Genomic DNA, 576,716 nt, shown 5'->3' with positions numbered 1-576,716 from the left:
GGGCCCGCGGGCGCCCCGGGTCCCGCTCGGAGACCCCCTGTCCCCTTCTCGGCCCGTGCTCGTGCCCGGCTCCCGGCGAAAAGGGCCCCGCAGAGCCCGAACTGCAGCCGCCCGTCGGCACTCGGGGCAGGGGAGAGGCGCAGCCCGGCATTGGTTCCGGGCGGCAAAGGCGGACTCCGCGCTAGCAGCTCGGACCGGGGAGCGGCGGCGACGCGGCGGGGAGGCGGCTCGGTGGCGGGGAGTGGGGAGGGCGCGCAAAAACAGTGAAGTGCCCGCGTCCCCCTACCCGCCCTCCGCCTGTTGCGAGCCCGCTGCTCACCCTCTTTCTCCCCACACAGTCGTCGGATGCTATAGAGGGGACAATAATATTGACGTTCACATTCATAGATCAGCCTTTTGCAGCACAAGTATTTCGATATGGTACAACTTACTTTTAACTGCTTTGTATAGTATAATTTTTATAATAAAACCCCTACCTACTACCAAATAGAAAATAAAAATCCCCTTTATTCTAAACTATATTTAATTATTTCTATATTTCTATTTTTGATTTTTACAAGTACTTATCTATCACAACATATTGAGGTACTATATTTCGATATATAATATTTATGACACGTAATGTGTTATAATAAGACACATACAGTAAAATACGCATTACGTACTGTATTGATTCCTATTGTTTTGTAGTATTCATATATCCACACATATTAATTATACATTTCTAGATGGATATTTATATTATATAAACATATAAAATACTCTACAGCAAACAATATAATACCTAATAGTAATGGATAGCATTACTTATGTTACATGTTTAATTTATATGTTTGCCGTTTATATTTAAAATTGAAGTTTTATATTCCCATTTTCATGTTTATGCATTTGTTTTGTTTCATTAGAGTTCTAGTTAAAACACTGCAGTTATAATCGAATTCCTAAAAATAAAATGCCAAAACAAACAGCATCAAATTCCCACCAATACCGTCCAACAAATTCAGAAAGGCTCCACCAGCCAGCCAACTACCAGCAAAAAAACCCGCACTACACTCCTTTTACTAGCAGCTCTTATCACGTCACAAAAACGAAACAAACATTTTAAAAAAGACAGATAGAAACCCACACAGCAAATCACAAAAACCACTAAAAAGAAAAGAAAACGCCAACTAACTTACCATACTCCAAAACCATACAAGAGACCCCCAACGTTTCTAAAAAAAATAATAACCAAAACTCTACCACTACGCTAACTCATAAAGAGAACCCAATGCTCTATAAAATTAACTAAAAAACCCCACCAAATCATTACAGATATTAAAAAATAGGAACCACGAAGAAACAAAAAAATCACCACCAAATAAAATAAATACCTAAAGAGATCCACCACGGAAATGCCCATGTTCCCAAAAATAAAACTAATAAAAAAAACCAACAACCAAATACATCAAACTACAAAAAAAAAAATTAAATTAACAACAACAAAATAGGTATTCCTAACTCAAGAAACAAATATTGCCTCAAACCATCAAAACACAAATACCACCTAGAAAAAAAAAACACGTCGCCAAAAGAGCAATGTAACCACAAACAATATTTCCCAAATTCTCTCCAACAATAAAACATACACGGCAACCAAATAAGCCAAATGAACGAAATCCCTATAATATAATAAACAAGAATGCATTCATCAATATTAAAAAAACCTCACCGATTAACTCCAGGACACGCCCCTCAAGCCCACCAAAACAAATACTACACACTCGCTCGAATAAAAGCCTCCACAACCGTATTAAAAACCTACCCTCTACTACATGCTCCGACCCAGAAAAAACATTGGAAGCCTTTAAAAACACATCCTTTAAAAACATATGAACCGATCAAAAAGAAATCCAACAACACTCCACCCAAAAACAAAAACCGTGCCACGAGCACCCGAAGCAAGAACCGTAACAACCAAGAAGCGCCCGGGGCCCTTCTGCTACAGCGACGCCGATCAAAAGCCACCGATCCCAGGAGCTCCTCAGGAGCGCCTCAAAACCACCGCAGCGAGGGAGGCTGGAAGATGCGAAGCCGCGCTCCCGGCCCCGGGCGCAGCGCGGCTCCGGCAGGAAAGCGGCTCCTCCGGCAGGCAGAGGCGGCGCCGCGCCGGCAGACCCCCGCCCGCTGCCCCCGGCCCGGCGGGGCCGGCACCGGGCCCGGGGGGCCCCGGCGGCGCCCGAGCCCCGCGCCCGGAGCGGACGGAGCGGCGGCACCGGCCGGCACCGGCCCCGGCCGCCCTCGGCCCGCGGAGCCGCCTCCAGCCCTCCCCTCACTCACAGACACCGCCCCGCTCGCCGCTCGCTCCCGCCCCTCGCCCCTCCCGCCGCTTCGGCCGGGCTCCGGCTGGGGGGCTGCAGTACCGCCCTGTGCCCACAAGGCGGCAGCACTTGTGCAGAGGGTCCGCGACACGATGGCGGCCCGTGGGGACCTTGACGGAGAGAGGCGTTTTTCGCCCATGCCTATCGGCTCCCGCCAAAAACCCGCACGCTCGCGGTGCTGCTGACCCCACAGCCCGTGTGCACGGCACCAGAACCGCCGCGGAAAATCCCGTCGGGGGGCGCCGGCGTTGCGAGCAATTCAGGCAGTGTAAAAAACAGACACGGGTCCTCGAATTTCAACGTCCTCGTTTTCGCGCCCTCTCGAGAAGGTCAAGCGAGGCCGCGCCACGCCACTCCCAAGATGGCGGCCGCGGGCTGCAGTACCGCTCTCTGCCCACACGGCGGCAGCACCGCGCCGTCCCCGCCGGCACGGCCTCGGCAGCGAACGCCCCAAAGCGTCCGCGCGGGAAAGAACGGAACAAAAAGCCTGCCTGCGACCCGACAGGAACCGAAAGAAAAAAGCTTTCCTCCTAAACTGCATTTCAACAAAGCTTGTTTTTATATTTTTCAGATTTATACTCACAGTCGGATTGGTAATGGATATTGATGGAAAATTGTATTTTTATCATTTCTTACATTTATTCCTATTCGATTTTATTACATTTTATTTTTTTATACATATCTTATTAGATTGCTTATATATTTCTATAGTTAGATTTAGATTTCTAAAAGGTTTATATTGCTTAAAAAAAAACCCTGCCTCTATCCAAGTAAAAATCTTTTCAACAAAACCCTTTATTTAAACTCCATTTAAATGTATCTCTATTTTTCGCATTTATATTCAAATGTATATTTTAAATGTAGATTGAAGTATGATGCTATCTATAGTCTATCTCTTCCTAATACTCATTTTTATTTCTATTTTATATTTCTATATATACACCTGTAGACATTGATTATATATTTCCATATTTAGAATGATATCAAACTAAAATATATATTCATATCTTTTCCATTAAAGCCCTGCCTCCAACCAAATAAAAACAAAAAAAGCCCTTTCTTTAAACGATTTTCGAATATTTTTATATTTTTTTCATCATTATAGTCACATTTGAACTTCTACTTTATATAGATGTATTTATAAATATATTTTATATATATATAATAAGGTAGCGAGATAGATAAATTATTTTTTAAATTCTATTTCGTACACACTGCTAATACTTATATTTACTTACCTTTGAATTTTCATATAGATCTTAACGTATTTAGGATATATTTCTATACAAAGACTTCTAATTTTATTTTATTTCTAGTCATAATTTTAATAATAAAACCCCTATCTACTACCAAATCGAAAATAAAAATCCCCTTTATTCTAAATTATATTTAAATATTTCTATACTTCTATTTTTGATTTTTACAAGTACTCATCTATTCTATCACAACATATTGAGGTACTATATTTCGATATACAGTATTTATGACATGAAATGCGTTATAATAAGACACATACAGTAAAATATGCATTAGGTACTGTTTTGATTCCTATTGTTTTGTAATATTCATATATCCACATGTATTAATTATACATTTCTGTATGGACATTTATGTTTATAATCGATATTTATATGCATATAAACATATAAAATACTCCATATCAAACAAGGTTATACCTAATTGTAATGGACAGCATTATTTATGTTACATGTTTAAGTTATATGTTTTCCATTTACATTTAAAATTGAAGTTTCATATTCCCATTATCATGTTTATGCATGTGTTCTATTTCATTAGGGTTATAGTTAAAACACTGCAGTTATAATCGAATTCCTAAAAACAAAATGCCAAAACAAACAGCATCAAATTCCCACCAATACCGTCCAAAAAATTCAGAAAGGCTCCACCAGCCAAACAACTACCAGCAAAAAAAGACCCGCACTACACTCCTTTCACCAGCAGCTCTTATCACGTCACAAAAACGAAACAAACATTTTAAAAACCCTATAGACACCCACACAGCAAATCACAAAAACCACTCTAAAGGAAAAAAAAAAAAAAAGCCAACTAACTTACCATACTCCAAACCATACAAGAGACTCCCAACGATTCTAAAAAAAATAATAACCAAAACTCTACCACTACGCTAACTCATAAAGAGAACCCAATGCTCTATAAAATTAACTAAAAAAACCCACCAAATCATTACAGATATAAAAATATGGGAACCACGAAGAAACAAAAAATTCACCCCCCAAATAAAATAAACACCTAAAGAGATCCACCATGGAAATGCCCATGTTCCCAAAAATAAAACCAATAAAAACAACAACCAAACACATCAAACAACAAAAACAAAAAATTAAATTAACAACAACAAAATAGGTATTCCTAACTAAAGAAACAAAAATTGCCTCAAACCATCAAAACACAAATACCACCTAGAAAGAAACACGTCGCCAAAAGAGAAATGTAACCACAAACAATATCTCCCAAGTTCTCTGCAACAATGAAACATACACGGCAATCAAATAAGCCAAACGAATGAAACCCCTATAATGTAATAAACAAGAATGCATTCATCAATATTAAAAAAAACCTCACCGATTAACTCCAGGGCACTCCCTCAAGCCCACCAAAACAAACACTACGCCCTCGCGCTAATAAAAGCCTCACAAACCGAATTAAAAAACGACGCTCTACTCCATGCTCCGACCCATAAAAGTCAGTGTAAACCTTTAGAAACGCAACCTTAAAAAACATAAGAACCGATCAAAAATAAATCCAACAACAACACTCAACCCAAAAACAAAAACCGTGCCACGAGCACCCGAAGCAAGAACCGTAACAACCAAGAAGTGCCCGGGGCCCTTCTGCTACAGCGACGCCGATCAAAAGCCACCGATCCCAGGAGCTCCTCAGGAGCGCCTCAAAAGCAGCGCAGCGAGGGAGGCTGGAAGATGCGGAGCCGCGCTCCCGGCCCCGGGCGCAGCGCGGCTCCGGCAGGAAAGCGGCTCCTCCGGCAGGCAGAGGCGGCGCCGCGCCGGCAGACCCCCGCCCGCTGCCCCCGGCCCGGCGGGGCCGGCACCGGGCCCGGGGGGCCCCGGCGGCGCCCGAGCCCCGCGCCCGGAGCGGACGGAGCGGCGGCACCGGCCGGCACCGGCCCCGCCCGCGCCGCCTCCCCCGCCCGCCGGCCCGGCCAAAGCTCCGCTCGGCTCCGCACGGCTCGCACCGGCGCGGCTCCGGCGGGCCCGCGGCAGCCCAGCCGCGCCCAGCTCCCCTTCCGCCCCGGCCAGCCCCGGCACTGCCGGCAGGGCTCCGCGCCGGACCCTTCGCTGCCGGGCCGGGGGCAGAAGAAGCGCCCCGAATGCAGCGGCACAGCCCGATCCCCGCCCTGCCAGCGCTGCCACGGCTGCAGCTCCCTTCCTCTGAAGCCTCGACACTGACGCCACGCTCCGGCGCTCACCTCACCCCAACAAGGGAAAAGAAATGTAGGCTTCCCTTCAATCGCGTCCTCTAGAAGAGAAGAAAAGAAGCGGCTTTCCTCAAACGATGGCAAAAGGGGGCTTTTTACCTCAGTCCAAACCCCTTAAAAGGGGGGACAACAGGACTGCCCCCTCCAATTCAACCTCAGGATGACGAAATTTCAAAGGGAAAGGGGAAAAGTCCCCGTTATAAAAGCGCACCGGCTCACCTGCTCGGCTGCTGCTTCTCGGCACAAAGGTTTGTCCCTCAGCTCCTCCTTTGAGCAATGCTTCACGTGCCCAAGTGTGTATCCAGGGGATTCCCCGGACCCTGTCCGAAGCGCCCACCGTCCTTCCAGGAGACAGCCCCGGGAGCCCCCCAAAAACTCTCCTCCAGCAGCTCCGTGCAAAAGCCAGCAAAGACAAACCCTCGCCCTAAAATAACCTCCCCCCGGCAGGAGCCGCCCCTCCTCCTCATCCTCACAGCTCACACCTGGGGCTGCTCTGAGCCCTCATCATCCTCACAGCTCACACCTGGGGCTGCTCTGAGCCCTCATCATCCTCACATCAGCTCACACCTGCCGCTGTTGCCACCCTCCAACAGCGTCTCTCCATCTCCAGCACACAGCCCACTTCTCACAGACACTGATCCATTGGAAATCTGCTACGGGTGTTGTCTTTTCTTAATCCATCTGGGTACACGATTAAAGCACGTACATGCATTGATGGTCATTGAGAGAAAACTTTCCCCTGGAGAAAACAGTCCTTTTGCTGGCACACTTTGATACACCTTCGCAAAAAGCAGAATCAGCACCAATTCCTAAGACCCCTGCCGAGGAACTCAGCCCTCCTTGGGACACCCAAAGCAGCAGACCTCGAAAAAGGAGGGGAAAAGTCAAGCTTGGAGGGGAAAAAGAGGATAGAAGTACAGCAGCCTTTAAAAATGCCTGCACGGAGCAATAGTGGGAACCAGTCACATTTCTTCCTTCCTTGCTTTCTGTGATGACATAAATAGGAACTAAGAACACGTTAAACAAAAGGCAGAGCTAGGATTTGACAGGTCTTTATTTTGGCAGGCTGCATGGCAAACGCCTCTTCCAGGACTGCGACACGTTTTGGGGAATGGCAGAGAACGGAGGCAAAAGGTGCCGGGAGCCCTTTCTGTTCCCTTCAGCCCCTTGCTCCGCTGGTTTCAGGGCACTCGCTTGGTTCGTTCCTAGAGAAAAACGCTAGGGCATGATTTTCAAAACTACTGCCCGTCCCCAGTCAGAGTTTCCTACATTCGTGGGTACAAATGAGTGGATAGAGAGAGGGCTTCTTTCCAAATGAGTTTAGCCATAGATTCCTGTTCTTTACCAATAGCTATAAAAACGAAACACTTGCCAGGTTTTGGTATTCTACACACACCCCTCCCTGGGAATTTTGGGGCAGCTTTGGGTCCCTCTGCGGGACGGCACCCAGCGTGACCCCCTCCCCTCATTCGCCACCCACCCGCTCCTCCACCGCAGTGTGCGTCCCTCTCCTGGGGACCTTGGGGTGCCCCAAATGCCATCAGAGCCCCGAGGCTTCAGCCCCTAACCCTGACCCCCGAAGAAGGCACAGGGCGAATCAAACTGCCCCGGACAGCAGCCCAGCACTCCCTTCCAGCCCTTCCCACACCTCCATCCCCCAGAAAGGGACTCCGCCGCAACAAGAAAGGGGGGACAGCCCCCAGAAGGCTCGAAGCTCCCGCCCCGCCTCGCTGTCGCGGGCCAGGGGCAGAAACAGGGAGCGGCAGAGGCGGCGGGGACGCGGCACGGCCGGCACGGCACGGAGCGGGGGCCGCTCGCAGCGCGATGCCGGCGGAGCCGCAGGTCCGGCAGCGCCGGGGCGGGGTCCGAGCGGCGCGGGGGATCCGCCGAGAGCCCCGGCCCCGTGCGGGGACTCCCGCAAGGCCCGGGGGGCGCCGGGCTCCGGCCCTCGGGGCTTTATTCTCCGGCGCCCCGAGCCCCGCGGCTGCGGGGGAAAGAAGCGAAGGGGCGACGGGAAGAGAGGAGGGAGAGCGGGACATGCGAAAGGGCGGGGAGGAAGGTCGGGCTGCGGAGGAAAGCGGGCGGGGAAGGGAAAGGCCGGCAGGGCAGCAAGAGGGACGGGGCACAGAGGAGGGAGAGAGGGGGAATGGAACGGAGCAGCGGGGCAGGGACAGGACAGGAAGGAGCCGGGTTTGGGGGGGACATGGAAACGGGGGAAAGAGAGGTAACGGAACACGGGCAGGAGCATGGAGCGGTAGAGAGAGGGACAGGAGGGGATCCTCCCGGCGCCCCGGCTCCGCCCCGGCTCCGCCCCGGCGCCCCCCCTGCCCGGGCTGCCGCGCTCGGCAGAGCTCGGCTCCTCGGCCAGCTTCGGCTACTGTCGGCCACGCTCGGCTATTTCCGGCCGCATTCGCCTCCATTCGCCTCTTCGGCAAAGCTCGGCTCGCCTCGGCTGAACTCGGCAGAGCTCGGCTCCGCTCGCCTCCTCGGCCCCTTTCGGCCGCTTTCGCCCACGCTCGCCTAGTCCCGCCCGCACCCGCCTCCATTCGCCCATTCCCACAGCTCGGCTCCCTCCGCCCGGCCCCGGCTCCCTCCGGCTCACACATTTCCTCAGGGCACCTCAGCACAGGGCACACAAACTGCAGCCCCTAAAGGCTTGCGGCTCTTTCAACGCACACACTCGTAACTCAGCTCTCGGGACAGAGCTGATGGCTCCTCTAGGACAAGAATAGTTACACGTAAAAGCAATTCCCTCATTTTGCATCTCCTTTTTATTGAACCCCCGCAAAATCCCATCCACATCACAAGGAACGTGCAGCTCCGGTGACGCTATTTGTACAAAGGCCCTGGGGCAGCACACAGCCGGGATTCCACGGAAGAAAGCCCGGTTTGCATTGCAGAGGTTCTCGCTCCGGCACTGCCTGTTTGCAGCTGGGCTCCGCTCCCCTCACGGCCACATCCCCGAACGATGTGCCAGATTTCCCAGAGAGCTCCCAATAAAACTCAGCTACAGTCACTGAGCAGAAAATCCTTTGGGCTTTAGTTCCACCCCTCACCTGTTCCGAGCGCAGGGAACGCGGGTTTTGGTCCCACATCGCAGCAGCAGGGATGGATTAGGGTTTTGTTTTGGTTTGGTTTGTGGTTTTTTTGTGTGCGTGTGTTTGGTTTTTTTTTTTAATTAAAAAAAGGGTAATAAAAACAAACCATGTCTGACATAAATGTCCTGAAGTGCCATTCAAGCTTTTTAAACCCAAGCAAACCGTCCTAATTCCCTAGCCCAGTCTTCTATTCATACTGGCTACTTACACCCCAGTGTAGGAAGCTCTGCAGCCTTCTTCTCCTGTCCTGTATTAGGCAGAGGATGGATATGAAGGGCACACGCATGCAGTCTTTTTGGTTCTTCAAAAAGATAAAAATGCCTGTAATAAAAATTACAGAAGTAATATTGTCTCTCAAAGTGTTCCAGAAAAGGGAAATTGGAGCTTTAACATCCCACTGAGAGATGTTGAATAAAATCTTCCCCCTGAGTTTGCACCCAGTAATAAAATACTGATTTTTTTTTTTTTGACCAGACAAGGTAGGTCTATAGGAGAACAGCTCAGGAGGCTCTCATGGCTCACGGCGATGAGGATGGAGCAGGGCAGAACGTTAAAGGTGAAGTGTCAGTCCCCTGAATTAATGCCCTGATGGAGCCAATTTTTTTGCTAAGAGACATAACAGATCCTTCCCTTTGTTCCCCAGTTTCCAAGTCACCTGTAATTCGTTACCTGCACCAACCCGCCGCAGCTAAGTGACAAATCCAGCTCCTGTGCTCCAAGCCACGTGTCCCTGACATGAAGGGAAGTCAGGGATACAGAATCAGCTGTGGAAGAAAGAGAAGACAAAAATCAGAACAGATATTCTTCTATTTCCCCACAGGATCACCAAGCCAAGCTGCTTGCTACCTCTCCAGGACTATGTTTGAAAAGAGTTCCCTAACTCTTTTCTTAGCCTGAAATTCCGGAGTGGCTTTGCCCATGCAAAGCCAACGATCCTACTCACAAGAAGGAACAAACCAGCTTCCTGTTAAATAAAGCACTTGGAAATATGAGCTGCCAGATGCTCTCACTGACCAGCAAAAGGGATCAGCATCCAGGCCCACGTGGAGCTGGGTTTTTAAATATCACAAATAAACTTAACAAAAAATTATTCCTGACTCAAACCCACAATGCCTCAAACCATCAAAACAAAAATAGTTCTGGAATGACAGCTACACCTCTGCAGACCACAGCACAAAAATAACACTAAAAAATTTCTGACACCTTCCTTTTGAAGATGCTCTTACAGCATATTATCATAGTAAAGGGGCATTCCCTACACCTCTAACCAGAACTAGAGCTAGAGCTATCAGTTACTTTCACATACTCGCATGTCTGTATGGTGGCCTTAGGAGAAGCTGGCAACACCTCTTCTGGTACCACACCTTGGAGGCTCAGATTGCGTCAAAAGCACCACTGAAACCAGCGTGCCAGGAGCTAACTGAATAATGAAAGTCATTTTCTCCATTTCTGTGACAGAAAAGCCCTCCATTTGGACAGCATTATTTGCAGCCAATTATTCTGCTACTTCCAGCAGTGCTCCAGGGAGCTGTATCACTTCTCTGCAGAGCTCAGGAGCTGTTCATTAGGTTGATCTCCTATAGTCTCCAGTTCTTCCTTTTGCTTGCACAATGTGCACCCTGCAGTGCCATATGACAGGAGCTTTGAGTGCTGTCTGTTGCTCTGTATTACCCTCATAGGACTGAGGAACCCGTCCCAGCCAGGGAAAGAACAGCTTTTGATTCTTGGATTAGGACACAAAATGCCACAGTTTATCCTAACAGTGGGAGGAATAAAGAGGAATACCTGGCATACACAGAATTCCACCTTAGGGCAAAGCCCAAGTGACACTGCCCTACAGCAGGATTTGAAAAATTCAGGGTCCATCTCTTAATAAATACATTTTGGCAAGAACCTGCACGATTCTCTTTGACATGTATTTCTCCTTTGTAATGACTCAGTGCTTGGTCTCTAGGACTTCCATATCCCTGACACACTTGCACTCAGATTACTAGCAGGAGGATCACAAACTTAGGTAGTCTCATATCTGTGCAGCATTTAAAGTCAAGGAACACTGGGCTTGGTCAGCAAGACGTCCAGTTTTACAATTTTCCATCACAGCTGCCTACACCTTTTAACATAAACTCGAAAAAGAGACAAAATTCCACCCTACCACTGTTGCAATAGGGAACTGAACTCTGATTTCAGACATTTTCCTCCTGCTTGAGCAGGGACACTGTACAAGATGACTCCACTGGTGGGTCCCTTTCAACCTTAATGATTTTGTGATTTTCAGGGTCTTCAGAGCAAGCCTGCTGAGTTTATAATGTTTTATTTAATTAAAAAAGCTGGAAGTGCAGCTCGAACCCTGAAAGTCAAAATGCGTTTATTCCTTACTTACTCATTACCCTCCAAAGTAGAGCTGCAGCTCAGCAGGCAGAGAGGGACTTCTGTGGACACTGCATTTGTCACCTGTGACTAATTTAATTCAGCAAGCTCTAAACCACAGGTCAGCCTGTTCCATTACAGCATCATCAGGGCAACTTACAAGAACTGAAGCCAACTGAGAGCCCCTTCATCCCAAAGAGGACAAATATAAGCCTTTTACTTCAGCTCAGCAGAACTCTTAGTTCATCCTAACAAGAGGTAATGCATCCCAGCAGGTGTCAGTGAACCCAACCTCTTTAAATACTCATTTAACCCTACCTCAGCTGGTAATCAAAGTCGTGGGGGTGAGGCTAGGCTGAATTTCTCTTTTCTGTCCTTCTCCAGAGTAGTCCTAGTGAAGTGGCCTTGGACTCTGTTTTCTGCAGAGCCTAAGTGCTGCTCATGAAAGCCTCTAGATTTTTCTCCTGCTGCTGCTAGAGCTGTGACTTTGAAGAACTCACTCCTAAGAGCTGGAAATGTAAAAGCCAATTGGATGTGCTGGGCTGCAGTGCCCCAGCGCCCCAGGACAGGCAGTGCCCCTCACCGTGCCTGTGAGAAGGTGAAGCCAACCCACGCCAGGTGCCTGTGCTGGACAAGTGGGAACACTGAAGCCAAGGCTGCTTCCTTCTTGAGGCTTTCTGAGGTGGCTGCTAGGAGAATTTCTCTTAGGCAGTCACTCTCTCGAACCCAGTCTCTCAATAACCTTCTGACACAAATAGAGGAGGATTTTTGTTCGCTATCTCCATGTGTGCAAGGTAGGAAAAGTTAATTAATTGCCAGCATACCAGAGGATTCCGCCAGAGGAATCCTCTATACCAAGGCCTTCCATCAGAGCAGAAGGCACTAACCACGCAAAACCTCCAGCGGGAAGGATCCTAGCAGTCCTCTTCTTTCCCCCTTTGCAAGAAACTGTGCTTAAACATTCCCCAGTAATTAAATATGCTTATGACTCTTAGAACATTTAAAGTTCCTTGAGGGAAGAAGGCGTGTAGAGGCACTATATGATCCACTGTGTTTGTTACGTTTGGGGTTATGTTATATATTCTTACGTAATGGTTTGAAACTTATCTTTATCCCTGCACCGTGTCCTTAGAACAAGGCTGTGAACACTCTTTTTCTCCAAATACAAGAATAATTGAGGAAACAGAACAGTGTTTGTCAGAAATAATGAGGGCAGAGACTGAGGGTGCCAGCATGCTGACTTGTACCACCTTAGGACACTTTTGGAAGTCATCACTCCTGTAATATACTGGATCCAATTTCAGCAAGAGCTCCACTCTCTCCTGTGGTTTCCACAGGGCCAAATAAGGCAAGAGCTCGTTGAGACTGAGGACTCCTCATGCCCTCCAGCAAGGAGAGGGTGGGCAAAGACCCATCGGTAGGAAACAGATGATCCTCAGACTGAGCAAGTTGCTAACATCCTCTTGAATGTGCTGTGGAATTGTGCAGGCATTGCCATGGCCAGGGAGAGAGCAAATGGATGCTCTGATAATCTGCAACCTAAATTTAGCTGCAATTCCAGAGGGACAGTCTGATAGCCTGTTCCTAAGACATTTCATTTCCTGGACCTCAAAGATCCCCTCAGCCACTGCAGCTGCATTCTCTGAGGGTATATCGTGCGTTTCAGGCAGTTGGTGTTGGGTTCCTCCTCACTGATTCTGCCCCACATCTTGTGTTCCCAGGCTGAGGTGGGAGACTTGAGTGTAGAAGCAATTATTTATCTCTGCCTAAGAGAGACTTCTGAGTATGATCTAGCTTAAATGCCTGCTTGTAGGGCAGGCTGCACAGCTGAACTTGCCAAACACGGAGAAGCTAAACAGGCACCAAACCCTTGGCTTATTTCTGGGGGAGGCCCTCAGATGGCTTCTGAGCTTCTCCAATCTACGCTCTACAGGGAGTCTGCACATCTCTCCAGCAATTGAAATCTTGAGCAGGGAAGCAGGCTGGTAGCAAAAGACTGAGCTAACACATAGCGAGGCCAAAGGAAACCGAGTGTCAGAAGCACAGCTTTGAGTCCAGAAACACAATCAAAGCCCGGGGAAGAGTGTGGCAAATGCTGGGGTCAGCAGTGCAAGTACAGGGCAAGGCTGGACGGTCCCTGAGCAAAGCACCAGGCACTGCCCAGACCAAACCAAAGACCAGAGTCTAAGCAGGAATACAGGGAGATTTCCAGGAGCTCTGCTGGGCTGGGATAGGCTCCCATGGTAAACTGAGAGGATGGAGACTCGGCCCCCAAGCTACAGCCACTGGGACAACTCTCCATCACGGGGCCAGGGAGCTGTGCAGGGCACAGACTCACCTCATCCCCAGCACTGCTGTCCCCGGAGAGCCCGCTGGCTCTCTGCTCCTGAGAAACACTCTCTTCTCGCAAAAATCCAACTCCCTCACCACCTGCATCTGCTTCTTCTTCAGTATTGCCCGCAACCTTCATTTCTGCTCTCTCAAAGCACTGTTCATCTCCACCTCTTTTTCATCACAACACCTTTCAGTTGACACCTTTGAAGTGAAGAGGCCGCTGAATTCTACCATTACAGAGTAAAACCACTCAGTATTGACACAGCCAGCTATTAGTTTTAATCCTCAGTTCTGCATTCCAAGGGATACTTTTGGAAACACACTGAAAACTCATAAAAATACGTGGCATTCACTGGAGCCAGGGCTCACTTCTGCACTGTACCTTGGCACAAACACGCTCCATCACCTGTGACATCTCTCCTGCGTTGACCATTGTTCAAAGCTTTCCTGCAGGGGCCTGACAGAGCAACAGGAGCTTGCTGAGCTTCTGTCAGGGCAGGAGCATAACAGGGTGCAGATCCTGTCCTGACCCCACCAAAGAGGGGTTTTTCCTGCATTCCTTCCTGCTATGACACTCAATGACAAACATCCTCTGGGCCTCTATGTTATCAAATACAAGGACATGCCAACGTTTAGCGAGGACAATTTCAGCTTTCCCAATCTAAACTTTCCATATGATGTAATGACACTGTCACTTATTTACTGAAAACCCCAGCCCACGTAGCCTAGAGAAGTGTCTGTTGGCTCAGAGCAAGCTTTAGGAGCCTGGAAGAAGCTTGTTTTGGTTTAGATGCCAGGCCCAAGACTGCATTTGAACTCCTGTCTCCCCACCAGAGGTTTCTAACCCATCCCCCGTGTCACATGTGCAACACCAAATACAGCAGAAAAGCACTTCTGGGAGCAGCTTAGGAATGGAGGAAAGTATAGTTATTATAAATGTTTCATGTATCTGTATGTAAAGATAGATAAATAGCTAAATATGTACAGACATCTGTACACCCACCTACACCGGTATCTATATGAAGTCCTTTTTAGACCCTTCCCCAAATTTCTAAGTGATTGGTGCTTATAGAGGCAAACAAAATGAACTTTTAAGTTAAGCCAACTTGGGTGGCTATTTGTGTCACAACAGTCTCTGAAAAAATGATGACAGCACTTAAAAGTCACCAATAGTAATAATAATAATAATAACAACAGTAATAAAGTATTTTGCTGCTATTTTGGCAGCTTATGCTGCTTCTTGTACTTACTGCTCAATGCCTTGCTATTTCAGTAATTCACTGTGAAGCAATAAAGCAAAAGCCTTAAGGCTGGCTGCTTAGCTTACAAGAAGCTCTGTTCCAATTTGGAGAAAAAATAAAACTTGGAGCATTATCAGTAAAACAGAGATTCTACCCATACCCATTAAAAATGCAGTATTTGCTCTGCAGACCTGCAAAAACTTACTTTAAAAGGTTAACTGCGACCTTTCATAAACCCAGTCTCATTTTAGCAGAAGAGTTTCCTGCTTCTCTGTGACTGTGAGATGTATCTATTAAGTTCCTTTCAAAGGCCTTGCCTGACCTATTCATTTTGCAATTGAGAGCCAAAATAGCTCAATATCAAATATCTGCAAGCACCTTAGTACTTTTGGAAGAGTGGAACTGCTCGATCAAATCCTCACGCTGACCACACTGTTTCAAAATGCAACAATGAATTATGTCATTATGTCTCCATTTGGAAAGGATTATAATGTAAAATTAAGACAAGAGCCTGCCCTACTCTGAAGGCATGGGGACAATGGGGATTTGAGTCCCCAGTATGTAACTACTGTTGCAAATGGAAGACATCTATCAAGAACAGAGACGTGCGTTTCTGCACGAGATACAGTGCCCAAGTCCCAGACTTCATTAACCTTAATTAAATGGTCTTGAAACCAAAATTTTTCCGTAGCAGTTTGACTGCATTAAAAGGTCCCTCTCTGTAAATGGTTTTGATACATAAACATGCAAGCACTCCCAGAAGGGCCACATCCTTAAGGACTGCTACTATATATTTACTTTATGAAGACACTGCCCCATCTGCTGGGTCAGCCACGCACACGGCCCCACTGCTACGCTTGAGTGTGGCACTGGAATAAAACTTTTCTTGTGTTCAGGAACAAAACCCTGTCAGTCAAATGCACAATCATTCCAGCAGCAAGTAGGGATGCACCAAACTGCTCGGGTTTCCATCCCTGTTTATTCTGGAAACTGACCACAAACTCCTACGGAGATTTTGAAGGGCACAAGGGCTTCTTGTGAAAGCACAAAGGAAAGAATAAATGACTAAACAGGTATGTTCAGAAGAATCGGTGGGAGGTTTGTACCTAAGCACATAAGGCCACAGCCTCCTTTTTCAACATGTACAATCGTAGAATCAGAGAATGGTTTGGGTTGGAAGGGACCCCAAAGCTTTTCTCATCCCATCCCCTGCAGGGACACCTTCCACTAGAGCAGGTTGTTCCAAACCCCATCCAACCTGGCCTTGGACAATTCCACGGGTGGGGCTGCCTCAGCTTCTCTGGGCAACCTCTGCTGGGGCCTCGTCACCGTAACAGGGAAGAATTTCTTCTGTATATATATTTCTTTAAGCTTTAAAGTCCTAAAGCAGAGGCCACCTCAGGCAGGCATTTACAGATGTAAAGGGTCCTTCTCAAAGGAAACTGTAAAACATGTTCAATGTTCATAAACCTTTCATATGCTGCCCACCAATTACGGAGTGCTTTGAAGAATTTTTAATGAACGTAAATTTTAACCAAAAATACTGCAAAGCCATTATTAATACTGTACGTAGGCACAGGGTACCAGACTTGTAAAGCTGCCAGAAACCTAAACTCTTCTGATAAGATTTGCCACATTTTTTTCTTTAAATAAATACATTTAAAAAAAATCATCAAATGTCCCTGCTTTATTTCACCACGGCAACGAAATAAGCACAGTCTCAAGTCTGTGCTTCTGTTTCCTATTACATTAATTTCTCCCACCCTGTTTCTCCCTCAAAGCAGTGAACGTGCAGGCAAGTAATCCTGCCATTGCTCCAACTCCATGGAGGATACAAACCTGCCTGCAGCCTCTGCCCCTCTGCTACTAGGTAGTCCCTGCTGCGCCCAGGCTCTTTATTCAGCGTTGTAACAGAAACACTTTCATTTTTTTCTCTTAAAAAGACACCTAACATTTCACCAGATGGTATCAGCACTTCCAAGTGCCTGTAAACCAGACTCCCCAAGCCCAGCCCATTAGCAGCTGCTCTGTGAGTGGCAAAGGAATCCAGAAATTAATCGCCTACCTTACACCGCTTCTCACCTGGTCTTGGCTACTTCCTTTCCTCAGGCTCTGGCAAGAAACCCAGACATGAAGCAATTCCCCAACCACAATGACAGCCATGAAATGCTATTTAGGCTGCTGACAGTTCGGCCCGTATCATTGGGCAGTCTGACTGAATTAGGATAGAGAATTTTAGGCACACATTAAAAAGTATCTCTAGTGTCTAAAGGTACTCTAAAAGCTGGATGCAATGGAGGAACTACTTCCTGAAACTTGTGGATGTGCTAAATCAATGACTGGTCATTGATTAAATGCTGGAGCACTCACCTTGAGCATTAACACCTCAGCTGATCAGCATGTGCACATGAGTACGTATCGGTGCAAAGGATTGTCTTCTGCTTCAACCGACAAACTGCTGGATAGCTTTTAAAGGAAAAAAAAAAAAAAAAAAAAAAATAAAATCTGTATTCCTCCAGACCCAGGGGAACAAACAAACCAGATCTTCCGGACCCAAGCCCCAAGCCCTGCCAGTAACAGACACAGCACTAAGGGATGCACAGCACGGCTGGGTGCTTAGGTTACCAACTTCTGAACTCAGGAAAGAAAGGAGGAAAAGGCAAACTTCTGGATTATTTAACAAATTAACTTCAGCTACGATCACTCTTGGTAACTTAATGGAACAGAGGAGCAAAGTCCTCTGCCCAGAGACAAGAAGTGACTGTGTATGGCTCAGCTCACGGCCACATAACACACTCTGACCTCAGTCTGCTGGAGCATCCTCCATATGGGGACAGCAGGGGCAACCTGGATGGCTGGACTCACCCTTGACTACCAGCAAAATGCTGAAACAGTCCTGACCTGGTGCTGTGAGAAAGGAAACACTGCCAGGAAGCATTGACAGGATCAGTTCTGAAAGCAAAGCGAGGTCCTGGCCTCATGCATTGCCCTGTTTTAACCACACAGGCAAACAGCTAAGAAATGTAACTATTTTCTGCTTAAAAGCCGCAAATTCCTTGGAGAAAAGGAAAACTCAATCTGACAAAAAGAAACACTCAGGCAATGGTGAGAATCTGGCACATACTGGATAACAAACATTGCCCAAAAGCTGCCAGAGAAAACGGAAATTAAAAGTCACAAGGCAGATGCAGAATAATATCTGTTGTGAAAATACATTATTCAGCCAACACTGGTGGCGGAGACTTTTGGTGCAGTGCAATCTGCACACCCTGGTGACCACATATGCAGCAAGATGTGCTGCTTGGCATAGCCAAAGAGAGAGCAGCAGCCTTGCTTGGGAGGCATTTGGGAACCAGTGCCCTTACAGGTCAGAACTACTTGTTATGCCACTCTCACTGCATCGCAGCCTTCTGGAACCTGAGTAACACAGACCAGCCCTGCCACGGGGCATGCAAGAAATCATATGGGGACAAGCTGCAGACAAATGGGCTACTAGTCCTTGCCACATGCATCACCAATGGCACAGCATATGCTCCCGGTTACACTGTGGGTCACATTCTGGATGGAGATCTGCAGTCCTCCATCTGCCTTTGAAGAGACAGATGCACACGCTGTACAGCCAATCATCAACTATTGCCCAATTCCATCTTTACTGCACAAGGGCTTTAGCAGACCTGCATTAACTTCATACTGCCTGGACGTCTGCTCTCATGTGTTCAGAGGAGAAACAAGAGAAATGTCTCACTGCTTGTTCCAAGGCTTTCTTCTCTTCACCTAAACAAGGCTCATGAGTGATACAGAAGGAATGAGGGAAGTATTTTTTTCTTGGAGCCCAACAATCAACCGACAAGACAACAAGGAAGCCTCTAGGGGACTTCTGACCACTCAGGTCATTGATATATTATTATTTTAGCAGTCATAAAATCACTTTTGTGATATTTCTCTCCTTGTTTCTTGCCATTCCCCGTTTGTCCATCCAGATACATCTACTCTCATGTATCAGGCTGCACAATCTGTAGTGCAGAGACCATGCCTTCACTGTGTTTATGCAGTGCTCATGCAAGAAGACTCTTGTCTAGCAATGAAGGAGGCTTAGGGATATCTGGTGTCCAGTAGCACAAGCAGCTGACAGTTCTGAGTTCTTCCTCAAGCAAAATTTCATCTGTTTTATGCAATAGCCACTCCAAGTACAACCGCATTTTGCAAAGCACTTTTCTGACAGATTTCAGCCAGGCTAAATGATGGCTCTTCCTCTTGTCAGAGGAAGTACCCTTGCTTTTTGCTTTGACTGTGGATCAGAAAAGCATCAAAGCACAAGGCTCTGCCTAATGACTTCAAACCAGAGGCCTCTGGAGCCACTCTCAAGAGCACGTTCCCTCTCTGGGTACCTGCCACAGCTTCCACCCTCTTCTTGGTGGATGCCCATTCTCAGCCAAAGCACAGCCATGGCCAGCCACTTGGGGATCATGCCAAAGCCACAACTGGGGGCACTGGGCAGAGCTGCCCACACAGCTGGCACAATCTGGCACATCACCGTACCCGTGTGCTACACAAGTTTTGCTGCCACTGGCGTGTAGCTCACTGGTAACAGAAGATTCACAACAGATAATGGTTTAAATCAAATAATGTGATCCGAGCCCTGCTCTACTAACACCATTATCTCTTTACCTTTCCATTGCTTGCAATAATCAGGTAGCGGCAAGTTAATGAATTTCACAGCACGCGTCACATAGCACCTTGTTACATAGCTGTTTCTTCTGCATCTGCAACAAAATGAAGGGTAAGACTGTGAAATTACTGACAGAAGGCAAGTAACAGTGTCTACTGACCACGGGAGAAAAGATGCCTCCAAGAGACTCATTCCATCATTCCCCTCTCTTTGGCAAATTACAAGAAATTAGCCCTTTTTATTTCTGGAAGAAATACACCACAGAGCAGTTGTGCCACCAGTGCACTGTCACCACGTTGCACCCGTGGGCAGCTGATTCTGCACTGGAAACCAGAGAGCAGGAGAGCAGAAGCCTGGGGATGGGGGCTTGGTGGTACGCCAGAGAAGGCAGCTCCATACCTTTCACAATTCTTTCCCTTCTCAGTGCACCTGCTGCAGAGAAGGCCAAAGCTAAGACATTTTATACACATTTTTTTGATCACCCTGTTAGCTTAAGCGGAAACTTAAGTCTTCCCAGAACAATAAAATTATATAGCATGCAGAGAGAAACGGGCAAGCACCAGAAGCCCAGGGATCACTCCCAAGGGAAAACTAAATTCAGTTAGGGATGAAAAGAGCCAGAAGGTAACATGAGGGAAGGTAACAGGACCTCGCAGCCAGCAAGAGGATGGGAGAAGAAGCTGTGCTATCAGCAAGTACCAGTGCTGCAAATGCAGGGAGCGCCATGCAGCCCCGTCTCTGCCAGGAAAGGCTCATGGAACAGAAGAATGAGCACACGGGCTGCCTCTCAATCTCCTGGCAGGAAGCTTCTCTACTCCCCTTGTGCCTGGACACAAAGCTTTGGGCAGTAAAGAAGGGAGAGGCACGGTGGCACCCGTTCAGGGACGAGCCAAGCTACGGCACACCCTGCCCTGGTTCAGTGCTGGGAACCGACGGTGATCTGGCTACAAAAACCACAGGAAAGATCGTGTTTGACCCCGTGCAGCTTTTCTCTTAGAAATCACTTTAGACACTCTTCTTGTGACTAGCGCTCAGCGAATCCTACCAGGACACAATGGGACGTGCTGCAGCAGCAACCCTGACCATGGCATGGCTGTCCCTGCTACCTGCACGGACACAGCTCGGCCACAGAGAGAAAATCCTTTGTGCCAGGAATGTTTACCAGTGCCAGGTGCTGGTAAGCACTGCTCAGGGTGCTGCTGGCACCTGGGATGGCTCAAAGCTCCATGGTTTGTGGCAACAGCCAAAAAGCACATGCCACCTCCTGAGGACCTCCACCTGCAGTATCCTGGGCTATTCAAAACCCACTATTCCCTTGTGCCTTTGTCTACCTGGAGTCATTCAGGGAAATGAAAATACACTAACTGAATTAAGAAATCTGTTAAGAGACATTTGTCTTAGGCCTCTGATGGAGAATTGAAGCACCATCAATTGCCTTCCTTCCTGCTCCTTTAATTTGCAGAATGAGTGTCCATACAGACTTCTAATGAGGTTTAGTTCTTCTTCCTGAAAAGGTAGCTTAGTTTAACTTTCTTCTATTCCTCCTCTAGACAACTTATGAATTACAGTATTAAAGCACCCTGACTCAAAGGATTCTTGCACTGTGGGAACACTTCCTGCTCAGAGTTTTTCAACAGTTGAAATCTCTGTGCTATCTTTTATGCCAGATTTAGTCAACTAGCCCAAATGGGTCCACAAAAGACATCTGTATGGATGAATGCAATTAAAATCTTCTCCTTCTCCTACTTTCACTCCATTGCTGGAAATGACACAAAACATAAGAAAAAACCCAGTACCTGTTCCATTTTCAGACTGAAGCAACAGCATATTCCTGGCTGCTAATGCAGCAGGGGCAACAGCACTGCAGGGAACTGTTTGGATAATCACATCTTCATTTAAAGAGAACCCAACTTCTTGATCTAAGCCATCACTGCCCTCCGTCAGAACAGCCAGCATATCCACGAAATCTAATAAGTGAAGGGAAAAACGTAAGCAGAGGATCCAGACTAACTGGGAAAACAACAGAGGTAGAATGCAACATTCCAGGAACACAAGGTATCTTTCTAGATTCCCCCCCCAAAAAAACCCAAAACAAAACAAAACCGAAGATAAAACCAACCAACCAAACAACAACAAAAAAACACCAACAAAAAAAAACCCCTTAAATTAGTAACAACAAGATAAATGTTTCTACCTCAATAAACCCATAACGCCTCGAACCATTCCAGGGAGGGCGGCAGGAGGGGCGGGCAGAGCCAGGGCCCCGCTCCGCCGCCCCGGCGGCATTTTCCGGCACGCGGCCGCTCCCGGCGTCTGGAGAGGGGCGCGGGGCCGGGAAAGGCGGCGCAGCCCTGCTCCGATGCCGCTCGGCCGCGGCCCGGGAGCGCTGCGACCGCGCCTCCGCCGCCCGCCGGCACCGGCCCCGGCCGCCCTCGGCCCGCGGAGCCGCCTCCAGCCCTCCCCTCACTCACAGACACCGCCCCGCTCGCCGCTCGCTCCCGCCCCTCGCCCCTCCCGCCGCTTCGGCCGGGCTCCGGCTGGGGGGCTGCAGTACCGCCCTGTGCCCACAAGGCGGCAGCACTTGTGCAGAGGGTCCGCGACACGATGGCGGCCCGTGGGGACCTTGACGGAGAGAGGCGTTTTTCGCCCATGCCTGTCGGCTCCCGCCAAAAACCCGCACGCTCGCGGTGCTGCTGACCCCACAGCCCGTGTGCACGGCACCAGAACCGCCGCAGAAAATCCCGTCGGGGGGCGCCGGCGTTGCGGGCAATTCAGGCAGTGTAAAAAACAGACACGGGTCCTCGAATTTCAACGTCCTCGTTTTCGCGCCCTCTCGAGAAGGTCAAGCGAGGCCGCGCCACGCCACTCCCAAGATGGCGGCCGCGGGCGGCGGGCTGCAGTACCGCTCTCTGCCCACACGGCGGCAGCACCGCGCCGTCCCCGCCGGCACGGCCTCGGCAGCGAACGCCCCAAAGCGTCCGCGCGGGAAAGAACGGAACAAAAAGCCTGCCTGCGACCCGATAGGAACCGAAAGAAAAAAGCTTTCCTCCTAAACTGCATTTCAACAAAGCTTGTTTTTATATTTTTCAGATTTATACTCACAGTCGGATTGGTAATGGATATTGATGGAAAATTGTATTTTTATCATTTCTTACATTTATTCCTATTCGATTTTATTACATTTTATTTTTTTATACATATCTTATTAGATTGCTTATATATTTCTATAGTTAGATTTAGATTTCTAAAAGGTTTATATTGCTTAAAAAAAAACCCTGCCTCTATCCAAGTAAAAATCTTTTCAACAAAACCCTTTATTTAAACTCCATTTAAATGTATCTCTATTTTTCGCATTTATATTCAAATGTATATTTTAAATGTAGATTGAAGTATGATGCTATCTATAGTCTCTCTCTTCCTAATACTCATTTTTATTTCTATTTTATATTTCTATATATACACCTGTAGACATTGATTATATATTTCCATATTTAGAATGATATCAAACTAAAATATATATTCATATCTTTTCCATTAAAGCCCTGCCTCCAACCAAATAAAAACAAAAAAAGCCCTTTCTTTAAACGATTTTCGAATATTTTTATATTTTTTTCATCATTATAGTCACATTTGAACTTCTACTTTATATAGATGTATTTATAAATATATTTTATATATATATAATAAGGTAGCGAGATAGATAAATTATTTTTTAAATTCTATTTCGTACACACTGCTAATACTTATATTTACTTACCTTTGAATTTTCATATAGATCTTAACGTATTTAGGATATATTTCTATACAAAGACTTCTAATTTTATTTTATTTCTAGTCATAATTTTAATAATAAAACCCCTACCTACTACCAAATCGAAAATAAAAATCCCCTTTATTCTAAATTATATTTAAATATTTCTATACTTCTATTTTTGATTTTTACAAGTACTCATCTATTCTATCACAACATATTGAGGTACTATATTTCGATATACAGTATTTATGACATGAAATGCGTTATAAGACACATACAGTAAAATACGCATTAGGTACTGTATTGATTCCTATTGTTTTGTAATATTCATATATCCACATGTATTAATTATACATTTCTGTATGGACATTTATGTTTATAATCGATATTTATATGCATATAAACATATAAAATACTCCATATCAAACAAGGTTATACCTAATTGTAATGGACAGCATTATTTATGTTACATGTTTAATGTATATGTTTTCCATTTACATTTAAAATTGAAGTTTCATATTCCCATTATCATGTTTATGCATGTGTTCTATTTCATCAGAGTTATAGTTAAAACACTGCAGTTATAATCGAATTCCTAAAAATAAAATGCCAAAACAAACAGCATCAAATTCTCACCAATACCGTCCAAAAAATTCAGAAAGGCTCCACCAGCCAAACAACTACCAGCAAAAAAAAACCCGCACTACACTCCTTTCACTAGCAGCTCTTATCACGTCACAAAAACGAAACAAACATTTTAAAAACCCTATAGACACCCACACAGCAAATCACAAAAACCACCCTAAAGGAAAAAAAAAAAAGCCAACTAACTTACCATACTCCAAACCATACAAGAGACTCCCAACGATTCTAAAAAAAATAATAACCAAAACTCTACCACTACTTTAACTCATAAAGAGAACCCAATGCTCTATAAAATTAACTAAAAAAACCCACCAAATAATTACAGATATAAAAATATGGGAACCACGAAGAAACAAAAAATTCACCCCCCAAATAAAATAAACACCTAAAGAGATCCACCATGGAAATGCCCATGCTCCCAAAAATAAAACCAATAAAAACAACAACCAAACACATCAAACAAGAACAAAAAAAAATTAAATTAACAACAACAAAATAAGTATTCCTAACTCAAGAAACAAAAATTGCCTCAAACCATCAAAACACAAATACCACCTAGAAAGAAACACGTCGCCAAAAGAGATATGTAACCACAAACAATATCTCCCAAGTTCTCTGCAACAATGAAACATACACGGCAATCAAATAAGCCAAACGAATGAAACCCCTATAGTGTAATAAACAAGAATGCATTCATCAATATTAAAAAAAACCTCACCGATTAACTCCAGGGCACTCCCTCAAGCCCAGCAAAACAAATACTACGCCCTCGCGCTAATAAAAGCCTCCAAAACCGAATTGAAAAACGACCCTCTACTCCATGCTCCGACCCATAAAAACCAGTGTAAACCTTTAGAAACGCATCCTTAAAAAACCTAAGAACCGATCAAAAATAAATCCAACAACAACACTCAACCCAAAAACAAAAACCTTGCCATGAGCAGCCGAAGCAAGAACGGTAACAACCAAGAAGCGCCCGGGGCCCTTCTGCTACAGCGACGCCGATCAAAAGCCACCGATCCCAGGAGCTCCTCAGGAGCGCCTCAAAAGCAGCGCAGCGAGGGAGGCTGGAAGATGCGGAGCCGCGCTCCCGGCCCCGGGCGCAGCGCGGCTCCGGCAGGAAAGCGGCTCCTCCGGCAGGCAGAGGCGGCGCCGCGCCGGCAGACCCCCGCCCGCTGCCCCCGGCCCGGCGGGGCCGGCACCGGGCCCGGGGGGCCCCGGCGGCGCCCGAGCCCCGCGCCCGGAGCGGACGGAGCGGCGGCACCGGCCGGCACCGGCCCCGCCCGCGCCGCCTCCCCCTCCCGCCGGCCCGGCCAAAGCTCCGCTCGGCTCCGCACGGCTCGCACCGGCGCGGCTCCGGCGGGCCCGCGGCAGCCCAGCCGCGCCCAGCTCCCCTTCCGCCCCGGCCAGCCCCGGCACTGCCGGCAGGGCTCCGCGCCGGACCCTTCGCTGCCGGGCCGGGGGCAGAAGAAGCGCCCCGAATGCAGCGGCACAGCCCGACCCCCGCCCTGCCAGCGCTGCCACGGCTGCAGCTCCCTTCCTCTGAAGCCCCGACACTGACGCCACGCTCCGGCGCTCACCTCACCCCAACAAGGGAAAAGAAACGTAGGCTTCCCTTCAATCGCGTCCTCTAGAAGAGAAGAAAAGAAGCGCCTTGCCTCAAACCATGGCAAAAGGGGGCTTTTTACCTCAGTCCAAACCCCTTAAAAGGGGGGACAACACGACTGCCCCCTCCAATTCAACCTCAGGATGACGAAATTTCAAAGGGAAAGGGGAAAAGTCCCCGTTATAAAAGCGCACCGGCTCACCTGCTCGGCTGCTGCTTCTCGGCACAAAGGTTTGTCCCTCAGCTCCTCCTTTGAGCAATGCTTCACGTGCCCAAGTGTGTATCCAGGGGATTCCCCGGACCCTGTCCGAAGCACCCACCGTCCTTCCAGGAGACAGCCCCGGGAGCCCCCCAAAAACTCCTCTCCTCCAGCAGCTCCGTGCAAAAGCCAGCAAAGACAAACCCTCGCCCTAAAATAACCTCCCCCCGGCAGGAGACGCCCCTCCTCCTCATCCTCACAGCTCACACCTGGGGCTGCTCTGAGCCCTCATCATCCTCACATCAGCTCACACCTGCCGCTGTTGCCACCCTCCAACAGCATCTCTCCATCTCCACCACGCATCCCAATTCTCACAGACACAGATCCAACAGAAATCTGCTACAGGTGTCCGCTTATCTTAATCCATATGGTTACACAATTAAAAAACATATATACCAAATATCCTGTTCCAGTTTCAGTCACAAGCCCAGTCCCAGCATCCATGTCAGAGGCATAAAAGGGATGTGGCGGAAAGAACCCCACAGTCCCTGTGCCAGCCCTTCGGATCCTATGGAGTGTGCAGCCCCCTTTCCCAGCCCTGCAGTGATTACAGCAGCCGCCCTACAAATCCCCTTTCCCAGCCCCAGTGATTTCAGCTCTTCACCCACAAGCTTTATTTAACTGCCAGCTCTCTTCGTTAGCTCCAGCTGTGCCTTTCTCCATCTTCAGCGTGCAGGATCTTGGCCTTGGCTGCAGCTCTGCAACACTTCAGCTCGTGCCCCAGGGTGTCTAAGCCCACCCCAGAATCAATATCCCAGTTCTGAAGTGATTTCAGCTGCCACCCACCAATGTCCAGCCACTGTGCCTATGCTGTATTATTTCAATTCAAAGCCCAGAACCCCGCTCTCAGCAATAGAATTCTTTTTCCATTTTCAGACACAATCCCAGCCTCACAGTGACTTTGCCCCCAGCCCCACAGGTGCCGTCGCAGACCGAGAACATATCCCTGCATTGCCGGGATTTTCAGGCGCAATGTTAGAGCCCCCACATGCGCACTACACATCCTGTTCTAGTTTCAGTCACAAGCCCAGCCCCAGCATCCATGTCAGAGGCATAAAAGGGATGTGGCAGCAAGAACCCCACAGTCCCTGTGCCAGCCCTTCGGATCCTATGGAGTGTGCAGCCCCCTTTCCCAGCCCTGCAGTGATTACAGCAGCCGCCCTACAAATCCCCTTTCCCAGCCCCAGTGATTTCAGCTCTTCACCCACAAGCTTTATTTAACTGCCAGCTCTCTTCGTTAGCTCCAGCTGTGCCTTTCTCCATCTTCAGCGTGCAGGATCTTGGCCTTGGCTCCAGCTCTGCAACACTTCAGCTCGTGCCCCAGGGTGTCTAAGCCCACCCCACCATCAATATCCCAGTTCCGAAGTGATTTCAGCTGCCACCCACCAATGCCCAGCCACTGTGCCTAGCCTATATTATTTCAATTCAAAGCCCAGAACCCCGCTCTCAGCAATAGAATTCTTTTTCCATTTTCAGACACAATCCCAGCCTCACAGTGACTTTGCCCCCAGCCCCACAGGTGCCGTCGCAGACCGAGAACATATCCCTGCATTGCCGGGATTTTCAGGCGCAATCTTAGAGCGCCCACGTGCGCACTACGCATCCTGTTCTAGTTTCAGTCACAAGCCCAGCCCCAGCATCCATGTCAGAGGCATAAAAGGGATGTGGCAGCAAGAACCCCACAGTCCCTGTGCCAGCCCTTCAGATCCTATGGAGTGTGCAGCCCCCTTTCCCAGCCCTGCAGTGATTACAGCAGCTGCCCTACAAATCCCCTTTCCCAGCCCCAGTGATTTCAGCTCTTCACCCACAAGCTTTATTTAACTGCCAGCTCTCTTCGTTAGCTCCAGCTGTGCCTTTCTCCATCTTCAGCGTGCAGGATCTTGGCCTTGGCTCCAGCTCTGCAACACTTCAGCTCGTGCCCCAGAGTGTCTAAGCCCACCCCAGAATCAATATCCCAGTTCTGAAGTGATTTCAGCTGCCACCCACCAATGTCCAGCCACTGTGCCTATGCTGTATTATTTCAATTCAAAGCCCAGAACCCCGCTCTCAGCAATAGAATTCTTTTTCCATTTTCAGACACAATCCCAGCCTCACAGTGACTTTGCCCCCAGCCCCACAGTTGCCGTCGCAGACCGAGAACATATCCCTGCATTGCCGGGATTTTCAGGCGCAATCTTAGAGCCCCCACGTGCGCACTACACATCCTGTTCTAGTTTCAGTCACAAGCCCAGCCCCAGCATCCATGTCAGAGGCATAAAAGGGATGTGGCAGCAAGAACTCCACAGTCCCTGTGCCAGCCCTTCGGATCCTATGGAGTGTGCAGCCCCCTTTCCCAGCCCTGCAGTGATTACAGCAGCCGCCCTACAAATCCCCTTTCCCAGCCCCAGTGATTTCAGCTCTTCACCCACAAGCTTTATTTAACTGCCAGCTCTCTTCGTTAGCTCCAGCTGTGCCTTTCTCCATCTTCAGCGTGCAGGATCTTGGCCTTGGCTCCAGCTCTGCAACACTTCAGCTCGTGCCCCAGGGTGTCTAAGCCCACCCCACCATCAATATCCCAGTTCCGAAGTGATTTCAGCTGCCACCCACCAATGCCCAGCCACTGTGCCTAGCCTATATTATTTCAATTCAAAGCCCAGAACCCCGCTCTCAGCAATAGAATTCTTTTTCCATTTTCAGACACAATCCCAGCCTCACAGTGACTTTGCCCCCAGCCCCACAGGTGCCGTCGCAGACCGAGAACATATCACTGCATTGCCGGGATTTTCAGGCGCAATCTTAGAGCCCCCACGTGCGCACTACGCATCCTGTTCTAGTTTCAGTCACAAGCCCAGCCCCAGCATCCATGTCAGAGGCATAAAAGGGATGTGGCAGCAAGAACCCCACAGTCCCTGTGCCAGCCCTTCGGATCCTATGGAGTGTGCAGCCCCCTTTCCCAGCCCTGCACTTATTACAGCAGCCACCCTACAAATCCCCTTTCCCAGCCCCAGTGATTTCAGCTCTTCACCCACAAGCTTTATTTAACTGCCAGCTCTCTTCTTTAGCTCCAGCTGTGCCTTTCTCCATCTTCAGCGTGCAGGATCTTGGCCTTGGCTGCAGCTCTGCAACACTTCAGCTCGTGCCCCAGGGTGTCTAAGCCCACCCCAGAATCAATATCCCAATTCCGAAGTGATTTCAGCTGCCACCCACCAATGCCCAGCCACTGTGCCTAGCCTGTATCATTTCAATTCAAAGCCCAGAACCCCGCTCTCAGCAATAGAATTCTTTTTCCATTTTCAGACACAATCCCAGCCTCACAGTGACTTTGCCCCCAGCCCCACAGTTGCCGTCGCAGACCGAGAACATATCCCTGCATTGCCGGGATTTTCAGGCGCAATCTTAGAGCGCCCACGTGCGCACTACGCATCCTGTTCTAGTTTCAGTCACAAGCCCAGCCCCAGCATCCATGTCAGAGGCATAAAAGGGATGTGGCAGCAAGAACCCCACAGTCCCTGTGCCAGCCCTTCAGATCCTATGGAGTGTGCAGCCCCCTTTCCCAGCCCTGCAGTGATTACAGCAGCCGCCCTACAAATCCCCTTTCCCAGCCCCAGTGATTTCAGCTCTTCACCCACAAGCTTTATTTAACTGCCAGCTCTCTTCGTTAGCTCCAGCTGTGCCTTTCTCCATCTTCAGCGTGCAGGATCTTGGCCTTGGCTCCAGCTCTGCAACACTTCAGCTCGTGCCCCAGAGTGTCTAAGCCCACCCCAGAATCAATATCCCAGTTCTGAAGTGATTTCAGCTGCCACCCACCAATGTCCAGCCACTGTGCCTATGCTGTATTATTTCAATTCAAAGCCCAGAACCCCGCTCTCAGCAATAGAATTCTTTTTCCATTTTCAGACACAATCCCAGCCTCACAGTGACTTTGCCCCCAGCCCCACAGGTGCTGTCGCAGACCGAGAACATATCACTGATTTGCCGGGATTTTCAGGCGCAATGTTAGAGCCCCCACATGCGCACTACACATCCTGTTCTAGTTTCAGTCACAAGCCCAGCCCCAGCATCCATGTCAGAGGCATAAAAGGGATGTGGCAGCAAGAACCCCACAGTCCCTGTGCCAGCCCTTCGGATCCTATGGAGTGTGCAGCCCCCTTTCCCAGCCCTGCAGTGATTACAGCAGCCGCCCTACAAATCCCCTTTCCCAGCCCCAGTGATTTCAGCTCTTCACCCACAAGCTTTATTTAACTGCCAGCTCTCTTCGTTAGCTCCAGCTGTGCCTTTCTCCATCTTCAGCGTGCAGGATCTTGGCCTTGGCTCCAGCTCTGCAACACTTCAGCTCGTGCCCCAGGGTGTCTAAGCCCACCCCACCATCAATATCCCAGTTCCGAAGTGATTTCAGCTGCCACCCACCAATGCCCAGCCACTGTGCCTAGCCTATATTATTTCAATTCAAAGCCCAGAACCCCGCTCTCAGCAATAGAATTCTTTTTCCATTTTCAGACACAATCCCAGCCTCACAGTGACTTTGCCCCCAGCCCCACAGGTGCCGTCGCAGACCGAGAACATATCCCTGCATTGCCAGGATTTTCAGGCGCAATCTTAGAGCGCCCACGTGCGCACTACGCATCCTGTTCTAGTTTCAGTCACAAGCCCAGCCCCAGCATCCATGTCAGAGGCATAAAAGGGATGTGGCAGCAAGAACCCCACAGTCCCTGTGCCAGCCCTTCAGATCCTATGGAGTGTGCAGCCCCCTTTCCCAGCCCTGCAGTGATTACAGCAGCCGCCCTACAAATCCCCTTTCCCAGCCCCAGTGATTTCAGCTCTTCACCCACAAGCTTTATTTAACTGCCAGCTCTCTTCGTTAGCTCCAGCTGTGCCTTTCTCCATCTTCAGCGTGCAGGATCTTGGCCTTGGCTCCAGCTCTGCAACACTTCAGCTCGTGCCCCAGGGTGTCTAAGCCCACCCCACCATCAATATCCCAGTTCTGAAGTGATTTCAGCTGCCACCCACCAATGTCCAGCCACTGTGCCTAGCCTATATTATTTCAATTCAAAGCCCAGAACCCCGCTCTCAGCAATAGAATTCTTTTTCCATTTTCAGACACAATCCCAGCCTCACAGTGACTTTGCCCCCAGCCCCACAGTTGCCGTCGCAGACCGAGAACATATCCCTGCATTGCCGGGATTTTCAGGCGCAATCTTAGAGCCCCCACGTGCGCACTACGCATCCTGTTCTAGTTTCAGTCACAAGCCCAGCCCCAGCATCCATGTCAGAGGCATAAAAGGGATGTGGCAGCAAGAACCCCACAGTCCCTGTGCCAGCCCTTCGGATCCTATGGAGTGTGCAGCCCCCTTTCCCAGCCCTGCAGTGATTACAGCAGCCGCCCTACAAATCCCCTTTCCCAGCCCCAGTGATTTCAGCTCTTCACCCACAAGCTTTATTTAACTGCCAGCTCTCTTCGTTAGCTCCAGCTGTGCCTTTCTCCATCTTCAGCGTGCAGGATCTTGGCCTTGGCTCCAGCTCTGCAACACTTCAGCTCGTGCCCCAGGGTGTCTAAGCCCACCCCAGAATCAATATCCCAGTTCTGAAGTGATTTCAGCTGCCACCCACCAATGTCCAGCCACTGTGCCTATGCTGTATTATTTCAATTCAAAGCCCAGAACCCCGCTCTCAGCAATAGAATTCTTTTTCCATTTTCAGACACAATCCCAGCCTCACAGTGACTTTGCCCCCAGCCCCACAGGTGCCGTCGCAGACCGAGAACATATCCCTGCATTGCCGGGATTTTCAGGCGCAATGTTAGAACCCCCACGTGCGCACTACACATCCTGTTCTAGTTTCAGTCACAAGCCCAGCCCCAGCATCCATGTCAGAGGCATAAAAGGGATGTGGCAGCAAGAACCCCACAGTCCCTGTGCCAGCCCTTCAGATCCTATGGAGTGTGCAGCCCCCTTTCCCAGCCCTGCAGTGATTACAGCAGCCGCCCTACAAATCCCCTTTCCCAGCCCCAGTGATTTCAGCTCTTCACCCACAAGCTTTATTTAACTGCCAGCTCTCTTCGTTAGCTCCAGCTGTGCCTTTCTCCATCTTCAGCGTGCAGGATCTTGGCCTTGGCTCCAGCTCTGCAACACTTCAGCTCGTGCCCCAGAGTGTCTAAGCCCACCCCAGAATCAATATCCCAGTTCTGAAGTGATTTCAGCTGCCACCCACCAATGTCCAGCCACTGTGCCTATGCTGTATTATTTCAATTCAAAGCCCAGAACCCCGCTCTCAGCAATAGAATTCTTTTTCCATTTTCAGACACAATCCCAGCCTCACAGTGACTTTGCCCCCAGCCCCACAGTTGCCGTCGCAGACCGAGAACATATCCCTGCATTGCCGGGATTTTCAGGCGCAATCTTAGAGCCCCCACGTGCGCACTACACATCCTGTTCTAGTTTCAGTCACAAGCCCAGCCCCAGCATCCATGTCAGAGGCATAAAAGGGATGTGGCAGCAAGAACTCCACAGTCCCTGTGCCAGCCCTTCGGATCCTATGGAGTGTGCAGCCCCCTTTCCCAGCCCTGCAGTGATTACAGCAGCCGCCCTACAAATCCCCTTTCCCAGCCCCAGTGATTTCAGCTCTTCACCCACAAGCTTTATTTAACTGCCAGCTCTCTTCGTTAGCTCCAGCTGTGCCTTTCTCCATCTTCAGCGTGCAGGATCTTGGCCTTGGCTCCAGCTCTGCAACACTTCAGCTCGTGCCCCAGGGTGTCTAAGCCCACCCCACCATCAATATCCCAGTTCCGAAGTGATTTCAGCTGCCACCCACCAATGCCCAGCCACTGTGCCTAGCCTATATTATTTCAATTCAAAGCCCAGAACCCCGCTCTCAGCAATAGAATTCTTTTTCCATTTTCAGACACAATCCCAGCCTCACAGTGACTTTGCCCCCAGCCCCACAGGTGCCGTCGCAGACCGAGAACATATCACTGCATTGCCGGGATTTTCAGGCGCAATCTTAGAGCCCCCACGTGCGCACTACGCATCCTGTTCTAGTTTCAGTCACAAGCCCAGCCCCAGCATCCATGTCAGAGGCATAAAAGGGATGTGGCAGCAAGAACCCCACAGTCCCTGTGCCAGCCCTTCGGATCCTATGGAGTGTGCAGCCCCCTTTCCCAGCCCTGCACTTATTACAGCAGCCACCCTACAAATCCCCTTTCCCAGCCCCAGTGATTTCAGCTCTTCACCCACAAGCTTTATTTAACTGCCAGCTCTCTTCTTTAGCTCCAGCTGTGCCTTTCTCCATCTTCAGCGTGCAGGATCTTGGCCTTGGCTGCAGCTCTGCAACACTTCAGCTCGTGCCCCAGGGTGTCTAAGCCCACCCCAGAATCAATATCCCAATTCCGAAGTGATTTCAGCTGCCACCCACCAATGCCCAGCCACTGTGCCTAGCCTGTATCATTTCAATTCAAAGCCCAGAACCCCGCTCTCAGCAATAGAATTCTTTTTCCATTTTCAGACACAATCCCAGCCTCACAGTGACTTTGCCCCCAGCCCCACAGTTGCCGTCGCAGACCGAGAACATATCCCTGCATTGCCGGGATTTTCAGGCGCAATCTTAGAGCGCCCACGTGCGCACTACGCATCCTGTTCTAGTTTCAGTCACAAGCCCAGCCCCAGCATCCATGTCAGAGGCATAAAAGGGATGTGGCAGCAAGAACCCCACAGTCCCTGTGCCAGCCCTTCAGATCCTATGGAGTGTGCAGCCCCCTTTCCCAGCCCTGCAGTGATTACAGCAGCCGCCCTACAAATCCCCTTTCCCAGCCCCAGTGATTTCAGCTCTTCACCCACAAGCTTTATTTAACTGCCAGCTCTCTTCGTTAGCTCCAGCTGTGCCTTTCTCCATCTTCAGCGTGCAGGATCTTGGCCTTGGCTCCAGCTCTGCAACACTTCAGCTCGTGCCCCAGAGTGTCTAAGCCCACCCCAGAATCAATATCCCAGTTCTGAAGTGATTTCAGCTGCCACCCACCAATGTCCAGCCACTGTGCCTATGCTGTATTATTTCAATTCAAAGCCCAGAACCCCGCTCTCAGCAATAGAATTCTTTTTCCATTTTCAGACACAATCCCAGCCTCACAGTGACTTTGCCCCCAGCCCCACAGGTGCCGTCGCAGACCGAGAACATATCACTGATTTGCCGGGATTTTCAGGCGCAATGTTAGAGCCCCCACATGCGCACTACACATCCTGTTCTAGTTTCAGTCACAAGCCCAGCCCCAGCATCCATGTCAGAGGCATAAAAGGGATGTGGCAGCAAGAACCCCACAGTCCCTGTGCCAGCCCTTCGGATCCTATGGAGTGTGCAGCCCCCTTTCCCAGCCCTGCAGTGATTACAGCAGCCGCCCTACAAATCCCCTTTCCCAGCCCCAGTGATTTCAGCTCTTCACCCACAAGCTTTATTTAACTGCCAGCTCTCTTCGTTAGCTCCAGCTGTGCCTTTCTCCATCTTCAGCGTGCAGGATCTTGGCCTTGGCTCCAGCTCTGCAACACTTCAGCTCGTGCCCCAGGGTGTCTAAGCCCACCCCAGAATCAATATCCCAGTTCTGAAGTGATTTCAGCTGCCACCCACCAATGTCCAGCCACTGTGCCTATGCTGTATTATTTCAATTCAAAGCCCAGAACCCCGCTCTCAGCAATAGAATTCTTTTTCCATTTTCAGACACAATCCCAGCCTCACAGTGACTTTGCCCCCAGCCCCACAGGTGCCGTCGCAGACCGAGAACATATCCCTGCATTGCCGGGATTTTCAGGCGCAATGTTAGAACCCCCACGTGCGCACTACACATCCTGTTCTAGTTTCAGTCACAAGCCCAGCCCCAGCATCCATGTCAGAGGCATAAAAGGGATGTGGCAGCAAGAACCCCACAGTCCCTGTGCCAGCCCTTCAGATCCTATGGAGTGTGCAGCCCCCTTTCCCAGCCCTGCAGTGATTACAGCAGCCGCCCTACAAATCCCCTTTCCCAGCCCCAGTGATTTCAGCTCTTCACCCACAAGCTTTATTTAACTGCCAGCTCTCTTCGTTAGCTCCAGCTGTGCCTTTCTCCATCTTCAGCGTGCAGGATCTTGGCCTTGGCTCCAGCTCTGCAACACTTCAGCTCGTGCCCCAGGGTGTCTAAGCCCACCCCACCATCAATATCCCAGTTCCGAAGTGATTTCAGCTGCCACCCACCAATGTCCAGCCACTGTGCCTATGCTGTATTATTTCAATTCAAAGCCCAGAACCCCGCTCTCAGCAATAGAATTCTTTTTCCATTTTCAGACACAATCCCAGCCTCACAGTGACTTTGCCCCCAGCCCCACAGGTGCCGTCGCAGACCGAGAACATATCACTGATTTGCCGGGATTTTCAGGCGCAATGTTAGAGCCCCCACATGCGCACTACACATCCTGTTCTAGTTTCAGTCACAAGCCCAGCCCCAGCATCCATGTCAGAGGCATAAAAGGGATGTGGCAGCAAGAACCCCACAGTCCCTGTGCCAGCCCTTCGGATCCTATGGAGTGTGCAGCCCCCTTTCCCAGCCCTGCAGTGATTACAGCAGCCGCCCTACAAATCCCCTTTCCCAGCCCCAGTGATTTCAGCTCTTCACCCACAAGCTTTATTTAACTGCCAGCTCTCTTCGTTAGCTCCAGCTGTGCCTTTCTCCATCTTCAGCGTGCAGGATCTTGGCCTTGGCTCCAGCTCTGCAACACTTCAGCTCGTGCCCCAGGGTGTCTAAGCCCACCCCACCATCAATATCCCAGTTCTGAAGTGATTTCAGCTGCCACCCACCAATGTCCAGCCACTGTGCCTAGCCTATATTATTTCAATTCAAAGCCCAGAACCCCGCTCTCAGCAATAGAATTCTTTTTCCATTTTCAGACACAATCCCAGCCTCACAGTGACTTTGCCCCCAGCCCCACAGTTGCCGTCGCAGACCGAGAACATATCCCTGCATTGCCGGGATTTTCAGGCGCAATCTTAGAGCCCCCACGTGCGCACTACACATCCTGTTCTAGTTTCAGTCACAAGCCCAGCCCCAGCATCCATGTCAGAGGCATAAAAGGGATGTGGCAGCAAGAACCCCACAGTCCCTGTGCCAGCCCTTCGGATCCTATGGAGTGTGCAGCCCCCTTTCCCAGCCCTGCAGTGATTACAGCAGCCGCCCTACAAATCCCCTTTCCCAGCCCCAGTGATTTCAGCTCTTCACCCACAAGCTTTATTTAACTGCCAGCTCTCTTCGTTAGCTCCAGCTGTGCCTTTCTCCATCTTCAGCGTGCAGGATCTTGGCCTTGGCTCCAGCTCTGCAACACTTCAGCTCGTGCCCCAGGGTGTCTAAGCCCACCCCAGAATCAATATCCCAGTTCTGAAGTGATTTCAGCTGCCACCCACCAATGTCCAGCCACTGTGCCTATGCTGTATTATTTCAATTCAAAGCCCAGAACCCCGCTCTCAGCAATAGAATTCTTTTTCCATTTTCAGACACAATCCCAGCCTCACAGTGACTTTGCCCCCAGCCCCACAGGTGCCGTCGCAGACCGAGAACATATCCCTGCATTGCCGGGATTTTCAGGCGCAATGTTAGAACCCCCACGTGCGCACTACACATCCTGTTCTAGTTTCAGTCACAAGCCCAGCCCCAGCATCCATGTCAGAGGCATAAAAGGGATGTGGCAGCAAGAACCCCACAGTCCCTGTGCCAGCCCTTCAGATCCTATGGAGTGTGCAGCCCCCTTTCCCAGCCCTGCAGTGATTACAGCAGCCGCCCTACAAATCCCCTTTCCCAGCCCCAGTGATTTCAGCTCTTCACCCACAAGCTTTATTTAACTGCCAGCTCTCTTCGTTAGCTCCAGCTGTGCCTTTCTCCATCTTCAGCGTGCAGGATCTTGGCCTTGGCTCCAGCTCTGCAACACTTCAGCTCGTGCCCCAGGGTGTCTAAGCCCACCCCACCATCAATATCCCAGTTCTGAAGTGATTTCAGCTGCCACCCACCAATGTCCAGCCACTGTGCCTATGCTGTATTATTTCAATTCAAAGCCCAGAACCCCGCTCTCAGCAATAGAATTCTTTTTCCATTTTCAGACACAATCCCAGCCTCACAGTGACTTTGCCCCCAGCCCCACAGGTGCTGTCGCAGACCGAGAACATATCACTGATTTGCCGGGATTTTCAGGCGCAATGTTAGAGCCCCCACATGCGCACTACACATCCTGTTCTAGTTTCAGTCACAAGCCCAGCCCCAGCATCCATGTCAGAGGCATAAAAGGGATGTGGCAGCAAGAACCCCACAGTCCCTGTGCCAGCCCTTCGGATCCTATGGAGTGTGCAGCCCCCTTTCCCAGCCCTGCAGTGATTACAGCAGCCGCCCTACAAATCCCCTTTCCCAGCCCCAGTGATTTCAGCTCTTCACCCACAAGCTTTATTTAACTGCCAGCTCTCTTCGTTAGCTCCAGCTGTGCCTTTCTCCATCTTCAGCGTGCAGGATCTTGGCCTTGGCTCCAGCTCTGCAACACTTCAGCTCGTGCCCCAGGGTGTCTAAGCCCACCCCACCATCAATATCCCAGTTCCGAAGTGATTTCAGCTGCCACCCACCAATGCCCAGCCACTGTGCCTAGCCTATATTATTTCAATTCAAAGCCCAGAACCCCGCTCTCAGCAATAGAATTCTTTTTCCATTTTCAGACACAATCCCAGCCTCACAGTGACTTTGCCCCCAGCCCCACAGGTGCCGTCGCAGACCGAGAACATATCCCTGCATTGCCGGGATTTTCAGGCGCAATCTTAGAGCCCCCACGTGCGCACTACGCATCCTGTTCTAGTTTCAGTCACAAGCCCAGCCCCAGCATCCATGTCAGAGGCATAAAAGGGATGTGGCAGCAAGAACCCCACAGTCCCTGTGCCAGCCCTTCAGATCCTATGGAGTGTGCAGCCCCCTTTCCCAGCCCTGCAGTGATTACAGCAGCCGCCCTACAAATCCCCTTTCCCAGCCCCAGTGATTTCAGCTCTTCACCCACAAGCTTTATTTAACTGCCAGCTCTCTTCGTTAGCTCCAGCTGTGCCTTTCTCCATCTTCAGCGTGCAGGATCTTGGCCTTGGCTCCAGCTCTGCAACACTTCAGCTCGTGCCCCAGGGTGTCTAAGCCCACCCCAGAATCAATATCCCAGTTCTGAAGTGATTTCAGCTGCCACCCACCAATGTCCAGCCACTGTGCCTAGCCTATATTATTTCAATTCAAAGCCCAGAACCCCGCTCTCAGCAATAGAATTCTTTTTCCATTTTCAGACACAATCCCAGCCTCACAGTGACTTTGCCCCCAGCCCCACAGGTGCCGTCGCAGACCGAGAACATATCACTGATTTGCCGGGATTTTCAGGCGCAATCTTAGAGCCCCCATGTGCGCACTACACATCCTGTTCTAGTTTCAGTCACAAGCCCAGCCCCAGCATCCATGTCAGAGGCATAAAAGGGATGTGGCAGCAAGAACCCCACAGTCCCTGTGCCAGCCCTTCGGATCCTATGGAGTGTGCAGCCCCCTTTCCCAGCCCTGCAGTGATTACAGCAGCCGCCCTACAAATCCCCTTTCCCAGCCCCAGTGATTTCAGCTCTTCACCCACAAGCTTTATTTAACTGCCAGCTCTCTTCTTTAGCTCCAGCTGTGCCTTTCTCCATCTTCAGCGTGCAGGATCTTGGCCTTGGCTGCAGCTCTGCAACACTTCAGCTCGTGCCCCAGGGTGTCTAAGCCCACCCCAGAATCAATATCCCAGTTCCGAAGTGATTTCAGCTGCCACCCACCAATGCCCAGCCACTGTGCCTAGCCTGTATCATTTCAATTCAAAGCCCAGAACCCCGCTCTCAGCAATAGAATTCTTTTTCCATTTTCAGACACAATCCCAGCCTCACAGTGACTTTGCCCCCAGCCCCACAGTTGCCGTCGCAGACCGAGAACATATCCCTGCATTGCCGGGATTTTCAGGCGCAATCTTAGAGCCCCCACGTGCGCACTACACATCCTGTTCTAGTTTCAGTCACAAGCCCAGCCCCAGCATCCATGTCAGAGGCATAAAAGGGATGTGGCAGCAAGAACCCCACAGTCCCTGTGCCAGCCCTTCAGATCCTATGGAGTGTGCAGCCCCCTTTCCCAGCCCTGCAGTGATTACAGCAGCCGCCCTACAAATCCCCTTTCCCAGCCCCAGTGATTTCAGCTCTTCACCCACAAGCTTTATTTAACTGTCAGCTCTCTTCGTTAGCTCCAGCTGTGCCTTTCTCCATCTTCAGCGTGCAGGATCTTGGCCTTGGCTCCAGCTCTGCAACACTTCAGCTCGTGCCCCAGGGTGTCTAAGCCCACCCCAGAATCAATATCCCAGTTCTAAAGTGATTTCAGCTGCCACCCACCAATGTCCAGCCACTGTGCCTATGCTGTATTATTTCAATTCAAAGCCCAGAACCCCGCTCTCAGCAATAGAATTCTTTTTCCATTTTCAGACACAATCCCAGCCTCACAGTGACTTTGCCCCCAGCCCCACAGGTGCCGTCGCAGACCGAGAACATATCACTGATTTGCCGGGATTTTCAGGCGCAATGTTAGAGCCCCCACATGCGCACTACACATCCTGTTCTAGTTTCAGTCACAAGCCCAGCCCCAGCATCCATGTCAGAGGCATAAAAGGGATGTGGCAGCAAGAACCCCACAGTCCCTGTGCCAGCCCTTCGGATCCTATGGAGTGTGCAGCCCCCTTTCCCAGCCCTGCAGTGATTACAGCAGCCGCCCTACAAATCCCCTTTCCCAGCCCCAGTGATTTCAGCTCTTCACCCACAAGCTTTATTTAACTGCCAGCTCTCTTCGTTAGCTCCAGCTGTGCCTTTCTCCATCTTCAGCGTGCAGGATCTTGGCCTTGGCTCCAGCTCTGCAACACTTCAGCTCGTGCCCCAGGGTGTCTAAGCCCACCCCACCATCAATATCCCAGTTCCGAAGTGATTTCAGCTGCCACCCACCAATGCCCAGCCACTGTGCCTAGCCTATATTATTTCAATTCAAAGCCCAGAACCCCGCTCTCAGCAATAGAATTCTTTTTCCATTTTCAGACACAATCCCAGCCTCACAGTGACTTTGCCCCCAGCCCCACAGGTGCCGTCGCAGACCGAGAACATATCCCTGCATTGCCGGGATTTTCAGGCGCAATCTTAGAGCGCCCACGTGCGCACTACGCATCCTGTTCTAGTTTCAGTCACAAGCCCAGCCCCAGCATCCATGTCAGAGGCATAAAAGGGATGTGGCAGCAAGAATCCCACAGTCCCTGTGCCAGCCCTTCAGATCCTATGGAGTGTGCAGCCCCCTTTCCCAGCCCTGCAGTGATTACAGCAGCCGCCCTACAAATCCCCTTTCCCAGCCCCAGTGATTTCAGCTCTTCACCCACAAGCTTTATTTAACTGCCAGCTCTCTTCGTTAGCTCCAGCTGTGCCTTTCTCCATCTTCAGCGTGCAGGATCTTGGCCTTGGCTCCAGCTCTGCAACACTTCAGCTCGTGCCCCAGAGTGTCTAAGCCCACCCCAGAATCAATATCCCAGTTCTGAAGTGATTTCAGCTGCCACCCACCAATGTCCAGCCACTGTGCCTATGCTGTATTATTTCAATTCAAAGCCCAGAACCCCGCTCTCAGCAATAGAATTCTTTTTCCATTTTCAGACACAATCCCAGCCTCACAGTGACTTTGCCCCCAGCCCCACAGGTGCCGTCGCAGACCGAGAACATATCACTGATTTGCCGGGATTTTCAGGCGCAATCTTAGAGCCCCCACGTGCGCACTACGCATCCTGTTCTAGTTTCAGTCACAAGCCCAGCCCCAGCATCCATGTCAGAGGCATAAAAGGGATGTGGCAGCAAGAACCCCACAGTCCCTGTGCCAGCCCTTCGGATCCTATGGAGTGTGCAGCCCCCTTTCCCAGCCCTGCACTTATTACAGCAGCCACCCTACAAATCCCCTTTCCCAGCCCCAGTGATTTCAGCTCTTCACCCACAAGCTTTATTTAACTGCCAGCTCTCTTCTTTAGCTCCAGCTGTGCCTTTCTCCATCTTCAGCGTGCAGGATCTTGGCCTTGGCTGCAGCTCTGCAACACTTCAGCTCGTGCCCCAGGGTGTCTAAGCCCACCCCAGAATCAATATCCCAGTTCTGAAGTGATTTCAGCTGCCACCCACCAATGCCCAGCCACTGTGCCTAGCCTGTATCATTTCAATTCAAAGCCCAGAACCCCGCTCTCAGCAATAGAATTCTTTTTCCATTTTCAGACACAATCCCAGCCTCACAGTGACTTTGCCCCCAGCCCCACAGTTGCCGTCGCAGACCGAGAACATATCCCTGCATTGCCGGGATTTTCAGGCGCAATCTTAGAGCCCCCACGTGCGCACTACACATCCTGTTCTAGTTTCAGTCACAAGCCCAGCCCCAGCATCCATGTCAGAGGCATAAAAGGGATGTGGCAGCAAGAACCCCACAGTCCCTGTGCCAGCCCTTCAGATCCTATGGAGTGTGCAGCCCCCTTTCCCAGCCCTGCAGTGATTACAGCAGCCGCCCTACAAATCCCCTTTCCCAGCCCCAGTGATTTCAGCTCTTCACCCACAAGCTTTATTTAACTGCCAGCTCTCTTCGTTAGCTCCAGCTGTGCCTTTCTCCATCTTCAGCGTGCAGGATCTTGGCCTTGGCTCCAGCTCTGCAACACTTCAGCTCGTGCCCCAGGGTGTCTAAGCCCACCCCACCATCAATATCCCAGTTCTGAAGTGATTTCAGCTGCCACCCACCAATGTCCAGCCACTGTGCCTAGCCTATATTATTTCAATTCAAAGCCCAGAACCCCGCTCTCAGCAATAGAATTCTTTTTCCATTTTCAGACACAATCCCAGCCTCACAGTGACTTTGCCCCCAGCCCCACAGGTGCCGTCGCAGACCGAGAACATATCACTGATTTGCCGGGATTTTCAGGCGCAATCTTAGAGCCCCCATGTGCGCACTACACATCCTGTTCTAGTTTCAGTCACAAGCCCAGCCCCAGCATCCATGTCAGAGGCATAAAAGGGATGTGGCAGCAAGAACCCCACAGTCCCTGTGCCAGCCCTTCGGATCCTATGGAGTGTGCAGCCCCCTTTCCCAGCCCTGCAGTGATTACAGCAGCCGCCCTACAAATCCCCTTTCCCAGCCCCAGTGATTTCAGCTCTTCACCCACAAGCTTTATTTAACTGCCAGCTCTCTTCGTTAGCTCCAGCTGTGCCTTTCTCCATCTTCAGCGTGCAGGATCTTGGCCTTGGCTCCAGCTCTGCAACACTTCAGCCCGTGCCCCAGGGTGTCTAAGCCCACCCCACCATCAATATCCCAGTTCCGAAGTGATTTCAGCTGCCACCCACCAATGCCCAGCCACTGTGCCTAGCCTATATTATTTCAATTCAAAGCCCAGAACCCCGCTCTCAGCAATAGAATTCTTTTTCCATTTTCAGACACAATCCCAGCCTCACAGTGACTTTGCCCCCAGCCCCACAGTTGCCGTCGCAGACCGAGAACATATCCCTGCATTGCCGGGATTTTCAGGCGCAATCTTAGAGCCCCCACGTGCGCACTACACATCCTGTTCTAGTTTCAGTCACAAGCCCAGCCCCAGCATCCATGTCAGAGGCATAAAAGGGATGTGGCAGCAAGAACCCCACAGTCCCTGTGCCAGCCCTTCAGATCCTATGGAGTGTGCAGCCCCCTTTCCCAGCCCTGCAGTGATTACAGCAGCCGCCCTACAAATCCCCTTTCCCAGCCCCAGTGATTTCAGCTCTTCACCCACAAGCTTTATTTAACTGTCAGCTCTCTTCGTTAGCTCCAGCTGTGCCTTTCTCCATCTTCAGCGTGCAGGATCTTGGCCTTGGCTCCAGCTCTGCAACACTTCAGCTCGTGCCCCAGGGTGTCTAAGCCCACCCCAGAATCAATATCCCAGTTCTAAAGTGATTTCAGCTGCCACCCACCAATGTCCAGCCACTGTGCCTATGCTGTATTATTTCAATTCAAAGCCCAGAACCCCGCTCTCAGCAATAGAATTCTTTTTCCATTTTCAGACACAATCCCAGCCTCACAGTGACTTTGCCCCCAGCCCCACAGGTGCCGTCGCAGACCGAGAACATATCACTGATTTGCCGGGATTTTCAGGCGCAATGTTAGAGCCCCCACATGCGCACTACACATCCTGTTCTAGTTTCAGTCACAAGCCCAGCCCCAGCATCCATGTCAGAGGCATAAAAGGGATGTGGCAGCAAGAACCCCACAGTCCCTGTGCCAGCCCTTCGGATCCTATGGAGTGTGCAGCCCCCTTTCCCAGCCCTGCAGTGATTACAGCAGCCGCCCTACAAATCCCCTTTCCCAGCCCCAGTGATTTCAGCTCTTCACCCACAAGCTTTATTTAACTGCCAGCTCTCTTCGTTAGCTCCAGCTGTGCCTTTCTCCATCTTCAGCGTGCAGGATCTTGGCCTTGGCTCCAGCTCTGCAACACTTCAGCTCGTGCCCCAGGGTGTCTAAGCCCACCCCACCATCAATATCCCAGTTCCGAAGTGATTTCAGCTGCCACCCACCAATGCCCAGCCACTGTGCCTAGCCTATATTATTTCAATTCAAAGCCCAGAACCCCGCTCTCAGCAATAGAATTCTTTTTCCATTTTCAGACACAATCCCAGCCTCACAGTGACTTTGCCCCCAGCCCCACAGGTGCCGTCGCAGACCGAGAACATATCCCTGCATTGCCGGGATTTTCAGGCGCAATCTTAGAGCGCCCACGTGCGCACTACGCATCCTGTTCTAGTTTCAGTCACAAGCCCAGCCCCAGCATCCATGTCAGAGGCATAAAAGGGATGTGGCAGCAAGAATCCCACAGTCCCTGTGCCAGCCCTTCAGATCCTATGGAGTGTGCAGCCCCCTTTCCCAGCCCTGCAGTGATTACAGCAGCCGCCCTACAAATCCCCTTTCCCAGCCCCAGTGATTTCAGCTCTTCACCCACAAGCTTTATTTAACTGCCAGCTCTCTTCGTTAGCTCCAGCTGTGCCTTTCTCCATCTTCAGCGTGCAGGATCTTGGCCTTGGCTCCAGCTCTGCAACACTTCAGCTCGTGCCCCAGAGTGTCTAAGCCCACCCCAGAATCAATATCCCAGTTCTGAAGTGATTTCAGCTGCCACCCACCAATGTCCAGCCACTGTGCCTATGCTGTATTATTTCAATTCAAAGCCCAGAACCCCGCTCTCAGCAATAGAATTCTTTTTCCATTTTCAGACACAATCCCAGCCTCACAGTGACTTTGCCCCCAGCCCCACAGGTGCCGTCGCAGACCGAGAACATATCACTGATTTGCCGGGATTTTCAGGCGCAATCTTAGAGCCCCCACGTGCGCACTACGCATCCTGTTCTAGTTTCAGTCACAAGCCCAGCCCCAGCATCCATGTCAGAGGCATAAAAGGGATGTGGCAGCAAGAACCCCACAGTCCCTGTGCCAGCCCTTCGGATCCTATGGAGTGTGCAGCCCCCTTTCCCAGCCCTGCACTTATTACAGCAGCCACCCTACAAATCCCCTTTCCCAGCCCCAGTGATTTCAGCTCTTCACCCACAAGCTTTATTTAACTGCCAGCTCTCTTCTTTAGCTCCAGCTGTGCCTTTCTCCATCTTCAGCGTGCAGGATCTTGGCCTTGGCTGCAGCTCTGCAACACTTCAGCTCGTGCCCCAGGGTGTCTAAGCCCACCCCAGAATCAATATCCCAGTTCTGAAGTGATTTCAGCTGCCACCCACCAATGCCCAGCCACTGTGCCTAGCCTGTATCATTTCAATTCAAAGCCCAGAACCCCGCTCTCAGCAATAGAATTCTTTTTCCATTTTCAGACACAATCCCAGCCTCACAGTGACTTTGCCCCCAGCCCCACAGTTGCCGTCGCAGACCGAGAACATATCCCTGCATTGCCGGGATTTTCAGGCGCAATCTTAGAGCCCCCACGTGCGCACTACACATCCTGTTCTAGTTTCAGTCACAAGCCCAGCCCCAGCATCCATGTCAGAGGCATAAAAGGGATGTGGCAGCAAGAACCCCACAGTCCCTGTGCCAGCCCTTCGGATCCTATGGAGTGTGCAGCCCCCTTTCCCAGCCCTGCAGTGATTACAGCAGCCGCCCTACAAATCCCCTTTCCCAGCCCCAGTGATTTCAGCTCTTCACCCACAAGCTTTATTTAACTGCCAGCTCTCTTCTTTAGCTCCAGCTGTGCCTTTCTCCATCTTCAGCGTGCAGGATCTTGGCCTTGGCTGCAGCTCTGCAACACTTCAGCTCGTGCCCCAGGGTGTCTAAGCCCACCCCAGAATCAATATCCCAGTTCCGAAGTGATTTCAGCTGCCACCCACCAATGCCCAGCCACTGTGCCTAGCCTGTATCATTTCAATTCAAAGCCCAGAACCCCGCTCTCAGCAATAGAATTCTTTTTCCATTTTCAGACACAATCCCAGCCTCACAGTGACTTTGCCCCCAGCCCCACAGTTGCCGTCGCAGACCGAGAACATATCCCTGCATTGCCGGGATTTTCAGGCGCAATCTTAGAGCCCCCACGTGCGCACTACACATCCTGTTCTAGTTTCAGTCACAAGCCCAGCCCCAGCATCCATGTCAGAGGCATAAAAGGGATGTGGCAGCAAGAACCCCACAGTCCCTGTGCCAGCCCTTCAGATCCTATGGAGTGTGCAGCCCCCTTTCCCAGCCCTGCAGTGATTACAGCAGCCGCCCTACAAATCCCCTTTCCCAGCCCCAGTGATTTCAGCTCTTCACCCACAAGCTTTATTTAACTGTCAGCTCTCTTCGTTAGCTCCAGCTGTGCCTTTCTCCATCTTCAGCGTGCAGGATCTTGGCCTTGGCTCCAGCTCTGCAACACTTCAGCTCGTGCCCCAGGGTGTCTAAGCCCACCCCAGAATCAATATCCCAGTTCTAAAGTGATTTCAGCTGCCACCCACCAATGTCCAGCCACTGTGCCTATGCTGTATTATTTCAATTCAAAGCCCAGAACCCCGCTCTCAGCAATAGAATTCTTTTTCCATTTTCAGACACAATCCCAGCCTCACAGTGACTTTGCCCCCAGCCCCACAGGTGCCGTCGCAGACCGAGAACATATCACTGATTTGCCGGGATTTTCAGGCGCAATGTTAGAGCCCCCACATGCGCACTACACATCCTGTTCTAGTTTCAGTCACAAGCCCAGCCCCAGCATCCATGTCAGAGGCATAAAAGGGATGTGGCAGCAAGAACCCCACAGTCCCTGTGCCAGCCCTTCGGATCCTATGGAGTGTGCAGCCCCCTTTCCCAGCCCTGCAGTGATTACAGCAGCCGCCCTACAAATCCCCTTTCCCAGCCCCAGTGATTTCAGCTCTTCACCCACAAGCTTTATTTAACTGCCAGCTCTCTTCGTTAGCTCCAGCTGTGCCTTTCTCCATCTTCAGCGTGCAGGATCTTGGCCTTGGCTCCAGCTCTGCAACACTTCAGCTCGTGCCCCAGGGTGTCTAAGCCCACCCCACCATCAATATCCCAGTTCCGAAGTGATTTCAGCTGCCACCCACCAATGCCCAGCCACTGTGCCTAGCCTATATTATTTCAATTCAAAGCCCAGAACCCCGCTCTCAGCAATAGAATTCTTTTTCCATTTTCAGACACAATCCCAGCCTCACAGTGACTTTGCCCCCAGCCCCACAGGTGCCGTCGCAGACCGAGAACATATCCCTGCATTGCCGGGATTTTCAGGCGCAATCTTAGAGCGCCCACGTGCGCACTACGCATCCTGTTCTAGTTTCAGTCACAAGCCCAGCCCCAGCATCCATGTCAGAGGCATAAAAGGGATGTGGCAGCAAGAATCCCACAGTCCCTGTGCCAGCCCTTCAGATCCTATGGAGTGTGCAGCCCCCTTTCCCAGCCCTGCAGTGATTACAGCAGCCGCCCTACAAATCCCCTTTCCCAGCCCCAGTGATTTCAGCTCTTCACCCACAAGCTTTATTTAACTGCCAGCTCTCTTCGTTAGCTCCAGCTGTGCCTTTCTCCATCTTCAGCGTGCAGGATCTTGGCCTTGGCTCCAGCTCTGCAACACTTCAGCTCGTGCCCCAGAGTGTCTAAGCCCACCCCAGAATCAATATCCCAGTTCTGAAGTGATTTCAGCTGCCACCCACCAATGTCCAGCCACTGTGCCTATGCTGTATTATTTCAATTCAAAGCCCAGAACCCCGCTCTCAGCAATAGAATTCTTTTTCCATTTTCAGACACAATCCCAGCCTCACAGTGACTTTGCCCCCAGCCCCACAGGTGCCGTCGCAGACCGAGAACATATCACTGATTTGCCGGGATTTTCAGGCGCAATCTTAGAGCCCCCACGTGCGCACTACGCATCCTGTTCTAGTTTCAGTCACAAGCCCAGCCCCAGCATCCATGTCAGAGGCATAAAAGGGATGTGGCAGCAAGAACCCCACAGTCCCTGTGCCAGCCCTTCGGATCCTATGGAGTGTGCAGCCCCCTTTCCCAGCCCTGCACTTATTACAGCAGCCACCCTACAAATCCCCTTTCCCAGCCCCAGTGATTTCAGCTCTTCACCCACAAGCTTTATTTAACTGCCAGCTCTCTTCTTTAGCTCCAGCTGTGCCTTTCTCCATCTTCAGCGTGCAGGATCTTGGCCTTGGCTGCAGCTCTGCAACACTTCAGCTCGTGCCCCAGGGTGTCTAAGCCCACCCCAGAATCAATATCCCAGTTCTGAAGTGATTTCAGCTGCCACCCACCAATGCCCAGCCACTGTGCCTAGCCTGTATCATTTCAATTCAAAGCCCAGAACCCCGCTCTCAGCAATAGAATTCTTTTTCCATTTTCAGACACAATCCCAGCCTCACAGTGACTTTGCCCCCAGCCCCACAGTTGCCGTCGCAGACCGAGAACATATCCCTGCATTGCCGGGATTTTCAGGCGCAATCTTAGAGCCCCCACGTGCGCACTACACATCCTGTTCTAGTTTCAGTCACAAGCCCAGCCCCAGCATCCATGTCAGAGGCATAAAAGGGATGTGGCAGCAAGAACCCCACAGTCCCTGTGCCAGCCCTTCAGATCCTATGGAGTGTGCAGCCCCCTTTCCCAGCCCTGCAGTGATTACAGCAGCCGCCCTACAAATCCCCTTTCCCAGCCCCAGTGATTTCAGCTCTTCACCCACAAGCTTTATTTAACTGCCAGCTCTCTTCGTTAGCTCCAGCTGTGCCTTTCTCCATCTTCAGCGTGCAGGATCTTGGCCTTGGCTCCAGCTCTGCAACACTTCAGCTCGTGCCCCAGGGTGTCTAAGCCCACCCCACCATCAATATCCCAGTTCTGAAGTGATTTCAGCTGCCACCCACCAATGTCCAGCCACTGTGCCTAGCCTATATTATTTCAATTCAAAGCCCAGAACCCCGCTCTCAGCAATAGAATTCTTTTTCCATTTTCAGACACAATCCCAGCCTCACAGTGACTTTGCCCCCAGCCCCACAGGTGCCGTCGCAGACCGAGAACATATCACTGATTTGCCGGGATTTTCAGGCGCAATCTTAGAGCCCCCATGTGCGCACTACACATCCTGTTCTAGTTTCAGTCACAAGCCCAGCCCCAGCATCCATGTCAGAGGCATAAAAGGGATGTGGCAGCAAGAACCCCACAGTCCCTGTGCCAGCCCTTCGGATCCTATGGAGTGTGCAGCCCCCTTTCCCAGCCCTGCAGTGATTACAGCAGCCGCCCTACAAATCCCCTTTCCCAGCCCCAGTGATTTCAGCTCTTCACCCACAAGCTTTATTTAACTGCCAGCTCTCTTCGTTAGCTCCAGCTGTGCCTTTCTCCATCTTCAGCGTGCAGGATCTTGGCCTTGGCTCCAGCTCTGCAACACTTCAGCCCGTGCCCCAGGGTGTCTAAGCCCACCCCACCATCAATATCCCAGTTCCGAAGTGATTTCAGCTGCCACCCACCAATGCCCAGCCACTGTGCCTAGCCTATATTATTTCAATTCAAAGCCCAGAACCCCGCTCTCAGCAATAGAATTCTTTTTCCATTTTCAGACACAATCCCAGCCTCACAGTGACTTTGCCCCCAGCCCCACAGGTGCCGTCGCAGACCGAGAACATATCCCTGCATTGCCGGGATTTTCAGGCGCAATCTTAGAGCGCCCACGTGCGCATTACGCATCCTGTTCTAGTTTCAGTCACAAGCCCAGCCCCAGCATCCATGTCAGAGGCATAAAAGGGATGTGGCAGCAAGAACCCCACAGTCCCTGTGCCAGCCCTTCAGATCCTATGGAGTGTGCAGCCCCCTTTCCCAGCCCTGCAGTGATTACAGCAGCCGCCCTACAAATCCCCTTTCCCAGCCCCAGTGATTTCAGCTCTTCACCCACAAGCTTTATTTAACTGCCAGCTCTCTTCTTTAGCTCCAGCTGTGCCTTTCTCCATCTTCAGCGTGCAGGATCTTGGCCTTGGCTGCAGCTCTGCAACACTTCAGCTCGTGCCCCAGGGTGTCTAAGCCCACCCCAGAATCAATATCCCAGTTCCGAAGTGATTTCAGCTGCCACCCACCAATGCCCAGCCACTGTGCCTAGCCTGTATCATTTCAATTCAAAGCCCAGAACCCCGCTCTCAGCAATAGAATTCTTTTTCCATTTTCAGACACAATCCCAGCCTCACAGTGACTTTGCCCCCAGCCCCACAGTTGCCGTCGCAGACCGAGAACATATCCCTGCATTGCCGGGATTTTCAGGCGCAATCTTAGAGCCCCCACGTGCGCACTACACATCCTGTTCTAGTTTCAGTCACAAGCCCAGCCCCAGCATCCATGTCAGAGGCATAAAAGGGATGTGGCAGCAAGAACCCCACAGTCCCTGTGCCAGCCCTTCAGATCCTATGGAGTGTGCAGCCCCCTTTCCCAGCCCTGCAGTGATTACAGCAGCCGCCCTACAAATCCCCTTTCCCAGCCCCAGTGATTTCAGCTCTTCACCCACAAGCTTTATTTAACTGTCAGCTCTCTTCGTTAGCTCCAGCTGTGCCTTTCTCCATCTTCAGCGTGCAGGATCTTGGCCTTGGCTCCAGCTCTGCAACACTTCAGCTCGTGCCCCAGGGTGTCTAAGCCCACCCCAGAATCAATATCCCAGTTCTAAAGTGATTTCAGCTGCCACCCACCAATGTCCAGCCACTGTGCCTATGCTGTATTATTTCAATTCAAAGCCCAGAACCCCGCTCTCAGCAATAGAATTCTTTTTCCATTTTCAGACACAATCCCAGCCTCACAGTGACTTTGCCCCCAGCCCCACAGGTGCCGTCGCAGACCGAGAACATATCACTGATTTGCCGGGATTTTCAGGCGCAATGTTAGAGCCCCCACATGCGCACTACACATCCTGTTCTAGTTTCAGTCACAAGCCCAGCCCCAGCATCCATGTCAGAGGCATAAAAGGGATGTGGCAGCAAGAACCCCACAGTCCCTGTGCCAGCCCTTCGGATCCTATGGAGTGTGCAGCCCCCTTTCCCAGCCCTGCAGTGATTACAGCAGCCGCCCTACAAATCCCCTTTCCCAGCCCCAGTGATTTCAGCTCTTCACCCACAAGCTTTATTTAACTGCCAGCTCTCTTCGTTAGCTCCAGCTGTGCCTTTCTCCATCTTCAGCGTGCAGGATCTTGGCCTTGGCTCCAGCTCTGCAACACTTCAGCTCGTGCCCCAGGGTGTCTAAGCCCACCCCACCATCAATATCCCAGTTCCGAAGTGATTTCAGCTGCCACCCACCAATGCCCAGCCACTGTGCCTAGCCTATATTATTTCAATTCAAAGCCCAGAACCCCGCTCTCAGCAATAGAATTCTTTTTCCATTTTCAGACACAATCCCAGCCTCACAGTGACTTTGCCCCCAGCCCCACAGGTGCCGTCGCAGACCGAGAACATATCCCTGCATTGCCGGGATTTTCAGGCGCAATCTTAGAGCGCCCACGTGCGCACTACGCATCCTGTTCTAGTTTCAGTCACAAGCCCAGCCCCAGCATCCATGTCAGAGGCATAAAAGGGATGTGGCAGCAAGAATCCCACAGTCCCTGTGCCAGCCCTTCAGATCCTATGGAGTGTGCAGCCCCCTTTCCCAGCCCTGCAGTGATTACAGCAGCCGCCCTACAAATCCCCTTTCCCAGCCCCAGTGATTTCAGCTCTTCACCCACAAGCTTTATTTAACTGCCAGCTCTCTTCGTTAGCTCCAGCTGTGCCTTTCTCCATCTTCAGCGTGCAGGATCTTGGCCTTGGCTCCAGCTCTGCAACACTTCAGCTCGTGCCCCAGAGTGTCTAAGCCCACCCCAGAATCAATATCCCAGTTCTGAAGTGATTTCAGCTGCCACCCACCAATGTCCAGCCACTGTGCCTATGCTGTATTATTTCAATTCAAAGCCCAGAACCCCGCTCTCAGCAATAGAATTCTTTTTCCATTTTCAGACACAATCCCAGCCTCACAGTGACTTTGCCCCCAGCCCCACAGGTGCCGTCGCAGACCGAGAACATATCACTGATTTGCCGGGATTTTCAGGCGCAATCTTAGAGCCCCCACGTGCGCACTACGCATCCTGTTCTAGTTTCAGTCACAAGCCCAGCCCCAGCATCCATGTCAGAGGCATAAAAGGGATGTGGCAGCAAGAACCCCACAGTCCCTGTGCCAGCCCTTCGGATCCTATGGAGTGTGCAGCCCCCTTTCCCAGCCCTGCACTTATTACAGCAGCCACCCTACAAATCCCCTTTCCCAGCCCCAGTGATTTCAGCTCTTCACCCACAAGCTTTATTTAACTGCCAGCTCTCTTCGTTAGCTCCAGCTGTGCCTTTCTCCATCTTCAGCGTGCAGGATCTTGGCCTTGGCTCCAGCTCTGCAACACTTCAGCCCGTGCCCCAGGGTGTCTAAGCCCACCCCACCATCAATATCCCAGTTCCGAAGTGATTTCAGCTGCCACCCACCAATGCCCAGCCACTGTGCCTAGCCTATATTATTTCAATTCAAAGCCCAGAACCCCGCTCTCAGCAATAGAATTCTTTTTCCATTTTCAGACACAATCCCAGCCTCACAGTGACTTTGCCCCCAGCCCCACAGGTGCCGTCGCAGACCGAGAACATATCCCTGCATTGCCGGGATTTTCAGGCGCAATCTTAGAGCGCCCACGTGCGCATTACGCATCCTGTTCTAGTTTCAGTCACAAGCCCAGCCCCAGCATCCATGTCAGAGGCATAAAAGGGATGTGGCAGCAAGAACCCCACAGTCCCTGTGCCAGCCCTTCAGATCCTATGGAGTGTGCAGCCCCCTTTCCCAGCCCTGCAGTGATTACAGCAGCCGCCCTACAAATCCCCTTTCCCAGCCCCAGTGATTTCAGCTCTTCACCCACAAGCTTTATTTAACTGCCAGCTCTCTTCGTTAGCTCCAGCTGTGCCTTTCTCCATCTTCAGCGTGCAGGATCTTGGCCTTGGCTCCAGCTCTGCAACACTTCAGCTCGTGCCCCAGAGTGTCTAAGCCCACCCCAGAATCAATATCCCAGTTCTGAAGTGATTTCAGCTGCCACCCACCAATGTCCAGCCACTGTGCCTATGCTGTATTATTTCAATTCAAAGCCCAGAACCCCGCTCTCAGCAATAGAATTCTTTTTCCATTTTCAGACACAATCCCAGCCTCACAGTGACTTTGCCCCCAGCCCCACAGGTGCCGTCGCAGACCGAGAACATATCACTGATTTGCCGGGATTTTCAGGCGCAATCTTAGAGCGCCCACGTGCGCACTACGCATCCTGTTCTAGTTTCAGTCACAAGCCCAGCCCCAGCATCCATGTCAGAGGCATAAAAGGGATGTGGCAGCAAGAACCCCACAGTCCCTGTGCCAGCCCTTCGGATCCTATGGAGTGTGCAGCCCCCTTTCCCAGCCCTGCAGTGATTACAGCAGCCGCCCTACAAATCCCCTTTCCCAGCCCCAGTGATTTCAGCTCTTCACCCACAAGCTTTATTTAACTGCCAGCTCTCTTCGTTAGCTCCAGCTGTGCCTTTCTCCATCTTCAGCGTGCAGGATCTTGGCCTTGGCTCCAGCTCTGCAACACTTCAGCTCGTGCCCCAGGGTGTCTAAGCCCACCCCAGAATCAATATCCAAGTTCCGAAGTGATTTCAGCTGCCACCCACCAATGCCCAGCCACTGTGCCTATGCTGTATTATTTCAATTCAAAGCCCAGAACCCCGCTCTCAGCAATAGAATTCTTTTTCCATTTTCAGACACAATCCCAGCCTCACAGTGACTTTGCCCCCAGCCCCACAGGTGCCGTCGCAGACCGAGAACATATCACTGCATTGCCGGGATTTTCAGGCGCAATCTTAGAGCCCCCATGTGCGCACTACACATCCTGTTCTAGTTTCAGTCACAAGCCCAGAGGCATAAAAGGGATGTGGCAGCAAGAACTCCACAGTCCCTGTGCCAGCCCTTCGGATCCTATGGAGTGTGCAGCCCCCTTTCCCAGCCCTGCAGTGATTACAGCAGCCGCCCTACAAATCCCCTTTCCCAGCCCCAGTGATTTCAGCTCTTCACCCACAAGCTTTATTTAACTGCCAGCTCTCTTCATTAGCTCCAGCTGTGCCTTTCTCCATCTTCAGCGTGCAGGATCTTGGCCTTGGCTGCAGCTCTGCAACACTTCAGCTCGTGCCCCAGGGTGTCTAAGCCCACCCCAGAATCAATATCCCAGTTCCGAAGTGATTTCAGCTGCCACCCACCAATGCCCAGCCACTGTGCCTAGCCTATATTATTTCAATTCAAAGCCCAGAACCCCGCTCTCAGCAATAGAATTCTTTTTCCATTTTCAGACACAATCCCAGCCTCACAGTGACTTTGCCCCCAGCCCCACAGGTGCCGTCGCAGACCGAGAACATATCACTGATTTGCCGGGATTTTCAGGCGCAATCTTAGAGCGCCCATGTGCGCACTACACATCCTGTTCTAGTTTCAGTCACAAGCCCAGCCCCAGCATCCATGTCAGAGGCATAAAAGGGATGTGGCAGCAAGAACTCCACAGTCCCTGTGCCAGCCCTTCGGATCCTATGGAGTGTGCAGCCCCCTTTCCCAGCCCTGCAGTGATTACAGCAGCCGCCCTACAAATCCCCTTTCCCAGCCCCAGTGATTTCAGCTCTTCACCCACAAGCTTTATTTAACTGCCAGCTCTCTTCGTTAGCTCCAGCTGTGCCTTTCTCCATCTTCAGCGTGCAGGATCTTGGCCTTGGCTGCAGCTCTGCAACACTTCAGCTCGTGCCCCAGGGTGTCTAAGCCCACCCCACCATCAATATCCCAGTTCCGAAGTGATTTCAGCTGCCACCCACCAATGCCCAGCCACTGTGCCTATGCTGTATTATTTCAATTCAAAGCCCAGAACCCCGCTCTCAGCAATAGAATTCTTTTTCCATTTTCAGACACAATCCCAGCCTCACAGTGACTTTGCCCCCAGCCCCACAGGTGCCGTCGCAGACCGAGAACATATCCCTGCATTGCCGGGATTTTCAGGCGCAATCTTAGAGCCCCCACGTGCGCACTACACATCCTGTTCTAGTTTCAGTCACAAGCCCAGCCCCAGCATCCATGTCAGAGGCATAAAAGGGATGTGGCAGCAAGAACCCCACAGTCCCTGTGCCAGCCCTTCGGATCCTATGGAGTGTGCAGCCCCCTTTCCCAGCCCTGCACTTATTACAGCAGCCACCCTACAAATTCCCTTTCCCTGCCCCAGTGATTTCAGCTCTTCACCCACAAGCTTTATTTCACTGCCATCTCTTCCGTTTCACTTCCTCCTCAACACCTTCCCAGCAGTGCTACGTAACACTGCTTCTGGCTCTCAGGGCAGGATCTTTGCTTTTGCTTTAGCTCTGTATGGTTTCAGTTCAGCTCTTGAGCCCATATTCCTGCCCCATCCTAACCATCCCTCCCCCAGTAACTGCTCTACACTCTCTATCAGAGCCCTTGAAGCAATTTCAGCTCCAGCCATGCAATTCCCATCCCAGCTCCATATTCCCTATCCCAGCTGCACAGGGGTTTTACCCCGAACCCTACCACATTTCTGTGTCCTCCGGCTCTGCTGCCTCAGCTCCAGCTCCTCAGCTTCCTACTGCCTGCATCTAAAAGCTGCTCCTGCTTCTCACTGCTGCTTGGAGCTGTTGATAAGGGCAGAAATCAGTTACTGTCATAATGTCAATGCCTCTTGCAGCTATCCCACCCACCCTAATGGGATCCCAACTTTAGGGACCCTTGAGCCCTGAAGCCAAACATCTACCTTCCCCCACAGCCTGGGTTTCAGCCGAGCACCTCCCCAAAGGCCCCCTCACCTCCCCCAGGCAGCCCCAGGGGCTGGGAATAGCCACCGGGCCCCTGCTCCCACATCCCAATAGGTGCCCTTGTGCTGCTGCGTGGGCCCTGGAACCCTCCGAGCCCCCACATCCTCAGCCTCTGCTTGGTTCCACGGGGCAGGGGCTGGGAACCCCCAGGCATCTCCTGCAGGCCCTGCACTGCAGCTCCATGCCCCTCTCCCAGGGCATTTATCCAACTCCAGCCCCAGCATTTCCACTGCTCCACATTGTTTTGGGCTTGACTCGTGCCAAAGTCCTTATTCCACACCCTGAGCCTTTATGTCTCCGGTGACCTCACAACCCGTGATTCAGCCCCAGCCGCACAACCCTTACTAAATCAAAATCGGAAAAAGAAAACAAACAGAAACAAATTAAACTTAATAAAACGAACAAAACAATGAAGTAATGCAATATAGATAAAATTATTAAGTAAAATCAAAATCAAATAGTAAGAAAGCAAACAACCGGCTTTATTCCCAGTATTCTCAATGTTACTTTAAATCCAGAAAGCGCGAAAGGGCTACTCCCCAGTGACAGCAGCCGGTCCCCCCTGCGCCACGCCAGGCCCCGCACCAGCCTCTGGCCGCCCGAGCCGGGCAGGGCGCGGCGCAAACAACTGGACACCGCCGGCCCCCGGACGCCGCCGCAGGCAGACGCGGGAGTCGCGTGCGTGCTCACCAGCGCTCCTCGGATCGGCAGCCGCGGGGGACCCGTCCCGGCGCAGCGGCGCTGCTCCTCGGAACGCGCTTCCGCAGCTCCCGTCGCCTCCAGCCCCGCCGCCGAACTGACGCCCCCGCCTCCCCCACGCACGCTACTTATGCCTCAGAGCCGGGCCAGCCAGCCAATCACAACCCGAGGCAGCGCCGGCCCCACCAATCCGAGCCCGCCCATTCCCGCCGCGCTCGGCTCGCGACCACCCCGCGCTCCCCTCACGCGCCGCTCCCGCCGCCGCCATTGCAGGGGCCGGGTCCGCCCGCTCCCCGCCGTCAGCCCGTTTCCCTGGGAGAAATCCCGGCCGGCGCCTGACGGGGAGCTCCCGCCCGCCCTTCCCGGCCCCAGCGCCTGCCGAGGTTGCGGCAGCAGGGATAGCGCTCCGCCGGCTCCCAAAGCGGCGCCGGGAGCGGCGCCTCAAGCGCACGGGGGAGCGGGGCCAGGCTGAGGAGTCGGGCCGCGACTGAGCGGGCCGAAATCGCAGGAACCGCGCCCGGATTGAAAGGGCGGCCGGGATTGGACAGGGCGGAGAAAGGCGGGCCGGGATTGGCGGGGCTCGGGAGCTGCGCGGCCGGGCCCGTGGCAGCATGGGGCGGAGCCCGCGCTGCTCGAAGGGCCCGCGGGCGCCCCGGGTCCCGCTCGGAGACCCCCTGTCCCCTTCTCGGCCCGTGCTCGTGCCCGGCTCCCGGCGAAAAGGGCCCCGCAGAGCCCGAACTGCAGCCGCCCGTCGGCACTCGGGGCAGGGGAGAGGCGCAGCCCGGCATTGGTTCCGGGCGGCAAAGGCGGACTCCGCGCTAGCAGCTCGGATCGGGGAGCGGCGGCGACGCGGCGGGGTGGCGGCTCGGTGGCGGGGAGTGGGGAGGGCGCGCAAAAACAGTGAAGTGCCCGCGTCCCCCTACCCGCCCTCCGCCTGTTGCGAGCCCGCTGCTCACCCTCTTTCTCCCCACACAGTCGTCGGAGGCTATAGAGGGGACAATAATACTGACGTTCACATTCATAGATCAGCTTTTTGCAGCACAAGTATTTCGATATGGTACAACTTACTTTTAACTGCTTTGTATAATATAATTTTTATAATAAAACCCCTACCTACTACCAAACAGAAAATAAAAATCCCCTTTATTCTAAACTATATTTAATTATTTCTATATTTCTATTTTTGATTTTTACAAGTACTTATCTATCACAACATATTGAGGTACTATATTTCGATATATAGTATTTATGACACGTAATGTGTTATAATAAGACACATACAGTAAAATACGCATTACGTACTGTATTGATTCCTATTGTTTTGTAGTATTCATATATCCACACATATTAATTATACATTTCTAGATGGATATTTATATTATATAAACATATAAAATACTCTACAGCAAACAATATAATACCTAATAGTAATGGATAGCATTATTTATGTTACATGTTTAATTTATAGGTTTGCCGTTTATATTTAAAATTGAAGTTTTATATTCCCATTTTCATGTTTATGCATTTGTTTTGTTTCATTAGAGTTCTAGTTAAAACACTGCAGTTATAATCGAATTCCTAAAAATAAAATGCCAAAACAAACAGCATCAAATTCCCACCAGTACCGTCCAACAAATTCAGAAAGGCTCCACCAGCCAGCCAACTACCAGCAAAAAAACCCGCACTACACTCCTTTTACTAGCAGCTCTTATCACGTCACAAAAACGAAACAAACATTTTAAAAAAGACAGATAGAAACCCACACAGCAAATCACAAAAACCACTAAAAAGAAAAGAAAACGCCAACTAACTTACCATACTCCAAAACCATACAAGAGACCCCCAACGTTTCTAAAAAAAATAATAACCAAAACTCTACCACTACGCTAACTCATAAAGAGAACCCAATGCTCTATAAAATTAACTAAAAAACCCCACCAAATCATTACAGATATTAAAAAATCGGAACCACGAAGAAACAAAAAAATCACCACCAAATAAAATAAATACCTAAAGAGATCCACCACGGAAATGCCCATGTTCCCAAAAATAAAACTAATTAAGAAAACCAACAACCAAATACATCAAACTACAAAAAAAAAAAATTAAATTAACAACAACAAAATAGGTATTCCTAACTCAAGAAACAAAAATTGCCTCAAACCATCAAAACACAAATACCACCTAGAAAAAAAAAACACGTCGCCAAAAGAGCAATGTAACCACAAACAATATTTCCCAAATTCTCTCCAACAATAAAACATACACGGCAACCAAATAAGCCAAATGAACGAAATCCCTATAATATAATAAACAAGAATGCAATCATCAATATTAAAAAAACCTCACCGATTAACTCCAGGACACTCCCCTCAAGCCCACCAAAACAAATACTACGCACTCGCTCGAATAAAAGCCTCCACAACCGTATTAAAAACCTACCCTCTACTACATGCTACGACCCAGAAAAAACATTGGAAGCCTTTAAAAACACATCCTTTAAAAACATATGAACCGATCAAAAAGAAATCCAACAACACTCCACCCAAAAACAAAAACCGTGCCACGAGCACCCGAAGCAAGAACCGTAACAACCAAGAAGCGCCCGGGGCCCTTCTCCTACAGCGACGCCGATCAAAAGCCACCGATCCCAGGAGCTCCTCAGGAGCGCCTCAAAACCAGCGCAGCGAGGGAGGCTGGAAGATGCGGAGCCGCGCTCCCGGCCCCGGGCGCAGCGCGGCTCCGGCAGGAAAGCGGCTCCTCCGGCAGGCAGAGGCGGCGCCGCGCCGGCAGACCCCCGCCCGCTGCCCCCGGCCCGGCGGGGCCGGCACCGGGCCCGGGGGGCCCCGGCGGCGCCCGAGCCCCGCGCCCGGAGCGGACGGAGCGGCGGCACCGGCCGGCACAGGCCCCGGCCGCCCTCGGCCCGCGGAGCCGCCTCCAGCCCTCCCCTCACTCACAGACACCGCCCCGCTCGCCGCTCGCTCCCGCCCCTCGCCCCTCCCGCCGCTTCGGCCGGGCTCCGGCTGGGGGGCTGCAGTACCGCCCTGTGCCCACAAGGCGGCAGCACTTGTCCAGAGGGTCCGCGACACGATGGCGGCCCGTGGGGACCTTGACGGAGAGAGGCGTTTTCGCCCATGCCTGTCGGCTCCCGCCAAAAACCCGTACGCTCGCGGTGCTGCTGACCCCACAGCCCGTGTGCACGGCACCAGAACCGCCGCGGAAAATCCCGTCGGGGGGCGCCGGCGTTGCGCGCAATTCAGGCAGTGTAAAAAACAGACACGGGTCCTCGAATTTCAACGTCCTCGTTTTCGCGCCCTCTCGAGAAGGTCAAGCGAGGCCGCGCCACGCCACTCCCAAGATGGCGGCCGCGGGCGGCGGGCTGCAGTACCGCTCTCTGCCCACACGGCGGCAGCACCGCGCCGTCCCCGCCGGCACGGCCTCGGCAGCGAACGCCCCAAAGCGTCCGCGCGGGAAAGAACGGAACAAAAAGCCTGCCTGCGACCCGACAGGAACCGAAAGAAAAAAGCTTTCCTCCTAAACTGCATTTCAACAAAGCTTGTTTTTATATTTTTCAGATTTATACTCACAGTCGGATTGGTAATGGATATTGATGGAAAATTGTATTTTTATCATTTCTTACATTTATTCCTATTCGATTTTATTACATTTTATTTTTTTATACATATCTTATTAGATTGCTTATATATTTCTATAGTTAGATTTAGATTTCTAAAAGGTTTATATTGCTTAAAAAAAAACCCTGCCTCTATCCAAGTAAAAATCTTTTCAACAAAACCCTTTATTTAAACTCCATTTAAATGTATCTCTATTTTTCGCATTTATATTCAAATGTATATTTTAAATGTAGATTGAAGTATGATGCTATCTATAGTCTCTCTCTTCCTAATACTCATTTTTATTTCTATTTTATATTTCTATATATACACCTGTAGACATTGATTATATATTTCCATATTTAGAATGATATCAAACTAAAATATATATTCATATCTTTTCCATTAAAGCCCTGCCTCCAACCAAATAAAAACAAAAAAAGCCCTTTCTTTAAACGATTTTCGAATATTTTTATATTTTTTTCATCATTATAGTCACATTTGAACTTCTACTTTATATAGATGTATTTATAAATATATTTTATATATCTATAATAAGGTAGCGAGATAGATAAATTATTTTTTAAATTCTATTTCGTACACACTGCTAATACTTATATTTACTTACCTTTGAATTTTCATATAGATCTTAACGTATTTAGGATATATTTCTATACAAAGACTTCTAATTTTATTTTATTTCTAGTCATAATTTTAATAATAAAACCCCTACCTACTACCAAATCGAAAATAAAAATCCCCTTTATTCTAAATTATATTTAAATATTTCTATACTTCTATTTTTGATTTTTACAAGTACTCATCTATTCTATCACAACATATTGAGGTACTATATTTCGATATACAGTATTTATGACATGAAATGCGTTATAATAAGACACATACAGTAAAATACGCATTAGGTACTGTATTGATTCCTATTGTTTTGTAATATTCATATATCCACATGTATTAATTATACATTTCTGTATGGACATTTATGTTTATAATCGATATTTATATGCATATAAACATATAAAATACTCCATATCAAACAAGGTTATACCTAATTGTAATGGACAGCATTATTTATGTTACATGTTTAATGTATATGTTTTCCATTTACATTTAAAATTGAAGTTTCATATTGGCATTATCATGTTTATGCATGTGTTCTATTTCATCAGAGTTATAGTTAAAACACTGCAGTTATAATCGAATTCCTAAAAATAAAATGCCAAAACAAACAGCATCAAATTCTCACCAATACCGTCCAAAAAATTCAGAAAGGCTCCACCAGCCAAACAACTACCAGCAAAAAAAAACCCGCACTACACTCCTTTCACTAGCAGCTCTTATCACGTCACAAAAACGAAACAAACATTTTAAAAACCCTATAGACACCCACACAGCAAATCACAAAAACCACCCTAAAGGAAAAAAAAAAAAAGCCAACTAACTTACCATACTCCAAACCATACAAGAGACTCCCAACGATTCTAAAAAAAATAATAACCAAAACTCTACCACTACTTTAACTCATAAAGAGAACCCAATGCTCTATAAAATTAACTAAAAAAACCCACCAAATAATTACAGATATAAAAATATGGGAACCACGAAGAAACAAAAAATTCACCCCCCAAATAAAATAAACACCTAAAGAGATCCACCATGGAAATGCCCATGCTCCCAAAAATAAAACCAATAAAAACAACAACCAAACACATCAAACAAGAACAAAAAAAAATTAAATTAACAACAACAAAATAAGTATTCCTAACTCAAGAAACAAAAATTGCCTCAAACCATCAAAACACAAATACCACCTAGAAAGAAACACGTCGCCAAAAGAGATATGTAACCACAAACAATATCTCCCAAGTTCTCTGCAACAATGAAACATACACGGCAATCAAATAAGCCAAACGAATGAAACCCCTATAGTGTAATAAACAAGAATGCATTCATCAATATTAAAAAAAACCTCACCGATTAACTCCAGGGCACTCCCTCAAGCCCAGCAAAACAAATACTACGCCCTCGCGCTAATAAAAGCCTCCAAAACCGAATTGAAAAACGACCCTCTACTCCATGCTCCGACCCATAAAAACCAGTGTAAACCTTTAGAAACGCATCCTTAAAAAACCTAAGAACCGATCAAAAATAAATCCAACAACAACACTCAACCCAAAAACAAAAACCTTGCCATGAGCAGCCGAAGCAAGAACGGTAACAACCAAGAAGCGCCCGGGGCCCTTCTGCTACAGCGACGCCGATCAAAAGCCACCGATCCCAGGAGCTCCTCAGGAGCGCCTCAAAACCAGCGCAGCGAGGGAGGCTGGAAGATGCGGAGCCGCGCTCCCGGCCCCGGGCGCAGCGCGGCTCCGGCAGGAAAGCGGCTCCTCCGGCAGGCAGAGGCGGCGCCGCGCCGGCAGACCCCCGCCCGCTGCCCCCGGCCCGGCGGGGCCGGCACCGGGCCCGGGGGGCCCCGGCGGCGCCCGAGCCCCGCGCCCGGAGCGGACGGAGCGGCGGCACCGGCCGGCACCGGCCCCGCCCGCGCCGCCTCCCCCGCCCGCCGGCCCGGCCAAAGCTCCGCTCGGCTCCGCACGGCTCGCACCGGCGCGGCTCCGGCGGGCCCGCGGCAGCCCAGCCGCGCCCAGCTCCCCTTCCGCCCCGGCCAGCCCCGGCACTGCCGGCAGGGCTCCGCGCCGCACCCTTCGCTGCCGGGCCGGGGGCAGAAGAAGCGCCCCGAATGCAGCGGCACAGCCCGACCCCCGCCCTGCCAGCGCTGCCACGGCTGCAGCTCCCTTCCTCTGCAGCCCCGACTCTGACGCCACGCTCCGGCGCTCACCTCCCTCCAACAAGGGAAAAGAAACGTAGGCTTCCCTTCAATCGCGTCCTCTAGAAGAGAAGAAAAGAAGCGGCTTTCCTCAAACGATGGCAAAAGGGGGCTTTTTACCTCAGTCCAAACCCCTTAAAAGGGGGGACAACAGGACTGCCCCCTCCAATTCAACCTCAGGATGACGAAATTTCAAAGGGAAAGGGGAAAAGTCCCCGCTACAAAGGCGCACCGGCTCACCTGCTCGGCTGCTGCTTCTCGGCACAAAGGTTTGTCCCTCAGCTCCTCCTTTGAGCAATGCTTCACGTGCCCAAGTATGTATCCAGGTGATCCCCCGGACCCTGTCCGAAGCGCCCACCGTCCTTCCAGGAGACAGCCCCGGGAGCCCCCCAAAAACTCCTCTCCTCCAGCAGCTCCGTGCAAAAGCCAGCAAAGACAAACCCTCGCCCTAAAATAACCTCCCCCCGGCAGGAGCCGCCCCTCCTCCTCATCCTCACAGCTCACACCTGGGGCTGCTCTGAGCCCTCATCATCCTCACATCAGCTCACACCTGCCGCTGTTGCCACCCTCCAACAGCGTCTCTCCATCTCCAGCACACAGCCCACTTCTCACAGACACTGATCCATTGGAAATCTGCTACGGGTGTTGTCTTTTCTTAATCCATCTGGGTACACGATTAAAGCACGTACATGCATTGATGGTCATTGAGAGAAAGCTTTCCCCTGGAGAAAACAGTCCTTTTGCTGGCACACTTTGATACACCTTCGCAAAAAGCAGAATCAGCACCAATTCCTAAGACCCCTGCCGAGGAACTCAGCCCTCCTTGGGACACCCAAAGCAGCAGACCTCGAAAAAGGAGGGGAAAAGTCAAGCTTGGAGGGGAAAAAGAGGATAGAAGTACAGCAGCATTTAAAAATGCCTGCACGGAGCAATAGTGGGAACCAGTCACATTTCTTCCTTCCTTGCTTTCTGTGATGACATAAATAGGAAGTAAGAACACGTTAAACAAAAGGCAGAGCTAGGATTTGACAGGTCTTTATTTTGGCAGGCTGCATGGCAAACGCCTCTTCCAGGAGTGCGACACGTTTTGGGGAATAGCTGAGAACGGAGGCAAAAGGTGCCGGGAGCCCTTTCTGTTCCCTTCAGCCCCTTGCTCCGCTGGTTTCAGGGCACTCGCTTGGTTCGTTCCTAGAGAAAAAGGCTAGGGCATGATTTTCAAAACTACTGCCCGTCCCCAGTCAGAGTTTCCTACATTCGTGGGTACAAATGAGTGGATAGAGAGAGGGCTTCTTTCCAAATGAGTTTAGCCATAGATTCCTGTTCTTTACCAATAGCTATAAAAACGAAACACTTGCCAGGTTTTGGTATTCTACACACACCCCTCCCTGGGAATTTTGGGGCAGCTTTGGGTCCCTCTGCGGGACGGCACCCAGCGTGACTCCCTCCCCTCATTCGCCACCCACCCGCTCTTTTCTTTTTAGTGGTTTTTGTGATTTGCTGTGTGGGTTTCTATCTGTCTTTTTAAAAATATTTGTTTCGTTTTTGTGACGTGATAAGAGCTGCTAGTAAAAGGAGTGTAGTGCGGGTTTTTTTGCTGGTAGTTGGCTGGCTGGTGGAGCCTTTCTGAATTTGTTGGACGGTACTGGTGGGAATTTGATGCTGTTTGTTTTGGCATTTTATTTTTAGGAATTCGATTATAACTGCAGTGTTTTAACTAGAACTCTAATGAAACAAAACAAATGCATAAACATGAAAATGGGAATATAAAACTTCAATTTTAAATATAAACGGCAAACCTATAAATTAAACATGTAACATAAATAATGCTATCCATTACTATTAGGTATTATATTGTTTGCTGTAGAGTATTTTATATGTTTATATAATATAAATATCCATCTAGAAATGTATAATTAATATGTGTGGATATATGAATACTACAAAACAATAGGAATCAATACAGTACGTAATGCGTATTTTACTGTATGTGTCTTATTATAACACATTACGTGTCATAAATACTATATATCGAAATATAGTACCTCAATATGTTGTGATAGATAAGTACTTGTAAAAATCAAAAATAGAAATATAGAAATAATTAAATATAGTTTAGAATAAAGGGGATTTTTATTTTCTGTTTGGTAGTAGGTAGGGGTTTTATTATAAAAATTATACTATACAAAGCAGTTAAAAGTAAGTTGTACCATATCGAAATACTTGTGCTGCAAAAAGCTGATCTATGAATGTGAACGTCAATATTATTGTCCCCTCTATAGCATCCGACGACTGTGTGGGGAGAAAGAGGGTGAGCAGCGGGCTCGCAACAGGCGGAGGGCGGGCAGGGGGACGCGGGCACTTCACTGTTTTTGCGCGCCCTCCCCACTCCCCGCCACCGAGCCGCCTCCCCGCCGCGTCGCCGCCGCTCCCCGATCCGAGCTGCTAGCGCGGAGTCCGCCTTTGCCGCCCGGAACCAATGCCGGGCTGCGCCTCTCCCCTGCCCCGAGTGCCGACGGGCGGCTGCAGTTCGGGCTCTGCGGGGCCCTTTTCGCCGGGAGCCGGGCACGAGCACGGGCCGAGAAGGGGACAGGGGGTCTCCGAGCGGGACCCGGGGCGCCCGCGGGCCCTTCGAGCAGCGCGGGCTCCGCCCCATGCTGCCACGGGCCCGGCCGCGCAGCTCCCGAGCCCCGCCAATCCCGGCCCGCCTTTCTCCGCCCTGTCCAATCCCGGCCGCCCTTCCAATCCGGGCGCGGTTCCTGCGATTTCGGCCCGCTCAGTCGCGGCCCGACTCCTCAGCCTGGCCCCGCTCCCCCGTGCGCTTGAGGCGCCGCTCCCGGCGCCGCTTTGGGAGCCGGCGGAGCGCTATCCCTGCTGCCGCAACCTCGGCAGGCGCTGGGGCCGGGAAGGGCGGGCGGGAGCTCCCCGTCAGGCGCCGGCCGGGATTTCTCCCAGGGAAACGGGCTGACGGCGGGGAGCGGGCGGACCCGGCCCCTGCAATGGCGGCGGCGGGAGCGGCGCGTGAGGGGAGCGCGGGGTGGTCGCGAGCCGAGCGCGGCGGGAATGGGCGGGCTCGGATTGGTGGGGCCGGCGCTGCCTCGGGTTGTGATTGGCTGGCTGGCCCGGCTCTGAGGCATAAGTAGCGTGCGTGGGGGAGGCGGGGGCGTCAGTTCGGCGGCGGGGCTGGAGGCGACGGGAGCTGCGGAAGCGCGTTCCGAGGAGGAGCGCCGCTGCGCCGGGACGGGTCCCCCGCGGCTGCCGATCCGAGGAGCGCTGGTGAGCACGCACGCGACTCCCGCGTCTGCCTGCGGCGGCGTCCGGGGGCCGGCGGTGTCCAGTTGTTTGCGCCGCGCCCTGCCCGGCTCGGGCGGCCAGAGGCTGGTGCGGGGCCTGGCGTGGCGCAGGGGGGACCGGCTGCTGTCACTGGGGAGTAGCCCTTTCGCGCTTTCTGGATTTAAAGTAACATTGAGAATACTGGGAATAAAGCCGGTTGTTTGCTTTCTTACTATTTGATTTTGATTTTACTTAATAATTTTATCTATATTACATTACTTCATTGTTTTGTTCGTTTTATTAAGTTTAATTTGTTTCTGTTTGTTTTCTTTTTCCGATTTTGATTTAGTAAGGGTTGTGCGGCTGGGGCTGAATCACGGGTTGTGAGGTCACCGGAGACATAAAGGCTCAGGGTGTGGAATAAGGACTTTGGCACGAGTCAAGCCCAAAACAATGTGGAGCAGTGGAAATGCTGGGGCTGGAGTTGGATAAATGCCCTGGGAGAGGGGCATGGAGCCGCAGTGCAGGGCCTGCAGGAGATGCCTGGGGGTTCCCAGCTCCTGCCCCGTGGTACCAAGCAGAGGCTGAGGATGTGGGGGCTCGGAGGGTTCCAGGGCCCATGCAGCAGCACAAGGGCACCTATTGGGATGTGGGAGCAGGGGCCCGGTGGCTATTCCCAGCCCCTGGGGCTGCCTGGGGGAGGTGAGGGGGCCTTTGGGGAGGTGCTCGGCTGAAACCCAGGCTGTGGGGGAAGGTAGATGTTTGGCTTCAGGGCTCAAGGGTCCCTAAAGTTGGGATCCCATTAGGGTGGGTGGGATAGCTGCAAGAGGCATTGACATTATGACAGCAACTGATTTCTGCCCTTATCAACAGCTCCAAGCAGCAGTGAGAAGCAGGAGCAGCTTTTAGATGCAGGCAGTAGGAAGCTGAGGAGCTGGAGCTGAGGCAGCAGAGCCGGAGGACACAGAAATGTGGTAGGGTTCGGGGTAAAACCCCTGTGCAGCTGGGATAGGGAATATGGAGCTGGGATGGGAATTGCATGGCTGGAGCTGAAATTGCTTCAAGGGCTCTGATAGAGAGTGTAGAGCAGTTACTGGGGGAGGGATGGTTAGGATGGGGCAGGAATATGGGCTCAAGAGCTGAACTGAAACCATACAGAGCTAAAGCAAAAGCAAAGATCCTGCCCTGAGAGCCAGAAGCAGTGTTACGTAGCACTGCTGGGAAGGTGTTGAGGAGGAAGTGAAACGGAAGAGATGGCAGTGAAATAAAGCTTGTGGGTGAAGAGCTGAAATCACTGGGGCTGGGAAAGGGGATTTGTAGGGCGGGTGCTCTAATCACTGCAGGGCTGCGAAAGGGGGCTGCACACTCCATAGGATCCGAAGGGCTGGCACAGCGACTGTGGGGTTCTTGCTGCCACATCCCTTTTATGCCTCTGACATGGATGCTGGGGCTGGGCTTGTGACTGAGACTGGATCAGGATGTTTGGTATATATATGTTTTTTAATTGTGTAACCAGATGGATTAAGGAAATCGGACACCCGTAGCAGATTTCTGTTGGATCTGTGTCTGTGAGAACTGGGATGCGTGCTGGAGATGGAGAGACGCTGTTGGAGAGTGGCAACAGCGGCAGGTGTGAGCTGTGAGGATGATGAGGGCTCAGAGCAGCCCCAGGTGTGAGCTGTGAGGATGATGAGGAGGGGGCGGCTCCTTCGGCGGCTGATTTAGGGGGTTTTCCTCACATCTCTTTTGCACGGAGCTGCTGGAGGAGAGGAGTTTTTGGGGGGCTCCCGCGGCTGTCTCCTGGAAGGACGGTGAGCGCTTCGGACAGGGTCCGGGGGATCACCTGGATCCCCACCTGGATACGTGGAGCCTTGCTCAGAGGAGGGGCCGAGGGACAAATCTTTGTGTCGAGAAGCAGCAGCCAAGGAGGTGAGCCGGTGCGCCTTTGTAGCGGGGATTTTTCCCCTTTCCCTTTGAGATTTCGTCATCCTGAGGTTGAATTGGAGGGGGCAGTCCTGTTGTTCCCCCTTTTAAGGGGTTTGGACTGAGGTAAAAAGCCCCCTTTTGCCATCGTTTGAGGAAAGCCGCTTCTTTTCTTCTCTTCTAGAGGACGCGATTGAAGGGAAGCCTACGTTTCTTTTCCCTTGTTGGAGGGAGGTGAGCGCCGGAGCGTGGCGTCAGAGTCGGGGCTGCAGAGGAAGGGAGCTGCAGCCGTGGCAGCGCTGGCAGGGCGGGGGTCGGGCTGTGCCGCTGCATTCGGGGCGCTTCTTCTGCCCCCGGCCCGGCAGCGAAGGGTGCGGCGCGGAGCCCTGCCGGCAGTGCCGGGGCTGGCCGGGGCGGAAGGGGAGCTGGGCGCGGCTGGGCTGCCGCGGGCCCGCCGGAGCCGCGCCGGTGCGAGCCGTGCGGAGCCGAGCGGAGCTTTGGCCGGGCCGGCGGGCGGGGGAGGCGGCGCGGGCGGGGCCGGTGCCGGCCGGTGCCGCCGCTCCGTCCGCTCCGGGCGCGGGGCTCGGGCGCCGCCGGGGCCCCCCGGGCCCGGTGCCGGCCCCGCCGGGCCGGGGGCAGCGGGCGGGGGTCTGCCGGCGCGGCGCCGCCTCTGCCTGCCGGAGGAGCCGCTTTCCTGCCGGAGCCGCGCTGCGCCCGGGGCCGGGAGCGCGGCTTCGCATTTTCCAGCCTCCCTCGCTGCGCTGGTTTTGAGGCGCTCCTGAGGAATTTTTTGGGTCGTTTTCTTTTGTTCGTAGTTGGTGTATGAGAACGGTCACGGTGTACTTGTTGGTTGTTACGGTTCTTGGTTCAGGTGCTGTGACAAGGGTTTTATTGGATTGAGTTTGTTGTTGGATTTTTTTTTTTTTTGTGCGATATGTTGGATGTTTGTTTTGTTTTGATTATTTTCATATTGTGAAAATATGATTGTAGTTATCTTCTTAAAGGATATGTTTTTTTAAGGTTTTACACTGATTTTTATGGGTCGTAGCCTGAAGTACAGGGTTGGTTTTTAATTAGGTTGTGGTGGCTTTTATTAGCATGAGTATGTAGTGTTAGTTTTGGTGGGCTTGAGGTAGTGTGCTGTAGTGAATTAGTGAGGTTTTTTTTTAATCTTGGTAATTGCATTTTTTAAATTTTCCGATAGAGGTTTTATTCATTTGGTTTGTTTAATTGTTCTGGACGTTTTATTGTTACCGGTAATTTGGGACTTATTGTTTGTGGTTACATTTCTCTTTTGGTGACGTGTTTATTTCTTGTTGTGACGCGGCAGGCACTCCCCTCGCCGCGGCACCCCGAGCGGTGCCGTGCTGGGCTGCGAGAGGGAAGAGAATGGGCGGCCGCTCCCCCTGTGAAGCTCTGCTGTGGTATTTGTATTTTGATGGTTTGAGGCATTATGGGTTTATTGAGTTAGGAATAATTTTTTGTTGTTGTTACTGTATTTATTTGGGTTTTTGTTTCAGTTTGATGTATTTGTTGGTTGCTTTTTATTAGTGTTTTTTTTAGGAACTTGTGTATTTATACGGTGGATTTTTTTAGGTAGTTATTTATTGTCTTTTTATTGTCTAGTGGTTTAGGTTTTTGTTAATCTCCTTTATTACTTTGATTTTTAAAGCTAACTTAGCAGAATACTGGTTACTCTTTGAGTTAGTGTAGAGGTACGGTTTTAATTTTTAGCGGCTTTCAGGGTCTGTTGTATGGTTTGAAGTTTAGTAAGTTGGTTGGACTTCTTTTTCTAGTGGGTTTTGTGATTTGTTTTGTGGGTTTCTCTAGGGCTGATTTTTATTTTTGTTTCATTTTTGTGATGTGTCTCACTGACAACTGTTAGTGAAAAGAGTGTAGTGTGGGGTTGTTTTTGCTGGTAGTTAGTTCTATGGTGGTGTATTTTTAGTCTCTGTTGTTTGTTTTTGGGTTTCTTTTGTTAAAGTTTTCATTTTGGGGTTAATTTTTAATTATTTTTAAGGTTTTAGGGCGATTGAGATTTTTTTATATGGATGTCCTGTATGATAACAGTTAATTTATTTGCTTTATGTGGCATTGATGGCAGGGTAGAGGACATTTTTGTATAGAATGTGTATTTTAATCATAGTACAAAAATAATACCATGGTAAGAGGGGCTGTGTTTTATTGTTTGTTTCTGAGGTGGTTTGGCATTTTCTTATAGGTTGGGGTTTTTTTTTGTTGGCTTGTGGAGCCATTCTGGCTGTTTTTGATGAAATTGGTGGGACTTTGATGCTTTTTGATTTTGCTTTTTTTTTTTTTTTTTTTTTTGTGGTGTAATAGTCTTTTAGAAGAATTTGGATGATTTTAAAAGTATTTTTGTTATACTTTTCATCTAATGTTGCTGGATTATTACAGATGTTTTGGAGCTTTATTTTTTTAAGTTTCATTTGGATGAATTTATGCTGGATGGTAGGACTGTGTTCTTATTTTTGGGGCAGTTGGTTGTAGGTGTATTGTATGTTTTTCAAGTGAAGGTAAATCGAGGTTTGTATTTGGTTGTTAGAGGAATAGAGAAAAATGTTTTGGTGATGTTAACAGTGGTGTGTTTTTTTGGGGTTTTTGATTTATAGTAAGTCTGGTACGGTAGTGTTTAATGGTGGAGTTCTTTAAGGTATGATAGTTTATAGTTAATTCTTATTGGTTTTAGATTTGTGTGTAAGTTAGAGGAGGTTATTGAAGGGTAAGCGGGTGTTTTAGATGAGTTTTAGTGTTTCAGTTGATAGAGCATTTTTTGGATGGGAGTTAGAGTATTTTGAGTTGTTTGGTGTCGCTGGTGATGTATTGTTGAGGTGGTAAGGAGTATTTGTTGGGTTTTTTTAAAGAAGGTTTATTGTAGATAGTTTTAGATAGTTGTGGTGGGTTGCTTGATTGTTTTATGTTTTTTAGCCTTTTTGTAGTTATTTGAAATATGTTAAGAGTTTTTTGGGTTTATTGAAATACTTGATTTTGAGGAAGTTCCTATTTAGAATGTATGAATTTTTTTGGCTTAAAATAAAAAATTTATATTCTAGTTATAGTGAGGATTATTTTTTTTTTCTTTTCTTACTGCTATATTTTGTGATATTTGTGTTAGGTAGTAGTAGGGATAGCTTTACTTTTATACGTTGAAACGAGGGTAGTGCATACTGGTGTTCATAAAGGTTTAATATTTTTATGGTTCTGATGTGTTAGGTTAACGAATTTATAACGTTTACAAGACTTTTTTTTGTTTTTATTTCAATACAGGCAGGGTTTTCTTAGTTTTCAGGATTTGTTTGGCATAGATTTTAGAGGTGTAATTGAGGGGATAGGACAGGGTGTCTCTGTTAATCTATTTGGCAATTTGGATACTGGGTAAATAAAATTAATATTTTGGTAGAATTTTTGCATTTCATTAGTTTATTTATTTATGGATTTGTGTGCCTGCAGCTGTAGTGTCTCTGCTGCAACTCTCAGTATCCATTCATGTTTGTGTGTGTTAGGCAGTCCACTCGTGTACCAGCGAGTCCCCCCTGCAAGCGGCCGCAGAGCCGCTCCTTCACTCTCCTGGGAATTTGGGGAGCGGCACGCGGCTCTGCGACGAAGCCTTGATCTTTGTCACTTGAAGGTGGCACCAGGGAGCCTCAGGAGCGGCCGAGGAGTTGCTGTAAGTGGGGGAACTACTAGTGAGGGGGACCAGGGTCCACTCGAGTTTTGGGAACGCCACCTCACCTCGCCTGCTCTTCAGCCAGGCAGACCCTGCCAGGAGGGCGTGGGCGAAGCGTGCGGCCCAAGGAGCCCGGCGTTCTCAGGAGACTAATGGTGAGCAGCAGAATTGCTGGGTTGTGGCTGCTGTGCAGCTGAGATCGTGCAGTGATGTTTGGTGTTCTCGATTGTAGCTGAGCACGGGACCACAGCCCGGTGACCATAGGACATTCCCCGCAGGCGAGGCAGCCTCCATTGCCAGGCGACGTGGATTCTCATCCCCAGATGCCAGAGAGATAAGTGGAGGGCTAAGGCCCACAGTGGGGGTGAAAGTGGGGTGCTGGGAGGGCCTTTTGAATGAGCTTTGGGAGTGGGGATGTGCAAGAAGCATCTCCTAAGGCCATCTAAAGACAAAAAGTGTCTGTTTTGATCACAGTGCTGAGGTGCTCAGGGCAGAGCAGTTCTGGTGTGTGTCCTGTCACTTGTCTCTGGTGCACTCTGTGTTCTTTGGGTCTCTCGGTCCTTTCTTCTCCTCAAAAGCTCTCTCTCCCTGTCCTGTGTCACGGGTGTCTGCACGTATTTTTCCTGGTGCTGTTCTGCCCTGCTGCATAGCCTGTAATAGCACAAGTCCTGGGGACTTGAAATTTGTTATGTAGGGTGTAGTTGGGCTCTGGATTATATGGGGAGATTGACATAACATGTTTGGTGCTGTTAAGTTGTCCTGCAGCCATTTGACACTAGTCCTAACTTCCTTTCAGGTGCTGACAACTCCAATCAGTGGCAGAGAGCCCCAGTCCTGGGTGAGGGTGTTGCCATGATCAGGTCAGTCATTGTTTGCACTTGCAGGAGCAGCCTAAATGGTGACCGTGTTACAGCAGTGTTCTTTGCCTTTATTTTTAGAAGGTCCAGGCAGATAGCAGCAGTCAAGGCCCATTGTGCTAGGTGAGCAGTGGACCAAAGCAGTTGTTTTTGCTCAGCTTTTAGTTTTTGGTGGAACTATAAGCATCCACTGTTGTTTGTGTGCTTTAGGGAATCCACTCAGAGTACTCATACCTCTGTCTCCACCTGCCTGATGGACCGGGTTTCATGCACGTGTGGTCTTGCCAGAAGCATTACAGGACCCTGTGACAGAGCCTTCCAATTTTGCATTTCAAGGTCCCCTCCTGGTAACCCACAGGAATGGCCAAGGAGTTGCGGTGAGGCAGGGAAGAGGAGCGAGGGTACACTTAAGTTGCAGCAGTGCCATGTCACCTTGTCTGCCCTTAACCTAGGTGTGCCTTGAGATGACTGTGTCAGAATCCAAGCGCGCCTGAGGTGTGTGGCCCAAGACTTCTTGGGAGATGGTGAGTAGAAGAATTGTCAGGTTCTGGCCCATGTGCTGTTAAGGTAGTGCACTGACATTTGGTTTTCTTTCTCTTGGCAGAGCAAGAGATAACAACCTGGTGACAACTGGAACTTCCCAGACAGGCAGGAGGCCTCATTCTGCACCTGATGGGGATTTGCATCCCCAGATATGTGCAAGATAAAGTGGAGGGCTAACACCCACAGAGGGAATGGAAGAGAGGTGCTGGGTTGGGACTCCCCAGGAGGGGTTTTTGAGTCAGTTTTGGAGATGGGGATATCTAAGAAGTGTCTCCTAAGGCCACCTAAAGGGAAAGTGTCTGTTTTGATCAAAGTGCTGAGGTGCTCAGGGCAGGGCAGTTCTGGTGTGTGTCCCGCCACTTGTCTCTGGTGCACTCTGTGTTCTTTGGGTCTCTCGGTCCTTTCTTCTCCTCAAAAGCTCTCTCTCCCTGTCCTGTGTCACGGGTGTCTGCACGTATTTGTCCCACAACTGCTCTGTCTTCTACATAGCCTGTAATAGCACAAGTCCTGGGGACTTGAAATTTGTAATGCAGGGTGTAGTTGGGCTCTAGATTGTATCAGGAGATTGCCTTAATATGTTTTGTGATGCTAATTTGTCCTGCAGCCATTTGACACTAGTCCTAACTTCCTTTCAACTTGCTGACAACTCCAATCAGTGGCAGAGAGTCCCAGTCTTGTGTGAGGATTTTCCCATGATCAGGTCAGTCATTGTTTGCATTTGCAGGGGCAGCCTAAATGGTGACTGTGTTACAGCAGTGTTCTTTGCCTTTATTTTTAGGAGGTCCAGACAGGTAGCAGCAGTCAAGGCCAAGTGTGCCAGGTGAGCAGTGGACAGAAACAGTTGGTTTTGCTCAGGTCTCAATTTTTGGTGCAATTCTAAGCATTCATTCTTGATTGTGTGCTTTAGGGAATCAACTCGGAGTGTGCATACCTCCGTTACTAACTGGCTGATGGACCAGGTTTCATGCACTTTGGATCTCGCTGGAAGCATTGCAGGACCCTGTGATGGAGCCTTCCAATCCTGCATTTCAAGGTCCCATCCTGGTAGCCCTGAGGAACGGCCAAGGTGTTGCGGTGAGTCGGGGAGGAATGAGATTCCACTGGTGTTTCAGCAATGCCATGTCACCTTGTCTGCCCTTAACCCAGGTGTCCCCTGCGATGACGGTGTCAGAATCCAAGCACGCCCAAAGCGTGAGGGCCAAGAACCCGGGCATTCTGAGGAGGATGGTGAGTAGCAGATTTACCAGGTTTTGGCCGATGTGCTGTTCAGATGGTGCACTGATGTTTAGTTTTCTTTCCCTTGGCAGACCAAGAGGTGACAGCTGGAACTTACCAGACAGGGAGATGGCGTTCTTCTGCACCCAACAGGGATTTGCATCCCCAGATATGTGCAAGATAAGTGGAGGGTTATGACCCACAGAGAGTCGTGATAAGCGAGGTGCCAGGTTGGGACTCCCCAGGAGGGGTTTTTCAGTCAGTTTGGAATTGGGGATGTCCAAGAAGTTTCTCCTTAGACCATCTAAAGGTGAAAAGTGTCTGTTTTGACCTTAGTGCTGAGGCATGCAGGGCAGAGCAGTTCTGATGTGTGTCCTGTCACATGTCTCTGGTGTCCTCTGTGTTGTTTGGGTCTCTCGGTCCTTGCAGATATTCTTCTCATCAAGAGCTCTCTCTCCCTGTCCTGTCCCCTGGTTTGTCACATCCTGTCCTGTGTCACGGGTGTCTGCACATATTTTTCCCACAGCTGCTCTGCCCTGCTGCACAGCCTGTAATAGCACAAGTCCTGGGGACTTGGAATTTGTAATTTGCAGGGTGTAGTTGGGCTCTAGATTGTATCAGGAGATTGACATAACATGTTTGGTGCTGTTAAGTTGTCCTGCAGCCATTTGACACTAGTCCTAACTTCCTTTCAGATGCAGACAGTTCAGATCAGTGGCAGAGAGCCCCAGTCCTGGGTGAGGGTGTTGCCATGATCAGGTCAGTCATTGTTTGCACTTGCAGGAGCAGCCTAAATGGTGACCGTGTTACAGCAGTGTTCTTTGCCTTTATTTTTAGAAGGTCCAGGCAGATAGCAGCAGTCAAGGCCCATTGTGCTAGGTGAGCAGTGGACCAAAGCAGTTGTTTTTGCTCAGCTTTTAGTTTTTGGTGGAACTATAAGCATCCACTGTTGTTTGTGTGCTTTAGGGAATCCACTCAGAGTACTCATACCTCTGTCTCCAACTGGCTGATGGACTGGGTTTCATGCACGTGTGGTCTTGCCAGAAGCATTACAGGACCCTGTGACAGAGCCTTCCAATTTTGCATTTCAAGGTCCCCTCCTGGTAACCCACAGGAATGGCCAAGGAGTTGCGGTGAGGCAGGGAAGAGGAGCGAGGGTACACTTAAGTTGCAGCAATGCCATGTCACCTTGTCTGCCCTTAACCTAGGTGTGCCTTGAGATGACTGTGTCAGAATCCAAGCGTGCCTGAGGTGTGTGGCCCGATACTTCTTGGGAGACGGTGAGTAGCAGAATTGTCAGGTTCTGGCCCATGTGCTGTTAAGGTAGTGCACTGACATTTGGTTTTCTTTCTCTTGGCAGAGCAAGAGATAACAGCCTGGTGACAACTGGAACTTCCCAGACAGGCAGGAGGCCTCGTTCTGCACCTGATGGGGATTTGCATTCCCAGATATGTGCAAGATAAGTGGAGGGCTACCACCCACAGAGGGGATGGAAGAGAGGTGCCGGGTTGGGACTCCCCAGGAGGGGTTTTTGAGTCAGTTTTGGAGATGGGGATGTCCAAGGAGTGTCCCCTTAGGCCACCTAAAGGGAGAGTGTCTGTTTTGATCAAAGTGCTGAGGTGTGCAGGGCAGAGAAGTTCTGGTGTGTGTCCTGTCACTTGTCTCTGGTGCACTCTGTGTTCTTTGGGTCTCTCGGTCCTTTCTTCTCCTCAAAAGCTCTCTCTCCCTGTCCTGTGTCACGGGTGTCTGCACGTATTTGTCCCACAACTGCTCTGCCCTGCTGCATAGCCTGTAATAGCACAAGTCCTGGGGACTTGACATTTGTTATGCAGGGTGTAGTTGGGCTCTGGATTATATGGGGAGATTGACATAATATGTTTGGTGCTGTTAAGTTGTCCTGCAGCCTTTTGACACTAGTCCTAACTTCCTTTCAGGTGCTGACAACTCCAATCAGTGGCAGAGAGCCCCAGTCCTGGGTGAGGGTTTTCCCATGATCAGGTCAGTCATTGTTTGCATTTGCAGGGGCAGCTTAAAGGGTGACCGTGTTACAGCAGTGTTCTTTGCCTTTATTTTTAGGAGCTCCAGGCAGTTAGCAGCAGTCAAGGCCAAGTGTGCCAGGTGAGCAGTGGACAAAAGCAGTTGTTCTTGCTCAGGTTTCAGGTTTTGGTGCAATTGTAAGCATCCATTGTTGTTTGTGTGCTTTAGGGAATCCACTCAGCGTATGCCAAGCCCTTGTCACCAACAGCTGATGGCCTGGATTTTCTGTGCTTGTGAGCTCTTTGGAAGTATTGCAGGACTCTGTGATGAAGCCTTGAAATTTTGTATTTCAAGATTGCATCAGGGTTGCCTTTGGCAATGGCTGAGAAGTTGCAGTGAGTCGCCGAGGTAGGGAGGGGGAGCCAAGGTCCACTCGTGTTTCAGCAATGCCGAGTCACTTTGTCTCTTCTTAACCCAGGCAGACCCTGCGATGACGGTGGCAGCCTCCGAGCCTGGCCAAAGTGTGTGACCCGAGCATTCTCTGGAGAATGGTGAGTAGCAGGATTGCTGGGTTTTGTCCATTGTGCAGCTAAGATCATGCAGTGATGTTTGGTGTTCTCGATTGTAGCTGAGCACGGGACCACAGCCCGGTGACCATAGGACATTCCCCGCAGGCGAGGCAGCCTCCATTGGCACGCGACGTGGATTCTCATCCCCAGATGCCAGAGAGATAAGTGGAGGGCTAAGGCCCACAGAGGGGGTGAAAGCGGGGTGCTGGGAGGGCCTTTAGGATCAGCTTTGGGGGTGGGGATGTGCAAGAAGTGTCCCCTTAGGCCAGCTAAAGGGAAAGTGTCTGTTTTGATCACAGTGCTGAGGTGCTCAGGGCAGAGCAGTTCTGGTGTGTGTCCTGTCACTTGTCTCTGGTGCACTCTGTGTTCTTTGGGTCTCTCGGTCCTTTCTTCTCCTCAAAAGCTCTCTCTCCCTGTCCTGTGTCACGGGTGTCTGCACGTATTTGTCCCACAACTGCTCTGCCCTGCTGCATAGCCTGTAATAGCACAAGTCCTGGGGACTTGAAATTTGTAATGCAGGGTGTAGTTGGGCTCTAGATTGTATCAGGAGATTGACGTAACATGTTTGGTGATGCTTAGTTGTCCTCCTTCTGCCAGGCCCTGAAGGACTCCCCCTTTCCCCCCAGATCTTCATTGGGAAATCCCCCTGACCCCTGTGACCCCCCAAAACGATCCCCCAGGGATCCACCTTGAACTCTCTGGGACCCCCTGAATAGTCCCCAGGGATCCCTGAGAATCCCCAGTGGCCCCCAGGACACCCTGGGCCGCCTCCCCAGACCCGCTGGGGCCCCTCCCGGTGTGACAATTGAGAGACCCCCTCAAGCACTCCATGCCCCCCTTCCGGAATCCATCTGGGACCTCCAACCCCCAGAGTGGCACCCCTGGGACCCCCACATCCCTTCCTGCCCTCCCCGAGAACCCTCAGAGCCTTCCCATAGTGGCAATAAAGGCTCAAAGCAGTTACAGAACCACTTCTACTGTGTCCCGTACCTGCACTGGGAACACTGGGAGGGACACTGGGAAAATCAGGAGGGAAGCGGGAACATTGGGTAGCACACTGGGAGGGAACTGGGGCAGCTGGGAGGACTCGGGGACTCCTGGAAGCGATCTGCCATGGAAAAGGAGACAAAGGGAGCTGATGTCATCCCAGAGCCACAGGATATTCCATACTGAGACCCCGGGGCCACCCAGGACCACGGCAAGGGCAGCCAGGCCAAGAGCCGGGGGCAGCTTTGGTGTGGGAGGCATCTGGCATCCCATTTGGAATTTCAGGAGGCCCAGTGGTGGGCACAGGGCCATGAGCACAGACAGCGGTCCTTTTACCTGGGAAAGAAAACTCGCCAGTCCAGGTTCCTGATGTCAGTTTGTAGGGCTCCCTTGGGACTCTCAGGGCAGCACAAGTTTGAGGCGGGGACAGCTTTGGTCTGGGATACGTTCTTTGATATTTGGATTTTGTGAAGTCAGGGGCCAGCTGAGGGCCAGGGGCACCTGGGCACATACTCTGGCCCTTTTCCATGGGAAAGAAAACTCACCAGTCCTGGTTCCTGATGTCAATTTGCAAGTTGTACTTGGGATCTTCAAGGCAACTCCTCATCGACATGAGGGCAGCTTGGGTCCACAACACCTCCTTCTTCATTCAGATTTTCAGGGGGTGGCCCTTCTTTCGGGGCCCCTGGCTCTTGGACTCTGTTGCTGGCCCTATTCTCTGTGAAACACGGCTCACCCTCTACACTTCCTGATGTTGGTTTCGAGGAGGTGCTTGTCTCTTCCAGGGCAGGCAGAACTCTTGCTGGCAGCAGTTTTGCTCCAGGATTAATCCTGTGCCATTCAGAACGAAAAGATGTTGAAAGTCACTTGGGGCCACAGACCTCGTGACCTGACCTCTGCCCTTTTTCCCTGTAAAACCAACCTCACCCTCCCTGTGTGTTGATGTCTGTTCACTCAAGGCGTGCTGCTCTCCAAGGGCTGCGGGAGTTTCTGGTGTCGGCAGCTGTGGTCTGTGAGAAATCATTTGCTGTTTGCAATTTTGGAAGCGCAATTCCTGTTTGGCCAGGGGAAAGACTGTTAATTATCTTTGAAATGAAAATCTGGCACCCCATTGTTTAAGGGTCTGGCAAGGGGCTGTGTAGGGGAGGGAACACCCCACAGGACCTTTCTTCACCTCATCCCTCACTCCTAGGTGTAGCAGCTCCCTGCGTGAGCAGCTGCTTTCAGTGCAGCTACCTGGGCACACCTGCCAGGAGCTATGGTCGGAACATCCAGCAGGGACCAGGGAGCAGCCGGACCCACCCAGGCACGGAGCATCCCTTGGAGAAAATGCCAAGGGAAGAGCCCTCTTGCCAAGGGGCAGCACCTGAGCAGGCCAGGCAGCATGTGGGGTTCCACGGGAGAGCTTTCAACTTTCCCCTTTTATTATGTCAGTCCTCCCCTAGAACCCCCAGACCTTCCACAGCACTCCCAGAAAAAAGAGGGGTTATGGAGAGAAAAGGGGTTTCAAGTATGGGAAAAAGCTTCCTTTTCCGTCATTTCTTGCGTTCAAATAATGAGGAAACGCACTTCCCCTGCAATTTTAATGGTCTCATTTGAAAGAGTCCCTGCCTTTTCTATGCTGTTAGGGGTGCTAATTGACAGGGAATCCCCATATTCCATTTTTTTCCAGTTTAAATAGAGGGGGAAAACCTTGACAGTGTCGTTTATGGGTTTGAATTAAGAGTAACCATTTTTGTTGTCCTAAGGCTTAAATTGAGGGGGAAGCCCAGCTATCTCTCTTTCTTAAGGGTTTGGATTGAGGGGAAAATCCCTCTGTCTTCATCACTGGAGAGATTTAAAGTGAGGAAAGCCTCTCTTTTCCCAGTATTCAAGGGATTAAATGAAAGGGCAGAAGCCATTTATTTGCCACGGTATCCATTTCAGTGGAGGTAAATTCCCCATTTCCTCATTTTAAGGGATTCACTTGAAGGAGGCTCTTTTAAAATGATTTTTCAGCATTTAAAACTACCTTTCAGGGCACTTCTTTCTGTGCCCTAGGACTAAGTACCTCAGAGAAAGGCAAGCCTAGCACATACTTAACCTTTATGCTGCCCAGGAGCCTATTATTTTTCTTATTTATAATGTAGTTAGTTCTAATTAGTAACCCTAAGAAGAAGACTTAGACTGTTCATATAATTAGTATTTTTCTCCACCCTTAGTCTCATGTTGAGCACTACTTAGTAGTCACTGAGGAATAATTATGTAAGTTAACAGCAAATTACCCAACTTATCTAGATATGCTGCCTAAAAACAAAGTTTTATTTCTTACCAGTTTTTTTGCCCTTTCGCTCCAAGTAGTTGTAGAAAAAAGAGCTGTCATTTCCCTGAAGAGTTTCCTTCTATATCCAGCCCTTTATTCCCCTTGAATTCAAGCCAGAGGAGCCGAACAGCTGCAGCTGCTCTGAGGGCTTTTCTACTCGGTGGGGTTTGCCCCTTCTCTTTTCCTGGGTGCCACGGGAATGAGCGGTGGGCCCAATCAGGGTATATTAACCCCAGCCTTTGCCAAGGGGCTTCATTCCCTCAGCCATTTCACACTAGTCCTAACTTCCTTTCAGATGCAGACAGTTCAAATCTGTGGCAGAGAGCCCCAGTCCTGGGTGAGGGTGCTGCCATGATCAGGTCAGTCATTGTTTGCATTTGCAGGGGAAGCCTAAAGGGTGACCGTGTTAGAGCAGTGTTCTTTGCCTTTATTTTTAGGAGGTCCAGGCAGATAGCAGCAGTCAAGGCCCTGTGTGCCAGGTGAGCAGTGGACAGAAGGAGTTGTTCTTGCTCAGGTTTCAGGTTTTGGTGCAATTCTAAGCATCCACTCTTGGTTACTTTGTTTTATTTTAGGCAGTCGTCTTGCAAGATGTCTCTGGTCCGGATGTCTGGATGTCCAAGGCCAGGTGGGTGCAAGCGTAAGGTCTGGGTGGGTGTGCTTTTCAGGGCAGGGGGATGTTGTTTTCACAGTATCTCAGTGTGGGTTGTTTTGCTTTGTTTTTTTGCAGGTGCTGTCGCTGCCCTAGCTGTGTGAAGGAACAGAGGCGAGCGGGTGAGTTGGCATTTTGGCACGGTGACTCACAGGTGACCCTTATGCAGCAGCATGCTAAGTGTGTACCTTTTTGTTTTTCAGGTATCCTCCAGGCAGCTTGTGGAGTCAAATTAAGACTTCAGGTGAGCCGGGGCAGTGGTGTGTCAGAGTTTCGGGGATTCCTCTTTTCGTGGGCACTAGTTGCATTTTCTGTTTTGTCTTAGGTACCCTGAGGAGGAGCGTAGCTGAAGTTTGGAAACAGCAGCACCGAAGCTGATGCAGAGAACGTCTCGCCGTCCACATCCAACTGACATTGGATTCCATCCGGTTGTCTTGCAAAAGCCAAGTGCTGGGGCCAGTAGGTGGGAGATGGGGGGAAAACCTTTACTATCACAGGAGGCTATTTGATGTTAGCTTGGAGAATAGGCCCATAGTGGGACGGGCCCCTCGGGAGCAAAGGGAGAGGGTTTCTCCTCAGCCCCCCCAGAGTCTTCGCCGGGCAGGGCAGTTCCGATCCCTCTCTGGTTCTCGTGACGTTCGCATCGGCGGCCTTCTTTGACTCTTGACATTGTCGTGGATCTTTTCACCATAGGAGCCCGCCTTCATGTCTGGAGCTATAGCTACAGTCACCCTGTAGTCATTTCTTCCTTCTCTAGGCCTACTGAGCTTCTTAGGCTTTCTCTTAAGTGCTTTGGCACTAACATCTTGAAAGGAGTTGCATGTCATCATCAAGTGCTACTGCCCTAGGGCTTTCTTTTCTTTGGCATCATCAGCCCATGGCTCATCTTGGGCTAGGAATCTTGGGTCCATAAGGTGAAATTGCCAGGCAGTTTCCACTTGTGTCCGTGTCACGTTGTCTGTGTCCGTGTCACGTTGTCTGTGTCATAGGCCTTTGTTACATCTCCATGCTTTAGCAACATCATTTTGTGCCGTATTGGCCATATTTTGCTCATGTACCTTCCCGGATATCAATTATTCTGGCATTTTTACATATTTACTTTTTGGGTCCGGACGATGTACACGAGATGTTCTCATCCGTCTTCATTCTCAGTTTTGGTAGCCCTTCTCATGGACTTCCGGACGGAGCTTATTAGCCCCTCATCACCTGACCACAGTAGTTCCGTAGCATCTGCCTTCTCAAAGGATATAGGGCTCAAAAATTAGTCTTCTGGAGAATTATATCAAGTCCTCACTTATCTTGTATCTCTGTCAGCTTATGTTGTATGCACTTATGATGCACCTACCTGTGTCGGCTTCTATTGTATGTGCGTATGTTGCGCCTACCTATGTTAGCTTATATTGTTTGTGCTTACACTGTATGTACCTACGTTGGCTTATGTTGTTTGTGCTTATACTGTACGTACCTACGTTGGCTTATGTTGTTTGCGCTTATACTGTATGTACCTACGTTGCCTTATGTTGTTTGTGCTTATACTGTATGTACCTACGTTGCCTTATGTTGTTTGTGCTTATACTGTATGTACCTACGTTGCCTTATGTTGTTTGTGCTTATACTGTATGTACCTACGTTGGCTTATGTTGTATGCACCTCTGTTGTGGCAATTGTGATTGGAGCTGCCTTGCCCAGGCACGTAGTCACGCTCAGGTAGAGCAGTTATAAAGCTTTGCCGTTCATCTGTTCTCTACGGGCTTTGGGGTACAACACTGATGGGCCCAGAGTTGGTATAGCTCCTAGCTCTCAGATAGTCAGTCACTGACCGCCTCCCCTTGTCTTGTAGGTCCCCGGGTCCCTACAGAATTTCCTGGAATCTACCATTTGACATGGAGGTCCTGCGGTCAGAAGAAGCGTTTAAGCATATTCTTCAGTGCAGCGTTTCACGTAAGGGTGGCAGCCAGCGTGTCAGCAGAAGAATGTGTGAGAGTGTGACTGTCTGTGTCTGTCTGTGAGAGTTTGTGTGTGCTTGTGTCTGCAGCTGTGTGTGTGTGTGGAGCAGATACAACCTTGTGTGTATGGCCTTTGCCTTTCAGGGGGGGTTTTCATCAGGCAGGAGGATTTTTTGGGAGTCTCCGGAGCGAGTTGCCGTGAATGTGAGTTTGTGCGTAACGCGAAGGGGGCGTGCACGTCGGCGGAGCGTTTTGCGCCGTTTTTGTTCCGGGTGCGTCATAACAATAAAAGCGTTGTGGACTTTTCTGAAATGGAGACACGGTTATATTGTGTCAATATGTATTTGGCTTGTAGTACATTATATTGTTCTGTCTTTGCAGTTGTTCCTGTCTTTTGATGTATTTTGCTGTATGTAAATTGGACTTGTACTTGTGTGCCTAGGTATGATGTATTCTTTGTTGTATTTGTCTCTGTACTTGCATTTGTATGCATTGTTTCCCTGTGTATTGCTGAAGTTTAAGGGAATAAAGATTAATCAGCCCTAATAATGATGCCTCTTACCCTCTGCCCTGCCCACCATTCATCTCCTGTCTTTCTTTGGTGTGGTTGAGTCCTATCATTTTCACCCTTTTTCTCCCTTTGCCTCTTACTTTCCTCCTTAGTATATTACTCACTTTATCCTTCCATGTGTAACTCTTTGTCTCTGCCTGTGTTTTCCTTTGTTTCCATTTCTAACACATCTCTATGTTTCTCTAACCCTATTTCCTTCTCACCCTATTTTCTTCCATTCCTCTACATGTATTTCCCCATGTCTCTATGTCTGTCTCTTTCAATCTAGGTTTCACTATGTTTTCTTCTTTTTTTTTCTTTGTCAGCCTTTGTCTTTCTAACACTTGCTATCTTTGTCTCTGACCCTTTTTCCTTTTCTGTCCAACTTTAACTTTTTTGTCTAACTCTCTATTTCTTTCTCTCTTGAACCCTACCTTGTGTTCAGTCTCTCCATTTGTTTTCCTGTAGGTTTTCAGCTCTATTTCTTCTTTTTCTTGTCTCTCTATTTGCTTTTCTCTTTCATTTCAAGTGCTTCCTTTTCTGTTTGTCTTTCACTCTTTTTCTCTTTACCCCACCTTTCTTTCCTCTTTCTCTGCCTTTCTCTTTCCAATCTGACTTTTTTGGTTTTTCTTTTTATCTCTGACTCTTATTTTTCTTGCTCTGTTTTCTTCTTACTCTCTCCTCTTCATTTTTTTTTTCTCACTCTCTCCTCTTTCTTCTCACTCTCTCCTCTTTCTTCTCACTCTCTCCTCTTTCTTCTCACTCTCTCCTCTTTCTTCTCACTCTCTCCTCTTTCTTCTTCTTCTTCCTCCCTTCTCTTTTTCTTCCTCTTACTCTCTCCTCCTCTCTCCTCTTCTTCTTCCTCTTAGGCTAAATACTTGTATCAGACATTTTAAACAGGTCTTTTATACAGAAGTGAATACATTAAAAGAGAAAGGAAAAGAAAATAACTGGTAATATATTTCAAAAGTCAAACCAGTATTTAATTTCTGCATCAAGTATTGCAATCAAAGACACCTAAAAGATTCACCTTTCCATAAAATCAAGGTTTTAGTTATTGAGATGGTGGTTTACTTATTTAGGTGGTTGTTTTTTGTCCTTCTAACAGCTTGTATTTTTAACTGTTCAGTCCATCAGCAGACAGACACCCTGTCCATCTTAACATAGGCTAAGATGGCCATAAAAATAGTGCAGGTGATGACATTGGTTAGCAACCTTTTCTTCTTCATCATCATCATCTCACATTAACAAAGAGAGACGAAAGGCACAAGGAATTCAAATTATTAGCTTTGAGAACTGAAATAAAAATCTTCTTTCCACAATTAGCCTACATATAGTGGCATTAGAAATACCACTTTAAGTTCTGAAAGTACTGGAAGGAATTTATACCCAAAGGATCCTAATTCTTTGGTAAGTCAAAGCTGCCATTTGTACCTGTGAACAGTATCACTTGGAGAAAATGCAACACTTAGGAAGAGTTTTAATTGTTTTTTTCATTACTTGACTCTGTCATTTTTTTCTGAAGTTTTTACAGCTTCTTGCATTCAAATGAAGGAAGATTAAGGCTGGATGGTTAAGGTTGTAATGCAGCATTTCAAAGTAATATTAGTGAAGATGTACTAGAAACTGCATTGCTTAGAAACCTATTATTTCAATAATCCTTTCTCAGAACTTCACAAAGGTCCTTTTATTGTGTCTCTGATAAATAAAATGTGATTTCTATTTAGAAAGAATTAAGGTAGTGAAGACTAACTAGAGAAGAACATGCAACCTTATAGATACTGAGGCAAAAAATAAAGCAAAATGGTTAGTTGCTGGTTCCAACTGGTATTTTTAAGTCTGTACGGCTAAGCATCTCTATCTTATATTTGTGATCTTTCTGCAATTTTGTATTTATGGGGTTTATGCCTGTTCAGAGTAATTAGTGTTGTTTACATTAGAACAAATACTGAAATACAAAAAATGAAAAGTTATTGGCAAATGGGATACAGAGTAGCAAATCTGGAAATTAGACGCTGCTGATATTTATCTGTAATGAAATTTGGCATAGGACCAGCAATAGCCAGAAGTAGGTAGAATATCCTGTGATACAGCATCTGAAATTCATCAAAACCCCCCTCCAAATTACCTTCAGTATTGTAAAAGTTTCCATTCTTTTTATTATTTGTACTTTATTAGAGGCATCTTGTCAGTACTACTTTTTCTTAGCCTTATGCGGAGATGCTTTCTTATGTCTGACTCCTGAAAGCCTCTGTGCAGAACCAGAGTTCTGCAGAGCTTTTTCCCCTGTATTCCTTCCCTTTTCTGTCTTCCCAAAAGCTTTTGGGATTTTGGCTTTTACACCATAATTTACTTAATTGCCTTTTCGTGTCAGATAATTCTTATGCATATAACATCTCATTTTTAACTACCTGCTTGGTATTGCTACAACATCAAAGAATTTATAAAATTATTCTTTGTTCTCTTATTAGATTTTTTGCTTTGTCCTTACAGAATCTTCTCTGATAAATAGAAGTGGTAGTGCTTTTTATTTACCGCCTTAATTTCCTGCAGTAAAAAAACACTCTATGTTCATTAATCATTCAACGACAAAGGATATTCTGTATTGGAGCCAAAATTGTATACATTTCTAAGCAACTACAGCATTTTGCTTTATTTTCTTAAATCTGTTTCAGAGCTTTGATCAAATTGCACTCTCCAATTGTTTTCCAAAGGGTGTAATAAGAGAAAAAAAATAACCATTTTTATAACGAAATTTCAAGCAAATAAAATCCTTAAAGGAAATTTGATTCTGTAAATGAGGACTAGGAAGAGGAAGGTCATAAGAAAGTTACATCATCGGAGTTTAATCATCCCCTTAGCACACTGATCTAAAGCAGGAAAAGCGTATGAAAAACTGCAGAGGTGTCTTCTGAGAAGGTATATGCACATTTCACATACTTCTTGTTCTGTATCTTTCTTCTAAACAGTGATTAAAGCAGCTCCCAGTACAGATCTGTAACAAATTCATGAGCAAATCTGATAAAACCTGTCTTTGAGTAAACTGTGAACCTAACCTGACAACTAAGATAAATAGTTTGTCAGTTGATCTAACCACACCATTCTTTTCTCCTGTATCTGGTTTCTTTTCTTCAGAATTAACCCAGTACTTTCTCCCCCATCGTGCTTTACAAACAACCTCCCTATCTGCTTTTTGTGCCCTATGAAGCCAAGAGGAGCAGTGATGCACAGGAACACTGAAACTCCAATGTCTGGTCAACTAAATCTGGATGATGCTCTTTAGGAGCAGCAGAATGATTTTTCTAACTGCAAAAACTGTTATAATACCACTTATTTAAACTTGATTTCCTGTTCACTTGTGAATTGATTATTTGACCTTAAATTGTTATGTTTTTTTTGACCATAAAGCCAGTTCTGATTTGCTGAGTTGATGCAGTAGAAAATACTTATATTTACATTGTTCAGCTGTTCGCAGGTAAAGTTGCATGATTCAATAGCCACTGGACATGCTGAGTTCTGACTGGCGTGTTAAAATTTTTCTAATATGTGGGAACTCAAAATGTCTCTCAGACATTTTTAGAGGTTCCAGGCCTTGGTCAGAGGCATTCTAGACCCTGGCAGACAGCTGAAAAACAGCTGTGATTTTGAGTTTGAGCCATGGAATGAATCGCCAACTTTGGAGGTGGAACAAGCAATCACAAAAGGTTAGATAGTATAGTAAAAGTAGTTACAAAGTAGAGGGGAAATTTTTTTAGTATTGTACAGGGGGGTTTTCACTTTGTAGGTGGGGGTCAGAAGTTCTAAGATGGAGGAAAGTGGGCTGATCCTGTTCTTCCTCCTTCTTTTTCCTTACCTCCATGTTCTTGGTGATGTTGGCACTGACAGATGGGTTTAGAGTAGAAAAACACTTGGCAACTAGGTAGTAGGTATTGGGGAATAATTGTAAACATGTTATACGTAATATATCTTATAAAAGATAGCAGCAGCCCTGGGCGGAGAGGGAGACGAAGAAGGCAGCAGATTGAGAGGATGTCAGGGGGTGTGTGTGCCTCTACCCAGGCCGCTGATCAAACAGCCACAGTCCAAGAACATAATCTGTTAGATAACTAGCGATAAACTGCCTTGAGACCGAACAGCTAAAGCCTGCGGAGTTTTTCTTTGGAAGCACGGGTTGGAGGAGGAATTTCACCACCACATGAGACCCCAGAGCAAGGCCGGGGTTCTCACAGTAATAAAGATGCACCCTTTGTTTATCCACCTTTGTCATTTATACATCCAGCTGTGAAGCTCTCCAGCTTTGCAGTGCTGTTTACTAGGACAATTGAATACCATAACTTCCCAAATTTTGTGTACGTGACCAATCAATATGCAGATTTTATAGCCATAATTTCACACACAGATAATTTGTTAATCGGGCTGCACGCTAAGCTGAGGAAAGCAACACAGCAAATAGTTTTTGCTTTTTTGATAGTTTCTGCCATGTTGAGCTCCCATTCTGTCCATTGGTAATGATTGTACCTCTCATGGGAGGAAATCTGATGGACAAACATACAAAACAATCCACTATTTGGCATAGAGGGAACTAACAACAATAACAGAAGTTTAATATTTTGCTTTCTTTGTCACCTAAGGGTGTGAAAGGTATTCTAGTTCATTGAGTTTATATTCTGCCGCTGATCTTTAGCTGAGGGACACAAAGATATATGTGTTATGCGTGTTTGCATATTTATGTGTTTATATATGCATGTAGATATAGACATATAAAAACACATAAATACACACAGGTGGGGGTGTATGTATATGTATGTATTTATATATATATATGCCTGAGGTCATATGTGTGTGGGATTCAGTTTGTGTTCTGTTAAACCCAGCCCTCTGTGTGTGTGTGTTTGCACCTCGTCCACAGGAGCTGGTTACAGTGCTGGCTATTGAACTGTTGTTGTTTTCAAGCTGTAATTTATTTGGTAATGATATACAATGTTTCACAGTGATAAGGAGTCAATAATGAATATGTTATGCTTTAACATCATAAAGACATCCTTAGGAAAAAGTCCCTGTCTTTCTCCAACAGTGATCCATATGGTGTGCTACTAAAAGGAGAAGATCTCTGAGTGAACAAATGTGAAATAATACAGACTTAATCTTTATTGCTCTTTTCCTATCAAGATAGCCTTTGTTGTCTGGCCTATGAAGACACTGCAAGACTACTCACTCATACAGCATTGTTTTATTGTTCACTTTTATTTTCTCTAAAGCAGACCGGGGTTGTTTTTTTCTTTTTCCTTTGCATATGTCTTAAGAAGTTGACCTTTAGCTTTACTAATGCAATTAATAGTTTTTGCTTCCTATCTCCTATAAATGATGTTGGTGAAATAGGTCACCTGATTTCATGTTCTAGTAGGTACAGTCAGAGAAAATTCTGGATATGTAAATTATCATATTTAATTAGCATTATTTCTATCCTCTTTATTACACATTTTGCAATACTATTGATTGTTGGACCTAGAGTATCTTTTGTCCTCAAGCCACACACCTAGAAGTCACCTAAATCTTCATTTTTTCTGAGGATAATTCAGCTTGGAATAATTTTTTTAAATCTAGATTAAGAGTAAATAATTTAAATGGAAGTTTTGACAGGACCACACGTATAAGGTTTTGAAGTATTTCAAGACTACGAAAAATTGCTACCCTGTCATCTGACTTTTTAGTCTTTATCTAAGACATCAACCACATGTTTGTTTGATGTTTGATTTTTTGTCATAAAAGGAGTAGGTGCTTTATCAATAGACTTTATTTTAATCAATACTGCCTCGATTATTCCCTACATGAATCCAATTTTTATTTCTACTGTCTAGAGTGGGAAAATATGAGAAAGAGTTCCCCACATCAAATCCATCTGCATCATCTCAGAGGCTGCCTTCAGTAGCTTAAACATGACTAAACCCCTCCCACTGTTACACTGGAAAGAGTCTTGATGACTCAAAACTTTAAAAAAACCTTGTCGTTTTCACTCCATTTAAATGTGTCACTTTTAATAGCAAAACAAGTAGAGAAATTCCAATGTGAACTCATTTTAGAGCAATGACCAAGTATTATGAATATTTGACTGTATTTAATCTTTCAGCTCCTTTTCTTATTGCATCCTTAACCCTACTCCTGAAGGGACTTGGATTTAAATACAGTAGAATTTCCAGTGTTGAGCAAATCTCTGGTTTCATACCTGAAGATCTCCTTAGTTCAAAAATCCACTTTGTAATTAATTTTATTTATGCTGTGCAACTCTGCTTTCCCAGATATTAAAAAGCATATTGGCAAAGAATATGACATTATTTCTTGAATAAAATGACAGGAAGTAATGCAGCAAGATTTTCTGCCTTGAGAGTCACCTGACTTCTCCATTCAGTGACTTTATATTCCTATTCAGGGATTATTATACCTAAGAGATCCAGAGTATAGCCAAGAGAATAGTAATAGAGAAGTTCTAACTGTAATGCTGATTTTCTACTGTTTGTTACTATTTCCTCACCCATAAAAGGCACTTGTAATTAATTTTCTGTTCCCTAGGACCACCTGTAGAAGTAAACTTCACTATTGGTGATGAGATTTAAACACGAAGAAAAAAAGCTGGGTAAGTATGAAGTTGTTAAACTCGCTGTCACGAGACTGTATTGTTGAAGACTGTTACAGGGATGATGGGAGTCTGGGATAAGTTTAGCTATGAAAACTTAGTTCCATTTCATCAAGGAGGCTTAAAAGAAGACCCAAATTGGGTTGTTTTTTTTTGCTGTTGTTGTTGGGTTTTTTTGGTTGTTTTTTTTTTTTTTAAACTGAATATTTTTGGAAAAAAATATGAAGTAGTTATCTCTGACATTTCTATTGACAGGTGGCCAAGACATGTCTGGGGAATCGTAATGATTCAACATCTCGTTTGGAAGCAGCAGAAACAGAGACAAGCTTTCAGGTATTCTCTTCCAGAGTAATTTTTGGGGTTTTACTAAAAGGTCTCATGAGATTCAGTTACTTAAAGTAGACTTACACATTCTTCACCAAGTTCTGTCTCAAAAGAGAAGACTACTTAATTCAGACTTTGACTGTGTCTGATTGTAATTGATCTGTTCAAAATTATTTCTGGCTGGTAACAATTTGCAAACTATTAAATATTTGGAAAGCTGGTAGTCAAATTACTTAATTTGACAGTGTCATGTGTATAGCCCTGGAAGCAGGAGTAAGGAGAGTTTTCCAAAATAATTGAATATTAAATACCTATGTGGTTGTTTATATATATATATATAATATGCAGTGATATGAAGCTGTATGTAGCATCAGACTTGTATGGTTTTGCACTTAGAGATCAGGACACTTTTCTAGGGACAATTCCAATTTTAACAGACTTTTTTATTTCTGTTTATGTATATATGTATTCTATACACCATATTTTTACCTTTACAGAAGTTTCACAGCCCTCCATGGACTAAACCTGAAGATGAAAAATCACCTGAAGAAAAAGAGAAAAAATACAAAGAATCAGTTAGTACACCAGAATAAAAACTCTAAATGCTACTAACCTACATTGAAAAATGCCAATCACTTCCATTTTCATGTTCTGCTAGCACAAAGGCATGAAATGTCCCAGGTTTCTAAAGCATGCATTTTTCACTATTTTATGAATGTCTGTAAATTAGTCTATAACAGACCAGTTAGTACCTTCCAGCAATAATCCAAAATTGATGTTTGAAGAAGTGCTTTGTAATGCAGTCCAGTTTTTGAACTCTTGTTCTACCTTATCAGTAATTGTATACTATAAATTACCCATTTCGTAAACAACAGTCATTCTCAAGTATATTTCTCACTGTTTTATTTCATGTAATTTTGTGGCAGATTAGTTCTAATATTAAGAGGCAGTCAATGTGGAGGGGGGAAGATATCTGTGTAACCATATTTGAAGTACAATCCTTAAGTGCAACTGCAAAAAGACAACTGTGTGTGTGGGGGGTCCATGTATGCTTACCTTTTAGTAATTCCATCTCAAATCTAATTACTTACACAATAAAATATGCTTATTTTCTTCTTTCTTTCCTCAGTGCTATCTTAACTAGTTCATTTTTGAACACTGAAAAGCTGACAGAATTGGATTTTAAGGGATGGAGATGGAGAGAATCATTACTTTAAGGATTCAAGCAAAAAAAATGTGCAGGTGGTACTGAGTTACAGTGTCATAGCTTGGATGGCAGCCGTGGGAAGTCGGTTTCATCCCTTGTGTTTGTGCTGATCTCGACGGGATGGAATACACTTCCAAGGGGAAAGCCCTGTTTGGTCCACTACAGTTGGCCTTTGATCACTCCATCGGGGAGGATTGATTGGAATCAGCTCTGTCACTCATGGATTCTTTCAGTTTCTCCTTAGTCACACTATGACAAGAAAGCAGAAAAGAAAGGGAGAAGAGAGAATGTTTTTCTTTTTTGGGTGCATGTCATTATTGGTCTAATTTAAGAATTCATATGCCATATCTTTTTGAGATGCACATCTTTCAGGAATGGTTGGAATAGTAAACTGCCTGATGCAATGCTATCTATCCCTAGCAAGAATTGTCTTAAGCATTTGTAACTTGTAAACTTCCACCTTGGTCTTAATGCACACCTCAGCACATTTTCAACTAGATTTGAAGTAGTTATAATAATTTACTTTGTCTTGCTTTGTATCAGTTTAAAAGCAAATAGACAAATCTTTAACTTAGTGATGCTCTGTCTTCAGTTTTAGCATTTAAGACTTTACCTCTCCTTCAACAGTCTCCTTCAATACCTCCTTGTCCTTGCTGGTGTGAAAAATGCATATTTTATGATTGGCTTTTCGCAAAGGCTATAATGAATATTCTATGTGTAATGTTAGAACGTTATGCTGTGTTAATTCACTTAAGTAGTGTGTTAAATACAGTTTTAGGTTCTAACCTAATGTTAAAATAGAGACTATGTATGTGGGGAAGTTTTTTTTTAGGAATGAGATACTTACTTCAAAGAACACCTAAATCTTCCAAAGCAGAGGAATTTATGGCTTTTATCAGAAGAAGTTAATTTCTTCAGGCCTTACTCAGACTCAAAGATGCCAGGGGATTAAAGGAAACAATTAACATACAACAAACAGAGTTTCTTGTTTAAAATAGAATGCATTCGTAACCATAAAAGATATATAAATATGCAACAAGTATATTAGTTTAAGGGTGATTCCTTTATTCACAAGTCATGCTTTTCGTAACTTAATGTCCGAGAACATCCGGACGTCCGTAATTCTTTACTTTTTTTATTGTCTTGTAATTGTCCTAACTCTAAACTTTAGTACTCTAGTGATATTATTATTTTTATAACCATTTTATTATTATTAAACTTTTAAACTTTTAAAAACCAAGTGATTAGCGTTTTTCACACTGGTATGAGTAATCTTTCACCCTGACATTTTGTATGTGCTCCTCTACTCAAAGATAGATAGTTGCAGTTTCTCTGCCTTTTTTAAAACTAAAAAACCTCATGAGCTGACCAAATGATGACAAAGTACAGCTTAAGACTATCCATGTTAAGAGCCAAAAGACACGAAATCGTGGCTATGAAATTAATCAGGTAAGAGATATGTGGCTCTTTGCATTTGATCCTAAATCTTGCTGAAGACAGTCTGCTTTCTTTCAAAATTTTCAGTGGGCAAGACACTTGTGGTTTTGTCATATCTACAGCTGGCATTAATTTCTAGTGATGCTAAAAGCAGCATTTCTTTGCATGTGACAGACCTTAACTGAGAAGGTCACTGGAACTCTGTTTCAGTCACCTGTCAAGAAAGGATCTGCACTGCGCAGTGGTTGAAGCCCTCCAGCAGGACGAAAGCCAACGAGCACAATGCTTCCTGTAGCTTTAGAAAGAAGCCTTTGTCAGCAGGATCCCCTTCATCAGGCAGCCTGGAGTAGATACTATCCACAGGGCTCCTTGGCTGCCTTGGTCACGGGTTCTTGCCTACAGGCTTTGGACTTGCTCGTGGCTGTTCTTCAAACACGGCTCCTCACGTGGAATCCACTTCTTGGTGCAGAGGGCAATCCCTCCATCTCCCCTTCCTCCCCTGTATCTTCTGACCAGGCTGGAGCTCTCAGTAGTGACACTGCAGTCATGGGATTCATCCCACCACATCCCAGAGATGCAAAAGGCCGTAACTTTCCTGCAGCACAGCGGCTTCCAGCTCCTCCTGTTTCTTGCCCGTGCTGCAGGTGTTGATGGAAGGCGCCTCAGCCTGCCTGTCAGCCGTGTCACCTTCCCAGAGGAACACCCCTTTTCTTCCTTTCTCACAATTTTCTGGTGTTTTCCCGCCAGCTTTTATTCCCTTGGCTTTCCTGACAAAGCCAACCCTAGACTTGCCTTGTTCTCTTACCACTCCCTGGCACTTCACTGCCTTGCATGCCCATCTCCCGCCTTGGATAAATGAGGTTTTTGTTTTAAATTGGTAACTATTTTTATATTAAGAGTTAATAATGTAAGGGCTTTTTAATTATATGGATTATTTGTAATGTTTTTTATTGGTATATTAAGTAAGTAGGTAAAAAATGGATTTTTTTGAGAAGTGCTAGATAAATACAAAGTATTTAAACTTGAAACTTTAGTGAAAGTTACTTAAATGTTTGTTTTAGGTTGGTTAATTGGTAAAGTGATATAATTAAAAGTAAATAAAGTAAATAGAGTAGAAGTATAATATTTGATAGAATTTTATACTTTGAAAGTTATTAAATAAGATTTTTATAATATTGATTTTTATATTTATAAAGAAACCTAAAGTTTATATATTTTGGTGGGTGCAGTACAAGACGTCAGGTGTAAGTTGCAATTCTTGCATAATCTACATTTGTATTTACATAGTGTAATATATCTGTGTATTTACATTGGTGTTTTGTGGAGTGGTGAGTGTGTTTTTTGTGTGATCTGGTTTTATGTTCCTTATTGAAATTTACTTGGGTTTTTGTACTTGTTGAGATATAAGTAAACTTTATGTTTTGATATAAGAAATAAGTATTGTTAAGTTTTGTTTTATAAAATTGTATAGACTTGCAAGATAATGGTATAAGTTGTTATAATTTTTCAGTTATAAGCATGAAGAAATATAAGAATAAAATAATGTATGTAGTAAAGAAGAAATTGATAATAATTAGGAATTACTTAGATAATACCTATAATTAGTAACATAGGTGAAATTATATCATTAGTAAGTATTAAAAGATGGTACATTATTTTAGAGTTTTTAACAATTGATAAATGTTAAATTAGTAGTAAGTTAAATAATTATGTGTGGATAATGATTTTTTAAGTTTAAAATAATAAGTTTATTTGTTATATTGATAAAGTTAAATTGTTAAGTTAAAATTATTTGAATTTTATTTTTGACATAGAAAATATTTGGGTTTCCTGTTAATTGTTTTATTTAGGTAGATATAGGGTTAGGTTATAGTTTAAATTTTAATTGGTGTATGTTACTTAATATATTTTTATATAATGTTTTTAAAAATAGTAGTTAAGAGTAAAAATGTTAGGATTAAAGATGAATCACATTATTTAATAATTGGATTTTTTAGAAGTGTTTTTAGAATATATTTGAATATAGTAAACTTTTTTTTAAAGATTTGAAAGTGGTTATGGACAGGATTGTGAGTTTGGATTTGGATATTGAGAGTGTGAAGGTGGAGGAAATGTATGAGAGAGCGATTACTTAGTGTGAAACTTAGAAAAAGAAATTAATGTTGTAGTTGAGTTTTATATTGAAGTGATTTTGTAATAATAACTGAGGAAAGTGATCAGATTAACAGTTTGGAGGAGGTTTTTAATGAAATATATTTTTTTTAGTCTTGAAAAATATTTAAAACTATGAGATAAATTTAGGTTAAATTATAGAGTTAGTGTAGAGATTAGTTAGAGAGTTAACTTGTTTTAAGAGCTGTAAAAGTAGAGAAAAAAAAAGTAGGAATTAGAAATTTTATGTAAGAGTAGAGATTGTAATGAAGAACAGAATTTTTGATGAAATTGATGATACAATACACTGTATTTTTTTTACTTCTGAATAGGTGTTTGGTAGTGTTTTCTTTTAGTTGTTTTAATTTGAGTTGTTTTATTTTTTTTAAGAATATTAACCATATACTGTATAGTTTAGAGAAGTGATTTTTAATAAAACTTAGGATAGGTTATATTAAATAACATTTAAATTTAGATTGAATGAATTTTGATAGTAAGGAATAATAAACTTAATTTTAATAGATAAAAAGAAACTTAATGTATTTATTTAAATGTATTGACATTTAATTTTGTTTGATTTTATTAACACTTAACATATTGAATGTTGTTATTTATAAATATTGAAGGTATTTTAAGTCTTTTGGTTTTGGAGACATTTTAGCTTGTTGAGTTAAGATTATTACTTATATCTTTACAGGGTGGTTTTATTTATTGGGAAATATGTTTCTCAGTAATAGATTTTTATTTATGTTACATTTTAAATGGTACTAATTTGTGTAGTGGGTTTTGTTAAATGTAGGATATTGATTAGATTGTTTTATATTTTTTGTGGGCTTGGACAAATATTTATCTATACAGTTAGGCTTTTCTATATTTGAAGTAAGTTTTGATGGGGTTTTTTTTTAAGAGTTATTGATTTAGAATTTTAAGAATATTTGGTGTTTGGAATAAATAAAATCGGGGGTTTTTTGGATACGGTCGAGCTGTATTTTTAGTGTTAGCAAGGACTAGTTTTGGTACGTTATTTTGATTTTTTTTGTTTGCTTACGGGGAGGGTCTCCTGTTAGATGTGGAAGCCTGAGACTGGCACAAGGACTTTTTATCTAATGCTTGATGAGTCTGTTTTATGGGGAGGAGGTGTTATTTTAAGTTTTATATAATACACTGAGAATTAGTTAAAATCATGGAAGAAACATTATGGTAATTAAAGGGTGCTACGTTTGAAGAGCTATAAATCTTTTTAAATACCTGCTTGATGTAAGGTGAGCTTAATCTCCTTTTTCTGCCCCAGAAAGCATCGGGCACGTCCACATCGATGGCACCACCTCTGCCTACTGCTCCTGCTCCACCTGACCAAAAGCAAGAGCAAAAGTTGGTTGGGCTTTAAGAACTTGCAATAACTTTGAAGCAAAATAAATCCCATTTTCCCCTGTGCTTTTTCCTTTCAGGTGCTGCACTCACCTCTGCGGACACGCACCGAGCTCTCGCTGCAGGAACCCGTCAGGCCTCAGTGGCTGTGAGTTCATGTTCTTCTCCCTGGGGAAGAGGAGAAGAATGTGATTAAATAAGTAAATAAATAAATAAATAAATAAATAAATAAATAAATAAATAATTGCTGAGGAATTGCAGAAATGTTTTCTGGAGCCTTTCCCCTTCGGTGCCCCTGTGCTGTGTGGGACACGGGCAGAGGAGCCTCGGGCTGGAAAGGGGCAGGAGAAAGGCAAAGGGACCCCCCGGTGTCCCCAGGGCACCGTGGGGACAGAACGGACACTGTGCGGGCACGGGGAGGCGAGGAGTGACAGTCTGGGCCAAAATCCCAGCTCACCCCAGGGAAATTAGTGAGGGACATTTTGGAGGGGAAAGCTGAGGTCACGAGTTCACCCAGCCCGGCCACGTTGTGTTTGCACAAAGAGGCACCAGAGGTGAAGGTCAATCCTGAGCCAACCCTGCTCAACCTCTAAGTCCCAGAATAAATCCTACAAGCTGCCCACTGAGGGACTAAAAATACATAAAAGAGAACCAAGAGCATTCCGAGAGCAAACCAGAAGGTTCCTGGGAATCCCGTGGCAGTGTTGTCACAGCCTTTTTGACAGAGCTGTAAGATTTTTATTTCAATGCTGCGTTTCTCTCCTGGGATCATTCACTCCATGGGCTGTGGGGATTTTTCGGGTTTGAACTCCCTCACGGTGGCCCTGACACTGCTCAGAAGCTGGAGGAAGAGCAGAGCCAGTGCTCCTGGCAGGGGCAGGGAGTTTTCCCCCAGAGCAGATCCAGCAGCTGCCCTCCAGCCCGGCCAGGAGGGATCTGCTTTGGCTCCTGCAGGGACAGAACGTGTTCAGGTGCTCCAGGTGACATTCCAGCAGCCTCATCTCCCATCCCTGTTCCTGCCCCTCCTGCTCTCAGCTCCTGCCCCACCAGCTGTGCCAAGGGAATTTGTCCCACCAGCAGCAGGGGAAGGACAAGAGCTCCCACCCTGGCACTTGGATTGTCCCGCTGGGGGATGCTGCCTGCTGGGATTTAGATCATTCCATACATTTGGCTGCTGAAATTTCCCAGCCCAGGGGCTTTAGCACAAAGATTGTTCTTTGTATGGTGCCTGGATTTGGGGTTCAGTATCAGATTTGCTAGTTCAGATGAATTATACCCACAGCCCCAGGTTCCCTGCTGAATTCCTGCTGGAATAACCTGACAGTGCCTCGTGGAGATTGGAAATTCCCATGCAGAGCTGCCACTTTAGCACCAGCTGTGTCAGGAACCAGCAGAGGTTCCAGGGAAGCTCAGTGGGATCAGGACAAGGACAGGTCTCTATTCCACAGAACTTGCTATTTAAAACCCTCATCCCCCAGCCCCAGGGATGTGTCTGGGGTCACTTGACAGAGTTCCCTGGAATTCAGCTGATTTCACTCCCCGGAGCTCAGGCTCCAGTTGATGTTTTAAAGCAGGACAAGGCAGTGGCTGGATGAGCTCCCGGCCTGTGCTGAGGCAGAACATCTCTCCTGCAGAAGCTCAGCTCCTTTCAGAGCCTCGGCAGTGGCCTCTGCATGTCCTTTCCCCTCAGGAAAGGGATGCACATCCCTGCCTGCAGCACATCTCCAGTGGGACCCACCTGTGAGAGTTTTCCATCCCTTCTGCACCTCCAGCTGGCTCCCTGGAAATCTCCAAACATAATTGCACTCCAACCTCTGATTTCAAGGCATCTCCAAGGCTCTTGCTTGGCATTTAGTACCTGTGAAGGAAGATTGCCTTGGCTCAAATGCTGCTGGTGAATGATAGCCTCCGGCTGGAAAAGAGGGAGGAGATTTGGGGTGGCTGGAACATACCTGGCAGCTGTGTGGGAGGTCAGAAACAGGGATTGCTGTCAGAGCCCCTCTGCAAACGGCCGTGCCTCCATTCCCAGGTAATGCCAGCCGTTCCCTGGGGTCCCTGTGGGCTGTCGGTGGCGTCTGTCCGGGCTGAAGCATCCCTGCGTGCCTGTGGGGAGCAGCCCCTGGCCGAGGAGCCGCGGGCAGCCCTTCAGCCGTGTCCGTGCCAGCGCTGTCCCGTGCGCCGGTGCCCGTGCCGGGACGTGCGCTCGGCACGCTGCGAGCCACGGGCAGGGCACGGCAGCTCCCGCCCCGCAGAGCCAAGGACAGGAGGTGCTCTCTGCCCTTCGGAGCTCCGGCTCCTCCAGCCCCGCACCGGGCACAGCCGGAGCGGGAGCAGCGGCCCCGGCGGAGCGGCCGCTCCCGGCCGCGGCGCCGCAGCCCCGCTCGTCCGGCGGGGCTCCCCCGGGGATGCGGACACGGGGCGGGGGAGGCGGGCGCTGCTGCTCGTAGGGGAGCGCGGTGGCCACGGGGCTACCGGGGCGGGGGGGCTCGGCATCCCGCGGGGGCTGCGGGGCGGCTCCGTGTCCGCCCGCGGGGCCGGAGGCGGCGCTGCCGATGGGGTCCCGGCCCCGACGCAGCCCCGGCTCCCCGCGGCCACAGCGAGAACGGGACCCGAGCCCCGGCGGGACCCGAGCCCCGCGCCGGCCGCAGCTGGAGCGGCGGCGCCCGTCCCGGAGCGGCTCCTCCCGGCCGCGGCGCTGCCGGTCCCGATCCCAGCCCCGATCCCGCCTCGACCCCCCGGCCCCGGCACCCCCTCCCTGCCCGCCGAGGAAGGAGCGGCTCCGCCCGGCTCCCCCAGCAGACACCGGCGGGACCAGAACCCGAATCCCGATCTCAGCTGAGCGCCTCGGACGCCGCGCAGGCCGGGAGCTGCCCCGATCCGATCCCCGCACGGAGCTCCGAGCGCCGGTCCCACCGCAGTCCGTCCGAGCATCCACACAGAACACGGGGCGGGCGCGGAGCCGCCGCCATTTACGGGCGGGGGGCGGGGCCGGGGGCGGGGCCAGCACAGGTGCGCGCACAGGTGCGCGGGGCCCCAGCGCGCCTGCGCGGGGCGGGGCCGCGGGTATTTAAACCGCGGGGCGAGCCCGGCGGAGCCATTTGGTGCTGGGCGCTCGGAGTGGGAGGTTGCGGCCGGTCGGGCTCTATATCTCTTTTTCTTTTGCTTTTGTTTCGCGTTTCTTTTCTTTTGTATTTTTTTTTCTCTATGCCTCTCTTATCGACCCTCCCTTCCTCCCCTCCCCCACCCCCTACACCCTCCCCCCCCCCAAACCCCCCCCCCTCCCTCTCCCCCCTAGCCCTCCCCTCCCTCCCTCCCGGGCGGGCCCCCCTACTCTCCTTTCCTTGTCCTCCCTCTCTATTCCCCTACTCACCCCTACGCTACCCTGTTCCTCCATCCTTTCCCTGTTCCTTCTCTCCCCAGCCGGGCTCCCCCGTGCCCCCTCTCCCTGCTCCCCCCCACGCGCTCCCGGTTCCTCCTGCCGCCTTTCCGTGATACCTTTCCCCCTCCACATATTCCGCCTCCTTCCCCAAAGCTGCCTTCAATCTTTCTCTTCCTTCACCCTGCCTTCCCCCAGCCCCCTGCACACCCCGACCTGCCCCCACCTGCCCCCTGTCCCTGTCACCCTCCCCTTGAGCGCCCCCTCTGCTCCCCTGTTCTCGTTCCCCATTCCCCTTTTCCTTCTTTCCTCGCAGCCGCGGGGCTCGGGGCGCCGCAGAATAAAGCCCAGAGGGCCGGAGCCGGCGCCCCCCGCCCTCGCTGGGGTCCCCACACGGGGCCGGAGCCGCTCTGCGGGTCCCCCCATTGCAGTCTAATACACGGCCCGACACTGCCGGGGTGCGGCTTTCCCGACATCACACTAGGGGTCGGGCTGGGGGTCGGGAGGGGGTCCTGGGGGGAGGAGGGTGGGGGGGTTTAGGAAGGGCCCCCTCATTAGGAGGGGGTCCCGGGGGAGGAGGGTGGGGGGGGGATAGGAAGGGCCCCCTCCGGAGGAGGGGGTCCGGGGGAGGGGGGCCAGGGTGGGCCCCCTCCGGAGGAGGGGGTCCGGGGGAGGGGGGCGGGGTGGAGGGGGGGGCCTTCCCCCCTCCAGCCCCGGCCCCTCCCCGGGACCCCCTCCTCCGGACCGGGGCCCGGGGGGGTTGGGGGGGGTGGGGGGGGGGAGGGTGGGGGCGGGGGGGGGTGGGGGGGAGGGGGGGGCGGGGGGGTGGGGTGGGAAGGGGGGAACGGCCGGCCATTTGGTTTTTTTTTTTTTTAATGTCTGTTCACGGCACAGAGTGACGTGCCCCCCCCTGCTCTCCCCCTCCCCCCCACCCCCCCGCCCCCCACCCCACCCCCCGCCCCCCCCACCCCACCCCCCCCACCCCCCGCCCCCCCCTCCCCCCCTACCCACCCCACCCCCCCCCCGCCCACCCCCCGCCCCCCCCTCCCCCCCCTACCCACCCCACCCCCCCCCCCCGCCCCCCCCACCCTCCCCCCCTCCCCAACCCCCCCGGGCCCCGGTCCGGAGGAGGGGGTCCCGGGGAGGGGCCGGGGCTGGAGGGGGGAAGGCCCCCCCCTCCACCCCGCCCCCCTCCCCCGGACCCCCTCCTCCGGAGGGGGCCCTTCCTATCCCCCCCCCCCCCCACCCTCCTCCCCCGGGACCCCCTCCTAATGAGGGGGCCCTTCCTAACCCCCCCACCCTCCTCCCCCCAGGACCCCCTCCCGACCCCCAGCCCGACCCCCAGTGTGATGTCGGGAAAGCCGCACCCCGGCAGTGTCGGGCCGTGTATTGGACTGCAATGGGGGGACCCGCAGAGCGGCTCCGGCCCCGTGTGGGGACCCCAGCGAGGGCGGGGGGCGCCGGCTCCGGCCCTCTGGGCTTTATTCTGCGGCGCCCCGAGCCCCGCGGCTGCGAGGAAAGAAGGAAAAAGGGACGGGAAGAGAGGAGGCAGAGCGGGGCATGCGGGAAGGTGGGGAGGGAGGTCGGGCTGCGGAGGAAAGCGGGCGGGGTGGGGAAAGGCCGGCAGGGGGAAAGAGGGACGGGACAGAGGAGGGAGAGAGGGGGAATGGAACGGAGCAGCGGGGCAGGGACAGGTGAGGGACGAGTGGGGGGCGTCGCGTTTGGGGGAGGAGGGAGAGTGGGTTTAGGGGATAAAAAACAGAAATATGGAGAAAACGAAGGAAGGGTAGATGGTGGGACGGGAGGCCGAAATGGGACGAGAAGGAAAAGGAGGAAGACAAAGAAGGGGAATAGGAGCAGAAGGAAGGAAGAGTAGAAGGGGGCACAAAAGGGGAGCGAAAGCAGTCGGCTTTGGGGAGGACAGGAAAACGGGGGAAAGGCAGGGAAAGAAGGGGAATGGGAGCAGGAGGAAGGAAGTGTAAAGGGGGAGAAGGAGAGACGGGCGAAGCTGCGGAGCCCGCACAGAACCCATCACCCGCACCGCGCTCCGAGTGAGCAAATGGCGGCTGCAGCGATTCCCGGCACTTAAATAAGCTCGGCCCCACCCCACGCAGGTGCCCCGCGGTCCCGCGCACCTGAGCCAGCGCCGGCCCCGCCCCTGAGGCTCCGGCCCGGCCCCGCCCCTGAGGCTCCGGCCCGCCCGGGATGGAGGCGGGGCCATCGCTCCCGGCCCGCCGGGATGGGCCCGGGGCTGCCGCTTCGGCTCCCGGCGGTGCCGCCTCTGCCCCGGCGGGCGGGTCGGGGTCTCTCTCGGGCCGGAGCACCGGGGCGGCGCCGGGGCCGAGCCGGCGGCGGCGGCGATTTCCCGGGGCTGACCGAGACCGGCCGGGGCGCGGGGACCCCCGTGCCGCCCCAGCACCCTCAAACCCCGCCGCTCCCCGCCGTGCCAGGGAATTTTCTTTTTCCCGGTGCAGGCCGAGACATTTCTGTGAGAAAACTCAGAACTCAGGGGTACGGGGTCTGAGGGGAGAGAAGAGATTCTGGTATAAATCCAAAACGCGTTGTGAAAAACAACATGGAACGGCTCATTTGCTCTCCCAGCCCGATTTCTGTGTGACCGTCTGTGATTCCAGCTGCTCCGCTGGCACTGGCAGCCTGCGGGGCTCTAAGGACTTGCCAAGTGCCCAGCACGACAGAAAAGAACGGGAGAACTCCCCGGCTCTGGCAGCGGAGCCTCTCGGCAGTGTCCCGAAAGCCCCGCAGTGCCAGCATCTCTGCATGGAAGCTGAGGGGCTCCAGCGCAGCCCCTCTGCAGCGTTCCTCTGCAGCTGGCACTGCCCAGCGCCCCTGACCAGGGTTTGGGGTCCCTGCACAGCCCCCGGCGCAGCCCCCTGGCTTCTTCCAGCTCCCTTCAGCCAGGATGATTTTCTCGGGGGTAGGAGCACCCAAAGCCAGCGGAACTGGCCTCAGCCACTTTCCGTGGGATCTCTCCTCTTCCTTCCTCACCAAATTCCTACTGTCAAAACCCAGCTTGAGGCACAGATCCCCATCCCCTCAATCTCTCCAAGGAATTGGGCTCGGATTTCCCAATCCAGCAGGGCAGAAATGCTCTTGTCCTTACTGTACATCCTAATTGCAGTAATGGCTCAAGAAATAATTGAAAGAAATTAAAGGAATGAAGAGAAATTAAATAAGAGCTGCCAGCTCCAACTAAGGGATGTTCAAACCCCTTACCAACAATTTGCTTTAATTAACCGACTCAAACAAAGTAATTAACACCACATTGATACAGTATGATTCTTTTTAATCGAGTTATAGATAAATATTGCAGAATGTAAAAACCTTTGTAAATCCAGAAACTCTTTCAAGAGAGAGACAGGGCACAGCTGCAGAGAGTCTTGGGGAGTTCAGGGGAAAAACCCCAAAGTTTTCAGTGTTTAGCATCTCCCACCCTGTCGTCACTGACAGCAAATACGGCTTCAGCCTCAGGAAAACACGGAGAGTCAGGGATTTTACAGATCCTGGTCTCACCTCAGCCTCTCAGCAGGTACAGTCTGCAGGGAGAGGGAAGAAAAAGGGTCAGAATGGACAGCCTACTTCCAGAAAATCATCACCATTCATAAAGCACTAAGCAGAGCTGTAAGAACTTCCCCAAAGGTTCATTTCCCTGCGGACTGAGGGCTCTCAGTTGAAGCACAGGCTGGACCTGCCAGGGACAGACTCCAGGAACCCCAGAAGTAAAAGCCACTGGGCCAATTCCATAAAACATTCCAAAATCAGGCTCCTAGGATGTGACCATCTCCTCTCTCACCTGGAGGTGGAAGCACAAGGAATGATCTTCCCTCCTGTGGGTTTTCTGGGATCTGCAGTGAACCGCAGGGGGAAGAAAACAAAGCCTGAATGTTTCGCACGACTGGAACAGAAAAGTGGGGAAAAGGGAGGCAGGGGCACTGCTGGGGTGATAACTGGGATCCAGCCTCTCCACACCAATGGAAGCAGAGACTGAGTGACAGAGCCTTTGGGACCACTTTGCTGGGATTCATAGGAAAACGGGTGAGTTTTATTTTGGCAGTAAAGCCAAGCTGCTTCTCACCTCATCAGCCGGGTACAGCAGCAGCACCCGCAGGAACCTGGCCAGGTGGCTCTGCCTGGCAGAGGGCTCCCCACTTCCTGGGAATTGTGTGCTACAGGGCTGTGCCACTGGCCATTAAAACAGTTCCCACCTGGCCCTTCACAAAGGCAAGGTGCTTTTTCCATACAGCAAATGGTTTTTGAATTAAGAAGGTAACACTGGTAATACTCAACTGGAGAAGAAAAAAGTGAGAGCTGTAAAATTTTCCTACGCCAGGCAAAAAAGAAAGCCAAATTAAAACCAAAACAAAAACTAACATAACAATGAAAAAAACAAACCATATCAAGCATGCTTCAAGAGAGTTTAAATCTGAATGAAGTAACTTACTTAGAAGCTTGAAAAGCTGCAATGCTGCAAAAATCTAATGCTGCAAAAAAAAAGGTGCCTTCCCATCCAAACCCATCTGGAATTCCACAATTCTGTGAACAGCTCCAGGCAGAAGGACTAGATTTCCATTGTGGTTCGAAAATGCTGCTGCAAGAACACGAAGAGAGATTTCATATACTGTTAAACTGGCACAACCACATCAAAAATTACGTTTGGAGGTAAAGTGGCAACTCTGCAATTCCAGCTTCTGATACCAAGGACACACGGAGGGCTGAAACCTGGAGGTCCTTACATGACAGGATTTCTAGATTTCTAGAGTTACCCATCCCCAGTTTGCTGCTTAGAGTTAGAAAAGGTGGAATTCTGTTCTTAAGGGGTTACCACATACCATCAACGTGAGAGACGGGGATGCTGATGTTTGATCAGAGTCCTGGAGCAGCCTGGAGCACGCTGGCTTCCCGAACCAGGTCTGCTGCCTTGTCTGTGTAGGGGTAGGGCTTTGTCCTCAGCCTCAGCAGGATCTGTCAGCAAAGGAGGAGAGAAAAGTAGAGTGCACCGGCTCCCAAGTGTGGGGTACCATGTGCTGCTAAGGAAGACCACGTGCTGAAAGTGGTTGGAAGCCGGGTGGGTTTTGGGAGGACAAATTCCATATTACTTCTGCAGGATTCTGTCTACAGTTCCTGCTCTACAAACCAAATACATCAAACGACAACAACAAACAAACAAAAAAACACCACATTAAATCAACAACAACAAAATAATTACTCCTACCTCAATAACCCCATACTGCCCCAAACCATTCCAAGGAGGGCGGCAGGAGGGGCTGGCAAAGGCAGGGCCCTGCCGGGCCCCCCTCGCCGCTGCCATCCTTCTCCAGCGCCGCCGCTGAGCCGCCTTCAGCCCAAAACCCACCCAAAAATACCCCAAAATCGTCCTAAATGCCCCCAAAAAACCCACCCAAAACTACCCAAACCCTCCTAAAAATATCCAAAAAACTCACCATAAAATGCCTCAAAACCAACCCAAAACCGTCCCAAAAATATCCCAAAAAATCCACCCAAAAATACCCTAAAACCCACCAAAGAATACCCCAAAGCCCTCCCGAGAATACCCGAAAACCCTGCCCATAAACACCCTGAAACCCCAAATTAACCACTCTGAACCCCAAAATATCCCTGAGCTCCCCATACCCCAAAATTTCCTTCCCAAACCCCAAATTCCCCCCCGACCCCCAAAATTCACTTCTGGGTCTCGTCCTCGGGGGCCGGCGGCTGCCGGGGCCCCCCCAGGCCCGCGGGCGGCGCCCCCAAACCCGGGGGGAGTTCGGGGTCCGAGTCGGGGTCGTCCTCATGAGCCACCAGCCTGGGGACCCAAAAACCGGGGGGAACCCCGAATCGGGGGGGGACCCAAAATTGGAGGGGGTCCTGGAGGGTTCTGGAAGGTTTTTGGGGCATCCCAGGAGGACTTTTGGGGTCTCAGGGGGTTTTGGGGGTCCCAGGAGGAATTTCAGGGGTCCTAAAGGGAAATTTGGAGGTCACAGGGGGAGTTTTGGGGTCCCAAAGAGAATTTTGGGCGTCCCAGGGAGGGCTTTGGAGTCCTGGGGAGAATTTTGGAGGTTTCAGGGGTTTTTTGGGAGGAATTTTGGGGGTGCTGGGGGGGGGGGTTGGGGTCCTGAAGGGAATTTTGGGGGTCTCAGGGGGTTTTTGAGGGTCCCAGGGGGATTTTTGGGGCTTCTGAAGGGAATTTTTGGGTTCCCGAGGCTGTTTTTGGTGATCCCGGGGCTGTTTTGGGGGGATCCCGCCGGGTATTTTTGGGGGTCCCGGGAGTGTTCTTGGGGTCCCCCCTCACCAGTCCATGGCCGGCTCCACTCCCCGGTTCCCGGTCAGCGCCAGCGCCTTCGCCCTGCGGGACCGGGGGGCTCCCGGTTATTTTTGGGGGGTCCCAGAGGGTTCTGAGGGGTCCCGGGGGGTTTTTTGGGGGTCTCGGTGGCGTTTTGGGGGTCCCGGGGGCTCCGGGGCCTGTCCGTGTGTCCCGCCCCCCCCCAATCCCATTCCCGGTGCCGGTGCCGGGTCCCCTCCGGCTGCTCCCGCCCGCCCTCCCCCGCTGTCCCCCCGGTGCCGCCGCCCTCAGCGCGCCGGGCCCCGAATCCCACCTCCAGCAGCGCCTCCAGAGCCGCCCGAGCCCGGTCCCACCGCCCGCCGCCATCACGGCGGCGCCGGGCTCGCGACACGTGCGGGACGGCGGCCGGCGAGGGACAGAAAGGCACAAAGCGTTCCGGTACGGACGGCGGCCGGAACGGGACAGAAAGCCTCCCTCGCCGCTGCCATCCTAATCCGGCGCCGCCGCGGAGCCGCCTCCAGCCCTCCCCTCACTCACAGACATCGCCCCGCTCGCCGCTCGCTGCCGCCCCTCGCCCCTCCCGCCGGTTTTGCCGGGCGCTGGCTGGGGGGGCTGCAGTACCGCCCTGTGCCCACAAGGCGGCAGCACTTTTCAAGCGAGTCCGCGCCAAGCCACTCGCAAGAGGGAGGCCGCGGGCGGCCGGGCTGCAGTACCGCCCTTTGTCCACAAGGCGGCAGCACTTTTCAAGCGAGTCCGCGCCAAGCCACTCCCAAGAGGGCGGCCGTGGGTGGTGGGGCCACAGTACCGCCCTGTGTTCACAAGGCGGCAGCACTTTTCAAGCGAGTCTGCGCCAAGCCACTCGCAAGAGGGCGGCCGTGGGTGGCGGGGCTGCAGTACCGCCCTGTGCCCACAAAGCGGCAGCACTTTTCAAGCGAGTCCGCGCCAAGCCGCTCCCAAGAGGGCGGCCGGGCTGCAGTACCGCCCTTTGTCCACAAGGCGGCAGCACTTTTCAAGCGAGTCCGTGCCTAGCCGCTCCCAAGAAGGCAGCCGGGCTGCAGTACCGCCCTGTGCCCACAAGGCGGCAGCACTTTTCAAGCGAGTCCGCGCCAAGCCACTCGGTGGTTTTGCCGGGCACTGGCTGGGGGGCTGCAGTACCGCTCTCTGCCCACACGGCGGCAGCACCGCGCCGTCCCCGCCGGCACGGCCTCGGCAGCGAACGCCCCAAAGCGTCCGCGCGGGAAAGAACGGAACAAAAAGCCTGCCTGCGACCCGATAGGAACCGAAAGAAAAAAGCTTTCCTCTTAAGCTGCATTTCAATATGCTTTATTTTTCTATTTTTCATATTTATATTCACATTCGGATTTGTAATGGATATTGATGGAAAATTATATTTTCATAATTTCTTACATTTATTCCTATTATATTTTATTTCAGATTTTTATACGTATCTTAATAGGTATCAGTAGAAGTCAGGGGAGGGTGTGTGGCTGGGGGCGGGGCCAGGGGAGGGGGTAAGGACGGGGGGGGGTTAGGGGGTGGGGTCAGCATTGGGGGCGTGGTTAGGGGCGGGGTCAGGGTGTGGGGGAGGGGGTGGAGGGTGGGTCAGGGAAGGGGTTAGGGTAGAGGGAGGATTCAGGGTGGGGGTGTGGCTACCAGACAGACCCCTCCCCTACCCAAAAAGATTGTCAGGCGCAGCAGTAGAAAATTTGATGCTACCAGGGAGTAAAAATTTTTATTTTTACTTTGATGCTCCCAGGGAGTAGAAATTTTTATTTTTAAAGTTGTTTTCTTTTTTTACTTCCTCGGAGCACAGTATTTTCTACTCCTGCTTTTTTATTCTAAGTACAGAAAGGAAAAAAAAGAGAGAAAGAGAAGGAGACAGTGAGATGAAGAGGAGAGAGTGATAAGGAGAGAGAGAGGGAGAAGAAGAAAAGGAGAGAGCAGGAAGAGGAGAGAGTAAGGAAAAAGAGAGATGAGGAAGACAAGAGAGTGAGAAGAAAAAGAGGAGAGAGGAGGAAGAGGAGTGAGAAGAAAGGGAGAGAGATGAAGAAGAGTGTGAGAAGGACAGGAGAGAGCAAGAAGAAGAGGAAAGCGTGAGAGGAAGAAGAGAGTGTGAGAAGGAAAGGAGAGAGTGACAAGAGGAAGAGAGAGGAGGAAGAGGAGTAAGTGAGAGGAAGAAGAGGAGAGAGGAGGAAGATGAGAGAGAGGAGAGAGTGAGAAGGAGAGAGTGAGATGAAGAGGAGAGAGTGAGAAGTGGAGAGAGTGGGAGGAAGAAGTGAGAAGAAGAAGAAAGGAGGAAGAAGAGAGAGGAGGAAGAGGAGAAAGTGAGAGGAAGAAGAGGAGACGGAGAGGAGGAAGAGGAGAGAGAAGAAGAATAGGAGAGAGGAGGAAGAGCAGCGAGTGCGAAGGAGGAGAGAAGAGGAAGAGGAAAGAGAGAGAAGGAAAGGAGAGAGTGAGATGAAGAGAGTGTGAGAAGAAGAGGACAGAGTGAGAAGAGAGAGTGAGAAGAAGAGGAGAGAGGAGAAAGAGGAGAGAGTGAGAAGAAAAGGAGAGATGAAGAGAGTGTGAGAAGAAGAAGAGAGGAGAGAGTGACAAGAGGAAGAGAGGAGGAAGAGGAGTGAGAGGAAGAAAAGGAGAGAGAGAGGAGGAAGATAAGAGAGAGAAGGAGAGTGAGAAGAAGAGGAGAGAGGAGGAAGAGGAGAGAGGAGGAAGAGGAGAGAGGAGGAAGAGGAGAGAGGAGGAAGAGGAGAGAGGAGGAAGAGGAGAGAGGAGGAAGAGGAGAGAGGAGGAAGAGGAGAGAGGAGGAAGAGGAGAGAGGAGGAAGAGGAGAGAGGAGGAAGAGGAGAGAGGAGGAAGAGGAGAGAGGAGGAAGAGGAGAGAGGAGGAAGAGGAGAGAGGAGGAAGAGGAGAGAGGAGGAAGAGGAGAGAGGAGGAAGAGGAGAGAGGAGGAGAAAAGGAGAGAGAGAGATGAAGAAGAGAGTGTGAGAAGAGGAGAGAGTGAGAAGAAGAGGAGAGAGTGAGAAGAGAGAGGAGGAAGAAGTGAGAGGAGGAAGAGGAGAAAGTGAGGAGAGGAGGAAGAGAAGAGACTGAGAAGAAAAGGAGAAAGATGAAGAAGAGAGTGAGAAGAAGAGGAGAGCGTGAGAAGAAGAAAAGAGAGTGAGAACAAGAAGAGGAGAGGAAGAGGAGAAAGTGAGAAAAGGAGAGAGGAGGAAGAGGAGCAAGTGAGAAGGAGAGAGTGAGATGAAAAGGAGAGTGTGAGAAGAAGAGAGAGTGAGATGAAGAAGAGGAGAGTGAGAGGAGAGAGTAAGAAGAAGAGGAGAGTGTCAGAGGAAGAAGAAAGAGGAGGAAGAGGAGAAAGTGAGAAGAGGAGAGGAGGAAGAGGAGTGAGAAGAAAAGGAGAGAGTGAGAAGAAGAGGAGAGAGGAGGAAGAGGAGTGAGGAGAGAGGAGGAAGAGGAGTGAGGAGAGAGGAGGAAGAGGAGTGAGGAGAAGAGGAGAGAGCGAGGAGAAGACGAGGATAGTGAGAGGAAGAAGAAGAGAGAAGAAGAGAGCAAGAAGAAAGAGTGAGAAGAAGAAAAGGAAGAGAGTAAGAAGAAAACAGAGCAAGAAAAATAAAAGAGAGATAAAAAGAAAAACTAAAAAAGTCAGATTGGAAAGAGAAAGGCAAAAGAAAGGAGGGGTAAAGAGAAAAAGAGTGAAAGACAAACAGAAAAGGAAGCACTTGAAATGAAAGAGAAAAGCAAATAGAGAGACAAGAAAAAGAAGAAATAGAGCTGAAAACCTACAGGAAAACAAATGGAGAGACTGAACACAAGGTAGGGTTCAAGAGAGAAAGAAATAAAGAGTTAGACAAAAAAGTTAAAGTTGGACAGAAAAGGAAAAAGGGTCAGAGACAAAGACAATGATAGCAAGTGTTAGAAAGACAAAGGCTGACAAAGAAAAAAAAAAGAAGAAAACATAGTGAAACCTAGATTGAAAGAGACAGACAAAGAGACATGGGGAAATACATGTAGAGGAATGGAAGAAAATAGGGTGAGAAGGAAATAGGGTTAGAGAAACATAGAGATGTGTTAGAAATGGAAACAAAGGAAAACACAGGCAGAGACAAAGAGTTACACATGGAAGGATAAAGTGAGGAATAGACTAAAGAGGAAAGTAAGAGGCAAAGGGAGAAAAAGGGTGAAAATGATAGGACTCAACCACACCAAAGAAAGACAGGAGATGAATGGTGGGCAGGGCAGAGGGTAAGAGGCATCATTATTAGGGCTGATTAATCTTTATTCCCTTAAACTTCAGCAATACACAGGGAAACAATGCATACAAATGCAAGTACAGAGACAAATACAACAAAGAATACATCATACCTAGGCACAAAAGTACAAGTCCAATTTACATACAGCAAAATACATCAAAAGACAGGAACAACTGCAAAGACAGAACAATATAATGTACTACAAGCCAAATACATATTGACACAATATAACCGTGTCTCCATTTCAGAAAAGTCCACAACGCTTTTATTGTTATGACGCACCCAGAACAAAAACGGTGCAAAACGCTCCGCCGACGTGCACGCCCCCTTCGCGTTACACACAAACTCACATTCACGGCAACTCGCTCCGGAGACTCCCAAAAAATCCTCCTGCCTGATGAAAACCCCCCCTGAAAGGCAAAGGCCATACACACAAGGTTGTATCTGCTCCACACACACACACAGCTGCAGACACAAGCACACACAAACTCTCACAGACAGACACAGACAGTCACACTCTCACACATTCTTCTGCTGACACGCTGGCTGCCACCCTTACGTGAAACGCTGCACTGAAGAATATGCTTAAACGCTTCTTCTGACCGCAGGACCTCCATGTCAAATGGTAGATTCCAGGAAATTCTGTAGGGACCCGGGGACCTACGAGACAAGGGGAGGCGGTCAGTGACTGACTATCTGAGAGCTAGGAGCTATACCAACTCTGGGCCCATCAGTGTTGTACCCCAAACCCCGTAGAGAACAGATGAACGGCAAAGCTTTATAACTGCTCTACCTGCGCGTGACTACTTGCCCGGGCAAGGCAGCTCCGATCATAATTGCCACAACAGAGGTGCATACAACATAAGCCAACGTAGGTACATACAGTATAAGCACAAACAACATAAGCCAACGTAGGTACATACAGTGTAAGCACAAACAACATAAGCCAACGTAGGTACATACAGTGTAAGCACAAACAACATAAGCCAACGTAGGTACATACAGTGTAAGCACAAACAACATAAGCCAACGTAGGTACATACAGTGTAAGCACAAACAATATAAGCTAACATAGGTAGGCGCAACATACGCACATACAATAGAAGCCGACACAGGTAGGTGCATCATAAGTGCATACAACGTAAGCTGATAGAGATACAAGATAAGTGAGGACTTGATATAATTCTCCAGAAGACTAATTTTTGAGCCCTATATCCTTTGAGAAGGCAGATGCTACGGAACTACTGTGGTCAGGTGATGAGGGGCTAATAAACTCCGTACGGAAGTCCATGAGAAGGGCTACCAAAACTGAGAATGAAGACGGATGAGAACATCTCGTGTACATCGTCCGGACCCAAAAAGTGAATATGTAAAAATGCCAGAATAATTGATATCCGGGAAGGTACGTGAGCAAAATATGGCCAATACGGCACAAAATGATGTTGCTAAAGCATGGAGATGTAACAAAGGCCTATGACACAGACAACGTGACACGGACACAAGTGGAAACTGCCTGGCAATTTCACCTTATGGACCCAAGATTCCTAGCCCAAGATGAGCCATGGGCTGATGATGCCAAAGAAAAGAAAGCCCTAGGGCAGTAGCACTTGATGATGACATGCAACTCCTTTCAAGATGTTAGTGCCAAAGCACTTAAGAGGAAGCCTAAGAAGCTCAGTAGGCCTAGAGAAGGAAGAAATGACTACAGGGTGACTGTAGCTATAGCTCCAGACATGAAGGCGGGCTCCTATGGTGAAAAGATCCACGACAACGTCAAGAGTCAAAGAAGGCCGCCGATGCGAACGTCACGAGAACCAGAGAGGGATCGGAACTGCCCTGCCCGGCGAAGACTCTGGGGGGGCTGAGGAGAAACCCTCTCCCTTTGCTCCCGAGGGGCCCGTCCCACTATGGGCCTATTCTCCAAGCTAACATCAAATAGCCTCCTGTGATAGTAAAGGTTTTCCCCCCATCTCCCACCTACTGGCCCCAGCACTTGGCTTTTGCAAGACAACCGGATGGAATCCAATGTCAGTTGGATGTGGACGGCGAGACGTTCTCTGCATCAGCTTCGGTGCTGCTGTTTCCAAACTTCAGCTACGTTCCTCCTCAGGGTACCTAAGACAAAACAGAAAATGCAACTAGTGCCCACGAAAAGAGGAATCCCCGAAACTCCGACACACCGCCGCCCCGGCTCACCTGAAGTCTTAATTTGACTCCACAAGCTGCCTGGAGGATACCTGAAAAACAAAAAGGTACACACTTAGCATGCTGCTGCATAAGGGTCACCTGTGAGTCACTGTGCCAAAATGCCAACTCACCCGCTCGCCTCTGTTCCTTCACACAGCTAGGGCAGCGACAGCACCTGCAAAAAAACAAAGCAAAACAACCCACACTGAGATACTGTGAAAACAACATCCCCCTGCCCTGAAAAGCACACCCACCCAGACCTTACGCTTGCACCCACCTGGCCTTGGACATCCAGACATCCGGACCAGGGACATCTTGCAAGATGACTGCCTAAAATAAAACAAAGTAACCAAGAGTGGATGCTTAGAATTGCACCAAAACCTGAAACCTGAGCAAGAACAACTCCTTCTGTCCACTGCTCACCTGGCACACAGGGCCTTGACTGCTGCTATCTGCCTGGACCTCCTAAAAATAAAGGCAAAGAACACTGCTGTAACATGGTCACTATTTAGGCTTCCCCTGAAAATGCAAACAATGACTGACCCGATCATGGGAAAACCCTCACCCAGGACTGGGGCTCTCTGCCACTGATCTGAACTGTCTGCATCTGAAAGGAAGTTAGGACTAGTGTCAAATGGCTGCAGGACAACTTAACAGCACCAAACATGTTATGTCAATCTCCTGATACAATCTAGAGCCCAACTACACCCTGCAAATTACAAATTTCAAGTCCCCAGGACTTGTGCTATTACAGGCTATGCAGCAGGGCAGAGCAGCTGTGGGACAAATACGTGCAGACACCCGTGACACAGGACAGGGAGAGAGAGCTTTTGAGGAGAAGAAAGGACCGAGAGACCCAAAGAACACAGAGTGCACCAGAGACAAGTGACAGGACACACACCGGAACTGCTCTGCCCTGAGCACCTCAGCACTGTGATCAAAACAGACACTTTCCCTTTAGCTGGTCTAAGGGGACACTTCTTGCACATCCCTGCCCCCAAAGCTGATTCAAAAGGCCCTCCCAGCACCCCACTTTCACCCCCACTGTGGGCCTTAGCCCTCCACTTATCTCTCTGGCATCTGGGGATGAGAATCCACGTCGCGTGCCAATGGAGGCTGCCTCGCCTGCGGGGAATGTCCTATGGTCACCGGGCTGTGGTCCCGTGCTCAGCTACAATCGAGAACACCAAACATCACTGCACGATCTCAGCCGCACAGCAGCCACAACCCAGCAATTCTGCTGCTCACCATTATTCTCCTGAGAACGCCGGGCAAATAATCCACTTTGCTGTGTTGTGCCAAAAACACGCCCGGCCCTTAACAGGGAGAGACCCTGTCAGGCACCGCCTCAGAGAAGAACCGAGTTGTACTGGGGGGACACACCCAGCCAACGTGTACAAGTTAAACAGAATTTTCTCTCAGAACTGGGACTTTCAGCACCCCCCAGGTGCTACTCGACTGCCACAGACACACAGAGGGCTTCGTGAGGCGCTCTGGGGTTGGCCAGTCCTGCTCCAAGCTCTGCTGATGCCTCTGTGGTTTTAACGCTGTCCTCAAGGAGGTGGTAGAACCTCACAGTATTTGCCCCTGGAGCTTAATTTCTGAAGTTTTCTTTGGGAAACACATCCACTTCCTACTTAACAATGCAGTCCCCTCTCCTGCTCTCGGGAAGAGCTGCCCACAGGCATGGGAACCACCTCTCCTCTCCTCTGCCCTTAAAACACTGTGTTACTGAGGCCAACTACTTCCAGACCAAGACTGTCCATGCAGGGACAGTGTCCCTTCTCTTTAGGGTCAGGGAAAAAGGGCAGAAGCACCCACAGAGATTCACTGCCCCTCTTGAGCACAAAGCACCGTGAATCTGCACCTCCTTCTGCTTGCAGGGAAGATAATAAAATATATTTTATTTAATATTATATTATATTTAATATTAATTATAGTTAATATTATAATAAAGATAATATAAAATATAATAGGGAGCCCTACAAACTGACATCAGGAACCTGGACTGGTGAGTTTTCTTTCCCAGGGAAAATGGCCTGTGATTGTGCCCAGAGCTCCTTGGGTCTTAGGGTGAGGCTGACTGGAAATAATCCGAATATTAAAGGATATATTCAGACCCCAGCTGCCCCCCCCCCCCCAAACTTGTGCTTTTCTGACAGTGCCAAGGGAGCCCTTCAAACTGACGCCAGGAACCTGGGCTGCTGAATTTGCTTTCACCAAGTAGATATCCCTCATTTATTCACAGGGCCCTGCAATGCCCCTGGGTTGTCAGGTCCTAAATTTCCTTTTGCCTCCTCAATGTCAAAACAGCGCAGGATTTCTCCCAGTCCAAATCTCCCATCCCCAAGTACTCAGGGTTTTTTATTTCTTACCAAATACCTGTTGCAAACTGACAGTACAAAGCTTGGGGCTTGATATTTTCTGTGCTGGATTTCACCTCAAGAAATCTGCCACCATAAAACCCTAACCACAACCACTTCGCTTTGCTCACAAATCACAACCTTCAGACCAGCATTATGGCACCTTACCCACTGGCCCTCCACTGGCACCTTCCCAAAGCATTCCAGTACATTCCAGTAGTACTCTGCATTTTCAGTGGGCATTCTGTCAGACCCACATCCTGACACTAAAAATGCACCAAGGAATTCTACAATAGCCATTAGGAAGGCATAATAATTCTCTAAAAGTCACCAGAGAAAGCCTTCAAAATTCCCCTAAATATTCCTAATAGCCCTGCAAAAAAAAAACACTCAAGGAAGCCTGCTCAGCCTCCAAACCCCTTCCTGTTGCTCTCTAGCCCACAGATGTCATCCCTACCTTTTAGCAGCGGGTCCTGTTGTCCTCTGAGGGTTCTGGCGTTGTCCTGGTGCGAGGGTCGCTGCCCTGTCCCACTGGGAGGCTTCCGGTGTGGTCTCGCTGTCAGGCTTGCTGTGCTGTGCTGCTGTTGTTGGGGCTGAAAAGGGAAAAGGCTGCTTAGGGTGAGGTACGGGTGGCGTGAGGGGTGCCGTACCTGTACCCTAACTTGCCTCCTAAGCTGTACCCTGTAGCCCTGATCTCCACTGGACTGTCCAGCCCTCAAGGCCTCACCGTTTACCCCTGACCCCTCCCTCTGCCCCCCAGCCCTCAGGCTCTGGCTGTCACCCTCAAGCCCCCTCTCAGCTGCCCCTCAGCTCCTGTGTGCCACCCTTAATCCCTCTCCTCTGCCCCTCAGCCCCCAGCTTCTCTGTGTCACCCTCCAGCTGCCCCTGCCCCCCTCAGCATCTCTCTGTGTCACCCACTGTCCCCCCCCTGTTCCCCCCTCATCTCCCAGCCTCCGTCACCCTCAAGGCCCCACAGTGCCCCTCAAGCTGCCCCTCAGCCTCTATGCCATGAAAAGACCCTAAAACCCCATAAAAATGCGCTAAAAAAACCCCACATCTTCAAAATGCCTTAAAACCCCCACAAAAACATAAAAATAGCCTCAGAACGCCCTTAAAATACAATAAAAATACCCTACTTTAAGACACCCCTAAAAGCCCCCAAAGAAGCTTTTAAAAAAAAAAATCCCTACATATTCCTCAGAGCTCTTAGAACAGCTCCATAATCCTTAAAACACATCGATAAGACCCTAAAAACCACCGCAGCGAGGGAGGCTGGAAGATGCGGAGCCGCGCTCCCGGCCCCAGGCGCAGCGCGGCTCCGGCAGGAAAGCGGCTCCTCCGGCAGGCAGAGGCGGCGCCGCGCCGGCAGACCCCCGCCCGCTGCCCCCGGCCCGGCGGGGCCGGCACCGGGCCCGGGGGGCCCCGGCGGCGCCCGAGCCCCGCGCCCGGAGCGGCGGCACCGGCCGGCACCGGCCCCGGCCGCCCTCGGCCCGCGGAGCCGCCTCCAGCCCTCCCCTCACTCACAGACACCGCCCCGCTCGCCGCTCGCTCCCGCCCCTCGCCCCTCCCGCCGCTTCGGCCGGGCTCCGGCTGGGGGGCTGCAGTACCGCCCTGTGCCCACAAGGCGGCAGCACTTGTGCAGAGGGTCCGCGACACGATGGCGGCCCGTGGGGACCTTGACGGAGAGAGGCGTTTTCGCCCATGCCTGTCGGCTCCCGCCAAAAACCCGCACGCTCGCGGTGCTGCTGACCCCACAGCCCGTGTGCACGGCACCCGAAACTCCGCGGAAAATCCCGTCGGGGGGCGCCGGCGTTGCGCGCAATTCAGGCAGTGTAAAAAACAGACACGGGTCCTCGAGTTTCAACGTCCTCGTTTTCGCGCCCTCTCGAGAAGGTCAAGCGAGGCCGCGCCACGCCACTCCCAAGATGGCGGCCGCGGGCGGCGGGCTGCAGTACCGCTCTCTGCCCACACGGCGGCAGCACCGCGCCGTCCCCGCCGGCACGGCCTCGGCAGCGAACGCCCCAAAGCGTCCGCGCGGGAAAGAACGGAACAAAAAGCCTGCCTGCGACCCGATAGGAACCGAAAGAAAAAAGCTTTCCTCTTAAACTGCATTTCAACAAGGCTCGTTTTTATATTTTTCAGATTTATACTCACAGTCGGATTGGTAATGGATATTGATGGAAAATTGTATTTTTATCATTTCTTACATTTATTCCTATTCTATTTTATTACATTTTATTTTTTATACATATCTTATTAGATTGCTTACATATTTCTATAGTTAGATTTAGATTTCTAAAAGGTTTGTATTGCTTAAAATAAAACCCTGCCTCTATCCAAGTAAAAATCTTTTAAAAAAAACCCTTTATTTAAACTCAATTTAAATGTATCTCTACTTTTCGCATTTATATTCAAATTTATATTTTAAATGTAGATTGATGTATGATGCTATTTATAGTCTATCTCTTCCTAATACTAATTTTTATTTCTATTTCATATTTTTATATATACACCTGTATACATTGATTATATATTTCCACATTTAGAATGATATCAAACTAAAATGTATATTCATATCTTTTCCATTAAAACCCTGCCTCCAACCAAATAAAAACAAAAAAGCCCTTTCTTTAAACGATTTTCGAATATTTTTATATTTTTTTCATCATTATAGCCACCTTTTAACTTCTACTTTATATTGATGCATTTATAAATATATTTTATACATATATAATAAGGTAGCGAGATAGATAAATTATTTTTTAAATTCTATTTCATACACACTGCTAATACTTATGTTTACTTACCTTTGAATTTTTATATAGATCTTAACGTATTTAGGATACATTTCTATACAAAGATTTCTAATTTTATTTTATTTCTATTTATAATTTTTATAATAAAACCCCTACCTAATACCAAATAGAAAATAAAAATCCCCTTTATTCTAAATTATATTTAAATATTTCTATATTCCTATTTTTGATTTTTACAAGTACTTATCTATTCTATCACAACATATTGAGGTACTATATTTCGATATATAGTATTTATGACATGAAATGCGTTATAATAAGACACATACAGTAAAATACGCATTAGGTACTGTATTGATTCCTATTGTTTTGTAATATTCATATATCCACATGTATTAATTATACATTTCTGTATGGACATTTATGTTTATAATCGATATTTATATGCATATAAGCATATAAAATACTCCATATCAAACAAGGTTATACCTAATTGTAATGGACAGCATGATTTATGTTACATGTTTAATGTATATGTTTTCCATTTACATTTAAAATTGAAGTTTTATATTCCCATTATCATGTTTATGCATGTGTTCTATTTCAATAGAGTTCTAGTTAAAACTTTGCAGTTATAATCTAATTCCTAAAAATAAAATGCCAAAACAAACAGCATCAAATTCCCACCAATACCGTCCAAAAAATTCAGAAAGGCTCCACCAGCCAACCAACTACCAGCAAAAAAACCCGCACTACATTCCTTTCACCAGCAGCTCTTATCACACCACAAAAACGAAACAAACATTTAAAAAAACCCTATAGAAACCCACAGAGCAAATCACAAAAACCACTCTAAAGGAAAAAAAAAAAAAAGCCAACTAACTTACCATACTCCAAACCATACAAGAGACCCCCAACGTTTCTAAAAAAAATAATAACCAAAACTCTACCACTACACTAAGTCATAAAGAGAACCCAATGCTCTATAAAATTAACTAAAAAACCCACCAAATAATTACAGATATAAAAATATGGGAACCACGAAGAAAAAAAAATTCACCCCCCAAATAAAATAAACACCTAAAGAGATCCACCATGGAAATGCCCATGCTCCCAAAAATAAAACCAATAAAAAACAACAACCAAACACATCAGACTACAAAAAAATATATATATATATTAACAACAACAAAATAGGTATTCCTAACTCAAGAAACAAAAATTGCCTCAAACCATCAAAACACAAATACCACCTAGAAAGAAACACGTCGCCAAAAGAGAAATGTAACCACAAACAATATCTCCCAAGTTCTCTGCAACAATGAAACATACACGGCAATCAAATAAGCCAAATGAATGAAACCCCTATAATGTAATAAACAAGAATGCATTAATCAATATTAAATAAACCTCACCGATTAACTCCAGGGCACTCCCTCAAGCCCACCAAAACAAACACTACGCACTCGCGCTAATAAAAGCCTCACAAACCGAATTGAAAAACGACCATCTACTCCATGCTCCGACCCATAAAAACCAGTGTAAACCTTTAGAAACGCATCCTTAAAAAACATAAGAACCGATCAAAAATAAATCCAACAACAACACTCCACCCAAAAACAAAAACCGTGCCACGAGCACCCGAAGCAAGAACCGTAACAACCAAGAAGTGCCCGGGGCCCTTCTCCTACAGCGACGCCGATCAAAAGCCACCGATCCCAGGAGCTCCTCAGGAGCGCCTCAAAAGCAGCGCAGCGAGGGAGGCTGGAAGATGCGGAGCCGCGCTCCCGGCCCCGGGCGCAGCGCGGCTCCGGCAGGAAAGCGGCTCCTCCGGCAGGCAGAGGCGGCGCCGCGCCGGCAGACCCCCGCCCGCTGCCCCCGGCCCGGCGGGGCCGGCACCGGGCCCGGGGGGCCCCGGCGGCGCCCGAGCCCCGCGCCCGGAGCGGACGGAGCGGCGGCACCGGCCGGCACCGGCCCCGCCCGCGCCGCCTCCCCCACCCGCCGGCCCGGCCAAAGCTCCGCTCGGCTCCGCACGGCTCGCACCGGCGCGGCTCCGGCGGGCCCGCGGCAGCCCAGCCGCGCCCAGCTCCCCTTCCGCCCCGGCCAGCCCCGGCACTGCCGGCAGGGCTCCGCGCCGGACCCTTCGCTGCCGGGCCGGGGGCAGAAGAAGCGCCCCGAATGCAGCGGCACAGCCCGACCCCCGCCCTGCCAGCGCTGCCACGGCTGCAGCTCCCTTCCTCTGAAGCCCGGACTCTGACGCCACGCTCCAGCGCTCACCTCACCCCAACAAGGGAAAAGAAATGTAGGCTTCCCTTCAATCGCGTCCCCTAGAAGAGAAGAAAAGAAGCGGCTTGCCTCAAATGATGGCAAAAGGGGGCTTCTTACCTCAATCCAAACACCTTAAAAGGCGGGACCAGAGGACTGCCCCCTCCAATTCAACCTCAGGATGACAAAATCTCAAAGGGAAAGGGGAAAAGTCCCCGCTACAAAGGCGCACCGGCTCACCTCCTTGGCTGCTGCTTCTCGACACAAAGATTTGTCCCTCGGCCCCTCCTTTGAGCAATGCTCCACGTATCCAGGTGGGGATCCAGGTGATCCCCCGGACCCTGTCCAAAGCGCTCACCGTCCTTCCAGGAGACAGCCACGGGAACCCCCAAAAACTCCTCTCCTCCAGCAGCTCCGTGTAAAAGAGATGTGAGGAAAACCCCCTAAATCAGCCACCGAAGGAGCTGCCCCCTCCTCATCATCCTCACAGCTCACACCTGGGGCTGCTCAGAGCCCTCATCATCCTAACAGCTCACACCTGCCGCTGTTGCCACTCTCCAACAGCGTCTCTCCATCTCCAGCACGCATCCCAATTCTCACAGACACAGATCCAACAGAATTCTGCTACGGGTGTCTGCTTTTCTTAATCCATCTGATTACACAATTAAAAAACATATACACCAAACATCCTGATCCAGTTTCAGTAACAAGCCCAGCCCCAGCATCCATGTCAGAGGCATAAAAGGGATGTGGCAGCAAGAACCCCACAGTCCCTGTGCCAGCCCTTCGGATCCTATGGAGTGTGCAGCCCCCTTTCCCAGCCCTGCAGTGATTACAGCAGCCGCCCTACAAATCCCCTTTCCCAGCCCCAGTGATTTCAGCTCTTCACCCACAAGCTTTATTTAACTGCCAGCTCTCTTCATTAGCTCCAGCTGTGCCTTTCTCCATCTTCAGCGTGCAGGATCTTGGCCTTGGCTCCAGCTCTGCAACACTTCAGCTCGTGCCCCAGGGTGTCTAAGCCCACCCCAGAATCAATATCCCAGTTCTGAAGTGATTTCAGCTGCCACCCACCAATGCCCACCCACTGTGCCTACGCTGTATTATTTCAATTCAAAGCCCAGAACCCCGCTCTCAGCAATAGAATTCTTTTTCCATTTTCAGACACAATCCCAGCCTCACAGCGACTTTGCCCCCAGCCCCACAGGTGCCGTCGCAGACCGAGAACATATCACTGCATTGCCGGGATTTTCAGGCGCAATCTTAGAGCCCCCACGTGCGCACTACACATCCTGTTCTAGTTTCAGTCACAAGCCCAGCCCCAGCATCCATGTCAGAGGCATAAAAGGGATGTGGCAGCAAGAACCCCACAGTCCCTGTGCCAGCCCTTCGGATCCTATGGAGTGTGCAGCCCCCTTTCCCAGCCCTGCAGTGATTACAGCAGCCGCCCTACAAATCCCCTTTCCCAGCCCCAGTGATTTCAGCTCTTCACCCACAAGCTTTATTTAACTGCCAGCTCTCTTCGTTAGCTCCAGCTGTGCCTTTCTCCATCTTCAGCGTGCAGGATCTTGGCCTTGGCTCCAGCTCTGCAACACTTCAGCTCGTGCCCCAGGGTGTCTAAGCCCACCCCAGAATCAATATCCCAGTCCGGCAGTGATTTCAGCTCCTACCCAAAAATGCCCAGCCACTGTGCCTACCCTGTATTATTTCAATTCAAAGCCCAGAACCCCGCTCTCAGCAATAGAGTTCTTTTACAATTTTCAGACACAATCCCAGCCCCACAGTCCATTTGCCAGCCCCACAGTGACTTTGCCCCCAGCCCCACAGGTGCCGTCGCAGACCGAGAACATATCACTGCATTGCCGGGATTTTCAGGCGCAATCTTAGAGCCCCCACGTGCGCACTACACATCCTGTTCTAGTTTCAGTCACAAGCCCAGCCCCAGCATCCATGTCAGAGGCATAAAAGGGATGTGGCAGCAAGAACCCCACAGTCCCTGTGCCAGCCCTTCGGATCCTATGGAGTGTGCAGCCCCCTTTCGCAGCCCTGCAGTGATTAGAGCAGCCGCCCTACAAATCCCCTTTCCCAGCCCCAGTGATTTCAGCTCTTCACCCACAAGCTTTATTTAACTGCCAGCTCTCTTCGTTAGCTCCAGCTGTGCCTTTCTCCATCTTCAGCGTGCAGGATCTTGGCCTTGGCTCCAGCTCTGCAACACTTCAGCTCGTGCCCCAGGGTGTCTAAGCCCACCCCAGAATCAATATCCCAGTCCGGCAGTGATTTCAGCTCCTACCCAAAAATGCCCAGCCACTGTGCCTACCCTGTATTATTTCAATTCAAAGCCCAGAACCCCGCTCTCAGCAATAGAGTTCTTTTACAATTTTCAGACACAATCCCAGCCCCACAGTCCATTTGCCAGCCCCACAGTGACTTTGCCCCCAGCCCCACAGGTGCCGTCGCAGACCGAGAACATATCACTGCATTGCCGGGATTTTCAGGCGCAATGTTAGAGCCCCCACGTGCGCACTACACATCCTGTTCTAGTTTCAGTCACAAGCCCAGCCCCAGCATCCATGTCACAGGCATAAAGGGATGTGGCAGCAAGAACCCCACAGTCCCTGTGCCAGCCCTTTGGATCCTATGGAGTATGCAGCCCCCTTTCCCAGCCCTGCAGTGATTACAGCAGCCACCCTACAAATCCCCTTTCCCAGCCCCAGTGATTTCAGCTCTTCACCCACAAGCTTTATTTAACTGCCAGCTCTCTTCTTTAGCTCCAGCTGTGCCTTTCTCCATCTTCAGCGTGCAGGATCTTGGCCTTGGCTGCAGCTCTGCAACACTTCAGCTCGTGCCCCAGGGTGTCTAAGCCCACCCCAGAATCAATATCCCAGTCCTACAGTGATTTCAGCTCCTACCCAAAAATGCCCAGCCACTGTGCCTACCCTGTATTATTTCAATTCAAAGCCCAGAACCCCGCTCTCAGCAATAGAATTCTTTTTCCATTTTCAGACACAATCCCAGCCTCACAGTGACTTTGCCCCCAGCCCCACAGGTGCCGTCGCAGACCGAGAACATATCACTGCATTGCCGGGATTTTCAGGCGCAATCTTAGAGCGCCCACGTGCGCACTACGCATCCTGTTCTAGTTTCAGTCACAAGCCCAGCCCCAGCATCCATGTCAGAGGCATAAAAGGGATGTGGCAGCAAGAACCCCACAGTCCCTGTGCCAGCCTTTCGGATCCTATGGAGTGTGCAGCCCCCTTTCCCAGCCCTGCAGTGATTACAGCAGCCGCCCTACAAATCCCCTTTCCCAGCCCCAGTGATTTCAGCTCTTCACCCACAAGCTTTATTTAACTGCCAGCTCTCTTCGTTAGCTCCAGCTGTGCCTTTCTCCATCTTCAGCGTGCAGGATCTTGGCCTTGGCTCCAGCTCTGCAACACTTCAGCTCGTGCCCCAGAGTGTCTAAGCCCACCCCAGAATCAATATCCCAGTTCTGAAGTGATTTCAGCTGCCACCCACCAATGCCCACCCACTGTGCCTACGCTGTATTATTTCAATTCAAAGCCCAGAACCCCGCTCTCAGCAATAGAATTCTTTTTCCATTTTCAGACACAATCCCAGCCCCACAGTGACTTTGCCCCCAGCCACACAGGTGCCGTCGCAGACCGAGAACATATCACTGCATTGCCGGGATTTTCAGGCGCAATGTTAGAGCCCCCACGTGCGCACTACACATCCTGTTCTAGTTTCAGTCACAAGCCCAGCCCCAGCATCCATGTCACAGGCATAAAGGGATGTGGCAGCAAGAACCCCACAGTCCCTGTGCCAGCCCTTCGGATCCTATGGAGTGTGCAGCCCCCTTTCGCAGCCCTGCAGTGATTACAGCAGCCGCCCTACAAATCCCCTTTCCCAGCCCCAGTGATTTCAGCTCTTCACCCACAAGCTTTATTTAACTGCCAGCTCTCTTCGTTAGCTCCAGCTGTGCCTTTCTCCATCTTCAGCGTGCAGGATCTTGGCCTTGGCTCCAGCTCTGCAACACTTCAGCTCGTGCCCCAGGGTGTCTAAGCCCACCCCAGAATCAATATCCCAGTTCTGAAGTGATTTCAGCTGCCACCCACCAATGTCCAGCCACTGTGCCTATGCTGTATTATTTCAATTCAAAGCCCAGAACCCCGCTCTCAGCAATAGAGTTCTTTTACAATTTTCAGACACAATCCCAGCCCCACAGTCCATTTGCCAGCCCCAGAGTGACTTTGCCCCCAGCCCCACAGGTGCCGTCGCAGACCGAGAACGTATCACTGCATTGCCGGGATTTTCAGGCGCAATGTTAGAGCCCCCACGTGCGCACTACACATCCTGTTCTAGTTTCAGTCACAAGCCCAGCCCCAGCATCCATGTCAGAGGCATAAAAGGGATGTGGCAGCAAGAACCCCACAGTCCCTGTGCCAGCCCTTCGGAACCTATGGAGTGTGCAGCCCCCTTTCGCAGCCCTGCAGTGATTAGAGCACCCGCCCTACAAATCCCCTTTCCCAGCCCCAGTGATTTCAGCTCTTCACCCACAAGCTTTATTTCACTGCCATCTCTTCCGTTTCACTTCCTCCTCAACACCTTCCCAGCAGTGCTACGTAACACTGCTTCTGGCTCTCAGGGCAGGATCTTTGCTTTTGCTTTAGCTCTGTATGGTTTCAGTTCAGCTCTTGAGCCCATATTCCTGCCCCATCCTAACCATCCCTCCCCCAGTAACTGCTCTACACTCTCTATCAGAGCCCTTGAAGCAATTTCAGCTCCAGCCATGCAATTCCCATCCCAGCTCCATATTCCCTATCCCAGCTGCACAGGGGTTTTACCCCGAACCCTACCACATTTCTGTGTCCTCCGGCTCTGCTGCCTCAGCTCCAGCTCCTCAGCTTCCTACTGCCTGCATCTAAAAGCTGCTCCTGCTTCTCACTGCTGCTTGGAGCTGTTGATAAGGGCAGAAATCAGTTACTGTCATAATGTCAATGCCTCTTGCAGCTATCCCACCCACCCTAATGGGATCCCAACTTTAGGGACCCTTGAGCCCTGAAGCCAAACATCTACCTTCCCCCACAGCCTGGGTTTCAGCCGAGCACCTCCCCAAAGGCCCCCTCACCTCCCCCAGGCAGCCCCAGGGGCTGGGAATAGCCACCGGGCCCCTGCTCCCACATCCCAATAGGTGCCCTTGTGCTGCTGCGTGGGCCCTGGAACCCTCCGAGCCCCCACATCCTCAGCCTCTGCTTGGTTCCACGGGGCAGGAGCTGGGAACCCCCAGGCATCTCCTGCAGGCCCTGCACTGCGGCTCCATGCCCCTCTCCCAGGGCATTTATCCAACTCCAGCCCCAGCATTTCCACTGCTCCACATTGTTTTGGGCTTGACTCGTGCCAAAGTCCTTATTCCACACCCTGAGCCTTTATGTCTCCGGTGACCTCACAACCCGTGATTCAGCCCCAGCCGCACAACCCTTACTAAATCAAAATCGGAAAAAGAAAACAAACAGAAACAAATTAAACTTAATAAAACGAACAAAACAATGAAGTAATGCAATATAGATAAAATTATTAAGTAAAATCAAAATCAAATAGTAAGAAAGCAAACAACCGGCTTTATTCCCAGTATTCTCAATGTTACTTTAAATCCAGAAAGCGCGAAAGGGCTACTCCCCAGTGACAGCAGCCGGTCCCCCCTGCGCCACGCCAGGCCCCGCACCAGCCTCTGGCCGCCCGAGCCGGGCAGGGCGCGGCGCAAACAACTGGACACCGCCGGCCCCCGGACGCCGCCGCAGGCAGACGCGGGAGTCGCGTGCGTGCTCACCAGCGCTCCTCGGATCGGCAGCCGCGGGGGACCCGTCCCGGCGCAGCGGCGCTCCTCCTCGGAACGCGCTTCCGCAGCTCCCGTCGCCTCCAGCCCCGCCGCCGAACTGACGCCCCCGCCTCCCCCACGCACGCTACTTATGCCTCAGAGCCGGGCCAGCCAGCCAATCACAACCCGAGGCAGCGCCGGCCCCACCAATCCGAGCCCGCCCATTCCCGCCGCGCTCGGCTCGCGACCACCCCGCGCTCCCCTCACGCGCCGCTCCCGCCGCCGCCATTGCAGGGGCCGGGTCCGCCCGCTCCCCGCCGTCAGCCCGTTTCCCTGGGAGAAATCCCGGCCGGCGCCTGACGGGGAGCTCCCGCCCGCCCTTCCCGGCCCCAGCGCCTGCCGAGGTTGCGGCAGCAGGGATAGCGCTCCGCCGGCTCCCAAAGCGGCGCCGGGAGCGGCGCCTCAAGCGCACGGGGGAGCGGGGCCAGGCTGAGGAGTCGGGCCGCGACTGAGCGGGCCGAAATCGCAGGAACCGCGCCCGGATTGGAAGGGCGGCCGGGATTGGACAGGGCGGAGAAAGGCGGGCCGGGATTGGCGGGGCTCGGGAGCTGCGCGGCCGGGCCCGTGGCAGCATGGGGCGGAGCCCGCGCTGCTCGAAGGGCCCGCGGGCGCCCCGGGTCCCGCTCGGAGACCCCCTGTCCCCTTCTCGGCCCGTGCTCGTGCCCGGCTCCCGGCGAAAAGGGCCCCGCAGAGCCCGAACTGCAGCCGCCCGTCGGCACTCGGGGCAGGGGAGAGGCGCAGCCCGGCATTGGTTCCGGGCGGCAAAGGCGGACTCCGCGCTAGCAGCTCGGATCGGGGAGCGGCGGCGACGCGGCGGGGAGGCGGCTCGGTGGCGGGGAGTGGGGAGGGCGCGCAAAAACAGTGAAGTGCCCGCGTCCCCCTGCCCGCCCTCCGCCTGTTGCGAGCCCGCTGCTCACTCTCTTTCTCCCGACACAGTCGTCGGATGCTATAGAGGGGACAATAATATTGACGTTCACATTCATAGATCAGCTTTTTGCAGCACAAGTATTTCGATATGGTACAACTTACTTTTAACTGCTTTGTATAATATAATTTTTATAATAAAACCCCTACCTACTACCAAACAGAAAATAAAAATCCCCTTTATTCTAAACTATATTTAATTATTTCTATATTTCACAAGTACTTATCTATCACAACATATTGAGGTACTATATTTCGATATATAATATTTATGACACGTAATGTGTTATAATAAGACACATACAGTAAAATACGCATTACGTACTGTATTGATTCCTATTGTTTTGTAGTATTCATATATCCACACATATTAATTATACATTTCTAGATGGATATTTATATTATATAAACATATAAAATACTCTACAGCAAACCATATAATACCTAATAGTAATGGATAGCATTATTTATGTTATATGTTTAATTTATATGTTTGCCGTTTATATTTAAAATTGAAGTTTTATATTCCCATTTTCATGTTTATGCATTTGTTTTGTTTCATTAGAGTTCTAGTTAAAACACTGCAGTTATAATCGAATTCCTAAAAATAAAATGCCAAAACAAACAGCATCAAATTCCCACCAGTACCGTCCAACAAATTCAGAAAGGCTCCACCAGCCAGTCAACTACCAGCAAAAAAACCCACAATACACTCCTTTTACTAGCAGCTCTTATCACGTCACAAAAACGAAACAAACATTTTAAAAAAGACAGATAGAAACCCACACAGCAAATCACAAAAACCACTAAAAAGAAAAGAAAACGCCAACTAACTTACCATACTCCAAAACCATACAAGAGACCCCCAACGTTTCTAAAAAAAATAATAACCAAAACTCTACCACTACGCTAACTCATAAAGAGAACCCAATGGTCTATAAAATTAACTAAAAAACCCCACCAAATCATTACAGATATTAAAAAATCGGAACCACGAAGAAACAAAAAAATCACCACCAAATAAAATAAATACCTAAAGAGATCCACCACGGAAATGCCCATGTTCCCAAAAATAAAACTAATAAAAAAAACCAACAACCAAATACATCAAACTACAAAAAAAAAAATTAAATTAACAACAACAAAATAGGTATTCCTAACTCAAGAAACAAAAATTGCCTCAAACCATCAAAACACAAATACCACCTAGAAAAAAAAAACACGTCGCCAAAAGAGCAATGTAACCACAAACAATATTTCCCAAATTCTCTCCAACAATAAAACATACACGGCAACCAAATAAGCCAAATGAACGAAATCCCTATAATATAATAAACAAGAATGCATTCATCAATATTAAAAAAACCTCACCGATTAACTCCAGGACACTCCCCTCAAGCCCACCAAAACAAATACTACGCACTCGCTCGAATAAACGCCTCCACAACCGTATTAAAAACCTACCCTCTACTACATGCTACGACCCAGAAAAAACATTGGAAGCCTTTAAAAACACATCCTTTAAAAACATATGAACCGATCAAAAAGAAATCCAACAACACTCCACCCAAAAACAAAAACCGTGCCACGAGCACCCGAAGCAAGAACCGTAACAACCAAGAAGCGCCCGGGGCCCTTCTGCTACAGCGACGCCGATCAAAAGCCACCGATCCCAGGAGCTCCTCAGGAGCAGCTCAAAGCCACCGCAGCGAGGGAGGCTGGAAGATGCGAAGCCGCGCTCCCGGCCCCGGGCGCAGCGCGGCTCCGGCAGGAAAGCGGCTCCTCCGGCAGGCAGAGGCGGCGCCGCGCCGGCAGACCCCCGCCCGCTGCCCCCGGCCCGGCGGGGCCGGCACCGGGCCCGGGGGGCCCCGGCGGCGCCCGAGCCCCGCGCCCGGAGCGGACGGAGCGGCGGCACCGGCCGGCACCGGCCCCGGCCGCCCTCGGCCCGCGGAGCCGCCTCCAGCCCTCCCCTCACTCACAGACACCGCCCCGCTCGCCGCTCGCTCCCGCCCCTCTCCCCTCCCGCCGCTTCGGCCGGGCTCCGGCTGGGGGGCTGCAGTACCGCCCTGTGCCCACAAGGCGGCAGCACTTGTCCAGAGGGTCCGCGACACGATGGCGGCCCGTGGGGACCTTGACGGAGAGAGGCGTTTTTCGCCCATGCCTGTCGGCTCCCGCCAAAAACCCGCACGCTCGCGGTGCTGCTGACCCCACAGCCCGTGTGCACGGCACCAGAACCGCCGCGGAAAATCCCGTCGGGGGGGCGCCGGCGTTGCGGGCAATTCAGGCAGTGTAAAAAACAGACACGGGTCCTCGAGTTTCAACGTCCTCGTTTTCGCGCCCTCTCGAGAAGGTCAAGCGAGGCCGCGCCACGCCACTCCCAGGATGGCGGCCGCGGGCGGCGGGCTGCAGTACCGCTCTCTGCCCACACGGCGGCAGCACCGCGCCGTCGCCGCCGGCACGGCCTCGGCAGCGAACGCCCCAAAACGTCCGCGCGGGAAAGAACGGAACAAAAAGCCTGCCTGCGACCCGATAGGAACCGAAAGAAAAAAGCTTTCCTCTTAAACTGCATTTCAACAAAGCTTGTTTTTATATTTTTCAGATTTATACTCACAGTCGGATTGGTAATGGATATTGATGGAAAACTGTATTTTTATCATTTCTTACATTTATTCCTATTCGATTTTATTACATTTTATTTTTTTATACATATCTTATTAGATTGCTTATATATTTCTATAGTTAGATTTAGATTTCTAAAAGGTTTATATTGCTTAAAAAAAAACCCTGCCTCTATCCAAGTAAAAATCTTTTCAACAAAACCCTTTATTTAAACTCCATTTAAATGTATCTCTATTTTTCGCATTTATATTCAAATGTATATTTTAAATGTAGATTGAAGTATGATGCTATCTATAGTCTATCTCTTCCTAATACTCATTTTTATTTCTATTTTATATTTCTATATATACACCTGTAGACATTGATTATATATTTCCATATTTAGAATTATATCAAACTAAAATATATATTCATATCTTTTCCATTAAAGCCCTGCCTCCAACCAAATAAAAACAAAAAAAGCCCTTTCTTTAAACGATTTTCGAATATTTTTATATTTTTTTCATCATTATAGTCACATTTGAACTTCTACTTTATATAGATGTATTTATAAATATATTTTATATATATATAATAAGGTAGCGAGATAGATAAATTATTTTTTAAATTCTATTTCGTACACACTGCTAATACTTATATTTACTTACCTTTGAATTTTCATATAGATCTTAACGTATTTAGGGTATATTTCTATACAAAAACATCTAATTTTATTTTATTTCTAGTCATAATTTTAATAATAAAACCCCTACCTACTACCAAATCGAAAATAAAAATCCCCTTTATTCTAAATTATATTTAAATATTTCTATACTTCTATTTTTGATTTTTACAAGTACTCATCTATTCTATCACAACATATTGAGGTACTATATTTCGATATACAGTATTTATGACATGAAATGCGTTATAATAAGACACATACAGTAAAATACGCATTAGGTACTGTATTGATTCCTATTGTTTTGTAATATTCATATATCCACATGTATTAATTATACATTTCTGTATGGACATTTATGTTTATAATCGATATTTATATGCATATAAACATATAAAATACTCCATATCAAACAAGGTTATACCTAATTGTAATGGACAGCATTATTTATGTTACATGTTTAATGTATATGTTTTCCATTTACATTTAAAATTGAAGTTTCATATTCCCATTATCATGTTTATGCATGTGTTCTATTTCATCAGAGATATAGTTAAAACACTGCAGTTATAATCGAATTCCTAAAAATAAAATGCCAAAACAAACAGCATCAAATTCCCACCAATATCGTCCAAAAAATTCAGAAAGGCTCCACCAGCCAACCAACTACCAGCAAAAATACCCTCACTACACTCCTTTCACTAGCAGCTCTTATCACGTCACAAAAACGAAACAAACATTTTAAAGAAGACCGATAGAAACCCACACAGCAAATTACAAAAAACACTAAAAAGAAAAAAAAAAAGCCAACTAACTTACCGTACTCTAAACCATACAAGAGACCCCCAGCGTTTCTAAAAAAAATAATACCCAAAACTCTACCACTACACTGACTCATAAAGAGAAACCATTGCTCTAGAAAATTAACTAAAAAACCCCACCAAATAATTACAAATATAAAAAAAATCGGAACCACTAAGAAACAAAAAAATCACCACCCAAATAAAATAAATACCTTAAGAGATCCACCATGGAAATGCCCATGTTCCCAAAAATAAAACTAATAAAAAAACAACAACCAAATACATCACACAAAAAAAAAAAAAAAAAAAAAATTAAGTTAACAACAACAAAATAAGTATTCCTAACTCAAGAAACAAAAATTGCCTCAAACCATCAAAACACAAATACCACCTAGAAAAAAAACACGTCGCCAAAAGAGAAGTGTAACCACAAACAATATCTCCCAAATTCTCTCCGACAATAAAACATACACGGCAATCAAATAAGCCAAATGAATGAAACCCCTATAATATAATAAACAAGAATGCAATCATCAATATTAAAAAAACCTCACCGATTAAATCCAGGACACTCCCTCAAGCCCGCCAAAACAAACACTACGCACTCGCGCTAATAAAGGCTCCACAACCGAATTAAAAACCTACCCTCTAACTTCATGCTACGACCCATGAAAACCATTGGAAACCTTTAAAAACCCATCCTATAAAAACATAGGAACCGATCAAAAAGAAATCCAACAACAACAGTCAACCCCCCAAAAAACCCTTGCCACGAACCCCCCATAAACTCCGCTTCTCCAGCAGCTCCGTACAAAAGCGATGTGAGGAAAACCCCCTAAATCAGCCCCCGGAGGAGCCGCCCCTCCTCCTCATCCTCACAGCTCACACCTGGGGCTGCTCTGAGCCCTCCTCATCCTCACAGCTCACACCTGGGGCTGCTCTGAGCCCTCCTCATCCTCACAGCTCACACCTGCCGCTGTTGCCGCCCTCCAACAGCGTCTCTCCGTCTCCAGCACACAGCCCACTCCTCACAGACACAGATCCAACAGAAATCTGCTACGGGCGTCGGCTTTTCTTAATCCATCTGGTTACACGATTAAAACACATATATCCATTGATGGTCATTGAGAGAAAGCTTTCCCCTGGAGAAAACAGTCCTTTTGCTGACACACTTTGATACACCTTGGCAAAAAGCAGAATCAGCACCAGCTCCTAAGACCCCTGCCGAGGAACCCAGCCCTCCTTGGGACACCCAAAGCAGCAGACCTCGAAAAAGGAGGGGAAAAGTCAAGCTTGGAGTGGAAAAAGAGGACAGAAGTACAGCAGCCTTTAAAAATGCCTGCACGGAGCAATAGTGGGAACCAGTCACATTTCTTCTTTCCTTGCTTTCTGTGATGACATAAATAGGAAGTAAGAACACGTTAAACAAAAGGCAGAGCTAGGATTTTACAGGTCTTTATTTCGGCAGGCTGCATGACAAACTCCTCTTCCGAGACTGCGACGCCTTTTGGGGAATGGCAGAGAACGGAGGCAAAAGGTGCCGGGGAGCCCTTTCTGTTCCCTTCAGCCCCTGCAGCTGCTCCGGTGCTTTCAGGGCACTTGCTTGGTTCGTTCCTAGAGAAAAAGGCTAGGGCATGATTTTCAAAACTACTGCCCATCCCCAGTCAGTTTCCTACATTCCTGGGTACAAATGAGTGGATCGAGAGAGGGCTTCTTTCCAAATGAGTTTAGCCATAGCTTCCTATTCTTTACCAATAGCTATAAAAACGAAACACTTTCCAGGTTTTAGTATTCTACACACACCCCTCCCTGGGAATTTTGGGGCAGCTTTGGGTCCCTCTGCGGGACGGCACCCAGCGTGACCCCCCCTCTCATCTGCCACCCACCCGCTCCCCCACCGCAGTGTGCGTCCCTCTCCTGGGGACCTTGGGGTGCCCCAAATGCCATCAGAGCCCCGAGGCTTCAGCCCCTAACCCTGACTCCCGAAGAAGGCACAGGACGAGTCCAACTGCCCCGGACAGCAGCCCAGCACTCCCTTCCAGCCCTTCCCACACGTCCATCCCCCAGAAAGGGACTCCGCCGCAACAAGAAAGGGGGGGGCAGCCCCCAGAAGGCTCGAAGCTCCCGCCCCGCCTCGCTGTCGCGGGCCAGGGGCAGAAACAGGGAGCGGCAGAGGCGGCGGGGACGCGGCACGGCCGGCACGGCACGGAGCGGGGGCCGCTCGCAGCGCGATGCCGGCGGAGCCGCAGGTCCGGCAGCGCCGGGGCGGGGTCCGAGCGGCGCGGGGGATCCGCCGAGAGCCCCGGCCCCGTGCGGGGACTCCCGCAAGGCCCGGGGGGCGCCGGGCTCCGGCCCTCGGGGCTTTATTCTCCGGCGCCCCGAGCCCCGCGGCTGCGGGGGAAAGAAGCGAAGGGGCGACGGGAAGAGAGGAGGGAGAGCGGGACATGCGAAAGGGCGGGGAGGGAGGTCGGGCTGCGGAGGAAAGCGGGCGGGGAAGGGAAAGGCCGGCAGGGCAGCAAGAGGGACGGGGCACAGAGGAGGGAGAGAGGGGGAATGGAACGGAGCAGCGGGGCAGGGACAGGACAGGACAGGAAGGAGCCGGGTTTGGGGAGGGACACGGAAACGGGGGAAAGAGAGATAACTGAGGGGAATACGGGCAGGAGGATGGAGCGGGAGAGAGAGGGACAGGAGGGGATCCTCCCAGCGCCCCGGCTCCGCCCCGGCGCCCCCCCTGCCCGGGCTGCTGCGCTCGGCAGAGCTCGGCTCCGTTCGGCTGCACTCGGCTCCTCGGCCAGCTTCGGCTACTTTCGGCCACGCTCGGCTATTTCCGGCCGCATTCGCCTCGATTCGCCTCTTCGGCAAAGCTCGGCTCGCCTCGGCTGAACTCGGCAGAGCTCGGCTCCGCTCGCCTCCTCGGCCCCTTTCGGCCGCTTTCGCCCACGCTCGCCTAGTCCCGCCCGCACCCGCCTCCATTCGCCCATTCCCACAGCTCGGCTCCCTCCGCCCGGCCCCGGCTCCCTCCGGCTCACACATTTCCTCAGGGCACCTCATTCCTCGGCACACAAATTGCAGCCCCTAAAGGCTTGCGGCTCTTTCAACACACACACACTTGCTCCTTTAGGACAAGAATAGTTACATGTAAAAGCAATTCCCTCATTTTGCATCTCCTTTTTATTTAAACACCCCCCCCCCCCCCCCAAAATCCCATACATATCACAAGGAATGTGCAGTTCTGGTTCCCCCACCCCCTGTACCCTATTGGTACAAAGGACCTGGGCGCAGCACACACTCGAAATTCAACTGAATAAAGCCCAGCTTCAATAATCAGAACAACTGATATTTGTTTACAAATTAGGTGCAGTTTTGTATGGTGCTGCGTACCCTCGTAGCTGAGTCAAGGAAAAAGAGCTACAGCACTGGAACCTAAGTTTTAGCAGTCAAGTCATTTGTAACTTGTGCCATAAAGTAAACCAAGGATAACTACAGTATTATCTGCTGAAGTTCTCTACTGTGGATTTCGGGTACAGCAGCACGTGCTTTACTCCCAGCAAAAGCTGCTCAGGTGGGGGGAGCCGGGAAGCCAAGTCTCTCCACTTTGTCTGAACACCATCTTCCAGGAAGGTACTGCTTCTTCTCTCCCAGGCTCCCTTCAACAAAGTGGCAAATACAGAATCCGGTGCCACAGCAGGCTCTTGGGCTTACCTCCTTGTGGTTTTCAAACTGTTTAAAGCCAGACAAAAAGCAGAAGAGAAAAACAACGATGAGTATGAAACAAAAATCTCTTCAGCCACCTTTGTTTTGAGATGAGCTCTGAACTGAATCTCTGGAAACACTGGCGTGCAGTCCTGCTAGAACAGAGCTGCCCAGCAGTCTCCCCAGGGGCATCTGGAGTGTTCACACTGCTGAGCTGAGAAAATCTCACCAAACCCAGCCCAGGGGCCTGTGATCCTCCACCCACCCGGGGGAACTCCAGGCACTGTAAACAGAGGCCACAGCGCACACCAGGCTCTGCTGTGCCCGGTGACGAGTCTCTGTATGAGCCCTGAGGCCTGGTATCACCTCCCAAACACCATAGAGACCTCTTGTACCATCAGAGAAAAGCCCTGGAGCAAACGTGCGTCCCCAGCAGGATCAACAAGAGATGCAGAATTACCTCCTCAATAAAAACGCTGTTTCTGATGGAAACGTAACCTCTGTCAACTGTGAGGATTTTATAGGAATACTGGCTCAAGAATTCAGTGACTTCAGGGATTCCATACCACAGGTTCCTGGGACTGCTTGGGCATCCAGAGTCTATAGTATCAGTTAAACTGGTAGAGCTGAGGATACTTAGCAGCTTTCAGGGACTCGGGATCTTTGTCACAGAGCTGGAACGTCAAGCAGGGAGCAAGGGGTTCTCTCGGAGGGCGCAGGAGGTCAGTGAAAACAGCACCAAGGTCCTCCACGACGTCTGCTCCTAGAAAAGCCAAATAAATTAAACTATTAACATGAGCACAGACACTGGGGCAACCTTCCTTACTTTGGGCCTTGCCAGCAGCCCACAGAGCCTCATGCAGAAAAGAACTGAATGAGATCAAAAAGTGTTCCTAGTGACCTAGACAGGTGCTCCTGGCTGCTGAGGTACCTGAAAAACCCTCCAGACATCATCAGCTCTTGCTGAAGCAAATAATCCACATTCACTTGTTGTGCCAAAAACACGCCCGGCCCTTAACAGGGAGAGACCCTGCCAGGCACCGCCTCAGAGAAGAACCGAGTTGTACTGGGGGGACACACCCAGCCAACGTGTACAAGTTAAACAGAATTTTCTGTCAGAACTGGGACTTTCAGCACCCCCCAGGTGCTTCTCGACTGCCACATACACACAGAGGGCTTCGTGAGGTGCTCTGGGGTTGGCCAGTCCTGCTCCAAGCTCTGCTGATGCCCCTGTGGTTTTAACGCTGTCCTCAAGGAGGTGGTAGAACCTCGCAGTATTTGCCCCTGGAGCTTAATTTCTAAAGTTTTCCTTGGGAAATGCATCCACTTCCTACTTAACAATGCAGTCCCCTCTCCCTGATCTCGGGAAGAGCTGCCCACAGGCACGGGAACCACCTTCCTCTCCTGAACGCTGTGTTACTGAGGCCAACTACTTCCAGGCCAAGACTGTCCATGCAGGGACAGTGTCCCTTCTCTTTAGGGTCAGGGAAAAAGGGCAGAAGTACCTACAGAGATTCAATGCCCCTCTTGAGCACAAAGCACCGTGAATCTGCACCTCCTTCTGCTTGCAGGGAAGATAATAAAATGCCTCAAGGTAAAAAATGATAAATGGTAAAAAATTATTACAAGAGGGTAGAAATGATGCCACTTTCACTCCACTGCTAGAAATGACTCATAAAACATAAAAAAAAAAAAACTGTACCTGTTCCATTTTCAGACTAAAGCAACAGCATATTCCTGGCTGCTCATGCAGCAGGGACAACAGCACTGCAGGGCAATGTCTGGATAATCACGTCTTCATTTAAAGAGAACCCAATTTCTTCATCTAAGCCATCACTGCCCTCCATCAGAACAGCCAGCATATCCACGACATCTAATAAGTGAAGGAAAAAATGTAAGCAGAGGATCCAGACTAACTGGGAAAACAACAGAGGTAGAATGCAACATTCCAGGAACACAAGGTTTTTAGTTCCCAAAAAAAACCAAAAAACAAAACAAAAAAAAAAAAAAAAACTGAAAGCAAACAAAACAAACAAGAAAACCTTAAAAAAAAAAAAAATAAAAATTCAAAGGCACATTTGCCAGGCAATACAATGTTGGGGGCAGCACAAAAATCACAGCTGTACTTCATTCTGCCTTTCAAAGCTGCTGTCCAGCACAGGTTGCCCAGAGAAGCTGTGGCTGCCCCCGGATCCATGGAAGTGTCCAAGGCCAGGCTGGACAGGGCTTAGAGCACCCTGGGACGGTGGAAGGTGTCCCTGCCCATGGCAGGGGGTGGAACGGGATGAGCTTTAAAAAAAGGTGCCTTCCCATCCAAACCCTTCTGGGATTCCACGATTCTGTGAACAGCTTCAGGCAGGACTACATTTCCATTGTAGTTCAATAATGCTGCTGCAAGAACACGAAGAGAGATTTCAAATACTGTTAAAGTGGCACAACCACATCAAAAATTACGTCTGGGAGTAAAGTGGAAACTCTGCTGATTCCAAGGACACATGGAGGGCTGAATCCTGGAGATCCTTACATAACAGGATCTCTAGAGTTATCCATCCCCAGTTTGTTGCTTAGGGTTAGAAAAGGTAGCCCCAAGTCGTGGAGTTCTGTTCTTAAGGGGTTACCACATACCATCAATGTGAGGGACGGGGATGCTGATGTTTGATCAGAGTCCTGTAGCAACCTGGAGCACGCTGGCCTCCCGAACCAGGTCTGCTGCTTTGTCCGTGTAGCGGTAGGGCTTTGTCCTCAGCCTTCAGCAGGATCTGTCAGCAAAGGTGGAGAGAAAAGTAGAGTGCAGCGCCTCTCAAGCATGGGGGAACCATGTGCTGCTAAGGAAGACCACGTGCTGAAAGTGGTTTGAAGCCGGGTGGGTTTTGGGAGGACAAATTCCATATTACTTCTGCAGGATTCTGTCTGCAGTTCCTGCTCTACAAACCAAATACATCAAACGACAAAAACAAACAAATAAAAAAAAACCCACATTAAATTAACAACAACAAAATAATTATTCCTACCTCAATAAACCATTCCAAGGAGGGCAGGAGGAGGGGCGGGCAGAGCCAGGGCCCCGCTCCGCCGCCCCGGCGGCATTTTCCGGCACGCGGCCGCTCCCGGCGTCTGGAGAGGGGCGCGGGGCCGGGAAAGGCGGCGCAGCCCTGCTCCGATGCCGCTCGGCCGCGGCCCGGGAGCGCTGCGACCGCGCCTCCGCCGCCCGCCGGCACCGGCCCCACCGGGCTGCCCTCGCCGCCATCCTCGCCGCCGCTGAGCCGCCTTCAGCCCTCCCCTCACTCACAGACACCGCCCCACTCGCCGCTCGCTCCCGCCCCGTCTCGGTGGTTTTGCCGGGCACTGGCTGGGGGGCTGCAGTACCACCCTCTGTCCACAAGGCGGCAGCACTTGTCAAGCGAGTGCGCGACAAGCACTCGCAAGATGGCGGCCCGTGAGGACCTTGACGGAGACAGGCGTTTTGCCGATGCCTGTCGGCTCGCGCCAAAATCCAGCAGGCTCGCGGTGCTGCTGACCCCACAGCCCGTGTGCACGGCACCAGAACTGCCGCGGAAAATCCCCTAGGGGGGTGCCGGCGATGAGGGAAATTCAGGCAGTGTGGAAAACAGACACGGGTCCTCGATTTTCTTGTCCTCGTTTTTGCACCCTCTTGAGAAGGTCAAGCCGAGTCCGCGACAAGCCACTCCCAAGATGGCGCCCGCGGGCTGTGTCTGTAGTACCCACCTCTGTCCACAAGGCGGCAGCACTGCCGCCCGCCACCGCCGGGGGCCGCCGCTCGCCTCGGGGCCGCGGGCGGGGCAGGCGGCAAAAAGAACGGGCGCCGTCCCCTCCGGAACATCCTCGGCAGCACATGCCCCAAAATATCCCGCGGGGAAAAGAACGCCAACAAAAAAAAAAACCTTGCCTCTAACCCAACAAGAACCAAAAGAAAAAACCTTTTCTTTTAAACTGCATTTCAATGTATTTTATTTTTATATTTTTCATATTTATATTCACATTCGGATTTATAATGTATATTGATGTATAACTGAATTTTTATAATTTCTTACATTTATTTCTATTATATTTTATTCTATTTTAGTACATATCTTAATATATTGCTTATATATTTCTATAGTTAGATTTAGATTTCTAGAAGGTTTATATTGCTTAAAATAAACCCCTGCCTCCATCCAAGTCAAAATCTTTTAAAAAATCCCATTATTTAAGCTCCGTTTACATTTATCTCTATTTTTTGCATTTATATTCAAATTTACATTTTAAATGTAGATTGATGTATGATGTTATTTATAGCCTATCTCTTCCTAATACTTATTTTTATTTCTTTTTTATATTTTTATATATATCTGTATACATTGAATATATATTTCCATATTTAGAACGATATCAAAATAAAATGTATATTCATATTTTTTCTATTAGAGCCCTGTCTCTAACCAAATTTAAAAAAAAAAGCTCTGTCTATAAGCAATACTTGAATATTTATATAATTTTTCATCATTATAGTCACATTTGTATTTCTACTTTACACTGATGTATTTATAAATATATATTATATATATTATAAGGTAGCAAGATAGATAAATTATTATTTAAATTCTATTTCGTACATACTGCTAATACTTATATTTACTTACCACTGAATTTTTATATAGATCTTAATGTATTTAGGATATATTTCTACACATAGATTTCTAATTTTATTTTATTTATATTTATAATTTTTGTAATGAAACCCCTACCTACTACCAAATAGAAAATAAAAATCCCCTTTATTTTAAACGATATTTAAATATTTCTATATTTTATTTTTAAAAGTACTTATATCTTCTATCACAATATATTGAGGTACTATATTTTGATATATAATATTTATGACATATAATGTGTTATAATAAGTCATATACTGTAAAATATGCATTATGTACTGCATTGATTTCTATTATTTTGTAATTTTTATATTTATATATCCACATGAATTAATTATACAACTCTATATGGGTATTTTGTTTGTATTTATAATCTCTATTTATATGTATTTATATATACATATAAAATACTCTATATCAAACAATATAATATCTAATAGTAATGGATAACATTATTTATGTTACATGTTTTATTTATATGTATTCCGTTTATATTTAAAATTGAAGGTTTATATTCCATTTTCATATTTATGCATTTCTTTTGTTTCATTAGAGTTATAGTTAAAACTTTGCAGTTATAATCCAATTCCTAAAAATAAAATGCCAAAACAAACAGCATCAAATTCCCACCAATACCATCCAAAAAATTCAGAAAGGCTCCACCAGCCAACCAACTACCAGCAAAAAAACCCACACTACACTCCTTTCACTAACAGTTCTTATCACATCACAAAAATGAAACAAACATTTTAAAAAACCTATAGAAATCCACACAGCAAATCACAGAAACCACTAAAAAGGAAAAAAAAAACCCCAACTAACTTACTATACTGCAAATCATACAACAGACCCCGAACGTTTCTAAAAAAAATAACCAAAACTCTACCACTACACTAACTCATAAAGAGAACCCAATGCTCTATAAAATGAACTAAAAAAACCCACCAAATAATTACAGATATTAAAAAATCGAAACCACGAAGGAAAAAAAATTCACCACCCAGATAAAATAACTGCGCAAAAAGATCCACCATAGATATACCCATGTTCCCAAAAATAAAACTAATATAAAACAACAACGAAATACATCAAACTAAAAAAAAAAATATATATTAACAACAACAAAATAATTATTCCTAACTCAATAAACCCATTATGCCTCAAACCATCAAAACACAAATACCACCTAGAAATAAACACGTCGCCAAAAGAGAAATGTAACAATTTTAATAACTCCCGAACTCTCTGCAACAATAAAACATACACGGCAATCAAATATGCCAAATGCATAAAACCCCTATAACATAATAAACAAGAATGCAATAATCAATATTAAAAAAAACCTCACTGATTAACTACAGGACACTACCTCAAACCCACCAAAACAAACACTACATGCTCATGCTAATAAAAGCCTTCACAAACGAATTAAAAACCTAACGTCTACTTCATGCTACGACCCATAAAAACCATTGTAAACCTTTAAGAACACATTCTTTAGAAACATAAGAACGGATCAAAAAGAAATCCAACAACACTCAATCAAAAAAAAAAACCCTTGTCATGCGCACCTGAAGCAAGAACCGTAACAACCAAAAAGTGACACCATGGCCCTTCTCCTACAGCAACTACGAACAAAAGAAAAGGATCCCATAAATTCCTCAAAACCAGCGCAGCGAGGGAGGCTGGAAGATGCGGAGCCGCGCTCCCGGCCCCGGGCGCAGCGCGGCTCCGGCAGGAAAGCGGCTCCTCCGGCAGGCAGAGGCGGCGCCGCGCCGGCAGACCCCCGCCCGCTGCCCCCGGCCCGGCGGGGCCGGCACCGGGCCCGGGGGGCCCCGGCGGCGCCCGAGCCCCGCGCCCGGAGCGGACGGAGCGGCGGCACCGGCCGGCACCGGCCCCGCCCGCGCCGCCTCCCCCGCCCGCCGGCCCGGCCAAAGCTCCGCTCGGCTCCGCACGGCTCGCACCGGCGCGGCTCCGGCGGGCCCGCGGCAGCCCAGCCGCGCCCAGCTCCCCTTCCGCCCCGGCCAGCCCCGGCACTGCCGGCAGGGCTCCGCGCCGGACCCTTCGCTGCCGGGCCGGGGGCAGAAGAAGCGCCCCGAATGCAGCGGCACAGCCCGACCCCCGCCCTGCCAGCGCTGCCACGGCTGCAGCTCCCTTCCTCTGAAGGCCCGACTCTGATGACACGCTCCGGCGCTCACCTCACCCCAACAAGGGAAAAGAAATGTGGGGTCTCCTTCAATTTAATCCCCTAGAAGAGCAGAAAAGAAGAAGCTCTCCTCAAATGATGGTAAAAGGGGTTTTTTACCTCAATTGTAACCCTTCAAAAGGAGGGACAACAGGGCAGCCCCCTCCATTTGAACCTTAGGAAGATAAAAACGGGGGGGGGGGGGGGGGGCTCCTCTCAAGTCAAACCCATCATACAACAACACTATTTCCCCCCCTTCCATTTAAAACAGAACACAAGTATTCCCTGTCATCCCTGTGATATCCCGAACACCCTGGAAAAGGCAGGTTTTCCTTCAATCAATACCCTCAAAACCACAGGTGAAAGGGGATCCCTCCCAGTTCAAACACAGACAATAATGGAAGAGAAGCTGGTACCCTCAACTTGAATCTTTTGTCCTCATAAACCCATTATTTTTTTCTGGGGCAGGGGGGAGGGATTGGCAAGATGAAATTTAAAAGGGAAAGGAGAAAAGTCCCCGCTACAAATCTGACCCACCTGTTTGGCTGCTACTCCCGGCAAAAGGTTTTGTCCCTTGGCACCTCCTTTGAGCAATGCTCCACATATCCAAGTGCGTATCCAAGTGTTACCCTGGACTCTGTCCGAAGCATTCACCATCCTTCCATGGACAGCCCCGGGAGCCCCCCATAAACCCCTCTGCTCCAGCAGCTCCATACAAAAGGGAACTGAGGCAAACCCTTGCCCTAAAACAGGCCCTGGCAGGAGCTGCCCCCTCCTCATCCTGACACCTGGTGCTGCTCTGGGTTTCTTTCCAAATGAGTTTAGAGACAAATTCCTATTCTTTACCAATACCTATAAAAATGAAACACTTGCCAAGTTTTAGTATTCTACACATCCCTCCCCGTGAATTTTGGGGCAGCTTTGGGTCCCTCTGCGAGACAGCACCCATTGCGACCCCCCTCATTCGCCACCCACCCACTCCCCCACCACAGTGTGCCTCCCTCTCCTAGGGATCTTGGGGTGCCCCAAATGACATCAGAGCCCCGAGTCTTCACCCCATTTTCCTGACCCCCAAAGAAGGCACAGAATGAGTCTGCCTGGACAACAGTGCAGCACCTCCTTTAATTACTTTCCATACGTCCATGCCTCCCGAAAGGGACTCTGCTGCAACAAGAAAGGGGGGCAGCCCCCAGAAGGGTTGAAGTTCCTCCTGAGCCTTGCTCTCACAGGCCAGGGGCAGGAACAGGCAGTGACAGCAGAGAGGACACAGGAAGAAAAGGAAGTACAGAGTGCAGGACAAAATTGACCAAAAATACCACCAAACCCAAAAACCAACAACAACAAAAAAAACCGACCCTGGGATGGGTAGTATGACAGAGATGGATTAAAAAAAACAGGGAGAGTGAATGGGACACAAGGATTGTGTGAGGAACAATGGCACGGGGAGCACCACAGAGCCACAGCGAATAGAAAGATACACGAGGCATGGAGGAGGACAGAGAAAAAGAGTGCCAAATACACAGCAAGGACAGAGGGATACAGAGACAAAGAGGGAAACAAGGACTGAGAGAGGAAATGACCATGGCACGTGCAGGTGTGGGGAAGGCAGGCAAGGCCCAGCAAAGGGATGGAAAAAGAGAGGCACGGCCAGCAGGACAGAGGCATATCAAGGCGAGGATACAATGAGGGAGAAGGGCTGGGCAGCAGGTGCAGACAGGTACAGGCAAAAGGACAGTAAGGGGGACAAAGAAATACAGGCATAGTGCAAGACAAAGAAGGAAAAATAAAGATGCAGGCAGGAAGTGAAAGAGAGAGAGACAAAAAGTATGACAGAGCAGGGAAAGGGATTGAGTAATATTTATGAAATAAATATTGAATATTTATTTAATAAAAGAAAAACAAGAGTGAGTGAAGCAGTGAAAGGGAACGGGATAGGGAGCACACAGGACAAGAAAGGAACACAAAAGACACATTGGACATAGAGAAGAAAAGGGGTAGAAAGTTGGATATAAGGCCGAAAGAAAAACAGGAACAAACCCCAGGACTAAGAATTGGAGAGAGTGGCTAATGAAGGTGTCAAAAAACCACCAGCTTGAACAGAACAGATTACTGTCATGGCTTGGCCTGGGACTCTAATTAACATCTGTCTCTTGGCAGGGCCATAAACTCCCCAGTAAAACATGAGGGGAAAGCTGAATGGTTGACGTGCTCCAGCTTTGGTGCTGCTCAGTGAACACCCTGATCTCTGGGCCTTTTCTCAAGGAAATTTCACCTTTATCCATTCTCTTCCCCTCCCAGTATCTCTGTGTGATCAGAATGAACATGATGAGAGGGTTCTCTGTTGCAGGGTCTTTGGAAATCCTGCAGTGACTTGGAGACTGAGCAAGAGGAATATAAGAAAACCCGGAACCTTTACCTCCAACTAACATCAAACACCTTGCTCTGGAGAAGAAAGAACAGCTTGTTTTTACACGTCCAAATTCCTTCAAGTTTTACTATCATCTGTTTCCTGGCATTTTGAGAAGTGTTTACTACAGCACAATGAATAAAATGGTCTCATTTTCAGAAGACACAACTGAACAAGAACAGACAGCAAAACCGCTTTGAGACAATTTGGGCACATGGTTCCCTTCTTGAAATCTGAGCTTTCTTTCATATCATGCCTGAAATTCTGAGTTCCTTATGGGTGCCCCAGTCCTTCCCTCTCAGTGCTGCTCTAAAATGATGAAAATTATACTATTTTTGTCAAAAAGAATTGTGTTCCTCATAGAAGGCAAATTTTTTTATTCCAGGTGTGTCAGGGTGGGGGGAACCCATAAAGGATTTGGTCTTCCATTACTGAGTGTAATTTAGACTAATCATTAAAAATATAACACCATGTGAAAAGACATTACTAATATACTGTGGGAAAAACCAGAATCATCTTGCAGTCATAAAAATTAGAACAACCTATGTTACATATTACTGTTGCTCGTCATTTTTTCTGGGTGTGGCACAACTGGCTTCATACTTTTTCTTCAGGGCTTTCAAATATACACGCAAACTGTCAGGGTCCAGTCGAGAATTTCTGGCAGTCTGAACCAATCTCATTGCTAACTGGTATGCAGCTCTCTGTTTCATCATCTCAGGAGTGCTCTTCTGCCTGTGCTGTTCTTAAAAATATACATACATTAAAATATGAAATAAATTATGTTCTATTATAAAAATACTAGTATTAGCTATTTTCCAGCCTGTTTCTGATCTCACAATTCTTGGTTTGCATACAAACATTACACCCAATCCTCCTTTACCCTAAGGGCCATTTTGTGTTGTCAGCTAACAGTGACCTTCAGTATGATCTTTAAGAAATGGTTCCAGAAATATAAAATTTAATGAAATCTGTTTTCATTAAAACTTAGGCAGCACTTATCCTGTAACCCTTCAGAAACTGAAAATACATTTGAGTTGTATAAAAACTGTGAGATACAGCATTACAATTTTCTACTACATACCAAAATTTGTTTTGCAATGTGACTTGTGATTTCCTTTGCATCCAAAATTATGGATGATGGTAGGGAGGACACTTCTGCAGCTTTTAGTCCTAAACATATAAAACACAAATCAGGATTTTTAAAATGTAATTTTTACCCCTACCTTCCATTTTATGTCTTCCAGAATTAACTTACCTTATTTTTTTTAAGGGGTAAAGATTTAATTTTAATTAAAATAATTCTTGTGTATTCTCTCTTTGTGGTTTTTTTTTGGTTTTTTGTTTGTTCGTTTGCTTGCTTGTTTGTGGGGGGTTTTTGGTTTTGGGGTTTATTGTTTATTTTGTTTTGGATTTTTTTGGCTAATAAATAATAAGGTTTGGAGAGATACAAAATAACACGTCTACTTTTTTAAATGTTATCTCTGAAACAGACCTCAACATCAAGCTACTGCCAATAATACCATAAATGGGTAGAATGAGACATATTGGGGGTTAAAAGGGAAAAAAACAGCACCATGGTGTTAACAGCTTTCTCGTTTCAGGTTTTTTAATTTGGCAGAAAATACAGAGGTTTTCCTAACTACACTCTCAATTATACCCAGACATCCAGTGGACAGGGATGCCATTTTTCAACTTCTTTGTTGCCAACAGGCAAACTTCCAGATACTGGTGGTAAGAAAGGAATGTAAACATTTTTTCCTGCCCTAACATGATTTTTTAACTTTTTCCTTTGTCCATAACCATGGAAAGTCTGTGGTTCATTGGGTGGTTTAATACTACTGGTTTAAAAATGAAAAAGGGTCATGAAGAGCCCTTGCACCCTTTCTTAGAATCTGACTTTGCTCAAGTAAGGTAAAGACAAGACATGAACACTGAGTTTCTAAAGGTCTCCTGTTCTCAGAAATTACTCTCTAAACATACAATTCTTTGGAGTTAGTGGTGGTGTAGCATCTAAAATTAAGCTTGTGGTGCCAAAGTTAAACAAATCTGAAATTCTGATCAAGGTAAGTTTTAAGTCCTGTTACTTGAGGCTTAGCTGGAATAATTACTAGTCTTCAGTTACCAATAGCTTGCAAAAGTCATGTGTAGCTAATTTCCTCTTTATTAAATGTTACCTAAATCTAGCAATCAACATACAAATCTAGTATTTGGAAACATATGGATTTCTAGAAATCTTTGTCATTCAATCTTTTCTTTATTGACCCATAGTGTACAATCTACACTATAATTTACTGCAAAGTCAAAAGAGAAGTAAATACACTTTTCAGAAAACACTGATGCTTTTGTAGACCCTCTCAAAAGTGTCTTCCTAATATACTGTAAAATTCCTCTCATTTTTAATAGAAACTAGATTCCTTTTTGTTAATAGGAAAGGGCTCACCTGCTCTTAACCAGTTATATCACTGCTTATGGCAGACACATCTTTAAGTCACTACAGAACATTAATTCACTTCCATAAGTGCACATAAAATGAACTCAAGTAGCATATGCTCAGAATGACTCAACTCATTCAAGCAGATATGAATCAAGGAGATACTGGCATCAGTAAGACATCACTGAGATTTTTTTTCACTACAAAATATCATGTAAGTTCTTCATACTACCCAAAACTACTATCTCACTACGTGGTTACCTAAAACACACAATTATTTGGAACAAATTATAGATCTGGAGATCTCTGTATCTCTCTCTTTGAGAAAGACACAAACTCAAGAGAAACTTGTCACCAGAAAAAATACTATTAAATGCCTAATAACTGAAATAGTATCTTGTCTAACTTTTGCCAACTGTAAGCCACAGTGAAATCCATTACCGTAGTTCTTTTCCTCTGTGTATCCTTTAGAAAGTGTGTAAGTGTAAGCAATTTTCTCCTTATTTCCAGCACTGCTTCTCACATGTTGCACTTGAAAATGGTAGTTTTCCACGTTGGGATATAAAGCGTCTATATGACATAGTTCCAGGAAATGTGTAGCAAACAGTGTAAATGCCTAAATAGGGAAACAAGAAATAAAATTTATTTTGGCAATGATCCAGAAACAAATTACAATAAATAAGAAAAATTAAATAATCTCACAGATGTTCACATTTTCCTCCAAAACACTGAAAAGCTGTCTTTACACTACAAAAGAAAATGAAAATCCTTAAGGGATACGTTCTATCATTGGCAAGTACATCTTTTCCAACTGAGGATTCTTCTGCTCATTTCTCAATAGAAGAAAAACAATGTCAGAAACAAAGAGAATCCATAATGCTTACAAAATCTGACTGGTGTGGAGTGGAATGACTGTCAAATGGTTGCTTAATTCTCTCAAGGAATTCTTTGTCAAAAGTACAAGTGACATAAAGTATCTGAGCTTTTCAAACCAAAAAACCCTCAAAAGTACTCTGAATAAACTCTGAGGAGAAACAATCATCTGCACACTCAACAGGTTCCTAACAGCCACCTGAGGTTGATCACATAACTAGTAACAGAGGTGAAACTTGCAATCCATCTAAAATTATCTTCCACTTTTCTAAACAAGTTTCTAACCTCGGTGACCAATTCACAAGTTGTGTGGAACTACCACCGTACTTTGAAAGGTAACCACCAGGTAAAGAGGTTCACTTTTAACATTCAAGCATAGAGCAAAACTAAAACTAAGTAAGTAAAACTAAACAGACTGGGTTATTCTCTTTCTAGACAGAGTTACAAGCTTGCAAGGAAGTTGGAAAGATATGGTGACCAATGTTCTGGTTTTACATGGATTAGAGTTAGGTTTTCTTCATAGTAGCTTGTGTTGGGCTGCTTTGGATTTGTGAACAAGACAGTACTGATAACTCACCCATGTTTTAGCCACTGCAGAGCAGCATTTGCACAGCACCTAGGACCGTTCTGCTCCTCACCCTGTCCCACCAGCAAGCAGGCTGAGGATGTTCAAGGAGCTGTGAGGGGACACAGCCAGGATGGCTGACCCAAAGTCACCCCAAGGATATCTCACACCACAATACTACACCACCACAATAAGAACTGTGAAGAAGGAGGAGGAAGGAGGGACATTTGGCATTCTGGTAACAGTCACTGTGAGGAAACGGCATTGCAGGAAATGACTGAACAACTTCCTGCCGATAGGAAGCAGTGAATGAATTCCTTATTTTGCTTCTGCATATGGCTTTCCTTACTTACTAAACCGTTTTTATCTCAGCCCACAAGTTCCCAGGTTTGGGCTCTTGCTTGGGAGCAAGCAAGCAGCTGGATGGTGTATAGCAGCTTACTGGGGTTAAATCACAACAACCAGTGAACAGAACTGCAGCTTTTGTCAGCATGTTTCCTCTACCACTGCAATTCTTACTATTCACCAGTTATGCAAAATACCGTATTTAGTCAAGAAATCTTTGCAGAATTTATGTTAAATTATGAGAAAATACTGTATAGACTTTCAGGACGACAAAACAATTCTAAGGTTTAAATTCCTTTAAAACAGAATTACCTTTAAGTTCAACAGATATTCACAGGCAGCATAACAAATTCCAATACCTTCTTCGGCACTGGTACCTCTGCCAAGTTCATCAATAATAATGAGTGATTTATCATTAGCATTCTGTATGATGTACGTTATCTAGAAAAATATTCAAAGTGTTATCACTCTGTAGTAGATAAGGACAGGTGAACGGAAGATTTCGGGACGTGACGGAAAGAAAGACCCTTCCCCCCTCACCCTGCAGCATGTTATCTACTACCCCCAGAACATGAAACCACACCTAGCCCAGTAGTTTTCCACTCCTTACTAACTCTAGAGACCCTATCAACACCCCCCTGACGTAGCAAAGTCCCCTGAGACTATTTAAACCCATAAGATAAGATAATAAAGGCCTTTCGACCGTCCACCACATTGGTGTTAGCGTGTGTTGTTGGCCCGAGTAGCCCGGGCGAGGCCAGGCTGCCGTGCTGTTCCTTGCAACCAGGTCGCCTTGCCTTCCCCTGAAGGATAAATGTGGATTTTTAAAAAGGAATTTTTTATGTTATTCAGATGGAACATAATGCAGAAATTTCAAAAAAATCTCTTGAGATAGAGAAATTTTACCTTTTCAAAGCTTTCAAAGAGCTGTCAATTCTAATCAAGCAAAGACTCACACTACAGCATTCTTTCTCTTTTCTACTAAACATATCACTTATCCTCAAAATGGAATCGGTTTGTGAGAGGAAACTGAGAGAGCTATGAGAGAATGACAATTTAACATCTAAGCTGACCCAAAAATGTTGAAAGTACTACCCAACAAAGCACTGATTATTACTCGCACTGGAATGTCTTGCTATTTAAGAGATGCCTAGTTTTCTGCGGTTTATCATAACAGAGAGGAAGGCTGAATTTTTGACTGTTTTTCAAAGTACATTCTTTCAGTGGAAATAGGCTAGTACAATTCCTATTAGCTTAACAGTAAAAATGGGCCTTGGACCTCGATAGCTGTATTTCATACCTCTTTCATTTCCTTCATGAATGTTGATGCATTTGTTTCAATATCATCATCCATTCCTATTCTGGTAAAAATCTGCTCTGCGATTCGAAAAGAACAATACTCTGCTGGGACATAAGAACCTACAAAGCAAGTAAAATACAAGTTTCTCTCATCACTGTAATATTTGCCTGAATACGTCACTGGGAAAAAGAATTACGTTTACACTTGGTTTTTGTGCACAGCAGAGAAAGCATCTTACTTGATAAAGTTTTGTAAGATTACATTCTACCATTAATTTATAAGAAAAAAGTTATTATATAGATAGGATAATTGAAGAAGCTTATCAGTGAAACTTGTAAGATATCATATCCCTGAAGCTGTTTGTCAGTCTAAAGGATTCAGAGAAAATAATGTTACATTTCTGTGGCTACTGGTTTACCAATACCAAGAAATGTTAGTTTCCCAAAATCAAGATGATGTTGCCTTTATCAGACTTCAAAGCATAGTAGTTTCACCAAACATGAAAAAACAGGAACCTGTTGCCAAAAATTTCACAGTCTGGTTTATTCATATTAAACATATGGTTTTGAGAGCAATTCCTCAAGAACTTGCAGTTACTGGGGACTGAACCCACAAATGCATGATGGATAGATTTTATTCTCCACTGCTAAGTAGCTTCTTTCTATAGATGTTAGGTCTTTGACCTGTGCTACCAGACTTACTTTTAAGAAAAAAAGTAATGAGAAATTCCTGAATATAGGAATGAATCTCAGACTTTATAAATAGCTGGTTTCCTTTTGTAACTTTAGTAACAGAACCTTGCAATATTTGTTACTACTTTTATTTGGAATAGTTGATTATTTATCTATTAATTGCACTTGTCTGGAAACATGTTTCTCTATGTAAATTAAGTATGCTCAAGGTCATGTGCTGCTTTTGGACGACTAACACACGTGTCTGATCAGCATATTTGAAGGACACTCACTACCAGTCTAGCAAAAGGTGCTAGATTGGATTATGGGGCTCCAAAGAATTAGGGCATGCAACTGTGCTTCTCTGAACATAGACTGGGGAGGCTTCAAGAGATGCAGATGGGGCCCCATACATTTCCAGTGGCAGATGAAAAACCTTACAGTTGCCTCTGTAAGCAATACAAGAGCTGTTAGAAGAAAATGGACTACAAATCACCTGTTAATATTTTATTTAGATATAATGTTTTTCTGGAACTAAATCATTCAACTTTATAAGTACTTCTAACCAGAAAAAAAATGTGCTTCAGAAGATGACAAATACTGTACACCCTTGCTCACCAATCTGTGCCATAATTTGACAGAGAGCAATCTGTTTCAAGTATGTTGATTTTCCACTCATATTTGGTCCTGTAATAATGACAAAATTGTTGCCCTCTGTCAGGTACGTGTTGTTAGACACAGGCTTTTCCACAGCTATCTTTTCAAGAATGGGATGCCATCCCTGCTTGATTGCTAAAGTATCGGTAAATTCTGGACGAACTAAATAAAAAAAAGAGATGTAAAAAATTGAGGAGTTAGTGTGGGAACCTTTCCATTACTAAGCTAGTACATTTTGAAATAAAGTTAATTCTTCCAGAGCAGAGCTCTTGGGAAGAATTACCAGCCACTTTCAGGTACAGATTCTTATTACCATGCAAGCCTTCATGATTTATGACTACAAAAAGAAACCCAGAACTAAAACTTTATTTCTAAATTAACGTTCTGTGGTTTTGTTCCCTAGCAAATAGGGTTGCACTCCAGTAACAAAAATGTAAAGAGCTGAAGTATTTTTATAAAGTACAAGGGTTGTGGACTCCTGTTACTTCTTCATACGTACCCTGTATTTGCATGGTAAACAGGAAAGTGTCATTCCTTCTATTTTTGTTATATGTTACCATACTGATTATTTGGAAATGTACCATGCCTACAGAGATCCATTTAATCCGGGAACTATCTCTATGGATTTCTTTCAGAATACAGTTCTTTTCTGAACCAATTACACATGGCTCCTCTTTATCCACCAGCATTAATGGAATAGAAAAAACCATAAACAGAGAATGTCTATACACTTCATGCTTTTGAGCAGAATATACTTAAACTGTCTATTTTGAGAAGAGTGACTGGAAAGGCTTATGGCAGCTAACTAGCAAAATTTCATTTTGATGAATGGAAGCAGAAAGAATATCAGCATAAAACTGGCAAAGACAGAGCAGAGACACCCACCTAAAGACTACTGAGACAGAAAAAGGAATGGAACCATACAAAACAGGTTGATTATTCTCCATCAGAAGGGTCTTTATCTAACCCATAACAGAATTAAAGAAGAAACCTACCATAATCGGAAAGAGTGCAGGCATGGGCAAATGAAAGCAGCATATCCAGCATAGACACAATGTCAGACAACTTGTATAAGCAATGAATGTGCTCATAGATCTCCTTCAGTAGTTTACACACTATTCTGAAATAAGAAATTGATTTAGCTGTTGCACAGCACATTCTGTCACTTTATACAACTTACAGAAATAAAGGAATTATAATGTCCATGCTGCATACCTTAGGATAAAAGGTCACTCATAAAACACAATCATGTATACCAGATGGGAGCATATGTATAAATTTCTTGGAAGTAAATTAAGATCTTGTACCTTCCTCTCAGCTAACATTCTGCTGATCAGACACAAGACACATACCTCAAATACCAACAGCTCGTATGAAAGCTTCATACAGAGAATGAACTAAAAACATATCTATGGAATCAAGTATGTTTTATTAACAGGAAATGTGACTCTAATTACTTTAGATCTTCATGTTAAAAAATCCCTACATGATTGCTAGAAAGAATTTCCATTCAACTGACAGGTAACATTATACTTACTAAGTTGTGAATCAGAGAGGAGAGCAACATGACATGCAGCAAGGACAAGATACAGAAATAGACAGTTCTGCTCTAAATATAAGGAACTGACTAAAAGTACCAATTCTGCATTACAAACGCAAAACAAATGCATTAATTGTGCCATTTTGTGCAGACAATTCACCAATAAAAAAATTTATATGATGACCACATCTATTAATAAATGCCAATATATTTGCGAACATATTTAATACAATGCACAATTTATGGTTTTTTTAGTCTCAAGAGGCACACTTGAACAGCATTGCTTTAGACTGTTTCTGTAAGTAGCTATAATTTAACAGAGAGCTTTAAAAACCCACATACAGATAATTGGAGAAAACAAACATACTTAGCAAATATTAAATAGTTTTAACAGGTCTTACAAGTAAGTCATGTGATATATTTCTCTCAGGGACTCCCGACATCTTTCATTCATTTTTATTAAATCTGCTGAAGTGAAGCTATATGTGTTTTTCATTTTTGTGATCTATGGGGAATTGAAACCAATGATAAGAGCTTGCCTTATTATCAGGAGGAAAAACAGCTCCTAAAAACTGAATTTAGAACCATATGGGGAAACAAAAGAGAAAAACCAGCCCAGTTTCATTTTTACTACATTATTTTTTATAAAAATTCAATTTAAGGTAACAATTAGCAAGATACACAACTTTATTCTTGCACAAAACATAATTGCATGTACTTGCACAATTTTGATTATATAACTGAATATGGGGTAGTTATAAAAAATCCCAATTAAAACTTCATTTACTTCTAAATATCCTCAGTGTAATTATTTTTATTGTTATTTACTGTATAATTTGTACTTTATTAATATATTATATACAGTAAATAAAATATACAAATATATTATGCTAAAACATATTTTGCACAAATACCTTTGTAAATTCTGAAGGAAGCTGGCCATTAGGTAAAGTTGAACAATCAGCATTCATCTGGATAAAAAATCCACGAGCAGAGCTGAAACCTGTTTTCATTGGCAGGCTGTACTTTTCAGCAAGTTGCGTTATCATACCTACATACCACATACAAAGATTTAGCCCAAATGACATACATTCAGGTACACCCTTCTCCTCCCCGTCCCCCTCCCCCCACCTTGTGCCGGTACAGAGATGGAAAGAGTTAATGGAAGGTTTCAGAAATACAAAACTAGTACCATCTGTATTTTTCACTATGTATGAATGTAGGATGAGAATAAAACAGGAACTTCATAACACATGAAAGGTGCTAACGTTTCTGATGCTTTTTTAGGTTTCCAACTATAGACTAAACTAAGATGGTCCTTTCTAGTAATGAGTACTTTATACTAAAAAAAAAAAAGGAAATCAGTTTCAAATGAAACTTTTTTCTTCTATTTTGACATAATAATAAACAGGAAAGTTACTAAAACACAGTAATGCACATCATGCCAAAACACCTTTTGTTCATATTTTCCAATTCTTAATACCTTAGCTAAAAGGTAGTCCACAGATAGATCAAGACTGCTCAAAATATAAAGAACAAAGAACTCAGATATTTTAAAGGAAGAAGCTAAACCAAAGATTTACATGTTTTATGCAGAATATTTTAGGCGGAGTAATTCTGTTCCAGTATTTCAACTTTTTTGCGCTTTAATAGAACAAGGACTAACAGAGCTTTGAATATAGGAATCACCATATAATTATTCCATTTTATTTAAATAAAACTGAGGTTTTGTCCAGAAATGGATAATCTCAGTTGCTTATCAGTGACAACTAATTCATACCAATACTAAATACTTTTTACATATGAGAAGGTTCTAACACACATAATTACATGGCTTCTGTATGTCACATGCAATCTACTTTAAACTCCAAATACATACAAATTGTAATTTAGAAATACCTGCTATGTCATCAACAATTTCTGTGTATGTTCTACGAGCTACGTCAAGGAATTCATTGATACTAGGCTTAATAGCGTAGCACTTCTGGGTCCTCATACTCAGACATCCTTTTGTGTATCTTGTATCATCATTAATTACACTTGTAATCTTTTCAAGTATAATTCCAAATCTGCAATATCAGTTGTATCGCTAATTAGATACATAATACTTCACGATTTTTACTTGCAGCAATATCCCCAAATTACAAGTAGCAGTATTACAAGTAAGTGAAGCCACTTTTAAACTTTCTCCTGTTAAAACAAAACATTACATTAATTTCTATTTTCACCTCAGAATGAATTGTGACTATACTGAAGCCTGAATAAAAATCCTATTCACATCTTTGGGACATATAAATTATTTTTCAAATATACATTTTTTTCAAATATACAATACTTGATTTTTGCGTTATTACGGAGGCTCTAGGAAACCACTACTCTTGTCTTTTCAGAATTATTTCTAGAGGGAGTTAATTTTAGCAGCAACTCCACTATCACAGTGGAGTTTTTGCTCCACTCTCTTGCTTAACCCTGTATTCATTAGCTGAAAATTAAGATTTTCTGACACTGAAAATTAGCTTTAAGCAAAGAAATTGAGGTATACTAATAATTATAAACAAAGATGCCACGTCTTTTATCTTACAGGCACTTTTGAGATGAAAGTTTCTAACACAGTAGCTAAGTATTATGAGAAATACCTTGTATCTTCAAGAGAATTGTAGTAAGCCTTTAGCAGCTGTGTGTTACAGCTTCTTAAAGCAGCCTGTTGAAGATTAAAATATGGACATGACAGTTACTTCTTTCTGCAGCTTTTTTAAAGGACTAAAAGTTTTCAGATTGAGTGAGGCTAATCAGCATTTTTGTAAATAGTCTGTGGAATCTGAGCAGGAGTTTCAGTTAAATGTTTGTTATATAATGCAATATTCAGGTAATGGTAGGAATCCTGCTTTTTACAGCACAGACACAAATGCGTATTTCTGGCTGGCGTTAGGAATCAACATAGTATGTTGACAGTATTGTGTTCTGTAATGATATAATTTTTTTACTTAATTGATCTCTTCTGACTTGAGATACTCTATGAAATTTAATAAACTGCACTTCATAAGAATAAGGACAAAATGGTTTCTACTTTATTAAAAAAAAAAAGAACAAAGACTGCTTACTTTCAGAGGCTCTACAAGTTCTAAGGTATGCTTCAGGTAGATTAAATTAGTTATTTTGGATTCAGCAGTTTTAACCTGTTGAAAAATTTTCCAAATGTTGGAGGTGTTTGTACAACTGTCTAAAAAGTACTTAAGAACTAGTAGAATTCATGTTCTTAACAGCAACAGGCTTATACATTTAATGAAAACTCCGTAATCTCACTTTGACAATTTTGTATCTGCACAAAAAATATTTACCTAACTTTTACACTGCCTGCTGTGATAGTTTGTCCATCAGTTAAGATTTTCCTATGTTAGAACTGATAATGACTGACTATAAGAACACCCTGCTAAGCCAAGCTGTGAAAAGTTTTCATCTTCTATGTATACTTAACTCTATACAAGCGCTACACAATTTGTACACATTTTCAAAGCAAATACATTATGTATTATAATGAAGCTCACACCCTTTTCTATTAATGCTGTTAAACACAACATAACACAATTTGGTTGATTTTGCTTTCGTTAATATACGTACATCTTAGACATCTGCTCATATGATAATAAAAAAATCCAGTAAATATTTCAAAATTTTTCTCACAATAATAACTGTTCTTCAAAATCTTTCACTCAGAGAAACCCTCGACCTTGTTTTGTATGCCCCATTAACACTCATGATAAAGAATTTTGCTGCTGACATTAGGGCATAACATATGCAGTACACATGCACTGTGCTCTTAAGACATGACAGTCTCTAGGACTATAAGTCACTAAAACAATTTTTCCATTTATGCTGATGTGAAGAAAATTCCTCTCATCTGAGTACTGTTAAATAAAATGTACACTTATGAAGAATAAAGGTGGGGAGTGATGAAAGAGCAAATTCTTTTGGAAGTACATTTGCATAAATTAGGATGAATTATAGACATCACATTTATATATTACATGTTATGGGCAGATAATTGATTTTTCCAAGGTGTATTTTGAAACATACTGTATCCTTCTTTGGAATCTGTACCAAAACTGAAAGTAGCTGTTCTGTATCCAGGAATTTTGAGATAACTGTAAAACAAAAGCATACACATCAGAAATTAAACTGAAATTATAAATTATGTATTTTCTCTAAAAGCACACAATTAATTAGCTAGCCTAATGCCAACATTTTTCTTACATTCTATTGTCACAAACTATTTACAGGGTAAAAACTAGCTTAAAAATAGCTAATAACTGAATTATTTTGTCATAACCATACTTACGACTTACTCTACCTAAACTTGCAGTGATTATTGTATAGGTAGACATCTGTCAATTCAGAAATACTTTTTTTCATAGATTGAATTGTGTTTCTCTTGTGACACAGATGAAGATCATATGATCCAGTTTCAGGTGGACTAATTCTAGTATTGTATTTTACCTTTCTCTGGATCGTATGTTTTATGAAGCAACAGGAAAAAAATATTTATACACAAATATTACTTAAGGCAATGTGTTTGCTTTTTCATGTACACATTATATACTTGTATACATAAAACATAATGCATAATCAGCCATAGAGGTAAAGAGACAGCCTCACAGACTTCTATACACTGTTTCAGAGAAATTCAACTTTTCTAAGCAAAGTACCTGAGAAAAGTATCACTATGATAACATAGATTACTTCAAAAAATAAAGTGCTTACTATGTCACATAACAAACCATTAAAAATACTTTTCAAACATACTGAGTTACACTACATACTTTCCTATATTAGAAAAAAAGTGTTTAAAAAGAAATATAATATGAAGTGTTACAAAATAAACCACTACCTGCTTGAAGACCAAAAAAGAGTTCCTCATCCTGGAGTAATTCCTGAACACAGTCCAGTCTTGTGTTAATTGTTTCAGCATCAACTAGAGGTTCCAGTATATTGGATCTAAGTCTTCGACTTCCACCGGGAGTTTTAGTGTAATTTAGAACACCAAGAAGTGTGTGACCATTCCTTTAAAAATAAAATAGATGTGAAGAATACGTACACCAAAAAAAAGAGATGGCAAGTGCCAGGAGACATTTATAGGCAAGAGTATTCTACAAATCTGAGGCATGCATTGGCATGCTTAGCATCTCCCTGTTTGCCTTATATATTGTATGAACTCCAGTAGTTTAGGAAGCTAGGTAATTCAATGTAATTTAATACAATATTAGCCCTCAATTATATAAGTACAGAAGTACATTTGTACTTAGTATTTTATTTTTTTTTTGTAGTAGTATCTCATTGGTACTGCAGTGGTAAAGTTCACATTTTCCCTCTCAATTAAACTAATTAAAATGAAAAAAACAACCCTACACAAGGAGGCAAATTATCAAATTATAATCAGAGAGCAAATATTAATCAGAATAATTTCCTTGAAATACATTTCTGAAAATAATTTATAATACTTAAAGTCAAAAAGAGAAATAATTTTTGGTTTTATTATTTTGAAGAACATATTTCAGTCAATATTAAGAGCTAAATAACATGCTTAAAATTTCTAAGTATTAGTTTAATCTTTATGGCTTTTACGTACTATATATCCCAGGGTTTCACACTTAAGGGTGACAGCATCTACACAGAATAAGCCATCTCTAATATTTACACCTATTACACAGTCAAATAGTTTTAGAAACCTGAAATCTTCTATGCTATTGGCTGGAAGAAGACCCATGAAATATCAGGGTCATAATAACATATTTATTTAAATCAGAACTTGAATAGGAAGAAACATGATACAAGTACACAAAACAAACACCATGAAGATAGGTAGGTAGGTAGGTAGGTAGGTAGGCAGGCAGGCGGGTAAAGAGGCAGAGTGAGCAGAAACACCCTGAAATACAATGGTATACAAAAAGCAAAGCAATAGTCAAGAGAATTTAAAAAAAAAAAAAAAAAAAAAAAAAGGGGAAATTCAAACCCAGTTGCATTAAGGATGCATTCACTGTACAATGCAACCCATGACAACACTTAAGTGCAACTCTACATTTGGGAGAGTATCCACAGTGCCCATCTTTAGGCAGCTGAGGACTTATTTCCCTGCACAATTAAATGAAGAGAGATGAGTCCCTCCAGAATTAAGACTGGCACGCAAATTTCACTTAGGTATTTCTGGTGCATGCCTGCGCTGTTACCTTTTACCTGCTGATAACTAGTACAAAGATATCTAACCAGGCTTTGAGGGTAAGATCTATGTAATAAAAATAGCTATGTCTGGCTGATTCAAACTTGCAAATGGATCAGCAAAAATTCTGCATCAATAATGCTAAAAAACATCCAGAGAAACTTAAAGCAGTTTGCTGTTGCTCCGTTCCTCTCAAACTGTGAAATTAAGAACAGAAAAGCATTTTTTCAGAAAAATATTGCTCCAAAAGTACCTTCCTATGCAAGGTGGTTACTATTCTGTGGTTCTACTGCATCTCCCCAAGGGGAAAGCTCTTATGAACAGTATTTGGAGAGTGAGGAATCTCCAGGCTCCCCTTTTTATATAAAGGTCATTAAGAGGACATCTAACAGAGGTGGATCTCAGAACTTGACAGGCAGCAAAACACAAGTTCCAAGTATTTCGCTTGCTAACCACAAGTGTAACAGTGTGGAGAAGGTAAGTCTTGAGGTTTCTTCTGCCTACAAGGCAAGTGCCCATGAAGGAAGTGCTTCAAGCACTGATCTCAATGTGGAAAACTACCATGCAATTAAGTACCACATTGCACATTCCCATCATTATAGAAATTATTCTCTTTCCCCCTATTAGAGCTAAAAGAAAACAAAACAACCTTTCAAGGCTGAAGCATGTATCTTGTGTAAAATGACTAAAATGCTGGTGTTTCAATCCAACATAAGAAACTTGCAGAAATATTGCCTCTTTCATTTCACAATCTGTACAATTTTGCATAAATAAATATTTAAAATCTGATTTAAAAATATGTATCAATGTAAAGATGATCATGCATCATCTCTTTCTACAATTCAGTTTAAGATTTCCTGTGCTAAAAATTGTGTACTGAATTGTAACATACTTTTCTGTCAAGGTATTTTTCTAGAAGCTCTGAATTGTATGCAAGTTCTTTCATATAGAAATAAATATAATGCTCAGCTCCTTGACACAAATATCAAGGAAACTTAGAGAAATCCATCTTTATAAAAAGGGAATTTGAAAAAACTATTCTTACCGGGAATCTCTGTTATTAATCACTAGTTCAAGATTTTGTGCTGATGATGAATCTATCATAGCTGTTTTCTCACTCCCCTGGAAACGAACCTTGAGTGATTTAGGAGCATAAACGGCGTTTTGGATAAATTCAACATATTTTAGCAAAGCTGCTGCAGCTGCAAGACAGTAATACCTTGGAAAGAAACAATCTTTTATGAATGTTGAATACTGCTATAGAAATACCACAAAAGTAGTGCACAACAGAAATAATATTTACATTACTGTGGCTTGGCAACTACTGTGATTGATAGCAATGAAAAAGCAGTATATTTCAAATATGCACAAATGCATGTCTAGTGAACATATATTCATGCAAATAAAATATTCATAAACGTTTGAGTCTCTGTACACTTGACAGCCTACACTGTATCAGCCTACACTATATGGTATTGTGAACATACATATTTCAACAGACACATGTGATTTGAAGACCCTGGTCACCAAGTATCAACACTTAAAATTGTTGATACATAGAAAATGCTTGCTGAGGCCAGAAAGAAAGGCAGTCACAGCTCTTGAAAGGTATCTTTAAGGAAATAATGAAAAATATTAACTGGAAAGTTGTGAAAACTCAAAACACCACCCAATTGTAACAGACTTTCTATGTAACAGGCCTTCTATTTACATTTCTACATATATCAGAAACACTGGGGGCCAAAATAAAAAGGTCTCTTAGGAGTTTTCTAACCTTTGCAACATGACACAGATATATGTACTGAGTACATAAAATGATTTTGTTAAAAACTTATCTGGACACAGCATGCTTTTTCTTATTTAAACATACTTTGATTGGACTTCCATGAAAATGGTGCTAAATTCAGATGCACACAATTGTTCTATGTACTCCAAACCCTTTGTTTCATTGAAGTATTTTCTCTGGACAGTTGTAAATGTCACATTCTGTGAAGATGGGGATGAAAGCAAATAATTTTAGAAGTTACATCAGAGAGACTTCTACATTTTTCTAGTGATACATGTTTCCAAGAAATCTATCAACTGATTCTGCAATCTGTCTTCACAGAAGTATTCATTCTAGCTTACTTGCACAAGGAGGTCAATGTAACTGAGGGTGTGCAATACACAAGTGATTTATGTGAGAGAAAGAGGAGAGAGGTCAAGAAGTAGAACAGCACTCATGAAGAAGCCATCATCGCTGCAGCAATGAAGCAATTCAGGCAATAATAGTTTTTTTAAAGGTTCTGAGGCTTCAATATGCGTAAATCACTTACACTAGTTCATTTTATCCCCTTTTACCCTGACAGTGCTTTTTCCTATTCTATGATAAATCAGCCCTATTCATTTATCAGCTTGAGAGAACAAAGGAGAATGCTTGATTTTTAAATTTCTGTATCTTTCCTAGGTTCAGTACTACCTAATACTACAAATTCAAAACTTTCAGGTTTCATCAGCAATATACCCATCTCTATAATTATCAGTATTAGAAGTAGCAGCATGGGAGCTGCATTTAGTTTATCCACTATCATTCTAAATTTAGACCTGAAAATCGTAGAAAATAAAATCTTAAGATTTTAAATATTTAAAAAAAAACCACTTAAAAAAATCTTTTAAATCTTAAATCAACCATCATACAAAAGTGATCAACAAGAACTCTAAAACGTTGAATGAAATTTTAGATCTTACCTTGAAATGCTCTGTTATCAGACTGAATAATTTTGTTGTATTCCCTGCATCACAGGCAGTGTTTGACATTATTATTTCTAGTGGTGTTAAAATCTTGAGTTTAGTAATAACCTAGACAAAAAATTCAAAACAATTAAAAAAATTATATAATCTCAAACATTTTAGAAAATAACAACCAGCAATAACAAAATACAGAACCCTTGTATTTTAGAACCAGCACTAATGCTTAAAAATAAAACAAAGATACCCATTATACAACACTGAACATTATACAACAACTGTAATGTGCACAAATGTTTACAATATACATTGTACAACATTATACAACACCTGTTTTAGTAAACAGATTTGATGGTCGTTTATATCCTGAGTCAGAGTTACTTACTGTCCTAATAGAGCTTTTGTTTCTTTGAATATTTCTTTGAATATGTAAAGATGCTAAAAGCCACGTTATTTTCTAGCACACATAACTGAAAAATAACCCACAAAATAAGATGTTTCACTAATGCCCTTGCTGCATAAACCAGAGATTACTCACCAAATTAATGCAGAATATGCAGTGCTGGCTGTAAATTGAGTGAATTTCATTTCAAAATGAGATGGAGTAATTATGTAACCAACGCCAAAACTATAATTACTATATCACACACAAACACACATACATTTATGCACTTCTGTTCTCACATTTGTTTTGCCTCGTGAAGAATACCTGCAAGTTCTACTACCATGTATTGCCCAATGCTCTTCAAAACGAGGCATCTCAGTTTCACAAACAGTGCGTTTTGCAGAAAGGCTATTTTTCTTTTGAAAAACATTCTTTCCTCTTTAATATCTCAGGCACAGTAAGGAAAATAGCAGTCTTTTCAACACTGCACATTTTCTAGAGTTTGCTACTTCCACTTCTGAGAAATCTCTTCCACAAATTAGAAATTTAATTTTCCATTAGACATAAGCTTTTTTCAAGAAAGTAAGTCACAATAATTAGGTCATAAAATACCTTGGCATAAGTTGTATTGTCTGCAAATTGTGATAATACCATCTCAGGATTTTTTAAATCTATACTGGCCATTCCTACTTCACCTCTGGCAAGGCCTCTTCCTTCTACTACAGCTACAATAACCGATGCAACAGTATGAGCAGAAACTGCAGATGAGGATGTAACTGCAAAACAGTCAGTTACATTGAATACAGATTAATGAAAGATTGATCAACAAGCATGAAAAATGACAGAGCAAGGATAAAAAAATATGCAGACGCAGGAAAGAATCATTATCAGTTCAGTCTTTACGATAAAGACTGAACTGATAATGATTAGTCTGACTGTGAAAGAACTAACTTTAAATCCCATTACTTTTGCATTACCAGAGCATATGTGATACATATAACATGGCACAAGGCATCATTATGCTGTAACACCATTTTGTTCATATGAAGCACTGCAAGATGTACCATCAGCTACAAAGTGTTCTGGAGACCTCGTTTTCTACACCTCTGAACATGCTAACATAAAATACATAAAACTTGCACCAAAAAACTTGATAATTATGTTATATATGATGTCTAATGCATTACAAGCCTAAAAATGAACCCTGATTAGAGATGTGCATGAATTTGGGCTCTTTAATGACCACACTACATGTCCACAAATACAATTTGATTTTGGTCCATTTGAAAAAAGTCTGAATTCTAACTACACTGATAATTCATACATGAATGCAAAGTAAGTAGCAAGAGGATGCAATACCAAAACATCATCTTAGTATGTAAAGTAGTATATTCTTGTTCGTGTATTGCTCCTTGGCAGCATCCTCTGTGGTACAAAACACATTGTGTTTTGAATTTATTTTAGTATCTTAATATATCACATTAAAAATTAAACTCTTTAATAAAATAATAGTCAGAAATATAAGTTGGACTGTTTCCTCTAAGAACTGTTAATCTTACCTGAATATCCCATAAGAGGGGTATGGCTTCTGCAACCAGATCTACCAGAAGAGAGAGGTGTTTTTCCTATACATGTGCTATTCAGGCCTCTCAGAGAAGAACTCGTGAGATTCAATGTGTTAGCATTTTCTACACAAGAACTTTTGTCCCTAAAATATGATTCTGAGGGAACAGAAATAAGTAAATTATGAAAACAGCCACAACAAACTCTTATTCAGAAAGCAATATACAAAAAAACAGCTTGCAAAACTTCATCTTCTATCAGCAGAAATAGAGATATCCAAACAAATGTCATTTTATGAAAGCTCTCCAGAGTATAAAAGGAAATAAATCAGACTGCTTTGAAAACAAGCCTGCATTAATATGATTATTTTTTACAATGAGATTACCTGCAGTGCTAATAAATTAATTGTTGAACAGAAATAATACAGCAGAAGTCACTTTACTAAGTATCATTTCGTATTCTAATGAATTGTAAATTTATGAAAGAATACTTTAAATCAACTTTATCTCACATTTGCCCATCATTTGAAAAATCATTATCTAAAACTGCACATGTGTTTATGTGTTTATGAAAACTTTTATTAATAGCTGAGCATTCCTTTTAAAAAAACAGGACAATAAAAGAAACCAAAGAACCACTCAGGAATGATAACCTTTGAATTTAAGGGGATCAACTCTCAGATATTATAGAGTAACCTGGGATGTATTTCTTAACAGCAGTTTCTTTCACACATGTATTTAAGATCTACCTATGTTTTTTTAAGTCCTGCAAAATATCTTTGTCTCAGAACACTTTAAATTTCCAATAAATTATTTAAGTAATTTACTTGTTTTTAAGTCTCTTCAGAAGACATTTAGTTTAGATAACTGCTAAGATTAAAAAAATTAATGAAAATATAAACAGCAGATCCACTTAAAAAACTCCAGGTATTATAAAACATGCAAACACAAATGTTTCTGTTTCTTCTATTACATTAAAAATTGACACACAGGACAAAATACTTAAATATTGATTTTAGATGATCAGTTAACTTCATGAATCATTATCAAGGCTGGCTGGTAGAAAAGTATCCACTGTACTGGGGTTCTGGGGTTTGTTTGGGTTTTTTGGAGGGTGAGGTGGGAACTTCTTTGTATTTGGGAGTTTTTTAATCTTAAAACAGTGACAAGTGATAAAAATATTAGCTCAGACTCTTTGGTTGGGGACTTTTTTAACAGTGGACACATCAGCATTGTAATGCATACGGATAATTTTTTTAAATAGCATTCACTTAGATTTTGGCATAAGTACAGTCAGAATTCTTGCAGAAGAGACTTCCTGTAGAAGGTACTGAATCTGGTGTAACAGGGGAAAACCAGTAATTTTAAAGACCAGATGAACCAAATGATATACAGGTATTTCTCAAACCCAACATTTAAGTCGTGGCCTATTTGAATTAGCAGTCTGTTTGTTTTTTTTTCTTTTTTAGGATTCCTTGTGAGTCATATATATTACCCAAACGCATTTTACCTAATTTCCAATTTATACACAATGGAGATAAATATGAAATAGAGATTTTTGGAGTTCACTTAACAAAATGAAGTAAGCATTTAAATTTTAGCTTGTAGAATTATGTGTTGAATTTTAAACTTTTACTGGAATGATTTCCATTGTTCCGGCCGGCTAAATGACAAAAGTCGCTATGAAGGTTAGCTGCTGCTGCCCCATCTCAGTAAGGCCCGCTTTTAACAGCTCTTTCGGAACCCGAAGCGAGCAGACAGCAGAAAGAAAAAGGCCCGGGCAGAGACCGTACCTCCCCTTTCGGAAGCCGCCGGCTTCACCGCGCTGTTCCCGGCGGCCCGGCCGGCTGCGAGGCCTTCCCCGCCGGAGCCGCCCGGCCGTGCTCCGCCGCTAGAGGAGCCCCCGGTGCTCTCCGAGCTGTGTGGCGTCTGCAGCAGCCCCAGAGTGTAGCGGGGTGCCTGCTCCGCCCGCCCACCCACGCCCGGCGTGGAAGAGCCGCGGCCCGTGTAGGATTCCGAGGTGGCCGAGGCGAAAGCCCGCCCGCCCGCGCCCGCCATGGTGCGAGCCCTCAGCAGCGCCCGCCGCCCGCAATGGCGGCCCCCGCCCGCCCCGCGCCCTCAGAGACGGGCCCGGCTGCTCAAAGCTGCCGAGCTGCAGCTACAAACGATACAGCAGTACGCAGAGCTGCTGGCCCTGCAGCGGCTTTCATTATAAATACGTAAGGAAAGTGCTTGCTCTGCTCTTTAAAGCAGGAGTACTGCATTTCAACTTAATTTACCCCGCATTAATTCCTCACCATTCAGACGTATTTAGCAGAAGTTTAAGCAATGTTTTCTTCCTGCTCAGGAATTTGGATACAAAAAGATCCCCAAAATAACCACAAAGCTAGTTTACCTCTGTAGTTGTCCTAAACACCTGCTTTTAAGAACGTTTTGGAACACTAACACTACTTTGTATATTGGCATCATGCAACATACACCACTAAAATGTTTCAATTTACATTTTGACTAGGCACAATTTTGTCTCTGGCACTAAATACATCTGCATTATGAAACACTCCATATACTCACACCTTTTTTAACCTATAATTGTATAAGATCTTTAGAAATCACAGCTGACTTAGGAAATTACATTGATCAAACTTCCATCAGAGAACTCCAATAATATTAATAGGATTTCAGTTTAAAGTGAAATGTTCTACACTGCTATGCAATATCACCCACATATTAATTCCCAGGCTATCTCAGTCTGTAAGAGCCTAGATACTCTGGAGACAATTCCATTTGGTCTACAGAACATAGAAAAATAACAACTTTCTAGCTACTAAACAGTGTTTTCCCGGATGAAAACAATTGCACTTGCAATGAAAATTGAAAAACCAAAATTTTTTAAAAATTACTTTAAAACTGTTGGTTAACCTTTAGTCAAATCAAACCCGATCAGTGCTCTTGTTCCCTCACACTCAACACAAAGCCTTTTTTGTAAGGCTTTTTATTGTAACTTTTTTCCCCAAACCTTGAAAGATAAAATTCCAGGACTTGAGCAAACAATTTATTAGGCAAGCAGGCAGTTAAAAGGAGTTTTTACCTTAACTGAAAGCCTGTAGGCTTTAAAAATACATTAGAAGTGCTTGAGCACTCAAATTCACATTTTGTTTTTGAAATCCATGACAAGTAAAGGTCTATCAAATATTGACTTTGTCCAGTTCCAGCTCACTCTACACTAACACAACTAAAATAACCCAGATATTGAGTCCCACCTGTAAAAGGCAAAGCACATTCAAGATCCAGCCACTCCACTACTATACCAACTACTGCTCCCTGAAGGCCAGAGCCTGGCACCATCAAAAGACAAAGATAACTGTGCCCGCTGTCTACAACCCAGACATGAATAGTATGGTCTTTGCCAAAAGTATCTAGACAGATCAACGTACTCCTACATCACCCTGAGGCTGTGCTACCCTGTCTTTAGTATTGCTACACCCCTGGGCAGGGCATCTCCAGCCATGACACAGACACCAAACACCGCAAGCACCATGACTTTGAGATGCGATAAGCACACAAGCAACAGTGACTTCCACAGGGAATATGGTACCCAGCAGCAGAGAGGTCCAACAGTGTGGGTGCTCTACAGCAGCCCCAGAAAGTGGTGACTGCTGTGGCCATCAGCAGAGATGTGGATGAGAGCCATCAAAAGCAGAATGATGGATGAGCAAGAAGCCAAGCTTTAAGACAAAAGACTATTATGGACATGGGGATGCAATCCCTGGAAACAACTGTGTCAAAAAAAAAAACCTCAAAGAAATGGAACTGAAGGTGCCAGCGACCTGGCTCACCACTGTGAGAGATGACTGCTTAGAAACATCTACAATACGATAGACACCAGACCTATCCAGACCTTAAGCTGGAATTGCAAGACAAGAAAGGCTAGACAGGCACTAAGCTGATGTGGCAATGCAGTTGTGACTCGCAGGAGGGCTACCAAGGTGTCTAGTGATCACTAAGAGCTATAGAGACATCAAGACCTGAGGAAGGTACAGTGAAAAATGCAGAAGGACAGACTAACAGAGTTTATACAACACAGACCCATCCTGGAACTGCTTTCCTTGGCACAGTTCTCACACTGTGCTGAGAACTAACCTGCTCCCTTGACCTGCCCCAGGGGAACTGCTCCTGAACAGCTCTCTCCCCTACATTGACTTTAAATCCCTCCTTGCAATTCCCAACTTTGCCCCCTCCCCCCAGAGACACATCCCCCTCAGCATCCTTCCCTCACCTTCACTTTGGAGGAATGGGGTTCTTAAGCCATTTTTTTTGCTACTCACCAGCAAGCCTAGGCAGGGGAGCCTCAGTAACACCACCCTGCTCTGGGGCCCACCTGCTGCTGGGTGTCCTTGCACCCGAGGCTGAGGGCACGCACTGACCATGGTTGCGACAACACCATGGCCCTCACAACCAGGCAAAGACTCCCTCGTAGCCTCTGCATTGCGACCCTCTGGTGCCAATCTGAGCTCTCCTGCTGTGCCGCCTTCAGCAAACAGGAGCCATCCACACCTGCTGAGGCGTCTCACTCACCTCACCCATGTCCAGTGGCCTTCAGCATTTCTCAGAGGGGAGATATACCCTGAGCCCTATGGTGATGCCCCTGTGACCAGAGAAACGGGTGCAGCAGCACCAGATCCCAAGCACGGGAGCCAGGACAGCAGTAGAGAGCAGCTGGCTGGAAAGGAAACAGTGCTCTGATGGGGTGGTAGCACACCGGGACCCCCTAACCGAGAGGGGGACATCCTGCAGCCAGCGGGAAGCTCTGATTGCCAGCCATGTGGCAGGGCTCCAGTGCACCACGGGAAGTGTTCATGCAGGTGGAGAGCTTCATTCTGGACAAGTCATCATCGTAGTGCTGTTGGAGTACGTTTTATATAAAACTGAAGAAAAATAAACCTTTGATACAAATAAGTAACAAAATTAATGTAGCAGACAATTATGTTTTTATCTACAATAGTCAACAATACAAAGAATTAGATATAAAAGGTTTCTTGGTCAAAAGTTTACTATACATTTGGAACATCTGTCCCCGTCTCAAGACTGATCAAATACAAAGAAATTAAGCATACAGTTTTCTGGCCCTCAAGAGATGCCATGATCCTAGGACTGAAGAAAAAAATTCTCAAAACAAAACTACTGAGTCTATTCTCCAGAACAGATACTTGAATAAAACAAAACTTAGGAAAAAAAAAAATTAAGCTCCACCACCAAACATATTTGCTACAGGGAGCACTGGGATAAAAAAAGAATGTAGCTGATACTGAAATCCTTCCTTATGTTACCTGTATGATTTGAAAAAAATATTTCTTTGGGAGAAGTGAGGTCAGTTTGCAGATACTGTCTAAGGAAACTGAAAGGGGGGGAGGAGGAGAATTCTCATTGATGGGATCATTTTGTATTCATTGTACTGCAAAATGACCAAGGACAATGTTTCTGACTATGAAAAACAAACTCCTTCACCAGAGATTAACCTGAAGCCTGAACAACTTCGGGAAATAATTATACCCTGGGTTTTCTCCCCAGCGTTTTCAGTTGGCATTTCTCTGAGGGAGAGGGAGGCTTTCATGAAGGTACTTCATGCTCCCATGCTCTGAAAAGTCAGAAACAACGTGATTGTCCCCCCTCAGCAACCACTTCGTAGTTAAGAGTCCTTCAATTCCCACTGGTCCACGTGCATGGATACGCGAAGTACTAATTCCCACTTCAGCACCTGCAGAAAACACCCAAAATAAAGGTAGTTAATCCTCTGATGATGTTCTCTTCATACTAAATGTTTTTGTACCTCAACGTAGAAAAGCCTTTCAGGGACCTGCCATTCTCTGCTCCTCTCCAAATACCAGTGAGAGAGAAGATCAAGGAGATTAACTATTACATTATAAATTGCAATGTTTCTACTTCTGGCTACTACAGTTACTTTCAGAAAGAAAGATTAGAGAGAGAGAGAGTTATCTCTTACATTGCTCTTAGACTGATCTAAGGGCATAATCCTTGAAAAAAAGAAAAAAAGTTAAACTAGTAAAGATTTTTATCTTACATCCTTTTTTTATCACATTGAGGAGATATTGGAAGACCTTAAATGAAATTTTTCAGTCACATGGAACACTGTTCCAGCTAACACAGTAATAGCGTGTAGTGGAGACTTCTGATTTTCTACTTCATCAAGGAATGTTTCCCTTATCTTCAGCAATTCACAGTAGGTACAGCTGTTTATTTACTAAGTTGATACTCAGTTTAGTTCCTACCCTTCATTCCTGAACATTACAGGAAGCGCACACTGGACAGCATCTCAATCTGCCCAGCAGGACTGAAGCATTGCATTCTTTACAGCATCATTAGAAAGAGAAACAAAAGGAAAAATGTTCAGCAGTTTCACATGCTGTATTGCTTTGTTCTATCACTATATGGATGCAGCATACTTTATTGCAATTGAATAGAGCTTCAAAGGATCCAAAATATCTTTGTGTGGATGAAATTTCTAGGCTTCAACTATTAGTACAGTACCTTTCCTGAAAACCTTTTATTAGACAGTAAGATAAGAGACTAATCCTGTATTTGAAGACTCATACTGCCACACTTTTCACACACCACAAAATTCTACAGTCACAGCCCTACAATATCTTCCTTCTTACCAAGTCCAAACCTATAGCCATCAGAGAATCGGGTACTGGCATTCCAAAAAACACAAGCACTGTCCACATGCTGGAGGAAGAACTCTGCTGTTTTCTCTGGGAAAGAGGTAGAGAAAAATAAAATCCATTACATACTGAATGAGCATGTATTCCAATATACACTGCATAAAACAGTGAACATACGTAACAATACAACTTTCACATGCAACCTTATCAGACAGTACTTAAACAGCCTGGGCTAAGCCATGCTCATTTTTACCTTCCTCCCAGTATGCTTATCAAGTAGACACAACTGCAAATCTCAGAGTAAGCTGGCAAAGATTAGAAGCAAGCAAAAAGATGTCTAATTCTAACTCCATTCAGTTTAGTCAAAGAGATTATTTGCATGACCAAGGAGAAAGAACTGCTGCCCCAAACAGCGTTTGTCATTCAAACTGAGACAGTTAAGCTACAGTCAGCTCTCCATTAGTCTCAAACATGGAATTGTTCCAAATACTGAGAAATCCTAAACTCAATTGATATTGCAAGTACTATTTGAGAACTACCATGCAGAAATGCCATGTGCAAGTGTGTGAACTTGGAAGTCAGTAGCCCTTAGCAACAAGACAGATATTCAAGAGCAACTCTACTTCCAGTATAAATCATTAGCTCACCAGGTGTTGTGCAGTAGTCATGGTATCAAATGCATGCCCTTTAGTAACAAGCATTTAAGCTCAGCAAGAAGTACAGAAACAGAAGCCTACTTGACTCACACTGGCCAGCTGCAGATCAACATGACCTTAACTGCAGCTGACTCTCAGAAGTTCTGGGCTTGGTTTGGTTGGAGAGTCAACTTTTGCCTTGGCACAGCTCTAGTAAGGTTTTGAACTGGCACAGACCAAGAGATGAACTACTACAATGAAGTTAGTTGCACTAACACCAGTCAAACCAAAACAGCAGCTTAAAGAAGGAGCCAGGTCACTAACCATTCTCTGTGATAATAACATCTGTATGGGAACTTCCGTATTTGTGGATATGTTCAACAGCCTCTTGAACACTGTCCACCACCTCAATGCAGCACTCCAGGTCTCCATATTCTGTGCGTAGCGATTTCACTTCTGAAGGACTGAATGTCAAGTAAGATGCAAACTTTGGGCCAGCGTGAATCTTCACCTGCAATACCAGAAACATTTTGTTTGTGGCTACTGACCATACCAGAGCCTTTCAGGTAGAAGTATAGCTTCTTGTACTCAATATGGGATAGACAGCAGTCCCTGTGATACTATGTTTTGGACTTCTGACTAAAACAGTGTTAAAAACAAACCAATGTTTTGGCTGTTGCTGAACAGAGCTTGCATAATATCAAGATTCTCTCTTCCCCTCTGTTCCAACTCTGTGCCCCTAGCACAAAGACTGGGAGTGTGCAGGAATTTGGGAGGGAACACAGCCAACAGCTGACCAGAACTGACCAAAGAGGTGTTCCATGCTGTATAACGTCATGTGCAGCAATATAAACTGAAGGGAGGGGGTTTTTGAAGAAGGTAGGCATTGCCCAAGAGACTGGCCGGGCATTATTTTTTTGTGGCAGACAGCAAGTAATTAGCTTTGCCTTGTGGATGCTGCTGGTGGGTTTTTAGTTTTGTTTTGGGGTTTACTTTTTTATTCGTTATTTCCTCCACTTTGTCCCCTTTCTTCTTCCTGTCTCCTTCACTTATCAAGCTGTCTTTTAACCTACAAGATTTTTTGGTTTTATTCTAATTTTCTCCTCCTGTCCCACTTGGAGCAGAGGAAAGCAAGCAGGCAGCTGGATAATGCTTAGCCGCTGAGTGGAGTTAATCCACAACATGCATGCAAGTTTAAGAAAAATACACCTATACTTTGGGAAACTTGGTATATAAGTGAATAGGTATATAGGTGAATTAGCTACAAGGTATAATAACTGACTGACATGCTAGGTTGGCTACCTAACATGACAAACTCTAATTCAGGACTCATTTGAAATTACTTAAAGCAATTGCATCACTTAGTCACCAGGCAGAAAAGGCCAGTACAGTACTGCTAGGAAAACAGCTAAAATTCTGACACCAGCCGTTGTTTTAAGACAGCAACTGCAGACAATAGTGAGAGGAATGCTTCCAAGTTTGCAGCTACAGAAGTCTTAAGATCTTGAATTACTTTTATCCTTTTACTCTATAAATTGATACCAGCCATCTCTGAAGCACATCTCAGACACAAAGGAGTCACTGGGTCCAAAACTGAAAAAACTCACACAGATGTTTTTCATTTGTTATAAAGAAAATTTTAACACACTATCAACCTCTGCCAAAACACCTAAACAAGGAGAGATCATTTAGAACAGCTACAGCACAGAAATTCCATGCAGATGAATTTCCATTCAAACAGGAAATTTTGACAAGACAAGCATAAATGGGAAATAAGGCATAAGTCTGTTGAATGTGAAGGCTTTTAAGACAGTATCTGTAAACCAGCATTTTCTTGTGCAACGATGAACTACTTGAATTGCATAATCCTGCCCAATATTTCTTGTTGTCAGGTTAGATTAGACAGAGGTAATATCCTCCCCACTGTATAAGGAGATGGGTTAGGGTTGATGGTGGAAATGCACTGGTACACATATTCCTCCCATTCAAAAAACAAACATCTACCCTGCTCTCTACCCTTCCCAAGAAACAATTAAACAAGACATGAAAAAGCCCCAAACATTGAGAACTTGCTCCTTGACTACTTACCAGTTTCTTTTATTATAACCCTTTCAACAGCATCAAAACATATGACCTCTCTATCTTGCATTAATCACTGCCTGTGCACTTTATTTGTCAAATACACAGTGCTGTGTGAAAACCCTTGATTTATGTGCAATTCATACTACTTCATGGATACTCCTTCTTGATGCATCTCTGCTACCTTTACTGAAAAAACATTGCTTGTGTCTAGACAACCAATTAGTATGCTGGCCTTTTGATATCCACTGACATACCAGGAGGGAAAATGGGTGGGAACAAAGGGAATCCAAGAGGAAAATTTTAAAAAACACATGTATGAAGCAAATTCAGAAAGGACAAAAACAGAAGGAAATTCACTTGGGTAGGAAGCTAAATTAATAGATTCAGGAAGACAAGGCTTTGCATCTGACTGAATCTGAAAAGGTAGAGAAAGGTTGTGTATATACTTTTATGGAAGATTATTTTTGCTATATATAAGGAAGTATATAGCAAAGGTATCCCAGTAACAGCCTGCAGCTGTCCTGAATAAGCTGCTTTCAGATCATTTCTATAGAAACACTTGATGCTGTGTGAAGAAGCAATGTTCATTGACATTTACAAAGACACCTATTGGAAACTAAAATGTTATGCCATGTAAACAGGGCTACACCAGCCAGACCAAATGCTTCCAAAGTTTTACAAAAAAACCAGACAAAAACCACAAAACAAAACACAAATATGAGCGACTAACCTGTTCGACTCTCAACATGTCTATGATCTGATCAAACAACGGGGTTCTCAGCAAGTCTCGATGAATTAAGAGAGTTTCGAGAGCATTACAGGCAGCAGGATATTCACACTTTGAGTCTCTGACTGAGGTTTAAGAGTACATAATTGGTTACATAATATTTACAACAAAGATTTTTGGATAATATATAAATTATAAATTACCATAACTACATTGCATACTCCAAAAATCAATTACGAGACTGAGATTCAAGTCACCCTCCCACAGCTTACTTATTCGTGTGACCTTCTCAACACTGGCATCCGTGTCAACATACACATGACAGATCCCTTCACTGTGACCCATCACTGGGATTCCCTTAGAAGCTTTCTGGATATTCCTGACTAGCTGTGATGAACCACGTGGAATGATGAGATCTATCAGTTTATCCAAACGGCAGAGATCTTCTACTTCCTCTCTTGTGTTCACCTGTGGTAGTTGCAATACAAAGACCTTACAGTTTTAAGTCTCAGGTTTTGCCCACACTTTTTATACATACTATAGCAAAGAAATAGTTGATTTAACTCAAGGCACTTACCAGTTGCACTGCATCTCTGACTCCATGAATAGAGAGGGCTTCTTGTGTCAGATGATGAAGGATTTGATTGCTATGTGCTGCCTCTTTCCCTCCTTTAAGTAGTAAGCCATTTCCACTGGCTATGGCCAAAGCAGACACCTGTCAAATGAGTTTATTATGGGGAGAAAAAAAAACCCCTTAAATGTATTCTGGTTCTTTTGTCAGAATAACACCCATAGAATAAAACCAGGATTTTTTTGTTCAGTTGATTTACTCAATATTAATCTACAGGTTTCTTTTCATGGCACTGAAAAACCATTACAAGTAGCAGCACATTTAACTTCAGAAATTAAATGTGCTAATTTCAATAACAAACTTGAGTTTTCAGGGTACTATTGCAACGGAGAGACAACGGTGAACAAGTCAGAAGAAACTATGTACATAGGGCTTCATATGAATTGCAGACCTGTGTGGGCAATTACCCCAAGGAGAATAATTTTAGCAGCAAGAACTCTTGTCCCTAACCATTCCAGCAAAGAGTGGCAAATAAGCTCTTCTTATGAACAGGAAAAACATTTTTATCATGCTGTCTAAAACAGCAGTCATAAACAGACAACACTTGCTCTAAGCATGGAGAAAAAAAGAATTGAGACAATATCATCCACCATCATCTTTGCTTCCATGTTTATCACCAAAAGAAACTGATAGATACTGCTGCCCTTCTGTTTAAGGTGTTGGATTGCACCCATTTAAGTCCAGCAATGAAAGAGGTCTTTGTTCCTTTCTACCTCAGAGTATGTCAGGTGCAATAAAGCTCTTTTTCAAAACTAATTTTAATTTTGCATTCTTTTTTGTATTCCTCATCCCAGCTTCATTCACTATGGCCTCACAATTTGTCCACCGACTTAAGAAAAAGTTTAAAAGCATGCACTCCTTTGGAAAACAAAATCACCTCCTCTCCAGAGGTGAATTTATTCTCTTTAGAATAAATAAACTCAGTATTTTAAGTTATTTTGCTGTATTACTGTCTTCTGGGAAAGATTATATGTATCATTATCTAATTACCAAATGTACATTCATTAAAGTATCTATCGTGTATTGTTGAGATGCTGATGCCAAAATTAGCCAGGCTCGCATCCGATAAGAAGTTAGCTTGGTGGCATGCTTTAGATCCTGATTAATAAAATAACCTGCCAGATATATCTTTCCACTTCTAGTATCAAATAGGTAATAATAATCCAAATGCTTGATATTCTACATCATTTGAAAAGAATATTGAAAACGAGAAACGCATTAGAAAAACACACTGAAGTGTAACCATCTGGGAAGTCTGCCTTACATAACTATCATGTGTCTTTTTGACTTATATAATTAGACATTAAAAAGCCATCTGATTGTATTTGAAAAGTATCTTCTATCTGCTCCTCCAGATCAGTATCACGAAAGGAAACTAAATAAATAAGTTTATTTCAATAAAGAGGCATAAGATAAAAAGAAAGGTTTTGACCTGGTTTGAAAAAAATGGAAAGAAAAAAATACCAAAAATTAAGACACAAAAATTAAAAATTTGAGATTAGAAGTAGAACACAAGGTAAGGGGTTTCAAAATGTTTCAGTCTCAAAGACTAGTAGAACATGACTACACTTCAGAACAACAACTGGATTTGGTGGAATCTATACAAAACAGTCTCTGAAGGATGCTTGCAATTTCACCCTTTAAGTATTAGAGGTAAATATGCTGTTTGTATATGCTCCCTAGAAGCTTATTAAATCTTAACCCAAAAAAGCATGACATGCAGTAGTAGACTAAGGAGAGGGAACTGCTCCTCTCAATCAGAGACCCTCCTACTATCAGGTACAGGATGGGACAGAAATCATGCAATTCAAATACAGAGTTATCAAAGATGATCCTCTGAAGTTGCATCAGGAAGCCTGATGTGAGCATGAGGACAGGAGGCTGGCAAGACGCAAAGCAACTACCAAGACAAGCTATCCCAAGTCTGTAAAACAAAGCAGCGGAAGAGAGGGCAGGGCAGGGAAGCCAGCAGGAGTCAGTCTGGTGTAAGTTTTAAGATACAGCAAAGAGAAAGAGGAAGACACCGGCTATGCGAGGCAAGAGAGCTGGGTTGAAGTCCAGATACAAATTCAACTATGTAAAATACCAGCTATCTGTAATAAACAGAGCTGGTAGTCAAGGAAGACTACTGCCTTTTTGTTTCACAAGAACTTTTCTTACAGTGTTCTCCTTTCCACTGTGAAACGGGGATTATTCACAAAAATATGGCATGAAGTACAAAGCTGTCCACTCGTTGAGCCTCACATCCTCAAAGTGACTGTATCCATCATTTTCTACTCAAACACCTGCTCACTAGAAAACTCCTCAAGCTTCCTAGATACATAATGTTAATTGTGGGAAGAAATGTTGCTAATCAGGGTTTTTTTTGTTTCTTTGTTTTAATTTTAAAATCTACTTCCATTGCTCAGTAAAGTAGTTGGGAGTTAGAAAGTAAGACCAAGGTTGCCTCTGTGACATTAGTTCAGCACCCATATTTTCATCCATTTTTTAACAGGATTTAATAATAGCAACACTTCTACACAGTGCTGCAGAGGAAGGTATTTGCCTGTAACATATCTGCCTTATTCCTGGCATAAGACACATGATGGAACTGAAAACTGAACACAGAAGCAAGGTCTGAAAACGTCTCTGCACAAAAACAAGGATGCCAAAAAAAATCAATAGTAGAACAATCCAAGCAAGAATCTTTTGAAACAATACTTTTTGCAGTCTCTTGTTTGCTTGCCAACAGAAATACCCAACAGTGTAATCTACCTTGCTTACAAACCTGTGGAAGACAGTCAGGACGAGATTCAAAGATCACAAGAAGGACACCAATTGGCACTGTCACCTGCTCCAAATCCAGGTCTTTTGCTATTCGAGTTCGTCTAATTACACGGCCGACGCTGTCCTGCGAGGATGCTGCAATCTGACGCAGACCAATAGCCAAGCTGTTTAGCTTTGAAGTAGACAGACTTAGGCGTTTCAACAAAGGGAGTGCTAATCTCCCTAAAAGAAAGAAAAAGTCGTGCCAAAGATAGATTGGTCTTCCTAGGCTCAAGGAGAAGTGACTTAAATGAGTGCTCAACCTAAGGAAAATTAAGATATTTCCCACAACCAAGCAAGTTATCTACCTGAGATTAAAGATGCATAGCATCAAGTCTGGTAGTCACAATAAAACCCGTCAAATATGATGACTATTTCACCCACCACATTTTCAATTAATGAGGTTTAAGTACTTTGTACACGAAGCAACCACACAAAATACCAACATCCAGAAAGATAAGGTTTGTCCTATTTCATGTACTGAATGTATGACTGAATTTCCTACAAATTTCTACCCTTGCAGTATTTCTTAAACGTCCAGGCAGTAATTGTATCCTATTGCTTTACAAACAGAAACACCAAAGTGCAGACACATGCATAGCATTTCTGTGCAGACTAGGCAAGAACAACTTGAATTTTCTAGTCTGAACACGTTCAAACAGTAAGTTAACCCAGCAATGTCCCCTCATATACTCTGGTCAGTGATGCCCTTCCACATGTTATTACAATTCATGATGTGTCCTCTTAATGTACTTGTTATGCCAACATGTACATATGTCAATCCCAGCTTCTCAATTAATGCCTTAGTCTAACACAGAAGAGCAGGTTTCATCTGAGCTGTCTAAACAGAACCTTCCTCAATCAGAAGGGGACAACTGATGCTTTGGGAAGCATCAGTTTAAGTGTAGAGATGATAGCCTTCCCTTCAGGAACCAAACATTACATTAACCAGCCCAGAAGATACTCACTTTGTTCATGACAGTAACAGAGATATTTGTTTCATTTTTAAAAAAAAATTTACAATACACCACTTGGTGTTTTGCACTGCCTCAGTATCTTCTCTGATGAAGGTAGCTGTTTTATGCAATGAAGGAGGCTGCAGCTGTTTACACTGACAAGCTCTCAAAGTCCTGGGTTCAATAATCTGTGTCAGCCATACCGCCCAATCCCAGGTTACAGCAGATTCTAGTTCTGCTCATTTGTCTTGAGGTCCAGAGAGGTCCAAGATGACAGTATTACTATGGAAGGTTTGAAACAGTACCTTTATTTTCAGCCTCCTCTAAGTCCTTCTTGTTTGCCAAGAGAATTTCTTCCCTCTGGTCCGTTAGTAAGTCAGCAAGACGATAAATAATCTCTGCTCTCTGAAAGAGAAAACAGTTTCTGAACTGACTGCTTACTCAAAGTCCATGCTGTTTGACACCTAGTTCCTATAGGCCATTTAGGCTGACCACATCCTCTCATTATCTCAATTCTCCTGATACTTGGGCAGCTGATTTTTCCAGCCTGCACCACACTGAAAAAGAAGACCGAACACTGCTTCAGCCTCTACCATGCTTTTTATTATCTTGCTTTCCTTTCCCAGTCTTCTTCACCAAACTGACATATCCTTCCTTTAAGACGAACTTGTACTGCATCATACCCACCCAGCTGCAGAACAGTAATTGTCTACAGCTCCACTTTTGTATACATGTTGCATGCTAAACTCCACACACGTGTGAATGGAGCAAGTTATTCCAGCCAATTCTTCAGCAGCTTGGATCACAATTCACTTCTGTGTGTTACTTGATGCTATCAAAATTTTTATAAACCCCATATGAAAGTCCGTATTACTTCACAATTTTTGCTTTTATCATTTTTAAGCAGGCTACAATACAAACAGTGGATCTGGCACAGAACAAATTCTTGTCCCACAAGGTCCATTATTAGCCTGTGCTGTAAAACTTGCCACACATGCACACTATTAACAACTTGACCATATAGTTCTGTCACCTGCTCAGGCTGTAGAGCCGCCAAGGTCCTGCCACCAGCTCGAGCCATTTCAGCCTGCTGTTCTACAGTAGGGCCTGCAAAAAAACCCCAAATATATGCTATGCAGACAAAGTAACAGCACAGGCAGAAGTGAGCACTAACCCATTTGTCTTCCAATTCTCTGTTTAGAACATGAAACAGTTTTTAACAAATTAAAGACAAATTAAAGAAAAATGTTGTATCCTAAGACAGAAAAGTCCATACCTGACACAAAAGTACTGTTATGGTCTCTACATAAAGAATAATCACAAAATCTCTGCCTCTGTGTAACAGCAAGTGTGCAGCATGTATCAAAAAGACTTGACAAAGGCCAAAAGAACAACAGGATATCTAAGTCACTAGGGCATAGCAGGATACTGAAAGAAAAGAGGCAAACTTTGAAAAGTTTAAGTATCCAGCTGAGGAATGTATGCATGCTAACACATAAACAATAATGGAAGCCAAAACCCTAGTAACAGCTTGCAGAAAAATTGCTTTCCCTGTCTTTCCTTTAATGCCTTTTAGAAACAAGGTGCTGAAATTATATAAAACAGGTTGTGTTTCCATTTCAAATCACCATGTACAGGTAGCATTTCTGCAAAGAATTCACAAGTAGCTCGTGGAAAAATTGCCATTTTTAACTCTCCTGAAATAGCCTGTAAACCAGGTATCTTGAACCCAACTTCCATTTAAGAAGAGTACTATGGAAACTGCCAGAGTAGAAATTATAGAGAAGTGTAGTGGGAAGTGTAAGAAAAGAACGTGTGGACATGAGATTAATTAGACTCATTTAAGACAATCTTAAACCAGCTTCTTGAAGTGATATCATACTTTACAAAATATGGCATTTTTTAGTGTTCTTGGAGAAGAAATATGTATGCAAGCAGATATACTTGATTTTTTAAGTTATATGACTTTCCAAAGTGTGGGTTTTGGAAGATACAAGACAAAGAGATGACTGGAATAAACACCACAACAGTCCATAGGGACAGACTTTTGCTACTTACCATATTTGTGACTCAGAACGGGATCACAAGACTAGAAGCTTTATTGCTGATACCAACTTATAGTGGGGCTAACCAAAAAGGCACTTGAGCATAACAACACCAAGTGCGTTCAAAGGATGATTTGACATATTTATACAAGAAATCCATTAAGGATTACTATACACAAAGAAATTCACTTGGCCTAAAGTTGAAGTCAAAAGTATCACTCCAGTATCTAGTCTGCTAAGGTGATGGATCTTTGGTCTGATTTCATCCAACAATTATTACACTGTTCCAGCAGTGCAGTGGCAGGAAAACATTCCTACCTACCATACAAGAAGACTGAGTCATAAAATAAATTAATGATAAAAAAATAAACCTAAACACCACCTTAGTTCAGCAGCACATTCTATATCCATATTTTCACAGTGAAATCATGGATACTTGATAATAACTCTTAAGACTAAAAAAGGCAAAACTTCTACTCTACTCACTGCATTCTTCAAATGCAAGTCTGATGTACCAGTTAATCAGCTGGAGGGAAAAAGCGCAGGGAATTCAGCAATTTCTATCCCTACTTCAGAAAATACCTTTCAAAATCCATTTCACAAGCAGAGTTTTCCAGTTATTGCACAGCTCTGGACAAATTTTAACTCTAATTTTTCAGGAAATTTCTACAACTGTCAAGGTACACATTAACTCTGTACTCACCTGCAGGTTTTACCTCTGAAAAAAAAGTTCCAACTTTTTTCCCTTCTACAATATCTGTAATGACATGACCCGAGATCTTTGGGTGGGTTCCATTTGCAATCACTACTGAAGTGCCTCCTTGCAGGGCCCACAGAGCTGCTTTCACCTAGAGGAAAGGACAGAGCCAGTTGCAAGAGATTCACTGGTTATTTGAATCATCACTCTCAACAAGACTTCTTCGTCCACTCTGATGGCCAGATTGATCACTTATGCTTTCAAAAAGCATTCAACACACTTTGGGAATCTCTGAAATTCAGTGTCGGAATACTGGTATTTGCTAAATCTTCTACAGTCTGTTAAATTTAAATCACAATTAACTCATTAATAAGGGTCCTATGAAATCCCTGTGTACTGACTGGTCTGAAGATTAGCCTCTTTGCACATTTTTGAGCAGAATATGATTTCTCTCAAATCCCAGATGCTACCTGCTGAAGAGGTACTGCCAGTGGTTTCTTTCATTTATTTTCCCAGTCACGTATTAGCTAATATGGGCAATATTATTCACTACTTATATTTAATTATGTGTCATTTATTTAATTGAAAAAGCTTCTCTGCTTACTCACTTCTATGCTTTCCTAATATGGTTCTACAATTTGGTATTAGATTCCATAGTCACAATGAGACACAAATGTCAGATAGGCCTATCACATCAAATTCAGCTACCAAAAGATCATCAGCTGCTTCATTACTGCTCAAATTTCACGCTGAAAAACAAGACTTGTTCTTTGAGCTGCTGTTTTCTATTACTGGCGCTACAGTTTTCTAAAACTGTCTCTTGCATTCTCAACTGTAGCAGATTTTTGTTACAACACCTGCATCAAGTTTTGCCTCTATGTGACTCAAAAGACACCAAGTAACTCGTACAGATTATTACTTTTACAATAGAGTACTCTCTGACTTTGGCAGCTTTACCTTCAATACCTGGAATTGTTTCAATTATCCTAGAAGCCAGATAAGGGAAAGTCATTTCTGCATAAGCTTTGTAGATTCCATAGTTACAAATGCCTCCTCCTTTTGCCACCTTCCAGTCCATGCTCTGATACTTAAGAGTGTGCCTTACCTCAGTCTTCAGAAAACGGAACAATCAATAACGTAACTGGTGAAGAATTTTACTTTGGCCTTTTCCTGCTTAGTCAAGATCTGCTATGGTTTTTACAGACAACTTTCCAGATACGTCCCAGGGAAACCTGCAGCAATTAATACTACAGCAGTGCGTATCTCAGCCTCAGGAGAGGCTCATGAGAGCCTCACGAGAGACATATGCTGAAGTTGAACAACGCACCCGTATTTATGTACTCAAGGAATGAATACTGAGACCACCCAACTGTACACAGGACTAAAACCCATAAAAACTACTAACTACTCAAAACTACTGATCTTGTGCTCAAAAACTGAAGTACCTTGGTCTCTACCAATATGTTTTTCAGAAGCAAACAGTACATTGCACAAACTCAGAAAGGAGAGAGAGGTACCCTATCAGATTTAAGGGACAGGGATTCCCAAAGTCTTTGAATTATCACATCAGAAAGAATTGAGACTGACTCTTATTTTAACTTAAAACACAAAAATACAGTTCCAAATGTCACTTTTTAAAATCTACTCAAATGTAATTCTTTACTTGCTCTTTTCAATTCACATCGACCTAAAAGAAAAGCAAAGGGAACTCACATATCATTTCAGGGTAGTCAAAGAATAGCTGAGGCTGGAAAGGATCCCTGGAAATTATACAGTCCAACTGCCTGCTCAAAGCAGGGTCAACTAGAGCAAGTTACTTAAAACATCATCCAGTCAGGTTTTGAACATCTCCAAACAGAGAATCTACAGGTTCTCTTGGCAACCTGCTCCAGTGCTTCAGCAACCTCATTGTGAAATTCTTACATTTCAGTTTATTGACTTGTATTTCATTCTGTGCCCATGGCCTCTTGTCTGTTCCCTGGATACCACTGAAAAGAGTCTCGTTCTGCCTTCTCTAAACCCTTCCTTCAGCTACTTATACCCAAACCTTCTCTTTTCCAGTGTAAACAATCCTAGCTCTCAGCGTCTCTTAGTGTGACAGTGCTCCAATTCTTTAATCATATTCATGGCTCTCTGTTGGTTTCACTGTAGCATGCCGTGTCCTTCCTGTACTGCAGTATCTAGAACCAGACACAACTCAACAGATCTGATTTCACTAGTGCTGAGTAGATAAAAGTGAACATCTTCCTCGACTTGTTATGTTCTTTTTCATACAACCCTGGACACTGTTGGCCTGCTTTGCCTGAAGGCCATATTGCTGGTGTACATTACATTTGGTGTCTACCAGGACCTCTATGCCCTTTTCACCCAACCTGCATTCAAGACAGTCAGTTCTTCAGGCCATAACAGTGTCCCTAGGCATAAGACTCAGCATTTCCTTTTATTGAACTCCTGAGGTTCCTCCTGCCTGCCCATTCCTGCAGCCTGCCAAGATCCATTTGAACAGCAGCACAAAGCACAATCTTCTCATGTAGCTCCCTCTCCTTCCCAATTATGAAGGAAATGTTCCATATTTCTACCTTGGCTTCCATGCCACCCATTCCCACTCGGGATTTGGTTCCAAATGTAACAGACTGCTGGTCTCCTGGGTAGAATATGTCAATAAGCTTTGCGTCATCAGACCCTGGAGGGTTGTCAAAGAGTCCTGAAATAAATAATAAAAATCAGTTATATACCCTCATGTTGAAAGCTCACCCATGAAAAAAGGAAAAAAAGAGAAACCAATGAGAGCAACCAACACGAGGCTAAAAAGCTGTGTTCCACTTTATAGGATTGAAAACTTCCACTGAACCCTTATTTTCATGGGAAAAGAAAACCACAAAATTCTTAACTGGCAGACCCAAAAGGTATAGGTCTATTGAAAGTCTAAAAATAGGAAGCCAAAAGCCCGCATGCTGGATAGCAGTAAGCAAGCTGGGAGGTAATAACATTTGGTTGAGGTTTGAGACAGTTTGCAGCTTTTAGATATTCAAAATCAGGTCTTAAATACACAAACCCTCAACTGAACTGGCAAAGAATAGTCTTCCTCACAAAAGACTCAGATGATATTCTTGAAAGGTGGATTGCATAGTGAGAAAACAGGCAATTCAGAAACATGTAAAAAGGGTAACTGTCACCCTGATTTTTAAGATTTTCTAAAGCCTTATGAGTTTACATTCTTGTAGAAAACTTTCTCACACAACTTTCAGTAAATAACCTATTGTTTTGCATTCCTTCATAAAGGCAGAGAAATTTGATGTACTAGTAGTTGTCCAGTGTCGTTGAAGAGGTGGCACTTTCACCCTCCAATCCACTGTCACCTTTAAAAAAGTATAAATGTTAGAGTCAGAAATAAAACCTCCTCTTTGTTACCTTTGCAATAGCAGTGGCTCGCATCGTGCTTTCACGTGCCCTATAGTGACAAGTAACTATTGAATTCTACTAAGAAGGAACACAACACTACAGAGACATACTTGTATTAGCATTTTTAAAAATCAAGTAATTTAATGTCACTATGCTTGGAGTTGAATGACACTTCAGTTTACCCAACATATTAAACTATAGCTCTACCACTACACTTCCTAGAAATTCTATGTGCACAAATACTGCCACAACAAACTAGAGAGCACAAGTGCAGTATATCTGTGACCATTTGTGATAGCTTGGGAAGTAGAGGTCATCTCTCCATAAACAAGCTGTCACATTGAATGAATAAGCTTGGAGGAGATGTGTGCTGGTTTTGGGTCTTTTTACAAACTTATTTGACTATTGTTTTTATGAGTTGTTCTAAGATAGTAATTTTGACTAGAATTAACCAGCTAGAATAGAATTAACAAGCTAGACTAGAATGAAACCCAGCTGCATCTGCTAAAATAAACAGTGCTTATGGAAAGACACCTCTTTCCTCCTCAGCACCTCAAGCATGTGCTGAAAGCCAGGATCTATTGAAAGAAACCCATCTGGAGAAGATGAAAAGAATATGTGATTTAAGGTGATGTGGACTGCATTGATCTGAAACTGTACCCACTACCCTCCTCTTTCTAGAAAAGGAAGTTCAACATCCATAGGTGACAGGATTATGCCTGAAAGCTCAGATGACTAGAGCAGTGTAAGCCAAAAGTAAGGGAGACAGAAAAAGCTAGCAAGACCCAGGTACCTGGAAAGCAATGAGCAGGACTTGCAATATACCAATAATTCACTGACAGAACATTCTGCCAGAAGAAACAAACTATTGTAGAATAGCATTTGGTTTATACTCCTGATTCAAGACACATAGCTTTTATCTTGCATACTATTCCTGACTATCATACAACTCCGAGAACCTAGGAGAAGTACCAGAGTATATGTAGTATTCTGGGATGTGGAATAGGTCTCAGGCTCACATGCATTCTCACCCATCCCGATTCAACAAAGTGGCAGAGAGTGTTTGGTTTATGCCACAGCATCAACATTGGGTATAGACCTTAAGGAGTTATTTTGGTACATTGCAATTGTCCTTGTAAAACAGATGAACTGAAGAAATCACTAAAACAGGAAAAGAGGTTGGTTTGACAATCTGATGTGCTTCACTAAAACCAGAAATTAAAGAAATTATTTACAAACCTTCTACATCTGAAAGAACAATCAGGAGATCAGTTTTCATTTCTACAGCCAGTCGTGCTGCCAGACTGTCATTATCCTTCACACTAATTACCTGCAATACACATGCATATCAGAAGCAGTAAATAGTGTGAAGAACTAAGAAATATTTGGTGCCAACATAAAAAAACAATTTACCTCAGCACTAACAAGTCTTCCTGAGCTACTTTTTTTCACACCCACTGGAAACATCAAAGGTGATCTTTGTGTGAAAGTACATATACTTCAGTAAAGTGGTATCCAAATGACAAGCAGTGTCATCAGTACTTGAATTCTCCACTTTAGTGCCCAGTGACAGGGCAAGAGGCACTAACTGACACTGCTTTAAGAAGGGGTGCTGGAATAGATGACCTGCAGAGGCATGCTTGCTGTTGGTAAAACAGCCAATATTTGCCCTGGTTTCACCCCACAACACTGTATCATGCCAAATACAGACAAATCAACACAGTATTTCAGTACTCTCTGTCCACATACTAATTCTGTATCTTTCTTTCTCTGCCGTAGACTTCAGAGGTCCCCTGTTACGGCAGTAGTCAAGTACACATTAGCGCTGCACCATCTGCAAGCAGGACCCCCCTCCACTGCTATACTTTACCCACATTTACCCCCTGCAGATCACTGTTTGGCTCTGGAGGTGGAACAACTGCGTCATTAGTGTTAATTATAGGGACAATATTCATCCTTAAAAGCTCATGTAATGTTCCATTTAAGTTGCGACGCTTCTGCTCATCGTGGAAATCCAGATTGGTGACTAAAATCTAAGAAAAAGAAAGCAACTGCTTAGCCTACTACCCTTCCTATAAGAACATCATACAAACTTATATATTTACATGTCATAACAGAGCAGTCATGCCTTTTGGGTCACTAAAGAAACAAAAGCCACATTTAAAAGATATAGAATACAAGTGAGAAATATTCTTTCCACAATATTATCAAGTTTATTCCACTGAAGCCTGTAATAGCCTATCTCAAACAGGTAGGTCATGCACTCCAAGAATGAACTTGGAAAGCAAGATTGTAAGCAGAACATAGATGCTCATGATAACTAGTAAGACCCTAGACAATTCAATAGATTGCTCAAAATTCTGCCTTTCCAGTTTCTCCTCCCACTTTAATGCTCCTACTTGTAGCGAGCAGAAGGGATGCTTTATATCAAGACTTTTCTTCCACACACTAGAACTCACTTGCTCTTCTGAAATAATCTTGCCTCCTGCATGCAGATAGCATCCCATTTCTTTTGATGTTTTAAGACAGAAAACACCCTCAATGTCTGCTCTGGAGAGATTTTTTTTGTTCTTACTCTGTCATTGGACATTTAAGAACTAAGCAAACAACTCCACCACTCAAATGTACAATAGCACTTGGAATCAATGTGTATACTAAGTTTTCTGGCATGGGCAATTATTTTATATCAAAGGAATGATGGTTATCTAGAGATTTGAACAAGATCACAATCCAGCACAACCCTATAGTGATTTTTAGCTATATTATAAACTATTTGGCCATATCGGCTCTACCATATTACAGTAAGAAGTTCCTCCAAGAAGGCTTCATACTAGGCTACTAAATTTGTTAAGTGTCTAAACAAGTAAGGCCTTACACTTAAATCAACTCTGTATTTGCAGAGTACCTAAGATAAGCAAAGCCTGTTAAAGAGTAGTTCAACTGATACAATTGCAGCCTTTAGTATAAGACCCAGGCCAGGGATACCATCATCCACAAGCTGGAAAGGTTCAAAGAAGAGATAGACAGCAAGTTCTGAAGTGTAGATATGCACTTCTGTCAGCTTTACAGAATGTGTCACAGTTTAGCCACTTGCGGTTTTTAAACCCTCCCTTTAGACCATCAACTTCAGCTTTTGTCAAGAGATCTTAACAGACCCTCCCTGCCCATAAAAGAGCAGGACAGACCTGAACTCCAAAAAGAAAATGCATATTCACTGTATCTTGAAAACAGATAACTCAGTTTTAGAAATATTTAGCACGGCACTCTTGTATAAGCTACCATTTATGCGACAATAATAAACTCCAAAAGTAGCAAGTCAATTCAGGAAAGAAGAAGTGACTTACTTGAGCTGCACAGATGCTGTACTGTGTAAACATGGCCTCATACAGAGCCATTAGTCCACTTTGTCCAGCTGCTGCACAGGCTCGGGCCTCCAAGACCGGAATAGCCTACAAAGACAAAGAGCAGCTGTCAGGCAATGACTTGAACAGGTAGCACCCAACACTCAAGGAAAAGCAGGAATGCCACGAGCCTCTCACCACATCTTTTAGCTGACTCTGGCCTGAATGAAGTGCTTGCCTCACACTCTGAGAAAGCAAGATCTCATGACGCAACCGCTGCTTTCCAAAAGCTACAGCCCCGCTGGTGACAATCATCATCTCTCGGCCCTGATTTTGCAGCATTGAGACCTGTAAGTACAGGAAATAAGAAATAGAGCCTAGCATATGATCAGTGAGAACAAAACAGTCCTGGCTACTATAACCTTATGCTCACCAATTCCTGCTGACACAAGCATTTTGATTTCTCTATGGTATGCGCAAAGCAAGGCAATCACCCTTCATGATACTTCTGCATAGCTTCCTAGCCACTTGGAAGCTTTGCCAAGGACTGCATGCAATCTATAACTTCCTACAAACCTTCTTTTCACAATACCAGCTTTTGTGACAGAAAAATGCTTGAATCTATCCATTCTCAAAGCTACCATTATACAGTAACTTTGAATTCTAGAAGTGAAGACACCAACTCCCAATAGTAAAGCTTTTGATTACTTCTTCCTTACATGTATCTGTCCAGATTCCTTTCAAAGCCCCAAAGCTAAATATCTTACATTAATTTAATATATTAGGTTAACTTTACTTCCCAGAAAGGAAATGTCCAATGCTCACTAAGATAACCCAAGAAATACATGAGTTAATCTGATCAGTTTTTCCTACAAGTAATGAGGTTTCAGGCTTTTCTCTGGAGGAACTCTGCTAATGCTCAGGTGATCAAGGAGGGTTGACTCATTTTGCAGAGTTCACGTACTTCAGTGCCACTTTCCCATTAGAGACAATTAATGCCCCAGCCATGTCTTACTGATTGCACAAAAATATCACTGTGCAAATCTCTACCTCTATACTGGGTTCGGCGAAGATGGAGTTAATGTTCTTTACAGGGGTCTGTATGATACTGTGTTTCAGATTTCAGTTCTAAAACAGTTTTGGTAACATCAAAGCCTTATCTTTCCCCCATGAGGAGCAGCACTAGCACAGTCATCAAGGCTTTCCTTGTTCCACTACGTGTGGGATCCTAGCAGCTAGGCTAGCAGCTGGGTACAAAGTTCAGAGAGGACACATTTGAGACAGCTGACCTTAAACTGGCCAAAAGGACTTTTTACACCATATAATGTCACACACAGTAATAGAGCTGCAGAACAGCAAGATGCTGGAGGTTGTCTTCCAAGGTGGCCATCACTCAAGAATGAGCAGGGCATTGGTCTGCTTGTGTGAGGTAGCAATTGCCACCACAGATTTCTTTTCCCCTCTCCTTGACTTAATAAACTATCTTTATTTCAACCCATGAATTTTCTTACTTTTGCTCTTCCCATTTTCTTCCCAGTTGCACTGGTGGTGGGGCCCAGGTGAGGGGAGCAAACAAGAATCTGTGTGGATGCTTAGCTGATAGTCAGGATCAACCCACCACACCTTCAAAAAACAATTTACTGAGTTACCTGGCTTATAGTACTGCAGCAAAGGGGGGTGAAAAGGGAAAGGCTAACATGTTGTTTTAAAGAGTATCAGTATTTTATGATGGTTTACTAAAATCTTCTGTAGCATCCAACAATCACTGAGTACCTGAAGTTAACACAAATGTTCAGTCACAGAATTACCTGCTCTACAATAGAAGCCAGCCTCCCAAGGGCCAAGCCACACTCATCCCCTCGAGTAACAACAGCACTACCCAGCTTTACTACAATCCGTTTTGCATGCTTCAGCTCACTGCGGTGTGCAAAGGATTTTCCATGTGCACGGCTGAGTGGCACAGTGATAAATGGAATGTTGCTCCAACAACGGATGGACTCATTCCTTAATCTTTGGTTATGGCAAGGGAAATCTGTGAAAAGAAAGAAAGGAAAAAAAAAAAAACCCCAGTTTTAAGTGTTTCATTCAGACTTTTGACCCTTCACAATACACACTTCCCAGTAACTGGGAATGAGAAGTTAGCTTTCAATTCACCAAAACAAAGTAAGAAACAGGAGTATCTGAGCAGCATTTACCATCCCTAAGGAACAGAAAGCAATATCCCATGCATCAGAGCTAACTCTGGGAATCTAGAAGACCAAACTGAAAGACACTGTAAAAGAGCCTATTTAGGACACATCTCACAGACTAGTTTAAAAATAATCTCTTTTGCCTTGCCTCATTAGATAAAATTAGGAGGTTTTGTGTCTAAAGTAGCACAGAAAGCCTAATTTTTAGAAAAGAAACACAGCTTTTACAACATTTCTAAGCCAGGTATTTTTGGTCAACTAGGGAAAAAAACATTGCTCAACTAGGGAAAATGAAGGGTCATGACAGATATACGAACTCAAAGTCATATGGTGACATGGTGGTGGTTCAAGCCCTTGAACAGGCCTCTTGAAGATGTGTTTGTGCTCCAAACCTGTCAATGCTCAGGAGGCATTTGGACAATGCCCATCGTGTGCTTTAGCTTTGGGCAGTCCTGAAGCATCAGGCTGTGGGACTAGCTGACCACTCCAAGTGTCTTAGAACTAACTATTCTATTCTAGTCAGTCCTAATCAATGCATCATCTGAAAATGCAAAGGCATCTTTACAAATCAGTGAACATTACACCTTACTATGTAGTACTACTATTTAATATTTGCCTAACCTACACAGTATAATCAGAAAGGAGTTTATTTCCAGTTCTCTTGGCTTCAGGGTTTAGAAGGTTCCAAGAAGGTAGCTGTTGAGAGCTAGGCAGTATCTGAAAAGAAACCATTTACTTTTTAAAAGAAAAGTTAAGGAAAATACCACAGTTCTAGAACAAGCAGAGAATTCAATTCATCCCCACTAAAGTCTGAATCATTAATCTTGCTCTATGGCCACATAGTTATTTTACACTGGACCGCGATGTGAAATCGGCTCCCACATTACACATGCAAAACATTTGTGGAGATGCAAGCCCATTAACTTGCTCCACATGGAATTAGGGAGGAACTCACAGCCATCCAGTCCAGGTTTTGGACAAACAGGCTTAAAGGGATTCCAGTTTTTATATCTCATACCTGTCAACAGTTTCAATTCCTTAATAAAGAAAGGGACACATACTTAAGTATTTGGCATTGCAGATCCTTCACTGTGTAGCTTGCACAAGACTTGCTTCTCAGGAGTAAAGAAGCAGAATTTCAAAATACACAAGTTGAACAGAACAGGAAACATGGAGAACAAACAGAAAACAGCAAAGAACAAAAAAAAGTCCCTATGATGAATGATGACTCCAGCTTTAGACCACAACTGATGAAGTGACAAGAGTTGCTCCACTTCTGAATACTGTCAATACTTGGAAACAAACTTCTCATAGGAAGCACTGTGAAAATTACTGACTTCAGAAAATGAGGAATACTTAGAAACGTTACAGATACAGAAGCCAACAGAGCTGTAGCTCATAAATAAAAAGTTTAGAATTTTCAAGATTTTAACATCTAATTTATTTAGTTATTAATAAAAGAGAACTGTTAATACACAGACCAGTGGGAAATTAATCTTTCATGCAATGGTAAACAGCTATTTATTTTTATCTAATAGAGTTTATCTATCCTTGCCTTTTGTATTTCAGACCACTAATTAAGCAGACACTGAATGGATCTCTTAAATTAGGTTTTCAGGGAAGAACTATTTACAGGGCACCTATGTGTTGACATTTAGGTTTCCTGCTCACATCTTTCCACTTTAATTTAATCCAAGTAAATTTGAGTTTTGATCTTTGCTTTACTCAAAAGATCTGAAAATGCAGATGGGGGAGGAGACACAATCAGATCTTGTTTTCCAGGAATGTATGAGGTTGAAATAAGGAACTTTTACAGCAGCAGTACTTTTACAACTTTTTTTTTTCTCCTTGAAATGTATATCAGAATGAAAAATACATAGACATCCAGCTGAATATTATTGAGTTAAGGGAGAAAGTAACATTGAGAAAGTAGAGCTTCAACTACAGTTCACTTCAGAGGTTGTAAGCTTTGAATTATGTTAATGAGATAATTTTCCTTTCAACATAGAAAAGAGCAGAGGCATGCCCAGACACATACTGACCAACATTTTAGAAATGTGTGCATTCTCTCATACATACATAAACGGGAAATGGCCGCGATGGCATGTGGCGGTGACACAAAGCACCATCCAGGGGAACGAACAAGAGGGCTCAGAGCAGCTCGACACAACATTTTGAGATGCCTTCTGCAAATCAAGGATATCTGCAAGTTAAAACGAAGGGAGGAAGGGGGAAAACTGGTTAAATAGCAATGACTTTCCAGCCATATTTCTCTTCTTGCCCACTCTCTCAGTCCAACTCCTCTTTTCCTGTACCATCTTATTACAATTTCCTCACGCCCACTCTCCATTTTGCAGAATTTGCACATGGATTATGATATAGATGAACTAAAGGCCCCTCTTCCTTACCTGCTGCCAGATCTTTATTAAAGGTAAAGAGTAAAACATGGCTCCCTGAGAAGGGAAAACACTATTAGTGAATGCACCTACAATAGATAAAAGTAATATTTTTTTCATGGAGAAGCCTGGAAGAAAAAGATAAAAGTAGAGAGGTTGTATCATACAGACTTCTCTGTACACTTCACAACAGAGCATCTACTATACTTCTCATGAATCTCAGCCCTATTCAATATGGGAAATATACTCATTCACTTTCCCCTGAGCACTATCAAATGACAAGATTTTATCCATCTTTACAAGTAAAGACATACATTTCCAAGCACTTGGCACTAGTTTCCCTTGACTGAACCTTTAAACACTCAGGATTCTTCTAACTCTAATATTCAGTAGAGGAAGTACACAACAAACAAAGGATACACAATTAGCCATCTTCTATGACAGGTCTAGTTCAAGTAATGCATCCGTGGAAACAAATGAGATTAAGAAGAATCCAGTTCTCCCAGACAGTATTTCAACCACAAAACCTCTCCTTCCTCTTTTACAAAACTTTACTTCCTTTCAATTCATTTTCCAGCACCACTGAAATAAAGCAAACAAAACTGCACAAACTATGGTACACAGAAAACATTGAAAAGAGGACAAGGAGACCTTATAGTGTCTGCATTGGAAGGCTGCTATTACAAATACCAGGACATTTACAGCACTGACAGATCTGGCACACATGTACATGAACACTTGAAGAGGCCTCATTACCTTTCATCAGTGCATTACTATCCCTCATTATAATCCTTACCAAAATATACATGTCTACATTAGACAAGGCATCCACCAGTACATAATGTTCCTCCTGTTTTTGTCTAGTAAAGCTTACATTGCATGGCATTTTAATAATATTAATCTGCAATGTCCCTCCAGTTCTGTATTTCATGTGAAATGGCAATATTGGCCACTGTCAGGATAAGGCAGACAAAGGACTCTGAGCAGATCATGCAACTAAGCAAGTAGTCAAAGTTCCCTTCTCATAACAGGGTAAGCTTAAAGCTGGGAACAGTAATACCTAGACATTCCCCCTTTGAACCCTTACCAGGCTCCTCATGCACCTGCCTCTGGGGTTGCACAATTCCCACTATTTATGTTTCAGCCTTCTACCTCGAAGCTCACCTTGACCCCTTCTGTTAGACACCATCTTCTCAAGGGGGTCTCAGCTGGGTCTCAGAGAGATGCTAGAGATCCAGCAGCTCCTGACATGAGGTTCTTTATCCAGACTCCCTTCCACCACAAATACCCTTAGTGGAACTGCCCGGTCCCCTTCAGGTCCCTCTACAGACCATGCCCCTTAAAGGACAGAAACAGGCACGCTACTTGAAGTTTCACCTCCAGACACTTCCTCTTACCTCTCCTGTCAAACCTTCAACTCCTGCTATAGTAATAACCTCCAGCTGGTAGTTCGCTGTCACAGAATACAGACCCACACTGGCCAGATCACACTGTGCCATCTCCTTGGTTGTTCTCTCCTACTGATCTGCTGGAGAACCACTTCACTTCCTCACTACAGGCTGCTTGCAACCAAGAGCAACCTTGTCTCCTGTTTCCTTTTGCCGGAGACAAGTTTGCTAAAAGCAGAAGGACAATGAAGAATGAGAACTGTCAGTGTGGCTCTTTCGAAGGAAAAAGATTATAAAATATAGCATGTTTTTGAAACTAGGTTGTGCGAGAAGGCAAGGAGAGCCATTTAACAAGAAAACAGAGAATTTAAAACAGCAGCAGGTATCAGTATGTGAAATGGAAATGGATGCTGCCAGAAAGCAGACAGAGCACAGTTTACAGTATAATGTAAACAACAGGCTTTCTTTCAGGCTAATCAAACTCCCTCTCTCCTCTCAGTCAAGGATTTAGTTAATTTCAATCCTCATTTTCCATTCCACTCACATTTCCACCACTTCCATAGCTAGAAGGGCTCTGACATTCAGTGGCAAAAAAATAAAAAAAGGTGTATAATTAAAAATAATTTTTTAAAAAATAAAACTTCCCTGCTTTACTTAGAGGAAGCAATAAAAAAGAAAGCAAAATGCATTATGCAAGTATTCCTCCTAACATCAGCTTAAAAATTTTTTCCACTACCAGAAAAACCTAATTCTTCCAAGCTAGTCTCCAAACATGACCTTTAAAAATATCCTTTTCCTATTATCTTTTTAAATTACGAAAGTTATCCTTGTATTATTGCTCATAGAAAGCAGTATCATTACCTAGTTTTCATGTATTTATTATCATAATAACAACTGTTAAGTAGCACAGTACATTTACATGCTGTTCCAGATCAATATAAAGAGACAGTCACCCTCCAAAGCAATCAACGATCTCAAATCCTAAAACATGTGCCTTGAAAAAGGAGTCTATAACACTGTTCAGTCTGTTAGCTGCAGTCATAGCATGTTCACAATTACTTTTAGTAAATTTATTAAAGTAAATAAACTGTTTCCACAGTTTTAGATATAAAGGCAAACAGCTGAGCACCAAGACATTCCACAAGTGAAAAAATCTGGAAGTCAAATTCTGATAGGCAGACCCATTTTGCAAAACACTTACGCACAGAAACAGAGATAAATCAAGTTCAATAGAAATGCACACGATTTCTATGAAGTAAGTCTTTCCCACAACACAAATTTTAAGTCCTCAGTAACATTCAGAGGTTTTTACTATTTAAAACGCTTCATTACCTTACCAACTGCAACTTCTGCAAGGGAAAAAAAAAAAAACAAAACTATCTGTAGCTCTTCGTGGAAACTTTAACCCTAGAAACATTCCCAGAGGGAAGCCAGTTCAGAAGAACTGAATAAAAGAAATGAAAATTTCAAATAAATGGTCTTTAGAGCGGGACGCATATAGGTTCTGCAGACGGTATAGGCGCAGAGAAGTGGCAATTGAAAGCAGCAATGCCATTCCTTTCTCTCAACAACGACCGCCAGCAGTACAGCGCGGTCATGGCAGTACCGCCCGGCGTGGCAGAGCAGCACCTCGTCCTGGCCTCGGAACCCTTCCCAGTGCTTCACAGGGCAGTACCTGCAGGAGCCCGCTGTTAGTCCATTCTGCCAGATCCAGCCGATGAGCTCTGCAGCACAAGAGGGGCTGTACAGTAGCAGCAGCGGCCGCAGGGCCGGGCCCTCGGCGGCCTCGCTGCGGAGCGGTGGCCGAGGGGCCGCGCGGGTCTCCCCGGCGCTCTCGGAGCTCCGCGCGCCCACGGAGCAGCACGCGCGGGGACCGGGCGCGCTCCCGCCGCCACCGCCCCGCTGAGCCTCGCAGCCAATCCCCGCCCGGAGCGCCTCGGCCGCAGCCAATCCCCGCCCGGAGCCGCCTCGGCCGCAGCAGCCACGTCACCGACCGACCGCCGGCTCGCCGTGCCTGCCCGCCCTCCTCCCCCGGCGCTACCGGTAGATGATGTAATTCCACTCCACGTTGCAGCACAAAATCCTGGCCTTTGTAAGTTACAGCATTAACAACTGTTTAGTCTAGCCCCAGACTAGTTCAGACAGCCCTACCCAAAGCACAAGCTGCTGAGCCATCTCCCACAGCGGCCTCCCTTAACCTGGATTCTCCTCGCTCTGACATGTTTGCAGTCTGGTGCACAGCAGATTAAAGGGATCTGAGACTGGCTTTAACTCCTTAGGCGTTTACATTCTTTCTTATCTCCACTGCACCCCCAACCTCTTTATAAGTGCAAGAGTGGAGGCTTTACTCTCCACTTACCTCCCTATCCCACTTGAATTGCCTTCTAAATTAAGAGAATCAGGGTAATTTAGAACCATAGAATATCCTGAGCACTGAAAAACACACAGGGATCATCAAGTCCAGCTCCTGGCCCTGCACAGGACAGCTCCAACCATCACACCACTTGCCTTAGAGTTGTCCAAATGCTCCTTGAGCTCTGTCAGCCTTGGGCCCATGACCAGTGCCCGACCACCCTCTAGGGGAAGAACTACTGATGTCCATTCCATTCCCCAGCTCCATTCCATTCTGATATCCAGCCTAAACCTCCCTTGACACAGCTCCAGCTGTTTCCTCAGATCCTGTCACTGGTCACGGAGAGCAGAGGTCATTGTCTTGTCCCTCCACTGCCCCTTGGGAGGAAGCTGCAGATGATGTTTCCCCTCAGTCTCCTCCAGACTAAGTACAAGCTAAGTACCCTCAACAGCTCCCGGTATGGCTTTCCCTGGAGACCTGTTACCATCTTTGTAAGCCCTCTTTTGGATGCTCTCCAATAGCTCTATATCTTCTTTATGTTACAGCGCCAGAACTGCACACAGTAGGTGTGACCTGCACACATTTAGGAATTTGGAAAACACCTTTAAGATCATTGAGTCCAACCACAAGACTAATGCCATCAAGTTCACCAATCCCTGCCTGCAGTGGCCTTGGATGCAGCCAATCTGCAACTGTGGTGGCCCTAATCCAACCCTAAGTGTCACATCTACACAGCCCAGAAAAGCACTGTCAGCTGGCATGGGCACTGCCGGGTGCTGTAGATCCCTCCAGGGACGGACACTATTCCCTCACTGTCCTTATTACAGTGAAGAGCCTCAAAACTGACTTCAGGATTAAAGCTGCAGGCCTCACCGGTGCCCAGTAAAGGCCAATGGTCAATACCCAGGGCATGTGGCCACACTATGTCTGATAAAAGCCAGATGCCATTGGTGTTCTTTGTTACCTGGGCTCATATTCAGCCAGTCGACCAGCACACCCTGCCCTTTCCTGTCATTCTTCCCCCAGCCTGGAGCACTCCATGGGGCTATTGTCACCCACAGGCAGGACCACCACTTCAGCTTGTTGACCCTCACACCACTGGCCTGAGCCCATCAATCCAGCCTGTCCAGATCCTTCTGGAGAGCCTTCCTGCACAACAACAGATAAACACTCCTGGCCCAACTCAGTGTCCTCTTCAAGCACTTATCACTGAAATTGGTAGAAAGCAAAAATCTAAAGTTTTTTATCTTCAAAGACACCACCAAATCCACAGAAGTCCCCCAGCTTAACTCAGACAGTGGTTATACTGTTTCCTGTCATCACCTATGTAACATTACCACTGTTATATTCCTATTAGAATTCAAGCAAATTCCAACAGTATCAGTTCCCATACTGTTGCAAGGGAGTTGTTCTATGGGCTACTTTTGTTTATTTGTTTACATTTTTATTTTTTAGTTTGGTTTTGTTGTTTTTTTAAATTGCTAACATCACCTTCTGGGATCAGGAAACAATCTTACATGAAGATCTAAAAATTGTGGAGAAAACTTCACAAAGAATGAAGAATATTCAAGTGGTGGGAAGTGGAATTCAAGACATCTGAAAAAACTTCAGTGTCTCAAGAATTAACAGAAAATCTCACTCACAATCATTTGACATTAACATATCACTCTCTCCAAACAAGGGAAATCAAACAACTCCCCCAGCTCCCTCCCGCTAAAAAGAAAAAATACTAAACCCACAAGATCCTCCCCATCCTTCTCCCTCCTCAAAAACTCCAAACAAACAAAAACATACATCAAATATAAGGTCATCACTTTGTTAGAAGACTATTTGGAGATCTTTACTTTTCCAGAAATGGAATTTGGTTTAATCATCATAATGCATGTAAGCCCTGCTCTCCCTTCCTCCCGCTCCAATTATTAGCAATTGCAGAATAAAACAAATGACAACACCAGAATGCTGGTCACTCACAAAAAAATCAGAATGGTAACTAAAGGTATATCACAACAGTTAATCTTTTTGTTTTTATTAAGACAAGCCTTTTATATTAAGTCAAGCCTTTCAGGAAGTAGATTTTGCTGATCCTTGTAGGTCCCTTGCAACACAGAATAGTCTGTGATTACATGATTCATTTTGAAAAGCTAACAAGAAATGGAAATGCTCTCATTTTAAGCTCACCTGACCAATTTTTAGCATGTGCAACTTCTATAAAATGTGCTTCTTTTTCAGATACTCAAATAGGTATTGAATTGGTAAGAGAAAATGCATGCAAAATAAATCAGTACTTTCATTTGCCACATGAAACCAGTAGTTTTTACGGAAGGACCCTTCTTAGTGGCAGGGAATCCTAGATTTCCTGTGTGGTAAGCAGTTACTTACCTTAGTATACTTCACAAGCATACTAAGAAGTGAGCAATGTAAAACTGCGGTTTCAGACAGTTAAAGATAGGGAATCTTCAGTAATCCTAAAGAGAGCTCCATCTTCAAGAAGAAGCATGGAACTATCCTGATGGTAATAACTGTATGTGTAGGCACACATGCTTCAATCCACCTATCTGCATCCGAGACATAATTGCAAGAAACACAAGTACATCTCTGTGCAAATATTTTATTCCCCAGCTAATTAAAAAGGCAAAAAAAGAGGGAAAAAAATCACACAGAGTATCTGCTTTAATCAAACTTTCTAAGTGAAGAACATAAGGACAGGTTAATTTAATCAAGCATGATTAAATCACTAGTAAACCTCAAGACAGGATCAATTAGCATCTTTCAAGCATTTCCTTCTTCCTAACATCTCTTTACTCTTGCCTCAATCAAATCTTGCTACTTTCTTCTACCACCTATTCTGAGCACCGAGCAGCAAAACATCAGGATGTACCAGCTGTTAAAGTAAAGATGATACAACTAGCATCCCAGTTCTGTTCCAGTTTCCCCACATTCATCAAATGAAGACTGTACAATTGCCAGACATCACTTAAGTAAACAAATAAAACAAAACTCATTGGAAGAACAACATCTGTCAGATGTCCAGATAAAGTACATGGGTAAGACAAGAAAGCAATCAAAACCAGCTGAATACTCTCCTAGTTTCCAGCTTTGTGGAGACTGGGGGTATTCATCTTCATACCACTGATGATTTTACAGACTTGCAGTGCACCTACCTCCTCATTCCTCCATCTGCTGTCATGCTTGAGTTGTCCCTGAACAATTCTAGCACCAGAGGTGAACCAGTTTTGCCACCCCTTCTAATCAAAGCTGCAATTCCTGTCCCCAAGTAAGACAGCTTGATCATGGTAATATTCTGGTCAGACACTAACTGACCCACCCATCTATACAGGTAAATATTAGCACCAGAAAGAGAAGCACAACAATTCCTTAGACTACACTACCACTAAGATATCAGCATAGGATGCTCTTGCTTTCCTTACATCAAGGGTATTTCATATATATGTAATGATCTCCACTGCTCTTCCTCCTTGATTAGCCCAAACACAGCACCGCATGCAGTATGGCATATAGAGAACAAAGTACTCAAATTTGGAGGAAGAAAGGATTCATATACAGGCATAATATGGTCTTTTATTCTGCATTTTATTCCTTAAGGTATAATTTCTACTATTCTATTTACTTTTTTTTTTCACTGCATCTTGAACTGACTTTTCAGAGTATCATGCACAGTGACTCTCAGAGTTTTCTTCCCCAGGTGCTGCAGAAAACCATAAAAATACATTTGCTTTTGTATTCTTAGTAACACAACATGCAATAAGAACAGCTGAAGAATTACTGAAGCTAAGCCTGAAAGATGCTTGCTGTGCTATTGAACACAGTTTTTATGACAATCATGACAAAACAGTAGCTTAGAAGAGCAAGGAAATACAGCAAAAAAATAAATCAGCAAAGCAGTTTACATAACAAAAAAATATTTACTGACACAAATATGGAACAGGTAATATTGTTTCCAAAGTGAATAAACATAAATACTTTACTACAGAGCAGAAAAGAAGAAAAGTTTATTTTAACCCTTTGTAAATTTCTTCCCAGTATCCTCAAGAGCAAATCTGGGAAGAGGAAGAAGCTAAACACTCTTAAGTATCCTTCAATTTTAGGGTACAGCATCGGCACAGGCATAAGTGTGTGGAAAATTTTTATAAGTGTATGGAAGTATTTGAGTTATTTTTCATTTGAAAAAATAAAACTCTTGATTTCATAATATAGATACAGTTATCAAATAATTCTGGTAAAACATGTAAGCTTTGCTTAAGTCTCCATTATCTAAAGTTTGATTACTCTTTCCAGAGAGCTATCAGGTTACTTTAAAAAACCTCTAATCTGATCCTGTTTTGTCTACTGTGAAGAAACAGTATGTGAAGAACACAGGCTTATCACAAAGTCGGGTCAAAACCTAGGGAGTGACTGTCAGCTGTCATCCAAGTGTAAGGAGGGTTTAAATACTTCCTTTGGGCATGGAGAAATCTTGTAAGTAGGCACAAGAGACCGGCAAGGAAAAAGAAACCTCTAAGGAGCAACAGCTCTGCTCTCACAGATCTCCAGACGGATGAGGCCCGTGCAGCTTTTACCAGTTCGTCTGATGCTCGCGGGGGATCAAACTGCGATTTCGCACTGCCGGTAACTCCCTGCAGCAGTAATGCTCTGAGACCGCCGAGAAAAAACGACCCCGAACCTGTGCATCTCTGGAGAGTCTGCGGGATCCGAGAGACCGGCGGTGCGCGGTGCACCCCGGCAGCTCTAAAGCTGAGCTCACTTCTTCCCCTACAGAGCCCTCAACCTTCTACCACGAGCGGCACAGCAGCCGCTCCAGGTTCCGCACGCGGAAGGGGAACGGGCAGCACCGATGAAGGGCGGGCACGCCCCGGCAGGGGACCGCCCCCCCGAGAGGAACCGCCGCGCTCCCTCTGCCACCGCCGCTCGGCCGTGCCGGGCCGTGCCGGGCCGGGCCGCAACCCCGCGCCCGCTGCCCAGCCCACTTCTCCGCTCCGGGCACGGCCGAGGCTGCTTGGCCAGCTCAGCTCGGCGCTGCCCCGCCTGGCTCGGCTCGGCGCGGCACGTCCCCACTCACCCACCCGGCTCTGCACGGCGCAGCCCGGCTCCCCGCTGCCTCAGCTACCGCCACCTCACGTCGCTTCCGGCCCCGCCCGCCCCGGCTTCTGCACTTGCTCCTGCTTTGAAATTTAAAATTACGTTTTACAAAGAAACGAGGGTTATGTTTGGAAAGGACTTTAAAAATTACCTAATAAAGATTGTCTTCACTCGGACAGTGTAAAAACAAACCCACTGCCTCAAAAAAGGGAGATGTTGGAAAGATGGCTCCAGCTAGAATGCTGGCAGCAGAGAAATTAGTTTTGTTCTTAGCCCTTTGACATGGAGTGCAAACACTCCATTCCTGTACATGTGACGTATGAGTCTGCCTTGCGTGTGACAGTGTCATAACGTTGCCTGATACTGAATTCGAACACAGGCTATTTCAGATCAGGCAGGCGGGAAAAACACAACATGACAAAGTAGACGTGAAAATGCACTGCCATAGGAAACTGCAGATTCTAAGCCCACAAGCACTTCTGTTGTGTGACTAGAATTTGATTATACCTTAATTCAGGCTGGACCAGAATAAGGACAAGGCGCTTTCCAGCTCTTATGTCTTGCTATGACAAAATGTGAAAGGAGACAAATATGAGCTAAAAAATAGGACGCGTTGGAGGTTAGATAATTATGGCAGATAATTACAGTATATAAGGTGATGCATTCTTACAGCATTTCATGGATTTGCAACCCATCGAGTGAGCATTATCTCTGTGGTTATACCTAAGTGAACTACCTCAATAGCCCAGAAAAAAAGGATGCCAGCTCCTTTTCATTCAAGCCCTATCCCAACACATTTAGCATTGACAAGTCACATTTGGGAAGTTTCTCCAGCTAACCCTTTGTAATTCAGTTACTGTCACCTCTAAATTAATTTCCTGGATTCCACAAATTAGGGACATGAGAGGACATGGGACACACTACAAATGTGTTGAGAAAAGCTTTTCAAAGGTATTATAGGCATATCTGAGAAGCCTCATCTATCTAAAAATCAGAGGTTGTTGCTATACTGTGTAATGGTACAGTCCTGTGTAATACTGGAATGCACACAGTTCTGAATGTTCACATCAGCTTGATTGGGCTGCCCCAGAATAGGAATCAACAGACCCTGTAGATACTTGCATGGAATTCATTCCCAGTTAATAAACCGTGCAAATCATGACAAAGATAAATATGTGACATTAACCCAGAAGCTTTTAGATAGGTTGTAGTTTGGTTTTATTTGTGTTATCTCCTTTGATATCCTGACTAATTACTAGTTTTTCAGTTTATTTTTTGCATTCTTTATTAAGTTTGTAATGAGGAGAAGCAACAGAGTTGCTATGTGCAGTACAGGTACAAAAGCAACAAATACATTTTATTAAAACAAGGCTCTGATATTTTTGGCCTTTATTGATTCCATTGGAGCACTTGCCATCAGATGGGGCAGATTTTTCCATAATCTGAAGAAGATAAATTATAAAATCTTTTGCTAAAAAAATATACTTTCATCCAACAGCTTCCTGGAACAATTGAGCAGATTTCCTTTGTGATGGTAGAGGGCAGCCTAGGTAATCAGACCACCTTTAACTTCAAAAACAATAAACTTATTTCTTGGTCACACAGATTGAACCAGAGGTAAGGTGTTGCAGCAAGCTTCAGTCTCATAATACACCTACAAATTTTCCTAAAATATTCAATGTTTTAACTTCAGAACTATTCACAAGTATCTCTGATGTGCTATTAGAATTTCAGCAGTTATCATTTTCAGTTCAGTTCTCATCTGGAACAAGAGAATGCTTCTTATTAAGGAAAAACTCTATTCAGGCCCATTTCTTACAGAGGGAAAAAAAAGATCAGGAAGGAAGATGTTTTGACAAACCACTAAAATTAAACTGTATTTCAGAGTATGTGGCAATTACAATTACTTTGCCCTGTGCAACAGTTTTGCTAATGTAAAAAGTGGTTATGCCATGAAAATTTCAACTGAATATCTGTATTTGAAAAGACACAGAAAAGCAAGATTCAGAAAATGTCACAGAGGTGTGCCTGTTGTCATCTAACAAGGACAGGTTAGGGGTGACTGGCACACATCTACTCATAAAATAAGAATTCAGGCCACCTGGGAGAGCCCCTGTATTTTAAATGTTCAGTTAATACCATATAGAAAAAATCAAATGCTTTTCCAACAGGAAAGCTGCTCCAAAATCAGATGCTTCTCCAACTGAAAGCAGCTCCAAAATGCTTTGATTGAACTTTGCTTCTCTCTCCATACTCCTTGGTTTAGAGAGCATTTTTAGTTTCTGGGGACACGGAATAGTACTTTTAGCGTTTTCTTCCTTGTCCTTCATTAATGCAATGTCCCTGGATCTCTACATTTCTCAAGTGTGTCACTGCAGTAATATTCACAGAGAGTTCAAATACAGAGAACAGGGACTTGAGAGGACAAGCAGCCCATATGGCTTAATCCAAGAACAGAAGGCACACAGATATCACAGAAATGGTATAAAAACCTGATGACTAAAGTCCATCATCTGGATCATATCCTGAATATATCAATTCACTCACCACACTTTAAATACAAGCTCCATCTATTTCAAAAGAAGAAAATACTAAACATTATTAGAATCAACAATAAAAACCCAGCCAGATCACCTCTGTAAGTTCTTTCTACATTCAGGGCTACCTTGAATGGGAAAAAGATGTCAAATGGGAGCTTCCAGTGCATTTGGGGCTGGCCTCGTGGAGGTTCTGGCCAGTCAGTCATGTCAGTGAAGGTAACGACAGTTGTCACAGGTACCATGCTCGTGTTTAGAAACTGCAATAAGAAGGGAAGCAAAGAGTTTAGCAGTCTTAATACAAAAGATATACCCCTCCTCAATTTTCTCATGGGGACTCACTGTAGATGACTGGCAAGCGTGATGTCTTTGGGATGGTAAGAGTTAAGTGTCCTAAATTTTCAGAGGAGTAAGACCTTTTTCCCAAAATTGATATTTAGCAGGTAAATTGAGGGTGTAGTAAAGATCAGTAGCTACTGTGCATAGTATGCTAGAGATCTCCAAAATGGCAGCAGTGACTCAAGCTCTCCTACAGTAAGCCTTCTACTCAGAGGAAAGACATACCAGCTTAATAATAAGAACAGATGCAAGCTAGCTTTATTTTTCATAAAAGATCAGCTGGCTCTTGGACAAGTAGCTTGCTACCAGAAAGAACTGCCACAAGATGCAATCCTATCAATACATGTCAATAAACTAAAGCAGGGACCCAATACAATATAAATTCTTTGCTCACATTTTAGGATGTTGTTTCAGGAAGGAGACAGATCAGTGAAGATCACACAGGGGACTGAACCCCTAAGGCCTCAGTTCTTTTCTGTTTTAACAGAATGCTGCAAGAAAAAACTAATACACTAGCTCTTTGAATTACATGGAGTTTCATGACTACCTTGGGCTGATTTAAGATCACAGTGCTGCCAAAAGAGCAACCTCACTCCCTGCCCCACTTCCCAGCTCTGCATGCTAACATGGAGAGGGCATTTACCAGCAGCACGCCTTCTGTGCTTGCACTGGGTTTAAGCCAACCTGTGAAATTACCATCTCAATCAGTTTCCTGAGAAGAATTTTAAAGATTGCCTTTAGAGCAAAATTCTGTAGGAAGCATTCAAAATATTTGCAAGATACAGTCCACAACTCTTAATAAAAAAATATTGGGACTCCTATTAGGGAATTTTTGTGGCATCCCTCAAGACAAATTAAAAAATACTTCTGTGCTTAAATGAAAAAAAAAAACAAAATGAACAATGCATTGAGTACCGTCTTGGTTCTACATGGAGTGTGCAAAGAGGCATTGTGAGCAGATTCTTTGTGCACCTTTGCATCGGCAGCACCAGTCCTGACAGCATCAGCATGGGGAACTTCAGCCAGCTCTGGGTCCATCCCCCAGGCTTGCTCTGCTGCCCAAAGGTGGCCCCTGAGCAGCTCCCATTCCAGAATGGCTACAAGAACAATGCTGAGGTTATTTCTTCTCTCATCACCTGGAAACTATGCTCGCTTGTGAGGTGTCCTAACAATCCTGCTTCCAGCCAGTTTAACACCTTCTTGCCTTCCATGCCAGATCAGTCCTTGATCATAACTCACCCCTGCTGAGCAGTTAAAAGTAGAATTTCCCCAACACTTCTGATAGATATAAGTTCTCCTATCAATGAGTAAACACACTCAAAAATAGGCCAAGTTGCCCTAGTCAACAAGAAGCCTCAACATGATTGATTTAAGTGTCTGGCTCTTCAAAAACTGCCTTAAAATCAGAGAGATTAGTGCAGGGAAAAAAACTCCATACACAATCCCTCTTTAACAGCTAGGAGAAGGCAACCATTAGCAACTTCTAGCATGCTCTTATAGAGTTCTACATAATTTTAAAATGTCCTGTATTTTCATCAAGTCCAAATATAACTGTGATAAGATACTGTGGGTGGGTTTGGAAATCAGGATGTTTTCCCTGGGTTCTCTGTTTTCTGGTCAGTCACCCAGGCAACTTTCCAGTGACGCAGTGTTGTCTAAATAAAAAAAGGTTTCTCTAAAGAATATTAAAGGAACTAAAGGACAGTTCTCAGATAGAGAATCTGTAGGCTAAAGCTGGGAAGTGACATAATTTGAAAGTAATGTGCAGCCAAGTATGCTTACAAATAGTTGCACTTCATAACTGCTGGCTATAGAGCAAGTTGGTCCTTTCCTAAAATGTCTTTACTAACAATCCTAATTTGTGGATTTGTGATGTCACTGATGAAGTCTGTACTGATTCTAATGGCATGCGGGTTTTTTTGCTGCCAGAAACTTGCTTTCTTACAATTAGCTTTCCAATATACCTTAAGGCATAAAGTCCTTAGCATCAGTTGTTCAAGTAAATCAAATCTGAATCTCATTCTTCTTGATTAGCTAATCCTGAGGGATTTGCACCCTACACTTTTACTAGGAATGCAAGTCTTCTTCCTCAGACAGAAATTTTGTTAATGAAGCCATGTAACAGGTGATTTAAAAAATATTTTCATGGGGTGGGGGTATCACTTTGCCTCACAGTAATATGAGTTTTACATGGTTAACATCTTCCTATCCTACTCTCTTCATGTATTTTGCAAGAAGGGAGAACAAAAGGGTACCACAAGATGCATTCAAGTAAGTGTGTAAAATCTCATTTAATTTAGACTGAGTCTGAAGTTCAAAGAATGTTAACAGATCATATAGATACCTTTCTCAAAGTCATGAAGATAGCTGAGTGGGTGTCAGCTGCTTCCCCTAAAGCCCTTACAGAGAAGTATAAGCCTTAAAATATTTCTGCTGCTCAAAAGACTATGTGATATCAAAAAAAAAAAAAAAAAAAAAAAATCACAATGGAATCCACTGACACATGCTTGAAAAAGACTGCTCATTGTCCTCTGTGGTCATGTTAGCTGACACACTGCTGATATCACAAAATCATAGAATGGTCTGGGCTGGAAGGGACCTTTAAAGGTCACCTAGTTCAAGTCTTTATGATGAGCAAGGATGCCTTCAACTAGATCAGGTAGTTCAGAACCCCGTCCAACCTGGCCTTGAATACCGTCTTTCTGGCTTACAGCCTTCCTCCCCAATTCTCCAAATACACTGCCATGAGCATTAGTCACTTCCTCAGCTACCTGTTGGTGATTTCAGAAGCTCTAGAAATACAGAAATATATTCTTGCACAGATTATAAGCATTCTGTGGAGTCTATGAAATACTAATAAACTAAAATCCCATATCAAGGCTTTAAGAGACAACTAAATATTAAACATGGAGTTACTGGATGTTTTTAAGTACAACTTTATACCAACCATAATTGAACGTTTAAAGGCTGAGTCCATAAGTGGCAGAAAGTGGTTCAGGATTGGAAAGGAGCTATCTTTTCCAGTTATACAACTGAGTGAGGACAGTACTGAAAAGATCACAAAACAACGTTCCTCTATAAAAGGCTACCATTGCAGCCAGACAACTGCTAAAATTCAGTAAGTCTCAACTTACTTAGTTTCAAGACCATTTGATTTCTTAAATAACCTGTAAACCCCCTTTAATTATCTCAGAGTGTGAGGGAGGTAATTAAATTCCATACCTTGAGGGGTTGACACTGGTAAAAGTGCCGTGTACCCAGTACTTGAGCTTGTGGGTTGGATAGGAGGCCCACTTTAGTCCACAATATCTGTATCTCCAGGGTCACAGGAACCATACAACAGGAAGTGCAATTCACAGCCTGAAAATTAAATATACACTTATGAATTTAATATAGTATTTTAAAAGTGATAAAGGACCATTATGGCCAAAGTCTAATATTTTGGATAATACAGGCCACAGAACCTGAATCAATTACTTCAATACTATCTTTGTAACTTCTGATCATGTCAACCACCCACTTTGGAGCTACATCCATCTCATTGTCACCTCAGCTCCAATTAGAATTTGTCTCAACTTTACCTCTTGGATTTCACATCCCACTTAGCCATCCTCCCACAGATAAAAAATTATTACAATACAACTGGCTCACGAACTTTAACTTTATTAGGTAATATAAGAGGATATAAATATCCCTACAAAAATATTCCCTATTCTGGAAAAGCAGAAAGGATTATAATAATAATTAATAGGAAGTAGCCAGCTACTATCAATTCCAAAATGCTGTCAGAAAACTATATAACACTGAATTCAGTATTTGACTCTTTTTGCCCATTTAAATAGCAGAACAGGATTCAAGAGATAAGAAATCTGTCAGGGTTTGTTGGGTTTGAGATTTTTTTTGTAAAGTACTCTAATAATATGAACCATAATGACTGCTTTCACATATTAAGACCCCTGAGAGTCACAGGATGTTTATACAAAAGAAGTCCAGATACCCCCACCTCCCTGAGGCAATACAAAGATATGAAAGGAAAAATATTTACGGATGGTCTTTTTGCATTCATATTACCTGCACACTGCAGTTCTGAATCAGAATGGTCATCCACTCTTCTGCCTGGGCTGTATGAGCACTGCCAGTTATAGCAAAGTCTTCTGTTCTGTTCATCCCCTGAAAAGCCTTGTGTAACTTCTGCTGTATGTAACTACAGTTAATGTCTTCCAGTACTGGGGATAGGCTGAAAATGAGAAAAGAACACTTTAAAGAAAGTGATTTCCAGGACAAAAAAAAAAAAAAAAAAAAAAAAGCCCAAACCACTGTCGACATTCTTTCTTTGCAATAAGTGCTTCTTCTACTCTTATAATGAGTCAACAAGTATTGGTATTCAACAGATGCAGTTTCAATCCTCTCAGCAAGAAAGGACAAAAATATGGCAGGGATAATGATATGGAAAACTGACGGCTCTTCCGTCATCTTATCTCATCAGCGGTCCTACACTTGCCCTGGCAAAAGAACAATCTAAATAATCAAAACAACCACTTTTTAAGATTTACTCTTCAACTCTACTCTTGCCCAAGACACACTGCCAGGCTGGAACCTCAAAATATCCCAGAAGGCCTTCACAATGTTCAGATTATTTTAGCAGTCCACCATCTTTCCTATATTCAAGTTCTCTTAGGAGTACGTGAAACATCTGTAGAGACACATTGGTGACCTCAGGGAAGGACCTAGACTCCACAGCAGTACGTGAGAGACTACAGAAAAACATGCTGAGTCCACAACTTCCAACTGTTAGAAAGGATGACTGCACAGTGTGTTGTTACCTGATTTTGCAGCCTGTTCTCATATTCCTTCCAAATTGTACTGTGTGTCTGCGGAATTGTGAACAACTTCCATCATTTTCACTCCTTAATATGCTCATCTGACAGACTGCACATCAAGAAGCCAAACAAAAGTATAAACAGACAACAAACAACACTCATCTTGTATTTAACAATCCACTTACCCCACATTCCTCCTTATCTCTATTAGAGCACAAAAAAAGTTCAGACAGTGCAGTAACAGAAATAAAAAAAAACCCCACTGATAAACAAAAACTCATAGCAGAAAAAGGATACATGTTGCACAGCACCACTGTTTGCAATCAACAGTGGTGCTCCAGGGATATAACCAGGGTTTCCACTTCTAGGCAACATACGAGAAAGAGTCCTAGTCTACAAAGAAACAAAGGGAAGAAATAGAAAAAAAATATTAGCACCAATGGCATCCATTAATCTCCAAAAATCAAATTTGCATTCTCAAAAATGTAAATGTAAGCTGTTTTTTGAATGACAGATTATTATATACTACTTAAACTATTTGTTTCTAAGGACTCTTTCTTACCTGGGCAATTTCATTTGCAGTCCAGGAGGTAAAAAAACTTAATGTCAGTATCCTGAAATGTGGATAGTACTAGAAAAGCTCTCAATACAATGAATTGCTATTACTCAACATTTGTCTCTAAGAAAGTGAACAGATCAGTCAGGGCAATTTTACAGAAGAACTGCAGAACAAACCCTGCCTTGACCCTGACTCTTAGTGGACCATTCTACTTCTAAACAGATCTATGGCACTCTGGGCATAACTTTAATGAAGTTGCACTGCACACTTACCAACCCCTGAGGTCATCACTTACCCAATTTTACATTGAATCCATGGGACATGATTTATGTCAACTTAACACACATTAGTATTTCCCAGATTTCTACCCCTTTCAAAGTAACTTTCTTTCCTGCTGCACAGGCAAAGTTAAGTACGTGGAATAAATTTAGTAACTTTGTTCACAAACACTAAACATATCAGATACAGCCCTAGCTTCAACCCTTTCCTCCACAAGGCTGCTGACTTATCCTCTTCCCTTCTACCTCAACAAACAAAATAAAATCAAAAAACAACAACCCCCCCCAAAAAAACCAAACCCAAATTCCCCAGCAAAACTCCCCCAAAAATTCAAAACAAACAAAAAATACACCAAAATAAAACAGCGCCAAAAAGCCCAAAGCCAAACCAACCAAAAAAACCAAAATCCCACCCTCAAAAAAACCATCAAAAACCCTCAAAAAAAAAAAAAGCCCCACAAAAAAACACAACAAAAACCAAACCACCAAACCAAGAGCAAAAGTAGTAATATAAAAATAATCAGCTCCTTAAAATTTGTGCAATGAAAGACCGTATACTTGTACTGAGCCTGGATTTTTCTACTAGCATGGTTTACTTGAGACCAGAAATGCCTCCACTCCGCAACTATCTGCACCCCAGGGCTTTTACTACTATACCACAAGGAAACTGCTCAAACCTCTTCAGGTGTCTTCTGTACAAAAATGAATCACAAGCTACAGACTACAAACGTGGTAGAACTCCAGGGAGGAAGGGGGATACTAACCCAGAAGTGCATGGTGAAGCGCTGCTGCAGAGAGGACCTGGAGTTCACAGAGATGTTGCTGACTTTGAACTGGACAGAAGCACTCTGAATCCCACTTGTGCCACTATATTCTATCTCATAGATCACCTGTAAGTCCAATTTAGAGAATAATAGGAGACAGATTAAGGTAATAGGCAATAGCTTTAAGCTTGCAGTAAGCTGCTCGAAAAGGAAAGAAGACTCACATACCTCAGAAACAACATTGATGCATGCATTGTCTTTCATGTGGGGAGCTCCAGGTGGTGAGACTGCAGTGACATTTACCTGGAGAAATGTATGAATATTAACAATTAGTAATTGCTTAAAAGGAGAGTGTACTTTTTACTCTTTTTCACTGCTTTTCCACCCAAGTCAGATATACCTCCTTGCTGTGATCTGGGGGGCACATCACATTGCTCCAGATCCCCAATCTTTTTCCAGGAAAATAAGCTACCTCCCTGACTTTAGTCCTATCTATGCCCATTCATTCAAAAATACACCCTCACTTATGTCCTTTTTTTCTATAGTGTCCTACTTTTGTAACAAAAAATCTTGTCTCAGACACAGCACATTCCCATTTTCCCTTCAGAACCAGAAATTCTTTTCATTGGCAACAAAGACTGACCTTCATGTATGGCATAACGGTGTCATTAACTGGGACCTGGGGAAATAAGCAAACCATTTTACAATACCAATAAAAAGTGAAGTAAATTGCTGTGTTTGTGACTAAACCCATAAAATCATTACAAAAGAACCTGAATATTATATTGACAAAATTACTTTGTTTATTCCAAATGTGAAAACATCATCCTTTTGCAATCTATAAATCACAAAGTTCACAGAAGGCATTTTAAAATACCAAAAGGCAAATTTAAGCTTGGCCCAGTTAATGTCCTGCAGAATGCAGGCACTTTTAAGTGTCACATTTCTGATCCATTCCTGAAACTTCATGTTCTGCAATTGAGTAAGTACTTCAGCATCTGGTTAAGGAAAACAGTATTTTGGCAACAGTGACAAAGAAAGCCCTGAAAACATGAATTAAATCTGATCACTAGGCTATTCTCTACTAGTTAAGTAGATGTAGATTTCCAGTATAAGGGTAAACTAAATCATCAGCCTTAATAAGTATTTCTAGTTACAGTGCTTTTGTCTCTTGGAAAACCAGAAAAATTCTGCAAGCTGAGACGAGACATTTTCATATAGCCATTCAGTAAAACCAGTGGGATGAACACAGAACAGTAAACTGGTTACTTTGAATTTATTGTCAGGATAAATACTAGAGAAATTGATATGGATATAAATAGAGCTAATATTAATACGGGGCCATCAGTGTAATTTTAGAGATAGCAATTTATGTAGAAAAACCACCCTACTTCTTTACTGAGAACATGTGCTGCTTTGTGGGAACTCAAAATGTCTCTCAGACATTTTTAGAGGTTCCAGGCCTTGGTCAGAGGCATTCTAGACCCTGGCAGACAGCTGAAAAACAGGTGTGATTTTGAGTTTGAGCTATGGAATGAATGACCAACTTTGGAGGTGGAACAAGCAGTCACAAAAGGTTAGATAGTATAGTAAAAGTAGTTACAAAGTAGAGGGGAAATTTTTTTAGTATTGTACAGGGGGGTTTTCACTTTGTACATGGGGGTCAGAAGTTCTAAGATGGAGGAAAGTGGGCTGATCCTGTTCTTCCTCCTTCTTTTTCCTTACCTCCATGTTCTTGGTGATGTTGGCACTCACAGATTGGTTTAGAGTAGAAAAACACTTGGCAACGTAGGTAGTATGTATTGGGGCATAATTGTAAACATGTTACACGTAATATATCATATAAAAGATAGCAGCAGCCCTGGGTGGGGGGAGAGACAAAGAAGACAACAGATAGAAAGGATGTCAGTGTGTGTGTGTGCCTCTACCCAGGCTGCTGATCAAATGCCCGCAGTCCAAGAACATAATCTGTTAGATAACTAGCAATAAACTGCCTTGAGACCGAACAGCTAAAGCCTGCGGAGTTTTTCTTTGGAAACACAGGTTGGAGGAGGAATTTCACCACCATATGAGACCCCAGAGCAAGGCTGGGGTTCTCACACTGCTTGGTTGATCAAGCTGATGGAACAGATAGGAATACTTTGATAAACAATCTGTTTAAAGTGCAAGAGAATTTTAGATAGGCCATTAGAACTATGAAGTATCAATGAAATACCTGGTAAATACATTAAGAATTTGCCAATAACAGAAATTTATTGGAAAGTAGTTTGAATTGAAGGATTAACACCAGTCATGACAATTTTAACAGGTTTCCCAGCAAGAAGGCCTCAGCAATTGGGAGATCAGGAATGACATACCAGATGACCTTTAGTTTTACAGTTATCTAAAGTCACAGTGCAAGGCGACACGGAGTCAAACAAATAAGATTTTGAACAAAAGCAAGAAATCTGAAATGAACCTTTAGTACAGTGAAGTCACGGTAGTAGGAAGCAGCATCTAGGGCAGGGTCAGTCATGCAGCTCTTGCTTAAGTTGGCAAAAATCCGAGTACAACTTGTGCTTTTACTGTCCAGGAAGCCTGGGTGAGTTAAGACATGATAACAGATAAAACAGAAGCAAAACACCCTAAGATATTCTTCCCTCTTTACTAACCAGCAGGATTTCCATCAACACAAAGTCCACTGGCTCCCATTTTTACTGGCTGTCTAAGCATGCTCAAAACAGATGACGAATCAAAGTAGATGAGGACTGGATCACCAGCCTGAAAAGAGAATTTGGAGAAATCACAAAGTTACAGTGGAATACTAATGCCAAGGGCAAGAGACACACCTATACTTTTTTGTGTACACCCAGTTTTGTCTAAAATGTTGTCCAATCTCTTAAATACAAGGCAACTGACCAGAAATACTTTATACACTAAGGAATGGAAAGTACTGAGAGATAAACTGTGCTCTGGTAACCAGGAGGGCCATCTGTGTCCTGGGATGCATTGGGTTCAACATCACCAGCTGCTGCTAAGTCTGCTCTGCATGCTGGTACGGCTTCATCTTGAGCCCTGAGGGCGCTTTTCGATGCCACAACATAAGCCATAAAGCTGATGGAGAGCATCCAAAAGAGGGCTACAAAGATGGTGAAGGGTCTCCAGGGGAAGACATACAAGGAATAGCTAAAATCATTTGGCTTGTTGAGCCTGGAGGAGACTGAGGGGAAATCTAATTGCACTCTGCAGCTTCCTCCCAAGGGGCAGACACTGACCACTGCTCTCTGTGACAGGGACAGGACTCAAAGAAACTGCTGGAAGTGTGTCAGGGGAGGCTCAGGCTGGATATCAAGAAAAGATTCTTTCCCAGAGGGTGGTTGGGCCCTGAATAGGCTCCTCAGGAAATGGTCACAGTCCCAAGGCTGACAGAGCCAAGAAGCATTTGGACAGCTCTCAGGCACAGGGTGGGATTGCTGGGGCGTCCTGTGCAGGGCCAGTAGCTGGACTTGATGATCCTTGTGAGTCCCATCCAACTCAGGATATGCTATAATCCTATGATAATATGGCTTCTAGGTACAAAATAAGAATTTTTCAATCTGTTCTCATTAGATGTCATAACAGAGAGGTCTAGTAAAAGCATATGTGCAAATTGATTGCTATTTTCTTTCAACTCACACGATAAAAAGCAGAGAACGATGGCTGAACTTGTGATGGTGCTAAGAAAGAGTGCCTGCCATACTTCTCTAAGAACTCTGCAAAGTCAGATTCTTTGATATCCTGTGGCTGTTGAAAATAGTTCAGCTTTGCTAGAGTTTGAAAAGACAAAAAAAAGAGAAATCCAGCAATATTAAGTTACTAGAAAAGATAAGAGTAAATACTGTGCCAATATTTTTAAAAGAAATAACTTTAGTAATTGTAAGCTAGTTGGTACCTTATATTAATTAATCCTTAACACTTATAATAGGCTAATATGATCTACAAAACATATCATAAGTACAGTTCATGGGAAACAAATATTAATATACAAAGTAACTTTCCAAAAAGTATGAGACTCCTTAACAGCTAACTTAATATGAGCTGTAATTTCTGTGAGATGCCCATATTAGACACACATGAAATTTGAACTACAAATTTAAGTACCCATTTGTGAGTTCACCAAAAGCAACATTAAATGGATTCAAAATAATCAAGTAAAACTGGTAACTGGTAAAACTCAAGATACGTATGCATAGACAAGAGGCCTCCTAAAAAAACCCAGACCTTCTATTGGTATCCTACAGTGATGCCTTCCTGACCCAGCGGTATTCAATGGTATGGTTATGATGCTATAATGTATTCATTTATTGCTGCTAGAGCACTGCTGTAAAATGGCAAATTATTAAAGGCATGCTATATGGACTCATTCTAATATAAATAACTTTTCAATGTATTAAAATAAAGCATCTTAGAAGATTCAAAGATTACCTATTCTACTGACAACAGGAACAAGCATTCTCAATTGTAGTAGTACCAAAAAGAATTTATGTAATCCAGTAGATTTTGGGGGAAAAAAAGAACCTTAAACTCTCAATGCAATTCTGCTGTTCAAGGGCAGAGTGGATGCTCAAAGGTTACAGCACAGCTATCAGAAACAAAATATTTTCAATATCCAAATACACTATTAATTAAGCAGTCAAATCTTTCAAGGAGATAAAAGTCAAAGAAATATGGAGCTCCTACAAGGTTCACAAAAATAGGTGTGCACAGCAGCTTGCTTAATAATCACTTGAGGGTATCATCACTAGACTGAAAAAGAAAACATTTGCAGTTGTGCTACTCACAGCCATTTAATTGATTTGGGATCCAGCTCATCATATATTCTTCCATTATCAAAGCAGAATACTTGCTACTACAGGTTAACAACATGACATAATGCAAAATATACCTGAAAACTGGAAGGAAATACCTTCTGCAAGAAAACTTAAGATATTCAAACTGCTTACATTTAGATATTAAAAGCTATTTAATCTTGTAGGAGAAGGCAAAACAAAATTTAAATCTGCTAGCAATGGTTTCAATGAGGTGAAAACCTGTGCATCACTTTCACCGGCCACAATAATTCATCAGGGCTTGGTTATATTTCTGGCAATGGTAGCTCATCACACCATCCTGGAAAAGCTGCTGCCACAATCAGTTGAATAATATATATATGTTCCTTTATTTCCATGGGAAAGGCGACTAGGGGGAAGGCTGTTTCTACCAGAAAACATGATCCTTCAGGTGATCCCAAATAAGGTCTTCCCCACATGTTCTTCCAACAACAAGCACAGAAAAGCCCATGTGAACAGTGAATTCTGTACCCATGCAGTCAAAAGTTTAGGCCTCTTCAGTGAGCCTAATAATGTCATAGAACAGGGCCCAAATATCAAATTACTAAAAAAATCTGGTGCCATCAATCTGGACACAGATGTTTTTTGCTGTGCATAACATTAAAAATTCAGAATCCTTTTAATCTTACTTTCAGGATATTATACATGGTGTGGGAAACAGGTAAAGTTTAGATTCCAAGTTAGAGACTGAAAAGCCCAGGAGCCTGACATCACTTTAAGCTGTAGTTAAACCCTTATCTAAATTCATCTTTAATGTGAGACCAACTGAAAATTGGAATGGGTAAAGTTCTAGCACTACTACCTATCATACTATATATTATGAAGCTCTTATAATTTCTTTGTTCTTCCCTGTATGCAAAACACTCAGACAAAATCTGTAAAGAGCTGAAAGCAGGACAAGATAATAAAAAATTAACCTTGTTTTGACTAGCTGTTGTACCTGTTCATCTCCTGAGCCAACCTAAAATTTTCAAATATTTAGGTCAGAAGCAGATGGAACTGTGGGTCACATCTCCCAGACAAATAATTCAAAAGAGAAAATGGTAAGTGCTCAAATGTGAGACCACAGCAATTACACTGAATGCCAGGAACTGGACTCTGAATCACTCAAATAAAGTACAATGTGGAAAGCAAAAAGAGAAAAGAATGTTAATGGCATATCCTACAGGATAGATGATTACCAGTGAAGAAAATCACTGGTAAGAGTGATCACAGCTGAGAAGATGAAAATAAGCATTTATAATAAAGAATCCAAGACACAATAAGAAAACACTTTCTGAAAATTATAGTAGTGGGATACTTTAAACATCAACCCTCATCTGCTGCTCTATGTGTAACCAACTATGTAAGGTATCTGAGATACATAAGCAATTGATAAAAGACTTATTTGTGCCCAGCCAGAAACCCTACCCTTAATAATAGTGCAATAATCTTTTTCTTTGCCCTTCTTGAAAATCAGGGCAATATTCACTGCTTCCAGTCAGCCGGAGCCTCTCCAGATCCCAAGACTGCCCAAAAATCACCATGAAAGATTTTGCCATTATATCATCTGGCACTTTGAGGACTCTTTGATGAACCCCATCAGGCCCCATACATTTTTAGGGATCCAGCTGGAGCAGCAGATCCTGTACAATTTCAGGGTCACCTGGGAGCTAATCATTCTTTCAGTCATGGTCCTCCAGCTCAGGGCACTGACACTCCCTTGGTCAATAATCCATGCTGAAGACAGAGGCAAAGAATGCATAAGACACCTCTGCTCGTCTCTGTGAGGTGGCCATCCTCATCCCGTAATGGGCCAATGTTATTTCTACACTGCCTTTTGCCATTCATAGATTCGGAAAAACTCTTTTGACTGTCTCTCATAGTTCTAACCAGCTTCTACTTCAGCTGAGCTTTGGCCATGTGAATTTCTTCCCTACAGTGGCAAGCAGCATCTCTGTATTCTTCCCATGTCACCTGACCTTGTTTCCACTGGGCATGCACCATCATTTTCATCTCATTTCCAAAAGAAGTTCCCTGTTCAGCCAAGCTGGCCTTTTGCCTCGCATGCTTGACTTCTGACATTTTGGGAACTGCCTGCTCCTCTGCCCCTCACAAGTGATGTTTAAAAAGTGACCAGCACTGACTGGCTCCAGTACCTGCAAAAAACACTTTCCCACGGGATCTTACTTACTAATTCCTTGTGCAGACTGAAGTCTGCTCTCCCCAGATCCAGAGCTAAGGTTTTGCTGGCACCTTTCCTCCTGTCTAAAGAGGAGAAAAATCAGACCCTGATTCCCTATGGTCTCTCTAAAATGCTAACAGTCAAAATAATTAGCACAATTACAACGTGTAGTTCAAAAAAAAATATTCCCTAAGCAGAGGCAATCTATGAAAAAAAATATGTGAAAAGAAAGATTGCTTACAGTCATCCAACTGCACGCAGAACAGTGGATCTCGTCCCCCAGGATCAGAAATTATGTCTGTAGAATAAGCGGTATTACTTCTGAAAATTAGTGACTTTTCCACACACACTTGACTCACAGACCTGTAAAGACAAGTCCCCCGCCCAGTGAACTATAAAACGTACCATACTTGCATAATTTCATATTTTACATTACATAATGCCAACAATGCAACACAGTTTTATTTGATGAAAATATGCTTTTCATCAGCTTAGATAAGCTGTTGTACCATCTGCATTTATAATCAATTACAGAAAGCGTCTCTTGTCATTGTAATAACTTTGTGGCCACTCAGTGTAATTAAAAATCACTCTGACATTTTCTGGAAAAAAAAGCGACTAAAAACAAAATCAGTGCGCATGTACTACGGCTCCTCTCGGTCCTCATCACAATGCCAATCTGTAAAGACAGCTTTTACTCTCTAAAAACTGAAACCATCTTCCTCACTGACAGCATCTCGCGGTCTGTACTTGTTTGACCACCTCCTCATAGCACTCCAAAGCTCCTTTTACTTAAACCCAGACTTCCCATCCCAACGCCAGCTGCCTCATCACGGAGTAACCAAGCCTCGCTTCATCTCGGCCACTGCGCTGTGGGCCTCGGGAAGCCCTTCCCAGTCCGCGGCCCAGTGCTAAGGCCCAGGGGCGCGGCAACACCGCGGGGACGCACAGGCGGCCAAGGCACGGTTCCCGCCGGGAGCGCGGCCCGGGCCCGACCGTCCCCTACCCACCTGCTGCCGCCGGAGCGCTGGGACGCGCCCGCGGGGCTGAGAGCGGGCAGCGACACCAGCAGGAGGGACAGGGGGGACGGGAACAGCAGCGGCACCGCGCGAGACCCGCGCATGGCCACCCACCACCGCGGCACACCCCGCAGAGCCACAGCGCTTGCGCGGCCGAAAGGGGCGGGGCCGGGCCGGGCCGGGCCGGGCCGGGGCGGGGTCGGGGTGGGCGGGGGTGGGCGGGGGTGGGCGGGGGTGGGCGGGGGTGGGCGGGGCGGGCGGGGCGGGGCCGGGGTGGGCGGGACGGGCGCGCCCCTGAACTAGCCTGTTTAAGAGTTCAAGCAACTGTAGCTACTCTATGTTGACAGCTGCTAGAAATCAACTACCATCAATGAATTCATATTATGTTATAATGATTGCGTTAAGAGCAGTTGTGTCTAACATTCAACATGAGATACCCTGGTCTGTGATAATTTCTATAATTTATATTAAAATCTATAAGTTGAGTGGGTCACTAAGCAATCACTGCTTTACATTATGTTAGAGTGTATAATTGGTTTGCAGAGCTGTCTAGGTAAAAACACAGTGTTTCACTAATTCTAGACTTTGTATCACAAGGATTTCTACACAGTGGACCAGATGGGAGAAGATTCTTAATTTTGGCATCAAGAAAAAATTTCCGAAATGCCAGAGCTTAGTTAAAATTCCACACAGATAAGTCCCGGGAAAGTTTGGCTTTTACAGTTGTATAATTTAAATAAAAATATTTTTTGAGGTACTTTTTGTGAGGTTCTTTTTCATGCAATATCTACCTAACATCCGAATCTGACCGGCACAATATAGTAGAGTTTAAAAAGTCAGTATGTGTTCAAGGAGTCAAATGATCCAAATTCATCAAAGGAAGCATGCCAAAGGTCATAAAAATGCAGATATTGTAACAGGCCCTGCTCAAGTGTGCTGGTTTTGAGCTGTTGGAAGCTTCGGGGACTCCTTACTCTGGAAATATTGCAATACCCTGTTTGAAACTCTTCCTTAGCCTTCTGCTGCTCATCTCTGTCAAAGGAAAGCTCACTGGCTAGGCCTTTGTTCTTATCTAGTTTCATTCCTATGTTCAGTGTGTACTAGATTTTCATCAGAAGCCAAGATGGAGAAGAGATATCTTAAACCATTAGATTTTGGCGAGTAAGGACAGCACAGACAACGGAGGCATTGTGTCATTGGATATTTACTTATCATTTGCTGTCTTTAATTCTATATAAAATACACCCACTCCTCAGTAGATTAACTGCTTCAGTAATTTGGTTATAAGTGCTTTCTAGGAACAAGTGATTAAACTTAAAACCAGATTGATTTAAACTTTTATTAATATAATTTATAATGTAAAGTAATTTATTAATACAAGTTATGTGATCATAATCAATTTCTGAACAAAGAGAGTAAGATGCATGGTGTCTATAGATAATACGTTCAGTTTGTCTAAATCTCTTTGCAACCTTTTGTTTCTCCCCTTCATTGTCTTGTATGTACATTTTTTGGCTCTATATTAGTATGCAGCTTGGAAATAAACAGATTCTGAATGTCTAGTCTCCTCAGGGTTACACATGAATTCCATGGTATGTAATGAGAAGGGTCAGCAACCACAGTACAGATAATGAAGTTGGCCTTAAGCTGCCTTAGGACAGAACAGAAAGGAGCAAGAAGTGAGAAAATGTTACAGAAAACCATTTTTGTATTCTCTTACATATTAAAAAAGTACACTGCATCAAAGCCCTCTAAGAAGGACAAACATATTATACATAAAATGAGATGTTTGAACCTGCAAACCAGAGTGCAAAAGAATCAGGAAGTAATTATTCTAAAAAAGCAGATGGAGCAAAACAATGGTTCCTTTGACATCTATATAATTCTCATTAGAGAGTATTTGGTCTGTACTATTTCCTTTCTCTCTAGACTCACCTTGCCTGAAGGAGGACTGGAATCAGGCGTTGTCTAGTATCTCATCTTTTCAAGGAAAATAAAATAAATCCTACAGAATGTAAGCGGACTGTAAAGTAATCTCCATGGTTCACTTTCTTTTGACCATTTACAGGAGATGCTCTGTTTTTAAAGTTTTTACTATATAGGTTAACCTTACTACTTTAATCTCTCATTTGTACAGACAGGTGACTCTAGTGACAGTAAAGGACACAGACCCTTTAAAATAAGCTACCAGCAATTTGCCCCTGGTTTCTGTTTTATAAAGTATTAGGAGATCAGAACTGCTGTTGCATAACAACAAAATTTGCTACAAAGGAGGGAGGACAAATACCTATTTCTTAAGTTTTCAGACTTGAATACCAGTCATTCTATATTGGGTTATGATTTTAGAAAAGTTAGAAAGCTTAGTGAGGTGATATATAACCATCACCCAAATATACAATTATTATTTTTTTCTTTATCCAGTTCCTTGATTTAATTCCTTTCAGTTAATTTAAAAATTAATTCAAATGATTGATTTTAACTTGGTCTTGTTTGTTTCCTTCCTATGTTTTCCTTGTCATTTCACCATGACATAATTAGTATCTTTTGATAGTCACAAACCATGTGACCACTTTTCATTATACAGCAGCCAGTAATTTTCCATTGAAATTGGAGATAATACAGCCAGACTCTTAGCACAGTGTCAGAGACAGTAATATTATAATTTATGACTTTAAAATGTTCATTAAATACTTTTGCCTATTCTAGCAAAACTGTACTAGAAAAGCTGTAGAGAAGACCACCACACCCTGAATGGGGTCCTGACTGAAACTTTACAGGGCTCGATGATGAAGATAAGATAAAGCAACAACTCAGGGCTGGGGACATTCACAAAGCACAAGCTTAACTCCTTCAGGGTGGAGATCACAGACCCAGGGCTATCAGCTGCCAGGCTTCGCACAGACACTGGTACCTAAGGGTGGGAAGAAAAAGGGTTTGTGTTGGAAAATCCTCTGGTCAGAGGCACAGTGACCACCCATCCTGCACTGTGCAGAGGAGCCCAGCTGAAGGGCCCCTTCACTTGGGGAAAAAGCGGCATCCATGTGAAGGACAGCAGAAGAGGTGTCATGGCCCATCAAAGGCCCCCCCAAAAGGGTCCCCAGCAGCAGAGCACTGCAGCACGATGCAACAAATCCAGAGTCTTGCAAGGGACAGTGTCAAACTGGCCCTCTGCACGGGAGGCACATGGGTGTTCCCACCTGGCCCAAAACCATATGAATCCATGGGATTCTACACTCTTCAGCATATGCTTCCACATAATCCCTGTCATACTCTCCCAGTTCCCCTGTGAAAAACGCCAGTCACTTGGTTTTTAAAATTTTAAAAGTTTAATAATAATAAAATGGTTAAAAATAATAATACAATTAGAGTAATAAAGTTTAGAGTTAGGACAATTACAAGACAATAAAAGGCAAAGAATTACGGACATCTGGAGGCTCTCAGATGCTAAGTCACTAAGTCACGAAAAGCATGACTTGTGAACAAAGGAATTACCCTTAAACCAATACACTTGTTGCATATTCATATATCCTTCATGGTTATGCATACATTCTATTTAAAACAAGAAACTCTGTCTGTTGTATGTCAACTGTTTCCTTTAATCCCCTGGCAGTCTTCCAGTCTGAGCAAGGCCTGAAGAAATTAGCTTCTTCTGATAAGAAGCCATAAATTCCTCTCCTTTGGAAGATTTAGGTGTTCCTCAAAGTGAGTATCTCATTCCTAAAAAAACTTCCCCCACATACATAGTCTCTATTTTAACATTATGTTGGAACCTAAAACTATATTTAACAGACTACTTAAGAGAATTAATACAGCATAACTTTCTAACATCACACATATAATATTCATTGTAATATTTGCAAAAAGCCAGTCATGAAATATGCATTCTTCACACCCCCAACCCTCATGCAGAAAAATTCTTTCTTTATTTCTTTGTTTTATCTTTCTTTCTCTTTGTCTCTTTTACTATTAAATAAAAGATATAAATTTTTGGCAACAACATTTGACCTTGTTTGGTTTTAGTCACATTTTCTGGATATATTTTGTACCTTCAAAGTTTTTTTATTCTATACTGAGAGACTTAGTTTTCTTTGCTCTTCTGGGTTTAAACTGGATCATAACACCCAGGTATTTCATGAGGATGAATAAGTAATAGAAAAATTTTAGATGTCTATATTATGGTGCTGCCATTTGGGCTATTATCTACATTACAGAAGTCAGTTGAGCTTTAAGGTACTCATTTGTATATAAGGAGACACTAGTCTTACCTGAGTCTGTGATTCTGCCAACAGACATCCAGAAGTGTCTGGGCTATAGCCAAATAAGAGTTACAAAGTTTGGGTACAAACATCATGTATATATATATATCACAGTAAGCAACACTAAGTCGTTATTATCTAACATGATTACACAAGACCAATATATTGCTGCTTCAGAAATCAACACAGGTTTGCTATAGGGTTTTTTCCTTGCCCGCCTAATTTCAGATTAGTTTTGTTTCTGTTTGTTGATATTCATAGAAGACAGTTACATGACTTAAATGGGTACTGTGGCCAGGGAAGGGCTATGTAGTACAGGTAGGGATTGGTCTACTCCTGAATTCTTTACAGACCCTTGTACTGGAACAGCCTACTGGTAGAGAGTTGCAGCCTAGTTCGAAGTGCAAAGGTTTAGGTTTGAAATTGAATTTATGTATGTAAAACTTTAAATTGTCTTCATGGCAACAATGATTTTCCTCACAGAATCTGGTATGATTCAGTAGCTGAGGGGCAATGGTGAGGCTCTAAACACTTCATTTGGTGTATTGATGTCAGTGCAGTCAGGCAAGTTCTTTTTTTTTCTTTTTCTTTTTCTTTTTCTTTTTCTTTTTCTTTTTCTTTTTCTTCTTTTTCTTTTTCTTTCTTCTTTTTCTTTTTTTTTTCTTATGTTCTCTCACCTGTGACTTCTTCCTGAGCTGGCAGATGTGGTCCCAATGTTCTTGGGCATTTTGTTCTACTTTAGGTGGTGTATGCTTTATTTCGAAACGTTTCGGGCTAGAAGCTCTCAACACGGGGACAAAAATTACTAGTTACAGCATTTCTTAGCACTACTTTCATCTGCAGGAAGGCCTGAGTCGTTGTCTGTGTCAGCTCGAGCCCGTGCCCGTTCGGAGCTGCCCGTTGCCGCGGCAGTTTCCTAACAGCTCCCCCGCCCGCCGCCGCACCGGGGCCGACGGGGCGGTGCTCTGCCGGCTCGCCCGGCCCCTCGAGCGGGGCCGAGAGGCGAGAGGAGGACGAGAGGGAGGGAGGCAGGGAGGGCAGGTCCGCGTGTGTTGTGGGAACGCTGCCGGGATACGCGCCTGTGTTGTGGGAACGCTGCCGGGTTACGCGCCCGTGCTGTGGGAGCCGCGAGCGGCCGAGGGGCAGCCTGCGGATGTCTGGCAGGCACCTCCTGCAGCCGTGCCTCTCGCTGCCCGGGCGGGAGTTCGGGACCTCGGGAAAAGCCTCGCGCTCGCGGCTGAGAGCTGCCCCCCGCCACTCGCGGCGGAGCCTCGTCCAGCCGCGGGATGGAGCTGGCGGTGAGGGAGTGGCTGCTCGCCGCAGAGAGCGCAGGAGGTGAGCGGGCGGCCGGCCGCTGCGACCGCGCGACCGTCTTTAAAAAGAAGTAAAATTAAAATCCGACTTCAAACAGGAAAACAGCTTGGTCCTAATCTGTTTTCTAAATTATCTTCCTCATGTGCTAACTTTAGTGACTTTAAATAGTAAGAGAGTTGTTAATGCTTCGTCTTAGAACTATGCCTAACTTCGAACAACATGTGTGTGACGTTATTTTCCTTAAACATTCTTAATTTATTTCTGCAGAGGAGAGACTGGATATCGTGTAGCTCATTTGAATGCAATCATGTCAGTACACCTGGAAACAAAATCTTCTTTATTGCTTTTTTAATTTCAGATGTTCAGGCTTTGAAGAATGCTTACGAGTTAATCAAATCAGCCAGTGAAGGACAATTTACACTTGATTCAGCAGATAACATCAGCACCGATTTATATGTTTTATGTGCTGAACAAGCGCTTCAGGTTTGTAATTTAGACCTTTTATCTGTATTAAATGTAAACATGTATATGATGTACTGTATTTACAGCTGTTACAGTTACTATTTAAAAAATCTCAGAAGTACCTGAGGACAGAATTACACCGTTCTGGTTTTGGAGAGCAATTGTTTAAATATGCATTTTCCATTAAAACTCTGTGGTTTGTGATTTTTGTAATTGTATCCAAATTAGCAAAGTGTACCATAATATATACAAAAATGTTTGCCATGCCTGTTTTTTCTTGTTATGAAAAATTAAGCATTAAGTAATTTGGTTATGACTGAAGAAAATACATTTGTGAACATCTGTACCAGGCAAAAGGACCCTAATAAAAATAATCATAACCCCGGTCCATTCCTATGATGAAAGGCTGTTGCTAATTGAAATGACGTCTATAAAATATGGTTGAGATTTTTAATTTTGAAGTATTTGTTAATATTCAATTTATGATCATAAGTGATTGGGTTTTAAGCAGACAGAGTTTGCAGTAAATTCCCCCAAACTTCAATCCAGTCAAAATCTGTGGTCTGAAAATTGAGATGTAGCACTGACAAATCCTGCCTTCTTAAAAAAACCAAAAACAAACCATTATTCTCTTAAGAATTTTGTCTTTATGTTAGCAATTGTGTTTAAAACAGAAACATTTTTTGATACTGTAAGCAATTCTATGACTAAATGAGAAGCTTTGTTAAATAAAGAAGCTTTTGTTATCAAATACATTTGGAATGACAAAACTATGCCTTTAATAAATAGTAATAGGCTTATACCACAACTGGTATGCATCTCTATGGAATATTGCTTACATACTGGTATGGAGTTAGATGTTACCCTTGATTAGACATGCATTTTAAAAAGCGAACAATTTTTAATTATTTGTTGCCATTTTTAAAACATTGAAATGCCCTTTTTTTGGGTTTTAGCTGGGATATCTGGAAATTAGCAGTGATTGTCTACAGATGTATTTTAAAGGAAGATTTCCTGTGAACCAGTTTCTTGGCAGAGCATATTTGTGCCAAGGCCAGTTGCATGCTCCACTCTCAACAGATAATTTGGTAAGAAATCATGATGGTTGCTCTATATTAAGCCTGATTTTACAGGTATTTATTCCTAGGTTTTTATGTGTTGCTTTAAGTAATTTAAAATATACAAGGACAATCAGGATGGTGCAAAAAATCCAAGGAAATATATTAACAAGTAATTTGTGAGAGAACAAAACTTACCATCTGAATCAGACTAATACTTCAAATATTTTAGAGAAGACAAAATAAAAAACACCTGTAAAATTTTTCAGGTGGTTGATTGTTTTAAGTCACCCTCTTAACTTTTTACTTAAATGTGGTAAGTTCAGATCAAATTAGCTGTAACTGTTAAAATAATCACTGATTTTATTTGGGAAGCATTTAATAGGATTGTGGGAAGTGGAGGACTGAGGAAGCCCTCAGAGAAGTTGTACAGTTCATTTCTGTGGCAGTGTACTTTCAGCACTCATTTATTTATATAATCAGTATACATCAGTAACATGTTCATGTAGTACTTGCATGTGGCTTTTTGCAATGAGAGATGGTAGCAATTCAGCAGGATACTTCTGCTTCTGTGTATTGCTTTGAAGTGTTACAATTCCCTCTATATGAAAAGTAGTTTTTATCCCGTGCTGCTTTTAAAATGGAGTGGAATCTGTTTTCTGTCTTCAGTATTTCACTTGTCCTTGTACTGTGATCAGTCAGCTTTGATCATCTGTAAATGGTATCTAGGCCCCCAAAATAGCTTTAACAGATTTTTTTAATCATAGAGTATTCTGACTTGGAGGGGACCCACAAGAATCATCAAAGTCCAACTCCTGGCTCTGCACAGGACTACCCCAAAAATCCAACCCTGTGCCTGAGAGAGTTATTCAAATGCTCCTTGAGCTTTGTCAGCCTTGGGGCCATGACCACTGCTTAGGGGAGCCTGGGCAGTGCCCAACCATCTTCTGGGAGAAGAACCTTTTCCTGATATCCAGCCTTTCCTGACACAGCTCCAGTGGTTCCCTTGGGTCCTGTCCATGGTCACAGAGAGCAGCAGTCGGTGCTGCCCCTCCACTGTCTCTGAGGAGGAAGCTGCAGAGTGCAATGAGATCTCCCCTCAGACTCCAGCAGGCTGAACAAATCAAGGGACCTCAGCCAGTCCTTATATGGCTTCCCCACTGGGCCTTCACCATCTTTGTAGCTCATCGTTTGTGTTACTTGTGTTCACAAATATAGCTGAGAAAAATTTTAGTAGTTTCTTTGAATAATGTGTTTGAATTAACTTTCAAGCTAGAATCTTTCCACTGTTACATTTTCTGTATTGTCTTTCTTCTATGACCACATGTGCAGAATACCTGGTCAATGGTCACTTTAAAACTCAATGCATGTTTGAAACGTCCTATGTCCTGTTATGTTTCTAAATTAACACTTTATTCTGTTATGTTTTGTGAATCTCGATCAATATTTGCTGTTTTCATCTTGGCTTTTGCTAACTTCTTTGAAGAAAAAAATGGTCTCAGATTGTACATTCTTGGCTTGGTTCCTTGTGTCATTTGTTGTAATGGTCATTTAAGATACACTTCACATCAGTTGTAAAGTTTTTTCACTGCTGTGTTAATAATTTATGAAAGTATAAGAAATATCTCATGCTCTGTGACTAAGTAATCATCATTCACTGGGAAAAGATAAAATTGTCCTTATTTTGATTTCCATCCTAAGGAATCCTTCTTAATTAAGATGCTTGTGTTCTTAAGGGCCAAGTAGAACTTCTCAACTTTAGTACATATTTAATCTCTGTTTTTCTCTTTATCTAGGCAGTTCCCATTTATTGCTCAGTACCCTTCTTATGCCACCCCAGAGCCCAGTAAGTCAGTCCCAGTTATCTTGGAGGGTTTAGTTTCTCTTTTCTAGCATACTGTAGAGACTCCCTCTGGTGTAATCCCGTTCCTGCTCATCCAGCTCCACGTTGGATTTCCTATTTGTGCTGCGTCCTTCTACACTTTCAAAAATCCTTTTATAATGCTATTTCACCCATCTTCTTTCCACTCTGCCTTCAGGGATTTGTACATACTAATGAGATCTTCCCTGAGCTGCCTTCTTCAGGCTCAACAGTCTCAGCTCTCTGTCTTTCACCATAGAAGGTATACTTCTGTTCTTTCTTGACCTTATCAGCCCCGTCTTGGACTGTCCACAGCAACCATGTCTCTCTCCTGCTGAGGAGCCCAGCACTGGGAACAGTGCTCCTGATGTGGCCTCACCAATGCTGAATAGAAGGTCGCATCCTTTCTTTGTGGCCCTCCTGCTGGCTGCACTCCTCCTAAGGCATCCCTGGGCACGGTCAGCCCATTTGGCAGCAAGGGAGCACTGCTGGCTGGTGTTCGACTTGTGTCCACCGGGATGCCTAGCTCCTCCTCTGAAGAGCTGGTTGCCAGCTCCTTTAATGATAAAAAGGGCATGCCTGTCACAATTTTCTGTTGACAAATTCATGTTGGAACCCTTTTAAAGAAAATAATTCCTCAAGATTTTTAATGGGATAAATGAATATGACATTTTTCCCTGCTGGATTTGCTCTCGGATATTTCTGAACTTTCTTTGCTGAAAGCTTAAAAAGTATGCAGCTTTGTAGTTTTGGAACATTCCAGTCCTGATAATTAATATTTGGCAGAAATAAAGTAAGCTGAAAATAGAGTCTTAAAATTTAAAATCAGGAAAGCATATAAATAGACTATCAATCAGTTTTTAGTTATTCTGTTTCTATAGCAACAACTTATTCTGGTGGTATATTTTAGTTGAGATTGGTCTGAAAAGAAAATTTATTAAATATATTCATATTGAAATAGGAAAATAATCTACTGATTTATAAAATCTATATTCAAATTGCACTAGCTTTTCTTTGTTCTGTTCTAGGAAGAGTTTGAAAAGTTTGTGCTGTTTTTTATGAAGGCAATAGATTTTGCAACCCATGAAAGAAGGTAGGCCCTACTGATTAACTCTAAATCCTAGGAAATGCTACTTATCTCTTTTCAACTGTTTGTCTTGATTTTCATTAGATAGCATGGAGTTGTGTTGTTCGGGTTTTTCCTTTAGATTTTTCCTTCCATTTTGTAAATTCTGTTACAAAATGCTATGTGTGCTGTAACAACATAAGGATACCGCAGTCTTACATTGACAGGATGAAAAGTCCTGTTTAAAGCTGTTAGTTATCTCATAATTTCTTACCCTTTTATAGTTATGATCTATAGAATGAAAACAATATGTTAGCTTATTTTTAAGTGGTTAATTATTGAGTAGAGTATAGTTACAAGAGTTACCTTACTCTTCTTGTTCTGTACTTGTCTTCTCAGTTCTTAAGATTGCCTCCAATGAAAAGTAAAAGTTGCACTTTTTAACTCCTTAGAAGTGTCTTACAGTACTCAAGCTGTAATTTTATGTTTATTCAAGTTCATGAAATACTAAATTTTTTTTCATTCTTGTTTTTTCAGGTATTTTTTTTTGGTATATAACACCTCAGTTCTTTATTGGCAACTTGTGAGGCCGTTTCTTAAGCCTGGATTCCGCTATTGCCTTATTCCCAGCCTTTCACGGATTGTTACAGCATTAAACCAAATTGAAGAGAAAGACAATGAATGGCGAGCAGAACTCATGATGTAAGTTGAATTGTATTTTTTCATATGAGCATTCTGTAATCCTTTTGGGACTGCTACCTGAGGTAGCCTTTAATAAGGTATATTTCACTGGTAATGTTGTAGATGTATTTATTGTGAAAAGCTTAATGAATAACTTTTTAAAGAGACATAAATATACTGAACATAAAAAGGTGCTTCATTTCTATATTTACGTTAAGATTGAAGTTTTAGTGATGGAGACAGCAGTGCCCTAGATTGGATCTGAAGTTTCACAGTCATTTTTGATGTAGTGTTTGAGTCATTGATAGTAATTGGAAATAAATGGTGTATAAATATCAATGTATTGCCATTCTCACATTTCCTGAGCAAAGCTGGAGCATAAACCTTGAAATAACTGTACTGAAAAAACAGTTTTATGTGCAAAAGCAGTAGTGTCTATGTAATTTTTCAAGGTCCCACAACCTTTTGGCAGAGATGTCTTGATCTACTATTTAACAGACTGATTGCAGTTCCTTTTGCACTCCTACCATAGTTTTTTCCCTTTCTCTTTGTGAACTTTTCTGGTTTTGTGGTCTGTGACTGTGGTTTATTGCTATGTAGCATTTTCTTTATAAACTGAAACTGGAGGGAAGTAACAAAACATTCCGAGGGTTGTGCTAAGGACTATCTGGAATACCATGCATGCAGTTTTCTGGTATCCAACTCTTGCTGGGGTATTGATCAAAACAAATAAATGCACACGGTGTGTTCGTGTTATAAAACTAATGGTTGTATTGGTTGTAATGTTTTTTTGGGTTTTTTTTCAAGTTGTATTTATTCCTAAAATTTTTTAAATTATTATTATTGTTGTTGTTAATTTATGTTGTGGAGTCACAGGCTCTTTTTCAGTCAAATCAGATAAAGTATAGAAAATCCAGTAGATATATTGCTGTTTCCAGTGTGAATAGTTTTCTTTTGCAAAATGGCTTTGAAATATTAGCCTTTCCAGTAGTTAAGGGAGAACTGTAGAATATGTCTCACAGAAATGTTTTTGCAAAGTGTATGCACTTTAAAATAATTAATATTTTTAATTCCAGTTTTCTTGTTGAGAAAAGTTTTCACAAAAAAACTCCAAATTATGCAATATTCTTATTGTGATCTGCATCAAATATGTGTATATATCTGGAAGAAGCAAAAACGTAGAAATTAGAGGGTCTCTTCCGTGTTGAGTCAATGCTTTATAGCCCTAACTGCTTGTACTGCATTTAGAAGTGGTACCTTGAATACAAAGAGTGTTAAAAAATATATCTAAGGATTATTTTGGAAAGTGTTAATAAATATTTAATACAAACATTTATTTGATCTGCAGAAATTTACTTGAGTGCTTCCTTGATGCTTCAAAGCTGGAAGAAGCAAAAGAGTTTTCATCTACTGCAGCACTCTTTATTAAGGAAAATGTTCCAGATAAATACTCTCAAATATTTTCTTTAATGGTAATTATGAAAAATATTTTAAATTCCCATTAAGACAGGAGCTCTCTCTACGTTTCATAACATCATAGTTATAATTGTTATATAAGATGTTTTCTTCATTTAAATTTTGTGATCTACCAAACTATTCTGTAGCTATGCTGAGATTTTCACTAATTGTATATTTTTGATATTATAAGCTAAAGAGCTCCCTACTGCTCCTTGTTCTTTTGACACATCATAATATAATGGGAATAGCTGTGGCTAACCCTAAAAATTCTGTTTGGGATTAATTACTATTGAAAAAGAAGGTGCAGTAAGAGCACCTGACTTATGCCACTAAGGGCATGTTTAATATCTGTTCAGTATTTCTCATGCTGATAAATACTTCAGTGATTCAGCTTGAACCCTATAAATAATTCTGGAAATTGGAGGATATGACAATAGTTCACATTTATTGCATGCCCTTAATTTAGGAAATATGAGGGTGAAGACAAACGTGGCAAAAGCAGAAAGAGGCAAATAAAATTTGAAAATTGTGTGCAGGCATATTTTCTTTCATTCTACTACACGGTCTGTTGTCTTTTTCTGTCTATGCCCCAAACACTGCATTCCAAAAGTGTATGTTTATATTACAAATTTCTCTAACATTTGAATCATGAGAACCAATATGCAGCACTCCAGAGATGTGATAACAATGAAGCAATTACCCTGGGGCAAGCTTGAAATTGCTTTTGTATTTTTGATAAGAATTATTGAGCAGACCTGTTTGACATTGTCCTTAAAGAGAAGAATGAAGTAGGTCTAAAACTGTGCTTGGGCTACAGAAGTATGTTCCAAGCTATTGAGTGCTTTAGTAGCAGCATACTGGAGTCCTGCAAAACTTAGTGTTCCGGTACAGCTTAAGTAATCAGTTTTGATAGTTGTGGGCAGTCAGTGTGAGTTAAAAGAAATTATCTGCATACTATTAATGTGTAAGTCTACAGCTAAATTGAAGTAGCTGCAGTTTATTGAAATGTCTTAATAATATTTTTTCCCTGCCTATAATCTATAGGTATAGATAAAATTTAATTTGGCTTGTTTGTCTTAGCCAGATGAGATGATTTCAGAATGAGTTCTATCACAAGGTATTAAAAATGCATTAATTATGATTCTAACTCAGAAGGTAGTTCCACATTTATAGTTCTGATCTTGGAAGGTCAATATAACTCTACTGGGTGATCTTTGTATTAACTATGCAGAACAGCATAGATTATCTTAGTAGCCACATTGCCCCTAAAGTCCATGAAAACAGTCAAATACCTGCTTTATTCTAGCCCTGTTGAGTGTTGGTCCTTTGCTTATTTAATCAAATAATAATTAAATTTTTATTTTATAGGTGTATCACAAACTAATGGATATTTCTCAGGTAGAGAAGGAAATACAAAATTCCATTCATCTTTTGGTTACTTATAAAATGCAGGTGTTAAAGCTGTAAGTATGAAAATGTATCCTTACACTTGTACTTTGATGCTGCATATTACAGAGGTAGGATCAGGTTCAGGGATCCCATATGCTTGTAGAAAAAAATCAACTGCAGAGTTTAATTCCTCAAGAATAAAATCATTATGACAGTTTGGGTAGTAACAGTCAGGTCTGTTTAAACAGCCTCATCAAAAAAGCGAGCTAGCTCTTTGGGAATGTAGGGATTAGTGTGTTGTACAGGTATTGCAAGGAGAAAGAATTTAGGAGTCTGAAAGATATTTTAATATCAAATGGACTCCAGTTCCATCCCCAAGCTTTGTACCAGAAAGGAAAGGTGAAATGGGGAAATCACCTAAAATACAATGTACATACAATGGAGCATAATGCTTTTTAAACTCTTTCGATTTTAAAGGTATAAGAAAAATTTGAAAATTAGACTTCATAACAAAATTTCATGTAATTTTTTTTCCAGTGTCTCAAGATTTCCTCATTTTAAAAATATTGATTCTTTTCTTAGTAAGAGTGGATTAATTTATACTGACATTATGGGAAAGGAGTCTTGCACACTTTTTTTTTGTTGTTGTTCTGAAATAAAATTTACTGTCTGAAATATTAACTCACATTCTGAAGTTAGGTTTTATTGACTTTTTTTTCTTGATATTTCAGTATCCAGGTAGCCCACTGATACCTTGGCATAAAAGCCATCCATTCTGAAGTTAGGAGAGTTATTTCAAATTTTTAATGCAATTACATTTCTCATGAAAAATTATGACCCAATTCCTCATATGTTGCAGGCAGTGGGACACAAATGTATTTCCAAGTGATGCCACTGCAAATCTGAATTCTATATATGTGCTTTTGAAACAATATGATGTACCTCCAGCATCGCTTCTCAATGTGAAGTGAGTTTTATTTATCGTACCCCCCTGGAGATTGATGATAAAGCTGTTCCTGTGTCCATTGAAGTCTGTCAAAATTCCTGATGAACTTGCAGAGATTGAACTCTTAGCTTTTTGTGTTGTGTTAACACATAGGTCATCTTAAAAAAGGACAAAATCCTATTTGGCTTTATGACAGAACCCAAGATTAAAGATTTTTTTTCCATACAGCTGTTTGTATAGCAAAATTAAATATTTACATAATAATTTCTTATTGATAAAATGAGATTTTTAAAAGGTCTTAAAATGGATGCATACTTTTCAGACTGTAGTTATTTTTTAACTTTTCCTGAGGCCCTTCCCAACTTTTCAGCATAAGTTTGACCACTATTCCAGTAGTTACTGACCACTGTTGCAGTAGTTACATCCCAGCTGTTACATATGGAAGTAATACTATATTTTTACTTGTTAAAATAAACACTCTTTGACAATATTCAAGTATCTCATCACTTCTCCTGTTCCAGACAGTAGACTATGCTCATCTGGTTATTTACAGACATCCAAACAGTTAGAACATAGTCTCCATCTCTGTGGCTGTGTTCTTAGTTCCTAGGTAGCAAACTGATGGATTTAACTGCTTTGTGTGCCAGTTCATTGAATTGTATTTCCAAAATTTTCTGGAATTTTTCTGCAATCTGAAGTTTCTTACTCCACCATGTCTGTGCTTCATGCATTTCATTCTGTATTTCTTGTCTTCTTCAGGGATTGTTTGTGCAGGCTGCATAGGAGTATGCTAATTATTTTCCATAAACAGATTAACTTTTGTATTTTTCATGTAGCCAACTTTGAACTCTTTCTTTTTTCCTTGTTAACTGTGAGCATGACTAGCATAATTATAATAATGATAGTTATAATAATAATTCCTCTAATATTACTATAACTCTAAGGTTTTCAGATATATTGCACAGTTACTTTCAAAGAGTGTTTTTTTAATTTCATGGAAGAGCAATATAAAATTCTCTAAATGATTTTTTTTTTTGCATTTTTGAAGGATTCCTTTGATTCTGGAATTAGCTCATTTTTCTCTGAAAGTAAACTGCACTGAGCTTGCAGCTCATTGTATACTTGATTTGAAGAATGCTCCAATTACTGTAAGTTTTAATTATGTGGGTATGGATTTTTTTTACACACACCCCATACTCCCACACCCCTTTTGTGTTTACATTTTTGAAATAGTACTAATGCTTCTATGGTAGTCTGTCTGTGTATTGTTTATATATTCATTGATATAAATAATTATTGTGATACTTGATCTATTCCTAAACTAGAGAAGTAGATGCAAGGTCAGAAAGTATGGTGGGTAGATTAGGGTGATTAGCAGTGCAGTTTATTTTGGTAAATAAATGTTAACTGTAAATTTTTTGCTATGTTTTTAAAATGTTACCTGTGCAAGAGTTTGATTAGAAGTTAAATTCCAATTTCTATTATAACGATCCCACTTAGAGTTATGCATAAAATTTAACTTATCCTCACAGATTTTTTTTTTAATTCCAGATGTCTGATTCAGGCCCATTATTCTGGACATTTCCTGAAAGTCTAAAATCATATAATCATAAAATCCATAGTGTTCCACTGAAGATGTATTTAAATACCCTAGATCAATGATTCACTAGGATTTAATCTAAGTATTTACATAGACAGTAGTGGGAAATATCTATTGTGTGGCAGCAATAGAGAAACTTGGTTTCTATTTCAACAATCTCCATTGGAGTTAATGTGTTTTTAAGTGATGATCTTCTGATTGCCCCGTATCACTTGACAGTGATTTCCTGTTATAGTAGAGTAAGGGAAATCTATATAAAAAATTTCAGTTCCTCAGCTTTTGCCAAGTACTTGCAAATTTCTCAACCATAACATGAATTCAATCTCAGTGTGTATTTGTCATCACGTTTTTCACAATCTCTTCTCTTTTCCAGACATGGGGATGTTCAATTACTAAAGGTCATGCTGAGTGATTTGATAATAGATCATAATGAATTAGTAATGGCAAGGCTGTCTGAATTTCCTTACTACACCAATTTAACCGAAATACAGCATAACTTAGGTGTTTCTATGATCCTTACATATAATTTATATGATTTAATAGTCAGCTCTTTCCTAAGCTGTTAACAGTCTAACCTCATTTTTCACTTAAAAATTCCACTGCCCATCAAGCTAAGTCCTTTCTGTTTTGAGTAGCACCTGTTTATTCCAAGCCTGTACCTTTTTAATAACGTTAATGAGTAAATGGAAGAGGGCAGATTTAAACCAGATATTGTGAAAATATTATTGCTTGTGATAGTGGTGATGCCCTGGCACAGGTTGCCCAGAAATCCCTGGAAGTGTCCAAGGTCAGGTTGGATGGGGTTTGGGGCATATTGGGATAGTGAAAGGTGTCCCTGCCCATGGCAGGGTGTTAGAACTGGATAGGGTTTAAGGTCCCTTCCAACCCAAACATTTCTGTGATTCTATGGTTCTATTAGAACTGAAATCAAATTACAGTATAGGAGGAATCAGGTGTACACTGCTTTTCTTACTGCAAATCCTGGCAATGAACAGCTTAAAAGTTATTTTGCAGCCTCCAGTGAGGAATAAGAGATTGCAGTTCAAACAACAAATTCTATCCCCTTTGTATCATTGCACTTAACTGGCTAGTATAGTGGGATTTTCAGTAGGAAGATACAGTACTGTGTTACTCTAGTTGATGGGTTTAACTTTTGTGGTATTTTTTTTTTATTTATTGAAATTAACATTTTGTGTATTAATACTTTGTAGGAGCAAGGAAAACTTATTGAGATAGAATGTCTGGAATGTGAATATGAAATGAAGAAAAATGGCACAGAAACTGTGACTTATACAAAAGGAGTTGTTGAGGTACGTTCTTTAACTTTGAGAAAAAAGTCAAAGTTTTAATTTGTTAAATGTGGGATATTGCATTTGATGTGTGTCTTAATTACATAAGGATAAGGAATTCTTTTAACCTTCATATTCTTTTAAATTGGGCTTCCAAGAAGGAAACTGAGAAAAATAAACCACAGTTGTGTGTTGCTCCCTTAAGTCTTCTGTCTGACTATAAAGGTTCATAATATATTGCTTTCCAAGAGCAAAGTGGTAATATTGAGGCTTGTTTTTGTATTTTGCCTTTATGGGACCTCTTTCATGGAATATCTCGGGTTGGAAAGGACCATTAGGGATCATTGAGTTTATCTCAACTGTGATTGCATGTTATGGTCAATCTCATAGAAATTCTTATGTCAGAGAAATGTGGATTGTTCCTGATAAATTGTCACACTAGGAAGGATTTTCCTGAATTTCTGTGGTTGGTTGGCTCAGTTACAATTCAGACCATTAAAGTTAGAAGCCTAAATATCAATATTATAAACGTTATTGGAGAGATACCTACAATGAACAGTTTAGACCAGTTGTTAGAGTCACCTTATGTTCCTGCAGTGGCAAGTAGGAATATGTTTAATGGAAATTGGTAGTGCTATTATCTAGGGCTGTTATAATTTTGGAGTTCAGAAATTCCACTCATCTTTTGAAAAAAGCCCTCTTGTTAATTAATTCTTCATAATATGAAGCACTGCTAATACTAAAATGTAAAACAAGATATTTATGTATTTCTAAACTTTAAGTCTACATTGTATGCCATTGGAGAGGGATTTTGTTTGATTTTTTTCCTGATTTCTTTTTTACTTGCATAACTTCTAAAAATAACATGACAAATGACAAATCTGTTACTGTAGATAACATTGGCTTCTAGATTTAATAAGAACCAAGTTTAATTGACAGTATGGAAAATTCCATTCATAATATTTCTCTTTTTTCCTCTTTTGTACTGCATCTGTAGCTGAATGTGAAAAAAACCCACAATGGCTAAACCTTCTGAATTCACAAGTAATCAAAATTATCAATTTTTGTTTATCGTAAGAATGTGGAATTGCTGACAGACTTCTGCCAGAGATATGTGGTAGTAGCCTGGAGCACCTAAGAGAAATACACTTTAGTTACTGATGGCTGTTAAAAAAAATTATTTAAGGAATTATTAAGAAAAAAGTTTCCAAAGTCTGCTGACTAAGGGAATGCTTTCTATTGAAAACAGTCCTAAGATTAAAATTTGGAGGAACATGTAAGAAATTCCATTTATTAAAACAGTAGTGCTAATTAATTCTTCTTGTATGTAGGCTCAGCTGAAATTGATCAAAAATCTTGAAGTAACATTAAAACATGCAGTTCAACTGGGAGATCATGGTGTGATTCATGTTGTTTGTGCAACCCAGTGGAATCTGTGTTTACCACTACTACAGCACAATTTGCATCAACATGTGCGAAAGCCATTGATCTCAGTTGCTGATGTCCTTGAAGAGATTGACAGGTAATTTTCAATGCTGTGTATTTTTTGAAAGGTCTCAAAGCAGCAAACTCATTTAAAAGCTCAATTTCTGTGATATTAATTGTCTTTGAGAATTTTCCACTAGCTTGTAATAAATGCATGTCTGTATGTTGCATACATTTCACTGTTAATCATTTAAATATAGGTTCATTTCAGGCACAATTTTACACTGTTGAATGAACTATAACAAATATTGAAATATTTTAGGAATTTAAAAATACTCTAACTAATCAAAATCATGTGAGAAAATTCCAAAGCTGCAGTATGTGTTGGACTGTGCTCTAGATACTTGTGTTAACATCAGTTTTGTTGGTTGCAAAAATAAAATTTTAAAAATTGCTTCTGAAAAAACATGAAGTAATTTGTGTCTATTAATTCACCTGTCTTAATTTTTGGTTTGATTGCAGCATTAATTGTGGCTACTTTGGTCCACAGGAAATGGGTGGTACTTGCTCAGTCAGGCTGGATCTGATGTGGACGTACATTACTTCTATGGCATGACATTTGATAGGCTTGAAAATCTTTCTTCTCTCTCTTTTTCATAACATTGCTTTAATTTATCTGATGTTTTTGTTGTTTTTCTTTCTGAAAATAATCAGTGGTAGTATGTAGAGCTCGGAGCTGTCATGAGCATCTTCTGAAGTGGGTGATGGATAGGGAGCTGAGTGTACCTGGGACTGAAGAACATGCAGTTTTTGGTGAAGATATGCTGGCTTCATAGAGTGAAGTCAACAACACCTGGGTAGAGACCGCTCTTAGATAAAACCTCTTCACCTGATTTGTATACCTAAGTAGTACTGAAAAAGAGTTCTACAGATATGTAAAGGCCAGTTAGTCCATAAGAAGTGTTGCGTTCTCCTGCAGGGTCAGTGAAAGTAATACACAGTTAAATTTTCTTATTAATTTCAGTGAAAAAGGCATGATAGTGAAAATTAAAGCAACAAGTCAGTTAAAAATAGAATATCAATTTTAATACTAGAGTCACTTTTAATTATTGAGTTTCACCTTCAGGTGAGTTTTAGGTCTAAGAATTTTAGTGGGCCTTATTTTAACAGTTTATACTTAAATTTGTAATCCTTAGCATGTTGATTTTGTTGCGTTGCCAAGTTCATATGGAAATAGCTCGTATTGAAGAAGATGGGGATAGACTAGAGGCTGCTCTGGAACATTTGCAAAAAGCTATGCACCTGAACAACAGTGGGCAGTATCAAGAACATCTAAGACTGAGTTTTAACCGCCTTCGTTTGACTGCTATGCTGTATGAGTCACCTGAGCATTTAGAGGATCAGGCAGTAATGCTGATTGAACAGGTAAGCATGGGGAGCAAGGTCTGTAGCTTATTAAATTCCAGCAGAGGAGAGACAGCTGTTTAGTAGAACTGCATATTAGTAGAGCCAACATCAGTTTGTTTTTTCAGCAAACTGTCTTTGCTTTGTTGCCTTGAAGTGGTTGTGCTGCTTCACAGTCTGAAGATCATAATAGAGGACTTTTTTCCCAATTCTTTCAAAGCTTATTTCTTGGGGGAAGGCAGGGAGTTGTCAATTAGCAGAAATATCAGCAAAACAAGGATAGCAGTTGTCAATAATTAGGATTTCATTGCATTAAACAGTTTTATTTAATGAGAAGCACAGTGTCCAAATTGCTAAATATACTAGTTGTATATGAGATAAATCAATAGCATGTGGCACTTACAAATGCCACTAAATAATATACTCTAAAGTCACAATATGGGCACTGTCAAGAGTTACTGCATCTTATTCTGTTGTGCTGCCTTAGCACCTGAACAAAAATCATACTGGCAACTGATGGTTTTCCTGGTTTAAATTATTTTCCATGCAAGCTTACTCAGTTTAAATGTTGCTTTAAAAAACCCACACCTCCTCCAATTTTAGTTAGTTCTTAGTAGCCTAGGACTTTTTAATATTTTATAGCAATTCCTAGTTACTTCACACTGGATATGTTACTGTTGGTTTTAAATAAATTCTGTTATTTGTTTGAGAAGATATAACATAATGTAAGGTTATATACTGAGGAATATACTGTAAAGAGAAGCAGGAACAGCACTTCATATTAAATTATCTGTGGTGTGATCATGGCATATCAACAGAAGTTCCACAGTCATTTTCAATGACAATAATGCTGTACAATGACGTGTAAGATAGCTAAAGATACACAATTGCTATGGGCATTTTTTTGACCAGTAGCAAGTTATATGATGTGTGTTCTCTCATGTTTAGTAAATAAGGTCTAGTTGGAATATAAAATGAACCTTATAACAATGAGTTCTTTCCTTTATGTAGGCTAAAAGGGGAAACCAAAAGGATAATATGAGGAAAAAGAGATCCCTTCTGGTAAATGCAGGACTTGCATTAGCTCCTGATACATTTCAGATAGTCCTTGACAGTGAAAATGAAGCTAAAGGTAAAGTATGTGCGTGTGACTTAGAGTTACTAACTTAGCTTGGCACACTCTTAAGGGCTGGACATAGCATGCAGCGGCAACATATAGGGAATATTGCAACACAGATGAAGTGATAGTTCTGCTGAATTTTGTGGCAGACTTTGTATAAATTTCACAAGGGATAAAAAAGCTGTATGGTGATCCTGGAAAAGGTGCTGATTTCCCCTCCAAATTCCTCTGAATCCTACTGTTGTGCTGTAGTGTGCTGTAAATAGTTCTATTTTCACTATGTACAATTCCTGAATATTTTTAACCAAGGTAATTTTTAATTGATGTTTTCAGAAATTTCACCCAATAATACCCAGTGTTAATTACACTGGATATTCTTCCTATATTGTAGTTGTTTTTCTCTTCTGACATCTTGCCTTTGAGAGCTCTAGTTTTGCACAGAGATTTAGGTGTGAATTCATTGTTTACTTTTTAAAACATGGAACATAAATGGACACATTCCTTATGCCCCAAACAGAAAAACAAAATCAATTTGTGATTATACACCCTCTGGTTGAGGAAGAGTGGACAGGGAATAGACTTCCCAGATTGCTTAACTGTTTTGTACTATCTTGGCAATAAAGCAAGTGTGTGTGACTAATTTTACTAACTTTGAGTAAAACCAGTGTACTCCTGCAGTAGAGATTATGCTGGAGGAAGAGAATGCTACAGAAAGAATCCTGTTTCTTCCAGAGCAGGCTGTGTATGCTGTAGAACACCATGCACGTCTCTCATGCTGTCTGTTCAGCCAGGCCACGAAGACCACCTTGCATATCCCCATTTCAAATTTGATCAACTAATTACTTACAAGCCAGAGTCATATTTACAGATCAACTATTCTACTCTGTGCAGTCCTTTTAAGAATATGAAAACTATGTTGCTGAGAAACATTTTTATACATTATTTAAAGTGATAAAATTTATTGTATTTGTGAAACGAAGAGAATTAAAATAATGGACATCTCCTTGCTGTTAAATTTTAACTTGACAACTGTACAATTACTTTTGAAGTTCCTCTGAGAATAAATCTGAGCACACATAGGCCTTCCAGGCTGAGTCTTTAAAATTAGTGAGATTATTACAACATTGAAACTATTACAAGAATTCTTTTGACATAATATTTAATAAAATTTTGTTCTGAAAAATTTCAGTTGTTTCTTAGGCTATCATTCAAGCAGTGAGTTTTTGCTTTTTCTATGACTTGTCACAAGCTTACACATGCATATTGAAGGAGTAAGAAAATACATACGCAATTTATTATATTAAATGTAATAGGACAGAACATAAGATTTATAAGATTATTTTTTCTTTTCAGTTGCATATAAAACTTTCTGTTTTCAGAATTAGTGTGTGCTTTACATATTACATGGTTCACTTGCTCTTGAATGAACTTAACTAGAACACTACATGTCCTGTCAGAAAAGAGGTGTATTTGAGATATTTGGATACTAAAAAAGCATAGATCAGTTTTGGATGGGGCAACTGTATTTCAAGATATAGGAAAAAACCAAAATAGATGCTGGTGAAGTACATGATTTTATGTTGGTTGATTAGTTTTGGTAAAGCTTGAAGAAATGAGAAAAGGGCTGGATTTTGAGTGTTCAGCAAGGAATTAGGAATCTAATTCCTTGCCGTTCTTGTGGATTTTAAAATTTCTAATATATAAAAACTACCATTAATTTTTGTTTCTTTACCAAGTTTTCTCAGGTAAAAGTAATAGTCAAATAAGCTACCTCTGTGCAAAAGCCCAGCATCATATTAGAAGTGTGGAGAAAGTTGATGAACATTTGAAACACTTAAGAAATGGAAATGGCAGAGAAAGGTAATTGCTACAGACCAGAAGTGTCTCTTTCATCTTTTGTAAAAGTCTTTAAGAGGAAAAGCTCTGTCTCAGAGGTTCTTAGTGGATAGTACCTTGTAAGAGGTTAATGTTTCTGAACCTGGAAACATAGTAAAAAGTGTGTATAATTTCTTGTCCGGAAAGCTCTGTTACATTTCCATGCTATGTAGAATTCTATTCTTTCCCTCTTTCTAGTCTGCTCTCTCACATGTACACTTAAACTCACCTGTTCTATTGATATGAGCCCAACATACAGAGGGATGAGTGGATTAAGTCTTGTACTTGATGAAGAATTGATACTTGCAAGTGTCTTTTTAAGTCCTTGTACCTAAAAAGCACATCATGTGCTACAACTTTTTTGATACAAAAACTAAGTAGTTCATTCTGAGAGTCAGAAAGATTTATCTGTAGAAAAATGACAAGTTTAATTTTGACAGTTTATATCTCATTTTGTCATTCTTTATTTAAAAGGATGTGTCTACCTTTTTGCTCCATGAAAAATTCCTGTGCTGAAATAAAAAGGCAGTTGTTTTCTAAAAGATTTTAAATCCAAACTTGTTTTCAAGATTTATTTTTAAATTCTCAACATTTGTTTTGAAATATTTAGCTTACTTTATGAGATAGAAAATTAGTTTCATGTTTTGAAACTTTAGTAGAATTACCATCCAAGAGAAGAATTCTGTCTCTTGATACGCTAAAGAGATTATTTTTAACAGATAAAATAATAGTGTTACCTTTGCTACTGACAAGAAGTCTTCAATTTATTAATTTTGATTAGATGCAACATTTTTCCTGATGCCCATCATTATTGACGTGATTATTTTTGTCAGTCTTGAACTGTGGAATCTAATCCTGCTTATTGACTAATTTTATTTATGCTTTTTCTTTCATAGAATTATACTTTGGGCAGATTTGGCAAAAGTTGCATGTAAACAGGAAGTGTGGGATGTCTGTCGTGCAGCATGTAGATTTTGCCTCTTGTATGATGATATTTTGTTTAGGGAGGCAACAAAGCATAAAGAAAGTAAGTGACAAAAATTTTCAATGTTGTAAGGAACTTTTGAATCACTTATTTAAGTTACTAAAAGGAGCCAGACAATATTGTTTTCTTTCCTCCCATTCCCAAAGTTTCCTGAGTTTCTTTTCTGGCACTGCATATTGGCATACATGGAATATTCTTACTACTTTCAAATCTAGAAATCAGTAATTACGGTTTTTTGTAGGAGCCATACTCTGGTGTCAGAAGTGTTTCACCAGTGCTGTAGAGAAGCATTTTGATGAAATACATCTACCTGTCTTTAGAACACCGGCAAATTCCCTCATGGTCATCTAGGTCCATATCATTATGCCTGATGGAGCTGTAGTAAAATGGGTTGTAAGTCGCTTTGTTTGAGGCTCACATGTGGACATTTTTTACCCTTTACCTTTTTACCCTTTTTACCCTATTAGTGAGTGGTTCCTCTGAGGTATCCAACATTGTACATTGTTCCTTGAGGATCTGCAGGAAACCTAGCACACGTTAAGAATTTTTAGTCTGGGGAAAAGCACTTTCAAATCACTCTCTACTTGCTGGCTTCTAAAGTAGGCTTTGTAGGAATTTGTAAAACTCACATTTAAGAAGAGAAGAAATGGTTTTCCTTTTCACTAGCCAAAGTTAATCAAACCTATTCCATATTTTTTCCAAAGTCCACCTAAAATAGCACATCAATTTGCTGATTTTCTATCACAAGTTTTGCATCTTCAGACTAGACATGTTTAGTTTTTTGTCTTATTTCCAAACAAAATAAGGGAAAAATAAGCACACTTACCAGAAACTGAAGGCAACCATACACCAAAAGCATAATGAATAGTAACTGGTGTATTCTTACAAACTTTGTGTTTATATTAAAACAAATTTAGTCCTTTCTCTTCATTATTAAGCTAAAGAAAAAGAATACTATTTTTTCTCTTTGACAATGTGTGCATTACCAGAAAGTCATCCCAGTCCATGATCCAAATGCACAAATGCTGCAGCCTCTGCATAATCCAGTTCTATGCTCCACTTCCATTTATGCAATAAAATTCAACTAGTGGCCATGGAGTCTGTTCACACTGAAATGTCAGTGTGCATACTATGACTGGAGCAAGTTATTTGCTGAAAATATTGAAGATTATAAGAAGATTATTGAAGATTATAAATAATTGAAATACAGCAAAATCACAGGTAATAAATGCCTCAGCACTGCTTGAGAATGGGTTTTGAGTTCATTAATGAAAAAATTACTTGAAATAAAACTCTTTTCTTGCTAACTAATCCTTGTGAATTTAAGAATATGTAGGGATTTGTAAATTTAAAAACAAAGATGATTATTAGCATGGAAATAATAATGAGTTTATTTATTTTTAGCACAGAAGAACAAAGCTAATGCAACTATGATGATTGATGATCAGTGTGACAGGTCATCAGGAGAATCATTGCTGCCTGCTCAATCCTTTTCTTTTGAAGCAGATTTACTCAGAATACTAGCAGAAATAAGATTTATTAATGCAGAGGTAAATAAATTACACAACTGTCATTCATATTCATTTAGTTTTGTTTTATATACAAATCTTGAAGCACTGGAATTTTGAGTTTAGTTATTTTCTGTCTCCCTAGGAAGTAAAGGAAGAAGTGGTTTCATGAAGCAACCTTATCAAAATACTGTGGGAAAGTAACTGTAGCAATAGTTTTACTGCAGGTGCTGATGACACTTCATTGCAAGAGATTATACTGTAAATTTTTGACATCTGACATTACATTTCTGGATCCTTGAAGTTCCAGCATGACAGAAAAACTTATATATCTAAATAATGGGTTTTTCTCCATGTAATTATTTTGTAAAATTAGCTGTAGACAATTTTAAGCTTATGAAGTACTGATCTTTGTATTTCATATACTTGCACATGCCTGTACAGCAATTGAAAAAGCATTTTGTTTTTTTAAAATTTTTGAGGATGTAACAGCACTAATATGATGTCATAGTCTGTCTTTACAATAACCTGGGTAGGCAATTTATTTCTCTGTGTCTTTTCAGGCAACTGTTCATTTATTAAGATTGCAGGGAGTTAAACTGAATGATCATGCTGTACCTCCAGAAGCTGCGTATCAGTGTCATCCAGGATGTGTTTCATATCTTCCTGACAGTGATCCAGAATGGAAAACATACAGGTGCTTTTTTGTAATACATATCAAGACCAAGGAACTCTTAACTGATCTTTATTACCTGACACCCATGATAATTGCAAAAACTGTGTCTCCCTAGTAAAATTGTCAGCAGATTCTTAATTTTTGTAGGTAGTCATGGGAAACGGGGAAAAGATCTAAAAAAATAGTTTGAAATGTTTTTTCTTAGGTTTTTTTTTCATTCTGGAGTGTGGATTTTATTTTTCATTTAACATTTATTTTTCTGAAACTAGAATCTAGTGTTCCAAGCTGAAAAATTATTAAATTGTTGTATATTGACACTTAGATAATTAAATTCTCTATTTAAAAATATGTTTCCTCAAATCAAAAAGCTCTTTTTGTCTTGGTTTATAGCTCCTATACATATAATGATTTCATAGTACTGAATGCATAAGATGAATTGTTCCAGTTTGCAAATCTAGTGTGTTCCATCCAATCAACTGAAATGAATTTGGGAGAGTAGAATATGGCAAGTACTGTCTTTTACTAGTCTGACATGATTATTTCTTGCAAAGGAGAAGAAAGGGGAGAGATTTCTGAAGATGATGCTTAGACTTTCTGCTGTTCACATTCACAGTAATACCAGTGTTACTGTTACAGCGGTCATGTCCTGAGAGATCAGGATGGCAAAGTTGTGTCCCTTGGTCTGTTCATTAAATCTGAAAATTAAGTAAAGTTTCTCACACTGTCTGCTTGCAAATGTTCAGTAGAATGGGGAAAATTATAAACTGATTGAGCCAAGGGGCAAAGAAGATGGGAACTCTGTTCCAAAATTTGCTACTAGCTATTTTTGAGTTTACCTAATTAGATTAAAAACCCATAGGTAAAAAAGGACTTTGGTCTGGTAATCTGTCCTGTACCATTGGTGACATAGTAATACCCATTGTCAGTTTGTGCTTTTGAATTTATGACTTTGGAACCATGACAATTCTGTATGACAATTCAAGACTGTATTTTTTGTATTGTTTTTTTCAAAGTAATAGTACATTTTAATAATTAAGAAATAAAATAAATTTATTGAAAGAAAGTTATTGCATAACTGAAAAAATGTTATTCTATTTAAAATTATTACAGCCTTTTGAAGCACTTTGAGTGCAAAAACACTTGCAGTTTTGAGCAATAAAGATGCATGCTTAATTCTCAGATGGCATGCCTCACTTAGATATGTGTTCAAATAGAGCCTTGGCATGGTTATTTGATTTCTGGCACTGATAGGTGGATTCACACATGCATTTAAAACCCCGAACATGTGGATGAAACATAAACCATAGACAATGTTTCTTAAGCTAATAGCACTTGAACGTCAGAGACTACTCATTTTATGTTGATGCTACTTCCTCTTCTGAACCATCTTCTCTTTGAAATAAAATATAAGTCAGTGAATGAGAACTTAATAAACGCAACTGAAACGTAATTAAATTTTTGTTCTTGTTGTTGGTAGTACTGCATATTTAACCTTATGATAGAATTCCTTCTGATGTTGAACCTTTGGAATAACAGCTTCTTTATACTAATTTTATAGTTTGTGGATAGACAGCTTATCTTGGTATGCTATGGAAAACTTCCAACGTGCAGCTGAAATAGGACAAGAATTGAATGAAGCCTGGATTGTTCACAATGCTGTGGTGTATATCTTAAATTATAACAGACATGTGATTTCTTCAGGAAGACAGAGGGACATTATTGAGTATCTGCAGACTCTTCTTGGAGCCATCAAGACTGTTGGGCACGATGGGTAAATTGAGATGTTTGGATACGAACATACTCTTCTTTTCTAAAACACAGAAAATATTATTGCAAACATTGGAAGTCACTTTGTGCTGTGAAATATTTATTGCTGGCTTTCATTGGCAGTGAAAGAGCCTTGATATATATATAGAGTAGCTCAGGAGGTAAATGGTGAAAATTGTTAATCCTTTCTGTTTGTTCTTTGTTACTATACACTGTAAGCCACGCTAACTTTAGACCAATAAATATTACTTTCTCTTCAGTGTGGAACAGCAACATGTGCATGCAAAATAGCATTTCGTTAAGTTAGTCAGAAAATTGGGAAAATTCTCTTAGACTCTGAATTTGCACAACAGCTCAAAATGCATTTGCTTGCTGTGACTTCTCTGAACTTAAATTATTTTGTAAATGTAATTAATTGCAAATATTTCTAACCAGTGTAAGGTGATTACTACTGGTTCTGAAATAAAGGGAATGTGCTCATTAGTAGACCATGAAAATGGGAACATGGATTCCACAGGTTTAAAGAAATTCTGTTCTGCAGTGAATGCAATGGGAGAATGATCAACCACTGTGGAGCAGATACTTTAGTCAAAGTCTGACTATGGGCAAATTCCTAAATATTTTGGAACTTTGGTGGGAGTGACCTCATCACTAGGGAGAGTAATGACCAGAAGCAAAGATGTCTCTTTTAACAGTACTGGAGAATAAAATAAAAATTTCAGTTTTGTGCAGAAATGAACACCGATAATACATGCTTATTAATTTGGATACTTACATCCATATGTACTAGCAATGATGACCATAAAAAGTATGAAGGGCTTAGATTAGGATACTTTTTAGAAAAGAGTTGCTCTTTTCATATGAGAAAAAGAGAGTGAAAAAAATTGATGTTAACTGAAAATTGATTCTGGGTTTTTTAATTTTAATCATTAGACTGCTTTACCATCAGACAGGTGTTTTTTTTGTTTTTTTTTTTGGTAATATCCATAATTTTGCTTTCTATGAAAAACTAGATTTTCAACTAATGCTTACTTCTTGAAATCAATAACTTTATTCTTGCTTTTTATTTTGATCTGATGCAGTATGCACTTCTGATTTTTGTTTTCTTCTACAGAAGTACTGAAATTTTACTGATGTTATGTAATGCTTTGGCTCGAGGCCTAATTATTTCTTGGATTCCAAAGCCAAAACCTGCTGAGAAGATAAAAGATACAGCAATAGAGAGTAGCAGAAAAGCTGCAGCAAGGAAACAGGAAAAAGCAAATATCATCCAGTCTTTTGCAGTAGATCCAAGTGGACTTCCTGACATCAAAGCTGCCTTAGAGGTGCAAACCCCTAATTTTTTGTAGTTCCCTTTCATTCTGCTGTCATATATTACAGCAGAACAAATTCCTATAAATTCAAGAGTAGAAGTTTTTCAAAGAAAAAGCTACCTTCTTTTACAGGTACACTGCACACTGGAATTCCTTACCAACATGGGGCTGAGGACTGTAACTTCTATTTGTCTTGGGTTGACTTAAAGGAGATGTTGTTAGGCTTACAGATGCATGTGCAATAATCTAATAATAACTAATGGATAGCATGTTCCATACAAGAAACTTTCCACATTCTCCTGTATTTCACTTTTTTTTTTTTTCTTTTCTTGGTGTTTAGATTTGTGAATTTGCCCTAAATGCAATGACTGCAACCATACCTAATGGAAAAGTCTCTATTGCTGCACAACAACAAATCATTGCTACCTGGGTGAAAGCAAAGCAGTTAAATCAGCAGCAGATCAGACATCAGCCTGGGACTTGGGAGGAGGTATGATTGCCCTGAAATCCTGCATAATGTTGAAACTTCACAAAGAAAAGTTAAATTCATAGATTCATTTAATAATGACTGGAATGATCAAGGTACATTTTCTTCTGTATATTTGATCAAAATGTAAAAAGAAATTTTGTTTGTAGCTCCTAACAGAGCAAATTTTTCACACTGGGCATAGCAGTGAGTCTACATTTCCTAACTCTTCCTTACACTGTTAGCTGCCATGGTGATGTTTGTCATATGATGACTGGTGAGCAAAATTGATTTTGAATTCATAAATGTAAAATAATAAAATGACTGCATTAAAAGTGTTAAGAAAAATCAGCTATATTAATGTCAACATTTACTATGACCTCTTCATATATATAGATTATAGATTTAGTATGTTGGAAAGAAATATTTAATTATTATATTTTTATTTTATAGTGTCTATAAAACTGGAAACCCTCAGTGGCATATGAAATTTACCTTCATTATATTGTTGATATGGGCTTTTAGTGTTGAAACTAGTAGTTCAGAGTTCACAATGTTAATTAAAAATGTATACTAAAAAACAACCATTTTAAGGACACAGTAGAGAACAGCAATTGCTAAAAGCAAATGGAGGCTTTCTATTATTATTAATACTACTATTATTATTATTATTACTATTATATCTCAATAATGTCCTTAATAATATTATCTTGCAAAAAATCTCTGAATGTGATTTGTTTTATTTCTGCTTAGAATAATGATGAAGCACAAAATCCTCTGGCAAGAATTCTTGTTGGTCTGGAAATGTATTCATGTAATGGCTTGGGTCTCATGGATTTCACTGTTCCTAGCTTATCCCAGGTATTTAGGGTTTTTTTATAAGCTCTTAAGTTTTAAGAAATTGTGTACTATTAATTGGATTTCAAATTCAATTTTCAATAGAGTTTAAATTATTTTTGAAACTTTTATTACACTCTTATTTTCTTTAACCAAGAGAACAAATATTTATAACAGGAAGGAGATTTTTGTGAAAGAATAATTTTATTTATCCAAATACCAGCTACCATTAGACTGTAAATATTTGGTTTATACTTATGTTTCTCTAGCAAATTGTTTCAGGAATCATCAGATAAGCATAATGGGTTCAGGTGAATTCTGTACAGAACCATACTTCTAACATTTCATTTTTTTTCTGGAGAAAACTTAATAGAAGCTTAAAGTTGTTTAGGTTAGAAAAGCCCTCTGAGACCATGGAGTCCAACTGTTCCCCCAGCACTGCCAAGGTCACCAAGTGCCACATCCACACGATTTTTAAATTCATCCAGGGATGGGGACTTCCTTTTAGTGAAGGAATTTTCCCAATATCCAACCTAAACCTCCCCTGGTGCAACTTGAGCCTGTTTCATCTTGTCCTGTCACTTGTTACCTGGGAAAAGAGACTGACCCCTCCCTGGTTCCAGCCTCATTTCAGGTAGTTACAGGGAGGTTTGGGTTTGTATTAGAAGCATTCAACATTTCAACAGAAAATTTCATGTTATAGTCAATTCACTTTTGACAGTTGCAAGGTAGAACACAACTACACTTGGGTACTGTTGATTGACTGTCTGAAATAAAACCAGCAGCTTGCCAGGACAATCACGAAACTATTACTAACAATTAGGAACTGGGTCCTTATGAATATATAGGTATCTAATTTAGCTGGTCTACAGATTTATGTGAAATATTAAGAGTTAACTTCAGCTATCACTTCACTGGTGCAGTTTTGTATTGTAGGGTTGTAGTATCATCATTCAGATCAATTCATTAACAACTACCACTACCCTAAAAAGGTGGAACTTTGACATGTACAAAAGAAATGAAAATGAAAATTTAGATCCTGTAATCAAACCATATATGAAACTATCTGTAACTATCTATATATATGTATGTATGTTTAGGTCAGAAAAAACTTCTAAGATTATGGAGCCCAAACTCTCCTAAGCTGCCATATATATATAACAGCATACACAGCAACTACTTATTACAATTACTGATTGTTGCAAAACCACTTCTATATCCCATTCTTAATTTCAGCTTAACTAAAATGGGCTCTGAGTTTTGAAAGTCTTATTCCACTGGTTTTTGAAAGATGACTGAGGACATAGAATAAGTCCTGGCAGACACTTCTGGCCAAAAGGTGTGCACAATTATACCCGGATTGTACACACTATGTTAATCCTTACTACATGGTGAATGAGGCCTCTCAATTGTATATTTTGATTATACTTGTAGCTCTTTCATTTCCTAGATGGCTTTATCATATCACATACTTGTTCCATGCCTAGGTGGGTTGTAAGGAAGATACAGCTATAAGCATGTAATTACTGTAGAAAAAAGCATATAAAGCTCTGAAATTTTAACTTTTTTTTTTTTTTTAATCCTAGTTACTGGATTTGACTTTAGAGTGCAGTTGGTCAGATTCCTTGATGGAATTGCAGACGCTGACACGACTTACATATTTTGCGTATGTATCACAAGACTATGAAAGAGTGATGACTTGTTCCAAAAGGGTCTTGGAATCAGATGGGAATTTTGTCCTCAACAGAAATATTAAGAAATATGGCATGTAAGTGCATAGAATTTCATATGATATGGTAATATTCTTGAACTTAATTTTGAATTAAGAAGGTAAATTTATCTGGTCACATAACCAAAAAAGGAAGAATATTTTTTCCAAAAAAATTGTGCAGTGACAGCTGAAAACAAAAGGCAGTGGGAGATGCAGATTGTAGCTCTGGACCCCCTTCAGATAGATGAAGCTTGCTATCCAAGGGAATCAGAAGCTTGTATATCTCTGTGTTTGGGTGTCTCCTCAGGAGCGCTGCTGCTCTGAAATTATCTCTGGCAATCATAGTATTTTGATTCTTTTATAATCTCTAAGCAGAAAATAGCTGATTGTACTTCTTTTGGTGGAGCAAATTGCTTTCAGTGCTCATCTGGCTCTAATACCTGAAGAGCAAACCAAGTTATCTTAATATTAAATAGATTGTTTCAGAACTTCACATGAATTCAGAGACTACTTGCTGTACATGTAGCAATCCGCAAGCTGGTGGAAGATGAAATGTTTGACTGCGCAGTCATGAGCTGGCAGCGCTGTTTCCAGAGCGCGGAGCGCAGCGCGTCCCGCTGACCAAGCGCGAGTTGCGCTCGGGCGCTCCGGGGCCGCGCCCGGTTCGCTCCTGCTGTGGGCAGGGCGCCCTCTGGCGGACACAGGCCGCGCCTGCAGGCGGCGCTGCCAGGGCGCGCCCCGCGCCGCTGCGGGCGGCGCTCGGTACCCGACACAGAAAACTCCTGCACATCCTAGTCCTTCTTCGATTACTAAGTCGCTATTAATCAGTAGTATTAACCAGTGGTGTAAATTTATTTGTGTATTAAGTTTTAACTGATTAACTCTGGAACTGAAATCTACATCGTTTTCTTCTACATGTAGTAGAGTAGGATTCATATCAATTTCTCAAGAGCCCTGGGCATACTCTACCAGACACAAGCATGACAAATCCCAAAATAAAGTATCAAAAATTGTCTCATTTTCCTCTGTTTTTAATTGCTTGGTGTATAAGTTTGACTTTAGCCTAATTTTTTTTTATGTACAATAGTGAAAAATAGGGAAAATTTTACAAATCTATGTTCTTTCCTTGCTGAATATAGGTAATAATTTTTTAAAAATCTGATTTCACTGTTATTTTCATTAGAGGTGTGAAAAAGATATTTTAGTCTACCTTTTTAAAAAATATTTCGTTTTTGAAATATTATCTAATTATAAAAGAAAACTCAATAAAAGGATTTGTAACTTCCTAAGCAAAGGACATCTATATATCATCTATATTGAATATGTCATTAATAGGAATTGGTATGATCTTAGCCTGTAAGACTTAGCACTTCTTGAAATATTTGCCTTTATGCAGGCTTGGTAACACAGTGAGACAAGAAATGTTAAGCATTACAGCCTGTATACAAGGAAAGAGCATAATGGAGAATTTGTCTGGAAGAAAAGATCTGCGTGTAGCAGCATCAAAAACTTTTGTTCAGAGTGCCAGGTATGTTTTATGTTGAGAGAAAACTAACATAAAACAGATCTAAAACTTAATTACAGTTTTGGGGATCATCATATTTTCTCCCAAGATGGATAAAAATCAACATAGTTGTGAGCTGAAGTCTTTAACAAAGGATTTGACAAATTTTTGCACTTCAGTAAATTTATCAACTACTTTCCACATAGCTGACCTTGTAGTGTCATAGAATCATACCATCCTCAGAAAGGATCTAGTTCAGACTCCTGCTCAAAGCAGGGCCAGTCCAGGGCTTTATCCAGTCTGGCTTTGAAAATCTCAAGGAATGGAGACACCCAGCTTCTGTGAATAACCTGCTCCACTGAGTGGCTGTACCCATGGAGGCCATTTCTGAACCTTTCTCATTTTAACTTATGCCTATTCTTGCTTGTCCTGCCATTCACCGGGAAGAGCCTGACTGTTGTTTCTCAATAACTTTGTTAGGTTTTTGAGAAACTTCCCCTTGTTAGGTCTCCCAGAGCCACCTCTTCAACTAGCCCTCTTCTCAAGGCAAGTGCAGCCCAGTACTGGATCATCTCAGTGGCCCTTTACTGAGCTCCTTGTGGTTTCTCCATGTCCGGCATATACTGGGTGGCCTAGAACTGGATATAGCAGTCTAAATGTGATCTAAAAAGTGCTGTCTAGGGGGTGATCATATTGACAGTTTAAAAAACCTGCTTTTTTAAAAACAGTAGCACTATTCAATTGGTGATTACATTACATCAATCTAAAATTTTTCACCAAAATGCCAAGCTTTTTCTCACTCAGATGAGAACTATGTTGTGTCACAATCTGGAGGATTATTAACTTTTATTAAATCAAAGTATCATTTGCAGAAATATGCTCAAAGCAATTTGAAAGCAGCTAGTGGCATTTGGGGCATATTCTTGTGTTACAGTAGTACTGTACTATGCAAAATCCACAGTATAGTAATAATTTTTATGGTTTTTGGTTTTTTTTAGAATGAGAAATTAATGTAATAGGAAGCCAAAAAAAGGTATATTATTCCAATGAGAACATCTTGAGGAGGTTTCTGCTATTGTTTAAATGAATACTCTTAAACTAAGATTACGTAGAAATACAGTAAAATCATTAATATGTTACTTATTTTTTCCTAGTTCTGCTGAGTGTGTGAAATTGTTTGGTATATAAAAAATGGAAAATTGCTTTTCCATGAAGCTCTTATGCTAAGTCCTCATTGCTGAAGTGATCCATAGATTACATAGCTAAACCCAAATGTTCCTAGAAGTAAAAATTTTTATTATAGCTAAAGTGTGGCTGTTTTCCCTTATAAAGTTCTACTTCCCTTTCTTCAGGCATGCAGGTGAAGCTGGAAATTATTCCCTTGTAATGTTTGCAGCTAGGCACTTTTGGAATGCATGTTTACCTTTGCTAGCCTCACCACATGACAGAGAACAGTTTAAAGAACTTACCACAATTATTCTTAAGAATATTATTAAAGCAGAATCTAAAAACAAACAGGTAAGAATTTCTAATAGGTATTGCTTGTTTTTATTGATTGGTGCTGATGGTAAAGGAACTTAAAGATACCTTTCCTAAGAGGCAAAAGTGACTTATTTGTCATAAACACATTTCTGGTTTCTTACCTGTCATATAATCTTGTTTCTTACCTCACATAATCTTGTATTCCATTTGGTGATTCTTCTGGTTTTGGGCAATTGTCAAACTCACAACGGTTTTCTGCAATGTAATTTGCTTTCTGATTTTCACTGTAGTGTTTCACTTCATTAAACTTGCAAGAAAGAATTTTTAGAAAATATTCAAAACTCAGAAGAAAAGCCACTTCTGGCAAGTATTTCAAATTTTCACAAGTGAAGAGTGGAGCCTGCATTAGGCAGGGGTGTAGGCAGACAGCTCTGTAGGATCTCTGCCAATCTCAGCTGCTCTGAGACTCTCTGAGAGTACTTCAGGATTTAATGTTATTTAATGAGTGATTTAATATTACTAAGTCTCGTTATTTCTGTATTGATTTTGTAGTATAGGACTCACTGTGGAGAAATGCCTGTGGCTTTCATCTGGTCAAGAAACTATTTAAGTTACAGGTTACTATTTATATCAATGATATAGACTGGTTCACTGACAAAACAGAAATTTGATTATACTTAGAGATATATGCAAACTGAAAGACAAAGGTGTTTTTTGTGTTTTGTTTTGGTTTTTTTGTGTTTGTATGTTTGGTTTTTTTTTTAAGGAAAAGAAAGATACATGTCCTTTGCATCAGTGGACTACAAAGGATTTTCAAAATACTGGATTATCAGTTGGATGCTTTCTTCCAGGCATGTTCTTCCTTCTGTTGATTTGGTAATAAAAGAAAACCCAGTCTTTTGTAATCATTATTCTAATTATGCAGTATATTAATAAATCATTTGAATGTACTTCAAAGGTACTGAGGAAGATCTGATGTTAAGAACCTCCTTATATGGTCTATTATTCCACATCTATGCTGATAAAGCTGACTGGGAGACAGCACTAAAAGTCCTGGATGAAGCTATTCAAGTTTTGCCTCAGACAAGATACAAACTGTAAGTTAGTTGACTTATTTTTATTAAAATAAGCATTTTGATTTTTAAGAAGTATAAAACTCCGGAGTATTTTTGCATTTTATATGCATTGGGAAAGTATTATGATTACTTTGAAGCAGCCTGTCCTTACAATACAAAACATTCTTGTGTCTTTTCCATGAAAAAGGCACACAGGGGCAACGCTTTCTATCATTAATTTGCTAGTAATATTTGTAAGTATAATTTTAAAAAAACTTATACAAAAGCAGTATCTTACTTCCCAAGCAAATAGATGCATGAAATGTGGCTATACAGCAGAAGCTTTAGTTTTCCTAACTGCAAACTCATCTTCACTAAATGGAAACAAAATTTTCTAGGATATTGTTTACATAATCTTACCTGAGTTGGTTTCATGCCCTTTTATGCTAGTTTATAAACTTTGCATCTTTGTACTATACAGATACGAACAAGTATATGTGTCCTACTCACAAAGTAACTTCACAGGTACACATGCAAGTATTTTGTAATTTGTTTGATCTTTTCTCTAGCCTGATTTTCAAACTTATGGCTACAGTGAGGGCAGGATCAGGATGCAATTTTATGACGGCCATTCAGAAAGTCAGTCATGAAAGTGAAGATTACTTGTCACAGATGTGGCGACACTTGGTGACAGTCTCCAGAAGTATTGTTGGACAGTTAAGCTGTTTTCAAAATGCGATCATTGCTTTGCAGGTTTGTCAGTTCTTACTGCTTGTTCCCATGCTGATAGAATAGAACTGCAATTCCTGATTGGGTAGGGAGGCCATATATTTGGCCATTGCCTTTTATAATTTAGAGATTACTCTTCAGTAGGAAAATTCTCTATGGTTGAATCTTTATATACGGTAAAATTGTAGTTGAGTTCTGTCAAAGAAAAATGTCTGAGAATAACAAGTGGTTTTAATAAAATGAAGATTTAACTCATAGTGGACTTTTCTGTTACATTCTGTTTATCATAATTCTGATTATGTGATGACAATAAAACTGCTTGATGTCAAATTATTATTTTTTGCTTCTTTTAAGACTACATGAAACTTTAGAATATAATTTTGATGGTTTAAATAAACAAATACAAATTAACTCCCCCTTTATTACTTTTATAGAAACAAGAAGATGAATGGCAGAGAGTTGATTACCTGATGGAATTTGCTGAATGCTTATATTGTAATCAGTTTCCCCTCAATGATGCTATTAAACCTCTGGAGTGGGCAGTAGATCTTCTGCTTTGTATGAAATTCCCTATGCAATCCTCACAAGAGGAAGGTATGTAATGGGTGTTTCTCCTTCAGAGCAATTTCTCAGCAGGATACACAAGTGAGATTTTAAATATGCAGCTTAGTTATCAGAAGGAAAGGCACAAGCTTGCTTGTATTTTCTCATGCACTTACTGTCATTTATTCAATGCAAGTTCAGTATATCTGTGAATTCTGTGTTATGCTGTGGAGAATTATCCTCAGTCTTTTGATATAATATGATACTGCTCCCCTCTGACACAGGGATTCTTGACATGTGAGATGCTACCAGAAAACAGTGCTGGACAGTGTTTCAAGTGAATTCTCATGGAGGGACAGATGAAATTGGAAGGAAATAGCTTCTATGCCAAGATTTGGGTACCTAAGTCCATTACCTTTTCCTTGGCTTTATCTTAGCATTAATTTTTCAAAAATGACCTTCAAAGGGATGTATGGCTTCAAGAACTTTGTAACTGTAAAAATTCTTTACTCCTTTCACACAAATATCCACTTGTACTGGTGTGACCTTGATGACTTATTTGGATAAGATACGCCAATATTTGTTTGGGAAAAGAAGTATCTGATTTCTGGAACCATACTGTCCTGTGTGGCATGATTTGCTCTGCTGGGTTTTATTTTGTGTGGATAGATGACATAGATCAGACAAGTACTTCTGGTGTTTTCATTGAGAAAGATAAATATGCAGGGTCTCTATCACACAGTTGATTAGTAACAGTAGCAACATACTGTTCATACTTTTCTGTTAGTGGTTTTTTTAAAAGTCCTGTGGTGATTTAAGTTTTCACAGAATTCACAGAATTGGATGGAAGAGACCTTCAAGATCATCAAGTCCAACCCATGCCCAAACACCTCAACTAAGCATGACACTGAGTGCCACATCCAGTCTTTTTTTAAACACATTCAGGGATGGTGACTCCACCACCTTCCCAGGCAGGCCATTCTAGAACTTTATCACCCTTTCTGTAAGAACTTTTTCCTAATATCCAACCTATATTTTCCTTGGTGCAGCTTGAGGCTGTGTCCTCTGGTTCTGTCAGTGCTGCCTGGAGAAAGAGACCAACCACACCTGAGCACAGCCACCTTTCAGGGGATTGTAGAGAGTAATAAGGTCACCTCTGAGTCTCCTTTTCTCCAGGCTGAACATGCCTAGTTCCCTCAGTCGTTCCTCACAGGACTTGTGTTCCAAGCCCCTCACCAGCCTCACTGCCTCCTCTGGACACACTCGAGTGTCAAAATGTCCTTCCCAAACTGAGGGGAAAGAACTGGACATGGCACTTGAAGTGTGGCTTTACCAGTGCCGAGTACAGGGGGAGAATGACCTCCCTGCTCCTGCTGGCCACACCATTCCTGACACAGGCCAGGAGCCATTGGCCTCCTTGGCCACCAGGGCACACTGCTGGCTCATGTCCAGCCGCTATTGACCAGTGCCCCCAGGTCCCTCTCTGCCTGGGCACAGAGCAGCCACACCGTCCCCAGCCTAGAGCGTTGCAGGGGCTTATTGTGGCCAAAATGCAGGACTGGGCACTTGGACTTGTTAAACTTCATCCCATTAGACTCTGCCCATCCTTCCAACCATTCCAGGTCTCCCTGCAGAGCCCTCTGACCTTCCAACAGATGGACACACACTCCCAGCTTAGTGTCATCTGCAGATTTACTAATGAAAGGCTCAATCCTCTCATCCATGTCATCAATGAAAATATTGAACAGAGCTGGCTCAGCACAGAGCCCTGAGGGACACCACTGGTGACTGTCCCCAGCTGGACACAGCACCACTCACCACCATCATGGCCATACCGGCTGGCCATCCAGCCAGTTCTGAACACAGCCAAGAGAGTTTTTTTTATTAGTTCTGTAATCCAACCAGTTTCACCAGTTTGCTTATGATTACTATCCTTATACCACTTAAGTTTCAAGAAAATCTTTGCAAAGATCTTAATGGAAACTCAAGTAACGTAATAAGGGAAATTAGATTCAAATATAAAACAGCCCAGGTTGGAAGGAACCTCAAAAGATCGTCTCGTCCAGCCTTTTGCAGATTTAATTTCTCTATCAGGCTTACATAATTTATTATACAGAACTGTTACACTGTCTATTGAAAACACGGCACAAGTAGCATTGCATCACTTTAACAAGAACATCTTTAGCAGATAGATTTCCATTTTTCTTTTTTTCCTCTAAATATTTGCATTTTCAATTCAGAAATTTTAACTTTTAAATACATGTTTTCAATGCTGTCACTGTGAGCATGTGTTTGCTGTTTTTTTTTTTAACAGAAAGCAATGCTATACCAAAATTTTTGCTTATAGAAAATACTAAGGTGGACAGTGGAGCAAATGGTACCATGCCCCAGATGAATTTGGAAGATTTGAGCAATATTAAACAACTGGAAGCTTTGTTTAGAGCACAGACATTAATGGCTTTATTTTCTGGTCATGGTTCTTCTTTTCATCAGCAGCACTGTTTGATGGCATATGCCTGTATCATCCGTATCTGGCAGGTGAGATCATATGAAATTATATGTTGTGCTGTGTTATTATAATGTGGCCAGTATATTTCACATTTCCTTGTATAATTATGGTAGCAGTTATTCATTTGGTGTTTAACTTTGCCCTTAGAGTTTTCTGTTTTATGGTGCAGTTAGTGTATTTTCTCAGTTTTAAGGATTAAACAAGAAAATTGTTTCTCTCAGGAAAATGGAGAAGAAACATTAAGGATAAAAGCAGTGGGCCATGGTTTCTCAGGCGTCTGTTCATATTTTTTATGCTATAGGTTCTCAAATTTTGTATTCTCAGTAGTGGCAGAATACATACTGAAGACATTTCTGGCGGTTCTGAAGGTGAACCTTCATGAAATTGAATCTAAAGGACTATAATTTGACTGAAAGGGATTGTAGAGGCTGGCAGTGTTCAATGATTGATTTCTCTAATTACTTTTTCATAGTTAGAGCACTTCAAATCAATCAAATTTACTTCACTTCTCATAGATATGCCCAATTGAAATGGCTATTCAGAATCACAGCAACGATCATAGGAAAATAATTATATGTTGAGTAGAGTAAATATTTGAAGGGACTAAATATGTACTTGATAATAGTAATGCAACAAATCATTTTAGGAACAGTCTCAGTTGGGACCTACCAAGTAGATTGGTAAGCTATGACTTGTGTATAATTTTATTCCAATTAGAAGTGAAAGCTGGCAATTTGCTACCACTTAATTGTGGTAATTATGAGCAAGAATTTAAAATAAAATAAAAATCAGTTTAACATGTGATGTGAAACAGGAATTTGCAAAATAAAAATAGAATATTGATGTTTTCATATTTACACAAGCATAGCTTTTAATATCCAGCCCTTGACTGTGCATCTTTCTAGGGGAAAAAACTAGCTGAAAAGAGTACTACTGTTTGAATAAGCTATTAAAACTAAGAGTTAATGCTGCCATCAGTGCCAGTTGTAAGATAATGGTAGTAATTCTAAGAATCATATTAACAGCTGAACAGTATTGTGAGAAAAGGAATAACAATGTGGTATTAAAGGAATTAAAGTGGTACAGTATACCTTGTTTTGGCTTTACAAAGTAAAGCCGACCTGACTGCAGACATCCACTTAAAAGCAGGCTCTTTAGTGTTAGGATTCCATAAATAACTCAGTAGAAGATCTTAAAACATTCTCTGAAAAAATCAGATGCCTCTGACTTTTTAAAAATATGATACCTTTAATTTGAAATTTAAATTTGTTTTGTGTATCTAACATTATTTTTTGATTCATATTTTGTATTTTACTCTTGATTCCTCCAGCAAAACGTATTAGTCTTCTCAAATTAATGTGGCTTTTGGTTTTATTTTTGTTGCTGCTTTTGGTTGGTTTCTGTTTATTTGGTTTTGGTTTTGTTGTTGTTGGGTTTTTTTGTTTCTTTTTAATTTTAGGTAAGATTAGAATCTTGCTTGTACAGAGAAAGTTTTGATTTATTCTTTTGTATGCTTAAATATTTAGAAATTTCTTTTATATAATATTCAGTATTAGCATTGTAAAAGACTGACCCAGAAAGAGTACAGAGTGATTCTGCCATCTTGCAGATTACTTCCTTGTAAAATTCATCCCTTGTAGAAAATTAAGCTAGTTAGACTAATAGTTTGGGAAAAAAAAAAAAAAAAGGGTTTTTGCAACCATAAACGTTAAAGAAAAGTAGTAGTAGTATTTATCCCAGGGATGATCTTGTCTTTTGACAGTTCTGCTGCTTAATTGCATTGTCATGATCATCCTAAATGCTTGTGCAAAAAACTCAAGCATCCAGGAGTCTCTGAGATTGCTATTTATTGCTATTTTACTAAAGAAAACTGTTATGCAAGCAGAATATGATATGCAACAATTGTTAATAGTTGTAGATAGTGACTTGCAGTGGATAATAACTATTACTGGAAACTGAGATTATTATTGTTATTAATATTGCAGATTGAAAATAATTAACCATAATTATTTGATTATCTAGGTGTCATTGTCTGCATCAGGGATTATTACAAAAGCATTCTCAAAGACTTCACAACATACAAGTCCTCAGAAAGTGCAGTCAAAAACTCCTAAGAAAGACAAGGACAAAAAGAAAGAGAAACAAGTAAGACCCACTTTTCAGTGGAATTAAAACAGCTCTCTGTTTCTAAGAGATGTTTCCCTGGGCTCATTTGGTGAATAGTTCAGATGCTTTACTGTACCAACTCTCATAACCTGGGAAGAATTTCTGTGTGAATCTGTGGATCATTCCTTCACTCTTGATCATAGTCTTGACAGGTCATGAATTTACAAATACTTTTTCTTTTGTTTGTTGCCTTGGTTAAGATGCTGCTGTTTTGCAAAACCCAGTCTAGAGATCCAAAATCCACCCCAAACCTGACAAAACTTCAAAGGACATTAAGTAAATGTATTCATTTTTTTAGCTGAACATTTAATACCAATAGGATTGTTAATTTGATTTCATAAGTGGTCTTGTTTTTATTATAGGTTGAAGTTTCTAAATTGAGAGAATCAGTTGACACCTTACCAGCAAATGTGGAAGAATGGGCCCAGTATGACTGTCCCAATGAAATCAGATATACTTTTAAACAGAAAAGAAATAGTTATGGTATTCACTGGGATAATTTCCCAAAGCCGGTAAGTATACTCCTTAAAAATCTAGAGCATTTACTATTTAGGAGAAAATCAGAGAAAATGGATTCATTTTAGTTTTACTTTACTTTTTCTGTCTGTATATTTTCAGACAGCTGTCCCAAATACTTTTGTATTGCAGTATTCATTAATACTTCAAGAGGTGTTAGCCTGTCTTCTGCATGCTGAAATGAAGTTAACTTAGAGAAGACATTTACCAGCTTTCTGTGTACCTTGCTGCTCTTTCAGCTAGAAAATGTCTTTCTGTTTTTTTCAGGTTTATTTTGGAACTGAAGATGTAATCATTAATTTAAAATTTATTTTCTACAAAATTATGTTTATACTGACTGAATTTTAAAAAATTTCTTTTCAGACTTGCACTTTGTATTTTATGGACCTTTTATCAAAAGAACTACAGAAAATTTTTTGCCCCCACTTAATTCTTCCAGTCTTTCAGCTAGCTGAAGTTATTGCTAGTGAAGTTCTGGAATGTAGAAGTCTGTCTGATCTCTATCACCTTCGGTTTGTATCCTTTATTTATTTTAAATAAACTGAATGGAGTAGATAATCCATTAATATTTCACCAAGTAGTAACAAGACTTTTTGTGACTTACTCTTTTTTATATTTGTAATGGTTTTTTATTTATTTTCCTTTCTTTTTTATGCATTTAATAGAATTTTGGTGAATAGATCTGTGGGATTCAAGCCATTGAATTTATTATTATGAAAAAGGATTTCCCATATGGAAAGCATATGAGATTATGAAGCCATGCCACATTCATATGAAAAATTTTTGAATTATTATCATCTAAAGGAAAAAAGCAAAGTCAAAAATTTAAGTTTCTATGCAAGTTTTATCTATTAAGTATTCAAAAGGCAGACTCCCTATTTGCATCAAAAATAAATTCTCCACCATAAGGGCACAAAGAAATTGCCCTGATAAGTGCATTTTTAGAAAGTTTTGTCTTTGTGACCAAAATTATGTTATTTTTTATGGATGATAACCCCTAAAAGTTTTGATTTAAAAGTATTTAATATGCATATAATGGAAAATTCCTGCTGTTTTAGTTAAAACATTTTATCATGCTTTTTTGATAGGTATTAAATAATATCTGCTTAATAAGTACCAGTCATAAGTAATAATTGTTTGCTTATTTTCTGATGGTTCCTGAAATACCACATAATGAATCTTTAAAATGCCTGAAACTGATCCCAACAAGCAGAATAGATGTTCATGTATACAAATATATGTGTTTCTCTGCCAATTGATTATTAAGTTTCTTTCTTACAAGACTGAAGGGGCTTTCTGGTAGGAAATTATTTTCAGCCAAGATTTGCCAGACAATTTTTTTTTTTTTTTGATTCCTCAAGATTTGTGTTTATTTCTCAAGATTTGTGTTTATTATTTCATGGCATTTTCTATATATGACCTGATGTCAATATATGATTAGACAGATATGTAGGAATATATTACTCTTTAATCAGGACAGAAAAGTAGGTTAGCACATACACATTGAGGGGCAGGGTGGAGGTGGTTGCATGCTATTGTGAGACCATATAAATATTTTCATACTTTTAGTACATAATCTTTGTCATTAAGTTGGAGTGATACAGGTTTGATGGACTAGACTGGAGCAAGTGTTCAAGGTCAAATTGGTGGAGTTCGGAGCAAGGGTGCAAGGGCATCTTTCACAAAGATCATCTAAAGATAAGATATCTTTAGAAGCTCTTTCCAGTCCAAACCATTCTTTGATTCTGTGACCTCTATCCATGGGTAATTTCCCCTGTTTTTATTTAAAATCTTTGTTATTGCCAGCATTAATCAAAACACGAGAAGGTAGGATTGACAAATGGGGAATGTGTGCTATGTATATATAATGTGCTTATATGAAGCAACATATGAAGGATTTGGATTGCTTCTTAAACATTTCTTCTTTTTATTTGTAGAATTGCCCTGATATGCTCAGATTTAAAACTGAGTCAGGCATCTGTGTATCATGAGAAAGCTGCTGGAGAAGTATACATTAGTGAATTAGAACAAGCAATGTATGTATTTTCACTGCTGAGGTGGTATTTATTTGGGACTGTTTTCCCTACAGTTGATAAGTAGTTGGAGGAAAATAGTAAAAAAAATAAACTTGGAACACACCTTTGGTATATTAGCTGTGCCCTAAAATTCTGTGCATGTTTGGTTAGTGTTTATCTACAGAGTAGTATATGGTAAAGATTCCTAACACACTAATACTTCATTATGAAATTCTTTTTCAAATATACTTGATATTTACAAAGTATACTACAAATATACTTTTTCATTCTTGTGATTTAGGTGTAGGCAAGAGATTGCACTGAAGAAAGAAAAAAACATGTGCGTGAACACAGAAGGAAGAAAATTACTGTTTGAAAATTCTCAGCCTAATGGTAGTAGGAATGAGAATATCCTCACTTCAAATGAAAAGGTTTTTATTTCTACTTCAGTTTCTATACTAAGCTGCTCTTCCCCCTTTTTAAATGCAATTGCTAGTTTGTTTTTAGATAATACTTGAGAAATACATGAACACAAAAATAATTAAAAATGCATGCTACCTAAATTTTGCTAGGAATCATCTGAAGCTGAGGTTTGCCTGGTATATTATTTATATCAGGAAAACCAAGATTGGAATCTTGATTCATACAAAGTAAAACTACTTTCCTACGAATGCATTTGGGGACCAATGCAAATGGATTAAAAAACTGAGAAGAAAAAAAAGATACTGTATTCAGTCTTGGTTCCATTTCTTCTCTTCTTTCTCCATTACATTAGCATGTACTGTTTTGCTTCTGCTTACATATTGTTTTGAGGGCATGCAAGTATTTCAGTTTTGTCTTTCCTGTCTCTTTTTTAGGAAGATAATTGCCTTACTGGTTTTTTAACTCTTACCTGGACTTTGCTCTTTATTATGGCAATGCTGTCTGGTTTTGTCATCACGCTATTTTGCTCTCCTTGTATATTTTTTTCATACTTGTGCATTGTTGTTCCAATTACTAATCCCTCTCAAGTCACCTCTTTTAGCTCTTGTAAATAGTATTCCTCTTTTAGTTTTAGTTATTACCCAAAATCAGCTTTATGACAGCAGCATATCTGAAGTAGTTAATCTGACATACAGTTAATTTAAATAGTATCTACTTACTGGCTCAATGTCTTTTGAGGATTGTAAAATCCAAATCTCATAAACTGCCTGTTGTACTTGTAATATAATGTTAAATTTTGAAGTTAGAAAATCCAAATACAGCTGAGGTGTGGGATATCATAGTTAACAACTTGTATTCTGTCTAGGTTTTTTGACATTTATGAAGATGTAACACTTCTTTAATTTTTTCAGGGTTTTGAGGTAAATGCAGAAACAGGAAAAGGACTGAGTGCACTTTCTTTCCCTCACTTGTGGGTTGAAAAAGCTGAAGTACTAATTCAGCTAGGCTTGTATCAACCAGCAAGGCTTCTGCTTTCAGAGGCCCATGCTGCAACTCAGGTACAATACAAATTAAATAGAAACAGAAACACTAATGACATGTGTTATTATGTTCCTTTAGATGCAGTTATTCCTCAGAATAATAATAATCAAACTGCAAAGCCAAGCCTTTTCCCACCACCCCAAACCAAATTTTTATTACATTTCAACATATATAATATGTACATAAAACCATGGCATTTCAGTCCAACTTTATGGGAGTTGTCTGAAGGTTATATAAATTTCTGAAGTAGTGGCAGCATGTCTGTCTGCTTTGCAGTGGCCTTGGAAGATATAGGTATATTTCAATCTTGTTTGTTTAAATAGGTGGGAAAAGTTCAAGGCTTGTTCAGAAGAGAGAGAGCGAGCATCTAGCCCTATCCTCTCAATATTTTGATAATTTGAAAGTCTGATTATTTAATTTTGAGCTTCATTACGGATTTACTGCTATGTTTTGATAAAACTGAAATTATTTCCTAGAATTCTGGCAGATCTGAAATAAGTATCCATATGTTCCACCTAACAGATCCACCTTATCTCATTATTATGAAGGATTACACATTTCAGATATTTTCCCTACATCTAACATTTTCCACTTCAGCCATGTGCTTTATTAAAAAAGTTTTTAAAATTTAATTATTGCAGTAAAACCTTTACTTAAAAAATGTAATTGATATCATGTTATTTTGTGTAATATTTTTTCTCCTGTAAGAAAAGATGGCCTATGTAAATTTAATACAATCATGACTACTTTGAATAACAATATATGAATGATATTCATGAATAATACATACTCCTTTATAAAGCATTAATTAAGCATTCTATATTGAGGAAAGTTCAAAATACATTAAGGAGGACAGTAATTTTAATTATGCAATTCGTCAATATTATCCTGTATGTCTGTAGGCTAGTACACAAATATTATACAATATTTGTAGTGTAAAGCAACATTGAGAGTTCACTGGATCTCTATCTGTACAGTTAACAAAAAAAATCTTTCATCATCACATTTCTTCATCAGATGCTGACAAACACTAGCAGATATATACATACTAAATCATAGCAGAAAAATAGCTTTTTTGACTGTGAAATAGAAGGTACAGGAGCAGAAAGAAATATGAAGTAGATGTACCATAAGGAATAACTAAGAAATTCAGCAGATACTTGGGAGCGTAGCACTTGCTTTTTATTTCTTTAAGGTTAGTCTAAAATATGGACAGACAAAAATATGAACAGCAGTAGTGGATTTTTAGTATATAGATCATATCTCTTTCTTTCTAGGAATTGAGGGCCCTATCTGATATGTCAAGGTGCTTGTATTTACTTGCTGTGTTGGCTAACCTGGAAAGAAACCACAGACAAGCTAAAGCACTCCTTGAGAAAGCACAGCTTCTAGGAGGAGATGAACAATTTTGGTATAACAGTACTCTTAGTCTAACAGAAGCAATTCTAGAGGAAGGCGGGGAAGGAAAGCAGAGCACGGTAAGGAAATGTTTTTGGTTTGGAGATTGTGGTTTGGGGTTTTTTTCAGCAATGGTCTCTCAGTGAAATATTATAGCCTTTATATTTCAATAAAAGCAAAATTAGTTGTTAAATGCAGTTAATGTTGTTTTCTCTGAGCATTTAAGAAATATTAATTACAGATTCCAAACAGATGCTGGCCACTTGGAATGAGATTCTACCCACAGAAATTTAGGATGTTTTTATGATAAACTGTATGTTCTCCTATTGGAATAAAACCAGTTATAATCTAGTATGTATGACTAAATCCAAGAGAGCTGATTGTCTTAATGAGATCTCTTTTGTATTCAGACAGTTCTGTTTACACTGGTGTATTTTTTTTCATATTCGATAAAAATAAAACCTTTCAGTATTATTTTTTTAATGCTTTTCCTTCCCAAGTATTTAAAATAGTTTTACAAATACTATTTCTAGATTCTGGAAGATATTTCTGTAACAATTTTTTTTCCTGAAACCGTATAACATCAAAATATCCATTTACTGTTAAACCCTTAACTTTCATGAGTTTCTGCATGAATAGTCTTATGTCTGTGATGATCTAACCTATCTTGATAAACTGTGCAAGGCTGTGTCATGTAGAGGGATTATTTTGATTTTGACTAAACTGCTATTTGCTGTCTTTTGCTATGTACCTCCAAGATTAATCTGGCTCCATCTTCTCTCCTTGTATGTACGTGCACCATTCACGTAATCATCAAAGCATCTAAGCATGATCATGACACAGAGAGGAGGACACAGACTTAAGCTGTGCCAAGGGAAATTTGGGCTGGATATTAGGAAAAAGTTTTTTATGGAAAGAGTGATCAAGTACTGGAATGGCCTACCTGGGGAGGTGGTGGAGTCACCATCCTTGGATGTGTTTAAAACAAGCCTGGATGTGGCACTGGGTGCCAGGGTTTAGTTGAGGTGTTGGGGATGGGTTGGACTCAATGACCTTGAAGGTTTCTTCCAACCCAGTGATTCTGTGATTTTGTAACTCAAACTTTCTAGATTTATTTACAGTTTTCAAGAGCCAGCCATCCTGGGGATAATTAACATGTTCTGTACAAAATGTAAGCTATCTAAATGAATGTTTATTATTGTTGTAGACATTTAAAATAGAATTATGAAAATTCTGGTGTTGCCTGCAGGCTTGTGAGATACTGGAACATACTGTAAGTGTGCTTCAATCTACTTTATTGAAGAGACCTGGTAGGCAATCAGAATTGGGTTTTATGATTGCATCCCTTGAAGCCAGGTAAGCTGTCTTTTCTCTAAAATATGCCTTGCTTCTAAAATGCAGCTACATTGCAAATATATGTACTTTTTACAATGCTGTCTTATTTTAGTATGCCAAATTCTGTGGATTCTCAAATATATTTGTTCTGAGTAATTAGTATGGTGGTTTGGTCTTTTAAAGTTTAAATTTCTTTCCAAATTTCTGTATTTCCTTCTCAAATGCTTGCATGTAGCCCTACTGCCTGTTATGTTGGTAAACTAGACACCACAACCTATTGTGCATAGCTTGCAGTACAGGTTACCTAAAGGCACAATGTGTATTTGCCTGTGCAGTGGTATCTATTTGAACACTCCCACAACGCTACTGCTGTCTACAGTCTTCAGTTCTCAACATGAACCAAGAAGTCTGTTCATGTTGAAACTAAACAATGATTTCAGTTCCACTGAAATTCAAGCACAGAGACCTTACAGCGTGTTGGCAAAGGGGAGAAGTATACAACAGTTACACACCTGTCTCTTTCCATAAATGGGAAGATTTTCTGTTAGAAAAGGAAGACTCTTATCAGTCTTCTCAGTTCATCTGTACTTAGAAGACTGATTAGGAGTAAGATGGAAGAATTAGATACATGGAACAAGTGATACCTCTTCTCTAATCTCAAAATATAATATTTGGGTTTTTTCAGAATTACTATAATTTGTAAAACACACAATTGTGGTGCTTTTTGTAGACTTCTTAGAATTTAAAGGAAGGCAGAGAGAAATATGTCTGTTCTCAAAAGCACGCTGTGCTTTCTGACTGCTATCTTGTATTTAATTTTTATTTCTAGAAAAACACTTATTCAGATACATTTGGCCCAGGATCATATGACAATTGATGCCAGTTCTGCTCAGTTGCCACACATTATACAGGAATACTACAATAAATTAGTTCAAGTTGAGAAGGACTTTCTTCATCATGGGCATAAAAACTACAGTGCTGAAATACTGCTGGAACGTGCAAATATTTGTAGGTAAGACTATACCTCTATACCTCTACTGAAAAATTTTGTTTAGGATAAACTAGTCCATGAAGTGTCTTGTTTACTTTTTATAGTCTAATTAAGATGGAAAAGAGCAGATAACATACTTAGGTTTTATATATTAGTGCTAGATGTCTGTTTGCGATCCTCATGTGTTCAAAATGGGAATAAAAAATTGTTTTCATTGAAGGCAGAGTTCTCTTTTGTTCTCTTTTGAGGTCAAAGCAAAGTATTAGGGTCTCAAGTCAGATTTTTGACTTCCCATTTGTAGATGTATTTTAGCAGCCATGCCAATCATTCTCTAGTATTTACAGGCTTTTACAATTCCTACTGTTGAAATGTTTTTCTAGACACTGCTGCAATAGTAAAAGTGCAAAACATGGTATGCTTGCAATCCCAGCTGTTTGCAGGGCACCCATTAAAACAACTGAAATATGTTTTGTACCTGGTACACTGCCATTGTGTTTCTGCTAAATACATAATCTAGAATATGATCTGCCTTTCTTCTCTTTGTGTCTTGGCATCTTCTTGCACTGCAGCAGTACAGCTCTAAGAATAAGACCTTGGAAAAAGAACTTATAAGGGTTCACTTATTCTATTTGTACATTTCAAAAACACACATACAAATTTAATCTTTTTTTATCTATAATTAATCTATTTGACCTATTAATTAATAGATTAATTTTAAATTATATATGCTCAACAGTGTTGATACCATAAAAATAAGAAATTTCTTGTCTTAGTTCTTTTGAGTTTATGGTGTTGTTTTGGTTTTTTTTTTCAGGATGACTGCCAAGCAGGAAAAGAACAAAAGAAACAAACACAGTCACTATCTAGATGCTTATAACTTAGCTCAGAGAGCTGTATCCAAAACAGAGGAAGTATTTAATAACATTTGTAGTTTATTTGCATTGAATGAGGTATTGAATTTTTTTACCTTAACAGTGGAAAGGAAACCCAGTTTAGTCATAATGTTCACTCATTCTTGGATAATCTCATTTGGAGCTCCCAGGATTTATCTTCTTGTAATGATAAACATTCTTTGTATATAGAAGGAAAAAATGAATGACAAAAGAATTTACAGTTGAAAAAGACATGAAGAGAAGATTTGTTTGGTCTTTGTCAAGTTTATTTAATTTTGGCATTTATCTAATACTACAAAAGTAAAATGTATAAACTTTTTGATTGAAATACCTTGAAACTTTAAAATTCCTCAAAATGTGTTTCTTCTCAGAAAAAAAACAAAATGTCTTCACAAAACATTATAAAGTCTGTCTTCAAAATAGTGTATTTTGGGTAATGAAAGCCTGCAGCCTACTTTGCTAGTGTGTATGTAGCATTAGTACATATTTGTTCCAGGTACATAAAACATGAAAAGCAAAAACCCAGCTGCTCTTACTCTATGGAGCTATTTTGATTGCATTATAATATATTTTACATCATTGAAGTTTTTCTTTTAAATTACTTAAATATCTTCATTGCAATATTTCTGCTGTATCAAGGTGGTAATGCTAAAATGTTTGTTTGGTTAAAACAAATACAACATTCTAACTTCTTACAAGGTTAATTTGCAAAAATACTTGAAATTAAAATTGTATTTTCTTTTGTATTTCAGAGTAAAAATGTTAGTATCCCATTAATGAGACAACTAGCTCTTAGAAAAATAAATCTTGTGGAAATTCTTTTGGATATTTTTCATCTCGTCATTACTGAGAAAAAGGTTAAAAATATGGGAGAAGCATCATTTCATGAATTTATGGAGGAAATCAGAATTGAAGATGATGCAATAGAACAGGTAATACAAAATATTTAGTCCTATGATTTGCATAAAAGGTGTAACAAGGTTTTCCATAGCACAACTTCTTTCACTACTGGGGAAATGGGTTCCCAGAGCAGTCATGTAGTTTTGTAGCAAGGGAGGTTGAAGTGTGTGGTTTTAGTCTTGGGCATGGTTTGCTGACCTCCCTCCCCTTGTCCCACGTTTTCCTTGTCACTGGTTGAACTTTGCTAATGGATGTTATAATGAGGTTTTTTTCCTTAATCAGTTGTTAATGAATTTGTACATATATTAAAGACAGCTCATTTGTAGTTGAAAGTATAATCACATTTAATGATATGAATTTGTATGTGAATATATATGTGTTACAATTTTTTAAAGTGCATTCTTCTCTCTGTGTGGGGATATATGAGCAAATAAATATAAATATATATTTTACCAGGATTGGAAATATATGAAACGCACCATGGCTCATATTACACTGGCTCAGCTAGCAAACATACAGAATCTCTGTAAAGGTTGTCCCAGCATCAAAGCCAAATGCCTCTTTCTAACTGGAAAAACCCTCCATTTACTGGCCATTAATGTAGACCCAGTACATTCAGAGATTTACTGGAAGCCAAATGTTATGGTATGCATTCTTTTCTTCAGCTAAATTTATTTTTCTGTGTAAAGTTTATCTGCTCTAATATTTTTTCTATATACATTTGTATAAAAGCTGTTCTTTATGTAGAGCTGGGTTTTATATACTGCATGCAAGCCATAATGAAAATCAATGGCAAAATGAGTAATTTTAAAAACATTCTTCTGCCTACATGCTATCCTCATTGATTTATTTGTGAGATATGCTAATTTTTAATTTCTTTGTGGATATACTCATTACATCCTTTTCAAAGGAGATATAGAAAAATTCCTCAAATGCCTTAAAGGGTGAGTGAGGTACAGTCTGTGAATCCATTCCATCCAAGTATTTATTTGTAGGTTAAAACTTGGGTTTTCAAGATCCTTCTGTGTTGTAGTAAGAACCCTTAAAGAAGAGAATCCTTGCAGAAAGGAGAGTTGATGTAGGCATTATAAATTCAGTGGTGAATTAAAGTTTTCAGAAGAAATGAGTGGAGGAGAAATATGAGAAAGTCAAACTCTCAGAGGCTGTATGGGGGGGGGGGGGGGGGGTGCCTTTTTAGATGTGTTGGTCATATTACCTTCATAGCATACTAAGAAATTTTGATGGTTGATAGTATTACTAAATCTCTCATCATGAAGGAATTAAGATAGTGATTTCTTTTAAGACTAATATACTTTTCACACAAGCTTTCACAAAAGAAATGAAGCCCACCTTATTTAATGGAATGATTAATTGTTCACTGTTTTTTAAACTGTGATGGGTAGGAAGATGCTATATCAGACATCAGAAAATCTTTGCTGACTTCAGCAGAATGCGGTGAACAGGACGAGACAGAGAGCAGTTTATCAACCGATAAATGTCATAAGGATAGGAGGAAAATACAGGAATTAAAGGTATATTACTTTATGAGCTTGTATTAGATTTTGAGTGTTTTCTTTTTGTAGAATAATACTCAACTTATCAGTTCTGTTTAAACTGATAATGGAAATGTTGTAACAAAAACTTGATCTTAAAAAAGACAAAAATCTACAAAACACCTTCCAACAAACAGCTTTCCATCACTCTTTGCTGTGTAGTTCAGTCCTGCTCCTCAGTAGATTGTGTGGGAGCTCCTGAATGAGCTTACTCAGTTGCTCTCAGAAAGAAATAATTTCTCCTTCAGTGGTTTTCCCACTGTTTGAGCATGTAGCAACCAGGACTAGATGAGCAGGCAATTTCTTTCTGCCTCACAGATATGACTTTTTACATGAGCATAGCATTTTGCAGACTAGGAGCAAAGAAAGAAATTATTTCTATCACAAAACATTTGTGAAATTCAGTGAGCTGATCTCTGTTAATTACTGCAGTTGAAATTTCGAATGTGCAGTTTGTGTTCACTAGGAATTGGGAATGTACAGTTTATTTTGCTAGTAAAATCAATAAATATTTGAGGTAAGAGAGTTGTGGGTTAATTTGGACTAAATATGTTAACTGTCCACGGAAACAATTGTATTGATCCTTGGTTCTGAACTGCTCATATTGCCTGGAATTTAAAGTCTGTTCTGCTGGGTACACATTTTATATTAAAAGAAATGTCTTTGTTAGACCAAATATTTTTTTAATGTTGTAAAACAGATGTTAGTGTCTGCTAAAAAGTTAATCGGTCTTTGCATATTTCAATCATACATTAAGTACCTTAAAAAGAATATGCATTAAAATTGCTCATTAAAAAGCAATATTTATCTTCTCTAACATGCTGTAATTGGTGTATGTATAACAAATAATTAATATTAGCCCATTTTAATATAAAGCTTTTTATTTTTTGTCATCTAGACACAACAAAGGATGGCTCAAAAGTATCTTTCTCAATCCAGTGAGGCTTTGCTACAGTCTGTGTCTGTTGCATTCAGTCATAATGTTACTGATGTACTGGCTCTTGCTAGTTTGGAAATGGCTGAATGCTTTCAACAGTTTGATCCAATTTCAACTAGCCAGTTTTTAGCACTTCATCAGGTAAGGCAATAATGTTTGTGCTGCTTTTCAGTGGGAGGATTTTTGACGTTGCAAAATCTAAACTATATTTGCATAGTATAAAAATTGGCCATAGAGAACACATATAGGGTTCTGTGTAAGAACCAGTGTGTAATATAGGTCATCAAATATATGGTATATTTTCTAAGCTCAGAACATTAAATGAGTGGTTTGCTAACAATTCTATTATCTGTTGTGTTTGACCTGGTGTTTTTATTAATGATTGCATATGTGAAAAAATTTTAATAGGAATAAATTACTATATTGTCATTAGCAAAGATAAGACATTGCCACAAAATAATTTCATCCTTCCCTAACAAATAATTTTTAAAATATTTCTCTGGATTTGTTCAATCATTATTTTGAAGTGGATAATTCAGTTTACATTCAGTTTCTCAGACTGATATCTGCACAAAATGGTCCTATATATGGCTTGAAGGTGTATGCATATGAATATGTGCCTCTATCAAAGAGAAGATGCAGAATAGCTGTAGGTCTTATATTCCCTGTATCAGGAGCAAATAACCTAGTTAAAATTACAGGATTAGTATGTTTGCTGAAAGAAAAGTTGATATAGTCTTACCCATTATTTTGCATTTCGTAGAAGTCTGCTGTGTGATATGATGGGTGTCCATTAAAGCACAGAAACAGAAAAGACTCAGCTTACTTGAAAGGCTAAGCTAAGAACACAGTATTTACCATTCCATGTAGAGTTTAGATGACTAAATGCAGGAACCTTGATGATAAATGTAGACAAAGAAATCTATTCCAGCTATTTGTATTTAAGAAATCTTCCTTAGTTATTGTCAGACTGTTTACATTAACCTGTAAGAACAAACAACAGTCTTCTGCTGGTTCATCTCATCTTTCAAGGAAGAGAACTTCTCTTCAACTTAGATATATGTTATAAAAAACATAGTTTATATATTTATTCATTTTATTTTTGTGAAGGAAAATAAATAGATGTAAAAATTTTGCAGAGTTGTTCAGTGTCTATAATGATGAAGAATATGCTTCTAACTGCTACATCCAACACCAGCAGCTCTCAGCTGGCAGCGTTGCTGCATCTGCAGAATCAGTTAAAACAAAACAGAAACACAAGTGATCTTCTAAAATGTGTGGAACAGCAACTGACTGCTAATTCAGTGGTAACCTTCTGACCTACTTATTAGGGGTTTATTATAGTTTATATAAATGCACACAGAGAGATACATGTGTGTATACAGGACATGGGTTGGTGGTGGGTTGGCAGTGCTGAGAGAGTGGTTGGACTCGATGGTCTCTGAGGGCTTTTCCCACCTGAACACATCTGAGATTCTAAGAGCCACCCCTGTACCTTCCCCTGCTACCAAAATCTTGCCACGTAAACCAAATACAATTTTATATAGTCCTTGTTGGAGAAGTGTCTCTAGCAAAACTTTTTTTCAAAAATAAATGTTATTATGAATTATTCTACTTGTATCCTTTGCTAATACTCTGCTATTATTTGATAGCATTTTAACTTCAGAAAGAGTAGCGGCCGTAAAAATCATGTTGGTATGGAAAGTGGACTAAGATACATTATTTGTAATTTGTTTTAAATAATATTTATAAGTTCTTCTGCACTGCAGAAAAATTATATGATCATAGAATAGTTGAGGTTAGAAAAAATCTCTGAAGGTCATCTTGTAAACCCCTCCTCCTCAAGCAAGGGCCACCTAGAGCTTGTTGTCCACGACCATGTCCAGATGGCTTTTGAATTATCTCCAAGAATGGAGGCTCCACAGCCTCCTTGGACAACTTGTGCCAGTGCTTGTTTCCCTCATAGGGAAGCAGTATTTCCTGTTGTTTGGACAGAGTCTACTGTCCTGGCACATCTGCTGAGTGTGTGGTCCTTTAAGTACATACTTTCCTAGAATTACTATCAATTTTCTAATGAAAGAACTGAGAATGGGATTTATCAAGTCTGTGAAAATAATATCCTTTTGAACCACTGTACAGGCATGGAGAAACCTCTGTATTCCTGTTGAACATTTCAATATATTGGATGAATTGCCATCCAGTTTCTGCATACTTATTCTCCAGCATTCAGAAGACAGGTATAAAATGTCATCATTTTGATTTAGCACTGTTTGTTACAAATACAGTCTTTTTTTACATGGTTGACTATTGCCTTTCACTTCTAATTTTACTCAACTTGAATTTTAGGATAATGAACTAATTAATATAGAAATAAAACTGCCTTCAGCTCAGTGTTATGTTTTCTGTTCTTTCCATTTCCCTAATTATCTCTTAAATCCCCAGAGGTCACTTGAAAGGTTTCAAGCCATTATTGATATGATTCTTAAGTTCTGTTAAGAGTTTCCTGCTTTTATTGCTTATGCTCTTGGAAATGTTAGAAGGGGTCATATTTAGCTTTATAAAGCCACCAATTATTTGATTATTACAGCCTAATTATCTGCAATAAACTAGATCATAACTTGAGCTATAGCAACTGATATGAGAGCATTCACCAATTTAAAAAGACTTTAACTTGTCATTGAACAAAAAGATATCTACCTTATTGGTTACACAGGGATAAAAGAATTTACCTTACCACTCTCCATTTGTTCCAGCTAAAATTTGCAGGGCTTTGCACCCAAGGTGGGGATAGTTACTGCGTCATGAGAGTATTTGTGAGCACATTAAATTAGAGGGCAATAATGACTCATATAATAAATATGAGTCATATAAACAAGGCTAGACAGTCAAATAATTATTTTTTTCTGGTTTCCACAGATCACAGTTGTACAGTTCATTGATTGTGATGCCCAAAGTAAGTACTGCAAGGCAGAAAGGAAAACTCACTCAGCAGATGGGTAAGTACCTCTTTTAAGAGAGAAAAATCATTGCACTGATATTATGAGAAGGCTCATATCTTTCACTGTTGCAGTTAGTAAAAATTTAAAATACTTTTAAAAATAATTTTAACTCTTCCTAATTACCAAGGAACATAAATTCATAAATATGTCTCATTATCAAATGTTACATATGTAGTAGCAATTTATATCATTTTTGTTTATATTTGAAGGCTGAGGTTGTTACAAATAAATAATAGGTTTTTTTGTTGTACATTTCTGTATATATTTTGTGCTTATCTATTTATCTAGATTTTATTTTCAAATAATACCATGGCTAGAAACTGATGGTGTTTGTACAATCATTTCTTCAAGTACAAAAAGTACAAGTACAAAAAGACTCTTAAGATGGTGTTAACCTTCTTTTAATAGTGCAGGCAAAAGTTTCTCGGTTTCCTGTGAATCCTGATGTGTTTCGTATTTTGTTGGAAAAAATGCATCTTTACAAGCAGCAAAAGATGAAGAATCATCTCAAAAAAACCGTTTTTCACAACTTGAAAGAGTGTGTCTCCAAAACAGATGTGGTAATGTATTTTATTACCTTATATTCAAAACTGGGTGAAAAATATGTACTAAAAATATGGTAGACATTCTTTATATAGAATTTTTCAGTTCATTCCAAGTGTGGCATCCATAGTCTTCACAGATACTATATGCTTTGTACTCTGCTTCAAAATTTAATCTTACTGTGCTGTAATTGCTGTATTTGTCATTCAGGAGCTTTGAAATTTTCACTAGTTAATCAGAATTAAAGTGATGCAGCTGAGATCAGTTTACTTGAATATGTGCCATATTTCAGAGATTTCAGGCAGCTGGCACACTCTGGTGATTAGCACTTGGTGAAGGTCCAGAACTTGGGATTTTGCCTTCCTCTCAAGAGAAGAGGGCAGGGCAGCTGGCTGGGGAAACTTGATGCCTTCTTACCTCTGCTGGCACTCTGGGGTGACCACACAGAGCAGGGCCACTCTGCTCCTCTCTCTTGATGCTGGCTGCAGACAGGCACTCATGGAATTTGCCCTGAGGACGCCCAGGACTTTGAAATGTGGCCTCTCAGGGGAATAAACCCCAATCATAGTAACCCCCCAGAAAAACCACAAGAGAAAATCCAGAAGAGGAGCCTCCACCTGCACTGCCTCAGCTCTAGGGCAAAAGCCAAGAGGCAAGGGAGAGCTGGGAGGCAAGGGAGCTCTGCCTGGGCTTTTAGGGGGGGACTGGCACTCCCCTGCCCCGTGGTTCTGGTTCCAGCTGCAGGGCCTGAAAGAAGCAGTGACAGTTTGGGGCAGGGATAGATATAGGATACAATACCAGTCTAGGTTACCTTGAACATTGACAAATCTGGCTCTTGAATTGTAATTCTGTTTTATTCATCACATTACCATCTTTCTGTTAAAATACCGAGTATTGCAGATGGTTGAATTGTTGATGATCACTTTCTCTTGCCTGTGGCCAGCCTTTGTTGTATTGGCAACTTTATAAAGATTGCTGAATGGAGTAAGTAAAAAAAAAAAATGGTGCTCAGATAGTGTCAGGTTGAACAGGTGAAAAAAACCACATGACTCAGGTTTTTAAAAAGCATATGCATTAAACTCATAGAACTTATCCATGCACCCTATACTGAGCAACACAAGCCATGGATGAGGATTTAATTCATTAATAAACTCTTCACCATTTAGTTGAGTTTATTTGTTCAGTTAGTGGCTTTTTGTCCATCTAGGTTGGATTTTACAAACCTCAGTTTTCAATGTCTTTCTCTCTTGCATGATTCTATTTTCTCCCTCTCTATTTTCTTCATTCCAATTAGTTTTTTTCCCTAATTTGGATCCACTGATCTCTCAATTTGCTTTCATTTGCTTCTCCTATATTAATCTTACAGTTTCTGTTCACTTCTCAAAATTGTCCTTATGAAGTTTCTTCTCATTATTTGAAAAAACACATTATAACTTCTTTCTGCTGTAGTTTTCTGCCATTCTCCATTGAAATTACTGAAGTATATTAATTGTTGAAAAAAGTATTGACACCTTCTAGTAATTCTATATTAGAGTATTTTGCAAAACGCTGGTACAAAATTTTGGAATAAAGTAGTTTTGAAACCAGCTTCTTGCATTTGTATTTTCCATTTTATGATCTTTCACGTTATTTTCCTTAGTCTGATTTAACATAATACAAAATTTATATATATAATGATATTTAATAAGAATGGAGATTGAAAGTATTCTAATATTTGTTTCTGTGTGTGTGATAGACTCCAACAGAGAACACAGGTGATAGTGAGCTTGATTTGATATCAGATTTCTCTGAAATAATAGAAATTATGGAAGTCTATCTGAAACCAACCCTGTCACAGCTGGATTTTTCTGCTGTCAGGTAAGATATATTGACTTTGGTTATCATTTGTGAAAACAGGGCTGTGACTCAAATCCCTCAAATAAAGGAATGGTTTTAGAACGGATGCCCTGCTGAATGAAGGTTTCATGTCTTGAAAGAGTATAGTCAGGATATGTCAGACTGAGTATGTCAGACTGAGCAATATGATAGACAAATGGCCATTTCTGAGAAGCACTGTTCTCCAGCTTAAGTTATATTTAAGTTGAAGTTCAAGATGCAACAGTATAATTAAAATGTTTAAAGATGGGATTTCTAAAGGACAGGAACCCCAAAGGAAGAGTGTCCTTTGTGTAAAATTTCACTGAAACTGACACAGAAATTGAAGTTGGTAATATTTTCCATTAATTTCCTCTTCCTAGAGAATCCCAGTGTGTATCAGTTTCAGCAGCTGAAACAGGAAAAAATAAAGTGAAAGATAAGGACACCAAACAAGCTGGAATGCAGGGTATGTGCTTCCTTGAGTTGTGTGTGTGTGGACAGATACAAAAATCCAGTAATTTCAATTTTAATTTTATTTAAAACAAAGACAAGGAGAGGACAAAGACTTTAGCATTGTTTTCCTCTGTTTTATTTTCTATATCAAATCAAATATTTCAGTATACTTTCAAAGACAGATTTAGATGCTGGAGCAATGCTTCTGCATTTATTTAGAGTCTTCCAAACCATACAATCTGTAGACACCTAAATGAAATGTCTTTATCACAAACCAGTTTTTCAGGAGAAGAGCTAGAATAAAGAACTTTCTTAAGTCAGTAGTTGGGTAAGTGTCTTTGTTTTGTCTTTTTTTTTTTTTTGCTTTTAGTTTTATGGACTCTCACAGATTGTTAGCTTGTATACAAGCTACATTATGTCTCTAAACACATCTCAAGAAAACACATCTGCAAAAACTGGATAAATTGTCCCCCATGCATTTGCTCTTTTTCTGTAGAACAGAAATATTGCTATAATAATATTTGGTACTTTTCTCCCTAAATAAAAGAAACAAAACTTTTCTACAGAACAAGACAGTATTGGATAAGCGTGCCTCTACAACTCTATTCTGTTTAGCTAATCACTGCTCTGGCAATTTCGCATTCCCAAATATTGTTTTCCTGAATGTATTGCATATACCTGGACTTGGAGCTGAGATGGTTGGTTATTAATACAGGGATGATTTTCCCTCTGAAAAATTGTTGCTAACAAGTACATAGAAATTTGAGAACATCTTAAGAGTAATGATATAAAAAGAAATATTTTTTCTTAATGCACTTAATCCACAGTACAATGAAGTTTATGTGTCATACAGTGGAGGAAACTTAGGTTTTTACATCTAACTGCAATTGTTTATAGACAAACTGAGAATTAAATCTCAATCATGCTCTGTCACATCTCTTTAGATACACCTGTAGATTTAGGATTGTCTGTGATATTACTTGGGGATACATTATTTATGGAGTTGCCTTTGGAAGCTCTGAGTATATTTAAGGAGGAAGGAATAAGTTCTGTTTCCAGAGATTTTTCTCTACAACTTCTCTACAATCGACTACACTGGGCTAAGTCAGGTACTATTAGATAAACATTTTTTCCTTTAGCATAATGATGCATAAAAAAGATATCTAAAAATTTAAATATTAATTGTTGTGTATATTTTACTGGAAGACAAGCACATGCAATAGGTTTTCAGTATCTTTGTTGGACTAAATAGTGCAGTAGAATTATTTCAATATTGTACAGGTTGATTATAGGAGCAGTGGTAGCTAATTTAAAATAACCTTGACACATTAAAGAATTATGTAAAACTTAGTGGAATCTAAAACTGTAAACAAATTTACGAGCATGTTGTTAAAACTTCAAAGGTATTTTCAGCTGCAATGAAAAAAAGGAAGTAAGAATTCACACTTCTGTAATTTTTCTTTATCACTACTTTAAGACTTTGCTTAAAACAGCAAATGTAAAATTTTACTCTCTGAAATACTTTCCTCTCAGTTCTTGTGCCACACCTGGGCAAAATCAAATCCCCACAGGCTTTATGAACTTCTCGTACTGCTGACACTTATACCCTACATAAACTCTAGCAAAATGAAGTTAAGTAAGGTAGTTGGGCAGCTGGTAAACTTCTCCTTATGGCATCATAAAACTAATTTCTTAGATGTAGAAGTGAGTCATAAATACAGGCACCAAGCCATTTTGTATGAATCAAAGATACCGTCTATTAATAAAGTTAAAAATTTTAAGCTGCATTTTTCTCATATGTAGAGAAAACCACATAAAATTATTAAAACTAGATGGTCCAAGATAAAAAATAGACCAAGTGTAGAAAATCTCACTCTGTAATATGAAAGTGTGTTGTTCTAGAGAGGTTCTTGTATTGTGCACATATCTAAAATATTTAGTAATATTTAGTCTCCATTATAACCTGTTCTGTTCTTCCATTTCACTCCTTCTTTCTAAAGGGAATGATTTTTAAGTAATCTGAGATTAGCATATTTTTAGTTTACATACTACAATAGGCCTTTCAGAAATACAAGTTTTAGAACATGTAGGATTTTTTCTATTTCTGTTTTTCCCTTTTTCAGAGTGGAACTTATGGTTACATAATTTAAGAAGTAGACAGATGAGAGGAAGCATAGTTGAAAAGTCTCTTCTTTCAATTATGACAGAGGCCACTGAATGAGGAAACATGAGCAGTATAATCTCAAGCTTCCCTGAACTTCCAGGGCATTCTGTAATAACTGGCTGAGATGTACTCTGGGTGATAATCCAGTGAGAAACATAAGACAGTTTTTTGTGCTTTCTAAAATTCCCTTAAAGAAATAAAAAATCCAATTCAAATATGAAATTTCCCTTTTCCTTTAGATCTCTGTGTGTCCCACAGAAGCTTCAATTATCACATTAACATCAACAATTAGTAGATATGGTAAATTACTTAGAAAGTGCTTTGATGATCGCTGTTTAACTCTAACCAAAATTGGCAGTGTAATGAAGCATTTAATGTCTAAGGGATCACATCTCCTCCTTGTGTTCCACTTTAAAGACTTTATTTTTAGGCAATAAGGCTTGGGTAATGTCCTTACCTTCCTATGTTTTGAAATGAATTTTTATCTTTTTATTTTAATCTATTGCTGTTATTATTTTTATTATTATTCCTAGTAGTACTATTACTACTACTACTTCATGATGTTAAATATGTACAGTCCTTCAAGGACATTTATTTGCTACATCTGCCTATCCATTAATTTTTTTCTTTTCATTTTCACAGAAACTGAATTTAAAAGCAATGTTGAAACATCTAAAGGAAAAACCACAAAAGCTAATCAGAAAAAGAATATCCAAATGGTGAACTTTCCACATTTTTTGTAAATAACCAGAGAACTTGCATAAAAAAGTGTGAAAGTGGGTTGAATATAAGCTCATTATGTGTCCTAGAATTCTGAAGTGGTGTGAATGTCTCATAAGTCCATAAGAGTTTTGGTTCCTATTGATTTTGCAAGGAGTTTTTCTTTGACGAGTAACACTTTATAAGTAGGACACATTTAATAAACCACAAAGGAAGCTGCTTAAAGTTACTTAAAATAATTTATGCAACAAAATATTTTATTTTATATAGTGATTACATATGCTTTTATAAAGTTATATTTATATTTGCATTTATATATCTATACATGTGTGCACACGTGTGTATGTATATATGTTTAATATATGTATATGCATTGTAGCTAATGCAGACTAGTTTATTAATTTCCACTGACAATTGAGTACCATGATGCTTTTAAACTCAGATTCAAAACTTTGTTAGTTCTTTGTCATAAGTAATGTAATATTCTTAGTATTTAATTGAAACTTTAACATATAAGAAAATATGTATTATTTTTAATTGTAGGCACCACTTAATCGTGATCTATCTTCTAATTGCTTGCCTGTTGATACATGTAATTTAAAATGTATCCTTTCACAACCTATTGGCTAAGTGTATCAGCTACATTTCCTTCTTTCGTTGTTTGAATGCGTTGTTTGTGATCAACTGTTTATCAGATATTGTGGACCCTTATAATGAAGGAAGAGAAGCAGGTAATATATATTAAATAATATTTCATTCTCAAACTACATGTGGAATTTAGAACTGTTTTGTACCAAAAAATGAAGTTGTGACATCAAGATGTTGGCAAAAAAGCATTCCTTTTCATCAGAACAGCACAGCTTATCACTTGTATATGGTGCATGTGTGAAACAGCACAACTAACCATTAATGGAGGCTTTTAGCTTCAGAAAGACAGAAGGGAAGGGTTTGGGCTGGAAGGGACCTATAGGCTCATCTCATTCCACCCCCTGCCATGGCAGGGACCCCTCCCACTGTCCCAGCTGCTCCAGCCCCAGTGTCCAGCCTGGCCTTGGGCACTGCCAGGGATCCAGGGGCAGCCACAGCTGCTCTGGGCACCTGTGCCAGAGCTGCCCACCCTGCCAGGGAACAATTCCTTCCTGATACCTAACCTAAATCAACTATGTTTCAGTGTAAAGCCATTCACCCTTGTCCTGTCGCTATATGTTCTTGTAAATAGTCTCTTTCCATCTGTCTTGTTGGCTCCCTTCAGTTGTTGAAATAGTTACTAAGTCCAAACAGATAGCACAAGAAGCTACAGAACAATCAGTAACATAACAGAGTGTGTCTCCATGTGTTTGCAGCTCTCCTTCACAGCAGAACAATATAAAACACTTCATGTGCTCAATATCTGACTCTACAGTGTATCTTTTAACTTATACTAGTATGAAAATGTAGTCAAAAGGAGAACATTGCTTATCATTAAATGTGCAATGTCCTTGGAGAGAAGAGGTGATTTTGGAGTCTTGTTTCCTGAAATCAGGACTCTAGACACTCAGTTGGTTTATCCACTCACTTAAGTCCTCTCTGAGCCCCTGCAACAGATCCATATGAGCAGTATTTGTTTTCAATTCTTTACCCTTTTTTCAGGATACCTAAAATTTTTTCTTCGTGTCCTTAACCTGTCTACCAAATAATCCTTGTTCATTATAAGACACCTTTCAAATGGGCATCCCAATTTTACTCTGAAAACGTCACAATTGTTTTTATTTTACAAGCCAGACTAGGTTTCAAAAAACATGAAATCTAATGATCATTTAAAACACCCTAAATGTAATAGTGTCATTTTAAAGTTATTGAAATTGAGATTGCCCAAAGTAGTTTGTGGTATGTTCCATTCATAATGATGAAATTCTGTTGTTACAGAAGCTTCAAATCCTTCCCGAAAAATAGAGGAAATATTAGAAAAATGCTATGACCTATTTACAGTGCAGTGGGAAGGTGTTATTGGCAATATGTATGCTCCAAGGTATGTAATATTCTATCTACTTTCTTGTTTTATCCATATTTCTTGTTTAAAATTGTACTTTTTTCAGAGACTTTGTTCATAAAATAGGGTTGCATTTTTCTGAGCTGATAAACACATAGCAAACCATTGTTGTATCAAACACAGATCTAGGTTTGTAGACAGAGTATTTTAGAGATGTGAAATAGAGTGCTGCAAAGAGATTCAGGCAGGTTGCTTTTGTCAGAATTGGTGTATATGTAAATAATCTAATTTTGATAGAAAGTCTTCTGGTGCAGTCTTTGATGAATACACATATGTGAGGATAAGTGTAATTTCTGGCTTTGCTCATAATTGTTTGTAAATCCAAGCTGTAAAACCAAAGCATCTCCATGCACCTTCAGCCAACTGTAAATGGGAGTGCAGATTTCAGAAGCACAGTAGTACAGCACACAGTTTCCGATTTCAAACATTGATCATGAAGCTAATACTGTTTTATGGAGTCTACTCATAAACACACTTTGTTCTTTATAGAAATACATTACTTTTAAGATCATAGCCATAGAGGAATAAAAGGGATCTCAAGAGGTCAAACAGTGACAAACCTTATGAGAGAACATGGCCATCACTGGAACTTCCTTCCTAAGTGCTAGTTCAGCAGTCAGTCCTTTGGAATTTTGTCTACTTAGCTAATACCACTGAGTAGGTATTCTACTACTTTTCATAAAAATTGCAAAGATCATTATTAACAAATTGCAGGTTTTGCTGCAAGCTGGCCTGATTATCCACATCTCTTTTTAAAAACTAATTGCTCATGTTCTGGTGGGTATACACATGACTACTCCCTTTGAATGTCAGACAAAGACTGTATTTTAAAGCTGTACAATACGTACTGTGATGATTTTTTAAAATTTTGGTTATTTGATGAAGAAGCTGGTATTTATCTAAAAACACACTATGCCTCTTGCTCACTATTACTGAGTAATCATTTTAATACAAGAGCACAGTATTAATAATCCATATGAATTATTACACTTCTCACAGAATTCTGCAGCCATGCTTATCTTCTTGCTTTGCATGCTGATTTTTGTTATTATTTCTGGAGTAAACAGCACTGAACTGTTTGCTATGGATAATTTTTGAAAACTATGCTTGTAAAAGAGCAACATGAAAGTAATGTACTTTCTTGCTTCTTCCTTCCTCTCAGCCAAGCTGAATGGAAGCAGCTGCTGACAAGCTGTAGTGCATTTCTGTTCTATGGGATGGAGAGATTCATGTCTCATGTGTCGCTTAACTGGTTGGTTGCTATGAACATCACAAGTAAGATAAACAAATTGAGAAATATTTTTAATTATACCAACTTTGATCCCTAGACATGTCCTATTGTATCATTATCACAGTACTGATGTTGGTAATTAAGGGCTTTTTTCTAGATCCAGAGTTTTTAGTCAGAGAACCTTTGTATTATGTTGGTTTTATTCTGTTGCACAGCTTTCTTGTAAATTCTCACAAATAAACTTAGTCCTTCTTCAGTTCCATGTGTTGGAATTTCTTAGGTTTCAAAAATTAAGTCAATATCTAATGATTTTCTCAGTAAACCATCTCATTTTCTTTGGAATTTAGTATTTGGTTGCAATATATTTTTTAATAGTAAGAACAACCTCTGCAGTGTGGCTTCAAGTGCCAAAATTTGTAAGTCTCTGCTGTGTCAAGCAAGACTTGTCCATCAAGGCTGGGTCAATGCTGAAGGATTACTCTGCTATTACAGAGCATTTGTAGACTCTGAGGGGGTATCTTTTCTCTGTTTCTTCACAACTAATTAGTCTTTCTGTTATAGCATAAGGCGTAGATTCAGGACTAGTTTTTCAGACTAACAATCTTTATTTATCCTCCTGTTTTCCTTGCACATCTGGATGAAGCTTGATTTCGGAGTTGGGCTGAATTTGTCAGAGTAGCTATATTGTGTTGACATGTGAAAGTGAGGACAGTACACATCAGATTGTGAAGCCCTGTAGAGCAACAGGAAGCTTCTTCATGAAGCTTTGATTTTAAAAGTGATTTAAATATCTATATGTAAATATTACAAGAAATAAGAAAATATGTTTTCTTTATATACATAGATCATGTCTGAAGATGGTGTTTCAGATATCAACAGACCAGATATTTACAGGTCTGGCAACTTCTGGAAAGTTGTTAAACCTTGCCCTTTTCCCTACTCTTAAAATATACCGGGGTTAATTCTGTCTGAGATTTCTGAAAGCTCTAACCTAGACCAAATATTATGAAGCATTCGGTTTGGTCATTTACATGATGAAATAAAATACATAATTGCTAAATCAGAGCATGAGACCAGGCTGACAAAGAGAATGCAGTGATTTAGCAAATCCTGAAATGGAAGATTGTAATACAAATTAACCTTGCTTTATGCAGGGTGTAATTTGGGAAAGTCTAGTGGGAGATATTATACTTCAGGGAAAATAATCAGTTAATCATTAATAAATTAAGGTATGACTGTTTAAGGAGCAGAGTTATAGAGCAGACTCAAAATGGATCACAAATTAAACAATGTACCCTTGCTAGTGTTAAAAATCCCCCAAGGTCTGTATAGGGGTAGCTATACAGGAGTGTCGCATGCAAGCTGTGTGAAATAATTTCCCACTCTACGTAGTATTCCAAAAGTCTCAGCTAGAGAAAAATATCAATCACATAGAGTAAGTTACTGCTGGAGAACATTAGAAGTGTTCAAAAGGCTGTACCACAGCTTTTGTGCTTAGTTTTATTAATTAATATATATGCATTGGTATGTTTATATGCATTTAAAGCATGCTTTCAGAGGGAAGATTGACATATTAAGAGGATATGTGATAGAAGTGTTAAGTGTGTCAAAGACTTTCCAGGCAGAGAATTTACTTCTCATCTGCTTGAGATAGAAGAATAAGTAACAGATTTAAGCTACAGCAAACCAAACAGTAGGCAAAACCATTTTATTTTGAGAGTATTCTGAGTTGTTTCACTGGAGACCTTTAAGGAAAATAAGGCATGTTAGGGATGTTAACTTGGTTGTTAAGTTATGGAGAGGAGCTGATACAAAAAAATTTCAATACCTGCATACCATGAACTCTTGCAAGAGTTCAAAACTACAGAGTTGGGTCATACAGGTCATTGGCTGTATATAAGATGGTATGTGGACTTCATTGCCAATTATGCTAATGTGGCATAGGGAAAAAAACCCTGCAAAACACTATGAAAAAGTGTAGCAAAATTACATGAAATAAGACTAGGTTGACTATTAGTTTACTTCTACATAATACTTGACAATTGCAGCTGAAATATGTCGATTTTATACTAGTGGTTTAGAGTATGTTCAATAAAATAATTAACTTACAAAAGGCCTGATTTACTTTAATTATTATGCTGGGCATTATTATCAGTGCAAACACCATTGCTATATTTTTTTTCCAGAATGCCATTTGGTGATTCTTCTGGATCTGGTAAGATCACAACAAAGTTACCAAAGAATTGCAAACTCTGATTTCCACAAAAGGTAGGTAAAGTCAATTTTGGTAAAGTCAATTTCCGTAAAGTCCACAATAAGGTAGATCATTTCAAAGCAAAGTTAAAATTTTGAGTTATGAATATTATCCTTTACTTCTATGAGAAAAAGAGCTTCTTTATAGGACTAAATAGGATGAAAGCTCTGTTAGAAGGCAATGATAAGAAAATATGACACAGAAACCTTGCTATATTACACGTCTCTCACAAGTCTGAGAGCAAGAGTCTCAAAATGTTCTGACTGAATATATAAAATTTTCCTTTGACAGATAAACTGCTAAGAGTCCTTCTGAGGGTTCATACAAGGAAAAGTTTAACAAGCTGATTTTTATTTAAACAAATTATTATAGCATGTAAAATAACCCGTTCAGAACTTTTAATATTAATTGCAGCTTTATTTAATCTTTAAACACATTTCAGTATTTTCATTGCTTTTAAGTTGGCAGGTGGTAGGGTTTACATTATTTTATTGCATATCCATTATGAATTATTGACAGATCCCACAGTATTCTAATTTTATTCATTAATTATTTAGTCTATGCTGAATTTTAAGATAGCCTGATCATACTCTTGAGGAATGAGATGCCTTGCAGAGGGATGTAGATAGATTGGAGCATTGGGCAATCAACAGTGACATGAAATTTAACAAGAGCAAATGACAAACTCCTTACTGGTGACAAAGTAATGCTGGACACAAGTGTAAACCTGGAGAGGGGCAGCCGGAGAGCAGCCCTGCAGAAAGGTACTTGAGGCTGAGCTGACACTGTGCCTGGGCAGCAAGTGAGCAAAGCACATCCTGCGGGCAGAAATATCTCTTGGCTTTTCTACTTACTCATTCCATGAAGAAGAAATAGAAGAAATAGAAAAAAAGTCTCTAAAAAGTAGTTTAATTAGTGCAACAATGCCTAAATTAAATCTAGTTATGTGTGAGACAAGTTATACACATATCTACATATGTAAATATGCAGATTTCTGAGTGTATAAACAAACACCTGGTATTTTTTAATATCTTTTTTGGTCCCAAACAGCCATTTCCTAAAGTAAACCAAAACACAATTCCTTAAACAAGTTTTTCAAATTCGAAAAGTTTGAAGTCTCAGTTCAATAGTTTAATAAATTTATCAATAAGACTTAAGTGTTTAAGTCCAAAAGCTTCCTGAAAATTTAGAATCACATTCATTTAAAAAATGAGTCACATAAACTCCATAGACAATCAGATAGCATCTTCCCAAAAGATTGCAGAAAACTTTCATTATCATATTTTGATAAAATTACTACAAAAAACATATCTGAATAAAACCAAAATGCAACCTTCTGTTTACTGCATACTTAGAGTATCACTCCCCTTTTATGACTAAAATAATTATGCTGAAGATGCTTACTGAAATATTCAGCAGTAAAAACTCAAATCCCACATTGCATGTGATTTGCTTTTAAGCCTCTGAATCAACATCATACTTAGGACAAAGAACAAGGTTTCAGTTCCTGCAGTATTTTATGTCTAAACATGTCTTTTCACACCTGATTCTCAATCTTTGGACTATCTTATAAAAGGTATTCTGCAGTGTTTTGTAAAAGTTAGGGTCTTACTACTCCTTTCAGATTTCCAGAAATGTCCAGAACTACAGTAATATGACAGAGAGTAAACCCCATGATAAAACTGCTTCATGAAAAAATGTAGAGACAAGGTTACCCAAATTCATTATATTATTAGTTGTAATAAATTCAAAGTGCCATATGAATGTTGGAAAACACTTGATGACCAGCACAGAAGAAAATGCACTCTGACATTTTCTCCTTCTATCAAAAAACATTGTATATTTAGTTATATTTTTATATATTATGTACATTTTCTTTTATTGATCTCATAAATTCTGATTTTTAGTTGTCAACGTATTGCCCTAGAGAGACCAACAGAGACAGCAATCCTTCTAAGCCTTACAGGTGTTGGTTCTGTAATAGCCACCCAGTGGTACACGAACTTGGAGGAGAATGCAGAAAGACTGGAGACCTTGTTTGAGAGTGAGTGCTTGTGTTTGCCTCAGCTGGTGTGTGTATTGCTCCAGACCCTCGAGCATGTGTGCCCAGGCCCTGTGTGTGCCTGTCTCCTGTCTCCTCTTTCTTTGCTCCTTACCAAACTCTGCCTGCAGTTCCCATAGGAGCGGAACTGCATGCAGAGGCCACCATGGGGCTGGGAGGTTATCTTTCACACAGAACACTAACCTACTTAAAATGGATTTGGTGGGTTGTTCATTCATGGTCATATGGTAAGAATAGGGTTTATATGGTGAGAAGCAGTGCCCCGGGACACGGCCATCTGTAGTTACATAAACTATGGGGGAAACATCCCCTGGATGTAACTTACATCTGCACAGATACATTGCTTAAATCTGTAAAGATATCCTTTTTCATTAAGTTTTAAATGAAAAACCATTTCATGGTGAAAGCACCAGGCTGTATGGTTGATATTTTCTTGTTTTTCAAAACTTTAATTGAAAACTCATGGAAACTAACATTTCTTTTCAGATTTGCTGAGTTTTGGTAAAACGACTGGGCAGACAGTTCGTGTTCTTCAGAAAAGTAGAAGTCGCAGGAAAAGGGATTCCATTAAAAGTAAGAGTTAAAAGGCTTAGTATGATAGACTGGCTATAAACACCAGCTAGGACCTTTAGATAGGTAGTTCACAGGTGTAAGTGAAACCTTATAGATGAGCTATTACAATTTTCTCTGGAACTTCATAAAAGAGCTGGGAGTTGGAAGACCACCAATACAATATCATAATTGGAGTAGCTATATTTTATATAAATAAAATTTTGGGGAGGCTTTGACCAAAAGCTAAATATTTTCTCCACTGAACAAATAAGGTAGTGTTACTAACAAGGTAAATCAATAACACAACATAAGCAATATCAATGGTGTGGGATTATAAACTGCAAAAAGATCAGTAGGATCTGCAGAGATTTTAGTCTGCATTGTACACAGTACATGGCATACTAGACATAAAAAATATCTGGCATCTTCTTGGAGAGAGGGGAAGAATTTCTGAGTAAAACAATTTCTAATATACTGTCTATAAAATTGTACTGCTATTTTTCAATGTGCAGGACTTACCTTTTAAAATAAGGTTTAATAAAATAAATTTTATTTATAGCTTGCACTGTCATAGAATTGAAGAAAGAGCTCAGATCATAAATATTCCCTAGTTTTCTGTGTTTCTTTTTCAGAAAATGCTTCTTCAATATAGTGACAGTTGTTAATATTTTTAAAAGAATGTTAAAGAACCATAAGTATTAATCAAAGAGAAGATGTGTTGAATGATAGCACATCATTCTTATATTTAGCCATATTCAGAAATAACAATGGTTTTTAATACATTTTTATAGTGGAAGCAGATTCTCACAGCTCTCCTGGAGAAAAAGTAGAAGAGCAGTCTGTTTGCACTTCCTCAGATCCTCCTGCAAGTCATCCATCATTTTTTAATTGTGTGCTCTATGGTTTACCCAACATAATTCTGATGTAATAAATTGTGTCAATCTTTTCATGCTGATCTAAGGAGAGGTGAGATTAAGAAAAGGTACATATTTGCTGCTTTCGGGGGGCTGTTTCAGATGTAAACAGTTTGATATTAGAATTTCAGAAAAATAGAATATATAGTTCAGAAATTTCAGTTAGTGCTCTAAGGTTTTTTTAACTTAGCGAATCCTTTAAAAATTTGGTTAGTAACAATATATTTTAAAGAAAAGTGGGCTTGATGCATGAATGGAATTGGAATGTATGAATGTCATTTCCTTGGCGTATTTTATTTTCACATGGACAATTAATCAGAAACAGCTAGAAAATTTATTAAGTGACCTTATTCTGAATGAACTGATCTTTTGATGTGGAGGTAGTTGTATTTTAATTAGAAAACAAATTAGTGTTAAATAAAATGGTCAATTATTTTTGCTTTATTTTCCTGTGTTTTTCTTTAATAACATTCCCAACATAATTCCTTCCCAATATCCCATCCAGCCCTGCCTCTGGCAGTGGGAGCCATTCCCTGTGTCCTGTCCCTCCATCCCTTGTCCCCAACCCCTCTGCAGCTCTCCTGGAGCCCCTCCAGGCCCTGGCAGGGCTCTGAGCTCTCCTGGAGCTGCTTCTGCCCAGGTGAGCCCCCAGGTGTGCCAGGCTGGCTGCAGAGGGGCTCCAGCCCTGGAGCTGCTCCTGCCCAGGTGCCCCCCAGGTGTGCCAGGCTGGCTCCAGAGGGGTTCCAGCCCTGGAGCAACTCTGGGGCTTCCTCTGGACTCACTCTTATACTTCTGATTCTTGAGCTAGATGCAGTTCTCCACCTGGACCTTCAGAAGAGTGAGAAATTATTTTTATTATATTAATCAATTAATTGTTTTAATGATATTAAAATACTTATCTGATTTTTTAAAATAATTCTAAAGTATTCATTTATTTGACTATAAGCCCTTATTTTTTTTTTTTACAATATTATATAGTGCTCAGCAACCTGGAGGAAAAAATCCTACCAACTAATGACCCAGAAATAAATTACAGTAGATACACCTTAGGACATATGAATTCTCTTGTCGAATAACGTTGGCACAAGCCCAAACAACAAGAATAAGAGCTTCTGAACATATTTCATCTACATGGCACTACATCATTCCCATGCACTGTATTCATTCATACAAGAAATATTAAGCAGTTAGTGCTATTCCATGTATCAAGGGCTTTAAAATAACTTTCTGAATTATGTCTCAGCAACATAACAAATCACACTATCAATTAGCTTCTATAACAGAAATGACATTTCATAATATATTTTAGCATGAAAAGAATTGGTCAGCTAAAATTTATATAATCTCAAAAATGTGAGGAAGAAAAAATCATGGTGAATTTACTGATGATATTCCAGGACAAGAACATAATTTGAGTTGTACATAGCTGTCCAAGAAGAGTGTGTGGTTCTGAATAGTCTGCAGTAAAAAGCTGCAGTAAGTTTGCTACAAAATTAATAACAAGCAAACAAGAAAAGCTCTGTCATTAGTCCCTGGTGTAACCTCTTTAAAATGATACTTCCTTAAGCAGTCATTCAAGGATCTCATGGCACATGTGCACCTCTCTCCAGACCTGCTGTGGCTGGTCCTGCCAGCAAGTCTGCTGTCCCTGCTGTGCAAAGGGATACGGTGGAGCAGACACCAAAACAGAGCAGCAGCTGCTGCAGGTGTTTCCAGGCAGGGAAATTGGAGCAGGTTTGTGTGTGATGTACTGATCATTCCCATTATAAGACCATTCATCTTGAGTTTGAACACTAATTTTGTGATTTTACAACCTTCTAGGCCTTCCAGCCTGTGTTTTGGCACTGTCTGACCTGGAAGCTCTCCCAAAATAGGGTATCAGAGGGAATTCAGCCATCCTATATGAGTGTAAATCCTTTCTTCTCCTGCATGTGGATGAAAGACCAGCTCATCACTGTAAAGTCACCAGGAAGTCACTCAACCCTTAAAGTCCCTCTTGGGTATTAACTTAGGCCTCCAAATGCAGTGACTTCATGTGGATATAGTGACAGATGGCATTGACAGAAAATTGAAGGCATGCCTATGTGCCCTGAAATGTTTACTGGTTGGTGGAAGACCCAGATTGGTACTCAGGTAATAAATTGATGGAATACTTCTCAGCTAGTGATAAAAGAGTGTGTGGGACCTTTCATGAACATGGTAGTAGGATTTTCAAAAGTAGCAGGCACAACAGTCTTCACTTCAGAATAAGAAAAGAGGAAACATATTTAATATACTGCAGTTTTCCAGATGGTTACTTAAGGCTTATGGTTACTTATGACTTACTTAAGAGGAACAATTTTAGATCACTTAATGTCATTTTTATAAAAATGCAGTATGGAATGTTAACAATATTTCTGGTGGATAAAATATCAATTCTAATATTCCCTGAAATATGAATCTTGATACCTATTATTATATGTATGCATACTCTTATATATACTAAAATAAACATTGTAAATGCAATAGCCTATCTATGAAGAAATGTTTTCTTCCTCTGCCAAAAGAGTGCTTGAAGTCAGTGCTGAGTTCAAACAGTTGAAGCCAACAAAATAAGGACCCCTTTCAGAAGTAAAGGCCAATATTTTGGGCTAGGAAAGTACAAAAAATTAAAAGGGTGTTTTGTGACGGTGTCCATTGCTATGGGAAATGTTTAGGAAGATATTTCTTTGTCATTGAATATCTACTGTGATTTCTTTTCCCTTTGCTCCATATGATGCTTCAGCCTCACACATGATGGCAGAAGAGGGTGAAAACTGTCAAGATTAAATTGAAAGTGAATTTGTACTGAGCTTGAATAGTGTCCTTTCCAGTAACTGAATGTTCAAAACTTGTCACTTTTCTTGATAGTCTCATACTTGACATTGAGCATTTGAAATGGTTAGGAGAAACTAGATACTTATAAAATTGTACAGCTTTTCTAAAAATCAGGGCTGCACTAATTATTTTGTGTTTATTGTGTTTATCTCCTGAAAAGGCATAAAAAATATTTTTATAATGTTCTGGCTTTTATAATTACTTAATTTTCTTAAAGAAATTGAAATTAATAAGTTTCTTAGCAAGGTGGATGGTAAAGACTTCTGGTTTTTACAGGCCTACCATAAGCATAACAATTTCACAATTCCAAGTTGACGTAAGTTTTCTGCGCTATAGGTACACTGAGATAAGCTGCAGATAATAACAGTAGAATCTGAAGAATCAGATAAACTGAACAATCAGATTAATTATTGTCTAAAATTATTTTTAATTTTGAGTGGGTTTTTTCTTATTTTTGCCCAAGTATGTCAATTGTGAAAGGAGTTCAGGGAGAGATCCAGAATGCATAGAAAAAATATTTTTTTTCTGAGTTTTTCAGAAGCGCAGATGGTAATTTCCCTTGACAATCATAAACTGTACTGGCTTCTGTGTGAAAATATTATGTAATACAGGTGTTTTATTGTCTGCTTTTTGATGCCAAAGTTTTAAGAAAGACATCAGTGCTCCCAATGTGTTTTGATTAGTGCAATGAAGACATGATCATAATCCATCAGTAAGGGAGAACAGTTTCATGTTGTAGGACAGACGTGTTCATTTGGAAAACTGCAAGCAGTGGCTTGGAGAACAACCTCTTAAGTACAAAGGGAGTTTGATGAGAGAACAGTGACAGTGGAATTACAGTTAAAACCTGTAATCTGCAATGCCCTGGAAGAAGAATGTAGAGAAACAAGTTTGTGATGAGAACATTTAATCTGCTCAGAGCAGACATCTTGACCTTCATTCTGGCAGTAATGAGCTTGTCTGCAGGAGTTCTCAGCATTGTAGAAGCAGCCAGAACAGTCTGTTCTCCCACTGATGTGTATTAATTACCTGTCAATACACCAGTGGAGAGAATTAACTGAGATTTTCTGATGGAACAAAAGAATGGGTTACAGAAATATTTGCTGTTCTGTCATGTCCTCAGAATTTTATCTGAGCCTGTCACTCTTGAAGTAGGTTACAGAGTAGAAACTGAGTATGGAATATACTGCAGCTGAGGTATGTAGATGACCACCTGTACTTTGGTTAATCCTGACAGTGAGGCAGCAACTAATTTTCATAGATCCCATAGATGCAAGGTACTGACATAGAGTTTGAACCTTGTCATTCTGCATCTGAGCCTCTCTGGGCTATTATTTTTTCCTGATGATTAGCAAGTAATCCTGTCACTGTCACTAACAACACAGGTGCATGCTTTCTCCTGCACTGCTTCTCAAGAAGCTCAGATACACATGGATACAGAGGTGCAGACATAGAGTGGAAACAGACTTCTTCAGCTGAGGCAGAATTCACCATGGAGATACACTGCCAGTATGCTTTGCTTATGGTGTGGCTGCTGTAGCAAAATATCACTGATGTAACTATCTTCTGAATTTTTATCATATATGGAACAGAAGCTGTTTCCAGCTTTAAGTTGTAACAGCATAACTTTAGCTTTTCATCACATGTGATCTGTGTGGGAACCAGGGGCACCAGATAGTTGAGAGGTATTTAATCTTTAAGGATTTGTCCCTTGCCACTCCATGACACGCCTGCATGTACAACTGGATGCACAGTTTGTGTATGCAGAAAAAGGAAGACACAGCCCTAGTGACCACCAGAATGTCACAGAAGCCAACACTGAGATATTTGCAACAGGTTTTGCTATCAAGTATTTATACACTGGTTGTCTTCCTGACACAAAAGCATATACTACATTTTCTGGTCCAGCAGAAACAGAATTTAAGCCCTACTATTCCCATACGTAAAAGAAATGTTTGTTTTGCTCCTTTGGTATAGTTATATCTATGCCCTTGGGCAGTATCTGTGTTTGCACCTGCACACTGGCTTCTGTGCTGATTTTATAGTTTTCAGTTTTTTTTCCTCCAACACAGTTCACTGGTATTTCTCCTGAATGACATTGACTTTTATTTAATCTGAAAATACCTATGTAGCATTTTTTGGTTATTAGTATTGAAAGATGGCATTAGAATCTGAAGTGGGATGCACATTGAAATAAATTTGTACTGGAATTCCACAAAACTTTCTGCTTCTTCATCAGTGTGATTCAAGGGACATGGCCTACATCTGGCCTACTCAATCAAACAGGGCTGTGTTGGCCAATATAATCTAATTGTTTGACATTTTTATAGTAATTCATTGAGACCAAAGAGAGATGACTACATTAATATCTTGATGTAGCTAGATAATAGTTGAGATAACACTGGTATGCCAAATTGCTGAAAGGCGCTTAAATTCTCTCACAGATTTTTAACTATTTGTGACATAGAAAAGGAAAGAGACTTCAATATAATGTAATAAAAAGAAAAATTAGTACAATCTATAATACTAAGTATTATAATAAAGAACATTACAATAAATTTTCTAGGAATCTTCTCTCCACCAATCATTTAAAATCATATTTCTAAATAATTGAGATGAGAATTATTGTTAATGTTAATGACTCTGTTTTCTTGGATAATCATTTTCACTGAGGTCATAACTAAACAGAAACGTTCTAGCCATATAATATGTATATTATTCCTCTAGCTAGACTGTGAACAAATATGTCAAATATGTCCGCCCTGTGCATATCTGTGGGAACACTCAGGCTGGAATGGTGGTTGAGGAACATCAGGACAGTCTAAACATATGTGAATGCTGAATCTGCTTAGGCTTAGACCTCATCTCACTGTCAAACCCTTCTCTCCTTTGCAAGTGCATTTGTTGGGGGAAGGAGTCTCCTCTGAGTGGGATGCCAGATCTGCAAGTAAGAGCAACCACAGGGAGAATATTAGAAGTGTTTTATTTTGGAGGTGTTGCTCTGAACACAGTAAAGAAATGAATGGAGAAAGCAGGAAACAAAACAAACAAACAAACAAAAAGTAGGAATTAATACTCCATCCAAATTCAGAAACTGAGAGAAATGTGTTTCTCAAACTTGGTTTGATTGATAGTTGCATTTTTGTTTTCAGAGCCCTTGGCAATAAAGGTTCAGTGTGGGTAAGGGCAAGGTCTTTTCACTCAAAAGTGAAAGAAACTCAGATATGTGGTTAAGTGCATTTTTACCAAAAAACAAGGCAAAAATATTTGCAAAAGGAGCAATGACAGTTGCTTTATAATGTTACGTTAATTTATCTGTTTATAATGAGATACAAATAGATGATTTAGAAGCTAATCTGCATCAGAGCTATGACGGAATAATCTGGTTTATGGTGAACTTCTGGTAGAGCTGATCTTCAGTAACAATCTCTGCCCCTCTCCATGCCATTGCACTTTGAACAAGAACTCCTCCAGCAGTGTTTTGCAGTACATGTGGTTTTAGGAGAAACAAAATCTGCATGTTGAGACATTGGTATCTTCAAAAAGCAGTAAGGGATCCCCAGAGAAGCTGTGCTGTTTGTTACCAAAGCAAGAACATGAACATTTTGAAAAGTGCACCAACACTACATTGTGTCTAAGCTTTCACCATCATCCCTGCAAGTGGGTGATGAGGTAAGCTGATCTTATGACCTTTTAAAATGTATCCTTTCTCTAAATCTGAGGCTATGGAAAATAGCTTGAACAATGTACTTACAAACTTCAGTATTTAATCTCTTACTGAAATTATTTTTGAAAGCTATTTTGGATATTTTCCCCCATTCCCAAATCCACTTTTTTGTTCAGGTTTTTTTCTCAAGAATATACAACTTTAAGAACAGATTTGTGTGTTAGTTTTTCCATGAGAAAGAACTGACACAACTATAAATGCAGAGTAGCTCTGGTGGGCCACAGCAGAAGACATGGAAATGAGAAGATAGTGATTCCAAACAGAGCCTGAGCAGAGTTTAGAGGCCTCAGCTCTACAGACCTGTTCATTAGCCTGAGTGACCACTCCATACCCTGTGCACATGCCGTGACATCAGGATACACTTGCCTTAAAAATGCACCTCTATGGGCTCATTCCCAGTGAGAGAGAACCGTGGTGTGCCAACTAGAAAGTGCAGCATTGCACAGACACAAGATGGGCAGCTCTGTTCACTTGGACATATCATAAAGACATCAAGAACAAGGTTGGAACACTTCATCCTGGATAGGGTCTGGGTAGCATGTCATGACCTAAAAGGAGAGATTAATTTCATGCTGAAACATGAGGTCTCCAGCACCAGAAGGGTCCTAAGATTCCTGTTATCTTTTCCATAATTTCTGGTTTTCACTCAGTGAAATGTTTAGCTAGGCTTCAGTGTTGTTGCCTATCATACTGTTATCCCAAAGGAACCAACATGACCTCAATAACACAACAGTAACTCTTATGGCAACCATAATTTATATTAAAAAAACAAAACAAAAAACCACATATTTCCATTGCAAACAAGTAGATTGATGAAGTATTGCTGACATTTGCAATTGCCTCCCTATGCCACGGAAGATTTGTAGGAAGGGCTGCATCTTTCTCCAGGTTACACCATTAGGATGCAATTATCACAAAGCAAAGTGGTGTAGTGCTACGATGCTAGTTTTGCAAACAATAGACAATGCTACAAAATTGTTTTAAGAAATGTGATTTCTAGGTATACTCTTGGTGGCAAAATGAAAATTCAAGGACACAAGATGCTGTTTATTAGCTCCCAATCAAGTGTAAGCAAACTGACTTTGGCACTGTTAACACCTTTTATTCATGAAATCTTAGGTCTTAAAAGCATCCATTGCCTTAATTACTTTTCGTATATGGCAAAATGTTAATGTCATGCTCTTACCACATACTGCAAAAATGTGTGACTTTAATCACTGTGCACAATTCTGAAGCCCTAGTTTTGTTTGTATTTCCAAAATTTTTTTACTGTGTTATTGAAAGATTTAACAACCAGCTCCTGGGAGCCCTGTAATATTTTGCTCCCAGGCTGATACTGTTCTGGTTGGCCCACCATGACAATGTGTCAAGGTGTTCACACTTTTTAAAATGTACTTTCTGACTGGTAAGTAAGAAAAAAGGTATCCTCTTCCTGAAAAGCATTACTGATGAAAATACCCACTGATTCTATTATTCCTTGCTTCTATCAGAGATGGGTACATCTCAAAGAGATAGCTTGCTGTTTTCTATTGCTTTCCATACATTTTTACATAATTTCCATGCATTTTTTACATTAGTTTTTTCTTTGCAATTACTTAATTTTTGTTGCTTTACTTTGTACTACACAGCTATACTTTACATTTCCTCACCTTCTCCAGAGATAAAATAATTCTGTTGCTTTTAATTAAAGACTAGCACTTCTGCCAATTCTTCATGATTTAATATATGTAATACCATTAACTTGTGATTAACCTAGGTCAATATATCCTTGAAATAGAAAATCTGAGTCTTAAATGCAAAAATTTTCACTTTCAAATTATATCTGGCTGTTTTAATGGACTAATGAGCACAAAAAGATGCGTAGAATTAATAAATTAATACCATACTCTTCCTATCTCACAGTATTTCCAAAACATTTTTAAAAGGCATATACATCTGTTCATTGTTCTACTACAGATACCACAGGATTAAAGAATGGTAAAGAATATGCCTGTCAGAATAAGGATCAACATTTGTGTTTAAGATTGAGTCTTGCAAAAGTTCAAGCCAAAATTACACTCTGAAAAGCAGTCACCTCAAAATTCTGTGAGATGAATAGGAAAACCATACAGTCTTTTGCAGTGAGTTCTCACATGTGCAGCTCATGATTTTATTCGTAGACTAACTCCTCTCTTTGGATCTTAAAATCCCAGAATGAAATCAGGGCAATGGAATCTGAACATCCTTCTAATTAGAAGATAGAAAAGGATTCAAAGCTGCCTAATCCTCTCCTCTTCTGCAAAGGACCTTGTAGAAAAGGTCCAAAGGGTTTTGTAAGATGCAAAACAAAGAGCATGACTGTCCATGGGTGTGAGTGCTGTGAGGGGCACAAGCAGGAACAGATGGCCAAGCAGTTCCCTGGGCATGCCAAGGCCAGAGTGGCTCAGGGACACGCTCCTGTGCCTGTCCCTCCACCCCAGCAGGCAGCTACAGCTCACCTCCTGACGAGCAGGGGAGTCATACAGAAACCAGCCTCTGTGACATATCAGGGCTTCAGGATATGCTCGGTGCTGGATGTCCGTGTTATCTTTTCCTGGCCCTCCAGCATCTCCAGCTGCTGCAGGAATGGTTCTTTACTTCCAAGTCAGCGAGGTACTGCTTAGTGACTAGCTTTGACCACAGGTATCTCAGGTAGCCCCAACTCTTTTTAAACGCAATATAGTTTTTCAAACATTAACATAACAGAAATCAAAAAAAAACCAATCTGATAGAAACAAAATGTCATTATTCTGAGTAAAATAATTATATTTTTTGGAAGTAAAACTGAACCATGGATGGTTCATTCCATATCACATCTCTATAGCTAAGGCCTGTACAGAATGGAGCTAGTGTAGCTTCTCTGTACCATTATGGAACATTATTTGTCCCAGCTGGCATTGTTCTGATATCTTCTCTAGAAAGAATGGTTTCCCATCCTAAAGCATTTAAATACAGTCAGCCTTTGCCTTTTCTCCTAAGATGCATTCAATTAAAGCTGAATTTTATATAGGATTAAAATTCCAATGTGCCTTAGCACAAGCTTAGTTCTTAGCAACATTTCATAAAATGATCCCACTTTGTAAAACAGAAGTCTGTCTTTATTACACTCATAATCTGGTATGGCTTTTCATGTGCAAGTGACATTCCACTAAAGCTAAATATATTGCTGCACTTCATTGTGTGGATTAAATATGAGATAGAATACAGACACAGAAAGCTGGCAATTTACATTAGTTTTCACTATTTATAGAAGCAGTATTTGTGTTACAGTCCTTGCTTCTGAAAGTGAAGGTGTATGAACAAGTTAATAATTTATTCTGGAATCAGCAGCCCAATTAAAGCAGTGAGGGTGCGACTTAAGCAGAAACAGGCACTAAAGGAGTGGAGGGACACACACCTGCTGCAAGTTGGTTGTGGATTGGGAAGAGAAATGCAGTGGAGGAAGGGACTCACCTTATGGCTGGGTGCTTGACTGCACCCAGCCAAGCAGCTCTTACCTGCACTGAGGAGCCTGGGATCTCAAAAGCTGGTGTCCACAGGACCCCAGCGACAACATATCTTTATAGTAGGTGATTGTAACAATGAAATACACTACAGTGCGTTGCATTCATGAGCCATCTCCTGCTCTACATGGGACGCATTTTGTTTTCTGAAGCTGTCAACAGAGCCAAAGGATGTCAGCTCTGTGTTCATCTCCAGTTTTCCTCTTCAAAACAGTGCTATGAACTGCCACGGGCGTCCTCTCGCTGCCTCTTCTGCCCTCCGTTAGCATTGCTCTCTCTGAAGTCAGCTTCATGTTGGACTCTGCAGTTTCTACAGCACTGCAACTGAACATTTGAATCAGACACTGCCTGAACTAAAAAGGTGGAAAAAGAGGTAAGTCAAAACACGTAAGAAATGTAAAAACAATTCTATAAATCAATCTGCATATTAGCTAAAGTCTTGGAAATTCTCTTATGAATCAGTTGGGAATATAAAAAATAACCCTATAAAATAGATTTGCCTATGCCACCACGAAGGACTCTAAACCTAAATATTAACTATGTTCTGAAAAGAGCCAGTCTTAATCTAGAAAATAATTTTTCTTTTCTGCTTCTAGCTAATCATATCTAATGGACATAGTTGGCCATTTCTCCAGACTCATGCTTTCATATACTAAATTCCTGGCTACTCAAAGATGGGTTTCTGTTGTTCTCATCCACAAACAGGGTAAAGTGTAGCACACATCTACATGGTTTGGGAGATCAGCGTGCTGTCCACAGGATGTGAGATAAGCAATAGCTCTCTCTGCGGGACTGGATAAATAAATTCACCATTTCTTATTCAACAGTTATTTTGCTGTTTTTCTTTATTTAATTTATGTGCTTGATACCATCACTCTCAGTTGCTTTATTCATTGCAGAAATCTGCCCAGGTTTATTATCACGTCTGTTATCACTGTGAGCGCACAGCGCTCTGGTTCATCCCCATGTCAGGTTTTTTTCCTGCATCCAATCCTCTGCCCTCATTCCAGAGAAAAAAGCTCCCTGTTAAATGGGCATGTGCAATACTTCCAGCCCCCCTGCACATAAACCACAAATGCCTCATTCCCCCAAGACAAATTCAAGCTTTGAAAATGTGCACCCGACTTCAGGATCAACTTAATGGTGTTGCATTCTTAAAGAATTATTGAAATATACTGGGACAGTCTTGAGAACATAATTTTCATACAGGAAGCTAACTCATGTTCCCTAAGGGCTGATTTTCCTTTATAATATCTAAACCTAATAATTATTAACATTTATATTTCAAGAATGCTCAGAGATTTACACTATCTTCCACCAGGCAGATTATTTTTTCATTCTAAATGCTGGCTATTGTAATGCTTTTTAGCTAACATATAGGTAGGTAGAAATAATTCATTATAAAGCAAGACAAAATAGCAAAATATGAGTGTTAGAGACACTCTGAGAGCATACAGTACCTGTTTGTTCATAAAGACATAAATAACTGGATTATAAACTGTAGCTGTTTTGGAAAAGAAGGCTGGAATTGCTGCCAGACTAGGATCCAGCTCAATGGAGGGATATGTGGTGACTAGGACAGAAAAGGTAGCGTATGGCATCCAGCAGATTAGAAAGGCAACGATCATAAAAACAACCATTCTAGTCACTTGTCTTTCAGGTCTCCTGGCAGCCCCGAGCCTGCCTTGTGCATATGACACCTTTTAAGAAAACAGAAAAGATTCTAAAAAACAAACAGTGAGCTGTCTAGCGGCCATGCTAGAAGGAAAGACCTGTTCTTCCCAAGAGCAGCAGCACAGAGGGATGGGTGCCAAAGTTACTGCTGAGGGACACAAATTACCACATACCAGCATTAGTAAATTTTTCTTCGCTTAACTATCTTTATATTTGTATTGTCAAAGTGAAAAAGAAGGACCATGTCATAAGCAGATAGTGAGCTGAATTCAAACACTTTCTATTCCATGTAGCTTTTGCAGACAGCTGGGTGTCTGGCATGGGTATTACAGACAGCACTGCTGAGGCTGTGCAACCTCCTCACCGAGGGGCAAATTCACACCAGGGGAGTCTGTCTGGCTCAGTGGTGCTCCATGGCCTTCCCCAGAAGAGCATTTATGATCTAATTATATCAGAATTAAAGTGGGATTAGGGCATTTAGTAGGAATGCTCTCCCTCTTTTCCTCAGTGATCATGCAAGAAGCTTAAGCACAGAGGTTCATACAGAGATTAGCTGATGTCAAACAGTGTCTTTCTGGGAAGCATCCCTGTCTGGTTTCTGATGACTTAGAGAAAAAAGGTGCTGTTATGAAATGTTATTTTACACAAGAAATCATTAATAACTCTGTATGGCTCCAGAAAAACCTGATACCAGATCTTGCAATTGTTTATAATAAAATAAGATTTGTTTGTATAATGTGGCCTTTTAACTTCTGCAGTAATGTTAGAACTCTGTGGAAACATTTTCCTTACTTTATACTTTTGAACTGCACTTGAAGAAAATTTCAACATTTGTGCTTAAAGAGGTATAGATGCACCTCCTAGGAAGGGTAATGTCCTCACCTCTGTAGAAATTTTCAATTCACATCAGTTTTTACCAAATATAAACATAATAACAACATCAACAATAATAACAACAACAACAACAATGAATTTTTACAATAACTGCAAGTTACTTGGCATTAATGTGTTTGGTACTGATAAGACAGTCCCTTCCAATATATGAGATTTCCATAATATTTTTTACTGTATGCTGTTCCTACAAAGAGCACCCCAGCCTCTCTTTCAGCAGAATTGCAGTCCCCTGGAAAAGAAACACAACCTCCTTTATTGTAGTTTCAAAGGTTTCATCATTGTCTCATTAACAGCCTGGTCTTTTTTTCACATATAGCTTTTCCTTTCTCTCTAAATACTGATAAAGAAAGACATACTGGTGCCTTGTCTTCCAAACAAAGGAATACTGCCAAAATAATTTACCTCTATTGTAAACTGCTAATTTATTTATTTTCTTTCATCAACTTTTCAACTAATTTCTTTCATCAACTTTGATGGTGCAATGCAAGCTACAATTGGCATTATAAAGCTGGCGTCGCTGGGACTGAGGGACTGGCAGATTATTCCACTTGGGAACAAGTCTGTGCTGTGACAAATGTGGGACAAAATGCATGAAGAGGGATGGTTGGGAACAACAAGACACCAGTTCTGTTGCTTGGATCTCTCTCTGTTCACTATAGTCAGATTTTTGAAAATGAGCTTAGTTTAGTGAGATACAGTCATATGGCAATTCAATATAGGTTTACAGAATGTGTTGCAGGTACTGGCTTTTCAGAGCTTTGCAGTAGATAGAGTATCAATATTGTCCCAAAATCTTGTCCCCAAATCCTGGACCAAATAGGAATTTTCCTGTTCTATTGTCTTCTTTGTCTCTTTTTGCAGCTTCCTCTTTGGATCAGGTCAACACAGCCATTAAAGAAAATTCAAAAGCATTTCTCAAGTCCTTTCAATATTCCTGACAATTTTTTATTAAACAGCATTTCATTATTTGCAAAGGCTGAATCTTATTTTGAGCATATTACTAAGTAGTAGGCAGCACTCTTAAAATTTACAACTGCAGTCATTCCAAGCCACATTCTAATTTTCCTGGTTTGAGTCTTATGAAATATCATGAATTGAAGCATAATTGTGAATAAAGCAGTACTGGAGTGTTCCGTTTATTTCTGAGGTAGACATTCTTTCACTTGTATTATGTTTAACTAACGAGATGTACTGATAAGTGATGTGAACTCCACACTTTAAAACACCACTTCTAACCATAGCATGAATCTCTGTGTGTAAGGGTAACTATATAACAAGGGATGTAACTGAGTGTGCTTGCTGCCTGCAAATCTGAACTGCTGACATCTGATCTTTATAGAAAATAAAACACAGTAATTCCAAACTTTTGCATGCACACACATTTTAGAAGTTTACTTATGGGTGCTTCTTACCTTTTTTAACTTCCACACCAATTTTCCATAGGATACCAAAATCACCAATAAGGGTACTATAAAACAGGTGGTGAAGAATGTAATAATGTATGTACGGTCAGCATAAGTTCCTGAGTACCTGTATAAAATACAAAATACCTTTGTGGGTATTACTACTACATGTTCTTATTATTTTCTTGGAATATTAATATTTTTTTCAAAGATGTCACTAGTATTTTTGTCAAATGTTTTTATTCAACATGCCCCTTTTCAGCTCTAGCCATATCACCAGATGGAGCCCTGGGCCATCTCCCTGCCAGGGGCTAGGAGAGGATCCTACAACTACAGGTACAGTATGAAAGAACTGTGGGGATGATTACATGGGAAGGGACATGTAGTACAACCTCCTGCTCCAAGCAGAGCAAGCTATGGGGTCAGACTAGCTGGCTAAGAGCTTTGTCCAGTCTTCTGAAAAAAATCTAACTTCTTTGACTCCTGACAAAAAGCACAAAGTCTAGGGTGATTATTTTCATTAGAGATGGAGGCTCCATTCTTTAGAAATTTTTGTTTTAGAAGGTGATCACAGAAAATTTTTATCAGTTTTATTACAACTTTCTTTACAGCTGGGTTTTTTTCCAGATATTTACATCATCTTTAACCCTTTCCTTTATACTCCTGGCCCTGAGGCATCCTGAAATGCAAGTTTCATTTTTTTACCATACACTGTGAGAGTGGCCTTACCAGTTAGGCTCACAAGTAGTCCCAATCTTACTGGTAGTGTAACTGCTCCAACCAGTTGTTGGTGGAATGGTCCAAATGAAGGAAAAACTCCACACAAAGACAATACCTAGAGCTGCATGCTTCCCCCTCAAGCGCGCATTTCTCAGCGGGCGGCAGATCACAATGTACCGCTCGAAAGCCAGCAGAGCAAGAGACCAGAGAGCTACAATGCCTGTAGCAAGAGAACGGTCAGCATCAAATTTGGGTACACAGCTGAAAAGCAAACACCATCACAAGTTACAGAATCCCAGAACTGTTTATTTTGAAAAGCATCTCTGGAGGTCATCACTCCCCCTTCAAGCACTGTCCATCTAGCAGGTTGTTCAGGACCAAGTCCAGCTGGGTTTTGAGTATCTTTGCAGATGAAGACTCTACAACCATTCTGGGCAACTGGTTACCTTCTTTGACTACCTACAACATCAGATACCTTTTCTATCAGCACGAGTTAAGAAAGCATGGGCAATTTATATGCATTATTCTAATACTAATGAAGAGCATAAAAATGTCATGTTTGTCCAATTTGCCTGTCTACAGTATGAGTGCTACAAAATCAAGCAGCTAATCAGGCCAGTTAAGTGACCAGGACTTGCATTTTTAGTTCTGCACTGAAAAGCTGCAAATAATGTGTAGCATCCAAATTAATTAACTAAAATCTTCAAAACATTATCTTTGTAAAAATTATTTCACGATATCAGAAAACTCAAACCTGCAGAGAGCTGTCCACAACATCAAATTATCAATTTTTGCACATATTACCTGGTGGGACACCAAAATCTTGAAATAGCCTGATCGATAGGAAACGGCTTACATGCCACAAACAGATGTAGAAGCACTGTCCCTCAGCGACATTCCCTCTGTCTATCTTAAACGAGTAGAGAGCAGCTGTGGGACTCCTTTTTGGGCTGAGGATCAGCACTGTGTGATTTAGAGCAGGGACAAGCATTACTGGCTGTCTTCATGCAGCTTCAGAGATGGGGACAGGAATGAGTGTCTGTCTCAAGTGAGTAGATGCCCTGTTCTAAATAAATACCCCATTTATTCTGCAGAGGTGTATTTACATGGGGTACTATGTGGGGTGAGGATTTTTCCTCTTAGAGTACTTCTAATATTTTTTGGTAGTAAGTGAACAAAGCCACGAAAAAAAAAGATGTTGGTGTGCAGACTGTTACAGGTGTGTCCCTGCTCCTCAGAGCCCCTGAAGGACGGAGAACACAAGATGTTCCGTACCCTGAGATTTTCCAGAGTTTATGGGCAGCCACTTACTCTTTTTCTCTCTCTCTTATTTATCCACATATGCACACACTTAAATACAAATTTTGAAAATAGATATGTATAATGAATTTTATCCTGAAATTGTTTTACCATAATCCCCACAACACTGCTATTCTACTGGAAAGCTTTTCCTCATTCTATGGAACATATTCAGTGATCAGTACACATGCAACAGGCTATGTATATGACAGGGATAGAGAGATATATTTTTCACTCTCCACTGCAGAACTTATGTAACAAGGGAAAAATATCAGTGAATTAAAATGCATGCAAAGTCAGTGACTTAGGAAACTGCAGTAGAATACATAGAAGGAAGTTGAAGGAAAAGAACATACAAATACAAACAAAATCAAGCTTACCAAAAAATGTGACAGCAAATCCTTCCAATACACAAGCCCAGTATCCCATAAAAAAATAACCTTTTAGATTCGTTAAAAAGCTGATGGTACCACCAGTCAGTGAGACCAGTAAATCAGCCACAGACAAATTGACTATAATATAATTGATAGGTTGTCTCAATTGCTTGAACTTAAAAGTTACCAGGATTACAGCCAGGTTCTCAGCAAGTGACAGGGAGGTCACTAACAACATTACTGCTGCCAGAAGCCTGAATTGCCAGGGTTGGATGGAGTCCAGGGGACGATGGAAGGGATCCCATCTGGCAGGAGCAGAGTAACTGGGCAAAAGTGACCCATTTTCAAATACTCTGAATGCATCCATTCCTTCGTTCAGTAGCAAAAATAATATAATGTAATAGTGGAGTTTCAACTCTGTAAATAACATTCAGGATTAAAAGGAGATGTTTGCTCTCTTCAACAGAAGTGTGAACAAATTCCTCCTCCTTCTGCTCTCCAATAATAACTGAGGAAAAAATGTTTCAGTTGGAGGAAAGTTTAGTGCTGCAGAGTGAAAGTGGGAAGAGGGATTAGCAAGAAAATCTCTTAGAGAAACCTCTGCCCCTCTCTGCCCACTGCCTCTCTCTCACTGCAGCTGTGCCTTTATCTGTAGTAGATTTCCTCCTCCTGCAGCAGCCAGCAGTGCTGAAATACCCCTCATCTCCACCCTACTCTGTTGGGAAAAAAATAATCAGGGTTTGCTTGGAAGCCTCCCACACTTCCAGCACTTTAAAAAGAAAGGCTACCTGGTGAGAGGGAGTTGTCCGTGGTGAGCCAGAGAGCTTACTGGAGTTTGGGAGAAGTGACTGTAAATGTTGAAATCAAAATAATGTCATGTTTGACACTGTACTGACCCTTCTCAACACGTCGTTCCCAAAGAATTCTCCATGGATGAACTTTTCTCTACAGATCTTAAGAAACCAACAGATAAGGCCATACATGGAACTAGCAAGGAGCAAAAACCAGACCTAGGGAGTGTTCCTTTAGCTGCACAAGATTAGATTTCACTGTCTCTTTGCAAAACAGTTATTTTTTCCTTAATCAACCTATTTCAGATAATCAATAAATGAAAATAAATGTTCTAAATATTTTGCTTGCTCAGTGGCCTTTGTAATGACTGATGTAAAGATAACCTACATCTGGCTGTAGTGATATGTGCATTACACACAGGGTCTCATTATATACGTGTCATATTTAGTGAAGTTCTGCTGCTAATTTCTAGCCCCAAAATGCATTTCTTTTAGCTCAGTCTTGCTTTCTTAGATCAGCTGATGATTGAAAAATGTTCTGAAATACTACTAAATATAATTACAATATTAAAAACTGAAATTCAGCATCAACAGAAACAAAAGCAGCCAAGTTTTTTGCTTCATACCAACAACTGAATCTATCTTTACCCAAAACAATTCCTGTAGCCCAGGTAGGTAGCTGGTGAAAAGACCTGACTGCACATTGCTGACAGCAAGAACTGTATGTGCTGTATCACTTTGCTGGCAGAATTTGTCAGTTTGTTGCTTAACATGTCATCCAACCTCTGATTAAATTGATGGAATTTGACAGAATAGTAAGAACTGAGGCATTACTGAAAGTTAATTGCAAGTATGGATTTTAAGAGCTGACCCTGAATTGATCCTACATGACTTAATATGTGCTTCTGCTCTAAATAGTAATTTTGGATATTATTAAGAGTATTCAAGAACCTACATAAAACATTCCTATCTCTTTCTGCTAACTTTGAAAAAACCAGTCTGAAATTTGAAAAATTAAAGGGGCCTTTTTTATTTCTCTTGCCCTATCAGCAAATAATTATTTTCAGTCTCTTTGCAGATAGTTTCCCCACATAGGGCTGATCTGAACATAAGTTCCATTTCTGAAAACCGAATACACTTGCAGGTGCTTTATTGAACAATGGAAATATTTCCAGAGTACTTCCTTTTGAGATGCACCAGAAGTTATTATCCACATATCTTGCTTCCTCCAGTGTCAATAGAGCTCATAATTGCCTGTGATTGGATTTTTCCGATGGCATAACATCTTTTATGTACTCTTTTGCCCTGAATCTGAATTAGGTTTTACCTAATGCATTTTATTTTTGTATTTATACTGAAACAGAACATTTATTGCTGAGAATTTATGGGAAGAATGTAAAATGTTCTGAGATACTACTTTAAGAGAATTTTAGGTCCTGTATAAACCAAGCCATATGTCACTTCATCATACACAAAGCTCCATGAAAAAGAACAATCACTTCTCAGTTCAGTGACTCTCTTATTCCTAGCTTAAATGTCACAAATACATGTCCCTGTATGCTTCAGAGTATTCAGGGTTAATTTTTTAAACAGCAGTATCTATTGCAGCCCTAAATAAAAAAGTTTGCATATCTTGTCCATTAAATGAAGACTTATACTGATCCAAATGCCATTAAATTCTATCACCAAAAGTGACTCCCATTAAATCACAGCAACAAGGGGGTGAAGAGAAGTGGTAAGAATATACAGAAGGACCAATGCCAGCACCTTCTCCTCATGCTGTGGGAACGCTGCTGTTGCAACACTCCCTTCTGACCCAGCAGATGGATGCAGCCTGGAGAGGGACTGCCAGAGCTTCTCACAGCTGGTCACCACCTGGAGAGCCAGGGACTGTGAAACTTCTGATAGAAGTTTGCTAAGCAGTCCTTCAGATTCAAAACAACAGAAATTGCACAGATTGCTCCAGAGCACAGGCAGACCTCTTGCAGATAAACTTAGACTGCCTGAGACATCCTGTGTGTGAAATACCACAACACCTCTGATACTCAGTGCTTTGGAGAGAAAAGTAAAGTAAGTGTTAAGAGAGGAGATGAGGCTTCCTCAGGCAAGGAGGCAGAACGGACTGGCTATGAATTTGCCATAGTGCAAGGCAGTGCACAAAGATAGCAGCCCTGATCCTGTTGACTTCTCTACCAGAAGAATTACCCCCCAGTACATAGTTTTCCTATATAATCATAGGGAAATGCAAAAAGCACAGGCTGAGAAGAAGACTCAGAACAGTCAGGGTAACACTGAGATCCAGCACAAAGTAAGCTTCTTTACGCATGGAAAAAAATCACCACATTATTCAACTTGCTAAATGAGTAGCAAGCAGCTCTCACTGATTTGGCATTAGCACAGTCATGGGACTCTGGCTAGGGCTGGCTGGGGTGGACAGGCAGGCTTGCAATCCTTGATAGGAGGAACCTTTGATAGCACAGGGCTCTCCCCTCCATTCAGCTGGCTGTGCATACACAGCAAGTTATTTCTGCATTAACTGCACTAACAGGCAAGCACTAAGCACATCTCCTTCTGCCTGACTATTCTGTGGATAAATTAAGATATATGTACTTCAAGAGAAATATTGTCTCTACAGAAGAAAAAGGGTTTCACCGTCAAAATGCATGATGTTTTCTGCCTTCTTCACATTTACAGATGTCTAATTTGCCATTCTAATTATCTTTCCTATTGAAGTAGACATTTTCTAAATGTTTGTGTTTGGAAAGAATCAACTATAATATCCACAGGTTTTTTTCCCTTCAAGAAGGTAATTTTGCACCTTTCTTTCCATGAGATCTTATAAGTACTGCTTCTTAGTCTTTTAACCCCTGTTCCAGGCACAGATCTTGTTAGCAATTTTGTTCCTTCCAAATGTGAGTTCATAGAGTTTTTCTATATCATCAACAAATATAAGTCCTTACATTCTGCATAAATGGTTACAAAATAAATTTAATTTTTGCAGTTCAGATTATCTGAGCTAAAATGAACATAAAATCATTCAGAATTATTTTAATCAGCATAAATAAATCCTATCTTTCATTACCAAAACAAGGGGCAGTGGGGGAGAAGAATGACCTCAGAAACCCTGAATATATAGTGTGGAATAAATGAAGTAACAGCACAGAAGAAAGGATTACTGTCATAATTCATTCAGAAAATTGGATATCAAATGAGAAAAAATTAATGCCAGAAAGGAAAAAAGAAGTATTGGTAATTTGGCATGTGAGAGGATAGAAAGTGCGCACTAGAATGTGTGAAAGTTAAGCCTCACAATTTCACATACGGAGTATACATATGGAAAAAAGTTACATTCCATGCTGGCAGAATATCACTGGAAAGTGTTTACTAATATCACATATAAAAAAATCTGCTAGAAATAAAGCTGCCTAAACATCTGTTTCATTCATAAACACTTGCTGTGAAACACAGCAAATATACTCTCCAAAGTAATTCAGCCTCTCACTAGAGCAAAAACTAACTTCCTGGTCAGATTTCAGAAATATATTTCAAATATATTTCATATTGATTACCTTAATGTAATAAAATAATGTATTAAACTCACCAGATTTCAAGGAAGGAAAATGTACTGCTTCAACAGATTTAAGCATCTATAAAGACAAATTAAGACATACAAACCAACAGGACTAGAGGAACAGAGGATATCCTTGTCCTTTTCTGTTTCATTGGAATTGCTTTACTGGAAGAGCTAAGATCTCTTAAATAACTACATATCTGTTCCTGTCCCCAATAGAGGGTTCATACCATGCCTTTTAAAGGTAGAGTTGTCTTTAAATGAAGCTTTTAAAATTCTTTTTTTTACTTTCCTTTTCTTTAATATGGGATTGCCGCACTCCACATGGGATAATCTCTCAATGAGTTATTCCTGTGTATTTTTAAACTACTTTATCTGACACAACTTTCTGGTTTCTGTTATGTGTTCTAAGAAATCCTGTTATGCAAAACACAGTTGAGGTCATTCGCTTCTGTCCTCAACTGCAAAAGAAACAGTATCATTCCCTTGTTAATCCAATTAGAATACACAAATTAAAAGTATTATTTATGTAAGTTGAATTGGTCATTGTAGAATGCATTAGCTATAGAACTATCCCTGAATGTATTCCTGGATTGCTGAAATGACCAAACTGAAAAAGTCCAGTTTTGAGGCATTTTTCTGGTGGAAACGCACTTGGTTATTATTCTAACAAAATTATAAATACTATCTAGTTTCTGACATGAAGGTTTCACTGTGTTTCATGTGGTATAAAGAGAATAGAAAGGCTTCAGGACGTGATTTCAAGTGAATATACACTGGGAGAGTTCAGCCACTTCCTTGCAAGAAGGGAGGAGTGATCAGTGCCAAAGGCTGCGACCTCTGGAAGCACATCTTGCTGCAGAGGGGCTCCTGACCTGCACAGGGCCTTATTGGAACTATACTTGGAGAGCCTCTTCCAGCACTAGCAGGGAAAATAACAAGATGGTGAAATCAAATTACTAGAGACCAGACCGAAAACCAGTAAAGAATAACGAAAATATAGAGATGGCAGTGTAGAAAGCGCTGAGAGAGAACGTAAACTTGTCAAGACAGAGAAAATGAGCCACATCAGGAGTTCCCATATAGGGAGTTTTTACTGCTCCTATTTCTCACTTTTTTATATTCTCCAAAAAACTCAGTCTAGTGGAAGGTGCCCCTGCCCATGGCACCCCCTGCCATTAGAACTGGATGATCTTTAAGATCCCTTCCAACCAGTCAGTGACTCTAAGTAGAATAAGCAGTGTAAGTACATGGACACAGCACAGTCATTGGGTGCTTTTACATCAGCTCTGCACTTTTATGCACACAGTCAAGAGGCAGCAAATGTAAACAGCCAGAACTGCAGCCCAGGAGTACAGGTCAGTGGAGAATGCAGTGGTGCTTGGACTTGCAGTCCAGGTTAGAACTTGGACTCCCTGATCTTGGAGGTATTTTCCAACCTAAACAATTCCATGATTTTATACAGCAATCACTGCCACACTAGTAACACATAATTTAAAATAATAATAGCATGGTATTTAAAATTACCATCATTCTACAACGGGTACAAGGAAAATATGTTAGTGACATGAGAAAAGGATGGCCTTCTTTCCAAGATACCTGCCTTCAACAACACATCTTTTCTTTATTAATGATATTGATTCATTTCAGTGGTATGCTTGTTCTAGAAGTTCATAGTAATCGTAAGAGGAAGAAAAACTTGGACTGTTTCAAACACTACCCTTTTGTATTTGCCCTGAAAAGTAAAGTAAATAAGTAATACAGTGCCCTCAGGTGGTGTAATTAAATTCTGTCCTACTGTCTTCCCTAGAAAGACAGCTCTAAATATTATTAATTTTAGCAGACTGGGTGAATATGGAAGCCAAATCAGAGCATAAGCAGTTTTGTTGCCAAGGAAGGTTCTTTTTTTGAGTGTTCTGACAACTCCTGATTTTTAAAAAGCATTCTTTAATTTTTAAATACTGTGGAATACATTTAACAAATCTCCAGAAAAACCCTTGAATAACATCATCACTGAATGTAAGAACCAAAACTAATAGAAGGAAAGAGATCTAAAAAAGAAGGTAAAACCTAAAAGCAGAAGATGTAATGAATTCTGTTAAAAGCTTTTTGGAAAAAAACACAAGGTAGGTGTTTAAAAAACCAAAACAGAGTCCAAACCACAATCAATCAACCAACCAAATCCCCCACATATACTGTAGAATTTATTAGATACATTCAAATATGTCTTAATTATGCTGAAAATTGCATAAAGAAAGCAGTATATGATGCATTTGTAATATAACCTGAAACTTTCTGGATTCATACTGTCATTTTAGTCTGAAGAAATCAGCTTCCTAAAGACACAGGATATCTTTAATGTGCATCACTCCAATAATTTTTTTGTTGCTGTTACTAAGAGTAACAATATAAAATTGATATTATTTGGCTTATCTACTGCTCCACAGTCAGGGTAATTCCAATATTTTGTCTCATATAACTAAATGGTTGATGTATAACCATCATTTATCACTGTTTTATGTCTTCAAAAAATGTGAGGAAGATCAGGACATCACCAGGAAAATCTTCTAACTCACCACAATTAAAAATTTGTCAAAGCTGAGGTAATAATGTAATTTGTTATTCTTTCAAGATACTCTTAAAGGAATAGCCTGTCAGCTTACAAATATAAATTATATCATGGAATATGTGCACTGAGGATGATGGGAATCCTACCACCGAACGTGGCTTCACAGAGAACACCACTGCACTGTAGCTTTGCCCTGGTGTCCATTCAGTTCTGTCTAGTTCTGTTGTCTTTCTTGGAAAACAGCTATGAAAATAATATTTACTTTCAGCAAGCTGTTTGAATATGGAAGAAACACACAGGACAGTGGAAGCATAATAAACCTGACTAATCCACTATTTTTCCAACTCCCAGTAAATGGACTCTGCTGTCCTACAGCTCAGAACCACACTGCTCCTCTTCTTACTTGCTCCTGCATTGGCTCCCAATAGCTGCCTAACAGCGTATGTTTAAATATTCCCCAAACAGGTCAGAGAAACACTTTCAAACTGTTGCAAAACCCACACAGGACAAAAGGAATTTGAATCTCACCAGTCTTTTATTTCCTACGCAAATGATACTTTCATTTTCTTCCATGATGATTTGGGGAACTCTTCGATCACTCTGAAATCGTGTGCCATATGAAATTCTGTGCTGAGGATGGCCAGAAAAATTGCTGTCACATTTTGGTCATCTGTCTTTACAGACTGTACCCTTCAAAGAAAAACAACGTAAGGCTCTCACCCCAAGTCATACCCCAGTCCTCTCAGCTTTCAGTAATCCCTGTCTTTTTTCTTATCCTCACTTACATATTCAGGTAGAGTTTTACTAACAAAACAATTCTCTGTGGCTCAGGGAGAATCAATAGTGCTTATAAGCACACTCTTATTTATTGGCAACTTACTCCTGAGTTCCCCCATCCAGGCTATCAATAGGAAGGCAATCTCTTTATAGCATTAATGACTTGTGGTAAAGTATATACATTTGTTTAATACAAATAAGGGCAAGCAACTTCCCAGTCTTGGTTAGATAAAATAGAGCTCACAAGGGCTTATCTTACTTAGAAAGAATAATTTGTAGCCTTCTTTCATTTAAAGGATGAACTATTAGAGTGGAGACAAGTAGGAATAGAATAGCACTGGAGGAACAAAGGAAGTGGGAGAGGGTTGGTGGATGGACACTAAGTTTAACATTATCTAAAACCTCAATGGTCTTAATATTAATAACCATCTAAGCCATTGGCAGAAGAAAAGGGACAGGTAAACCAGGGTTTCCCCAGAAAGAGGGGAAAAAAGCAAAGTCCTGGGAATCTCAGTAATACCAGTGATATACTGGAAGCTGCATCAAAAATTCAGTCCAACCTAAACTGACTGCTAGATCAACTAGGGTAAGAAAAGCCCTTCATTTTGATAAGGACATTAAGCCAAGAAACCACCCCCACCCTGCCCACCATATCCTTGTTAAGTGTGCCTGTCAAGATATACAACAGAGAGAACAAAATGAATGCTAATAACTGCTTATCTTAAATCTTTCAGAAGTTTCACCTGCAAAAATACTGTTTCATTTCTTGCCCTAAAAATATGTATAAAATTATGTTCATGCTACTTTCCATCAATATTTACAGTAATAATTGGTGATTATAACATCAGAAGCTTTCCTTAAACCTAACTCATGTTTTCCAGAGCTTCAAAACTTGTGGCTTAAAATCCAAAGCAGACCAATTCACACAGAGACACTGAAAACTTCCTCATGATACTTTTAAAATCTCACTCTAGTCTTCAGCATGAGTAAGTTACTTTGAAAGGATTTATATATATAGCTCTCCCTCCACCCAATAAAGAGATTAAAACCTTAGAGAGTCACAAGATACAACACATACTGAGCCTTTTGTTTTTGTTCTTTCTAGAAAGCACTAAAAAGCAGTGTCATCTATGTGCTTGGTAGCTGAAATCAACCAGCTTCCCAGGAAGACATCAGTTAGAAACAGAATTTTTACATTTCTTCACATTTCTGTCACAATGTTCTCAAGGTCACCCAGTTTCTCTTGTTGTTGCTCTAAACTATGAACACTCTCAGCTCTACCATTATCAGATACCTACCTTTTGTGCCAAGGATCATAATGGAAAATATTAAATATGGCCTTTCTCAGAACATACATCATCATGTGAAGATGTTTCAACAGAGATCATTTAGTCTAAAATGGCTTTGTTTTCTAGTGACTACATTATTAGGCAAAAAAATCCCCCTAATTTTAAAACATAAGGATATCTTTCAGGTATGCTGTAAAGAAGCAGCATCCATACTGTCAGGAACACAGGCAGACAGCATCATCACAGGGCCAGGACACGGCTTTTCCTGCTCTGTGTAACTCCGTGCAACAGTATAATTTCCCTTCCTCCTCCACTGGTACCTCCATCAGCTGCAGAATAAGTCAGGAAAGGACACCTGTGAGGCGAGCTGCTCTGAGCTTCTGCTTCCTCAGTCATTCTGTTTTTACATGGACTTTACAGCTGCACTTTGGAATAATGCATAATGCAGTGGGGGGATCTATTCGTGACTTATTATATTCTACTCCACAACCTCTCAGACATTTTCAGCTGCACAGAAGCTACAAGAAAAGGTACTTCGGCTGTATACATAACAAATAAAACCAAACCAAACCAAAACAAAACAGCAGGTTAAACAAAACTTGTCTGAAGTTATTTATAATGTAGAATTTAATTCTGGTCCACGTACTGTAATATTCCTCTTTTCCTATGCTGGAATGTGTAAGTCCCAGACGAATTTGAAGTTACTGATATCTGTTTTGTTTCTATGTAATTTTAAAAAAATGTTACTGATGTTAGGGGCAAAGCAAAACGATCGTTAACTTCACACGGTGGGAATTCGTGTTTTGTCCTGCCTGTAACTACGCCCAGCGAGTGAGTCAGTGCCGCGGGTCTTACCATCCGCGGCCCGGTGCGGGCGCGTCACAACTCCGGGACCGCGCAGGGACAGCGCCGGGACACCCGCGCGGGCCTCCCGGAGCCCCGGCGTCGGTGTCCGCCCGGGCGCCTTAGCCCCGTCCCGCCGCCGCCACAACACACGCGGCACGGAGAGAAGCAGCGGCAGCGAGCCCGGCAGGGGAACGAGACCGGGCCCGGCGGGGGAAAACGGGACCGGGCCCGGCGGGGCGGAACGGGACCGGGCCCGGCGGGGGAAAACGGGACCGGGCCCGGCGGGGGAAAACGGGACCGGGCCCGGCGGGGGAAAACGGGACCGGGCCCGGCGGGGCGGAACGGGACCGGGCCCGGCGGGGCGGAACGGGACCGGGCCCGGCGGGGGGGAACGGGACCGGGCCCGGCGGGGCGGAACGGGACCGGGCCCGGCGGGGGGGAACGGGACCGGGCCCGGCGGGGCGGAACGGGACCGGGCCCGGCGGGGCGGAACGGGACCGGGCCCGGCGGGGCGGAACGGGACCGGGCCCGGCGGGCGGCCGGACGAGCCGCCCGGTGCCTCTGCGCCGGCAGGGGGCGCCGGCAGGGCGCGGAGGCGGCGGAGGCCGGGCCGGGCCGGCCGCAGGGGCGCGGGGCAGGGCGCGGGGTCCCGGACAGGTGACCGTACTGCCGGATCCCGGACAGGTGACCGTACTGCCAGGCCCTGTTCTCTTCCGCCGAAATGAACGTTCCGAAAGCGGCCACACGAGCAGTGCCGGTGGCGGGCCCGCCGACGGGACTCTCTCCAGCGCTGCCGGACGAACCCGGGAACGCGCCCGCACTGGCCGTCACAAATGCCTCGGGCTGATTTTTATCTGCTCGGGTAAGCCCTCCATCAGTAACTTCTATTCGGCCACAGGAAGCACCGGAGACGACGAGCGCTCCGGCAGCCGATGAGCCGCTGCCTCTTCGGAATGGCATCCCCGACTTATTTTACCGAGACCACCACTCCGAGAGGCTGCCGAGCGTGATTGCGGGCGCTGCGCCGAGCCTGGGGGCGAGCAGTCAGATGGCCGGGGCCGGGGCGCACGTAGCGGCCCCTGCAGTCGCCCCGAGGACTGCCCGGCCACTGCGACGTCTCGGAGAGGAACGAGCTTTGCACCCGGAACGGGGTTTGCTTAAGGGCTAGGGGAGTCCTTGGCCCCGGAGCAGCCTGGCAGCGCCTGGGACCCAACAGCATCGGGAGAGGGAGCGGCGGGGTGGAAAGAGGATTCCCGAGTAGCCCGCGGGCGGGGAGCCGGAGACACCCGGCGATGCCTGCCTGTGGTTTCCTCTTTCGGTGCCATACCTCATCGAAGAACAGACGCAAAAGTAGATTTATCACGCCACGAGGTCTACAGAAATAAACCCCACATATTTCCACGTGGAAAAACGAGGGTATGGGATTTCAGGAAATCAGTGAAATCGACAAACGCATCACTGATGTGCAACAAGTGTCATTGATAACATCCAAACTGCCAACCGGACGCCGAGGGCGGCTTTAGATGGAGCGGGAGGCTTTGGCTCTGCCCCCGGGACCCGTACGCCGATGGGCGAGAGTCCCGAGGTAGCAGCCCCCTGCAGGGCCACCGGCCACCGCGGTCCAGAGGCCGCCGAGGGCGACGCGCGTCGAGTTTTGCGCGCTCCTGGCTGCGGGGGAAGCCGCGCGGGAGCGGGGCGGCCGCGGGACACACGCACGGACACTCTCGGATGTCCCGGTGGAGCAGGCGGCATGGCCCTCTGCTACCGGCGGCACGGCACCCAGCGGCGAGCTTACCCGTCAAGGGTGGACGGGAGTCGGTCTAGCCCCGCCGAAGCGTGGATGGCGAAGGCCGGACGCTTACCTTGTTCCATCGGTCCCGCGCAAGAAAGTGGCGTCTCTGCGGGGCTGCTCCTCGGTGAGCGGCTGCCGGTGCCCGTGTCTGGATCAGCCCCCGGCCCCGGCCGGACGGAGCGGGAGGAGTCTCTCTCGTTAGCCGAGCCGAACCCAGCGCCGCGGGGTCGCATTCAGAGTCGCAAGATCTGCGGGCTCGGCGGGCAGAGGCGCTGCTGGCCCCCAGCACCGCACTAGGGCAGGCAGACGGGCGGGACGCGAGCAAACCCGGCGGTCTACGCTCCGGAGAGGCACGGGCTGGCAGAGACCGAGCCGAGCCGCGGGCTGACTGCGCGCTGGCACCTGCCTGCCCGGGACGGGTGCTCCCCGATCCCCGGCGGAAGATACGACTCTCCGGAAGGGCTGATGAGCCCCGTCTGCGGCCACCTGCAGCAGCTTTCAACGCCGCCGTGAGCCGGGGCCGCGCCGGAGGCGGAGGGAGCAGGTGGCATTGCCAGCCCCTTCCCAACGCACGCAGGCGTCGCGGAAACGAGCCTGCACTGAGCTGATGAGGCTCTCCTCACAAAGCCCGTGACTGTTCCCTACGCTGCTGATGTTTGCAGTAGATAGAGGGAAAAACAACGAAGTCGTTTATTAAACCTTCTTTAGCGCAGCGTCGTTTTTGATATCACGTTTGTACGCTAAGCTTTTTACAAGGATGCGCAAAACGAGACGCACGGACTGTTACATCCCGTAACTCCAGCGATTGAAAACAAAGACTATGGACGAGCCGAATAATTACTTCCCAAAGCTGACCTACATTGACATTACGGTCTTGTTATAGGTTAAACGAAACCCTGTTCACCTGCAAAAGATTCTGACCACAGACATTACCACATCCAACGGACCACGCTTTTAGTAATTATTCTGATATTATCAAGTCGATTCGTGTTTACTTTATGAACACTTTGAAAATATTTAGTTCTCCGCTTGTTGTGGTTAATATTTTCCTTGGATAACAATGTATCAAACCCGTAGGAGGGAGCAGTTGCAAGGCGGCAAACATGCTAAAAACCCAGTTTCCGGAATTATTTTCTGTCTAAGCCTCAAATCAGAATTCTTCTTGCTAGTGAGTTATGCTTTCGATTAGGAATATCTCTGGTCATTTTATTTATTCGAACGAGCTTGGTTCTGCAGTGATACAACAGCAGTTTTTCTCCCTTTAAAGACCAGAGGCTATACCCCTACATCGGGAAAGGAGGGAGGGAGGAAGGGGGAGAAGAAAGAAGAAAGGAAAGCCTTTGCGATGCCGGTGGGTATCAGAATAGGCAACAAAGTTGAGCTAAACAGTTATTCACGGGGCGTAAGAGAATTTTTTACAACAGCTTTAAAAACGCTGGGCTCTAACGCGAGGGAACGGCCGCTGAGCAGGTGAAGACGGAGCCGATTACCCGACAGAACAGCGATCGGGGCGGGCATTACCGTAGCTCAGTGCTCCAGGGCAGCGCAGCCGCCGGGGCCCCGCGGTCATTGCCCGGCTGCTCGATAAGGCGCCGGCGGGAGGGGCCCGACGCGGCGAGTGGGGGGGGGGGGGTGCCACCGCCTCCGGGTGCTGCCGCTGGCTGGCGGCAGGGCAGAGCGACCGGCGGGGCGGGATGGCGGACCCGTTGGTGGGGCCGGGCTGACCCGTTAGTGGGGCCGGGCGGTCCCGGCGCTGGGGCCGGGGTCCCGTCGGGCGCGGCGCGGCCACGTGCAGCCCCGCGCGCTCCCACGGCTCGGCCCGCCCGTGACGTATCGGGGTGGAGGCGCGCGCCGCCCGCCGATTGGGCGGTGTTGGCGGCGCGGGGCGGTGGCCGCCCAATGGGCGCGGGGCGCGCAGGTACCCGCGCGGTTATCTGCGCACGGGGCGCAGCGCGGAGTGTCCCCGCGGCCGCCGGACACGCGGCCGGGGCGACGCGCGGAGCTGCGGGTTCCGCATCCCCTTCCCGCCCGATCGCGCGTGGAGCGCACCGCCCGTAGTCCGCCGGGACGTGCTGCCGGTGGAGGCTCTTTCTCCCGGGACTGCCGGTCTGTTGTTTCGCCGCGCTGCCCCGGCTCGGCTTTCGCCTCTCTTCAGCCTGGACTTCGGAGGTGCGCGCCGCGGGAGCGGGCGGGCAAGCGCCGGGATTTTCCTGTTCCCAGCTAACTTCGGCACTTGCTGTCGCTGAGATCCCGCGAGGGGCGAGGAGCACGTCCCGCCCGCGGCCGCGGTCCTGGCGAGGGTCCCCAGCGGAGCGGCCGCGGTGCGGTTGGGAAGGACCCACGCTCGCTGATGCCCGCAGATGTTAGCGGTGGGACAGATGGATGCTAATCGCCAGAGCGCATTCGTCCTTAGCAGCGCGCCGCTCGCCGCACTGCACAACATGGCCGAGATGAAGACCTCCCTGTTCCCCTACGCCCTGCAGAACCCCTCCGGTTTCAAAGCACCGGCTCTGGGGGGACTCAACACGCAGCTCCCCTTGGGGACACCGCACGGAATAAGCGATATCCTGGGGCGGCCCGTGGGCAGTGCCAGCAACCTTCTGGGCGGGCTGCCCCGCATCAACGGGCTGGCAGCCTCGGCCGGGATGTACTTCAGCCCCGCTGCCGTCTCCCGCTACCCGAAGCCTCTGGCGGAGCTGCCGGGACGGCCGCCCATTTTCTGGCCGGGAGTGGTGCAAGGCTCTCCCTGGAGAGATCCTCGGCTCGCCTGTCCCGGTAAGTGCGGCCGGTTCTTGAGGGGCGCGGGGAGTAGGCGGCCTAGGATCCAGAGCTGGGGCGGCCCCAAGCCGGCGGCCGAGCGCGGTGGACGGGGCGGGTGGAGGAAGGCCCGGTACGGGTCACTCGGTCCTCACGGCCCCCGGTCTGTCCCGGACCGAGCCCCGCTTTTGAGCCGGTGGACACCCGAAGCAGCTCTGCAGGGCCTGGCGGGGCCCGGCTACGGGCCGGGGGCAGTGCAGAGTTCATCCCTGACGCAGCTCTTTCTCCGCTTCCAGCTCAGACGGGGATGGTTTTGGACAAGGACGGTAAGAAGAAACACTCTCGACCGACTTTCTCTGGGCAGCAGATATTCGCTTTAGAGAAAACCTTCGAACAGACGAAATACTTGGCAGGACCGGAACGTGCCCGGCTCGCCTACTCCCTGGGGATGACTGAGAGCCAGGTGAAGGTAGGTCCGTCCCGTGGGCTTCAGCCTCTCCCGCTCACTGCCGCGGCCGCTTTCTGCCATGTCGATAATTACTAGCTAGGATTTTTTATTTTATTTTGGTTTTTTTTATTTTTTTGTGGCGTCAGTTAGAATTTAAGTTACATTTCAATATTGGATAGATTTTAGGCTAATTTCTAGGTATTTTGTGCTTAGAGCTCTCTGTGCTGCAAATGATTTAGAAAAAATAGACATATTATATTTAATATAAACCTTCATCACAATAACGACAAAAGGTCCCCGCAGGTAATTTTTTTAAAGGGTCACTTTTCCATGAGGATCACATCCACTGGCACAACTTTACCTTGTGTAACCCCGCAAATTTTTTAGCAAAGCCTGCAGGTGCATCTGAATGTTGGGGTGCACTATAAGCCAAAACTACTTATTTTTCCTGGCTATTGCGTTCTGTTTTCAACAAACGACTGTTTCGGGAAGCTGCTGATAGAGGCGTAGTGCAGCCCTGCAGAGCCGGGCAGGTATCCCCAACGGGACGCCCCCTTCCCCGGAGCCGTCTGGGGCTCCGCCTGGTGCAGGCCCTGCTCCGAGTGCCCGCAGCCCCGCGTTGTGGGATGGGATGGGGTTGGCGGGGTGGACGCGGCAGCGGGGCAGAGGCCGTGGCTGAACTGTGCCCGGTGCCGGTGCCTAGGTTTGGTTCCAGAACAGACGGACCAAGTGGCGGAAGAGACACGCAGCAGAGATGGCCTCGGCAAAGAAGAAGCACGACTCTGAGACAGAGAAGCTGAAGGAGAGCTCGGACAATGAGGACGATGATGAATACAACAAGCCCCTGGACCCCAACTCAGACGATGAAAAAATCACGAGGCTATTGAAAAAGCACAAATCCACGAACCTGTCCCTTGTCAGCCCCTGCAGCACCAGCTCGGATACGCTGTGAGGGCACAGGGCCGACGGCCGCACCGGGCAGCGCGGCAGGGGTGAGTGTAACTGGGTGTCTGAAGTGGTGTGTTGTACAGCCTAAGATGTATGTGAAATGTATATATTTTTTACAGAATAAGTTATGAATTTATTTTCTTTCTCATCGATGTAAATTTCAGAGAAATTTTTTCAACTTTTTGGGTTTTGTGTCCCTGTAAGGTTTCCTGCTCTTTTCTTTAGCCTTCCTGTTAATTTCCTCCTCCTAACAATCAGGTTTTGTTACGTTTTCTATGGGTCCCAAGTCCAAGCTCAGCTACTTTGTATATAGCAAATTTCAGATTTTGTGATGTATATTTCTAGTGTAAAAACGGCAGTTTTCTTTCACCCCGTCCCCTCAGCGTTTTGGCAGTTTCATTTCTCCTGCCTCTGGATTTTATGCTTAACAATACCAAAAAAACAAACCAATGCCCAAAAAAAGCACGAGAGGAAAACGGACACTTGATTTTACATTAGAATGTCTCCACATGTGTTGGAAAGACTTTGTATAAATCAATAAATTATTTAACAACCTCCTTTAGTGAATTTCTTCCCGCATTTCTGTGCCAGGGGCCGGGGATACCAGAGCTTCTGCAGGGTGCCCCAGTGCTGCTTCGCAAGAGAAGTGGAGCTGCTGCGTCCGGGGTCGGGCGGGCTGAGCCGGGGGAGCCCCGGCCCCGTGGCACGGCCGGGCGCCGTGGTCACTGCCGGGCTGCGGGACTGCCCATGAGCCCCGGAGCGGGGAGAGACCCGCGGCTGAACGTGCAGCCCGAACTGCCCATGCAGCTTCTCGTCGGCTTCGGGCGGGTGATAGGGTCCGCTCCGGAGAGGAGAAATAGGGGTCGGGACACAGCCCATTGCGCTGCCTGCGTACTGGCCGCTGCAAAAACCCGGGGACGAAGCTGTTGAGATCCGCGGCGGCTCCACCACCCTCCCGTGCTTTCCTGCCAGGCTTCCGGGCTGTGCTTCGGCCCCACACCTGCGGCCGCACCCGTGCCCGAACCGGGCTCCGCGCGGTTCCGCGGCCGCCAAAGCGCTCCCAGCTGGCCGAGACTCCGCATTTCCCCCTCTGCACACGCGAGTCCGTGTGGGTGTGAGCCGCCCGCGTCGTTAAGATGCTTTTTTTTTTTTGCTGCTTTTATTTTTTTTAAGGAACGAGAGCGTCTCTTTTCCCTGTGTCTCAGCCAGGCTTCGCAGCCCGAGCAGACAGCGGCTGCACCGCAGGCGCTCCCACTGCCCTGCCCAGCAGCCAGCGTCCGGTGCGGGACCCAGTCCCGCGGGCCCCCCGTTCTGCAGTCACCTTCTGCAGCGCTGGGTCGAGCGGGCACGTCCTGGCTCCCCGCGCCCGGGCCGCCCCTGCTCGTCTCTCTCCGTGCCGAGGCCCGCATGGCGCCGTCATCCAGCGCGGCAAGACACGGGCCCGCGCCGGCTGCGGGCAGCGGCCCGGACCGCTCCCCGTGGAGCCCCCTCGGCTCCCGGTGTCCCCGCTCACCGTGACTGACTCCCTTCGCTCCGCGTCCCGGGGAGGGCGGGGGTCCCGCAGGTCCCTACTCCCTGCCGCGGTCACAAAGGGAATAAATCGAGTTTAGGGTCTAGTCTTCGCCCGGCTGTGAGCACGCTGAGACCGGATCGGTGTTCGGGCTCCTGAGGGGAAGTGGCTGGATTAAAAGCACCTGCGCTCGAGGCTCGTCATTCTCGCCTGCCTCTTCCTAAAGTTCTTAAACGAAATGAGCTCCGAGGGGGCGTTACGGGAGAAGGGGGCTCCGAGGCACCGCAGGACTGACGGAGCCACGGCCCCGGGCAGAGCGGGAGCTGACAGGACCCGTCCCCATCCTGGGCCAGAGCCCGCCGCTCCTGCGGCGTTGTGTCCGCTGGCAGCGGCCCGGCTCGGCTCACCCCGCGCCCCCGGATTCGCCTCCGGGGCTGTTAAAATGCAAAAGTTGCGTTTCATAAATTTCTGAGGGTTCAATTCGTAGCATTCTCAGCAGCTCACCCCGGCAGGTCACCGGGGCACCCTGCACCCCCGGGGAGGTTCGGGCCCCGGACGACCCGCGGCTGGAGGCTACAGCGAGTTCACCTGTACTCGGGGCCCCGGTCCCTGCTGGAAAAGGCTGGAGAGGTTTCTTCTGAAACTTGGGATAATCACGACGGAGTTTATGGTGGCACATTTACGGACCTGCTGAGGACTTGTGAACAGCTCGTAAAGCTGCATCACCTCCCTCAGATCAGTGCTCCCATATCAGCTCTTTAGTTTTTACTCGGTTTGTATTATATTTTGATTAACACCAGAACTTGTATCCTATCGTAGAAGTTTTCATGTGAAAAATACCCTTGTTGCTTGGCAGATTCAAAGGTATCTCAATAAGAAATGTGACAATTTAATAATTTCCCTGTAATCACCAAATTAAAGGGGCAGACACAGCCATGTTCACCATGATTAGTTTTATTGCTTGAGAACCAGAGTACTCATTTCTAAAGGCCTTCAGAGTTATGAGTTGAGTTCGCTTAAATAGAATTACTGTGTGGTTATAATGCAACATGGCACGGTAACAATACAGAGCTGCAGACAACCTTTGGGCAACAATACTTGCTATAAACTGGGCTGTACTGTTGAGAAAACTCTGCAAGCAGACATCAAATAATTTCCAATGGTAGTGATTTATACCAAAATCAAGCATCAATCTAATGCCATCACGCAGTCCATGAACTCTGTAGTGTTCTAAATTAAATCAATAAAACATACATCTGTGTTTCATCAACAGACTCCCTAATCACCTTTTAATGTTGTATTTAGTGGTGGGAGGAAAATGTCTGTAACAAGACTATATTGTAGGCTGCACTGAGCTACTAACCAGGAAAATTTACAGTTGGGTTGATTTTTTTCTTTTTAATACTGTATAAATACAGTCTGTGTCCAATACAGTTGCTACTTCAAGCAGACTATGATTTTCTTCTCCCTTATTGTTATTGTTTCAATATAGAATATGGCACCATAAAACAGTAACAAAAGACAGACAAAAACAGTTTACAAAATTCTGGAAAGTTACACCCAAACCTAGCTAAGAACTTCACATTCAATCCTTAATATTACATAGAAAGGAGAGATTATAGGAGTAACAAAGTGAAACTGCTAATTTATGTGCTATATAGAATGCTATATATCTATATCCAGGATGGCACTGCTATATATTATTTATTATATAAATGTTGGTTGTTGATGTATACTTAACTAAACCTGCTAAGACTCCAATACTTACTGCTGATATGGCACTCTCAAGCTTTCATATTGGAAAGTATATTTAGCATAAGTTTTGGTCAGGTTTATAAATTATTTATCTGTGTATATATACACATACATACATATATATACACACACATATATGTATGTATAGAAAGCAGCTGCTGTGTGATTCAAAAACCATGTAACATGGCAGTATAGTAAATAAAATGAGAAAAAAATTAAAAATGAAAACAAAAATACTAAAACTAAAACACAAACCATAAGCCTTGGTCAAAAAAGAAAATACCATTTAAAACCACCAATATCTCTATCTATACAATCCAATGTACAAAATCCCAAAGTGGTAAAGATATATAATGGGTATGATACGTCTAAAACTATATAATATGCTGAAATAGCTTTTCCACATTGACAAACACTTATTAAAAGTTGAAAGTTGTGAAATCTAGAATACATAACATCTCTGCTGTCTATTTAGAGTTTTGGCAACAGAACTGTGACATATATATAAAAAATAATTCCACATTTCTACTTGATGTCGCATGAACATACAAGACAGTGAGGTATGTGAGGCATCTCTTGAACAGAGTCCAGATGCTGAAGCATAGTGTACGATCAGCAGTCTAAAAATGTGGCACTCAGGACTGGATTTATCAATACAGCTGTTAGGATTAGATTTCAGTGTGCTGCCTTTCCTCCTGGCTACAGTGTGGTTTCACGGAAAATCTTCTCACTTCGTAGGCATCTTTTTCCTGTTGCAGAATTGGCATTTTTTTAAAAAGAAAGATAAACACAGGGGAAATGATGTAGAAAATGTAATAGAAACGTAAAGAAAAAAGATGATATTTACCACCACATCACTGCACGACACAACACTTGTGCACATTTGCAATAGGTTTACCTGCCCCAGCAGCTATTCGAAAGGACAGGAACACAGGCTGCAGCAAGTTAGGGAAAAATAGAAGTTACATGTTTGAAACATACGTGTTTTTTTTTTTTTTTTCTTTTTTCTTTCTTTAGTCAGTAGTAAATATGACAAAAAAAATTCTCTATGACTGGAAACAACATGTTGCAACAAGTTTTTGAATTACTCTGATTACAAAATGCACAAGGGAATAACATAATCTCCTCACAGATTTCTGCTCCCACTGAAACCTAAGGGAAAATTATCCACAAATTTCTGTGGGAAGAGGTTCAGGTACCATACACATTTCCCTTTTGTAACAGGGCTGCACCACCTTGGTGATAAAGGAAACAAAACCTGCTGTTTCTGAACTGAATGATACAGAGCTTTATGTTTACTGGATAGGTTAGTAAGTTGCTCTATTTTAAAACCTTGGATGATTCTAGACCAAATGCCCTAAGTGCATTTTTCCTTAGAAAACAATTCTCTGACCATGGAATTAAATAGGGGTATGCATTTGTGAGTTCAGATTTGCATGTACACATGCACCCACACATACAATTACCCACTATCCCTCTCTGAATTCAAAAGCCTCAGTGTTGTTTTTAGATAGGCTTTCAGAGGTTACCTCCTACTCCTCAATTGGCTTTTTTCAAAGAAAGCAAGTACTTTTTTGTACGTTTTATTGCATTTCTAACTTAGGTTTCCATCTGGTATCTTTAGCAAAGAAGACCATAGAATTCGGGTATTAATTTAAACAACTGGTATTTATTTATTTATAATTCATTATCCTTTTTCTATATTCTTTTAATCACTTGTTGTTTGAACATGGAACTGCCAATATTTTCTTTTACTAGTAAGTACCTATGCATCAACCTAGTTGAAGCTATGCTTTGAAAGCATAGTTGATAACCCAATGAAATCACTTGTGTTCTGCTAGAAGAGTTTTAAGTGCATAGATGGCTGCTCCTCTTCGCTTGCATCGTACCCTGCTTTCTTTCTAGCACCTGTCCTGTTCTTTGCTTTCATACAAGCAGCCATTCTCATAGACAGACTGGCTGCAGCTGAATGTGACTTTGAAACATTTTCAAGGTATTACTTAAAAATTGGGCAGAGATATAGCTGAATTACAATTACTAGAACCTAGTGCATATGTTCTCCTTCCTAATTAAAAAAAAAAAAAAAAAGACTAAAATGTTTAATTTAATTACCTTGTGATCACCCATGCAGACATTTGGCCCAATGTGGTCATAAATTACTATCTTCTCATCATTTTCTGACTAGTTTAAAAAAAAAACAGAAAACAACAAAACACTAGTCAGTCCAAGAATTCTTCAGATTACACATACAAAAAGGAACATCGGAAATATTGTGCAAATAGATGAAACCAGTTTCTGAGTGAGGTGATATTAATACATCTTCACTTGGCTTCTCTAGAGGAAGAATGTGTAAAATGTACTTTTATGCCCAGTACTGCTTGCAGTAATTTGTGCAGTTTGCCTGCACAAAAAACCCCCCGAGATCTCTCTGCCTGCTCCCTGCTGATGGGACCTTGGGAAACATTCGTGGCTAACGCTGCAGTAAGTGAAATGAGTGACTCGTTGTAGTTGCATTCCAGGCTTCTGCTTCAAAATGCAGCAAGCACATTTGGCCAGTCCTTTTTTAAGAACAACACAATTTTTATTGAATTACATGAGATAAATGTTCTCTGAATTAAATGCAATCCATGTTGCCTTATAACAGCATTTGATTTCATCATATAGGGGATTTTAAATGTTCAGAGAGATGAATGATTATTTTCAGGTTATGAGTATAATCTTTAACCATTTCTCCAAGATAAATTCCTTCATCTGAAAAAAAGCATTCAGTGATTTTAAGAAAAGCAGCAAATGACGGATTACATTCCTCTGGTCTCCATTATGAATTGCTTTCATTTTGTTCTATGTTGAACTTTACCCTTATACACTGACTTCTTTAGCATTTTTATCTTAATGAATAATAAAATGTACTCATCTTTCTGCCATTTGCAATAAACGTGATTTGGGGGAGCTGTTTTGATTCTCTAGCACTGTACTTCAGGAATAAATGCAAGTACATTGCCATACAAAATGATTTCTTATTGTGCTAAACAATTTCTATAAGCTAATTAAATCTGTAATCTGCACACTTTCCAGTCTCTAATGCAATTGTAGATTGCTTTAAACTAGTTGGCGATACTAATTTATTTTGTAGGAAACAGCCAAGACTTTCTCATCTGTAATCAGTCAAGTTTGACTGGGCAATAACTTTATATAAACAGTAGCATTTAGGACTATAAAGTTAAAACTGAATTATCTTTAATGCAGTAAGGAAGCTTAAGGTCAGATTTACTTTACAGCACGGTTGTCTGCCAAAAATATAAAAACATAACCTTCTGCATTGTATGCATGAGCACTTTCCAATATTTCAAGATCATAATGCCACCAGCATCGGAAGTGGGGATACATTCATCAAAAGCGACTTGATAATTTACAAAGGCAGCATAAAATTGTGGATTTTCAACTGCATAATCTTTAGACAGATAAACAAATTACAGCAGTGCACAAGCAGAAACAATATACACTTGGCTGAGCATTCATTACTTCATGTGATCAGGCATCAGCGCAGCTCCCGAGCAGTGGGCAACCTTTGGTGGTTTAGGGCTCAGGAAGCATAAAATAACATGATGGTGAGGTAACCGACCATGGCATGATAGATGATGTTGCATGAAAGCTGTTTACAGCCCCATGTCAGTACAATCTGTAATGCCTACTGTGTAGCTGAACACACTGTATAGTAGCAATTTGTGCACCCTATCCTTTCTTTACCTGGGATTTAAATGCAGATTTACTACAGTTTTTGTTTGAAATAAAATAAAGAATTGCCTAAGCAGAAAAAGAAACACTTTAATTGCCTGTAAGAAAAATTAATACAGCAAAATAATTACCTGAATAAGAACATTCAATAGATAATTACAACTTAAAAAATTATTTAAAAGTTCATATACATTTTTCTTTTAAGGATTTGTTACAGTGTAATCAGTTAATTAACATTCGCTTTACTTTCTTCAGAGTTCCTTTTAAAGCTTTAAAATATAGGTCTCTGCAGTGGAGTAAATTCTCAGTCAAGGCCAACACAGCTTCTTGCAAAGTGCCACAAACACATAGGGTCATTTTGCCCTTTCCTCAATCAGTTTGGCATTCTTTTCTAATGACTGTTTTCATTAGGTTCTATGGGCCAGAATGCCGGTTTGGCTTTGGGCTGGATAAACTAACTCCTGTGTTGGTACAGACTCACTCAGTTAAAGCCCAGCCTAGCCTCAGCAGCACCTGCCACTTTGCATACAAGCTTCTGGAGATGTCCCAAACTGTCTGACCCCAATTTGCACATGCAAAGCTCCAGAGACAGTTATGTGCACTTTTAAAGGTGAGCTTTGAAGGATCCAGCTGATAGGGTTCCTGTTACACAGAGACTGGAAATTGTAACTCATCTCACAGTTACAAACTTCTTCAGTGCTCTAACTTTGTTTTCCTTTGTTTACTTTTCTCCCATTATATCCAAGTTATAGCCCTCTAGATAGTCAGAAAGAATTCCTTTCCCTCTGTACTGTTTACACTCTTCAAGCTTTTGTGTACACATCTATCTCCTTATTCATAGCTTTAAAAAAAAAAAAATCTTCCCTCATTGGCCAGTCTTTTCATGGTTTTAATCCTTTGTTCTTTAGGAATTTCATGGTCACCAAGCACTGTTGGTAACATTTTGGGTAAAGTCTCACTTTTTCACATGATATTTTTGTGTAAGAAAAACAAATAACACTTATTTTGACATTACTATTTGACTATAAAGCCTTTATTGCCCTTAGACTTCACTTTTTTTTTACTCAATACTGCATTGTCTAAAATTTTGGGTGAAATTTTATGATGTCATGTAGACACTTCTTACACATTAGAATGTGTGAGGAAGTGCATTGACTTGAAATTCGAGTAGCTGTGGAAAACACGTTCCCAGCCTTTCAGTGAGTTATATACTGCAAAGCAAACAGTCTAATAATGAGATAAATAACCCTGATGAGGGAGAAAAAGAAGGTTATAAACTTCAAGAGAACAAGTTTCAAGGGTGCAATTAATTTAAACTGAAAAAAAAACCAAGGAGCCATAGAACATTGATTTACTAAGAAGATTATTTTCTGTAATTCACTCCCACTAAACTGCATTAATTATACAGGAGCACAGAGACAGACACATGACTTTTGGCAATTTTGGGTTCAATAGGTCTGTTAGAGTCATACAGCCTGGCCAGCCAAAACAACCTCACTGCAGCACACCCATTCATACAGCTGCCCATGGCCACTGCCAGCTGGCCAGCTCAGAACAGGGAGAAGTGGGAGAGATCTCCCATCACATTCCCTGATCTGCTCTGGCCAGCCACCAGCCTCAGCAGGACAGGGGTCTAGGTGCCAGGAGCATGCACACAGGGACAGAGGCACTGGGAACTGGAACAGGTAACCAGCTGACCCGGCCCAGTGCTCCCAGGAAAAGATGGAGGGCAGAGTGGAACAAGAAGGAGAGAGCAAATGACAGAAAAGAAAAATGGAAGGCTCCTGAACCATATTTAGATAATTTAACCTTGGATAGAACATCACCAGCTAACCTAACCCTAACCCTCTCTATAAACACTAAATCCTAAGAGGAATTGTATGTTCTAAAAATGTTGCACAAGCTTCTTGTTAAAGCTCTAATGGAATGTCTAAATTTAGGCACCTAGTTGGTGTACCAAAGTTAGGAGCCTACCTGCTGGAGACTATCCTCATGCAGGGGACAGGGATAGATCTGGCCTATGTAGGATCTGACATATTCTTGGGAGTACCTTAGGAAATCCACCACTCTGGTAACTGAGGTGCCTCCAGCTGTTGCTGTACAGGTTTTTCTCTCAATTGTGTGACTCCTCAGCCACTAGGCACTTATACCTGCTCCTGTCTGTATCCCTGCTGAATCCTTGGTAGGGGCAGTGTTGCTGCTTATGTCACTGTAGGGTGGACTGGGTTGGGGGACTAATGGGGACTTTTTGTAGGGTTTTTATAGAGGCTTTTTAATTTTCTGTTATTCTCTTTAAAGCAAGCAGTCAGTCTCCCAGTGCTGTGCATCCCTGCACAGAAGAGGCACAGGACAGAAGACAGTCAGTCATCACTGGCAGCTCAGATACCAAAACAAGTGCTTGTGAAAGCTCATATTTTAGTCACTGTCAGCGGGTTTATGGGGACAAATCCCCCTTCATAGGTGCAAAGCACTGGAGGCACACCCCTCCATTTACTACCATGATGTGCTGTCTCTAGCTTAGCAAATTCAAGGGTAGAGTCTTCCAGCCATACCTGCCTTTGGTGCAGATAAATGCAGTGTGGAGGCATTGGGGGGCTGCAGGTCCGTACTTACTTTCAGAATGAGCTCCTTGGCTGAATGGGACATCAGGATTCTGTCGCACCAGGCTGGACATCTCGTGTTCATGTACTGCCTTCCCTGGCTAGAGTCCTCGCTGTAGGGATAACTGCAAACAAATCCCATCCACAACCATCAATGACTCTTGGCAAAGCAGACTGAAACCTCTGGCTCAAAGGGCCATACCACCTACAAAATGTCACTGTTAAAAAGCAACTCTTCCAGACACTTTTTTTTTCCCCTCCTCCCTCTTTCCTTGTCATGTGCTCTTTTTCATCTCTTCTCATATCTACGACTCTACTGAATGGTTAAGAAGTTAAGACACACACAGTTTCAAAGCTTTTGCATGTGAGAGTGTTTAAAGACAGCAAACAGTTTATCTGTGTGGAAGTACAAAAATCAGTTCAACAACTTGAAATTAGACAAGAGACTATGGAAAATGTACATGCAGAAGTTGAAAAACGAAACCTAGGGGGAAAAACGTTCATCTTATGTGATTTCTTCACAGGATTCTCTCAAGGAGAGTTATCCATGAATAATTTAACTGAAAACAGAGTTCAGAGTGCTGGGACCACCGCAGCTGTAGACAAACCTCTCCTGTATGGATTCTTTAAGGGTGACAGAAAGGAAGACAGGACATGCAGCAGACTTTGCAGGAGATTTCTTCAGAACCAAGGAATCAGGAATGTGGTTTAAAGAAAATTATGCTGACTACATAAGATCCCATATCTATGAAATTGTGTTAAGGAAAAGTATATTATTTTGTAATGACTTTTCAAATAGAAGCAGATTAAATGGCAGTTACACTCTGGGGCCATCATAAACATGCTATGACATCTCCAGTGCATTCTAACTTAGCTTTAAAGGGCAACAGAAAGTGTTTATTTTAATCTACAGAATATAACTAGAGGTAACACGCCTGTGTGAGCCCATGGTCTGAGATCATCTGAAGCACCTGAAGGGCAGCCTCTGGCTCAACCTCAATAAGCTGAGGCCAGAATTTTTCATGTCTCATCCAAATCCTTTCATCAGTTTACTATGACAGAACTTTGCATTCGATGATGGCTCACCACACTGTAAAGCACACTGTTTTCTTAGACCATTTCCAAAATGGCATGTGGGAGTAGCTAAGAAGGGGCTTTGGAGAAATCCAGAGGGTTTATGACAGGCTCAACTTCTTGAATACTGGGCTTGAACTAAGTGAAGTCTGCCCTTGATAAAACTCTTAAAACCCCCAAACATCTACATATGTATGTGTGAGTGTATTTAAAATGACATTTGCATTTTATTCTGCTCTTCACTGAATTTATAAAGGAAATACAAAGTTTTTTTCTGATATGTATCTTAAAATAAAATTTCTGGTATTGTAAAAAAAGAGTTTGCATGCTTGAAGAGAAACTTATTTACCAGCCTGCTTGGCGTGATACTCTGAAACGGAGACATACAGCTCTCCACCAAATGGGTTTACAAGCTACACTACCATTAAAAAGATTAGCCATGGCAAACATCCAAGAAAAGTGTACTGAATGTATTGGAACAAACCAGTGATCTCAGTACGTTTTCCACCTCATCAAACCTAACAAGACTCATTTTCAAAACATATTATGAGAATTCAATTTGCTGCTTCACTGACATACAGAAGTACAGCTTATTTCTGAGTGTCTGCGAAATATTTTGATGATGTAATACTATATTGGTAGTAGAAGCTCTTTGTCTGCAACTTAAGGGTTGACTTTTTCTCATAACCTCTTAGTCTACTAATTCCAGAACCCCACAAAACTGAAGCTACTTTTTATGGCATAAAGGTATAAGAATCAATCACATTTCATATAATCCTTCCTTTTACAGCATTAACTGTATGGCTTTTGAAATATGATATTCCATACTTGGAATGATCTGTTACTGCTATGCATTAGAGCATTAAATCCTAGAGCCTATATTCTATTAAATAGTATTTATCAATTTGCTTTATTTATCTTAATGTTTTCACTGGATGAAAACTTCTGCCTATTTTTCAAGGTCCTTAGCACTTATGACCCAGTCAAAAGTTACTGTAAGTTTACAAGTACCTTTGACAAATCAGATTTCTAATGACTGGGACAGAGATGAAAACAAATGTGGCAAAATTGTCCCGACAAAATGGCCTGTAGGTAATAATTTAATATTATAAAGTGAGGCAAACTCTTCTTTTTGTAAGAAAGAAGCCTTTGAAGGAAGCAAGAAGCATGGAGTGCTCTGTCTCACTGCACTCCAATGAATAAAGCTCCCTCCCTTCATCCCCTCTGGCGTGTGGAAGTCCTAATTGCAGTGAAATGCTGACACTAACATAATAAAAAATCCCAACAAGATGCATGCCCCCAAAACTGGGAGAACTATTAGCACTCCTTCATGCTCTAGAGAGGTCACAAACACTTTGGAATAAGCAAAATTCTTTTGCAGATGGGCTCAAATAGTGGCCATAGCTAAGTATGACTCAAAATTCCCATGACAGATCCTTTTTTTTGTGACTTTCTGGGTTGTAGGGCTATTTTAGTTTAATATATGCCACTGATCTTAAATAGATTTTAGCAAATAGAAGTTGTATTAAAGGTTTCTGGAATATAACTGTCACTGAAGAAGATTTTGTGAAACATGATGCTGAAGGTATACTATTCCAGAACAGAACATTTCAAAGTTAGTATACCATACGCCTCAGAAGTTGTCTCCATCGTCCTGTTCCATAGCTAAGTAAACAATGGCATGAATGTAGTGGGACTGCTTCCAGAATCATCTGCATGTGAATTCTGAAGATTTTGCTTGTTTGGTGTGTTTTTAAGGGTCATGTCCCCCAGGATACTCTGGTGTCTTACATAATGTTACATCCTTTGGATGTTTTCTCCCCACCTGATCAGATTTAAACCCAGTCAAGAGTAGCAATGGAAGGAGGAGCCAACAGATGCACAAGTGTTTTAGGAAGGATGATGGCCCTGATGCAGCCAAAACAGAAGGATGTTGCAGAATCAAAGACTTAGGGAAAACACCCAAAGCCTCAGAAGCGGCTGCTGAGGAAGCACTTGTTTCAGACTCAGCCCCAGGGTGCCCCACGCTGGGGGATGAAAACGCAACGCTGTCCTGCCTGCCTGCCCCACACAGCCACTGCCTGAGAGCACTGACCCATGGTGGGACTCACTCAGGAAACTGGAAATACCATCCCACGGTGGGACTCAGGAAACTGGAAATACCACCCCACGGTGGGACTCACTCAGGAAACTGGAAATACCACCCCATGGTGGGACTCACTCAGGAAACTGGAAATACCACCCCATGGTAGGACTCAGAAAACTGGAAAATACTTCCACTTGCTGCAGCAGGGACCCAAGACACGAGTCTGCCGATACACGCTCCTACTTGACCATTCACTTTTCATTTTTTATAAGATGGCTTCATGATTTCTCTTATCTTTTCCTTCCTCTCAACCCCACTTCTTGCTTCTTTGCCTTTAGGCATAAAGAATCTCTTAAAAATTACTGTAAACTTCAGCTTGTGTGCATGCAAAAAGAAGAACTATTCTTGTAATACCCATCTTCCAAAAGACATTAGGAATAAACTGTCTATGATCAAGGGCAATAAGTGAGATTTGTTTTGCTGATCTCCAGCCTCTTTTAACAAATTCACTCCACGCAAGTAAGGAACTCCCAGTTCTTAATTCAAAACTTACTTAGTAATTCTAGTCAACAGGTTTTCTATTTGTGAATTGTAGAAATAATTACAGATTTGATAAAAAACCCTGCAGGTCTGATAAAAAGAAAGTCAAGGACTCAATACAAAATAATCAAAAGTTTGAAATTCCAGTACCAATCTCCTGGTGGGGAAGTACTGTGCCATTCTTCTGTGCTTCTATCATTAGTCTTGACTACCAGGACAATGACTGTGGCAGAGAAAAAGGGAAAACCAGCTTTCCCTATCCCAATAATTAGACAGGAAAGAATGTATTATTTTTTTCTTTCATTAGCATTCTGACTCAATCACAATCTACCTTGTGTAATACACAGAAAACAGTGATCTTGAGAATGAATAGGGAGTGCTCATGTAAAAATGATGACGTAACAGATAGAGGCCTCTAGGTACCACTGAAACAGAAATGGTAAATAGATATAATGCTAACACCTACAGGTCCTAGAGGTAAGGTAAGGATGTACACACTTCCATAGTATTCTCTACAGTTACACACTTTTTTATACACACTATATTACATCTATTTAAAAATACAATAGGGAAATGGGGAATTCCCTGTGGAACAAATTTTATACCCTGTTTAAAACAGTGGAAAACTCTTAGGAATTTAGGATCTTGGCAACTCATGTTAGCAGAGTAATTAATAGCAATAAAAGACTGTTATTCTTTGTGTATTTCAGCCAGAATGATACAAAATACATTTTGACTGTGCATGTTCCTGGATGATGTACAGACAGGCAGTTCTGGAGCATCTATGTGAAAAGCTTGCACAATTTATTTCCAGTTGTTTAGGACTTACTCTTTCTGAAGATGCAGCTTCTAGCTGCTTTTCCATCCTATTTCACAAACTTCTGTTTCAGTTGCACTTATTTAATCAGGACTACTGTCAGGTGGGTTTTCTGAATAAAACTTTGAGCAACATCATTAATATAATGTTTAATACTGTTGAAATTTAACCAAACACTTTGATGAATTGCTAACTTACTCTTTTAATAAGGAGCAGGCCATCCAATGAACTACTGTTATCACAGTCAATAAGGATGAGAACTACTTGACAATTGTTTGGGGAAAATAAACCATTAAAAGGGTCAGTAATATCAGAGCACTACTACTGTTGACAGGTATTGTCAGAGATGATTAGACACCTTTACAAAAATGCTTACTTTAGGGTGAAAAGTCGTCTGACATCATAAACCATCCTGTCAGCAGTGCCTTAACTGAAAGCACAAGCCAACAATGCTGTGTATATAAATGTCTCCTTAACTGGCACTTCCAGTTAGGAAAAACACTCCTAATGAACTCTTCTTGTGTGCAAGCATGGATAAAATCTGTTAGTGAGATGGGTGAAATGTACTTTCCAACAGGAAACAATTCCTTCCCTCTGGAGGGCTGTTACCTGCACCTGCCATAGGCTGTGTCCTGCAGCTCACGCTGCACCCGCGTGGGACATGCTGGGACACCTCGTGCTGTGCTGGTGTCACTCAGTGCTGGGACACCCTGTGCTGGGACATCCTGTGCTGGTGTCACTCAGTGCTGGGACACCCTGTGCTGGGACATCCTGTGCTGGGACACCCTGTGCTGGGACACCCTGTGCTGGGACATCCTGTGCTGGGATACCCTGTGCTGGGACACCCTGTGCTGGGATACCCTGTGCTGGGACATCCTGTGCTGGGACACCCTGTGCTGGGATACCCTGTGCTGGGATACCCTGTGCTGGGACACCCTGTGCTGGGATACCCTGTGCTGGGATACCCTGTGCTGGGATACCCTGTGCTGGGACATCCTGTGCTGGTGTCACTCAGTGCTGGGACACCCTGTGCTGGGACACCTCGTGCTGTGCTGGGACATCCAGTGCTGGGAACACCCAGTGCTGCTCTGGGACCCTGCCTTCTACAGATCACGCTACCAGTGCTGCTCTGGGAACTGTGGCACCACTCACTAGGCAACAGTGGGGAAAATTCAACTATTTGATCTTTTTTAGTCCAGTAAAGGTCATTCTGAACAACTGTGCAGACTACTTCTAGGTTTGAATGCAGATCATTTAGCAAACTTCATCACATTTCAGGGATGGAAATGCCTCCTGTTCAAAAACTCCTTGTGCTCGCTCATCTGTCAATTGTCCCCACACTTTAAATCACTGATTTTTTTATAATACAAAGTATTTGAGATAGGATGACTATAAAGCATCAGTGAAAACTGAGGTCTTTATGGGAAGAGCTGAGACAATTTTGATTTGGTTCATTTTATTTTTGAACTTAGGTATGAGTCCTCACATTTAATAAACCTTTTCTCATTTACAGGTCTTTCTATTTACATATGATATCAACAGAGAACTTCAAAAGAGAAAAATTATTTACTGTTTTCATATTTTCTGAGAAAATGTTGGATCAGTTTACCTTCAGCTCTGATGCGCTCTCAGATTTTCTAGGATACTTTTACCTGAAGAAAGGATGGTGAATTTGGGCTGCCAATACAACCTTTGGGTGCTTTGAAAGTTTTAAGGCCAAAGATATCAATAAAAATATTTCGATATTTTAAATTTACAGTCAGCCATTAGTGTGAGCTGGTACGTAAGTGTGATTTCAACAAAATGCCATTCAACCAATCAAAGGGTGACATCTAATTTTTGTCAGCTACCAGAGTGTTAGTTTCTTCCTCAAAATTGAATTAACATTTTTTATTTCCCTGAAACTGAAAGGAAGAGCTGGATTCCCTAGATCTCTTCCTAACAAATTACCTCATGTAATTTATCTTCATATGCACATCTTAGGCAGCAGATCTAAGCTAAGCAGTAGGACACACTGGTGTTTGAATTAGATTATCTGCTTCATAGGTACCAAAACACTAATAAGCCTTGGTGATGCTCTGCAAGCCAACTGGCCACGATACGTGTCTCACTTCAGCCAAATCAGGAGGGCAAACAGAGCCCTGCAAACACAGTAGTTATAGAGCAATGTGTTAAACAGCTGCTACTTGCACAGGCTACACTAACACCATGGTGATAGTACCAACAATTGGAGTCAAAGGTGACAATGGGACAGGGGGTCACCCGGGCAAACCAGCAGCAAAGGGCAGGATGGGTAAACAGGACTTGAGCCCTGAGCCTGGGCACAACACAAAACAGGAGGGTTAATGACATGGTATTTTTATCAGAACCTTTTTTATAGATTTATGCTGGGCATATTGCTTTTTGGCTTAACACCTCTTTGGCAAATACTGGTCTGTAATATACTTCAGAGTGAGCATTCCTATATCACCAGTGTCACAGGACCTTTTTCAGTTTAAAAAAGAAATAAACCCAGAGCCTATTTCTTTCTCCAGAAAACATAATGCAACCCTTCACTTTCTGTGAAGAATCCAGAATGGTGCCCATAGTGCTGCTGCAACCACCCTGTGGCCAAACCCCAGTGACAGGAGGACACGCGCTGAGCTCGCTCCAGTGCCAGAGGCTGGCACAGGGCTGATGGCACCCGGCACACTGCGCTCTGCTCTGACCCCAGAGCAAAAATGGATTGCTTGGCAATGCTAAAATGGCTTATTTGGCAATACCGGTGTCTCAGCAAGTGAACACTGGGTGATGCACTCTATTGCTTTAGTAACAGTAATGCTGTACCCCACACAATGTATGCAATGTTGCTACTATTACAAGTGGATAAATGGAATTATGAATAATGTTGGCTTGTTGGGAAGGGCCCAGTGCTGACCACCAGAACAGCCTGATGTTACCATCTGTGGCTATGATTGAGCTGGATGTCTTTTCTGGGAATATGCCTACCCGTACTTCTTCAGAAGTACCTTACTTTGAGGCTAATTTTACAAAATCCCGTATTGGAAAAAAAACCTAGGAACCTGAGGGAAGAAATGGGTCAGGATTCAGGCTCCAAACTACCGGGCTTTTCAGCAGTACATTCACACGGGACAGCATGACTGGCAGCAAGGACCATAAGCTCTTTAGAATATGCTTTATTTTCTGCCTGCAGCATGGTCTGTAGTGGGTACCTTACAAATGGCGTAGGGTAATTCTTTGAAACTTTTTTATTTTATTGGTGGTCCTTTCTTTTCCCCTTTGCACAATTCCTTAAAGCAGACCTTGGGTAATGCTGTCCAGTTCCTCACAAAATAAACACCCTATTTCAATTTGAAAATTGAGAATTGGTGAGAGTGGCACTAGTTTAATGGGAGTGGAAACATGGAGGCAAGAGCTGTCTGAAAAATCATTGTAATGATTAAATTCAAACTGCTTTGGACGAAATGACAGCTGTCTCTCTGCTTCCAGCTGGGAAGCTGTTTCTGTGCTTCAGCCTTAGATGCTGGAAGCACCCAGACAACTGCATCATGTCAGGTGGGAATTTGTTCCTTGGGAGCTGAGAGATCCATGGATGATTTCAGATACCTCACTAATAGTGGAAGGAGTTTTACAGTGCATGAGTGAGTGTGAAGTTCAGTAGAAAATACTTCTTAGTTGGCAAAAAAAAAAGAATTGTATTATAAAAGTAACTGATAATGCAAGCATAAAAATAACCTAGGGCTTTCTAATCTGAGTGCCTAACTCCCTCTTTGTGAAAGAACAGGACCCAGCATCATTACTGAGGAGGTGTTTGAGGAAATGAGAATCCTGTTTGCTTCAGAAGTGCTGCCCTGCCCAGTCAGCAGGCAGTCTGTATGATCTGAGAACATGCAGAGAGGCAGTGAGAACACTGGAAATGAAGAGCAGCCTGCTGACACCTAAACCATTATCTTGTACTTCCATTTCACACCCAAGGGTGACATTGGGGCTCTGTGCAATGGCACCCAGAGGTTCTGCTCTGAATAGTCTCTGCAGAAGGGAAGGAACAGGAGAGCACTCTGGGCATTGCCTCATGCAGAGCAGGCTGGCTCAGTGTAAATCAGACCACAAAAATACGTGTTGTTGTGCAACCTCCTAGAACAGAGAAGGGTCATGGGACAAAATACAAGGCAGAGAAAAAATATTTCATGGACTAAATACCATTTTTGCAGAACAATGAAACAGTGCTAGAGATAATTCCAAAGGAGGAATACTCTGATGAGAGCAAATGAGATTCAATCTGTCTCCTGCTCAGAGGCGTCAAAAGCCAAGACACTGTCAGTGCAGAGGGTCTGCTTGAGACAAATATCACACAGAGGCACAAACATATGTCCAACCAGTAAATTACATGACAGCCTAATTCAACAACAAACAAGAACAGGTCACTTTAAGAGAATGATTAATACATGAGATTGCTGTGCATGCAGCCTTATCTGAGAGCAAACCTTGTATGTGGGTGTGAACTCTTGCTAAAGTCAGCTCCTATCTTTGTTATACAACAGCTACAAGAATAATTATAATAATTAATGGAGAGAAGTGATAAAGGTAACAACTGCCCACCTGTATATTGACAGACCACAATGTTTTTACTTCTTTTTTTTCACACCTCCTGCCTTTTGCAGTGATTGTTGACTACCACGAAGCCCTTTGCAGCCTCACAGTGAGCTGTTTGTTCATGGCCAAACTGTTCAGCTTATGAGTGACAGAGCTTACAAAGTTTAAAATTCTAATTTGTATTTAGTCTCCAGGGGCCTGGGTTGCTATGGGCTACACTAGATCACAGAGGGTAACAAGATGAAAAGATGAATATTCACTATATAAAATAAAAGACCTCAAAATATAGGAGTGGGTGAATAATGTCTGAGGAATACTCTTTTGAAAGGTTTTTTACAGGTTGTCTAACATAGCAGACCTGCCACATAGCCCACATAGCCCGTGGTCTCTTGTTAAACTGTGGCTGCCCTCCCAGGAGGCCCTCACCTTTGGCATAGCTCAGCAGGACAGAGGAAGGGTTTGCGAGGGAAGGGTGGGCTCTGGACAGCTTAGGCACATACATTAAAGAATTGAAAGGAACTCAGAATTGAAGAGGAGTTTGGAAAACGCTTTAGGGCTGCTGAACAGAGAGGAGATAACTGACAGGGCTGCAGATGCTGTCAGTGCTATAAAATCACAGAATGAAGGAACCGTTTGGGTTGAAGGAACCCTTGAGCTCAGTCAAGGCTTTGTTCTAGATGGTTCTAAGGGGTGACTACCTGAGCACCCCTTCCTCTGCACTGCATCACAATGGTCACCCATGGCAGGAAGAAGAATTCACAGCAGATCAAGTAGACATTTGGTCTTAAATTACAGTATTGCACTGGGGAAGAACAACAGTTTTGAGTTTCCCAAGTATGCCTGCAGAAATGCCAGGTTTAAGTTTGGCTGTAGGAGCACTCAGAAGTGGCTCTCCAACCCTTCCCACATTCAAAGTTGACTAAAAAGTCCTGAAGCTAATGTCCGGTAATAAAGAGTCTGTCAAGACGCTGTAGAAAGTCCTTTGTATGTGCAGGAACATTAATTTGCTGTGCTGCTTACCATTCCATTTACAGATACAAGCTTAATTTGTAACTGTAAATCTCAGAGAAGTATTATATAAGTAATTATTTATACATACTAAAAATTATGTATGACTAAAAATGGTAATTTATTTCTGTTAAAAATACATTCATGAGCCTGTGGCCATGCAAGGACCACAGGATAGGCAATAGGATGCCCTTGCCTTATGACACAGAAAACAAGGAGGGATGGGTGAAAAAAGCATCCTAATGTAAAGCCAGTTTGCTTTTTATATATACATGCCATCTTTCAGTATATTTTCTTTTTTACTATTCATGGAATAATGTATTTTTGGTAAGCCTTGCTCTGGCTGAAAGCACTAATGTTGGAGAAATGAAGTAGAAGAATAGAAGAATATGTATGGTATAAAAATCGTATCACTTCCCCTCACCTTCATCCACCCTGAGCACATACATGTTGAGTGAGGCACACTTAGGGATGTACACACCCTGCTGGTCTACTGTTATCGTACTCAATCAATAAGGACAATTTAGAGTGGTGGTAACTCTGTGCATACTTCCAGTGTCCCAGGGGATCAATACAAATCAGTATCGCAGCTGGCTGGTAAAAAGTAATGAGATTATGATCACAAAAGGCAAGCTTCCCAAATTTTTTCTTAGTGCATGCCAAAACATCATACTTTTCTATCTGTCCATGAAGCATAAAATAGTAGCATTTAAACATATTAAATCTATTAACAAAAAAGTATATAGAAATCGTAGTTTTATCTGCCTTTCTTCTACTATTTTTTGAACTTTTTCCTTGTGAATGCAGTATTTCTTTCTCTTGAAAGCAACTGTGAGATTTGACTTCCTCATTCTTGGAAAGGGACCATACATGTATAAAACTGCACCAAATCTTCCACAGATTTCTCCTGAATAGAACTACCATTTGCAAAATGCTTGGTTTTATATGATAGCAATAGTTGTCCATTCATGGCAAAAACACCTCAGGGATACTGCTGACTAAATGCATGTGTATTAAGCCAGCCAATTTATTCAAACACTCTTAAGTAGATGTATGATGTTTACTGAAACTGAAAAAGCAGAATCTAAGCTCCTGCCCTCCTCCCTGATACCCCTCTTGGATTTTCCTGAGTGATGGCAGTAGGCTCTACACCCCCAGCTGACTGCACTCCTGCTGAGTGCCACTCCTCACAGTAGTCAAACAGCTTGAGGCAAAGACTCTTTATGGTTGTAGTAATGTCATTTAACAGGTGGTCTGGGCCCAGTGCTTAAAAGTCCTTCCACAGCTCTGAGCACACATTCCTGCCAGGTCTGTTTTAAGAGCAGCTATAAAAGACAGGATCAGCGGAACCCAAATGATGAGCTATGAAGCACTACTGGCATGTGGTTTATTAGTGATAGAGGAGATGTGGGGAGAATAAACAATCACGAAAGGAACAGAGATCATAATTTCTGCAATAAATATGGGAACATTCACATTTTAGCAACAGTGCAAGTAATAATTATGTTGTAGCAAGTTAAATAAATGGATTATATGTGAATCTTACCTGGGAGGAAATGAGATGTCCAGTTCATACAATCTGTCTTTAAAGACTGACAGCTCTCTGTCAAATTCTAAAAGCTATAAAAGATAGAAATAAATGCTTTCACTCATTAATGTTGAACTGAAGCAATTTAAAAATAGTATATTACATAAAAGGAAACTATGATCACACACAGCTTGAGGTATAGCCTTCACAGAATAGTTTTTATAACACAGAACAAAACTGTCTGGACTATTTTGACACATAAACAGTGCCTTGAGAAATGTTGAAAACATTCCTTTTTCTCAGTGGAAGTTGTAACACTGGCTCTTCACAGCACTGCCCTGTAAGTGCACTTACACCGCAAGAAGGCTGCATTTCTTGAAATTTCGTTAGCAGTCTCTTCAGAGATTAACCAGACTAGCATTAAGAAAGAACAGCAGATATGCTAACCAGCCCATGAGAATGTCACTGAAATGCATCATACTACTCTGTATCATCTTTAGTGCAGATAAGCAGGTACAACAATCACAGTGTGCACATCACTCTTGCCAAGCAAAGCCGAGTTCCTGTCCACCTGCTCTGGACGGTGCTTGGCAGACAGCAGACAGAGGGATGTGTGACAGTAGGTAAAGGGTGTTCCCAGGCAGCAACCAAGACAGAGCAGCAGAAGCAGGTGTTTAACAGATTTAATGTCCTGTATAAATATTAGCCCCGGCCACATTTGTTTTCCCCATGACCTCTACAGAGAGAATAAATATCCACAGTCGTTGTTCATAAACACGAACCCACTCACAACTCAGTAATAATTGTCCCCATTAAACCCGTAACTGTTCTGAGGGACACAAATGATCTTACTCCAGAACCCAGCTGGGGTGCAGCCCGATGTCCCAGGGAACTGCAAGCTAAAGACAAAAGCCCATCCCCATGGTGCTGGCCCTGGCTCTGAGGGCCACTTGCTGTTCTGACGAGCGTCCCGGCACTGTCCCGCGCCATGGCGGTGTTTGCCCACCGTTCATTAATCATGTCCCATCTCACAGCTGTGCTGATACCATTGTATGAATGACAGAGGTTCCCAAAGAAATTAGATCGTGTCCCCCTTTCCCCTCTGTCACCTCATAAATCATTCCTGAAATGTGCAATTAGCAGCTACTTGTACACATTAATTATCTGTGTGAAAAGCAGCTACCTGAACCACCTGCACTGCTGATTACTTGCCTCTCCACAGCTCACCCAGCTCTCTCCAGGCTCTCCTGCCATATGTAGGTATCTTTATATGAAGATGCCAGGTGATGGGCACCTTTCCCTACTTTAGTTCATTTGACACCAAACTCTCTGACAGTATGCTGGAAAGATTCTGCAATACTAACAACTGCTACAATTTGTGCTTCTTTTAACATCTGATTAAAAGCCTGAGAATGTTTAGATAAATATTTTGAAATATCTGTGTGGAAACTTACAGTATGTATCTAATAATGTACTCAGTACTAAAAGTGTTGGGCTGGTCCAACACTGATCTAATTGAAGCAGTCTCAACGCCCTTGAAGAATAAATGGATGTTTCCATCACCATGAATGTTTCCAGGCTCTGCTTCTGTTTTTCAGTAAGCAGAACAGATTGGTAGCCACAATGCATACACACTGGCTATGAAAACATATGTTACCATCCCTTTCCTGCTCCACGCATCTCCACCTCAGAGGTATCAGCCACCTTACATGAATCCGGGATAGGAAAACAAGTTCCCATAGCCAGTTAAAACTATTAATTGAAATCTATGTCTACACATGTTTCACACTGTTCCAAGTAAACAGCTCAGAGCAGGGAAGGGGAGGTGTCAGGAGAAAGGCTGTTTCTGAAGTGTTAAACTGTGAGCACTGAATGAAAGAACAATGCTCCACAGAACACAATGGTATAAATTACTCATGGCATCCCAAGGGTTGGCAAAGTTCAATAGATGCATTGTCCTCTCACACCAATTCACATTTTCAAAATTTTACACATTCAGATTGTTCTAGCTATGATGATATCTGCAAACTCAGTGAGGCCTGGGGTTAAGAGAACTAAGCGTTTGGATGTGCATTATCATCCACAGAAGTTTCTGCTGTATTTGTTTGCTGCAGTTGTGTATGCAGTGTCTGTGCTATGCAGATGAGCTGCTGGCACTGGTGGCACATAACAGAAACAAGACAGCATTGTGTACTGTGCTGTCAGTTTCCCAAGTTTCCCCAGGTAAAGGTACAGCTTCAACCTGAAGCCAAAGCCCAGCTAGGTGCCTAGAAGGATTTAGGGAATGCTCATGGTGAAGAATTCATCCTGCCATATAAAACAGCCAAATATTTTTACTGGATTATTTGCAAGTACTTTTATTTCCTGCTATATATTAAATAATAATGCACTTTTATAAATTATTTTTCCTAGTTATTAAGTGACAGTGTAACAGGACCTGTAGCCTTCTGTTCAAACACAGTGTGCAGACACCTGCTCACTTGTGAGGGCAAGGACAGGTTACCTGTGTGCTCAGGGCTGAGCAGTGGGAACCCCCCACAACCTCTCAGTGTTTACCTAGCAGCACTGCAGGCAGTGAAGATAGGAACGGAAGAGATGATGTGTGAAAACTGAACTGTGCATTTTGAGAAAACTGCAGTTATCCTTTTCAGTAGAAGACCGTGTTTTAACTGTTATTTTTTGGTGTGAAAACCACTTGCATTCTCATTTAAGCTTGTAATCTCAAAATGAAAAAAATTTTGATGCAAATGCAAGGTGTTCATTAAGCCTTGTCACAAACAATTACAAATGTCATTTGCCCTGAAAGCAACTTTTGTTAAGAGAAGGCACAGGGACTGACATGGGCATCAGTCAATTCCATCTGCTTTATAGATACATGGGTGCCTGGAGCAACCTGGCATCACAGAAAATGAATGAAAATTAACACGGGCAAGATGATACTGAGGAGCAGTCAGAATTTCACAGGGGAATGCCTTTACTTTTAAAGCATCTAACATTGTCTTTAAAAAAACCCACCTAGAACCTAGAACATACTCCTTTCATGGCAATTTCACCACAAGCTGCTCACTCATTTCATACTGTACACCAATCAGCACTGTGAATAATATCATTGCTGGAACAGGAAACATGAGTATGTCTGTCACTCTAAATGTCTTAAAAATAAAAAAAAATAAGTTCAAATGCCAGAAATCAGTATATTGTTCTATTTAATTTATTCATAATAAGATCATCTTTAAGAACCAAATCTTTAAGAAGTTACATGACATGCTGTGGTAATTCAAACAATTACACAGAGATTTTAAAATGTTGTGACTGGCAGATCACTCCAGAATTATATGTCATAGGCAGTTTTCAGAAGACTGTTTTTTTTTCCTCCAAATTAAGTTTCACCAATGTACTTATGTGAATGCCACATATTTATACCTAAATAAAAGTGAAGATGATGCATGGTCTACGTTTTATTGCTCCAACACAGAGCTGATGATATTACAAGATGTTTGCTCTACAATGTCCAGTGACCAGCCCAACAGGAATGTTTGATGAACACCTGAATGAAAATACCATCCATCCATCCATCCATCCATCCATCCATCCATCCATCCATCCATCCATCCATGTAATGTATCAATAGTTAGCTACTACCTGTGAGCCATTGTGACCTGTGAGCCACTGTGACCCCACAGTGCTGGGAATGCAGCCAGCAGTATGTGTAGGAATGACTGCATTTGCAGCAAAGGATATTTCCTATTTATTTTGAGGAGAAATAAAAGCATTCAGGACTGATGGCTGTGTCAAATGCAGTGCCCATCACCTCCTAGGGGAATTATCAGAACTGCTGGTTTTCTAAGGTGCTGTGTATTCTGTAAAACCTGCCGAAGATAGTCTCACTTTTTGCTCCCTTTTTCTTGGCAGCAATGTAACATGCATTTATGTGCTGGGATGGAGGAGAAAGTAATGCACAAAATTCTAATTTCCTACATTATGCATCTTCACCGTAGTCAAAGGGTTATAAAACAGTTTAGGCAGTTGCAGAAACTGAGGCTCTGCTTGCTTCAATTTAAAGCAACGAAGCACTGTTAAAAGGTCAGCATCTATTGGGTACACTGCAGTGGGCCACCTTGGCTAAAATCATACACGTATGAACCCCTTCAAACAGGGCAACTTAATTCAGTCATTGGAGTAGAACAACGGCAATTACTCATCAAGACCTACAGACCAAAGTCAGAGCACTGGTAGATCAGGAGGTGATATTAGCAGCATTTATCAAATCCATCTGCAGGGCCCACAAGAGAATTCACAGCTGTGAAAGGGAAATGAAGTTTCAGACCAAAAAGAGGAGATGAGCATACAGAAGTGACCTCAGAGAATCAAAACATGTGGACCCCGCTCACTATAACCTCCTCTGCCAGTCTTGTGGAGCACATGTTTTTTTCCAAGAGACTTTGGAAAGACAGTAATTTTATACATTTTTCCAGTCCCAGCAAATTATTTAGAAACTGATTCAGCAGTCTACTGACTTCAGGTAAAGGCCCGTGGAAATGCTGATCCTTCCCACTTATCCATGAAAATGCTGTACATAAGCCTGCCGGATTGAAAGCGACTTCTTTCTCTAACAAAGACTATGTAAAATTACCTATTACTACATATTTTGAATCTTAATCTTCTTTCTCTCATTGCCAGTCTTTAAAATCATGTTTCACAGAAAAAAAACCCCAAATCATTGAATATAAATTTACCACTTATGTTGTTTTTGTATAATATTATATTTCTGCACATATAAATATATCCTGAATGGCAGTGTTGTCAAATCACAAACACCCACACAAATGTGGATCTATGGCACACAGAGAAATGGGGATCTATGGCCACAGAGAAATGACACCAAAGAGATTGTTCTCAGCATTAGGGGGGTGAGGCACAGTGATGCCCGGCTAGTGGCACTGAGGGCTGACATGACTGGTATGGATAAGCTGTCAGACAAACACCTGCTAACAGTTCCAAGGGCTCAGCCACCCCTCTGTTCTGCAACACACAGCAGAGAATCCAGATCTTATCCTGAGACTTCTGTTACTTGAAAAAAACATCAGAAATCAGAACCTGTTGTACTGCTTAGGAAATTAGTTCTCAATGAGAAGACTGGAGTATATGGAAAGGACAAACTAGTGAAGAAGCCAAAAGCACTGAAACAGATTAAGCCTGGGCTTCCACTCGTGCAGCAGCAGGGAACTTTCTGCTGACCACAGAAGCTCCTTCCACACCTCATCGGCTCCTTGCCCAAACGCTGCCCTGCAGCAGTGACCTGCATCCCATCCCTCAGCTGCCCTGTCCCAGCGGAGCCTGGAGCCCCGGAGGTGCCACAGCGCCTCCAGCCCCATCCCCCTGTGTGCAGCCAACGCCTCCAGCAGACGGGATCTGCTCGCCAGTACACAGCCTGCTGTGAGGGCAGTGTGGCCCACAGGCCAGTGGCTGTGCCCTGTTACTACCAGCTGCTCACAGCTGAACACACGCTTTCCATTTTCGGATGGGAAAATTGGATTTTGCTGCTCACTCTCCTGGGATTCCAGTGCTTACTTCGAATTAAAACAAAGTTGACTCTGGAAAAAGGTATTCATGCAAACTGCCATTTTCACAACTTTGCTGGGACAGACACTTAATATTATTGTAATAATTCATACACTGTGCACAACAACTTGTGACAAAGCTCCTTCAAAATGTCAGGAATGACTGAGTGGATGCTGTCTTTAAAACTGAACAACTTTAAACAGGAATATCCTACTTGCAAATATGACACACTCAATGGATTATTTAATTAAATTTAATATATCTGTTACTGTGAAACATTAGTTTGTCCCACTTGGGAGTCCAAACCACCATACACTATCCTGTTACATAGTTACTTGTGAGCTGCAGTTTGGCAAAATCATGAAATATGGAGAATACAGTTTTAGTATTACTTGTAAAGTGGTTAAATTGGAATTTCCTTGAAGAATGACTAGAAATGTTTCTTACCTGGCAAAACTCCCACTGTGGATTGAAGATTCCCTGAGGCTTGGCTGGCATGAGTGTTTTGGGGAACAGCAGGACCACAGAGGCATATCAATGCTGGGTGTGCCCCCAAGGGGTGTGGGGAGCTCCAATCAATCCCCATGCCAACCTCACAGAGAGTCAGGCATCTCCCGAGGTCACTGGGAACCTCCAGACACCTAACACTGAGGTGCTGCTCTTCCAGCAGGGATTCAAATCCATGCCCTCCTTTGTGGGGCTGCTGGAGGCTGCTCTGGGAGCAGCAGAGAGAGGACTGCAGTCAGTGCCTCCCACACCTGTGTAACAAGAATACACAGACCGGGACCAGAACCCATCTCTCCATCCTTGCAGTTGGGTACCCCACTCTCGTCTCTAGCTGTGCCTTTTGTATGAAAGTGTCCTCAAGTACAACTTTTCAAGTTAAACTTAGTATTTGCTTTTCTCTGTGCAATCTTTTGTGCATGCAGACATTCATCTGGGAGGTGATCAGGGGTACGTGGAGAGCACAAGAGGACTGAGCTACTGCAGAGGGATGGTGAAAAAACAGTTTAGAACCTTTCTATTTTTATTTGGCTTACTAGAGACTTCAGGCAAGATGTGGAAGCTTTGGTATGGTGTTGTGTGCACAAATGTTAACTCTAAGGGATGACAGTGAGATCCATAAACTTGGGGACTGGAATGCAGCTGCAAACATTGCCTCCCTGGATATTCTCTTCCATGTCACACAGGTTAAAAAGGGCCAAAGCACATTAGCAGATCATACTACAGGCTGGATTACAGAGTGCAAATACAGATGCTGAACCTTCTCTTAGGACTAGACTTAAACAAAATCCAATGCCTAAAAAAAATAAATATATCACAGTACACTTGAATTATCCTTAGTCCGTACAGCAGCTGTATAGAACAGAACGGGGGAAAAGGTAATGAAATAATATTTGTAACTTTGTGCTAGGAACAAATTTTACACCAGAATTATTCATCTATTTGAAGCTTGCAATAAACAGCTAACCCAACACATCTGGACTGACTTGTTTGCACAATCTGGATTTACATTTATGTTTTGCTAGTGAGAACAATTTATTTGTAACATTTTCTGTCTCTGTCATTTCTCATTTTGCAGTTCATCCAGTGGCATATCAACTAATGGCTCATTTAAGCAAATGCAATTCTAAACACAGGAATGCTGCTTCTGAATAAAGACTCAGAGCATGAAGCTATTTTCCTATTAATACTTTATGAAAGTCAGGCATCTCAGAAGGCTATCTTCAATAAAGGAAGTAGTTTCAGGATAGGCAGAATTTCCTTATGACTAGTCTGAGGTAGCAATGGTCCTAAGCAATCAATTTCCTTTCTCTATCCTAATTTGCCCTTATACATCATATTCAAGATTTTATCTGGACAGGGGCTGGTTGGCTCAGTGGATAAACCTCTGCCTTTTCACCTCTGGGATCATGGTTCAAGTCATACCCTGATGAAATGTACTTGATCGTCCTAATCTAGTTCCTAGTGGACAGTATTCCCATTATCTTTAAAAGGGTCAGAGCCAAGGCCATTGGGAAGAGTGCATTGTGCTATATCTTGTCTGTTGATTAATATATTTTCAGTGACGCCAGATCTTTAATCTTCATAAGCATAAATATTCTCACAAAAATCTTAATAGAGGTCCCTTACAGACTATATAATTCTGCTCAATTTGTGTATCATTTCAGGATTTCTTGGGAATACACCCATTCCCGCCCAAATGTATTGCTGAAAATTTAAAAGTATGTTTGCCTGTACTGTTTGCAATAACATCTCTAGGTTAAGTAGCATGATAACACATCACTTTAAATCACCACTTCTCAGAGGAAAAACAAGACCTTTAACTCAATCCGTACTTAAAGCACATTATAATTTTCTTCTCATACCATATCAGTTGAGGCTGAACACACACAGAATAAAGAGAATTTATTCTGTGAAGGGAAACTGAGTCAGAACATACTCTGCATAAGAGTTCACTGTTTGTCCTCTGTACCAAGAGAGCTGCTGCACAATTAAAGTAACAAATAGAAACACTTCCATTCCATGAAAATCCAGGTTTGGAATCACTGGGCCTTTCAGCATAACACTCTTGGCTCTGGTTTGGCATGAATGCTGGTACACCTCCAGGGCCCTCTGAACCCTCTGGTAATCCTGAAGATGTGTGCAGCAGCGCCCTTGGAGTAATCCTTCTGCCCTGAGCAGCCCAAACTGTCCATCTGTGGATGGACACAGGCTCTGTGTTTCTGTGGCAGGTAGGGGTCTGTGGGGCTGGGCAGCAGGACCAGGACCAGCAGGGACAGCAGGATGCAGGACCACCAGAGCAAGCACAGCCTATTAGTCACCAGCTTCCCCAAAGATCAATAGGAAAAAGAGATCATGATCTTAGCAGGAATATCATCAGGTTGGACTCCTAAGGCAATTAATTCACTGATCACTTTTACTACATAGTTGTGGTCCAAATCCTAAGAACAGTGCATTAGCTTCCACCTGGATTGATTCTTTAATACAGATCATAGAAAGGACAGGAATGTAGGTACCATTCCTCACCTCTAATTGCAGTTAAAGATTATAAAATGATTCCTGATGATTAAATTGTTCCTCTGTAGTCATTACAGGCTTTTTACATTCTTACTATATATTTATTTAATTGACTACTGAAGAAATACAATTTAGCTTGTGGTTCTTTAGTATAAGTCAATAACCTGATAATATTTTTTTCATTACATAATTACTCTTGGCTTGCTTTTCTTTTGATTGTTTTGAAATTAACAGGGAACTCCTTTTGAAAAAAAAGCCAACACTTAGAGCCTGATCTATCACAAACAATTAAAGCATCTGCAAAAAAGTTAGGTTTATTCAAGAACCCCCTGCCCCTCTTCTGGAAGCAGCGGCATGGCTGATTTTTATCACTTAAGGGCTGGAAATCTGAAGCTACACCTGTGTTTTGTTTGAACAACATGCTAGTGAGCCAGTGTGAGCTCAGCAGCGTGGGCAGCCCCACAGACCCCATGGGAAATCCATGCAGGGCTCCAGGGCACTCTCTGCACCTACTGGGCAGAAGGGAAGCAAAACCACAGTGGGGGCTACCAGTCAGGGGCTGCTGCCTCTGGGAAGGTGTGAAAACCCTCATTTGTCCACCACTCCAAAATGAGAACCTTCATTTGTCCACCACTCCAAACTGAGAAGCCTCATTTGTCCTTTTCCAGCACCCATGGGCAAGCCCCAGAGCAGGATGACACCACAGAACCAATCAGCACAGTCTGGCTGTGTGCGACCATCCAGGTCAGAAATGCTGAGCTTTTGCTGACTGAAAACAACAACTGTGTGATGCCAAGGTGGAACTCTGCATGCTGCACCCCCTCCTGCCCACCTCTCTCGGTGCTCCCTTGCAACACCCTCCCCACACACCCACACAGGACAGCTCTGAGTGGTTATGGACTCACACTCTGCTCTGTTGGATGGACCACAACTCCAACGTACAATTCAGAACATAGGAATTAAATAATAAAACACTTCTGCATTATTGCAACAGCTGTTTTCCAATAGACTTTATCTTTTTTCCTATCACCACAGAACTGGGTAAATCTGGGTGTTCTTTCTGAAATACAATGATACAGAGCAGTCATTGCACTCTGGGGTAATCAATATAGGTAATTGCTAAGCTAACTTTGGAATAAGCTACAGCTAAGTCTGAATAAACTACAGATTGGTTTGGGAAAATTAGACCCAACAGATTACAAGTATGCATTTCAAACGGAATTTCTATTAAACAGGTGATTTGTATCTATATCAGATTTTTCATTAAAAAATCACTTTTATAAATATATATTATGATTCTTTTTGTTGATTACAACGTAAAAAGGAAAGAATAACTGTGTAAGGACAATGAAAAAGTAGCCTGTTGATAATAAATATTTGTCAGGTCTTGTCACATCTGTATACATTCCAATGCTACTGAAGAGACACGGCACTGATAAAAAAATACCCTCTGAAAAATCAATGGATTTTGAGCTAAAGCAGTTGCTAAACACACAGAAAACATCTTTATCCAACAGCCCCAGTGCTGTGAAAATTCCCAAGCCTTGCATTGGTACAGCTAAGGAAAATTTAATCTTCCCAAATACTCATCAGGGCACTCCATCCTGCAGACCTGACAGCCCCACTTATAATTAATTATACAATTTCGATGGGAATATCGACTGCACAAAGCTATAAATCATAGAAAAAGTCAATAGGCATGGACACATTCAATCATGTCCCGACCAATGATTACTACTCTTAAAATACAATAATTATTTTCAGGAGCCAGCTTGAATTAAATTTCTGTCAGGCCGGTACAAGACCGGCGGTTGATGAAGGATGCGATGGATTTTTTGGGTTGAATTCGGCACAGAGACATTTATCGTTTTAGATAGGTAGTTTGTTTTTAGTGATCATGGTGCTGCGTGTTTAACTAGACCATGAAGATTAGATTATCTCCAATGGCTCATTATATCGTTTATCTCTTTCTTCCATGTTTGATCTGGAAGATTTCCCACTTCTTGATGCATGAAAGAAATGACTACTGATTTTGAAATGGAATGTGTTTAAGAGGGATTCTGCCTGTACCTTCACACCCCACAGCCCTGTATGCAAATCAAGCAGCAGCCATCCAAAATACCACTAGGACAAGGCAAACAAGCACCAAGAACAGCTTTACACAGCTTCAGGAATGCACTGGGGGAAAACACAAATGACAAATACTTTGTCAGTTGTTCAAAAAAAAAACACTGGAAAAATTACTATAATTATATGCTTAGAAGAAAAATCTGAGACAGGAATGCGATTAATATGGGGAAAGGAATTGGGAGGAGACTTATTACTTTGAATTAAATGTCCCCAAAACTGCAAACCATCAGTGAAAGAAACATTAGGCATTCACCTTGTAAATTGAAACCAAAGAACCCAAACTGATCTGACAGTGACTGCATTTGAAGGTACCACAGAAGCACCTCTCGTAGTGAGCACACAGGCCACATGAGCCATGCTGTGAGACAGCAGCAGGGACTGGGAATCAGATCTTCAGACCCCCTCATGGGTCTTACTCATCAAACTCTTCTGACCTCAGTGAATGAGTGAAATCTCAGATTCTCACATGGAATCAATCTCCCAGGTGAAGCCAACTTAAAATCAGAGAGGGCACCAGGGCTTCAGCTGCTCTCCATGTCCTAGGGCCCTGCAGAGAGCCCTCCAACAGCCTGGCTCTCTGTGAACAGTGAGAGAATGAGCTGTAGGCAGGGGACAAGAGGAGAGGGGTGGAGAGCCATGGATCCTGTGCACAACCCATCCCAGGCAGCAAGCAGCAATGTGCCCTGTGAGCAGGCACACTGCAGGACGGGTAGAGTGCAGCTAAACTGGGAGCTGGGGACCAGGGCCCTTTATGTGTTCCCTAGGATACATAACTCCCAAGAACCCTGGATGAAATGGAGAAAGCTGCAAGCTGTGATACACAGCTTTTCCAAAATGAAGTGGCCACCACTTGAAATAAAATCACATTAAAGAAAATACAGTGCCCCTCTCCACAGAAAAATCACAGTCCTTATTACAAATCAGAGTGATAGTGTCCCCTGTCTGCTTAATCCTCTTGGGAAGCCCTGTATGCCACATAGTGACAGTCTGCTGCAGAGCTTGAGATTGCTATTCTGTTTACTCTTGTGTTTCGAGTATATTTTTGTACAGTTAGAAGACACAGGTATTTTCAGAAGGACTTTGCCTTTAAGGGCTTTTCCTAAGTTACTGTGTGATGCACAATGAGGAGCTAGGAAGAAAAACGGGGTGCTTGAAGAAATGCAGACTAGAGGACAGATGAGAAAAATGAATTGTTGTGTACATTCAATTTACAATATCTTTTTATAAAAAAGAAGGTAAACATGCCAAAGTTAAGAATCTGTACACAAAATAACTGGCTAAGTGGTGAGGAAATCTGGAACAGTTATTGTGTTGGTTGAACTATCTCTTCTCATTCTGCAGACAGGAGGGGTGGTAAGCATAAAGGGCTGGTTAGAGAAATGCAATTTGTATGTGAATTCCCAACTTCTTTGAAAGGGTTTAGCAATGAACTTACCGCAGTGCCATTGTTGTCTCTAAATACATCTTGATTAAAATAGTCAAAGAGCTTCTTTTCTAATTGCAGCATAACCTAAATAAAAAAATAGGGAGAAAGGTCAGCAAAGCTCTTAGACTCAGCAACTCAACACCCAGTTGCTGGCAGTGACCCTTTCAGAGACATGCAGTCCTTTAAAACCACACATTTCCACATGTCCAAAGCCCCTTGTCAGCTTGCCCATTTGCTTGGCTGGCAATCACTTAAACAGATCCAATTAACTGAGCATTAGGTGTGACAATCTATATTCTCCCCTCCCTTTACATTATCAGTTTGGAACAACTATATTCATGCTTTGTAGAAAGGAAAGTGAACATTCAACACTGTTTCTATTTACATAGGGGTGCCAAGGGCATTAAGTTGTTTACCTTTCGGTCATTATCAGATTCACGAAATATTAGCTTGACTACTTCATTTGTGTCAGCTGCCCGGATGGTCTGCATTGTGGCCTTTGCACATAGTGTCTAAGAAAAACATAAGGGGAAAAAGGGAAATAAGCTTATATGCAACAGAAGACCTGATTTAACTGAACATTATGAATAGATGTATCTTCAATGCCCTCCATCAACTATAATTTGCTGTAGGTCAAAATACAAAGCATTGCTAATTTAAGTCACTTCCACTTATGATGGACTTGAAACAATAAACTGAATTACCACTTGAAGAGAAACAGGCAATATCAAGAAAATATCAATCAGGAAAGGCAAATAGTCATTCAGCTTGTACCATGTAGACAGGTTCTTTCACAGGTATCACTGTATGCTGTATCACACATTATTTGCAAATATCCTCCAAACCACTGCTTACAGATAATAACCAGGTTTTGTGCTGGTTCTTAAGAGCTGCTAACCACATTGACACTACAGTTCTGTGAGTTAATCCTTGTTTGCAAAAACATCTGCCCTGTAAATTCATGTTACAAGTACATTTTGCAAGTTGGAGAAATGCTTACACAATCTGATGGCAATTTTCACAGTTTACTTTGCATAGCAAATTCCCTCTTTTAACTAAGAGACACCGTGTCCCTAGATTTTCTGAGGACTGAGTGCCTAAAACATATTATGAACCAACATTTTATCAGGCACAGATGAACACAGATGAACAACATTATATTGAGCACAGTATGAATTTCCACGAATGTGTTGGGCCTTGATGGACTGGCCACTGGCCTGGCTGGGACCCAGTTCCACAGGTAGTGGGGAATAACATGAAACGGGCTGCTCAAAGGGTTGGCTCCCCTGCATGCCAATAGGTAAAAATCTAGAGCTTTTAGCAAAGCAGTTAGCGAAGCTTTAAGTATGTGAAGTGCTTTGAAATGGAGGCATCTTCATCTTAACTGGGCACATTTCACTGAGTGCTCTGCAGCATCCCTGCCTGGGCAAGGCTGCTGGCTGTTGTGCAGAGCTACCCTCTGCCTGACTGCTGGGAGCCACAAAGAAAAAGGCAGAAAGCGGAATTGAGGAAATTGTTCAAACTAGGCATTGTTCAAAGGCACAGATGTGTCCCCACACCTGGGAGGCAACTGAGCATCCATGGCTGCTGCTGAGGCACACTGCTGACAGGATCTGTGCACAGCCGTGGATATGGATATGGCAAAGACCGTCCTTCTGAATGAAACCTTCTTTTCCTAGAGGCTCTTAAGGAAAGTGTTTTCTGTTAAAGAAAGTAACTGAGTCAAGGAGAGGCAATGAGGTGATTTCCCTGCTCTGCTCACCCAATTTCTTTTCCTAATAACCAGACAAAAGGTTTTCATTTTGTATAATGTCAATTTGTAAAATAAATATGTTCTGTGGTATAGATTTTCACATCCTACTACATGCTTCTATCTCTCACAGACAGAAAAACTTATATTTGGATTCATTATCAGAGGTGCAGTTGTCTACTAGACACAACACCATGAACTCACTTCTCCTTTCCCCATTCTTGCCTTCTTCTGAAGGCAGAATTCATGCCAAACATGTATTTAAGCAAAAATCCATCTGCTTCCAAATAATTAAGATCTCAGCTGAGGATCTCAGTGCCAGAACGGGAACAATCTGCCAATGGACATGTTGCTCCCAATTGATAAAGATTTGATCCTTGATAAAGGTCCTTGCCTATTGGCACAGTAGAAATAAAAAGCAGCAAGCTGAGTGTTTTCATTTTTAGCAAGTAACTTGAATGGGATTTGGTAAAAACCCACAAATCTGTTATTTTTCTTACAAGTTTGTGAATGAAACAGGTGTTGATTCCCCATCTCACTGAAAAAAACGATGTCCATTTCTGACAAACTTTTCCTGACCGTTTCCTCCCTCCCCAAAAGCGGCGCCACATCCATCTAACTGTGGGTTTACCCCAGAACACTCCGCACACCCGCAGGTTCCACTGGCAGAAGGAGCGCTGGTCGCACAGGCACGGGCTGCTCTGCGAGCACTCCGCAGGACTTTCGGGTGGCTTGTGAAGGCTCGGGAGAAGAGCGGCGAGACGCCGGAGAAGCGCCGCCCTGCCCGGGACGAGGAGCGGCGTGCTCACCCGCGGGTCTCACCTGTCCCCGCAGCCGCGGCGCCGCCCGTGCCCGCGGGAGCCAGGGAGGTAATCCAGCAGCGAGCCATTCCCAGCAGCGAGCACCCCAACCTCGCTCCCTCCACGCGGGCCATTGACATGCAGAGCACAGATCAGATAATCGGGTCAAGCCCAAAAAAAGAGGCTTTGGGCTCATGTGTCACAAATCAGTCTGGTCCCTTCAAAAAGCACACCAGATTAGAACAAGCACCCGAACAAACCAGAGCGGAAAACCCGCAGCTCTCTAAAGCTGGTTTCTAAAGCTCTAACAAATCGCTCCATCTTTCACTCATTTAAACTTTCCAAATGAGGGTCAATACGGTCCCCGAGCATCCAAATGCTAATGCGCTTAAGTGCGCTTAAGCAGCTTTCCAGAGTGAATGGGCCAAAGAAGGGCTCGAAAAGACACGGCAGAGTTACTGTCACTGTCAAAAAGTCATTGTAGCCACCCCCAGAGTGGTTGCAATTCAACAAATTCATGATTTCTGTCTCTTAAAGGCATCTGCTTGAGAACATTTTTTTCCCTGAGCTGCTTTATCTCATAACGTCAGGCTGGCTCCAAAAGAAAAACCCTGCGATCGACTCTTGAGAACCAATACAGAGAAAGGACCCACATACCTTATTGCTTTCAAATTTCACACACACAAAAAGTTACCTTATTCACAGACAAAAGTGATTGGGCAAAGGTTCATTTCTTATACAAGCTGGAGGCACTCCTTCTTTCCTCCTCCTTTCAATTTCTGCACAGTCGTAGTCACCCAAGCAGAAAACTTTCAGGACCATGTGCCTTTTTAGACAAGCCTGCTTATGAAGGGGATTTTTTGTTGCTAGCAAAGAAAATAAAAATGCTATGAAAATTCACCCTTCCTTGCTGGGTATTCCCTCAAAGGTATATTTTTACAAGGACAGAAGAGGTGAAATCAAATATCATAACTCTACATAACTTTTTTTTTTTTTTTTTTTTTTTTTTTTTTTTTTTTTTTTGAAACAAGATTTGGTTAAAAAGCTTGCAGGAGGGCTGTATTCAGAGCTGAGATAGAGCTCAGTAGCCAGCTAGCAAACACAGTCATATCTCATTCCTGTTTTCCCATGCTATACACGGGTAGATGCTTTGTAGAACTTTGGAAATAGCCCTTTGTGATAACTTAAGTGTACTGAATTGCAAAACATAGTAACAACTTTCCTGACAACGGCCTTAGAATGTAATAACAACATCCTGCTACACAAAGCTAGGAGGAAATGTTTTTTATATCTACAAGAGACAAATCTGGAACTTCTAGACTCGGTAATTCTCAGAATTACACTGTTGATTTACAGCATAACGCACCTTCTGCTCCCCCATAAACACCACAAATCAAAGTGTTTGACTGCATTTCTTCATACTTAGAGTAAATAGGGATACAGGCATTAAAACAATTGTTACATACATAAAACACACAACAGTCTACAAAACACACTTTATATCATGTTTATATGGGAACACTGTGAGCAGCTGTGGACTGCACTGCTGCTTCCTGCTTGGCTGGAAACTGAAGCTGATTTTTCACTGATTCCACACTCTCGCTTTCTGAACATCCTTTAGGCTCTGAATCCACCTCCTGATGTGTGAGCTATTACATGCTTGTAAGTCCCTAAACAATTTTTAGGGGGTGGGAGGGAAACCCTCCAAAAGGGAGTATTTAACCACGCACAGACTCCGCCTGTCCTATTGCATCTGTCCACTGATGTTAAAGATGTGCATTATTACTCTACTTAGGACTTATTATTACTTTTAATTCTTCTAAAAAAAAAATGAAGATAAAATAGAATATATACATTGTTCCTTTACAATTAAAAAAATTCAGCAATAGCTGCCACTGGAATTTGCAGCAAGCTGCATAGATTGACACAGATGTGCTCGTGGCTGAGTGCTAGGAGAGAAGTGCAGAGTCTGAAGATTCCTGACAGGAGCTCAGTGAAATAAGGTCTTGACCACATGAACAACCAAATCAACTAAATTTAAGATACTTTTTTTTTTTTCCAGTTAAATACTCTGTGGATTCTGGAATGACAGAAAAGACAGACATACATGTATCATCTAATTATGAAAGTGAGTACTTCTGAAATGGTGCTCAAGACCCAAAATCAATCTGACACTCATTAAACTAGGATAATATTTTTAAAAATATTATTATAATCTGGACATAAATTGTATTTGAAATAATCAGTGAGGTAAAAAAATTGCTACTTTAGGAATAACAGAAGCATCTGTCTTGTTTGGGCTCCTCCTTACCTTTGAGGAGATGACATGATTTCCTGGATACTGGGAATACAACAGCAGTGAATTCCCCAAATCAAATTACATCAGAGTATTAAAATTTGCAAGTGAGAAAAACAAAGTTACATGTAACTTTCTGAGTCAATGAAAGCTGTACATTTAGCTACAGGACAGATAACACCGTGCTTTTTAAACTGCACTTTCCCATTGAAATGGAGGCTTATTATAGCCAATTTTTCACAGCCACAGAGGTTTTTGGCTTCACAGCTAATGCAAAAATCAAGGGCATCCCAGGGCTCAATCTCCAGGGTACAGGAACCAAACCCTATCTGAGATGACATAAACTTCTATTGAAAAAAATATTCTTTAGACTATATATTACCTTGTGTTAACTTTAACTGTGTGCAAATAGCAATAATATCCCAGAACAGCTACTACACTTTCCAGCAGCAGGAACTGAACTCAGCAGTGACGTAAGTGTTAGCTGAATAAAGAACAAACACAAACAAGTATTAATGAGAATCCACACAAAGTACCAATAAAATTACTTTCTCTTTGGATGTTCCCAGAGGAGTCAGCTCATATCCAGCGTGGGCAGCGGTGGTGGAACTGGGTGGCAGCAGAGGCTCCTGCCCTGCAGCACTGCTTATGTGCCCTTCCGAGGGCACATCCCTGCCACTGACGTGACCCTGCTGCCTGTACCCATTTAACCTCACGGGCTGGTTCAAGAAGCACCAATCCCACCTGTGAGTGCCTGGCCCAGGAGCTGCCTGGGATCTGTCCCCTCCACACAGCCCCCCTGCTGAACTGTGGCACAGGGATATTCTGGGATATCTTAAAATGCTTCTTCAGGTGGTGTCTGTGACCAAAAAATCAGCACTAAAATACTATCCTCATGCTCCCATTGTCCCAGAGATCTCCTGTCTCCCTAAAACAGATGATCCCTGCTGGAAACAACTCGCCTTCCTTTGGTCTCAATTTCACAGCAGCACTAGGTTAATTGTAAAATGCATTTTCTTGTCCAGAAACGGAGATAATTCATGACAAAGTTACCACAGCATGTCACCAGGCAATGCCAAACCCCTCTTGTTTACTTTCCAGGCACTGTGCTGAGTGACCCGATAGTCCAGGTGGCAGCAGGGCCGCTGTAGCTGCAGCGTACCTGGGCACCCGCCTGCGGCCAGGGCGGCTCCCCCACCCTGGCACTGCCCAAAGCACCACCCGGCTCCTGCAGTCACCCCACGGCACTGGCTGTGGCTCCTGTGCGTGCTGGCTCAGCAGGCAGCAGGCCAGGCTTACCGCAGCATGCTGCTGCAGACCGTGGCCCGGGCAGGGACGGGCACTGGCGTGGCTGGCTCACAGCTGGAACAGCTGGCCCAGTGCCAGTGGCCAGCTCAGTGCCACGAGTTGGTGGCACAGCCTGCCCGTCTCCAGGTCTGGAGAGAGCCCTGCGGTCCCTGCCTGTGGCCTCTGCCTCAGCAGCTTTGCTCTGTGCCAACAGCTGGTGGCAATTATGGCTCTCTTTTAGATTCTCTTCTTCAGAAAAGAATCTGAATTAATTCCAAAAGGTCTCTGCCTCTCAGATTCTCCAAGATTTCAGATCAGGCTAAAACTCCCTTTTCCATATTCCCCTGAATGCTGATTACCTTCTTATTTTCTCTTTCTGTCTCTCTGGTCAAGTTGCACATCTTTTTGCATTCTCCTGTTTCATTTTCTTGACTATGATCTCAAGCCTGAGTTCAGCAAAGTATCTACACAGTGATTCACAAACAATTCACCTGTGTGAATCAGGACATGGAACTGTGAAGGGTCTCTGTGGACAAAGGTAAAAGGCTCCCCTGCTCACTTTTTAAGGCCTCAGTTTAAATTCACTTGCTGACATCAGGCATCACTAATATGCAATCAGGACTTTGATCAGATCCAGATAAACCCACAGCACAACAAGATCTGAAACTTGGAAGCAATCTGCCAGAAAAATCCCTTCCCTCTTGCTGTCCATCCTTCTAAATAATTTTGTATTACTACTTGATGTCAAGTAGCCCTGAGTTCCCATTCTAAGAGAAACATTTGCTTTTTCTTAATTACAGAAACTGGGACAGTCCAACAGTTCCTGAAGAAATTCTCTGCATAAATGCAGTATGTATGTCTTGTTCCATAAGGTGTGATCCTCTTCAGATCTACTCAGATGTTCTGTTACTTATCTTCTGTTATTTTTTTCTGCTTTGGCCATGCAGCAATGCCAGTTTGAGAAATTCCTTGTTGGAAACCTTCAGAGCACTTACACTCTTCCACTCCAGCTGACCAAGCAGAGGACTGGATGTATTGTTTCTGTTCAGCAAAGACTTTGGTGAAGCACACAGAATCTGTGATGTAAATCTGTTTCTGCAGAGAAACATAAAATCCCCTGCTCTCTTGAATGCAGGAGGAACGGAATAAGAGGCAGTTTCTCTCTTTATAGCTAAGCTTGCAGAATAGGAACCTCTATTTCTTTTCATTCTAAAAGCTAAACAGGCTGTGAACCCCATCTGCTCCTGTGTACCTTGCAAATGCCTTTGCTTTGCGTGGTAACATCTGCCTGTGTGCGCACTGATGGTGTTTGTGTTTCTGCTGCCTCCAAATTTCATGGTTTCTTACGGCCACAAGAAATGAAACATGGGAGCAGTAACCCCAAGTAGCAAAATCTAAGCCAATGGCTAAGAAAATTATTTTGTGCTTCTTGACTCCCAGCACTGGTTTCTGCAGTGTCTGGAGTCTGGCAGCTTCACTCTCAAGCCTTGCAGGGAGCACACATCCTGGCACAGCACAGCCCGGGCACGGCCAGCTCATGGGAGTGCTCCAGGCTCCCACCTGACCTCAGAACCAACAGCAAGCCCAGAAAGACTTCCAACCAGCACTGCCAAATGGAGTAAATTCAGGAGTTTGCCCTTTAAAATAATGGGGAGTTTTTTACAAGATCAATGGTGTGACACAGCTCAAGTTCAAGGCTTAACCTTTGGAGAGTGTGACCCTTTGGCTCCCACATAGTAGACTCTCAGCAGCAGGTATAATTAGGAGCTGACTTTCAAAACAGTGTTGGGCAATTCTGAAATCAAATTATGTATGTACCTAAAATCTAGATATCCTGAGATAGGCACTGAGTACTTTTAATCACAAACTCAGAAATAACAAAGAAATAAAAAACTTTTTTCTACTTCCTATTATGCAAACCAGAAAAATATCCTTAGTCCCTTAACAAAGATGGGATTTGAGATGTGGAACAGGTCAGTGACTTGCATGAGGCACAGGTGTGTTGTGGGCTGCCAGCAGCTCAAGCTTGGACTCTTGCTAGGCCTAAGCACAAGGGTGGGATGGACATGTGCCCTGCAGGATGGACATGTGCCCCCCAGAATGGATGAATGCCCTCCAGCTCATCCAATGGTCATAAGCATGTACAGCAAAGTGGAAGAGATGTTCATGTTCTTCCACTGTTTTCTATCTATGGGAAAAAAAAAAAACCACTCCAAGTTAACTTTACTATTTAAGGAAACAAATGTGACAGAAAAGCAATCTTGAGGTCACTGCATCTGGTTTCCAGTCCTGAACAAGTTGGGAATGCAAAATTCACTGTGTTGATAACTGAAACATGCTGCATGGTGCTATAGTGAGACTAAAACTTTGCTGACCAGCTGATGTCTTCCTGATGCAGCACGTGAACCATTTCTTTACTGTATTTTTCCTGTTGTTTTGTTTGTCCAGCCTCTTTGACTCAACTCCTTTTTATCCTGCCATATCTCATTCATTTTTCATTGTCAAGCTCCCTGTTTGAATCACCATCATTTGCTGCTTTACTCACTTTTGAAATGGAATGAATCCAACAGCCCATAAGTTCAGATAATCCTTTATAGCTAGTTATATTCAGACAGCTCTGAGAGCCACAAGGGGGGATTGCTGAACTGCCCCTCTCCCAGCCCTGTGGTCGTGCAGGTGCCTGGCTGCTGCAGTGCCCTGGCCACAGCCCAGCTGCTGGCTGTCCCCAGCACACTGCCCACCAGCAGGCTGCTGCTTCTTCAACAAGACCCAGGACATCATGGAGCTCACCCATTTCCAAGAGGCCATATTCACACATTAAAAGAAATATTTTTGGATGAAATGAATGAAGGATATTTTTGTAAAATAACGTGCAAGGCGGGTACCCAACGTCTGCTATATTCTCCTTGATGAAAGCTAAGATGGACTGACAGATCAGCATGTGTACACACTCAAAGAAGAGTGACATCACCTACAAACCACTGTGGGGTAGAACAGTCAGTGTGGAGAGAGGAAACAGGGTAGCATGCTCTATGTACTGCCTCTATTCACCACCCTGGTAATGGGGCTCTGAGTTCCTCTGGCTTGGTTTGTGATGGTGTGAGAGCCAAGTGCTGTGCAGTACAGCAATGTTCAGGACCTCAGGACACAGTGTCCACTGACAGGTTCAAGGCTCGGGACCAACAGCCCTTGGCCAGCTAGGGGCACAGCTGATCAGAGAGAGAACGACTTGGAGGAACAGCAACTTCACAGCACTGGCTGGGGATTCCAAGGGATTTAACCCTGCAGGGAATGCTGATCCCTGGCTCATTCGACCCCATCACTGAGGGCATCACTGAGTGAGGACAGAAAGCTCTGCCAGGAATGAGACAACCAGTGTCCTCCTGCTTGTAACAAAGACCAACAAAGACCCCCCCAGAGGGGATGGGACCTGACAGGGCCAGACAACCAGGAAGTGTATTCTACAGAGTTCCAGAAATAAAAATGAAATTCTTTTCGTTATGCACACGAAGATTCAAATATGTGAGACACGTGAGTACCGAAGAGTTAATGCAGCATCATTTTAGAGCTCGCAGCTGGGGCTGGCTTGTGAAGTGCTATTCTTTCTGCTGTATCTTTAAGTGCAGTTAAATTCATTTGTCACTTGATCCAAAGCCAACAGGCTACAAATCTCCCAAGCCCCTCTCGCGCTGAATAGTGACAGGAGGATTCTGTTCTGCCATCAGAAAACATTTGTGCGCAGCTCTGTCCGCAGTCATACACGCTGCTTTAACTCATCTGCCTCCCCATTCTCCCCAGCCTGGGAGGACAAATTGCTCACTGTGGCTCCCTTTCAGAGGCAGTGCAGCGCGCAAAGAATCATGACTGAGCAGAAACACAAGGAACAGGCACATAAAAATTCATCACTTTGGCCTACTGACCTCTTGCCACTGGATTTGGCAAACCCCATCTCAAAAAGTAGCACCGAGGGAGAGCTAAGCAGAGGGGCTGAGTGAAATTACTGACAAAAAATATCCTGCACACAGGAAAACCCCACCAGATGCTTCATTGTCTTTGCAGAGAAGTGGTGCTGAAAAAGGGGGTGATCTACCACATGGCATATTGGGTGGAATAAGTAGTGCCATTGTTTCAGGGCAGCTCTGTCACTTTACTGACCGCAATACAAAGAGGTGTAAAGCAAGATTTAATCCTGACTTTTTAGTCAGCAGATTAAAACCAATCATGCCAGATGTCCACAAGACTGTTTAACATACAGAAAGCTTTTTCATACTCTACAAAATAGTGAAGTTGTAATAACTTCTTTATTTCCTCTAGAGAGGCCTTTTTAACTCACTTTTAGTCAGAAAAAAGGGAGATGTTGTAACATATTTTAAGATGTGCTATTAATTTTTACTCTAGCCTTTCTTCTTTTCCCTTTTGAGACATAGCTAGACAAAGTAAATTCTTTAGCCCATCCAAAATTAGACAAGTATGCCAAAGAAAACTGCTGGTATAAGAAAGTTGTGATTTTAAAAAGAATTTATACCCATTAAGACCAGCAATGGATGCTAACAGCAGTGTTTAAGATCTTCAAGTAGTACTTGAAGTGGTGAAAGACAGGAAAACATGCTGGTCAGCATGCTGAGAAGGGAACAGAATATCCTTTTCCCCTCAAAACTGGAATTGTGCTGGTGAGACTTCTGCCCAGATGTCTCCTCACGGCTGGTGGTGCACCCCTGGTCTGAGATGTGTGTGCACTGCTGCCTGGAACAGGAGCACACAGGCAGGGCACCGTGGGGCTGGCAGGACCCGTGGGCAGCCCTGGCCACACAGGAACCTGCCAGGACCCTGGCCCAGCACTCAGGGCAGGTCCCTCTGTGCCAGCAGGGGATGTCACCTCCACAGCCATTCCTGCTGTGGGACCCAGAGCCCTGACCACAGCCACTGCAAGCTAAAATACAAGTGCTACTAAGTGAAAAGTACTCACTGAGTGGTCTTCTTTAAACTCACCTACACAACTGTTACACACTTTGCAATGTTTTTGCTTTCTTCTATATCTATTTATGAACAAATTAATATCCAGAAATACTACCATAAAGGATATAAATTCAGCAATAATCAAAGCATATTTAGCATTTTTTTACTATATTAGCAAAATGGAAAAGAGTCTGCATATTAGTGTTCCCCTGCTGAATTTCCATAGCTAAAAATGCTGCTGAATTCAGCACAACTCAGAATATGTATTTAGTTTGTCATATTAAATTGCAAATAATTTATGCATTTAAGAAAAAATAATTAACTTCTCTTTGGAAAAAATGACAGAAAAAATAAATCTCCTTAAAATTCCAGTATTGGGCTGATTTGTATCACATTTATAATTTAGTAATTCAGAAGCCATATGGCAGCAAGATAACACCTTGCTTGGCATCCCTTATCTATCAGTTGCCTTGGAAAAAATACAACTTACGTATTTCATTTGTTTTCTCATCATGTGCTTTAACAAAATCTTCATTACAAACTTCTAAAACAAAAGTAACTATATGGGTGGATGCCTGACCTAAAGCAGTACTGTTAAACCATTTTCTTTAATTCAAACCTGGTAGAGACCTAAGTGAAGAGTTAAGATCATAAACCAAACTAGCACGGCACTGTTTTAGTTCTGCTGACACTGAGCTAGGGACAGGCACAACTCTTTCCTGGCTGTTTGGTGCTTTCAGAGAGCACCTGTAAGACACCTGCCAGCTCTTCCTGCAGGTGGGGAAGGGGCTCTTCTGTACTCCTGCCACCACATGAAGCACTCTGCATTCTTCCAAAGCAGGGTGCTACCTCTGGAACTCATGGCAGACGAAAGAGTGTGTTTTGGCTGACCATGCTTTGCAGCATTATAAACCACAGCCACAGGTACAAGGACAGTAGCCTGCCTCCTTACTGGAAGATGTGCTTCATTAGGTTAATTAAGATGCACAATTTGTCTTTCTTTCATCATCATCATCATTACTGTACTCCTTGCAGCCTTTGTATCATACAAGCTAATGATTCTGTAATTTCTGTACTGAAAATGTTGGACAGGCAGAACCTCCAGTACTGCCTCTCCTTTCCCCACTGCACTCCGATGGCTGAAAGGTGTAACACACTTGGCTTAAAATCTTCTGGCCGTTCACTGTCATGCTGAGGGGATGTGGGCAGGCACTGCAATGAAGATGATGGTATTTTCTTTGTAACTAAGTCCAACTAGAGGTTCTCAAGCTACCTAACAGGAAAAAGTCAACCAAATGTAAATCTGACTAAGAGATTTCTTTCTGCCAGTTAACACTTACTTCAATACTGCTTATTCCATCCCGGAATTTGCACAAAATTACAATTCTACTCTCTACTTCTGAATTTCTTCAGGCAAGTCTTGTGGGTGGCCCTCAAGATACATTTTACCAATTTTTCATGCCCATCCCTCGAAATGTGACCCTGCTCCTGTGCTTTTATCTCTCTGACAACTCCACACAGGAAAACATGCAGCCCCTCTGATAGCATGAAATCGGAAACAATAGCCTCTGGATACAAAGGGGAGGAGGGAGGCAGGGTACAGTCCAGGTCCTGGCTGATTTTAGGCACAAACAGATGTTCATAGGGCCCAATACTCTGAGCAAGCTGAAAGGAAAAGCTTGTAAAAGAAATGGACCTTAAAAACAATGTATTGAAGAGCTTTAAAATAAAGGCAAAGGGAAAGCAATATGGCTTTCACTGATAAATCTCAGCTAAGAAAACCAAAGTGGCACCATGAATTTCAATGATGCATTTTTCTTTCTCAATGAACTCTACAGCTCATTTTGAAATCTACAAATTGCTTCAATCTCAACTTAGTTTACAAGTCTCCCACAGCCATTAAAAGGTTACAATACAGGCATTTCTATTTCTTGTAACTAATCACCAGAGCTGGAAACACCCAGCGAAGCCCTGAAATATAGGCTAATGCCATTATTTTAAAAGCTGCTTACAGCTCAACAAAGAGGAATATGCTGAAAGAATCTTGATTGGAAAAAATCTTAGACTAGCTGTTGGAAGAAATTTTGTTCAATCTCCTGTTCTTTTCATGTGCACTATTTCAGACTCAAAAAGCCCCATGGAAAGAATCCTTGAAGCGCTGTCCTGAATTGGACTTGGGTTGCATTTCACAAAAGCCAAAATGCAGCATTTATAAATGAAACAAAGTGTGGAATCATTCCTCTGACTGAAGTTTCTGCTTTTGTGATTAAAACTCTCTTCCTCTCTCTTGAAGAGCTTGCCATCCAAAAGGCCCTGTGCCATGCTCCAATGCACAAAATACATGTATTCATTACAGGAGAAAAAACCCTGAAAAATTTGGCACAAAGGCGGGTGCATAGCTTAAGTCCTGTTTAGGGTAGCCCTCACTTGAACTCCGCTCATTTGCATAGATTTTTACCTATTGATTGTCTCTATCAGGGATACAGTGGATGGCTAAAAGGAATGTCCCATCAGCTGCTTGTGGTCAGGTGCAGATTTAATTTGATAGTTATTAGCATCAATGAAACTCACACAGTAAAGAAATAAAGAAGTGGAATCTTTTTCCACCAGCATCACAAACAGTAGGAATTATTTTAATGACAAACAAAGCTGAGACTGAAGGTATCTAAGCCTGCTTAGAAAGCTTAAGAAATTACAGGTTGAAACTCCATCCAGAAGTGACTGTGCATTTGTCTACTCTGATCATACATACCAGATCTTATGTGGCACTGATTTCATCCTCAACTGAAGCAAATGGCACCTCTTTGACTAAAACAAAGCTTCAGAAAGGCATGATCTCTTGGTAACACACAGGACACTCACCAATTCCTCTGGCAGCCGCTCCAGGAATAGAACTACTTATTGATCACTCTTGTGGCTAATTCCCACGTATGATTTTTCATGTTAAGTTGTCTGTTAGCAGCTTCTAAACATCACTTACACCCAAAGGAAGGGGGACACTGCTGTGAACCAAGCAAAGTATGAAACTGAAGCCTTCTGACTGCAAACTCCTGGGAAACCCTCGGACTCATGGCAAGGGGTGTCTGAGTTAACTGCAGTGGACCTCTAAGGAAGTCCAGCTCAGCAAAGCTGGCCCTACAAGCTCTGAAACAACTCCTTGGCACTCAGATCTAGCCCAGTGTCTGGGTAAGAGGATAGAGGGCCTTGCTCTCCTCTCACACCAAACTGTGACTTGGCAATACATGGAGTGGAGATGTGCAGTGATTTTAATACACAGGCTCAGCAGCCACATGTAAAGTCAAATATGCAATTACTACAAATTTACCTAAAGATGCCTGAATGATTATGCTATGGCATTGTTGAGGGAGCTGAGGTTCAGCTGTTTGCAGCTGTTTGCCTTTGGTGCCTCCCACTGCTCTGCCACTGACCCCTCGGTGCTCCTGCATGTACAACACAGACAGATGCAAAGTTAAACACTGATGTTTTTAACAAACTCATCTTGCCATGGGATCACTTGATTCCACCACTTTCATCCAAGTTGTTAATCTCAGGATAAACTGCCTTGTTCAAGCATGTTTTGTGACTGCATTTTCTCTCTCAATTTTCTTATCATTACCAACTCTTGCATTAGGTTGCCTGAAATGAATGTCAAGCTAATGAGCTTTCAGCTATTGAGAACCTTGCTCAGTGTCTTAAGTGCAGGGGGGCACTTAACTACAGGAACAAATTTATTCTTCTTCTAAAATTCTGTAATGTCCCACCAATTTGTTCCAAACCAACTTTTAAACCTGTTGGTTACAGATGGCAATTACAAACGGGCATTCCTACTCTTTAAATTCCTTCTCCTGACTGATCTGTCAGGAAAAATCACTCAGGCACTGGTGGCTCAAAGCTTTCCTTCGTTTTTAAATGACACATAAATATATCAAGTTTAGGAAATTTCCAGTAAATTCAGGGAAAAGCCTAATGATTTTTTAACTTCTAGATGTGAACAAAGCTCTTGAACCTTTTATGGCTACAATACTTGTGAAATTCAGCACTTGTTAAACCTGCAAAAATAAAGGATAGAAACAAAAAATAAGTCTTGCTGACTCTTTCTATGACATCTACAAGTCAGGTAATACTGTAAACAGCTACCCTTCATAAGCCTTCCATATCAAAGGGAAAGAGAATTTATATTAGTCTGAATTTCTGGACTATTGTCAGAGACTTCTGCATGAGTGCTAATAATGTAGTATTACTTGTAGTTGCAGTGCTGAACGATCTACAGCAATGTGATTTCAGAACTACTATCAACTGAGCAACCAGTGCAGTTTGCAGTACCTTGGCACATTTTACTCCATCAAGGACATACATTAACTTCTGAGAACTACACTCAGTGTGGAGGAAATGGAACTGCCTATATTATAGGATTTTAAAATTACCACTACAAAAACCCACTATGAACTAGTACACAGATACGATCAGTTAAAGATCTGTAATTCACCAGCTTCAGTGCAAATTCCATTTAGTTCTAGAGAGATTACCAAAAGTGGGGACAATACTAACAGTCTAAATATACCCTTGTGTATCTCCCCAGTGCACACACATAGCTGAAAGAAATCTGTGTGAGTTACTGGCAAAACATCAGATGAAACAGCCATCTGTATATGAATCATGGGCAGAAACTGGCTTTTATTTCCGTGGTCAGAGATTTCACCAGAAATTTTGATAGCAAAGGGCCAGCGTCAGCTGTTTGCTGAAGCACATATAATATGCAGCATCAGGCAGCAGTTTGAGCCCTCTGCACAGCATAACAACAGAAGAATTGCAGCCTTCATTTTGTCTAACCCTGCTTTTATTGTTTCTCATTGTTTCTTAGAGTTATTCTGCTGTCAATATTTGAAGAACAGACTCCTGTCTGGGTATTGATTTCCTAAAGACTTTGAATCACTGCCTTCATAATGCATATATTTTAAGGCAACTGCATGCAAAAGGTGGAGGTGAAGTTGCTTATTGAATTAAATCAATACAAGATACCACACTGGCAATTATCATCTAGTATTCATTTTACATAATGTAAAATACCCAGCAGACAGAAAAAAAACCAAATTTCCATCCCGCTTTGGCTATGTTAATTTAAATCTCTTGCATACTCTAGACCTTGGGCTTGCTTAAGTTCAGCTGTTGTCACTCAAGCATTTAGCACACACTTGACTCTATTCTGAAGGAGGTGATGACAGGATGGCACAGTGCCACCTCCTGTGACACTCCCTTAGCTCCAGCTGAAGGGAAGACACAGACAGCAGTGCAGCTGAAGTCTGGAGATGCTTCTCCAAGAGCAGCTCAGGGACTGCACTGCAGAGACTCCATGACTAAAAAAGCCCCAAATGACACCTGCAGGGAAGCACAGGATCCACACTAAAGTCCACCTCAATTCAGCTTATGTTTGTGTTCTGCAAGCTTAATGGCAGAACCATAGTTACACTGCAGTCAGCTGAAAGCAAACAAAAAACTACATCTGGTTTAATTTTCAGGGAACCATTAGGGTTATATGAATAAAAATCATCTAGAAACAGCATTTTAGAAGCACAACGTGATTTCCATAAGGAGTTTTACCAGCAGGTGCATTTCTTTCCTGTCTCTAAGGGAGCAAGGGGACCTGAGCCACGCAGCAGGCTTGCCAGAACACCATGAGGACCAGAGCTGGATGCAACAAGCAGCAGTGCACCCTAATCCAGCCCAGACTTCCTGAGGCTGGAGAGCAAGGCAGCAGCCTCTGCCTGTCAGAGAGCTGTGTGCTGTGCTCAGAGCTGGACAGGAGGCGATGGGAATCATCCGCAGCTGCTGAACAGCCCCCTGCACTGAAGCACCTGGCAGGGGTCAGAGGCCTCAGCCTGTGCTCCTGCCTGGCAAGGGCTGAGCAGATGTGCTTCACTGAGAGCTCAGGAAGATGTTTTCCCCCAGGAAGCTGACTTCCTCCCTTGTATGACAGGAAAGCAGCAGCGGCTGAGCCCATCTGTCAGTGATTCTGGGTCGGGGCGCTGCCTGGCTGGGGATGGGGAGTGCCCCCACAGCTGTGCCAGGACAGGGGATCCCCCGAGGCATTCCGTGCACCCTAAAGGAACCTGGCCCACCCCACAGCCTTCTTCCCCACCTTGCAGCACATGTTAAACACTTTTTACATGGAACCCCAGGAGGGCCACCACACAGGCTGAACTCAGAATCTGCTCCTACCAGGAGGCTGCTTCAAATATACTGTTTCTTTTCCTACTTCTACCAGAAAGTGCTATTTAACTGTTAGTGGTTATTTGTCCCACTGAAAGGGCAAGTTACATGAAAGTGTGAAAAGTCAGCTGTAAAGAAATCAACAAAAACCAGCAGAAGCCAGAGGAAATGCAACTTCACAGAAAGGTCTATGTGCTAATATAGGATGTTCTTCCAGAGGAAGATGCCATGAAGAAATATGATAATTTTCAAGGATTTTATTGGCATACTCTTAACTCATTAAAAAAAAAAAAATCTATTCCATGATCGTTGAGAATAACATCAGACTGTATAGGTCAAAAATTGACTGACATCACTCTGGACAGGCATTATTGAGACACACAAAGAAGCTGTTGTGCCTTTAAGCTTATGGTACATTGCAACGCAGTAAATGAAAAGCCACTATTATGAGGGGATGTTTATGTCAGTATCAGAAACAAATCTTCTTTTTACTAGCATAATACTGTCTTAAATTGTTAACTGTTGATCAGATAAACAACATGTGATAAAGATCCTATAATCTCTTTTCATACAATTGGTTTTAACCCCTTAGCAGATTTACATATTAAAATATTGCACATTAATGACCCTTGTGAAAGCTTGAAAGAGCTGCAAATTACATCCTAACACACTTCTTGTGTAAGGAGTAATGATAGAATTCAGGATTAGACTTTAATAAGGTGGAGATAGGATGATAAAATTTTCACAGGAGGTAATGTCTCAGTCACTGCTAGAACATCCTGCCCCCTTCCCACTCTTCTGACCTCTGTGTGAGAAGAAACAAGTTTGATGTCCCTGGTAAGGGTGCAGATTTAAGAGGTATTTCATGCAGTGCAGGACATGGAGAACCCCTCTTGCCATGTGGTAGCAGGCAAAGGTGACCCATTGCTGCATGACTACATAAAGGGCCAGGAAGATTTATCTTTCTTTCCTTGAAGAAGGAGCAACCTAGATGTTACAGCAATTATTACAGCTGATTTGAGATTCCTAGATTGCCACTTTGCATATTTTGCTTTGAAATGTCAAATTCTCATCTCAAATTGGGACTGGGAAAAACTGACACATTACAGGAAATCCTATTCTGACAAAAGTAAAATTACTGTCTGAATTATCAAAACTAATAAAGGCAGATTTGTGGACACATCATGTAGATCAGAAAGTCAAAGTTTTCTTTAATAATGTACATGATAAAATACAGTGGAGACCAGCATCCAGTATAATTTTTTTCAGAATTACCACTGCGTAAAAGTTCTCCTCATAGGGGTTGAGGAACAGAAGCTGCTGTCCTGTTTCTTACCTCTCTGCTACAGAACTGTGAGATCAAGAACCATGAAAGAGAGAAAAGTAACAGGCTGCAAGTGCTTATTCCATGGTGCCAAGCAGTTCAGGGTGTGTTTCCTGAGCTTTCTTAAAATTAATACTGATATCTATGCTAATTTACAGTGAAAGGAGGACCAGGTCCATTTGCCTGTGTTAGTGCAGAGAGGGCTGAAGAAGCTGGAAGAAGAGAACAAATAGAAAATCTGTCTGCCAAGGAGGAGTACATGTATGTACATGTATGCCTGCATTGTAAGGTACAATCCAACAATATTCTGAACACCTCTGTGCTGCCAGCCTCACGGCAGAGATGCCAGCAAGAAGCGCCTGTGCCTGAGGGAAGGAGAGATCAGGGGGGTCTGCACCACTGCGACAGGCACAAACCCCAGCCCGGAGCCTGAGGGGCTCTATCTGCCACCACAGGTCAGATAAGCACACTTTGGATAAGGTGGCTTTAACTGCAATAGAAACAGATGTGATCAAGATTTCCATTACAAGCCAAATGATTTAATGAAACAGCAACTGGTATCTCTTACCAACATCATTTGCTGCCTGGCCCATGCAATATCCCACCACAAATGAGCTTTACATACTTTAGGCATCACCTTTGTTCATTCTCCCTGAGGCTGACCACATTTACCACTGGTCAAATCTAAATAAAGTTGTTTTTTTAAACAAAATATACATTTTGGTTTCTTAGTGTTTTTTTCTACAACTTTTGGGGCTTACTATTTTCAGGTAAAATAAATAAATGTTTTAAATGTTTTAACATAGCTGCACACATATCCAGAGATTTCGTGCATTCAGTTAATCAACTCTCACTGTATTTCTAACTCCTCCTCAAGAATAAAATTTGCCATTGCAACAGGTGTTGATGATAGAGGCAAATATGATCCTGTTCCTTGATTTTCAGATAGCTACCAAATTCTTTCTACCCAATTTTGTTTCTGATAAGCAAGCAAAATATCATTATTTAATACAGAGTGTAATTTTTTTGAAAAAACTCCCTTTAGGCTTTCATGTATGACAATGAAAATAGGTATTCACAGACTTTTAATACACTGCAAATATGCAGAGTGTAAATCTTTCCTTCCCCCTGCCCTTTGCTTTAGGTCATCAGTGAGTGATCTAAATACTAGTGCATAATTCATACATAGATGTGAAAATTTTGTATTGCAGCAACACTAAACAATAAACTGAAATGTAAAAAAAATGCACTTTTTGTAGGTACATCTATTCCTTCTAAAATGAAATAATTCTTAAAAAGGGAGATTTTATAGCATCTTCCCAGGTGATATGCTGTCTCATTTGATGTTTCTACACTAGATATAAGCAAAGAGCAATGAACAAGTGGTTTTATTAAAATACTTATCACAGATTTTTACATAATGTGTTGCAATACTCCACTACATTATTTAGACTATACCTGCCTAGACAAGAGCAACTTTAAAGTCCAGCTAGTATTGCTGGTTGGTCATATGTGTGGTTTTCCAGCCCCAGTCCCTGCTGCCCCATGAGCCCCCTTGCCCTGCCTGAGAAGGGCTGGCTGGCAGTGCTGGAAGGTAAGCACAGGATGAGCTGCTTCCCATACTGTGAGTGCAACACTCCCCATGGGATGAACTGCTTCCTATACTGTGATTCCAACACTCCCCATGGGATGAACTGCTTTCCATGGGAAGAACTGCTTCCCATACTGTGATTCCAACGCTCCCCACGGGACGAACTGCTTCCCACCTTGTGACTCCAACACTCCCCATGGGATGAACTGCTTCCCACCTTGTGACTCCAACGCTCCCCACAATACAGGGGCAAAACCCCAGGCATGTCCAAAAGTAACAAACACACCTCCGAGTGTCATCCAGCAGACACCAACCAGACTCCTGCAGACAGACAAGCACTGTGGCACCTGGGCAGGCCACAGTGGCTACCTGCACCTGGCATTAGGATTGTACCAACTGCGAGTCATTGTTGAGCCCGTTTTTCAATGTGCATGGAGCCATGGCCTCTAGAACTGCCAGCCCGGGGAAAGCTGCCAGGTGCCCTGCGGACCGCTGTGCCAGGAGCTCACAGGCACCCCACGGCAGGTGCCCTGCGGACCGCCGTGCCAGGAGCTCACAGGCACCCCACGGCAGGTGCCCTGCGGACCGCCGTGCCAGGAGCTCACAGGCACCCCACGGCAGGTGCCCTGCGGACCGCCGTGCCAAGAGCTCACAGGCACCCCACGCCGGCGACAGCCGCTCACCCGCAGGAGCCTCCCGGCTCCGTGCCCTCCCTGCCCGCAGGTATCGGGCTGGGTGCCCGCAGGTGAGGGCCGGCAGGTGCGAGGCTGGGCACGGCGCTGCCCCACCGCTGCCAGCCCGGGCACAGCTGCCGCGCAGCGAGCGCGCCCTGCGCGGGGCCGGCTCACAGACCGCGGAATTCATTAGCTTAATGACGCCCAGCCCTATCAGAAAGCACGAGATAATTGTATTTAATTTGTGTACGTTTTAATTACGGACCAGGCAGCGCCAAGTTTGATGAACGTATCATCTTTTCCGTTCTGCTTTGTCACCGCGTTGTCGGTAATTTGCATCTGGGGCTGCCGGAGCCGCTCGGCGCTGCCGCCGAGAGGCCCCGCTTGCACCGTGTCATCCTCCACAGGATGACGCCGTGCGGGACCTCTGCCTGCTGATAGCAGTGCCATCCCTCCCTGCAGCCGCAAATTAAAAGCAGGTTTGTGACCACATGCTCCGAGACCCTCTGGGGCCCCAGAGGAAGCAGCTGAGAACAATCCATTCACTCATCTCTCCCCTTATCTGTGATGGAAGTAGAAACAATTGCATCATTTAATTTACTGTTGCAACGGGGATACGGCTCATTGGTCCCTCGTTGTTTTGAAGACGGATTTAATTAACCTCCTATGAATCTTGCCCATACGTGTGGCACCATCAGTATGGAATGAAAGATGTCAAAAAATCAGCTGCGGGGTAATGAGCATTTCTCAAGCTTGCTCTGCTGAGAGGATTCATGGCTACAGAGCTTGGCCCCAGCAAAAGCTGTGGAGCAGATTGAGTTAATACACTGCCGTCTGGCCTCTGGGAATCCAAGCTCGGGTTTGCCTTAGACTACTAAGAAGAGAGGTAATTGAATAATTCCTAGTAGCCACATGTACCTTTAACGCAGAGGCCATTTGCAATCACTGGAAAATAAATAATTGCAATTAACTAGACTGTTAAGTAAATATATCCAGTCCCTCAGGGAAGTAATCTGCATGCTTTTATAAGTCTGGCTACAATATAAAACTCATCACAATGTCTGTGAGAGAAATTTATAATGAACATTTAGCAGGTGCCTCAGATGTGTTGCTGCGATTTACCTACATTAATAAAGCCCTCCTTATTAGACCTGAAGTTGTATGCATTTTAATTTAACAAATCTTTATTACCCTTTCCTTTTACAAAGGATGCTGTTTCCAGCATTTCCTAGAAACAAACAAGTTTGTAAAAAACATTAAAATCTGCATGAGATTAAGGTATTTACAGCAAACTGTTTGAGATTATAAAACCAATCCAGGATTTTACATGCTTTCCTAACTGGAATGAAAACATGATCTAAAACTTGTAAACCATTGAGTTATTTCATGATGTGCTGGTTTATCTCAGAAATAAAGCAATGTGGTTTTTCTCTTACAAAAATGGCTTAGTATCACTTCACGGCAGGAGGAAGGGGAGGGACTCTGTTACAGTTTAAACTACCAGCCCTATGGAGCAGGAGCTCAGCAGTTGGTCTGAATTAAATGAATTAAATGGTTGCACCTGATATCCCAAATGGATATGTGGGCACCTGCATGTTATCACTGCCCAGGAATTAACCGTCTGGTTTGGTTTGGAATAGGGAGACACAATGAGTACACCCACAACTACATACACTTGTTTTATATGCCATGTCAGTATTTTTAATGCAAAGAAACTTTACTGCTTTCTCAAAGCAAAATTGATCAGAATTTAAAAAAAATAAATATTGCTGTGTTTGTAACAAGACTGTGCAATTCTTTCATGCCCTTTTCCTGATGCATTCAAAGCATCTTCTGCAAATATTACTTAGATTAAAAAATATATATACATACACACAAATATTTGCACTTGACAGGACAGCCAGGTGGTTGGTGGTGTATCCTGAATGCACGAGGAGAGCAAGAGCCTCATCCTGACAGGTGACCTGTTTCTGTCCAGGGAAGTACATCTGCACCAAGGAGGAGATAATTAACTCTCTACATCCATCCATCACCTGACTACCTCACTTGAATCAGCTTTTCAAATCAGTGATAATTGTCTAATTAACTATTAATCTTTTTCATGACAATTACTAATGGATCATTTGTTGGCTGGAGTTTGCAAAGGTCCTTGTTTGTGTCCAATACACGGGATGAAACAAGTTCAACTTAAAATACTTGTTCAGATTTGAGTAAGATCTAAATCAATTATTCAGATGTGAAAAGAGGTTAATCAGCTTTTGTTTTGAACAAGAGCTGTTTGTTCAAAAAAGAGCGAGTGATGTCTCAGAGGAAGAGGTGCCCATTTTGCAGGTACACACTGTGGCAGAACCAGGAGTGCTCCTCCACCTTCTGCTGGCACGAGCACGCTGGATAAAGGGATACCATGCCCCCACTGGCTTGTTCAGAATGAAAGACCACATTGTGCCAAGACAGTGTGATCAAATGGAAATTATGTGATTCACTGCAGCATCAGCAACACAGTGGGAGCTAAAAAGTCATGCCAGAATGAAGTTGCTCCTATTTTATCAGATAATATAAAAATCACATAGTCAGAGGTGGCAGAGAGGCACAGTGCAAGTGAATGATGGAGCCAGACATGTAAATTCTTATGAACATTTATTACCTTTTAAAAAACATTTAATCAGCAATTCCAGTCCTGGCTTATTAAAGGGCTGCTTGGCAGAAGTCTAGAAAGGAAATATTCTGGTTGGCTGTAACCCATGGAGCACACAGGGTGGGTGGACAAGGTTAATTCTGATTTTTAAGACGTGGACATAACTTTTTTTTTTCCCCCACAGGTAGAGCTTCAAAGCTTTTTGTAGACCAAAATGTCTGGAATCCTGACGCGCCACTTCTGATGCTACCTTTATAAATTTTCATATACGATGCACCTAATCCCTCTCCAGTTTACCAAGCTACCAACAACCCTAACAAATAATGTTTTTTTTCCTGGATACAAGGCAAAGCTATGGTTTACCTTGAACAAATGGATTTTGTGATTAATGTGACTTTTTCCTAAAGCCTGACAAACTAAACCCATTACTGAACTGCCATTCTTGGGACTGAGTAGCACACAATTAAAATTTTTTTTTCTTGGAAGTACAAGGTACTTTTCTAAGAGACTCTCGAATCAGCAGTCTCAGAAAGAGGGTTTTACTCCCAAACAGTCAAAATAAGCCCAGTTTCTCAAGCCTGTTTATACTTTCCTAAAATTGATGTATTGCATGAGGAAGACATATTATGGAGTTTCAATGAATAACTTCTTTAAATATTAAAGTAATTCTCAGAGATAAATACAGATTGTTACTATGACCAGCTGACTGAAAAAATACTATTCCTTGGCCTAGACCCACCTAAAACAGTTGAATGGTGACTAAAACAGAGCAAGAGTGGTAAACTGGCTCACTGAGACAGAAAGAGAAATACTGCTGTGGACAAGCACAGCCACAGCTGGGAGCTGAGATGCTTTGGGCTGGGGCAGGGTACAGGAGAGAAGCAGCTCCAAGTTCCAGCACAGTGCCTGGGCCAGCTGGAATGGGAAATCTCTCTTTATTTAGCATCTTCTCCAAGGAAGAAGAGGAAAGGGTGCCCTGCAGGTGGCAGCCCCAGGTGGCAGCCCATGCATGGGAAGCCTCACACACTGAACGGGAGCAGTCACAGCCCTCCCTCTGCTCTGCCACAGCTCCAGAAGCCACAGGACCAATTCTGCTTCCACACCACGCCAGCAAGTGTTCGTGGAGTTTACAGAATGTAACAGATGCTACTAAGCTGTTTACATTAAAAAAAGAGCTAAAAGTGGAGATCAGAATGGCCTTGGACTCATCACAACATGAAACCCCACAGCCACCACAGCAGTGAGAATTAACTTACTCCTTCCATGTGGTCACTCACAGTCACTTCATTTCTCTAATTTCTCACCTGAAACAAAAGTAACCTGACCTCCTCAGTTCTCACAACCTCCTCTTCTTACTCTTAATGTGTTCAGAGATTTTAATATCCTGGTTTATTCAGGTGGCAGCCAAGTTGTCTCATTTCAGACCTTTCAGGCACATAACATATTGCCTTTTAAAGAACCAAAAAACTAACTCATAATAATTATTAAATTTCTGGAATATTCTTCAAGTTCAGCCTACAGTATGTTTCACTGCTACTGCAGATTTCTTTGAAGTCACCTCATTAAATCTCCTTTCTACTGAATTTTCCATAAACAGAAACAGTACCTTTGTCACACATGCAATGATAAATTTTGCAGTGTACTTCTAGTAAGTGCAAAGATTACAGTGACCTGTATTATTAGCTTTGAAAGGGGAGAGCAGAACCTTTGAAAAAATTATAGGAGAGCTGTAACACAAAGAAACATCACAAATTCATGTTTCTGTGAAATACTTGTACTGGTGACACTGCAGAGAAGCTATAGATATAGACTAGAATTCATAGTTGAACCAATATAAAAGTTTGCATCATTTTTAACATGTTGCAAACACTTTCATATGTGCTGGGAATAGAGGTGCTGGAAGGTATGTGAAAGCAGTAGGCAAATAATCAGAATGCTGCAACACTTTAAAAAGTCTAGCATTAAAATAAAGAAATCAGTAAGCAAAACTTTGAATTTAAACAGCAACAAATCCTCAGGCACCTTTGCCAGTATAGGATTAAGTGAATTTACCTGGCTGTCAGACAGAAGATTCAGGTCTTACAGCACATCTTAGAGTGACCAAAATCCAAGGAAATGTAGATCTTTCTTCTGCAGTTACTGCCTTACTAAACACATTTTGTAACAACAAGGGTTAGTTTTGCTGGCTGGAGCAGGGTGGTTTCCTCCAAAAGGCTGGACTCCAATGGAAGATTTTCTGGATGTTCTACAATGATAATCACTGGCATTCACCGTCCTCAAAGCAAGAGACTGGCCCCCCAGCTTGGCTCACAGTCCCAGTGGGATGTGCTGGGACCTGGCCCCAGCAATGCTGCCGAGGCAGGCCAGGCATGAGCAGCAAACACACCTGGAAAATTCACTGGTGCTACCTCAGCAACAGCACCTGGCCTTGCCCATGTGCCAGTGACAACCTCCCCCTGGATGACTCCAATAACAGGAAAGCAGATTTTCCTAGCAAGGAAATCAATGTGACTCTAAATTAAGGCTCCCAGAAGTGTTCAATAAATTACATATTAATGATTTATAGTCTATTAACTATGAATTCATATGCACAACATTTTTTGCATCTGATTTAGGACACTGCACATCAGGGTCTGGACTCTACATTCTGAACAGCTCTCAGATTCTCCCTTTAAATGGCTTAATTAGGAAGTTATTTACAAATACACTTTATTCTTTATGTTTGATGTAAGCACAGTCTGCATTTACACAAGTGTTGCTTATAGCATATCAGTGTTCAAGCATTCAGCAGCTGTGGTCTCAAGAGGGAATTCAAAAGGTCAGCAAGAAAAGCAGAGATAAATTTAGTATCATACACAAAGATGACAGGTCAATGGATTAACCCTTACAATTCCCAGTATTAACTCCACTGCTGAATACTGAAGAGTAGTTAATATCCATTTGCATGGGCACACGTTTAAATACCAGCAGGGACTGGGACAGCCTTTGCAGTGGGAGGCTCCCAGCTGAGCACAGGCTCACCCTGGGGCTGGCACTGAGCCTTTGGGACAGAAGCACCTCCGCCTGCTCTGGTTCCTGTTCTGCCAGCTGTACACGGCTGTGCCCACCGCACGTTTGAGCCACACCCTTTACAAGCTACTTCAGGAGGTGATTGGGATCTTAAACACCATCAGACCACCAAGTCCTATCTAGTGCAATTCCCTCTAGAGGTGGCCTATAGCTCTGTCCTTCCAAATTATACTTTAGGAAGGGATCTGTCACCTAGGAGCCAGCCCTTGCTGCCAGTGCTGTACACTACTTACTCCCTCAGGACCATCCCGGTGCCTAGAGACAATCCCAGGCACATCACACAACTGCTTCTTACAGCCTTGGGGTCTGCTGACATACAGATTTATAAACTACATCAAGTACAAAACACTCCAAAACAAACATACTGTGACTTTAGCTGTCCATGTATAAACTGGAAGTTTCTGAACCAACTTCAATTATATTTAATTAACATTGCAGAGTGGCTGGGTGAAGTTCTGATTACTGGGCTATGTTACTTCTCAAAAAAAAACAATAGAAAATCTGTATTATTCTAGTGCTTTGTACACTCACACAGGCTTACATCTTAGGTAGGAAGAATGAGAAAATGAATTTGATTCATCTTCCAATTACACCTTTTGTGCTCACATGCAGCAACATAAACTGCTAGGGGTAAAACACTCCCAAAACGAAGAGAACTGTGTCAGGCTCAGAAACCTCTGGGCTCACCCTGCTTGCTCTGCAGCTCACTCAGTTTCCATCATTTGGGGTTACTGACACTGTTTTTTTTGATGGGGATGATTTTGAAACTGACAGATATAAACATAGAAACTTTAATTTATTGGTACCAAAGCTAACACCCTCTGCAGCTTCAGTCCTGCAGCCTGCTGGCAGTATGTGAGTCAGGAAAAGCTTGGAGCCCCCTCCATCAGTACTGAGTGCAGGAGGTAAGTCTGCTGCAGCGTGACTGACAGGGCTTCTCAGGCAGCAACATCCTCAATGATACCCTCACACCACTGGTGAAGAGAAGAGGCATAACAGCTCTTTGAAGTGATCACCATCAAGGGATTTCTGAACACAGATGATAACTATGGCAGCCACAGGGCAGCAAAACAGGTTTTAACCCTTAACATATGCAGCATGAAGCGGCATATTCTGAATTAGTGACTGGATTTTCATTTCAACTATGCTTTAAGCTTCTTGGCTAACTGACTACACTACAGAAAGGAGTCCAAGAAGAAGTTACTAGTTCCATATGAAATGTTGTAACATCAAACTCCAGTTTTTCAATGGATGACTACTCATCATATAAGGAAGGAGAATAGCACTGCACCTGAATGGGGGGATGCCAGCCTTTGGCACACAGGACATTTCCCACAGTTACACTTACAAAATAAAAACTTTCGGCTCAAAAGATACACGCCTACCCTCAAGGACACCAAAAAGACATTGCAGTACCTCAGAGAATTAAAGTGCGAAAACCATAAGATTAAACTGGTTTTCAATCTGGGCATTATTTCTGCCACCAGCTTACCTGGAGCCTTAGCATTCAGGTCAAGGTTATCTCAACTCATAATCAAAATGTTTAGTACATTGTTTTGGCTTTAGACAAATCTCCTAGTCACCCTTGCACATCAAGATGCTACAGGCACAAAGGTCTGTACTGATGACTGCCTGTACGTTTGAAGTGTGGATTTCTATCGTGGACATTTAGGAAATGCCTCTTGGTTTTCCTCAGAGTTGGAAGGTAATGCAGCACTTCCTCTGCAGGAAATGATTCTGATTCACTGTCAGCTATAAGGAGATGGCAAAAGTCACAACCACACAATGTTAGTTACTTGTTGGACGTTCCTGTTAGAAGTAGTCTTGCTTAAGTCTGATGTCAATAATAACATTACTTTGTAAAGTCACTTTTAGGTTTCCTACAGGCAAAAAAAAAAAAGAACCAAACCTGGTAGGGTCTACAAGAGAAGAAAAAGAGAAATCCTACCTCTACTACTGCTTTGGCATCCAGTCTGAAGTTGAAATCTCCAAAGACAAAATATGAAACTTTCTCAAATCGCTGATCAATAATTCTGGAAAAAAATGAAAACGGAACAAACCTGTCATTTGGCTTTACCAACATGCAAGAATATACAAAGACACACATGCTATCCTTAAGCACAGTCTCAGAAATAAATATTGGAACCATCAAAACTAACAGTTTATGCTGGACCAATATATTAACCATATTTTTCAGTTGATTTTCTTTGCTTAGCAATTTTATCTTCAGCCCCTGTACAACAGTGCATCTGATTTCCCATGCCTGGCTGACAGAGCAAGCTGAGGAGAGCATATTTGCAGCAGTTCATACAAATCTTGCAGAAATGGTATTTGGGGACCATGGAAATCTTGAGGGCATCATGGAGGTCCTTCACACCTTGGAAAGTTTAAGGCTATAGCTTTGGGCTGGGCAGGTAAGAATTCAGAATGCTGAATTAGCAGTGAGTTCAGAGCATGTTTGAGTTTACTGATATGTAAGCAATACTACCTGTGTTTTGGGGTACTTTGTGAACCACACAAGAAGTGACAGGGTTGGGCTAGACATCAATCATCCCAGACCCACTACAGCTCTCTGTGCTGCTCATAGCAGATTTTTGCTCAGGCTGTAGCTAACACCCAACAAGTACTTGCTCCAGCTGTGAAGATTGACTTTTCCTCAAGCCTTTGCTCAGTCCCACCCAGGGAGATATGGCATTACTACCTATCTTTCAAGTCTTGTCTTATTAAAAACCGTCATATTATTAGCTAATCTATTATTAGCAACAATTGTAAGGTACTCTCAATAATACACAATTTTACAACTTCTGGAGATCTTGGCATTTAGAAATCCACCAAGTCATGCTTATTTACAAACCAGGAATCAATACAATTCATCTCCTATCAGTGGCTGAGGAAGGCATGAAACACCCAAAACTCAACTGCCACAGCCACAAAGAATTTACACAGAAAATGCACAGAACCACGCTGGGTGTGCAAGATGTGAGAACTAAGGAATGAATGCAGGCAAAACCCTGTGAACATTCTGGGAATACATCAACATGGAAGCATTATGTCAGAAACTTCAGGTGAGCCTGGGCAGGGCCCACATGGACAGGTAAAGCACTACCCAGCAATGCTGCCCCATTAGGAAGTGATTGTTTCAGATGGCTTTACAAGTTCTAATACATTACACCCATTTATTCTCAAAGCTATAAGGAAAGATGTAACATTGGATCTGTAATGAGATACAGCTTCTCCTCTGAAAACATCCCACAGTTTTTGTCAACAGTAATCTATTACATAAGGAATATTATTCTGTGGAAAAAAATACGTGCACTGGGCCTAAGACACTGATCATTTGAAGAAAATCTCTTGCAAAGACTTATCTGTTTCTGCTATGAAAATCTCCAATCCTCCATTTAGCTGACAGATTATTGCAGGCACTGTTAATAAATACTGCCCACTGTCAGCTCCCAGCGAGCCCTGAGAAAAACCTGTCACTCCTGACCCGCACAAAACATTAGTTTGATTAGTGCCCTCACGGAAAATTGAAGGAAAATGAGAACTTAGAAGTTAAACCATTTACATTGCCACAATTTGCTAAAAGTTAAACCATTCACATCAACACAGTTTGCTAACACTATCATTGCAAAATTAGATCCACAACTTACACATCAGAGCAAGACTCTGCTTTGCCAGCCGTCCTGATTCAAGGAGCAGCTTTGGCTCTGCTCATTGCCATTTACTGCTGACAGAGGAATGACAGATATTGCAGGAATGACATCAAGGTCCACTGAAGAAGGCCTCTTGAAACAAATTTGGGTATGAGAACCATGCCTGTGATTGAATTATGCAGACAGATTTTCCAAATAAACAGACTATTCAAAAAATAGTCTGTGAAAATGTCTCCAAACTGATGACCAAACCAGCTGATTAGTCTGCTTCTGATCAATTAATGAAAACTCAGCCATTTCATAGTCCTGCACATTACCTGATTTAAATGTGATTGGCATTCAAATCAATGCCAGCTCTACAATTTATAATTTTGTCCAATTTCTCCCCTTGTAGCTTGTTGGACATTTTAGAAAGAGTGTTTCATGATAGATTAAAGTAAGAGTCCAAATGCTACTTCTCCAGAATGAGGCTCCACGTGGCTTCGGACACATCTCTTTTCACAGGTAGTGAAATTAGTTTGGGTGTGCAAGAAAATTCACAACAGTGGCACAGCAAAGGATGCATACATTTATGTACCTACTAAGTGATGTGGGGTACCTAACAATGAAAATTCCTTTAAGTGACTCAACTTAATACATGGATGTAACTTAATGTTCTTACTACTAATAAGTGGAACTTCCTGTTAGTTCAAGGGTTCCCAAATCTTAGACCTCTTTGAGCAGTTTGGAACCCTGATAGCTTTGTGCTGAAATGCCTCCTGGTACCTAAAACTGCCCTGAATCAATGGCACAAGAGCCAGTTTTCCTGACTGTGCTTTCAGAGTCAGACCCCAAGTGTGCAAAGGAGATGGCAATAAAGAAGAGCACAGCGATGTCCCCTCCCCTGGGAACGTGCAGCAAAGCTGCCTGTCACTGAGGGCACTGCGACAGAAATGGGGCACTGCAAACACAGCCAGTCTGGCCAGGGACACGGGGAAGGTGGTAGGACTGGGGTGAGAGCTAAAGAAAAGTCCTCTGTTCCTTGTGTTTCCATGTTCTAAGCCATAAAAATGTACAGATCAACATGTGTACAGGCAACTGAGAATTCAGAAGGCAATTTTTTTAAAAATAGACTTGAGTGCTTGCAGAAAAACTAGGAAGGCTTCCAAATCTATGTCATTCTCCTTTGTTTTTAGTTTCTAAAAAATATCCTTCCTTTAACTATGAATCAAATAGTCCTTTAAAACTGCCACCATTGAATCACTCAACGAAGTGATAAATCTGAACCATATAAAAAAGAAAGCAGCCAGCCCATGTCACCAGTATAAATCCTATGGTTTTGGTGGGAGGACCCAGTGCCATTTCCTTTAACAACTTTTACCAGCTCATCCCAAATGTTTCAGCACACCTGAAGGCTCTATTCCTGTTCAACTTTAGATAGCTTATGACAAAACAGGTGACTCAGTTATTCATGACTGTACAGAAGGCATAGGCATTTCCCTTGCACAATTCTACATGCCAGCACACACAAGTCCTCAATGCCTTGGCTGGCCCTGCTGCTTCTTGTGACCTGTGCAAGGCCATCAGGAGGAAACAGGGGTTCAGAGCAGATCCAAAAGTCACATGTAAAAATGAAACAGAAAACTTTTCCAACAGATGACAGCCAGCCCTTCCTTTCCAGAAAGGATTATTTTGAAACGGGTGGAAGAACACATTCACCCTCCTCATCCTCTGCTCTTGCTCCAGAAGGAATCATTTCTAGGGAAAGACTTTTTTAACATTTTAAAACATACCAAAGAAAGATCTTTCCTTCTGCACATTTTTGAAATCAATATAATAAAATGGCAAATCAATCAATATAACAAACTGGAAAATCAGCTGCACAGGGAAAAAAGTGTGCTCCCAGCTGGGCTTACTGCTGTCCCTAGTAAACTTTAGAGCACACAACTATAAACACCACAGATGATTTCTCCTCTAGCAGTTCCAAAACCACAGAACTTGTAATTGCACAGTGAGTCCTTGATAACAGATTCTTCATGCCCAGAACATATTACTTGAATTATTTTGCCAGTTTCAAACACATTATACACTTTTAATTGATGGCACTACACTGAAAGTGTTCGGCACTGAATGGGTTAGTGTCTGTCTTCACACCTTTTTTGTATTTTGAGAGGTGGCAGACAATTTGAATGAAAGAGCTGAAGAACTTTTTAGGAAACGTTCAAGCAATTGTTACTTTCAAGTGGAGTTTACAGTCCAAGTTATCCCCATGCTGAAATGTTTTGATGAGTTAAATCCACCATATGTACTTTTTTTTAAGGAGTAAACTTGACTGTCACTGCAAATTAACACTAAATCACAATTTCTTTGCTGCAAAATAAATACATATAATTCTTATTTTGGTCTAATAACTGCAACTTAGCTCACTCTGGGTATCAGCAAGAGCTTTACAGACCCAGAAAGAAGCTCCGGTGTTGCACTGGAGACATCCATGCTCTGCTGTGTCAGTCATGCTTCGAGCATACCTCACTCCCTCAGCAGAGCCTTTGGCCTGGCAGACCCTGACACACTGTCCTGTGACAAAACCATCTGTTATTCTAGGGGCATCAGGTGAATTATGGGGAACCTCTGACCTCCCCAAGCTGTGCTGCTGAACAGCTTCAGCCTGGGCTGCCCAGCCTGGCTGGGATGGGAGCGGGGCTCGAGGGAGAGGTCACTCAAATGCCACGGCAGGAGCCTGTGCTCAGGGGCTGCTCTGGGAGCCTGGGTGCCCCAGACTCCTCTGCTGGAAGGACCAACCTCTCAGCTTGGGTGGCAGTGCCAGCTGTGCTGACTGTGAAGGCAAAGGTTTCTTAAAGCCACTTAGGAGATGTCAGATCCCTACTAAGACTTAAACAAGGAAAAGAGAGGGGTTCCTCTTCTCAATACTACTGGAAACCTGGGCCTATTTATTAATTTCAGTTGCTACACACAACACGGTTCAGTGCAGTCCTAAAGTGAACAATTCTGTGTTATCAGAATCCCTGAAATCCTTTTGCAATATATTTTACATTGTAGTAGCTAAAAATAAAGTTACTTGATGAAATACCTCTCTTTTATAAATGCTGTATGGGGCACTTCATACATACTTCAAAGCACTGAAATTCAGCCAGAAAATTATAGAATCAGCTTCCCCTTGCTTTAATACTTTCCCCCCTCCTATACTGTCCCCCCTTCACAGAATGGAGAAGACAAGGAAGCAGTTAAATATCAGCAATTTGGTCATGGAATAGAGCAGCTGAACATGATTCAGTGTGACAAGAGGCACTGTGATTTGGCTAAACCATTTCTCAGGGCACTTTGTAAGGAGGATCAGGAGCATTATTCCTTTAATAGCCATGTCGAATGCAATAGCCAGCTGGGTTTTGTCCCAGACCAAGGTATCAGCATCAGGTCAGAAGGTAACATTCTGTTTACACGATTATTTCCTAAAGCACTTATCTTCTCCTCGGTGTGAAAGTTGACTTTTCTGTTTGTAAGGAGGCCTAAAGAATTGAGGGAATGGGAAAAATTAGCTACACTGAGCTGGAGCTGAATGGCATTAGGTGGGAGGTCTGAGAAAGGCTGCAGCGACGCTCAGCAGGACACCTTATTAGCCGCGTCATCGCAGTTCATTCAGGCAAGCCATACCAGTGTCACCAGCATTCCCACACAAAGACAAAGTTCTTCACACAGTCTATAAACATGCCTCCCTGGCCAATTCATCCTAACTTGACACTGCTGAAAAGAGGGGCTTGAGGGTTTTGGTTTTTTTTAAACACAATAACATAACAAAACAAAACAAAAACCGTGCAGCTCTGCCAAGCAGGCTGAATGGGGGAGAAGGAGGGACACTGTCACATTTCTTGGGAAGGCACAATCCAAAGGTCAAGCCATATTTTATTCAGAGAGCAAATTTTTCTAATAACTAAATGTATTTAAGATAAATACCAGCTAATATGAGCTGTTCCATCTCTCTCGAACAATTTCTAGGGTAAGACACTATCTCTCCACAACCATTTATTTCTGTGCATTATCTGCAGATGGGATCTACAGACACAAAAGCTTTTACGAAGGACAGAGAACCAAAGAATGGTTTGGGTTGGAAGGGACTTTAACATATGAGTGCCTATATAAAATGTCCTCTTCTAAGTGAAGGAGTATGAGGATCACAACTAACACACCGAGACAAGAGGATCAGCTCACTCCTGGCGTGACATCCTTTCTCAGGACAAACTGCTCACTGCGTTACTGCTGACCTGTGCAGAGCCTGGAGCCACAGGTTCTGTGCAGAGCTGGTGCAGCAGAAGCAGTGCTGGGCTGTGTCCCCACAGGGGCTCTGAAAATCCTCCCTCCCACTGGGTGAAATGCTCAGGGCACCCATGGGGTGCTTGCTGTGCACAGCCCAGGCGCCCGGACCCTCACCCCTATCCAAGGCAGGAGCGACTGCGCCAAAGGCGGCACCAACTCACCTCCCCTGTCCATGCAGGATCTCCCCCCAACAGGAACGTTCAGAAAAGTGGCTTGGCCACCATGTTGGCAGAAGCCAAGAGCTGGTTGGGAGGTGGCAGGTTACACACACCTTCTCCACGGATCTATAGTGCCAGAGGCAGTAACAGCTCCTGCAGTGACTTCTGGTGGAAAGTTAAGGAACGACAGCACGGTCTCCTGCTACGGCCACGTCAAACAGCTGACGATCAAGAGGATGGAAATACTACGTTTTGGCTTACACCGACCCAGACCATTCAGATTTCTACTGTTCCTATCTGCACTGCTTTTTCTTTTTTAAAGTTTTAGTCAGAGATCAGCTCAAACAACACCTGCACCTTGAGAACTGGTCCCCTCCAGCAGAGGTTTCAGAGACAGCTTTGAAAGAGAACCCTGTCTTCTCCTGTGTATCACCTCCCTTCTGCAGGTCCAAATAGTGCTCAGCTTGCACACTTTTGCAATTTCAAATACACATTTGGTGACACATTCCAGAAAAATCCCCATCAATTCCAAGTACAAGTTACCTGCTGACTGATAGTTTAAGCGTGCCTCAAAAGCCATAACAGAAGTGCCTTCATTGGCATGCCCAAGGTGGTGTAGTGCTGTCATTAAAAAGATAAAGTTTATAATATTTTTGTGCCTTGTTCTTTCTGATATAATGGCTAAAACCTATTAATAACACCAGAATATCTCAAAAGGTCAAGCACCATACAGCAAGATGAAGGGAATTGTCAAGAAGCTTAGGCAATCATCTTAGCACTCAAGACATTTGCCAGGGCTGTTTAACTAATATGTGATGTTCACTTTTAATTTCAATATAGTGCCATTTGGGCGAAAATGTTGTATTTTTTAATTAATTACAATGTCAGCAGCTATTAAGATTAAAAGAAAGACCACATCAATAATAAATACCTAATCCAAAGAAAGGATTACAAGAAGAGCAATAAAAATCAATTTTTAGAGCTGGAAAATTGTGACTTTTTCCTCACTTGACTGGTATTTTCATTATATTGACAAACCCATGATCTTACCTGACACTGACATTCGCCTAATGAAATAGCAGCCCTGGATAATGATGTAAGGACTTGTCAATTCCACTGCAGGACAACACAGCACTACAACACCAGTGTTATACAAAGAAATTTTCATGCACTTCAACTGATATGAGAGAAACTACAAGAAGAAACCAGAGAAATGCAATGTCTTTTTGGATCTTTGCTTAATCATGAAATATTAACATCCTTCCACGTATTTTCTGAGCTCTTCAGTGCTGGTGACACTTGGTGCTCAGCAGACAGCAGGTAACTGTCCTATCTTTCTGCATCAAGCCCAAAACATCCCAATTCTTGCTTTTTGTTCTGCAGGGCTCAAATGTGGGGAGCAAAGCCAAAATTCTGCAGTCACTTAGTGTCAAAAGCACAAACAGTGGGACAGAAATAACCAGGATATGCGGCAACAGGATACTGATCCATTGTTAAGCTGACAAAAATATTTTTGGTGACATATTTAGAGTATCTCAGACTAAAGACACTGTCTGTCCTAAACAGCCCATTGATAGGAACAGCAGTGCGATGGTTAAGGAATTTTGCCAGATTTGGGTCTCACCAGACCTACAAGGAGCATTTTTTCCAGCTCCATCTCCTGTGATGGCTGTATGGGCAACAGAGGGTGAGAGGACACAGGCCATGTCACCCACAGCGAGCTGCCAGGGATGGGCACCTGCAGACTCCACCATCGGGACTGAGTAACAGCTGGGCTCAGGGCAACTGTGAATTTCAAATAAACCCAAGTGTTTCTAGAAAAGGACAATGCAAATGGCTCAGACCCAGAGAGAATTCACTAACAAAGGACTAAACAATGCTCGATGCTGAGAACAGCTCCGGAGCAACCAATTTTACATTATCCCTTTGAAAATCACACTACAGTGGAGCACCAAGAACTAAGAGAGTGAACAAAAAACGGGTGAGGACAGAAACGTTTGAAGTGCTAAAGAGAAGGAAACAACCCTCTTTCCAAAGAGCACGGTGATCAAGAAAGCTAAGAGCTGTCAGCATTAGGTTTGAACAATGAAAATCCTAGTAGATATAAAAGCAGTAGGACCCATTTCCTTGTTGAGTGAGACACTTGCTCATTTTGGCTGCATCTTAAACCCAGCACTGATGAAATGAAGATAAAGAAGCACCACAAAAGGTGAGTCAGCCACACCAACTGACCTATCCAGCCCTGGCCCAGCCAGCCTCATCCTCTCCAGCTCCTGCACAGGCAGACCAGTGGCTGGAAGCACTGTCCCTCCCATCTGAGCATTTTCCTGTTAGGGATGATCCGAACCTTTCCAGGACATGGAATGCAGGGTGCAGAACCCACAACCTCCTTTCACCGTGCTCCCGCCTTATGGGAGTCAAAATCTTCAAGGTGGCTACTTGGCTTGGTGCCCACAGGCTCCAGTGGGAGCAGGATGGGGCTCTTTCAACCATTCTCCATTTTATCAGCTCACAGCCAGCATTGTAAATAAAATCACAATAGCAATTTATTTTCATTTCTCTGCAAATGAATAAGAATTGGATCAACAGCCCATATAGATTCTCCTTAATCAAATCAGAGCAATTTGAAAAGATAAGGCTATAGGATAGGAGATTTGAAAAGGCACAGACCACAATGGATGCTGATGTCAGTGTCACCTTTAGCTGGACACTAATGACTTATCTTAATCCAGCTCCAGGCTCTTTAAGGAGCAAATTACAGTAAAGAGAGAAATATAACTCAATGAGAATCTGCAGAGTGTGTCACATTCTCATATAAAGCCACTTTCTGAGCAAAATCAAGCAGGAAACAAGTTACTTGCAGTAATTTCTCTTTTAAGACGCATTCTCTTTTCTTGCACCACATGTTTAATCACACATGCTCTCCCAGGAGAGGGACAGCTGCAGCAAACCTAACCTTGCCTGTGCTTGCAGCACTTACATTCTACCAGAAAGACTCAGCAGCCAACAGGGCAGCTCCAGGAGATCCTGTTAATGGAAAAGGGGCAAAAAGGAGTAAAGCCCTTGGGAAGATGAGGCGGAAGCTCTGAGTACCGCAAGACTGCCATGATCCACATCCACACTGCCAGGCAGGGACTGTGAGGGCAAACAACTGACTGAAACCTCTCAGGAACCCTCAGAGCTTTAACTGCAGCATTTCTTCTGAAAGAGCCACAATTCTATTCACATTGGCCAGGTACAGCAAAAACTGGGTTAGTGCATCTGCTCCATTTTTTCTTTAAAAGACACCCTTCTCTGTGGTACCACCAGCAAGTATCTAAAGTTCCGAATTTCAGATCTTCGCTTCCAAACCTGGTACTGTTCACACAGATTTATCACAAGAGAAACACCAGATATTTGCCATTTGAATAATGAATACTGAAAATTTATTATAACCTATTCAGTTTATAATGCCAAAAAGAAAAGAAAAAAACTCCAAATGCAGAAAACAGAAAAAGGGCAAAATTGCTGATTAGGATGGCTAAAAATTATCATTCACGTAATACAGAACTGCAATTGTCGTGTCCTTCAAATTATCCTAGTGTATGCTTTCCATTAGAATGCATACCAGTACAAAAATATTTTCCTGCTAAAAATACAACCTAAGTAAAATTCACAATGTGTCTGTGCAGAGAAGGACACACGAGTTGAATTTTTGACAACTGCATCAAAGATGCCAAAGCTCAAGCCAGAAGAGAAACAAGGAGCAAGGAAAAGTGACTTTGGCTGTATCTGACAGGCTGAAAGTAACAAGACAATTTTGCTGGATTTACTCTTTAAAGAGCATATTATCCGAACACGCTAATTTTGAGAGCACTTAACCTTCCTTGAAGGGGGAGAATGACTGAATATTAATGAGCTGAGCTTCGGGTGTTTAATGAAAAGCTGTCGATTTGAATGTGATCCAGGGGTTTAAACCTTTGTTAGAAGACATTTGGCTGGAAGTTTTATTTGCCCTGAGAGTGCTTTCTATCTGAATACACAGAAATTTCACTATGCATTTGAAGGCTCATGTTAAAATCACTGTGGCAAAAAACAAATAAAGTAAAAACAAAACCAAACCAAAACAAAAAATCCCAAGCCTTCCTAAAGCGAGCTGCTTTGAGGATCTTCCCAAATGACCCAGATCTTTAGAGCAAAGTTTTCCTTTGCCTAGAAACTAAGTGGCTTTTCTTTTGCTCATTCAGCTGCTAGTTCTGGGAAAAGCCCAAAGAGAAACATTTAGATTGGAGGGGTCTTTGAGAAGAGGTGACAGTTGACTGATGAGCATCCATAAAATGACAAAGAATAGTTGTGTGGAGCCAGTGCATCACATCGCCTCTCCCTGGGAAACTAATTGCTCTGAATTGTTAATAGTAACATTATTTTTCTGGCAATCATTTCTTTTCAATACTCAAAATCAGCATGAAACAGCTCCTTTGACCGGACATAAAAGTTAAATGTCCCAATGTTGATCAAATTAACTTCAGCTATGTGACAATGGACTATATTTGTGAGAAAATAATGAAGGGCACAAAGGGAAGCTTTATGCTAAGATTTCACAGTTGTAATGTAAAAATGTTTCTGTTGAACTAGGCCAGGGAACATTTCAATAGGAAAACAGAAGAGCACTGTCACTTCCATTAAAAAAAACCACACTCATTTTATGGATCTCAATGCTCGAGATAATTCCAGGAAGTTCAGATGGCTGGCAGGGATGGCAGAGCCAGGGATCAGGCTAACACCTCACGTCCTGTCCTTCCCAAACTCTCCTTCCCACTCTTGAAGAGCCCCCATCCTGCAGCTTTTTCCTCATTCCCCAGCCAGAGTATTGCATTCATACACTTTTCCCCATCAAGTGGCTACATGACATGACTAATATGCCAATATGGTTAATTAATATGAAATATGCACAAGCATTAGTTACAACAGATGCATGAAAAATTAAACCAAAATGTAAACTATTTTCCTCCCTTACTCTCACAAATAGCTTATACCCTCCAACTTCAGAAAACACAAAAAACAAGTACCATGCAAATAGGGCTAACTGTATATGAGAATTATGCAAAGTGGTCTTTGAAGAAATTTTTCCCCCCCACAAAATATAAAGCAGATGTTCTTATCTCATTTTAAAGCAAATTCAGTTTTGACTGTAGACTGTGTCTACCTAGAACAATGTAAGTGACTTCTGGGGGCTCAGTTTGGGTTACACTGGTGCTGACAGAGACTCATTACACACAATTTTCTACATACACACTGTATATGTATTTGTAAAGTTACAAGCAAATATTTGTTTAACAACAGGGTGATTCCAATCCTCTTGGTCTTCAAAGCAACAATCTGACACCACATCTTCTCCCTTGCTAAATGGCAAATATTAAATGCAATCTGGCTCAGCACATACCAGTGAGCTGCCTTTAAAAGTGTTCTTTCTATTTAACTAATTTTAATGCTATTAAAGCTAAATCACTCCAGGATTAACTTTATTAAAGCAGAAGCTTTATTAAAGCTAGAAGAACAAAACCTTCTCCTCCTCAAACATGCTATTAGGATTACTAAGGGATTTCCCCAGGAAAAAACTTTAGCACAACTTTGTATCATTCCCCCAATGCTTTTTCCTTGGTTTTCCCCCACCCTCCCCCTGCTCACCAATGCTGAGTTGTTGCACAGCTTTTTTTGTATGCATTAAAACTTTGTGGCTAAAATAATTTTGGAGAGAGCAACTTCTCTGGCAATCTGAACAGTTAAACTGATCTATTTTAGCTTAATTTGCAAACCCTCTTCTGGTTTGCATCCCAAACCCCTGTGGTAGCTGTTGCCCAGATAAAAGGCTGTACATAACTCATGTTTATGAAGATGCAGCGTGAACACAACTGAGCTTTCACTGACTCCCACAGTGACCTAAAGCAACTGTGAGAAGGTGTTTGTTTCATTCAGTGAAGGTTTAGCTCAATAAACTGTTTTCCTTCTCAGCATTGTTCATTGGGTTTGAACTGCATCACTGTTAAATGCTCTTTAGCAGTTTAAAGGCTTTAAAGGAAAAGACTTATCAGTCTCTGTTTTTAACAGCACTAAATCTGCATTATTAGTTCATGCAGATAAGGGGATTTGAAAGCTCAGCTTGAAACCTCTCTCTTTCTGTATTTATCTGACACTGCATAGTTCCAGTAGCTCAGCTGGAAATGTAGATCTATGAAGCTTTAAAGAGAGATTAAAGCCAAGAAAAGAAGTACTTTTCCCCCTATAGCTGCTCTCACTTTCCCTTTTCCTGCTGTCTGAGGGAGTGCTGGGGGACAATGGCCAAAGATGGTTCCCAAAGCCCCTGAATGGGGACACTGTTGGTGGCAGCATTCATTCAAAGTAAGCTTCAGTGTATTGTCCTCCCCAATCAGGAGATCAGAATAGAGTGTGCTGGTGGCTGCCAAAAGGTTAGTCCTGCCGATGAAAGGGGCTTCCCATTATTCACTGGCTACAGAACTCCCCCTTTGTGCCCGCCAGCCCCTCACCGCACTGTGGAGGTCCGGATCTGCGGCTGGCTGCTCCCTCAAAATGAACAATTCATCCACGGCGAGCTTGCTGTGGCACTGTGCTACCCAAAATCGAAAGGCTCCTTTTCTAAGGACGGTGCTGGGGCAGTTTTTGGCAGTGTCACATTTTAATGATATACCATTGTGACATCCCTGACCCACAGCTGACACTAATACTACAGTCTTATTACCTTACCCTTGCCAGGGCATCGTGGGAGGTCCAAAGCCAAAATTAGCTAATGAAGCACACTATATGCTGCAAACAAGTGTGCAATAAATAATGCAAAAGGTTTGCACAGGTTTCCCTCATGCAGAGCATTAGAAAAGGAAAAGAGACCAATGGAACCAAGCAAAAATGAAAAAAACTCATGCTGCTCTATGCAACAGAACTCAAGAATATGCACCCAGACTGCACCGAGATCCTAATCTTCCTGAGTCCCTGTTCTGTAAATCAGGGATCTTTTATATATATATGCTATCCATGCAAACCTTCCAATTGCCCCCAGCATTTTCAAGTGGTTTGAGCTGGTTTTGCAAGTAATACAAGAGAAAGGCAATACTGGCTTTTTCCTGTTCACCCTTGGGTCATCCCATTCCTGTTTGGAGAAATTCCTGCTTAGCCCCCTGCTGGGGGAAAGGCAGTCTCTACCATCCCACCTACCCGCCCTTACAGGACTGAAAACCCACAGAGAGGAAGGAAATTTGAGAAAGAACATGACTGGAAAGGCATTTACATGCCACTGCAACATTTCAAAACCTTTCCAGTGAAAAGCTACATAGGGAAGAATGGCAGGGAGATATTTTCCAGCACATCAACTGCTTTGTTCAGGAGTGTCGGTAACCTCCAGGCTGCTGGCAGAGAGGGCAGGAGAGCAGGCAGCTCCTGTGGGCAGGGATCCCTTACGGCCATGCACAGGGAGCAGAGCAGCGGCGGCTGTGGGCAGGGGCTGTCCGTGTGCCAGCCTGTGCTCCCCTGCCCTCGGCCAGCAAGCAGCTGGCCAGCGCTGTGGCCTCAGCCAAAGGCTGTGGGCAGCAGCAGGATGGGGCTCAGCACCCTGGCTGGGCTGGGACCCCCATTCCTCGCCCTGGGGAAGGACAGAGGTGGCACTGGCCAGGGAACAGCAGCAATGGTCCCAGGCTCATTGGGGGTCGGGGTAAAGAGTCCTCTGAACCCAGCACCCTGGCTCACGGCCACTGGCTGCTGGACAACAGGGCCGGGGCAGGAGCAGCACACAAAGTGCTCTGGTTCTGCATTCTTCCAGCTCAGTGGTTTGTTTTAAACTCCCCATTATGCCGTGGCTGGCACTGTGTACCACTGCTGCTCTGAAGTGACACGTTAAAGCTCTCCTTCTCAGGCAAACATGAAGCTGGCTGGCACCTCCTAAGAGAAATACCTGTTTACTCTGCCAACACACCGATGCCCACACAGAAACATTATTTTCTTACTCAAAAGAAAGCTGTCTTCTTCCTCACTTTATAATTGGGGCAGCTGTACATTTCTGGGTATTTTTGGGACTCCTCTGTATTGTACCACTCATCAGATGAGCCAGCTCTGTAGTGCCACTTGAGCACACACGGCTGCTAACACCAGTGGTGACTATACACAAATGCTGTGCTGCTGCAGAGATGAGCTGCCTGCTCTACCCAGCTGCTGTGGAGGGACCCACAAGGAGAGGCTGAAAGACCTGGGTTTGTTCAGGTTGCAGAAAAGCTGTCTACATGAGGACTCTGTTGCTGGCTTTACCTGTTTGGTAGTTACAGAGTAGAAAAAGCCAGACTTTGCTCAGCAGTGAATGCCAGAAGATCCAGGTAATGGACACAAACCACTTTGAGGAAAATTCTGTCTGGATAATAGGGACAGAAAGTTTCACAGTGAGGGTTGTCAAACACAGCAATGTGTGGCCCAGAGGAGCTACAAACCACCCTGCTGGAGATACTCAAAGCTCAGTTGGACAAGCTGTTGAAGCCAGCTCTGCTCTGAACAGGGGGATGAATAAGGGACTTCCAGAGGTCGCTTCCAACTGGAATTATTCTGTTGTTCTGTAAGTGAAGATGCACTTGAATGCACTTCATTAGAGCTCACATAGTCTAAAAACAAGCTAATCTACCCAATACATTTAGAAAATAAGTGTGGTTCCTACTCTGCAATTCTGGCGACTTCAGAGTGCTTCCCTGAGATCAATTATTTGGCTTTAAAGAACAAGTGTCATAAAGTGATCTGTAACCAGCACTGTCTAGAAAACTCTGGCAAGCAGTAACCACTTTCAGGTGACAGAATAAAACCCTCTACATTTCTGAGTGTGCCGGTTGAAACATCCTTCATTTGCTGCTTATGAACACAGAGATTTAAAGAGGCCAGGAAAGGCTAATACATACCTATCAAGTACATAGCCAAGAGCCTTATGCCGTATTCCTGAGTAAACCGATGGGCTTGTTTCCCAAGCAATTAAATTGGAAGCATCATGGAAAAGATGAATGTTTACCAAGTCAAAGGCACTATGACAAAAAAAGGAAAAAAAATAAATGATTCAGGATAAAAGAAAAAAAAAACATTTGTTGCATCAGCAAAGCATTTAACACAGCACTTACTGTATTCACGCTTATGTTACCTTAGTATTTACCCATAAGAACTGTGCAGATTAAGCTATCATAATCAGAAAATCGTCAGACTGCCATCAAGTTTACAGCTCATCCACAGGTAAGACTCCATCAAGTCTTTTGCATAAAGGATGTATAACATGAAAATGAAAAGCTATTTGCCAGTTAAAATTCCAGAAATCAGGCAGTACCCTTTCACTAAAATATTTTTAAAACAAAGTTAAATGCGTAAACAAACAACTTCCTGTTTCAAAGCTGCAGCTAAGTGTCAAGTAGAACTGTGGCTTTGCAATAAACAACACGAAAAGCTACTGAGAGGAGAATGTTACTGACATTAAGGACTAAATCACATCACTGTGACTCCTTATCTGTCCCTGTGTGGAGAAGGCTGGGACAGCAGCAGTCAACACACACACCACTTCCAGCTGGGAAGAGGACACCTGCTGCTTCCCTCGGTCCATGCCTGTGAGAACACAGCACCACGGATTTGTTTCGGCCACAAAAGCCCCCTGAGCCTGCCAGCGAGCACATGGACAGCTCTGGCTGAGACAGACACCAAGCAGAAACCCCAGGCTATGCTCAGGGAGGTTTCCAGACCATGGCAGAGCTGGAAGGGACCTGGACACAGCAGGAATGGCAGCGAGAACAGTGAGAGCACGGTCAGACACACAGGTCACTCAGCACAAAGGGCCCTGCCCGAGACCCTGGTGAAAATCTCGGGCCCCAGGGAGCAGCACATCCTGTCCAGTGAGCCCACACTGATGGAGAGCAGACCCACCAACCTTCTTATAAAGAAATAATGATCACGGAACTACCAAACATGACAGCTTGAGATATCCATTCCTGTCTTTCTGAAGGACAAACAGAAAGAATCCCTGTAGGACAGGAAGGGTCCCACGTCACCAGCTCACCTGACGTGTAAAGCTATCTATAACCCAGTCCCAAGAGTCTAAAACATGCTTGCTCTTAAAATTTACTGACAAAGGACTTTCCACCTGCAACTTCCTTGTCCTTAAGCTCAGATTTTCATCATGTTACCTATTTTCCTGCAACTTAAACTGATTTCTGCCCCTTCTGCAGGGCTGACAGCAACCAGTTTCCCTGCTGTGGCCAGCCCAAGTTTCTCACCTCCTAGCCAAACCCTTCCACCATTCCTGACTCTGCTGTCCTCTTTCCAGCGTACCTAGAGCACAGCACTCAAAGCCAAATAGAACACTCTATCACAGGCCTTGGCAGCACTCAAATAATTACTGTGCCTTCTCCCCTCATGTCCTTCACAGCATCTACCTATTAACACATCTCAGTAAGATAATAATGATCCATATTCAATTCCTTCTCCCTTGATTCTTTTCTGCAGCAGGGGTAATGAGTCAGTTATTCCCAAAATAGTATTGGTGCTTTTAAATTCTCTCCTTGAAGTGCAATGCTCTGCATTTCCCTGTCATCTTCCAATACTACTTCCTTGAGGATATCAAAATTATTCTGGTTGCTGATTCTGACCACTGATACACTTGCAAAACATTCCTAAGCTTGGTGCCCTACCTAAATGTTATAAAGTGCATTCTCTACTGCATTCTTGCTATCAAATATGAACCACATATGTAAACTGTATTTAAGACTGTAATGCATTCAGTGCACCACCTTGCACCTGCTAAAATATTGAGAACTACTGTAATAGAAACAAACACCTTCACCTTATAATCAAGACACTAAAAAAAAAAAAACCCCACAAAATGAAAGTACATTAATTATGTAGTTCTCTTTCACTTTTGCATAATGTGAAAACTCATGAGTGCCCCAGGATTCTTTAGTTCTTTGTCCACACTAAAGGCAAGTTAATGAAGAATAATGGATTTGAAAAATCTGGATTCACAGAGAAACTCAACAGGGGCAGAGCACTGATCACAGGGGAAGAAAAAGGACAGTTCTCTGAAGTCTGTTCAGGTCACTCTTCTGGATTTTTGTGAGCCCCTGTTTTTGGTATGAGATACTTTCTGTAACAATGTGTTCCTAGGTAGGGAAAACAAATAGTTCCCTTCAAAGACTCATGCAGGAATACTAGCAAGTGCCTGGACTCTGTTTTTATTGACCTATTAGAATGTAGAAATGCATTGATCAAAAGTCAATACTTATGGAACTGGTTTTCATGATTATGGGCAGAACTTTTGTTCATATAAACAGACACTGGGTGCAAACACTCATCACACCCTGAAAAGTCACATTATGCACTCAGATCTCCTTAGGTGCATTTTATAACTCCCTGTATTTCACTTTCATTCTTCAGAAATTGTAAATAGTAACTTGCCCCTTCAACTTCCCATTAGAAACATCTGAGACCTTCGTAGATCACATGGATTGTAATTGCAAATTACTCCAGACAGAACTATCACCATGGCCCAGCTCATTGCAGACTAGGAGAAGCTGTGAGGCTCCTCATCCTCACTGCCCAACACACCCTTGACAGACACTTACCCAAACATCCCCTACAGCCAAGGACTGTCCTTTTTTAAAACCCCCCACAAGAAAACATTACATTTAAATCTGTCTCTGAAGAAGCATTTTTTTCTTGGAGAGGCCTAAAAATAAATTCATGTTATTTTTTCAGCAGAGAGAAAATCCCAAAGGACAGAAGAGACAGAACCTAGGGAAGTCATGATGCAAGAGCAAAGTCCAGATTAGCATCTGATGTTAACACCCACTTCTGCAATTATCTAGTGCTGGAATCACACCCCATGCATATGCATCTGGAAAAAATAACATGAACCTACATTATCATGCAACTGCCAGCCCAATTTCTGCATCAGAAGTCCTCAAAAGGAATAAACCTGGTACCTTTTCTGTTTTCACAGACTGCCTAATTAAATAAACATGCCTATGCCAACAAAGCCAGAACACTGCTCAGTACTCAGAAGCCAGCCAATGTGAACATTCATGAGATTTCAAAATCGAGCTTTCAATTGTAAGATGTGAAACAACCACATGAGGAAGCAAGGAGTGGTTCATGTTCATGTACATGACTATAATATAAGTAAGCAGTAAAGACAAAAACTGTGACTACATGGTAAAAAAGCAAGGTCAGATTTCCAGGCAGGCTTAGAGAAATCTGAAGGAGTGCCCACAGAACGGGCTCTTTTTGCAGAAGCCCAGAGGTGAGGGCTGCACACAGCCCGGCTGGGCTGCCTGCCCCAGCTGAGACGCTGCCAAGCCCCAGCAGCAGCAGGGCAAGTGCCAGCTCCAGGCTGTGCCCGAGCCGTGCCCTGCCCAGGGGCACCGAGCTGTCCCCGAGCCAGAGCCCCCGTGACTGCACAGCCCCACGCCTGCCCCACACTGCTCATGCACCATCGCAATTTACTGAGCACTCTGTGCTCAACAGACAGTAAAACAGGTGTGGAACCTGCCTGCTCTATGAACAGATCAGTCTACACATGAAAATGCCTTCTTGAAACAGTTGTTAACAAACACACATAAACCAAATGTACTCAGAAACAACTTTAAGGTGTAACTTACCAATCAGTAATACACCACCTTGTTCGAATGAAACCTTTTCTGGACCACTTGCACTGAAAAAGAAGTGAATAAGAACCAATCACCTTAGGTAAAGAATACTGTGAAAGTGAAATGTACTGACACAAAGAACAAAATGAAGCAGAGCTCATCCATACATTATAACCAAGAAGCGCTGAACACAAAACTGAGGTACCTTTAGAACAGATATTCTGTCCTTTATAAATCCTGGAATTAATTAGATTTTTGATTCCGCAGCAGTTACAAACTTATGTGTAAAATTAATAAAAGATCTGGAAGTTTACAGATGAAAGACAACCAAATAGGAAAGCTTTTCAGCTATATTTATGCTTAGCTTAAAGCAGCAAATTCTTATTGCCTACGCACAAATGTTTTCTTTGTAATTTTAATTGAACTGTAAAATGTCATCAGAGATTTACATCAAATTAAAATGAATGAGATCTGCTAGAAAGCTATTTCTCTTGCTGAGCTAAACCACCCAATATTTCTATAAAAGTCAAGAATTTAAAGAGTGGTAAAAGATTCCATTCATCACACCTGTACTATCGGCAAGAAAGCCACAACTCGGCTCGGGCCCAGTCACTCACATACAAGAAGAGGTTTTCCAGCACCACTGTCACAATCTACAACCTTCCTTAAAAGACACGATTCTGCATCCTATTTATTCCTTGTTAACAATGCACATATGTCTGGGCTAATGTGCTCTGGGAATGAATATTGCACCACACAGGCCTAAATAATGGTGCCAAAGATTTTGTAGCAAAAAACTTTGATTCCTTATTGTGAATAAATTGCCAGTCCCAGCAGAGCATCCCCAGTCAGAGGTACCACTCCCCAAACCTCTCCTGAGGCACTGGCCAGGTGTATTTATTCTCCTCTAAAAACAGACAGTTCTCAGTCCTAAATACTGCTGAGATAGCCAAGGGTCTCAACAAACCAAACCAGGCTGACTTGAATCATAGACTCACAGACTGCCTTGGGTTGGAGGGGACCTTCACCTTGTTCCAGCTTCCCTGCCGTGGTCAGCGAAGTAAACAACGTTCCAGTAAACAACATTGCTCCAAGCCCTGTCCAACCTAGTCTGCATCTTCTGACCACCCCACAGGGAAAAGGGACCCATCTCCCCCCTTTCTCCTTAGGCACAAGCACAGTGACTGCAACCAAGACCAACCAGAAGCAACACTATAATGACTGTATTTCAAATAATAATCTAGTTTATTGCAAGATTTTTTTAACAGTGAAGCATTAGCTTCTTCTGCAGGTCCAGCAACCACTCTGGGGATGGCTGGCTGGACAGCAAACACTGATCCTCCCTAACAGGATCCACAGCTGGATCACAAATCCCACAATCCAGTAAGGTCTCTTATGTGATGCTCATGAGGGCATAGTTACAAGTAGAGATGTCAACACTTATTCAGAAAGAAACCAATGGAAAAAAATTAAATGCTAAAAACATTCAAAATTGCCACAAATTTAATCTTGATTTAAAAAGGGAGCTTTGCAATTTCCTTCTTAAAAATAACTACACAGAACTTAAAATCAACTAGTCCAAGCCTATGATGCAGTCCAGGATAATGCTTTAAATCAGGCTGCCATTTCTCATTTGCTATTTTCCTCTCAGGCAAAATGGCAAAGAATGCAACACCAAGACAGGCCCAACCAGATCATCTTGCTTAGAGTCATACTCAGCTGGGTTTTGAGCATCTCCAAGAACAGCAATTCCAGAACCTGCCTGGGCCCATCTCCTGCTGTTTAACCTCATGGTGAAAGCCTTTTCCAGATTAAATCCGGTTTTCCCGTCCTGCTTCTGCAGAGCCCCAGGGGCAGCTGTCCTCTGAGCCTGTCCCCTCCCTCTCCTGGGGCACAGACAGGCTCTCTGCTGTCTCTGCCACAGCCCTGGTCCAGCCCCACAACTGGAGCTCTGACACCTCCCTCTCAAAAGTCCTCACCAAAAAAATACAGGTTTTAAAATCACACTTTGAAAACTGGTAGTTACATTCTGCCAGCTTTTCCTTTGTGAATAGAGTCCCTGAGGAGATTGTGCTGACCTTTTAAAACCCCCCAGAACCACCACCTACATAAATAACCCCTGCTACACTGGGGGAAAGGACCTCCCGGCAGCATTAACATGAAGAGAGAGGTTAGAGAGGGCTAATGTCAAAAAGCACTGTGAGCAATAAGTAATGCACACAAACCATGATTGATAATGACCAGCACAGAGCCTTAATTCATCTTTTCTCCATCATTTTACTGAGGGGGACCATATCAAATTAAATAGTGACCCAGAAAGGGTTTATTCAACCATACAATGCAGGGCATGAAGGAAAGACATATTAAAGTGGTGATGACTGCAGTGTAATTGCAGCTCCTTAAAGGAACACTACAGCTCAGAGGGAAACCTGAAACAGGAATCAGCCAAATACTGGTGGCAGAGCAGCCAAGGTACTGAGCAATACCCAGCACTGACAAGGTTTCCTTGCCCTGGTGAGAACTCCTCAGAGCCTTCCACAGGAGTCCGTGTCCCCCATGCTCACAACATGCTCAGCGTTTCACTAAACAGGAAAGAGAGCTGAATTATGGCAAACAAAAACAATGAAAACAATGCAGAACGTGGTTCCCGTGGTTCCTACCTCAAAATACTTCCTTTCTTCCCTTAGAACTACTTGAAACCAGCAGCTCTATAACACTCCAGACTGAGTCATTGCCAAAAAGCAACAAGTGGTGGACAGAGCCACGAGGGTTTGGGCCTTTTACCTGGCCCAGAGAGAAGCCAGGAGACCAGGGAGGAGCTTGAGCTCACAGTGGATAAGGTCACACAGCTGAGGCTGAATAAAGCAGGAACACCTGCACCTCTGTACTGCAAAGTAACTCTTGTTTCATTGTGCAGCTGGTATATACCCTGACCTGCAAACTACCTTTAGCTACTCAAAACTTGAGCACACTTAATTCTTTTAACTTCAGTAAATACTTCACTTATCAATAACTTGTCTATTTAACATTAGGAATGCAGAAGTTAGCAGGCTTCAGGCCTGCTAGTGCAGCCCAGGAGCTGGAGCTCACAGCTCTGATATGAAGAGTCATCCTCAGCCTTTGGTACACACCGCAGCTGAACAACATGCCTTATGTATTTCTGATCCTCCATGTGCTTTGTTGTTTCTAAATGAAGTATTTGAAATGCAGAAAATTTTGGAAACAGAATGTAATGAAGAGCTATAGCTTGGGAAGGAGGAAAGAGAAATTTGCAGATTTTTTTGGCAGATTTCAAAGCAACAATCTTTATTTTTACTTTAACAAATAGTCACTAGCTGCCATAGCATCTGTAAGCCAGCATAAAACCAGGTGGAGATGACATAGGTCATCTTATGCTCTCGGAGAGTGATCTACATTTTAAAATAGAAAAAAAAAAATCCTACTTCATGTCCCAGAAAGGGGATACCACATCTTTCACCTTGCATTATTAAGTCTCTTCTCAGATCCTCTGTTAATAGGATTCCTTTAGCCAGCAGATGGATTGTGAATACAGGCAGTTTCATCTACTAAAAGACAACATAAATCATAATTGAGAAAGGAGAGACTGCAGTAAGGTTATCACCATACAGCCTCCTCCATGAAAGGTTTGCATTAAAGCATTAGTGAAATTAATTCATCTTTCATAAGAGCTTTGAGCAGTATCTGTGATCTATGATAACAACCAATTTCTCACTATGAGAAAAAAAAATTACTCAGGCCTGATAGACTACACAAATCTGCTTTTTTTAAAATGGCCTAACATTATCTAGAGTGTTGCTCCCAGAGGCATCATTTGAGGTTTATGCCTTGCCAAGAGGAGCCATAAATCAAAGCAGAAAGTTTTGTTAGTTTTATATGCAGTGGGCTGTAATTATTTTGAATTGCATTATGCCTCAATCACTGTAATTACTTTTAGATCATCCTTAAACAGCTGCAATAAAAAAAAATCAGTCTTAAACCATTTCACACACAAAAAATTGCAGATGTGATATGAAAGGTCTGGCTAAAACACACAAGAGGACATCATTGCAATGTTTGGGCAAATACGCTGCTCATGCCTTCTGCTGGGTAAACCCAAATTTCTAAAACATACACCATTTTGTGGCTTTTTAATTGCTACTGCTATTACTAACATTTGTCTAGGGAGAAAACGTGATAGCATGATTAATTTTAGCTTTACATATAGAAACATGCACATGAGAACCAAAACTATCTCCCTGTTGTTTTTTGCTCTTGCTGCGTCTGTGTTTGAGACACTTTTTGGTCTCCAGTTCCAAAGAAAAACAACATGGTATAAAAATCATTGCAATTATTTTCAAACTATTCAAGTCACACGGAAATATACTGGGCTGGCAGATGCCAGGATGCAGGCCAGGTGAGCACAAGGTGCAGAGCTGCCTTTCAGGTGCTGCGGTTACCCATGTCACTGCAGAACTGTCCCTTTCCTCTCCTCCTGTCCCTTCCCTCTCCTTCTGTGCAAAGCTCTGCAACAGCACGGCCCCAGCCTGTTCCTGGGACTGCCTGCAACAGCATTCCCAGGAATTGTGCTGAGGGCAGCAACAGAATTGAACTTCCAAGGTGCTTTGGAGATATGTTCATTACTTAATTGCATATATTTGCAGATTTTCTCTTTTCCTGTTTGTTCCTCTTCCAGGTAAAGAGCATCCCTTCCAGGTAAAGAGTATCCCTGACAACCAAGACACAGAGGTTTCTGCTTAGGACAGTTGTTCAAGGCACTGGAGCCAATGGGAGCAGCATGAGGGTGTCACAGCCTCCAAAGGATGCTCCTCAGGTTCCAGTCCCCACGGTCGCCAAGGTCTTGTCCCAAAAGCAGCACAGGAGGGTGTATTGAGGAGGAGCTGCAGCTGCTAATGAAGTGATCTGATCTCTGAGCACCATTCCTCCTCCACTAAACCACACGGGAGAGCCCTAAGACTCAGCCACTGCTCCAAGAGACTGTGAAGAATTGTTGATGCAAGAGGGGGAATAAACAATGCTGAAAAGTTACAGCTTTGCCAGTCTCACAGTGAAGCAATAGCGGTGAAGTAAATAAAGGAGGAAATAGCTCTCCCTGAGTATCAATGGGCACAGCACAGCTTGTCCTGGTGCTGAAGCTCGCTGGCAGCACTCACGCTGCTCTGCAGCGCTCTCAGCCATGGCACAGCACTGCCAGGCACTACCACAGCCACGGAGGGGAAAACAAGCACCTGAGGAATGGCTCCAGCTCCCTCAATGTGATTTAACACTTAGCTTCAAAGTATTTCATATGTTTATTCACAGGAAGTAAATGCTTTGCAAAATTATGTGAAAGGCACTTTTCCTTCCAGTTCTGAGATATAAAAATAAATCATTTAGTATCAAAGTCAAGAAAAAGAACATCCTTCATCCTATCAATCCCATAACTATTTATGAAATGCTCTGCCAAGCACACAAGCACTGTGTAAATATCTCTATGTGTGTATATTTACAAATTCTAAATTAATTTTAGGAGTTTATTTAGTTCTTCCTTTTATTTAGTGACATGCCTGTTCGATCCACAAATTTTACAGGAGTTCAACAAATTTATTCACTTGGTTTGAGGAGAACATTAACCATTAAACGCCCATGTTCTAGATGTTCTTAATTAAAATTGAGAAAATTAAAGGAAGCATCAAAGAAGAGAGAGTCTGCACTTTCAGGTGCAGTGCAAGAAAGCCCTCATCTCTGCTTATGTTTCTGGTTTTGACAAGACCAGCAATCTCAAACCTCCAGCACCGCCCAGTTCTTGCAGAACAAGTGCAAAAGGGAGTGTGCGGGCAGCCTTAGAGGGTAGTGCCAGTGTGTGTTGGGGTCAGTGTCCCTGGCACCCCGAGCTCCCCGAGCCGGCCAGGCTGGCAGAATCCATGGCACAGAGCGTGGTCTCGAAGCTGCCAGGAGCAGGGCTCCTGAGACAGCCCTGCCACAGCACACTGCCACTCTGCCTGGCCTTTACCTGCACAAATCAGTCCTTTCATCACTGTCCTCACCCTTCACGAGCATTCCTTACTGGATTTTGGTACATCATGCCATGACTTAGAACATCTATTACAGGTGTCAAGAAACAGACAAAATTGCCACATTCCATTCTGCCCTTATCACTGAGAGGAGCTGCTCAAGAGTAGTCAGAGGAAATCAGACTATTTGGAAATTCTAGTATTTGGAAATGCTTCACAGTTCTGTACATACCTCAGGGAAATAATCCTGTGGAAACTTCTCTTTTTCCAGCATGGGTGTGCTTTCTAAAGTGTCAGAGTAGATTTCTTTCCCAGTAACCTTTTTATACTTCTTAGCTAGGAAGAGAGATAAACCAAAATTAATACACATAACTTCAACATTACAAGCATCTTCTCACATTTATTGAAAAAGCAGCAGCATCAGCAAAACAGCTGGTAAATCAACAAGATCTTATAAAAAATGTGCAAGTTTGAACATTTGAACAGTTCTGGGGGAAGATATACACCCCTGTTTATGTCAGACATCTTGAAGTTGCCCAGTTATGGTATGGTCATTTCTACTCTCCAGAGCCCTATGAAGTGTTGGAGCTGTAATTGTGAGCCTGGTCTCTGTACACCCCTGCACTCAAATCCCACCTCAGCTGCTTTGTGACCCTGCAGCCCCCAGGCTCCTTCAGATCGACCCTTTCTGGCCATCAGCACATGAGGCAAGGATTTTTACAGCTGGAATGGGTGATGGACTTGTACAAAAGACTCAGTGGTGATGCACATCACTTTCCAAAGTCTCTAATGAACAATTTTATCATAGACAGAAACAACACAGATCCCTATGGGTCTACTCAGCTCATGAATGAGATTCTCCTTCTTGATCCACTTTATATTTGGTTTCTCACCTGATGAGAACAATGTACTGGCATATCTAAGGCAAGAACCTGACTTAGTTTAACTCCCCTGACACAGGATATCGGGCAACTGATGTACAGCTGCCACTATACCAGACCTGCTCAACTGGATTTAGTTTCAACTGGGAATGTATAGGAGAAAAACTCCAAGTATTATCAAGACTCCTAAACTGTTCAATCCTACTGGATATCGAGGAAGCATTTACTGTAATGCAGCCCTATGTCTTCAGGGAAAAAAAATGTATCATTCTTTATGCACCAACCACTCTGAGGCCTGGCTCCCACAGGACAACTGAACAAATATCCTGATAAACTGATCTGGCATCATTCTAAGTAGATTGTGGATGGATGTGCCTCTTCCAGCAAGTTTAACAGTGTCAGCAAAGAGATCCTGATGCCTTTGGAGTTACAGAAAAGACTTGGCAGAACTATAAGGACTGAAGGCATCTGCTGGGAGAACTTCAGTGACAGGCAGCAGCTGGCAAAGGGAGGCACCTCTCTATCCCCTGCCTGTGCCAGAGGCTCCTTGTGACAGGACTGCAGAGCAGAGCACACAGGGGCAACACAGCCTGGCTGCAACACCAGCTCCACTGCACTGCTGACTTACTCCAGAAAACAAATTCCTTCTGTAAATACAAGTGGTCAACTGGAACTGGCCTAAACCCCCTCTCTTAGAGGACATCCCTTCAGAACAGAGAGCTTGGCACTAGTTTGAATTGTAAGCAAACTTTTGGACCTCTGACCACTGTGAACACAGCTCAACAGATCTACACTACAGCACATAATATGTGAAGCTGCAGGAGAAAACTGTTCCTTTTTCAAAGTGGAGATATATCTGCCTGAGATCTGAAAAACAGCGACAATCTTTTTTTTCCAGTCTGTATTCAGTCACATCCAACTGTGCAGTGAATTTTGAAAAGCAACAGTGATGTTCCAGGAATACTGAATTGTGTATAAATATCTATTTTTTGCATGCTTTTGAGTAGAACCAGAATTTCATAATGATTTTTGTGCAGAGAATGTTTGTATCCATCTGGATTTTTCTTCTGATTTAAGAGCTTAATACACTGTGAAAACGTCAATAGTCATGAGAGAAGAGGCAAGTTTTACATTTCCCCTGAAGGATGAGAGCCTTTGGGATCATATTTTACAAACCCTGTGCTGGGAGACGGATTTTACTCTGACAAGAACAGTGTGTGACTTACAACACCTATTCACCCATTTCCTTATTTTTGTTAAGAGTTTTTTCCTCCCAAATGATGTTTGGGCCAAACCCATCATTATGAGCATGGTTCACATTAGCAAGTTGGCTCTGCTAAGGTTTTTCCAAGAAAACAAAGCAGCAACCATTTAAAGCATTTCTTTTCTGAAACAAGCATCTGTTCACTGTTTTTCTACTAATTGTTTTCTTGTATAAGTTTTCTTGCATTTTCTCACCTTTTAAAATCTTTTACACCTTCTTTAAAAGCTGTACAGTAGCCAATAAGCTGCAAATGAAGGACTAATAAATCCAGAAAGCCTCTATTTTCTTAAAGCAGCTGTCATTTCCCTGCCAGGAGCAGGACACCTCCTGCCTGTGATCACTGGGAGGGACCTTCAGGTGGGGTTTGGGGTGAAACTGCTGCTGCTCCTCTGACTGCTGCTGCTGACGGGGTGGAGCTGAGGGCTCAGGTGTGCTGAGACAGCTCCCCAGCCACTGGCACAAAGCCATTGGCATGGCAGAATGCACAAACAGCCACAGCACACTGTGCCACCCAGGCCTGGGGACCCCGGGAGCCCCCAGCCCCCCAGCCTGTGCACACTTCATTCCTGAGCGCCTGCAGAGCTGCTCCTGTCAGGGACCAAGCCCAGGCATGAGCTCTCAGGAGTGCCAGCCCCGCTGGGGAGTGCTCCCATATGGTTCGTCAGAAATAAAATCACTCTGTGATATTACAGCAAAAATGTTCCTTCAGCACTGAAACCAGTGGTAGCAGGAGGACTTATGTTGGCTAAGTCTTGAATTGTACATACATAGAACTACTGTGCAAATATTTCAAGGCAGGAAGATCCTATACCCTCAATTATGTGAGCACAGAGAATCTGCTGAGAACTAAAAGAATTCATCTATATAATTATGACAATTAGTCCAGTCCATAGTCACTACCATTTCAACAGTGCCTCACATTAATGGGATGCTAGACCTGGTATTAATATGACTCAGCTCAATAAATTAAATGAAGCTCAGGATATTTTTGTATTAAATATACACAGTTCTCAACTGAAATAACATACATTTTATACAATCTTTTCTATATTAACCTCAGGAAACATTCAATAATTTTCTATGGTATTTCTAATATTTAACATATATAGCCCAGCATTACTTTCAAACTTTGAATACAGCAAGACCTCCAACCCGAAGGATCATTGTGGGTTAAAACAGTGCCACCCTCCTACTGACCTGCTCTGCTCCCAAGTAATTTAAGCCATAAATCTACCTCAGCTGCTTTGCAAAATGACTATCACTGTTGAACAATTAAGGTCTTGGTCCTGTATCTGATCTACTTGGAAGAACCTTGTGGCCATTCAGAGTTCTTCTGAAATCCTCAGGGACCACTATGGACCCAAAGGTGCAAGGGAATGATTAATGCTCTGGCTTGCAGCCTGTGGCCAAGCCATTGACTCCTTCTAAAAGGTCTGTAAAAGGTAAGAAAAACAACACCTGCCACCAAGGGACCTGTCTGCATTTTACATAACACAGAAATACTGCCAGGTACCACCATCAGAAAAGAGGATGGAAAAGCTGCCTTCATGTATAACGCCAACTAAGCATTAAAAACATTAAATTCCTTTGCTTACCTTTAAAATCAAACTGGTAGATGTTTTTCAAAGATTCATGAAGAAAGTAAAAACTTCCTAGAGCCTGTAAAAAAATCCAATAAAACATGGAATTAAATATATATGTTATATTATGTTATGTTGTGTTATGTTATATTATGTTATATTACATTATATTACATTAAAAAGATGTACTTTGGCTAGCAAAACCTGAAAGATCATCAGGGTTTCCTATTACAAAAAAAAAACCAAACTCAAGAAATTAAATACCAATAAATAAACCAATGTTTACATTTTCTAAGATCTATATTTTTTTTTTTTTATTTTGCTGCTTTTCTGAGATTTCATCAGTCATTATAAAGATGACCTCTAACAGCTGACTGACCGTGATAAGGGCACTGCCAGGTGTACACTGAAGCCCCAAATGGATGGATGAGATAGGTGACACAGACAGATGCCTTTCTGAGCCCCAAAAACAGACCCTCCATTCTGTTATAAAACTGACCTCCAAAGCAAAACCAAAGCTTTTAGAGCATGTGGTACAGGAAACAAGGGCAATTTTGAAGTTTTCTAACTTACACCCAAAGCCTCTGCAGAAGAGGCTCCACAACCTCCCAACACAGCCTGATGTGGTTTTTCCCTGCCCTGAAACTGAAATAGTTCCTCAACAGGGACAGCCCCTTCTGCCTTGGTGCAGCAGGCTCCTCTGCAGCTGCCCCTCTGCCCCCTGCAGCTGCCCCTCTGCAGCTGCCCCTCTGCCCCCCTGCAGCAGGCTCCTCTGCAGCTGCCCCTCTGCCCCCTGCAGCTGCCCCTCTGCAGCTGCCCCTCTGCCCCCCTGCAGCAGGCTCCTCTGCAGCTGCCCCTCTGCCCCCTGCAGCTGCCCCTCTGCAGCTGCCCCTTTGCCCCCTGCAGCAGGCTCCTCTGCAGCTGCCCCTCTGCCCCCCTGCAGGTGCCCCTCTGCCCCCCTGCAGCAGGCTCCTCTGCAGCTGCCCCTTTGCCCCCTGCAGCAGGCTCCTCTGCAGCTGCCCCTCTGCCCCCCTGCAGCAGGCTCCTCTGCAGCTGCCCCTCTGCCCCCCTGCAGCAGGCTCCTCTGCAGCTGCCCCTCTGCCGTGCCCCTCCAGGGCTGCCTGCCCGTGGGGCTCCTCGGTGCCACGGGAGCTTTGCCATAGTGACACACACAGGGACCATGACTGTGCCTCCTCCACAGACGTCATTTACTGCTTTTCCCCAGTTAACGAGAGGAAAATTACATATTAGAAGAGAGCAAATGAAAATCAAGTGAGAAAAGAAAAAAAAAAACACAGCAAATAGATTTTATGCTGGAATATTTAAAAAAAAACAAAACAACAAAAAAATTAAAAGGACAACTTGATGAGCCTGTAGATATATCTGATGCACTCAAAAGAAACTTAAAAAAAATCCCAGCCTGTTACTGGATAAACTCTTACTAAGAAGAATAAAAGAAGCAACAGTTTAACCAAAAGGGATGATTTAGTTTAATTGCATCTTTTCCTCACCAACAAAGCCCCTCCCAGCACAGCGGGGCTTGGTTCAGTGACTTTGCATTATTTATGAGATGCTGCACATCCAGAGATTAGACATTTGCTGATTTGTCAAAAGCACAAACATGAGGACCTGCCCATCTCCTTGAGATATGAGTCCACCCAACAGAAAGCAGTGCCACATGTTTGATTGATGAGTACACACCCCCACCACCCAGACAGATTCCTTCAGGCCTTTGGGCTCCTTTCTTGTAACAGAGGAGGCAAGCAAGGAACTGCAGGGGACATCCCTGTGAAGGACTCAAGGTGAAGTGTGCTGCAACAGGGACACATTGCCAGGAGAAAATAAATCCTGGTACAAGACAAAACCTCTGCCACCTGATATTCCCATCTGGCCCATCTCTTTCTTCAAAGCGTAGGGCAAAATCTGACATATATAAAGGTAACATTTGCTGTATAATAATACTCTTTAAGAACTCAGTATAAGGATAAAGCTTTTTTCCTTACATGGCCTTCAGAAGAAAAAGAAAGAAGCCTCGGCAAGCATCTGGAAAGTATCATCCCAAATGCATACTGTCAGAAAAATTGAAAAGCAAATGGAAAAGGGATCCTGGAATGGGAAAGCCTAGGCTATGTCAGTAACACATGTCAATCCTGTAACATCTAAGAGATGTTTTTAAGAGAGCTTTTCCTTTTTCTACATGATGCAGGACAGCAAAATGATGCTGTGAAGGCAACTCTGAGGTCTCCAGTCCAAGCCCTGTAAGTGTGGCTGCCCAGGGCACTGTCCAGGAGCCTCAGAACTCTCCTGAGGTGCAGAGTTCCTGCCTTCCCTTCTGAGCTACTGCTCCTGTGTCTGACCACCCTCTTGGTAAAATTTCCCTTCATTTCCATTGGAATTCGCCATGCCTCAGCTGAGATGGAAATTTATGACTAAGTAAAATAAAGTAATTGCAAATAGTGACGAATCCAATTTCAGGTACGAATAATACTAAAAACAGGTGACCATTTAAATCTAGGTGACAGAATTGTGAACTCCAAAACTTCTCTATGTAGCATAACAACAAGTAAACCAAGAAAAAACCAGATGCTCTAAACCCTGTTTCAGTTAGGGTGTCATAACTCTATTAAAAACAGCACTGCCACTCATGCTTAAACTTCTTTTCTGAGTGTCACAATTTGTTCATTGCTTGACTTTGTAAAGGTTTAATCTCATTTTAAAAAACTAATTTTTAAGACTTATGCAACAGAAGTTCAGTTTGATGGTCTACATTTGTAGCACTGAGTATCAACTACTCGTGCACAAGGAATCTGGGACCGTGATGAAGTAACTCTGTCAAGTTTCAGGAGCTGATACCATTAACATTCAGACTGGCTTGGACTGTGCAATTCCAAACACCACATTAAAAGGAATCAAAACTATAATGGAATGGAAATTACAGCTATCACTATCTTCCGCATTATTATAGACTTAATCAGGCTTAGATACATAAATGTAAACTTGCAAAAATGATGGAGTGCACTTATAATTCTGTACCCCAATGCAATGAAATATATTTAAAAAACCTTCCAAGGCCTGCTGCCTAGGCCCTTTTGTTGAGGCAATTATGTTAATTCAATTTATTTATCATAAAATGTCAGTTAGCAATAAAGTTAAATGAGATTAATTTGAAGTTGAAGAGCTTTACTTTATTTTCTTATTTATAATTTCAGTATCCTTTGGAAAAAGCAGAACTGGTGCATATAGCAGCAGCAGCCCATACAATATCTAAGTGATACAACACAGGAACACATTACAGATTATAAACCACCCAAACATTTTAACTTTTAAAGACCTCAAACATAAAGAAAAAAAGCTATTATTTATTCCATTTGAAAGGTTGCTGAGATGGATGACTCCTGCTGCTAGCAGAAATTCTACACCACCTGTAAATAGGTTCCTGTACTGAAATGGCAGCTCAGCAGTCATGCTGTGCACTGTCCCTCCCTTCTCAGTGACAGGGACGTCAGTGGCCACACCATGCAGACCAGCAGACCAGGAGCACTGCAGCCCTCTCCACAACAGCCTCTGGAGCAGAAACCATAATTCCAGAAACCATGACTCTGTAGAGGACCATAACGCCAAGGGCCGCTGAGACGGCTGTCCTCACACGTCAGGGAAGAAGCATCTTCTGCAGCTGTGTCCCTGCAGGCAGTGCTGCAGCAGCCCTGAGCAGAGCAGCCTGCAGGCTCTGATCCCAGAGCAGCCCGAGTTCTGAGCTCTGAGCTCTGAGCTCAGGCTCTGATCCCAGAGCAGCCCAAGTTCTGAGATCTGAGCTCTGAGCTCAGGCTCTGATCCCAGAGCAGCCCGAGGTCTGAGCTCTGAGCTCTGATCCCAGAGCAGCCCAAGTTCTGAGCTCTGAGCTCAGGCTCTGATCCCAGAGCAGCCCAAGTTCTGAGCTCTGAGCTCTGAGCTCAGGCTCTGATCCCAGAGCAGCCCGAGGTCTGAGATCTGAGCTCTGAGCTCAGGCTCTGATCCCAGAGCAGCCCGAGGTCTGAGCTCTGAGCTCTGATCCCAGAGCAGCCCAAGTTCTGAGCTCTGAGCTCTGAGCTCAGGCTCTGATCCCAGAGCAGCCCGAGGTCTGAGCTCTGAGCTCTGATCCCAGAGCAGCCCAAGTTCTGAGATCTGAGCTCTGAGCTTAGGCTCTGATCCCAGAGCAGCCCGAGGTCTGAGCTCTGAGCTCTGAGCTCTGATCCCAGAGCAGCCCAAGTTCTGAGATCTGAGCTCTGAGCTCAGGCTCTGATCCCAGAGCAGCCCAAGTTCTGAGCTCTGAGCTCTGAGCTCTGATCCCAGAGCAGCCCAAGTTCTGAGATCTGAGCTCTGAGCTTAGGCTCTGATCCCAGAGCAGCCCGAGGTCTGAGCTCTGAGCTCAGGCTCTGATCCCAGAGCAGCCCAAGTTCTGAGCTCTGAGCTCTGAGCTCTGATCCCAGAGCAGCCCAAGTTCTGAGCTCTGAGCTCTGAGCTCTGATCCCAGAGCAGCCCAAGTTCTGAGATCTGAGCTCTGAGCTTAGGCTCTGATCCCAGAGCAGCCCGAGGTCTGAGCTCTGAGCTCTGAGCTCAGGCTCTGATCCCAGAGCAGCCCGAGGTCTGAGCTCTGAGCTCAGGGCTCAGGCACAGCCCAGCACCTGTCACCTGAACGGAGCACTGCTGCCCCAGGGCTTGCCCAGGGAATGGCACACACTCTGCTCTCCACATGTCTTACTGGAATGAAGTGCAGGCAGCAGCCACAGGCTTCTCTGCTTGATCCTCCAAGCAGCCTGCAAACACAGACCAGCTCTGAATGCTATTTCAGCAGCCGTAGGGCAGAGCAATGAGTGGATGGCTCCCAGTTAGGCTCGGATCAGAAAGTCCCCAGCTCATCAGGCCAACCTGGCAGCCCCTGGGTCTGTATCTGTATCAAGGTCATTGTCCTCAGTACCACCAGAAGCTTCTAGACCAGCCCAACCTGTTGGCCCAGGGATACAGGGACAGCACATGTTATTCCCAGGACTGATTAGCCAGTGAACTGGGAGGGTGGGCAGCCCCTGGATCCCTGGCAGTGCCCAAGGCCAGGCAGGACACTGGGGCTGGAGCACCTGGGACAGTGGGAGGTGTCCTTGCCATGGCAGGGGGGCACGGGTGGGATTTGAGCTCCCTTCCAACCCAAACCATGACTCTGTGAATTCTTGATTTGTACCTTACTAATAAAGTCAGGAGCTGACAAGACAGAAAGGACTCCATCAGAGTCTGAGGTGCCCAGTTATGCCCAGAAATACATGGACACTTGAGAGCAATACCCCTGGGCCACGAGGAAATACCACACATTCATTGCCAGTAGCTCAGTGCCAAAACACAAAGTCAGGTGGCACAGTCATGAATACTCACTTGTAGCTTGGCCAAGTTCTTAAGAAACCCACAAGAGAGTAAAACTGATTCTTCTGCTGTCCCCCTGTTCACTGTAACCAACAGCTTGGCTTTAACAGCCCTAAATCAGTCAGACAAGCACCCAAGGTCCTGCAGGCACAGCAGGGAAAGTCTCCTTTGCAAAGTCCCAGGACCTCTTTCAATATCACGGTCACTAACTGCAGAGTACACAGGCACACACATCCTGGCCTTTGTCAGAATGGCCCTTATGAAAGGTTCAGGACTCAGGGAAAGGCCAGGCATTTTATCTCAGGCAATGCTGCTGTTAACAAAATACTTTTTCCGGACTGACAGAAATACCTGATCAGTCCTACCAGGCCTGAGTGCACACCTGTACTGCAGCTGGAGACACGGAGAGCAACTGAACCTACAGTGAGCACATTCATTAGAAGAGCTTCACATCTCCCAGAAAAGTATTATGGAGAAAAAACCAGGAATCTTCTCCCTGTTAGCACACTGAAGCTGAACATTCAGTGCATTTAATTAGGTTCCACAATGATACTCATTATGGTTTTAGAGATTTCTTTCATTAATCCATACAGAAAAGCTAATCTGGGATTACGAGTGATGATGGCAAGAGAAACAATTGGTTCCGATGGTTCTGCATTATTAAAAGCACTAGTCCTTTAATTGTACAGGAATTTTGCCACAAAATTTTGAAGATTTTAATAACTATAGTGTTTTAAAAACAGTTAATTGGCATAATTTCTTTTTAAAGTCCACCATTTCAACTGTGGATATTTAATGCAAAAAGGAAATAGATGAATAAAAGTTTAATTACTATACAGAGTAAACATTTACTGCATTACCTCACTAAATGTGACAGTTAATATATAAAGATTGCTTTAAATATATTTAAAATAAATTGCCAATGATGACACAGAAACTGTAATTCATGTAGTCATAAAATCCATAATTAGCTTTAATGAATATTTAAAGTCAAAGTTCAGCCCAACTTTTTCAATGTTTAACCTCCTATATCAATATAGTTCAAGGAATTCATTTATCATGGAACATGACAATGTCTGAATATGAATTAGCACGAGCACTGCTGACAGGAAGCCCTTATCTCCTACCAGGCTTTTTGGCTCTGCTGAATGTCAACAGTGGGTTTGGCATGCCTGACTCTATCGATTGCGCGCCTGCTTTGCCACCAACAATTAAAAAAGTATTTCGCATGTTTATAAACCCGAACATCAAGAGCAGGCATTAGTTTCCTGTTAGCGAGATGGAGTCTGTGAGTGGCCACCTCTCACCCAGGGCCAGCCCAGCACTGGTGGTGGCTGCCACCCGACAGCTGACAGCAATGTCACACTGGAGCTGCCCCGGAGGCTCCTAGCCCGGGCTCACTCGCGTCACAGCGACGTTTCAGGGACTTCAGACAGAAGAACGTGTGCCATGCCCGGCAGCTCCTGTGCCCAGTGGCTCCTGTGCCCAGTGGCTCCTGTGCCCAGCAGCTGCCGTGCCCAGCAGCTGCTTGCCACCACCCCAGCCAGGCTGCTGCTGTACGTGTCTCCCGCCCCAGGCCAGACCTGCTTCCCAGGGACGGCCTCAGCTGATGGGGCACCTGGTCTGCAGGTACCCTGACGTGGGTACAGCCACAGCAAAATGACTCCGAAAATCTGCTCGGAAACAAGCTACGGCTATCTTGGACTTTTCTGCCAGTTTGGAAACACTCTGTGAAAACACCTGGCCTTAGTTTGCTGTAAAATGTCAGTTTTGATACAGCTGCCACTCTCCCAAAAACAAAGGAAGGGCAGGCTGCAGCACAGGCAGGATGCAGCACACCTGAACAGTGAATGACGAAGTACACACAAGGAATGGTGCAGTTTTTGCCTGTGGTTCTATGCACACTCAATCCACTACAGCCAAATTAACACCAACCGTCTAATACCCATTCAAGGTTAAAAAACCAGGCTGGGTACACTGATCAAGTCATTATAAAATACTCTATCACTTCCTATTTGCAAACAAATTAGGTGTCCAGCAATTTATCATTTCCTGAATTAGAGTTATCAGCTAAAGCACATACAATTAAAGTGCCATTGAGACTGCCTGCACAGCCCTGCTCCACCTGAAGCGCAGACAGACGGAGCCCAATCCGACCATTCCAAACAATTACACCCCGCTCCTGCAGCTCTGCACTGCAAACACAGCTATCAGCTGCATTTCAACAGCATTTGAAGAACTGCACCTTTAATAAAGTGTCAGAGTGGGTGGGCTCCAAATACTCACTGAGAAACTTCAAAACCTCTCTGGAAACACACCTTGGCCTGTATTCAAAACACCTGTTCAGTTACATGTGATATTTCCATTGAACCAAATGGAACTGTCCACTCAGAAGGACTAAAACCAGTGACAGGACTGGCACTGCAGATTCTTTTACTCCATAAAGTCTAAGCCAATATTAGGCATCATAATCTAAACATACCATGCCCATAAATAAATAATACATATATTTTATTTGTAATACTCGTGAAGAAGCCACCTGCAGTCTTCAGTGCCCATTTCCCAGTTAAGACAATTTTGTTGGAGTATTAGATACTTCTGGAAGCAGCACATGCAGCTGGTAGGGATAAAAAAGGGTGCCCAGCTCTAGAAGTCTCTAAATCCTGGGAATTTCTTGACTGTAATTGTAATTTCTTGACTCCAAATATCCTTCTGCATTTCTAAAATAATTTCCACATACCGGTTTTGTCTTTAGAAGTTCTTCTGCCTTAAAAAACTCTACTTTCTTTGTAATGCATTTATTTCATGGATTTTCAGACCGACTCTTCCAGCTGTACATGAGGCTGGGAAGTTCCACCTTGGCCTGCTCCGTGCCAGGTAAATCAGCTCTCAGTGCCCATGCTCCCAGCTTCAGTGAGCTCTCAGAACACTCACTGTGGTTTCCAGACATCCTTGACTCATCTGAATGCTGCAACCTTTGCTGTGCAGTCCTTGAGCACCAGCAGACGTACCTGCAACATCTAGCACTGCTTCCTCACTCTTCCTTCTTTCCTTCAGAGCAGCCCTTCCAAATGTGAGGCCAATAACAGTGCAACTAGCAAGAGGGATAATCACTACAAATTTACCACTAAAAAATAAAAAAAACTTTTTAAAATTATGGGGGTTTTTTTGCTTTTATAATAGTCAAACTAAATGTAATTGAGGAAAGAACTGATCAGTAAGTGTTCATACATAGCTTTATACCTTGTACTGTTTATTTCTAGTCTCTTTCACAAGATTTTGGTATATTCAGATGGATTTATCTGTTTAGGTTTAATTCAAGGTTGAGACTTGTCTACACCACAGACTGGAGTAACTATTCTAAAAATTCTAAGATATCTAAATCCCAAGTCATTTAAATGCTTAATCAAGAGATCAATAGAAAAATTAACTTGATTGCAGTCCTGGTCATTACAGATACCTCAGAGAGGTCTCTGCTAACAGTAACCAGCATGGCACATTTTCTGGAATAAAAACCTATCCCCGGGAGTTTTAATTTTCCTATTCTGAAGACTAACAGAAAAATGAGGCATTTTCTGCTAATATAATCCACCTGTATTACCTTCTCTTAGTAATTTTGTTACAGCAAATGAAAAGTCATATTCAATTTAAAAACATTATTTGGGACCAGTTAATTTAAGAAGAGAAAAATGAACAAACAAAGCCTATGAGATTTATATAAACATATCCAGTGAGTTAATGAATAACCTATATGCAACCTAATGCACGGACAAAGAATGTTTAATGCCACTTTTGATACTGATATATTTCACAAAAAGATTGCATATTTTAATTACAAAACAATTAAATTAAAAAAAATCAGACAGAGGTTCTTTTCTGAAAACCAAGATTAGTGCCAGACCGAGGAACCAACCCAAGCTAAAGGAAGTGTATGTGTGCTGAGCACTTATAAAAAGCGCCACTTATCAATATTCCTGAAGGCAAAGTAGAGCCTTCACAAAGTCATTAATCACGCTGTTATTTAATATTTCTATTACTCAAGCACTCTGGAGGCCCCAATCAGGATAAGAGGCTCCCAGCTTGGCTGTGCCCCAGTGCAGAAGGGAGGCTGCAGGAATGCAGGATCAGAGCTGCAGCCCAGGGCCGTGCTCTGCATGCGGCCCCGGCCAGCCCAAGGGCTAATGGCAGGGGCTGAGCTTGCCCAGAGAGCCAAAACCTCTGCCAAACCCCCTGCCCTGCTCAGAATATTCACCAGCTCCTCAGGATGGGAAGGGACAGAAGGAAAGTCTGATTTCTAACTGTGTGCACAGCAGAGAATAAACATAAGTTCTCCTCAAAAGATAACCAGGTAAATTTCAGTGTTGAATCTTATGCAGAACCAAAACTATTCCCCAGGAAGTTAAAAATTCTCAACAAGCTCAAAAAATTACCCAAAGATCCAGATTTATCATGTGGATAGTGGCAACACTTCTTGAATTTCAAGAAGCAGAGCTTGAACTCAGGGTGCAGAAGGTAATGTGCAAGTGCAGGATATTATTTTTCATCTGTATTGTACCTGCTGTTTCACATTCATTTTTTGCAGCCAGGGCCAGCCGGCAGGACGAGCAGGCTCGGCGGAAGCCCAGCCTGCTGTGCAGGGGACGCTGCTGCCAGTGCCAGCTGTCCCCACTGCCACCCGGCACAGGGTGTGCCCGCAGCAGTGCTCCTGCAACTGGACCCAACTGCGTGCAGTCTGAGCAGATGGGAAGACTGACAGATGTTCAACACTTCACCACAGTTTTTTCTGGTAAAAAAAAAGGCACATTATCTTGGGGAAAGCTGGTAAGATGTGTGATTACTACTACACTGACTGATGCTAAATAATTTTAATTTTGAAAACTTTAAATCAATACGGTATTTCATTGCTATGTTCTTACATAATACACTCAAGATGACAAATTCAATTTGATGAGGAGGCATTAATGCCCATTTCATTTAGCATTATACAGGTCATCTACAAATAGGAAAGTACCATGTGGTAAAAGGTTGTATTTATCGTGTCACAGTCACTGGTGGTTGTTTTGTATCTCAGAGAACCTTTGTAGCTGCTTCAAAACAAGAGATGATTGATTTACAAAGTACCAAATTTCAAATTTCATATTCTAGGACTAAACATCAAATAATTGGACAAAGCTGTCCCCTTGTCTGACCCATCACAATCAAGCCCCTTTCAAGGTTGACTGCCTGCATAAGAAATATGTGCATAATTTCATTTTGTCTCCTGTCCAACATCCAATGTTAGAAGTTAATTAAATTGCTTGTCCATTGTATTCATCCACTTACAAAGTTAATGATATTCTGTTCTTGAATTAAAGAGAATTTTATAAAGCCTGCACTATGGAACCTGGCATGCTGTACACTGAGGAGCTGAACCCTGTCATGGTTCCTGATTGCAGCTCTCCTAATTAGGAAACAAAATGAATGTTTCTGTGTCTGCCAATGCAGAGGACAAGTCATTCCAACAGCAAAGGTAAATGCTCTGTACAATAGCAACTTAATAATATCTCATGTTTGACTATAATAAATTCTGCAAGATTAATAAACCTGTTAAATTTTAAAATTAACATAACAAAGATGAACTGCGGAAGAACAAGGCAGCCTCAAAAGAGGGTCACAGATTTGAGGCACAGGAAAGCTTCTTGCAAGGGCATCAACCTTCAGGACACTGAAATTGTTTCTTGTTCTTGCACAGATGAAGAAGGAAAACACAATGCTATGGCAACATGCTGGAGAAGCTGGGATTATTAATAATTATCCAGTACCTACAGCAGCAAGTTTGTTGTCCAGGAATGCTGCTGGTGACAGCCCTAACCATCAGGAGCCAAAGCCAGAACCCAGCACAAAGCCTTCATGCCACATGACAAAAAATAACCACAAGGTTACTATTTTTTTCTACTCTACTATTTTTGTACCTGGTTTGTAGCAGCGAGTGGTTTAGGATTCCACAATGGTTATTATTCTACTCAAGCTTGAGGTCGAGTAGAAGCCCTCAGCACACTGCCCTGCACGAAGTGCTGTTTCAGAGCCCTCTTTTCCACAGCCAGAACCCAGGTGCCTTCCAAGGCTGATGTCCTTGGAGACCCAGCCTTTCTACCTCAGTCCTTCCTCTGGGCAAGCAGCACCAGCCTGCCTGTGGCAGGGGCTGGAACTGGACAGTCCCTTCCAGCACAGGCTGCTGTGGGATTCTGTGACCCGGCCTGGCACTGCCAGGGGACAGGGCTGGAGCTGGGAGCGCCCGCCAGAGCACGGGGCTGGCTCTGCTCTAGGGCTGGGCTGAGCTGCGTCACTGCGGTGGCAGAGCCACGCCAGTGCCTGTCCCTGGTGGCACAGCCTTTACCATCATCTGTCCCTGGTGGCACAGCCACACCAGTGGCTGTCCCTGGTGAGACAGCCACACCAGCGCCTGTCCCTGGTGGCACAGCCACACCAGCGCCTGTCCCTGGTGGCACAGCCTTACCAGCGCCTGTCCCTGGCGAGACAGCCATACCAGCGCCTGTCCCTGGTGACACAGCCTTACCAGCGGCTGTCCCTGGTGGCACAGCCTTACCAGCAGCTGTCCCTGGTGGCACAGCCTTACCAGTGCCTGTCCCTGGTGACACAGCCACACCAGTATCTGTCCCTGGTAGCACAGCCATCGTCTGTCCCTGGTGGCACAGCCATGCCAGCATCTGTCTCTGGTGGTACAGCCGTGCCACTTTCACCTTCTGCACAACATGCAATAGTCTGAAACCTCTGAAAACACCACCAAACACTACAAACCACCAAACACAACCAAAACACCACCAAACAATACCAAACACCACCAACACTACCAAATACAACCAAACACCACCAATCACCACTAAACACCACCAAACAGAACACTACCAAACACTACCAAAACACCACCAAACACCACCCAACACCACCAAACACTATGAAACAGCACCAAACACCACCAAACACAACCAAAGACTACCAAACACTTCCAAAACCTCAGGCTTTCAGTGCCTACCTGTATCACCATCATTACGAACTTAGTAACAAATACAATGACAATTGCCCATATTTGAAAAGCAATTGCAATCTCTCTAAACTTTTTCCAATGTAATACAAAATAATTTACAGTAAAAATCAGAAAGTCTCTCCCATCTCTTCTTTGTCTTTTATTTGATGCTATTAATACAGAGACTTAGTGTTAAATCTTGTATGGGTCACTGGACTGACTGAGCAAAAAAAGTGACCCAGTGCAGTGACTGCCCGGCTCTGTATGCTGCCACTTCAGCTAGAGACAAAGATGCAGATTATATGATTTTAAAAATTATTATTATTGCCTACAAGGAGCCAAACCTGGTATTTATTTTCCAACAGGCTTCACTTCACTGACATGAAGAGCAATGTGATTTATGTGTTTAGATATTTTAAGCCCTTTGTACCAGTTAATGCACTGATTCCATAAAGGAATAACAATATAAGCCAAAGCACCAGTAGCAGAACAATTCAAGCTTACTCTGTCTCAGTTTAGTAAAAATACAGTTATGAAGAATCTTTAAAAAAAATTCAGTGTATGCAAACTAAAAATAAAAGCATAAATGAAAACGTGTAGCATGTTTGGTTTAGCAAACATAAGAAAACATCAGGATCACTGACAAGAAATTAATTTTCTTGGAATTATACAGAATAACTGGATTATATAGAATAATTGAATGCATGCTGCCATTTTGCATTTCTTCATGTAAACTTCAGAGAAATATTTTATTGTAAGTAACTTTAAATTATACTAATTTTCTTCAAGTGGTTGCATTTTCAAAATAATGCTACATGGATCAAACCCAAAGATGTATTTCAACTAATGTAACTTTTGTGAACTGACACTCATTAAATGGTATTGGCAAATCAATAAGGACATAAAGATGTAAAGCCTTTCTTTATGAAATAAACCAGATTATACTCTTCTAATCTAAATACTCAGTTAAGTCAATTGGTAATTAAATCACATGGAAAACCTGCCTTGTTATTAAAGTCTCTTCAGACTGTCCATGCAAGTTGGAGTATGTACATATACAATATATATTATTTCTATTTCTACCTTTCGTAACTTTTCAATTTCAATTAAAATTATGTAATTTTTATTGGGAATCACATTACATGCATGATTGAGATAAGTTAATTAAAGGACAATCAATTCTAAGAGATGGCCAACAATGAATCTAAACAGTTTACAAATTACCTACTGCCATTCAACCAGAGCATGCAATGTCTGTGGGCAATTACAAAAAAGCTTTAATTGATTTTTAAAATTTCAATAATACCACACATTTTGTATATTCAGAAGTACTTTGCCTGGGCTATGATTTTTAGCATTAGAGGAACTGCTGGGACCACCATTGCAAATTCCTGGGCAGTGCAAACCCGGATTTAAAGCTCAAAGCAAAGCTGACACACCTTGTGCACCCCAAACCAGCCATGCCTGCACCTCAACTTGAACAAATACCCAGTTTATGTGGTGTAACGCTTTAAGTTAGTAATATTTTAAAGGAACTCATTCTTGACTAATTACAATTAGAAGGCATTTAGCACACTCCCTTCAAGTTTGTTACAGACAGGCAGATTCCACTGCTCTGATAGCAGACAAGAACATTATTCTCTGAAAATTCTGGCAACCAACCGAATTGCTCAAAAGCAAAAAACTGTCACTCTGTGACTCACTTCTAATACAGCAAACAGGACTCCTTAATGCTCTTTTGCCTCAACATCCTACAAAGTCTGAGTGAAAGGCTTGCCATGACCTGTTTCCACTGCCTCCTCCTTGCTCCACTGTGGCGAGGTCTGACAAGTCCCAGAGCACCAGCTGTGAGAAGCAGGAACAAGCAAAGGATGGGCCCCCAGCAAAGGCATCTTCTCACTTTGGAAATCCCCAAAAAAACTGTATCATGCTAGGAAAAGAAGCTCCAGTGATTCTGTGGCTGCAGGTAGGCCACCTGTAATGTGCAGGGAACTAATTTTGTGAGGCTGCCCCTGTCAATAGACACCACCTGAACAGTGAGCAGAAAGCAAATGCTGTCTCACTCTTCCTGACGTGCTTGTCCTGCTGAGAGCCTGGAGATGAACAGGGCAATAGGATGGAAGTACCCATATCTGCCAGCTGCCCAGGCATGCCAGTTCAGATTTATCCTGAAGCAGAAATTCAGCTTCGAGGTGGGGAACTTGGAAGGATGCCACTCTCCCTGCTGCAGAAGCTCCTTTCACAAACGAAACATCATTAACAGTTTAGGAAGAACCTGCTAGAAATGATTGCCATATTTTGCTTGGAAGTGTAATTAATAATTTCCATTAGTGCTTCACCTTTGGAAATCTCAGATGAACTTCAGCTGTTGAACTGCCACAAGGCAATTCAAGGTGTTGAACTAGAAACAATACAACTGTGCCCAAAGGTTTTACCAGCTTCAGGTGGGGGCCTAGCTTACAAAGGCAGCATTTCAAGTGCATTCCTGACTTCTAAAAAACAAATCCAAAACGAAAAACAGAACCAAAGGGCTCTATAGACCATATGAAAAGTGAGTTAAGATTACTTCATTTACTAATCCTGTGACCACTGCCTCGCTCAAGGGTTTTGCTTCCCTGATTTTGGTCTTGCTGGCATCACCATATTACCACTGTTTTTTTCTAGCTTTGAGCTAGAAAATGGTAAATGAAAGATATTTTAAGCATTTCAAGAACAGCAGAGCATTGTAACATACTTTGTGAAGCTGATCCATCAGTAACAAGAAGTCCACAGGACAAATACAGCTCACAGCTCTGTAACGTGCTTCTTGATCACATGCAAGCTGATGAAAGGGAGCTTTGGTGATGCGGACTGGAAGCCTCCAGACCTGCAGCTGAGGCCTGACTTTACTACAGTTTGCAAGGGCATTAACTGCAGATCTGTTCCTGCTCAGGATGATGCCAACAGCTCTGACAATCCTGAAGAGGAAGGCACTGCTCAGCCGGCCTGGAATTACAGCTGGGCTCAGGAGCCAGCCTGTGCTGCTGCACTGCCAGGATTACTGCGCTTTTACAATTTGAGCACAAATGAATGGAAACAAATTTCTACTTTTAAACTGGAATATGCTTTCTTACAGAAAACAGATGAATTAAAAGGTCTAAAAAAAAAAAGGGAGCTCTTTCGAGGAGTGCAAGGTATCAGTCAGTTTTCCTGTTAGCATACCCACAAGAAGGGCTTCTTGTCCTACAGGCTCACACCTGGATGACAAAGCAGTCACCATCTGAAAGGAATGTCACCATCAGTAATAGTGGAAGTGAGAAAGAAAACCTCTATATAAATAGAAGTAATAACTTGAATTTTATTTTAAAACTGAGAAGATAAAAATAGTCTGTATAAATCAAGCAAGTTGTCTCTTCATGTCACTTTTATGATGGACATTAATCTTAGTTTCTAGACAGAACTGCTGTCTGATGTAACCACGCTTATTGACTTAATGGGAAGAAATTTATATTAGTCTAGGAAGCTGTGATGAATGCAGTCTTAAAGTTCAATGACTCAAACACTTAGTAACCTCAAACATTGACCCAGATAGACAGAAACTTAAATCTTAATCCTGAAGCATAAGTTTATGCTTCATTCACATTTTGTTGTCAAGGCATTTTGAATCTTCATGTGTTTTTCATCTCCTAATGCACATATGTGTGTGCAGAGGCTGTGCATGCCATTTCCACCCAGAGAGAGACCTGCCACTCCTGGGGTCAGGCTCTGGTCCCACTGGCCTCTGCCCAGCTCGGGAGATCCCAGCAGGTTCTCCCAGCACAATCACCAAGCCACGACTCAGCCACAGCCTGGCCTCTGCTAGGCAGCACTGGCCCTGTCCTCAAACATTTCCACTTCCAGATTTAGGACTAAGATCTGATAAACAACCTTCACACCTAAATATGTTAATATACATGTGTTCAATGAAAAGAAACATTCCTGAATCTGAAATCGGATAATATCACTGCAGCAAAAGCTGTTCAGCTGCTGGGTTGTCAGCAATTTAATGCAGCCAACAGTTTATGGATCACAAATGAGATTTATCACACAACTGAAAACCTGTAGTACTGACTCTTGCAAGGAACAAGGCTCAGGCTTTTGTGTAATTTGGTTTGGTTTAGAAAATTAGACAAAAAATAAACCAAACCATTAATGACTTATGGCTCACACATTCAAAATTGGAGATCCCTGATGTGAAAGATATGTATGGACACCAGATGCTTGATTTGTTAAAGGAACTACAGTGAAAACACCCAATTCCACTCCCCTCCACTGTCTGAACCTAGAAAACATTAGTTAACTAATTTATAAAATATATTTTTATAGCAACACTCGTTCCATACATCAGGAGAGATTCCCAGCTGTATCCTGAATCACTGGAGTTAACAAAATGCACCAGTCTACATGGGACCTTTGTTAGAAGATGGTGATGGAAATAGGAGTGTTCCAAGTCAGAAGGAACAAGGCAACCTAGTCTAATCTGATTATTCTGAGGTTGAGGCAACATATTAATCAAGTGGACAAAACAATTCTGTTAATGACATTCAAAAGGTACAGTACAATAATCAATCATTTACTATATTGCAAATGATAAAACAAGCATCCAGAAGGGTTATGCTAATTACATGTTTCAAGTCAAATGAACCCATTCCATGCTTTGTCTTGTTTAGACAAATAGAGCATTCCTGCCATTTAATTGTATTCGGATGTCTATACCAGTGTCTGCAGCGATACATTAGCCTGCACAAACTGCACGTGGGCTGATCCCTCCAGCGCAGGAGCCCCGGCTCTGCCGAGCCCCGGCCACGCGCCCGGCAGCGGCACGGACATGCGGACACGGGACACACGGACACGCGGACGTGAGGACACGCGGACATGGGACACACAGACACACAGACGTGAGGATACACGGGCACGGGACACACAGACACAGACATGAGGACACACGAGCACGGGACACACAGACACAGACATGAGGACACACAGACGCAGACATGAGGACACACAGGCACAGGACACACAGACACGGGACACACGAACACGTGGATGTGAGGACATGCAGACACGGGACACGCGGACACGAGGACACGTGGACACGGGACACACAGACATGCGGATGTGAGGACACGGACACGGGACACACGGACACACAGATGTGAGGACACATGGACACACGAACATGAGGACATACGGACACAGAGACACATGGACATAGAGAAACAGACACACGGACGTGAGGACACATGGACACAGCACACAGACACATGGACACAGGACACGAGGACACACAGACACAGAGACACAAGGACACAGGACACATGGACATGAGGACACAATGATATAAGGACACAGGGACATGAGGACACACGGACATAGAGACACACGGACAAGTGGACATGAGCACACACGGACACAGAGACCCCATGCCTTTTTCTGACTAGCAATAGATTACAGTTTTATTCAAAGCATTTTCCAGTGAAAGCAAAAAAAATGTAAACCATAAGAAAATTCAACTTCCTACACTGCATTACCTTCCTCACTTTTAAGGACCAATCCGTTGGTTACAGGCAAGAGAAAGGACCTCCTAAAGAAGCTACACTAACAAGTGCACAGATGCTATTGACTTCAATGGGTTTCCTTGGGAATTTACATATTTACCAATTTTTTTAAAAATTAACGCCTGGACTCAACAGGGGTGATCTGGCCCTACTGTTCTCTTAAGTAAGAAAAATGTCCATTTTCAGAAAGAAGACTCTTGATTTTGAATTGCAATGACTGCAAGTACCCTGACTCACAGGGTACCCTGTATAATTACACTACTGGTTCTGGTTTTCCTTGATAAAAGTAAATGTAAGGAATAAGGAAAAGTAGCCTACTAGCTCAGGTCAGGGAAAAAAATAACTTTGCTGCTATGTATAAAAACACAAAATTGATTTTGTGCAATTTAGTGTCTACATTTAGTTTTGAATTTTTAAAATGTAAATTATCAAAACAGCAATACTTGTTTCCTAGCAACGTTTCAATAAATTACTAGTCAAATCCAAATCACTGAAATGAAATTTTTAGCCTTAAAATACTGCATATATATGTACCTGCCTGGTTTTTCAAACATCCTTCCTACCAGAGTGGTGACATTTTTAGTTTGGAGGTTTTACAAGGATTAGTCATCATTTTTGCTATTATATGTTGTATAATCAGCCATGTAAACTCCTGTCAGCTTTGCTTAAATTAACTTTAATTCAGGTTTGCCAAAGAAGAAAATCCAACTGTAACTAAATGAGGTCAAGGACTTTGAGGACCTCATCGAGTCCCACAATACCTGGATCTCTTTATGAAGTCCGTCTGCTCATCATGAGTCACGCAAATGGGTGCAAGTATGGATGGCAGATTAAATAACTCTGTTTAATATTAGTCAGAAATAAGAAACAATAACTAATATTTGTAAAAAGTTACACCTGAAATATTCCACTCTGTCTTATGTTAAATGTACTTAGCAGAAAGGTCAGAGCTCCTGAATTTGCTAGATAAATAAATGTTGGTGAGGTGGATGAATCACTGGAGAATTGGTGCATGGCAGCGAATGAATAACCTGCAAATGCTTCCCAAACCCCATTATTTCCCTTTTTCCAGTAGGCCAAAGATTCATGTCCCTGCATGCCGCCAGTTCATTACGGAGAAATATCATTCCTCTCCTGGCACTCTCTGGGCGGCCTCTCAGCCCCACGAGGACCCTTTAATGTTTAATTCCCCATCATCTGCTCCACTGAACAGCTTAATCTCTGCTTGTATGATCAATACTATATCAGTGTAAATTAAAATGACAATTTTAAAGTAATTAAGCCTGTTAATGCTCGATTCAAATGTCATTATTTGCACAAGGGATTGAGGAGAAATTACATCGTGTCCAGGGTGACAGGAAAATGTTTGAGCCTTCTCAATCCTGTTGCCGCTGTGCCACTGGAGGCTTTAGCAAAGCAGATTAACTTCTAGCTCCCACTGCCAGGATACCTATCCAATTTCAAAAGAGGATAACACAATTTGATAAATTTAATTCCAGCTACAAACTCAATTATTGTGATAATGGATGAAAACTGGGAGGAGACACTAAACAAGACTCACATAAAAAATACACTTAACTTCAGAATGAGATACAACAGTAATTGTTTTATTTGATTTGCTCTATCCCTTTTGAAAACCCTTTAAATAATTGTGATTGTTAGAAGAATGGCCAGCATTTATTAAATAGCATGAGCTCTAAGATCAAAGTGGCTGCAGTTTAAAGGATTTTGGTCACAATGGAAATGTTTGCTATCCTTCGTTGTACAGCTACATTTATTAGACAAGTAAAATTACATCATTACAGTATTGGATCTCATAAATAGATCTATAAAACTCAACTATACTCAGATGAAATCTCAGCCCATTCTACGTGCTGGCCTTTCCAGACCCTACCTTGACAGCATGTAGTCATTTATTATTTCAAAGGAAGATTTTAATAGTAGAAAACCCTAAACTTTAAGAGACAGCCACAGGAGTGGGTTTGCATTTCAGGCCTGACCAGTGGAAAGTGCAGTCAAGCTATCGTTACCTGAGCTCATCTTTAACTGTGGGATACAAAAATCCACAGCAATTTAGGCAAAACACTGGACAGAGCAATCAACATTTTATATTTTGAAGGAGAGAGCAAAAGTGAAACACTGAATGTCATGGTTTTAACTCATTGGTAAAGAACAGTCAAAAACCTCTTATGCAAAGGAAGTTTCAACCGCATCACACTCCTACTGCAAAGGTACCACCAGCCTGAGAGGTCCATCAGCATTCCTGTCACTGGATATTGTTTAATAAATTCAGTTTATCTGACCGTTTGCATTTCCCGAAGTTCTCTGAAATAATTATATTGAATTTTTATTAGTGCACATGAAACATTTTTGGCTTTCACTTCTTTGAATAATAAATGGCATATATTAAAGTGCCTTACAGGTCTAATAACTTGCATCAGATCCATGTAGGCCTGTCTTATTAACTTTTAGTTTAAATTACAGCAGAATTCATCAATCAGTGTTTCTAAAAAGCAGACTGCACATTGCCACAGACTCTCAAGAAAAATGGATCTCAGGACAATTAAAACATCTACTGTGTCTGAAGTATTTAATCAGAAAATCTATCAACCCACAGATTTTCTTAGATAGACTGTCTAACAAAGAACCCTGAAAGAGTAACCAAAGACTATTAAAAATTTTTCACAGTGATGAAGAATATGGAAAGAAAGACCTGAGCTTTAAAGCAAGCTTAAGTTTTAAAATTAAATTAATTAACTCTAGCAGAGTTCTGAAATGCAAATTGAGTCGAGCTGCAGCAGGCTTGGTGCTCCCTCGCTCACTCCTTGCACACAGCAGCTGCTGCCGTGGCACAGCTCAAACCCAAGCCCCGAGTGCTGTTTGATGGAATGAGAAAGATCTGTCTCCCGCAGGAATAGCTGCAGATTCAAAACTGGGAGGCTACAGGAATGCTACTAATGTGAGCTTTAATTACATTTTGCTCTGATAATGAAATCTTTAAATTATAAAGCTTCTGCACCAAAACAGAACCAAACTGCCATCTTTAAAAAAATTACCAGAAAGCACATCAAACGAGTGAGGCCACTGTTACTCTGTGTTTCCCAAATTCCTTCAAACTCTGCTTTATCCTCTCTCTTCCCACATCAGTGACAGGCCTAAAGACCTGGCTGCTGCCATAGTGTATGGAAGCATGCATGTGTTGGGCAGGGGTTACTCTTCTCAAGGAAAGAGGAAATTAAACAAACATCTTTTGGAGGGTATTTTAAATTATATCAGGAAATATGAAGTAACACTGTTTTCATACCACAGTGAAATTATCACCCCTAACAATATTATGCAGTATCTGCACTGACAGCTTGAAATATTTCCCCTGTTACGCTCTACGAAAAATTAATCCAGACATGAGTCCATGTATGGATTCCACAGCTGGCTAGTTGAATTCATAGAATATATATTAAAAAGGAGTAATGTGCCAAGAGTATTGAACAAGGCACTTCTCAAACATTCAGCTCGCTCCCACAAGGCAGAGAGGGACCATGGTTCACCAAGGGTACAGATGAGGACAGCTGCCTAACCCCACTGTTCAGAGCAGACGTTCACTGCCTACTGGCAGGCAGGCAGGCAGGCAGGCAGGCAGGAAGGAAGGAAGGAAGGAAGGAAGGAAGGAAGGAAGGAAGGAAGGAAGGAAGGAAGGAAGAAAGATAAAACTTTCAAATTAGTGCCTGAATAGACTATTAGAATATTTCCCTTTGTACCTCACCTAAAACCTGGGCACGCACCACAACAGCGTTTCTGGCTTGCATTACTAGTAGGGTGTGTTAATGGACATCCCACCAAACAGAGCAACACATTAATTGTTTCCCTGCGTACAATAATAGTTCCATTTATCATGCACACGACCCATGTTGGCTTTGCAAAGCTTAATAATCATCACTGATTTCAGCGCCTGAAGAATGAAGGAAGCATTGGTAAAATTTTCCCCAAGTGACAGATTCATTCAGAATTATTGAACAAACCTTTGCTGTTGAAGATAGAACAAGTGTTCAACTTTGCTTTTCAAATTGCACTGGCAGCTTTTAAAGAAATAACACAGGTCAGTAGAAACAAACCAAACATTACTGGGAGTCCATCAGATCTATTTATCCTCATCACTGTTCTATTTGAAAACAACTCTTTCTTTTAATACTATACCTAGTATGAGCTGATTTTTTTTCTACTAGGTCTTTATTAACCTGTGAGAATATAAGGAAAACCAAGTGCTTTAACAGATTACTAATCTAACTTGATCTTCATTACTCCTATGCATATTTGGTTCATTTAGCATCTGCAGTAATGAGGGGCTTCATCTGGGTGATGGAGAGTCTTTGTCCTAAGCTGGCAGCTCCACAAGAAGCTGTTCACATCAGGTACCCATCTTGGGCAAAGTATACTCAAATGAACCCTTTTTGGTGAGGCAGCAGATGGCCATGTTACACCCAAACACTGAGTTCAGCCCCTTCAGCAGAACCCATCCAAACACACAAAGGACAGCAGCATTTTATGAAAAATTAAAGACTTTTCTACAGTTTGACAAAAACAAACTTGATGAATTCTCTGAACACAGACGACAGTTGCTCATTTGCAGGGGTTCTCAAACCATGGAGTGAAGAGGCTCCCAGTGCCAGGCCCAGTCCCAGCACAGACATGGGCACCTGTACAGAGCAGGATCTGCAGCAGAACTGCTGATCTGAATTCTGAATCAGCCATCGTGACTCCAGCTCTTTCTGATCACTGCTTCAGTGGGCTTCTGTCAGGAAATGCTAACAAGCCTCTAAGCTCTTTAAGAGCTTAACAAATTTTCAGTTTGCTCCTATAGATTTCATGCGGAATATTTGTTTCCCACACGTAGTGCCATGACACAGCATTCAATCATATTTGTCTTTGCCCTGATATATGGTCCAACCACAGTACACTTGGTCAAACCTTTGCCAGCCTGTCAGTTACAAATTTTTCGTACTCTTTAGGAAAGTCCAGTGACAAGTGATTGAATTGAAAGACAATCTGGGCACCACACTGATCTTACATAAACTGACAAACTAAACACAACCAGCAAGACTAAACAGCTACTGACTTCTTTTTTTTTAATATCACAGCTAGGGCAAGGTTGCTAAGGACAATGTGGCACAGTCCTGCAGCAGCTAAGGATCCTCCTGCCATGTGATCTCTTAACCCTGGCACTGGTATTTTCACATGTCAGGACAACGATATTCAAAGTTCTCCTTTTTGCCAATGGAACGGAAACATTTTTGAAAACAGAGAAAAATACCCAAATAGATAATGGGTCTGTACTCTCTTTAATTTCCAAAGTAAAACAGTATGCAATATTGCTTTTCCATTTGGAAATATTTTTTAAAAGGAAAGGAGGAAAGTTTTAGTGCTGCTGTGTTAAACACAGCTGTCAAAGCTGCCCACAAGACAATGACTGCAAAGCTATGAAGGAAGGAGACAACATTTAAAGACTGTTAGGAATACTTTCTTGCTTTCCATCTTTACACTGTCGCATGTAAACCTGTGGTTTTTTGCTCTTTTACTATTTCCTTGGCCTACACTCTTAAAGACTTACTCCCTTATTCCCTTCCTATTTTTTGATTACTGAACTGGATATTTTATGAACAAACTCTAAGTATATTCATTAACCCACAGTCAAAAAACATCCCTGAAAATAAACAAAGGATCTTTTCTATTTAGCACATACAAAGAGTATCAGGTTTATAAACTACATTTACAACACTCACATTAGTAAAAAATCAAATTGCATTTTTTTCCCCTTTGCCCTCACCACAAGTGATCTGAAAGGACATGAAAAACATTGCCAGATTTCCCAGGACATGGGGAACCCCACCAGTGAGCTGGTGGTACCTACAGATTCCTATGTCTAAGTCTTACAGCCCTGGGAACACACTTGTGTGCCATGTCACAGGAATACCAGAAAAGCAGACACAGGTTTAAAAAAACCCAAATAGTATGAACCCAGGAATTTTGACCAAACTCCTGCACACTAACAATGGCTGATGAATAACCTGGCTGAAGAGATGCACTCATGGAGGGAAGTGGACAATGACCAAAACAGCCATTAGCTCCAACAAGTAATTTACAGAGATCCAGTTTTAGTCATCCTAATTGATGATGTTGCCTTGAATTAAACAGAATAAACACATGATCCAGGAATGGAACACTGCAAACTGTGCCTATGGAAACATATGAAGGTGTGAACAGTGACTCGGGGACAGCTGGGGTGCACTGAAGGCTCTGCAGGACAGACCCAACGGCTTAAGGGTGTTTTTTAACACTGACCAAACTCCTCTCTGTTCATGGAAGAGGCCCCTCCCATGCCCATTGCAGCTCTCCTTTCCTGCTACGTTTCAGCACTGAGCTGGTGCTCTGCCATTGCTGCAACACATCAATAAACCTGTTCAGAAGAACATTTTGATATCTAAAACTCAACAGGCTGCTTTTTAAGAGAAAACGACATTTTTAAAATGCAGGTGACTGTATTTTACCCTTTCCACTAACCAGGAAGACCTAAATACCTCCACCCCCAGAGTACACAATGCTGCAGCGCCAGGGCCTGAGCAAGTCCCACTTAAAGAGCTCATTACACTGCCGCATACCTATTGCTGGTCGGATGTAAAATGAAGTTAAACCAATGAAGCAAAAATAATCCATTTAATGCTTATGCTCTGTGATGCATTTCTATGGGGTTTCTATTGTTGTTGCTACAGTGCTTCTGTTCATTCTTATGCTTTAGTGGTTCAACTGCAATTTATCAGCCTGGAGTGGAAAATACCTGGCACCTACTTAAAATGCATGGAGCTAGCAATAAAATTAACCTTGTGGCAATTGTTTTCCCACATGTTTGATAGACCAATGTCAGCTCATCTGTTAGAAGGAAATAAAAAAGTCAAGCCTAAATGTACAAAAAATTATGATGGAAGCCTTAAATAAAGCAAGGGTAATGCAAGTTTATTGAGTCAAAAATCAATCAATCAATGACCGAGTGGATTAGGAGCACCTCATAAGCCCCAAAGAAATAATTTGCCCAAACACAGAGATTTAACGGTAGAGGACCAAATTCCAACACTTTTAGGAAGTAAGTAATGAAAAATCAATTTGAAAGGAAAAACAGATCAAGAACCCTGGATTCTGACATGCCGACACATTTATTGCTGAATACCATTTCTTGGCTGACCCGAAAACTTCGGAAGGTGTTTATTTACTTTCAACACCTTCCCGAGATCAATATTTTTAATTTGGATCCGAGTTATTATTTTTCACATCACAGCATCGGGGAGTGGAGTAAAGTGGCTCATATTTTAGTGCTAAAAAGATCGATATGACAGTTTCACCTTCACTGCAGCCCCCCGCAGCCGCACGGGTGCACATCATCACGTCCCGCAGGGGGGTGCAGTGCCGCGGCACGGGGAGCAGGTCATCACCCAGCCCCAGCTCCAGACAGCCCATGATTTACCTGGTCATGAAGGGCCTGGTGCCCTTAGAAAACCAATCTTGCTTCTCTCACTTTATCAGGCCTGTCTCTTACCCGGTGTACGGGAAGGGGGAGGGGGCAGGATGAGAGAGAAGGGGAAGAGAGGGAGGGCAGGAGCAGAGCGAAAGACAATCAGTTTCACAAAGCGGATTACGTCCCTCATCGTAAATGCATCCATTCGTTTTTACCTTCCTTGAACCAGGGCACATCTGTAATCGATAATTAATTTTCCATAAATTTCAAAATATTGTTCTGGTGGCTGGAAGAAGTGGAGCGCATGGGGGAAGCAGGAGGGAGGATCCTGTGGCACGAGGGGCTCTTCGTGGGCTCCGTGGCTCCATCGATCGGCGCTGCAGCGCTGGCGAGAGCCACCGAGGCAGCGGGCACTGCCCACACCTCCTGCCCTGCTCCAGGAGGCACAGCCACCCCTGAGCGCTCTGGCCTGGCTCTGCCTGCCCTCCCCTGGGACACACCGGCTTCAGAGGCACCTTGTGCCGACAGTCTCGGGGCTCCAAACCCCCCTTCCACAACAGCGTCGTCCCTCCAGGGCAGGAGACTCAGACGTGGCACAAACACCAACACCACGCTTCAGAAAAAGGACAAGTGTTTCCAAATACTGAAAAGAGCATTAACTGCAGGTTTTACTGTACACAGGTCAGTGACATGGAGGTCAGGGATGGGATGTGTGTGGCATGAGAACAGGCCTGTGGGACTTGTGGCTGGCAGAGCTTGGAAGACTCAAGCTTACGTGGGCATGCATGCACTGCTCAGGAAACTGCTGCAGGCTGACTACGCTGTCTGGACAAAGTACTTGCATGATACAGAACCACAACTCAAACCCAAGCACTAATTGCACACCCCAAGTGATTCTGTAACAAAATGGTGATGTCCAGCCCTGAGAAGTCATTGGTGATACAACAACATAGCTGTTACTTGTTACTTAGCGCAGTAATCAGTTCCTTAAAAGCCCAGCTCACTTTAAACCACATGGATAGCAAAATGGGAAAATCATCTACCAGTAAGAAGCATTTATGAGGAAATCTCACACTTTCTTCTTAGCGTGTCTTAGAAAACAAGCAGCAGAGAGACAAGGAAGAAATGTGTCTCTGCAAGATGGGCTGCTCCAAAGAACACGTTCTTTTCTCAGCATAATTAATAGCTCACACTCTTTAAAAAATTGCCTTCATGAAGTCCTGTACTTGGAAGAGTGATAAATGACAGTCATCCTCCTGGGGTGTGTTCCAGAATACTAACTGAAAAGTAAATGCAGGACTATTTCTCCAAATTATGTATCTGAGCTAAAGGTCATATTAAAGGAGCAGCTTTATGTAATGACATTAAGTGAAAGCCAGCAGCTTCTGGCTTACTGACAGCAGCACTGCAAAGTCAGGGTAAGGAGACTTGCTCGGACTCACAGGGACATGCACAGCACCCAGGCACGCTGCCCCTGATACACCTCTTCTGTGTGGAGAGGGATTGATACCCACTTCTAAATTCCAGTCACTAAGTCCTTCTAGATTCAAGAAGTGGAGAACTGCAGTGACTGACAAATATCCCAAACGTGTGGATGGTCACCTGTGTTTTTATGATACTGTTTAGAAGGAAGAGTCCTTGGATTTCACTGCAAAACATCTAATTTTCCATTTCAATCTTGCACTCAGTAAGAATTCTTGGTTTGCTGACCTCTGCAGTCAGAAACCAAGGGGATCCAGGCCGACAAATGCAATTTTTTTACTATTACGTTAATATTAGGAGATCAGAAAACAAACACTGAAACCTGGCTGAGACTATCCCTAGGATCCTGGTGTTCCCAGGGGCTATTTAGAAGCCTAGCAGGGAACAAGTTTGTGAGTTGGTATCTCACCTGGGAGAAAGGCTGAAAACTGAGGACATGTCCAAGGCCCCTGGAAAAATTCCATCACTGGATGTGCTCTGATGCAGACACATACCTTGGATAATGCTCCCAAACTTCTCCACTCTACCATCCTTGCTAAGGAACACATCCTTCCCACTCAGCCAGTACAGACACACAGCATTTTACTGGCCTGTTAATACCCGCTGCATCTCTGGAGAAGACTTACAAACACTATGCAAGTGGTGTTTTGTTGGCATATAGTTAAAGGCACAAAAATGAAGCAGAGCTGTAGGGCACTGGAAATCCTAAGAAATGACTGCCAAGTGACTGTCTCCAGTTTCATAGCCTGGTTTAGGATTGGTTCATTGACGTTTTTTTAAGTTTGTATTTTACAAGTGTTCTGATTTTTTTAGCTCAGATTTTTCTCACTCTTTCAGGACCACTGGAGATACTTTTTCCTGGTCCATCAAAAAAATCATTTCCATATACAAAAGAATAACCCTAGTCTACATGGAGAAATTACCAGTCAATATGAATTTATAGCAAAGAAGCTGTTTTGCATTTCCACAGAAAACAACAGCTTCCAATTTATATTTTCATCCCTTCCTTCCCCATTTACCTCCGAGGACTCTGGCCCACAGGCAAGTGTTCTCCCACTGCTGCCCAAAAGCTAAGTGCAGGTACCACCAGAAAGGAGTCCTTGTTCCTGCCTAGAGGGCCAGCCTGGAGAGAGGGCACACCCATGGAGGGAAGGCCCAGAGTGTGTGCAGCACATCAGCTCTGCTTCAGCCTAAGCGTCCCAATGCAGAGATTTGCACTCTCTTTGTTTCACAAAGAAATGAGTCAGTACAGAAATACTCCATCTTTTTTGGAGACCTTTTCAGGAATGCAAGGCATATAAGACTGCAGCGCTTCGAGCCTAGGTTTGGTAAGCCATTACTGTAATTAGCTGAGAGAGACAAAAATTCTTGCAAAACAAGTTAGAGGGTTTTGTGTTTTGTTGTGAGTTTTTGGTATGTGTGTGTGTGTGTTGGTTTGGTTGGGTTTTTTAGATTAGAATTATGATTTGTCTTCTACTCCCCAGGGTACAAACATTTAATGATCATTAGGACTTTGTTCCTAACATTCTCACACACTACCCACCCACGCAGACTTCCTTTCCTTACATGATTCCTTACTCCATGGTCCAAATCCCCCAAACTGCTCTACTCTAAATGGTCAAACCATCAACTATGAATTTGAATTCATATTAAATTCTGGCCCAGTTTTTAGGCAGGCCTATGTCTCACAACTTCCATCATTGTGAGCTGTACCTACAGGCATGTGCTGTCCCAGCCTGCTTCCAGGGTCATGGACTGGCTCATCACTGGCACATCTGCTGACTTTCAGACATTAAAGATCCGCCCTAACACTGTATGAGACAGATTTCCACCTTCCACAGTATTTATATCATTTGGTGCTCCCACTTGGACAAGCTGATTCCCTTTCCTGCCCCAAATAAAACTTTGGATTCCGTTACTTCCAAATAACAAGGTCAGTAAAGGAGCACTTTTCAGATGCCAATTCCTGTTTATAGCACATTTTTTTCCTATGCTTATTACAAAGCAGATGGTAAGATAAACCTCCTAGTTTGAGGAAAAATTACATGGATGTCTCAGAACCCTGGTACAGCAGCAATCTTCAGCAAAGAAAAACACGCCTCCTTGTCAGAGATGGGAGCCTGTTATAAATGTTAGGATGAGTGCTTCTCCACTAAACCTAAGAGACAAAAGATGCACAACCTGAATACTCCAACTGGAAGGACGCTGGGGCCACCAGTCACACAAGCACACCCAAAGCCCATGGGCAAACCTGTCCTCCCCAACAGCCAAGACCACTTTGACCCCATCACCCCTGCCAGGGAGGGACCCTGCACAGGACACAGCAACTGTGGCTGTGTGGGCAATCCAGGAGTCATGTCCATCACTCCCAGGACCAATGTTCACGGGGAGTTTGCTTCATTCAGAAATCAGATTTTACATTTTTCTCCAACAACATCTTTTGTTTGCCTGGAAAAGATGGAATAGAATGGAACCAATCCCAAACTCCTTTACGCTTTGGTATGCACAACTAAAAGAAGGGAACAGATAACAACCCTTCCCAGCTGCAACTGCTGCCACCTCTGGAGACCTGGTATTTATCCTGTTTATTCAAAAAATTGAATGATCAGTTGCTTTTGTTTTGCTACATTTATTTATGTTAATAAATTACTGTCAATATGGCAATCTGTGTTTGGTGTAAAGGCCAGAATTGAGGCACAAAGCTACTCCTGTACAGTGAGCCACACAGTAAATAGCAATATTTGGAACTATTTGGACAGAGACAGCAATGTGTCAGCCAGAATTCATGAGCAAAATTCACTAAATTTGTCAAAATGACTAAACCCCACATTTCTACCTTTTCCTCTTTTGTTTCACACACTTTGCATGTCAGACAAATTATCACGAAAATAGTCCTCGTTTGACATTTCATTGCTTAATGCTTTACTGGTGCAGTAAAACAAGACAACTGCTGAAATTATAGGAAAATAAATTTGTAATTTCTTCCTCATTTAGCCATTTTTGAAGCTTGTGTATAGGAAAGTCATTAATGTTATGTCCTCCTATCGACGTTCCAAGCCTTTCAAGGGATAACTAATGTTTTTTCTATACTCTTCCATGTGGCCAGTTAAATTAGACACATTATTTCTGTGCTGTTAGGGAACACTGATCAATAGATACTTGGAAAGCCCTCTAAAACGAAGTGGAAACACTTCCTCAGTGTCAGAGGGCTCTAGTTTGGGTGTGTATGCTGCAAACACTGCTAAATGTAACAGAGCAGTGAGAGCGTGTCTGAAGCATTCCAGCCCTCGCGTCCAAAGCTCCGCACGCTCACGGCTCTGGCAGGCATGACTCGCTGTCTGCTGGGCCTTTGTCACGGGCTCTGTCCCTGGGAATGCCCCACTGCCGAAACCCACCGGCCTCCATCAGCACAGCCTGCACAGCCCGCAGGCTTCACCTCAGCTCAGCTCCACTCCAGAGCTGTGCAGAACCGCACCATCTTCCTTCGGAAATCAGTGCTCAGTGTCTTTCCCAGCAACAGCCATACCCTGAGATATGATCAGGTGGCATAACACAACTTCACCTTTCGCTCCCATTCGTTTTTAGTTCATTGTGAAATAACAGCTGCATTCCAGCCTTTCTGCACAGTATGGTGGGTGAGCAGTGCAGTGAAACCTGACTGCCATAGGATGTCCACAGTCAGGGTGTGAGCCATCTCATGGATTGCTTTCTTTTTGGCTACAAATGCTGTATTATAACATTATTTCAAACACTAATAAACCCATTCATTTCTGTCAGTAAACACCATACAACTGATTTCTTTTACAGTCACACTGATCTTATTTAAGTATTAATTCAGTGCCTCAGACAAATACATTAGCAAGTGCCTTAAGCAGCATTTCATAATTTCTCAAGCAATTACTTTCTTATTTTCCAATCTCACATCTTTTCTTAAAAGCCAGAGCTGTTCCACATCAAACATTTTGTCACACAAACCAAATTCCACACATGCATTACCTGAAAAGAGCTGTTAATAACATGAAGGCTCTATGTAACTGGCCCTGCCCTTCATCCTGCTACACACAAATGCAAACTGGATTTCTGACTGCTCCATACCTTGGGCTTTTATTTTCTGTAAAAAGACAAAACTTGGGAACTAGGTGCCCAAATTTCTAAAGAGGACCCCTAGGTGGGGGTTTGAAAACTTCAATTTAAAGCATTTCCTGTATTGTGTCAGATCCTCGATTACTTGAGCAGATAACACTGTTTTCCATTACCATGCCTTCTGTTTTATTAAATACACCACATCCTTCCGAGCACTTATCAAGGCTTTACTCAGAGTGCTCCTGGAGCCGCAGCCCTTGTGAGGAGCCCGCTCAGCTGGGGGGCAGTGGGGGCTGTGGACTCTGCCAGGGCTGCTGAGCACAGCCCCGCAGCCCGAGCAGAAGGCTGGGAGGATCCTCCTGCTTTAGAAGTGAAGGTTTAGGTCCGAGTGGATACACTGCACAACACTTCAGTGTCCAACACGCATTCCTCAGCGTGCTGAACGCAGCACGGAATGAAACACTCAGCGCTGGGGGAAGAGACTGCTCAGGGGTGGGCTGCTGAACACGGACACTGAGCAACCCTCAGCTCTCCTTTCTGGTCCTGGGAAGCTCCCTCGCCCTTGGCCCGGACCGGAGATGTTCACAGTGAACACGCAGGTGGGGAATCACAGCCCCTGTGCCCACAGTGCCCGCTGGGGAAACTGGCCCCTGAGCACCGGGCCTGCACTGACCCCATCCTCTGAGCACCGGGCCTGCACTGACCCCGGGCGCTGAGCACCGGGCCCGCACTGACCCCGGGTGCTGAGCACCGGGCCCACACTGACCCCGGGCCCGCACTGACCCCGGGCGCTGAGCACCGGGCCCGCACTGACCCCGGGTGCTGAGCACCGGGCCCGCACTGACCCCGGGTGCTGAGCACCGGGCCCACACTGACCCCGGGCGCTGAGCACCGGGCCCGCACTGACCCCGGGCGCTGAGCACCGGGCCCGCACTGACCCCGGGCACTGACCCCGGGCCCGCACTGACCCCGGGCGCTGAGCACCGGGCCTGCACTGACCCCGGGCGCTGAGCACCGGGCCCGCACTGACCCCGGGTGCTGAGCACCGGGCCCGCACTGACCCCGGGCGCTGAGCACCGGGCCTGCACTGACCCCGGGCGCTGAGCACCGGGCCCGCACTGACCCCGGGCACTGAGCACCGGGCCCGCAGTGACCCCGGGCGCTGAGCACCGGGCCTGCACTGACCCCGGGCGCTGAGCACCGGGCCCGCACTGACCCCGGGTGCTGAGCACCGGGCCCGCACTGACCCCGGGCGCTGAGCACCGGGCCCGCACTGACCCCGGGCGCTGAGCACCGGGCCCGCACTGACCCCGGGCGCTGAGCACCGGGCCTGCACTGACCCCGGGTGCTGAGCACCGGGCCCGCACTGACCCCGGGCCCGCACTGACCCCGGGCGCTGAGCACCGGGCCCGCACTGACCCCGGGCCCGCACTGACCCCGGGCGCTGAGCACCGGGCCCGCACTGACCCCGGGCGCTGAGCACCGGGCCTGCACTGACCCCGGGCGCTGAGCACCGGGCCCGCACTGACCCCGGGCCCGCACTGACCCCGGGCGCTGAGCACCGGGCCCGCACTGACCCCGGGTGCTGAGCACCGGGCCCGCACTGACCCCGGGTGCTGAGCACCGGGCCCGCACTGACCCCGGGCGCTGAGCACCGGGCCCGCACTGACCCCGGGTGCTGAGCACCGGGCCCGCACTGACCCCGGGTGCTGAGCACCGGGCCCGCAGTGACCCCGGGCGCTGAGCACCGGGCCCGCACTGACCCCGGGTGCTGAGCACCGGGCCCGCACTGACCCCGGGTGCTGAGCACCGGGCCCGCACTGACCCCGGGCGCTGAGCACCGGGCCCGCACTGACCCCGGGTGCTGAGCACCGGGCCCGCACTGACCCCGGGCGCTGAGCACCGGGCCCGCACTGACCCCGGGCACTGAGCACCGGGCCCGCACTGACCCCGGGTGCTGAGCACCGGGCCCGCCCGGTGTCTCCGGCGTCTCCAGCCCGGTGCTGCTCCACTGCACCCAGTGCCACACAGCAGGGTCCTGGGGACCGGCAGAGACACACAGGGCATGGCAGCATCAGGCCCTGCACTCAGGGAGGGACGGATGCCACCACCAAAGCCATGAGCATAGCCTGTACCAAGACAGCCTTTAACTCTGCAAAGCCTGCTCTCAGCTCCCCTGCCATGGAAATTTCTTTCCTTTCACCCCCAGAAGACTTGCCCTGTTCTTGGACTGCAAAGAAACAGTATTAAAATAAAAGGCAAGAAAACAAAACTTTTATTCCATTCACAATAAGTGAAAATCCCTACTAGTCATGCTTTCCCTCAAAATTCTTCACTGTTTGAATAGAACATGCTTATCAAACTCAATTATTCTTCAAGAGATATGTACTTCTTTAAGTTTTATGTTCTTCAAGTAGTACGTACTATAACAAAAGGGAAAAAGCTAAGTAAAAATGGAGAACTTTCATACAAAAAGCAGTCAACAAGTCCCTGCCATGGACTCCCAAATCAAAGCCTTGGAAATATGTCAGCAATATTACTGCACTGTCAAAAGCAGAGTTGTCAAACAAATGGCAGATGAATGAGAAGATTTACTGTTCGAAGTATGTGTTGAGCCAACAATAACTCTTTCCATAAATCTTTGGTCAAATTAGTTTAAGAACATGCCGTAATTAAATATGCAACAAGGCAGAAGCAAACAAAAATGCCACCTGCTCCTGCACTAAAAGGAGAGCAGCTCGACCCACGGCAGCCCGCAGCAATGCCGCAGGTGAGCCGCTGCCGGCGGCCCAGGGCGAGGAACTGCCCAAGGGCGCTTTCTGCTGCTCCTGCCACAGCACACAGCGAACAAAACCGGCAAAACAAACCCCCAAACACGCCCTGTGCCGTTCTGCCTGCGGGCAGGCCGGGGACAGGGCCCGCCGGAGCGGGGAGAGGGGCGGCGGCGGCCGCGCCGCCCTCGGCCGCTCTCTGGGGGCCGCTCCTGCCCCGGCCCCGGCTCCTGCCCCTCCTCGGCTGCCCGCTCCTGCCCCGGCTCCTGCTCCGGCAGCTGTCCCTCCTCGGCCGGGTGCTCCCAGCCCAGCCCCGCACAGCTCCCCAGACCCGCGGCCGGGACACGGTGCCGGGTACACGGTGCCGGCACACGGTGATGGGGACACGGTGGTGGGGACACGGTGCCGGGACACGGTGGTGGGGACACGGTGCCGGGACACGGTGATGGGGACAAGGTGCTGGGCACACGGTGCCAGGGAGCACCAGCCAAGGACTGCCAGCCACAGCAAGGCTCTGCGGGAAAGGAGTGCTAGGCTTTGCTTTAGCCTCACCTCTGCAGCAGCAATTAGAAAAGTCTTTTTTTGAAACTTTTAAAAGCTTAAAATAGTTGGTTTCTTCCTGTGTTCAGAGACAGTAGTCTACAATTTAATTTCAAGTATTTCAAGTATTTCAAAGTTTTAGACAGATGTATTCCTACAAAAACAGGTTGTAATTATTCTTTACAAATAATTTCTTTTCTTAACCATGTAGTCTGTTGCACAACTGCAGGATGAAATTCTGAATATAAAATCCACAGCTCATAGAAAATTCAATTATATAGATGAATTCCATAGCTGATACAAAACAGTATAACTATTTTGTGGATAAGGAAGAGCTGCTTTATCACCGATTTTCTCAGCATCGGCACATCTGTAAGCAACAGAGATGCATGCATGACTGTGTTACTAGGCTACTGATCTGTGAAATCCCTCACTGTTTTGTAATTATTCCTCCTCTCACAATTATATAAAAGTGTCAGAAAACAGGTGGAAGATGAGCCATGCCCTCCCAACAAGAATTCTGTTGATGGGTTAAGAGATGCAATTCAAAAATGCATAGGAAAAAAGACAAAACCAGAGGAATGTTCTTGCTGTGGCAACACCTTTCAAATTCCATTTCCCACCCTGAAGAGATTGGAAGATATTACCTGACAGACAACTTAGTTCCCTAAGAAATTAAGTGGAAGGTTTCATTTCAGGTGGTTGTAAGTAAATGTTCATGTCACAGAATGACAATAGTTCTACAACCATTTTTCCAGGGTTTGGTCAGAAACTGTAGGATTAACTTTAACATTCACCAGCTTTCTTCACGAGCTAATTTTTGTTCAATTAAAAGACGATAGAAGCTAATGAAGAGGTCAAACTTTGTGACATGCATTTCAAGAAAGCTCCCAACCTTGTACTTCACCAAAACTACTGAAAAAGCAGGAAGCTTTAAAAGGAAAGGATTCTGGGTTACAATGAAGACAATGAACACGATGAGGATGGACACAGTGAGGTAAGAACTGCTGGAACATGTGCAGAACCAGTCTCCACCAAGTGTAGTACCAGCCCTGATCCCTGGCAGGCACTGCCACCACGAGGCTCCATCCTGCTTTGCATTTTCCCTACAAACAGGGTTAAAATTCTCATTTTTCCATTTCCATTTTTCTACCACACACACCTCGCTAGAAGCACTTCTGTGCATGTAAGCACATGGCTGGAGATTTGCTTCTGGCACTTTAGGGCATTTATAAGGAATACTAACATGTTTTTCAAATTGTTTTATTCCTTTTATTCTGCCTAGGAAGGGGAGCTAGGAGAAAATAAAGATCACACAAGAATCCAAGTAGCCAGCACTTGCACACAACCAGTGCTCTGCTGCCAGCTCTTGCCCAGGACACCCACCCAGCCCTGGGCACCCTCTCGCTGCCCCTAGCTTTACACATGCTTCCACATGCTTGAATACCAACAAAAAAATCCCAAAGGACTGGCGGGGTAAGATTTGTTTAAAAATATTTACACTAATTTATCACTTAGGGAAAACAAAACAACAGTGAGACACAGGGGAGAATTTGCTCAGGAGTGATGTGGGAGACTGATGATGACAGAACACCTGCAGGTTTCTCATATGTGCCTCTTAGAAAGGAGTCTGGACTTTTCTCCATCCCAGAAGATTGTTCCCTGGATGAACCTCAGAGGAATTAATTTGAGAAGAGAGTCTGAATGACACTTGTGGCTCCTTCTGTGGCATCACCTGCCCTTGCAGAACTGCCCAGTCTCCAACCCTCCCTCCAGAGATCATCACATCTTGCCAAGCAGTGCTGCTGCCACCCACTCAGACAAATTCCTGCTTCTCTGGGTTGGCATAATTTTTACAGATAACAGTATAAAATTCAACACTGGTATACAAATTATCTTTCTATGGAAAGGAGAGGGAGGAAGAAGGGGTAATATGGAAACAGGTTCATGTGAGTAGTAAAAGAAAATTCACTTAAAGACTACAATAATCAAGAAGCAAGAAATCACACTCTGAAGTCTGCTGTTCAGCAGTGGGTTAGTGACAAATCTGAGCCTGTGATCAACATCCCAGCAGCAGCAGAGCCCCTTCTCCAGCCTGCCCAGAGCCAGAGCGCTGCCCCTGAAAGTCTCCCTCTGTGTGTGTGCGTGTCCCCAGCATGGTGACAGCATGTGCCCAGCGTGTCCCCAGCGTGGTGACAGTGTGTCCCCAGCATGGTGACAGCGTGTCCCCAGCATGGTGACAGCGTGTGCCCAGTGTGGTGACAGTGTGCGCCCAGTGTGTCCCCAGCGTATGCCAGTGTGTCTCCAGCCTGGTGGCAGTGTGTCCCCAGCGTGTCCCCAGTGTGGTGGCAATGTGTGCCAGCGTGTCCCTAGCGTGGTGGCAGTGTGTCCCCAGCCCGGTGGCAGTGTGTGCGCGTGTCCCCAGCCTGCTGGCAGGGTGTGCCCAGCATGTCCCCAGCCCGGTGGCAGCGTGTGCCCAGTGTGTCCCCAGTGTGGTGGCAGTGTATGCCAGCATGTCCCCAGCGTGTCCCCAGCCCGGCGGCAGTGCATGCCCAGCATGTCCACAGCGTGGTGGCAGTGTGTACTGGTGTGTCTCCAGCGTGTCCCCAGCATGTCCCCAGCCTGGTGGCAGCGTGTCCCCTCCTGGTGGCAGTGTGTCCCCAGTGTGTCCCCAGCCCAGTGGCAGTGTGTGCCCAGCATGCCCTCCCAGCTGCAGTGCGGGGCTCCTGCAGGGTGCCCAGCGCCCGCAGCCGGGCACTGCAGCCTGGAGCTCCAGCTCCATCTCCTGGGGAAATCCTGCCTTTCTGCCAAGCCTCGACATTCCTGTAACACTGTTAATGAAGAAGTGGCCTGAGAAGTCATCACCATGTGAATTCCCTCAATATTCAATTCAATTACAGCTCTCTTCTTAAATCATCTTTTTTACTTAACCAAACTCTAAATTGACAGAACTAATAAGCTCGGGAGAATCAGTGTACACCATCCATTTCTGGGAACAGGACAATATTTTCTAAGACGCATTAATAACTACGACAGGATTTATGTGTAAGATAAATTCATTTCAATTTCCTTTTTCAATTAATGGCCAATTATTTGAACTCAGCTCAACCAAAAATATTACTCAAGTATCATTAATCTAACAAAAATTAACTTTAATATTCTCTCAGTAACAAGCAGATATAATTTTAAGGTACAATAACACACTTGAATAACATGTTGTCCATCTGTATTCTCAGGACCACTGCTCCCCACTGGACCCCCCTGTCATGCTGGCTCAGGTTATTGCCCTTAAGGATAGTGACTTGGGCAAAGGTCTGCCCTGGATGCTGCTGCAGGCTACCAGTGCATTATCTACACTGGAGTAAGAGCCATTTTACATTTAAAAAAATGCTGGTACAGAGCGTGTGAAGTAAAAACCATCCAGGGGAAAAAAAAGCAAGCACAACCTTTTCCTGCATACCCTGGCAGTGCCTGGACTTGCCTCAGTGCTCCCACAGCCTGGTGCCACCCACCCCCAGCAGGGGCACGGGCGCTGCATGGCCTGCGCCAGCGCTGAGCCTGTGCTGCTCTGGGTCAGCGAGTGCCCGGGGTGCAGGGACACAGCTCGGACAGGGCACCCACCAAGCACCAGTGCACACAGCAGGGGCAGCGAGGGGCGTTCAGCTGCCCACAGCCCCCAGGACCCGTGCCCTCGGAGAGGGTGCGATGGCAGGAGACCACCTGGGCACTGACTGACTGCTGCCTCTGCTGCCTTCAGCACCCACCTCTCTGCCTCAGCAACTGAAGCACAGGGGCGTGGACAGAAAGCTTGTCAGAAAAGTGCCTCTTACCACTGTATTCTTTATAACTTACTTTGTCCATCCCCCAGGTGGTTATTGCAGGGAAGTTTCATTTCAGTCATTATCTCACCAAACCCACATTTCAATGTGGGGAGCTGTGCAAGCACAGCAACCTCTCTCTCTTCAGTCCATTGGAATTAATAAAATTCTGCTTGCAGTTTGAGGCTCTGGTGTTGTTTAAACACATCTGTCTAATGTCAGGAATGCTGGTTTTGAAAGGATGGTTTTTGTTTTGTTTTTTAATTTGATTGAAACCCTGCTATACAATGAACTATTTGCAGTGCACTGCACTGTTATCAGGAGGAGGAGGCTGGAACTTCAGCACACCACATGCAGAGCCCAGTGGCATTTGTTCATTGCAAGGTCACCTGCGGGTCTGGGCAGGCACACAGACAATGGAGAACTCTGTTTATTTTTAAAAAATAAACCTACACTGGGAAGCAGAGCAATTACCCCACTGTGCAGATGCTTCTGCCCATCAGCTAAGGGCTGTGCCAACCACACAGCTCCCAAAATGCTCCCTCAACACTCCAGGCAGGAGCTGGTGGTCAGCTTGCCCTTGGAGGTCTGGTTTGCCAGGAGTCCTCAGGAATGACGTACTCCAGGAAAGATTCTCTCCCAGCCTACAGAAACCACACGTTCAATGCAGCAAAAAGGCTTTAAGCTACACAGGACTTTCCTCTGCCTTCTCTGAACAATGAAAAGGAAGCCAAGGATTTGCTAAGCTATGTAAGACCTTAATTGAGTACTCCAGAAATCAATAAATACACGGCACAAAACAAAACTAGACTTGATCTCATTACAATAAAAATGTCACTGATTATACCGACATGTTTTCATATAAAAACAGTTATGGATTTGATGCAAACATCAATGTATTTCTGACTGATATTTACCTTCAGTACATTTTCTTATTCCAGAAAAAAACCACTTTATTTACCATTAACTTGGGTTATTCGAGAAGTATTGACATGCAAAGTTCAACACTCCCAACAATTTTTGAGTAATTCTTCACATAGAAAAGTGACAAGATTTATAATTTACCCCTTACATGAAATATACCAAGTACAATAAAATTAACAGAGAATGTAAATAACGGGATGTTTGGTAAAATCAATGGAAGTGCAAAGACCTGTTTTATTACAAGTGAAGTCCATTCAGTATAGTCACAAATAAAAAATGCAATGTTCTGAATTTTTCAGCCTCTCATATTTTTACCTATTTCAGTCTTCTTATATCTGTCTTTTCATTAATTGTACATTCTTCAACAGAAATCAAGATCTACCCCCTACATAACATTTTATACAACAAAAGAAAGTACCATGCTTTCAAACAGGGATTTACAGGTATTTGAGTGTCTGAAATTCAGCACATGAGCCAGTTTATCCAGACTTGACTGCTATTGGTATTTCCAGTCAGAAATGAAACAGCAGCACAGCTGCCAGTTTAGTTAATCTGAAATTTCTGGGAAGCCATTGTCAGCCCTGCAGAGGCTGTCACCCACTGTCCTCATCCATAACTGCTGGAAGCGCTGAGCTCCAGCACTGCCCCCTTCCCAGCGCTGAGAGCCATCAGCTCTAATGCAGCAGCTCTCTGCCAAGAGATTCATCTTCAGGTCATTTTATAATTTTTAAATCTGAGAGAGCTGGGCCTCTCCCAGGTGTGACACGGACTGCTTCATCCCTGTGCACCCTGTGAGACCCGTGCTGCCCCCAGAGCCTGGCCCCAAGAAAGCCTTGGGCCAGGAGTCACTGCCCAGGCTGCAGTGCCAGCCTGACCCTGCGGGCTGGCCCCTTCCCTGGGACAGGGACCTGCTGCCCCAGCACCTTCCCTGGCCTTGCACTCTGCTCTGGCATTTATTCTGTGCCATGCGTTTCACAGTTTTGAGTGGAAGGAAATCCCACACAGTCTCACCCTACCATCCCTCCTAGGAGAACAAACACAGCCCACTGAACCACAGCTCTCTCCCTCATCACAGCACCTACCCCACTCCCCACACCTAAAACCAGTCGCTCCTACACCAGATTTGGTATACATGACCATAAATGACAAATCCTGGTAGTAAGATGTACGTCTGGGATGATGCAAAATGATCCATTTTGATCCTTCATACAATGTGGATTATTAGTTTTTAAAATGAAGTGGCTCCACTAGAGACTCCTCATTTTTATGCCAGTTTCTTACTTCTGGTGTGGAATTTGCACCTGTGCTGCTGTGAGCTGGAGACAGAGGCTGCTGACAGTGTTGTCTCAGATCCTGCTGCCAGTCCTACCACAGCCAAGCTGAGTAACTGTGGCAGCAAAATCTGGTTCGGTTTTGCAGGAGCCAAGCCAAGGAAAGCCTTACAGAGGAAGTGATGCCAAAACTGGTAAAAAAGGGGATGTGAGAGCAGCAGGGATAAAGGTTAGCCAAACTGTAACTACTTGAGCTTCTCCCTTTCTAAAGCAAATAGCGTTATACAACAATATATGATAAACATTTATATTTCAGAGAGGTAATAATATAAAGACAAAGCTACAATCTGCTGCCAAGTCTGTGCCTTAGAAGGGATGGAAAAAAGCCCACAGAAGTTACAGAACTTCGCAGTCAAACAGAACTAACAAGGAAACACGGAGACACGTGACATTGTACAAGGCAAACCACACTGCAGATAAGACCAAAACTTTACCCTAAATGGACACAGCACACGTGAAACCCCTGCTCACGCAGTCACACATACACACACACACACTGAGCAGAGGAGCTGGAGATCTGCCATTCAAATCACAAGTGTGAAAAACCATTTCTATGAATCTTTGATTCCTGACAGCAGTGCCAGGATGTGTGAGTGCAGACTGGGAGCATTCAGTGCCTAAAAGCAGACTCTAACAAGCCAGAAGTTTAAAGAACTCAATGTGAAAGTGCACTCTCTCTTCTGTCCAGGTTTTTGGGCTTTGGTTCCAAGCCACAACTACAGACTAACAATGAAGGTATAAAACACTCCTCTAGCACACAGCATTTCCTCCCAGTGATAGTAACACAAAACATCATTGAATAATTGCTCTTCCTTTGGGTTCTGCCTTTTCACGCTAAGCAGATTCAGCTCTAAAAGATTCTTAAAGATACAAACAGCCTATCATGTGGAGTACACATCAAACACTTCTGTAAACCCATTGTGTATCTTTACAGTCACCACTTCAACAGGAGGGCAATTTAACCAAACAATAAGAACATGTTTTTGGTTACACTATTTCCATGGAAAATAACATTGGTACTAGCTGTCTTTTTTTATATCTTCCCCTTTATTGAATCGATACGTTGAAAGAACTTTTTTTTTGCCCCCTGGAAAGCTCAGCTTTAGTAAACGAAGGATTAGAAGGAAAAAAACTTCAAAGTAATATTTATGACAAGAAAGGGGGAAATACAAAGATGGCTGGGGAATACTGCAAGAAACACAGTGCTAGAAAATAATGCTGCTATGTGAAACAAGAAACCACATTAGTTCTTGAACTGAGGACATTGCAAAATACAGGGTTCTTCACAGAGACACAAACAGCACATGCTCTGACTGGGATTCCTGTTCAACCTAAGAGCCTTTCTATCCACCACAGGAATGCCATCAAATCGAATCAAGGTACCTTATGCTAAATAAAATAATTCAATACTATGAAGGATGTGACTATTCTTAAACACAAAAAAGTTGTATCTTGTTATTGGACTGTATTTTGTTATGGATTAATCTTCTATGCTGTTTCCCTAATTACGATCACAGATGATTATCCCTTTTTCCTGTATCACAGAAAAGTCTTGGCTGGAAGGGAGCTCTGGAGCTCACTGGCTGAAGGCAGATCAGGTAAATACAGAACCCCTTGCAGCTCCCCTGCCCACATCAGGAGATCTGTGCTGCAGGACCCCAACAGGGTCTCCACCAGTGTGTGGAATCATCTGGATGCAGCTCAGACCTGTGAGTGACTCCAAAACATGCAGCTCTGTACTACTGCTTTTACCTACCAGCACTTTCTGAACATCTGCAGAGTACAGTTTCAACATTAGTGACCCACTAACGGTTTGTCCCTCTAAGGCTCAGGAAAGCTGATAATCTTTTTATCTTCTCCAATGAGCAAGAGAAAAAAAACATTGATTCCTCTCCTCCAGATTCATCTTAGTTGGGCTTCTAGCCAGGTTTATTAAAAAAAAGAAGAAATAAAAACCCTTCCAGGTTCTTATTCCCTGAGCTTATATGCATCCAAGCTGGGGTTTGTGTGTGTGCTGGGTACCTGTTTTTTTATTGTCTGAACTTTCCCAGGTGCCATCTCTGGCTGGCCCAGGTCTCCAGCCAGGCTCCTCCGAGCCACCACTGCCCCTGAGCAGCATAGTGGGGGAGAAGGAATCTCTGCCCTGGGAACGAGGGTGCTGTCACTGATTCACCTCCAAAGGGCTGTTTTCTCCTGTACAACCTAGCAGTGATGACTTGGACACACAGCAGACGTGTTGGCACGATGCACAGCCCTGGCACCAAGCACACAAGCCTTTCTGCTCTGAGGAAGGGCAGCCCTGCACACATCATTCACATGTACCTGAACACCACTCATGCTAATGCACACTTGTGCTCTGGCTGCTGCCACCATGCCTCAGGCCAGTGAGGCTGTGAGCCAGCTCTGGAGATCCCTTACACAGGCCCTGCACCCTTGCCAAGCTCGCCACCAGCTCATCACACTCAGTGCTGGCACCACCTCACACTGCCGGACACTGCCAGGCTCTGAAACAGAAGGTGATTCTGAGCTAACAAAGTCTGTGCTGGACAAAAAAAGACCTTAGACAATCATTTGAAAGAAAAGATGCCCTGCACACTGATATTCTGCTCATTCTAAATGGATGCACCTCTGTGAAATCAGCAGGTACCCATGCCACAGAATAAACACTGTTAATAGTAAAACACAGTAGTAGTAAAATCAGAATCATCATCAGGATGGAAACAGCGCACAGTCCCACATGGGTCACAAACCCCAAACAGAAGAAATTCACCTTCAGTTAAACTACACTCATGAAATAAAGAAATTTACCGTGAAATGTTCCTGTGATTTATAGTTCTCATCCAGGTAAACTCGAGCTCTGTTGTAGTCTTTCATTGCATCACTTGATAACAGTTCTCTGAAAGAGAAAGAAAAGACTGAACGTTGTGCAGGGAGATACAAATGTGCTGCCTTGCCTCAGCATTGCTCTGTGCTGTGACATCCCCAGCACCACCTCTTGCTCTGGGGGGAATTTCAGGGACGGCGCTGTCCCTGACACAGCCGCCTGCCTGCACGCTCCAGAGCTGCCCTCAGCAGCCGCACCGCGACTTTCCCAGCGCCGTTTGGACACGACCAGGAAGGGTGCGGGTCCGTGGTGCCCACAACACTCCGGGAATTTGGGCATTTGTGCTGCCGGTGCCGCAGCCCCGAGCGGGCCCGAGCGGGCCCCGAGCGCGGCCCCGAGCGGGCCCGAGCGGGCCCGAGCGCGGCCCCGAGCGGGCCCCGAGCGCGGCCCCGAGCGCGGCCCCGAGCGCGGCCCCGAGCGCGGCCCCGAGCGCGCAGCGCCCGCCGCCGCCAGCAGAGGGCGCGCGCGGCCGCGGCTCGCGGGCGCTGCCCGCGTTCCCTCCCAGCCCGATAGATTAAACCGGGATAGATTACACCGGGGATAAATTAAACTGGGATAGATCACACCGGGGATAAATTAAACTGGGGTAGATTACACCGGGGATAAATTAAACTGGGGTAGATTACACCGGGGATAAATTAAACTGGGATAGATCACACCGGGGATAAATTAAACTGGGATAGATCACACCGGGGATAAATTAAACTGGGGTAGATTACACCGGGGATAAATTAAACTGGGGTAGATTACACCCAAATAGATTACACCCGAATAGATTAAACCGGGATAGATTACACTGGGGATAAATTACACTGGGATTCATTAAACTGGGATAGATTACACCGGGGATAGATTCCACTAGTATAGATTACACCGGGGATAAATTAAAATGGGATAGATTACACCCGGGATAAATTAACATGGCATTCATTAAACTGGGATAGATTACACCCGGGATAAATTAAACTGGGATAGATTACACGAGGGATAAATTAAACCTGGATTCATTAAACTGGGGATAAATTACACCCGGGATAAATTGGACCGGGATACATTAAACTGGGATACATTACACCAGGGATAAATTGAACTACAAATAAATTACACTGGGATACATTAAACCAGGAATAAATTAAACCGGGATACATTGAACTCGGAATAAATAAAACCAGGATACATTGAACTGGGAATAAATTAAACCAGGATACATGAAACTGGGATACATTACACCGGGATAAGCAATCCCAGCGCTGACTGAGCGCTCCTGCCCTTGCCCCTGCCTCAGGCCCAGGCTGTGCCCCCACCACTTACTTCACGAACTTGTCTACATGAGACATTGAAGCTTCATAGTTCTTCCCTCCGAATTCCTGACAGTGTAAAGCCATGAAATGGGGCTTGTGTGCATGGACCACCTGGAAGAGAGAGAAAAGCGAGGTTTAACGCTCAGCACACAGCAAGAACACAGATCTGCGTGCTCAGGGAGGGCTGGCAACTACTACCCGAGAGGTCACTGCACAATAAGCAGCAAGGGGAGCATCATTTGCTATCCACATAATAGACTCATAATACATAATTATTATCTCAAATATTCTTAACTAATATTTCCTTTTTTAAACTATGACTTAGTTCCTGGGCTAAATATATATTTTTAATATATTTTAGTATTTATATTTAAAATGTAAATAAACTTTTCCACTCAAAGATGACAGGATTAAGATAATCCAGACCTTTCCTTGTCTGGGAGGTAGAAGAATTCAAACAATTAATTTGCTAAAGTGGATTTTTTTTTCGACTTTTACAAAATTTCTCAGTGCTGTTTAGCAGCACTTTAGCAGTTGTGTTTGATATTTTTATTTATGGAATATCTTATTTGCAAAAGTATTTAAATAACAGATGCCCGTACACACCTGTTAACACTGAAGACATGGAAATCCATCATGCTATTCCAAGTGTTAGTCTTGAAAACTGCAAATATCTTAGATACTACTCAGTCAGCACTAGGATGCAATTACCATACCAAAACCCTTGAATGTCCGTCTTTCCTCATACCTCAAATCAAATAAAGTGTTTATAAATTTGCTGCTGTTTTGAAGAGACATTCAGTGTTTTTCTGTTCTATGGAATTTTCTCTGCTTTGCCTCTATTCAGAACTGCAAACACCACATTTAAAATGTCTCTGCTAATACTGAGTCTCCATACCTTGTGTTCCATGCCTTATTGTGAATGGATGGACACAAGCTCCAGAACAACTTCCATTTCAAAAGGGAACAGTCCGAAACAATCGACCCTGTGCCAGTGCAAGCATACGTGGAGAGAATTCAAGTCCCAGATGGGATTCACTCGTTTCTCAAGGGTGGCACTGGGTGGCCCCAGCCAGCAGAGGCCACGCTGTCCGTGCAGCCTTGGCAGGAGTGGGGGGCTGCTGGCAGCCCCTGGGCAGGGCTGGGGTGCTCTGCCCTCGGGTCACACTGCAGAGCTCTCACCTCAACACACAGCGAGGAACAGCTGGAAAAAAGGGACTGCTCCCCCTCCTGCTCACTGTCTTGCTGCTGGAGCCCTGCAACTCCCAAAAAGCACAGACACGGTATTGCTGTTACAGCACGGTAGTGCTGCTTTTAATTATTTAAATCAACAGTGACCAATATCGCTGTTAAAAGGTCTTTAGGCATCGTGGAACCACAGAATAGCTGAAAGGGGCCTTAAAGCTTATCTCCTTCCACCCCGTTGGCAGGGAAACCTGCCACTGAAGCAGGCTGCTCCAAGCCCTGTCCAAGCTGGCCAAGAACACTTCCAGGGATGGGGCACCACAATAGAGACAATAGAGAGAAACTGCCATTTGATGCGATGACAGAGTGCAAAATCCTTCATTCCTGACTACACAATTAGACAATTAAGCTCAAAGACAATGAATTAAGGATCAGCAAAATCTGAAGTGCAGCAGGTTCCATTGAGCCAGAGGCAGTCACAGGTCCGTGCTTTGAGCTGGCACCTTCCTGTGGCAGCGGCAGAGCTGCCCAGCTCGGGACAGCAGCAGGGAGGGCACAGGGACCTGCAGGTGCCAGACCCTGCCCCAGGCTCCCCGGAGCACAGCAGGGCAGTGCCAGCGAGGCTCAGCACCGCTGGCAGCACGTCCCTCCCTGCTCAGGGACACTCCTGGCACGCTGCTCTCCACCCGTGCCCAGCACAGCCCCTGCCAGAGGGCCAGGGGGCTCAGGACCAGTGGGACAGGGCGGTGGGGCTCCAGCCAGGGCCAGCGAGGGGAAGCCTGGCAGCGGCTCGTGCACACCAGAGCCGAGCAGAACCTGGTGTGCTGCACATCCAGCGAGCCACAGCGCTGCCAGTAACCCCTGCAGAAAGAAGGGAATGTCCTGCCTGGGTTTCTGAGTCATGTCCAACAGCCACTTCCTCTGTGCCTCAGCTTCCCGGCCACTGAGACATCTTGGCACTAACCTGCTTGGTGAAACATTCTGAGGTGAGCTGCTGCTGGCAGGGTTACTGGATAAAAGGAAAAAGGAAATACTCCCACTCAGGTGTTTGATGATTACTGAGCACTTCAATTAGACCATTAATGCTGGTTTCTGCCAACAGAGATATCAGCACCTTGCTTTAAAGCATGCCATCATCAGTAGGGACGGAGAATGAGCCAGAGTAGGATCCAACAGTAAGTTTAACTGGGGGGAAGGAGGGGAAAAATAAAAAAGCAGATGACAGACCAGATGTCAAAAACCATATCTGAAATGCAAGGAATTACACCCAGCTGGGACATGCTTTTCCTCTGATATATATTTCCTATCATAGATTTATTTACAAACAACGAAGACACAGTTGCTGAGAAGATGTCCATGTACAGATGTTCCTTTCTTCCCAAGGCCCTGCCCAAGGGACCACTGGCAGTAGGCTGCCATCAGAGCCAGCAGCAGCAAATGACAATGAACACTAAATTTACCTCACTGGCTCATTTTGTTGGCTGTCTGGAGAGCAACACTAACCAAACACAGCCCATGAAGCAGAGCTCTGCAACAGAGCTCATCTGTGGACCCTAACACCAGGCCATCCCAACTCTCCATGCGCTTTACTGCTCCCAGTCAGTTCTGGATTCCAAGTCCTGATTTAATCTACTTGGAGAGCTCTATGAAGACACCATGATCAGAAAGCAGTGTAACTATTTAATCCTGTAAAGCAAACACACCCCCATCACTGTCTCAGTACACCACACACAGGAACGTGCTGAGCATTGTGTCACTCATTTTAACTGCTGAGAGTTTGCTCCAGTAAGAGCTCTTCTTACACAGCCCACAAAAATACTGACTGGTAAGACAACCGTAATAAACTATTTTAAGTAAGATTTAGGAACCATCAGTCACAAGGAGCCCTGAATTGGGAGTCCTGCAGTGAGACAAGACAACAGAAAACACTTCCAGGCTCTGAAGATGCAGGACACAGTTATTTCTTTGTTTGTACACAAATCTTTGAGAACTTGAAATCTTAGTGGGTATTAAAAAAAAAAAGTATTTTTTTGATGGGGAAATAGCATTGGCTTAATAGCAGTGAGGTCCTTGTGGCATTTCTTGCAGGTTAAACCACTAGAACATACCTGAATATTAGTTACGTCCTCTCATATAATAAGTACCCTCCAACTAAAAGGAAATTGGCTCTGCTTCATTACCTTTTACTAGTTTTCTACTCTTATGGAAGAACAAACAGTACATAATAATGAGTAATGAATACTTCAGAGCTAAAAACTCCCAGTTGCCAGAAGTTAAAGACCATACATGAGACCACATAAATAATGAATTTGCATCCACAGCAACACAGCGTATTTACAAAGTTGGGCATTATTTTCAATTTGGGATACGCAAAAGTAGTGAAAAGGCAGCCACAGTCAGGAGTTTCTTTTGGGGGTGTATGTAACTAAGCAAGATGCTCCAGCACAGCTGAGTATGAGCACAGAACTGGTGAGACCTACAAGCCTGACTGACATCTCCTCGTTCCACAGGCGTTTTCCTGCCTGGGCAGGGCATGGGCAGGGTGGGGCAGGCTGTGCTGGAGCTGGGGCAGCAGCCAGGACAGGACACAGCTCCACGCTGCTGGCCAGCTCTCGGAGAGGGCAGCGGGGGCACGGGGGCACGGGCACCAGGGTTAGACCTCAACTGTATTGACAGAGTATTTTCAATTTCTCTAAGCCTGAAGAAGAGGCTCCTCCTGGGGACAGCACCCAGAGCTGCACTCAGCTGCACTCAGCCAGCACCCCAGCCCCGCATCCCCCTACCCTTGTCACAGGCCATGGGTTCAAACCAACAACCAACAGCCCACACAGCCCCACCTGAGGAAAACACCCTTTGGAAAAGGGTGGAGACCTCAGCTTGGAAGAGCTGCAACAGAGTTTTTTCATCCCCTTTAGTTAAAAAAGTAGCATTAGGTCAACCAAAATAATTAAACAACCTTTGAGTGTCTGGGTGGGGTTTTGTTGTGATTTGGGGTTTGCAATTTTTTTATTTGGTTGGTTAGGGCCTTTTTTGTTTGTTTTTCTTCCTTCTCTCTGAAGGGTAACACACAAAGTTCCCACGCAGCTATACCAAGATGACCTTTAGCTATTAGGTAAACTTTTAACTTCTGTATTCCTACAAATAAAAGCTAAAAATACTCTCAAACACATCAGGCAACATGGAAAATGGCATTAGGGGAAAAAACCCTCTGGGTCCAAATTTGCATCTAAAATGAACATGTGCCACGAATGCAACAGAAAAAGATAGTTATTAAAATCAGTGCAGATTTTCAGCAGCTCCAGCTCCTGAACTCCTCCTGCCCCACATATGAGGCCCAGTGCAGATGGGGAAAGGGCAAGGGATGGGGGAAGGAGGGAGTGAAAAGGAAAAGGAGTTGTAAGTAAATAAATAAGTCAATAAAAGTTCTCCCTCTGCTCCTACACCCTTTGCTTGCAAACAGCTTCCTTCATGTTCTTGGAGCTTGTTCCCCCATATTTCTCCTGTGCACTGACTGACGTGGAGGCTGCCAACCAGGGCTGGGCACCTTGCACAAGTGGGACAAAACTGCCACGTGCATATTCTCATCTGCATGGCAGCGAGCTCACCAACCATCCCCCTGCTTGCTCAGCACTACTGTCTAAATCACCAGTCATCCCAGTTCTTGATAAGAACCAAAGTCTTCCCTATCACAATTAAACACACCAAAATGCTGCTCTCAGGCTGTTTCCACTCTCCCCCAACAAACCCTTTCCCTCCTTGTTTCCAGTGTAGGTTTTGGGGTAAGAGAATTTTTACTGGAAAGAGGACTAGTCCAAACTCAGCTCTTTCAGACCCAAGTTACCAGCAGCTATCTGGAGTTAGGAGATGGGGCACAATCTCCAGCACCAGGACTTCACTGGCTCCTGCCTCCCTCTAAGGCAGCTTTTCCAGCCTTCAATGTAATTCCCAATTATCAGGGCCACAGTGTGACCCATTTGCTCACAAGCCTTTTTTCTTTTGTTCTGGTTCCAGCGGATTGCCTTCAACTGCAAATACAATTTTCTGCCTTGAACATTAGAAACCAGAGCCAACGCTGAAAGCCCTGGGATTTGCAGCATCCTTCCCCCACAGCGCTTGCTTCTGCTCCTGACAGGAACATAGGATTGCTGCTGAAATGGCACCTGTGGCACGGAGGTGACCCAGGGCACACGATGGCACAGTCCTGCAGCACCCAGGCCAGGTCAGACGGCGGTACCGGGGAGCTGGACGCGTTTCCTACCCGCAGCCTGGGGCTGCTGCGCACTCCGGTCCGGAGCATCCCCGCAGCAAGGCCCGGGACAACCCCAGAGCCGCTGTGTGACACCGCTGTGACACGGTGTGACACTCCGTGACACTGCTGTGTGACAGCATCGTGTGACACTGCTCTGTGACACTGCTCTGCGACACTGCTGCAACACTCCGTGACACTGCCGTGTGACAGCATCGTGTGACACCGCTGTGACACGGTGTGACACTCTGTGACACTGCTGTGTGACAGCATCGTGTGACACTGCTGTGTGACACTGCTCTGTGACACTGCTGTGTGACACTGCTGCAACACTCCGTGACACTGCCGTGTGACAGCATCGTGTGACACCGCTGTGACACGGTGTGACACTCCGTGACACTGCTGTGTGACAGCATCGTGTGACACTGCTGTGTGACACTGCTCTGTGACACTCTGTGACACTGCTGTGTGACAGCATCGTGTGACACTGCTGTGTGACACTGCTTTGTGACACTGCCATGTGACATTGCTGCAACACTCCGTGACACTGCCGTGTGACAGCATCGTGTGACACTGCTCTGTGACACTGCTGTGACACTGCTCTGTCACACTGCTCTGTCACACTGCTGCGTGACACTGCCATGACACTGCCGTGTGACACTGCCACGACACCGCTGTGACACTGCTCTGTGACACTGCTCAGTGACACTGCTCTGTGACACCACTGTGACACTGCCATTACACCGCTGTGACACTGCTGTGACACTGCCATGTGACACTGCCACGACACTGCTGTGACACTGTTGTGACACTGCCATGACACCGCTGTGACACTGCCAGGACACTGCCGTGCCACTGCTGTGACACTGTGACCATCCCGCTGACCTCGACAAAACCTGCACGTGTGTCTTCAGCCAAGAAGCCCAGCAGACACGCCCTGTGCTGTGCCATGCCAGAGCACATGGCACCCTGCTGCTGTCACCCTGAGCCCGCTGTCACACAGCACGGGGCCAACCTGCTGCTCTCTGCCAGGAGCTGCTGCTAAAACCAGCCTGGAAAGGGCCTTTCAAGGGTCTTTTTTACTGTTTGCATTTCTTGGAGAAACTGTTTCATTTACCAGCATTAGATCTGCCACAATTTCCATGTTAATGATGTAGGATAGGGTATTTGTAGATCAATGGCAGAAGTTTCAAAAATTGAACATGTGACATTTGAATCTTATTTTAGCCCTCTGTATGCTACCATGTCCTTGGAAATGCATATGGCATGTAAGCCAATGGTAACACATAAACGACCTGTACTCACCCATGACAGCAAATAAAATCCCTCATTTTAATTTACTGGAATTTAGAAACAAGTCCACAAAATGCTCTTTAACCAATATGCTCTTTGACATCAGTTCAACAACATTACGGGTTTAATTTCTAGAAACATTTTAAACTTAGAGAGGTAATGGTTCTTCCTTTTCTGTGGAGAACATTTTGACTACTTACACAAGGACCTCATCTTCAGAAGTTATGCAAACCGCCCTGACACAACTGCATATGCAAATTGAATTCCTCAGAAGAATGGAAAAAACTGCCGTCTGCGGTTTATCTGGTTTCAAGCTTACCACGAGGCACAGAGTCATTTTCCAGCGCTGCTCTGGACCTCAGTTCACAGAGGTTTCGCACAGAGCGTGAGGAATTAAACACAATAATCCCTCTGAGGCTGCACGTTTGCGGGGTCGCTCTGAAGCCAGAGCGGCACTAAGTGACTTTTGGTGTGTTCAAGTTTGCTCTTCCCTAAGGAGCTTTCTGTCCGGTTTGGTTCCACCTCCTACTGTGCTGGGGAGTGTGGCGTGAGCAGCCAGCCCGCTGCCGAGCCCAGAGGGGAAGCAGGATAAGGCAGCAGCAGCCATGGCAGCACTGCTAACTTCGTCCTGTGTCTATTTTTCTTTTCTTTTCCTTTTTCAAAATACAGTTCCCAGACTGCAGGGCCAGAGGGCAGAGGTATGGAGAGGGAACAGAGCAGAACCCCCCTGGCTGAGGGATGGGCTGGGGTCTGCCTCAGCAACACTTTTCCTGGTCTGGACCCTGCAGCAGACTGGCATTATGGAGCATTAATTTTATTCCTCTTTGGAATTCCGTACACACAATATTTACTGGGCCAAAGACAGACCACGTTTAGTCACGTGTCAGTGGTCCCTGCCCTAAGATAGCAGCAGCTCAGTCTTTTCCCCACCTCTTCCTGTTTTCCACAAACTATTCAGAAGCATTTCTGCAGTGCTCATCCCACTTCAGAAAACAAAATGAACATAGAAGGAGTTTCCTTGATAAAGATACATAAATCAGTCATGTGGTGATGAAAAGTATGCAGCCATCTAAAAAAAAAAACAACCAAAAATAAAGAGTTGTCCCTGTTTATTTGTATTTCCTGCATAGCAAGAGTTTTTCCTGAAGCTGTGGAGGGCTGGAATCAGAACCAGCTGAGACACTTGCTTAGAGGAAGCACCATGGACATATGGCAATGATCAACCAAGGTTGAAGAAACAAAATAAAAAGATTAATCTGAAGTTGGCAGATACTAAACAATATAAGAGTGGTTACTGCACCTTGGATTTTTGCAAATCTCTTACATTTGCCAGTAAAAGTGAATTGCAGTATTTTACATCAATGTAATAAAGGTCACAGGCTGCACTGGCAGCCTGGGAATGCAAACACTCGTGGGATGCTTTCAATTACAAAAGGAAAATACAAAATACTGCTAATCATATTTTCTGCACACTTTACAATTTGAACAGCACAATTCTGTTGTTTAACTATTTTTCTGTAAGAGATGTAGGACTGGATAAAGGAATCCCTTCAGTACCAGGTGGCACTTTTCCATGGCCAGGTCAGTAGGGCTTGGAATAGAGTGCTTTAGCAGAAAGTGTCCCTGCCCTGGCAGGGTGGCATCCAGATGCTCTGTCAGCTCCCTCGAGGCCCTTCCAATGCAAAAACCATTGTGGGGCTCCAGTGCCTCAGCTCTCAGCTCTTCCCAGGGATGACACCTCCATGCCCCAGCAGTGCTCATTTCCTGCTGCTTATTGACACATTTTGCACAAAGACTGCAAGTTAAGTCTCTACGACAATATCATCATGTGAGAGGGGCTTTTATACTTTAAAAACCCCCTGACACCCAAAGGTTACAGCACATTTTATATAATGGGTTCAGTGTCAGTATCTCCATATTACCAAACAAGAAAATTGTTAAGAAAGAGAAGACAGGACTCATCTACTCCAAAACAATGCCCAAAATTGTTGTATTTCAATTTTAATACAGACTGGGCTTGCCAACAGATCTTTTTTTTAAGTACTCTAACATATATCTTATTCAGTAGACTTAAAAGACCATTTCATGCCAAACTGGAGTCAATTTTATAAAACTTGAATCTATTTTTTAGGCAGAGAATTGTTGATGAGAACAAATTGTGCTTATATGCTGAATTTTTATAATGATTGCTTAGAAATCCAGGAAGAGACATATTTTCAGGGCTGTCTTTTACTATAAAATAAAATCACTATCAAATAGTAATTTCCCTTCACAAAGCAAAAGATCCTGACATTACTAATTAGTAATAAACAAAGATGCACAAAACTCCATGAGAAAATAAACTTTACCTTACCTGATAAAATTCCCGAAGCCAATTCTTCTGTAAATTTTCTGGCTGAAAAACAAAAGGCAAAAATTAATTCTAAGTAAGAGAAATCTATTTTTACAACAATACCGCGATATTATTGCTTTCCTCAGTGCATTCAAGAAAAGAGCTTTTTTCACAATTAAAGCAAAAATACAAACACGAGGATGTTCCTCCACGATGCCACTGGACAGGCTTACCCTTTCATTGCCCTCTGGTTCTCAGCAAAAAGGTGCATTTTGTGTATGGCTGCACAGCATTGGCAGCCACACGTTCATCAGGCAATGGCAGAGCTGAACTGTGCCCTGTCAGAGGGGCACGTGGATCACCTGGGATCAGAACTTGCCACACCCAGGTGCTGCTCTGAGCTTCCAGTGACCCAGAGTTACTGCACACAACGTGGGTCAGAGAATGACAGCGCTTTTGGGGACACTCCATCCCATCAGGCCTCCTGCCAAGGACCAACTGAGAGAAGCACTTTCAGATTGCTCCAGAAATTATGACAACAGAAGCAGCAAAACTGCAGTTAAGTGCTAAGTTCTGTATTCTTACAGATCCCAGATCCCAGCCTCAGAGGGCTGAGAAGGGATCTCAGAGGGAGAGAACTGATTTGTCAAGCTTTATCTTCAACAACAAAACTGCTGGATAATTTTTGCATCCTAGTGGGGAATAACAAAAAAAATCAGACTTGCTTGTCACAGCAGTGGCAGGAATGTCCAGAATCGGTGGGAGGCAGCAGAACTTATCAAACTGGAAACAGAGACAGTTTATCCCTTCCAAACAGCTCTGACACCAACTGCCCTGAGGCAAACACACAGGCACCGAGCTTCTGTTCTGCTCTGTTCTCCCATTAAGTGTGCTATTTTCAAACAGCTGCACACAGCTGCAAAACAAGAACTGGAGAGGATGAGCAGCACTGGAAGGTGCCCGCTGAGCTCCAGTAACCAGTTCCAACAAAGAGGGTGCTGAGGAGGTCTCTAGGGCTGCCAGCATGGACTCCTGTGCCCAGCCCATGCCAGCCCTGTCTCTGGCTGCTGCTAACCCTGAACTCCTGTGCCCAGCCCCGTCTCTGGCTCCTGCTAACCCTGCACTCCCGTGCCCAGCCCGTGCCAGCCCTGTCTCTGGCTTGCCCTGGCCATGCACCCACAGCTTGGGCTGCACAGGAAGGGCCCTGCCGGCTCCCACTGCTGTGCCCTCCTCCAGCAGTCCCTCATCTGGCACCACCACATCTTTTCTTTCCACTTTCACCACTCTGTGGTACAATTCTTTAACCTAGCCCTTACTTCAGACTCCTCTCCAGCCACCTCACATAAATGAAACAATTTTAACTTTTGAAGGACTGGAGATAACAATAAAGTAGAAAGATAATTTATCTTCCTCTTATTTTTCTGTCTAAAAATAGGCACATTATATTTCATGTCTTCCACAGACTTCAGACTTCTTCCTATCCCTTCTCTCTGCACTCTGTCCTTCATTAAATTATCTCATTCTTTTTGTAGTATAATGGAAATTAATCTTTTCCCTCTCCTCTTTGATGCTAAATCCTTTCATACCCATTCACCAATGAACCAGGTTCTCCTGAGTTATTAATCCAAACCCCACTTTATCAGGCTCTTTCTGGCTACTGCCAGTGGGAAGCATTCCCTGTGCCCTGTCCCTCCAATCCCCTGTCCAAAGTCCCTTTCCAGCTCCCTTGCCACTGAAAGGAGCTGCAGGTCTCTGCTCCGGGTGTCTGTCCTGAGCACCCGGGGCTCTCCTCTCCTCCCCTACCCTCCCCTCCATCCCCAGGGCTCTCCTCTCCTCCATCCCCAAGGCTCTCCTCCCCTCCACCCCCAGGGCTCTCCTCTCCTCCATCCCCAGGGCTCTCCTCCCCTCCATCCCCAAGGCTCTCCTCCCCTCCACCCCCAGGGCTCTCCTCCCCTCCATCCCCAGGGCTCTCCTCTCCTCCACCCTCAGGGCTCTCCTCTCCTCCCCTACCCTCCCCTCCACCCCCAGGGCTCTCCTCTCCTCCATCCCCAGGGCTCTCCCCTCCATCCTCCCTTGCCCTTGCAGTTCCAAGGCGCTCTGCCCTGTGTCCCCCCTCCTGCCTGGGAACACAGGGCTGGTCAGCACGGGTTGCTCAGGGTTATTTGCCCACAGGCTGCTCCTCAAACACACCAAACTCTGCTGTTCTCCGGGCAGAGCTCAGCAAATGCCCCTGTGCCCGGAGGAGAACGGCTCTGGTTTTATCCTGCCCTTCAGGCATGCATTTTGACTCCACTGAGCCACAAATAGAAACCCTTCCCCTCAAACAAGCACAACTTCCAGACAGCAACACCACATGGGATCCATATTAAAAAACCAGAACATGCATCCCACATGCACTGCTCCCCTCAATTAAAAGCAGTTTTGACCTTTTCCTGGAATTACAAATCCCATTCAAACTATCTCTTTTCATGACGAGTTTCCACTTGAAGTCTATTTATGTCACACTGGTCACTGTAATGGTCAGGTTTATAAGAAAAACCAGTCAGCTTGTGAACACATGAACACCACATGAGCTGGTAATAGCCCAAAAACAAGCGGCTTTTCAAACTGAGGATACAAGCAGTCTCTCTTCTCCCCAGTATGTCTGTTTCCTACAACTTTACACTCAACAGCCAACAGGAAAGCTTTAAGCCTATTGCAATAATATACTCAGAGGGGGAAGGAGTCTTTTCAAAAAATGAGAAAGAGAACATATATTTAGACAAGGTAAGGAGCCTTTCATTCAAAAGGAAAAAGGGAAGAGAACTAAATGAAACTAAATTAACAGCCTGGAAAATTCCTTTTCAGCTTTACACATAGGGAAATGGAAGAACGCCAATGAATTATAGAAAGCAGGTTCTGTTTTGTGAAGTTTATTTTTAGCAAGGAATAACCTCATTTTTTAAGCTAAAAGGAAAAAAATCTTGACTCGCTTTGTGGAAGTTGCATTCTAAAATGAATCGGAGGACAACTGGCCACTTGGACTCTGCACACTGCTGAACACAAGGCTCAACCAGCCCGATTTTTACATGCCTGACTGGAACAGCCCCAAGAGCCCCACATGGGTGAGGGATCACTGGAACCCTGAGTTCCAGAAGTCTCCTGGCATCCCACAGCACCACAGGGGCCCTGCTGCAGCCACAGACTCCCAGGGTGCATCCCAGGCAGGAGCCAGAGCCTCTCCATCTTAACTGCCAAGACACAAAGAAAAATATGAAACACAGGCTATTTTTCCCTGCCTTCACTATGATTGGTTTTCTACTTATTTAATGCAAAGCAAAACCTTTGATCACGTTCTGTTTGAGCAGCAACAGGCTTACTCAAAAACTTCTTTTGAGTCTGCCAACATGGCTGACCATCACAGTTGTTTCAACAAAATTTTAGATTGTGAATTTTTTATCAATATTTTTGATCTCTTATATTGTCTTTGCAAATTTGCTGGCACCCTTTAGACATTTATATTAAAAGATCCACTGGATCAAAATATTTTTTTTATTTTCAAACAGACTTGTAAGCACTGCTGCTGCTATGCTCTTTTGAACTACACAGATGATACTAGCAAAACCCCCCCATCAGCTGGGTACTATTAATGTGGTGTTCTGCAGTCACTTTACACTCTTAAACGACAAACAAAAAGATGATAATCTGCATGTTCTGTTCACATTATGAGTTCAAAACATTTCAAAGTCCACATAGACAAACCGACCAGGACCAAACAGGAAAACAAGATTTATGAGTTTAAGAAAAAACATTGAAAGAAAAATGCAGATTTTTCAAAATCCAAATTTTTATTTAAACACCATGCATTTGCACAAACAGCTTGCAAACATAACTGTGGTGACCCTTAGTTCAGCACTTCTGAAAGCCTACAGCTTTCCCAAGGAGCGGCAGAAGAACAGCCCCATCCTCGCTCTGTTACAGCCCAGTGACAGTCGCAGGATCAAGGACCCGGTGCAGGGGAGAAAAACACAACACAGCCCAGTTGAGTGCAGACCGAGAAACGGGCTGGACACTCGCGTCTGTCCCAGGAGTCTGAGGCCACTTCAGCCCCAGGCTGAGCAGCGCAGCGCTCGTGGGATGCCGAACAGGAGACACGGAGGCAGACAGCCAGCAGGTAAGGCGGTAAAGCAGAGCTGGGGCAGGGATGGGGAAGGCGCTGCTGCCACGGCAGGGAACGGGGCCAGAGAGCACGGACAGTGCCCGAGGGAGAGCATGGACAGAGCCCGGGGAGAGCACGGACAGTGCCTGAGGGAGAGCACGGACAGAGCCCGAGGGAGAGCACGGACAGAGCCCGGGGAGAGCACGGACAGAGCCCGAGGGCTGGAGAACATGGACAGTGCCCGAGGAGAGCACGGACAGAGCCCGAGGGCTGGAGAACATGGACAGTGCCCGAGGAGAGCACGGACAGAGCCCGAGGGAGAGCACGGACAGAGCCCGGGGAGAGCACGGACAGAGCCCGAGGGCTGGAGAACATGGACAGTGCCCGAGGGCCGGCGAGCACGGACAGAGCCCGAGGGAGAGCACGGACAGAGCCCGAGGGCTGGAGAACATGGACAGTGCCCGGGGAGAGCACGGACAGAGCCCGAGGGAGAGCACGGACAGAGCCCGAGGGAGAGCACGGACAGAGCCCGGGGAGAGCACGGACAGAGCCCGAGGGAGAGCACGGACAGAGCCCGAGGGAGAGCACGGACAGAGCCCGGGGAGAGCACGGACAGAGCCTGAGGGCCGGAGAGCACGGACAGAGCCCGAGGGCTGGAGAACATGGACAGAGCCCGAGGGCTGGAGAACATGGACAGAGCCCAAGGGAGAGCATGGACAGAGCCTGAGGGCTGGAGAGCACGGACAGAGCCCGAGGGCTGGAGAACATGGACAGAGCCCAAGGGAGAGCATGGACAGAGCCCGAGGGCTGGAGAACATGGACAGAGCCCAAGGGAGAGCACGGACAGAGCCTGAGGGCTGGAGAGCACGGACAGAGCCCAAGGGAGAGCATGGACAGAGCCTGAGGGCTGGAGAGCACGGACAGAGAGTGGCTGGAGCGGGGCTGCTGCGCACCGCGGCGGGGAACGGGAGCGGGAGCGGCGGGGAACCGGCAGCGGTGGGCCCCGAGCTCCCCGGCACAGCCCGGCACACGCTGAGAGAAACAGGCCCGGCACCTGCTGCCTGTTTCGGAGGCTCCGTGCTTCCGAACAGCCAAAGCGGTCTGCAGGAGACACCAGCTCCCCCTGAGACAGCCGAAATCCCCGTCCCAGCCCGTAAGAGACAGAAACAGGCCTGCCTGCCAGGGATGCTGAACTCTGAACACAGCAGCACTCTCTTAGGCACAGAAGTGCAGCCTAAAACGGGAACAGCAAGCAATGACCTGTTAATTAACGACTATGGCTCCATCTGAGGGAAATGTAAGGAATAATGGAACAGAAGCAAGGGGGAGGAAGCGAGTCCCTACTTCTTCAAACGATGTGGATGTAAAGACATACACAGATGTGTATGTAGCATATATATGTATTATAGTTCATACCATAACCATAATTACTTGCTCCTCTAACAACACAGGACAGTGGAGGGGAAAAGAGACACCTGTCTTTACCATCTGCATAATAATGACAGCATGTCCTGTCAGTACTCCCATCCGGACAAGATCTTTCAAACCCTCGAGAACCTCACTGACCAATCTTACAGGTTATAAGACTGTAAAAAAGAATCACATAGATGCCCTCAAAAGCAAGGCAGCTTATGAGCAGCAGCTGAAACAAGCTCTAGTTCTTCAGCAGATGAGGCCGATGCCATAACAGCACAAAGCAACCCCTGGACAGAGCCCAAGAGCCCAGAGCCATTTACTGAACCCAAGTAAAACAAACCTCCTCTGGCCATGTAAGTGAAAAAATGAGTTAGAACAACAAATGCTTTTTAACAAAGAACATCTGTGTCAGTAGAAACCAATGTAGTTTAATTTCAGGGCTGGGATGTAGAGTCTCCTGCAAGCTTGAGCCCAGTGGGCACAGGTGCCAGGAGAGGGGGACCTGAGGGTGCCAGGAGGGTGAGCAGCAGCTCCCTGCAGGCAGGACAGGACAGCACAGTGACGAGGGAACACCACAAACACGCTGCTGTTCAAAAGGATTGTGCATTTTCTTTGCTGCCCCACAGAGTAGCTCTGTCTCAGGTTCTCAGTGGGAACATTTGGGAGCCCCACCTAAACTCTGGAGACAAAGGAACAAGGTCAACCCAAAAATATCCCTCAAAGAAAATAGGAAAGGAAAAAATAAAACCAGAAAACTACTCATTACCAATAGAAAAAGTGAAGTTCACATGACAGACTTGAAACTGTCACCTAATCCAGCATAAATAATGTTTGCATCTCATACACAATGATTCAGGGCAGTGACTAAAACTAATCTGCCATTCCTAAAAACAACTAAATCTCAGGAAGATCATCAAGCACATACAATATCCAAGTTTGTAACACAATATTTATAACTCCCAAGTAGAAAGATGAAAACTGCACTCCAAGTTCCTTGTGGCTATGGAGCTTTAGAGCCAGCACCAAGCACCAGCCTGGACAGGGCCTGGAGCACCCTGCTCTGGTGGAAGGTGTCCCTCCCTGCCCGTGGCAGATGGGTGGAATGAAATGATCTTTAAGGTCCCTTCCAACCCAATCCATCTGTGATTCTACAATATTCCAAACAAAGTATTAATGTCTGTCCCAAATCTATTCCTTTCTTGGCTAATCCAGCATCACAGAACAAAAGAAAAACACTTCTCTCAGCACAATGGAGCTCAACTTTCAATTGTAACATTCCCACAGAACAGTTAATTGAAGATACACATTTCTAGTAGAGTTTACATAACATATAATTTTCTTAAGCATTACACTGGGTTATACTGAGATGGAGCAACAAAAGCTCCAGATTTTCAGAATTGCTGGTGTTGAGTTCAACAGATCTGACAGGAAAGTGACCATGCTTACACAGGTCTAACACACATACAGGCACACCCTTAAGGCATGAAGCTGAACTGTATTTAACCACGTTTTCTGCAGGTATGCCGCACACAGACACTGTTTATCCTTGGGCACCTGGCGAGCTCAGCCTGGTTTGTCCCTGGGCACACAGAACAGCAGAGCCAGGGCACAGCCACAGCCCACACGCAGGATAAACCCAGACAGGCACAAGCACAGGGCAGGAACTGCTGCTGGATAATGACTTAGAAGTAACTGCAAAGATTGCAAGTCCAGGATCTTGAATCTCCTGACCCCAGTGACCTGCCCATGTACTTCAAATTTAACTTCTATTACTGACATCTTACTGAAAGCTTAAAAGCTCCTGGATATTTGAAAAACCAATGTGTTAAGAGCATTAACAAAAGTTAATCCAACACCACACAAACTCTAATTGGTAGCGAGATCAACGACATTAATACACTTCAAGTTTTCCATTGGTTGGTATCCTGATTTTGGAATGACATGGGGAAAACTGAAAGAGTTTAAATCAAATTAATACGCTTTTGCATGTAGCTAGATAAAATAGAGCTCTGGCAAAATTCACACCCACAACCACCACCATGGCCTGTCCTGTGTATTTGTGGGGTTTCTTTCTATATTTGTTTGAAGTGAAATCTTTAAAACTGTCCCAGGCTGAACAGGGGGATATCTACAACTGTTCTTTTAAATCTGCATGGCACAGAAACATGCACAGGAGAGCAGCACCATCCAGACTCACAGCTCCTGGGAACTGAAGGCCAATGATCCAAATGAAGGCATGAAAACATCCCACATGTTTTATTAATCCAGTGCTCTGTGTCAGCTGCAGGCCTCTTCACAGCTGTGCTGTGCTGGCACCATGAAGCAGAACATCCCCAGACTCCCAGAGCCTTCTCCACAAGTCCAGAGACTGGTGAGAGCAGCACAGGTCACTCATTCCATACAGACACATGCTCCTAGCCTGATACACCAACAGCTCTGGGCATCTGAGCCCAGCAGCCCAGCGAGTAACTGCAGAGCAGGAGACCTGTAGAAAAAATTGCCTTAAATCAATAAGGTACAATGTCCTCTGCAGAAAAATAAAAATAATAATGTAATTTTATCTAAGTGCTCATGTTTGCAGACAGTAACTTCTGTGACCTAAAGCTCAAGAGCTGAAGGTCACAAGTTGCATGCCCTGCTGTGAAGCAGTGTCTATCAATTCCTCTAAGTAATAAATGCTCTTTCCTCAAGCAGACATATATCCTTATTTATGAGCCAAATGCTGTGTGATGGGGCACTGCTGTGCTAGGGGTGAAAGCCCTAGCCTTTCCCTGAATGGCTGCAGAGTCAGTGCCATGAGAGTGCAAGCTGTCAGTGAGGCAGCTCCAACACACCCTATATTCTATTAGAAAAAAAGAGCCCTCACACCAAAACACCACAGTCCCAAGACAGCAGTGAATTTACCACCAAGTGAATCCCAGCGGAGTTCAACACATTAATAAATACACAGTGATCTAATACATGTATTTGATAGCAGAGTGGACAATGACAGTTGCTTACATGCTATTTCAAAAATAAAGGGCTAAGGGAGATACTTGGAAATTTATTTCAATTTTATCTAGAGAGTAGGTTTTCAGGATTGGTGGAGTTTTTTCCTCCTCCTTGCTGCTATGCCAATTTCTATAACAAATGCATCTTTGACCAAAGGTCCAATAGTCCACAAAGCTTATTTTCAGCTTTATTCAGAGCTGCCACATGAAAACACCAACCTTGTTTTGGTGATGCTGAGGGTGAGCCCAGCAGAGGTGGTTTGGATGATTATGGCATTCTCCTATGGGATAACATCCTCTACCAACAATGCTCCCAGAAACACATGGCAAAAAGCCCAGCTGAGACAAAGCACCACACACTGGGAAGGAGCTCTAGACTCATCAGGAGACCCGAGTGCTGGGTACTGCATGCTGCTTTGCACTACATTACTCCTGAGAGAGGGAGTGAGTCTCTGCCAAACGCTGCCCATCAGGGACTGATGGCAGACAGCTCTGGGGCTGAGAGTGGCTGTACATGAGACAGCTCTGGGGGCTGAGGGTGGCTGTACACAGGATACAGACAGCTCTGGGGGCTGAGGGTGGGCTGTACATACAGACAGCTCTGGGGGCTGAGGGTGGCTGTACATACAGACAGCTCTGGGGGCTGAGGGTGGCTGTACATACAGACAGCTCTGGGGGCTGAGTGTGGCTGTACACAGGATGCAGACAGCTCTGGGGGCTGAGGATGACTATCCATACAGACAGCTCTGGGGGCTGAGGGTGGGCTGTACATACAGACAGCTCTGGGGGCTGAGGGTGGGCTATCCATACAGACAGCTCTAGGGGTTGAGGGTGGGCTGTACATACAGACAGCTCTAGGGGCTGAGGGTGGGCTATCCATAGAGACAGCTCTGGGGGCTGAGGGTGGCTGCACACAGGACACCAGGGCAGCAGCATGCAGAAGAGCAGTGTGGTCCCAGCTTGCTCAGCTTAGGTGAAGGGACCTGAAGACTCTTCCCCTGACAGGTGACACTGAAGCAGCCTCCACTGCTGTGTGTCACAACCAGGTCTCCTTGAGCAAAAGCAAAGATTTCAGGTTTGCTTTACACAGGAAGGATGGGGGGAAGCCACCCACCAACAAGCCAACCGAACACAGGAAGCCTCTGTTGTCCCATATATATTATTACTGACACCTTGGTTATTCAGGAGCCAAATCCTTTTCCCTCCTACACCCTTGGGATAGCCCAGAACAAGGTTTAGGTGCTACATTTGCACTTAACATGCAATTGCTGTAAGAGCAAAAATTTATGAATAAACTATCTAGATGATTCTTTATGGTAAAAATAGCATACAAGAAGAAATAGGAATCTTCAAAACCATGGACAACTCAGAAGAAACAATTTAGAGAAACAAAGTCCTGAAAGGAAACCAGTTTTATTCATCATAACCATTAATAAAACATTACTGATGCAGTTTCAAGGAAGCCAAAGCATCAGAACTGATATATGCAACTGGAAATAACCATGCTCAGTATTCCTTTAAGTTTCCACAAAAGGCCATCAGACATCTGGCAGAGAGGCAAGCTTAGAAAGAAATAAATTGGCAGAGATGTGTGCAGCCCTTTGCAAAGTGTTTCATCCAGCCAGCTTCAGCAGAAGCAAAGTCTTAAATGAAATACACAGATACTTCACTACTGCTTTTAAAACAGATGTACTTTAGATCTGACATTTATATTCATTTGGAAACCTAACAAACAAGCAATACTGAAACAGTGATTTTTAGATGTCTGGAATGCTGATATCGCCACGTTATCTATTTGAGTATATAAATCTCAGGGGTTGTGTTTGGACCCCAGTTACAGAAAAGAGCCCGTTGTTATATTGATCCATTCACAGCTGTAAGGTCCTTGGGCTTCTATGCATAAAAATTGGATGTACAGTCAGTATTTCTGATTTCAGTCAGAATACACCTTACAATTAGACACCAGGGCTCAATCCTATTGTTACAGTGGAAAAACAAGCAAAAATCCCAAACACAGTATGCTTTGAAAGATGTTTTCCTATTCCCCCACCCCTCAGATAAAAATACATTTATAGTATGAAATGGAATTTTAGAAGCTTTATATTATAAAATGGAATTTTAGCATGAAAGAAGAAAATAAACAGTAAACATATGAGAAGAAACATAAAATACATTCCAAACTGATTTGTGAAACATTATATTAATTCCTATGAGGTTACGAGAGTGTTGAAAAGGCAACACTGATGGCAGTTCTGGAATCCCAGAAACCCTTCACTGCACTGAGCAGTGATGGGGAGCAGCTCAGCACCCCAGTGAAGGACACCTGTCCAGTACTGCCCAGGGCAGGGTGGGCAGCACCCCAAAAGCACAGCCTCTACTCACCCTGGAAAGAGACAAGCACAGAGAGCAGCTGTCCACCCCCAGCCCCTCTAGCTAATGGGCTCCGGGCACAGAGCCTCCCTCACTGTGGGGAGAGGCAGAAGTGAAACTCGCTGCAGGACTCAGCAATCCTCCTCCTCCCACTTCTTCTCTGAATTTCAGCTCCCCGTGGAAGCTAGAGCGGGGGAAAGGCCCAGCTGTGTGTCCAGGCAGGTGTGTGATGCCCCCAGCCCCTCGGTGCCCACGCAGGGCAGGAGCAGCTCCTTGCCCGGGCGTGCTCCAGGTCTGCTCTGCTCCCCCAGTCTGCCCTTCTCCCCCAGCTCTGCTCTGCTCCCCCAGTCTGCCCTTCTCCCCCAGCTCTGCTCTGCTCCCCCAGTCTGCCCTTCTCCCCCAGCTCTGCTCTGCTCCCCCCGCAGCAGCAGCCAGCCCCGCATGAGGATGAGGGCTGCAAACACAGCGGCCCACAGGCTCGGTGACACCTGCCACAGGTGCTCCATGTCACCTGCAATGTGTGAACAGGGCAGCAGCAGCTGGGTCTGTGCCCACCCGGCAGGTCCCCGCTGTGGGCGCGTACCCAGGGGCATCCCCGAGGATGCAGACCTGCAGCCCCTGCTCAGACCCTTCCCCACCCCTCCCTGTGCTCAGTCGTTTCTGTGCATATAAACTCCTCAGGGTTTCACTTTGCCTTTTTTTGCCATTAACTTCAAAGTAAAAGTCGAGTCTCCTGTGGGTGCGTTTCCACAGGAAATCCTGCCCCTTGTTCACTCTTATCCTTAAAGAGAACCATTTCCTTTGGCTTGAAAGCAAACTGCCTGTAGCCTTGTGCCACAGTGAGGGCTGTTGAACACTAAATATAGACTCCAAAGGAAGGAAACATCAGGCAGACAACAGCAGCGAGGAGTGCCAGCGTGCAGTGTTGGATGAACGCGCTCTGCTAACACAAAACCTGCAGAATACCCAACAGTGAGATCACAGCTTCTCTTGGGTTTGAGGAAAAAAAAAATCCCCCATTGTTGAAAATTAATTTTAAAAATACCTAAAGCAACAAAAGCGTGCACAGATGAGAAAGACACCCTGCCAGCACTCCAGCCTCCAGGATCCTGACTGCTCCTCCTCATGTTAAAATGCTCAAGCGAACGTAACCATTATGTTTTAAGCATGTGAACTTTATCAGCTCTGAAAGCCTCCATGCTGTTTTACTTTGGGAGTGTCCCACACTGCACACAACCCAGCATACACTACCTGGTGCCCCTGCTCCACAGCTCCTCAGCCCAGCCACTCACAGCTTTCCCTGGCAAAGTGAAACCTGATTCAAAATACCCCAAACAAAGCCTCAGGAGTTTGGGTATTCCTAGTACCCCAAACACAGCCCCACGTGACAACCTGTGACACGAACATCTAATTCCAGTTCTGCCTTCAAACCATCAAGCTGTTTCCATGACACAACGCACCAGTGAGCAGCAGTGTAAGCCAAACTGGGAGCTGCTGCACCCCTTTGATCATTTCCACTCAAACATCTGGCTGGGAAAGGAGGATGCTGGAGCTTGCCAATGCACCAGCTCCCACATTGACACTTCCCAGAGGTACCAAGCTGGGCTCTCCTCCAGTTCCCATTGCAAGCACCATCCCCACTGCTCCCTTGGACCACCCTGTCTCTGGCTGCAGTGACCTCCCCTCCTGCACAGACAACTTCTGAGCTCCCACGCCTCAGCTGTATGTGCCAAGAGCTCTGGACAAGGAAAACAAAACTCACAAAGCCCATTCCTTGTTTAAAACAAATGGTAACACTCCAGTTGAAGACTCAGCCAGAAGTCTTTGCTTTTGCCCCAAGAAGTGCAGTAAAGGTTATCCAAGTACAACCAGAGGTCAAAAGATAAAGCTTGGTTTGTTCCCTGGTCCCGTTGTACATGGCCAAATGAGCCCCTGTGCTCCAGAACACACAGACAGTTTGACCTGTGAGGCAGCACATCCAGCACAGCTCAAATGGTGTGCTGCCCTGTTCCTGCCCCTATAGACAGCTATTTGACATTTATCCCTTTGTCACAGTAAGTGTTGGTATTTATCAGATTTCCATTTGTCTCCCAGCTCCTCCAAGCCCGTTACACTCAGCAGGACAGTGCATTCCACAGGGATCATTTCCCCAGCATCACTGTGGATGCAACAGCCCAGCAGTGCTGTGACCACCCCCAGAGGGGAGCACCCAAGCTCTCATGGCTCCCAGGACACACAGTCCCAGCTCCACCTGAATAAAGGTTTACTTGTAATTTGCATTTACACTTGTGAACAGATTAATCAATTAATTAAGTTACTGTCGAACCAGTGTGACCAGTGGTTAGTGGTGCAAAAGGTATTTAATATCTAAACCCTCCTGGCTGCAAAGGCTGCTGAAAACCAAAGTGGTAGTTGTTACCACAACTCTTTTGCAAAGAGAAAAGCTGTCAGAGCAAGCTTTGGAAGAGTTGCTGGGCTTCCATCACTTCTTATCTGCATTTCCTGCACAATTTTCCAGGCTTTAGGCAAGAGGCATTTTGTTTGAAACTAACTGAACACAGGGACAGATATTAATAAAGGGTAATAATGTGTGTTATTTTCACAATTTTCAATACAAGTCTGCAAAACAAAAATGTCAATTAAGCTGAAGCATCCCTGTCCTACAGCTAACCTCATGCTTATGTGTGGCAGAATTAGGCCCAAGCCACCGTTCCGCAGATTTTCACTGAACACTGATGGAAGGGAAGGATCACATCAGGCAGCAAGCGAAGAGTGCAGAAATGAGAGCACGTTTCCAGAGTACACCTGCTGAAGGCACCCAAGTACCTGCCGAGCAGGAGACCACCCCAGGAACTGAGGCTCCTGCCATGCAGCCCTTCCCAGGCCCTTGTTGGAGTACAGCCTGTGCAGTCAGCTCCTCAGCTGCACCAACTGCCTCAGCACTCACAACTTGTGCTTTGTGTTTGATTTAGACTGTTTTAGATTATCTTTTAAAGAAAACTCCAATGGCCAGGTGAGCATGTCAGGTATCATTCCTATGAAAAATGTGACTCCTCAAAATTTCTCTCCCTGTGGCTATACAAACTTGAAAACATGAGTCAAGTATAGCAAGTTAAGGTATAGCAACCAGAAGCAAATGAGTAAGACCTCAAATATCCTGATTTCAGGCTTGTGGCGACAGTTTTAGTGCCAGGCTGGGGGTTGGCAGCTCCCCCAGTGCTGCCCCGAGCATCCCATAACAAGGGCAAAACACCTCACACTTCAGCCCCACGTGTGAGAAAACTCTATTTCACTGCATGACCAGTGACAGGCTGCACAGCTGCAACCAGCTCCAAAGCACTGAGGTGTTGAAAAATTACTTTTCAAAGTGTCCTTTTTGTAAAAAACAAAAGAAAATTTACTTGCCATGCTTTCTAAAACATATTTTGTATCTGTGCTTGATATTCAGTAGGACTAGTTTCACACAGGCAAAGGGTAAAGCAGGGCAGTGAGCTGGACAAACAAGAATAAATTGTAGAAGTTCTATACATAATGGCAGAGATATGAAGCACCACCGTGGTTGGGACAAAGCTTCACTGCTCAGGCAGAAGGTGAGTTTTGCCACCCAATTTAGAGCCCCAGGGCATCTTTCCTCCAAGGCTCCTGTGACCTGGTCCCCATCTGATGGCATCTCCATCCCCCTTCAGTGTGACTGAGGTTCTCACGGTTTCACAGGTAAACACTTGGCAGCTCGTCCTGTTTGCATCTTCCACGGGAGCTTTCCCTCCAGCACAAGCCCCCCAACTGCCTGGTCCCTGTGACATCCCAAATTCCAGCATGGAGGGGTGCCAGCCCACAGTGGTACCCAGCGTGCCAGGCACAACACCCAGCACCGGCACTGCAGCCTATCCCCAGTTAATTCTTTAACTACAAACGCATATCTGTGGTTTTATATATGCAAATATATGTTCAAATGCTATTAGCTCTGAAGACTGCACAGGGAGCTCAGCAGGCTAGAAGCCAGCAGAGAAGGCTGTTGTTCGAGCACACAGGCTGTTCAACTCCTCTCAAATTTTTACAGTGTCCCCCTCAAAGTTTTGTAGATTTCCACATGGCTTTGTCCTGCAATAGAGCAAAAACATCTCCTGGCAAATCCAGTGTGAGAGCAATCAAGACAGGAAGCTTTGGCCAAAAGCAAATAAACAAACCAGGCAAGCAGAAGTCAGTTTCCCGCTATCGACACAAAATGCCTTGGCAAGGCTGAGCAAGCCACGGGGCTTTACATGAAGTTAGGGAGCTTATCCTCAAAAAACCGGAATGTGAACTAAACGAAGAGACGCTACAAGGAGCAAAGGATCTGTGACAGACTGAACCTGGCAGCTCAGGCAGGATCTGTGTGTGAGCACAGCCCAGACAGGTGGGACACAGAAGGTGGGGAAAGCCTCCTACAGTAACCAGGAGCAAAGCAACGACTGAGCAAGGCAGGCAGCAGGGCTGGCCATCAGCCTGGGCAGGGGATCAGCAAGGTCACGACTGAGCCTGAACTTGAGGAGCCAGAAAAACACTGTCTGCACTGGGGTTGGTAGAAGCACTCCTGTGGGACTCCTGAAGAGATTCTTAAGCTCACGGGGAAGCTGCTGCTGGCAGAAAGCTTCACAGATAAGAAGAGCAGAACAAAAATGACAAGACACAGCAATATGCAAACCTACAGGTAAAGGAACAAAAAAACCCCCAAAGATGCAAAACACTTAGAAATGTTTTCCTCCAACTCATTAAATAGCATTTTGCTCTTCTACACCCATCTACAAAATTAATCACAAGACACAGCCAGGAATAGAGACTTCCAATTTGGAAGTTATATCTCCAGAATGTTTTTCCTCATTTGTAACCATGCCTTGCTCAGATAAGAGACAAGACTGCAGCAAGAGAATTGATGCATACATTGCTCCAGAACTATTGAACTATTCCCAACCTACTGTACATACACAGTCTGGCACACTGGACTTGAATAAGCACCTGCTTGAAAATTAAATGCAAGTCAAGCACTGCAAGAGCATGTACTCTGGGACCTGCTTATCAGAAGGAAAAGTGTTTCAGAGAAAATCATTCCCCTTTTGTTACACAACATTCACCATCCACTGCTGCTGACAAGACAGACTTTGGAGGGAACAGGGGGAAGACATCCTCCCTCAACTGCAAAATTTACTTTCCATCTCCAAACCCCTCCCATAATTAGAAGTAAGGGTGAGCCTGCCACAAGGAAGGGCCCTGGGAGGGGAGGTGACCACGCTGCTGGGCAGCTTGCACTGCCCTGGAACACTGCAGCTGGCATGACCACACTGCTCCTGCTAAGGGGTCAGACAACCTATTCTGTGCCCGAGAAACTAAAAAGCCAGGCACAAAATCCCATTTCCACAAACATGTTGTGGATGCATTTATTCAACCAGGCTTGATCAAACACTGAAACCAAATGTGTGGCATTGTGAAGCAGCAGTGGAAACCCCCCAGCAACCAGCCAGCAGTGACACTCTGCAGCCAAAATTCATTTTGTGTCCATGGCTCCAGAAATCCAAAGCCACTATGGAAAATATTGTATATTTAAACCTAACTATTCAGAGATATCCTGTTTGCAGTGAGGTAACACCTCTATTTTTCTCTGTCAGAAGGAAGTGCACTTCACCTAGTATCAACATTCCTCATAGTGCTGGAATGGCTCTTTTCCTGTTTAGGAAAATGGGCTTCAGGCTTCAATTAAATTCTGAGAAAAAGTAAGGACAACTTTATTGACTTTTTCTCCATGAAATTGTTTTCCTATTTCAACATCCCAAATGAGTTGTGTATTACTCTGGAGAAAGCCACCTTGAGTTTTCCTCTGACCACCTGGAAGAGATGAAACTGCAATGGACTCATCACTGGTTACCAGGGCACGAGGATGCATTTCAGGGCAGTGCTGCAGATCTGGGGACACACAAGGACAGATGGACATGTTTTTACATGCTTTCTAGGAAAGCTATGGAAACATATATTTATGCTGAAATATGTGAATTTTATTTAAAAAGCAAGGGTAAAACGGTCCTTAAATTCAGGATTGAAAAGTAGGATTAGCAACACAATTGCCATGCCCTTAGGTTGGAAACTGCCCCACAGTCCTCAGGCAGGAGCTGCTGCCTCCCAGCAGAGAGCCTAGAGGCAGCATGAGAGGGAGAAGGGAGGCTGCAGCTCAGGAACCACCCTCGAGCAATCCTGTGCATCACACTCTCTATATTGTGATTTTTTCTGTGTGCCACACTTTTCTACATTGACAAACTGTTCTCCACCTAGTGGCACCAACACAGTCTCCAGCCCATTCCACAGGAAAAGAGTTATGGAAACTGTCAAAACCTACAGCAAATAACTCACCATCACATTCATTTAGTTTAAACAATAGCAACTATTTCCATCCTTGAAAAGGATTTCATTTGTCAGAGCAGCTCAGCACGAAAAGCTTGGTCTCTCACCAAATCCAGCCCTCCTGGAAGAGTGCAGCAGTTGACATTTGCATGCCCACAGCCACCCACCTCAGTGGCCCCACCACAGGTCACCAGAGTCACCCACCGTGGGTCACTGGTGTCCCCCCACGTGGGTCACCAATGTCACCCCACACGGGTCATTGGTATCCCCCTACGTGGGTCACTCCACGTTCACCGGTGTCCCAGCACAAGGGTCCCACGACCAGTGTCCCCCCACGCAGGTCACAGCCTGGCCACACCCAGTGTCCTCCCAAAAGCCCCTCTGACACACAGAGACACGAGAAGGAGTTTTAACAGGTGACCTGAATGCTGACTTAAAACTTCAGATTCCACACGAGAAATGGAATTTCCTCCCACAAAAAAGTTAAAAGCTGTGCTCCACTTCTGGAATACTTTCTTTATTCATAAAGCAAAGTACAACTGAGGGCACTTCACTCAGTATTTTAAGAAAACAACAGAACAAGTGAAAATTCTCTTCCTGCCCTGTGCTTACAGCCTTCTTACATGCCCAAATGGGTTTTGTTTCCCTTTTAAGTTTTCACACAGATATTTTCCATAGTAACACAAAATTTACTCAACTGCAGTTACAGGTTAATAAAACTAACTGGAATTATTTATTAATGCACTCTTAGTATCTAGTATGTACAAGCTGTCATATACCTGTTTTATATTTCTACTTGAAACTAAAAAGGTTTGATACATGGGATTAGCTAAATACATCCCTGTACATTGTGCAGCTTCAGAAGTCACCAGAGTCACATCAGAACAGAAGCTTCCAAAATTCCACAGCAAAACATCAAGTTTTTTATACTTCTTTTTCTGGGGCTCAGGAGCTCAGTTTTCCACCCGAGCTGCCAGCACAGGTGTCCTCATGTGACAAGTATACTCAGTGTCAGCTCACCTGCTTTGCCACTTATTCTATTTTGAGAACAGATAGCTCAAAGTGGCAGGGCACAGCTTAATACATGCAAAATAGACCTACTTTTGTTTTCAGCCATAACTGGCCTGTCAGAGACCCTTAAAGGCACACCAAATGCCTGAACCATGTTAAAACTCCAGAACTTTCCTCCCATTCTCCAATGTCCGGTCTTTAATTAAGAGGATATTAGCCATGGTGGTCATTTCATAGTTCACACAGGTTGGAGTGCAAAGCCCAGTAAATGATGGAGCTGTGACCACTGCTGAGGCTCAGCAGGGCTCCCTGGGCTCCGAGTCTCCTCATCTGACTGGCCATGAAGCTGCCAGTGCTGCTGCAGAGCCACCAGGCACAGCCCCAGCCAGGACTTAGGGCAGGAGACAAGGAGCCAGACCCAGAGGGGCGAGGATGTCCTTGTGCAGCGAGGCATCTCCCCAGGGAGCAGTAACTTGGGATTTGCAGCCTTTCCTCACAGCACCCCGAGCAGGGCTGGGCTGTTGGTGTGACGGGAGCTGCTGTCCCTGTGCCACAGCCAGGCCCCACGCGTGGGGCTGCGGCAGGGCAGGCCCTTGAGGGGCCCCGTTTGCAGTGGGACAGCACAGCTCCCAGCAGCACCTTTACACAGCCTTCCGTGCAGCTTTGCAGTCAGAAAACACTCAGGATGAAAACAAGAGACTCAGCCAAATCCCAGCTGGGGCTCCCTGAGCATCCCTCAGACTGGGCTTCTCCTGGCACATCCCACGCAGATGGTGTTAATGAAGTGACCCAGATTACACGCGCTCAGCTCGCTTCTCCACTTCAGCTCTGTGAAGCTGTAATTACATTTACAACCCAGTGACAGGAGTGTATATGGGCAGGTTCTCAAATCCCAGACAGAGCCATAGCACACCCATAAAGTGCACCCATAAAAAGCATAAAATGAACTTTACATATGAAGTACATAAAACATACTTCACTACAGACTGGTAGAAATGGAGCTCAGGGCAGCGCTGGGTCTAAGCAGGCTGGAGTCCAGCTCCAGGCTGCACATTCACTGACCCCAAAGCAACGCCGTGCCTTTACACCTGTATATCTGTCCTCTACCTGCTAGGAGGAATTCAAGTCCTTGAGGTGCCAGCTCAGGCACCGAGTGACACTTGCAGCAACAGCCAGACAACCCGTGGTGCTGCTGGGAGGTAATTACACCGTGGGGAGACAGCACACCCGGGCAGTTCACAGGGAACAGCAGCAGAAACAAGTGTGCACTAAAACTAGCACTGCCACTGGCAAGGTGAAGATTGCACTGACTTTTAAAAGCCTAACAAGTTGATAGGGTCAAAAGTTAATTAAACCCATTTTACTTCCAATTATCTGCCATTTCAGGTTGGGTTATAATACTGTTAAAGAATGAGCAAGAAGGGTCTAAAAGCATCATTCCATATTTACAAAAGGAGATATTCTCATTTTTTAATTACAAAAAAACCCAGCTTTCTTAGTATTTTAATGGAGTTCCCTAGAAAACTTGGATAATTTTGAGTTACTTTTTTTTTTTAATTCTTCATTCACAGTTCCAACACAACCACAAAACTAGAAATAAAACCACTTCACCCAGTAGCCTGAAAATTCAGAGTCAAGGTTACTCAAGAAATACCTTCTAATTCCATCAGCGGTGATCCTGGAAGCAGGCCTAGGCTTCCAGAACACAAGTATATTGTTGAAGGCAAGTGCCTGCTATTCAGAGCTCTTCAGTGGGGCTGTTGAACACACCAACTATTAACAGAAAGAAGCAGCAAGAAAGAAGCATCATTGTTCCCACAATTACCAAATCTTGCATCTACTGTAAATACATTAGAACACTTAACAGCAGGGCGCCTTTGTGTCTTCCTATGCAAACATCTCATTATAGTTTTACCTCCCTTTCACAGAAGGCTCTCACATCCCAAAACATTCCTTCCTATCAATTTCTTGTTGACAAAACAAGAAAAAATCCTGATTTCTTCCCCTTACTGTTGATAGGAGTGAGCCTGCTGAATCTTCTCTGAAGGAAACCACCAGGAGTGATGCACTCCAGCCTTAAAGACAGGCATTTAGCCCACAAGATCAAATTCCAGTCTGAACACTGCTGTTCAAAATCGACAGATTATTTCCAAAACTACCATTTTCCAAATGGTATAAAAGTGCAAAGACATAGCGTTTTTAACTGAAGTGTCACATCTTGTGTGACTTAATGCATTAAACAGACATTTCCACCACAGGAAATAAAGTAAATATACCAATTAAAATATTTTTAAAATATCAATAAAAATATTCAGGACTTGGTGTCCAAGTCCACTTTGGAGCTTTTGAAGCATTTTAACCTGAACTTCAGCTTGTATTATCCAAGATACGAGAGACATGTCACACTTAGCAGACCTCAGCAGTGCCCAAGGCAAAGCTCCCACAGATGCTGAAGGTCCGGCCTGCTGTTCCCAAGCAAACAGCTTTGTCAGGAGAGCAGTGCAGGGAATTCCAGCCTGCTCCAACCAGGAAAACAGGGAAATGCAAGTCATGAAACATCCCCAGATACAGCTTCTGTTTGCCCTTAGAGAGCATTAACGCCCAAACACTTCCCCCACTTCAGATATCATGAAATGCTTACATTTTCTCTAAGTCCCAAATCCCACTTTCAAATGGCACCAGGCAGCTCATCCCCACCTTTGCCCAGTGCACTGTATCTAAAGGAACCCTACAGGGAAAACAGGAGAATATCTGCCTGGGCTTCCTAGCTGTGAAAATACTCAGCCTGTGAGCTGGTTTGCCCAGCTGAGCTGCACACTGAGTAGAGGCACCCCCCGTCCCCCAGTGCTGCTGCCCGGGGTCCCAGGAGAGCTGCCTGCCTGCCCTGGGACACAGCCACTGCAGGGACACAGAGCTGCCCTGGGACACAGAGCTGCAGGGACACAGCCACTGCAGGGACACAGAGCTGCCCTGGGACACAGAGCTGCCCTGGGACACAGAGCTGCAGGGACACAGCCACTGCAGGGACACAGCCACTGCCCTGGGACACAGCCACTGCAGGGACACAGAGCTGCCCTGGGACACAGAGCTGCCCTGGGACACAGAGCTGCAGGGACACAGCCACTGCAGGGACACAGCCACTGCCCTGGGACACAGCCACTGCAGGGACACAGAGCTGCCCTGGGACACAGAGCTGCCCTGGGACACAGAGCTGCAGGGACACAGCCACTGCAGGGACACAGAGCTGCCCTGGGATACAGCCACTGCAGGGACACAGCTACTGCAGGGACACAGCCACTGCAGGGACACAGCCACTGCAGGGACACAGCCACTGCAGGGACACAGAGCTGCCCTGGGACACAGAGCTGCAGGGACACAGCCACTGCAGGGACACAGAGCTGCCCTGGGACACAGAGCTGCAGGGACACAGCCACTGCAGGGACACAGCCACTGCAGGGACACAGCCACTGCCCAGACATCACAGTGCAAACACAGCCTGTGTGCTGCCAAGCCAAATGCCAGCTGCTGCCAGATGGGCCCAGGCACCTCCTGGAGGAGGCCATTCCCTCACAGACCGCCTCAGCTCTGTCCCAGCCTCTGGCACTGCTGCACACCCTGGTCAGGGATGATTTATTTGCTCCCTGGTACGTGCAGCAGCATCTCCCTCGCTCATCTTTTGTACAAGAGGAAGACATAAATGTAAGAGAGGCAGATCTGGAGTTCATTACTACATTGAGAGTCTGAGCTCAAGGTTAAAAAGTCTCCTCAGCTTTATTAACAGCACAGAACCAGCCTTCAGATGCTAACAGCCAGCAGGCAGCTCATGCCCAAGCAGCTTCTGATCCTGCTACACACAGACCTGAGCTCTAGCACAGCTAAAGCCAGCACAAAGCCTGATGTCCTGCACGAGTGGCCAGAGGCAGAGCCACTGCCGTGCTGCTGAACCAGTGCACCCGGAGCTGGGGCAGGGATGGCAGGCGCTGGCAAGGCTGTGTGCTCAAATCAGGAGCAGGTAAATCCTGAAAAGATTCTGCCTGTGCTGGTTTGGCCCCTCCACCTTCCCAGCTGCAGCAGCTCAGTCAGGGAAGTTAAAAATACTTTACTTTCTAAAAATCCCTTTTCCACAAGAGGTGGAGCTGTGGTTACCACAGAGATGGCACCACGCAATCCCCACAGATCACTCCACACCACCGTGGAGCTCCGAAATGCCCTCCCGAGGAGGATGAGACCACAGCTGCAGCCAGGCTCACCCCACGGTCACACAGCTGCCAGAGATGCCCCAAGAGGGGCTGGTGGTCATCACCAGGACTGTCAGCCTGGGGAGGAGACTCCCTCTTTTCAGAGCAAACATCCACAGAAACCACTGCCTTATCCTCCAAAGTATTCTATAAAGCACTATTTGAGTACCAATTCATTCACACATCACCTTGCTTAGGAACAATTAATCCTGATGGTCGGGACAACTATTAAGAGCTCATTCCATTTCTATCTTACTGTCAAACAGTAATTCTTCAAAGCCAGGAACACTGCAGGCACACAGCCCTCCTGACACTGCCAACAGGCTCCCAACAAATCCAACAAGCCATGGTGCCCTTCATGATGCAGTGGGAGGTGTCCCTGCCATGGCAGGGGCTGGAACAAGATGAGCTCTGAGGACACTTCCATCCCAGCCCATGCCATGGCTCTGGCTGAACACAGGGTGCAGGTCAGTCTGACGCTGTAAAGCGGGGTCACACCTGCCTGCTGCTGCCCAGGATCTGTCCCCTGGCACAGGAGAACAGTTAGCACCTCGCACAGGGCACACCTGCAAGTTTCTTCCCTTGGTTCCCCAATGGTTCATTCCCACACTGCCCACAGGAGCAGTGCCACCAATCCCAGCAGGCAGAGAGCCAAGGCTGTCTTAAACTCAGCAGCCAGAACCAGTCATTAAATCCATACTTAATGGACATCTTCAAATTAATCTCACACATGATACCAACTAACAGGAGTTTTCTCTAGATGCTAAAAATCCAGCAGCTCTGCTTCTGTGAGGTTCTCATTCTTGAATAATTAATAAAACAGGCAATCTCTCTCTTTCTCTCCTCCTCCCGCCCATTTATTATTTCTGTCAGTACACACAAACATTTGGCAATAGCTTTCAGAGTTCAAAAGGAACCACAACATCACAGCTGGCCTCTGATAAATTTCACCTACATTCCCATACACTGGCTGGAGAATTTCAAATTAAATATTTCTATTCTCAGCAGATTAGATTGTTGAAAAAAAGCAGATGCCAGGAGAGCTGGAAGCATCATTAACCCTAAGGCTCCAGCAATGCCTGGGAGTTAATTAGGTGAGATAAGAATGAAGATGATGCATAAAGCAACCCACAGGCTCTGCTGCAAATCAAGGGAACACTGAAGCGCAAAGCCGGTCTGCTGGCACACCTGAAATTGAGCTTAGATCCAAAACCCATGAATAAAACATCCTGGCCAGACATCTGAGAGAACACATCGGGAACACTGGGAACAGCTTGCAGGACAAGTGGGATCTGCTCTTCCCTTCATCAGCACGGAGAAAACTTCTCAGTGGGAGCTTTCCCAGGGCTCTGTGCTTGAAAGGAGCAACGCAGTCACCTGAGCAACGCCCTCACCAGAGCCTCTAAAGGCTCCAGTCCCATCTCCTCCCTCACTGCCACACAAATCTGCATCTTAAGGATGAAGCTGGGGCAGAGTTCCAGACAGCTGCACCCGTTTTGTTTGTGCCACCTTGGTGGTTGTGCTTTGACCACGTGTGATGCCAGGGGAAAATAAAAGGATCTACTGGCAGAGCACGGCCCTGATCTGTGTTTGCAAAGCTATATAGGGAAGGGAGAAGCCAGAGGAAGGCTGGAAGAGAAAAAAAGCAGCAACTGGGTCACTCCAAATTGACTGGATGAAGACAAACTTTGAATGAAGGAAGCTGTCTCCTGCCCAACAAAACTCTGTTGCACAAAGTGCACCCCAAACATTGACCACTGGCCACAAAGCCTTTACTTGGAACTTTGGCTTTGAATAATTTCACTGCAGAATTCACCTCTTAAGATGCAGCATGTCCCACAGACAGCTGCTGCTGAAACCATTTTCCAAATAAGGATTTATCAGAATTTCAGCCCTTTGGCACAAAAGAACCTTTATGGAAGATAAAGGTAAATGGCAGTTTTTACACTGCTAGGTATCCCCCTGCACTGAAAAAACTCGAATTACATTACAGAAAGAAGAAAAGCTCCACTGTAAGAATTAGTAAACACTGCACCCTGTCACTCAAAACCCAGCCTTTCTGGTTAGTCTTTCCATCTCTGTTTTACCTGAGGCACATATATGTTTCTGTCATTACAGCCTTAACCTGAAGATACAGTGCCCTCAGTTTATGTACATCCATGCACAATACTTGATGAAGGCAAACAAAATACAATAAAAATATTGCACTGGAGTGTAAAACTTGGCTTATCAATTTTCAGAAAGCTGTCCAAGAAGATGGTTCAGGAAAAAAAAATTAAAATCCAGTAACACTTTCAGGCAGCTGTTAACTCCATGTCACAGTATTCGTGCTTGAGGATCAGCTGGAAAATCTGCTTTTTGCACTGTAACACAGAACATCATGAGAGAGGCTCCCAAGGAGCGTGGGAATGGAATGGCAGAGTTTGAGACACACATGGCCAGTCCTTTACAGCCAGTGATGCAGCAACATCATTTTCACTCAGCCACTTTTCCAGTAGTTACTACAATTTGAGAAGAAAGTCATTTCAGTGAGTATCTGAAAAAAAGCATATTAATCCCTCACACATAAAGGTCTCATCAAAACCTTAAAAGATTTGCTAAGCACAGTTATTAATAGTTTGCCTGTCTGCTTTGATTATATTTGACATAGTTTCCATATGGAAACTTAAACTAAATTTCATCAAGAGATTTACTTTATTTAAAACATCATGTAATAAATATTTGCAGATATAGGAAAACATCACCTTTGTGGGTTATCCTTATACAGAAGAGTGAGAGAATTCACACAGCTTCACTCCAATGCTTCCTACTTCCTTCCTGAGTAATACACACCTTATCCTCCAGACCAATCCTCAGCTGTTTCACTTTGAATACAGCTATTTTGGCTTTACTGCTTGTATTTTTGGAAAATCCTGTTTTGTTTTCTTTGCACTAAGAGGCTTGTGGGGTCAATGAAGTTGCTTACATAGATAAGCCCTATGAAATCTCCCATCAAAAAAAAAAAAATATTGGAAGTAACAGCATCATCCTAATCAGCCAAGTTAAAAAAAAAGAAAACAAACTAACTAACATCAAGCTGATAAACCAGTAAGAACAGATACTACAGACACTAGTCCCGTCATCTTTCCATTCCTGCCTTCCCTTGTACACAATTACAATTCTTGTGTGATGTTGCGAGAAATAGAAGCAGCCATGTCAAGGTCAAAACTTGGATAAAAAATTTCACATCATTTTCATTAAGATTGTCGTCACAAGTTCACGTCTACCACCCTAAGTACTAAGTTAGGATGCTTTCGGGAATCAGCCAGGTAAGCACCTGGAGACACCCTGAGGTGAGCCCAGAGCCCTCAAGCACAGCCCTGGGGCACCAGTGCCAGTGTCACAGGAGCACTCTGTGCTGTGCCCGGCGTGCAGCACAGTGCTCCTTCCTTCACCCACTGCTGGAAATCCCAGCAGGAACACAGGCACCAGCCGCCCCAGCAGCCCTGGCGTGCAGCACCTGTGCAGCCGAGAGTCAGCAGCTCACAAACACTGGAGACCCGGTTCAACACACGGCAAAAATCATGAACTGAGAAGTGCACTTCAACCTTTTTGCTCACTAAATACAAAGATGTGACAGTTCCTCTTCGTGACAGATAGGAGGGGCTGACATCAGTACAAGAGATACACATTGCTGCAACATACCAACCAATAAAAACCATTCTGAAGGAAGACTACAGCAATTGTGCTTGGAGTTTTTACCTTTAGCTATTCCTCAGGTTTAAAACCTAGCAGAGTATTAAACTTGGTTTACCTTGAAAATAACACATTGTTTGAAAAATTATAAAAAGGTCTTATCTAGACATGCTAGACCTAAATATTGTTGAACTACCAAAATTCATAGTTACTTGGTAAAAATCCAGGAACTGGCATGCTTTCATTTCCCTGCTATCTGCAGTGCTCCACAACAGAGCGTGGCCATCACAACCAAAGGAGCAGCAGAGCTCCGGGCTCACACTCTGCTCACAGGCACAGCCACTCACAGAGCCTGCTCTCACAAATCCAACTGCTGGGAATGTCTGTGCCGAGTTTAAAAAAAGAACACAACTTGAGAAAGAAAACTAAAAGAAAATCCGGTTCATGGATGGCAAGCAGAGCTTCTTGTGGCTAGAGATTTCAGGGGGCCTTGCCAAGCAAGGATGGCAGACACATTTCAAAAAATATTAAATTAAACAAAATGACGTCGAATAGAAATCACACATTGCCTCCTTATTTTAAGGCCAAATCTGACACTGCTGTGTTTTCAAGAACACTCAAAGAAGTAAACAAGATGCAGCGATAAATTCCAGAGAAAGTCTGAAGCGCTGCTCAATGAAAGCGGGCCAGTTTTGCTCCCTGCCTCGGTTTGTGCTCTGCAGTTTATCAGAGGAGCAAATGTCAGGCAGTCTGGAGAGTGGATACTGCAGAGAACCGTGCCCCTCGATTTTCAGCACACCTGCTGGGCCAAAACCACTATCCCAGCCATTTCCAGAGTCCCATGAGGAACACAGGCTTTTGCAGACCTGGATCTTGCACCCTTCACTTCCACAGCAAACCCAGCTGTGTGCTGATCTCCTCTGCAGAGCGTGCCCAGCACCGAGCAGCCTCTGTGCTACTGAGCTACCCAACAGCACGGGAAACAACGGGGGAACTAATTAAATAACTTCTCGATTAATGTGCCAAACAAACGACATGCAGAGCTCGGCCACTTTGCTGATGGTGCAGCATTCCCTGAAGTAATCTCACCTCTATCCCTACTTACAATATTTAAGCAAAATGCAGCATCTGATGAGAAGGAGCAGCAAAGCTGTAGAGCAGGCTGTCTAAATCCAACCCACACTCCCAGCAACAGGCACCTCCAGCTCTGCTCACACAGCAGCCACCACCTGTCAGGTGCCCCAAGCATTCAAATTATCTCTGTTAATGCGTTCCTTTGGCATTTGCTTTGTACTTTTTCCACAAGGTAAGATACTTGCTGTACTCCAGGTTCTGTATCAGACACTGAATTTTAGGGAGGTTTTAAAAACAGCTTCTTAGGGCTCTCCACGCACCATAGCATTAATTAACCATAAATGCCACCTGAGCTCAGTTCACCTGTTGCTCCTGTTTGAGATCCCTAAACAGCTGTATACAAGATTTCTGTATATATATACAGAAGTATTTATGCAACATGGCTTTAGACATGAGAACTTCAATTTTTATCCATCTTTGAGGCACAGGTAATGATAAAAGGAGGAAAAAGGTACAAGACAGAAGGGAGAACACTGCTCCAAGAAAACTCACTACCATGGAGCCTTGGTTACCCTTCAAAACCTAGAAGAGGACTAAAAAGACCAGAGATTTACCACCTCTCTAATAACTCATTTCAAGCACAGTTCACTGGGGCAGTATTTACTGCAACCTGTTCTCATCACATTTCCTTCAAGTTCATTGTCAGAAGTCAGTCTTTCAAAATATTAAAAAAAAAAAAATCACACAACCAAAACCACCAAAACAAAACAATTAAAACATCATCCCCACAAAAAAAAAAAAAAAAAAAAAAACAAACAAAAAAAAAAAAAAAAAACAAAACAAAAAAAAAAAAAAAAAACAGTGAACAAAGAAAGGAACAAAAAAAGCCTGTCATACAACCAACTAACTGCATTTCTAAGCTCTGGAGAGCAGCGCAGCTGGAACAGACCTGGGGGCACGGTGCTGCAGCAAAAGGCACCGAGGCACAGATGGGTGCTAAGGGAGAGAGCAGGGCTGGGCAGGCAGAGCCTGCACATCTCAGGCCACTGCAGCACACCCACCGCCAGCCCCAGTGCTGCTGACTACAGCAGCAACCAGACCCCAAACCCCTGCAGCTCAGGGTTTTCTGAACAGAGAGCTCTGCAGCAAACAGTCCCACTGCTTCAAAGCTCTGTCAATCACCTTAAGCTACAGGGGAGCAGCCTTTCCAGCTATTTTCTGGGACTTACCATAAGCTTACTTTATTATAAAGGTCAATTTGCCTGTAGATACCTTGGTTCAGGGATCAGAGGGAAAATGTGACTCACAAGAAGTGATGCAAAGATGCAACCAGCTCCCCCTTGGCCTTCGGGGCAGCCCAGCAGGGCAGCACCACCAGGAACATGCAAGGGCCACTGTTCCACAAAAAGGCCAGGAGCCCCAGAGAGGCTGAGCTGTGAGCAGGGCTCTGATCCAAGGGCTCAGTGCTGCAAACACAATACTCAAACCTGCCTCTGCCCTCAGACACAGAGCTGCAAACACAATACTCAAACCTGCCTCTGCCCTTCAGACACAGAGCTGCAAACACAATACTCAAACCTGCCAGTGCCCCGAGACACAGAGCTGCAAACACAATACTCAAACCTGCCTCTGCCCTCAGACACAGAGCTGCAAACACAAAATACTCAAACCTGCCTCTGCCCTCAGACACAGAGCTGCAAACACAATACTCAAACCTGCCTCTGCCCTTCAGACACAGAGCTGCAAACACAATACTCAAACCTGCCTCTGCCCTCAGACACAGAGCTGAGTGCTTTGGGAAGAATGCAGCTTGTACCTCTCTTCTTAGAGCTCTAACATCTATTTCCAAAATGCATTGAAGAATGTAATTTGAATTCATGGTTACTTAAATTATTTGGAAAAAGCACCCATCTGTCTCCCATGGCAAATCACAGCTAGTGCTTAGAGACATGCAGAAAAGTCAAATGAAATAAATCCCCCAATTCCAGATGGGGTTTCGGCAAATCCACCTACTGTATTTTCACATTATGATTTGCTTATGCTCTACACAAGAAACACTAGCACAACCCCACGGATATGTTATAGGACATAGGATTATACTTAGAGTGATGTACCTCAGGTTGGGCACACAGCAGAAAGGGATACTCCCTGAACATCAGGCAAACAGCCTAGAAAGGCTGTGAGCACCTCTCCTCTACAAGCACTGACACCATACACCTCCTATTCTTTACCTTAAAACATGTACTTAAAGGAAAAATACCCACTTTAAGCATGGAAAAGCATGAAAAATGGAACAGAACACATGGAATAGTCTAATAAGCTGTTTTTGTGAATGTCACATTTCAGAAACACTGGAAATTTCTAATTTAACAAACAACTTTGTAAATTTCCCAACTCTTTCATATGGCTATTTAATGAGAACTTCCATTTCCTTAAAGCTTTTAGGTTCATGGATTTAATGAACAGGTTTTGGAAGAAGTGCTGTGAAACCAAAGTAAGAATTTCAGTTCTGCCAAGATCTCAGGCAAACACCTCACATTTTTCAATTAATTAAAATACTATTGAACCTTCTGGAAATGCTGAGCAGCCGCAAGTATCTCCCTCTAGGGCAGTGAGATGCAGGAAAGTGACAGCATGTGCACATTTCATGCAAACATGGTTAAAGTGCTGTCTAACATATTCTCTAATTCTCAATGAAAGCTCTGAGGAGCTCTAAAGAACACAGTAACATGACCCAAGCATTTCCAGATTCCTCAGCAAAGCCAACTTTTCACTATAGCCGAGATTCACCATGGGCTTATTCTTGAATTTGGAAGAAAAAACAGTAACAACCTTCCTGCCAAGTATGAGGCTACATAACATTCACTTTTAACTGCCTGAGGAGTTGGGAGTTTGGGGATTTGCTTGGTTTTTTCTTGGTTGGGTTTTATTTGTTTAGTGTTTTTTTTAAACAACTGTCTTATGCATGATATACATTAATGTTTCAGTATTTGTGTGACATCCCAGGGAGATGCCTGTGATTCTGGGTAAGAGCCCTGTCCATCCTCTTCTGCTCCAGTCCTTGTTCCCATTTCTGGATCCCACTGCAGAGGTGAACGTAAAAGTCACAAACCATTCAAAACAGAGCAGTGCGTTTATGGTGCGTGGCACAGACGGGTCTCTCCATTTCTAGGACATGACCCTGCACAGACTTTAAGGATAAACCCAAGCCCACCCCCTCGAGCAGCAGGTGAGACAGACTCCTCCAGTGAAGAACTCGCACAGCTGCAAAGCTGCTTTCTGCTGTTGGAGAGAGCACCGCCGACAGCCGCGGCCCCGAGCCGCCGAGCACCGTGACACCCGCCCTGCCTCCGTGCGCTGTCCCTGCTCGGCCGGGACCACTCGCTGGCCGGGAACCGCCCGCGAACCCCGGCTGCGCCGCCCGGGGCCAGCGGAGCGCCCGGGCACGGCCCCGGCGAGGGGAGAGCCGGGGCACGGCCCCGGAGCCCCGCGGAGGGGAGAGCCGGGACACGGCCCCGCGGAGGGGAGAGCCCGGGCACGGCCCCGGGGAGGGGAGAGCCGGGACACGGCCCCGGCGAGGGGAGAGCCGGGGCACGGCCCCGGGGAGGGGAGAGCCGGGGCACGGCCCCGGGGAGGGGAGAGCCCGGGCACGGCCCCGGAGCCCCGCGGAGGGGAGAGCCGGAGCACGGCCCCGAGAAGGGGAGAGCCCGGGCACGGCCCCGGCGAGGGGAGAGCCGGGACACGGCCCCGGGGAGAGCCGGAGCACGGCCCCGGAGCCCCGCGGAGGGGAGAGCCGGAGCACGGCCCCGCGGAGGGGAGAGCCGGGGCACGGCCCCGCGGAGGGGAGAGCCGGGGCACGGCCCCGCGGAGGGGAGAGCCGGAGCACGGCCCCGAGAAGGGGAGAGCCGGAGCACGGCCCCGCGGAGGGGAGAGCCGGGACACGGCCCCGGGGAGAGCCCGGGCACGGCCCCGGAGCCCCGCGGAGGGGAGAGCCGGGACACGGCCCCGGGGAGGGGAGAGCCCGGGCACGGCCCCGGAGCCCCGCGGAGGGGAGAGCCGGGACACGGCCCCGGAGCCCCGCGGAGGGGAGAGCCGGAGCACGGCCCCGCGGAGGGCACGGCCCGGCCCCGGGCCGCAGCGGCGGCTCGGGCAGAGCGCCGGGCCAGCGGAGGCCGCTCCGAGCGCGGGTCTGCAGCGCCGGCACGGGGCAGGCTCCGAACGCGCCCGGCTGCCGGGGGAGGCGGCAGTGCCGCCGCGGGGCACGGGCGAGCCCGGCCCCGCCGAGCCCCGGCCCCCCGACAGCCTCACAGGGCTGGCAGAGCTCGGGCTGTGCCAAAGGAAACGGCAGAGATGTACATGACATGGGCATTGAACAAAAACGTAAATCCAGAGGAATGCTTTCTTTTTACTTTCTGTCCTCTGACGTCTTTTCCCGGTTCTCAGCACAATTTGGACCAATCATACTTCAGGCAAAAAACAGCAATGCCGCAAGCACAGGAATAGATAGAAGAGAAACACAACCGTAGCAGTTTCTCTGCTTTTGAATCACTTCCCAGCACGTGCTTCTGCTGCAGATTCATTTTGGGGTAAATAACCACATTAGCTGCCAGTAAACCCTGTGGATCTACTGCCCTTACGGTCCCAGGCACTTGGAACGTTCTTCCGCCTCTTTCCCACTTCTGAAGTAACTGGGAACAGCATATTTATTTGCTACTGAAATGTCAACAGAAAAGCAAACAAACAAAACCCATCAGAGCTGCAAGCCTGACTTGGAGACTCCAGTTTCCACACACCAGGAGAGCATGAGGAAGCTTTCCCAATATTCTGAGACTTTATAAGCTGACAGACAACATGCATGGTTTTCCTCCAATTTTTAGAAAAGCATGCACATGTTCCAGTTCCCAGACCAGTCACACCGCAGAGCATCTGGAAATGGTCTACATCCCTAACAGAAATGCAGATAAAAATGGAATGAGGATTTGCCACAAGATACTGACATCCCTAGCAAGCGCTGGAAAGCAATAGACAATGACATCAGTAACAAAGTTAAAACCAAGGGAAAAATTTATAATGTCTGGCTACAGAGTCACAGAATGTGGCGGAGTTTTGGAGGTCCGCTCCCTGATCCAGCCAAGTCTCCCAAGAATCAGGGACTCAGGGCCTTGTCCAGATGGCTCCCAAGGACCTCCAGTGACAGAGGTACCACAGCTCTCTGCCATTTCCTTATGGACTTTCTTGCACTGTTCCAGATGCAGCAGCTTCTACCTCATCTGTTTAATATGCACTTTCATTATACAACACAATGTTCACAGAAGTTCATTATTATTAAGAACCACAAGCAAGTCTTGCACTGAAATTCACCTGCTTATCAAGGATCTCCCTTCACCTGGCTGATAGAGTTCTGTCTTCATCCATCCTGTGAGACAACTTTCTGTTCACACACCTCAGTGACACTACAATGATAGTAACAGCCTACAAGGACAAGCAGATCCAGACAACATTCATATAATTTACAAAAGAGTGGGAAAGGAACTACAGATCTTTCTTTTCTGAGATAAGTAAAAGGTGCACAATGGTCATAAATAAATACTTTAATATTTAATAAGGACAGCTGAAAAGGGTTTCTTCCTTTTTGCTAAAAGGCTGTCCCACAAGACAAATGAGAACTGGCTTCAGAGCCTGGTGAACAGAGAAGCCAGGATCAAGACTGTGATCGCAGCCCACAAAAACAACACTGCCAGTTCATGAAAATAAACTTGTTTTAGCAGAAGATTTTTGGGTCACATCCAGTTCTCTGAAGTGCATGGGTTGGTCCTATCATATTGTTCCACCCATTTCATGACTTCTTCATGTGCCTAGCAGCATTTGAAGTTAAAAATAAATATTAAAAATACCCAAACATTTTTTTCAATTTTTTCCTCCAATAAAAAGCACAGTAGGATTTGTAGATCAAAACTTTCACTTTGAATAGATGGTTTTTAAAAACATTTTGAATGGTCAGGTCAGGAACACAAAGAGCCTATAATTTCATCAAAGGGAACCTTCTCTGTGCAAATCTGCTGCAGTGCTGGACCCAATGACAGCTGTCTGCCCAAAAGTGCACAGAAAGGTCTTCTGTGCCCAGAGTCTGAGAAAAGCACAAATTAAATAAAAATTCTGAAGTAATTAAAACAGAGCCAATGCTGGCTGATGGTGCTTGATGAGTACAGCTTTAAGTGATTTTTGTACAATTTCTTTTCGTATTCACTTGACACACAGAGTTCTGCATACAGTTCTGAGCTGTTCCTACAGGAAAACTAGTTTTGCTTTTTCAAAAGGATTGGCAAAGCTTCTAAACTTAGACAGTTTGCCACACCAGGAAAACAAAAAGCTTCAAAACAAGCTCCCACCACATCACTTTAAAGCTTCAATGAAAGAATTCAGAATTAGGTCCTGCTCCCAGTGCCTGTGTGCCTCTACTGTTCACCCACTGCAGTGCCACCAGCCTGGTACAGAGGTGCTCCAAGGAGCTCTGCCATTAATATGCAGTGCCTTGCCAACACATTCAAGCATTCCAAGACAATAAAAAATTCTTTTCAAGAATGCAGTGGAAAATGGGAAGTGAGGAGTGAACATGTAGAGACAACTCCACCTCAGGCAGAGCACAACAAACAGGTTTTGGATCTTGCGTGTTCCCATGGTACCCAGAGCCTGTGATTGGCCACTCCTGCGCCTGAGCGAGGCCTCGTACGAAGGGTGAACGTTCTAGAGAAGGTGATGTTCTCCACATCCTGTAAACACTGTCTGCCAGCCTCACCAAAGCGCAGACTCACACGGAGCAGCTTTCCCCGCTTGTACTTACTCCCATAACCAAAGAGAACTGGTTTTGCTTTGAGCTTGTGCAAGCCAAGAACCCTGGTTCAGCAGAAAGCTCACACAGCTCAGATTATCAGAGCCTTTGTTTGGCCAGGAGCTCCTCCAGCAACCCAGGGTGGAGCATGCCTGTGCAGGCAGTGCTGCATCCACATGAGGTGCTCCTCTGCCTTTCCTGAGCTGAAGCTGAAGGAACAAGCCATACCCTGGCTGTCTTCCATGGCCCACACAGTCCAGCTCCCCTGACAGCTCCCGTTTGCACATCAGCTCTGGCTGCAGAGTGCCATCACAGCCCTCCACTGCTCTAGCTTCAACATCAGAACCTCCAGAGCATCTTTCCAAAACCCTCGCCTTTAGGGCAGGGGAGCCGAGAGCTGTGTCCGCAGCCTGTCCCAAGCATGGGAAGCATGTCCCAAGCATCTGTCAGAGGGCAGCTGGCAGGGGACCTGCTGCCACTTGCTCTGGGTCATGCAGGATGCTGATGGCTGAATGCAAACCGAGCCCTGATTTCCAGAGCCTAGCCCAGCATTCCCATCAGGAACCAGCACTCCTCCTGGAACACCCCTTTTGCCCTGAAGGCAGTTATTGTTTCTCCAGGCTGTTTTGAGGGTGGGACAGTCCAGGGCACTTGCTGCACAACACAGGCACACAGTCACTGTCTGAACTGTGGTGGCTACTGGTCTTCCATACTGTGAGCTGCAGTCCAACACTACAGGTTCCAAATCTGAGCCTAATTTAACATGACATTTTGTGTTGCAAGGGAAAACCTCCAAACCACCTCATTCCAGTGCCATTCGGTACACTGTCCCTGGGCACGTCTAAGAGGAACAGCGCATGGCTTCGAGATGCAGATCAGCCCAAATCAACACCTTTTCCTTCTGGCTTTCAAAGACTGAGCACAAGCAGGATATGAGCAAATGCCACGCATCCAGCGCTTCTGGAGCTGTCAGGGACCTGCAAGGAGCAGGCAAGGCCAGGGCATGGGGGGCTGAGAGCAGGGCCCAGAGCGTGCGGGGCACAGAGCGTGCGGGGCACAGAGCCGGGCACAGAGCCGGGCACAGAGCGTGCGGGGCACAGAGCCGGGCACAGAGCGTGCGGGGCACAGAGCGTGCGGGGCACAGAGCCGGGCACAGAGCCGGGCACAGAGCGTGCGGGGCACAGAGCCGGGCACAGAGCGTGCGGGGCACAGAGCCGGGCACAGAGCGTGCGGGGCACAGAGCGTGCGGGGCACAGAGCCGGGCCCAGAGCGTGCGGGGCACAGAGCCGGGCACAGAGCGTGCGGGGCACAGAGCCGGGCACAGAGCGTGCGGGGCACAGAGCGTGCGGGGCACAGAGCGTGCGGGGCACAGAGCCGGGCACAGAGCGTGCGGGGCACAGAGCGTGCGGGGCACAGAGCGTGCGGGGCACAGAGCCGGGCACAGAGCCGGGCACAGAGCCGGGCACAGAGCGTGCGGGGCACAGAGCGTGCGGGGCACAGAGCGCGCGGGGCACAGAGCGTGCGGGGCACAGAGTGGGGCCAGGGGTGCAGAGCCTGGCCCGCTGACTGCAGCCTGCAGCATAGATGCAGGAAGCGAGCAAAGGCCAAAACATGTATTTGTCTTAGAAAAAAGCTTGTGTGTGAGAGGTCAGGATTTCTTCTCCTTTACCCACACATTATCCAAAAGCTCTGGCTGAGCAGAGCCCCTGGCCAGCCTCTGCCCAGAGCAGGCAGCCCCACACACCCCATGGCACCCATCGTCTCCTTTCTGCCTCTGCTACAATTCTGTGTGACATTAAAGCCTCTCCTGACTAGAGCTTCTGGCTGTGAATAGTATTAGAAAGCAAGCCAAGGTGAAACCAGGGAAAAGAAGAAGAGACAAAAGAGGCAGGAACAGCAGGCAAGGAATATAGGTGGGAGAGCTCAGCATCTGTTTTACTGCGGACAAACCACAAGCTGAAGGGAAAATCCTTCTAGTCACAGCCACAAACGAAAGGAAAGCTCTCCATGTTGCAGCCTGGCACTTGTAACCACATCCCTGAGCCACAGGTCCCATAAAGCTCAGCCCAGAGGTCTGAGCTGTGCTGCAGGGTAATAAACACCTAGGTGTCAGTGACAGCCACAGCCCCAGGAGCTGCTGGAACTGACCCTACGGTACCACCAGAGAACAAAACCTGTGACAACACCACAGGTTAACTGCTTTCCTTAGCTTTAATGCTCTGCTTTCAAGGATATCATTTGTTACAGCTGACTGACTCATAAAGATGAGTGCTTAACAACTTGAAGACATTAACGAAAACCATCAATTATATCTGACTTCAAATATCATATAAGAACAATGAACACTTTTGTTTGCTTCAATACCTGCTTTAACTTCAAGTTTTGCCAATAACAGGAAAAGCATTAGAAATTAAAGTGATTAAATAAAATATTTACATTATACAGTGATGTACTAATACTGAGAGTAGTGCTAAGAGTGTTGAATAACTACTACACACCATTGGAAGACAAGAAGCCAAAGTAACATATTACTTTTAATACTCACTCTTCCCCAGAATGGTGATTATTGTGCTTAATGTGACTACTCCCCATTATGAAAAATAACCTATTTCCATGGGAATTTCAGCAAGAAGAGATGCCAGTTCAGTAATAAGGATGCCAAAAGGATGCTAAAGGACTCTGATAGGTCATTCAAGCAACCACTGAAGTCAGAAGGTTCTGTTTTCCCTTGACCACCTCCTATTCTCCACAGAGAGAAAGATGGTTAGAGACTGTTGAATGAAGTATTAACCTAAACTAACACAGACGTATTTTGGGAGCTTCCACATACTAAAAGCACGCAACTGGCTTGCAGTCACACTGGCTGCCTTTTTCCTTTTTTTTCCCTCCAATTTAAGGTAAGAGTTTAGGGGCAGAGGACAAGGCAGAGCTACAGCCAGAGTGGCTGATCTTCTGCAGGGTGGTGGAAGAGACACCTTCCAGAGCCACACTTGAATCCAGTTTGCCTTCCAAGGTAGTTCTGTCACTGGATTCCCTCTTCCCACTCAGACAACAAGGCATGGCATGCCCATGTGGAGAGGAAACTGGGTTTAACCTGGTGGGATCTCCTCTTCAGCAGAGAAAAGCGTGTGCTCACTCACAGGGCAGCCACACTCCCCCTCCTGATGGCGTACAAGGCACCCACAAAACTACACACCAAAAAGACTCCTTCGAGGGACTCCCTTGAAATCAGAAACGAGGAGTAAGGCAAGAGCTTTCAGAAGGAGGGGAGTACACATGGCATCAGAAAGGGAAAAAAAGCATCTGAGGTAAAAAGAGGAAACACATTCACGGGGGTAGAATATACAAATGGTGTATATTTGTAAAGGGGAAAGAGAGTAATAGTAAGTAAAAACCAGATCAGCTTTTTTTGCAAATCATAAAATCTGAGGGTTTGACTCATATTCTGTATCTTTCTAATCAAATTTTGTGATAGGAAAATTGATGATGAGAACTTTGGAACAGGAGCAAAACCTTTAAAACATGCCCTAGTGCTTGACCAAGCTAAAAAACTATCAGACCTGTGTGTAAAGCTTTCTTCCTATGGTATCCTACCCACATTGCATAATTTCATTTTCAAATATGAAATAAAACAGGAACTAAGTCCTTTTAAAACCTCACACTGATACACTAATGATTTGTGGAAGCCTGACAAGCTGCAAAACGCCAACTCTACTGCTATAAAACCACATTAAAAGGAAGGTGTAATTATAATGCACTTTGTCACTACTACCTCCTTGTGTTCCATGTGCTCTTGTTGTCAGTGATAACAATCAAAAGAAAAAAAAAAAGATAATCTAGAAGATAAACCCCTGAGCATCTTTCTTAGGGAAGGCTAGACACTGTACCAGCTCTTAACAGAAACTCTTTTGCTCAGAGAATTGTAAAATTATTTGCTAAAAAGAAAAAAGTACTGGATTTTTGCTAAAGAAAAACTCCACCTTGGAGGAAACCTCCACCCTCCGTGCTGCCTGTACTCTTACTGCTCCAGTTATCTTCAGCAAATTAGAGCTTTAAATTTTACAAGTACATAGATGCACAATAACGTGTCGCTGCTTTCTTGCACATCTGCTTCAGGTCTTGCTCCTCATTTATACTTAAAAGAGGACTTTGCTCTGCAGCTCATATTCAGCTGTCACTCAGTACAGCCCAGGGGCTGCCGGTGAGCAGGACACGCACCCTGGATCCCAGCATGGAGCTGGGGATGCTCTGAGCGTTACCAGTGACCCCAGCACACACTGGCAGGCGTCCTTAGCCTCCCTCGGGATGCCACGAGCCGGCTTCGCCGGGAGCTGGAAATCAGGACAAGCACGAGGGACCGACCCTGACTTGTGGAGCTGCACAGCTGTGAGCAAATCACCCCCAAAGACCAGCAAAGGAGGGGTTTCCAACAGCTACCAGCCCAGCTCTTTCCAACAAGGTACCAGCCCAGCTGTTTCGGATACCAGCACTCTCCTCCTGCCAAGACACCAGCTCAGGCTCTGCTGCTGCCGCAGCTCCACCATAGAGCACAAACACAGCCCTCAGCTCATCCCCAGCGCAGAACACAAGCAGCAGGGAAGGATTTTCAACCCAAAATCCCTTTCCCACAGCATCTAAAGGACACACAAAGCCAGGGCTATTCCACAGCCAGGTCTAAATCAAAGTTCCACCTCCTGCACAGGGAGTTTAGAATGGAGTAAAACAAGATAGCCTTCTAAAATACAACATAAACATGAGTATGGCAGAAACTGAAAGAAAAACATTTGAGAGTTTGCTACAGAAAACCAAACAAACAGAAGGCAGCAACAATATTTAAGAAATTAGCACAGCCACTCCTACAACAACAAGAAAAAGCCAGAAAGCAGATACCAAAACAACCAGAAACTAGAAAGCACAGAATGCAGAGTCAGAGATCACTTATTTCTATAGTTCCCATCATGGAGAACAATGAAAAATACTTTTCTGTCAGCCTTCTATGTTATTGCTCAAAAAGTACATAGCCCTCCAATGCAAGTCCAAGCTGTGAGCACCCAATCTTGCAGCACCAAACAGAGCAAGACAACAACCCCTAAGTCTGGGGCCCTTGTGAGGCAGCCCAAGTGCTCAGTGCCGGCTCAGCCCTGCAGGCTCCAGCCTGGCCATGGCCCCAGCTCCCCCAGACCGGCAGCACAGCGAGCAGCACGGACCCAGAGGCAGCGCCAGGCCAGCAGCCCCCACCAGCCTCTCCCCAGCTCTGCTGCTCTTGGCCTCACCTGGCCAGAACCAGAACACGAGGCCAGGCTCCCCAGTCCCTCCCTGGCAGCGGCCAGCCCAGCCCACCTGCAGGAACGCTCCCACACCGGAGCATCCCAGAGAAACACCACCCTGACCTGCACAGGCTGGGCCACTCTGACCTGCTCCAGGTGACACCAACGCTGCCCCACCTGACCCTGAGGATGGGGAAGTGCTTCCCAGCAGTGCAACAAGAAGTGTCTTCTAAAAAGTCATAATGAATCAGATACTCCCTTTCACTCAGTCTCACAGCCGTGGCTTGAAGAAAGGGTGCCTTGAATTGCAACACGCTACTCTTAATGCTTATGTAGAAATCAAAACCAAACGAATACATTTCCTGTCCTACCACATTTGAAATGTTCCACGGAATTCAGATAATTATTCATGAGGGAAAGAAATTTAAAAAAAAAACCAAACTGAAAGCCAAAAAAACTTTTATAGTTATCAGCTAATACCAGCTAAATACACAGATGTCCAATACCAAAACAAACCCACACCCACTACTTCAGAATTAGAGAATTAGGATCAGACATGATAAAGAGAGACTGCAGTATGATCATCGCCCATTCGAAGGCCAGGCTGTTTTGAAAAATTATTATGGAAACTATTTCTACTTCAAATTCACTTGATGGACTCCAGATTTTAACAGAAGTAAAGAATACTTCAAGTCCATACACAGAGCTAAAGAATAAATTTATTTATAATAATACTACAAACAGGGCTTTGTGTACTGTATGAAAACGGGACACATTCACCCAAATGTGGATAAGTGAAGGCCACCCTGAAATGTCAAAGCTTACTGCCCTGCCACAGCACTATCACATGAAGGCCAGTGCTCTACAGAGTCAAAGAAAACAGGGCCATATGCAGGGCAGTAATGCTGTCAGTCATTCAGAATTTTGGGTATCAGCACCATACAGCAATTCCCTGGCACACTTCTCCCCTTTTCTCTTTTAAGCTAATAAAATAACATGTTCTGGTTAACTTTTACCTACCTTGTCATCATTGCACATCTATTCTGACTAAACCTGTCCTGAGAATTTAAGAATTATATACATCCAGTGCATGAAGATGGAAGGGCTTTGGAAGCTCTGACCTGATTTAGGCTCACACACTGCAATTTCAAAGACAACTGGAACAAATTAACTATTTTCCAACCTGAGGAGAAATGTCAGAATGTGTAAACTAAGTCTGCTGGGCATCTTGGAAATTCTCCCTAAGGACCGACATGGAGACACCAACACAGATGGTCAAAACCACCTGAAAGTGAGCGGAGCAAGAGCTGATTCCCAGGGTGAGCACCGAGGTGGCTCTCCAGTGTTCGTGCCTGCACCCAGACAAACACACAGCACACAGGAACACAAATTCTGAAATTCTGGGCAGCCACAGCAGCAGGACTGCAGAGGTGCCCAGCTGCCCTGCAGCAGAAGCAGCCACAGCTCCTGTGCTGCCATGTGGGAGGGAAGCTTTCTCCAGAACCTCACCCGCCTGCTGCTCACAGCCTCTGTCCCAGGCGTCTGCCACAGCAAACACCAGCAGCACTCAGCTGTTCAGAGGCAGTTGAACCGAATGAAGAGGATATACCAGACTGGAAAAATGTCAGGACATAAATTAAACCCCTGTACAGCAAAGGCAGCGCAGTGCCAGGCAAATGGATCCTGTCCCCACCACAGCACTCAGCTCATTGCAATGTACATGTGAAACGTTGTCAATGCAGAGGAATCAAAGGAAGCAAGGAATCAGGGAGGGAGAGGATGGGATCACAGGTTTGGGTTGAAAGGGACTTTTAAAGATCATCTAATTGAATTCCCCTGCCATAGGCAGGGGCATCTGAGGAGGGGGAAAAGAGCGACTCATGGGTAGCCTGAACTCCATCTTTTGCTACTGTGCATACTATGATAAACCCAGGAAATTATTCTACAGCAAGAAAAGCATTAAATGCTTAAGTAAACACAAAGGTACCAAAAATCATACACGTTCATATTAATGAAATGCACATGTTCATGTAACTTGGAAGAATATTTGAAAATCTAATACTCCATTAATATTTTTAATAAAGCACCAAAACTACTAGAGGAATGAAATGAACCCAGCTTAGTCCCTCTTCACTTTCCCATGTTTATTCATGAGTTTCCAGGTCACCACTGCAGCAGGTAATTAGTGGATGGGGATGGCTGGCAGGAGCAAACCCATATGTTATCCTGACCTGCTTCTGGCAGCCAGAGAGTAAAAAAAGCAATTTCCCCCTCTTTGAAAAACTACAGGGCAGGTCAGCAACACCACTGATCTAGGAAGGACTGTCCCACCGAGGCCAACCTGCCTGCCAAAGGTATTTTAAACTCTGAAATGCTGGTCTCAAGAGCATTTGTAGACACAAGCAAACAGTGCTCATACAAATCACACCTGAAGTCCAAACCATGCTGCTGCCACCCAGCACCACTCGGGGAGCACACGGAGACGGGGCAGCACAGGGTTTGCTGGGTGGGAGGGGGCAGAAAACCCACCCTGCAGGGTCCCCATCACCAGAGCCACCTGCCCAGCCCAGCCTGCACCAGCAGCCTCGCTCAGGGGCACCTGCTCCCAGCGGAACGCTTCCCGGAGGGCTCTGGCCACGCAGAAAGATCCCAGTGCAGGGCCAGCAGGGCTGCGGGAGTGCGGCTGCTGGCCACCCCGTCTGCCAGTGCCCCTGCACTGCCCTGCCACAGCACACGCTGTCACACAGCCTGCAGGTCAGGCTACATCTGAGAGTGCAGCATTTCATTAAAACACATATCACCCATCGAAATCAGAAACAAAAACCTGACTTAAAGGAATGGGAAATAATCTTCCAGCCCAGCTCCGGCACAGCCCATGAAAGCAAGCCCTTGTTCAGGACTGAAACCATTCCAGGTCACGGCAAAGAAACATGTTCCTCGACTGCACGGGAAGGGCCCAGCAAGCAGAAGCAGCCACTGACAGCTCCCACACGCAACTGGAGAGCCAAGTCCCCAAACCCAGTTCATGTTACCTTTCCTGCACCCAAACTGCCCTAATGTAACTCCAGAAGCCCGGCCAGGCAGCCGCCAGTCCCAACTCCAACAGCCACGCGCCAGGGCCACAACCACAGATGTTCAGAGCAGTCTTCCCATTTCCCACCCTGCGGCAGAACTGACCCGAGCAAGCCCGGTTTCATTGCTGCAGAAAACTCAAGTTTTTCACGGCAAGGCAGCCGCTGGCTAGGACTGAAGTGCGTTCCCTCTGCACAGCGAGCACGCTCAGGAACGCCCCGAGCCCGAACACCGACCAGGAACAAGCAGGAAATGGCTGGGTCTGACAGCCGGGGATTCTGCAGGGAACGCTGGAGTGCGTGCTCCTGCCAAGGCACAGGAGCACAGCGAGCCGCAGGGCCCAGATGGATGGCGAGCACAGAGGTGTCACCCCTCGGCTCCAGCCATGGAGTAGGAAAAGGCAGGAACCACCTGCTGAAACCCCACTGAACACACCGGCAGCATGCCGGGTACGCCCAAGGCCACAGCCATGGCAATCACTGTGAAATGAGCAGTTTCACAGCGTTCATTTAACACGAAGTGGCATGCTTAAGTGTAAAACTAACTGGGGTGATTACAGTAAAAGTCTACTTAACTTGAAGAAAAGACTAACTGCATCCTTTGACTACAGCAGTTACAATGGAAGTGTGAACATCAGAAAAGCCTTTAAAGTGACAAAAAGCAAAGCGAACTTTGAAGACCAGACAAAAAAACTCCCTGGCTTACTGCACCTCGGGGCTCTGTGCATCAGGCTTAGAGCAAAGCCCCTCCTAACACACAGCAAGAACAACACACGGCGCAAGCCCGGACCCAGTTTTCTGCCAGAGGTGTTTTGCTTTACAGCGAGCAAACCCGTGGAAAGGCCACCCCCGCGCTGCGGGACGTGTCCGCACTTCTCGGGCACTGGCTGGCTTGGCTACTGGGTTCAGCGGCTCTCGGGGGCGGCGTCCGGGCCGCGGGAGCCCAGCGATGGTCAGCAGCATCTGCGTTCCTTCGCGCACCGAACCGAACGGAACCGAGCGTTCCTCCCCCTGCTCGCCCGTGCCAGCTGCGGCTCTCGCCTTACGTGCAGCGACAAGAACCGTTCCGGAGCTCTGCCCTCTGTCTACCGAGCAGAAATTACGCTGCATTTTCGTGTCACACCGTGCCCGGTAGCCGGGGAAGAGCGGCCGGAGGCGGGCAAGGCGCTTCGGGGCTCTGCCGCGCCCCCGAGGGGCCCCCGGACGCTGCGGACGGCGGCGCACGGCGACAACCTCGGGACGGGGACGCGGCACCGGCTCCCCCTCCCCCGGCGCTGCCACGGCCGTGCCGCCGCCCCGCGCTCCGGCAGAGCCGGCGCGCCCCGGGAGGCGCCGGGACTCGGCCGGGACGGCGGCCGGGCCCCCGGCGCCGCCGGCACCCGCGGTCCGGGCGGCGGCGCGGCGGGCGGGCGGCGCAGCGACCCGCGGAGCCTCCGCCCGCCCCGCTGCCCGCGGTACTTACGTCGTCGAAGAGGGACCCGACGTTGGCGGTGACCAGGAGCACCCCGGCGCCGGCCGCGGCCGCCTTCCCCGCCATGGCGCGGGCGGAAGCGCGGCCGGGAGCGGCGGCGCTGCGGGGAGCCCGGGGGCGGGCGCGGGGCGCTGCGGCGAGCGGGGCGCCGGGCCCGCCCCGTCAGCGCAGCGAGAGCTCCCGGCGCGGGCAGCCCGCGAACATCCGCGCCCTGCGGGGCCGCGGCTCAGCGCTCCTCCGCCGCCGCGCTGCTGCTGCTGCTGCTGCTGCTGCCGGGACGGCTCCCGCCGGCGGAGGCTGGCGCCGGGCCGCGGCGCATGGCAGGGCGGCGGTGCCGGCGGGGCGGAGCGGTGCGGGCCGTGCGGGCCGTGCGGGCTCGGCTCGGCTCGGCGCGGCCGGTGCCGGGGCGGGTCCGTGCGCTCCGCGGTGCCGCCGCCGCTCCCGGCTGTGCGGGCGGGCGGGCGCGCCGGGCTAGCGCTCTGCGCGCGCGACGTCACGGCCGCCTCGCGCCGCTCTTAAAAGGGCAACGCCAGGAGCGGCGGGCGCGCGCACGCCGGCGGCGCCGTCCCGCGGCCCGGCCGTGCCCGCGGCGGGCAGCGCGGCCCGGGGGACGCGGCGGGCGCCGCTCGGCGCGGGGCGCTCCCCGGGGACCGGGCGGGGCCCGCGCCGCCCCACCTGCGCGCGGCGGGGCCGCCCGCCCGCTGCCGGGCTCGGAGCGAGGCGGGGCGGGCGCTGCCCCCCGCGGGGAGCGGCTCCCCCGGCCCGGGGCGACCGGGCTCTGTTTACCGGGGCCGCCCCGTGGGGCTGGCGGCCCTTGGCCCCGGCGCCGCCCCCGCCCGAGCGCGGCTCGCGGGAAGCGGTTCCGGTACCGGAGGGGCCCGGCGCGTGTCGCGACAGGGCTCCGTCGCAAGGGGACGGCGAGCCGGCCGGCGGTGCCGGCCCAGCGCCCCGCCGCTCGCCCCGGGAGCGAGCACCCCGCGGGGAGCTGCGCTCCGGGCAGAGCCCGTAGTGCCCCGGTCTTCCGCAGCTCACGGCAACCCCCGCTGCGGAAGAAACGGGGCCGGTAACTTTGCCAGAGAAGCCCGCGAAGTGACAGACCCGTCACTGCTGCCGTGCGTGCAGCATCCCCTGTGGCGGCCCGTGTCTCACGGCTGCTCGGGGACGCGGCCGAGCCGGGGAACCCGGCACGGCGCAGGGGACGCTGAACGGATGGGACAGTCCTCTCGCGTCTCCTCCGTGGCAAACTTTATCGGGCAGGAATGCCACTGGAATGGCAGAAGTTCTGCCAGATCCGGAGCGCCGGCCTTCCTTGCCAGAAGGTGAAAATTAAATATACATTAATTAAAAAATATATTGAAATTCTGCTTCATCCATGGGATACTTGCTGACCTCCAGTGATCTGTGGCACACAGATAGATGCAGTGCGGAGACACGGAACAGTGCTGGACTTCTCTGGAAAGTCTTTTCTTAGGTTTTCTGCAGCTCCTGAGACAGCTGCATAAAGTTGCACTGTAGATACAGTGATCTCACGTGGATGCAGCCATCAGAGCTGTTGAAAGTGAGCTGATCCAATACACCATCCCGGTGTACCTTGATATATCCACAGACAGGGAAAAAGAAAACAAAACGGGGAAGGAACTTTGGCTGCTGTTGTGTTTTTGGCACAGTCCTACAGCGTTCGGCCAACAGCGATTACACCAAAGGCAGGGTATGCTGGAGGGAGCCGTGGCTGATCACAGCAGCTGGAAAGGCAAACAGGTGAAACGTTTGGCACCGCTCAAGAACAGGAAAGCAGGATGGGAAGAAGCCGGTGAGGAATCGCCGCTGCGATGTGCAGGGACCTTGGCAGCTGCTGCAGCAGAGGAGCTGTGCAGTGTGAGAGCACCACGGCTGCACACGAGCAGAGCGGTGTCCAACCAACGCCCGGGCTGATGGCTGTGAGCCCCACACCTGCTGCACACAGAGGAGTGGGTAAAAGCCTAGGAAACAGGAACAGAAAGAATCACAGCACACACAGAGCGCTTTCAAAGGAATTCCCAAGAGCCTACTTTGTCCCATGGGGGATTATCGTGGAAACTGTTTCCAACAGCAAGGAACGCTGAGCACCGGAGAGGGCAGTGGTACTTGGGAGCAGCGGCTGTGGGGGAAGCTCGGGGCAGACAGAACATCCCACATCCCCTCGGAGAAGCCAAGGGCAAGGAGCAGCCCAGACTGGGCCTGGGCTGCTCCAGGAGCCAGTACAAACATGATGGAAGGTGCAGGGGAGGGCTAGAGGGGACACGAGCTGCTTTGCAAGGCAAATTGTGAGGCGCTGATACTTTGGTACTTGTTAAACTTGGATGAACGAGATCTGTACCTGCACTGTGTGGGAACAAAGTAACTGGGCAAATCCATTTGAATATGAAAGTTTGCCCGTGGCAATGTGGAAACAAGTAGTGAGTAAAACACTCATAAAAGGTGAGGGCTGAGTTTTGCATCCTGACACGAATGTTAAACTTCAGTGGGTGCTGTAGAGTTGATGCTTGCTTTCACCTTCTGCAAAGGATAACTCTCAGAGGGGATGGCACAGTGGAATGGTGGGGAAATAGGAGTAAGTATGAAAATGCCACTTTGCATCTGTTCAGTGAGTTGGGGCTGTGGCTGCCTCCAGCTGCGTCTGCACCAGCTCCAGCATTCCCAGCTCGGACCCTGAACTGAGTCCCTCGGGCTCAAGGGTCAGATGCAGGTCAGAGATTTCCCTTCCTCCCCACACAGAGCTGGAGCTGGTCCGTGTGTTACTGTAGAGAAAACACCACTGCCAGCTAAGGCTGCCTCAACTTTCACTCGTTTGCCAGTACTTAAAACCCAGACAGTGTAGTCTGAGTATTTCCAGTCTTGGTGCCTGCCTTGAATGCTAAAATTGAACAAGAGAGCTCAAGAATCAGGTTAGTTTTTACTAAGGAGCTTTGCAACAATGAGGGGGAAATGGTCTGCAGGTTTGGCTTAGATATGGAGCCTAAATATCTTCAGCCATCACTAATGATTGATTGGTCCCATGAGCTGTTGAGGCTTTCCCTCAGGGTGAAACTCCCATCTCTGTGTCCCACACCTGCAGTGCCATTTGTATTTAAAGCCTTTTGCTGTGATTCTGGGCAGTTGCAGCTGATCAGTTTAGCACTGAAATTCCAGGTGATGCACGGGTGGAGCTGTTAACAGCTCAGTACACGTGTGCTGCCTGTTTTGTCTCTGGAGGATGGCAGAGACCAGCAGTGGCTGCTCACACTCCAAGCCATGAGGGAGGCAACAAGGACAAATGTAACTTCTAACAGACATTGACTGTTCTCTATAACCATTACAAATGCCATTTCTTTTATTTAAAACTGTTTTTTTAAATCCTACATTTGATCAGGTCTGCAACACAGACAAGAAGATTCTTTGTATTTCCTGGAGTGGATGTCCCTTACCCCATCAAGCACCGAATCCAATGGCAGCCCATGCTATGCACTGAAAACACCACTTTAAAACAAATAAATAAAATATAGTTACAGAATTTGTTATTCAAAAACCATTTCCAGGTGCACCACAATGTTTCCCAGTGGGCTTGAAACTATTTGGATGTTTCTGTTCTCTGTTTACAGCCGGGGTGATTTACAGGGGGGACAATGCTCACTCTGAGGCACTGGAAGAGGTTGTCCAAAGAAGCTGTGGCTGCCCCATCCCTGGAAATGTTCAAGGCCAGGTTGGGTGGAGCACTGAACAGCCTGGTCAGGTGAAGGTGCCCATGGCAGGGGCGTTCTCCCTTCTGACCCTTCTGTGATTCTGGGACTTTTGCAGTGGCTAGGATGTGATTTACTTTATGCTGAGCACACAGGAGTAAATCAGGGCAGAAAGGACATCACAGGCTGCTGTCTGCAGTGAGGCTCGGTTTCTTCCAGCTGCTCAAGAAGTGAGATGCTGCTGTTCTTTGGCAGGGGCAGCCCAGTGGGTGCCTCAAGCAGCTCCTGCAGTGAGGTGAGGCTGGGGAGCAGCACAAACAACATCAGGACAGATGGGCAGAGATGAAGTTGGCACCTTCACTGCCCTGGGCAGCTGCATCAGTGCTCGTCACCCTCAGTGACAAAGTCCACAGGTAAAGGGATCCTAAGGAAAAGGACTGGTACACATGGGAATAAAAGTGAAGACTCCCAAATTCCCTCCTGTAGCAGCAGGAACTGCACTGCCTGTGCAGCACCTGCACGGTACCTCAGGAGTCTCCTGTACCGCTGAGCACTCTGTGAGAACCAGGGTGCAATCCCCAGGAAGGTGGTGCCTGGACAGCTTGTGAGCATCTCTAGAGTAATGAGATAGAGAGACAGAGCCAGGCACCCAGCAGCCAAAGCGAGGGAGGGGAGGAGGTGAATAAGTGTTTTTTCGTCCTTTGAAAGGTGTTTCCAGCCCAGCAGTCCCTGGATGAGCACTGGCAGGCTCCTGGCACAGTGGGCTGCCCACAGGGGAAGTGGAGCCGTTCTGGGGGTCCCAGGCAGTGGCGTGGCTGCTCCTGCATCTCCTGGAGCCCCACACGGGGCCCCTGAGCCCGGACTGACCGTGGCACTCGGGAGAGCTTGGTGCTGTGGTTCTGCAGCGTTGCGGGGCTCCCAGAGGTTCTGCTGCGCCCTTCATCTCTTTTTGGCTGCCCTGGTGGTGTTCTCACGCACATTTCCAAATGAAACTACCGGGGTTCCTCCAACAGCAAAACGAAACCTACATGTTTAACATGGTTCTTTCTGTGTTTGTCACTTGCCAAATAAAGATTAACAGAGTGTTTTGAGATTTTAAACTTCAGCCAAAAGAAGTATTATTGTAGAAGCCAAGCAACAGCCCTACTCCCAAACTGTTTGCTCCTCCTGTTTTTAAACATTTTGCTGAATAAAAGATTTTTTTGTACATTCTTCCAACTCTTTGTATTTCTCATATTTATTCTCTTCTCACAGCTCTTTCCCTTATGAGGACTTAGCCCCAGATAGATCCATCTGATCTGCTAAATGCTATCTAAATATTTACTTTTTACAGCTCATAAAGAGTCACACCTTGCAAACACTCCCTGAGAAATGGTAAAGCATTGTATAGAGTTTGTTTTGGGGTGTTTCTTAGATAAATGAGGCGCAGCTGCTCCTGAAGGAGCTGATCACAAGGCCACCCTTCAGCAGCAGTGGCAGCAGGAGGGCAGTGCCCGGGAAATCCCTCGGGCCGTTCCCAGCACTGGCCACTCTCCAAGCAGCAGCACTTGGGAAGGGCTGGGCCTGGGCTGTTGGAAAGCTGCAACACCATCTGTTTGTTCCACAGGAATATGGATTGAGTAGTGATTTATCCCAAAACAATAAATGTGCTGCTGCCATGGTGGGTTTCAGCTCCCCAGCGTGCCTCAAGCCCAGCTTTGCTGGTGGGACAGCAGGGAGTGCCCCAGGAGCCACGGGCATGGCAGTGGCACTCAGGGGCTTCGGTGACGGCCCTGCCATGCCCTCCTGACTCCCGGGTGTCCCTCGGGTGCCCCAGGAACCCTCTCAGCTCAGAAAGCTCGGGAGGGCACCAGGGCTGGGGCAGAGCAATGTGCTGCCAGGCTGAGCAGCCTTTGCCCAGCTGTCCTCGCCCCTGGCAGAGCCATGGGGGCTGCCAGACGCGCTCTTGGCACGAGCAGGAAAAGCTTTGGCTTCTCCCTGTCCTTCTCCCCAAGGCAGGCTGGGAGACTGGGCTTCTGTCTCCCTGATCTTTTGTAGATCCAAAAGTGAAGCAGTAGCTAAAGCCCCTTGTCACTGCACTAAAAGAGGAAGGACGCACGGCTTTTAAAGCCAAACCTTGACCTGGCCATTCCCTGGCAGAGCAACAGGGCAGCTCTGACCCTGATTTTCTGCTGGCAGCATTCAAAACGTATTGCAGTTGGATTTGGGCCTCTGCCAGCTGGGGATGAGCTGTCTCTGCTCTTAGCTAAAGTTTAGTCTCTGTTGCAAAAAAGCTGTATGTATGGAAAGGTGTGAAATGGAAAATTTTATAAATACATGGAAGAGATTAGAGAAAGCAGGATATCTAAACAGCAAACCATTGGTCATCCTTGGGTGTAGCAATCTCCCAGAGCCCAGTAACAGCCTGTGAGACCAGCTGTGAGCTGCAGCAGTGCCTCTGTCTCTTGTCAAGAGTCAAAAGAGTGTGAAAAGAAAAGCTGAGGACTTTCACCTGATTCTACCAGAAAGTGGACAAAGAGGGACTTTAGAGAATGTTAAAAACGCTCAGTTCTACTCTGTGGTATCAATCCCTCACTTTTACATAAAGCAGTAAGAAAAAACCACCAAGACCACAGTGTCATGGGATTAGTGTGGAAAAAGTCACAGGGGTATCACAATATTTATAAACTCTTTTTTGAAAATCTGGATTTATTATATTGCCCATTTATACCTGGTAGAACAAACAATTCCTAAAAATAAAGAAAAAACCCAGAAAACCATGGGGGCCTGTGATATGCATGGTGGCACACTGAGGGAATTAAGGATTTATGCTGAGCAATTTCCTCATGAAAAAATTTCAAAGTCTCTTCCCAGAGGCCATTGATTTTCGTGATAAGAAGAATTAACCATCTTTTGGCCATCTTAAATTACTAAATTGTCTTGGATGCTGATGGAGGACTCTTGGGCATCTTGGTGTCCAGCTGTCAGGAGAGCTGGCCACTTCGTGACCCTGCTGTGTGCCAAAGGGAGGGACGGTGCCAGCAAGGGGTCCTGGTGCCACCGAGGGGTCCCGGTGCCACCGAGGAGTCCTGGTGCCACTGAGGATCTGGCTGTGGCCACGAGCAGGGACAGGGGCTTGCAGCATGCAGGGAAATGGGATTGTATCCTGCAGGGAAATGGGATTGCAGCCTGCAGGGAAATGGGATTTCAGCCTGCAGGGACAGGGGTTGCACCCTGCAGGGGCTACACGGGGGCACCAGGACGTGGTTTGGTGCTGCTGGTGGCAGCAGTGCATGGTGAGGGATCTGTGCAGCTGCCCTGGCCCCTTCCCAAGGCTTTCACAAGGTCATGACAAGGAAATTCCCGGTCTCATAAGCAAATCCTTCACACATAGATGCAATTAATTTATCATTTAAGCCACTTACTGTTTCTCAGGATTTGGTTTCTTTCGAACAAGAGCTATGATGTAATTTGGGTGTCTGTCTGTGTGATTAGACCAAACCTGCTGTCATTCCTAACCACCGTAATGACTCCAGTTCTTTTCTGCACCCAACTTTTTCTAGAAATTTGATTTTCCTGTTAAGAAAACCTCAGGCTCTGTGGGTAAAGCACAGGGGTGGGACACTGGGAAAAGGCAGGGTGGCAGAAGTGAGTCCTGCTGGGCTCTGGCAAGCCCTGGAGGGAGGCTGGCCCTGGGGTGTGCCTCCCCACAGCCCTGGCAGGAGCAGGGAGTGCCAGCCTCTGACAGCAGCGCCCTGGCAGAGCAGGAGCTGCTCCTCATGGAGCTTCTTCATCCCTCCGTGAGCTGCCCACGTACAAAATACAAAGCCCATAAATATCCGGATGTAGTTTAGAATGGGCAATACACTGAATTTGTCTGTAGCCCATAGGCTGCACAGCCACTGGCACTTTCACCCTTTTTACCCTGCCCTGAGGCTGGGATGGGGAGGGCCTAGAGGAACAGAACTTTTAAACTAAATTACACAGGGAGTAACAGTGTCAATATCATTGCTGCAGAAAGGCTATTACCTAATCACCTAACACTAAAGAAATAGATTAACATGGTGTCTGTTCTCCCAGGACCACAGATATTTTTGTGGGATGTGACATTATCATAAAAATTCCCCAGACTTCACTTAATCTAGAAAACTCATTAAATAGATTCAATACACTATGGAATTCTATATAGAAATATTATTGTTAAATGTGTACCATATTTCTCTCTGCCTTCTTTGCTCAGTCATTTTCGTCTTGTAGCATATTTTACAGTGTGAAGGAGGTACAAAGAAGACTCAGAGATGATGCAGGCTTTAAAGACCAACAACCTGTGTGCTTTCATAAAACCATAGAATCACCAAGTTTGACTTGGAAGGGACCTTGAAGCTCATCTCATTCCATCCTCCTGCCCCGGGCAGGGACATCTTCCTCTAGGCCAGGTTGCTCCAAGCCCTGTCCAACCTGGCCTTTACTATGTGGCAAGATGGGAGGAAAAATGCCATAATTTGTAAAATATTTTATCATAAAATATGAGCTCAGCATGACCAGAAAATCAGGACTAAACCATAACCTGGTGAGGTTCGGATCCGCAGCCAAAGATGTGTTCCAAAAGGCACACGTCTCACCTGAGCTACAGCAACACAACTTTCCTGAGCCCAGAGCCATCAGCCTGGGGAGATTTTACCTAAAGATGAGTTCCAGGGCATGTCTGACCAGGGTGCAGGAGCACGGCCCCTCCACTCCAGAGTCTTTGGGGAGCCTCTGCCAAGCCAGGACCTCCACGATCCTTGCAGGGTCCTCCACTGCACAGCAGCAGATCAGTGGACGTGCAGGGAAGGTCATGATCAGTAGCTTTGCTCATCTGGAAAATAGGTGGTGACTCTAAAATTTTAACTTAAGAGCAGAAAGCAGATCTGTGAGGACCAGCTTGAGATTCTCACAGAAATTCCTACAGGATCTGAGGCTCACCAGGAATCCCGGTGTTTTTGCAGTAGGTGCAGTCCTAAAGCTGAGCCTTCCTCGCCTGGGCACTGTTGAATTCCCCGCGGATGTTTAAATGCTGCACACGGGAGGAAAAGGCCTGGGAGCACGGTGGGTTCTGCAGCAGGGCAGGGAGCAGGCAGTCCCTCCCGAGCCGCAGTGAGGGGGCAGGAGCAGGAGCAGGAGCAGGAGCAGGAGCAGGAGCAGGAGCAGGAGCAGGAGCAGGAGCAGGAGCAGGAGCAGCCCTGGCACGGCTGCAGCCACGCAGGGCAGCCCCTGGAAGGATGGAAGGATGTGCTGCTTGCACGGTGTGAAGGATGTGCTCCCTGCACGGTGTGAAGGATGGAAAGATGTGCTCCCTGCACGGTGTAAAGGATGTGCTCCCTGCACGGTGTGAAGGATGGAAGGATGTGCTCCCTGCACGGTGTAAAGGATGTGCTCCCTGCACTGTGTGAAGGATGGAAGGATGTGCTCCCTGCACGGTGTGAAGGGTGTGCTGCTTGTACTGTGTGAAGGATGTGAAGGGTGTGCTCCCTGCACGGCCTGAAACTGCCGATGGGAACTTCCCTCCCAGCCCCTGCAGGGCTGTGGGACCCAGCTAAGCACAGGGGTCTGTGAATCAGGAAGGTTTCCAGGCTGTTCTTTGAAGCATTGGGATCCCTGAAATACTGTGAGCATAGCGAGTTCAAAGTGTGAATGGTTTTTGGAGTAGTACTTAGGGAGAGCTTTCCTGAAGAAAAACAGCCCTGTCCTGCAAGGCAGAATCCTTGTTTTCAGCAACATGTGGAAGCAATAGCTTAAAAAATGCATTAGAATAAACTCTCCTGCTGCACATAAACACCAGGGCACTGTATGGAGTGGCTGCATGGCTCTCTTGGACAGCACTTGTGTTTAAAAATAAGCTGTTTGCTTTCTGCACCACTAGTGAAAGTAGAGGACGTTCTTGTTTCGGAGGAAATGGCTTCCCATGCAGAGCAGGGAGGGAGGCAGGGAGGGCGAGCAGCCGGAGGGGAGGAAGAGGGAGTTGAAGGCCGAGGCTCCTCCTTCCCAACTGAGTAATGGAAAAACGATGTAAGAATTCCAGCATCTGAATAAATATGTGCCCTGTGACCTTAATCCCCTAGGAACCAAAAACATCCAGAGTCAGATAAAAATAGTAGACCCTTTACATTGGTGAGGGAGAACAGCACTGCTCACAGCTAATTAGCTAAATCCTGTTAATAGTGGGAAGCTGCAGAGCCACCAGGAAGCAGGTCTTGCAGAGATGACCGAGCTGAAGGCACAGCCAAGGATGAAGGCAAGGATGAAGCTGAAGATGATGCTGAGGACACACACACCACATGGAACTGTGAAAGGCCACGGGAGGATCCACCACAGCCAGGGCACTGAGTGAGCAACGTGCCCTGGAGGAGACCCCCAGAGCAAGTCCTGCTTGATGGCAGCTGCTGTCTTAGACCCAAACCCTCAGCTCGCAGACCTTGCTTGTGCTGGGAACCATAGCTGGACAGCAAGGATCCCCTAAAAAAATAAAAAAGAATTACAGTGATCCTGACAACAAATGCCAATGAATTGTTTGGATTCAACCGTGCCACTTTAAGTACAACGGCTTTACAGTGAGCCAAAGATGAACTTGTATTGAGCCTATGGTGGAGACAATGCATTGCTTCAATCAGCATTCACAGCTCTTTGCTCTAGTCCCGAATCCCTGTGGCATTAGTCAGTGTGGGGTTTTCCTTACAGCTCCCTGTGTGCAAGCATTACCACCAGGTGAGGCTTTTTCACCCTACACCTGCACAGGTGTGCAAGGTTATTGTTTGTGCACAGCCAGGAGTCCTGTGTCAATTAAATTTTCTCTTTAATACCTTAGATTTTTCGAGCCAAAGGAAAACTCATCAAAGGGCAGGAGCCTCACTAGTGGATCTCTCTGGCTGCCACTCTTCACCAGAGAGAGCTCTGGAGCTGGCCCAGACGTGGGATTTGGTGCAATGCAGCGGCTGCTCAGCTCCCTCGCAGCGCTGCCAGAGCTGCCCCTGGCTCCCGGCCCTGCTCGGGCAGTCCCTGCTCCCTCTGCAGCGCTGCCCAGGGCTGCTCCTCTGGCACCACCTGGACTGACCTCCCCGTGTCTCTGTTCCAGGTGTCCCTGCGTGTCCCTGCGTGTCCCTGCTGTGTCCCTGCCATGAGCAGAGCACGTTACTTGCTTGCTTGTCCGTGGCTCCTCCAGTTCTGGCAGCTCCCAGCTCTGGTACAGGGACTGCCCAGGGAGGAGCAGGTAGAGGCAGGGATGCAGGCACCACTCCTGCATTTCTTCTGCTCTAGAACATGCAAGCAGGAAACTGGAACAGGAACTGGAGTAACTGCAAGGCATGACCCAGGTTATATTCAGTGACTGCTTCCTTTCTCCTCCTCGCTCTTCAGAAGCCATCTATAGAAACACCTCATCATGAGTTTATTTGCAGAGCTGTATTTAAATTTCTTTATGAACCTGTATTGTCTAGTGCCCCTCTCATAGCCAAAATTGTTTGCAATTTTAAAGAAACAGCTTTGTTTTTATTTTTCAGTATCTGTCAAGAGACAGATAACTGGATAAAAAATATTCTCATGAGCCTGTTTCAACTTTTGCCAAGAAGTCTAGTAGAAGAAAGTGAATCTGAGAATAATATCCAATGCTTCCCTTCACATGAAAATTCTGCAAGACATCGTATTTGTAGGCTACCTGGTGAGCTGGCATCAGTCTTCAACATGGACTAACTGTACTTCCTCTGTTACTGGTGAGGGCCATGGAGGAGTTCAAGAATGGACAAGACTTGGATGTGGTTAAATGCAAAGTGCCTTTTTTTAAATGTAGCCTTTAACAGAGAAGTTGTCATAAGGACACAATTCCTTTAACTGTAAATACAGAGAATTATTTAGGAATAGCTTTGTCTCCGAAGTGACCCAGCTGGCTCCTGTGGATTTGCTCAGGAGCACTGGGCTCCAGCCTGGCATGGCCAATGTGATTTCACTTCCCTTTCCAGGCAGCAGATGGACCCAGGACCAGCAGAGAATGGGAATCTTGGGCCCACCAGGAGTGTTTGTCTTTGCAAAGCTCAGGGCTCTCACCACTTTTGGAGCTCATCTCATCCTGGGGACCGAGGGTGGACAATGGGTGGGCATCTGCTGCCCTTCTTTCTCCCTATTGTAACTAACTGGGTTTTGTTCTTTCAGGAGCCGTTTGAAGCTGAGGAAGAGGTGTGAGCTGGAGACCACCCGCCGGCTTACATTTATGTAAGCCTTTTAACAGCAGTAATAGTCCCATTAAAGGGAAGAGATTTGTATCAGGACAGAAACACGGTGAACAGCGAGAGACTTGGCTGCTGTGGGTAGAGATTCATGAAAGTCATTTCAAGCCTCTCTGGGAGCATAATTAGAAACATAAAGTCCTGGGATGTCTTCCTTCCTTTTTAATCCAAAACCACTTTTAAGAGCTGCTGGCAGCTTGGAAAATAGTTATTAAAGGAGAAACGACTCCAGCCAGTTTGAGGGACAATCAGCCTGCAAAGTTTCTGCAAATTGGAAGGTTTGGAAAAAGATCTACTTATTCAATTTGGAACAGTACACAGGCTGATTCTGGAACAAAAAGGGATGTCAGAAACACGGAAAGAAAGTTGTTCTTTAATCTCCCACAGGGTGATTTAATTCAAGGTGACAGATACCTTTGCTTTTTGGAGCAACACCACCTGCAGAACTTTCAGATGAGGGGAGGCTTTTAAAGTTCCCACAATCCCACAGAGGGTACATGGGGGAGCCTGGCAGAAGCTTGTTCCCGTTACATTACCTAAGGACAACAAATCAAGAACAGAGATGAAATGTTAATTCATTCAAGATGTTATTTTCAAAGGCTTCTCTGCCATGTTAAACAATCCCTGCCTTTGAGCAGAGCAGCAGGCAAGGACAAAGCGGGCACTGGCCATGTGCTCAGCTGCTGGAGGGTGCTCGGGCAGCACGGGAAGCTGGGAAAAGGGAGCCAAGGTTGGTGTTCTTCCATGACTGAGGCAGCTTTCCCTATCCCCTTGCAGACAGATAAGTGGACCTGGGCTCCTTTAGGTGCTTACTCTAAGGGTAACACATATTTCTCCTGCTTTCTTTCTTGAGAAGGTTGTGTTGATGTTTTAGAGAAAATCACAGAATCCCAGAACTTTTTAGGTGGGAAGGGACCCCAGATCCCACCCAGTGCCACCCAGCCATGGCAGGGACTCCTCCCACTGTCCCAGCTGCTCCAGCCTGACCTTGGGCACTGCCAGGGATCCAGGGGTGCCACGGCTGCTCTGGGCACCTGTGCCAGGGCTGCCCACCCTGCCAGGGGAGGTGTAAATGAGAGGATTTTGGGGAGGAGTGGGCAGAACAGAGTGGAATGCCCTGCAGGTTTTCCATGACAGTGACTCAAGTGGGTGAACAAAGGCTTTAAAAATTAGTTGAATATTTTCCAAATGTTTGACAACTCACAGTGTGTCACAGAGATGGGCAGCAGCATCAGAAGTAGAGCTGGGAGGCTTTGCAGCCTCTCCCTGGGATGCAGAGGAAATGTCAAGCTGTCCTTAGCCTGGATATGAAAAGGTTACACTGAATTAGGAAATCAGCACTGACTGAACGGCTTTTTCTCCCCCTTAAGTCTGACAAAATGTCAAGAAGCTGTGCAGCTGCAGCACAGGGCTGGGGACCAGGGCAGTCTGGGACCAGGGGAGAGCTGCTGGGGCAGGGCTCTGCTGGGCCACGGGGCTGGGCCACGGACCCTTCGTGCCTGGCAGCAGCAGGGCTGGGAGCTGAGCAGGGCACCTGGTACCTGGGCTGGAGCTGCTGCCCTCCCTGAGGAGCGAGGAGCGGTGCACAGCCCAGGCTTTGATGTCTGCCTCCCGCTGACGAACAGGGCAGCATGGCTGTAGCAAAGAGTTTGTCAGAGAGAGAAGCCAGAGCAAAAAGTGACTCATGGCTTGGCCCTGAGGAAGTGCCATCCCAGAGCAGGCACACTGTGCCAGCAGGAGCTCCTCTGCCCACCCGTGGTGCACCACCAGGAAGCTGGGAGAGCTCTTCTCCTCCAGGCAGGATGTGAAACATGGGCACTCTGGAGCATCTCCCAAGCCCAAGCACGTTGCAGACTGTTCCTGTTTGCTGTGACTGTGGAGAGCCCAGCTGGGCTGGGATTCCAGGCATTAGTCCCAGCCTCTGCCACCTGCATGGGGCACACGGTGTTGTCACCAGACACATAATGTGCTCTGGATGAGCACCAGACCATGTTGTTGTGTGAACTCTAACAAAATACCTTTTCCAGGGTGTACTAATACACCACAAAGCTGGTTGATGCCAGGAAACAGCCACGGGGTAAACTGTCCCGAAGAGGAGCATGAAGTGACCCCCACTGCAGCCAGGGCTGTGTCCCTGAGCAGCAGCAGCAGCAGCAGCAGCAGAGGTCTGCAGAGGGTCCCAGACTGCTCCCAGGCTGGTGGTGTCACAGTGTCCCTGCTCTTCAATGCGGACAGTCTGCAGTGCCAAGGGCTTTTAACTTCAGGGAAAGGATATTCTTAGTTTAACTGTATTTTTGTTTTTTAACTTTTTCTATAATTGAGGTGAATGAAGTGTAATTGGAAGCATCTGCTCTGATTTTGGTACCTGATATAGCATGGTATTCTGCATCTCCTGGAAGACACTCTCCTTCTTCAACTCCCACTAGATCCAGCTAAAAATAGTTAATCTAAATCACATTCTCTAGGGCAGAAGTGCTCTTCAGCTCTCAGGATTTGCCCCTCTGTGGTACCAGATCTCTTGTCCTGGCAGGAGCGGGGGGAAGGCAGCAGGCCTGGAGGGCGCAGGGGAGAAGCCCCAGTTTGTCCCCAGTGTCTGACCTGGGGGAGGTGGCAGCTGGTGGGAGAGCTGTGACACCAGGGAAGACACATGGCCCTGGCACAGGGACCCCCGTGCCACAGACTGCAGTGGCCACAGCCAGGCTGGGCCGAGACTGCTTCACCTGCTGAGCCTCAAGGGCCAGCTGGGCATCCCTGCTGTGAGAGGAGCTGCTCCCACCCCTGGGCACCAGCACGGGGCTCTGCTCCCCCTGCCGCGGGCTGGGGAGCTCCTCTGGCCCAGGGCAAGCACAGCTGTTCCTCACAGGGGGAACAACATCTTCTAGCCCTAGTTTTTATCCTTGTTTTTGAGCTCAGCATAGGCTGAGCAAGCCTAGAAAATTTCTGGAAAGAAAACAGAGGAGACTTGCACAAAAGGCTTTGCATAGAAGTCTTGGCACAGCGGCAGAAAGTTGTGGCAGCGTTTGCTCTGTAGGCAGCAGGCATTTGTTATGAGGTCAGGGCATTTTCCAGAGAGCAGCATTTTGGTGGGGAGAGCTCTCTGTGTGCCACTTCAGCCAAAATTCACCCCTTGCCTGCAAGATCCCAGCCCTGAGTGGCGCACACAGGGAGGATGTGCCTGGACGAACAGGAAGGGTCACAGGAACGTTTTCATGTGCCCAAATCTGTGCCCATGCCTAGTGCATGCATTTACACACAAGTACACATTTCAGATTGGTTTCCAGGTCCCAGTCATTCCCCTGGTTCTTACTATATAAAACTGAGCATTGCACTGTATTACAGAAATTGATTCACTGAGATTTATTTTGTCTAAAATTTATCATGGCAGAAGGCACACCTGTGAATATTGCATGTAATTTTGCTTGTAGGCAAGGCTTAATCCTTTCCTGGAAAGGTTTACAGTCTCAGAGCATGACTTCTGATCGAGTTCCTATTCCCAAGCAGGAACTGTCACCATGAGTCAGGACTGAGAGTACGTGGAGAATGAGGTGAATAACACGGTAAGTATGTTGCAGTTTCATTAGACCAATAACTGGGGATTCAGAAAATACATTTAACCCTGAAAACAAAAGTAGACAAGCTGTGAAGAAAGTCAGGATATTTGCTCAGGTTTCTTGGTCTCCTCCCACGCTTATGCCAGCAGACCCTGCTTGTGAGAAGGAGGATTCCCAAATGAATTCCTTTCAGAAAGTGCTTCAGGGTGTGAAGCAGCTAAAGCACAAATACCAAGTCATGAATTGGCAGTGTCTGAAGACCTAAAAGATGATGACAGCCCACATATTAAGGATATTTTTTTATTTCCTAGTGGGAATGAGAGCTTCAACATTTTGTCTTTCTCACTCTGCTAAGCCTGAAGAAGTCAGGAGCATGGGTGGGGCACCTGAGGACCTGTGGAATCTTAGGGGCTGAGGAGACCTGGGGGAACAGATGAGATCAAGGGGCTGCAGCTGCTTTACTGCCAGGCCATAGGTGTAGGAGCTGGAACTTATCCCCCCCACTGCCTCCCCCCTGCCCTCCGTCCTTCCCTCCATTCCTCTCCGCCACTCCGGGGAGCACAGGCACTATTTCCTACAGGCTGTATTTGGATATCAGAGGGGACAGGGGCTGGGACACGGACACGGACACAGACACGGACACGGACACGTCCCTCGGGACACACGAGCCTGCTGTGTGCCCTCGGAGGAGCTCGGAGACCCCTGCTCTGCCCTCACAGGCATGTGCCCGGGCAGGAGGCAGTAGTCAGTGTGCCCGGGCAGCAGTCAGTGTGCCCAGGGAGGAGGCAGCCCTGAGTGTGCCTGGGGAGGCTGCAGTCAGTGTGCCCAGGGAGGAGACTGCAGTGTGCCGGGGCAGGAGGCAGCAGTCAGTGTGCCCAGGGAGGCAGCAGTCAGTGTGCCCAGGGAGGCTGCAGTCAGTGTGCCCGGGCAGCAGTCAGTGTGCCCGGGCAGCAGTCAGTGTGCCCAGGGAGGCTGCAGTCAATGTGCCCAGGCAGCAGTCACTGTGCCCGGGCAGCAGTCAGTGTGCCCAGGGAGGCAGAAGTCAGTGTGCCCGGGGAGGAGGCAGTCACTGTGCCCGGGCAGCAGTCAGTGTGCCCAGGGAGGCTGCAGTCAGTGTGCCCAGGGAGGCTGCAGTCAGTGTGCCCAGGCAGCAGTCAGTGTGCCCGGGCAGCAGTCAGTGTGCCCAGGGAGGCAGCAGTCAGTGTACCCAGGGAGGCAGCAGTCAGTGTGCCCAGGGAGGCAGCAGTCAGTGTGCCCAGGGAGGCTGCAGTCAGTGTGCCCAGGGAGACAGCAGTCACTGTGCCCGGGCAGCAGTCACTGTGCCCGGGCAGCAGTCAGTGTGCCCAGGGAGGCAGAAGTCAGTGTGCCCGGGGAGGAGGCAGTCAGTGTGCCCGGGTACGTGCTGGGCTGTGAGCCCTGGGAGCCACATTCACCCCAAAGGTGCCAGCACGGCACAGGGAGAGGCAGCTCTGCAGGGGATTCCGTGTGGCCCTGCCTCTGCCGCCTTTGCCCGTGGTAACTGGGCCTGCCAGCAGCCCCAGCACTGCAAGGGAGCAGCAGTTTAATGATGCTCCTGCCCTTCAGCCCTCTGAACGAGCTGCGTAGGCCAGCAAGTGTTCCTGCCCACACAGACAAGTTCCCTCTCAGCTCACATCCATCCTGTGTTCATGAGGGCTATAAATACATCTTGCATTCTATACAAATCAGGCATGCACTGAAAATATTTATACATTGCATCCACTCACACAGTCCTCTGGATTCCAGCCCTCACAACAGCAAAAGCTATCATTACTCCACAGCGTGGAGGGGAGAAAATTCTAGTGTGGAAGCAGTTTATCTTTTAGGGAGGTTGAGGAAATTTCAGTGGTGCACAGACTGCAGCTCTGGCGGCTGAGCTGGGCCCTTTAAGGAAATGTCCTCCAAAAGAAGGCAAGGTTTATTGGGTTTTGTGCTCTTGCACTTTTAGACTGTTCAAAATTCTCCCAGGAATCCTTTTAATATTCCCATAAAATTGAAATATGAGTTATGCAATTGTAATTAGAGCACCATACTCCTGATAACATTCACGTCAAGTCTGTAGGCTGTTTACTTCCTACCTTGTACCTAGAAGAAATCTTAAAACCCAAAACGAACAGTTACTCTCTCCCCTGTCACAGCGCAGGCCAAAACAAACAGGCAATTGCTCTAAACTTATTAAACCAGTTTCCACCAGAGCTGTTTCCATAGAGCTGCTGATGGGCAGGAGGGCACAGCTGGGCAGGAGGGCTCAGCATGGGCCTTTTCCACCATAAAGTGTCAGTGGCACCCTTGAGGCGAGAGGAGCCAAGAGCCATCAGGACGTGTGACATTATCTTTTCTTTCTGTAAAAGCAGGACATGTGAAATTTGGCAAGGGCTGGGTGCATCCCAAGTCCCCTTACACGTCAGCTGCCTTCCCTGGGTATGTCACGGATGTTTTGTAAATTAAAATCCTACCCCCCATCCCCAGGTTGGCAAAGACCTGGATGTTGTTTGGTCTCTTCTCCTAAGGAACAAGAAGCAGAACAAGAGGGAAGCCATGAGGTTGCACCAGGCAGGTTTAAGTTGGATATTAGGGACAATTCCTGGAAAGGCCAAGCACATGCTGCCCAGGGAAGCAGTGGAGTCACCATTCCTGGGGGGAGTTAAAAGCCATGTGGATGTAGCACTTGGGCACATGGTTTAGTGGTGGCACTGGCAGTGCTGGTTGGAACGGTTGGACTCCTCGATCTTAGAGAGTTTTTTCAAATTAAATGACCTCACTGTACCTCATTGACCCTTTTAGGGCACATGACCTCGTCATGTAGGGGTGGTGGCTCCTTGAAAGAGGTGTTTGTGACCTTGAGTCCTGATGTGTCTCAGGCAGCTCAGTGAAAGACAAGAGGTTAACGCTGAGGCAGTCCAGTTTCACTTTGAATGTAGAAATCACACAGTTTAGGCCTTTTTACACTGTGGTTTGACAGCTGTTAGAGCCCAATGAAAGCATCACCAAGTAATTTCCCTTTTGCTTCCCTTTGATTTTAGCACTCTTGGGCCTAGTGCTGCCACCTTTAATCATGAGGCAGCAATATCTGCAGTGTAAACCACAGAATTTAAATTCTGCAGACTACTGAGGAGCACAGATTTTATTTTATTATAGAGGCGTTCACATATGTGAGCAGTAGAGAGATGATGGCACTGAATGTGATGAGCCCTTGGGACACCATCTCAGCACTTTGGTGTCTGGTGCATTCGGGGCAGCTCCGGGGCAGCCGCTGCAGCTCTGTGGGCAGGAGAGGGCGGCTGTGCCAGGCTCTGGCACCCGCGGGGCAGGCGGGCTTGCAGCGGCTCTGCTCTGCCTGTCTGTCCCTGCTCTGCCTGTCTGTCCCTGCTCTGTCCCTGCTCTGTCCCTCCTGTCCCTGTTCTGCCCCGTCCAGCCCTGCTCTATCCCATCTGACACTGCTCTGCCCATCTGGCCCTACTCTGCCCCGTCTGACACTGCTCTGCCCCTCCTGTCCCTGCTCCGTCCCTTTTGTCCCTGCTCTGTCCCTCTTGTCCCCAGGCTGTGCCCCCGCTGTCCCCCGGAGCTGCCTGGGACTGCCATGAGCCGCCGTGCCCGCTGTCCCCGGGGACAGACAGGGCTGCCAGGACGACACCGGGCTGCGGGCAGGAGACGTGAGCCAGGCCGGGAAGGAGCTGTGCGTGCGAAAGCAGGAGGGGTTGGCGAAGGAATGCTGTGTCCTTGCAGCCGGGCGAGAGGCTGGCACGGGCAGAGCAGCCCTGGCTGGGCACTCCCAGCGGCGCATCCCGCCCGGGGCAGCGCATCCCACACAGAGCATCCCACCCGGGACAGCATATCCCACACAGCGCATCCCGCACAGCGCATCCCACCCGGGACAGCATATCCCACACAGCGCATCCCGCACAGCGCATCCTGCACAGAGCATCCCACCCGGGACAGCATATCCCACACAGCGCATCCCACACAGCGCATCCCGCACAGGGCAGTGCATCCTGCACAGGGCACCACATCCCACCCGGGACAGCATATCCCACACAGCGCATCCCACACAGCGCATCCTGCACAGAGCATCCCACCCGGGACAGCATATCCCACACAGCGCATCCCGCACAGCGCATCCCGCACAGAGCATCCCACCCGGGACAGCATATCCCACACAGCGCATCCCACACAGCGCATCCCGCCCGGGACAGCATATCCCACAGAGCGCATCCCGCACAGCGCATCCCACCTGGGACAGCATATCCCACACAGCGCATCCCGCACAGCGCATCCTGCACAGAGCATCCCACCTGGGACAGCATATCCCGCACAGCGCATCCTGCACAGAGCATCCCACCCGGGACAGCATATCCCACACAGCGCATCCCACACAGCGCATCCCACCCGGGACAGCATATCCCACACAGCGCATCCCTCACAGCGCATCCCGCACAGGGCAGTGCATCCCGCACAGGGCAGTGCATCCTGCACAGGGCAGTGCATCCTGCACAGGGCACCACATCCCACCCGGGACAGCATATCCCACAGAGCGCATCCCGCACAGCGCATCCCGCACAGGGCGGTGCATCCTCCTGGCTCGCCCTGGGCGCTTGGCACTGCCCACACAGCGGAGCCTCCTTCCCCTGCCCTTGTACCCACTGGACGGGCCGAGCCAGCTTTGCCTGGTCTCCTGGAACAGGAGCTGCCCCTTGCCCAAAGCTCCCTTGGTGCCCCAAACTCTGTCCATGCCCTCCTCTCAAAGGATCATGTGCTCCACTGTCCATCCTCAGAGCACCCTGGCCAACAGTCCAATTGTGATTTTAAAGTCAAAATGTTTAATTACCCTAATCACACTGACGTTTTAAAATAATGTTTATCCCAAATACTTCTGTCCTCACTTCACACATCCTCAGAAGTCTCGAATTTCCCTTTGCCGATAGCTACAATATTCAATAAAACAGTCCCTCAGTTGTAACCAGAACATGAACTGAATGCGAGGGGGTGTCATAACCAGCAGAGCTCCAAAGCCCCCTGTAGCCAAACTGAGACTGAGCTGTGCCAGAGCCCTCATCCCTGTCCCCAACTCCTGCCCTTCTCCAGCCAGCCAGGAGCAGCAGATAAATATGTTCTTAACCTTTGCAAGGAAGTGCGAGCTTTGGGGGTGGTATTTGCACTTCTAAGCTGGAGCCAATGCCATCCTCAGAGGACAGAATAGAGGAGCAGTGTGACACTTTGGCACATAAATACTTCTGAAATCATGCAATATGAAATGAAATTATTGTTAACATTCTGTGAGCTTGCGCAAAGCTGAGTAATATTCCCAGTGATGTTGTTAAAGCTCAGACAGCATGTGTCACCCAAAGCTAACAAAGTTCTGCTCCAAATACTTCAGGAGAGAGAGGCAGATTTCAGCTGGCTGCAGAGAGCAAGTGCAGCCCCAGTCATGGTCACAGGACATGCCAATAGGCCCGTCACCAAGGGATGGAAGAGCTTCACAGGCACCCTGCTGGGAAAGGGGCCACCCTGCCTTTCTTCCAGGGTTAACAGGTTGGCTTTCAGTGCAGAACCAATTTCCTGAAGAACCCAAAAAAGGAGACTGACAGTTGACATTAAAATCTAATGAAGTTAGAAAAGCAAGGGGACAGCTAGTTTAACAAGGAGCCATTTCTGGTGGTTACTAGATAAGATTTTAAAAAATTGTTTCATCCTGACTTGACCTAAATGGAGTGGAAAATTACCATGACTACATTTATCTGAAATCATAAAGTGTGTTCTGATTAGAGCATGATAAAAAGGATGGTATAAATTGATCCAAAGATAAAGAAAGGGCAAGGGAAATGAGATTAAGAAAAGAAGCAGATGCTAAAAAGGCAGGATAATACAGCAAATCTCTGAAGCTCTATTAAAAATAGCTGTAGGAACTGGAACATAAATAGTTTGGTGCTTCACTTTCTGTGCATTGGGCTGCAGCCCAGCCCTGTACTGGGGAGCTGAGTTCTCACCTCGTTAATCCCAAACCTTCAGCAGCCTGCCAAAGGAGAAGCAGCTCTGAACCTGGCAGTCGCCTTGCCAGAGCCTGAGCCTGGGCTGGAGAGCTCTATCTGTCCATCTGTCTGTCCATCTGTCTGCTGGAGCGGTGTCCATCTGTCTGCAGCAGTGTCGATGCATCTGCAGCAGTGTCCATCTGTCTGCAGCCGTGTCCATGCATCTGCAGCAGCGTCCATGCATCTGCAGCAGTGTCCATCTGTCTGCTGGAGTGGTGTCCATCTGTCTGCAGCAGCATCCATCTGTCTGCAGCAGTGTCCATGCATCTGCAGCAGTGTCCATCTGTCTGCAGCAGTGTCCATCTGCCCGTTCAGAGCAGTGTCAATGCATCTGCAGCAGTGTCCATCTGTCCATTCAGATCAATGTCCATCTGTCCGTTCAGAGCATTGTCCACTGTGCCAGTGCCTGGGGTCGGTCCCTCCTGGCTGCGCTCATCTCTGACCTCCTGCCTCCTCTCCTCAGTAAAACCTGCAGCTGCTTGATACTCTTCAGTCCCTAGCAGATTACATGGCAATTGGTCAAAAAACTAGAAAACTAGTGCAGTGGGTCTGACAACAAACCGAGCCAGGAAGAGCCTTTGGCTGAACTTCCCTTCCTAGAGAGACAGCACTAGCCTCTGGCAGAAACCTTCATGGTCAAGCAAATTTACCTCTGATAAAAGCTGTGTTTCAATTTCCTAGGAACAAGTTATAAAATGTGGAATAAACAGATGCTGGTTTTCCCCCGCCTGGCTGCAGAGCTGTCTGTCTGTCTGGAGACTTGGTGTGTGCACCAGGGCCACGAGCTGAGGGAGGAAACCAGCAGCCACAAGGCACAGGCGAGACCCGAGCGGCGCCGGCGCCGAGGGGCTCCGTGGCTGGGGATGGGAATTTCTTAATCTCACAGACACCTGGGCCTCACCCGGCTGCAGCAGCCCCCGAGAGCCCCTGCCCTGCTCATCAGCACCCGCTGCCAGCAGCAGTGGGAGCAAAACCAGCCGTGCTCCAGGGAGCAGCTGCTCCTCCACCCCGAGCTGCCCGACCCAGCCAAGGAGCAAGGCCCTGAGACTGGCACTAAATTGTCCTGAGATCATCTCTCTCCCAAAACCCATCCTTGGCAATCAGAAATGCTGCTCCTGCTGCTGCTGCTACTCGGTACCTGTGGCTTAGGAATCATGAAAGGCTGACACCACCTTCCTTTTTAGCAGTTTTTTTATCTTCTGCCTAATGACTGGAATGTCCAGCCTCTCTCTCTGCAGAAAATGAAAGCAGTTTATTTATCTAAACCCCATAAATCTGATCTCAATCCATTTTTTCTGAGTGCAGCACTGAAATCCCCAGCATTCTGTGCCTCCAGCAGAGAGCTCCCTCCTGGACCTTCCCTGGATAGCCAAGCATGGCTGATTCATTTAGAGGAGGCTCAGCAAAAAGCCTGCTCGGCAAACTGTTTCTCTTTGCATTTGATGTAAACTCCCTTTTCTTTTAACTCCGTTTATGTTAACACACCCATATGTAAATCCTCCACCAGGTTTCCTCCAAGGAGAAAGTCAAGGCAGAGAGTGAGAGAAGCCCCGTTCCCCCAGGCACTCAGCTGCTGTCAGCAGAGCTGCAGGTGTCCCCTCATGGCCCTGCCAGGTGGCCCCAGCATCGCAGGCAGACACTTCCCACAGGACTTCAGGAGCAGCTCGGCATTTCTTCCTGTGTGAGAAACATCCTGGTATCCGTGTCTGTTCTTGCTGTCCTTGCCAGTGCCACAAGTCCATGGCAACATTAAAGTTCTCTCACTGGTGAGCTTTCTGCAGTGTCATTAACCAGTCATAGACAATTTAATATCCCTAGATTTGTTTTAATTAATGTCCAGCTACTCAGCTGTTCCCAAGGGTGTCTGTGCTCTCCCTTCTCCAGCTGTGAATATTCATCCTTGAAAACAGGACTGACACAGCTGATGGGGAGGGATGGTGAGGGGGCTAGAGGCCAGTGCCAAAGCTGACACCACAGCCCTGTGCTGTCACCAGCTTCCTCCTGCCCTGTCCTCCTCTAGATCCCCAGCAGAAGGGTTTGGAAATGATGCTTTGAGCACTGGCTGATGTCCCTGGGGACTATCAGCCCTCTGCTTCCAGAGCCTGGCGGGATTCTCTTTATTTGTGGATTTAGGAGGATACAGGATGAGGGCTCACTTACTCCTTACACAGGTGCCAACTAAACAAGGTATTTTGTGGTGCTGTGGGAGCAAATCTGTCTTTGCTGATCAGCAGCAGAAAGAAACCTGGGAAGATAGCAATAAGGGTGATTTTGGATGCTAAGTTCAATGTGATGAAAAGAGCTCTGTGCCATGCCTGGGAGGTGATCCCAGGCAGGCAGAGGGTGCTGAGCTCCCAGCAGCTTGCCAAAGAATTCAGCCCTTGCTGGGGAAGCTCAATCTCTTGGGAACTGGTGGATCCAAGACCAATAGAGATGGCAAAAACAACATCCAGCTATTCTGCGCTCATCTGTGCTGAAGTCTATTTTCATTCATGTGAGCCTGCCATTGCTGCCATGGTGACCAACTTAGAAATTAATTATATAAAGACATTAACAACATATTTAAATAGGAACATTCAACCCACGGTTCTGGCAAAAAGATCCACGTATTCCTAGATTGTGCCCCTCCCACCTTCCCCTGAGTTTTTTGATCTGTCATTACCTCTTCGCTGATGTTAACAAATATAACCAGGTTTCTGCATTTTAATTTTTTTTTAAACTCTGAATTATATAAACCAGATATTCTTTAAACAATTCTGTTGTGTCCAAACCCTGTGTTGCTGTGAGCACCAACGCCATCCTCATGTAGCACACGAGGTGTGGGGTTTGAAATCCTGGCTTCAGGCCAAGGAAGCCCAGAGAGGTGCCCGCAGAGCACGGGCTCGCTGTGGCACACTTTGGGCTTTTCCACAGGAGACGGGTCACAAAATGTACCCCAGAGCCAAAAGTTCATCCATGGCTGGGGCAGGGAAGAGAACCTTGCAGAGGCTGCCTTGCCCCTCAGCTGAGCATCAGCCCCCTCTCCCAGAGGGAGGCAACTTCTTCTCTCCTGGGGCTGTTCTCCACGCAGTGAGGCTTTCCAGTGCCTGAGCAGACCCTGCACGCCTGCTGTGACTGAGCTCTGCTGCTTTCCCTTGTGTGCCCTCCCAGGTACGCTCTCACCCGTGGCTGATGGTGCCCTCTGTGCCCTCTGTCTCACACAGCCGTCGATGTTGGTGCTGTCATGGAGCTCACTTTGGGGCTCTTTTCTGCAACTGCTTCACCATTGACTCACGCTGTTTCTCTTTCCTGTGTGCTTTTGTAATGCATGAACATATATCTACCCCTTCCACATTCCCTGTGGCTCAGCTCTGTGCTCTCTCGGGAGGTGGGGACAGGCAAGAGGGGCGTGAGCTGCACCTGAGTGTCAGGGCATCCAGAGCATCCACGAGGTGAATGCAAAGCAGAGGTGCTGCAGGGAGCTGCGCCCGTGGGCAGGGACCTGTGAGGGAAGGACTCACCCCTGGGATGCAGGCCTGAGCTTCCCCACTGTGCGAGCTCGTTTGTTTTGGCACTCGCAGGGCTGGTTTACATGCTGCTCAGCTGCTGGAGTACTTTCCTTCAAAGAGCTACTGGGAAAGAGGCCTAAAACAACTTTGCAGAGATGCCTGCATCAGTTCTGCTGGAAGGGGTACTAGGCAGAGTGGAGTGAGAGATGCCTTTCCCCAGAGCAGAGCTGGTGATTGCAGAGCCGTGGCTGATGGCTGGGTGCTGGGGCTCGCTCAGACACAGCCAGCCTTCCCACCATTTCTTCTTCAGGGACTGATTCTCAGAGCGACCAGCCCGTGCTAACAGGAAATAACAAAAGAGCAAACAAAAACCAGTATCAAGAGGACTGAACATGCTTACAGAAAGAAGGTGGCTTCTCCACAGATGGATCAGCTGGGAGGTGCCTGCTGTGTTTCACACGCAGACAGCCCTTTCCAAGGGATGTGCTAACACTGCTGGAAGGCAGCCAGCTCTCACATACCTTATTCACAAGTACCTGTGTAAAGGTTTAGTCTGTTCTCCCAACACAGCCTTCCTGGCAGAGGAGCACACTGAAGGGGGGGAAACTAAAGGGTGCAAGGAGGTAATGAGGGTGAAAGAGAGCAGAAAAAGTGCAGCTGAAATGAGCATATAATCAGGATTACCAGGAGAGTTTACTGGGTTTCTGAAGACCAGTCCATCTTCCAGATGGATGTCATCCCAAGTGCTGCTCTGTACTTACAAGAGGAAATGGTTCACTTCTCAAATCACCAGTGTGTCTCGATGTAAAAGTCTCCTTTAATGATCAGCCGGTTCAAGAAAGAGCAAGGCCTAATCCTGACTCATCAGACAGGATTTTACATTTCCTGGTGTGCCTGAAGCCATAGGAAGAGGCCTGATGTAGGTGACAGGAGGAAGCATCAATCTTCTCCCTTTGGAGCAGAGATCCTGTGAGGATGGGGAGCACAGGGTGACCTGTAAGGGCTGAGTGTAAGCATCTTTTCAGCTTTTTGGTAAGAAACAGCTGGGTTCTGGAGATAGCAGAAAGGCAGAAAGACTAGGGTTCAGCAAGACAAATCCATTGTGTCTCTGATTTGGTGGCTTTAGGGAACATATAAAACAGGAAGAGGGTAAAATGAATGTACAAAAGATGAGCACAGAGCAGCATCAAAGAAACAAGAACTATTGGCCTGAATAAATAAAATGCCTGAAACTCAGCTCAAGGCCGGTTCTTGGACTTCCTGGGGGAGGTGGGTATTCAAAATCCACTGAGGCCTGAGGAGGGGGTGCTCCTCACTGGTGTGCCATGCTGGAGCCCTGTGGGGTGGGTGCCACCGGCAGGGCAGGGCTGGCCCCTGAGCTGCAGGGTGGTGGCAGATGGCAGGAGCATTTCCCATCTGCTTTTCCAATGGAGCAGCTCAGGAGGGTGCTGCTGGCTGCATCCCGAGCCTGGTCCCAGCAGTGTGAAGAGCTCCTCACTTTGGGAAAACATCGTCCCTGTGTGGAAGGAGCAGGACAGCTCACACAGCACAGCAGGCAGAAAACCTTGGGAAAACATTGGGAAAACACTGGGAAAACATTGTCCCTGTGTGGATGGAGCAGGACAGTCTCACACAGTGCAGCAGGCAGGAAACCTTGTGAAAACATTGGGAAAACATTGGGAAAACACTGGGAAAACATTGGGAAAACCTTGGGAAAATGCTGGGAAAACATTGGGAAAACATTGGTAAAACATTGGGAAAACATTGGGAAAACCTTGGGAAAACCTTGGGAAAACCTTGGGAAAACGTTGTTCCTCTGTTGTGTGAGCAGGAGAGTCTCACAGCACAGCAGGCAGGACACCTCTGGTGAGGCAGAGCAGGGATTCTGGGCTCTGGCAGGTGGCACCTGACAGGGGCTTGGCTCTGCACCCAAGCAGGGCTGAGAGAAATCCCTGCTCCATCAGAGCCCAGCAGCCAGCAGCTGCCGAGCCCTGGCACTGCCCGCGGCTCGGGAGCAGGGCTGGCACCGTGTCCCCCTGCCCCTGTGGTGTCCCTGCCCAGGCTGGGGCCTAAAAATGGATCTCAAGTGTTTAATTTGCAAACCTTTAACAAAGACCACGCTGACATGCAAATTGCAGAGTGGCAAAACAATACGTGACAGCCGGCTTGCTTCTCTTCTTTGGAAAACTCAGATGTTTTCTTGTCACAAAGCTGCTCATTCTTCCTCTTAACATAAACATCGTAATGGGAATAAAATGCTTCTCTTTTATAAAATGCTGTGTGTTGGTGGTTAAGCAAAATTAACATTTTGTAAAGCAAATGAAGGAGAAAGGGAGCTCTCACACAAATTCTGTGAGCAAAGAAATGGTTGTTTTATGTTCTGAACAAATTAATTTCACTTTTCTTGGGTGCTGAACCAGGCCCAAAGCTGCGTCCTTGGGCACTCAGAAGGGAAATGGTTAAGAAAGAGTCCCACCCCTCCCTGGTGTGTGAGCCCAGAGAGAAGGGAGGTTTTAGTAATGCTCAAACCTTGTGCCTTTACACAGCTTCACAGAAGGCAGAAAAACATCCTGTGCTTGTCTGTACGGCAACTTCTGAGCAGCCTGGGCTGTGGAAGGTGTCCCTGCCCATGGCAGGGGATGGAACAGGTTAAGGGCCCTTCAAACCCAAGTTCTGAGAATCTGCTCTATAAATCATTAATCCCAAATAAACGACAGTAATTGTGTGTTATCGCATCAGCAGTCTGATTTTTGTGGAACTGTCAGGATGGTCAAAGTTTGTCAGTGACAATTTTAGCTTCAGAATAACATTCATATTAGTGGTCTCCAAGGAACAGAATGCAACTGCTCTGTTTGGTAAAAGTGAGGAGACAAAATTAAATTGGAATTATTGTCCTCTCTCGCAGGAGATTTTTTCTTTTAAATTGGAAAAGTGCCTATACCGTAGGCCCTGAGCAGCAGTAAGGAATCTCCCGTTGAGATAAATGGGAATTACGTTTTTGGCATCTGTTCCTGAGTTGCTCAATTAATTCCATTGCATCTTACAGCAGACTGTTCTTCAGCACAAGCCCTTCCTGTTCCAGACCTTGGAGTTGGGAATGTGCAGATTAAGGCATTATTTTGACTACAATCTAAAGACCTTGTAGAAAAGTTGAAAAAATTCCGAGGTGCTGCCAGTGGTTTTTCTGGGGACAAGATTAATATTCACTGGATTTGCCGTATCTGACTGCTGCTCTCCTCCTCCTCTCAGTAAATAAATCTGCCTGCCAGTTCAACAAAGGGACTCTGGCAGGAGCCAAACAACGAGAGCTGCAGTGACAATAACCCGCGGTTCTGCAAACAGAGCGGCAGTGGCGAGGGGAGCTGTGGGCATTGCCAGGGCTGGGCACTGCCCGAGCCCCAGGGGCACGGGAGCAGGGCTGGGCAGACCCCAAAAACCTCCGGAGGCTGCCCGGGCTCGGGGGCTGCGGCGTGGCACAGCCCCTCACCCGGTGCTGCGGTGGCACGGGGAGCAGTGGCACCCTGCCAGCTGCCGTGACAGGCAGTGCCACCTGCACTGGTGTCACAGGCAGAGCAGTGCCAGCTGCAGTGGTGTGACAGGCAGGGCAGTGCCACCTCTGCACTGCTGTGACAGGGAGGGCAGTGCCTCCTGCACTGGTGTGACAGGCAGGGCAGTGCCACCTCTGCATTGCTGTGACAGGGAGGGGCAGTGCCACCTCTGCACTGGTGTGACAGGGAGGGGCAGTGCCACCTCTGCACTGCTGTGACAGGGAGGGGCAGTGCCACCTCTGCACAGCTGTGACAGGGAGGGCAGTGCCACCTCTGCACAGCTGTGACAGGCAGGGCAGTGCCACCTCTGCATTGCTGTGACAGGGAGGGGCAGTGCCACCTCTGCAGTGGTGTGACAGGGAGGGGCAGTGCCACCTCTGCACTGCTGTGACAGGCAGGGCAGTGCCACCTCTGCACTGGTGTGACAGGCAGGGCAGTGCCACCTCTGGACTGCTGTGACAGGGAGGGGCAGTGCCACCTGCACTGGTGTGACAGGCAGGGCAGTGCCACCTGCACTGGTGTGACAGGGAGGGCAGTGCCACCTCTGCACTGCTGTGACAGGGAGGGGCAGTGCCACCTCTGCACTGCTGTGACAGGGAGGGGCAGTGCCACCTCTGCAGTGGTGTGACAGGGAGGGCAGTGCCACCTCTGCACTGCTGTGACAGGGAGGGGCAGTGCCACCTCTGCACAGCTGTGACAGGGAGGGCAGTGCCACCTGCACTGGTGTGACTGGGAGGGGCAGTGCCACCTCTGCACAGCTGTGACAGGGAGGGGCAGTGCCACCTCTGCAGTGGTGTGACAGGGAGGACAGTGCCACCTCTGGACTGCTGTGACAGGGAGGGGCAGTGCCACCTGCACTGGTGTGACTGGGAGGGGCAGTGCCACCTCTGCACTGCTGTGACAGGCAGGGCAGTGCCACCTCTGCACTGCTGTGACAGGGAGGGGCAGTGCCACCTCTACACTGGTGTGACAGGCAGGGCAGTGCCACCTGCACTGCTGTGACAGGGAGGGCAGTGCCACCTCTACACTGGTGTGACAGGGAGGGCAGTGCCACCTCTGCACTGCTGTGACAGGGAGGGGCAGTGCCACCTGCACTGCTGTGACAGGGAGGGGCAGTGCCACCTCTGCAGTGGTGTGACAGGGAGGGCAGTGCCACCTCTGCACTGGTGTGACAGGCAGGGCAGTGCCACCTCTGCACTGCTGTGACAGGGAGGGCAGTGCCACCTCTGCACAGCTGTGACAGGGAGGGCAGTGCCACCTGCACTGCTGTGACAGGGAGGGGCAGTGCCACCTCTGCACAGCTGTGACAGGGAGGGGCAGTGCCACCTCTGCACAGCTGTGACAGGGAGGGGCAGTGCCACCTCTGCACAGCTGTGACAGGGAGGGCAGTGCCACCTCTGCACTGCTGTGACAGGGAGGGCAGTGCCACTCCTGTACGGCTCACGCCGCCCCAGCAGCAGCAGCAGCAGGAGAGGACAGTGGAGGGGTGCAGCAGATCCTGATCCTATTCCCCCCCAGCGTCCCTCCCCGTCCTGCTGTGACGTGGCAGGCAGACAGGGAGCAGCTGGCACTGCCACCTGGCCACCAACAGCTGGCACAGAATTGATCAGAGAGTCACAGATGGGCTTGGTTGGAAGGGACTTTGAACCTCATCTCTTCCCAGCCCTCTGTCATGGGCAGGGCCACCTTCCACCAGACCAGGCTGCTCCACGCCCTGTCCAATCTGGCCTTGAGCACTGCTCCTGGTGAAAGTGCCACCATCAGGGTCTTTTCTTAAGAAAAATGAAAGCTTTTTTAAAAAAGTACAGATTATCTGTTACTCAGAAACAAGCAGGACAGTCTGGCATGCAGTTTTTGAAGCGGGCATCTGCTCAGGAGGGTTGATCTTCTGTGTGACATAAGGTGGGGGCACTTCTTGGTGGCTTTGCTGTGTGCTGAGGAGAATGTGCCAGCCAGGGCCTTGAGGAGGATGTGCCAGCCAGGGCCTTGCTGCTGCCTGCAGAGTAGCTGCAGACATCCTTTTTAATGCTCCGTTCCCTACAAGCAGGAGCAGGAACTTCTGGGAAGCCTTTGCGAGCCGCTCCTGTCCTGCCTGCACCAGAGCTGGTGTTTGGGTTGTCTGAGCACCATGCCACCTGGCTGTCCAGGTGCCACCTGGCCTGTCCCTGCATCCCCAAAACCTACTGTTGGCTCTGTCAGGATTGCAATAACATGTTTTGTCCCGATTTTTACTGCATGCTTGGCATTGTAGGACTTTGCTCTGGAACACCCAGAGGACACTTCCTGGACCTCGCTGCGTGCTGTGGCTGCTGTCATGGCCAAGGTGCTCCTTCCATCACCCTCCTCTCTGGGATCCAGGCAGCTCCTGGCATCTCAGCAGTCTCCCTTCAACTGTTCGGGCTGAATGACCATTAATGTTCAGCAATGTGTAGAGAAATCCCTGAGGCTCGCGAGGCCCTGGGGATGCCTCATCCCAGTCCTTTCCCAGCATTCAGCTTGGAGCCAGCCTCTTGTCCGCTGGCAGGAGCTCCTGTCTGGGAGGGAAGGGCAGCACCTGGCCCAGGGCCGGGCGGGGGGCACGGGGGCACGGCCAGAGCTGCTCCTGGCCTTTTTTGGGAGAGCCGGGACGGGCTGGGCGCGGCGCCGCGGTGCGGAACGGCTCCTCCGGCCCACATTCCTTGCTAATTTTAACCCGCTCCCCAGAGAGGCCTGCAGAAGTATGGTCTTGATTTATTAGTCCTGTCCTTCTGACAACTGTGTTCAGGCGCCTCGAGGCAGAGGTAAAACCAGACTGGGATTCTCAGTCTGGATCCTGCCAGATGTTTGTCTCCATCACCAGGAGCTGCGGGGCTCTCTCAGCATCAGCACTTTTGTCCCTGAGGCGGTGGGAAGGATGGCAGCCACAAGGCACCGGGGCTGCTGAGGCCGAGGAGCCGCCCGGGAGACAGGGCTGGCCTGGAGACTCCCACGGGTGCCAGAAGGGACAGGGGACAGGCTGCTCCTGCAGCAAAGACAGCAAAGCCCTGTGCTCCCCCTGGGACACGAAAGGCTGGGTTTAGGCACGAGGAAACACAAGGTTCAGCTGATGGCAGAACCAGTTCCTAGGGACTCTGCTGTGTCTGTGCTGTTGGGTATTTACCAGCACTTGCCAGGTAAATCTCTCAGAGCGGGTCCTGGCCTGGGAGGGAAGCACAGTCTGGGAGCCTGAGGTGCTGCCCGACCCTGCAGCAGCAGCTGGAGCCCCTGAGCGCCCAGTGCCACGCATGGTTATCCCAGCAGGATGTGCCACACATGGTTATCCCAGCAGGATGTGCCACGCAGGATGTGCCACGCAGGGTTATCCCCGCAGGATGTGCCACGCAGGGTTATCCCAGCAGGATGTGCCACGCAGGATGTGCCACGCAGGGTTATCCCAGCAGGATGTGCCACGCAGAGTTATCCCAGCAGGATGTGCCACGCAGGATGTGCCACGCAGGGTTATCCCAGCAGGATGTGCCACGCAGAGTTATCCCAGCAGGATGTGCCACGCAGGATGTGCCAGGCAGGCTTATCCCAGCAGGATGTGCCAGTCAGCATTATCCCTGCAGGATGTGCCAGGCAGGCTTATACCAGCAGGATGTGCCACGCAGGATGTGCCACGCAGGGTTATCCCTGCAGGATGTGCCACGCAGGGTAATCCCAGCAGGATGTGCCATGCAGGGTTATCCCAGCAGGATGTGCCACGCAGGATGTGCCATGCAGGGTTATCCCAGCAGGATTTGCCAGGCAGGGTTATCCCAGCACAGGCAGGGATGGGCAGGCATTCCTGGGAAAGCTGCCCTGCCTCAGTGGCTATCGTAGCACTTCCTCAGTGTACAACCAGAGTGCATCAACCTCAGTCTGCACCAGCAACCAAATTGGCAGGAAATCCACAAGCCGGGTATTTGTGTGGAAAACCTACCAAAGGGAAACCCTGAATGTTTTCTTCTAGCCAGTTCCACTTGCTTGTTTCCCATTTTGATTTTGTGTGTGCGCGCACTCATCCATCGCCGAAATGAGCCTGTGCTCCTGGAGGACGGACAGCTAAGTGCTGGCTGTGCTTTTTATTTTCTTTCCTTCTCATTAATGCAGAGGAGAAGATGATCTGTGCTTCTGCTTGGCTGCCCCAGCTCATGCCTGTGCCATGGGGAAGGTGCCCGGGGCTCTGTGGCATTCGGGGCCAGCGGGTCCAGCCACCACCCAAAACCCAAAGGCTGTACCTCGGAAAGAAACAGCTCTGGCCTCGTTACTCATACAGAATGGATGATTTCTCTAAGGTGTTTTGTACTTAAGACTGAAGAATTAAGCAATGCCTACAGTTTAAGAAGGTTTTGTTTGTTTGTTTGAGATTTTCCTGTCCAGCTGCCAAGAGTTTCTGGCTCAGCCTTCAAACACATTAACTGTGCTATGTCCAATGAATTTAAATAAACACTGGTTGAAATCTGAGGCTTGAAAGAGTGGGGAAAGTGGGGCTGGAGATGCTGCAGACGGCGTGGGCTGGGTGCTGGGGCCCCGAGCCCTGCCTGCAGCGCAGCCCTCGCCAGTGCCTGTGTGAGGAGGATGAGGAGAGCAGCTGGACGAGTGCCACGGGCCAGCGCTGGCCCCAGCAGCCACTGCTGCCCTTTCCACCCAGGCAGCTTCTCGCAGCTCACCTGGGCTTGTTCCCAGCCCACAAAATGACCCCTGGTCTGTGGAACTGCCAGCTGTACTTAAAGCGTAGGAGCTGAAAAACAGACATTAACAGAAAAGGAAAATCCCAATTAGCCTTTGGTGTTATTGGTAATATTGCTGCTGATTACTCTGGAGCTTGAATTTAGAGATCCTCAATGAAGAGACTGAGGAGGGGTCTATAACATGGCATGATGCCGAAGCCCTGCTGCAGCCTCCCAGGGCACCCACACCACAGCTGGCTCCTGCTTTGTGTCCCTCCCTCTCCTTCTCCCACATCAACCCCCAGTGCTGCTCACTCTGCTGGCACCGTCCAGAGCTCTCACACTGCCTGCCACACAAAGTCAGCTCCCATCACCTTTTGCGCTTCCTGTTGGTTTTTTTTCGCTTTCCACCAGGGCTGTCTGTGGGAACACCTCGACTCCAGCTCCTGCTCCCTAACCCTAACCCTCCTGTTAGGCTGTGTGCTCATGCTTAATATCCAACCCCACTGAGTTTGTGAGCCCTGGGGGCTCCTAGGAAACTCCCCATGCAGGAAACAAGATCCTGTCACCATTCCATGAAAAATGGTTTCTAATTCCTAAAGTACCCTGGATCCAGTTCAGCTTTGTGCACTTTCTCAGCCATATTTAACACTTTTTAGAAGCAATTTCAGTTTTCTTAAGGCACTTCTGTTATCATTAAAGCTTCACAAGGAATAAGATCTGTGGGAAAGGCTGGCTGGGATACCTCTGGGGCTGCAGCCCTGCCAGAGAGGAAGCCTGACAGCCCCAGGGCCTGGTCACTGGAGCCCAGCACAGCCCTGGGCAGCCTCTCACAGGAGTTACCCCCAACCACACCATGTCTCTCTGCATAACATGCTTTTATCTCATGGTCTGAAGCTCCTCAAAACAGCAAAACCCAAGCAGTATCTGGGTAACAACAGGAGATGAGGAAAATGGATTTAGGGAGACAAGAAGTTTAACCTGGTGGCATTCACATCAGCCCATTAAACTGCTCTTGCAGTTCTCAACAGCATTAGCCTCTGGGACTACAAACTGGAATTCCTAATATTTTCTGATTTGTTACACCCCTAATGCTTTAATCCACCTTGTTTTCTCTTCCAGATACTTCTGTTCTGCTCTCATTGTTGCCTGATTAGAAGTCATCAAAAATAATCAAGCACCCAGGGAAGGAGGAAGAACGTCCTAGTGGAGGCGTTTTAAGAAGATGGGATTACATCTGAAAAAAGAGTTCACATGTTTTAGGGAAGTAACAGTCCCATGAGTTACAGCAGCTGAGAATGGATTTACTTTCCTCAGTATAAATTGATTCTGTTTCTCCCCAACATGCGTCATCATTTCCTGTTATTTTGAAGATGGAACAAGGCAACTGAGAAAATTAATGCACTTTATATCCATATATTCACTTTTAGGACTTAGAGATTGCTGTCAATATAGCTAACTTAGGGCCAACACTTAAAAAAGGCATTTAAAAAAATTAATAGTGAAAACACTTTTTCCTTTGCTAGTGTTTCTGGCCAATTGAACTCCCTCCAAGGCACACCTGAGGGCAAGCAGCAGTGGCTGCTCGGTGTGGCAAGCAGAGGACACAGTGGCAGCCAGGGACGGGGCAGAGCCCGGCTGGGGACAGTGCTGGAGCCCAGCGGCTTTTGGATCACACTTTGGACCTTCCATTCACCCACAGCCTCACAAGCACCCAGCCAGGCTGAATAAGCTGTCCAGAGGACTTCTCCAGCATCCCACCAGCCTGCAGCACGAGCAGGGTGGGCACCAGGGCCCTCAGGCTGTGTCTGAGTTAACTGGATTGTGCCATCGCTGCGGGCACCTGCTGGGCTTCCTTGTGCCTCCTCCAGGCTCCTCTCTCCCTGCACTGTTGCCTTGCTTTCGGATGGAGGAGTCCTAGCTTGGGAAAGCTTGATGGGAGTCAAACTTGGCACCCCGGTGTCTGGAGCCCAGCAGCTGGTGCAGAATGCAGGGTGCCAGTGCAGGCTGCCAGTGCTGGGTTTGTGGTGCCACTGCAAGGTGCCACTGCGGGGTGCCAGTGCAGGCTGCCAGTGCTGGGTTTGTGGTGCCACTGCAGAGTGCCACTGCAGGGTGCCAGTGCAGGGTGCCAGTGCTGGGTTTGTGGTGCCAGTGCTGGGTTTGTGGTGCCAGTGCTGGGTTTGTGGTGCCACTGCAAGGTGCCACTGCAAAGTGCCAGTGCAGGGTGCCAGTGCAGGGTGCCAGGCCCAGGGCCACGCCACTGCTGGGGGCCAGCGAGGGCTGCAGGAATGCCACTCCCGTGGGACAGTCCTGGCACAGCCGGGCTCTCGGGGTGGGTGCAGCTGCCCCTCTGCCACTCTGTCTGCTGGCACGCTGACCTTGTGACTGGTACATTATTTATGAGGTTGCCCCTGGATGTTCCACACCAGGTCCCCCAGAACGTGGCAATTGGACACCTGGCACTTGTGTTCTCCTCTCCAGGTAGAAAAATCAAGCAGAGGCTTTCACTGTGCAGTAAATGTCAATTGTGCAAACACTACAAACCCAGAAACATCTGTAACTATGGAAACTTCAGAGAAATGCTCATTTCAAGAATAAATTATGACAAGAAGCTTTTTATGGCTGTTTTTAAAGAATAAACATAAATTAAAGCAAGTGAATTTCATAGGCACAAGTTAATTTTAGTTTTTAACCTTTAGTGCTATAGCTTTTCAAGACATGTTTATCAATATTGATGTAGAGAAAAATGGTATTTTATCAATGTTAGCAACCTAAAAATTGGCATTACTATTTGTATTGCTTCAAAATGTTCTGCTAAGACAATCTCAACTGTGTTTCAAGGGGGATAACACTTTTCATATGACTAATGGCCCACCGTTATAGTTTATAGTGGCATTTATGCTTTTTGCTACATTTTACAGTTACCAAAAAATCATCAAGCGAGTGAAAGGAAAACTCAGTCACACCTTTCTTGGAGTGGCTGGGACATTGCAGGATAAAAGCTCAAGGCCTGGCCCCAGCCACAGATTTGGGGAGAAATCCAGGACTTGTTCTTTGCCCTCTGCCCTGCTCCCTGCTCACAGGCAGCGTGAGGTGTCAGGTCTGGGCTCAGGGTGGAGCGAGCAATTCCCCCTCTCTTCTCCCCTTTATGATCTGCACACCCCCACTGCACAGAAGGTAAATCCTTGGAGATAAAATTGGCTGTTCTTTTCAAAAAAGAAAAGCCTAATCACTGAAGGTTTTGCTGTGAGAGCTAACCTGCTCTGACTGGCAATTTATTGCCCATTCCTTGTTTGTAGCACACAAACCCCTGGTGGATTGTCCTCGGCTGTTGTGCTGTGTGTGCCCAGGAGCAGCATGCTATTGCAGTGTCAACACTTACTGCCCAAGCTTGCTCCTGGCAGCTCAGCAGTGTCTGCCCTTCATCTGAGAAGATCCTTGGAGACAAAACTGGATGCAGGGTTCCCTATATCCACGGGAGTGTGTGCTGAGGAGGGCAAAGGGCTGTGCTCTGTTTGCAGAGACATCTCTCAGCATCCTCTCAGCAGCTCTGGCCTCCGACAGGATGGGACTCCTGACTCCTTCTCTGCCAGAGCTTCCATCGGTCAGGGGGGTTTGCTGTGGAACCAGACCTTCCATTGCTTCAGGGAGGTTGACTAAGTCCCCCTTCCCACAGGGAAGAAGCAGCACAAAAGACGGGTTTTGGGGCCAGGGGCAGGGAGGGGCAAGGCAGCGGTCAGAGGGAGGGCAGGGCAGGGGGAAGCAGCGGTGGCTGCAGCAGTGGCAGCAGCAGTGGATGCAGCGGTGGCAGCAGCAGTGGATGCAGCGGTGGCTGCAGCGGTGGCTGCAGCGGTGGCAGCCCCGGCTGGCACCGGCGCGGCGCTGGGCGCTGCGGGCACGGCTTTCCTCGGCCGTGCTTGCGTTCCTGAACCTCTTCTTCATCCCGCAGAGGTCTTTGGAAATCGGGGCGACACAAGGAAGCGAGTGAGCGAAGCAGGCTGCGGCCGCCGGGCTCCGGCTCCCTCTGCCTGCGGAAACACGAACGCGACCTGGCACGGCTCGGCCCGGCCCCGCTGCCCGCACCAACACGGACCCGTCCTGGCACGGCTCGGCCCGGCCCCGCTGCCCGCACCAACACGGACCCGTCCTGGCACGGCTCGGCCCGGCCCCGCTGCCCGCACCAACACGGACCCGTCCTGGCACGGCTCGGCCCGGCCCCGCTGCCCGCACCAACACGGACCCGTCCTGGCACGGCCCGGCCCGGCCCCGCTGCCCGCACCAACACGGACCCGTCCTGGCACGGCTCGGCCCGGCCCCGCTGCCCGCACCAACACGGACCTGTCCTGGCACGGCCCGGCCCGGCCCCGCTGCCCGCATCAACACGGACCCGTCCTGGCACGGCTCGGCCCGGCCCCGCTGCCCGCACCAACACGGACCCGTCCTGGCACGGCCCGGCCCGGCCCCGCTGCCCGCACCGCTGCCGCTACGGGACGGGACGGGACGGACGGGACGGACGGGACAGCGCCCGGGACGGGACGGGACAGAGCCGCGCCCCGCAGCACCGGCACAGCCTGGCCTGGAACCTGCTCCAGAAACGATTTCCCGAAATCAAAGCACCGCGGTCTGCCAGAGCCTCGGCTCGATCGCACCAACATCAGTGCGTGTGTCCTCCAGGCTTTTAGGAAGAGAAAGACTCAGGACATGTTACACGAGGAGCACACTTGCTAACCGTGGCCCAAAAACGAATGTTCAAGCAGGATATGTGGGTGATTCTACCAGAAATGCTCAGCACAGTCACAGGGGTAGAGGTGGCACAGGCCAGGCAGACAAAAGGAAGTGTGACAGCATGACAGCACCAGTGCATGGCACAGATCCCCTGGCTGGGGCACAGGACAGAAAACTGGGCCCCCAGGCCCGGTACTTGGGATAAAATACAGCATTTTGAAGGCCAGGCTATTAAAGCATGACTTTGTGACCCTATGATGTCCTGGAGCACAGAAGAGGAGCAGTCCAGCTGCCTCCCAGTCAGCGTTTCCCTGGCATTTCACCTGCCTTGCAATGGTGGCTCAGGGTCATGCTGGTGTTTGACCAGCTTTCACCTCTTCCACAACTGGCCACAGCCACCCCACAACCCATCACTGCCTCTAACTTCTCTCATCTTCCTGTACTCTGCCTCTCGCTCTGCCCACTTGGAGCAGTTTCTCAATATTTTTTTGCTTGGGTACCCATACGACTGTGTTGTGGTCATCAGGCAGTGGCACCTCACTCCCATGCTTTTACAGTTGGGTTTTTTTGTGGGTTTTTGTTGTTGTTGTTGTTTTGTTTTGGAGGATTGGTGTTCTTTTGTTTGGTTTGGTTTGGTTCAGTTCAGTTCATTTTATTTGTTTGTTTCACCCTTTTCCCCTTTAACACCAATTGGAAATGCAGCTGACATCAGCTATAGGCTTTGGATGCAGAACCCCTAAAAGTGGTTTGAAATGCAGGTGCACGCTCTCAAACACAGCATCCCCCTCTCCCACTGACCCTTTCAGAGACCTCAATAGGAACAGTTTCCTTCCACAGCTACGTCTTTCCCACCACACCACCCAGCCAGTGTCTGATAATGGCAGGGGTAAGTGCTTCCTCCTCAAGGGTTACATAAAGGGATTACAGCCCCCCACACGCTGCTCAGGGGATCAATGTAATGCCCTGCAGATTAGAAACACCAGCTGGATATTCCAGCATTAAGCCAGCTTTTAGTTCCCTCTCGCTGTGTCCTGCTATTCTGGCCAGTCCCAGTGGCCTCAGCTCCCTCAGATCTCCTTGGGGGCTGAGGGACAGCAAAACTTCAAGGTCTTTTCTAAATCTAGGTCTTCCACAGCAGCTGCCATGCACCAAACCCTCAAATGAAAGCTAGGAAGTCACTTTTCAGAACAAAAGGGGTATTTGTGCTGTAAATTGCACTACCAATACAGCTGCAAAATAGAAAATCTAATTTTAAGGTGTGTTAGTAGAATCAGAAAATGGCAGCTGTCTGTTTACAGAATGCCTCCAAGCAATGCAGATTCCATGAAAGCTGCTGAGCAGCTTCAGGAAATCAATGCTCCTGGCCTGGCTGCCAGCATCCTCCTGCCTCCTGCTCCCCTGTCCCTGCACTGCTGTCCGGCTGTGTGAGCAGGCAGAGCTCCGGCCCCGCTGGCACGAGGTGCTGCTGAGCCCCGTGCTGGGGCACTGGGCACAGAGCAGTGCTGGGCTGGGAGCTGCTGGAGCCTGCAGCCAGGCACTGCAGGGGCCTCCTGTTCCTGCTGCTCCTGCTGCTCCTGATTTTCTGCTGTTCCTGCTGCTCCTCCTGCTGTTCTGCTGTTCCTCCTGCTCCTGCTGTTCCTGCTGTTCCTGATTTTCTGCTGTTCTGCTGTTCCTGCTGTTCTGCTGTTCCTGCTGTTCCTGCTGCTCCTGCTGCTCCTGCTGCTCCTGATTTTCTGCTGTTCTGCTGTTCCTCCGGTTCCTGATTTTCTGTTGTTCCTGCTGTTCCTCCTGTTCTTCTGTTCTGCTCTTCCTCATGTTCTGCTGTTCCTGCTGTTCTGCTGTTCCTCCTGTTCTGCCGTTCTGCTGTTCCTCATGTTCTGCTGTTCCTGCTGTTCCTCCTGTTCTTCTGCTGTTCCTGCTGTTCCTCCTGTTCTTCCATGGAGGAGCCTCTGCCAGGGGTTCCTGCTGCTCCAAGGCTGCAGCTCTTCCATCCCATTTCAGCCCAGCTGCCCTTTGCTGTTTCACTGTGATCCCCTCAGCCACCTGACTCTGGAAGGACTGGAGTGAAGCATCAGCCAGGGTTTCTTTTACTTTCGCCCTTGGCCAGTCGAACTGGACCCGGACCCAAGCAGCCCGGGCTCAGCCATATCAGGGCTTGGCCTGGGCTCCCACAGAGTGCAGTGCAGAGGAAATAATGCCCGTTCCTCAGGGCTGAGTTAATCCGTGCTGTCAGCTGCTGCCCTTGCAGCATTTCAATGTTACGGGTCGTGTTACGGAATGGCTGCTTATCACAAGGGCCTCTGGCAGCACTGAAGCTGCTCCCGCAGCACCTGCAGCCCGTGACTGCACGGCTGCACCAGCTCCTCCTGCAGAGAAAAAGGCAGATTTCAAACAGGGTCACTGAACAGACTAACGAGGCCCGGGGCGTGCACCTGCAGCGGGCTGCTCCCCAGTGCCACAGCTGCCTCACCTCCTCTGTGCCTGGAGCCCCCTGGCACACGCCTGACCCGGGCAGGTCACAGCACTCCCCGCGCCGGCGCTGAGAAAAGCTCACCGAGCTCACGACCGAGTGCGTCTGTCAGGAGTCCCAAATGGCACCACGCCACCTCTAATGCCCGTCTCCAGCCTGACTTCCAGGCTGACTTCCCTAAACACGAGTGAACAAAGAGGCCCTGGGAAGGGGAACTGAACGCCTTGATGGAGCAGCTGCAGAGCTGGAGGAGGAGCCCAGGGCTAAGAGACCTCAGACCTGTGTGCAGCAAGGGCAACAGAGCTGCAGAAGGCTCTGGGGGACAAGTCTGACGAGGAGCAGGTGAGGCAACCGGAGTTTGGAACTAGGTGGTCTTTAAGGTTCTTTCCAGCTGAAACCATTCTGGAATTCCACAGAACCTTTGAATGAAATGGGTTGAAGACAATGAATCCCCTGGGACCCCTTGCTGTGCCTTCAGGTGCTTCACACAGGGTGAGCGGTGGCAGCTGATCTCCTGATCTGCTCCTGGAAATACCTCTGAGAGACTTCCACCTTGTTTGAAGTGCACTGTGATGGCTTTAAAATTAAGGAGCCTTAAAAAAACCCTGGAATACTGCTGTAGTGGTGTTTTAAAATGTTATAAATTTCCAAAAAGAAGACTTGGCAGAGGGGAAGTAAAAAGGAAAATTTTTTTTTGGCCCTTACACTGTAACCAATTTAAATTAGGTAACTGAATATCTATAAATTGTCTAATTAGGTCAACTTTCATTGCAACCTCGGCCTGAAATGCCCCAGCAATAAGCTTTCTTCAGAGAATGTCTTTTACTCCCCTTGGTCCCTCATAGTACTTCAAAATTATAATGATCCACTTAATCCTCATAACTGACTTGAGGTTTTCCAGAAAACACTGACTTCAAACAATACATTTCTCGGGAATGCACGACTCTACGAATGGAAGGATTTGTCCTGAAGACAATAAATTCTCTGTAACAGGGCTCTGCAGTAGCATTGCATAGTGATAGAAATGGCTTCAAAAGGGCAGTCATGTTTGCTTTTCATAAAGCTCTGAAATGACAGAACTGAGAAAAAACCAATTTTGTTAAAATAAACCTGCCCGCTCGTTAATGAGAAATGAGGACTGCCATGGTCACAGGCCCACGCGACCAGAGCTGGGACAAGGCTCTCAGGCAGGGCCAGCAGCTGGACTCAGTGATCCCCGGGGCTTCCTTCCAGCTCGGGATGTTCTCTGATTCCTTGATTCCCACTGCCCACTGACCCCTGCAGCAGTCTCTGCTGACTCTGTCCCATCACCCTGCAGTGTCCTCTCCTCTGCCAGCTGTTGCTGAGAACCTCTGAGCACCTCTGAGAATCTCTGAGCACCTCTGAGCACCTCTGAGCACCACTGAGAATCTCTGAGCACCACTGAGAACCTATGAGCACCTCTGAGAACTTCTGAGAAATTCTGAGAACCTCTGAGCACCTCTGAGCACCTCTGAGAACCTCTGAGAACCTCTGAGCACCTCTGAGCTCCTCTCCCTCCTGCTGCCCGTCTGTCCAATCCTGCCCACCCAAGCCTCCTCGTTGCCCTAGATGCATTTCTGACTTTGGGTGGGTGGTCCCTGCTGGAATCCATCCTGTGGAGGACATTTCTGCATGGCAGTATTACCTCTCCTGTGCAGCCTGCAATTCTGCCACCATCACAACCCTGTGACTGGCTCCTGCTGCCTCTCAGTGTGGTTTGTAACTGGCAATTAGAGCAGGAATTGAAAACCCCAGCACCATGCTGGCACACTGGCACGGGTAAGTGGTGATTAGAGCAGGCATTTATAGCCCCAGCACCATGCTGGTACACTGGCACGGGTAAGTGGTGATTAGAACTGGCATTGAAAGCCCCAGCACCATGCTGGCACACTGGCATGGGTAAGTGGTGATTAGAACTGGCATTGAAAGCCCCAGCACCATGCTGGCACACTGGCATGGGTAAGTGGTGATTAGAACTGGCATTTAAAGCTCCAGTGCCATGCTGGCACACTGGCGGGTGCCTGGGCTGCCTGACCCCTTCTCTCACAGCAGACCTGCAGGTCAGAACCTCGGTGCAGGGAGCACCGTGCCCGTGCTGGAGCCTGGCAGACATCCCTGTGCCAGGGAGCAGGCACATTCCTGGGAAGGTCTGGTGAGGAGGAAGCTCAGCATTGGCACTGGCCTGCTGTAGGAAGTCACAGAATTGTTTATGTCCAAAAAGCCCTCCCAGGCCATCAAGTCCAACCATTGGTCCTGCTAAGGACCCAGTAACCTGTGTCTCCAGAGGCCACATCCACATGGCTTTTAGGATTACTAGGAAAAGAAACTGGAAAAAAAGGACAAACAGAAGGCCAAAAACCTCATGTTGAAATGCTGAATTTCCAATCTGATTCGGCCACGGGATCTGTCCCTCCCCAAGGTGCTGCAGCTCCCAGCAAAGACAAACCCTTTGCCTTTGTTTATCTGCTCAGAAACAGATCATCACTCCCTAAATTAGGGCAACTCTGCAATTAGTCCTTAATTGGTTTTATTTTCTTCCTGCCATTCCAACTAATTAGAATTACCAGGCAGTGTCTTGCTTGTCGCCTTACAGAGGGTTTTGGTTTAGGGCAGGGCAGCGGGCATGTCTGACACCCCTGGGACTCCCAGGCCTGGGAGCAGCGGGGGATCTGGAGCCCTGGGAACACCCCAAGGTGAGAAGCTCTGCCCTGGCACCAGCTGGTGCTGCCCTGGCACTGCCTGAGCCCAGCGCTGCCCAGCAGTGCCCCACACCACCCTGCTCCTCCTGCCCAGCCCGTCCGTACTGTCCATGCCACCACAGCACCCACGCAGCCACGCCTGCTCCTGCCCACGCTGCCCACGCTGCCCACGCTGCCCACGCTGCCCACGCTGCCCACGCTGCCCCTGCTTCCCCAGGGCAGGGCACCTCTGCCCGGCACAGCGCTGCCCCTGTGCCTGCCCTGGAGCCCCAGGGGTGCTGGGTGCAGGATCTCCCCAGCCACAGCCCGGGCAGGCCCCTCCATCCCCGCCGGGGAAGCCAGAGGTGCTTCAGGGGAACGTGACAAGATCACCCGCGCGATTCTGGGGAGCCCAGGGAGCCCTGAGCTGGAGTGGGGCTGGGCACACGCCGAGGGCTGCCATGGCAGGACGTGCCACGCTCAGCAGCTGGGCAGGAAAAACGTCTCCAGCACTTGTGTTTGCCCTTCCCAGCACCACAAAGCTGATGTGGAATAAAAATGATGTTCTCGAGCCCGGGAGAGAGGCTGCTCCTCATCTTCCTCATCTTCCTCATCTGTCACACTGGGCTGAGCCACACAGCCACCGTCCCATCAACCACCAGAGGAGCAGCAGCTGGAGTCTGCCTCCTGGAACCCCAGGTTACCTTCACCCTCAATCTCAGCTCCCTGACATCTCGGTTATTAGATAGATCATTTTTATGGATTATGTCATGCAAGGGCAACATTTTAATGAATAGTGGAATTAAATGTTTGCCAGAATTTTTTATATAAATGATCAATTACTGCTGGGTGCATTCATCACATTTATTAGCTCCTTCCAGAAACATTTCTCATAACTTGCAAATCGAAATGAGGTTGAAGTTGAATTTTATTTCTTCTTCAACTGCCCGTAGTAAATACAGTTCTTGCACATAAAGTGGTGGGGTTAACATGTAATTCTTTTTATGACAAGGGATAAAATTCTTATTAAAATTCTTATTCATTTGAGTCCATTTATGCTGGAGTACCAGCCCCATGTTCCCATGGGTTTTAGAAAACCATTATTAAGGAGAAAACTGAGAAAGAAAATTCTAAATGTTCACCATTTGAGCAGAGGCCTTTTCCAAGGTGCTGTTTCTGTACTGAAGGGAGCTGCTGCTCCTCCCATTGCTGCTCCTTCCCAGTCCAAGCTCCTGCGGCTCCTCCTCTGCCCCAGAGCCTGAGTGACCACGCGTGGCCATAGCCTGAGTGACCATGTGGGGCCATAGCCTGAGTGACCATGTGGGGCCATAGCCTGAGTGACCACGCGTGGCTGCACTGTGAGTGATCACGCGTGGCTGCAGTGTGAGTGACCACGCGTGGCCAGAGCCTGACTGAATGACCACACGTGGCCATAGCCTGAGTGACCACGCGTGGCCATAGCCTGAGTGACCACACGGGCTCTCCGTCACCGCTCGCTCCGGAGGCGGCTCCGTGCTGGCGCAGGGAATGCTTTTTGGGGTCTCATTTCACAGGAGCCCCTTCTGCAGCTGCCCCAGCCACTCTGCTGCTCGAGGGCTGGGGAAGGGGTTAATTGGCTGTAGTGCAGGTAAATCACGGCGGGCTCTGAGGCTGTGCATGCGAGTGCACACGCCAATAACGTGCAGATGCCACATCCCGGCTGGGGAAGCAGCTCCTGCACGCCCGACCCAGCTGGCTCTTGCCTGGCTCCGTGAGCCCCTTTTCCCAGCTGTGCTCCCAGCTCTCAGCACGTGGCAGGTGCACTGCAGTGGCCTGAGGTGCCCGTGCTTGTGAGCATTCCCCATTTCTGCCATCCAGCTGCACCCCGGAGCTGGGGCTGCATGGGATCACATTTCACAGAGAGATTTAGGTTCACATGTGCTTTGCCATGTGCTGCTGATAAAATCTGCATTTGGTGCTCTGTAAATAAGAAATACCAGGATAACGGAGGGAGAGATCACATCTAACAGGACCTGGAGGTGCTTTTTCTCAGACAGATCGGTTTCTCAAATCAGATCCATCCCTCCAACGGATTGGCTGTGGACGACATGAAAGGAAAAGTCAACCCAACAGCATGACAAATTGTGTTCTAAAATAGAGAGAAGTGCACAATGATTATATCAAGCATAGCTTAAAAGCACACAGCTCTATCGCAAAATTGTTCTCCGATGTGCAAGCAGTTGCCAGGCCAGCCACAAGAAAGGGTGGCTGTGCTAGATGGGCGCAGGCCCCGGAGCTCTCCAGCCCCCGGAGCTGCGGGTGCCACTGCCCGTGCTTCTGCCGTGGCCAGCCCAGAGCTCTGCCAGCCCAGAGCTGCTCTCAGGGCTCCACAGTGCCCTGCTACTGCCAGACCCCATGTGTGAGATTGCAGCACTCCTTGTTTTCGTTTGAAATGCCACACGGAATATCACTAAGGTGCTTCAGTCCTGTGGGTCAGAGGAACATAAAACAACAGAGGTTTTTACCAGCAAAGCCTCTGGGAGCAGAAAGCAGGAGAATCTGTGCAGTGCTGTGTGTGGGCAGTGCCCTGTGCCAGTCTATGTGCAGCAGTGCCCTCACAGCAGACGCTGCTGTGCATTGCAGCCTCCCCATTTCCGCTTGCAAATGCTTCCACGTGTCATTTTGTTCCTTTGGGTTTCCCAAAATGACCCAGCAGTCGTAATCCTGTCTGTGGGTGTGTGCCTGGGAGGGGTTCCTGCCACACTGAGGGTGGTCTGAGCCACTTGGGCAGCTTGGCTGCACTTGGGGCTTTGGGTGGAGACACATAATTAGTGGGTTTCAGTACCTCATTTGCCTGCAGAAGCTCGTGTTTAATTATCTGTTCTGCTTTGTGGCTGGAGACTCATGCCTGAAAAAGAGAAAAGGGGGTCTCCTGAGGGAGTTCTTTCTGCTCCTGCTCCACAGCCCGAGCGCAGCTGCGGCGATGCAGACGCACACACACAATCCCCCGGCCCGGGTGGGTGCTCCGAGCCAGCTGCAGCTGCAGAGGCACCGAGGAGGGACTGCAGGGACAAGTGCTGCCTTGGCAGATGCAGCTGAGGCACCACTTCAGTCTCAGCACTGCCTGAGTGCTGCTGAGCAGTCTGTAGAGAGGAGCAGACCAGCTCCGGGCACAGCCGAGGCAAGTCCAGCCCTGAACTCATCCACGCCTTGCTCTCCCCTTCCCACGGTGATGGGTGGGTGGGCACGAGAGCCCTCACAGGCTCTGTTTCCATGGCTGTGCCAGCGTGCCTGTCACGCTCCGGGATAACAAATCCAACAGCCACGGGGACAGGAGCTCTGAGAACCTTTCCTCTCGGGACAAGATGAGATGCAGTTGCTATTTCCTACCGGGAGACTCACCAAAGGTTAAAATGTTCTTTCGAAATGCTGCCAGAACACAGCATTTTCCTTGAGCAGGACATGCCTCTGCTCAAGGAGGTGGCACTGCAGCCACCAAACACCTCCTGAAGGCAGGTGGGTGGCAGCAGGAGCAGCCCGGGTGGGTGGCGTGACATCGGGTACCCACATGGCCACCGGCCACGTCTCAGCTGGCACAGCTGGCACAGCTGGGCACTGCGGCCGAGAGCACAGAGCTGGCAGGCAAGGGAAGTGTGGGGGGCCTTGGCACCACCACAGCCCCAGCAGGTCGAGGGCCCAGGTCCTCCTGAGGAGCTCTGCAGGACGTACTCGGTTCTGGTCTGGGTTGCGGCTCCCGCCGAGCCGGGACCCGCAGAGCCCGGCTCCAGCTGCGGTTCTGCTGTGGGAGCGGCTCCCCGAGCAGAGCCTGCGGGGCTGCGAGCTTCCAGGGCCTGGGGAGGAGTTCTGAGAGCCACCGAGCTCTGCTCCAGCCTCTGGGAGAGTTCTGAGAGCCACCGAGCTCTGCTCTGGCATCTGGGAGAGTTCTGAGAGCCACCGAGCTCTGCTCCAGCGTCTGGGAGAGTTCTGAGAGCCACCGAGCTCTGCTCCAGTCTCTGGGAGAGTTCTGAGAGCCACCGAGCTCTGCTCCGGCATCTGGGAGAGTTCTGACAGCCACCCAGCTCTGCTCTGGCATCTGGGAGAGTTCTGACAGCCACCCAGCTCTGCTCTGGCATCTGGGAGAGTTCTGACAGCCACCGAGCTCTGCTCCGGCATCTGGGAGAGTTCTGAGAGCCACCGAGCTCTGCTCCAGCGTCTGGGGGTGTTCTGACAGCAACCGAGCTCTGCTCCAGTCTCTGGGAGAGTTCTGAGAGCCACCGAGCTCTGCTCCAGCGTCTGGGAGAGTTCTGAGAGCCACCGAGCTCTGCTCCAGTCTCTGGGAGAGTTCTGAGAGCCACCCAGCTCTGCTCTGGCATCTGGGAGAGTTCTGACAGCCACCGAGCTCTGCTTCGGCATCTGGGAGAGTTCTGACAGCCACCCAGCTCTGCTCTGGCAACTGGGAGAGTTCTGAGAGCCACCGAGCTCTGCTCCAGCCTCTGGGAGAGTTCTGACAGCCACCGAGCTCTGCTCCGGCATCTGGGAGTCAGGAGAGGAAGTCAAACTACTCTTCCCTCTCTACCAAAAAAACCCTAAAAAACTCAAAACTTGAAAAACAAAAACAACAAAAAACCCAAACAACAAAGACACAAGCAAACAAAGAAACAACCAAAGCCGGCATTTTCCAAAGGATTATCAGGCAGTGTAAATAAAACAAAAACGCGGAGTGTGCTTTCCGGGCACTCCCGCGGCGTCCTGCTTGCCGAGCCCGCCGCTTGCTGTTCCCGGGGCTGCCAGGAGATGGGACGCTCGGCACAGCCGAGCCCGGCCGCCGCCTCCATCGAGCACGGGCGGCGCTTCCCGGGTCCCCTCCGGAATTAGCCACATCTGCTCCAGCTGCGAGAATTGGCACCTTCAGTTCAAACGCAGCCCCACACTCTCACCAGCCCCTGGGCTCCGAAGAGCCATCTGTTCATCAAGTCTGATTACCGGGCAGAAAACAAAGATTCTGTCCAACAGCTCTAACCAACCCTGCCCAACAACCCTGAAACTTTCTGTTCAGGGACTTTAACAAACCTCCTAAGCTTCCCTCACTGCCTGGTTTCTCACTGGTGTAAGAGCTCACTGCGGTCCCTGTGGGTTTCATGGGAATATCTGGGGCCTCTTCTACCGAGGAACAGGCAACAGGACAAGAGGAAACGGCCCCAGGTTGTCCCAGGGAAAATCTAGGTTGCATATTAGGGAAAATTTCTTCCCAGAAAGGGCTGTCCTGCTCCGGCACTGCTGGCAGGGCAGTGGTGGAGCCCTTATCCCTGAAAGGATTAAAAAGCCATGTGGATGTGGCACCTGGGGACACGGGTTGGTGCTCGGCAGTGCTGCAGGCACACATCCTGCGGCTGCCCAGGAGCTGCATGGCCCCTGTCCCTGCTCCCTGCATGGGATCCCTGCGGCACCCCCAGCAGGGCTCCCCGGCTGTGCCTTGCGCTCACCCAGCTCAGCCATGAGACAAAACAGATTCTCAGTGCCTGAGCAACACGGCTGTGACACAGCCAGGGCTGCAGTGCTGCCCTTTGCATGCATACCTGAATTTTACAAGTGAAATGTAGCCTCCAGGAGAGCCAGCACAGGTTCTGCTCCAAACCATTTGGAGAAAAACATTACCTCATTTGAAATTTCATCCCGCAGCTGCAATTTAATTCTTCCATCCCCACAGCATCAGTATTCTTGTAAATTAATAGCATGAAATATATTAGGAACTTACAGTAGCTTCTTTGGCTCTCACGTTTTTGTGCCTTCTTGTCTTCCTGGTCTATTTTTAGAACACAAGATGTTATTGATCAAAATCTCATAAAATGATTTATAATAGTTAATAATGACTGTATTAGTGCGCCAGACTGCAGCTGAATTAATGTGGGCTGTGTCTGCTGGGCTGGGTTCAGCACTGCACACTCGAGCAGCAGCCAACCCAAGCCCCAGAGCAGTGGGGGATGTCCCAGCAGAATGTCTTCATGCTGGGAGATGCCAGGGCTGGAGATGCCAGGGCTGGCACCGTGGAGCCCTCACTATCCTGTTCCATGCTAGCCCAGGGTGGTAGGGGGCTGCAGTCACTTGAACAAGTCCTTGGCATCCCCCTCACTGTGGAGAGTGGGCCAGTGAAGGGCTTGAAGCGCTCTGCAGCCAACTGTGAGCAGCCACAGCTCCCAGCACAGCAGTGCCTGAGCCAGGGAAGGCTTCAGGCAGGTTGGGTCACAGGTTGGGTCACAGGTTGGGTCACAGGTTGGTTCTGATGAGCCACTGGAGCAGAACCCTGTTTCTCCAGACATTATGGGGTGCAGCTCCAACCCAGCAGGATGGACTCACCAAAGGATCAGAGCTGAGGCTGCAGAAGCTGAAGGCTTGCTGGGAGAGCCACAACGTGTTGGTAGTGGTTTTGTGCCTCTCCTCACTGGGTCTGGGGAAAAGCAAGGTCAGGCAGGTTGGGCACAGCCTGGCAGGGCTGCTCTGGCAGCCAGGCACCCAGGGCACTCTGATTTATGCCTTCAGGGCAGCCCCCTGTCCCTCCAGCACGCAGGAACAGTGCAAGCAGCACAAACCCACCACTTCACATCCCTCCAGATCCCGGGCAGGCTGGAAACCCTCCAGTGATCCAGCTGAAAGGAAAAACAGGATGTTTTCCTGCACCAGAAACCTCTGACTGACCCAAAGCTCTGGGACATGGTGACAGTGACAGAGTGGTGACAGGACTGAAGGGCTTTGTCATGTATTCCATGAGAAAGAGCCTTTCAGTATATTTAGCATTTTACTGCACAAATTGGAGAGGGAGCACAATTTGATCCAGGCTGTAATACCAAGGGCCGGCCTTCCTTCCCAGCCAAAGAGCACCACAAATTTAGTGAGACAAGTTCCTCTACAGATCTTTTTGGTAGTGATAAAAACCTGTGAGAACCAGCTGTGTGCCTTTGCCACAGTCCCTCAGTTTCAGACATCTCCAAAAGCTGAATACCCATGGAAAATACAAGGAAGAGGCAGATTCCTCATGATGCCATAAAAACGGGTCCTGTCCTTGCACCCTTTACAGAATCCAGCAGGTAAAATATCAGCACTAAGCTACCAACAGCTGCTCTGAAATTTTAGGGTGTTTTTTGTTTGGTTTTGTTTGTTTGTTTATTTTTCTCCCTCCAATGTTTCTCCATCCCATCCTGAGAGCTAGAACACCAGCAGCCCCATTCAGCATCAGGACATCGTCAGGTGCTTCGAGCACAAATCTCTGCTTAGGAAGGTGCCCCTGCAGCCCAGGGAATATTTTATCCCTCGGGGTCAGAGTCACCCCGCTGGGTGCTCAGGAGGTGGGAGCTGAGCGGGGACACAGGGTGCCCCGGGTCACACAGCCTCTGCTGGGCCGCTGGCCAGGGGTCCTGAGCCAGAACTTTCCAGCTCATCAGAACACTGGGAATGTTCTCCCGCAGGAAGGATTTGCAGAGAGCAGCACTCCAGGCACAGCGCTGCTGCAGCATGAGCTGTCCCAGCAGCTTGAAATCTCAGCATGAAACTCTGATTTTCAATCTTTCATTTCAAATTACCTTTTTAGAAGCACAATTTAGTGAAAGATTCACCCTCCCACTGAAAGTATTCCAGGAAGAAATGTTCCACTGACTTTAATACTGAACATGAAGGAGCTTAATATGTAACAACCAATGTGACTGTACTCGTGTGTGCCCGCCCTGGGAGAGCAGCTATTTCTTATCTCTTTTCCATGAAGTCCTATGTAGAATAAAGTAAATTTAAAGGAAATATGGATGGATGTTATCAGAGAAACCCAGTCTGAAACTCAGATGGACACTGACTTTGTCCCTTTAATCAACTCCCATTCCAACTAATTTGCATTGATCATGAATGTGGAGACGGGTTTCAGACCCACTGTGCTGCTCCTGTTTGCAAACAGCCACTTTGCAATTACAAACTGCTGGATTTTCATGTCCTCAATGGTAAAAGAAAATATCTGAGAATAAATTCTGATATATGGATGCTCCAGAATATTCTGGAATAGAAAACTGGAGCAAACAGACTCCCAGCATCTCTCTTGGCTTGGTTTCTTAGTGATCACCAAACCCAGCATTTACTAGTGATTTAAATTACTATTCTTTTAAAGCTGATCCAGCGTGGAAGCCAATAATGAGCTTCTCTACCATTCTGTGAAAGTTCTGGTGACAAAACCCAGCCCTAGGATCTTCTCCCTGTCAGCCAGAGGGTGCCCGGCGGGCGACAGAAGCCTGGAGGGAGGGTGCTGGGAGTGTCTGGAGCACAGCGGGGTGAGCAGACCAATGTCCCCATGGCCCTGGGCTGAGGGGCTGTGGGCATGACCCCCCCCGGGCCATGGGACTGACCCTTCCTTGGCGAGGCTGTCCCCAGGGTGCTGATCCCATCCTGGGCCCTGGGACTGACCCTGCCTTGGCAAGGCTGTCCCCAGGGTGCTGATCCCATCCCGGGCCCTGGGACTGACCCTGCCTTGGCAAGGCTGTCCCCAGGGTGCTGATCCCATCCCGGGCCCTGGGACTGACCCTGCCTTGGCGAGGCTGTCCCCAGGGTGCTGATCCCATCCTGGGCCATGGGACTGACCCTTCCTTGGCGAGGCTGTCCCCAGGGTGCTGTGCCCCCAGCAGTGCTCTCGGCCAAGCTGGGGCCCAGCTCTGCCACCCAGCTGGCTGGCTACCAGCAGGGCGAGCTGCTGGAAGTCTCAGTGAGCTCATCTGGCATCCCTTGGGGAAAAGCACTGCCAGAGTCTGATGCTCTGCTCCTCAAAGCCATGGCTTGCTGCTTGCTCTGTGCTCAGACCCAGCAGGAAAAGAGAAGTGGAGCAAAAGGGTGCCCAGGCAAAACAATGACACTGCGGGCAGTGGCTGTGGCTGTGGCAGTGTCCTGGGCACAGGGGCTGGGGCACTGTGCTGGGCACAGGGGCTGGGGCACTGCTCTGGGCACAGGGATGTGCCACTGTCATACTCATAAGGAGATCTCCACACGGAAATGCAAACAGACAACAATCAATCCATCTGGGAGCACAGTGCCATGAGAACCTTGGGCTCTGGGTAAGAGTCACAGCCCACGGGCCAAGGACAGGGCCCTGGTGCCCGGACTCTTGGGTTCCTGTCCAAGGTACCTGCAGGGCCTGGCAGCAGCACTGGCAGGTCAGCAGGACAGGGCTCTGACAGGGAGGGGGTCTCTGCAGGGGAAAACTGGGGCTGCCTGGGGGTGCCACTGCCACAACAGGGTCCCCAAAATAGGCACACGCTGTTGATATGCCACCAAATCACCATCCTTAGGGCGCTTCTCTGGTAAGAGATGTTTCAATAATTCATTACTTGCCATCATTTCAAAACTCCGCTCTGAATATGAGGCTGTCTTCCTCTTGTTCAGCTTTTCCACCAAAAGAGAAAAAAATCACTGTTCTTTTAATTTCAAACACAATCAATTATCAGTCTATACAGTCCAAGGTTCATTGCTCTCAGGCAACCACTCATAAATATTCATTAGAGAATTAAAGAGCTATTAACAAGGGTAACTGTTGAGGAGCATTTTTTAACTGTCTCCCACAAGAAATGAAATTTGCATTTCTCGATGTAGAAATCCGCAATGAGCAATGGCTCCTTGCATGACAATAACCCATCAGGTAAAAGCGGTGGGAAGGCAAGAACGTCCCTCCCCTCACACAAAGGATGGAGCAGAAATGCTCAGCTACAGGGAGGCGATGAAGGAACACTTGTGGCGACCCTGACCCGCCTCATCCTGCCCAGCCCCAGCCCGCGGTGCCTGGACCCCGGCCCCGGCCCCAGCAGCCTGCGCCTGCACTCCCTGCACTGCAGCAGCACCAAACTCATCTCTGCCTGCCTCCCGTTCATCCTGATTTGCACGTGGTGGCCACTGCCTCCCCATTCCCGCTAATTAATTCCCAGGAGGGCGCTTCACGCCGCCAGACGCGGGCGATGAGTTCTGCTGACATTTGTCACAGAGCGAGGGTGATGTCCCCGTGTCCGTGCGGGCCCGGGCTGTGCTGAGGGGTCGGGCATCTCTCGCCCCCGGCACGGCTTTGCACTGGGCTCGGGGCTGTGCCCCTGCACACAGGGACCTTCATTCTCCACCCGCAGCTGGCCCGGCAGCTCCATCACTGCCGCGAGCCAGGCTCCCCGAGTCACCCTGGAGCGGGGCAGGGGCTCCAGGGCTGTTAGCTAAGAACCCAGGCAAGGCTTCTGAGCTAAAACCAGCCTGGGGAGCAGGAGGAAAATGATCATTTTTGGGGCAGTGGAAGCGGATCAGCAGGCAGGCTGTGCTGGGGGGCTGCCACCAGCCCCACAAGAGAGAATTCCCCACGTGCTGGCTCTGGGGCTGTGCGGCACCACCGAGGCTGCGGAGCTGCTGGGGCTTCCTGCAGCTGCAGCAAATGGAAACGCCTAAGTGAATCCCAGGGGAGGATCTGCTGTGTGAAGCAATTACTTCTCAGCCTGAAAGACAAGGCAGGAATCACCTCCTCTCTGGTCTCTTAAAAGCACAATTCCATAATTAATATCAGTTCCTTGGCATCTGTAAAGTCAGGGTGTCTGGAAATGGGGAGCCCAGCACAGCCTGACATTCCCCCTCCACTGGGGTCATCATGACACTTGAGATTTTCCCCAATGGATGAGCAGTTTTTGGGTTTTGCCCTGGGATTCCCAGGCCCTGTGGGTCCAAGGCACCCACAAAATACAGGAGTGTTCTCAGCAGCCTGGAACTCATTTGGCTCCAATGGAGCTCTTCATGAGGAAAGAAATACTGACAACCATCAACAGAGGAGGAGCCTTTGCTTTAAGGGTTATTTGATGCTGCAGCCTGTGGCCTTGGGAAGGAGGGGCACTGGGCTGGTGCCCAAGTTCCCACTGGTGATCTCCTTCCCAGGTTTGAACCATCTTGGTGTGGATTGCAGGGGGAGGAACAGACCCACTGAGCCAATCCTGAGTCCCTGGAGCTCCTTCAGGAAACTGAAATCCCATTCTGCTCCCATCAAATTAGCCATAAGTAATTTCCACAATTTCTGAACAGGGATATTTGAAATTAGAAAGTCACTGTGGCCAGGAGCTCTCACATTTTTCTGTAAAACCACAGCAAGCTGTATATACATGTAGATATGCATACACATGCATACAAACACAGCTGTTTATACATATGTGTATATGTACACACACAAAAATACACGATTAAGTAAGCTGACCCCATGACTGGCAGTGGGGACGGGCTGAAGTAGGGCAGTGCCCAGTCAGTACCTGCTGCTCCACACTGGTGCCATGCCAAGCTCAGCAGCCACGTGCCAGGGCCCTGGGAAATAAGGGGCATGGATTTTCCTTCCTTTCCCAGATGAGTGACAGGCAAGCAGCAACAGACACGTACACATTGGAAAAGATCCTGTCTCCCCTGAGAGAGTTTTTAAAAAAAACAAACTTTGTGCCTCCATACTCCTGGGGTGACTCTCCCCACAAATCCTGAGTCATGGCCCTGGAACAAAGGCCACTGGCAAACAGGATGCTGAGGGCTGTCTGAAGTCATATGTTAGGAAACATTTTCTGACTTTCAGGAGTGATTCATGACTTTTACATTTTTGGGTTGGACATTTTCCTTAGTCACCGGCAGGGTTTCAGTGACAGATGGGCCTCTCAGAGCTTTCAGCTCTCATTTGCACATCCAGACTTTGCAACTTCATCCCTGAATTATGTTATACAGCTCCTTTTCTTTCCCTCTCTCTGAAGATGTTGTTAATCTGTCTGCTTTTACCTTGCAGAAGAATCTGAGACTTGCTGTGACTTTCTCCTCTGTTGCAGGACTTGGCCAGTGGCCCTTGCAGGGATGCTGTGTCAGGGCAGAGAGGGCTGGATGCTGAATGCTGGATGTTTCCTCCAGGCATTGTCCTCTCACAGCCTTTGTCCTGCAAGAAAGGTGACTACAAAACACAAAGCTAAGAGCAGGAATTCAGTCAAATCCAAGGAAAGGTAACACTCAGAATTACCTTGATGGAATATAAAGATTTAAAGAAATATGCATCCAAGAGGTTGAAACTAGAGACTAAGTATTTGCAAACATGGATCATAACTCCCTCAGTCAGCACAGGGACAGGGGAATTGGGATGGGATTGGGATGGGATCAGGATGAGATCAGGATGGGATCGGGATGGGATCAGGATGGGATCGGGATGGGATCGGGATGGGATCAGGATGGGATCGGGATGGAATTGGGATGGAATCGGGATGGGATCGGGATGGGATCGGGATGGGATCAGGACAGCCCGGTGCCTGCCAGCTCCTGGCAGCATTCAAGAGGTGGCCCCAGGGCTCGGGAACATTGGCTCCTGCCCCCCTGCCTGCTGTGCTTGGAGGGTAAATTGCACATCATCACCAGTCACTAAAAACAAGCATGGCACAAAAACGTGGATTTTGCCACTGTGCTGTGTGGAAATGTGACAGAGCCGTGAGGAGTGGGATGCCCTGTGCCCAGGACAGTGACCCAGCCCCAGGAGTGCTGTCACAGGAGCTCAGGGTGCTCAGTGAGAGCTCACCTCTCTGTGTCTGCACAGGGAGCAATGGCCGGGATAACTCACACTCTCAAGGGCCGGGTACCTGAGAAACCTGGGTTGGTGGTGAACAAAAACTGGGCAAATCTGAAGGGATAAATAAAATTATTAAAGAGAGACTGAAGATGTCACCAGACAATGCAGACACCAGACAGCCTGAGAGAGCTGTGGCTATTCAGCCTGGAGAGGAGAATGCTCCAGGGAGACCTTAGAGCTCCTTCTAGTGCTTAAAAGGGCTCCAAGAGACCAGGAGAACAACTTAAAAATTCCCCCGGGAAACACTTCCTTAGCATTCGTAAGACTCACCATATTTAAAAGTTTCCATTTCCCCATGTGTCATATAGTGTCCCTCAACAAACTCCTGGGTGTTAGTAAATGCCAAAGCCTTTATTTGTGAAACATTGTGCCAAGTTGTAGCCGAAATGATCGCCTTTCCTCTTGGGAGTAAGTGTGACTGGAAAGCTTTCCAGGGTGGCTCTGGCAGCTGTTTGGCACTGCACGTTCAGTGACGGCTGTAGGAAGAGGTGGCCCCCTCGGCGGGCCCTGGGTTTTCTCCTCCCTCGTGCTGCTGGGATTTGCAAGAGTGGTTCATGAGTTACAGAGGCGGGGAGGTGGCGGGGAGGCGGCAGGAGGTGGCAGCCAGGTGAGGTGAGGTGCCAGTGGGGCAGCAGGGAGAGGGCTGGCAGTGCCAGGACACACTGCCGGACATGGGTCTGTTTCCCGGAGGGAGCAGGCAGTGCAAACACAATCAGCGGCGCTTACACGCACACCCAAGAGGGAGGGGAATATCGCCATTATCAACAGTCGTTTCTGCAGACAAAGGAGCCAGTTCACAGAGCCCGAATCCGCCTGCGCCCCCCAGCCCGTCCATAAATGACACTTCTCGAAGATCCACCTCCAGCAGCCCAAGGCTATTCCTTGTCGAGCAGGTTTTCCAACCAGCTCTCCACATTTCCACGACTCCGCCCTCAGGTGTTCGAGTCCCTGACGGGGAATTACCCCGTGCCAGTTCTGTGCGGGCCCGGCGGCAGCGCTCGGGCGGGATTCCTGCGCGCTGCTCGGGCTCGGCCGCTGCCCGCGCGGCTGCGGCTCCTCCGCTCCGCGTTTCCCTTCCCCGGCACCGCTGCCCGCGCGGCTGCGGCTCCTCCGCTCCGCGTTTCCCTTCCCCGGCACCGCTGCCCGCGCGGCTGCGGCGCCTCCGCTCCGCGTTTCCCTTCCCCGGCACCGCTGCCCGCACGGCTGCGGCTCCTCCGCTCCGCGTTTCCCTTCCCCGGCACCGCTGCCCGCGGGCCCGCGGCGCCTCCGTGCGAGCGCCGGGGCTGCAGCGGCCGGGCCGGGGCAGGGCCGGCGGGGAGCAGACAGGCAGCGCGGCGCCAGCAAAGCTGCATTGGAGCTGCATTGGAGCTGTGTTAGAGCTGCGGTAGAGCTGCGTTGGGGCTGCAGCAGAGCTGTGTTAGAGCTGCGGTAGAGCTGCGTTGGGGCTGCAGCAGAGCTGTGTTAGAGCTGCGGTAGAGCCACGTTAGAGCTGCATTGGAGCTGCGTTAGAGCCGCGTTGGAGCGGAGCTGCGGCTGCAGCGCTGCTTGGGCACCTTTGCAGAGCTCGCTGCGCCCTGCACGGCGGCAGGGCAGGGCAGGGCAGGGCAGGGCAGGGCAGGGCAGGGCAGGGCAGGTTCTGCGGGGCAGGGCAGGGCAGGGCAGGTTCTGCGGGCAGGGCTGCAGGCAGGTTCTGCGGGCAGGGCAGGGCAGGTTCTGCGGGCAGAGCTGCAGGCAGGTTCTGCGGGGCAGGGCTGCCGGCCAGCAGCAGCTCCGTGTGCCAGCAGCGTTCTGGAGGTGCTGCCAGAGGCAGGGCAGGGACTGTGCCCGTCCCATCCGCCACCAGCGGCAATGGGATCCTCACCGGCACAGCCGCGCTGCCCTGTGCATCACCCGTGCCCTGCGCAGCCTTGGCGTTATTTTTAGAAGCATTTCTGCATCTCTCTGTTTAATCTCTGTGCATTTAATCTGGTTTTGCACTCCCTTCTGACACCAGCAATAGGCAAAAACCCCATCAGGTTTAAAACTCCATCCCCAAACCCCAACTCCGCCTGACAGTGACCACAGCGAGAGCAAATGCAGACACGGGAAAGCTATTTATAGCTCAGATAAACAGGGCAGAGGCTTTGCTTAATGACAGGGAATGGCAGAACAGAGCTCACACGCAGACCTTGAGAGCGCTGCCCTTGCCTGCTCGGGAGGGCTGGTGGGCTCCTGGGCTCCTGCTGTCCCTGCCAGCCCATGGCCAGGGGGACGGGGACCAGGTCCTGGCGGCGTGGCTGCAAACGGGAATGTGCTGCAGCCACCCCGGGCGCTCGATGAGAGCTTGGCTGTCAAGAACAACCCTGGCTTCACACAAATCTGACTGGGAATTCTGCTTCTGCCCCAGAAACACGGCCGGGAGGGAAGAGCGATGCAGGGGGATGTTTGGGCTGCCCTGGACAGTGTGCCCTCACAGGGTGTGCAGGGGATGAAGCTGCTCTCACAGGGTGTGCAGGGTGATGTTAGGGCTTCCCTGGGCAGGGTGTGTCCTCACAGGTGTGCAGGGGATGCTCAGGCTGCTCTCACAGGGTGTACAGGGGATGGAGCTGCCCTGGGCAGGGTGTGCCCTCACAGGTGTGCAGGGGATGCTCAGGCTGCTCTCACAGGTGTGCAGGGGATGAAGCTGCTCTCACAGGGTGTGCAGGGTGATGTTAGGGCTGCCCTGGGCAGGGTGTGCCCTCACAGGGTGTGCAGGGGATGCTCAGGCTGCTCTCACAGGTGTGCAGGGGATGCTCGGGGCATGCCTTGGAGCAGTGGTGCTCATCCAGAGAGGGACACACGGGGCACTTGGCCTTGTCACAGTGACTGAGCAGCTCAAACACACAGGTAGAACTATGCCAGCTGAGGTTCCCAGGGAGGAAGGGTGCATAGCAAACACATCCTAACCATGGCTTTTCCTCAGCTCCTGCTCCCTCAGCTTCTGTCACAGCAGCTGGGGGTGGTCACTGGAGCCCTGCTTCACACCAAATGGCCCAGCTGGGTCTGGCCCTGCCCCGGGGGCTGAGGTGGTGGCAGTGGGGATGGAGGGATGCCCAGTGCCCGTCCCCAGCAGGGACAGCAATGTGTGACACTCTGCACATGGCATCCCCAAATGCTGCCGGCAGCATTCCTGGCCCGGTGTTCTGGCCTTGGGGAGCTCTAAGCCAATTGCGCTCCTGTTTCCTTGGCCTGCTGGAAGCCAGCAGGAATCAGTCAGAGGGTTAATCCCTCACTGCAGGCCCAGGGAATGGGACCATGCTAATTCTTTCCTGTAGATTTGCTAATTTGATTTTTCTTTTCCTGAGACATCAAAGCCAACCTCCAGAGGAGAGCTTCCTAATCAGCAAGGAGAAAAGGAAATCACTTATTTAGTGGGAAGGATGTAGATATACCAAAGGGAAACATTTCCATTTTCTTTTTATAGCTATGAAAAACAACTTTACACAGCAAGTCCCCTAATTTTTATTGCAAGGAACTGGAGTTTTGGGACCCTTCCATACAGCCGTCTTGTCTCTGTACTTGTAAAAAACAACTTCACTGAGATGAGGTGAGCTGGATCATCTTTTCCTTCTTCAAAACATTTTATGCAATGGATCAGAAGAGGAGACAGGAGGCCAGGAGGAAGTAAAGTGCTCCTGAAGAGGGCAAAGCCAACCCCTCAGTCTAATCTGGGCTCTGAGTCTGTCCTGCCCTTTCCACATGGCCTGTGAGCAGTTTTTGGACTCCCTGCTTCCACAGAAACCCAGGTTTAGGCCTTCAGCTGGGTGCTCATTGCAAACCAAAGCACAGCTGTAAAATTTCTTGAAACTTGACATGAGCTGGAGCTTCCTGTGTGCTGTGAGTGTCTGTCCCCCTCACAAAGGGCTAAAGGACCCTGGGAGGCCAAGGGGCTGCAGGGCTGTGGGGAGCCCCTGGAACGCCCCTCCTCTCCCAAAGGGGGCTTGAGGTGCCACACAGCTCTGGACATGTTAAGCCATATTTTCCTATATGGCAGTCGGATATTTTTATGGGATGAACTGTGGACAAAAGCAGAACAGCAGAGTTATTCTTTTTTTTTTGTATCAAAACCAATGACTTCACTGAAAGTACAATCCTCCTTGGAGGAGGATCAGTCAGGCTCCCTCTGGCTCCACAGCACTCGGTGTGCCCGGCAGGAGCTGCTCATGGAGAGGAGGAGGAGGAGGGGGAGGAGGAGCAGGAGGAGGAGGATAAGGATGAGGACGATGAGGATGAGGACGATGAGGATGAAGATGATGCTCCCTTGGGCGGGGGCAGAGGCTGTGCTGGGATGTGCTTGGCCGTGTGGTTGTTCCCAGGCTGTTAATGCCATGGAGGTGAGCAACCAGAAATAACCCAGCTGGGTTTTTTCTTTTTTCTTTTTTCACCCTTTCCAAAAAGCCATGACCCAATGATTTCCCTGGTCTTTAACCTGCACCTTCCCTGAGGATTGGCTGTTTCCAAGTGAGCCTGTGGCCTGAGCTGCCTGAGTCAGATTTGGCTCCCTGCCCACCCTGCTCCCATCCCCTGCCCATCCTGTTTGTCCTGGTGTGTTCTCTTTGGTTATACAGATACAACTGCACAGAGCCTGCACAGCCCCAGATGCTGTAAATGGACATATGGGGATCCTGCCGAAGTTTTTATTTTCATTTTAGCCAAGCTATGTGCTTAAATCTTCTCTGTACGTGAACTCCAAAGGGATATAATACTCTATGAGAAGAACATTTCTTCTATGAGTTCTAAACATACTGACCCTTCCATTTGTATGTGGCCTTTCAATGAAAACTGCTGGGTACTATTATTATTTATTTTCTTTTTCTTTTTCTTTTTCTTTTTCTTTTTCTTTTTCTTTTTCTTTTTCTTTTTCTTTTTCTTTTTCTTTTTCTTTTTCTTTTTCTTTTTCTTTTTCTTTTTCTTTTTCTTTTTCTTTTTCTTTTTCTTTTTCTTTTTCTTTTTCTTTTTCTTTTTCTTTTTCTTTTTCTTTTCTTTCTTTTTCTTTTTTATTTTTCTTTTTTTTTCTTTTTCTTTTTCATTACCACCACCATCAGCATGGATGTGCAGTATGGGGAGGCACAGGCTGCTCCTGCCCCAGCAGTGGCTCTCCAGCCCCAGGTCTCTGTCCAGGCAGGAGGGTCTGGTGCACAACTCTGCAGCACAGCCAGTGTCACATGTGGCGAGCAGCCTCAGGCTCATAAATACCAACTTCCCATTCCTTTGGGGTTACTCTATAACTTGATGCACACTGGTGGCTTGGCACGGAGCAGATCCCAGGCTGAGCACACGCGTGCTCAGCACTGGGACGGTCACACTTGTGCAGCACACAGGTGCCTGGCACGTCTGTTTGCACACCCTGCTACTGTGGGAAACTAATCCTAAGGAAAGCAAACACCCCAGTCTCACATTCCTGGTACTGTGGAGAGGGATGGTTACTCTGGTTTTTATTGCTAGAAAAATCTTTCTTTTGATGTCCTTGACAGTGTGTCCTTTGAACCCCAGAACTTTGCTGCCAGCTCCCATCCCAACAGCCAAGCGACCTCAGGTCCAGCTCCAGGCTGCTCAGGAATTGCTGTGGCAAATCAATGAGCTTTGAGCAAGGCAGAGCTGCAGCTCTCCCCCAAACCACAGTATTTCCAATATTCTCACACATCTCCAGGGGCTGTGATATTTGGAAACAGTACTAGCCACTGCTGGAAGTAGAAGCCACAGTGCATTTGCCATCACATACGAGTGGCTAAATATAACACCTGATGGCAGATGGCAACAAACAGGGTGGTTATGGCCTGGGATAAACCCAGGAGACAAATAAACCTCATCCATGAATAAACAAACAACTACATAAAAGACAGTCCCTTTCCCCTTCCAGGTGCCCACAGGCTGTTTGGAAACAGCCATTTCTGTGTGTAAGAGGAATTTGCAGAGAATTTGCAGGGCCCCTGTTCTGCAGGGGAGGGGTGACCACGGCCCAGCACCCTGGCCACGCTTCCCGTCCTGCTGGCTCAGAGCAGGGACAGAGACGGGCAGAGAGCAAGGCAGGGGCTTGGCCCAGACCCCAGAGCTGTGCCCAGGCACCAGGAGGGTCCCGTGGGCACTCAGGGCTCCCTCCAGCAGCCATCCCAGAGAGAAACAAAGCACAATCTGTGCAGTGGGCTGTGCACACGTGTGACAAGCACCAAACTTATCCCCGCCAGGCCAAACAAGAGATGCCAAAGCCTACTCCTGACCTCTGGATGCTGGAATAGGAGTACTGGGAATGGGGCCCTGTCCCCCACATTTCACAAGTGCAGAAGGAGCGAGCTCGAGTGTCAGTGTGTGGTTTCTCCCTGGACTGCCCCTCTGGAGCTGCACAGAATGCAGCTCCTCCTGGATGGCTTTACAGCACTGCAACACAGGCAGTGCTCACAGGCAGCCAAGAGTTTAACCAGCCTGGCCATAAATCTGCTCTGCTTTCACTTGCTCAGCTTTCAGACCCTGTCACAGCTATTTATAGTTTCCATACTGAGTTCCTGGACAGATGAAACCTCAACATCTCATGGAAAAAAAACAAGCAAGGGCAAATTAAAAGGACACAGAATATTTTAAAAAATCCTTGAATTCTTGAGCTGCCTAATCCAGATGCAGAACAAGCACAGGCTCATTCCTATCACCCTGGCACTCACCCTGCCTGGTCAGCAAACTCTCTTTTCCTCTCCCCATCCAGACATGGGTTACCACCTCCTGTTTGTCCTTTTAATTCCCTTTGTCTGTTGCAGTGCAGCCATGAGTCACCCAAAGCACACAGGGTGCTGTGAGACAGCCCCAGATCAGAACACCACCAAATCAATGAGCTCCCCATTCCAGCAGCCCACAGGAGCATGTTCCCTGCGTGAGGGTCAGTCCTGGGGACCCCAGCTGGAAGCAGCAGCGTGGCCACTGAGGGGAGAGCTGCTGTGATGGCCCCGAGACCTCCAGCCAGCCCAGCCACAGCGCCCTGCCCTCAGGGTGGCAGTGGGAGCCACTGCTTGCTTGAGGAGAGAAAACTTCCCTTTCAAACTGGATGACAGGGCACTGCTTGGATTCTTTCAAAGGAAAACTTTGCATTGTTAATGCACAGAAATGTCTTTTTTTTCTTCTCCAATTCCTTCTCTTAAGCCTAAAAGCTGTGGTTCCCACAGATGACAGGGAACATAACAGCCAGCAGTGCACTAGTGGCCAGGATCATACTGCCCATCAGATTCAGATCCAGCAGAGAACTCTTAAATGTGGTCCTCAGCTTCACAAAACTTCTCCTCTACCAACTCAAAGAACTAAAGAGAGTAACACTTTCCCCCTTGGAAACTTCCCAGCCAATATTCCTGGGGCCAGGTACCAACAGGAGCACGGACCTGTGTTCTTGGCTCCTGGGTTCTTCATGGAGCGTTTAACTCAGGTGGCTCATCCCTGACCTTCCCGTCACACACAGCTCAGCTGTGTCTTAGCTGTGTCTTAGCCGTGTCCTCCCTTTCCAGCTTGGCTGCGTCTCTGCCAAGCTGCGTTTGCTCCGTGCTGCCATTGACTGTTTGGACACGAACTCCCAGGGTTCCTCCCCGTGCGCCTCCCCCAGCCCCGTGGCATCCTGAGGCCACCACGCTGGAGCCTCCAGCCCCCAGCCGGGGGTCCCTGCCGCAGAGCGGGGTGCAGCTTCCAGCAGCCTGGGGCACGTGCCCCGACCCCTGCTCCCAGGGCAGCAGTCGGCTGCCTCCGGCCACCCAGCCCTTCCTCTGCCCTTCCTGTTGCCAGCCAGGGCAGCAAGACTTGTCTGTGCAACATCGGAAGAGGTTAAGACTGGTGGCAGAAGAACTCTGCTCCCTCTGGGTGAGGTTTGATTGCTCTGGGTGGGGCGAGGGCGATCCCAGAGCTGCGCCTGCTGTGGCTCGGCGGAGACGCCGTGGCTGTGCAGTCTGGCATGGGCACAGCCACTCCGTCCCCTGGCACAGTCCCACGCGTCACAAGCGGGGTTGAAAGCACGGACATGTCCTGGGGTGCTACCAACCATTGCTCCCGAGGGGCTCACGCTGACAGAAGACAGGAAGAGTGTCTGGGAGCCAGCTACCGAGCTGCCACGTGGACACGCGATGGATGGACAGCCAAGGATGTCCTGCTAGCAGCTTCTGTGGCACTGATCAGCCTGGCCTGTCAGCACGTCCCACCTCATTTCTGCTGGAGCAGTGCGCAGTGGGCAGGGCTGACACAGGAGATTTTCTTCTCCCTTTCACGAGACTCCTGTGCCTGCAGCACCTGCCATCACTGACTGCATCACAGACTGTGTTCATGTGGGGACTGGGGGGCATTCCTGCTGGAGCTGCCCAAGTTGCTCCAGGACACTGCACCGCAGCCCTGCACTGCTGGGTGTGGTGTGGCACAGCCCTCCTGGCCAGGAAACTACCTAGAAAACATGACCTGCTCACAAAACAGATCCTGTGCATGCTTCAGCTCAAACACTGGTTGGTTCACAGCCCCCAAACCCCGGCCAGCTGCATTCAGCCTGTCCAGTGAGTGGCAAACGGGGCAAAAGAAACAGAAGCACAAGAATGGCAGGGAATAATTTGCTCAAGGTGAGAAGGTTTCCTGGTTAGGACCTCAGAAAGTTTTGGGAGCAAGGTCGAGCTCCCAGCTGGCCTGGAGCACAGCCAGCTGGCAGCCTCATTTGTTAGTTCCCGAAACGGCACAGGCAGACGCTGAGCGTGTTCCTGTCCAGGGAGAATTGCCCCAGCCCAATCCTTGCGCTGGCACTGCCCGGCCAGACTCTGCCTGCGGAGCCCGTGGATCACCAAAAGCGAGCCTGGCATGGGCACGGGCACCAGCACAGGCACCGGCATGGGCACAGCCATGGACATGGGCACGGGCACTGGCACGGGCACACGAACACAGGCACTGGCACGGGCACACAGGCAAGGCACGGGCATGGGCACCAGCAGGGCCCCCAGCTCCTCTCTGCTGGTCATTTTTTGCAGGGACTGCTCTCCCCAGGCTCCGTGACCGCACGCCCCGTGATTTACGGGAGCTCCATCGGGGCTGCTGCCCTGGCACCCACGGATGGGTCCAGCGGGGTTTCCTGCTGGCTGCCAGCCGGAGAGCTGCCCAGGGAGGAGCCCGGCACAGCTGCACGTGGAGCAGCAGCTCACTGCTGTCATTCACCATGCTCCCCAAGCAACAGCATCCAAATTTAGTTCTCCACCTCATTCCCTCTCTGGAGGGAGCGTCGGGTTTCCACCGGCCGGGCACAGGCTGCCGGTGGCTGGCAGCTCGCTCGGAGCCTGACCGCGCTGCCCTGACACCCCGCAGCAGCACCCTGTGCTCGGGCATGTCCCACCACAGCCTCCCGAGGGGCTCCTGGACATCCTTCGGATCTCACAGAAAGCTCCGAGGATTGAGGGGAGCCCCCCTCAGCCCCTCGAGGGACCCCTTGCCCTCCCTGCACTTGGAGAAGCTGCAGCAAACAACACAGGCGAGGATTTCTGCAGCACAGCTCCTTTCTGTCAGGAGGGAACCAGCACTGCTGGTGCTCAGAATTCCAATAGCTCACTGAATTCTTCCCCTCAGTGCTGGCACCCACAACAAAACCACCCAGCTAAAACCTGTGTCTCCAAGAGACATTCACTTCCCATCTTCATGTCAGAGAAGGGAGAGAGCTTAAGTCCATCAAAGGGAAACAAAGGCCATATAAAACCCATCGTTTGGTCTCCTCCCTGGAGAAGCACAGACCCCTTCCCCTTCTGCCCTCCAGCCTCTCCAGCTCCCTCTTTCTCTCCCTCCACCTCTCAGGATCTCCTCTGGGGTGAGACCCAACCCCACGGTGCTGGGCGTCCCCAGGACAGGCGGCTGCGCTGCCTCTGCAGCTGGGCCTGGCCAGGACACTCTGACAGAAACAACTGCAAACATTGCAACAAATTATTGCCAGTACATGGAATTAGTTAACAAGGCCTAATAACTGCAATTGAAAGGCCAAAACAAAATGTCTGAAATGCCCAATTTCTACTACATAAACTAGATTTCTAGTTCATTTATTGCCTTTCAGTCAGAGACCAGAGTCACTGGAACAACAGGCTCCCTCTGTTTGTCTGGCTTTTCAGTTCTTCTGCAAACAAATGTTTATTGACCTAAGTGACACTTCCTCTCCAAGACATCAGGAATGTGATGGCTTGCTGTTGTATTTTAAAGCAATTCAGTGCGAGGAGGGGAGGGGTTGTTGCCTGTATTCAGTGCGAGGGTCGTAGATGTTAATATTTGCAATACTGCAGAGTTACTTTCAATGTCTCAGGGACAAGGAAGTTTCTAAGAGATCCCGTCTGATCCCTTCTGGCGCTGTGTTTTTGCTGAAGATGTGATGTGACATGGCCCCTGTGTGATGGAACACAGCCCCCAGCGTGCTGCGGGCTCCTGTAAGAGCTGAGGCTCTGAGCTGAGCCCTCTTTGCCTCCTGAATCCTGTGCCAGCACCAGCACAGAGGGCATGGCTGGGACCTGTGCTGGCAGCAGGGACACCGCTCCTGCCAGCCCCGGCAGCGGATGGGAGCAGTAAGAACATATTTTCTAGACAGGAAAAGAGCACAATTGGTCAGGGATGTGTCTCGCATGACCTCACTTCTCTTTGTGGTCGCTTTCTGCAACCCAGGCTGCACCTTCGGTTCCGTCATCCCGGCCCTTCCCCCTCCGGCTCCGGGGCTGCTCCAGCTCCCGGCCCATCCGTGTCCCTCCCGCCTGGGCTGGCTGCAGCCACCAGCCCTGACTCCCTGTGGCACTGCCAGGGCCAGGGCCAGGGCCAGGGCCAGGGCCAGGGAGGTCCTGCTGAGCTGGGCACAGGGCTGGGGCTGTGCATCCCCTGCCCAGAGCACTGCACATTCCGCATTCAGCTTCAACCAAAGCCAGCAGGAACGGCAGTCTGGGTAACCCATTTTGGCCTGAAATGTGTCTGGGTTTTTCTTCTGCAGTAGATGCAAAGTACTTCCAGAAGGAATGATTACTGTGCCCATAAATTCCCAAAGGATGGAGTGGCCACAGCCACTGGAACCCCCACGCAGATGGCTGCAGGTCCTGTTTTGCAAGGGCAGCACTGGTAAACAGCAGTTTTGTTTGCTGACTTGTAGCAAAGGGAAAAGCCCAAAGCCCTGCACAAAAAATGCTTTTCAAACAGAATGCTGCTCCACACTTCCCAGAGACAT

The 576,716-nt window shown here is 45.0% G+C and overlaps 10 protein-coding genes, 2 long non-coding RNA genes and 1 pseudogene across 94 annotated transcripts; 3 read left to right on the top strand and 10 right to left on the bottom strand.

Annotated features, from left to right (window-relative positions):
* Positions 1 to 70,935: 70,935 nt before the first annotated feature.
* On the bottom strand, positions 70,936 to 98,908 carry LOC144245970 (uncharacterized; annotated as a pseudogene). The gene is made up of 6 exons (XR_014956218.1): positions 97,877 to 98,908; positions 97,663 to 97,782; positions 96,018 to 96,092; positions 90,251 to 95,905; positions 85,747 to 85,801; positions 70,936 to 83,708 (listed from the first exon to the last, which is right to left on the bottom strand). The product of XR_014956218.1 is annotated as an uncharacterized LOC144245970 (transcript).
* On the top strand, positions 73,700 to 90,877 carry LOC144245969 (uncharacterized). Of its 8 annotated transcripts, XR_014956222.1 has the most exons (7): positions 73,700 to 73,838; positions 73,919 to 76,354; positions 76,432 to 80,432; positions 80,514 to 80,554; positions 80,636 to 80,773; positions 82,151 to 89,437; positions 89,693 to 90,877. It is a non-coding gene; the product is annotated as an uncharacterized LOC144245969 (long non-coding RNA). The 8 variants fall into 8 exon arrangements; XR_014956226.1 differs by having other exon boundaries at positions 76,432 to 78,665; positions 79,957 to 80,773; XR_014956225.1 differs by having other exon boundaries at positions 76,432 to 80,020; positions 80,099 to 80,773.
* Positions 98,909 to 102,587: 3,679 nt separating the features above from the next.
* On the bottom strand, positions 102,588 to 106,169 carry LOC144246619 (UBX domain-containing protein 1-like). Of its 6 annotated transcripts, XR_014956217.1 has the most exons (6): positions 105,912 to 106,169; positions 105,608 to 105,661; positions 104,148 to 105,121; positions 103,394 to 103,906; positions 103,112 to 103,163; positions 102,588 to 102,854 (listed from the first exon to the last, which is right to left on the bottom strand). XR_014956217.1 is itself a non-coding variant. In XM_085583109.1 (5 exons), the coding sequence occupies exons 1-4, from the start codon at positions 105,962 to 105,964 to the stop codon at positions 104,271 to 104,273; spliced, it is 237 nt and encodes a 78-aa protein (XP_085439235.1). In that variant the 5' UTR covers positions 105,965 to 106,169; the 3' UTR covers positions 102,861 to 103,906; positions 104,148 to 104,270. The 6 variants fall into 6 exon arrangements, 2 of the variants coding, with proteins under 2 accessions (XP_085439235.1, XP_085439236.1); XR_014956214.1 differs by having other exon boundaries at positions 103,112 to 103,906; positions 105,912 to 106,010; XM_085583109.1 differs by lacking the exon at positions 102,588 to 102,854 and having other exon boundaries at positions 102,861 to 103,906; positions 104,148 to 104,280; positions 105,002 to 105,121.
* Positions 106,170 to 109,853: 3,684 nt separating this feature from the next.
* Positions 109,854 to 115,696, bottom strand: LOC144248605 (uncharacterized). Of its 3 annotated transcripts, XM_085583108.1 has the most exons (8): positions 114,856 to 115,696; positions 112,601 to 113,206; positions 112,459 to 112,500; positions 112,313 to 112,365; positions 112,167 to 112,210; positions 112,045 to 112,085; positions 111,826 to 111,963; positions 109,854 to 110,508 (listed from the first exon to the last, which is right to left on the bottom strand). In XM_085583108.1, exons 2-7 carry the CDS (start codon positions 112,700 to 112,702, stop codon positions 111,955 to 111,957), a joined length of 291 nt encoding a protein of 96 aa, XP_085439234.1. In that variant the 5' UTR covers positions 112,703 to 113,206; positions 114,856 to 115,696; the 3' UTR covers positions 109,854 to 110,508; positions 111,826 to 111,954. The 3 variants fall into 3 exon arrangements, with proteins under 3 accessions (XP_085439234.1, XP_085439232.1, XP_085439233.1); XM_085583106.1 differs by lacking the exon at positions 109,854 to 110,508 and having other exon boundaries at positions 110,826 to 111,963; positions 112,045 to 112,210; XM_085583107.1 differs by lacking the exon at positions 109,854 to 110,508 and having other exon boundaries at positions 110,827 to 112,085.
* A 14,180-nt stretch (positions 115,697 to 129,876) lies between these two features.
* LOC110477040 (uncharacterized) lies at positions 129,877 to 140,381 on the bottom strand. Of its 4 annotated transcripts, none has more exons than XM_085583104.1 (4): positions 136,614 to 140,381; positions 135,691 to 135,861; positions 134,449 to 134,751; positions 129,877 to 134,015 (listed from the first exon to the last, which is right to left on the bottom strand). In XM_085583104.1, exon 4 carries the CDS (start codon positions 133,344 to 133,346, stop codon positions 132,258 to 132,260), a length of 1,089 nt encoding a protein of 362 aa, XP_085439230.1. In that variant the 5' UTR covers positions 133,347 to 134,015; positions 134,449 to 134,751; positions 135,691 to 135,861; positions 136,614 to 140,381; the 3' UTR covers positions 129,877 to 132,257. The 4 variants fall into 4 exon arrangements, with proteins under 4 accessions (XP_085439230.1, XP_085439229.1, XP_085439228.1 ...); XM_085583103.1 differs by having other exon boundaries at positions 135,691 to 136,747; positions 137,000 to 140,381; XM_085583102.1 differs by having other exon boundaries at positions 135,691 to 140,381.
* A 3,211-nt stretch (positions 140,382 to 143,592) lies between these two features.
* On the bottom strand, positions 143,593 to 164,693 carry MSH4 (mutS homolog 4). Of its 8 annotated transcripts, none has more exons than XM_085583052.1 (20): positions 164,296 to 164,693; positions 162,500 to 162,661; positions 161,553 to 161,716; positions 160,556 to 160,666; positions 159,699 to 159,814; positions 158,874 to 159,047; positions 156,503 to 156,675; positions 155,692 to 155,759; positions 154,719 to 154,793; positions 154,254 to 154,318; positions 153,517 to 153,686; positions 152,532 to 152,668; positions 152,019 to 152,122; positions 151,073 to 151,197; positions 150,039 to 150,239; positions 148,750 to 148,868; positions 147,762 to 147,890; positions 146,108 to 146,282; positions 144,317 to 144,405; positions 143,593 to 143,977 (listed from the first exon to the last, which is right to left on the bottom strand). In XM_085583052.1, exons 1-20 carry the CDS (start codon positions 164,558 to 164,560, stop codon positions 143,945 to 143,947), a joined length of 2,655 nt encoding a protein of 884 aa, XP_085439178.1. In that variant the 5' UTR covers positions 164,561 to 164,693; the 3' UTR covers positions 143,593 to 143,944. The 8 variants fall into 8 exon arrangements, with proteins under 8 accessions (XP_085439178.1, XP_021398126.3, XP_085439179.1 ...); XM_021542451.4 differs by having other exon boundaries at positions 143,593 to 143,972; XM_085583053.1 differs by lacking the exon at positions 150,039 to 150,239 and having other exon boundaries at positions 143,593 to 143,972.
* Positions 164,694 to 165,539: 846 nt separating this feature from the next.
* ALDH18A1 (aldehyde dehydrogenase 18 family member A1) lies at positions 165,540 to 199,968 on the bottom strand. 42 transcript variants are annotated; one of them, XM_085583060.1, is made up of 19 exons: positions 194,152 to 194,351; positions 191,101 to 191,145; positions 190,772 to 190,895; positions 188,312 to 188,535; positions 186,702 to 186,851; positions 186,507 to 186,611; positions 185,037 to 185,195; positions 184,402 to 184,492; positions 182,340 to 182,464; positions 179,767 to 179,911; positions 178,052 to 178,125; positions 177,324 to 177,423; positions 176,025 to 176,245; positions 173,204 to 173,341; positions 172,899 to 173,094; positions 172,630 to 172,751; positions 170,142 to 170,328; positions 169,177 to 169,272; positions 165,540 to 168,257 (listed from the first exon to the last, which is right to left on the bottom strand). In XM_085583060.1, exons 2-19 carry the CDS (start codon positions 191,137 to 191,139, stop codon positions 168,076 to 168,078), a joined length of 2,478 nt encoding a protein of 825 aa, XP_085439186.1. In that variant the 5' UTR covers positions 191,140 to 191,145; positions 194,152 to 194,351; the 3' UTR covers positions 165,540 to 168,075. The 42 variants fall into 42 exon arrangements, with proteins under 42 accessions (XP_085439186.1, XP_085439188.1, XP_085439208.1 ...); XM_085583062.1 differs by having other exon boundaries at positions 185,043 to 185,195; XM_085583082.1 differs by having other exon boundaries at positions 190,772 to 190,878.
* Positions 191,515 to 217,393, bottom strand: TCTN3 (tectonic family member 3). 3 transcript variants are annotated; one of them, XM_085583101.1, is made up of 14 exons: positions 217,245 to 217,393; positions 216,476 to 216,597; positions 212,878 to 213,008; positions 211,875 to 211,983; positions 211,682 to 211,800; positions 209,867 to 209,902; positions 209,452 to 209,526; positions 209,224 to 209,349; positions 207,920 to 208,015; positions 207,626 to 207,723; positions 206,874 to 207,039; positions 206,025 to 206,162; positions 202,592 to 202,723; positions 191,515 to 191,670 (listed from the first exon to the last, which is right to left on the bottom strand). In XM_085583101.1, the coding sequence occupies exons 1-14, from the start codon at positions 217,355 to 217,357 to the stop codon at positions 191,650 to 191,652; spliced, it is 1,482 nt and encodes a 493-aa protein (XP_085439227.1). In that variant the 5' UTR covers positions 217,358 to 217,393; the 3' UTR covers positions 191,515 to 191,649. The 3 variants fall into 3 exon arrangements, with proteins under 3 accessions (XP_085439227.1, XP_021398114.1, XP_085439226.1); XM_021542439.3 differs by lacking the exon at positions 191,515 to 191,670 and having other exon boundaries at positions 201,128 to 202,723; XM_085583100.1 differs by lacking the exons at positions 191,515 to 191,670; positions 202,592 to 202,723 and adding an exon at positions 203,518 to 203,899.
* A 5,091-nt stretch (positions 217,394 to 222,484) lies between these two features.
* CFAP46 (cilia and flagella associated protein 46) lies at positions 222,485 to 289,928 on the top strand. Of its 11 annotated transcripts, none has more exons than XM_085583042.1 (59): positions 222,485 to 222,844; positions 223,182 to 223,306; positions 224,242 to 224,373; positions 227,233 to 227,297; positions 227,808 to 227,972; positions 229,300 to 229,423; positions 230,778 to 230,872; positions 231,658 to 231,765; positions 232,793 to 232,892; positions 234,556 to 234,654; positions 235,965 to 236,155; positions 237,255 to 237,483; positions 238,474 to 238,594; positions 240,319 to 240,442; positions 241,354 to 241,484; positions 242,847 to 242,992; positions 243,514 to 243,647; positions 245,185 to 245,397; positions 246,508 to 246,718; positions 247,047 to 247,196; positions 247,926 to 248,033; positions 249,596 to 249,777; positions 251,117 to 251,248; positions 252,577 to 252,742; positions 253,473 to 253,557; positions 253,665 to 253,803; positions 254,331 to 254,514; positions 254,925 to 255,084; positions 257,348 to 257,571; positions 259,565 to 259,687; positions 260,071 to 260,220; positions 260,588 to 260,736; positions 262,162 to 262,260; positions 262,541 to 262,670; positions 263,574 to 263,720; positions 264,981 to 265,181; positions 266,351 to 266,457; positions 267,266 to 267,448; positions 268,242 to 268,377; positions 269,073 to 269,252; positions 269,677 to 269,865; positions 270,624 to 270,752; positions 271,672 to 271,851; positions 272,850 to 273,017; positions 273,850 to 273,947; positions 274,627 to 274,706; positions 275,118 to 275,269; positions 276,988 to 277,109; positions 277,490 to 277,575; positions 278,507 to 278,671; positions 280,369 to 280,445; positions 280,990 to 281,050; positions 281,142 to 281,177; positions 282,352 to 282,454; positions 283,638 to 283,750; positions 285,893 to 285,974; positions 287,868 to 288,004; positions 288,509 to 288,595; positions 289,366 to 289,928. In XM_085583042.1, the coding sequence occupies exons 1-59, from the start codon at positions 222,796 to 222,798 to the stop codon at positions 289,500 to 289,502; spliced, it is 7,899 nt and encodes a 2,632-aa protein (XP_085439168.1). In that variant the 5' UTR covers positions 222,485 to 222,795; the 3' UTR covers positions 289,503 to 289,928. The 11 variants fall into 11 exon arrangements, 8 of the variants coding, with proteins under 8 accessions (XP_085439168.1, XP_085439167.1, XP_085439169.1 ...); XM_085583041.1 differs by having other exon boundaries at positions 243,487 to 243,647; XM_085583043.1 differs by lacking the exon at positions 262,162 to 262,260 and having other exon boundaries at positions 243,487 to 243,647.
* LOC110477039 (vertebrate ancient opsin) lies at positions 277,900 to 316,027 on the bottom strand. Its single transcript, XM_085583049.1, has 5 exons — positions 305,963 to 316,027; positions 304,293 to 304,503; positions 303,573 to 303,690; positions 301,053 to 301,292; positions 277,900 to 299,945 (listed from the first exon to the last, which is right to left on the bottom strand). Exons 1-5 carry the CDS (start codon positions 306,384 to 306,386, stop codon positions 299,748 to 299,750), a joined length of 1,191 nt encoding a protein of 396 aa, XP_085439175.1. The 5' UTR covers positions 306,387 to 316,027; the 3' UTR covers positions 277,900 to 299,747.
* A 3,523-nt stretch (positions 316,028 to 319,550) lies between these two features.
* On the top strand, positions 319,551 to 322,299 carry NKX6-2 (NK6 homeobox 2). Its single transcript, XM_021542428.3, has 3 exons — positions 319,551 to 320,366; positions 320,645 to 320,817; positions 321,500 to 322,299. The coding sequence occupies exons 1-3, from the start codon at positions 319,952 to 319,954 to the stop codon at positions 321,746 to 321,748; spliced, it is 837 nt and encodes a 278-aa protein (XP_021398103.1). The 5' UTR covers positions 319,551 to 319,951; the 3' UTR covers positions 321,749 to 322,299.
* Positions 322,300 to 324,192: 1,893 nt separating this feature from the next.
* INPP5A (inositol polyphosphate-5-phosphatase A) lies at positions 324,193 to 509,927 on the bottom strand. 5 transcript variants are annotated; one of them, XM_085583040.1, is made up of 17 exons: positions 509,798 to 509,876; positions 465,909 to 465,950; positions 464,486 to 464,624; positions 456,842 to 456,942; positions 455,455 to 455,542; positions 412,227 to 412,290; positions 408,719 to 408,822; positions 402,488 to 402,540; positions 398,759 to 398,878; positions 383,667 to 383,751; positions 355,546 to 355,641; positions 355,139 to 355,213; positions 343,009 to 343,082; positions 331,358 to 331,469; positions 327,122 to 327,190; positions 325,908 to 325,944; positions 324,193 to 325,758 (listed from the first exon to the last, which is right to left on the bottom strand). In XM_085583040.1, the coding sequence occupies exons 4-17, from the start codon at positions 456,913 to 456,915 to the stop codon at positions 325,709 to 325,711; spliced, it is 1,101 nt and encodes a 366-aa protein (XP_085439166.1). In that variant the 5' UTR covers positions 456,916 to 456,942; positions 464,486 to 464,624; positions 465,909 to 465,950; positions 509,798 to 509,876; the 3' UTR covers positions 324,193 to 325,708. The 5 variants fall into 5 exon arrangements, with proteins under 5 accessions (XP_085439166.1, XP_085439162.1, XP_085439163.1 ...); XM_085583036.1 differs by lacking the exon at positions 464,486 to 464,624 and having other exon boundaries at positions 509,798 to 509,926; XM_085583037.1 differs by lacking the exon at positions 464,486 to 464,624 and having other exon boundaries at positions 325,857 to 325,944; positions 509,798 to 509,924.
* A 43,853-nt stretch (positions 509,928 to 553,780) lies between these two features.
* Positions 553,781 to 557,069, bottom strand: LOC146767100 (uncharacterized). The gene is made up of 2 exons (XR_014956210.1): positions 555,755 to 557,069; positions 553,781 to 555,006 (listed from the first exon to the last, which is right to left on the bottom strand). It is a non-coding gene; the product is annotated as an uncharacterized LOC146767100 (long non-coding RNA).
* Between the last annotated feature and the right edge of the window lie 19,647 nt (positions 557,070 to 576,716).

This window comes from Lonchura striata, chromosome 6 (genome assembly GCF_050655825.1).
Source record: "Lonchura striata isolate lonStrDom1 chromosome 6, ASM5065582v1, whole genome shotgun sequence".
Lineage (NCBI taxonomy): Eukaryota > Metazoa > Chordata > Aves > Passeriformes > Estrildidae > Lonchura > Lonchura striata.
Note: the sequence above shows the minus strand (reverse complement) of the source record. Positions and strands in the feature narration are given on the sequence as shown.

Coding starts and splice junctions, on each gene's coding strand:
- LOC110477040 (XM_085583102.1), bottom strand. CDS start 133,346: ATGAGGTGCCCTGAGGAAATGTGTGAGCCGGAGGGAGCCGGGGCCGGG.
- LOC144246619 (XM_085583109.1), bottom strand. CDS start 105,964: ATGGCGGCGGGCGGTGGGACCGGGCTCGGGCGGCTCTGGAGGCGCTGC. Junction 105,662..105,911: donor CTCTGGAGGCGCTGCTGGAG/GTGGGATTCGGG, acceptor CCGGTCCCGCAG/GGCGAAGGCGCTGGCGCTGA. Junction 105,122..105,607: donor GTGGAGCCGGCCATGGACTG/GTGAGGGGGGAC, acceptor TTGGGTCCCCAG/GCTGGTGGCTCATGAGGACG.
- CFAP46 (XM_085583041.1), top strand. CDS start 222,796: ATGGAGCTGGCGGTGAGGGAGTGGCTGCTCGCCGCAGAGAGCGCAGGA. Junction 236,156..237,254: donor GTCCTTGAAGAGATTGACAG/GTAATTTTCAAT, acceptor TGTAATCCTTAG/CATGTTGATTTTGTTGCGTT. Junction 288,005..288,508: donor ACTGGAGACCTTGTTTGAGA/GTGAGTGCTTGT, acceptor ATTTCTTTTCAG/ATTTGCTGAGTTTTGGTAAA.
- LOC144248605 (XM_085583106.1), bottom strand. CDS start 112,702: ATGTTTGGTGCTGTTAAGTTGTCCTGCAGCCATTTGACACTAGTCCTA. Junction 112,366..112,458: donor GTCAAGGCCCTGTGTGCCAG/GTGAGCAGTGGA, acceptor GTTTTATTTTAG/GCAGTCATCTTGCAAGATGT. Junction 112,211..112,312: donor GTCTGGATGTCCAAGGCCAG/GTGGGTGCAAGC, acceptor GTTTTTTTGCAG/GTGCTGTCGCTGCCCTAGCT.
- NKX6-2 (XM_021542428.3), top strand. CDS start 319,952: ATGTTAGCGGTGGGACAGATGGATGCTAATCGCCAGAGCGCATTCGTC. Junction 320,367..320,644: donor TCCTCGGCTCGCCTGTCCCG/GTAAGTGCGGCC, acceptor CTCCGCTTCCAG/CTCAGACGGGGATGGTTTTG. Junction 320,818..321,499: donor TGACTGAGAGCCAGGTGAAG/GTAGGTCCGTCC, acceptor GCCGGTGCCTAG/GTTTGGTTCCAGAACAGACG.
- ALDH18A1 (XM_085583058.1), bottom strand. CDS start 191,139: ATGTTTTACTCTTTACCTTTAATAAAGATCTGGCAGCAG. Junction 176,246..177,323: donor AGAGGAGGCTGAAAATAAAG/GTACTGTTTCAA, acceptor TCTTTCTTTTAG/GGAGATTAGCACTCCCTTTG. Junction 172,752..172,898: donor TGAGAAGGTCACACGAATAA/GTAAGCTGTGGG, acceptor CTTAAACCTCAG/TCAGAGACTCAAAGTGTGAA.
- TCTN3 (XM_085583100.1), bottom strand. CDS start 217,357: ATGCGCGGGTCTCGCGCGGTGCCGCTGCTGTTCCCGTCCCCCCTGTCC. Junction 211,984..212,877: donor CGTTCTCTGCTTTTTATCGT/GTGAGTTGAAAG, acceptor TTCTCTTTTCAG/GCTGGTGATCCAGTCCTCAT. Junction 209,903..211,681: donor GTGACTTCACTGTACTAAAG/GTTCATTTCAGA, acceptor TTATTTCCCCAG/GTCCCAGTTAATGACACCGT.
- INPP5A (XM_085583036.1), bottom strand. CDS start 509,872: ATGGCGGGGAAGGCGGCCGCGGCCGGCGCCGGGGTGCTCCTGGTCACC. Junction 355,214..355,545: donor AATCTGATAATGACCGAAAG/GTAAACAACTTA, acceptor TTTTTTATTTAG/GTTATGCTGCAATTAGAAAA. Junction 331,470..343,008: donor GACATCTCATTTCCTCCCAG/GTAAGATTCACA, acceptor ATTTGTTTGCAG/TTATCCCTACAGCGAGGACT.
- LOC110477039 (XM_085583049.1), bottom strand. CDS start 306,386: ATGTTATTTACAGAGTTGAAACTCCACTATTACATTATATTATTTTTG. Junction 304,504..305,962: donor ATTTGCTGTCACATTTTTTG/GTAAGCTTGATT, acceptor CTCTTGCTACAG/GCATTGTAGCTCTCTGGTCT. Junction 301,293..303,572: donor TGGTGTGGAAGTTAAAAAAG/GTAAGAAGCACC, acceptor TTTTCTTAAAAG/GTGTCATATGCACAAGGCAG.
- MSH4 (XM_021542451.4), bottom strand. CDS start 164,560: ATGGCGGGCGCGGGCGGGCGGGCTTTCGCCTCGGCCACCTCGGAATCC. Junction 153,687..154,253: donor AATTCTCTTGAAGATACAAG/GTATTTCTCATA, acceptor CTGATATTGCAG/ATTTGGAATTATACTTGAAA. Junction 144,406..146,107: donor CACAGAGGAAAAGAACTACG/GTAATGGATTTC, acceptor TTATATGTTTAG/GACTAAAAGCTGCAGAAGTG.